Here is a 487,587-nt window from a genome sequence, read left to right on the forward strand (position 1 = left end):
AGTATACAGATGAAGTGCTGGATAGAGGTGCTGCTCGAGAGTCATATGGAAAGAGAATTTTCCTCCAAGGTTATTCAGAAAGCTACTTCATTAAGACGATTTCCTATTTTTCTTTCTACTGGCAATTTTCCAGTAGTTAAACAAACAGTGACAGTATGCAGCATCCTCAGCACAGTACAATTATTATGACACAGCAAATACCAGAATAAAAGTAGATAATTTCATAGTAACTAGACAAAGCCTCTAACCCATGTTTTTTAAAGTGTTGTTCTTGTCATGATGGTACAGTTAACAATTAGTTGTAGCAGCTCTTGAGAAGTTTTCAAAATAGAATCAGGTGCATCCATATATTTCCCCTGAGTTCTTGGAGGAGCATTAGGCTCCTTTAGAGTTGAAGTACATAATTCAGTAATCTAATGAGCAAGAAAAAGCATTTGTGCTGTAAAAAATTACTAAATAAGCAACATGAATCCCAATCAAGTTATTCTTATGTTGCGCTATTATAATTTCACTTGACTGAATTACGATGCCTTCTCCAGTGTTCATTGACCTCCAACTTTATGCGCCTATTAAAAATCTTTTCATATGCTTGATTGCTAGAGAGCTGCACTCTCAGGTATCTTGAGAACATATAGAAGAGCTTGCTTGCTTGCTTTCTATCTCTATTTCCTTTCCTTTTAGACATAGCCATGCTCATTAAATGTAATCTCTTGAGAATAATGTTCTGTAAACAATTTGGAAACAAATTGTGTTAATTCCTTGGAAATGTTGTTAAGTATTTTTACTATGTATAACTGGGAAAGTGAGAAAAGGTTACTTCAATAATTACACTGTAATTCCTTTCCATAATTAATTCACTTAGCTGATTTCATCTTCCTCTTAACAGACAAAAGAGTTACACTGGGTGAATCTCAAATGCGAAGGGTTTTCTTTTTGATAGGAGCTGAGGAAATTAGGACAGTGTCCACAATACGGAGCCATTGCTTCTGGCTTTCGCTTGCTCGTGGCAGCCCTGTTTCTCTGCAGTTGCATGCTCAGGCCTTGGGAAGTGTAGAGAAGTATAGAACACTTTCATGATCCCTCAGAATGCTTTCTTAAATATTTTATGACATTCATCTAACCCAGTTTAGGCATCTAGAAGGTAGATATTTGTGCCTGAGTTAATCGCTTAGGAGGAGTAGACATAGTTATGTAATGATTCATTTAACCTAGTTCTCTCTGAATGTGAAATTAGTGTAAGTGCCTGAGCCAGACCCAGATATTTTAAAAAATAAACAGAGAAGACTAGGTCAGGAGAATTCAAACTCTTTTTTTACTCTTATGTTTTGATATCATCTCTCTCAGACTATCCAAAGTGGAGATAGGTGATAACAATATTTGCATCACCCCAGTTTAGCTGAGGTTTGCCATAAAAGCTAGCTGAGTGATCCTCTTCACTCTCCACTGTTGTCAAAAGGGAGAGAGGAACTATGCCAGAATGCCATTTTTAGCAAGAAACTGAACTGGAAACAGCCTTTCTCTGAAAGAGCGTCCCTTAAGAAAATACATTGATGATAGTAGGTGATACACGTGCTTAAATATTCTGATGTATTACTTAATCTGTTCAGCTAATTCAGACTTTTTGTTAGGCTGAAAGCATGCAGAAAGGCCTCTGGAGTGACAGTAGTGCAGTGCTAAGAGCGGCACGCAGCAGGGAAGGTACATTTGGAAAGCTGAAAGTGTGCTTTGTTGATGTGTGGGTGTGTCTATACATATTTGCAAGATCATTCCAAAATTGTTCCTCTCTGGAAGGAGCTTTTAGATTGATTTGGTTGTGCTTTTCATTCTATAGCGGAATACAGTTGATTTTCACTTGCAAAAGTATTGCTATATTTGTTCCTAAATTCCCCTCCCAGCCCATAAAAATCTGCACCACAATAAAATACACAAGAGTAAGTACAGAAAAGTAAATGTGTTTAATTTACTTTGAACATTCAGGAACCATTCAATATGGATGTATTATATCAAACCAAATATTAATAGTGTGGCCATTTGAAAAAGTGTTGCTGGACGCTGAAAATAATGCAAATAGAGTATATATTCTTACAGACTGATATTGCATACCAGACCTATTTCAGCATTAAAAGGTTAAAATAGTTGATCTTTTTTCCCTGTCAAACCTGTGTTAATTTTGTTGAAAATAATAAAATGCAATTCCTAGGGCACAACCAGGATGCAAAACGTACCCTAGGTAAAACACAGCTCTGAGCATTAGATGTACAATTTTCACATTAGGTTTAAAAATTTAAATCTTTTTATATTCAGAATAATGGATCTGAGGCTAATTTTATAACCATCAGGCATAAACACCAAAGACCATATCCTTAAATATCTTCAGTTTATATTTGACACAAACCAGTATGTTGGCAGAAATATTTTTAAAAATTGCTGAGAGCATAAGCGAGGGGAAAAGATCTCTGCATAGATTGCACCTCCCACTCCGTTTTCTATTATTATTATTTGTCCTCTTTGAGGACTATACATTTACTTGGTAAGCATCCCAGAACGTACGCCGGTTTGTGTAGCTTCATATTAACCTCTGATGAACTCTAACACTTTTAGTCAAGTTCAGCAAGTAGGAAGCAAACCTGGGTTCCCCTTTAATCACCTGCAACAATGACAGTAGCAAGTCCACTGTAGAGCCCTTTCTGTAACCATACATAGTCCCGTGTTCCCAGAGGCTGGTGGTGGAGAGTGCAGTTCATTGGGCTGCACTGTTCTGCTTATGGATGTGTGTAGAACAGCTTTCATCAGACCACTGTATTTTTCCTTCTGAAAACCCGAGTTCCAGATAGGTTATGCTTTCTTTCTGAGTGAGCAGTAGAGGTTAGTGAAGCAGGGGAGTCATGTAACATTTTGATACTGTGATGTCGTAGATCAGCTTCTGCTGATTTTTTTAATTTCAAATCTTAAAGTTACTTCCGAAATAAAAGACAGTCTTTAAATTATCTTCCTTGTCTCATTATGGTTAAGATCATAACAGTGTAAGAGTGCAGTCACGCTTTTCCTGTTTCCTAAGTTGATTTTGTTATAAATGTAAAATAAATCTGTATTTCCACTTTATGACATTCAAAGCAAGTTCAGTGCCATTCCAGGGATTTGGAACAGTGAACCAATTTGAACTTTTTTCTTTCTGATACTGATACAAAGTCTCTATATGAGAAACTCGAGTCTTTGAAGCCTCTGTTCATCTAAACCTCCTGAAGATTTTTCTACTTGCATGAGCTTTTATGTCTGTTTTCTACATTGAATCTTCTTTGATAACTGGTTCAGCACGAGAACAAAGATACTACTATGTTCATGTTAGTCACATGTTTATAAATGATGAGCTGCCAATGCCAGCGAAGGGGTTTGTTTTATGTTGATTAGTCCATGCTGTCCTGCTGGGGAGCTTGTCCTGAATTTACTCTACTGATTCATGAGTGACTTGGTGTAAAGGAGAGACTTCTGCTTGCACAGCATACTTCATGAACGGGAGCTGCCTTTGGCTTGCTTTGCAGAGGGCTCAGCAGGAAAATGCAGTGTTTGATCTTTAAGCCCAAGCATGCTAAATGTTTGATTTGTGTCCTGCTTCCTGTGATGTTTCCAATCATCTTACTTTGCTGTTTCAGTAGTCCCCAACTCTGCTTGGGAAGTCCAGGCTCTATGACACTGGCACATTATTTAACTGCAATCTGCAGCTTTATTGTTGCCCCTCTCTTCTCTCTGGCTTTCCTTCTCTGATTTTTTTGACTGAAGATTTCAGTTAATGCAAAATGACATGTGACTAGTGGTGTTAAGAAATACTTCTGCTTTACCAATGATGTTTGCTCGCTGGCTTTCTTTACATTGTGTGGTTATTGAGGTTTAAAATGTGATTTGACAAAAAAAGATTATCAGATTTTTTTCTGTATGACCTGGTATAACACTCCCTCACCGCCTTTCCGTGTGTGCATGAGGCTGCTGGTACTGGTACTTAAGGTACTGTTTTGGATGTATTTCATAGGGTTTTTTTATTATTTTAAGTATGAAATGCACAGAGGTCTACATGGTAAAATTATTCCCTTTACATGGTGAAACTTTGCTAGTTTTCATGCGAGAGTTTTTGACTATTTCTGGAATGTTTTGAAATCATATTGAAAATGTGCTAGTGTGGTTCTACACTTTGTAAGCAGATAAGCATACTTGTATATTGCAAGAAATTCAATATGCAAAAAATATTTAATTTTATTAGAAATACTTTGTCAGTAAATTTATTGGCATTAAGGAAAAAATAAGAAGAATTAGGTAGTAAATTTTGAATCTTTTCAGAACCCCTAAACTCCGTTTTTTATCTGTTCTTTTTATGGGATTTTAGTAGCATGTAAATTCTAGGTTTTCGTCTTACTGCATTGATGATCCAGAATTTCAGGCCACTGAAGAACCACTTTTAAAATAAATTCAGGTAATTCAGACAATTTAATTAAAGTTCTTTGAGATTTGATTTGAATTTTTAATTAGAGTTGTGTTTTGCTGTGAAAAGAGTAAAGTTAAAGTGCTATTTTTGCAGTAGTCTTATCTCTTCTCAAATGTTTTTCTTACTGTTCTTTTGGGAATTTTTCCATTTGAAATTTGAAATAAATTAGGTCAAATAGCAGTGACTGAAGGTTTGTTCAGCTAAGAATTTAATAATTAGACCGTGTAAAGTCGTTCAAGAATAGGATTTAAAAAAAAATTATAAACAGACAGAGCTGTAAGGAGTTGATTGTAATAGACTAATGCATTTGTCCTCATCATCAGTTTCTTTTGTTGAATGAACAAAAGGTGCCAATGTAACTAGGGCAAATATCAGATGCCTCAGATAAAATATTATGTACAAGTGTACATAATGAACACATTAAAAACACTGTACAGGTGTGATTACATTTTTGTTTACTAACACATGGTAAAACAGTGTTAAAATAAATACAACACCTATTTTTTGTTCATTTGTTTAATGTGAGCTACTGTAATCTATTATTGCTCATATAATAATAAAGTTGTTAATGGTAACATAACATTCTCTGTTAAGATGTACTGTCTCTGCTCAAAGAAATTACTAGATGGCTGTGCTCATCTTCACAATTCAATTTGTAATCTAGAGAGATAATGTCATTACTTTATGTTCAATAAGGCTGTCTGGTTTTATTTAGAACTAATTACTGTCTAAAACCAGCCTAGTATAATTTTAAATTAAGACTTTACTATATATGAAGTCATAGTCAATTGAAAAATAAATGAGTTTTAAAGCACAATAATTTTGTAACCCAGTTTATTTTTGGTATATACCTTAGGGCTAGGTAAGGGATATGAAAAAGATGCACACTTTTCCAAACTGCATTCACTTATTTCAGTAGGATTGGAAAATTCATGCGTTTGTGTTGTATCTGGCCTGGAAGTAAATGCTAAAATTAAGTAACTTACCATTTAACTAATTAAACTTTCAGCTCAGCACCACTGAGCTAGTGGTGAGGCAAATGTAGGCCATTGGTATTTTTTAAGAAGAGCAGATGTTGAGGAGATTGTATACTCGGTCACTGTAGACATTTTTATAATTAATCAATTGTTGTGAAAATTAGTCAATGAGTTGTCATGTATTATTAATCGAATGCATTTGCAGTATTACCAAATGAAGCAAACAGAATATGCTTTTTTTAGTCATCTAAAGGCTTTATGTAATGAACTTTCTCCCCAGCAAATATATTATGTGGAACCAGATTTTTTGCTACCCTGTATTTCCCTGCTCACAGGATGGCAATGAGAAATAGTAGCATGTGTGGATTTAAGGAAGCCATTAATTATGGGTAGCCTCAGAATGAAATTAAGAAAGTTAAATTCCCTAATGGCAATAAAAAGTAGCATCTTCTTTGCAGGTTGATCCTCCCTGATGTGTGATTACTTGCTAAGACAAGAGATATGGATGTGATGTCTCTCAGGCAGCCTTGGTTGCACTCTGCATTTTGGAGTAGGATGAATATACTCTTTAATTTGTTGATGTAGGTAGGTAATAATTTCTTTTATTTAGCTGAATAGATAAATACAGGCTCTGACAACAGAAAACGGCATGGATTTTTTTGGGGTAGGGCTGACACATCTGTACTCAGCAGATCACAAAAAAAGCCCCATGCAGTACCACAGGCTTGTGGAAGACTGGCTGGAAAGCTGCCTGGCAGAGAAAGACCTGGGGGTGTTGGTCGACAACTGACTGAACGTGAGCCAGCAGTGTGCCCAGGTGGACAAGAAAGTTGGTCTCTTCTCCCAAGTGATAGGTGATAGGACAAGAGGGAATGGCCTTTAGCTGTGTCAGGGGAAGTTTTGATTGGACATTAGGAAAAATTTCTTCACAGAAAGGGTTACCAAGCACTGGAACAGGCTGCCCAGGGAGGTGGTTGAGTCACCATCCCTGGAGGTGTTTAAAAGACGGGTATATGAGGTGCTTGGGAACATGACTTAGTAGTAGATAGGTATGGTTGGAGTGGATGATCTCTAAGGTCTTTTCCAACCTAATAATTGTATGATTCTATGATCATGGAGCAGATCCTCCAGGAAACTGCTGAGGGACACAGAAAATAAGGACGTGATTGGCGAAAACCAACATGGCTTTGTTAAGGGCAAATTGTGCCTGACAAATTTGGTGTCCTTCTATGACAGGGCTACAGTGTTGATGGATAAGGGAACAGTAACTGATATCATATGCCTGAGCTTATGCAAAGCATTTGATGCTGTCCCACACAACATTCTTCTCTCTAAATTGGAGAGTCATAGATTTGATGGATGGATCACTCGGTAGATAAAGAATTACCTGAATGGTTGCACTCAAGGAGTTGTGGTCAGTGGCTCAATGTCCAGTTGGACAATGTCCAAGTGACTGGTGATGAGCGGAGTTCCTCAGGGGTGGGTACTGGGACTGATGTTTAACACCTTTGTTGCAGGCATGGGCAGTGGGATTGAGTGCACCCTCAGAAAGTTTGACAATGATGCCATGCTGTACGGTGCGGGTTAACACGCTTGAGGGAAGGGATGCCATCTAGAGGGACCTTGGCAGGCTTGAGAGGTAGGCCTGTGTGAACATCATGTGGTTCAACAAGGCCAAATGCAAGGTCCTGCATGTGGGTTGGGCATTCCCAAGCACAAATACAGGCTGGGCGGAGAATGGATTTAGAGCAGCCTGTTGCTGCTGATGGATGAGAAGCTGAGTATCGTGCGCACTTACAGCCCAGAAAGCCAACCATATCCTGTGCTGCATCAACAGAAGTCAGTCAAGCAGGTTGAGGGAGGTGATTGCCCACTAGTTATAATGCTGTTATTTACAAGCATTTCAGATTTAATAATTTCTGTAGCATATTGTTAAATAATTCAAATCATACATTGCCTTTTATTTCTGAAATTACAGAGAAACAACCCTGCAGAATTTCATCGTACCTGTTACAGCTGAGAGACAGTAACTGTGTAGGGCTGTTTATTCTAACAACTAACCTCATCCAAACTAACCTGATCACCTTCTATGACAAGGTGACCCACTTACTGGATGAGGGAAAGGCTGTGGATGTGGTCTTCTTGGAATTCAGTAAAGCCTTTGACACAGTTTCTCACAGCATTCTGCTTAGGAAACTGTCAGCCTCTGGCCTGGACAGGCGCACACTCTCCTGGGTGGAAAACTGGTTGGATGGCCGGGCCCAGAGAGTGGTGGGAAATGGTGTGAAATCCAGCTGGAGGCCAGTGACAAGTGGGGTTCCCCAGGGCTCAGTGCTGGGTCCAGCCCTGTTCAATGTCTTTATCAATGACCTGGATGAAGGCATCGAGTGCACCCTTAGCAAGTTTGCAGACGACACTAAGCTGGGCGGATCTGCTGGAGGGTAGGGAGGCTCTGCAAAGGGATCTGAACAGGCTGGACCGCTGGGCAGAGTCCAATGGCATGAGGTTTAACAAGGCCAAATGCCGGGTCCTGCACTTGGGGCACAACAACCCTGTGCAGTGCTACAGACTAGGAGAAGTCTGTCTAGAAAGCTGCCTGGAGGAGAGGGACCTGGGGGTCCAATGGCATCTTGGCTTGTATCAGAAACGGTGTGACCAGCAGGTCCAGGGAGGTTATTCTCCCTTTGTACTTGGCACTGATGAGACCGCTTCTTGAATACTGTGTTCAGTTCTGAGCCCCTCACTACAAGAAGGATGTTGAGGCTCTGGAGCGAGTCCAGAGAAAAGTGATGAAGCTGGTGAAGGGGCTGGAGAACAAGCCTTATGAGAAGCAGCTGAGGGAGCTGGGGTTCTTTAACCTAGAGATGAGGAGGCTGAGGGGTGACCTTATTGCTTTCTACAACTACCTGAAAGGAGGTTGTACAGAGGTAAGTGCTGGCTTCTTCTCCCAAGTGACAGGGGACAGGACAAGAGGGAATGGCCTCAAGCTGTACCAGGGGAGGTTCAGGGTGGACATCAGAAAAAAATTTTTCACAGAAAGGGTCATTGGGCACTGGCACAGGCTGCCCAGGGAGGTGGTTGAGTCACCATCCCTGGAGGTATTTAAAAGACGTGTAGACGAGGTGCTGAGGGACATGGTTTAGTGGTTGATAGGAATGGTTGGATTCAATGATCCAAGAGGTCTTTTCCAACTTGGTGATTCTATGATTCTATGTTTCACTGGGACTGTTTCTTCAGTGTCCCAGACTACCTTATATTCTTCAGTGTTGTTTTAATAGAGTTGCCTGCTTAAAGCTTCAAGATCTATGCTGGTGGTTCCTATATCTGATATTAGCAATTTGTAGAGCTGTAACGTTTGTCATATAAAACTGTAAAGTTGACATAACTTCTTTTTGCCTGGAACATAGTAATACCATAAAGAGAGTAAGTATAAATCACTGACCACAATCAAGTAAAATAATAGGAGTTGGCTGAGCGTGAAATAGTGTTTTGTAATGTTAGTTAATTAGGTAAAATAAGGATCAGAAAATTTAACGACTAGAGATAACTCTTAAGAAGGAGAATTTTGTACTTCTAAGTAGAAACTTGAATCAGTGAACACTCTACTTGCAAAGGCAAATAGGATTTCTGCTCTAAAACCACAATGAGAAAATAATGGCATCCTTTGTACTGTGAGAGACAGTTTTCTTTATTGTGCTGTAAATCTTCACTGCCATCAAAAGAGAAAGACTGGCATCCTCCTTACTCTCAGCTGGGTCTTCTTGTCCTCTGGCTCAAGTTGGTATTAGCATTGGGAAGCCTTCACAATGATCTGCATCTTTGACCTTCTGCAGTTAAAAGAAAAATGGCTTAGAAAGAACCCCAAATGTGGGTGGCAACAAGTGACTCATCTAGATGTTTAGGCTGTTCTTAGTCGTCTAAAGGTAAAGGTGTGTGTCCAGTTAAACTACTGATCTGTACTTTCTCTGTAGCCAGCAGTGAGGAGGAGGCACCCCCAAAGAGGAGCCATTCCTTCAAATGTTATGGTGCAGATGACTAACTTGGATGACTAACCTGGCATCTAGCTTTTTTAGGCAGCAACATTTAGATAAGAGCCATGTTGTGTCTCACCCTTTCAGTCATGATCTTTGCATAGTTTTACTACTTTCCTGAGTAATTCTAATTTTGACTTTATAAATCTATAACTCCTTTAATTGATCAGTAAGTAACAGAAACTTTGTTAACACCCTCTCAAAGAAACAGTTTGGAGAATAGTTTATTGAGCTATTATTCTCTTCTAGAGATAGTTTTGTAAGGACAAAGTGCTGTTTTCTTGCACTAAATACAACTGTATCCTAGCTGAGCTATTTAAAATTAGTATTTTGATTAATGACTGCCTAGATATCAGTATGAGGTACTTATAGATCATATTTTGAGGATAAAAACAATGAATTAATGTGCAGTGTATTCTGCTGTTTCAGTCACGGGTATGCAGCGTGATTTATGAACTGGAAAAGAAAAAAGGATTAATAATTCATGTATAGGAGCTATTCATGGATTCCTGCTCTGGAATCTTTGAGTCAGTCATCATTTGTAAGTGTTGCATATATTGTTCAGTGTAGAGGAAATTATTATTTTATAGTTGAATAAGAAAACATTTTGTCAAGATTCTTTAATATATACTAGCATGTCTAAAGAAAGTTGACATGGGAAAATTTGAGGAAGATGCACATGACCAGAAAACAATTATTTTATTATTTTGTTGATATGTTGTTAAAGTTTTACTTTCTCTTACAATTATACTCTAAAACACTGTGATTCCACCTTAATGGCTTTTAACCTTAAGTTGTTAGTGCATTTTGTACCTGTCATAGTTCATAACTCCTAGAGAAGAATTTAAAATGGGTGGTAGCATTTTGCAACTGTTTTTGTGGAATAATAAATATTAATTTAGCTGTAAAGACATGACATACAGCAGGAAGAATAAGATGTTTCAGTTTTGATATCTGTCCTTAGAACTTTAAAGGCTTGGCACAGTATTAGGAGTTAACAGAGAGAACCCAAGCACAGGGTACTTACTACATGTTTGTCTGCAAATCCCTGTAATAAACTATTTATTTTTAATGGTATTTTATTTCTTATTATTTTAAATTGCCTTAAGAAACAGGCAAAAGAACAGATCCTATTCAGAGCTTTGCTTAAAATCAGGCTTTGGGTAACTTTGGTGATCTAAGTCCAAATCCCCAGAAAACTTCTGGCATTGACCACTTTTATTGGTGGTTTCTAATACAGTGAGCATTTTCTCTGTTTGACTAATAATCCTCCAGGGACTCACACTGATTTTGTTACATCTTCAGTGTTTCCCAGATTCATACTTAACATGAACCACCGCCTAAAGATGCCTGTCTCTCTCCACTCCTTGTAATAAGCCTACATGGAGTGGTTGTGCTTGTCACTTGGAGCTCTCTGTGAAATGCTAGAATTAGTTGGAATGAATTTTGGTTTAAATATTGCATCACATAAATCCTCTGAAGACTTCAGATTCCTGCATGATTTTAGAGAATGAATGTCTCATGCACCCATATAAGACCTGTGGCAAAATGCACTATAGTCTCAGCTGTTATTTCTTTTTAAGATTCAGTCACAGGATGAGATACCTGTCTTTTTACGTAGAGCACTCACCTAGGAACTGGAAGACCTGACTTTCAATCCAATGGTGCTTAGTTTTTGCTGCCTCTCAGAGGAGTTCCTTACATCTTATGGCGTAAGCCAAATTGTGGCAGTGTATGTGTGTGGCAGCTCCCTGTTTTGAAGACATGTCATTGTGTTAAAAACAGTCCTTTTAAAAGAATCAGTGAGGCCCTGTTCTGCCTTCCTAAATAATGAGTGTAAGCATTTCTTTTAGGGGACTATGCAGTGCTGCAACATGGCAATGCAAATTAATTTCAGGTAATACTGTGAAGGGTGTTGATTGATAGCAGTCTGAACATGAGCCAGCAGTGTGCCCAGGTGGCCAAGAAGGCCAATGGCATCTTGGCTTGTCTCAGAAACGGCGTGACCAGCAGGTCCAGGGAGGTTATTCTCCCTCTGTACTCAGCACTGGTGAGACCGCTCCTCGAATCCTGTGTTCAGTTCTGAGCTCCTCACTACAAGAAGGATGTTAAGGTTCTGGAGCGAGTCCAGAGAAAAGTGATGAAGCTGGTGAAGGGGCTGGAAAACAAGTCTTATGAGGAGCGGCTGAGGGAACTGGCTGAGAAGAGAAGGCTGAGGGGAGACCTTATTGCTCTCTATAACTACCTGAAAGGAAGTTGTAGAGAGGAGGGTGCTGGCCTCTTCTGCCAAGTGACAGGAGACAGGACAAGAAGGAATGGCCTCAAGCTCTGCCAGGGGAGGTTCAGGGTGGACATCAGAAATTCTTTTTGTGAAAGGGTCATTGGGCACTGGCACAGGCTGCCCAGGGAGGTGGTTGAGTCACCATCCCTGGAGGTATTTAAAAGATGAGTGGATGAGTTGCTGAGGGGCATGGTTTAGTGGCTGATAGGAATGGTTGGACTCAATGATCCTGTGTGTCTTTTCCAACCTAGTAATTCTGTGAAGTTCCCATAGCAAATTTCACACTTAAACAAGATGGAGTATAAAGTGTGAGAATCTGACTGTTAAGCAAGTGAATTCTGTCTTGAGAGTACATTTAGATCTGTGACCTAAATTGTGAAGATGACAGGGTGACTGACTTTTGAACATTTAATCCTGATTTTATTTATTACTTCTTTCTTACAATCACAGTCTCTTTTAATAGAAATAGCCCTTGGTCTCAGCCAGGAGTCAAGAAGTCAGTCAGTAATTCATACCAGGATTTCAGAACAGTATAAAGCTTCTATTACACAGAAAGAAACAGTAAACTTGTATGAAGTTGCCATAATCTACACAGGCTTGCCAGAAACACAGGGGACATTCCTGTGCACTTTTGATGCTCATCAAGTATCCTTAAGCCTTATTTTCTATAGAATCAAATTTGTTCACAGAGTGATTTACAAGCATGCTCAACGGTAGAGTGCCAAATGGAAAGCAACGTAGAGAGAGCTGCATCACCAATTTTCTGTGTTGCTGTTTGGTATGGTGGAGCTACTTCACCTACTACAGCACAAATGGAAGTCATAGCCTAATGAACACACTTAGCCATCTAAATTTAGGAATTTAGAGCAAATATTTAAATGGCATTGGTTGGGTAACATAAATCCTAGGAAATCATGTACATGATTGGTCTTACTGGGTGTTTCATACCAGCTCCAACACTTCCTCTCCTACTGCATCAAATGACTGTTACCTCTTGTTCCAAAATATGCTGGTTGTTTATTGTTCTCCTCTCCTGCCTAATTATCCAACTGTCCATTAGGAAGTAAAGCTATGGCTTTTGCCTCACCTCTGCTTATCATGATCTGTCTTACTTACTGCTTCTTAAAACTAGGTGCAAGTAATTTTGGTCTCTTCCTGGATCTTGTACTAAATTTCCTTGCTGCTCCATGCAGAAGAAAAAACCTTCTCAAGAGCACAGGGACAGCAGTACTACCCTGTTATGTGTTTGAAGGTGCTTGTTCATGGCAGAATCAAAGAGAAAGAGGTGAATTTTCCAGTAACAGAAAGTGTCAGAGGGAAGTCGATCTCCCCATGACGTAGTGTTGCTGCAGTGTTTCCTCATATAAAATAGGTGAGGAAGGGAGAATTGCTATCAATTTTGCTGTGGCCTAAGACAAACAGTGAGCAACTTTTGGTTGAAGAGATGAGAAAGCAAACGAGGAGGAAATAGGATGGGATGGGCCTCTATATACTAGTTATGTTTGTTAATTATATCTGAAAGGTATAGATGGCTGGAAGCGAAGGGATTGTTTAAATGACCTGTGTTTCAGTGTGTCTTGTGAATGAACTGAGATGACATTTTAAGATCTTTTTCAGCTGATGGAGTGTCGTTCTGCTCACATGAAAAGGCCAAAGGGCATTTCCCTCCAGGTGCCTTTGTGTTGCTTTACTTGTAGCTGAAAATAGGCCTCACCACTCTAATTCATCTGCTCTTTTTGTCACTGTAAAATTGACCATCCTATAGTTTTTCAGCCATATGCAGCTCTTGGGATGGTTCAGATGTCTCTCCAGTGCTGTCTGCAGTTAACACCAAAACTGCTGGGGGTGGGGGGAGCAAGACAGCGGGACTCCAGGGATAGCATCCCTCATCATCCTAGAAACACGCTCTACACCCAGCTCAGTGCATCCCAAATGTAAATCATCTACTTAGAAAACACGGGTTTTGCCTTCCTGCTGTGATGTGTGTCTTGTAGCTTTCAGTTTTTCAAACAGGTGCAGGAAGGTTTACTAGCTCTCTATTGATGCTTTGTCAATTACCCATGAATAATGTAAAAAAGAACATTTAGTAGATATCAAAGCACTTGGTTCAATACCTCTTCAGACTATTTAGGGAAAACAGAGATGATATAATGCTAATGTAAAGCTATGTAGATAACAAATAGCAATAGGAAGGGTAGTGCTTTTTCCTCTTGCTTCTCATAAATGTAATAGAAGGAATAGTCATGGGAAACCAGAAATCATCAAAATAAAAAAAGATAATTAAAAATTATCACCTTTGAAACTGGAACACAGTAAACTGGCAGAAGTAAGTGACACAAATACCACAGAGGGAAAAAAATAATGAGGGATAAATAATGACTAGTAATGATTTCTGACATTTACGATCATCAGGCTGAAGATACAGTGTAGAGAATTGTTGAAGAATTCTGGCACTGGTTACCTAATAATGGTCTTGGATTGGAAAGTAGTTCCTGGGAATGCATCAGTAAACAGTTGTCCACTTAAGGGCTTTTAGAGGCTTTATCTACTGCTCATCGTAATACAGAATGTAAAATCAGTGAACTTGGACCACATTCCCGTCATATATGGTTATCATTTTTAGGATGACAGAGCATGGGAATAGTCTGGGAAATAAACTCCAGAAATGTACAGAAGCAGACACATACTGTATGACATGGCAGGATGCCTAGAGGTAGGGAATCTGTCCTGAGGAACCACAGGTGGAGCCTTATGCCTTTTCTCTCTCTGTCAGAGAAGCATTTTAGGGGACAGTTAACAGCAGTTGCTGGATTAATTGTTTCTGGTTTTGTAATACCCATAGCTCCACCAATTGTGTGTCCTGAGGAAAGGACATTAATTACAACTGAGCTTTGAAATTCATCTCCTGTATTTGGCTGATGAGAGAGGTTGGCAATCTGCTAAACCATTTGATACACCTTGTTTCCAAGACTGTAAGAAGAACTGTGTAGTTTCTGGAGTTTGATTTAATACTTTTAAGAATAAGGTGGGCTATGCAGGTTTTTTAAGTCTTTTGCTATAGGTAATAAGACTTCATTGACACTTTTTGGGGGACTGCTGTGTCTGCACAACCCATAAATGTTTTCAGTTGGACATAGTGATGCTTCTCCTTTTCTGAAGTCCGTTGATATTGCTGATAGAAAGCACTATATGAAAGACAGATATTAGTATCATTAGGTAGTCATAAGTCATGGAAGGCACTGCCAGGTTTGATTATTACTGGGTGATACTTTGCTTCACTCAGGGGACACTGTAGTCATGATTTTATTTATAAGTATTTCTACAAGACGTAACATCGGCCTGCTTTCATTCAGACGTTTTTTAAACTTATTTATAGACTAAGACAAATTACATTGACTTCTCTATGCCACTATTTATTATAAGTTTAAAAGACATTTTGACAACTGTTCATGTGCAAAATTTAGTATCTGTTAATGAGTTAAATGCATTCCTGGTGGTGTAGGTTACTTCCCGTGCCTCACTTTGATACTTTGTATTTCTGCAGGTGAAAGTTCAGAAATCTTAAGTAATTTTCCAGTGGTACATTTTATCATCTTAATGAAGTTTTCATTATGCTTAGTCTTTTGATTCCTTTGCTGACTTGGGTCCATTCATGCATCTTTCATAGACTGGGGATGAACCACATTTTTCCATCTGAGTTGTCCTCATGCTTTTGGGTTATTTGATACCTGAATTCTGTAAATCACTCCACTCACTTTACAAGGACTGTAATTTCAGCGTTAATGTGTGTAGTACTTACACACAAAATTGTAGTTTAAATCTGTTTCCCCATTTCTAAGGCATTTGCTAGATTTCAGTACAATTTCTTTTCTTTCTTTTTTTTTTTTTATTAATAAAGCATCAGGTCCCTATTGCTTAATTTATTCATCCTTTTGCCTCACATACATAAATTACAACGATTTAATAATTCCAAAATCTATGGTAACAAAGCTGTCAAGGAAAGTTATTGAATAAGCACTAAATAAAGTCACTTTGTTTATTGATAATAGTAAACATTTGCGGCATGACTGACTGCTTTTTTTAGTTCACCTTTTTGCTAAAAGAGATAAAGGTTATTTTCATCTTTAGCATTTGCTGGCTGATCACTATGTTCCATGTCAGAGAGGGGCTTGAATAATGTCTTTGAAGGCAGTATTGGGGCAGAGAATTAGCATTCTCCCTGGCTGGACTCCACTGCACACAGGTTGTTGTGGCAGTGTTTTCACTTGGTCAGCTGGAAAAACTGCCCTTCTCTCCTTCAGAATGCAAAATGAGCAGGGACTAGAGGGAAATGAAATTCTAGAAATAAATGTTAGATAATGTGTGTCAATTAACCATGAAATCATCAACATTTAATCTTATAGAAGTTCTAATAATTTGCACATACATACATGAAAACATTTCAAACACATTGAGCTTTCTTGTGTTTAGATGGGAACAGTGTGTGGCTCACCAGTTTGAAACAGGTGCTTTCACTGGAGCAAACGTAAACTTTACTTCTAAACACGTGGAATCAAAATGCAGATGATTGAGTTCATAGATTGCAAATACGATTTTACAAACATACCTACCAATGGAGATGCTCCCTTTTAGGTTGTAAATTGCATGCTGGAGCTGATTTTTCCTTGCATCTTCCAAGTCTAGGGTTCTTAACTTTGAGATCTGTATTACAGTTTATCAAAGTTTCTTTAGTTTTGAAAGCATGTCTTCAGACGTGTTTCCCACTAAAACAGTAGAACTCCTGGTCCTAAGCACTGTATCAGTATTTCTAAAGGATTTGAGAACTGACACAAGCATTATATAAGATGCCTATGATTTCAACTGTTACTGCTCTTTAACCCTTTAGATTTGCAGGAAAGTACAGTGTGTATGTGCACATATGTGTTTGTATATATGTATACTTATATACACACACATACACATATATATATGTCCTTTGGAGATGTATCTTTTAACCTAGCTCCTTGAAGCCAGAGGGGAAATCTTACATATAGTTAACAAAATTCACTTTGGACAGTAGGCAAAACCACGAATGTTTTGTGTTAGTTTTACAGTTTACCCCTTTTTTGTGAACTGTAGTGAATAAGGATGTTCTCTTTATGAAGTGGGTTTAGACAGCAAACTAGATAAGGAAATTAGATTTGTCACCTCTTGATTCTCTCCATCCCTCCAAAGTTGCTAGATACATGGTAAGATTTGGAAACAGGGTGGTTGGACAGAAATTTTGATAGAATTGCACCAAAAAGTAAATGATACAGCTGTAGTATTTCCTGGCACAACAGTAGTTTAAACTTTCATTGCAAAATACTACAGTCTTATATTTTATATAAAACAGCAATGCTGCAATTCTATGGAGAAGGTTGCAAAAATGTGTCCCTCTGGACATGAAGCTGGTAATATTCTTACTTAGCCAATCAACACTTAAAAAGTTCAGTTGGAATAGTCCATTTCATTCATTTTGTTAGAGTGTTTTGGTTTGAAAATAAATACATGGTTTGAAAATGTGCATGTAGACAAAAGTGCAGAAATGTAGTATGAATGACAGGTTACTAAGGAAAATCAGGTAATAAATTTACAGTGTGTTTAAATTTATTTGGAAAATTTATTTGTCTTGCTATCAAACTGTTATTTCCAGTGCTTCCCGAGTTGTTATTTTCAGTAAAGCAATTACTTCATAGAAATTCAATAAAGTAACATTTTTCCATTGATAGTTAGAAAAAAAAATCATCTTGGTGTGGCCTCTGCCTTGGACCTGTTCAAATAACACCAGATCTCTAACATATGCTGGATTTTAATAGGATAAATACTTAAGGCTTGTAAATTACATAAATAGTGCAGGCAGTTGTCAGCCTTGGAAATAACTCTTACATGCAGCTGGTGGATATGAAGAAGTTGTTTATTTTGGATGATACAATTCCCATAATGGAGAAAAAATTACTGTTTTGCTTTCCTATTTTTATGCTGCTGATCAATTCTCTTTCTGCAGTAAAAATATGGTTCAGATTCAGATTTACTCTAGATTTTGATCAGTCTCTTCAAAACTAAGGGAAGAAGTTCTATGACATTATTATTTTCTTCTTTGGAGTCAACCACATGGTTTAATATTTCTACCTTTTATTTAGCCAGGTTTTGTTTTGTGATCATACCAAAATAGGTGCTCCAAAAGCATAAGATTCAGTGGCTGAGACTGAAAGTACATGTATCTGTGCAATCCTTGGCCTTCACCACCAGCCAGTTCTGCCCCACCTGGGATAGCAGTGCTGGAAATCAGGAAAAAATTTTTCACAGAAAGGGTCATTGGGCACTGGCACAGACTGCCCAGGGAGGTGGTTGAGTCACCATCCCTGGAGGTGTTTAAGAGACAGGTGGATAAGGTGCTGAGGGGCATGGTTTAGTGGTTGATAGGAATGGTTAGACTCAATTATCCAGTAGGTCTTTTCCAACCTGGTGATTCTGTGAAATGGGGGCCAGCGGCTGCCATGGAAAGCTTCCCAAAGACTCTCTGTTCTTTCTTCTGCACAAGATAAACAACACTGACCGATTAGCCACTGCTATATAAAAAAAGCAGCCTTAACATACCTTAAAATCTGCTGTTCTGATGTTGCTTTGGAGTGAAACTCTAGTATACTGCTGTCTTTAATAAAGGCTTTATGCGTGCTTATGTGTCCAAGTATTTATTTGCCTTATCTGTGCCGTCTGAGGAAGTAATCCGTCTTCTGTGTACAAATATATAAAAAAATCACAATTTTACAGCAATAAAATGTCTGATCATAGATTTTAAATATGCTGATCATCAGGTACAAGAAGCTTTGCACTTGGTAACGTATTATTCAGGTAAGAAGTGCCAGCTCCGGCTGTGTCCGAATCAGTGTTCCTGTCTGACTGTCTGATAAGTAAAGCCTGGCGATTCTGGAATAGGTTGAATGCCATTCAGTTCTTTATTGCCAAAGAAATGACTGCACCAGCAGATACTGCATACGAGGCTTTTGCTATCTAGAAAATAAGAGAAAAAATGCTACTCATTGTATCTTCTCATCATAAATTACCATTTACGCTTCTCTGAGGTCTCCAAAGGACAGGTTATTGTCAGGACCTTTTGGATGGTATCAAAATAGTCAGCTCAAAAAAATAATCTTCTAAGTCATTGGGCTTTATGCGTACAGGTGTTGTCAAAGAGTATGTTTGGCTGCGAGTCATGTTCCAGACTGTGGCTTTTCTGAATGCTGCAGCTAGTAAGCACTCAAATACTCCAGCCACACAGAGACTGAAATAGGACTGAAAAGGGGGTCTGAGACATGAATTCCCAAATAGCTTAAAGAATGCTTCAGTTAAGGTTCACAGGATTTTCTTTTGGCAATGACGAAATGTCATTTTTAAAGCCTTATATGAAAAGGAAAAATACATCAGAAACGTGGAAATGGTTTTGATTTTATACAGCTGTGTGTGTAGATACATGTAGTTTCATGTTTATTATGCTTCATGATGACTGATCAACACTCACTTTGTAGGGGGTGTCTTTCCTTTTGAAAACGCAGCCTTCAATGCATTTCATATACTATAGAAAGATCATGGGAATCCTGCGTAAAATTCTAATGCTTCAGCATTGAAGTCACAGGATTCATACAGCTGAACCATGTGGGCTGCTATGTATAATTTCACTGATTTTTTTTTCTTGCTTTTCTACTCATATTTCTGTTTTCATTTTGGCTTGGCACATTAAAAATGTGCAAGATAAGATGGTGTCATTTATTCTTGCAGGCTGCATAGTTGAAGTATTTCTTGCTTATGTTGAGTCTTTCAGGATATGTGTGTTAGTCTTGTTCAAGCACCTGACATCCAGTTACTTTTCAAGGAACAGGATGGTTCATAGAAATGCACACCAATAGGTTTCTGTGCTTTTTGGTGGTTGCTCATGCTTCCAGTCCCTTTCTTTGCTGCACTCTGGAAGAATGAAATGCTGGACTCTATATGGAAAATGTCATACAGTCAGATATTGTCCATTTAGAGACACAACTGGAATACATGGTGTTCTGAAAACCATTATGTGTATGGTACTTTAAATGAGATTTTTTTTCTAAAATGTAATGGAAATTACCAAAACCAAAGCAAATTATAGGTAATAGTAAATAATAAAAACTTTATAGCAATGTCATATGCGGAGGTGGGGAAACTGAAGCAGTTGCAATCCTGAAAACCGTGACTTTATATAAGTAAGCTTTCTTACTAAACGAGATTCTTCACTTTTAAGCATGGCATTATTTACATGTTTTTCCTGCTGTTTTAAATGGTTTTCTTCTTTCTTTCTTTTTTTTTTTTATAAAACTAAAGTCAAGAATATTTCAATATCATTCTTGTAATATAACCAGTGTAGCTTAGGCCACTGCTAGTCACTCTGTGACAGAAATGTCATCAAAGTGTTACCAACTGAGGAGGGCAGTAAGCTGCAAATGCAGAGATGGTGCTGTTCTCACCAAAAGCACAGTCTCAGTATGTAACTTGGCATGTTATTTTAGTTTAATTCAGTTCCAATGTATATCACTTCCTATGTGTAATGTATCACTTCTTATGAATATAAATGAGGGTAATAATGGTTTAAGATAACTAATGGACAAGGTATGTGCTGATTATTCCTTACTTGAAGACAAAGTTAAGATTTAAAGCAATGATTGTGTAGTATGTTGCATAGGAGAAGTCTGTCTAGAAAGCTGCCTGGAGGAGAGGGACCTGGGGGTGTTGGTTGACAGCGACTGAACATGAGCCAGCAGTGTGCCCAGGTGGCCAAGAAGGCCAATGGCATCTTGGCTTGTATCAGAAACGGCGTGACCAGCAGGTCCAGGGAGGTTCTTCTCCCTCTGTACTTGGCACTGGTGAGACCGCTCCTCGAATACTGTGTTCAGTTCTGGGCCCCTCACCACAAGAAGGATGTTGAGGCTCTGGAGCGAGTCCAGAGAAGAGCGACAAAGCTGGTGAAGGGGCTGGAGAACAGGTCTTACGAGGAGCGGCTGAGAGAGCTGGGGTTGTTTAGCCTGGAGAAGAGGCTGATGGGAGACCTCGTTGCTCTCTATAACTACCTGAAAGGAGGTTGTAGAGAGGAGGGAGCTGGCCTCTTCTCCCAAGTGACAGGGGACAGGACAAGAGGGAATAGCCTCAAGCTCCGCCAGGGGAGGTTCAGGCTGGACATTAGAAAAAAATTCTTCACAGAAAGGGTCATTGGGCACTGGCACAGGCTGCCCAGGGAGGTGGTTGATTCACCTTCCCTGGAGGTGTTTAAGGCACGGGTGGACGAGGTGCTGAGGGGCGTGGTTTAATGTTTGATAGGAAAGGTTGGACTCGATGATCCGGTGGGTCTCTTCCAACCTGGTTATTCTATGATTCTATGATTCTGTATTTATAATCTGTGTGTATTGACTAGGTGCCCATCAGGATGAGGATGAAAACTACTGGTTGGAGACCTTATGATTGTCCTGTTTAATGGAACACCATGATATACCTATATACAGCTATACTGTCAGAGTAAATCAACCCCTTTGAGAAATAGTGTACATAGGGTAGCTTGGCATGCCAGCTATACTGTCTGTGATTTGAGCTATTGTATCTATGTATTCTGCACTGAGATAGGCACTCAGTCAGCTGTAGTAGAGCTAGCAGGACTGGCACAGACAACATGTAGTTTAATTTACTGGTATTTTAATTTACTTGAGGTACTGCTGAATCTTGGTTCACATATGAAGAAATGGCTGGGTCAGGTTGCCTGTGTTAGGTGGTCCATTTAGCATACATGCTCAATCTGGATGGCATGAACATGCTTTTCTCTCACAGCATGATAAAGGAGCATGGATACTACATTGTCTAAATGACTTCTCAGTCATCTGAACTACATGTTGTAGTAGACTCTACAGTAGGTGCTGTGGCCAAGGGATCTAGAGAAAATGGTGCTTGTAGCAGAGAAGTAGTTGTAAAAGTAGTCTCGATTTATGCTTCCTGTTCTTCTTTTCTGCTACTTTATTTCTGTTCAATACAATACAAAATTAATCATATACATTTTCCTTGTCCTTAAAGCTTGAATGCTTTAGAACAAATTAGAAAAAACACAGCTTTTTAAAAGGATGCACTAATGTCAATATGCAATTTTTACTCTGCCTGATGAAGGCCAGAGTCACTCATTTCTAGACATAAACTCTTAATAAACATAGCTGATAATATAGGAGATAAATAGAAAAGCAGAATAAGTCTGTAACTAGGTAGGAGCTGAATTTATTTTAGAAGTCCATCCAGAAGATATAAAATAAAGCAGACATTTTCACTGTACTGTGTACTTGTGGTAACGTCAAATAGATCAGCAATGTCCTTTTAAAAAGACCATTTCAACACTGCCAAGTTCAATAAGATATATGTATTTTCCCTGAGTCAGGATGCTGACAACTCTGTCAGAAACAAGTATCCTAAAGATGACTGTAAGTTAATTAGAAATAATACATTAGAAATATATATATTCTTGTTTAAAGAAATGTTTTTACCATATGCATTGGTCTGCAGAAATCTTTATGTCTAGACTGAAATTACGTAAAGTGTTTTACCCTGCAATCCCAACGCAGCTTTTTGTGGCCATGGTGAAGCCAAGAAACATCAGTTATGATTCCCATCCCGTCTTCACAGTCTTGGCAGATGGACTTTAATGCTGAGAACACCTGGAAGCAAAATATTTTTTTTGTTAAATAGGGCAAACCAAACATTTTCCCATGGCTTTTCAGAATCCACAAATTCAGTTGGCAGTGGCCGCTCACTCTTCAGTGCTGAAGATGGTTAGAGTATCTTGTGAGCCTTACAATGTACAAAGTACACACTGTGCCCTCTTTCACTGCTCTGGCCTTGGTAGAGTCCACCAGATATGTAAAGTTGTGTATAGCTAGTGAAGGTAATGTGCAGCAGGGGTGTTCTTGGAGATATCTTGGCTTGAGTGGGAGCTACTCTATTACTTGAGCTGTCTACCTTTTATAAGCAGAATGCTGTTCCTAGACACAGTGACATAAGATACTGGAGCCTTGTAGAAAACTAAGTGTTTGTAACAGATATTTCTTAAAATTTGCATTAATTAAAAAATATTCTGCTTTAGTAAGGAGCTTCAAAAAAGTAAGTTTCTCTTTGGCAGACTTTCCTTCAGTTAGTCTTCATATAAATTCAGTTTGCTGTCCTTTTTTACTTCAAACAATCCTTTTATGGCCAAACTGACAGGCCATATTTTTAGATTATGTTGTCAGAAAGTAAAATATAATATTTATTTTGATGAATGATCAGAAATAAAAGCATATTAATAAACATCAAGTGATGCAGATCTGATGTGTTCGCCCCTGCCCCACTCCGCTGGGGTATTTTTGGGAGAAATGGCTTATAACTGTCACGTTATTATGTAGAAACTCAGTGCAGGAAAGTATGTCTTCAGATAAACTGTACATTGTAGATTTAAATGAAAAGATTGGCAAGAACTGACAGATGTTAAAACATAGCTTAGCTTTTTAAAGCTGCATAGACTTCCTCTACCTTAGTAGATGAAAATGAAAACAAAAATAGTGGAAATAAATTCTACTCCATTTCAAGATGAAAGCATGGACACAGGCCAATTGCTTAAATTGTTTTTGCTGTTAAAGAGTGTATGAAGGTTAATCCTGGAGCCACAAGCAGCCTGTTGATTCCAGCAGGCTGTACAGGTCGCTCTAAGTAAGAAACTGATGGTGTGAAGTGCAATAAGGGAGGTGGTTGAGTCACCTTCCCTGGAGGTGTTTAAGGCATGGGTGGACGAGGTGCTAAGGGGCATGGTTTAGTGTTGGACTCGATGATCTGATGGGTCTTTTCTGACCTGGTGACTCTATGATTCTTTCCTTCCTCCTTGCCTCTCCCAAGCTTGTTGATATGATTTGAAAATATGACAGTGTGGTTCAGTGAATTTCATTTTAATGTGTGCATTCATCTGCAGTGACAACAAAGAGCCAAGCATCATTATTATCATGTAATTTCCAAGTACTTAACATCAATGAAGAAAAAGTAAATCTTCTCTTACTCATATTTTCATTCTTGTAGGCTCTGGTTTAGTTGTACTGTAATAAAACTGTCATAAAACTGCCAGAACCAGCGCTGTGATTCAGCCTATTCATGAGCATAACGCAGATTTTGTCAAGGCTCGTTTGGGCAATGTTATCAAATGTCCTGCTGTACATTTATCATTGTGGAAGCACATAGTAACTGCAGGGGTGCTGGAATAGCCCTGGCTACTCTAGAGAGCAATCAAAAAGAGTTCACACACCAAAGACTTGGCCCCACTTTGATGTGAAAGGGGAGTGGTGGAAGGAAGGACCTTAATCCCTCAAGTGTGATTCAGCATCACTGTCTCTGTGTTTAGCATGATTTGGGACTCTTGTGTCATGTGTATATCCCTCTGCAAGAGCTGGCTGGCTGCCAATGCCTACAAAAGACAGGATAATCCTTCCTCTGGGGAAGTATCTATGCTGCCTTTCTCCGGTGTACAGTGTCCTGTACAGCTTCTGCTGCAATTCCATGCAGAACTGCCCCTCCTGGTGCCATGGGCCCGTCTTCCTCTCCACCTGCTAGAAAGGATTTAGAAATGTGGTTATCAGCCGCAAGTCTTTATAAGCCATTCTTGCCAAGCTGTAAGTTCATTCATATTAGTTCAGTTACGGCACACTCAAGTTGTTATTGAATTATTGAGCTTCTTTGTAAATAAAAGTCTTTATGTGAGGGGAGATATTATGCTGTCAACATCTGCTGTGAGCAGGGCTCTGTGATTTATGCCAGAGTCCTGGGATTACTTCAGCTGGGGAGGCTTTGGAAAAGCCACAAAGAACTAAATGAAACTTCAGCATTTTTTTTCTATATCAGAAATACACAATTTTCAACTCTTGTCTGTCAAAATTCAGAGATAGTGCATTTTTATTTAGAATATCAGCAGTTCCTTTTAACACTTAATATTTTGCTATGCTTGCTGCATTCTTGCTTCTATTTATTCCCAGCATTCATGTGGGTTTTTTGCAAGGTAATGTGTGGTCTAAAACAGGAAGCTTTTCTTCAGCAATCTACAACCCGATGGAGCAGTCAAAGAAGATGTAGAGCAATCATTCTGGTAGAAAATACTGAGCGAAAATTACATTTTCAGTCTTTAGTGACAAGTAAGCATCTGTTTTTTCCTTTGCATTAAGACACTTTACAAGGTGGCGTTAGACATTACTGCCCCTGTAACAAAAATGCTGTTGAAAAGTACCAACAAACTTACTCCTAGATTCTGCTTCCTCCACTTGGCATTCAGTGATGCTGCATAAAACAGAAGCAAAACACACAGCCAAACTTAACACAAAAATTACATGAAGTAAGGGAGGATTGATAAAGTACATAGAAGGTACATTGACAAGTAATTTTTGTTAGAAAAATGAAGAGATGGATTATTTGGGATGCTGTTGTAAATAGAGTTAGCATTTTCTGGGTCTAGAATGCCGATTCTGCCAAACCATGTGAAATGATACACACTGGTTTTACAGAGAAGACTTTGGTTCACCAGGCACCAAGATAAAATCATTAAATCATTCAACACGGAATATGACATGGTATCTCTGAAACTGGGCAGTAAGGAAAGAAAGGATGTATTTATTATTTATGACATTTTAGACGTAATGGAAAAATTCTTTGTTTTGTGTTTCTTTTTGACATGAAAAATTGCCTCTGTGGAAGGGTGGTTTGATCACAGAGTGTTGTGATGGAAGAGAAGAGGTTTTAATTTTAGTTCAGATTGAAACCAACCCGAGTGATCAGTATCTTATCAGGATAGATATGTGACATTGAGAGGCAGTAGTTTATGTGACAGGAACTGATGGTTTAGCTCAGTTCTCAATTGATCTATTTTGCATAAAATAATTTTTTTTTACTAATTGATTCATTTCAGGGAAGTGAAAAAAACATGGTAAATTTGCCTTATTAACTAAAGAGAAGCTATCTGTATATAAATGTGAGATTTACATTAGTAGCATGGCAAAGAAAGCCTGTGACATGCTAAGGGTTTAATCAGTATCTACTTTTCCAGACAAATATTTAATGAAAAAAAATAATCCTGCACATTGTTTCGCCTTTTTTTAAGGAAATGAGACTTTGGCCATTGTAGTGTGTGCTCATTGGTGTTTCCCTAGTAACATTTGAATCTATTGCATAGTTCCTAACTCAGACTTAATGAAGGGATGCAATTTTCTAAAATTACTGCAACTGTTCCCTGGAAAGAGGAGGATAACCTTAGTGGTTACCTGTTCTGCTCGTAGAACACACACCTGCAGACCTGGCTACACCTTGTCTGGATCTTTTACAAGATAATATGGCAGATTATGAGGATAGCCTAAATGGAGGGTGATTTGCAAAATGAAGAGATCAGTTGTAGGTGCCGTGGGATGGTGAATGACCCTACAGGGCAGGGGACTCACAGAATGGTTTTTCTCAAAAGGGACTATGAGTTCATCTAGTTCCCTGCCATGGACAGAGACACCTTACACTTGATCAGGTTACTCAAAGCCTCATCCAGCCTGGCCTTGAACATCTCCAGGGATGGGCATCTATGACTTCTCTGGACAGCCTGTTCCAATGCCTCACCACCCTCACAGTAAAAAATTTCTTCCTAATATGTGATCTATATCTACCCTCTTTCAGCTTAAAACTCTCGTCCTATCACTACACTCTTGATAAAGAGTCCCTCCCCATATTCCCTGTAGGTGCTCTTTAAGTGCTGGAAGGCTGTATCAGGTGTCCCTGGAACCTTCTCTTCTCTAGGCTAAACAAGCCCAACTCTGTCTGTCCTCATATGGGAGATACTCCAGCCCTTTGATCATCTTCCTGACCTTCTCTGGACTTGTTGAAACATATCCATGTCCTTTTTGTGCTGAGAACTCCAGAAGTGAACACAGTACTACAGGTGAGGTCCCAAGAGAATGGAGCAGAGAGAGAGAATTACATCCCTCACCCTGCTAGTCCTACTTCTTTGGATGCAGCCCAGGATACAATTGGCTTTCTAGGCTGCAAAGACACATTGCCAGCTCATGTTGTGCTTCTCCTCCACCTGCACACGCAAGTCTTTCTCAACAGGGCTGCTCTCAATCCATTTTTTGCCTAGTCTATATTTGTGCCCTGAAAATCCCAAGCAAGGGAGCTGGACTTCTTAACTGAGGCAGTGCAGGCAGGTGAAGTTATAGGACACACATCTGTAACGCTTCTTTAGTTACCTACTCGTGCAGCAACTCGTCGCTCTACAGGCGTTTAAATAAATGCAAAGGAAAATGTGTCACATATTTTCCTTTTGCTGTGCACAGTTGAATGGTTAAGCAATGTGGAAACACAAGTCAGATATAAAAAAGGGTATTTACTTGCTAGTACAGCTAGAACTATACATTTTTTCATATCTTTTTTATAGGTCTTTTTTTCTTACTATAGATAATAAATGTTTTAACAGTATTTCACAGATAAAAATTAAGTGCCTTAAATGTATCATGCTTTTAGAAGTTCTATTCTGTGCCATGGACAATAAAGACAGACTAATAGCCAAATACTTTCTTTTTAAAAAAGTTATTTTGTTGCATACCATTTAAACAGTAGTATGTTTACTTCTGGGACTTGGTACTTGTGCTATTGGTATTTTTAATATCCCATCTGATTTTGGAGGAGAAAGAAATTACACCTTGAGGATTACAGAATTATTAGTGATTTTTCTTATCATCTTCCAGTTTGAGTTCTCAGACTAAATTATTTATCTTCCAGCTCCCTGGCAGAAAGTTTAAGGCAATCCCACTCCTTTTATATCCAAGGCATGACTAAAAAACGTTTGATTGTTCCCAAGGAGCAGATATAATGTACTTTCTTGTTTCATAAGGAGAGCTAAATCTGGATCTTTTTTAGGTCTTGAGCATGCACTGACTAGCTGAAAATCCTGTAAGGGAGAATCACATCGTTTGTTTAATTTGTGTTCTGCATGATAGAAACAAAGACACATGCAACTCATTGCTCTCCCCAGTAAATCCTTGCCTGTGGAACATACTTTGAAGTGCTGACAGTTTTACATTCTCTGGAGTAGAAAGGAATTACTCTTTCTAGACCAGATGAATTAGAGTTTAGAAGGTAATGAAGGCAGCCTCTGAAGCCCAGAAGTCAGCAGTCAGAAACCTTAAATGATGTAGAACTCCTAGTTTTCTGCAATCTTACTTTCTATGAATTCCACTGATAATTAAACCTGAACCCTTTGGCAGTTCTTGGAACATTTTCATTGAATTCTACAGTGACAGATTGAAGGTCTCCATGTCCAGAGGTGAACAGGGTTTTTATCATTACTCTCCCTAAGCGGGATTTGCTAACATTATTCTGGAGTGTAAAAGACAATTTCTTTCTTTTACTAATAGAAATATTTTACAGGTCTTTGACAAACCCAAACTTGGAGCCCCTTGATAAATTGTTTGAGCTTTGTCTTCTCCAGCAAACCTTTTTGATTTGGTGCTTTTTGTTTCAGCAAATGCTTCTATTGTAACCATTTTTTCAAACTGTTAAATTATGTTTCTGAGCAAATTTAGTAGTGCTACAAGTCAGTAAACATTTGGTATTTTCCACTTCATGACATGTTTTGTCTGAAATAGGTAAACACTTTTCTTACCTAGCCTTACCTGAACTAGCAACTGCTTTAGTTAATTGTGGAGAACATCCTTTGTAATGAATACTGGAAATACCACCTTGAGCTGCAATACTGTTACCTCTCTGAAATACCATCTAATTCTTTACTGATGTATGCTTATAATAACCTAACATAAAAGCATTTTCATTTGTCTGGCTGCTACTGCTTATGTTAATGAAATCCACTTGTTCACGCAGGTCCATATCATTTGGGATAGGGACCAAACACAGATATAACCAGGACAGGGACACCCCACCCATTCTGCTGCTCCAAGTATAGGGAAAGTCTGTGTGCAGTCCAAGCATTCTCCCTGCATTACTGAAATCCAGTAACTAATGAGCTGGTTTTGTCCTTCAGTGCAATTTAGAGATGCACAAATGTCAGTGAAGTCACAGACTGAAAAGAAAATCTCGAAGCTATGAGTGACATAGAGGTGACTTCTTGATGTTGAGTGGGGGATAAAATTTACTAATTACTTCACAATATCAGTTACCATTTAAATATCCCCATCTTCTTAAAAAATCATGGAATCATACAATGGTTTGGGTTGGAAGAGACCTTAAAGATCATCTAGTTCCAACTCTCCTACCATGGGCAGGGACACCTCCCTCTAGACCAGGCTTAGTTAATTGTCCAGCTGTTAGTAAATGGTATGTGGATGGTTAAGGTAGCTATGAAACAGATTATTTTCTTCATTTTCTGGTGTTTGATCAGCATCATAGTAATGTAGCAGCAATGAGAGAGTTGCAGTTCAGAGTGCTGCTAATCTATTCCCTCCTAAGACATTTGCTGGAAAACTACATATCACACACACAGGCAGTTACAAAGAGACTTTTTATGGTTTTAATGCTATGGTGTTTAGTAGGATGGTGACTTACAAAGCTTAAGTTGATGTTATCATATGGATTCTGGAACAACACTTGAAAAAAAACAACTTGAACATCTAGAATAAAGGGTGGCTTAATCAAAACGAAGAAACTTTATCTTTGTGTCTTCATCGAATAGCAAGCATCTTTATTTTTTGGTTTTCTAACCTGTCTTTTATATTTATAGCAACAGAAATTCAGATGTATACTTAGTTTGCCACAGGCAGGTCTTTTTGGCCTTGCCAGAGTTGATTTCTGTCTTGCACAAAGAATGGTTTATGAAGGAGATTTCGAACAGAATTTCCTACTTTCTGCTGGGTGACAGCATTACCTGGTAGTGCTAACATAGAGATATCTTGATACAAGAGGATCTCTAGCTGCATTTTTTTTTTTATGGACTAGACAGTATGCTGTTCAAATGCCAATTGTGTGTATTACTTCAATCATTATATTTTAAGATATTGTAGACCCTCTTAGCAACACTACTGTAAATTAGTGGTAGAACAATGATATAAAATTAATGACTTGCTATTGGAAGTGCAGGCATTATCTATGTGCAGTTAGTTCATATAGGCTCCATTTCTGAAGTGAGACTAAATAAGATCCTAGTCCTGCAGGATTACTTGTATGAATAGAGTTCCTCTAATGTACACCTTTTCAGGGTAAAAGCCTTTGTAATTTCTAGGGCAGGAGTCATATGTGTTTGTCTGCTTTACGATGCATCTCCAGTATGAATGCATAACTAAAAACACTCCATTTTAATTCCTCTGTAAAGTGGGGACTGCGGTTCTGACTGTGAGTTAAATCCAGAATAAATCAGGAGCAAGCATTGCAGAAGCTCTTAGCACATTGATAATATCTTCTTTTGGATTATGAAGTTGCCTTTTTTACAGCCTGGGTTCCCAATGGACTTGCTTTTGGAAAAGCAAGAGCTTGAATCTTCACTGCTCACAGATCTATTCCTCCCTCTTCACAGACCGCAATATCTAATGAAACAGCCTGCAGCTAGTACAAGTTGATGAGATGTTGACATGATCATCCAAAGCGATTTTAAAAATTGCTTAAGCTCATAACTCAGTGGTGGCGGCTAGAATAGTTTTTTCTGGCTGTTGCAGTAGCTCCAATCCATGGCGGGCCCTGGTGCTCAGTCTGGGGCTGCAGGTGTTGTGCTCGTTTTACAGGGAGAGAAGGAGCAGTGGGTGATATGTGAAGCTGAAAATTTAGTTTTAGCCTAAATGAAATCCTAACTTTCTAATCAAAATACAGCTATGTATTATTAACTGCTGTTAGTCCAGCTCTGTCATTATAGTTAATAATGGAGTTAAGACAGGAACTTTCTAATCACTGATCCCTTCTCTGGTGGTACACGCCCCCTTTCAGCATCCTCTGGGTCTGCAGGCTGGTGGTATCCATACTTCTCTAGAAGCACTGGAGGGGCAGACAAGTGAGGTTACAATGAGTCACTAGCAAGCTGATGCTAGGAGAAGTTTCTTGCTAACAGTGGGGATCTTTACTGCCTGCTCGTAAATCCACTTTGAGACATTTTTGCAAGTTTTCTAGCACAGCTGGCTTGCTTACACTTTCTTCATTGATTCCCAGTTCCTCATTATAATTGCTTTTCTGTTTGCTACTGGTAAAACTGGTTTTACCTGACTCACTCCTTTACACTGTGATTTGTATTTACAGGCTGATGCCTCTGGAGCTTTCCTATGCGCATGCTGTGCTACACTTTGGTTTTATTGTAGGGTTGTAGATAGTTTTGTCATTTTTCCATGATCCTACAGTTAATAGTTTATGCAGATGTTCAGTTAGTTGTTTTGGTTTCTTATTATAACCCTTGGAAACAGGAAGGAAAGTTATGGAAGTACTTCCATACATTTTTTAATGCAACTTGTCATTCACTGTAATTTTTGAGTGTTTTGTTAGCTTCATTTTCTATCGTAAGTGTTAAGAGCAAGTTGAACATTCTAGTTATTATGATAACAGACTGAAAAAAGAGCCAAGTGGCATATTCTTTTTTGTGGTTTTCAAGAGGGCTGGGTTTTTTTGCGAAGTACTTGTAGGAAAGGCCATATGCATTGGAACATGAAAATAGATATTTAAAAGGATTAAATGAAAATGCAGAGGAAGGTTTATGGAAAGGAGGAAAATTATCACTAACAGCTTTGACAAAAGGTACTAGAAAAATGTCAGAAGTCCTTACCATTCTGTGTGAGAACTTAAATCTGAATATAATCTATGTCTTTAGAAATGCTTCATCTAATGGTTGATATTAAAGTAATCTGTTGTAGTGTCACAAACTAGTGTATTGATTTTCAGTTGAACCTTGATATCTCTAGATAGATAACAGCTTTATATCTCTTTGGAGCCTGGAAAGTCTAAGCTCCTTGACATGCTTAAAAAGCATTGCATTTTTTATTTATGACCTTCTCTGCATTCTGTATACTGTGTTCTCATCCAGAAACCATTCCTAAGTAGGTTCCAGATACAGAAGTATCTTTCTGTTATAAACAAATTAATCATCATTCAGTTTGGTAAAGTTCTTATTTTTCCTATGTTTCTTTTCCATGGGTAATGTTTTGCATGACATATTATTCCTATTGTGCCCTCTGCAACGGATTCATATATCATAAGTATTACAAAAAAGCTTTCCCCTGAGAAGGTGTTAATTTATAATAACTTCTTTTTTTTCCATTGCTGTGCATGTCCAGTGCCTGGTACTGAACTGATGGATCCTTTTGATTAGCAAAGACTGAAAGTGGATTTTTCAAGAGATACTCATGATGGCTTAGGCATTATTGAGTTCAGCAGTAATCTTTCTCCATCGCAGCTCTTCCTCTTGCCTCATACTGTGATTGAGGCGGAAGAAGTGAATTTAGATCTGCAAAGATGATCTAAAATTCTGTGCAGTTGCCTGTAAATTTTCATGTATAGAGATTCAAGCAAATTACTTAATTATCTTTTACAGCCCACTGTGAATGGGAAAAGTGGGAAAAAAAATGAAAAAAAATTTCTGCCTGTCTTCACTATGTTACAAGCTGAAATAATCAAATCACATTTTTGTAACACCAATGAAATATTGTCCTTTTGGTCTCATAAAATGAAAAAATCAGGTGGAAGCACCACTGCTTTCACAGCTGACTCACTAGCTCAGTTCAGGTACCAGTAGATACAAATGATGATACTTTCAATGTTGTTGCTTAAATATGAAAGAGGAGTGTATTGTAAAGGTTCCCAGAGTCATTGTGGAGGATGGCTTATTTTGTTACCTGGAGTGAATCCTGCTGGAATACCTTCCTCCTTCCCTTGTGCCTCTGGCAAGCAGGAAGATGCTGAGTGGTGAATCCTCTGAGCAGTGTGACCAGCAACCAAGAAGCAAGATGGGACATCCCCTGCAATGTCACTGAACTCCTGGCCTGGGTACTGCCTGGGCACATTCAAACTGCCAGTGCTTGCCTGGTTTGTTCAAAGAGGTTTCTAGTAGGTGTCCAAAAAAATTCTGTCTGGTGGATAAAAGACAGAGAATTACTCAAGTTTATAGGTCCTGTCTCCCTTATATTAGTGGCAGACAGGCCTCCGGAGCTCTTCCACTTCTAGATCTCTCTGAATCAGCATTTGGTTTCACTGGTGTGGTTTTTTCTTTCTTGTGTAAGTCATGTAGAGTACAGCAGAGCAAGAGTCCTTCATCCCATTTCCTAGTTCTGTCCATAGGCATCTGGTGCTTGCCATTGTCTAGGTCTGTGTAATGAGCTAGAAGGATGCCCTCCTCTCACCCTGTGCCTATGTGTATGGTGTTCTTCAGCAGATTAATTCAAAATTATGATGTTCCCTCACTAACTATATACGCAAGAAAGATTTATATTCTGCTCTAAACTCGTGGATGAACATTTTTAATTTGCAGTTCACTAGGCTATTCCTGGATATTTCATTGTTTCGCCAGTAACAGCAACATTCAAGATACTCAGTGTTTTGTTTTAAATTAAAATGACATAGTTATATAGCTCATAGTTTTTCTGAAGTCCCTCTGTGTTTCACACCTCGAAAATACCTTTCTAGTTCCCTAATGTCGATAGTCTGTCTTTTTATTTTAGCAGCTGCCTCAGTTTTGACAGGGTTTTTTATAAAACATAGTTGGTAAAGGTAAACTTAAAACTTCCAAAAGTGAAATACTCACAAATGATGGAATAGCAACATCCAGCATTAATGATGAAAGGGAAGAAAGGTGTGAACAGCTACTGCAGTTTACTTCTAACCAAGTGTTACTCTATTGAGGAAGAAATTAGTGTCACTTTCTTTTAATGTTTCTTCTCTTCTTACATTGCACAGCAGTCATAAGCTTCAGTTGAAAGAAATAAAGATAAAGCTGGTAACAACAAGTTTAGTGTGGCACAAATGGATCTTGGGAAATAATATATAGGAAGTTTCTAGTGGGACATGTCCCTGCCCATCACAGGGGGTTGGAACTAGATGATCTTCAAGGTCCCTTCCATCCTAAATTATTCTATGATTCTATAAGTTCTAGAGAGACTATTGCATAATACTGTTAGGTTACTTCACTGAATATGGTGGTGAATAGAATCATAGAATCATGAATTGGTTTGAGTTGGAAAGGACCTTAAAGATCATCTAGTTCCAACACCACTTCCATGGTCAGGGACAGCTCCCACTAGATCAAGCTCCTCAAGGCCTCATCCAACCTGGCCTTAAACACTTCCAGGGATAGTTCTCAATCATTTACTTTAGAAAAATATATTGTTAACTGAGGGAAATTTAATGAGAAATTGGCATTCTCTAAATACTTATCATTTCAGAAGGCCATATTATATGATGTTGTTTGGGTTGTGATAGATATTGGAAGCATTTGAAAAACTGGAAGTAGTGCTAGTGTAGCACAGTTCCTTCCTTGGATCAGCTGATCCAGATATATAGTGAGTATTACACCCAAACTGCTATGAGGGGAAATGGATATTTGAAGGTAGTTTGACAATATCTACAGCTGGTAAATGTAGATGGTCTGGTAGGAAGAATTCAAAGCAAAGCCTGTGTAAAGATTTTTGAACCATTATGGAAGGGCATGCCAAAACTTGCCTGATGGAGACAAATATAAGGAAAGATCAGAACAGATACTATAACGGGAAGAATGAAATGCGTTAGAGAAAGCAGGAGTTTGGAGATGGTATACTAGCATGTATCTGAGCAGGCATCTCAGTGTAATTTACTGCCTGAGACAGCTCTTGGATCAATTTTTTTTAAGAAGGCATTAATGAGTTTAAAAATAACTAAATCTGCACCTATGCTTCATTTTAAAGGCCGTCTATAATAGCTTGTATCTCAAGTAATCAGAAAAAATAAAACTACACAAGCTCACTCTGTTTCAAAGTTTATTTTTAGTAAGATTTTATTAATGTCTTATCTTTATGTAAGAAAGTAACTAACTGGAAACCTACATGTTTCTGCATTGCAGAAAACATCTGGGAAAAGCTGATTATATGAGAATGTTATGAAAGTATGCATGACGAGTTTTAAACTGGTAATTGGAAAATTGAGAGTTGAGCAAACAACTGAACCCTGTCTTTATTCAATTCTAGGTACTGCCTGTGGATCTGCATTGGAAAAGACTCCACCTTATTAGAGGTTGGTGACTTCATTTTACAGTTCTTATATCCAGTTTTAAAATGAGTATTTATTACCATGGTTAAGTAATGAAGTGAAAGATATGAGCTTCTTAGTAGCAAATTATTAGTCCCAGTGCAATGGAAAAAGTGGTAAAAACATTGTCAATTCAGAACTTTATGCTCAACTTAAGCACAGAAGCAATGTTTTGCTCTTGACCTCATCAACGTGATTGGTTTTTAAATGTTAGCTGTGTTGAAATATAACAGTATAGCATTAGGTCTCCTGGCAATTTTTTTTTTTTTTGATTCAGATACCTCTGTGGTTTGAATTCATATTTGACATGTTTATCTGTCAGTTCCTGTTTGAAGGTTGGAGAGTTCTGTATTGCTGAGATGGTACCTGCTGTGAAAGCCACATCAAATAAGCTTTTTGTATATACAATACAGAAACATAGGACCCAATCTGTATTTTCATTGACTATTCAGAAATGACCTACTGAGTTCTACAATATATATATGTTTGAAATATAGAAGGCAGTACCTGGTGATCAAGTTAGAGCAGACTAAAGATCTTCCTGACCTGGCTCTATATGTACATATTGCTGGGCAATTGGAAGCCCATAGCTCAGTGATGACTGTATTTAATATAGGAAGGTTGACTAGCTTTGGACTACCTGTAAAGTCATGTTACACTGCAATAAGCAAGCTTACACGCCTCTGATGAAGCTACTCTGCTAGGAAAGACAGTTGAAATAACACTGGCAGCACAGCTGTGCCTGGTGATTTCTAATTTATCTGGCTGCATATAGAAGTATGTGTAGATTTTCACTAGAGGTATGCATGCATTATTTCCCCCACTTCCCCTCCCCAAAGATCACTTATAGATTGCATTAAGTTAGTGTATATTTCTAAGATGATCATTCAAGAAAGAGCATAAAGAAGAGACATTTTAATAGAATTTTGGAAACAGTTTCAGTATATGGTTTGAAATGCTTGAAGCAAAATCCTCTAATCTGCTGTAGAACAGGACTAGAGGAAGTCACAGGTCCTAATGGCAAAACATCATTCCTTGACTTAAAGTTATCTAGCACTGACATGTTTACTTCTGCATCTTTTACCTTCTATAACTTAATTAACAAGGCAGTCACCAGCTCAGAGTAGTGCTATAGTGAACTTTCTAGGTTCCTACCTCTAGCCCAAATCCTTGTGGGAGTCTGAAGCTTAGTGGTTTTGACTGGTATATTAACACACTATTGTGCTGAATATTTATGTAACACTGTACCCAAGTGCTCTGTGCAATATAAGGAAATATAAGGAATTCTTTGTATGCATTGTGGGACTTTTTTTTTTTGTGAAATATATCCTCCGAACCTCTGATGTTACTGTTTAAGAATGAGACAAATATTTGTCTGGCTGTTTTTTCTGTTACAAATTGCAATGACATGACTTCTTGTATACTGTATTGTTTAGTAGTGGTGAAACGGTATATATTGTAGGCATGTTTTCAGTCCAAGTCTTTCCTACCCTTCAAAATAATGGCTTTGGACCTTGATTTATTACATAATCTATAAAGAGAGCTAACTCTTCTGTTTGGATTGTTTTATTTATGTTCTAAAAAGCTGATGTCTACAATAACAAAGATATAAGTGCATCTCAATCATAGTTATTTGTGATTCTAGTTGCTTGATAAAGTATGGTTCCTGGATGTCAGGGGATGTCATTCCATTGGGATGATGACTATGGGATAAAGTTCACCTACATTTAACAGACTGTGGGATACTATTGCACTGTGCTTAACATCACGCCAGACTGTAATAGTTCTGGTCCTTACAGAAACTGTGCTTAGGCTCTTATATTGGTTTACAGGTATAACTGAAGCTTCATATTGGCCAGACTTGGCAGAGAAGTAGCTGACCTTGTGTTGTGATGTGGGAGGAGAGTGGTTTTTTCCTTGGGACAGATATTCATGAGACAGATCTTTCATTCCTGAAGCCTATTCTGTATCTGACATGGGCTTCATCAAATCACTCTGATGCACCTTTTCAGTTTGAGAAAGATTTTATCCACCTTTGTCACACTTTCCCTCAGACTCAATTTTCCATGTACATGTCATCATACTTTCCTTACCAGTAACCCCATATCTGGCATGGCACATGCTATTACTCTCTTATTAAAGATTAACCATTCCCCTGCTTACTGTTCTGTATGAATGAGCTCGTGGTCCCAGAAGCAGCTAAATTATACCTGATGCTTTTTTTCTTCATTCAAAATATCTACAATCTACTGCTGATTCTAATTAATAATTGCCATCAATGAAAATTAATATTACTTATATTACTTATATTCTTTGGCTGAATAAAAGGAAAAACGAAGGACAGAGTCCATATGGAGGAGTGGGTAGTGGAAGTGCAGGAGTTTGCATTCCCTGCAGTGGCAGATAACATTGCTTAGTCCCCTGTTGGGACAGGGCACCTGTCTCCAAGTCCATCAGGTAGTGCTGTGGGCCTGTGGAGCTGCAGCAAGGCCACAAGTAAGGTGTAATGTCTTATGTGCAAATCCCCATCCAGTATTTTTCTCTGGGGAAGGAATCATCTGGCAGTAAGCTGCCTGTCTCCTGCATGACTCTCTTCTCAACTCCTGGGATGTGAAGAGGGTGCAGGCTATATGCTAAGCATGTAACTCTAATCACATCTTTTGACAGTGCCTGTCATGTAAAATGACAGGCTAGGGGGAGGGCAGCACAGCTCTAATGTGACATTCCAGCCTCCCTTTTATTCTCTGACCTTGTGGGATTAGACAGCCTAAGGTAGGATCTACCAGTGGTTCATGTCTGGTTCAGGACTGGGAGAGATGCTGAGTCGAGCTGAGCTGCAGCAGAAGAGTGCTCTCTGGTAGGACTTGGCACTTAGACACCATTTGGCTGCTGGAGAGTGGCACAAGGTGCCTGTTGCATGCCTCTCCCATGATCTGATTCAAAGACATGATTCTGTGGTAAGACCAGGCATGATGACTGTTGTCAATTTGAAGAGAAAGTTGAGAGGCAAGTATATTATCTGGTGGGTATTCAACCAGAGTATTGGTGTTTTGTTAATTTATTGTGTAAGGTATAGCATCTCATCTAACAAAGCTTTCTGAAGTGTGCTATTAGCTAATTAAATATCCAGACATTCAAAAATAATGCTTTCCATGTATTGTAGTGTTTCTACAATGCAATGCACTCTCTTCCTTCCCATTTAAGCATTGCAATGCCCCAAAGTACAAAAGAGTTACATCTGTGTTTGGATGTAACTGTTGCTTCAGGCTAAATACTTCTCAACAGTCTTGCAGAATTCAATTTGAACATGCTGGGATGAGCAGAAACAGTTCAAATCAACATTTTCCTAGAAAGGCCTTCATAGTGAACTTATTATACATTAATTTCTATGGCCATGCAGCTGGCCTTTATATCAGGGGTATTATCTTCAAATTACTGAAGTATTTTAAGAGTGATGCTCTTGGTAAAAGCAGAAACAAAGGCCAGTCTGTTTTTCACATAGTAGATTGTTGTTGAAGAGCTTGTGCCAGCCAGTACAGAGAGTCCAATCGTGTCTTATTCCTCTCAAGAGAGATTAATTACTGAACTGCTTTGGCTCCTGCTGCTCCACATTCTTATCCTTGAGCTGTATTATTGGAGTGGTCTGCTCCTTTTCACAGCGCAGACAGTGTAAGAGGGAGAAATGTAAATGCATAGCATTGTCTTAATGAAAGGCCTTCACCTTTGAGGTGGTTTGGATATGCATCAGCTTTCTCAACAGTGTAATTAATTGTGCTTTTGAGATAATTTTTTAGAAGAAAAACATCAGATTTTTTTTTCAAACAATAGCACTACGTACAGCAGTATCCATTATAACTGTTGCAAATTTGCAGAGACTGTGTTATTGATTCATACACTGATACACTGCAACAGCCTAGGTAATTTATCTTGCCATGTTTCTGTTCAGAAAACTGTGTTCAAGGTTGTAATTTCCTCTAGTGGTTGACACAATAGGGGTTAAGGTATGTCCAACTAAGATCGCCTGACTCAAGTATATTTCTGTCTTCAACTCATATTACTGTCAAGTAAGTAGCTCTATGTGCCTTCAACAATGTTTCTTATAAAAGTTTGTGTTTGCAGGTATGTACATGTTTTTATGTGGTTACCACTGCCATTTTTAACATGCATCAGTACTGTTACATCCCCTTGGCATTAAAATGTGACTGGCAGACTACTGGAAGGCACTGCCTGAGTGCCACTGCCCCTGGTGAAAAGACATTTTAACTTGGTTAGGGGCAAGATTGAAGCATATATGTAGCAACTGCGAAGCATTGAGTAGGATCATTATCATATCAGCAGCAAATACTAAGGGTCGAGCACAGACATTTCCCAACTGGGGGTGTGCGAAGAAGTCTTTGCTGGACTGGATCACAAATGCCACTAACTGTGGAGGAAACAGAGTAACAGTAGTGTATTGTAGAGACTCTGCATACAAGTCCCCAAAATAACCCATAGCCCTTCATTGGCAAAGGGAAATTTAGCTGGTATTTTTCTCAAAAGAGGTACTTGTTGCATAAGCAGCAGCATTTATTCTAGATTAGGAGCAGGATCCCTGAAGATGCTGAGAATGTTTCCCCTGATCTCCTGTCGGCACTCAGCACTCCCCAGGAAGGGTCAGTGGGGCGAATGTTGCCCAGATGTTTGTTTAGACATCTGCTGATGTTTATGCTGGGTTTGAGTCATGGATATCACCTCTTTTGCTTGAGGGAGGAAGGGTCTGTGTCAGGCAGTTACATCACAGATGTGCTGAAAGCTATTTGAATCAAGGCAAGATATTAAGACACTTATTTTTATATGTAGCTGACTTTCACAAGTAAATAAGATATTCACATGGCTGCAAACAGAGTGTACCAAATGGCCTTGCAGCACTCTGACATCTTGGATATATGACTTTTTATCTTGCATCAAGAACAGTGTATGTTTTTCATTAAAAAGAGGCAAACTCTGAAAAAAATTGCTTACTGGAGCTCCTGAGAATTATGCAAAGCAGTAGTTATTCATAGGTTTTAAGACAGAAAAGCAATGCCTAGACAATGCAAATCACAAAACCTTTTCCTGATATAGACATTAATTTGGATTGCACCAACTTTTTTAAAAGACATCTCAGTAAGAGGCTCCAGTTGTTGGTACTTGCACTATTAAAATCCTCATTAACTATAAAGGGACTCTAGATGAAGAGATCAGATATTAATGTTTACACTAACAAGTTTTTTTAATGATAAGGCTGGATGAGTCTCAACCTGTGCTAAAATATATTTAAAATAAAATAAATTAAACATTAAAACAATGTAGATAGAATGAAATCTGTTGTTGTCTTCTGATATTTGTGGAATGTGCTATTTCATCTTAGCTTTCTTATGGATAAAGCATATATGCTGAACTTCTTCAGGTCTTGCCTGGGGCAGTTTTCTTGAATGTGACTGTATAACTTCTCTAGAATATTTTCCTTTGACTTAAACATACTTTTGAGGTATTGATTCAAGGACTAAATGCAGAATCATGTACTGGTCCTAAGTATACAAAATACAAGAACATATATTACATATTAATTTCAAGGATAATTATGTATTAGCATATAACATTCTCTTGCTTATCTCTTCAGGGATGGCTAAAACTTCACAACAGAAGTGCACATTCAACTGGTTTGCTGGTCATTTCTGAATTTGCTTCAGAGCTTTTTGGGATAAAGCTCTCCATTGTATAAATAAGATTTCATGCTAATTCTTTAAAACAACGCCATTCTCAAATTGAAAAAAAGGATGGCAGAAATATATTTCTTTGTAACTGAGGGCTGGATAAAGATGTGATCCAAATATGAATTACAAATGATTCACTAGTGCCTACCTGATTTTGCAGATGGGCTATAACAAATTGCTGAGTTACATGTGCTCTGCTAATCCTAAATCATGGCAATTTAAACAGCAGTTTTGCTAAGTGTTCCTTATCTCTTTTTTTCTGTCATCTGCATAGATCTACATGTCTATGCATACATACCTTCATGCATATATATGAGGAAGGTACATTTTAATTGTATTGTTCTCTTCTGGATGATACTCTAGTAGATTTTAGTTTTAGTTATTCTAGTAGATACAATTGGTTTGGTGATTTTATTTTCTTCTGCCCAGCATAAGCTTCAGAGATTCTCAGTAATCTGTAAACTATTTGGCTAATAGGCAGTTTATTTTGGCTACTGTTCTAACCTTTGAAATTTTCTCAAAATCTTATTAGCATCTCACATTCACTGCAGAGCATTGTAAATGCCAAAACAACATTAAGAGTTCACTGATGACTTATGCAAGTTAGTATAGGAATCACAGTGCTGCTGCTGAAGTAACATAGGAAATCTAATATTAGTTTGAATAATGGTGTTAGGAGTTCTGCATCTGGATGCCTAGCAGGTGTGTATATGAAAGAGGCCATCTGCTGTCTACTCCATGCTGTTCTCCTAGTGAGAAGGACTATGTTGGCAGCTGATGGCTGAGCAGTAAGCTTGATGGGAAAGCAGTGAGCCTGTTTTGGCAGCAGCCAGGTCATCTTTTTGTTCTCCCAGAAGATCAGCTGTGGGGTAGTCAATGGATCAGAAAGGCGGCTGCCACAGCTATAAGTGAGAGTTGTGCTAGCTTGATAATCTGAGATTCTTAATAGCCTTGAGTCTAACACTTAACTACAGAGTATTTCAGGAGATCTGGACACACCTTTCATCTGAGTAGGGGCAAAGGAAATGCTGTTAGAAGTGGTCTTTTCACTGAAGACACTAGCCTGCAGAGACTGCTTGATTTTACTAGAAATAACTTCATTTTCAAACTTAAATTTATTTCTAGAGCTCTGTCAAAAATAGATACTAAAAGTCTGAAATTGTGTGAGAAGATGTGCATGTGCTGCTGTGGGATACAAGCTGATCTAGGTGGTACAAATGTTTCCTATCTCTATTTTTCTGTTGGGAATATTTATTTCATTCTCTTCCTTTCCATTATACCCCATTTTTCTTAGCTCTTTTTTCTCCCTCTCACCATTTAGTGTTTGATGGGAACGGTTGGACTCGATGATCCGGTGGGTCTCTTCCAACCTGGTTATTCTGTGATTCTGTGATTTCCTTCTTTCTGGAGTAATTTCCCCCAATGATATAGAATCCTCATTAACCTGACATTAGAAACAGGATTTTAGGCAGGGTCTTTCTTGTCCATCCCACCAGCAGTTATTCTCTTTTCTTAGACTTGTCTAAAGAAGGCAAAGAAGGCTGAAGGTATGAGCTCTTATACCACATCTGCCTTTTACAGCTCTTAAGGGTTCAGCGTGTTCATAACTTCAGCAAAAATATGCTTAATGGAGTAATCCTATAAACACTGAGTAATTTTCCAGTGTACAAAATCATGGGCAAGAAGCATTGATGGTGGAAAGCTCATCAGCTACCCCCTCTCTCTACCAGCAGGTCAGCACAGGGAAAAAAGAAAATGACAGCAGATGCCAGCACATTGTGTTATGACCACAGACCAGATTGCACCTTGAAAATGTTCCTTCTTCTGTTTCATTACAGAGCTTGAAGATTAAGATAGTCTTCTAAATGAAAATATTCTCCTATAGCCACAGCATGCATTGGTGTTAATAAAGAATTTAATCTTAAATTAAAAAGTAATAGAAAACCAGAACAATGGCATTTGTTTTGTTTGATAGTGGTTAAGGATATTCAGCTTTATTTGTCTTTCACATGCATTTTGAAGTTCAAATTCAGGTGAAACCTGTGGCTTATAATTGAAGCCCGCCTCTTGCATAAGCTATTGAACTCTCCTCCATTTTGTGGCTGTGTGCATGCCTTACATATATTCCAGGTGTGTATGCATTTCCTTGACCGAAGCACTACTTTACAAAATTCCTTGTATCAGTTTTTGTAGAGCAATCCAGCTAAGCAGTATTGAGCCAACCGGTCACTTTCTTTTGTGTGGAGAAATCCTTGAATAGTTGTATGAATGATACTGAGATTTCAGGCCTGTTAAAAAAAAAATCAAGTATTAAAGTAAGTTAGGTGCTTTGGTAGATGACGTGTGAGTTATTAAGGAATACGTTACTGAGCAGCATTAGCTTGCTGTCAGTTACTGCCCTCCTGATAGCCCAGTTCTCACAAATGTTGTTTTGAAGATCATATTTAAGGTGTGGGAAGCCACCTGTGTATTCCTGAGCTCTCTTCCCATGTTTTATAGAACAATGGAAAAACATACTTTTCAAAGTGAGTGATGTCTGTGCAGGCTGGGAATATGTCTCTGTGAATTCGGTGTTGGATCTGTGAGCAGCATCTTTATCACCACCTCTGTTATGACAGGAGGCTTTCATTTAGCTTTGTATATTCATTTCGTAAGAGTCATTTGCATGTAATAACCAAACTGCATCTAGGAAATTGTGACAGGAGCAATCACACTGTGGATTACTTTACAGGTAAAACAAGCAGCTGGTTGCCAGCAATATTGCTCAATTCTGAGTGATTCCTCTCAGAGCATGGCTGGGAAAGGGAATGTAGAAATTCCCCTCAAGGAGTGCAGGGAACAGAAGGGTGTTAGAGTGTTTTCACAGGTTTTCCCTGACTGCAAGCCAAGTAAAACAAACAAAGAGTTGTCTGTCCAAAGTGCTGAAACGAAACCCTGGACTAGTTGTTCCTTAGAGGTACAACTAAGAAAGGAATATAGAGTCATGTGAGTTTTAGGAAGAAAGGATTTAAGCAACTCTGGGTCTTAAAGGGCATGATATCAGAGCCTTGCAATTCAGGTCAAAGCCAGCCTACAGTTGGAGAAGACATGGCAGAGACAGCAGCAGTAAGCCAGATCCTGCTTGACCTACCTGATCTCCATCTATGACAAGGTGACCTGCTTAGTGGATGAGGGAAAGCCTGTGGATGTTGTCTACATAGACTTTAGTAAAGCCTTTGTTTCCCACATCAATCTCCAGGAAAAACTGGCTGCTCTTGGCCTGGATGGGTATCCTTCTCAGTGGGTAAAAAACTGGCTGGATGGCTGGACTGAAAGAATTGTCATGAATGGAGTTAAATCCAGTTAGCAGCTGGTCACACGAGGCATTTTCCAGGGTTCAGTGTTGGATCCAGTCTTGTTTAATATCTCTATCAATGATCTGGATGAGAGGATCAAGTCACTCTCTGTAAGTCTGCAAATGACACCAAATCTGGCAATAGTGTCAATCTGCTTGAGGGAAGGAAGGATACACAGAGGGATCTGGACGGTCTGGATCAGTGGGCTGAGGTCAACTCTATGGTGTTCAACAAGGTGAAATGTTGAGTCCTGCACTTGGGTCACAAAAACCCCATACAACACTGAAGGCTTGGGGATTAATGGCTTGAAAGCTACCTGGGGCTGCTGGTCAATAGCTGGCTGAATATGTGCCAGGAGTGTGCCCAGGTGGCCAAGAAGGCCAGCACCATTGTGGCTTGTATCAGAAACGGTGTGGCCAGCAGGACCAGGGAAGTGATTGTGCCCCCGTACTCGGCACTGGTGAGGCCACACCTCAAATCCTGTGTTCAGTTTTCAGTCCCTCTCGACAAGAAGGACATTGAGGTACTGGGGTGTGCGCAAAGAAACGCAAGGGAGCTGGTGATGGCTCTGGAGAACAAGTCTTGTGGTGAACAGCTGAGGGAATTGTGTTTGTTTAGCCTGGAGAAAAAGAGACAGAGAGGAAACCTTATCACTGTCTACAACTACCTGAAGGGATGTTGTAGTGAGCTGGATACTGGTCTCTTCTCGATGATACAAGAGGTCTTTTCCAACCTGGTGATTCTATGATTCTATGATATCCATGGCTCAGTAAAGAGGAAAAACCCAAATCAGTGCCCTGCTGAGTTGAAAGCTGCTCTATGTTCTCCTTGGCAGCAGTTGACATTACTGACCTTCCCGCTAAGCACAGCAGGTGCTGTATCCTGCCCAGAAGAAATGTCAGAAAGTACCTGTGGTGGGAGAGAAGCTGGAATTATTTTGGTCAAGGGGAGTGAGAGAAGTAGGATTAAATCTGTAGGAAATCGTGACACTTTACATGTGTCGGTCACAGAACAATTCATTACATGTATTTTTTTAATTTCACTGTTCATATTTCAGCTTTCAAGTACTGTAATCACCGAGCTGTCCAAATACGCCGTTTCACAAATAAGATGCCTCTGAGATGAGTAAGAAATTGAGAGGTTTTGCACATTATGCTTAATGCAGCTAAAGCTATTCTGCTTCATACTTTCGTTTTAGAATTACTAGCTATGAGCCATTTTTTTGGTTTTGTTCTGTGACACTAGTCTGACTTGCAGCTTCAGAAATCTTTTTAGCTGGTCTTTGAAGAGATTTGCATTAGTGTGCATTAAAATAGGATAAGCACGTAACTCCAGAAGACCAACCAAAAAAAATCAGATTTCAATATAGAGTCACAGTGAATTTAAATACTTAGTTATTGGTATTAATGTGAGAGCTAGTGATTTATATTCTTATTTTCATTAATATCAATATATTTACTTTCTATATCGTGACAAAAAGATTTAAGTACTATAAATAATTTCTAAAAACAAAGCATAAAATTACTTCAGAAGTCTTGCTTTTAGAAAACCTTGATGGCCTTGGACATCGAACTAATGAGAACAAAGGAAGGTGGAAAAAATAGCATATAACATGTTTTCTGCAGGCTGAGTGAACAGCTGACAACGATGCTGAATTTGGCTTCTAACAGGCAGCCAGAGATGCAGATTCCCAACATAGAGAGACACAACAGCTACTGGCCTGCTCTTTTCCTCCTTCAGCTACCTGTGTCAGACAGTTCAGTAGATGGCTTGTGGTAAGGTGTGGGACACAGAGGAAATGGTATTGCACCTGAGCTGGAGTTAGATTTAGACATCTCCTGAAAAATATTTATTCAATATACAATAAAAAAATAAACATTTGAGTCATACAAAGAATGGAACAGGTTAGACAATACCTTCTTGCTTTAATAGGTTCAGTTCTTCTTCAAAAACATGAATTCCAGATTACAGTCTGGATTGTTGAACTCAGGAAAACTGTATCAGGGTCAACAAGGGCAGGTGCTGGGTCCTGCACTTTGGTCACAACAAAGACAAGCAATGCTAGAGGCCTGGGGAAGAGTAGCTGGAAAAGCTGCCTGGCAGAAAAGGACCAGGGGTTCCTGGTCGACAGCCAGCTGAGCATGATCCAGCAGTGTGCCCAAGTGGCCAAGAAGGCCAACAGCATCCTGCCTTGTATCAGACTAAGGGCTCTGGAAGTGATTGTCCCCCTGTAGCTGGCACTGTTGAGGTCACACCTCGAATACTGTGTTCAGTTTTGAGTCCCTCATTACAAGAAGGCCATCAAGCTGCTGGAGCATGTGCAAAGGACAACAAAGCTGGATTAAGGGTCTAGAGTGGAAGTCTTATGAGGAGCAGCTGACGGAACTGGGGCTGTTCAGTCTGGAGAAAAGGAGGCTGAAAGAAGACTTTATCAATCTATAGAACCTCCTGAAAGGAGAGGAGGAGAAGGATAGGTGGTAAAGAGGAGTTCACCAGACAGGTCACATCTGAAATGAGACCATAGCTAGAGTGTTGCACAGTCATGAAATATGGAAACTCCTAGACATGATCTAATTGCTGTGATGCTTATCTTTCATAACATCTGTTCCATCCTGAGTTCTATCCTACTCTTAATTTATAGTGTGTGTTGTATGATCCAGCCTATGCAATGCCATGGTTTGTTAAGAGGTGTCCCATACATTTGTGCCACCAATGCAAAAGGACTGTTACGTATAATTGCAGTGCACCATCCACATCAGGTACTGCTCTCTCCCATCAGACTGGGCACATCTCTACTGCTGTTGCTTCCGGAGTGAGCAATCCTGCACTGTGTGGCCTATAGATAAACTTGACGATCTAGACCATCATGCTATATTTCTTTGTAAAGCATTTGCCTTAAATTTGGAAACTATGTAGAAATGCATACAATTAATGAAACGTTCTTCAGTGGTGGTGTGAGAATTTTTTACTTTTTATTCCAATTGATTTCTGAAACATCTAGGACTAACCTTCAGCCAGCCTGAGTCAGGCAATCCATTTACCTTGCACAAACAGTGCAGTCTTTTTAGTAACTAAAATGTAATTATTTTAATACAGTTAAAGATATTTGCAATATTTTCTGGTGCTTTCTTGTTTCACTATGCAACACGTAAATAATAAAATGGCCTTTACATCTTTTCCTACTTTCTTACTCCTGAATATGATGTCCTTTTTCTTCTGGTTGTTTTCCATGCTCCGCGTAGGCAGAGGGAGGTAGTATGATTTGAGATTAAAGATTGTTAAGTATGTAAGTATGTAATAAACATTACTTCAGGAACACTAATAATCGGTGGATGGAGAGATAGGAAACGGGTGTCTCTCTGAATGCTGTGGAACCTGATGTTTCCTGGCTGCTCAGGGAAAGGAGAAGAGAGGCGGGAACCCACACTGTGAATTTGGTAGGTTACATTATAAAAGTGTCTGAGATGTGGACGGAGAATTTTATATGTGATTGTGAAACTCCTCATCTTGTGTTTCATTCTTTATTGGGCTGAATCCATTTAAAAGGAGCCAGTGACAGTGAAGAGGTGTAGGCATGTAGGCAGATTATCAGATACTGGTGTTGATTTTATTGATCTCTATACATAAAATGAAATATTTAAAATATATATACAGAAAATAACATTGGTTTGAAGTATAAGCAAAAATTAAAAAAAGTAAAAGGAGTACATGATCAGGTGTTATAGAATAAAAAGACAGCAAGTGATTCATGTTGCTCTCAAAAACTGCTGAAGACCAATTTATTTGGGTTCTTCAGAACTCTTTCTGTTGCAGCTAAATCCAGTTTAAATTATATTACAGAAATTCAAAGACAGTCCTCCTTGACCCCTACTATTTTAATGATTCATGGGGAAAAAAGGAAGATACAAGCTTCCAAAAATCTTTGTCTACATTTTAGTTTGAATACTGTAGAATCATAGAATAGTTTGGGTTCGAAGGGACCTTTAAAGGTCATCTAGTCTAATCCTCCTCCAGTTAGCAAGGGCATCTTCAACTACGTAAGATTGCTTAGAGCCACCTCCAACCTGAACTTGAATGTTTCCAGGGATGGAGCATCTGCCACCTGTCAGGGCAACCTGTGCCAGTGTTTCACTACCCTCATGGTAAAATATTTCTTCCTTATAGCTAGCCCGAATTTACCCTCTTTTAGTTTAAAACCATTACTTCTTGTCACAACAGGTCCTGCTAAAAAGTTTATCTCCATCTTTTTTCATAAGCCACCTTTAATACTGAAAGGCCACAATAAGATCTCCCTAGAGCCTTCTTTTCTGAAGACTGAAGAACGCCAACTCTCTCAGCTTGTCCTTATAGGATAGGTGTGTCATCACAGAATCATAGAATCACCAGGTTGGAATTCTTGGGGCCCTCTTCTGGACCGAGTCCAACAGCTCTATGTCTTTTCTGTGCTGAGGGCTCCAGAACTGGATGCAGTACTCTAGGTGGGGTGTCCCCAGAGCACAGTAGAGGGGCAGAATCACCTCCCTCGACCTGCTGGCCACGCGTCCTTTGATGCAGCCCAGGATAATGTTGGCCTTCTGGGCTGAGAGTACATGTTGCGGACTCATGTTGAGCTTGTCATCTACCAGCACCCCCAAGTCCTTCTCTGCAGGGCTGCTTTCAATCCCTTCATCCCCAGCATTTGTCTATACTTGGGATATCTGGTATGAAGTATAGGACCTTGCACTTGGCCTTGTTGAATCTCATGAAGTTCACATGGGCCCACTCCTCGAGCTTGTGCAGGTCCCTCTTGATGGCATCCCTTCCCTCCAGTGTGTCAATCACACCACTCAGCTTGGTGCCATCTCCAAACTTTCTGATGGTGCTCTCTATCCCACTGTCTGTGCCACTGATTGTTGTTTTAGATTTTCAGAATTGCTGAAGAAAATCTTTGGTCAAAAGAGAACGAATTACCATAGGGGACTCTGAAGAGGTGCATTGCTTCTTTTAAGCAGATAGATAGATAGCTTCTGGGAGTCTTGACAGGCTGTAACAAACTCCCATTCTTAGAATTAGTCTCTTTGCATCAGGGAAGATAAAAGGTGCTGGGCCTGCATGCAGGCAGGATCATTTCCAGACAGATTACAGAGGCTTGGTGGTTTGTTTGTCCTTAACTACTATGATCAGCTCCTACCCACTCCAAAGGCAAACATTGCCAAGATATTTGATAACACATGTTCTTGTGTTTCTTCCTTTTCTTCTACAAATTACAACTGACCACTCAGATTACTATCCCAACTCTGAAGGATCTTGTGCAGCTCCTTGTTGAAGAATGTGATTAGAGAAAAAAAAAAATTCAAAATCAGACAGGGAAGACCTGGTTCAGGATGTGGGTTCAGGTGAGACACTTGAATCTTAGCTTTACACACCAGATGAGGATTTTGTGACCATCTATCTATTTGGTATATATTAATTTTAACTGCACATGAGTCTGCAATGGATTTTTTTATTCCCAAGTATTTTCCCCAAATTAGTTCCTGTAAAAGTTCTTCATTTTGCTTGGTAGTCTCCCAGAAGAAAATAGCATCTTAGAGAATGTAGGACAATAGTGTAATATTGGGGTAAAGTTCTGGCAGGATTTCATGGCTTTCTTTTATAATGCCTCTACTTGATTTTTTCATTACAGGCTTAACAAAGCCATGATCATCTTAACCGTGTCAGTACTTTCCAAATCCAGTTGATTATTTTCATGATGAAAATTAACATTTTTAAGTGCTTTGCTGGATCATGGCCCAGATGATTGTTACCTCTTTCCAATAAGTGTTTTAAAGCTTCCTTGATAATCATAATAATGGAATTATACCAATAATTATTAATGGATATTATTACTTTGTAAATTCCCGTGTGAATCTAACTGCATACAGGAATTAGAGTCTCAGTTCCAGTATTTCATAGATGTTCCTTAGCAATCTTAATGCAATTTATTTACTTTCTTGCTTACTGATAATGCATTTATTACTATTTCTGGTAAAGGGACATCCTTTGTGATTTGGAGGTGGACTGTTTTGATCACATGGGATTAGATAATGAATCTTCAAAACTGGCCCTGTTAAGGAAAGCAAGATGGTCTGAGTCGATTTTTAAAAATTACCCTTTGAAAAAGTAAGAAAAACCCAAAACTTCCTTTCCAAATCTAGAAAGAAAAGCAGCAGAAACTGAGAAATTAGGGACCTACCTGAGGACCTTGGATCTAGGTCTTTGTTTCAATAAAAATGGGAATTAGAGGACAAGAATTAATTTAGTAAGTGACAAAACCAAGACGTGCTAATTTTGACAATCTTTTCTTACTTTTCTACAAGCATTTTAAAGCCTTTAAAGGTGGATGTTCAAGAAAAATTGTAGCATATTTGCATCTCCATTGTGATGAGCATGCTGGTGAAGAGCCTAAGCAGAGATTCTGCTGGTCTCCATTGCTGTCAGTGGTGATTTTGAATACTGAAGGTGTTCAGGAGAGGTCTCATTCTGCTTGTGTAAGGCTGAGACATATATATAAAAAATGAAATGCTACTTAATAGTCTCTCTTTTTTTTTAATCTTATTTTAATAAACTCAGTATTAGAAGAATTGCAGTCATCACCCAGAACAACTCATCTCTTTTCCTCATCCAGTTGGGTGACGTGAAGCTGAAGCTTCTGATAAAGCCTAAGGCTTTCGTGCCTGCTGTGTCTGCTGCTGCCACAGGTCTGATCACATCCCCACCCCTTAGCTTTCTGTACCAGCACTGCTCCCACTGCAAGGTTAATTGGTGTCCCAGAGAGAAACTTGATGCCATGGACAAAGGGAAGCCACGAACAACGTGGAGAACATTGGAGCACCATGCATAGACTGAAATGGCTAGTGAACAGGGAACCACGAAAGTCAGAGATGCTACAAGATTAATTTTCTTTCTAGGCATAAGAATGGTAGGCATTCCAACTATCAGTCTGGAAAGGTTTTTAAAGTGTTCTTTTAAAATTAGCAGTTCAGGTACTTCCCAAACACCTTGTAGCACCACACAGAGAATTACAGAAGCCACAGATTGTCTCTAGTTCATCTCTGGTGGTTGTGGCCCCTAGTGTTCCTCCTGTTGTGACAAATAAAATCTTGTTCTGTGCCACCTTTCTGACAAGTCCAACACTGCAGAGCACTTCATGCTGTTCACTTGATACTGTTTCCTGTAATACCAGCTTCATGCTTCATCTCTTGAATGAGACTGTCTGTCAAACTAAATAATGAGCCATCATGCATACTTCTGTCTTGAAATGTATTCCTTGGTAACAAAAGGATAGACTGGGAAGTCAGGTGCTTTTTTGGTAATTCATGTATGTGAGAGCTTGTGGTTTTTTAAAACCCGAGGTAACAGAGCTTCATCTTTTTCCTATCTGATGGCATGCTCAAATGCACCAAATGGGATTTATAAATCAGGTTTCACAATGTAATTAACTGGACTAAGTATCTCAATAAATAGTAAAAACTGTAGGCAAAAACCATTAAAATAAAAGGGTTTGAAAACTAGTTCCTCACTCTGTGTCCTTTCAGAGCTGGCTTTTCCCTCCAGTACAATGGAGCAAACAGTATGCAGTCTCCTCCAGCTGCCCCTGTTTTCATAACCACTAAGGGCTGGCTGCAGACCTGCTCTTTACTTCTGGGAAGTCCGTGATCCTCTCAGAGGTCTCCTACTTGCCTTGAGCTGCAGGGTCCCAGCTTGTTTTGCATCCCCCTCAGGAAGAAACTCCACGCTGCATGGCAGGAGGCTTCTGGGTGGGTGACATCCTGCGAGAGAAGCTGCCCTGGGAAGGCAGAAGGTGCTGTGTAATCTTGCCCAGCTTGGGGAGCAAAACCTCTGGAGAGGTCACATTCCTTCCTTCTGAAGGTTTTCAGTCCCAGACTCCATGTGCAAGGTCAGCACAGGCAGTTGACCCACCTGTTTCCTGCCCTCCTGAACAAAATATACCATGCACATTGGTTTTGCTGAAAACGACCATATTAAAACATCGTGCTATCTGCCCTTAAAGGTAGGAATTAGAGGAGGAATTAGAGGAATTAGAGGTGGGGAAGCCAGTGAAACCTTGGTCATTGGAGAGTTATACAGGGTTTGGTTTTCACAGACTGTGTTGTCCTTCATGCAGATTGTTCCCATACACAGATTTTTGTCAGAGCAGCATTGTCACTGCCCATGATGCAGAAGAGTATTTACTGCTTGTGCAAAGCCACCTCCTCCACCCAGCCTTAGATAGCTGTGAGCAACAAGTACTTTTGTGTCTCATTTGGTAGCCACAATTAAAGTCATACTCTTTCTTTCAAAGCAACAGCAGCATTCATTGATATCTCAGCTTGTTCATATGGAGATAGCAGAAGGCTTTTCATTTCTTTTGATATACATAACTAATCATTAAGAAACAAACAATTCTCACACGTGAACTACCTTGTAGTCCTGCTGAAGTTAATAGAAACTGCCTGTAGCCCTACAACAGAATCGGACACTTTAGGTTAAAAAAAATTTTTTTTCAACCCTGACCACAGTTTATCAGCTTACATAGGTCATTTAAATGTCACTAATTTGTGCTCCATATTTTGTTGAGCACAGCAGCAATTTTGTTTTATATTAGGAAATGAGAGGAAGACTCCGGTAAGAGACATCTAGCAAATTCAGTGCTCCTGTCACAAAAGATTGCCAGCCTTTAAGGAGCTGATAACATATCAGCAGTCTGGAAATACCCTGGTAAGGTCATTATTGAATTGCCTAGAAAATTCCTTTCCTTCTTTGTTGTCAGTTTATCGTAGGGCATTACTCAATCTGACAGGGACAAAAACTTTTACATGCTTTTTGGCAGAAAGTACCTTGGAAACAGGGTGAAGAGATGGAATATGGCCAATTCCACTCTTAAGTTCAAGATTAACTTAATTCTTTCCTCTTTAGAGAGTACTAAATACATTTATGTATTATTTATGCAATGGATAAATTCTGTTCTGTATCTTTAAAACTGTATGCCTGCAGTTCTCTTATTTTAGGTCATCCTCATGCTTGAACAGGTAAATGTTTTCAATGTGAATTTGGTGAAACTTCTGTATCATGAAACTGCTACAGAACACCCAGAATCACACAGAATCACACAGAATAACCAGGTTGGAAGAGACCCACCGGATCATCGAGTCCAACTGTTCCTATCAAACACTAAACCATATCCCTCAGCACCTCGTCCACCTGTGCCTTAAACACCTCCAGGGAAGGTGACTCAACCACCTCCCTGGACAGCCTGTTCCAGTGTCCAATGACCCTTTCTGTAAAGAATTTTTTCCTAATGTCCAGCCTAAACCTTCCCTGGTGGAGCTTGAGGCCATTCCCTCTTGTCCTGTCCCCTGTCACTTGGAAGAAGAGGCCAGCTCCCTCCTCTCTACAACCTCCTTTCAGGTAGTTGTAGAGAGCAATGAGGTCACCCCTCAGCCTCCTCTTCTCCAGGCTAAACAACCCCAGCTCTCTCAGCCACTCCTCATAAGGCCTGTTCTCCAGCCCCCTCACCAGCTTCGTTGCTCTTCTCTGGACTCGTTCCAGAGCCTCTACATCCTTCTTGTGGTGAGGGGCCCAGAACTGAACACAGTATTCGAGCAGCGGTCTCACCAGTGCCGAGTACAGAGGGAGGATAACCTCCCTGGACCTGCTGGTCACGCCATTTCTGATACAAGCCAAGATGCCATTGGCCTTCTTGGCCACCTGGGCCACTGCTGGCTCATATTCAGTCGGTTGTCAACCAACACCCCCAGGTCCCTCTCCTCCAGGCAGCTTTCTAGACAGACTTCTCCTAGTCTGTAGCACTGCACAGGGTTGTTGTGCCCCAAGTGCAGGACCCGGCATTTGGCCTTGTTAAACCTCATGCCGTTGGACTCAGCCCAGTGGTCCAGCCTGTCCAGATCCCTTTGCAGAGCTTCTCTACCCTCCAGCAGATCCACACTTCCACCCAGCTTAGTGTCGTCCACAAACTTGCTAAGGGTGCAACACATGGGCTGTATCAATCACATTTAGTCAAGTCTTAAGTGACAGATTGTATATTTGCAATTGTATTTCAGGTTTTGATCATGAATTCATTATTTGTCAGTACCCTTAGCTTGTATTGCATTTCTAGGTAAAAGCTTTTTGTACAGAACAAAGTTCATCGCTTTTTGTAAACGCAAAAAATTACGGCACCCATACAATTAAGCCAATATACAATATCTACTCATATTACTCAGTAGTTAAATTAGGAGGCCTGGATGTTTGGTATTTTGGTACAGGTTGTGCTTTTTATTAATGTTGCTGCTTACCTTCACAGAGATGTTGTGATGGGTTATGGTGGATGTCCACTAAGCTATTCACTGCAGCTTCCTTTCCTTTGGAACATATTTTGGTCTGTTCTTGTCTGTTGCCAGTTAATACTTCAATAGTAAAATGAATAAATAGAAATTAACTTCTATAAACCCAAAGGCCCAAATAGTTGAAATTTAATTGTTTACCTGACCAGTTAGAAGGAGAACTACCAAAATGCATTATCGTGGCTGCTACTTTTCGCTGTCTTTTAGCTGATATATTCCATTAAGGCACAACATTTAGTCTTATATGGAACGTATTTCCCATTTTTGTCAGAGCTACTGTTATTTTTTACAGACTTCAGTAATCCAAAGAAAATGTTTGTGCAAGATTTCTTTAATTACCCTTCACAGGACCATTGGAACTGCAATGAAGTTGTGTGATTGTCTCTATAAGCAGTGCAAGAACTGTTGCAATTTAGCAGACCTGCTAAATCTAATCTCATCATCTGCCTAAAAGAAAAAAGTTGGTCTTGGAAATATGACAGAAAAAAGAATCATCCAATGACTATAAATACTTAATCTACATTAAATTGCTTAGGGTTTGGAGTTTTGAAATATATCTGTGAAATTTTCAGCTTAATTTTTGAGTATTTAAAAAAATTGGTGAAGGTTTACATGTAAGTACTTAAGATGTGTGTATGATACTATCATCTCATTTAGAATTATTCTTCTGGGGTTTTTTTGTTTGTTTGTTTTGATTTCTACTACTAAAATCAAGTAAACTGTGCAACTTTACTCATTTGACCAAAAAGAAGTTTTCTTTCAGAAACAGATGACACCGATTCAGAGGATTCCTTTGTTTAACTGACAGCTCTGAGTTTTCTAATTCCATTACTTGTTAGGGTCTTCCCCCCCAATCTATGACACATATTTAGCACTGCTTATTTTATATTATCTGTGTGTTTGCAGTTAGTAGTTTCTTACAAAGCATTTCTAAGTAGAGAGCAGAAGATTAAAAACATGACCTGGGAATGGATATTACTGACAGGGCATATCCTTCCTGGGAGAACTGGAATGTCTAATTCATTTTTTATTTGGAGGAATACAGTTGTTCACCAGCTAAAAAGAACTGCTTTTGCTGTATGTATTTGTATGTTTATTTTCTCTCTGGTCAGATAAGACTAACAGTGTGTGTTATGTAGTGGAGCATCTGTTGATTCAGAGAACTGTGAACAAATGGTGATGATGAAGTCAAAAGCCATGCTCTGGCAAAGAGGAGAGAGGGCCGTGTGCTGGTTGTGAGTAGCAGAGGATGATTGTTACTGACAACGCAGGCTGTTGGTGACAGGGAAGTAGGAGGCTTTGTGTTTATTTTATGTCACTTTTCCTTCTTTACTGGCAAGCTCCTGATCTAAGTTGACCTGCATTTGAAAATGCTGGGTGGTACTGACTGGCAAGTATGTTTGACATAGGGATGAAAATTAAATACTGGCCTCCCACCTTACTTTTCCTGTGACTTGCATGCAGCCAAGTGCTATCTCATGCTGCGTATCAGGGAACACACTGACATTTTCTTCCTTCAGAAGTGCCGTGTGACATGCAGAGCTAGCAGGGAATGGAGTAAAATTAAGCAAGCAAATAATACATTTCTTATGCCTTCAGTGGGTTGTTGTGGGATAAGGTCCCCTTGTTTCCTCTACTGATGTGATGGGAGGACAGCAGTCTACTCTGAAAAGCACTATGCAATGCGCCTTCTCTGAGCTGTGTTTGAGCTGTGCTTGTGTCTGGCCTGGCTCACTGCTGCCCCTGCCCTGCCCCCTTCCCATCTTGGCAGGACCTACCCTATCACAATGGCCTTGTCCAGTGATCCTGATCCACAGCCGCCCTAGTTGCAGTCAGCCCAGCCCCACACTGCTTCCTCGGGGGCTGTGCGCTTGTGTCCCAGTGGTGAGGGGCTGCCCAGCTGCCCGTGGCCCCTGGCTGCCCATGTCCCTACCCTCACCTCATGGCCCCCTCCTGCCCAACTCTTTTCAGAGCAACCTCAGCGAGATCTTTGGATGCAGCATTTTGTCTTGTTTGCATGGTAAACAGCTTGTAGTTAAAGCATTTCAGTCAACTGGAAACATTCATTGGCTTGAACTCCACACTTAGAGAGCTGGCAGCCGGGAACTTGTTGCTATGCTCTGCACAGACAGTGGCCTTGAATTTCTGCTCATGGTAATGGCTTTTTCTACTTTTCACCAAAACACATAATTCAGTTAATTCCTGTGGTGTTCACTGAATTTTTGTGGGTCTTTGGATGAGGATACTAGAAGGATCTGGCTTTAAAGCCAGGCGACCCATAGGGAATTGCTGCTGGGTCGAGTATAAGAGCTTGCTTTGTTCATCCAGTGATGTAGATTGTTAGTGTGATGGATGAGGACCAATAAACTGAACGAAGAGAGTTGTTAACTAATGATGGAGAGAAAAATCAATCCGGAGGTCAGAAACATCATAGAGAAAGCATGCACAGTAGAGTGCAAAACCACTAGTGATGAGGATATAGGAAAAGATCATATCAAAAACATTTTTTGCTAAGCACAAGAGCTCAAAATTCATGCAGTGATTCAGTGCTCTAGTGGGCTTGAGCTGTTGCCCCGAGGATAATGAAGTGACCACAAAAAAGGTGAAGACCTGAAGAACAGAATTTTCCCATTGATATTAGTGACAGTCTGTAGAGGTATATACAACAGCGAGTCATGCTGCACTTCATGCTGGTTTTGGAGCAGAAGTGATTTGAAGTAAATCACTCTGTAAGTGTGGGGAAGCATTTGGAGGGAAGTTTAGTGTGTTACCTTGGATTAAGCCTTTGTTGCTGTTTGAAATCAAAAGCCTAGGAGAACATGAAAGTAATACTCTCTCCAGCTCTGTATGTGTGGCGAGCTCTTGAAAGGCAAATGATGTTTTGAGTAACAACTGCCTCATATCGAGGACCTTCACAGAAGAAGAAAGGCTTAGACTTCACATAGAACACGTGAACATACAGGGTGGCATTTTTCTTAGTATATCTGGAATCTTTTTTACTTCTGAAATATGGCAGATACATATAGTAGTCTATAGTCTATTATAATAATGATAGATATTATATTATTTTATTTTATATTATATAATTCACAGTATGATATTTTAAACCTGTGCTATATAATAGAATACATTATAATAGATGTTTTAGGGACAATTAAATTGGCATGTAATTCATACAATTGTATTAAATATTTTCACTGTTTCAGAACAATGATTAAAGAAAGCATTTTCATATACGCAATTAGTATCTGATATCTCAGAACACTGATTTAAACAGTAAAGCAGAACAAGCAGTTGTTTTGTTGGGAATTGTGTTTAAGTATTGTTAGCAAACTGGTCCATAGAGGAACAAAATCATGTTTGCAGCTTACATGACTGAATTAGTACCCTTGATTTCATTCAGCCTCAATGACTCCACTGTAGGAACTGTGGGCCAGTGCAAATTCTACTCCTGTCTCCCCTGATTTTATTAGATAACCCCTGTTATATTCCCAGTCTCCTATGCCCTTCGGTACTGTTGATTACTGTAATACTGAAAAGATACAGTAATCAACCAGAGACCCCTTTGAACAAACAAAACAAAAAGTCTGCCCCTCTTCCAGTGAGAATTACTCATAAGCAATTATGAGAGGAAATATCACATAAAAGGCAAAGACAGATGGGGGATTGCAAAGAAACAGTGAAAGAAAATCAGCCTTGAGGATAGACAGTGGTCTCAGCTTTCCTGAGCAACCTACATGCTGTCAATTTTTTTTTTTTTGTAATTACCATAGCAAACAAGATTTAAGGAAGGATTTGAAGAACAATGTAGTGACTTTGCAGGTGTTGCAGAGAGTTCTTCCAAAGCATGAAGTGTAATGGAAGGAAGCACAGAAGTGCTTGACTGAAAATTTAACAGGGGGCTAATGAAAAATAACTTTTGCACTAATTGCAAGTTGGCTGTTAGTACTAAGTGAGAATAATAATGAGAGCAGTATATGGAAGGGAACATGATGTTGCTTGTATTTGAGATACCAAAGAACAGAGTGGAAGGATGCAAGGAGAGAGGTTGCAGCATCAGAGTGATGCACTAGTACAATGGTCCTTGCAGGAGCATTCTGATTAGGTGCTGTGTTTGTCTTGTCCAGAGAACAAGATTTTGTATTAGTCTAGTCCTGAGATAATAAGGATCTGCTTAAGGGTGTTAATTAAGTGCATGTTAAAACATTGTATAGAAGCAATATTGTGCAGAAAGATTCTGCAAGTCTTGGTCTGCATTTGATGACCTAAGAATGATCAGGATTGGAGATGACATTCAGACAGGTGTCTTAAATGGTGGGCTAGGATGGTGCCACTGTACACAGCGATTCAGGAAGGATTTGACAGGATGAACTGTGGGGGCAGGTAATAAAGTCACTAATTTGGCTATGTTGGGTTTAAGCTGAGCTTAAGCTGATGCCTGGAATTACAGATGCCTGGAATTACAGTATCAGGAATATTGGCTGAGATATTTGAAACGTGGTAGTGTTGGAGTACTGGAGTAGAGGTGTAGCTTCCAAAGAGGAGATGGTGGTTGACACTGTGTTTATAGGTGAGATTGTTCCAAAGTAAAGTTTTAAGAGGAAAGAAGACCAAACAATTCTACACTGAGCATAGAAGAAAGCATGAAATTGTTCCTTTGAATGACATCCAAAGCAAAAGTTAAAGAGATGAGGATAAGAATGTGTCAAGGAAGCCAAAACCTCAGAGGTAAAAAACTCCTGACCATGAAAAACTGTTGACATGGAGAAAGAATGAAAAATTAGCCTGGTTCCTGAAATCTTGATAACTACAAATGCTAGAGATTTCAAGAGCTGCTACATTTGAGTGCAAAAAGGTAAAAGCCAGCAGGAAAGGGAGAGAGGAACTTCATGCAGGAGTTTTAAAGCTATAGAGAGTTGAAAGAAAGCAGAAAAATGTCATGGGGGCTGCAGAACTAAATGAGGCTAAGCTAAACACTAGGGAGGGTTTTTTTTTTCTTTATGAAAGGAAAATGAAATGTGTAGGCAATACTCTAATGTGATGAACTGTGTCTATAGTGAAAATTCATATTTGTGTTTGCGGATACCAGTAATTTCAACAAAACACTAATTTGCCCAGATTTTAGATGTTATCTATCTGAATAATAAAACTGATCTTATCTTAGAATCATAGAATGGTTTGGATTGGAAGAGGCTTTAAAGATCATCTAATTCCACCTCCCTGTCATGGGCAGGGACAGCCACCACTTGAAGGAATTATCTTTGTGATCTTCCAACGAAAGTGTCACCAATTTGTCTTTTTATTGTCTGTGCTTCTTATAGTTATCTGATGGAAGGAAGACTTACTTTACACCCTAGAACTTCTAGTCTTCCTTTAAGAAATCCATCAGACGACATACAAATTCCAAAATACAAGACAAAGATTGCAGAAATTGTAAGAATGTTTCTTCCTGCATAAAATATCTCTTTAAGGGATATATTAAAATACCGATGACATCCACATGGAGATGTTTTCCATTTTAAATCTCAAGTAGGAATATCAACTCTGAACTTAATGTGTAATTTACCTACAACTCTATAAAATATAGAAAGTTAGCTTCTTTCGGAGTCAGTGATGAAAATTCATATTCTGGACAGAACTGTCCAAAATGGCATTTGTACCGTGACATTTACCTATGAAATCAGTTTTAAGCAATTGGTGTATGACTTCATAGAGTCCTAAATGTAGCTTGTATAGGGGGAGTACGAGATGGCAAAGTGTACCTATGCCCAGAATTACCATATATGACCTGCCCTGTACCAGGAAATACTCTGTTAAATCACATGCAGGATGGATACAGTGACAAACTGAGATGTCTAAATTGAGTAGTCTATGTGTTGTTATCTACATGTGATTCAAATGTCCACAGTCAGATCGTAATCGGCAGAAACCTAGCCAATACAGTCAATGGAGATGGAGTTGATTAAACTCCCCCTTAAAGAGATTACAAAAGCTGGATAGCCGAACAGCTTCTAGCAATCTTCTGACAGAGGATTGGCATCTTCCTTGTGTGTAGGCACACACTGCTAGCTATCTAAATTTAGACATCTTTATCTGGAGCACAGTCCCAACATAGCAAGAGGTGGCAGATGTCCCCTGTAATGGTAAGCGTAGGATGAGCTAGTCTGCAGTGCCTACATGAACATTTTTTCCCAGTAAACTTGCCACTTATAACTGATCAGAGTTAGATCAGAACGAGCTCATGGGGATTGCATGACCTGGGGCATGAATCTCATCTCTGTGAGATTTCTTCTTATTCTAATCTGATTAATTAAGCAGTCAGGTTCACAACATCACATTTTCTGATATGGCTTGTAATTTCTACTTTAATGCTTGTCATAGATGACTGTGACCCAGCACCTGGGGTATGGTAATGTGTGAAGAATTTGACCATCTAAACTACTGTTCTTGATGCATCACAAAATAGAGATTAACTGCTGTTTTATTGCAACGCTGGTAGGTGTTGAGAATGGACATACCAGAAAGTCATATGTTAATTTCTTGGCAACACCTTTGCCAGCTCACTGAAATGTATGGGTGTGCCTTAGCATAAAGGAAAACAAAAGATATTGGTTATACTGAAAGGTGATTGCTTTCATGAGAGAGAAACCAAGCAACACTTCTTCCTGATTTTCTTCTGAAAAAGCCTCCATTCATTCTAGTTCCAGACTGCATGCCAAATCCTGCAGCTCCAGACAATTTTCTGTTAACTTACTTGGGAGGACTCTGAATGCATACAATTGCAAGAGAGTTGATAGCTTAGCCCACATTCAGGTTTTCATCAATATGTGGAGTGTCTCCATTCATGCTGCAGTCCTATCAAGACTTTTTATTTTAGCCAATTTTGCTTTCTTTGATCCCAGAAAGAAAAAATTATTATAGGTCTAAGTAGCCTCTTGAATTTCTTTCCAAATAAACCTCAAAACAATTTCTTTATTTTAGTGGTGATAATGTCTTTTAGTCATAAAAGATCAGACTTAAACTCCATTAAGAATAAGGAATAATTACATGGATTTCAGGAAACTACAGGTATTTGTGGTTCACACTCCAGAGACTATGCTGTTTGTCAGCAGCAAGGTACCAAAGATTCTTGCTATTTTATTTCTATATATTGGTTTGGAGTTTCACCTCAGCCATGGCTTTAGTGTTTTCCTTTTGTCTGTCTTCCCTTTCTCAACTTTCCCTTCTGAAACAGTGGAGTCATGGTTTTCCTGCATATGGAGGGAGAAGCACATGGCAGTCAAAGGGTGGGGTTTCTGAGAGGCTGTTAGAGACCAGGGCTGAAGACAGGGTTGGTAAACTGTTGATGAGGCTTGTTTAAATGATAGAGGTGCAAAAAAAAGGGAGTGTGCTGAAAAGGCTGGAAGATGTTTGGATCTGCGGGGAAAGCAAAAATTTTGGGGTTTGTTTTAATTGTTCTGGCAGATACAAGTTATGTCAATTGTGCTGGACAAAAATGATGCATATGTGCATCTCTATTCAGAATGAATATCATATGCACGATATAGTGAAAGGATTCAACTGAGACTGGCCTCCTGGGACAAACAAGGTGCAGGTGTACATGGGGCAAAGAATGCATTGTGGAGCCGAAAGCTCTGATATTTGCTCTTTGCTTTTTGTGGTTCACTGTGCTTTCAGCGTGGGTTAGGAAAGCATGCTTGCTTCTCATGCTGTGTAGAGTTAAAAGGAGAAACAGGCTGCAGGGAATACAGGCTTCAAATAAAAGGCTCAGATAATGCAGCATTTTGCGAAGGTCAAAGAAATGCAGAGTCCAAATTAAACACTCTGCAATATGTAAATGCCACGCCATGTATGTTGGAGTTACGCTTGAGTGCTGCAGGGGGGAAGCCTGTGTCCGCATCCCATTTTGGATGGAATGTCATTTGTTGCAGCAAAGCAATTGCCCAACCCCAATTGTTTTAGGGATGAGATGATCAATATCCCATTACTGGATGTAACAGTTGCTGCAGGAAGTGCACGGAAGATTTTAATGCATGAATTATGCAGGCTGTGCTCATTCTTTAGTCTCAGAGCAGAGTGACAGAGATTGTAAAGATGACTGGGGTAGTTCCTTGTGTAAAGTGACTGCAGTGAAATGCTTCATATTTTCATGCACACAAGCAGCATTGAGTGGGACGGCCTATTTAAGAAGATATAAATCCCTGAGCTTACAGCACAGAATGCTTGATTTGAAAGCATTGCAGCCATGTACAGAGCCAGTTTTCCTGCTGTCTAACCTGCTTTCTGCAGAAGGTTGGCTGAGGGATGCTAACGGCTGTGCTTTGCTCTGAGGTCACAGTTTGAATCCTTTTCCTTTTTTTTTTGAATTTTCTTTCTGCCGCAGGAGAGGATCTGTGAAGTTTATTGGTGCAACCATCCTTGTGTTTTTCAAAGATACAAACTTGGAATAGTTATTATGAACAAAAGGACAAGCAGGAATTCATCATCTAAGGTAAAAAAAGGTATTTTTTATTTGTGGGTTCGAGCACGGAAGAGGGAATATGCTGAGACAGGATTATGATGATGCAGTGTGGTTACATTGACTCAGATATCTGTGCTGGAATGCAGAGTCAGGATCCTCCAGTGGATACGGCTGCACAGATCCTACTAGCCTGATTGTTTTTTAATGGTTACTTAAATTTTGCTGAGAGTAAATAGTGTTCTACTTTTTGAATACTGCAGTTTGTTCAACAGTGTGCATTTCTGATCAATTTGTATCTGCTTTAGTTGACTGCATTGTGGGGAGGGGCAGGATAGTCACCAAGATAATCAATATAATAACATGATCTATTTCATTAAAGGTCCTAATAGAATAATGACAATGAAATTTAATTGACTTTTTTTTTTTTCTATCCATGCATTTTCTGTAGCATTTGCAAGCTATAGTAAAATGTGTGTCAGGCAAACGAGGTCCCAGAATCTATTGCTTGGCTAGCCTGTAAATAACTAAGATGATCAAACTGTTTCATTTTGGATAAAAGTCTAGGTTGTCATTCAGTGAATAGACAAGCCTGTCCTTATTCTCCTTCAGAAATCTATTTACTGTTGGAGATTTTATGTACAAACACAGCTATTTCTAATTATGTAATTTGCTAGAAATAAAAAAAAAAATTCCAAGAGCATTCTACATTCTTTTTATTTGCACATTCAATAACTTAGAATATATTCAAGAAAATTGTCTACCCCAATGTAGATGTGCAGTAAAGATGCCATGTTTTAAAAGAAGTTAAATTACATTTTTCTTGCCTATTAAATGATTTACCACAATAAATGCTTAAAACCTTCTATATCATTAATATTTTGTGCATTTGCAGATTTTCATATTTTGGAAAACACAGTACAAAAGCTTTAGTTTCTGCACTCAGTAACTTGAAGATGTACCCATGCTTTCAAAGAGATATATTTTCAGAGTATTGAGAAACAGCTAGTTTAATAAGACAGCAAGCTGTTTGCTGTATGATCCAAAGGAGCAAAGCATTGCCAGTAAGCGTTACAGGCAGTGACAACAGAATACTACCGTTCCTTGGGCAAATTACTTTTTATTTTGAGTTTGCATTGTTATTTCACATTTACATCTAATAATAACTGATGGACTGGTTTTGGATCCTTGAGTCCTTATGCCACATTGCACAGAAACACATATGGACCCCTACCTCAGTGAACAGTGTGTGTTTGGTTGTTAATTACCTAATAATCAGCTGGAAAAATGTTGTACCAGACATCAGGCTGTTGTTGATATCACTCGACTGAAATGTGTCAAGCTGTCACCAGGCTGAAGTGACATTTTTGAACCCACCATTCCGTGTGGGAGTGCATGGGAGTAGAACCCTGCAGGTTTGCCAGTGCCTGACCACCTTGGCAAGCTGCATCCCACCTGCTCTTGAGCAGGGGTACGTCCTTTCATCATCCTCCCTTCCTGCTCTGGGGAAAGCTGGCTGTCGCGTGAATAAGGAATATATTCAGCCACTGGGGAGAGGCAGTGCTGGTTTATGGGATCCTGAAGGCTCGTGGGATGCTGAGTCACAGAACAGGTCTGGGAGGTGCTCACTGCCCCCCCTGACAGTAGCGACACCAGCTCTAGAAAGGAGATGAATCCTGAGGAATTAAAATACACAGATAGGGAAGAGGAGCACCTAGAGGGAGGAGAGAGACAGGGGGAGAGAGAGAGGTTAAAATTTTTTCCTGGCAAACACTGCATCTCGCGTGTGTTGAGTGCAAACAGACTTCTGGGTGTGGGAGCTCCAGGCAGGGAAGCCAGGGGGTGGCAGTGACATCAGGGAGATGCTTACACAGTTGTAACCAGGAAGATGTATACGATAGCTGGCCGTTTGCAAATGTGCTAGTCATTCTTCATTTGCCATGGAGGATTGATTGTATTTTCTCTGTTTCTGCCATAAAATATCACCTGAAATGCCTAATTTGGAGATTGAGCAGGCTTTCAACCATAAAAAAAAGGGATGTAGAAAAGAGAACAGCAGAAAAAAAAACCCCTTACTTCCTGTCATTTGGTTAATTAGGGAATACTCAACTTTGTACATCACAGGAACTAAGAAAAATAGTGGAAATCTATTTCTGTGAGAGGGAATGACGTGTGTACAGTTAAGGGTTGCACATTCAAATACTGAATTCAAGGCACACGTGGTTTACTGAAATATGGCTCCTTGTTTCAATGCTTTGTTACTGTTTCCAGATGTATCCGTGAATAAATATTTCTTATCTTATTTGACTATCATAAATAAAAAGCATCACAGCTATACTCACAGTGGCATGAACAAATGTTAATCTTATAACCGTGGGCTTCCTCATTTTTTCCCCCACTGAATCTGAGGTACTTAAATTACTTGTGTTTAATGAGGAAACAGATTTACAGATTTAATGGTAAAGAAGTGTAAATACTCATTTTCTCTAAGAAATAATGGCTAGGGTTTCCACTGCATTTGAGAGAGGTATCCAGGGTGCATTGAAATTCATGAGGGACTGTGATCTTTAGCCTCTTTGGCTAGGGTTTTCAGAGGAGCATCTATAAATATTTTAGTCACTACAGAGAAAACAGCTTGAATAAAAAGCAAGGAAAGCAAAGGCAGCCCAGCAACTTTTTTTGCTGTTAATCTAGGCAATTAGAGGAAGAACAGAATTTTTTGTTGTGGTGGTTCTTCTCCCCAGTCTCTTTAGATAACTGGGTAATTACAGAATTTAAAATATCAAGAAATAATCCAGGGTACTATACAGAGAAAAGGATTAAGAAGGGAAGATCTCGCAAGTGTCTTATTAGTAAGGGATACTGTTAGAAAGAAACCCCCAGCTTAATGTGGACAGAAGTCTCCATTAATAACTGAAATATTCTTGGAATATTCTTTCTTGTTCTCATTAGAATGCCAAAAATTCAATTAGAATACTTGGCTTTCTCAAATCATGACTTCATATTTTAACAAACTCAGACTTAATTCTGGAAAATTGTCTTATAATTAATACATTTACAGTCAGAGAATTGATGCAGTCTACCAGATGTTACTGATTTTGGTCTTGCTCTGGGCTGCAGAGTAGACCCATTCAGCACAATTAATAATTGAAGGAGTGGCTACTTAGGATAATCAGAAGCTTCAAGAGTTAATGCTTAGGCATCATGTGGACTTGAATGCAAATCTGTTTTCACTCCCTACTGCAGTGAAGTGGCGTTGTCATACTTTTGCATTATGTCTCTATGAAAATGAAAGGAAAGGTTTGTTCTTTTGGTGTATGTTGGTTTTCATTTGTTATTGGACAGACAAAGCAGAATTAATAACAGCAATTAATGCATATTAAATGATCACTCAATTGCAATTATTCCAAAAGTGGCAAAATAGTAGATTAGCAATAAAGAAATACTTTGGCACATATCTTTGCAAACAGGAGCATGCTTCTAAGTTATAAATAGCATGGTAAAAAGTGCTTTTCCCTGTAACTCACTGTATCATACACTGTTAGTAGTCATTTATTAATTTTCGTGTTTCCTGCTGGAGAGGAGATCACTGAGATTAATCAGATTGTTAATGACTGATTGAGTAGATCTTCACGGAGTTAAAAATTGGTGATTGCATAGAATAATTTTAAGCGAATAACTTATGAATGCCTCATTAGTGCATGTTAGCAGAAGAATGTGTCAGTGTGGGTGTGTCTGTATGTAATACCTGTTCACACAACAAATCTGTTTTGTGAGCTCTGGTTTTTCAGCAGTAACTAAGAATAGCCATGTTTTCCTTCTGTTAGCATTTCCCTATAAATAACACTGAAGGGATGGTGGAGGTGAGTTCTGTTAAACATCACTCATTGAAGCACAAAAAGCTCATTTGATTTAGCTGAGCAGCAAGAGAACCAAATCTCCTTTATCGCATTTCTGGAAGACATTGCTCACACTACAGTAATATTTCAGTATGTTGGAAACAAAGCCCTTAACCTCTTAGGAGAAACTGGTAAGAGGAGCCAGTGTTTAGGATTTTTACTGGTAGCATTTTTACTCAAAAAAGGGCTGGCACACTAATGATTATTTTGTAAAGATAATTATTCACCTGCCTTTTGAGCTGGAAGCTATAAATTCATTGATTAATGTAGGTCAGTGAAACTAATAGAGTTTTTCAACTGAGCTTTTTGAACTACATGTCATTTCTTATTTAAAAAATTATTTTAGTCTTAAAGCATGGATCCAGTGCCTCCTCCAGCAGCAGTGCACAGGGAGCATGCTAACTGGTGGAATCTGTTCCTCATGGTTTAGTGTTTGAAGCAGAGAAACTACATTAAGCGAATGGCACAGAAATCTGTCAACCTTTCAGAACGGAGGGTGCTGGGATCTAACCTGGCCACGATATTCATTCCTCTTCAGTCCAGCAACAAATCTCCTGTCCTGAATCCTTGTTCAAAGGGAATGAAAATTATGGCTGTTATGGGATGAAATTATCCTTGGGCTGACTGTTTCCATGTGGAGAAGCCCGGCAGACTCCAAAAGTCTCACTAGTGCTTTTGACATCAGATGAATGGCAGCAGTTTGACATTTTTGTGTCACAAGGCTCCATACTGGTTGTAACTGACTGAAGAATGGATTTAGAAACTAAATATAAAATTTGATTGTATTAACCAATAGAAATCAAGAACCGTATTAATTGTATTAATAAGTGTACATGTCTGGCTATGGTAATATGATAAGTTTGATATTCCAGCAGTCACTTTGGAAAAACATAGGCCATATTTTCTTATAGGAAAACACTGACATCTGAATAAATTTAATCTTTTAACTCATTAGACCAGCAAAATAATGAGCTTACATGTTAGAGACCATCGCCTCAAAGTGCTTTACAAATTTCAGTAACTTGTATTCAACCTGTGCCAAATTCTAGCTTATGTTCTGTGAAGGAGGTTCAACTTTTTCAAGGACTAAAGTATGTAACCTTTCATAGTACAGCCAGAACTGAACTCTTCCTCAACATGCCCTTTATTTGAGTTTCTAGGTCTAGAAGACTCAGCCCTTTTGGGACTGTTCTTAGTTGGTGATGAGCAGGATTTCATAGCTGCAGGGAATTACTGCAGAACAGTCAGAAATCTGGCCAGTCTTTGTCCTCCTCCTGGGGCAGAGCATGCTGTTCCCTAATGCTCTTTGATGGGAAAACTTCAGAGATGGCCCTGGGGCGAAGTCTCAGCCAGGAAACAGCCAAGGCCTGTGAGCTGGGAACTGGCAAGCTGCTTTCTCCTGCCAAATGGAACAGAGGTATCAGTGGTATTTTTACTTCTTTTATTTCTTTTAGGAAGCCTGTTCCTTATTGTGACTCTAGTTGAGTCCTTCCTACTACATTCACACATGTTTTAATGGGAATTAAATCAATAGAAACTTCCACTGACATTGTTTCGGCAGAGACTTTCAGTGTGATGCAGGAGGAAAAGGGCTTGGGATGGAGAAGAAAAATGCTTGAGAAGAAAAGCAAGAGTTTCTCCAGACTCCCTCACATCTAACCTGGGTGTTTGGTCCATTTGGAGCATCTGGAAGGGTTGAATCCCTTTTAAGGAGCATTTTTATCACGCAATGTCTGGATACAATGAGGCCCACTTAGTCACAGCATTGCCAACTTTTAATAGTGATTTAAGATCACAAATGTGGAGTGCAGGAGTTTACTGATAGTACTGACTAGAATTTGATGCTGCTGATCAGATATTTGGTTATGCAAAATCCCCTTTATATAAATTGTGATTTCACCAGGCAATTCAGTCATACGATTATTACATCTCATATGAATTAGACACTTCAAAATGATGTTCAATAGGAATAGAAATCATAGCATAGAAGCGTAAACTCCTCTGCTTCTCTGCACCTGGGTTCATGGGGTTAACTATAATCTAGCAATGGCAACTTCAACACAAGATGTTGGTTGTTTCCTCCCACACCTAAGGTTTCAAGTAACTCAGCAACCACTTTGTCCATAGAGGCCATAAGCCATGCATAGGAGCTGTACCTGAGCTGTGTCTGAACTACACACAACTGAAGATCTTCACATTGGCTGCTACTGCTAACACTATAGCTGATAATTTCTTTTCCTGCCTGCAGTAATACCAAATTTGGGGAATTATGGGGTTCTTTTTTCATGGAAAACAAGAGAATTTCTGATGTTAAATTGTGTAAGTAAATGCTTTTTGTATCTTAGGACCCAAAGAAATCCCCAACTGGCTTTTTAAGACACCTTTTATTTCTCTCATGAATCCCAGAGGTTTTCAAAAAGTGTGTAGATGTGGCACTTTGGCACATGGTTTAGTAGGCATGGCAGTGTTGGGCTGACAGCTGGACTTGATGATCTTAGAAGTCTTCTGCAACCTTAATGTTTCTATGTTTCTCTGACTCTCTGATTCATGGCAAAAAAGGAGGAAAACAAATGATCTGAACTTATGAGTCATTATTATATTATAACAAATGTTCTTACGTTTTTGTCTTTCTGCCGTTTAGCATTTGTTTGCAGTGTCACTGAGTTATGTCTACATGGAAGTAGTTCCAAATTTATGTTTCAAGTTCCCGAATATGTTTTCACAATATAAGAGCTTGTGAATTCCTATTACTAAATTTGTGGTCGTAACATAGCATTGTATTAATCATAGCTGCATTCATAGAATTACTTATGTACTTTGTTCCATTAGTGGTTTCATACTCAGCTTGAAGCAGTTATGGAGTTCCAGTACAGTTCCAGAAAAGAATACTACTTTTGTCGATTGGGGTCAAGTGCTTTGTCTTTTACCAGAAAAACATGATGCAATGGAAGTGGGAATGCTCTACTATTAACTTTTAGACCTCCAAACTTGTTTTTTTCTATTCTTTCCTTGCTTTTCCCATACCTGATTTAAGGCATGCAGTGGAAAAGTACCTGAAGAAGGAAAAGAGGACATGCGTGCTGCTAGTGTTGGAGAGATGCTTACTAGTTATTACTCATCTTTGTGGCTAAATATGAACATTGGAACAAGGTGTTTATGCAAATAAGTGTGTGAATTCTTGGGTTTTTCCCCCCATTTTGCACCACCTCTAATAGCTAAGCACTCAGTGCTTTCCAGCATGGCATGGGTCGATTCTGTTTCACATTCTGGGACAGCCTTCTGTAAGCATAGAAATATGGTCCAGCAGAGCTAAGTCACCAAGAAACAGTGGCACATCAGTTCCTGCTGAGTTTCTCTCCCCTTCTTCCTACCTCCTCCTTTTCAAGTCCTAGTCCTAGAGTTAGCTTGCTCTTCCTGCTGTCTCCTCTGCTCCCCTATTCTAGTAGTCATGTAGGGATAACTGACCTCAGCCTTGACCTTGAGTACCTTATCCTCTTACTAGGCAGCTTCAACACATTAGCTAAGAATGTAAACCCCTCCTCTCCTCCCTTACTCCTAGCCTGAAGAGCTGTTTTGAGACCTAGCTTTCCCATTGGAAAAGTTGGACTTAGCTAATTAATAATTTAGCACAAATGATGTATGATGCTCTCTTGAGTATTTTCTCTTCATGTTTTTAGTGGTAAGAAGCATGGAAAAAGAATGAGAAATTTATCATTCAGTCTATTTTTGGCCTCCCAAAGGTTTCACGTGTTCTATTTGAAATTGTAGTTTATTGAGTAATTCACTAGATACAGGAGAAGAGAACAGGTTCTCATCCTGATGGGAAGGAGCTGAAATGAAACTGTTGTGTATGACTGTCTACAAAGGCAGGATTGTTGCACTTCAGAACAAACTCTTTTAAAATGTGTGTATCTTCAACCTGACAGCGACGGCAGAAGTGGCTGAAACTCATAACACAGCTTCAAAATCGTAACCAGTTTATTTATGAGGAAATGCATGTAAAGAAAGTTTTTGTATGGAGGTTTACACATCCTCTCATGATCGCAGGAAAACAAGAAAATACAGCAAATTTCTGCACTGGGAATACTGCATGAGCAGACATTTCTGCCTGCGGAGGGGAGGGCACTTTTCCTTCCATGCCTGGGACTTGCCCTGCTTTTGTGAGGAGAGTGTCAGTTGTACCTGCAGAGGTGGGCAGGATCTGCCTCAAAACCTGCAGCGCTCTGCTGAATGCAAGGCACTGAATTCAGCCTTTTCCAGCTGTATTTTGGTTAAATCCTCCAGGTTTGTTCAGTTCCCCAACTTGAACTAACAGCAAAGCGCATGTAAATGCACATTTTACAAAAAAAAAATCCCATAATTTCAGTGGACTTTTGGTCTCCTTGAGTAGGTGCATTGTCTGGATGACTATTTTTCTGGAATGCACTGTGGCACTTTCCTTCTGAATTCTACTCATGTAGAGTAAATCATCTCCATTTTACTTTTAGAATATTTTAGTGTCCATCTGCCTACTTATAGCAAGCACCAAAAAGAAATGTGTGCTTTATTCATCATGTATCATTTTCCATATTCTAATTGTTCAAATCTAGTCTGATTAGTTCTTTGGTATTGCTGAGAAGAGACAGCCTGACATGACTTTACAAGAAATAAGAAACAGGAAGAATTTGGTTGTGAAGTGTAATATCCAGACTCTTCAGAACATATGAAATAGTATAGATTTAAAGTAAGAGTCTTTAGATTTGGAAAGATGTGTCTGAGTGGAGAGGGGAGGTCTATAATATTATGCAGGGTGTGCAGAAGCTGGATAGTATCACTGTCACTGTCTCTTGTAATGATTTTATTCAAATCTTCCATGTTCTGTAGTGAGAAAAGGTTCAGAATAAACAAAAGAATATATTTTTCATTTAAGGGATGGTTAAGCTGTTGGTGTTATTGCTACAGAGTGTGTAGGTGCAAAACGTTCCTACATGGGCTGTGAAAGTGATGAGACAAATTTGCAGAGGAACACTCCATTAAAAGCTATTTGGCAGGAAGGTGCTACCTCCAATGTGGGAAGTCCTCAGATCCTGAAGTTCTCAAAGAAGAGGGTGTTTCTGCAAGAAGTACCAGGCTTACAGCATCCCAGCCAGATTCCGTGGGGCAAGTCAGATGCACCATGCTCTTAACCTGGACAGTGGGAGTCAAGCCAGTGATGTGTTTGGCAGCTGAAGATGCTGCCATGTGTGGTGCTTCAGAGGCTTGGGGCAGTATATCTTCCATATGTAGGTGATCACAGGCTGCTGGGATGCAGCCAGACTCCCCAGACTTTCTGGGTTATGCCATGAGCCACGACTACAGCGCAAAATCAGGATGTCACCATCCCTGGCATTGGTGGTAATTTCTTCAGGAGATTTGTACCTTCTGTCACTTACAAGCAGAATTACAATGCAGGTTCATCTTCATAATTTTGGGGGTTGCCTTTTGGTGACTTTTTTGTTTGCTTGCTTTTTTAATGCTTAATTTGCTATATTTTTGTAGAATAAGTAATGAAAACTCCTTTTAGACACAGTATGTTCTCCATGTGAGAGCAGGCTAGAGGGGCAGAATCATCTCCCTCAGCCTGCTGGCCGTGCTCCTTTTGATGCAGCCCAGGACATGGTTGGCTTTCTGGGCTGCAAGTGTACATTACTGGCTCATACTGAGCTTCTCATCTACCAGCACCCCGAGTCCTTCTCTTCAGGGCTCCACTAATGGGCTTTTGTTGATAAAAAAAAAAGAACTGTAATTTTTCACAGTCTGGTGAAGAACCTTTTCCAAGTAAGCATTTAATAATATTCAGAGATCTGATAACATTGAGATACTTTGTTGTCATGCTTCCTATGGAGCATCCTTACCTTCCTCAGGGGTTCAGAATTGGCCCATTGCACATGATCATTTGGGTGACAGTAAATACGGTTCAGAGTCATTGAGTGACAGAATGTAAGACCCTAAGGAAGGTCATACCAGACCAAACCTGGTCCAGTATCCTGCCTTGAACTGTTGCTAACAACAAAAGCTTCCCCTGCTTTACCTCTTCAGTTTCCAGCCTTCAGCTGCTCAAAGAATCCCTGATCTGCAGCCAGCTGGTGGGTGTTTAACAGTTGCTGATTAACGTTTCCACCAGGAATTTTTTTAATCTCTTTTTGAACTGGTTTATCTCCTCAAATGCTCATAAAAGTGTTTTCAGGACAATCCTCTGCACTTGTAATATGTTCTCTTTTCCAGTCCAATGGGAGTTTAGACAACTGTATCTAAACTTCCTAAAACAGGGAAAGTATGAGGATAAAAGAACTTAAAAATGGAAATATGCACTTTCCTAGAGAAACTTCATACTCTTAGCTACCACAGTCATGGATGCTGTAATGTGCTTCCTCTTTGCTCCCCACAGTAAAGATGAATGCTGTGTCTCGCTACTTTTCAAGGTGACTCTTTTTAAGAGTTTTTCTTTTATTGTGTCTCTGCTGTAACTGCAGAGGTTTTGTAGGTGACTTTGTTTTCCTGATTCTGGTGTGCATCTTGTCATGAATTACAGACTTCCTTATATTGCCAGTTCCTTATTAGAGAGCAGAGAAAAAGGTAAATGTGTGCTGTTCATTTCCACACTTGTGTTTTTATTCTTCGTTAGCCTAATAGAAATATGAACAATTGAGTCCTATGCATATCTTACTATTTTGCACTAATTATTCATTTATTAAATTCTGCTAAACTGTGAAGGATAAGTTAGGACTTGGAAAAAAAAAGCAGAGATTGTTTTTTCAGGCATGAAAGGAAAAATGAAATGCAGCAGTTTCTGTTTCTATTTCCCTTTTATCCTTTGCCTATTTTTGTGCACATCCAAAACCGTTCACTTACATTAAATGAAATTCCAGCTAAAACTTCTGATGGAGCAGGGTCCTTGAGTAATTTACAGCAGTGGTGCTTGAACTACTGACAAAATGAAACTGCAACAGAAAAGGCTGCAAAAGGTTATCAGTTGTGAAACTAGACCCATTGCCTGCCTGGTGACCTGGTGCTGTGAATAGAGACATTCGATGTAGGTGCCATGTGGCTGTGCCATGCAATGGCTTCTTCTTGAGTGACGCTTTCTTGTTTGGAGTAAGTAAAAGGAATTAGCTTTGCTATCAGTTGCAGTGAAGGATGAACAGTAAAGGCTATGAGTCTTGTTTTACCTGAGTTCATGATGTTTACTGTGGGAATAATGCTTCATTATTCTTCTTATTCTTCTTTTTCTTGTGCATTCCTCTTGTTTATTTGGAATAAAAGTTCTAGGGGAACTCAAATATATTTTTGTTGTACTCAGAACAGCAGCTTTTGAGCTTTGGTTGGGAATTTTGAGACTGTCCTGTAGCACAGATGATAACTGTTTTTAATTCTGTTTTTAATGGCTTTCTGCAGCACTAGAAGATGTCAGAAGACTTTCTGTAGATGTTCTGTATATCCTTGTCTTATATCTAGCTGCATGGAGCTCAGCTGGCAATGACTACCTATAACCCACTCACTATACCTAATTATTCAGTGAGGTTTCTGCAGTAATATTTTTGCTTGAATGTACCTGGTGGAGTGTATAAACCACAAGCTAAGATGAGGTTGCTCATGGAAAGCAAAAGAACAAGGAATACATAAATAACTTATTTATAATTATCTATAGATAAGTTATTTATAAATAACTTAAATTTGTAAATAAATTCCTTATAAATAGCTAATAAGTAAAATAAGAGGGAAAGAGATCATGTCTTTGAGGCAGTGGACTGAAACAAGGGATTTCTAGGCTGAACTGAAAGCTTGGAAGTGGACATTAAGTTTCAAGGTGTGGACATTTGTGCTGATTTGATCTGATTTCTGCCCTCTCATGAATGAACAATTAATAGTTTGATTTGAAAGAAATTCTACTGAGCCACTTCATTTTCAACCAGCAGCCAAAGGCCGGTTTTGCTTGTTGCCTACTCAGCTGAGTGTCCTGTGGGGTCACAGCTGGCAGACAGCTGTGCCTAGTCATGCGCTCCATCACTGGAGTGAGGGATTCCAGGAATGCCACCAGGGTCTGAAATGGCCAGAGGATCTGAAAGACGATGAGATTAATGTCCTCTTCATTATCAAACCATATAACACAGTTGTGTATGACTTTTGAGTGAACAAAACCACAATTCACTTTAAAGTTGTGATTATTTGAGCTATGTTACTTCAAAAACGTAACTAGAAATTTTCAGTAACTGAGAGTTGAGAGTGGTGTATGTTGTAGAGCACCTAACACTAAACGTCTTATAGGCAAATTCTGTAGGAAAGCGTACAGCAAAGTGGTTTGTATAAGACCTTCCTCTGTGTTCCAGTCAGATTTTCTTGTTGGTTCATAAGTGTTTATAACTGGTAAAACCAGGCTAAAAAATAGAAATATTCTTTGACAATTCAGAAATAGTTCAAATCAGGTGGTAACTGGTTAATTCTAAAATTTTTAACATTTTGATAGTTTTACATAAAGTCAGTTTGAGAGTATTTTTAAAGTTTTCCCTGCTAATTTCTGTAGAAAATATTCTTACTATACGCAGCATCCATACAATGTTGATCAATCTACTTCAAAATAATATAGTCTGCTGATTTATTTATGATGAGGCTGAGAATGAAATGCTGAACCACTTTAAGGTGTTTTGCCATTAGAATCACAATTTGTGCTCTGTTAATTTCTTTTGATGCATAGTTAATAAAACTTGGACTGATTTTGTATTCAGCAAGACAGTCTCTTCCTTCTCTCCCAAAAAAAGGATGAAAGATGGGATTTATGCACATTGATTCATTTAGACATCCTCTTCTCCAGCACTTAATTTTAAAATTATACTTAGATGATAAATTTAGCTATTTTTTTATAAAAAATATAATATGTTGAAATTAAAATGAAATTTTTTTTCTAAGAGTATAAAAAAATTGCTCGGTTTGAAAAATCAGTTTTGTTATTTCATCTGAGAAATGGTTACAAATATTGTTATTTTGTCAGCTCTTAAATGTACTTTCTGGATGAGGAATAGCTCCAGATCGATTAATTAACAAGTCCTGCTCATGAGTCATCACTTAACTACTTTGCAATGGTCTAATGGTCATATCACCTAGATAAGTTTTCTGATGTTCCTTAAGATTAGTTAGATTAAGTTTAGATTAGTAAAATAGATTAGTTCCTTAGAAGGTTTTCCAACAGATTGTCTGTGTTCATGTACTTTATATTGCACTGGTATATTGAGAAAGAAGCCCAAAATATTCAGCTGAAAGAAATTATCTTTATACCACTTTATTTTTTCATTTTATCAACTCCTCATCTTGATTATGCTAAATCTTGTGGGATTTTTTTCCAAGATATTATTTCTTTATACATGCATCTTTTTAGCGTATGCCAAAAGTGTGGCCTGAGGGTTGTGCAGCCAGGAAGAAGCAGGAGACCGACCATGGGAAGAACTTAACACAAAAATCCATGTTCATGTGTAGTGCTGAAATGTAGAACACCATTTCTGGTTCCTGGGCTGATCCCCCACACTGAGATTCTCTATGAAAAGACACCAAGGTGAACCTTGCAGACTTTTTGTGTCCTCTGTTCCCTATCTGCCAGTTTAACTGCGGGAAGGAACAGTCAGAGCCTTATCGTTAATCTTTCATTATGATTATTTGAAGAATGATGGCATTACATTTCATTATGACATGCGTAAATTCCTTAAGCCTCTCAAACCTTTGATGCATGGCAAGCTGATCTTAATCTGAAGTTGAACACCTCCATGTAATTACTCAAATATCAGGTAAGGATAGAGTTTGACACAGTGATCTGGAAAACAGTGAGTGCCTGTGTAAGGTAATCAAAGCCTAGAAACGTAAGAAGCTGCTGTATTCCAATTGTTACTTGTTTGTGTTTAAATATATTTTTTGAACATGGTATCTTCTAGTGCTTTATTAGTAATAGATTTATTTAAAAATAGAGGATTGTAGAATAAGGAAAGAACTTCTGTTGTCAGGCAGCATTCTTAAAGATCTCAATTTTTAAGAACAGTTACTGGCTCTCACTCCTTCTCTGGAAGGCTTCAGGATCTTCTTCCCTTGACAGCTATAAATTTCATTGTAGGCAAAACCAGTTTATTTTTCTAAAACTAATACCTTAATCAATACTTTTCTAAATAGTTATCTGTGAATTCTGGTTTCTAGCAACCATTCCTGCTCTCATCAAGTGCTTCTGCACATCTCATTGCTTTTTTATCACATACTGCTCTGATTATTTTTACTACCACTATACATTAATTCAGAGAGATGAAAAGGCAGCATGTCCAGGCATCCAAACAGGTCTTTCCTTCTGCCTTGTCTCTCAGCCACAGTATCATTCTCCTCAGGCTCTTCTGTGGTTATGCCGTACACATGTACTGTACCCACACATTTTGAATGTGCTCTTATAGATGATTTGGTTTAGCACATTTTAGTGCAGCAAGTTTGGTGACCAACACTTTCTTTATGTCCTTCCATTGCCATTCTATCCCTGCCCCTCTACAGGTGCATGAGACCCGGCAGGGGAATGTCTTAGGGATAGCACACTATTAGAGTTCAAATAAGAGAAGTCATAATTAACCTTTCTGTCACACCTTTATTTGTCCAGATCAGATTTAACACTGCTAAAATCATTCCTCTGAGCATTTTCGTGTCCCTCCTCTGGATTCAATCCCACAGGTCCATGTCTTTCCTGTGCTGAGGACTCCAGAGCTGGATGCAATACTCCAGGTGTGGTCTCACGAGAGTGGAGTAGAGAGGCAAAATCACCTCCCTCAACCTGCTGGCTATGCTTCTTTTATGCAGCCCAGGATATGGTTGGCTTTCTGTGCTGCAAGCACACTCATGTCCAGGTTTTCATGCACTGGTATCCCCAAGTCCTTCTCAGTGGGCTGCTCTCAATCCCTTAATCTCCCAACCTGTATATGTGCTCAGGGTTGCCCCAACCCAGGTGCAGGGCATTTCTTGGCCTTATGGAACCGCACAAGGTTCACATGGGGCTGCTTCTCAAGCTTGCCCATATCCCTGTGGATGGTGTCCCTTCCTTCAGGCGTGTCAACCACACCAGTCAGCTTGGTGTCATCTGCAGACTTGCTGATGGTGCACTTAATCCCACTGTCTGTGTCACTGATGAAGATATTAAATAGCACTGGTCCCAGAACAGACTCCTGAGGGACACCACTCTCACAGATCTTCCATATGGACATCAAACCATTGAACACCACCTTCTGGATGCAACCATCCAACCAATTCCTCATCCACCTAACAGTCCACCATCAAATTCATATCTGTCCAATTTAGAGAGAAGGATGTTGTGGGGAACCATGTCAAAGGCCTTACAGAATTCCAGACAGATTACATCCATAGCAATTCCCTTGCCCTATGATGTAGTCATTCCATCATAGAAGGCCACAAGGCGGGTATTAGGCAGGACTTGCCCTTGCTGAAGCCATGCTGGCTGTCTCAAGTCACATCCCTGCCCTCCATGTGCTTTAGCGTAGCTTCTAGGAGAATCTGTTCCATGATCTTCAAAGACACAAAAGTGAGGCTGACAGGTCAGTGGTTCCTAGGGTTATTGTTTCTACCCTTTTTAAAAATGGGTGCAATGTTTTCCTTTTTCCAGTCACGAGGGACTTCACCTGTCTGCCATGACTTTTCAAATATCACGGAGAATGGCTTGGCAACTCTGTCAGACAATTCCCTCAGGACTCGGGTGCATCTCATCAGGTCCTGTAGACCTGATATATGTTCAGGTTCCTGAGGTGGCTGCGAACCTGATCTTCTCTTTGAATGACAGGGAATTTGCTCCCCCAGTCCCTATCTTGCTGTCCATCCACCCCATAGGTGAGGGAAGAGAGATTGCATAAGAGATTGCCAGCTACTTGTTATTAGAATTTACTTGGAAGAAGAGATCAGGAATATGATCCAACTTCATTTTTTCTTGAATTAGAGAAAGAAACACCTGGACTGGGAGGACTCCAAGGGGTTGTAAGGGACATTGCTGAATAAATCACAGCATATAAGTGGAACTTATTCTGCATTTCAGTCTAAAAAGAAAACACAGGAAAAAAGTTGAAAATTAACTTCAATACTTTTTGTGGCATGCATTTTTATTTAGAACATTTCCTTTTTGGTGCTAGTTCTTGCAATCCTAAATTGCAGTGGTCAGAAAGACTTTTTTTGTGGTAACATTTATGCCTAATTAAACTTAAATATAAATATTAATTTATGATAGTGTATGAAGCTAGTATACTTATCAGGCTTCAAATAAAAAATACACAATGAAACAGGTTTGGAGAATAGGTGAAGCATTCATATTTTTATATTAATCTTCAAGATTTGTGGTGCTGAATGGTGTGTGTGTGTGTTTACATACATATATGTATGTATACATACACATACATGAGTTATTTAGGGATTTTGCCTTCATTTTGTATCTTACTTTTTAATGAAGTGTTCTCAGAGTAATTACACATTTTAAAGAAGTTCCAAGAGCTATAACATTCTCTTGAGAGGTAGGAATACAATAATTAGGAGTTGAATTATTTTGTTAAGTAAATTGGAGCAGTTTGCAGAAGTGTTTTTAACTACATCAGCTAAACTCAGAGACCACATTTAAAAAACCCTAAATAACCCTTTTGTAGTTGTTTAAATCATGGGTAAAAAAAAATGTATAGATCTTTATGAAGATTTCTGTAGCAAGCACTATTATAAAACAAGGTAACAGAGACTAATTTAGCATTGAAAGTGCTGCTTAAAATAATCTCCCTGGAACACCTGTTGGTAAATTTTGTGACAGGCCAAATGCAGGTGAGCTTACTCAAGCAGATTCATTAGTGAAGACTCATCAATACAAGAGGCACTACGCACGTGCAGAGTCAAAAGCAGAGTATGAAAAAATAAATGGGTAGGGAAGGAGCAAAGAAAAGTCTAATGCAAAAGAAATGAAAACATTAGAGTACAGCTGCCAGATACTCCATGTAGGAGCAGGATGAAGCCAATATAAGAGCTTCAGGCATTTGGAACCTCCTTCAACCCATCTGTTATCTAGGAATGTTAGTCAGTACTCACGCATTAAGAATTTTGGGTATGTCTATACCACGCATAACAAAATGGTACAGTAGTATACCCACGGAAGCTGGCAATGCAGAGTGGGCACACTCTGTGCCTGCCCTGGTGCATACAGTGTACTCGAAGGCTCCGCTGTTCTTCCATGCCTTAGACTGCATATGTTCCCTAGGCTCAAGCCCAGTGGTGCTGCATCCCAAAACTGCAGAGCCTCAAATGATAGTTTGCCAGAAGACATTCGGATAAGGATGATTTCCCATCAAGTTATCTAGTGTATCAGAATATTATTCCCAAAACTGAAGCTTGGGTGTGTTATAAATTACTCATAAGACTAATTACTCATTAAGAGTAATTTACACAGATTCTTCTCACTAAAACTTTGGGGAATTGAAAATGTTACAGAACTTAAATAACTCAAAATTATCTCTCCTTTAAAATTATGTGAAAGATAAATTTTCTGTATTACATACAAATCTAACAACATTGGCAAAACCACACAGTAAATTGGGAGATTAGTAATTAAAACACTGATAGACTGGAAGTGTTAAATATAAATAGAGGCCCTGCAGTGATGGTGCATCTGAGATAAACATGAATGGATTTACTCTGTCACCTTTAGAGGCTGCAACAATGTACCTGACATCATACTTGTATCATTTGCAACTTAAAAAAGCAAGAAACTTTCTGTGCCTCTAAAGTTAGCCTATGAACTCTGTAAGTTAAATAAATGTGACCAAGCTTTCAAAAATGCTAACAAACTAGTTCCAGTCAACTCCAAGTGGATATGTAGATACATGACATGCCATTTTTTTTTTAAAAGACTATACACAAATTTTAGACCTACCTTTAAGAAGCCAGGTCTACAAAAACATGAGCTACAAGATGAATCTGACACTGCTTTGTGCGTGAGGTCTCCTGTTAGAGCAGTGCACGCATTCCAGCTTTGCCAGTCCCCAATGTTTCTTTACATTATTTATCTTCTGAAATGATTCTTCCTTAGCACAAATGTTTTTGCCTCTGGTCTTTGTTCAAAGCTGAAAAAGTTTGTCATTTGATAATGAGAAGACTGAAACCCCATATTTTTTCTCCTTACAAACATCTGAGTGGAAAAAAAAACTGACTGCAGGTAGAACAATAGATTTGAAATTCAGAAAGAGTGGGCTCTTAGCTAAGGAAAGGATTTTCAATGTCTTCGTAAACAAAGGTTTCATTTGATTGACTTGCTGACTTTGAAATTACCTGAGTGAACAGAAGTCTTTTTTTTTTTTCTCTCCTCCAACAGACAAAATGTCGTAGAAAGATGTTGTCCGTAGAGAGCTAATTTCATTGTGAAATGTGTACTACATCTTGTCCTTCATCGAGGGCATATGTGCACCTTCAAATAAACCACACGCAGCCAAAGAATAATTGCAGTAGCTTTACCGTATGTGGCAGAATTTGAGACACTGTTGTTGTGTCAAGGATGTCACAGCAATCCTTGTTCCTATGTTATTTAATGCAGAATTGCTCAGAGTTCCCTGGTGGAGCTGTTGCCCTGTTGTTCCTAGCATGATTCTCCCTCTGTCAGAGAGCCTGTGTAATCAAAGGTATTTCAATGGGACTAACCAGTTGATTGCTGATAGTATGCTGCATAACTGATGTTTGGTCACGATGCTAGGGGTTTAAGCCTATGGTGTATATACAAGCGTGGGTCGAGTTCAGTTGTTTTTGTCATTTTAGCATAGAGTGATCAGGGAGTGAGTACAAAAATATTCTGTGTTGAAACGAGATTGTCTCTGGAAGACAGTCTTTGCGTTGGCAGGATGGAGAAACTTCATCCAGCATGACTGTGGCTAAACCAACATGCCTGGTTGTCCTGACTTTACCTAACACTGATGACTGAGTGTTTTACTGTGTATAAGCAGGTTCTTTATAGCTATATATGAGTGCCTAACTTTTATGAGCAAAGCCATCTGTCTGGCTAAGGTGGCAGTGTGACATGACAAACAATGTAAAATCGAAGAAGCAGCCTCCAAAAAGGCTCATATTTTGTAATAGGAGGATGAAAGGAGATGTTAACAAAGAAATACTGCTTACTTCGTTTGTACGCAGAGGGACACACATATAAGATTTACTGGTTTGTGAACAGTGAGAATACATATAAGCAAAATCCTGCACGCAAACAGAAATTGCATCAAATTTTAAAAGCGACCTTTCTGGCCTAGTGTTTTCTTTCCAGGAGTTTCAAATAGCATATGGTGAAGAATGAATATAAAAAGAGGGGAGAAAATTCATAATATACTTCTACAATATATTGCCCGTTCCCAGCAACTTATTTGGGAATTCCCAGATCATGGCTGACAACTATAGGCTTAGCCATACTTTAGAGATCTCTGTATTGCATGGTTGTGCAATTGCTTTTGGATTAGTTAAAAAAATGTTGACATCCTTACATAATTAGCAGTGAGATTTACAGTGCACACATTGCTACCAGGGAGTCAGCTTTTGATGCCGATCGCCACATTTTCCTCTTTCGTTGCAAAGCTGCAGGGAGCAGACAAACTGGATTTCTTCTAATGAAACTGAAGTGGAACTTGTGCTTTACATGTGTCTTTATTTTAAACGAAGCCTCTCTCTGGGATATATTATGTGAGGAACCTGTCCCTCAAGAGACTCAGTAAGCGGGATATATACAGCTTAGGAGTACCAAGCATAATTTATTCCTTAATATATGCAATAGATAGGATTAAAAAGCTGCCAGCTACCACTCTCAAAAATCCTCATGTCTTGCTATTCCACAGTGGGCACCAGCCATGTGGGCAAACAATGAGCTTCCAATGTGCCTTGCTCTATCTTCGATGTTGCTGAGTTGCCATCTCCTGTTTCATGGGGTTTTTTCTTGCTGTTCTAAACTTTGGTGTTGTAAACCATTACTTTTCATCTTGAACTGCTGAGCTGCTGTCTTTTACCTTCTCAACAATTACACTGCTGTCTGTGCTTTTACTTGTATTGCCTCAGGTATTTTTATGTTACATAGTGTTTCATGCTGCCCCAACGCTTTTCATGAACAAACCAGAGCAGAGGCTGTGCTAAGCTGAGTCTAGCCCCCCAGACAGCTGAGTCCAGGGTCCGAAGGGGGCACTGTCAATGATGAGGGTTCAATTCTGGCACCGCACTAGAGCTAGGCAGAAGTGAAACACCTTGTGTGGGTGTTAAGTCCTCTGAGCTGATTCCTCCTCACTGCTTCTGGTGTCAATACAGTGCCTGTTGCTGGTACCCTTCCACCTACAGCAGTTTGGAGAGGAGAAAAATGAAAAGACCAGAACTGTTTCCAGTACCTAAGCTGGTGACATCAGGCATCTATAGAATGGCATTGTGACATTTTCTTGTATGTTTTATGTCTTTCCTAGTAATGCTTATAAAATTTTCTTTTCACTGTTAAGGAGCAATGAGTTTACTTTTTTGTGAGCTCCTTCGAAGAACTCCAAGCAGAGCTGGGAGGCATGGTTTCCTCCTAAAACCCGCGAACTGATCTTCCCTGATATATCAAGCAACAAATTATATATGTATAATATATATATGCAATTTTCATAGAATCATAGAATAACCAGGTTGGAAGAGACCCACCGGATCATCGAGTCCAACCATTCCTATCAAACACTAAACCATGCCCCTTAGCACCTCGTCCACCCGTGCCTTAAACACCTCCAGGGAAGGTGACTCAACCACCTCCCTGGGCAGCCTGTTCCAGTGCCCAATGACCCTTTCTGTGAAGAATTTTTTCCTAATGTCCAGCCTAAACCTCCCCTGGCAGAGCTTGAGGCCATTCCCTCTTGTCCTGTCCCCCGTCACTTGGGAGAAGAGGCCAGCTCCCTCCTCTCTACAACGTCCTTTCAGGTAGTTGTAGAGAGCAATGAGGTCTCCCCTCAGCCTCCTCTTCTCCAGGCTAAACAACCCCAGCTCTCTCAGCCGCTCCTCATAAGACCTGCTCACCAGCCCCTTCACCAGCTTTGTTGCTCTTCTCTGGACTCACTCTAGAGCCTCAACATCCTTCTTCTGGTGAGGGACCCAGAACTGAACACAGGATTCAAGGAGCGGTCTCACCAGTGCCAAGTACAGAGGGAGAATAACCTCCCTGGACCTGCTGGTCACGCCGTTTCTGATACAAGCCAAGATGCCATTGGCCTTCTTGGCCCCCTGGGCACACTGCTGGCTCATGTTCAGTCGCTGTCAACCAACACCCCCAGGTCCCTCTCCTCCAGGCAGCTTTCTAGACAGACTTCTCCTAGTCTGTAGCACTGAGTTATGATTCAAAAAAAGATGTCATTTTAAAAAGAATAATTACTGCCTTTTCTTTTTACATATGTAAATATCTTAATTTCTCTAGTATTTTTAACAAAAAGGGGTGCTACTACATATAATCTCTGATAGCTAGTTTACTGTTAATAAACATATAGCATCAATGACTGCAAAAGAATATGGAATACATAAGGAGTATAAAAATGCTGCAGTTTTTAGTCTGTGCACAAATAAATGTTATAGAGCAATGTTTCTTACTAAGGCTCAGTTGTACCTTGACTACTAAATGTATTATGGTATAAAATAACATTTTTAATGCATTTTTATTAATTTGTTATAGTAAATTTATTAGACGTAATACATATAAATGAGCTGCAGTGTATCAAATCAATTTGTATTCTTAATAGTGAGTCTGAAGTTATTTATGCTGAGCCCACAAGCAATGCAGCAGATTTTGAGGAATTTTTGCAAAGCTTCAGTGGTTTTTGGAATGAATTTACAAAATACTAGAGAAAATTATTTTTAAAAACACCAAGCTTTTAAAATTATTACTTGTAACTTCATTTAATTAAAAGCCTAATACTTAAATGAAAAGCAATAAAAAATAATTCTGATTTATTTTCTTCCCCATCTTCCTTCTTGGGACATAGGAGCAGCTGCAATTAACATTACGCGAGCATTTATCCTTGACAGAGAACAGTGAAATACATGTAATTGATGGCAACATCTCAGTTTCTCAAGTGAGGAGTATGAGTGCTTGTGCTTATATCCAGTAATCACAGCCCGTTTTCCCTGTCTTCAGTAAGTGACCTAGCTGTGGCTGCGATGAAAGACAGCTATAACCTTCAGGGAGCAGAAAATGGATAAATACAAAAGAATGTGGAGCTTACAGTAATTGGAGTAACTGTTTTCTAAATTGGGAAGCAAAAACTAATCTTGATGTAGTCTCAATATCTCTGTGCATGCTAAGTTGGCCCAGGAGAGTGTGAAATAGATGTAGGGAGAGGATGCCTGTACTTGTTATATGGCACGTTTTTTCCAGTTTCTTGGAACAGCAAGACGGTAGTATATGTTCCCTTTGAAATCTTTCTCAGATTGCAGACCAGCAAGAAAACAAATCCTGGTTTAGCTTCACTGTTTTTGAGAACGGAATTTAAGGCAAGAGAGTCAGAAACAGGGTGCATATCCCCCATGGATCCTCCCTGTGCATCTTTCCACAAGAAGCAATTTTAAGGCATTGTGAGCCAGAGGTCACATCTGAACTATCATTTTCCATGACCACCAAAAGTCTAAATGTCTGTTTATAAGTTTGGCTTCCTCAACATGTAGTGACAAGAAATTCCCTAATTATCTATTTCTTTAAAAGCCAGTGCCTGATTGTATCACTGGCTGTATTTCAAGATATGGTGTATAATTACTTTTCTGTGCTTCATTCACAAGGTTACAGGCCTCCTAACACCAGTTTCTGCTTTTATGAAACAAGGAGTACAGGTTTAGACAGTTCTTGTGTGGAAGATGTTTCATACCTCTAGTTCTATTTCTTCTCCATCTCTGTAATTTGTCAAATCCCGCTGTTTTCCTTTTAAGTATGAGTGACCACAATACTAGCTGGATGAAAAAGTCGGGAACAGCACAGGCTTACAGAGCAGCATAATAGTTCTTTCTGTTTTCCTGAATTACAGTTGTTAGTCTTAGAGGCTAAATGCAAGCTAAGATCAGTTGTTCTGATTTCAACTTCAGTGTTTAAATCAGTTAGACTAGCTGGGAGAAAAAAAGTTTGTAACCTGTTCTACAAGGTGAGAGCACTTACAGAAAAGGTATGAGATCACTGGTTATGAGAAAGAGAAGCAATTTATTGCTTCAAGAAGGTGGCAGCATTTGCTAGAAGCTAGCTGAGAATTTAATATAGCCCAAAAAACTAATAACCCTGTTGAATCCAAGATACCTAGTATATAAGCTTCTGTTCTGAAGCTTGTCTTTCAAAGGTGTTGGATAGATCTTCTCATGTTGTCAACACAGACATCAGAAGAAGCTGTTTTTTTGTAAGATTTGTTTTCCCAGTGATGATGGAATTTTTCTGTCGTTTATCAAGGGCAGTGTTTGTTCTGATGCAAAATGATTGTTTAGCATAGGCCAGAAAGTTGCGTGTGATTAAAGGCATTTGATACTTTGCATCAACCGTATCGCTGGCCCTGCAGGCACAGGAGTTTGGATGGTTCTTGTAGGAGCAGCACTTTTGGTTGCTGGTTCTGGAGATGGTCACCAAGTCTTCTGTTTGCTGCCCTGGTACGAGCTGGTTCCAATGGCAGTGTTTGTTTGTGTGAGGAGAGTCTGCTTCTAATCAGGAGGTTAATAAAGCTGAGGGATTGCTTGAGCCGTAGAAGCAGATGTTCTTGGAAAAAATACCAAAAGTAGGATCTTTTTTCCATGTGTGTTATTGTTCTCAAATGAATCTTCTGTATAACTTCCCTGGGAAGGCTGATGTGAAATCTGTGGCTATGTGACAGTGTGAGGCTTCTTTCTCCATCAAAGCAAATTTGTACATGGCGTTTGGAAAGCTCAGATAAAATTGCCCATCAAAGTTAGCATACTTAACACCCTCCCTCTGCTCAACATCGTGTTAGCACATGATATAGTCAAGTTGAACTCAGAATTATTATTCTCAGCTTGTAGTAAGTTTTGAAGGCTGCTAAGAGCCAAAGAAGAGTCAGAAAGTCTGAATGCTTTTTACTTTTCTCACCTATATGAGATACCACTGATTATGAAACTGTTATTGCCTTTGTCTAGAAGTCATCACAGTTTAACGTGACCAGTAATATTCCCAAGTCTAGTTGCCTTTTTGACCACTGCTGAGAACTGGATTGATATTTTTAGAGACCTTATTCATGCCAAAACTTGGGGGTTTATTTAGTGGTAATGACTGATTTAGAGTCTTTTTTGTATGTTCAGTTATTTATCACGATGTTCACCATTGTCTAGTAGTAAAACTGAATTTTATTTCTTATTTTATCATTTTTTACATTCAGTTACTTGGTATTAATGATCTTCTTCTGTAGTTTTTAATAACTGAACCTGATGTTAGGATTAGGATAATTGCAGCAACGCCGTTGCTAGCTGTAAACCTACATTTTCTTCCTTCTCTTTAAGTATATTGAGGCTCACTGAACAATTTCAGCTTCTGAGGTAAGTTGGGGAGATGAGAAAAGTGAAATGCAATCTAAAGACAAGTGTTTGCATGAGAGTATTTCTAACTCCCAGGACTGCCATTTCCAAGCTGTGCAGCCCAACAAATGCCCGTGCAATGGCTTTTCTTTGAAGCACCAGTGACATCCAGAGGTTGCATCTAGTTAGACATCCTCAATCTGTCAACTCATAGATTATCCAAAGATGTTTAATACTCAGCCATTTGAAACTGGCAGCTTGGCGTTGTTTTGCTTCCTGACCCAACTCAGCTTATCTTTGTTTTATTGTTTTAATTTTGGTAGAACAAGATTTCTTTTATTGCTACATTTAAAATGAGATTCAATGAATGCCTCCATCTGGCGTTGCTTTTTTTGTTGCTCTGTGTGATACCCTAATTGACATAGTATTCTGGAATCTGCTTGAGATTATGAATTTTATACTTTAGGAAAAGTCTCTTAAGATCATTAAAATTGCATAGTTGACTTCCTGCAGTGCTTATTACGGATGGACTCATGTTTATTTGTCCTGTTGACAACAGAATTAGAAACCATGTATACTTCTACTATATCTCATTTTTAACACTTTATTGTGAAGTAATAATAGCTGTGATTTATAGGAAATAAAATAGTACATAATAGAAATCTTAAATCTCAGCTGGTTGCAATCTGTTATTCCTGTATTAAATTTTCTTCAGTTTTTTAATGGGCTGTGTTCAATTTTGTCTCCTGATACTCAGCATCAGTAGAAGACAGATACAGTTAGGATGTTAATTGTCACACTTACTAGAAGATAATTTCATAGCAGTAACACCTGTCTGGCATTCGGCTACCGTCTAGATGTATTATGTCAGTCAGAAGGACTGACTCATTTTTTAAAGCATGGATATTCAAAAAAAGTCATAGCAGTTTGTGAGGTTGTTCTTTCCTGTTGGAGAAGTAAAAAAGAGCACAATCTGTTTCATTTAAATTCTAGATTCTTCTCCCAGTGATTTAGTTTTGTTGAGTCTGTGTACTTTCAGCAGAACTGATAATAATGTTTACTTACAAGGCTTTTCATGTAAAAACCCCCAAACTAGCAACTCAAACAGCAGCTATGGGTTTTGTTTGCATTTTGCTCTGAGATGAAATCTTTCTGAGATATTCATGAAGCTGTCCGTCCTGCAAAGTGTGAAGTTGTGTCTTTATTCCCATTTTTCAGCATCACTGTTCTATACAATGCTGCCTTCTTTTCTGAGTGGAGCATGACTGTGACTGTGGAGAAAGGTGCTAAGTATCATAGAAAGAGAGACTGAAAAACAGATCCTGCCACTAAATCAGAAATACTTTGAAAACTATGCTTTTATAAGTCCTTTGTCTTACTCTTTGCAGGTTTGTTCACAAAAGAAATAGCAGATACAGATCTCATAATTTTAAATGTGGTGAGAAGTGAAGAGCTTGGGACCAGGCTGATTGTATTTGACTTAATACATCTGAGTGAGATGCACCATCTAGGTGTCTGCTTTGACCCTCGAGGGAGGGGGTGCAAATGAAAGTCGACAGTCAGGTGCTTGCTAAGAGGTTTAGATCTTATACAGGCTGACCTGTTTTCTAGATGGGCATACCTCTGCCCTCTTACTATAGACAGTGTCTTGAATGACACTGTTCTTAAGTTTGTCGTATCAGGGCTTCAAAACATGCTTCAGAGTATTAGCCTTTGCTTATGCAACCATAAATAATGCATTTGAAAAATCATCCATTAAAATGTGATTTCTCAAGCATTAACTTGATTAGTCTGTAAAAAAAAAAAAAATAGAAAAAATAAAAAAGCATGTTTAAAGCTATTAGCTGTTTTTAATTACATTTCCAAACCATGAATGGTCTTTTGAATAGATACTTTAACATGGTGCAGCATTTGGGTTTTTTTTTCCACTGAGTCCAAAGAGCATGTAAATATCTACTATAAACTGTAGGACATCACCAGTTCTATAGCAAATCTTGGGTTTTCTGCTGACTGTTTATAGCATAATTATAGTAATAAGCATTGTCCTATGTATTGTCTAATGAAGCGGAACAAACACTCTCGGACTAAGAGAACTTCAGGTCTAAACCCTGCAAATTAGGACCCTATAACAATGTAGGTAGGTAACTAAGTAGCTGGTTTAACTTTATTAGCAATAAATAGGTTTTATCTGACTGTTGCCAGGGTGAAAGCTATTGCGTGCAAATAGGAGAAGAGGGGAAGAAGGATGCTGGGTTTCTGGGAACGTGATGGAGACGGAGTTCATTCATTCTTTCTGGAAATCTGGTTGATTTTTTTTGTCAAAAAAGAAAAAGTAAAATTTAAAAACTAAATTTGCATACAGAAATTGTAGTTCTAAGGAAAAATTGAAGCACTAGACTTACCAGCAAAGGTAGTCTCATTGACATTGACTTTTCTTTCACCTCTTAAGGTACTTGAATGTATTCCTTACAAGTATCCTTTACTATACCATTTACTGTGCATTTTCATTCTTTCGTCAAAAGTTCATGTTATAGACAGACACATGATAACATGAAAGTAAACAAATAATTTACAGTTACAAAGGACTTAATTTTAAACGGCACTGAACCTCTATAACTACTACTCACACCTGTTGAAGAGAAACATTAGATTATAAGATGTGAGATTTTCAGTTTGTCCCTCTTTATCTTTGTTTTATCAGCAAGAAGTCAAAAGGATTTAATAGACAACCTATGACACTTATGTAATGGTTGGTACACTACAGTCTGTATACTATATGCTATAACTTTTCCACACAGACAGCGAAGGAAATTTGTATTTTATAATAGTTAACTATTGAAATACCTTTTGGTGATTTTCAGTCTCCTATCTCTCAAATGTTTGCAAATGCTTCTCCATAAAAGAGGTAATTGCCCAACAGTTACACTCTATTGAAATTACTTTGCCCCAAAATTATTTATAAGAATTCATGAATGAGTTACTGGAAGCTGTTGAGCAGTGGCACTGATATAGTCACTATAAATCAAAGTAATCAAAGACATTAACACTATGCTCCACTCCTGCTTAATCCTCTAGCTTAAATGAGCAAAGCTCCATTCAGATCAATTTAGCTATGACTCAGTGTCCAAATTCAGTCTAAATGATCATGCATAAGGATCACTGTAAGGTGCCAACTTTATGATAATAAAATAGAGTAGAAGTCCAAATGTGAATACCTAGAAATAATAGAAGGGAATAAAGCTGAGGCATGGAAAGTTTGGAGGTATTTTCAGTTAGTTACATAGTGAAGTCTGACACCATTTACAGTAGTACATTAGTCTACACCCTATGAATTGCTATCAGTGTTGTCTCTACTACTTCTAACCCACTCGTGACTTGGTTTCTAGAGCTGTCTAGCACATTTCATGTTCCTTGTCATGCTTATGATGTGTTTAAAAGAAAAATCTGCCTTTAATTAACATTGCTAAAGTGACCTGCAGGTCCACCAAACCCCAGTAGGTGGACATGGGCAGATTTCTATCATCACTGAAAACTCAAGAAAGCAGACTGGAAAAGTGCAAACTTAGCTGGAGTGCCTGATTATCTTACCCTTATGTTCCTGCAAAAAGACCATTGCCATCATGTCTGATGTACTATCACAGCAAAAAAAAAGTGGGCTGTAAAGGTATTACAAGTCTCCCCCTTGGGCAGAGGTAAATTTTATCAGAACAGATGTATAAGGCATTTTTTGTCCACTCCTGTATGGCCAGTCTCGTGGTCTTTCTTTCTATAGAAAATACCCTTTCATGACAGCGACCTACATTGGCTCACGATTGCCACAGTCAGTTTCTGGCAGAACAGTGAGAACTGGTCTCCTGCAAGTTAAGTATTTGAGGCAGGCACAAGCCAGTCAGGGCTTGGCAGCTGCAACAGGGTAAGTCTGGTTACTTCATCTTGGTGCTTATTCTGATGGTAGGCTAAAGAAATATTTCTTCTCTCTTATTGCCAGAGACCAGAACAAAAAAAGACTGTAGGATCTAGCTTCCATCACTAGTGTCTTTTTTTTCTTATTTGTTTTGGGTTTGTTTTGGCATTTGCAACAGAATTGGTCATCATGAACAGAATGTTAATTATTCCCACAAAACTTACAGTTTGCTTTTGTGAGACAATCTGTGGGTTCATGTGAAATTTTCATTGCACTGAAGAAAGATGTATACATCCTAAGGCAATTTAACCTTGGAGAATTACGTGACCTTGTACGCTTCATGAAATGGATAGAGTTCTGATTTAATCTCTTGATGGCATTGTATTTTAAGTTGTAGACATGGACTTTTTTTATTGTGCTTTTGCAAAATAAGCAGTTGCTCTCCTGAGACATTTAAAAGGAAGTGTGTGTGGCTAATCCTTCACTGCAGACTGAATGACAAGGAAAAATTAGAGGCTCAAGGGAGAACTAAAAGATCTCGTACCGGTTACCTATAGTGAAATTTCTTCTTCTATTACCTTACCATTGAATAAAGGTTCATATTACTGTGGTTATTTTCCTAGTAAAACAGTTTGCCATGTCTTCAGGCCTAGCCAGTTTAAGGGAGATAATATTGATGATTATATATAGGAATATAATATAAAGAACCTTGAGAAACAGAACCGTGGCTGCTCAGTTTTTAGTTACCTCTGAAAAGACAGGGACTGTAGCAATTTTTTAAGTGATATAAAATTTTGGTGCAAAATATACCTATATGGAGATTTTTCAGTCAACCTAAGCCACATAGCAAACTTTAGGTTTGGAAGCAAGAAGAAGCAGCACCACTAAATGAATTATCTGCGCCTGAATGAATGTTGCTGTGGGTGCATATTTCTTCTTGAGCTAAATACTACCGATATTTTTAAGCACTTTAAAATCAGATGTTTATTGAGTACAAACATCATTATAATTCCTGCAAGTATGGAAAACAGGAAACCATAAGATTTATTGGTACATAGTGGAACACTTTCTATCAGTGTCTAATAAGTAATGACAATGATGTATTTGGCCAAATGTCTCCTTAAAGAGGACAGAGTTTCCTCACCTTCATTATTTTCCCTATTTATTTTAAACTTGAATAAATCTGCATGTTAGTATAAGTAAAGATATAACAGTTTTAACACTTCCATTATCAATTATAATGATGGAATTTTTACAAGCAAGATTTATATTAAATAAGCAAAACACAAATATCTTTCCTGGATCTATTTTATAAGCTATATGATTTTGTCTGATCTATTTATGTATATATTACATATACATTACTTTTCAGGCAGTCTAGCAGTACAAGTATTGTGGAGTGTCTTAAAGACTAACAGTAAACAACATCAAGTAATGGATATCTCAGAAATTAACTTTTGAACAGCTACCATTGTAATGAAAATTGCCTTCACTTTTAAATGGTTGATAGGTCAACACAGGCTATTAAAGATGAACCCAATGCAGAAAGCTAGGAAATAAAGTGTGTGCACCTTCTTTATTTTGCTGTATCTTACTGAAACTGGGACAAACGAGTTTGGCATTGGGGCATTTGGAACTGAGCCATCTCCAGCTGCTTTCATGACATACGAAACTTGCCACCAGACTACAAAAGCATGGGTAATAGCTCAGTGATCATCCCGGAGTTCTTCTCTGGCTCTGCAAATGGAACTTGAAGTTTAGCCAGCAATAAACAGTAATAATACTCTGGCTGGATGTTACACAGAGCACAGCAAAGTTTTAAACTCTTAATTTTGTATTATTTCCTGAAGAGCTGCGCAGAAGTGTCACCTTGATGTGAAAATTAGCCTGTAGTCTTCAGAAAACACAATATTAACTTAAATGTACTAAATCATTGGGTGCAGTAAATTCAGAATAATTCTCAATGACTCATCATATCTGATGCAAATCATTATGAAAAATTACCTATTCTGAGTCTTATTCTCCTGTTGTACAATCTCAACTCTTTGTTTGCCTTTAAAACCAGGTCATGCAATCTCAGGCCCCACTGAAGCAGGCTGCTCTGCAGGGGAGCGCATGCTAGGAGCCCAGACAGGACAGTGTCTTCAACAGGACGACCACCTCCCTCTGTTCTGACCACCTCCCCAGTGTGGACATACTTGTTACAGTCCCTGTTTGCACACACAGCCTACCATAGCGACCTTGCCCTCTCACCTTTCATACACACACATCCAAACACATGAATCCTTTTGCTTCTTATTGCATAAACCGTACTTGTGCTCAGTTGTACATAGACATACACCTGTCTGTCTATAACAGAAGAACAGAGGAGTTCCAGTGATGGAAACCAAAAGTTGGGCAAGAGTCTGGATTGCCAGACCAGTTCACGGTTATGAGGCAAGTCCAAGGTCAAGTCAGCAAGGCAAGGTCAGTGGCAGAATTTCTGAAGTGTGCTTTTCTAAGCCTTTGTGTGCTGTTTCTGCGTTATCTGATCCCTGGTGAACTGCCAGCCCCCAACAAGCTGTCTGTGTGGTGGAGACATCCCTGAGTGACCACTGTCTTATCAGGTTCATTAATAGTTTGGCTGTACACCATTCCTGCTCTTCCGTAAGTGGTGGTGATCACCAGGCCTGCCTTCAGTGCCCAGAAAGATGTTTTCATGACACTTAAAGGAAATTAACTTATTCATGTCCTGCCGACTACTGTCAGCTTTGGTTGAAACACTTTTGATGAAGGAGGGAGACACTAGCAGACAGACACATACAAGGAGCTTGATTGCTTACAGCAGCTTTCCTTAGAAGCCTGAAAAGAAGGTAGTAATTTTGCAAAGATTAATCCATTTTTTGCCAGAGGTTGGTATAAGAGGTCAGCATTTGCTGTGGGCTGAGAATAGTTGTGAAACATAGGGCAAAAAGGGAAAGAAACTTAACCAAGGACCTCAGCATGTGAGTCTTGTACAGGACAAGGGAGACTGGGGCTTTATGTTTGCCATACCCAGCGTGGCTAGCAGAGGACAAAGTACCAAGACCTCACAGAAAGCATTTTCATGGTACCTGACTGGCAGAACTCTCTCAACAATATAATCTTTTCCCTTTCTCCCCTTGACTTTTATTTTTGCCTTGTTCTTCTGGCAGGAGGTCTCACGAGCTCTTGGAATTTGGGTCTGCTTGCTTTCATTACTTACATTTTTTGTGGTTTTGCTCAGTACCAGCTCTTATTATTTGCCTCTAATAATTTTCTGTATAACAGTTCTCACAGGCAGACAGAAGCACACCTTTGGGTATTGTCATTTCCCCTGTTTTGTGACATTAGTGAATCCAAGCCCCGTTTCCTGTGCTAAAGCATAAGAATACTGATGTAATATTCTCTTTTTATCTGAAATTAAGTTTTAGGAGAAGCTTTTAAAAAGTGTTTTGAGGTATAGTAGAGGGTGTTTTATTTAAATATTTTATTTCTAATTACATATTTGGGAAAAAAAACCCAACAGTAGCTTTCTTTGTGGTGGGAAGCAGTATACCCAACTGAGGATCAACTTCTGTGTAATCTGGGTAATATAAGCCACTCTATCCTCATAGAAGGTATTTGTGTTATGACTCCCCAAATCTGCGATTATTTTACTGTTGGCTGTGAAGGCAAGAAACTCATTGTGATACAGGTTGAAGGGGAGGATATACAGGAACCAATAAATGCATTGTCTGAGCTGCCTATCATTCGAACCTTGTGCAGGCTAGCCTCCGATGACACCACTACTTCCCTTCCCCAAAGGACTCAGATTTTATACCTATTCCAACAAGAAGAAAAGCAGCTGACAGAAAATTGGTGATTTTCAATTATGTTTCTCTACTGCATTTTTACATACAGATCAAATCAAATCAAATCAAATCAAAAGCCTTATGCTGTGAATTACAAAACCAGCAACACCGGATGTACTTGCACATTTTCTGCAAACTCTGAAGAAAAGAAACATATAGGCATTGTGTTAGGACTACCACTCATTATATAACCTGTAAGCTGGTTTGTGCTAAGCTGTTACATGTGGTAAAATTGCATCAATGGGAGAGATCTTTGTCACCTACTCAGCTGAGGTGCTTTGGGGCAGTTTATGAGCAACCTCCAGAGTGGGAGATGCCATGTGCTGAGGCTCACTGTGAGGACTGTGTGATAGTCAGCTTTTTACTAAAGCTGTATCCTTCTACTAAACCTGCTATGGGATAGCAGGAAGCAACTCTCTCATTTGGCACAAGGCAGTGTAAAGCAAAGCTTGGGAAACCTTTGCAGGAAATGAACTGTATCTAATCCAGTTTGATATAGTAGGCAGCATATTATTAAACCAAATCACCATGTTTATCCCCTTTTTCTTTGCATCTTTGTCCCTGAGGCCAATACCGTACCCTCCTCCGGGCAAGTCGTCCAGGGCCTTATAATTGGAAGGATCAGTAAACCTTGCTTCTCTGCCCTCCCCTCTCCTACCCGTGCTGCCTCCCAAGCTTATGCCAATACTTACTGCTGAATAAGATGCAGCACTCTATTAAAACCCAAATCACTGAAATAATGAACCAGAATAACTTGCCGGGGGCAAAGTGTGTTTGGTTAAGATAGCAGAAAAGATCCATAGATGAAGTCCACAGGGGCCTGGTCTTTACGTTCACTCCTATCAAATGCAAAAGAAAAGAGAGGAAAGCAACACAACTACGACGAGGTTATCCTAATTCTATTCTGAAGCTTCGCTTATTTTCAACATTGAATCCACTTTCCTTTTCATCCAATTTTGTTTCTTTTCTCTCAGCTTTCTGTCATCTTCTGTCATGTTTCTCCTTCCTTGCTTTCCTTTTCAAGTGGCACTGGTCAGCTGAAATGGTAATTGGCTCCCTGTCAGGCAAACTCAAGGATCTGCAATTTAATTTTGCCTGTCACCTGTTGAAAAAGGGCTGAAGATTCCTTTTCTGCCAACAGAGGAATCCATTAGTAACACAAAGGCAGCAGCTGCACCACGGCAGGGATGCACAATGGTTATATACATCATTTACTCTTTATCTCCTTCGAGACATAAGGACAGATTGTTGCCTTTAATTCTCTACCTGGAAAATAAGAGTCTATACAGTGCTTAAAATAAGCTGCTCTCTTTTTTTAACTCCTGAAATGAAATTTCTCATCCCACAAAACCTTCTTGAAAAAATATTTTTTAAAAGACAGAAAATTTGCAGCTAAGACATAGTACTAGCTCAGTGCTGCATTGCTTCAATTTTTAAGTTGTATAACCTTGTCCAGAAGGTTTAGTAACACAATGGTAAATAAAGCAGCTTCTTGAGACTCTTTTGAGATCTGAGATTCACTTAGACTGACTTGGCTAAGAATTCAGGTTATAGTCTGAAACCATAATGGTCTTATTGATGCGGAAAAAGCAGCAGCAGGCATCATATTGGTCATTTCTTTCTTTATCCTATACTTGTATTACATTGAGAAGCATTGCAAGGATAAATGGCTGCATTTTGAGTCCATTTTCATCACAGAGGGGAAATGATAAAAGCTTTTAATACTTTGAAGTTAATTACAGCCAAGAAATCTGAAGAATGCTGTGGTCATTTTGCAAGCTTTTTATATTCTGATCTTTTTATGCAGCATCACACTGACCTTTGGCAGGATACTCCCTATTGAGACAGTGTTTTTGCGATCTTTTAGCTTTCTTTGGTCTTTGCCAAGTACTGGTAGTGATGGATTTTCAAGCACCCTTTCCTGTGATGGAATTTCATATACCCTTTTCCTTTGCTTTTACTCCTTTCAGAAAAAAGTGCTTTCTGTCCTGGTAACTTGGTAACATCAGCAGTGCATGCAATGCGGTATGTTGAACTAATTGCCAATTAAATAATACAGAAGGCCAAGATCTAACAGAAAATCATTGTGCACAGCTCATTAACTGCATTTCACAGAACCGAAATCATGGTGCAGGATTTTTAAGAAACAGTTTAAGGAATGAACAGTTTCTTCCTTGATACTGAGTAGCTATAATGCAGAACAGAATGTAAAGACTCAGACTAGCAGTTCCTGGGGTTTTTAGTTCTTCAAGGGCTCCCCAGGTAGATATTTGTATAAATCAGTCATTTCTGTGGATTAGTTTATCTTCTCTGTGAGTTGAATGGCTTTAAAAAAGACATGGGGAGTCTGGAGATAATCAGTATCTTAGTGCTATGTGTAAATATGCCTTCTCTGATGTTCAATTACAATAAACTAGGAAATGCTAAATAAGATTGAGGAAAATTCTGCAAATACCTTTCAGGCAGATTTTAAAATATTTGAGTGGCTTAATAGAAAACTCATGAGAATAATGAAAGTATCAGAAAGCATGCCTAATGGTAAGAGTGCATACCATAGTGTACTTAATTTACAAAGATTCAGCTAATGCCTATAAGCAGTGGTAAACTATGATAAAGTATCCTTTTGTTTAGTAAATAAAGATATAGCAAACAAAGCCGGTTCTTGATGCTACTAGTTTCTGGGTTTGGACAAGAAATTGAATGGGTGTGCATGTGTGCGTCTGAATGTGCTTGAATATAGGCAAAAATGGCCAAAATAAAAAATGAGGCATGAGAAGTGAGTTGTGTTTGGGGAAGGAGTGGAAGTGTAGAAGGTCTGAGAGTGAGCAGCATTTCATCTAGAGCAACAGGGCTTGAAATGTCAGTGCTAAATTCATTGGTGAGAATTGGTAAAATACTTAGAATAAAAAGGAAAGGAGGAAGCGCCCAAAATAAAATGTGAAAATTGTATTTTTTATAATATATCTAAAAGCCAATCTTTAAAATCTGTACCTTTAACATTTGAAGTATTAAGATGAAAGTTTCTCAAAATAAGCTCTTTGAGATATAGTCTGTTGCATAGACTTAAGATTTACCGTGAGGCTTATTTTTTTAAGACAGAAGCAGGCATATCTAGCCATAATACTTCAAGACCTATTTTAAATCTTGCTTCTGATGGAATGCTGAGTGTCTGCTGGTTGTAAAGATCTTTTTCATGCAGGTAGCTTTTTCTATTTGAATGGAATGTCTTTCAAGATAATTCTTAATACAGTATTATCTCAAGTCCTTTTGTCATTGATGTAGTTTTTTTACAATTTTTTTTTCTTTCTTTTTGATCCCTTGGTCACAGCTTTCTTCATAGTCTCCACATCTGTTTGTAGTATTCAAAATGAAGTAAGTTGGAAGGTTTAACAGTTAGGAATAAAAATTGCTGTTCACTTAAAAATTACCTGCTTTGAAACTCAGTGGAGCCTGGCAATTTAATCTGTGGTCTAACAGTGGCCTTTCCTGAAAGCACTAAATGAAGGTGGTCTAAAATGGAGTACAGCTGGAGGTTCTGTCTTTGGGAAGAGGTAGCAAGGCTTGCCAATCTGAAAGCACAGGATTGCACTCTGGGGAGACAATGTGCCAGGACATCATCATCTACCTTCTTTCTGCAGCTCCAGTTCTTAAAAGGTTGAGAGAGATCAGAGGTAGATCAGTAAGTTTCAATAAACAGCCTCAGTGCTTAGTCCGGTACTATGCTTTGTAAGAAAGTATTTTGTACTTATTTGAAGACCTCAAGAACTGGAGGTGTCTTTGTGAAAATTTCACTATACATCTAGTCTAAATCACTCCAGAAACATTTTCCAGCTTTCTGTTTTGATTATTCCTTTCTCTAGTAGATTAAAATATCCTTTTGTATTCAGTGTTTTCAACCCATACTTATGTCCTGTAGCTAGGATATTCCTTGGTTGTCTCCTCGGTATGCTGGACAGGTTGAACAAGGAAAGTTCGTGCTACGGGTCATTTCCTCCAATTGTTTTGTATATATATATATGTATATTTTATATCTCTCCATACTCTATTTTTTTAGTCTTTTTTTTTTAATAAGTATCATACAGCATCATAATTATTTACAGTGTTCGAATACAAGTCTTGCTAGTTCCAAACAATTTTGCTTATTTTTAACAAGCAATTTCCCATGTTAACTGTACTTCTTATTCATTTATTCCCTCAGGGTCACACAGTTCTTTTAGCCACAGCATTATCCTGGAAACCTCAGTTAAATTGCTTGTCCACTGTATCCTCTAGATGCTTCTCCAAGTTGCTGCTGTCCAGAGTGTCCCCATTCTGCTTTACAACCTCCATAATTTATTCCTTTCTTCACTGAATGCCGTAGTTTTGTAAGCATTGAAGGACACTGTGGCCACTTTGCTCTGATTGTTAATTGTTGGGTTTTTTTAACCAGACTTCTTTTTACGTTCTTTTTATTTTATATTTACTTCCAAGCCACAGACATTACCAAGCTGAACAGGTCAAAACCTTGTGTGAAATGTAATTTCTTTTTCCATTTTCTTCCTTTGGCATTATTAGGTGATAAATACCCAAATATTTTGAGCTTTGGTTGTAGCATGCCTACAAGCATGAACATCAATAAAATTCTGAAAGGGAAGACATCATGAAGGAAGTTTCCAAAATCAAAATGACCCTTAAGTATAGTCTCACAAAGATACTCGTAAAAGTGCCTTCTTGAGTTGAAGGAAACTTTTACAATGCTTGCTGTAAGAGAAAAGAAGAGCTGTCAGGCTTCTTCCACCTGTCTGTTGGGAATTAGGATGAGCAGTGGGTTATATATCACATAGAAATTAAAAAAAAAATTAATTGAAATCTGCAAGATCAGTAACAATATATCTGTGGTTTAAGCATTAGACCTCTCTTTAGAACCACCTTCAAGATTCAGATTCAATTTTGAATATAAAGATGTTCAAAATCTTCAAAATATGTGCAGATTTTAGTCAAATTCATTAAATTGTTTCACAACACCAGGTAATCAACTCAAGATAACCCTTCTTAGCATTTAAAAGAAATTATTACTTTATAGTGGCATGCCAATGTGAAGACTTAAGCGATTTGATATTTAAGTCTAATTTTGACACTAGTTTGTTTATATAGCTCTGATTTACAAATATATTGCTTTGCTTTTGGTGTAGTATTACTAACTGTAAATTGTTATGCTTTTTATATTTTAGTTAAAAGGTTTAAAACATTCATGCAACATAGGATGAGTCACATTGATTTCAGAACATAATGGGGAGCCAGACCTTTTGATATTGGTCAAATAAAACCTAACCATTTCTCTCTGTAATTTAAATGCATTTGGTTTTTGTCGTAGGTTGACATTCTTTGCAGGATATATACAAACTGCTAAATGTGAGCTTTTTTGTTAAAAACACTAATGATGTCTTAGAACAAATAATCTTTACATGTGCCATGAAGCATAAAATAATGGTTGCAAAAAACTATGAGCAATTAATGAAATCATCTGACCTGTTATATATTATAGGAATAGCAATGTACTATTTTGTGAATATTAATCTTGTACATTAGTAACCGATTTCTTCAAAGTTTACACTGCAAAACATACACCAAGACAGAGTGAGATCAGCATTAAACAAGGGAAAGAAAGTCTGCTAACAGCTAGAAAATGAGTCTAATTGCTTTTCAGCTGATAAGGCATGTAGGCAAGTATAAAATGTGTTCTCCACTTAATTTACTGGAAGACCATAGCAATGTGCCTTAAATAATCTCCTCGACGGTAATCTCAAGTGTCAGATAGGATAGCGTAGATTAATAGAGGCTTTTTTCTGGCTAAATCAATTATTCATTCTTGGCCATGCTACAGGAGTTATAAATAAGGGAGTTTTTGCACACGTCAAAAGAGAGAAATTTAGCGTTTATTTAATTCTCATGTACAACAAAAAGGAAAATTCAGGTACACTGTTTGTCACTATATTGCCGACACTTGGAATGTCATATGCTTTTTTCCATTCATGATAAATGTTCATTTATAAACAACTGAGTAGTCTGCTCATGCCAAGCGAGTATGTGTGGCAGTGCTATGATACAGGGAAATGGAGGAAGGAAACTTTATTGTTAGCATAGGTCTTAAAGCTGGCTTTGGTATGCACTCTGTCAGTGAAACTGGTGCCTCCTGGAGCGAAGGTTGCTACAAGTCTTCTGAAGCTCATCTTTTCATGAAAATCACGTAACACTTTATTCCCATAGGAAACCTAACACAAGTTCTCTCTCAAACATTTAGCTTTCAACATTTTTTATGTTGCAGTATCTGATCTTAATTCTATTTCTACTTTAAGAAAGCATAAAGCCAGAGTTAAATTTGAAAAATTACAGCTTTGAAATGCACACGTCAAAACAATCACACAGAAATTACTCCTGATTTCCTGATCCTGAGGTCTTAAACCATCATATTATTTCCTTTGTTCCACTGTGCTTCTTCTTGAATCCTTCAGTCCCCATATGCCATACTGAAAAAAAGACTGCAGGCTCCTGTCTCTCTTTATCATCTTGTTTCTCCTTAAGAGTACAAGGTATGATCCGCAAAAGTTTGGACTTTAGGTCGTGTCACAGCTCACAAATACTGATGTTTTAGCTCTTCAAAATTGCCAGTGCATTTCTGTGATTACTAAGAAAGAAAAGCCAGATGGCAGCATTAAAACAAACCACTGAATCAAACACTAATGTAAGATTCCATCTCTCAATTAAGATAATACTAATATACTGTCAAATTTCAGTATCCTAGAAAAGGAATTTTCAGTTACACCATCAGCACAAAAGCTATCTGTGCTGTGACCTAGAGCTACTCTGTGTTAGTGAGGAGAAAAATAGGATATACAAAACTGCCTTGCAAAATACTTGGGAAGTTAAATAATGTATATCAAATATTTTGGTTTGATTGGACTCGATGATCTGATGGGTCTTTTCCAACTTGGTGATTCTATGATTCTATGATTCTATGATTTTGCAGGAATTGCCCCCATTAGAAGATTTTTTCATATTGTTGGTAGCATAATGAGAATTAAAAAATTTTCTTATCAGAAGAACAAGACCCCCAACATTCTCAGAACATAACTAATACTACACTACTAGTGTACATTTTAAAAAAATTATTTATTGTAATATTTTGAGAACTATGAAATGATCAGTTTCTGTTGCCATAATGATTCGTTTGACAGATGAATTGGCAGACCATAAGGTGTGGTATATAGCAGTTTTTGTTAATTATAAATAACAGCATCTTTCACATTGCCTTTTTAAATGTACTAATAAGATATGCTAGACTATATTCTCATTATATCTCCATCAGTATAAAAGCATAGATGCCAATGAAGATAATGATACTATATCAGCTTCTGACATTGGTTACTGTGAGTAACATTTTTTCTCTTCTCTTGTCATTTCAGCTTCGTATCAGAGAAGTAATTTTATCCATTTTTGCCAGATAAATTGAATGCAAAAGGCACCTCTCCAGTTAAATTAGTTCAATTGAATATTTGAGGCAGTTAGTAAAAGTTGAATACTTTCGGGAAAAGGTCAGGGAATAAGAATGAAGGCAAGCATGGAAGAAAGCATGTGTAAAAGTTAATAAATTAAAGCATCTATAATTGTTTTTCTTTAAGGATGTTAATCTGTGGATGTTCCTGATTTGTAGGTGCACTCACCTAAGGCGTCACATTTTGTACCGATAACTTGACTTCTACAGGGTAGAACAATGGCTGCAGGTGATGATGCACTTTCCCTTTCCTTGCATAATTAACACACTACCCTTCAATTGCAGGGCCAGGCAATTTGAAAATCAGAACATTTACTATTGTGTGAGTGCTTAACAGTATAGTTTAAATTACCAGTCTTAATTTTTTGAGTTATATGTTTTATTTCTCTATATATAAATGTGTGTATACATACATACATATGTTTTGGTTTTATATAACCCCCAAATAAACCTAAAATAATTATTCTTTTTAAAAAAAACAAACCACAATTATATTCTTTTCCCCCAAAATTGGGTGTCTTTATTGAGTATTATTGGTTGGGGAAAGTATGAAAAAGTTCTGACATAGTAGGGACAAACACTAAAATTTCAGTACATTTTCACAAAGTCTGCTCAAGTTTTAGTAAGCAAAGAGAATGGACATTGTGACATTTGAATTCTTTAATGCTGAAGAAGAGATGCAGTAGGCACATGAATCACAACAGATTGCTGCTTCCACTACCTCGTACTTTCAAAATTTAATCAACACATATAGAATTCCTGTTTTGAAAGGTTATCTCTTTCAAATACATTTTACTGCAATTTTCAATATATGTGTTTTGTTAGGAGCTCCTAAACAAGGAAATCTCCTGTGTTGGAGAGCACATGTTCTTTGATGTGGATGCTTCCATGTCTGTATCCAAAGTGCAGTAAATACAGAATAGCTCTGCAGGAGCTGTAGGCAGTTGTTTAATAGAGTCTGTAGGAACTCTTTTTTTATCACTTGGAAGAATGTGGAGTTGCTGCAAGATGTGACAGCAATCAACATCTTCTAAATGGGAAGGTTATTTTGATTTCTTGGCATACCCCTATGATGAAATAGCATCTGTGAAAGAATACATTATGTTCAACAGAATAGTTATCAACTAAAACATTTGTAATTATTTGAAATTAGTCTATTGGAATGGAATTACTAATGCGACTCTCATAACTAAAGAGAAATGTCTCTTTCTGTGGCTGAATTGCCTAAGCTGTATTTATCTTCATATCAAACTATATTTTTTGTCACAACAATATGAAACTTGGTACAAGATCTCTAAAATGGAATATTCTGTGCTTCAGTCCTGCAAACCGATGAGTGCCTCTTGTGATTTTCCTGTATGTATTCATACTATGCTTAAATATTTGCAGACACTTCAGTAGATCAGGTGTTTGGCTCTCAAATGCCTCTGTGGCCTCTTTTTTCTGCATGGTATTTAGGGATAAAACAATAAAGCAAAATTAGTTGGATGTATAAAATCAAGTGCTTCTCTCTTTTTGCTTTATTTATAGACCCATTAATTGCCTAGAATTGATCTCTGCATTTTTCAGTGGTTTTTGTTGGGGATTGCCAAATCTGGTTGCCTCAGAGAGGCAAGGCTTCAGCAGCTCCCTGTGTCCAGGACCAGCCAGCAGCAATGCTGAGCAGCTCACTCAGTGCATATAAACGTCTATTTGTGGCTGACCACATAGCTCAGTAGACAGAAAGCAACAGCAGCTGCAAACAGAAGCAGCCCCAACAGCCTCACCCTTTCTGGCTGATCAGGATGAAAGCCTGTTAGTGGAAAGTGTGTATCCCTACAGAAATGTGGATCCCTCCAGTTTGGCACTCATGTCTCCTGGACCTGGCCCTAGATCTCCAAGTGCCTGCAGCTGGTGGTAGCTGCTTCAATACTTGCTCCCAGGCCTCTTAACCCTAACTGCTGGCTAGTCCAGCTTCATGTCCGTTGGGTATTTGGCACTGGCGCACGTGCCTACACGATGTATTTCTATTACAGTTTCTGAAGTTGCTGGCACCCTGGAAACATGGACCCCTGTAACCCATGGCTCCTTCTCCAGTGGCTGCCACTCAGACCTCTTACACATTCCAGGCTGTCCAGTTGCTGCGACCCTGGGCACCTGAGCCCCTTGGTCTTATGGTCCTACCCCAGTGGCTGGCATTTACGCCTCCTACACACATATGCATACAGACTAGGGAGCCTCTCACCCAGGAAAATAGTTGAAGATGGAATTTAAAAAGAAAACAGGACACACTGGTGATCAGGCCAGACAAGCATACTGACTGATGATATGCAACAAGGCCCTGTTGTATCCTTCTCCATCCATTTTCCAACCTTTGTTCCTCCTCAGTCTACCTTGATGAATCCTAAGTGCAATCATGAAATCAATATTCTTTCCTTTCATGGGAAAAGATATATTCATGTTCATGGGAAGGTGTGAATTTTGGTGTCTCTCAGGTGTAGCAGTTTTGATTGTGGGATTCATCCAAAGGCTGTGCTGATCATACATGTCCATGCATCACCCACTCACTGACTCAGGATTAAGAGAGATGTCTATAGATGCTGCATGGCTGTATTGAGGTTGATAGAGAATATGCACATGAAAAGTATCAACTGGTAATTAGGTAGTAAAGTAAGCTTTCTTAAAAAGGGATAATTTATTTATTTATTTATTCATTCATTCATTCATTCATTCAGAAAAATCTGAAGGCTACAGAATCTATGCTTTAGTTATAGGTAATGAAACTAATACTGGCCATCATTTGTCTTGTAAAATCATCAGAATACAACGAGGTCTACCGCATGAGTAAGTATCCTTGAAAAGCATTCTTTAAAACACAGAGGATCTTTGTCATGATGTATGGCAACTCAAACCAGTAAAAAATGCCCATGGATCTCATCAATAGCTATTCTGAAACATGTAAGCTTAAAACCAAAGGGCACAAACAACATACTATTCCAAAATCCTCTAGCAAACTCTAGTAAACATTGAATTGATTTTCCTTTTTTCTCCTTTTTGCAGCTGCTAGTCTGATTTCAACTGTTTATTCACAGGATGAAAGACGTGTTTTTAAGCATTCTCCACAGTTCCAAGTGATTGATGTAGATTTTAAAAAAAGCTACTTTGATTTAAGGAGAGTTGCTAGGAAACATGTAGTTTGAAGATGAAATCTCCCACTGAGCTTGTCTTTGGCTGTACAATAGGAAGTGTGTTATAGGGCATCCTGAGTTACAGATTTTATGGATAAACTGTTAAATTTTTATATATGTGAATACATCTGCTATGAACCTACTGAATGCACATGATTCATTCTCATATCTCCATTTATAAGGTATAAGAAGAAGGAACATAACATAACATAACATAACATAACATAACATATATAAGAAAGTATAATAAGGCAAGAAAATGTGAAAATCAGATAAAAATGCCAAGAGTACAATAAAGATAGGATACAGTTTCATTTTCTAAAACACTGAATGATTTTTTTTTTAGAAAGGGATCTAATGTATTTAAGATTTAATATCAAAATAATGTTCTGAGTAGTCTGTTCTTTTCTTTTATAATCTTTTACAAAACTGAGACCTCAAAAGTTTACAACAAATATACACTTTATTTTATTGGAGAAGTTACTAGGTTTTTTCCCTCAAAAGCTGTTGGCCAAAGTAACCAAGGAATCTTAACTTTAACATATGAAAGCATGCCCGGTTTTGATAATGGATATTTACTTGTATTCATGGCTATTTTTTTCATGCTGGTTCTTGGGTATGTTTGGTTATCCTGGGGCCAAAGTTAAACTAAACAGGCTATAAAACACAAATGGAAGCTACTTGTGAGGTATAGGAACTGAGCAGTATGTTATTGAGTGTGATGCTTGGTGCTTGACAGGAGGTTTATTGATTTTTGTTTGCTGAAATTTTTTACCAGGCAATCTTTAAGCAGCAAACCCCTTAGAGGTTACTTTCAGAGAAACGTGAACATTGCTTGTGAATTATGGCAGCAGTAAGAGATCTTTTTCTTATTTATTATCTCAGAAGGAAGACTAGCCAGTTGCTGATACAGCAAATGGTGTGAATGGGGACTTGGAGGACTGGCTGCCTGACCCTTCGCTGGTAGCAGGATGTTTAAAGATAGACTGTGCTTAAGTACCGCTAAACAACACTTCATTATCTGAAAGTATTTCAAAACAAAACCTTTTTGCAGCTCAATGACTCAGTCAAAGCAACCAAACTGTATTAATAATTAATAGCAAAACTGAATTGTTGAACTTACCACAAATTGGGAGATGCCTAACCTTCCTAAAAATATGTTTATAATGACAATACTAAATGACACTTCATTAGAGGGTTATTGATTAATTGTAAGATGAGATAGATGTGTGACTGCTGTAAAACCCTTGAATTAATATTGATTCATAATGAATCTGTGGATGCAAATAAGAAAAATAAGAAATCTCATTAGTTGCATAAACTATCTGAGAGGATAAAATAATAGGGAGCCAAAACAAAGAGTGAAAAAAAAATGAAAATGGGAAGGATGATATAGCAGGCAAGCAAAGGAAAGTCCCACGGGGCATCTTAATTGCTTACCAAAAAAAAAGCAAAAGTGCCTACTGATGAACCGACTGAAGCAGTTACTGATTCTCTAGGTCTGAATTCCTTGATGTCTAAATATAAAGGAGGCAGGAGAGTTAAAGTCACACTGTGAAAAACTACCAGCATGTTGTTCTACTTGAAAAATGATGCATTAGAAAATTGTCATGGAAAACAGATATCTTGTAATAGTAAGGTTGCCACTGAGATCCCTGGTATCTTCCTGTGTCTTATAACAATCTTCTGCAAATCAACCTATACTTGATGTTTTGGTTTCTTGCTATAGTCATTATGTTTTCCTGCTTTGTAGAATAGGAGCTATTTCTTTCAATTCAAAAGGCATGGCTCAAGCCATGTTTAGAGAAGGAATTCTTTGTCTTTTTGGTGCTTCATTCTTGTAGAAAAGTCACTTCCAAAGAAGGGGACAAGAAGGAGACAAAAGCGATAACTAAGCCAGGTACATTGTGGATCATCAGTGTGCCAAGACATTAGTTTAGGTGGAAAAAAAGGCGCGAGGAGTAAATTTATAAATATTTGTGACAGAATGGAAGTTTGTATTGCACTCCAAAGTTAAGGTTTCCCACTGAAACCTAGGCCATGCCCTGTAACAATCCTGAAGTCTTCATGACCTCCAAGACATTGATTCTTTAAGTTTCCAAGTCAATGTTTATTAAATAAAAATACAGAGCTGCTTGATTTGTCCACTAGTGATAGAATCACTTAATAATTTAACCTTTCTAAATGTAGTAATGAACCAATCCTGGGATTCTATTTGATTTGTGTATTTATTTATTTATTTATTTATTTGACACCTGTGAGGAGTATAAAAATATTTTTTTATTAATTACAGGGGGTACTAGAGTGCCTTTGCTTCAGCTTAGTGGTGGTTTGTTTTGTTATTGCATGCTGTTGTTGAAAGTATAAACTCTGTGCCAGAGTATCCTATTTATGGGGCATCAAATTGATGGACTTCTGAGCTGGCTTTCGTTCATGCGAAGTGGACAGAGTCACTTCATTCTTTATATACAATGATGTGAGAAATACTAGAAGCGTGATTATTGGTGACAGACTGGGTCAGTGGGCAGTATTGGGGGCAGTGGATTTGAACTTCCATTTCCACTTGAACAAATCTGTTTATACGAAAAGTATAATTACAGAACTCAAAGGTGATCAAAAGAAAATGAAGAGTTTCTACAAGGATTTGTGAAGGGCCACTTTTGGACTCTTAAGAGATTGCCAGCTAACATCTAAAATCTTCTGTAGACACAGCACTGCTGTAACAGTAAGACTGTCTTGGAAGTTTAATTGGAGTAATAGCAAACCACTGTAATGAGATACATCTGTGCATTGTCAAGGAACATTTCCACTAGTAGAGAAGACTAGTGTGAAACACTAGTGGCTAAGGTACTGGTTTCAAAAGTAAATCAGGGTGTTGAGGTTGATGAATGAGAAGTCAGACATTTAAGTAAGATGTAGTACCCTTTCCAATGCCAGTCTATGTTAGAATGCCAAAACTGGTTGAGTGACTGCAAAATTAAATTGCAAAGACCAAAACAGGGAAATAGGACAAAGAGTGAAACAATAAATAGTATACAATGAGAATCTTTATTTTCATTAAATTTAAGTGTTTCTTGGTATTTCTAAATACTGAGTAACTAATAAGATGAGGAGTTAGCTATCACAGCAAAAAATCCCAACTCTTTGAAGAAAATCAAGGTAACAAGCAATGAGATGCTTGCTAAAATCAGGAGAAGAGCCTGAAATAAAAACAAATAAAAAACACTGATTAGTTTGACGTGTTGTGTGGTTCCTAAAAAGCTTTGATTAGAACTTACTATTGTGTTAATTTGCTAGTGAATTATTGCAATTATACATATTCATGTTTTGAAAAAGGGTGGAGAACCAGAGATTTCTTTTAGATTGTTGTATCTATATATAGTCTAGTCTGGACAGAATCTCTACCCATTCTAAAACTTGAATGTGTGTAATTTATCATAATATACTGAGAATTGAGCATTGTAACAAGCATCTTGATTTACCCCTCCTAGCTAAGTGTACCAAGCCAGAGTTACCAAACACTTTCCTTGGCCCTGACTCTGCCTGTTCATTACTGAGGGTTCCTGAGAATGAATCCTGAACGGCTACTGGGGGCCAATGCAGCAATCATGCGCTCCCACACTGAAAGCCTCAGGGAGGTTCAGGGAATTCACTTTACTGACAGAGGCAACTTGACTACCTTTCTTCTGCTGCTGCCTTCTGGTCTTGAAGTTTCTAATTTTACTTTCCTAATACAAAACTGCAACTTGATTCTATGCTTTCCCCATTTTACTTTGTGCTTGTTGATCAAAAGCAATAGATAAAATAACCTTTCCTATCTGAATCACATCTGTTTCTTTAGCCTTTTGGTCTCTTGCTGTGGATAGTGCAGACTCTTCATCCTCATGCACCTAGATCTCCCTCTCCATCACTTTTCCTCTGGGCCTTTCTTTTTGTCTGCCCTTTGGCTTGCTTTATTGTTTCTACCTTACCACACATCACTTACATGTCCCACATGATATTGCCCCCTCTGTGTTGCTGAATTCTGTTTCTTTGCTTCCTCTTCTGCCTTCTAAAATCCTGCACTGTGACCCCACTTTCCCTTGTCTGTTCCCATCCCTTCTTGATTTCAAATCTAGCAGATTTGACAATCAAGCCTGTTTGCATTGCTTTTGATCTTATGGTCTTTACTTGACTCACTTTCATTACCTGCTGTTTATAATTTCTTTTTGTGCCTACATTATGAATCCTTTATGTCCTTGCAAAATGATTGTGCCATCTACATGTTTGGATTAAGTAGGGAAGTGATTTATGGGTGTTTTCATAGCTGTGAAACAAGTGTCTTTTTCTCCTTAATAAAGGCCAAGTCCACAGTCTGGACCTGAAGAAAGCCACATAGAATATGGAAGAAAATGCAGACATTGTCCTGAAATACATTTTGAGAGATTAAAGAATCCTTAAAATATGATAAGATAGAGAGGCATGTCTTCCTGTCGGTCCTGAGAACATCCCTTATCCTAATGAAACACCATGAGAACACTGCAAGCCTCCAGAACTGTTCTGGGAGGTCCCTGTTTTTAAAATTGAATATGCTTTATATTCAGCACCCAATGTCCCAATTTCCCCCCAACTCCTTTGGGAAGATTGCACTCCAGGCAGCTCACCAGAAGGGCAAAGGCCCTATACTGGTGACTGGTTTTTCTGGGAAACTGAAGAGTCGAATAGTACCTAAATGTATTAATGAGCGTTAGATAGTAAATAAACATGATATAGTTGCAATTAAATGCCTGCTCATATTATTACATATTTAAAAAATGAAAAATATGGGTAAAAATATGATGCTTTGTTGTGAGAAAGGTATAGTGTTCTATGCAGAGTAAAAGGAATATGTCCAGCCATGCACTCTCTGCTTTTGCAGGGGAGAAAAGTGAGTCATACTAATGACTATTCTTTTGTTCTGGAAAGGTTTTACTTAGGCAGCAATGTCACTCTTATTCTGTGAAGGAAAAAGGTCTAGAGCTGTAAATCGAAAGAGGCAGTAGATAACACCGCATGAGTACAGCAGCCCACAGTGCTGCCTCTGGCACACTCACATACGCCTGGTCTCCTCCTCGGGTGGCTGGTTGGTTGCACCATGTACAGCCACACCACTTCAAACATACAGAGGTTAACCTGTGTGCTGTCTCATCTCATAGCAGGCAGTTCTGCTAAATTTCAGAAAAGCAATGTGAAACAGCCTCACTTCTTGTCCACAAGCTGAGATAAATCGGGAGGGATGGATGTGCTATATATACAGTACCCACCCAGCCGAAAGAAGTGAGAGCAAGGAAAAGATTTTCATCTTAGCAGGGTGGATATTTTTGTGTCTGAGGTATTTATAGTATTTACAGTCACAATTTCTGTTTACTGTAATCCAAACCAGTGTTCACACCATTTTTCCCTGAGCCAATAGAAAGGAATTTTTGGAGAGCTGTAGGATATAGCAACTTTCGAAAAATCAAGCCTGGGTTCTGCAAAAGAGAGGGAGGAGAGGGATCTTCTGTCTGCAGTGGTGCCTGCGATGTCAGAGAGAGAATAGAGGTTTACTTAACTGTTTCATGTGTCAATACATTTGAACGCAGTTATTATCACCATGAGTTACTGTGTAATTACTGCTGTTCCCAACAGAGTTCCTGTTTCATTGCTGCTTAATTATGTGCATTATTTCAGCATAACTATGCAATTTAACTCATGTCACTTGGAAATAAATGTTCCAGGCAAGGCAGTGTCATAATACAAGAAGCTTCATAGGCAGGATATGGTTGCTGGAAAAGTATACAAAGTCATTTGTTGATGTAGCCTACCACTGTCTTTTGGTGGAATCACATAGACGCAGTAGTTCATACCTTGGCCATTTAACGTAGATGCCTAAAAGAGATGTGAGAACCCTTTGTGTAACAGAGTCAGAAAAAACTTTGATGCCAACAGAATCAGGAGGAAAAAGAAGTTTAGTAAATTCTTCCCCTTGTATCCAGCTACATTAAGCATATACATTTTCTGCCAACTTAAGAGCCTTTTCCCAGAGAATATTTCTAAATAAATCTTGTTTCTGAGGATCACTGATTAGCTCTTGTATGTGTTTTGCTGAGCATTGTTTTCATGTAATAGGCAAAATAAAGAAATCCTGAAAGAGATTTATGTACTTTGTTTTCATTGTAACTTTATTTTCACATGCTTTGAAATCATTAATTGTAGTATTTACTGAGATGGAGGAGCATAGAATCTGAACTTTCCTTATTTTATTCCAAACTATGTAATATTGTGATATTTCTAATAATGTGAAGTGTTTACAGAGAGAGACTCTGGCTTAAGATATTTTGGTTTATGAAGATGAGTCTAAAAGAGGATATTCAATATTAACATTTACCATATTACTTGCTGTGATCGGAAAATCTGAGTATTCTTAAACAATGTGCTGTATGAATAAAAGAGATTGTGAATTTGATCCAGCTAATTTGATAATGCATTTGTTATTCAAAAGACTCTATCCTATATTAACTCTGAAGTATTCATCTTAGACAGATAATATAGCAAATGAAACAAGATACAAGGTAAAGTCTTCCATCCAAATTATTCACTCCTTTTTCTCTCTCTAATCAGGTATTTTTAGCCCTCTGAATGCTGGCATTGCAAGGCAGAATTCCTTTTGAGATAATCACTGAACAGAAGATGACCATGTGGCTCTTCATCTATTATCTTATAACACCCAGTTTCATATTCTGCCTGTCAGGTAGGATGACCTCCCATGTTAATTCATTTTAACTAAGTGTTGTCAGTTTTTTGTATTCAAAGATCAATTGTGCTCTTTGTATGGGTTTAATTTTTTTGTGCAGTTACAATGAATTATTCAATGTGAATGATGAAGTTATGATGAAACATACTACAGTGGATGTCATAATTAAAATCTTGAGAAAATCCAGATCTGGACTTTAAATTTGGTTATATCTATTCTAATTACTTCTCTAGATTATAAAAATATATCAGCAATCTATTTGTGCAACAATAAACAACATGGTGAGAAGAATGGAAATATGCCCTAAAGATGCTGTTAGCACTGAATTGTATTATATAGACATCAAATAAATTCATAAAATCAGCATCCAACAGGACAATATAGTGATAGTTTTCATAATATCAGTGGGATAATGCTGCTTATTAGTGATATAATTTGAAATTACAATCGGAACAACTCTTAATAAATAGAGATGGGACCATGAACATTAAAACTTTCAGGAGCTGCATTTCTAATATGTGAAATTACAGAGATGCTTTTGACTGAAATTTTGGTTCAATTATAAGAGATGGAAGGAGCTCTTTGGAAAGTAAAAAATCAGAATTAAAATCTAGTTACTGTACCAACTGTTCTGAGCAACCTTGAGATTTGTAAAGCCTGTTTCAGACTTCATGCCAATTGAAATGAATGCTGTTTTTTAGTCACTACCAAGAATTAGATTGCCAGCATAAGTGAGCTCTTCTGAAGAAAGAAGATATTTTGCTTATGTACAGATTGAGATCTGAGCATGTAAAAACAAGAATATTTAAATTGTGTATATGTGAAATATTGTCTGAGATTTGAAAAGTGCAAATATTGTCCATTAATTATTTGGTTAAGTTCAAGGTAGGCTGTAGTTCCTACCCTAGTCTGAGTAGAAATAAAATATTCTTGTGTTTCTCTGAGTTCTTCATGTAACTAACTGAGTCCCTAATTGAAAAGGACTGTTCATAGTCTTGCTTGATATGTCCTGCCATCTCAGGCATCCCCTTGATTTTACTATCATCAGTGTCATGGGTAAGTGACATAGGAAGAACAAAGATGGTGATACGACGATATCGCATGAAGTTGGAGTATGTGTCCATGTACTCATAGCAACGTTCAATTGATCTTTCAGTTGACTGTTACTGGCTATGTTAGTCCATGATTCCTGTGGGAATTACAGGAGACATTGGTGTTAATGGTTTTGAATGGGGGGAGGTTCTAATAGTGCTCTTCCCTGTTCAGAGATACTTCCTAACTTATCTTCTGTCATGGAATAAATCTAGGACTTGCTTGTATTTTTCGTCAATAGCCAAAGATAAGACTTACCACCGTCTTTAAAGGTATGGCAATATCCTCCAGTGTGGGAGATTTGTAGTCTAGTACAATCAGAGGATATTTGTTATTTCCAGTGTTTTGTTGCAAGGCTGAGTAGCACACACTGTCTGCTCTTGGACCTGCTCTACTATGCATAAATAATTAAACATCCATTTAAGTTGAGATAAAGTCTGCATGTGTCATCTAGAGATTAGGGTGCACTTCTGGATTGCTAATCTGATGTTGCAGTGTTTGTTCTGCCCCAGCACTCAAAACTTTCTGGATAGTTTCTCATTTCGAATCAGCATTAAAGCTGCTGGCAAATTTTCCTACCAAATTTTCATTTTCAGTGTACTTCTTAGAAATGAAAATGTCATGGAAACCAGAATATACACAGCTGCAGTAACCAGGGTGAAATATAAGGTGTTGCTTGAGAGTTCTCATAATATGGTTAAAAAGTGAAAGGCAAACACTGCAGTGAAATATGGAGCACAATTAGGGTGCTGAGGTCAATTTTAGGAAGCGTTCTTGCACTCTTGATAATATCAAGGGGAATGCTGGCAGTATAAACAGTAATGGAGAATGTGGGCATTTACTTAATTACCAATTGAGTAAATGTTGTGAGTTCTTATTTCAATAACAAGATAGACCAAGGAGCAGAGTGAAGAGACAAGTTAGCAGGGAGCAGATGTTGAAAACAGAATATTAGAAAGTTGCTTTAGTACTTTTATAAAAATGGTGTTTCTTTGGGAGTACCTTTGGCTCATCTTGCCTCCTGTAGGGCAAGACCCACAGTTCTAGGTGTTTCTATCATGTTTTTCCTATGGACAAACCGATTCATGACTCTGGAACCACTAGTCAAAGCCACCAGGAAACTAATAGCTTTCAGTGTCAATGTCCTTTGAGATGTGTCACGTATGGTCTGTCCCAAGTTCAAATATATCAGCCAAGAAGCCTGAAAGTACTGAGAATTTATGCTTTAGACTGAACTTCGAGAGCTTCCAGAATTACCAGTTAGACATTATTTGGGAAACAAAGAACTCAGAAGCTGAATATCTGAAAGCTGTGCTGAGTTGAAATGTTCAGAATTTGTCCTGAAAGGGTGAACGTTATTGTGACACTCTGTAAGGTGAAGATTTTTACCTGTTTTTAAGTAGATTTGTTTCCTGCTCCAGGAAATAGAAAAGATTATATTTTTTTTCCAAACTGACATACATCATTATTAGAAAATTGTAGTTTGCCTTGGAACAAGACCTCTGACTTTTAGCTAGTTCTGCTTGTGGTAATCAAAGGCAGAAGTTAAGAACTGTTACAATGACCAGTTGTTTCCCATCAATGAGGAACGTGCGCTTACTTGACTGAAGGGGAGCAAATCAAAAGCTTAGGCAGGGATCATCTGCAACAAGATTGGAGCAATATTTATTTTCCAGGTAAATTAGTGTTTAAAATGTAGTCTTGCAGACAGAAATTCGTGAAAAAGCTGTAAGTAATCTGATCTTTCACTTACTGATAGAACAGTTATGATAAGAGTTCATGTTCAGAGTGCACTTAGAGCAGTGCAAGGCAAATGAAAGCAGCAAATCGCTTCTCTGGGAACATGGTGATGATTGCTAGTCCACTGCCAAAAAAGTTATTTCATACCTATTACTGGTAATATTTGATTCTGCTCCTCTTTCCCCTGACATCTGGGCTCTTGCCAACATACTTCTAAGTTGCCTTTGACTTCCTGTTAATTTATATCTTATTGCTAAGTCTGAATTTTAGACATTTCTTTCATCTAGGCAAATGCATATAAATCAATGAACTGAAGTGTATCTTCACTTGGAATAATAACCTTGCATGAAAAGAATAAGTATTTTTCAGCAAGAAGCTTGTTTTGGGTTTTCCTCTGAAGACTAGTTCAAAGCTGTAAAACCTCTATATTTTATTGTGCTTAATAAATACTTGATTACATTTGGCTATAAAAGGAATCAATAACAAAAAATGTTACTGTGTTCTTCTGAAACTATTCCACTTTTTACCTTTTGATTTCATAATGCAGAGTCAGGCAGCACTTGAGTTTGGGTCAGATCAGTCCTCAAAAGGCAGCTTCTCATTCTAGCAACTGTTTTGGCTTGTGAAAAATGAGCTATGGGTCCACTTTGGATGAAAAATGTCAAAAGCACTTCTGCTTTTTAGGGAACCTAATGCCTTATTTTAAAAAATCACTAGGACCCCAAGCTTCAGAGAAAGCTAGTAAAGCCAGAAAACCAGTAAACACAGGGCTTCTCAGTGCAAGGCAGGTTTTTTTATCCATACATGAGGATGCAATTAGACAACACGCTGAATTTCTGAGTATGCTGCTGGGATTTCATAGGCTCTTGGAAGGCTTGAGTGGGGTGATTGTGCAAAGTAGCATTCCTTGTTGCGGAGCACTGATTTTCCCATAAAATCAACATTATCCTCTTAAGTCTTGGTTTTTTTAAGGTAGAATAACATAAATGATTTAAGCATCTAATAGGCAAATGTGCATATGTTTGAAAGTACTATAGAAGGTATTAGTGTACTTTCGTCTTGGCAGCCAGAGAAGACAAGCAAACTATACCCTGTCATTCTTAGGCGTAAGAGGAGAACTTGCTCTGCTAAAGGTTGAAGCTTTTCATACTTTTAACATGATGTAAATGATAAACTACATAATTAGCGATGTGCCTTTTAAAGGACTTCAGTGTCACATATGAGATGGGAGTAAATCTCCTGCACTTTCTGGTCCAGAAAAGTAGAGGCAGCCTTCCCAAAGACAACCTAACACTTCTGTGTAGAATTAAGTGGAACTGTTCGAGTGGTTACTTTTTTTCTATTTGAGTCCCAACTAGTTCTTGGAAACTGATGTCCCTTTAATGACTTGCTGGCTTACACTTGTACCTCTTCTCCATCAGGATGACAGAATCTTCTTCATAGGTCATGAAATGCTGCATTATAAGTTGCATGGACATGAGCATACTACTGCTTCAGGCATAGGCTTCTTGTGAATACCATGTCAAATTTTTCCCCCTTGATTATGAGACAAATAAAAAAAAATCCATCCTTCAGACTCTGAATTATATATATATCTGTAACAATAGATTCCAAAATACATGTTATGAACTGAGGACCAGAATCTACATTATTTAAAGCTTTTTACCACAACATATGGAATTAATCACAATTCCTAAAGAGGGATATGCATTTTCTTCTAAAATACAAAGTGGATGAATATACTTAATACTGTTTACCTCATCTGCCATGTCCCTCCTTAGGTCTTAGAAGACCATTTCATGCTAATTTAGTGTGTTTGACATTTGTAAATAAATAATCATAATGTGTTTTGTGACCATAATGCTCGGAAACTTGGAATTGTCTTGTTGCCTTCCTGTGAGCCTAGCAGAGATATTTTGGCTCATTCCCAGACCATCTTGTTTCTGAGCATGTGCTTCTCATATACTAGCAGATCCTCATTTCTGTGACATATTGAAAACAGTACGAGATCTTCTAAATATCAAATGTCTTCTAAGCTTGCAATGCTAATACAGAGCCTGATGTCTTAGTGATAGTTAAGATAATGAATGAGTCCATGGCTTTTCTGTTCAGCACCAATTAGCATTCAGGGTTAATCTAGCCATGCACTGTGTCAACAGATCTTTGTCCCTCTCTTATGTGAAATATGTAACAGGATACAACAATGTCAGCTAGATCAGTACTGATGAGAGTGATACCAAATGTCTGTCTCAAGCAGTCACCTTTGGCAATGTTAAATGCCATGCGAACAAAGAGGTGTGCAGAAAGCAGGAACAGAAAGAGGAGAAGGCTTATTAGAAAAATAAATTGCTAATTAGAATATTATATCAGTGGGCAGTGGGAGTGATGGGATCTTAAGGTTTTCCATCTGTTTTAGCTACTTTCTGACTTTTCGCTGTAATTTGCTATTGACATCCATGTCACGATTTAAAGAAAAACGGCAATTTGTTTGCTAACTTATACAATCTGTAAATCTTGAAGAGCATTGAAATCTTTCTCCCTTCATTTTTCAGCACTCCCTTCCTATATATTAAGTTTTGGTCTTCTGATCTTGGAGCTTGGGATTTTTTCCCTGTGGAATTGAATACATGTACAGAAGTGCTTGCAGGATTAGGGCTGTAGGGTACAACCACTGCAGTTTCTGAACATGTGGATTCATATACAGCCTTGCATATTTTACCGCCAGCCCTTCACTGTATTTCAGTAATATCCCTCCTAATTTCCTCTGTTAGTTTATTTTGTCTATGACAATTACACACTAGTGTTTTCCTGTTTGACAGTTGCTCCTCCTGAGTAAAACATCTTTTAAATTGTGCTGATTCTGGGAGCCCTTCCAGAAGCCCAGCTTCCCTAAGTACTGCTTAAGGGAATGTTTGCTCCATTTTGTTTAATCAACTGTTTCCCTTATTGAGATCCAATTACTTCTCTATTTTTTTGTTTATGATTTAATTTAAGGATTTAGTAAGATTAAGGACACTTTAGGACAAATAAGGCAAATGTACAAATGGGTATCTTCTTGCACTTGATTCACAGTGTGTGAATCACTTGAGTGAAGTGACTTGACCTTATGTTTGACTTCCCATTAAATTACTTTCTCAGTGATTTGCCACATAGCTATATATCCACCATTTATGATGAATCGCTTGAAATATATAGCTTCTTAAAATCATTATAAAGCATTAATAACTTTGTAAATAAGGAAGAAGTTAAAAGATTATTTTTACTCCTAACTGAAGAGTATTCCACAGCTGCTACATGAAATATAGATTATAGCTACCCTAAAAGGCAACATGAAAAGGTGTATCTTGTAAAGAATGTAGAAAATGAAGATGTACTTGAAATCAGTATATCAAATTAGAAAGTGAAAGTAGATGTTGTTTATTCACATACTAGTCATCTGAAGATAGGATGATGCACAAACGTCTTAAAGTGGTTTAGTGGTCTGTTGTTGAGAGACAGTGTCATAAAAGACTAACAGTAAAATTACAGTATACTATTCCCTTTGGGAATTTTCTGTTTTCTTCTTCCTTTTTCTATTTAGATTACATAGAGAACTGATTGTGCAAAATGTGAGAATGAGTATATTGAAAAAACAAGTAGCAGTCTGTACAGATCATGTAATTATATAAATTGCAAGAATGATCCATTGCAAGTTCCCTGCAATAACATCTTGGATCAGGTATGAAGTAACTCCCTAGGTATTTGAGGCAACTGTTCATGAGCAGAAGGAGATAGGTACGTTTGAATTAGAGTGGTTGCTAAATGTTAACTGTGAAGTAATATGTAATTATTGGTAGCTGCATCTACCAGTAAATAGTGGTCTTTTTTTCCCTTTTCCAATTTTTCTGCCATGTGATACAGAAGTCCTGATCTCAGGTCTCTTCAGCTTCACACATAATCATTTGTCATATCTAATGTCATAGTACTCAAAGCACTAAACTCAGCTTCATAAACGAATTTAAGAAAGCTCTTCATACTTTACTGTTCCATGAAGTCAGATACACAAAGAGAGTAGTTTCATACCCAGGAACTTCATAGATTAAACCTACGCTTTGAGATTTATTATTTATAGATCCAAAGGTGCTATTTGTGCTGCAGTAAATGATGTGTAGAGGTTTGAAAAAGGAACCGATGAGTTATCTGAAATTGTAGAAATAATGTTCATTGATAAAATCACCTTTTAAATACATTTCTGCATAAGGTTCATATTAAAAAAACCTGTTTCTGTGATATCCCCTAAAAGATGTTCAGTTTTGGGTAAGAAGGGATAGGTACACTGTTATCTTTATATATGGGAGGCTACAAGCACAATAGGATTTCTCCGTGCTTTACCTCCTCCACGTTTTTTGGTTGCCTGAGCCCTGAAGAAGGAGTAAAAAGCAGAAAGTGCAGTTTCACTTTTGGTGCTGTACTGGAGTGGAATAATAATTCCTTTGGAGCAAGGAGTATTTTCTTCCTATTGCCTGATCACATGCCCTCAAACCTTCCAGATGCTGCTACAAAACAAGTAAAACCAAGTATCTGATAATAGGTCCATCATTAATTGTGGGAATGGGTTTTGGAGTCATTACACCCTCCGTCCTGAATCTTATGGGTTGAAGAAGTGGGAGATAAATTGCTGTTAATGTTCCTGTTGTTGTTAGTGATAGTGTTCACAGCTACCTCAAAAGTTTTGCCTCCAGGAGAAGGCTTGGATTCTGGATTCATTGCCAGGAGGCATTGGCATTGGCCAGAGGGCGTAGCTGGGAGACTCCAGGTCATGTGGCACAGTTACAGTCAGATAAATCCAGACTCTCTTATGGGAAGATTCATTATGCTTTATCTTAATCATCAAAGGATTAAGTATGTGACACAGGTTTCAGCTTTCTCTTTAGCTGATGAAGACAGAATAGGATATCCAAATTACTTCCTAGAAATGCTTGGCTCCGTTTGACTAGTTTGGACAGAATCCATAACTTCTAAAATCATGTGAAATAAATCCCACATTTAACAGTCTCACTTTGAATTTACAGTACACAAGAGAATGGACTTAGTAGAAAGAAAGAAGGAGGGAATCACTAGTCTTGTTATCACTTTATTTATTGAACTTTATCTCCTCTGTGTCATCTCATTAAGGTTTGAGATAACTGAATGCTGCAAGCCCAGGTTATCTGTAAGAAAAGCAATCAATGTTAAAGCAATTTATGTTAAAATGTTTAATTTTAAAGCAATTTATGTTAAATGATTTGCCACGGGTATTATAAAGCAACCCCTAAAAACATATGCAGTATGTGCAATCTGCAGCTGAGAATGAGTAAGACAAAAGTAAGCAATTAAATTTTATTTAATTTTCCATATTGGAAAAAGAAGTCCAAGAAATGCTTTTTTCTCCTATGAACTAAAAAAAAATTCCTGAAGTCTTAAATAAACTATGTGGTTTTAACTTTTCTTTCTGCTTGTCCTCACACACACAGAGCAGTTCTCGTAATTATACACAGTTTTACTTCGTGACATTATCCATAATCTATGAGTAAAATCGATTTTCAAAATAAATCAGATGCATGTAAAGACTGAATTAGCAGATAATAAAATAAATAGACTCATCTGAAAGTGATTTAGATGACGGGTGTTGAAACAAGTAAACTAATCCTGCTTTTGCTCAGCAGAGGAATTATTTGCTCAGCACTCTAATCCACAGAAATTGATGTTTTGATTTCAAAATTTTATCTCGCCTGTTGTAGTAACAGGTTGGCATAGTAGGTAATACTATGTAGAGTGTAATTATTATATTTATATTTAAAGACTTCCATTGGATGGTTGTGTGCAAGTAGTCTTCAGGCAACTTATTATTATTATTTTTTGTTAACAAGAGGAAAGACCCAAGAAGCAGATAAAATACCACACGTTGAAACCTAGATCTACTTTGAGATATTTTAGTAAAATTAGGAAGTCAAGAAGAAGGTCCAACAGTTGAAGATCTTTAGTAATTAAAAAATAGATGTTAAAAAGAAAAATCTTTTAATTATAAGCATTGCTAGACATTGGGAAAAAAAGTGCTGAAATAAATTATGAAGACTTACTTAGAATTATGGAATGGTTTGGGTTTGAAGGGACCTTTAAAGGTCATCTAGTCCAATTTCTCTGCAGTGAGCAGGGACATCTTCAATCAGATCATGTTGCTTAGAGCCCTGTCCAGCCTGACCCTGAATTTTTCCAGGGATGGGGAATCTACCACATCTTTCGGCAACCTGTTCCAGTGTTTCACCACCATCATCATAAAAAATTTCTTCCTTATATCTAGTCTGAATCAACCCTCTTTTCAATTAAAACCGTTACCCCTCACACTATTGCTACAGGCCCTACTGAAATGTCTGTCCTTATCTTATAAGCCCTCTTTAAGTAGTGAAAGACTGTAATGGGCTTTCCCCAGAGCCATTTCTTCTCCAGGCTGAACAACTCCAACTCTCTCTCTCAGCCATTTCTCATAGGAGAGTTGTGCCATCCCTCTGATCATTTTTGTGGCTCTTCACTGGACCTGCCTCAACAGGTGCGTGTCTTTCCTGCGCTGAGAACTCCAGGTGGGGAACTCACCAGAGTGACGTAGAGGAGACAAAACTTATTGGAACATTTTCAGAATCAGTTAAAAAGACACTTTTTGATATGATTCGGTATGGTAGATCTTGTAGGATCTGCTAAGACCATTTAGGGAGAAATATCAAGTAATCAGTCATCCTTTTTTAGCGATATTTTTATAAGAAAAATAGCAAGTAATTGCCTGCATTTTGAAGGACTAAAATTAATGTGTTCAAGAAAATCAAAAGTGAAAAAATGGAAGATGTTGCCCTGAATAATAAGAGTACATAAGCCTTACATCAAATCTTGGACAATCTCGGACTCAGCTATGGAAAGCCTAGATAATTAGAAATTTGACAAGAGCTTGCTGTGACAATGAGGATTGTGCCAAACCAAGAAAACACAGATCACAAGGAATTTTCTGAACAACTAATACAATCACTCACATATTAAAATACAGAGTATTTGTTCAAAAAAAGGGGTTTCCAAACATTGTTTAACAGATCTGGGTGGGAAAGAAGTTGGGAAGAGAGAAGCTGAGTTCTGTGTGTGTATGTTCGTGTGCAGCTGAGCATGAGGAAATGGAGTAGCAAAAGGAAAGATGTGAGACAAAGGGAGATCTACACAATTGTTCTAAGGATGATCAGCTCCTAATTTGTTTTTGGTATTTCTTTTTATGACCCAAGTAATACAATAGAGTGTGTATTGGCTGGAAACCTCTTTGTCTCTACAGTCCTACAGTAGTGTTCACCATGAAAAATTAAGTAATTTGAAAGCTATTTGATAGATCTATTTGGAAAATTTAGATATTTCCCAAATTAAATGCATACAGAGTTAGGATGCACTGAGTAAGCCTCTTTATTGTGCCTTTCTTTTCCCTCTTCTGATGACACTTCTTAGGATGACTTGAAAATTACTGCCTCAGATGGTTTCTGATTGTTATTTTCAGACATCCTTTTGATATCTTTTCTCTGAATGTGTTGGATATTTTATGTCAAGATCTCTCACAGGCTTGTGCAGGGCCATAAAGCTATACTGATATAATTTTGTAGCTCATCTGCAAGTAAGGCTTTCAGATATATCTATGTATCTTTGGCAGTGGTTCTTTCAAATGGTTCACTTAATAAGGCAACTTTTTTTCACTCAAAAGGTGGAAGCCTAGACCCTTGCTTCTATTCCACCCTTTGCAGCGGCACAGGTCTTCATCAGTGAACAAATTCACCTCACTAAACTGGCAGAAATTTAACCCAGAAAGCGGAAATTGAATAGATTTCCACTGTCTTTGGCTTTAGGAGCTATCTAGGAAGTCAGACAATGACACTGCCCAGCTGGAGAGTATTGCTTGGAGAAGGGGTGAGAGGACCACCTTCCAGCAGCATCAGTTCTCGTATAGGAGCCATGATCTCATCAGCTGTGTAGAGCTTTTCTTGACCTTTGCAAAGACTTCCTAATACATTTTAGCACTGTTTAGAAGTCAGAATCTCATTTGCAGAATTCACTGAAGAATGTTTCAAATAAGCAGATGATAGCTTTTACTCCAATTAAAAACATAAGTCACAAGAAATGTACCCAGGAAATAAGGCAGAAAGGGTGTTTGAGAGGTCATAAAATCCATCCTCATATCTAAAGGAGGACCAGAACAGACAAAATATGCATTTCTTCACATCTACAGTTTATCTGTTTTCTTCGCATCCACAGTTTTATCTAATGCATCTATTTCCATCTTCATTTCTTCCCTACTTTTATTTCTCCCCTTTTTCTTGTAGGTACAATTCAAATCAGCTGATCTTTTTCCTTGTACTCTTTGTATGACCTCCCTCACTCTCCAAATTTAGTCACACAGGCATGGTGTTCACAATTAATGTATGAACATTTCTTGCTGATCTCACAAACCTTATCTCTTCCCTTTTCTTCCCCATGTTGTTCAGGTATCACTGGTCCATGCTCAGATTACAACTGAATGAAAGGTTTATTAGTTGCCACACCTAACATGCAGTCTGTGCAACCTTTTCTGCTCAGCCAGACATCTGAAACCAAATTCATACTAGATTGCAGCAGAAATGCCATTATAAAGCATATTTGATAGGTGTGAGAAGCAGACATTCACTCAGTACAATTAATAGTGTTGGCAGCATTAAAAGCACATGCCATGAAACAGCTAAGTGGTCTGTAATATCATTTAATTCTTAAGGTGGAAAGAGTCAGGTACATATGATATGACTGTTTGCTACTAGTCTGTTGTTATTGTGTGTTCGTATTCAAGAACTGCCCAGAAAGTGCCATCAGGTTTGTGACTCAGTCATTCCAGTCTTTGCACAAATATGTTAATCTTACGTCTTGAAACTAGATGATCTTTAAGGTCCCTTGCAACTCAAACCATTCTATGATTCTATGATCTGAAATTACTTCATCTTTTGATCTAACCGTATGTAGATTTTTACATAGTGTTGTGCTTTAAAATACGAAATAAAGCAGAACATTTTTCAAAAGTTCTGTCTTTCTTTTTAGTTGTTCTACTATGCTTCTTTGAAAGACTTCTCATTACATGAATTTTTTCAAAAATGAAGTTGCCTAACCATATGTGTCACAGCATTAACAGTACCTTCTGACCTGCTCCTGTCCCCTGTTTTGGTTTTTCCCCCAAACTTGAGCACGAAAGGGAGCTCACTTACATCTGCAACCAGTTTTCTCCTAATGCTGTAATCCAGTGTCTGTCTGTAAATATGGAACAATAAAAGAGATATCCTCGAAAGAATTTTTTTATGTAAATATGATATTTTAACACCAACATAATTTACATTCCTTAGGTAGATAGATAAATTCTTTCCTCTCTCTTAGGCTTTGTAAAACTTGCTTAATTTAGTCCAAACTGTTTATAACCAAAGGCAAGAATTTTAAGGGGATGAGTTCAAAATTGTCATTTGACTTAAGGACCATAATCTGTCACATTGCCAGTTTGTCTCTTGATCTGTGAAGATTTTTTAAATATAGCATTACAAGACATGTAGCGAGTTTTTATAGGCAGCACAGATGCTATTTCAAAATGCTATGTTTTTTTCTAACCTTAACTGTTCCTTATCAGAGTTCTTAAGCACAAATCTATTCAGCCATCTCTAAAGATTGTATTACAAAAACTGTATTGGTTTCCTGTGAATTACAAGATTCCTGCAGTCATTTTCCAGATCTCTGGCTTCTCTAGGATTTGGAGCAAAACTCTGAACTTTAATGGAAAGTGAACCTGGTAGAAGTTGTGTACTATTATTCTTTGCTTTTCCCATGAGTTTGCTTACAATTGCCCACAATATTCATTCAGTCTTAACAGAGACTTGTATTGAGCTGAGTTGTCTAAAAATTTTATATATATATGGAGCATGTGCCACCAACTCCCAGTGCCATTCTATACCTAGAGTGCACACTTGCTGTATTCACAGGGGAAAAAAAAAGTAGTTGCAGTGCTTTCATAGGCCCTGAAGAGCAGTCTTGTATGCTTGAATGAGATAAAGGAGAAGGGAAAGCAGCAGGGTACACAGAGCCTGCAACCTTTACAACATCATCAGCAAATGGAAAATAAGGATTAAAAAAATTGTTGTGAAACCTGTTTGACATTTACTCTCCTTTAAGTGCTTGTCTTTACAAACTTAAAATATTTTCAGTATGAGGCTTTCTTTAAATTTTATTTTAAAGGAAAGAGAGTGAACGTGTACGAATATCTTCTGTGAAAGGAAGAACAAAAATATGTTCTGGAAACAATGTAATTCTCAGCTGTGGCATCCAACATTAGTTTCTCTTTGTCTGATGTGATAAATATTCTTTTGAAATGTATAAAACAAATGGAGCTGATTAGGTTATCAGATAAGAAACATTTAATGTTCAGATAGTTGTTTTGCATTTAGACCTGTTTGAGAATTTGGTGGCCTCTGTAAATATGCTGGTCTTCCTGCATTCGTAAAGGGCATATCTTCAATCTGTTGTTATCTCTGTCAAATAAGCGATGATGTCAGTGGAGAAGGCAGAGAAAGTAGTTTTATAGGAACATATTTTAGATAACTTTTGTTCTCAGAGGGCGGGAATGAAGCAGGAATCAGTGAAGGAAGACCAGCATTTCTATTATTCATATGGCTCTGGATTTGTTGATGCATATAAAACTTGATTTTTCAGGGCTCAGTATTAAGCCTTCGAATTTTGAATGCAGAAGGTGTGATGTAATTTCATCTTCAGTTTGCCTACTAATTAAAAATTATTCATTTCAAACTCTGTTTTGCAGAGGAAGGAAACAAAGGTTATGGGCCTGTTTTTGAGGAGCAACCTATTGATACCATCTACCCAGAAGAATCTTCAGATGGACAAGTTTCAATGAACTGCAGGGCTCGAGCAGTTCCTTTTCCTACTTACAGGTAACTCTTGTTTTGATTTTCAGGCCCACTCAGTGAATGTTTCAGGTTGTGGTATTAAATGATCAAGCATCTTAGCAATTTATACAAAGTCTTCAAGGCAGGAAAAAATTGGGAGATTTTCAATTTTTGAGTAAAAATCAACCTTAATTCAATTTGCCAAAATGTCTAGACAGTGTTGAAAGTAGTGCATTCTTGTTATGTTAAATGTTTTGAGTTTTTTAAAGAAATACTGAAAAGTATTCCTCACTGGAAGTGAGGAGAGATCAGATACACTTGGGTTCAGTACCCTTCTGATACACTTACCCATCACTTCCAGTCTGTCCAGAGACTCCTCCACCCTGTCTGCAGGACAACATAAAATACCATCTATAGAGTGATTAGGCTCTACATAAATTTTAGCATTCTTCTTTATCTATCATGGGCTCTGCAAAATCCACACTAGTGAAGTCACCTTGGAAGAACTGCCTTGCGCCGCCAGAGCTCTTCTGTTGTGCAACAGCTCTGACAGTTATTGCTGGTGGCTGACAAAATGCCATACAGAGTAAGACCACTGTCCTTATTTCCTGACATGATTATTTTAGTCTAACTCAATGTATTGTCTTCATTTCTTAGCCCTCCCACAGTTCATGAGCCAAAACCTGTTTGAGAAGTAGAAAAGTCCTTCCTGCCTCTTTTGGTTTTTTTGGATAATTCACCTTCTTAGTCTTCTTCTAGAAGTTCTCTGTTATCATTGTTATGCATTCTTCCACTCTTCCTTCTGCATTTGATGGTTCTTCACCTTTGCTAAAGTTAAAATACTCATTGCCGTTTCTAGGAACCTATTGTTTTGCTCCTATCATTGCTGATGCCTTTAGCACTGCTATGAAAGGCAAAATACTTCCATGGGGACAAGATATGATCCTTTAGTCCCCAGTCCTGTCTGCAAGTCATGGACCACAGATTACTGTGCTGTTTCTCCTGAAATGACCTTCTATGCAAATACATACTGGTGACTACTAGTCACCTTCTTCTATAGCACTCCTACCATCTTTAAAGATTTCATAGGTTTCTTGCTGGTCTAGCATTTCTAAGGTTTCGTCAAACATCTCTTTATCTAAGCTCCCTTTGCATGTTTCCTAGCTGACCTGTAGATATCTTTCTATGTATATTCCTGCAGTTTTACATCTCATCTGGAAGAAACTCAAACCAGACATGGAAAAAGAGAAGACAGGAAGATAACTACACATTTTACTAATACAACTTCCCAAAAAACTTCAAATACTTGTTTCCAGCTCTGAAGAGATACAACTTCTTTTAAACTCAGTGTGTCCAGCTGAGTGTCATGAGGCATCTTACTCTGCGTTTTCGTGTGTGAGAAACCCTATGCATGTATGAAAATTACTCACCAGCTGAACCTGGTGAGAACTATCCATGAGAATGAAGTTACTTACAGACACAGCTTTTGTGGAAAGAAGGAGCTGCATTTAAGATTCAAAGTTTGAGGAAGAAGATCACCTGACTATATTTCTTAACCTTATTTTTCTGTAAAAATTCTCAAAGAAAGAAAACAGATATCATAAAAATATGATCATGATTTCATCTTTAATAAATTCAGAAGAAAGTTTTTAATTCTTACTCTTGACACTTATACATCTTGTGCAATGTTTTTCTGATGTCTTTCATTGCAGCATAAGCTGTCCTCGTGACAGTTATTTCTAGGTATTTCTGAACAGGGGTTTTGTTTGTAGTACAGACATATAGTATATCTTACAGGACTGAAGTGATATGTCTAAAATCCTGAATAAGCTAAAAGATATTTATTGCATCTTGAAAATCCTACCATTTCATTATTTATTTATAATTTTAATTTATTTTTAATACCACTACTATTATTGTTTGTTTCTACGACAATTGGAGTTTCATCTTCCAAATGAATATCCTGTATATTTCAGTCCAATGTTTCATTAAGGAAGGAACACAGAGCGCATGCTCTCTCATTTTCAGAAAGTAGTGCCTATCTTTACCTTGTGACAAAAAACCAATTTACACTGCAAGATTTTTATGATCTTTAAATGTATTTAAGTTGCATCTTTCCAATTCGTGCTCAGGAAACGTGTAATCCCTTTCAACGAAGGTTTTGGGCTCCTCCTTGTGGACACAGTGGAAATAATGAGTGCTGGTTCCTACTCATTGCGTTTTAACTGTTGGCCAGCAAACAGATCTTAACCTACATCACATCTTCACAAGGCTGAAGCAGATTGACCCTATTATGTTTAAAAGAGCTATGAAGTTCATCAGATCTGTGGATCTTGCAGAAGAAAAACTTGTAACGTGTAGAAGAAGTATATCACTAACTCCCTGCGTATAGTTTGTCGCAATTTATGAGTTATTATTAAAATCGTATTTCTCACTGGGTTTGTTTTTCTGGGTGAAATCTTACATCTGGCTTTTCTTTTTCAATAGGTGGAAACTCAACAACTGGGATATTGATTTAACAAAGGAGCGCTACAGTATGGTGGGAGGCAGACTTGTTATCAATAATCCAGAAAAATCAAGGGATGCTGGAAAATATGTCTGTGTAGTATCGAATATCTTTGGAACTGTCAGAAGCAGTGAAGCCACTCTAAGTTTTGGATGTAAGCCGATGTTTACGTCAAAACATAGAAAAGTTACGGTTAGCTTGAAATGCCCAGTGTTTTACACTGCAGGGTCTTCTGCTAACATGCGCCATAGCTGTATTGCTCTATATAAACAGTATCTTAAGTGCCTGAATCTGTACAGATGAGCAGAAAATAAGTTTTGTAAGCATTTTATATTCTTTAGCATTCGGCTGATATGACAACCTTCTCAGTGAGTTATTGTTAAATTATTAATTGAAGGAACTGATGGAGCCAGATCCTGAGATAATGATGTCCAGATTCTTTTTAAATCATGGCAGGACCTGAGGGGTAATAGTCACTGTATAAAGATGCAATCAGGGGCATATGGTGATGAGGCACTTCTGCTGTGCAAACACAACTGCGATGCCTGCAGGAGAAAGGCATGGCATTTGCTAGTAAAGTGCACTCCCTCTGTCCAAGGCTATGATGAAGACCCTGCTGGGGGACATTTCTGTCAGCTTCAGACATTCATGAACTAATCATGTGAATGCATGCATATGCACAGACTTGCACTGTCAATAAATACACACATTGTAAAAAACTGAGGTACTACATGAAGGCTAATGTAAGAATTTACTGACTGAAGACAGGGTTTGGGACTTTTATTTTATTTTACCTTAATATGCTTTTTTCCCCTGGATATATTTTTTCATCAGAGGACAAAAAAAAGGAATCCATAAAAAAGGAATCAATTCACAAAGCCCTGTGTGCTCTTTAATCCTGACATCAAGTGCTTACTGCCCCTCTTGTCTTTCAGCAGCCTCCATGAGCAGAATTCACTCCTTACTAGATAAGATGAAAATAAGATGCTTTCTGCTAGTAATAATAAGACTGTGGGACCACATGTATGAGGGAAACTCAGAGGCTACAATGAGCAGATGGATCACATCATAGTTGACCTAGTCTTAGTCTGTATTTTACCCAGTGTATTTTCTAGAATGAATAGAAGGCCAGGTTGTTATTGACTTCTAATGGAGATGACATCAAAATTCAGTTTACAAGATATTTATTTATATCTACAGCAGGCATCCATGGTGCCAGTCCTGAATGACCAGTAGGATAAAAGCTACAACAATAGCTGTAGCTGCTTAAAAATGAAACCAATATAGATAACAGATGAAAAAAAGTAGAATCAAAACAGTCTGAGGTGTGTTTTCCTGACCACCAGCTCACAGACTGCATGAGCTGGATATTGATAGTTAGTGTACTGGACAATTATACTGAACAGAATCCTAATATATAATATTTAAATATTTAAATGATAATAGGCAAGAGGCAAGAAATAGAACCAAAAAGATGTCTGGGGCCTGATAAATACCTGTTAAAACAATGATAGTCATTCTTCTTTACACTGTTTTATTTCTTCCCTTCTCCTTTTTATGATCACCTATAAAAAAATTCCCTTCCACAATCACCATTTCTAAAGAACTGAATATAGAGTTGCTGAAATTAATATAGAAAATGTCTTATCTGTGGTGGAAGTTTTTGTTGCTTTACTTGTGTGCAAACTGATTGAAAATGGCAAAAACCTTTCAAAAGCGTTCAAAAACATTATGCACAAGCAAGATGTTGTCTTACTGTCAAATTTATTTAATGGAATAAAAGTCAGATTCTTTCATAAATTTCATGTCAGTTAATCCATCTGAGAACAGTCTTTAATAGAACTAGATCTTTATAGATTCAGTGCTTTAAAACCTATTAAACACTTTTTTTCAGTTGTTACACACATACTCCTGAAGGAAGGAATTTTATTCTGCAGGAAAATTAAGTGGCTTTTTGATGCATGCTGAGAAAAATCAGAAGGTGATATACTGTTCTACTTACTGGGAAATAGTTTCAGAATAGTAAAAGGCAGCAATTTCATAGCAGAGAGGCTGAAAGAATGCCAAAGAGAAATTTCCATGCTCTCTAGATATTGCCTGGATGTGTATAGGAGTGCAGTGATTATGCTAGTTCTTTCATTCTAGCTAAAGATAAATATCTTCTTCATGGAATCACACTTACTGTAATTGGTGACTAACAACCAAGTAGTGCTTACGCAAAGAAGACACCAAGACCAAATCAGACTACAGAGCATTTAATGAGTAGGAAGAAGGTATACAATTACATCTCAATAATTGTATGACTTCCCTGCACCTAGCATAGACCGTTCTATTTCTGGACTAACATAATGTTTTACATTTCTATGTCTTTACATTTGTTGTGGCCGCCCCAGAGATTATTCAGGAATGCTATATATATATACACACTTAAAATATAAACTTATAAGAGCTAAAATAACTTAAAAGCAATAGGTTTTACTTTCATCAAACCTACACCATCCATATGCAAAGCAATATCAAGTTAGCAATACATTTTTTGGTAATGATTGCAATTTTTCATTTTTTTCCTATTTCTGCAAGACGTTTTAAACACTGATCTGTTCCAAAGACAGCAGAAGTGAATGTTAGTGGCAAATTTACAAGATGATCAGAAGATCTGCAACAAGGAAATTGATGTTTGCAGGAGCGATCAGTCAATATTTTGAAGACAAAGTAGTCATTTAGTAAGGTCCATGCTGGCAGATGGAAAGGAAATAAACTGAAAGTACTGCAGATATTCTGTGAACATGGATATTCCAATCTGTGCGAAGACCTTTTTTGGCTTGAATTACAAAACCAGCCTGGTCAAATAGCTAATTCATACTAAGTCAGTCTGGTATACTTTCTTTTTTGTCAAAGAATAATATTCCAAATTAACTGAGAGCTAATTGTGGAGAACAGAATACATTCATTGCACTAAGACATAGGGTAAAATTATATAAAATAATAATCGGAAACCATTAGAATTACCACTTACAATGCCTACAGTTTAGGTATTCATCCAATCACGATACAGTCAGTCACCAGAAAGATCTGTATCACCTTCTGGTCTGCTCGAGGAGAATAAACTATTAGTATTTCACATTTTGGGAGAGGCATCTTTCCCTAGACTCTTGACGTAACTCTTCTGGAGTTTGAGAAAACATAATGACATTTGCTTCCTAGGTTGTTCTTGTCATTCAGGTCTGACAGCTGTGGTTGGCCTCGGAGGAATCTTGAACCTGTATTATATTTACTAAATATAGTAGTTGTTAAAAAGTTAAGAAATTATTTATTTTTAGATAATGCAAAGTTACTGCTGGGTCTGTGAATAGTCTCTGTTTACTAATAATTTACCAGTCTCTTTTTCTATGTAGCTCTGTCCTAATTTTTTCTTTATTGTTTCTGGCTGACTGCTCTTGAACTTAATTTTATAGCTCAGAGCCAGCCTTGGGAATTTAGTAGAACTGGATAGCTGCCTGCCATTGAAGAAAGCTGAATTAATCTGAATGAAGTTATTCTCGATGATTTCTATGGTAGAATATTGCATTTAGAGGCTGTGTGTTTGGCTGTTATGGATGTGTTGTTTGTACCACAGCAGCATTAGTTAGGTTGTCTATAATCCCACTGTACTTGTTGACATGGAGAAGCTTCACAAGAGATGTTCCCTGCCTCAAGATGTTTATAGTTTAATTTCAGACTGGATAAACAAAATGAGAGTGAAGAGAAACAGCAAAGTGTGATTACTGACCTAGCTGAAGTTACTCATGGAACAGTTGTCTTACCACTGCAGATGACATTACTATTCTCCTGCAGTCTGTGGGGTAATAAGTAGCTCCTTAAAATACTTCTTTCTTTATCCTTTTACAAAAGTAAATGGGGGATCAGAGATCCCCTTCTGTCCCAAACCTCTGGGACAAAAGGTGTGTCTAAACTAACTGCTTAACAGCCCTTGGTGGTTGGAGTTGTCAGGGAGGGCAGCTATATAATTTTAGAGAAGCCACATTTTGGGGAAGCCAGTTGAAAAATTAAAATCCTTTTCCTGGGATTCCTTCTTCAAATGTAGCTCATCTGGTTACTTTTAGGAATACAATCTGCACTATCTTTTTTTTCTTGCATTTGTGATTATGATGACTAGAATATTGTAAAAAAAAAATAATTGCACTTGATAATAAGAAAGTTTAAATGAGCAAACCTGGCATTATAGGTCCACAGGTATCTATCCAGCTGCCAGGTATTCTTTTATTTCTATATTTGTCTACACCAGGCTGAAAATAGCAAAACTATAAAAAAATTATTGTAGTGAAAACCCCACAGTTTTCCTCCCCTTCCTTTTCTTAAACTAGATCTGGATCCTTTTCCACCTGAAGAACGTTATGAGGTTAAAGTGCGAGAAGGTGTTGGAGCAGTGCTTCTTTGTGAACCCCCTTACCACTACCCAGGTAATGCAGCACGAAGTGCTTCATTTTCAACTGCTTAAGAATGCAAGACAGAAATAACATTTATTGTTCTAAAAATACTTTAAGTTTACTTAAATAGTAGTTTTTTGTAGCTTGAGAATCACTATATAGGTTAGGTTTCCATTTTGAATATATGTTTGATCATATGTAAAGGCTGTTGTTGAATTTGCAAGCAGGAGGTTTTGATATTAAAAATAGCACGATTCAAACAAATCTTGTTAACAGAGCGGAGGCTTAGCCTACCAATCAAATGACCTGAGTACATGTCACTATCACTACCATGCAAATTTTCAACTAGCCATGGACAGGGCTTAGCTTCATCCCACCTAATGTAGTCATCACAACAGAAATTACCAAGGTGAGGCTATTTATGCTCTTGAAGTGCCTTTCTGTTAGTGTTAGCTACTGAAGAGCTCTGCAGGGTTTATGCCCATTACCTCAAGCATCTGTAGTTTCTTTGTGAGGGGTTAATTGGGCTGTTAGCATCTCTTTTACTTTGTGAAATGGGATAACATTTTGGTTTTCATTCTCTTTGTCTAAGTGTTGCCAGGAACAGAAGAAATGAGACATATTTCCAGTTAAAATGTCTAGTTTCAATACTGTCAGGGGCTTCCCAGCTTCTCAGCTGGATCAAGGCAAGACCCTGCTGCCCCTCTCCCTCTCCCAGGCTCTGGTTCCTGTGGGAATGCTGTGCCCAAGGGTGACCATGCACATGGTATCTAGGTCCAAGGTCATCTGCAGTTATGGCAGCAGTACCCTGATATTCAGTGTAGACAGATATTAGACATGTATTCTGTCTCACATATGTGCCTCTCCCAAAGAAAAGATCTATAAGCTAGAGATCAGAATAAAGTAATTTACATGCAGACAGTATTCTGTGACTTTAGGAGGTGGTAGTATTTTTTTTACTATCGACTACAAAATATTTTTCTTCAGATGATCTCAGTTATCGCTGGCTTCTAAATGAGTTCCCGGTATTTATTACGTTGGACAAACGACGATTTGTGTCACAGACGAATGGCAATCTCTACATTGCAAATGTAGAAGCATCAGATAAGGGCAATTATTCGTGTTTTGTGTCCAGCCCTTCAATAACGAAGAGTGTGTTCAGTAAATTTATTCCACTTATTCCACAGTCCGATCGTAAGTATTTACTGGAAATACTATGTTCATGCAATGTTCTGTCTTTTAATTTTGCTCATTCATAACTACTTTCATATCTTTGAGAAGAATTATATAACAAGTTATAGTGGCTACTGCATCATTTAATTTAGTTTTCCATGTACAGAGGTCCAAATCATTTTCACCTCAATGAAAACTCTATGAAGGAAAACTCCTTGGATTCATTCACAAATTTCCTTCCATATCATTGAGAACAGAGTTCTCATCTCCAGAGTCCCTGTCTCTTTCATGTGATAAACCCCTGTACTCATCCTAAAATCTTCTTACTCTTTTTCAGTCTTGGCATTGCTTCCAATGGGTGTGACTGTAAAGCAAAAGCTATGTAAAAGTTGATAAATAGCTTCAGGATTTTTTTTTCCCCCAGAAATCCCCTATGAAAATGGAAAATCCTTTTCCTCTTCTGAAATTTTCCATCCAAGAGTGGCCTAAAGGGCTTGGCCAGTGCCCCAAGGAACCTATATCACTTTGTGTACTAAGTTATTCTTTGTCATTTCTTCATGAAAACTGCATATTTTCCAAAGGGTAACCAAATCCCTTTCTGCCACTTCAGGCTGTAGGTCACTAGTCGCATAAACAGGCTGTTGGGATTTCATTGTCCTGTTTATCTGCTAAATTTCCCATATTATAACAAAGACCTGTGATTGAATTTGGATAATTACAAATCAGTGTTCTTTGCCCAAATTTGCCACATCAAATACTTACACCGAGATTTTCGTATAGAACTGCAAGAGGAGTCCTAAAGGGATCACCAGTAGGTAGATTTGATTAAACTTGCATCCCTGTACCCTCATTAAGCTACAGATTTGCTGTCTCTAGTTGCTTTGTATCTTTACTAAGGTAATATACAGCATAAATTCATAGTAATTCAAAATATTCCATCTAGTAGAAACATTCATGGAAAACAGAAACTCAGTCTTTTGCTTACCTATATGCACAGTACATGATCACACTTCAAATGCAAGTAAATGAGTTTCTTTTAAAGCATTGTGCTGTAAAAGATATTAGGCATTACCATCCAGAGAAGGATAACTAGTTGCTGAGTAAAACAATTCTGTCTTACTATTGAAAGTTCAGTGCTAAATCAGGCTTCATGGATGGGTGGGCTGTTTATTCACTGGAAAGAAGAATTTTGTCTGGAATTTTAAGAACAGTTTTCTTGAACTGTGGAATATTTAATAGCTGTATTTTTTTCTTCCATGCCTTTTCTGATAATCTCTTTTTTCATGTTAGGTGCAAAAGTATATCCTGCTGATATCAAGGTGAAATTCAAGGACACGTATGCTCTCCTGGGGCAAAATGTGACCCTGGAGTGTTTTGCTCTCGGGAAGTAAGTATGTTTTAAAATTCTTGTAAAGCACTGTTTGCTTTCATATTCCAGGGAATAAAAATGCTTGTTTCATCATCAAACGCTTTGTTGTAGTCTGCAGTTTAACAGCTAGTTCTTGAACATGCTGATTTGTACTTTCCTGTACCTTTTCAAGTCCGGTTCCTGAACTCAGATGGAGTAAATATCTTGAACCCATGCCAGCCACCGCCGAGATAAGCATGTCTGGTGCAGTTCTTAAGATCTTCAATATTCAGTATGAAGATGAAGGACTTTATGAGTGTGAAGCTGAAAACTATAAAGGAAAAGACAAACATCAAGCAAGAATTTATGTACAAGGTAGGTCAAACAATTTTATCCTTCATGATCTATGGAGCTTTTACTTATGTCTGAAGTATGTGTGTTCACACACTTGACGTGTGCTCACATTTCGCGCTGACTTATGGCATCATCCTGACACACCGCTCTTCATGTTAATAGTGTGAAAGAAAGACTCATGGACTGAATGCCAGGCATAACATTTGTGTATTAATTGAACGGCTACTCAATTTGTCTGGTTAAGATAGCTGTATATATACTTTGACAGCAATGTCTGTTAATGTACTTATGCATAATGGAAATTAAATACATTTTGAGTACTTGAAGTGAAAGACGAAGCAGGAAGAGGAAGATGTATTACGCTTTCTCATTTCCTAATTTCATTTGTCTTTTCTAAGCATTTTATCTTACTTATTAGCTACAGTCAATCCTTATTCCTTCAGCCTCTGTCCCTTCCCTTCATGCATTTCATTAAATGAGGGAAACAAAAAATTTTATCTTATTGCTCATGATAAAATCATCCCAAGTCACTTGACTCCTTGACCAAGACTTATTCACAAAACTGTGACATGGAAAGGTCACACATGACACCTGATATACATTCAGAAGATTTCTGCCTGTTTTCATTGTCTCTACTGAACAATTCCTGAGTTAAGACCTTTAGTTAACTAAGTGCTTGAATTTAACTGGAATCAATTCAAAACTGATGTGGGGAGATTGGTGCTGGTTGTTATAGATAGAGCTAATAGATTTGTTTACTTGGTAAAACTTCAGTAATTTCCAATGGTAATTTCTTTAATTTCTTTCTGGACCAAGAGATTTTTTTTATTTTTTGAGACCCTTTCAATACGTAGATAGTTTGAACAATTTAATGTAATTTAACTGTTATTTTTATGATGTTACTGAATAATTTCCACAAGTCAGTGTAAAAAGTAACGTGTTATATCTTTGAACATCCATGAAGCATTATTTCAGTTCCATCTTTTCTTGTCATAAAAAAATCTTGAAGCAATTTTGAGTCCATGGAGTACAACAAAACCATATTCACATCATTCTTTCTTGTGCTGATGTGCTGCTGAGTCACCATAATTACTTTGTGTGGCCTGTGAACTATCGTGAAAAAAACAGTGGAATTAATAGATTGCAATGCTAAATAAATATGTATCTGCCATCCTTACATTTTTTATTCTTCAGCCTCTCCTGAGTGGGTGGAACATATCAATGACACAGAGAAGGATATAGGAAGTGACCTATATTGGCCTTGTGTAGCTACAGGCAAGCCTATTCCAACAATCAGATGGTTGAAGAATGGCGTCTCGGTAAGTATATTGCTGTAGTCAACACAAGATTTGATTATTTAGCTGATGGGAGTGATTTTTTGAAGCATGCAGAAGTAAAAGGTTAAAAAAAAATTACTCGTGATGACACAAATATTTGCTGATTCCACTTGCATTGGAGATTAAAATCAATTTTTTACAATTTCATCTCAATCTTCCCTTCAGTTTTGAAATACATTTCTTCAGGCTATTTAATGTTCAGCTCTGGGTTTTGAACTTGCCTTTTTACCACATGTTTGGCATGTAGATATCCTTTTTTCTCCAGGCCTTTGTTAGTAAATGCTATGTGTTTCTCTCTGGATAAAAATGTCTGCCAGCTTCCCTCTTAAAATAATCCATTTTACCACATTAAACATGAGCATAAAAAAATAGAAGAAAAAAAGGAGTCAGTAGTGACATGAGAAGAAAGAATTGTTTTTAAATGATCATTAGTTTTTCAATAGCATGTACTTTCTTATATTTTTTCTAGCCACAGAATATGGCAAGAATCCATTGGCTTAGGTGATGTGAAGTTTAAATGAGTATCATTTGATGATTTAAGTTTATTGCCTTGCATGATTTGTTTAAACAAAGTAGATTTTCTCTCCAGGCTTTTTAACAAGTTATTTAATATCCCTTGCTTATGCTGTATGATAGGCCAATGAACAAAGACAATAGAAGAGGGCACAATGTAACGCTTCATCTGTTGAGCTGCAGTGATGCTGATCTTGGCAAGCAAACAAAAAAGGATGATGAGGCAGTATTGTTTTGGCTGCATGATCTTGAGAAAAACATGGGAGGTTGGAGGGAGAACAGGGCCATCACCATCTGCCATATGGAGATAGCTTAAACCAGCTAAAACAGTGCTGTTTTCTAGATTCTGTAGTTATTACAAGCAAGTAATTTAGCAAGTGAATTGCTTGATGGTCCCCACTGAACTTGACTTTCACTGACAAAATCTACATACTGGATTGCAGAAAGTGGTGTGTACTCCCAACAGTACACCAGGAGATTATGCTGTGTATTTCAAGATGATTTCCAAATGGAAAATTGCAAAAACTTTTAAATTACCTTAAGAATTAGCTTGCTTCTAAATCAGCTAATTTTTAATTAGGTGTTCCACTTAGCACAAAATAAAGATTCCTTGTAGAAAATCTGTTTGAAATGTTTTTAAATAAAACAGTACATGAAATAGGTTTCCTTTAATCTTTATTTTTATTTTAGATAACTAGTGGTCTTTTAATCTACCACTGCTCCGTGCATTCCAGTTGATTTAGAGACAAGGTTTGAAGCTTTTCAGCTTGATTTTCACAAGAAAACAGAATTTATTAACATGAGCTTTCAAAAAGGGTTTCATGTCTGTTTCTGACTCTGAGGGACTCTATTCTGAATATTGTCGCTGAAAAAAAAAAAGAAGTATGGATAGTTATGAATTCTCCAGCATGCATAGTCTACATGAATATCTTGTTGTTTTATTGATTCTGTGTTTTAGTTCCGGAAAGGTGAACTAAGACTTCAAAGTCTGACCTTTGACGATGCCGGCATGTACCAATGTATAGCAGAAAACACGCATGGAATTATTTATGCAAATGCTGAACTGAAGATTGTGGGTCAGTGGGATTATTTGCTCTATTTACTATTTCAGGTTTGAGTAAGATATCAGTCGTATTTGCAAGCATTGTTTGGTAACAGAATCCTGTGAGGATAAAGCTAAGAGCCCTCACTGAATCTAGGTGAGGTGGCATTTATTTGAGCTCTCTAGCTGGGTTTTGGCAATGACTTGACGAATCAAGTTGCTAACGTGTGGGGAACACTTGTATTATTTCTGATGGTTGCTTGCTAATGTTACCCCTCAGAGGAACTGGTAGTGCAGAAATTATATTAAGTACATGGAGTTGCTGTCTACCCTCTCAAGATTGCAAAACTGATTAAGGAGTGTTTTTTGCTCACCTATGCTCACTCTTCTGTGGGACAAAAAGCGCTTTTTTAGAAACCATGCTGTGAGTCATCAGGCCTTTGAAGCTCTCCCTCTTCATTCTCCCCTTTGATTTTGCTTTCTACAACCCATTTAGACCAGCTGTAATGTGTGCAATGTAGCTGTCCCATTTGATGGATGCATGTAGACACTGCCCATTTTGTTTTCCTGAGGAGCATCCTGTTGGAAGCTTGACTTTCAGATCTAGAGTGCTCAGGCTTAAAACAATTTCTGACTTTTTTACTGTTGGCATTAGAGCAGGTGTACTGACTGTATGATATGAAGGTTTCCCCGCTGTAGTTACCCTGGGTTCTTTCCATCTCATGCTTGCCTCCAGACTTTCCCAAGCGCTAGACTATTCTTCAATTCCCCAACCCACTTCACAACAATACTTCATCTTTCATTAGTTTTCCATTACTATGTGCTCACTACCAGCCTTATTGCTCAGAAACGAGCACTTTTTGCATGCATATTTTCAAAATTTGCTGTTGGTACAATGTGGATGTTTATCAGAATTTTTCTCTGTACTTCTGCAATTACTTCATAGCTTTGTTTCCTCAAGTAGTGCACACACTTGCTGATGTGATTAACAATGATGGTACACCAAGATGCAAAATAATTAAAAGCATTATTTCTTTTATTTGATTACAAATAAAGAGAAAATCAGTAAGCAGAGGTCAGACCTCAGATATACAAGTGTGGTGCTTGCTCCAGTCAAGTCTGATTACTCTTGTGCATCTAAGGCCACTTGGCCAAACAGGAAGCTACAAGAAGGAAGAAAGGCACAACCTTAAAATTTACTGCAGCAGTGTTAAAAGCACTGAAAAGTAAATCCAACTATTATTTGGAAGTATGATTGAACTTTTTACATAGGCTGGTCTTGAGGAATCTAAATTTTATTAGGACAGATCAAAAGGCCTTTGAAAACGAGAAACTTTCTATTGATTTCTGGGGACTTTGATCTTGTTAGATTAAATTTAGGTGGAGGTTTAGAAGTCAACAGAAGGAAACCCCTAGTGTAACATAGCATAGAACTACATAATGATTTTTCCTGTTTCTTTTAGATCAGCTTCTACTTGTCACCAAATCTCTGTAACGTTAGTATTTTCTCACTGGTCTGAATAATGGATGCTTGTATACAATTGAATAGTTCTGTCACTTACCTTCATGTTGCAAACAAATCGTGTTCTGCAGAAAAATCACTAACAGCAGTACTCCTGTTAATTTTTGCTTTCAGCTTCACCTCCCACTTTTGAGCTGAACCCTATGAAGAAGAAGATCCTAGCAGCTAAAGGAGGCCGTGTAATCATTGAATGTAAACCTAAAGCTGCTCCTAAGCCAAAGTTCTCCTGGAGCAAAGGAACAGAATTGCTTGTAAATGGGAGCCGGTTAGTATCAACTGTTGGTGGACACTGAATCTTAAAAATACTGCCTTATGCTTTTGTTTATCCTGTAGGCTAGTTCTCATTTTTGCAGATTTCAGGGGCAGGAGGTGTCTAATTTCATGAAAATGATATGCCAAAATGTTACTAGAAGTGTGGATCCAGATAGCTAGCAGGTTATCCAACTTTAACCACTCGGTGTGGTTCATGTTTGAGAATTGAATTGTATCACAAAACTGTAAGAAAAAATATTTGAATGACTACAAGTGAATGAACGTACACTGTCTTGCTCCAGCAATCCGAGGCATCTCATCATGCCAAAACATACTGAAATATTATCCCTGGGGCTTCATTAGGAAATTTCCTAGCCTGATACAGCCCTCAGACTATTACCCATTACCAATCATCTATGTGGATGGTGATGAAACCACAGTGCATAGTCCAGGGATGATCAAAAGAGACTTCAGGGCCTTGGAACAGTTGGTAAGGGCATGTGGAGCACAGGTTGCTTTTTCCTCTCTTCTTCCAGTTGCTGGCAGCGACATTAGTAGAAAAAGACAGGCCCAGTCTATTAATACATGGCTCTGTAGGTGGAGTCGCCACTGTAGTTTTGTTTGCTTTGAATGGGATGGCCTACAGGACACCAGGCTTCACCTTTCTCAAAAGAGGAAGAAAGTCTTTGCCCATGAGTCAGAAGGACTCATTAACAGAGTTTTAAAGTAGACTTGAAAGGAGGTGGGGATAATATCAGGCTTGACTCTGGTAAGCTGTGGGATGACATGCCACGGTTAGAGGGATGAGGTGCTAGTGAGGGCCCTCAGCTTGTTGCTCTGAGAAGTGTTAGCTACACTGCAGCACACTTCAAAGTCTTACAGAATAGAGCCAAGGGCCCCCTAGGTAGTAGGAGCCAACAGGGTAATACCAGTGAAATACGTCAAAGGAATGAAACAATTTACCTTTAAGAAGGTGACATGGCCAACAGCCCAGCTGAAAGTGCCTCTACGCCAATGCATGCAGCGTTGGCAACAAACAGGAGGGGTTGAAAACGTGTTCAGTAGGTCAGAGGTGATTGTGTCCCTCTACTCCACTCTGGTGAGATCTCCCTTGGAGCACTGCATCCAGCTCTGGAGTTCTTAGCACAGGAAAGACATGAGCCTGTTGGACTGAGTCCAGAGGGTGCTCAGAGGGACGGAACAGCTTTTCACTGAAGAAAGGCTGAGAGAGTTGGAGTTGTTCAGCTTGGAGAAGAGAAGGCTTTGGGGAAACCTTATTGCAGCCTACAAGAATGATGGGGACAAACAGTTTAGCAGGACCTGTTGCGATAGGACAAGGGATAGTGGGTTTAAACTAAACAAGGGTAGATGCAAACTAGATATAAGGAAGACATTTTTTAGAATGAGGATTGTGAAACACTAGCACAGGTTGCCCAGAGAGGTGGTAGGTGTCCCATCCCTGGAAACACTCAAGGTCAGGTTGGAGGTGTCACTGAGCAACCTGATCTAGTTGAAGATATCCTTGCTCATTTCAGGAGAATTGGACTAGATGACCATTAAGGGTCCCTTCTTACCCAAGCCATTCTTGGGCTCTATGATTTTTTACTATAGGAGTGTTTATAAATGCAGTAGTTAGATATAAGCTTCCAAGATATGTTTGTGATTTGTCTTTTCACTTACTACAATTCATACGGAAGGTATTGCTTTCTAATTCAAATAGCTAATTTTTCTTGCTGTGTTTTTTTGCACTTTCAAAAGCATACGTATCTGGGATGATGGGAGCCTGGAAATTATCAATATCACAAAACTGGATGAAGGTCGCTACACTTGTTTTGCAGAAAATAACAGAGGAAAAGCTAATAGCACTGGTGTTCTAGAAATGACAGGTAAACCTGCATTATTTGGTTTCAGATAGGATCCCTTAATTCAGAATCTCTATTTTTTGTTCCAGCATTGCACTGCTTTTGCAAGCCATTTTACATCATTTCTTTCTAATTTACTTGCTCATTAAACAATTAATTGAGACTTTTAAAACATATCACTCAGTAGAAACTGTGTATGTTTACACCAATTATGAGATTGTATCTCAAATTTCAAGGCTGATTTTTACGTAAGGTAATATTAAATCCAATCCATTAAATGGATATATTTTGATGCATTCATTCTATTTGGTACCATAGCACTTAGGCTAAGATATAAGTCTGCTGTTGTGACTCAAACAAAGAAATGGGACTCTTACTGACCTTCCTTAGTTTTTTGGTTTCTCTTTTTTTTTTCCTATTTTCTGTGGGGAAATAGGAAGGTGTTAGCAAGACTGAGGGAGCCTTCCTTACAGCTAAGAAAAGATGCATTAAAATGTGCGAGGTAGGGGCATACAGCTATATGATTGATTGAACTACTGAATTCCCTTCCTTTTTGTGTATTAGTATTTACTGAATACTGATATCCTTAATTGTGTATTTTAAATCCAGTGTCAAATAAATAAACAGCTGTAGAAAACAGACAGGAAAGGTGACAGTCTTGAACAGCTGTGTCTATCAATTATCGCTGATAATAGAAGAATCATTTATCAAATACATTTTGTAATGTGTCTTCCAGAAGTCATGCTGGATGTAGCATCTGAATGCCACAATATTTATGTACTAATGTAAGAATTACTCTGTATGATCAGATCTTACGAAAGCATTTTTCTGGCTGATTAATTACACCAAATTTATTGTACCAAATAAATTGTAATAATTTAATTTGATTAAACAGATTTGTTTAATGTTTGCAGTTACATTTTGTCATCTTCTGCTGGTTTATATGTCTTAATATTACCTTCAGGCATTTAATTATTTTGAAAGGTTAGGTAAATAAATATCCAGGTTCTTAACAGCTATGTCATACCTTCTAAAATCAGGAAGAATATTTACATATTCAATCCACACAGTGAAAAACTTAAAAAAAATTAGAAAATATTTATAAACCTTAAACTAGGTATAAAGATTTTTTTTTAATTCTGCTGTGGTTCATCAAAAAGGAAAACCAAAACACTAAGGCATCTCACTTGCATCACAGAGGAAACAGAAAGGTCAGATGACATATTTCAAAATTATTTTCACTCTGTGATGAGGGTTGACAAAGAATGCTTTGAAAATTATCTTCCCAAGCACAATGTGTGGCCCATAAAATTTCTCAGCCATTGCATGTGACTACAGGAAATTAAAAAGTTAATTCTGAAACTGAGAGGCATGCAAAGTCTGATGTTTTTTCCCACACAATGTTTGTTCACTGCCACTGGGCCACTCTTTCAGCAACTTCTTAGACTTCTTGGACTGGTAGAGTACTTTATGCAAACATTCAGAAAATCACTGAGGGTAGAACCAAATGCTGAATGTACAGGCACAACTCTAGAATGGAGCACATATCCTAAGCATGTGCCCACAGCTAGGACTTAGGGATCAGATGCTAACAAGTTGCTCCAAAGATATTCCGTTCTGCAAAACCCTGTAGTTGTGCCATTCCCACAGTGTCAGTGTTAAGCAGGTTTTAGATTACTGGAGTAGGAAAGTTTCTCTCTAAGGCAGAATGACAAGAAATGTTGAGTTTATTGAGGATTTTTTTCTGTTCTGTGTATGGTGAGGTGTAGGGGGTTTCTTGGATCATGCTCAAACCTAGGTCTTAACTAGTAGCTTTTTTCATATGGCTATTGTTTTCCAGGTTTTGGTACCCTACTTTCACTCTCATATTGCTGGAAAAGATATTACAGGTCATGACATAAGGAAGATATTCTGTGGCTTTTTATTTTATAATAATATTTTAAAGAAAAGGAATAGTTCCCAGTGATACAATGAGTCATTTCAAGAGCAGCGTTGCTAATTTGCCATATGAGTTTGATGCATGTACCAAGAGCTCTAGAATGTATCATGAGATCTTTGCCTTTTTTTGTTTCTATAATACTAAGGGGTATTGCTGGGGGATATACGGCTTTCTTCCTTTTGTTGTATTATTTTCTCTTCCTTACCACACATATCTATTTGCATAGTTTGCTATGCATCTATTATGTTGTTTCCCAGTAAATAAAGATCTCAATTCCTGCAATGTTGTAAAGAAAATCTGACTCAGATTGACAACTGAGTAGAACTTTGCATTTGTTAAAGAGGCAGGTCTTAAAACATAAGAAATACTGTAATTAAAATAAGAAATGCAACACACATCACATAAGATTCATCATCATCTTTCTACCTAGGATATGGTTAATGAATAAAAATAGCTTTAAATAAAGAGTCAGTGGTGTGATTCATAGGCTGAAACATAGCCATTTTCAAAGGACAGCTGAACAGAAGTTGGACATTTCAGTTGTAAAAGGTTTCCTTTGTTCTCTGTAGATTAGTCCTTTGAAATGTAGCATCATGAATAACATGTAAACTAGAGTATGAGGGAGGAGTTAAATGTGTAATCAAACAATTATAGAGCTGAGCTTACATTTGGATAAACATTTGTTTATTGGAATTTTCCATGTTTCCTGTTAACTTCACAGAAGCTACAAGGATCACTTTAGCTCCGTTGAATGTTGACGTCACCGTTGGAGAGAATGCTACCATGCAATGTATTGCATCCCATGATCCCACATTAGACCTAACATTTATATGGTCTCTAAATGGCTTTGTAATAGATTTTGAAAAAGAGCATGAACATTATGAAAGGAACGTCATGGTAAGATGCTATAGATCCTTATTTAATATCTGAAAATCTAGTTTTCTTTGTTGTGAATAGCTGTCTTTTCTGTTTTACTTTTCTGTTGTGCTGATTCAGGTCTAGAAAAATGCAGTAGGCTAAGAACTTAAAATAAAATTACAATTTAGACATCTCACAGGCACGTAGACACTTGTAGGTCGATACCTGAAATCAGATATCTAAATTGATGTTAAGTATTTTGACACATCAGTTAAAATCCATTCTGCTTAGTAGTGAATATATCTGGTAAGTAAAGCCTGATCATAAACAGGGTGCAAACTATCTCAAAAAATGTGCATGTGCATTGACTTTTACTTACTCATGTTTTTCTCATCAACATTTCTGGAACTTGGCATAAGACAGGGACAGATGATGGGTAGGAATCCAAACAGTCTGTAAACACTGAGCAAGAAGAGTTTGTGTGAAGGCTAAACAAGTTAATACAAAGACACTCGTTTTGGCACACAGAGGAATCATCGATCTTTCATATTTGCATGCATAGATATCTTTTTACAGTCTTCAATCAGGCTTATTAAAAATTAATGCTCTAAGTCCCTTCTAGTTATGTCTAATCATATGCTGATTTACCTTATATTCAAAGATTCAGAATGGTTGCCCATTTGTGTGGGTATTTATTCCATTGTTCTGGGTTTAAATGATACAAAAATCCTCAAATTTAGATACCTTCTTTTTTGTGCTCCCTAGAGGAACTGCAGATGTGGCGAGAACAGGTTGCTAGTGGTGCCTGTAGTGTCTGGGAACATCAGGGTCTGTGTTCACTTTCAGCTCCATGTTCAAAATGATGTACCATACAACAGTGCCTCCTGCAGAGTCTTTCTCCTAGACTGGCAATATTGTTTGATTTTCCATGGACTAAGAGATTCTTTTTCTCTTTCTTTTTCAAAATCTGTTTCTCTCCATGTGTGAAGAGGTGTCAAGCAGAACTATTTTTTTCCGAGAACAAAACAGTCCTTTGAGGAGTAAGAGTTGCCTCAGCCTGCTCGTTCGCTGAGTTGTAAATATCCCTAAGAATTTACAGTGCTCTCCTTCAGTGAGAAATAAGTCTTCTCCCAACAAGCCAGTGAAATATGCTAAGATCCGCCGAAAATATTGAAACCCAAACACATAAAGCATTTTCTGCAATAAAATTTTTGAAAATTTATGTTCAAACTTAACAGCAAGGCACCAACAGTTTGCAGTGTATTTTGTTTTGTCTCAGGAGTTGCAAAATATGTAGGTCTTCACTAGTACACTAGCATCATTCAAACATTTCCTGCATGCAACTATGAAGTCACGCTTTTGATAGACTTATATTTTCACTTCAGTACCAATCAGTGCATAGGAGTAACTTGAAAAAGCTTGAATTGCCTCCTAATGGCAATAGTTTGTCATTAGATAAATGCTGGAATGAATCTGAGTTTCAGTCAAAAATACGAGTTTGAATAAAGCCCCGTTAAATGTATTCCTTGTAAAAAGCAAATAAATCCACTCTGGTTTTGTCTAGTTTTATTTAGTTAATTGCTTTTAGCTACCTGACAAAAGTCACACAAAGAAATTTTGTTCCATGAAGCAGAAAATGAGATGGAAAATATTCATGAATCAATTATTTTGATGTGGAATCAAGGTAAAAAGTGCCTTTACCAGAGAACTTTGTAATGCAAGGGAAAGGAACTGGAACTGCTGGTCATGTGTTGAACAAAAGCTTTCATATGGTATCATTGACATAAACTTTTGGGTTTTCCTCTTAATATCAAAAATAGAATTTTTTTTTTCTTTTAGTGGAAATTAATTCTGAAATCTAATCCCAATTTTAGGGCACTTTCTAGCAAAGCACTTGAATGAACAAATCTAAGGCCAAATAAGGGCCTTGGCAAGTGTGTAAAGGGTACTTCTCTGTGAAGATTTACTTAATATTTAGGTTCCTGGCCATCCGCTTCATCTTCCAGATAGCCAGTGGTCCTGGATCTCCTGACCCCAAGTTCTGATTGACCCTACAATATTTCAGACACTTTATTGAAGTGCTTGATTTTAAAAACAAATTAGCCTAGGTTTGCTAGCTTGGACCATGTAAGGTCTGCAGAGAGAGAGAGAGGTGTTCCACTTCAGGTCATTACTGAACCTTGTGCTGGGAGATTTTCTATAGATTATACAGAAGAATACTCCATGGGATACAGAAGTAGCTGAAGACTGACTAATTGTTAATTCACTTAAAGAGTTAAATAGGTTAGATACAAACATAAATTAGTGTATTTGTCAGTGTGTAGCTCCATCTTTCTGAAGGATACTTGGTTTGTGGTGTTCCTTTTGTACTTGGTCAGTACTGGTAGAAATCATTTTAGCAGGGACAGCTTCTTGATTTGCACTGCTAAGCCTTATTTCTGGGCTTTCAAACGCAGAGCAAGTGCAGACAATCTCTGCTTCTCTTCTACAGGCAGCTCAGTCTTCCTTACTCAGGGCAGAAAAGACAGTAGGTTTGCATACGAAGTCTGGAATTGAGATTTCTAGTTAGTCAGTGATTCAGTACTTAAGTAATAACATGCAGAATTTTTAACAAATTTAACAAATACTATACAAAGTTTTATATAGGATGTAATTAAAAGGAATATTCACTTCCAATATTTCTGTTTCATTCATTTATTATCGTATTCTTACATTAAGGTGGGTTTTTTCCTTCCTGTGTGAGCAAAGAGATTCTCTCCTGCCTACTGCTTCCTTCTTTCTGGCAGTTCTCAGCTCATGTCACTGGGTGGCAGATTTGCTCAGGCTTTCTCGGATGCCAGGGGACGAGCTGCCGGGCAGTGGACAGCAGCAGCCCTGGCTGCTGGGCTTGGAGCAGTGGAGCCCCATGCCTCCATCCAGCCCCTCACAAACGTCAAAGAAAAAACTGAATAATTGAAAAAAAATGAATCGTGAATATTAAAATTACTGGATATGTGATGCTTGCTCTCTGTGCTATAATTTCCCGTTGATGAAGAATCCTTGTCTGTCTTCCTGATAATATCACTATTAATTTATGTGATAGTGCGGATCAACATGCTGAAACCTGATAGAATCACAGTAGTTCAGTTCTCAAAATAATACTAATATTGTTGTCACAGACACATAATGGAATGCTAATGAAATTCATGTAAATATGTGAATAAGTCTTTTCTTTAAAAGGAGGCTTTGGTAGCTCTGTCATTTGCTAAAGGCAGAACTTATTTGCATTACATTACAACTAAAACTCATTTATCAAAAGAACATTTGTCAGCAGTGTTTTGATTTCCTGTGACATTGATATTTAAAATGAAAATTATATGTATATGTAGGTTAGCTTTCAAAGAGTCAAATGGAGTCTTCAGATTATAACTATTAAATTGATTGGTTTTGACTTGATGTATGGTTGTTCCTCTGATTATTTAATTGAGGAACTAAACATTAACAGTCCCTTTCAAGTCCCATAAATATACAGTACTTCAAGTAATCTGGAAAACTCTAATGCTTGGTCATTTGTTATTTATAGATCTGCTTTTTATCACATACATTTAAAGACTGAAAAGCTTATTTTTAGTATGTACTTTAAAAAATATGCACTACTCAAATAAGTGTATTATTTTAAGTTTATTACAAAAAAATTTTAATATGTGAGGGTGTGTTACTTTTTTATTTTTCTACTTCTGGAGCAACACTAGTCCATTTGTATGGATAATTAGGAAGAATAACTCTAGAATTTAACTGCTTCAAGTCAGAAACTTGTATATATGATTAGGAAGTGTCCCCTTCAATAGTCTTAGTCACATATAGGCATTTTAAAAAAACTTTCCATACTGTCATAATTCCCATGTTTACTAAATTGTTTATTAGTTGTCTTAAACAATGCTAGTGAACTTGAAACCCTGATATTTTTCTCACCATTTCATCTTTGATAAGTTACATTAAATTGCCATAGAAATGGTCAGGAACGTGGGCTTCTTGCAAATAACTTTTATAAGAATTATAAGAAAGAGGAAGTGAGGATGAAAAAATACAATAAGGCCAGATAGTGAGTTTTGTATAGAGACAACTGACTTTCTGCTTGCTCACATTTTCTCATACTAGCAGCGAGAATATCAAAAGAACATAAGGAAAAACTGTGTTTGGGTACCTGAGACCCTTTCACACCTAGCAAACTGCAGGCGTTTACCACCCTATCATGTAGTGTCAGGATCATTTAAAGTACCTTCCTGAAGTGGTTTGCAAGTTCTGTTCTTGGCATCTTGTGCATTTTCTACATCCAAGAGAAGGTACTATCCTTATTTTTACATCAGATAGTTTCAATGCTTTACACTGCCTTATGATCAAAATTTATCAGTCAAGTTCCACTTAAGATGTTGAGTTTCTCTCTTCTCTCTAAAACAAAATAAAGCTATCTGAAAACAGAATTCAGAAATGGTAGGTGCCAAGTTGGAACTACTGGGACTGTTTATCACAGAAACTTGCAACTCATTATTTTATTTGTTTATTTAAGATAAACTATGTGTATTTTTTTTAAAGATAAACAATATCTATTTTTTAAATTGTGAGGATTTTGGAACTTCCTTACTTTTTTTTTTGCATGTCAGAGATTCTTGGTTTCAATTGTGTGGTACTTGCGTTTTGTTATGAAACTTACATGTTGGATTTTAAAACTGCTGAAAAGTAGAAAGCAATCATTCTGTTCCTATCGTAAAAGAAGAATCAAAGATGCATGTCCCAAAAAAATCTGCCGAACTTTTCAGTGATGGGATTAAGATGATTAATGGTTTGATGCATCTGACATATGAGGAGAGGCCAAGGGAGCTGGGATTATTTAGCCTACGGAAGAGAAAGCTCAGGAGGATCTTGTAAATGTGTATAAATACCTGATGAAAGGGAACTAAGGAAAATGGAGCTAGACTCTTCCCATTAGCACCCAGTGAGTGGACAAGAGGTGATGAGAAGCAACTGAAAATCAGGCAATTCCAACTAAACAAGAGGAAGATTTTTCGTTATGAAGTTGTTCAGACATTGGAACAGGTTGCCTAGAGAAGCTATGGAGTTACCTTCCATCAAATTTTTGAAAATATTATGACTAAAGAAGGCTTGAGCAACCTAAGCATGTTCAGCACAGAACTTGCAGAGCTCAGGCTCTATTCAGCTTAGATTCACTTTTGAATCTAACTTGTTTTGATGTCCCTGCAACTATCATGCAGTTAACCTTCAGTAGCTGGGCTTCACTGTATTCTCAAAAGCTTTTTTTCTTATGCAAATATTATTCATCTTACTTTATCCCTCTCTGAAGTACTCTCTAAAGCTTTGCGATCTTCTGAGAGCGCATTTGTTTTATTCTGGAAATGTATATCCGGACAGTTACTTTACATTAAAGTAAATCACAAATGGAAAAGCCTGTTTCTTTGCTTTGTCTGTAAAAGAAGGTTAGTTCAGACACCAAAATCCATCCTACAGATGTCTGAAATAGGTGAGATGAATTCTAACTTGGAGACAGAATTTGCCAAAAGGGCAAGTTCTCCAAAACAGATGTTTTGTAAACCACAGAGAATAAGTTGGACTACAAATATCCCATTAGAGGAACATAGTTTAATACCTACTTGGTTTTTGTAAATTGCTATAATTCACAGTTCCTTGGCTGGACATGGTAGACAAAGGTGTTTTACTGCATGCTCCTGCTTCAACAAATGTGTTTGGTCTATCTGAGATGGAGTTAATTTTCCCTGTGGCAACCCTCATGCTGCTGTGATTTATCTTGTTAGCTAGAAGGGTGTTGGTGATTGATCAGTGTTCTGGCCACTGCTGAGCTGTACTCACACAGCATCAAGGCTGTCGCTCCAACAGACCTCACCAGCACACTGACAGAGAGCAAGATCTTGGGAGGGGGCATGGCAGGACAGCTGACCCAAACTGACCAAAGGGGTATTCCATACCATACGAGGTCTGGTCAGCAATAAAGGCTGAGAGAAAGGAGGGGCGTTCATTTTTACGACGTCTATATTCTGGAGTGGCTGCTACACATACTGAAGCCCCACTTCCTAGGAAGTAGCTGGACATCATCTGCTAATGGGAAGTAGACAATAAAATGTTTGTTTACCTTTGCTTCCACGCACAACCTTTGCTTTTGCAAACTGCCTTTATCTCGACACACAAGATGTTTTTCCATCTTATTTTCTACCCCCGCCCCCCAATCTCCCGAAAAGGGGAGTGACAGAGCAGCTTGATGAGCGCCTGGCATCAGGCCAAGTTTGACTCACCACAACACATTACTGAATAGACACTTATTTTTATTGTATAAACCTCTCCTTGCACATTCCGATTCCACAGTTTTCTGTGGCAGAAAAGATACAAAAATGTTAATTTTTCTCCACTACTCCCCTGGTAATCCTCCTTGCAGAGTGTGGAGCCTAGCTCCAGATATGTGACAGGAAATCAATTGACTGTTTAGGAGGAGAATTGAAGGGTTAGAGAAAAATGTTTAGATAGGAAATCTCACTTACCCACTGACAAGGAAGAAGACACTGTGTATTGATTAGAGCAAAACCTGGGATACAGAGCCATAGTGAGCTTATTCGATATAGTCTTTTGAGGGGGCAGATAGTTATTCATGAATGATGGCCAACCAAATCAGCTGAGTTACTGCTTTTTCTGGAAAAGTGTTCCAAGACTCTGCAAAGGCATTATCTAAAAAAAATTGCTTTCATCCCCTTGATGCACCAGGGAGACACTTCAGACATGAGTGAATTTGAAGTCACATATTTTGGCTAGGTTTGGGGTAAAATTTAGAGGCAAGAGCCTAATAGTAACATAGTGAGCATGGAATGAGATAGATGGAGTCAGTGGTTAAGGGCAAGGATGGGAAGGAAAGCAGAAGACACAGAACTGAGGGTGAAGCCAACAAGCAGTTAGCTCTGACAGAAACCTTTGAGAAAACCTGTTATTAACCCACAGTGCTATTTCCAGCACAAAGAAATGCAGTCTGTTTAGAGGATCAAGATACACCAAGTTCTGTTCTGTAATTAAAAAAATATGCTGCAAAATCAATTGACTGTAACCTTACGTGCTTGTGAGATTTGCCAAACTACCAAAATCCACGTGCCGCCCCTAGGAGGAGGAGCTGAGAAAGCTGGGTGTGAGTGCTGCTCATAGTTTGCAGTGTGTTGTGAATTTTTCTCATCAGCCGTAAAGTTGTGAGCCATAAGTAGAAGTGAGCAAGTACCTAGGAATTTTCTGCTGTTGGAAATGAAATAACGCAACATATTACCACAGGGATGCTGGTACAAAGCACAACGTCCTCAGGCATTCTCAGTGGTATGCTGAATGGGGAAGAATAATGTATTTGTTGGAAAAATTTCCCAGGCCACATTTCAGGGGTAGAATTAGCACTGTACTTCCTTTACATATAAATATAGTTCACTGAAGGAAGAGATTCTTTAGTGGGAATGATTCTGTCATCATTCTCCTGCTGGCTTTTTTATTTACCTGTTACTTTTGTGCCAGCTGTGGCTTATAAAACCAAGTGAGGTAAGCTCTCTTTTGAATAGGATTGAGACAATAGAGCTGCACTGTTGTTCTCTCACTGTCTACTCTGATCCTAATATCAGGAAAACTGCTATAATTGCATTTACATTAATATTCATCAACAGCTGTTGGCTTATCTCTTCTACTCTGTCTGCCATATAGCAGATTCTCTACTGGCAGGAACAAAACAATTCAGGTGAACTCGCTTAGAGTTAATAATTTTAGGTACATATGCTCAAAAAAAATTGGTTTAAGTTATTGCTAGCTTTGGAAAAGCTGATCTCGTCACCAAGAATCTCATCTCTTCCACATTACTTCTTATGGATTATCTTAGCATCTTACTTCAATGGTCTATTAAACACCTTTGAAGCTCAGATTATTGAATTATTGAATCAAGTCCAATTATTGAACTTGAATTTTAGAAAACCCCTCTGTCTCTGCTTACCAGGTTCTTAAATTTCTGCTACTTTAGTTTTCAGTATAACAAAGGGCTTGTTGGCTTCATGCTAGCATTAGTTCCCCTATTGTCTCCAAGGTCCCAACAGAAGTGGATACTGCTTTCAATCAAAACATTAGTTTCCTGTAAATGATTTTTAATCACAAAGGAACATGTTTTCATGGCTTTCAGTAATCCAGTGCACTGACAAAGGTGATAGTCAAAAGAGAACAGTGAATCTCAGAAATAGGTCAATGTTATTTTTGACATCACTAGTAAATCATAAATATAAGGCTCATATGATGAAAGTCTTTACTTGAAACTTGGTAAATAACTGAGTGGTGAACCACAGATACCCTTGGAACATCCTTGAGTACTGCTATCACTGTTTCCAGTCTGTGGTTCAGTTTTCCGAGTTAAGGAGGGCATTTTTAAACTTAACCAAGATGAGGTTTTTGCATGAAAACATACGGTGCATTCATATCTAATTTGTGGACAGAATTTGCTGATGCCCTTGCTCTTTATTTGCTTTGCTAGCTCTTCTTTTACCACCAAGAACTTAGGCTCCTTCTGAGGTATGGAAAACTCCATCACCAACTGCATAAAACTTTGGTCCAGGAGAGCTTCTGAACCAACAAGATCAATACCATATCCATGGGCTGTTGATTTTTGAATTGTGTTACGTTCTCCCATCTGTTTGTCATTATTTAGATATTAAGAACAACTTCCCATAAGGGAAATGAAGCAAATATGTGGGCACATCATTAGTGAATATAATAAAGTATTTTAATTAAAGTGCTAACATAGGAATTAATGAGTACTAAGACTATTAAGAATTTATAATCATTTGTCATTTAAGTAATAATATGTTTATGAGAATTTTAAGTTTATGTAGTTTATCTAAACCTTATTGCTTTGCCCAGCCTCTTCTTATATTTATTTGCAGATCAAAGTACAAGCAATGATCAAAAATTCACAAGCAGTGTGGTTCTTTCTAGGATGACATTTAGTGTTAATAAACTAAAGGTTTATACACACACTCAAATAGGGAATAGTTTGTCTCTTTTATTAAAACCAAAACCAATAAGAACAAAATGAAAAAAATCAAATAAAGCAGGAATTGAAAACACATGGAGCTTGAACTTCTGCAGCTTCTTTGTTGTAATTTTTTGGAGGGCAAAGGAGCAGGTAACTGCCCTCTTTTCTCCTACAGAAGTACTGACGCTTCCAGTGATTTTTCTTCCTGAAAGCCATTGACAGCGTTGCTTAGCCCACTGTATACAGAAAAAAAGGCTTACATGTATGTAGTAAGACAGACAGACAGTGTTCACTTATACAGTAATCCGCACAGATTTTCAAAGGATGCTGTCCTCAAAGGCAACACCTCTGGTGTTCTCATGAACAAATTTGGGAAGCACCTGCACAGAAATGCCACTGTCCCAAACTCACCTCATTTCTGTATCCTGCATGCACTTCAGCAAATGAAATTAAAAGCCCCATCACATATTAGGCTTGATTGAAAAGTGTGAGTATATGCATACATACACATGGATATAGTTTAATAGTAACTGAATGAAAAGTATATCAAAATATATCAGTTAGAAATATATTGAAAATATTGGATTGTTTGATCTAACAAATCTGTTTGACCATTGCTAACAGCACTTGTATCTATCAAAACCTGAAAATGTACAGTGTAACCTGCATTTCTCTCTGACCCTATGAGGCTGTCAGCTGAAGTATTGATAGCTGGAATTAAGCAGTTTCTTTCATGTGCGCTTGATTCTCCAATCAACAGTTTATCGCAGTAATTTCTTGAAGATATGAATTCTTATATTGGACAAAAAAAATTGGTATTATCACATTTCAGTTTGTGTTGCAATCTTATGGCAGCAGAATTTGAAGCTGGCATCCAAAATCTTCACTGGAGTTTGGAAAAGGACAATTTTATCTGACTATTTTAATCTCCCATAAATATAGACACTAAATTGGCATCCTAGTTTCAGAACATTTGGAAAAGATTTAACCTTACTTTTTTCCTCCCTCCTTTTCAATTGGGAAACATAAATTAGATGACACAGCTTTATTGCATTTCTTCAGAATGTCTAAATGCAGGGACAGTAATGATATCTGAGATTGTATTGAAAGACTGCTGTTCTCTAGGATCTTCCATGATGATGACACTAGTTCTTAGACCTAAGTATTCAGCAGTTGCTTTTTTTACATACAATTTTGCACCTGAATTCCTTTTGTTCTTGCTTGTGAAGGTTTCAGGATTGCAAAGAATTATCTCAGTGTTTGTGGTTTTTATTAAAAAATTGCATTTCCGAACAATCTGCAGTGAGTTAGGAAATCTGAATGTTGCCTCTTTCAGTGTAGTGAAGTATTAACCCGTCTGTTAAGATTTTTAACATTTTATCTTCTGTGAAAGCAATTAGATGTATTTTGGAGGGAACAGTTGTCATTTATTTTCTGAAACACCTTTAAAACTAACACGTTTATAACCCCATGATTTGACCTCATAATCTTTTTCTGGAATAAACTGCAGGGTAGATAAAAAAAATATTTAAAGTGTGCTATTTTTGAGCCTTTGTATAAATATCCTTCTTAAGATAAAATGTGTTCTTCATTAAGAATAAATATGGTGAATATATTGATCTCTCTTCTACTCTTTGTTTTACAGGTGCACATCTAGTTTCTTAGTGGGTTCACAGACGTGTTATAAGACGAAAATATTTTATTCTGTTAGTGTCTGTACAACCACAGCTAGGCACAGTTAGTGAACCTTAAAGCCATCTGAAAATATATCTGACACTGGTGAAAAGTGTTGAGGAAGGATTAATGTCTGTGATGCTGCCTGCGTGCACCCTGTCCCAGGTCCCCAAAAGAAGGGGCTGTCCTGGACTGTGCTGCCTTAGAGCCAGACCAGAGCCCCAGCAGCCCAGCCTACCAGCATGGGGGTTATGGTTCCTCCCATCAGCTTGTCCATCTCAAATACCTCTGCGCAGAGGAGCACTGGTTTTTCCTCCAAGGAGCTCTGACATGTGTTGAACAATATTGTTTCTTCACAGTCACTGCATTTTAGTATCTCTGTTTAGGTGTGATTGTAGCCTCTCTGCAATAAAAACATTCATAACGCATTAGATTTGTAAAAGAAGAGCTAAACAGTATCCTACTCTGTTAGTAGGACTCTGTGACATGCATAAAAAAAGTAATGGTACAGAAAAATCATCTGACTGCTGTTTATGAAAAAGTCTTGGCTGAATTTAATGTTCAGATATGAGCTTCAAAAGGTACAAGGGAGATGTTTACTTGTTAAAAAAATATTTAATAAGATGCCTGATTTTTTCACGTCTGGTAAAGAGCAGCAGCTCTTCAGGAGACACAGGACACTTTCAACACCTCTCAAATGAATCAGATATGTCTTTGAGGGTGGTCTGGGCTTGAAGTAAGCACTTGTGAAATTGCAACTACTGTTTTGTATCATTTGGGAGGAATGTGTAAACAAATATCGCATAGATGTACAGGGATGTTTACCAACTTCACTAAGTGCTATTTTTGTAACAGATTAAATCCAATGGTGAGCTGCTCATCAAAAATGTTCAGCTGCGGCATGCTGGGAGGTACACATGCACTGCTCAGACTATTGTGGACAACTCCTCGGCTTCTGCTGACCTTGTGGTAAGAGGTAAGGTTCTCCAGGTAAAACAGAAATGTTGCTGGTTTCCACCTAGATAAGCAGAGTTTTTCTGACTGATTAGAGTAATAAATAAAATGAGAAGTTCAAGAGCATGTGAAGTCCTAAACTCTACACAGTGTCTTCCAGATATCTAGACATCTAAGTAAGCACATGTTTTCCTGAAAAGCAATAAAGGTATTTTATTATGGATATTTTTGTTATGTTGAGGTAGGTTTTAGATAGTTGGTATTCATTATTAAAAACAGATTTTAGGTATCATTCCAATGTATACACTGTATAACAGCTCTAAGAAGAGACTTCTGTTTTCTCTTAAAGCTTTACAGTTTAAATTATTGTGTATGATACTAGACCTTCGTTAAAAGGATTCCTAGTTTTCAAGTTACAGAAACCAGGATATTTGTAGTTAAGGTTGTCATTCATTGTCAACAGATTCGTGTCTAGTAAGCATTACCACAGTCTCAAAATGCTGTGCTTGGCCATATGGTTCATATCCTATAAGATGTGTTATGATGCATGGTTTCAATAATGTAAGTTAATTCATGTCCTTTGGCATTTTAGTCCATTTTGTGCCTGCAGGTATAACATGTTCAGAAGTGCTAACACTCTGTCATGCTGACAATTCAAAGCAGACTTATACTTGGAGCTGCGTTTTCTGTCATGTTTTGCCTCACATTCCAGTTATACTACTGAGCTGTGTAGAAGCTGAAGTGTCTTGTGTCTTGATTCTGAATTTTTGTTGTCTGAGGATGTTGTGGACTTGAATCTTTCTGTATAAATACAGATTTTTTGCTGGGTATTAACAGCCAATGAAATGTCATCAGTTTGGGATGAAATAAATGTCAAAGCAAATATGATAAGTGGTGAAACTGCAGAATAAATCGACAAAGAAAAGATAAAAGTCTGTTCATGTGCCTTAGTAATATGTAAGCAATTCCTTTAAAAATTAAAAGAGACATGAAGTGCCTTATCAAGCTTTTGTTTCTCCTTCCAAGCCAATAATTACAATTAGAATCATTGCTCTGAGGTTATGTTGTGGAAGAAACTAGCATCCATTTTATGCTCAAGATTCAGGTTTTAATAAGATGAAAATGGTTCTGCTTAGTGCTGAAGAATTTTCACTATCATTTTTGTCAGTGTAAGACTCAGCATCTTGCAGTGGCAAGGTTAAAATTCTGATGAAATATGACAAACGTGTTGTTATAGTTTCACTGCATTGGTATGAAGGGGCAACAGCAAAGTATGAGAACATGGAGCTTGGTTCCAGAGTGCCTCATCAATGAAGCAGTAAAGGATAACCACTGTTTATGCAGGCAAATGAAGATATCTTTTCTGTCCACAAAACAATTTAACATTTCATATGGAATGTCCTGTGTGATCTCAGAGCATTCAGATTGATGGTATGTGGAAGAAAACTGCTAATGATACTAGTGCACTGAAGACTGTCAGGCCCCTGAGTGCACCAGCAAGCCCTGATGGCCCTGAGAAGCCTCACCCAGGACACCCACCCATGCGACTGCCTGTAGGCCCAGCAGCACGGTTGAGTTCAGCACTGGACCTTCAGTCCTGCTACTTATGGGTCCTGGCTTAGCTTTCCTGAGGGAGCAGCTGACCCTTGGTTTTTCCTGACGTGCTGTTTTTGGAAACTTGGTACTGAGGTGGGAAGCTGTAAGAGATACCTCCTAAAGAAAAAGGAAAGAAAGATCCTGGGACTGATGAACCTTTCCATACCTTCCAGCTTCAAGGCTTCTGAAATGAACAGCCTTGCAGGAAAATGGACCTGTCAGCCTTTAACTACCCGAGTCCTTATAGCTAAGCTAGCAAATAAGCAGGTTACCAGGGTGGAGAGTTGACTAACAACCCTAATCTTAAAAATCAACTCATAGCAAAATCTTCTGCTTCGTGCATCCTTTGTGAAGAGTAAGCGGGTGTTTCTACATTCAGTGCTGTATTTAATCCTTACTTTGAAAAGGAGGTCTGAGAACAGCTGATTAATAGTTTAGTTTTTATTGCAAAGATTTGAATATTAATATGTTAGTTATGAGCAATCCAGTAGTAAAGTGACGTACGTTTTCCCACAGATGCTAATTGGGAACTATTCTTGGATCTTAAAAGAAGAAACTATCAGGAATTTGACCACTTAAGTCATGGGCCACAGCCCAACAGATTGTGTGGAGTGGTCATGCTTATTTCTTTTTAAGCAATGGCATATATATTCTTTGAGGAATCAGTCTAAATTTGAATACTTCTGGAGTTGGGAGTGGAATTGCTTGCTCATTAGAAGGATAAACTCCTTGAAAATGAGAAACAGCAATATTCGTTAGTGTATTTGTTTGATTCAATTAATTTCATCTGTTTCCTTTTACTCAGATTTATGGAGAAAGTAAAGAGCTCAAGAGCTGAAGATACAATTTTCACACTGTGTGTTCAGATCTCGTGTAGAAATCTCATTCTGTTCTTTTTGTTGAGTTGTTTTTGTTTTGGTTTTCTCTGTAAACACTGCAGAGAAATATATCCTGTAATTTCTTGTTGGTGTTTTTTAATATGCTCTGGGACTTGTTTAATCAGATTGTTGGATAATTACCTGAATCATGTTGGCATATTATTATCTTTGAATGTGGAATCAGAATATACTTCCCAATAGTTCTGATGCCTTGTCTCTGTTTTTACACAACAGTTAGTGTATATCAGATCACTGTGTATCACATAAAGCAGAAGCATAATAACAAAACCAGAATAGTTAATATGAAAAGAATGATATGAAAAATATCTGCAGGCTAAGTTTGTAAGTAGGTACTAAACTTTGGGTTACAGAACTGCTGGAAGTCTGGGGGTCTTTAGCACAACACTGGGCATTGTGGGGTCTTACAAGTGAAGATTCCTATACTTATATATGTATGTACCTGCAACATGGTCTTCTTAGCTTTCTAGTCTATGAAAAAATCCCCTGTGCCTGTTGATCTTCACATTTTAGCCTCTCTTCTGCGAACAATGGCACAGCACAAGAACAATAAAAGCATTACCCCACAAAGTGGAGGTGTGGGAGTAGTAGTACCTAGATGGAAATTTTTAGAATTTAAGAAATGCATTCAGAAAAATGCAAGCATTTACAGCAGCAGCTTTTTTTCTGATATTATTGTTCAGAAATAAATGACATTTGGTGAAGAATTATAATACCATTTATTCGGTTTAGTGATACCCTTAGAAAAAAACAGGCAAGTTCTTGGAACAGAGGCTGGTTACTTCAGATCTGAAGTGCAACTGACAGACTTAAAGCCAAATATGGATTGAGTATAGTTGCTGTCAATTTAACATAGCCATTTTAAGTACTCCATATGAGCAGAAATAGTATTTAATACTTGAAAAGCATAGACATGAGACTGTGAACTTTAGGAGAGGCAACTTTAGCTGGTCATTGGGAGCATACTTACGTGCCATCAAGCCAACATCTGTCTTTAGTTCATGAGTTTTTATATTCACTAGAGCTATGATTTTTAAATTACTCCTTGCAAATATTTGTCTTCTGAGGAGAAAGAAAATATTCTTTAGAAATTATTTTATAGGTCCTTTTTGATGATCAAGGCTGAAAGGGCGGATGTGGAATGGCTGTTCAGCAAAAAATGTTTTCCCTTTGACAGCTTAGTGTTTCTGTTCCTTGGTGGTGGTCTTCGTGGGGCTGTTCTGATGCACAGAGCTTGTTCAGTTTCACCCATGTAGTCTGCAGAACAGCTTTTAGGTCAGAGACTAGTGGATTCCACACTTCCACATAGATTTTTGAAATTCTTATTGTGGAAAGGCTTTTGGGGAACTGTAAAGAAATGTCTAGTTCTGCTTTCACTCAAGTTATACATGTCTGTAGGAAGTTTGAGTTTGATGATGGGTTTTGCCACATTGGGGTAATAAGAAGGCCAAGAGAAATGTGAAGAGATCTATTGAAATGTCTTTCAAGTTATTATTTTTGTCCAATATAAGTTACAAGATTTTCCATGTAAATTGCAGTCAGGGCCAATATGGCTGAGGGGAAGTGTAGATTAAAAGTGTAGAATACAGGCTTTGTTAGATGGAATGGAAATTTTGTGTATTGTTTTCTGACTTTGAGTTCACTGCTATTTGAAAAGAAGAGCAGAAACAGTTTCAATATCTCTTTTTTTTCACTTAAGAAAATCTCAATATTACTGCTCAGCCAGGAACCATGGGAGTTTCATTTCATAGTAGTTGGACGCAAGAGCATTTATCCTGTGAATCACTCTGTAGAGCATTAAAATGCATATATAAATATTCAATCTGTTCTTAAGTAGAAAGAGAGACTTGAAAGCCTTGTATCTGATAAATATAAGTAGGAAAGTTAGTGAACTTGCATTTTCAGAATATTTGATTTTTGAATGGAACTACCAATTTCTTTTCTCAGGTCCTCCAGGCCCTCCAGGAGGTATAAGAGTAGAAGAAATTAGAGACACTGCTGTAGCACTTACCTGGAGTCGTGGAACAGACAATCATAGCCCTATTTCTAAATACACTATCCAGTCAAAAACCTTTCTGTCTGAAGAGTGGAAAGATGCCAAAACAGGTAAGAGGACTATCAAAAGTAATAATAAAATCAGTAGGTTTTAGAGTGTCTGATTTTTAGAAAGCTCGGCTAATCAGGAAATAGTCACAATTAAAGGAAACCAGGGATGCTGTTAATGTTTGCTACAGGGCTTGGGACGGGTACCATCTTGTCTGTGTGTTCCCAGCACTTAGAGGGCCTGAACTGAATATGAAGAAATACAGAAAATAATAGGCCAGAGCTTTCACCTGTTTTTTGCTTCTTTCCTTGTTGCTTGCAACATTCCACATCAACTACTAGAATCGTAAAACTTAATTTACAGGTTAATTTGGATGACAAACAGGTGTCTTTATTTCTGTATATGTTATGCAGAAAGTTGGTTAAAATTGTCTGCTTTTTCCTGAGACTGGACTATGTTCCTGTTGGATTAAAGCTGGCAACCCTAGAAAAAACATGGCTAAGATTATCCTTCTAACCACTGGATGTCATCATTGTGCAACATAATTGCAGATGAGGAGGCACCTACCTGAACACAGGGCATGCCAATATATAAGTCTTTGCAAGATTTAACATAAATGTATAAATTATGAGAAAGTTTTCTTAAACTACTGGTATCTTTGAATACTTTATGAAGCATAACATTGTCTCAAGCTATACAGAATTGTCATATCAATATGATTCATTATACTATAATTAATTATAACAAGCATTTTTCTGTGGAATTAGGGCATCATATACTCGGCATTTCTAAATAGTGAGAATATTAACATTTTCAGCTATTGTCTTTCATTGAAGTTATCCTTTGAAACTACAGAGACAGATGTCTAAGAAATAGACTTTGACATATTGACCTGAAAATCTGTTACATTTTTAGAGTTAAAGATTAAAAATAGTAGATAAATTGCCTGAAATCATATTTCTCTTCTAGAATATGTAATACCTGTAGCTTTCTTGTATATGATTACTTCCAAGAGCCAGCACTAGAACATGACTTACAGTGAAGTAGCTTGGAAAATAAAACTAGAAGGTTCCCCAGTCCCTTCCTATCTGTTATATCTTATGTAATAGTTTTTGTAGAATAGCTTTCTTTGAACTTTAAAAAAATAATTAAAGTAGAAATTAGACCTGTTCAAATAACTGATGATTGGGAAGAAATGAGCTTATAGGAAGATACAGGAGGAATTTATACACAGAGGGTGGCAGATCTGATACTGCTTTCTTTTGTGCTGCTTATTGCTGGAACTAGAAACATTTGTAGGAGATACAACTGTGGTTGTAGAACTGTCTGGTTCTGAGCAGAGACTTGAATGTATCTCTTTCAATTCTAGCAAGATTCATTAATTGCAGTCTTATAGGCACAATGGGATGCACTTCTGTGCATCTCTAAAGTTCTTCACAGATAAAATGAAACAGTCATTGAGACCAGCAGTCAAACTTTGAGTCTTATCCTGTAGCATGTTGAATGGGATTCACATCTTTAGTGGAGAAGGGAGGAATCTAGATTGTTGAATATCTTTTTTGAGAAGCTAGCAGGAAAGTATACAACTTTTCATTTTGAAAAAGTTGAAGTGAACTCTTACAATGTTTTCAAAATTACTGCTTTTTCATCTGAAGCACATTGAGTAATTTTGATTAATAGATGATTCCTATTAGAAAAGGTAAAATCACCACAGTACCCATCACTGCCACCACTGTAAGCTTTTACTTAATTTCTGGTGTTCTCCCAGTTTGGCTCAGTGTTCACTTTCATATGAAAGAAGCATGATGAACAGTCTAAATTGATATCTCATCAGTTTATAGGCTGTCATTTAATGTTGCTAATTTTTAATATGTGGAGCAAAGAGTATACTTTGGCATTGCACTTTGGAAATGTTGTTGTTATTATTGCTACTGCCTTTATTCCCAGCCCAAATCATTCATCTCAGGTTGCATAATATCAAATATGCTTATGAAAGAAGCGCATTCTATTTCACAGGATGGAAACATGTATGAATGGATTATGTAATAAGTTGTTTACATTTATGTTGCTCTTTCCATTTAAAGGGATCCGATTCTCATCATGTTGAGTATTTTTAATTATTCTGGGAATTTTTGCACAGTGAGATTAAATGAAGAGATTGAAAGTAGCCCAGGAAAAGGAATGCCAAATTTATATCATGGCTTGGATGCCATAAGAGGTTTGCCATGGCTCTATTGACCGGCCAGAAAAATAATTTGAGTAAGGATGGGGGAGAGTGGTAGGCAGGTGAAAAGAAAATGAAAAGAGTTTTTCTTTGTCCTCCCAGGCCTCAGTTTGGAATGAAAAATTTAATGATCACTAGGTAGAGGAAATTTGTGTCATCACCCAGTGCTTACACTGTCATGCCTTGGCTTTTTTTACAGCCATTGCATTCATATTTTAATTCTAAATCAGCTGCCTTTTCAGTACAGAATATCTGATATCTCATCTCCCTCTTATACCAAGACTCTAATTTTACAAACAACTCTTGGGCCACAAAATAAATGAAAATCCTCTATCTTTCTATAGCTGCAGACAGCTATAGAAACATCCCCTATTGTCTGTGACAGAGTCATAAGTTACATGTTTTATTTATGATAAAGAAGCTAGAATTTATGACAGTAATAAGTCTTTTCACGGGAATTACAAGAACACTTACCCTTATTGGATCAGAGCTAGACAACCAGTTGTAACATGATAACTAATAAAGTGCACCAAAATATGACCACATTTTATAAACCACTCAGTCAATTGATCGAACACTACATTTGCACATTCCTAGCCCTTGTCTATATCATGATTATTTTATTTTACTGTTTTTGCATTCCATGTTTCTGATTGCATTTGTCTGTAGGTAAAGTGAAATTCTACAACTATAATGTACTTAGTAAGGACACATCATAGCTACGTGTACTTATGCTAGATCACACCCAGTTAAAACTTAAAAGTCTATAAGGGTTTATCTGAGATAGTGTCATAGTTTCCAAATTCCCAGTCAATGCTGTGAGTGCTCCTTGTAAAATGCAATATTCCTAAGGTACAACATTGAGTTCCCTTCAGCTGTGTGTATGTGACTGCAGAAGAGTGTGCTGAAATCAACCACATTGTTGGCTGACCTTATTGTAAAAATGCTGGTTTTAAAAGCATCTTCTTATTTTTTTTAGAACCATCAGATATTGAAGGAAATATGGAATCTGCTAGAGTGATTGATTTAATTCCATGGATGGAATACGAGTTCCGGATAATAGCAACCAACACTTTGGGAACAGGAGAACCCAGCATGCCATCACAGAGAATTAGAACTGAAGGCGCTCGTACGTAAACAGAAAATGTGAAGTTTTTTAATGTCTTCTTAATTTACATTTTTTTATTAATAAATTTTGTAATTTTATTTTTTGATAAAAACCCACTTCTGTATTTTCAGCCGCTCCCTACTGTAGATTTTAGCAAGTAAATACCAGGCTATCGACCTGTCACAGCATCAAAGCAGACAGGAAAGAAACATTGTGATACAAGCAGCAAAATTGCCACTGTTGCTGAAACAGAATCATAGTGTAGCTTTCAGAGATCCGCCACTGTGTCTATCAGTCAGGTTGTATAAGTATGAATGCTGCACATGCCTGGGACCTGGGTACAGGACTTAAGAAAAACTATGTATGTGTTTAACAAGGAAAAATACTCTTTGCTGTTTGGTTTGTATTCTAACTAGAAGATATGTGACAGGATATGTGCTATACTGCATAATGCTATTTTTCTGTGATTGAAAGTTTGATCTCGTGTCTTCTTATTCCCTGTCAAAGATGTGACATTATCCAACACAGCACATACCGTTATCGGTCTAATTGCTCAGCATTAAAATCTCAGTGCATATTTTAAGGACATCCTTTAGGCTCAGGCACATCCTTTTTAAAATCAGTTCTCCAAAATGAGGACCTAGATGTTATTATTCAAGATAATACATTCTGGTTTAACTGTACAAAGCAGATAACAGAAGTGCTCTAGGAGGTAATGTACCACTGAAAAAGACTATATCCAAAAAAGCCTGCATGCCAGTGTATTCTCCTTAAAACTTATTAGCACCCATGGTGCAACCTAGATACCTTTATAATTGTTGTCCCATAGCTTGAGATATGAAACAAAAAATGCAAAAACAAAGTTTCAAAATCAGTTCTTGCCACTACACCTGCTAGACCATTGCTTTGATTGGATAGTATTTTCAAAATAAAATGTGTATGCATTGCAAATTTTGAAACATTTACCAAAGAAGACATTGGTCCATTAAAAAAAATGCTGCTTAGGGAGAAAGGAAAACCAGATTGGTTAAATCAATCTGGACAAGGAAGTAAAAGCCACAGAATTTTAATACTAAATCCAAAGTAAATTTCTGCCTATAAAATTTACTATTAACATCTTATGTTTTATGACTCAACAGCTGTATTTGAAGGCCCACAAATCTAAATGAGAAATCCATACATGCTTCTGGTAGTGCCTGGTACAACAGATATTGTCAAAATGTCAGAAAAGAGGCAGAAAGGGAGGAGAAATAATGCTCACAGGTGGAATAGTGGTAGTGTCCTACAGTTTGCAGTGTGACACATTTGTGGCATTCATTGTAGCCTCCCAGAAAAATGTCATATCCTCCAGTTTTGTAGTAGGATACAATGCTTTTGCAAGATGTAGTCTGCTTAGTCTGTTGTCTGATTCCCCATGTGCAGCACTGTTGTTATCTCCAGCAGACTATGAGACATTTTTGGTGAAGCAATGCAAAATCTTAATGTAGTCTTCCTAGTCATCAGTCAGCACTTCTTGACATGCCAAAACAGAGTATAAAGCAGTAACAGTTTGCAGATGAACTTATGTGCCCAAGTGAATTTTCTACCAGGAGCTGGAGTTTGTCATGAGCAGCAGCAATTGGATTTGAGTTGTATTGTCAGCTTCCAGGGTGCTACAGAACCAGTACTGTATGTGCATTTTCATGTAAATCTGAAGAAGGTAAATATTTTATTGTACAAACAATAACCTGTAGCCACACATTGTAGCTCTTTTTAATATTAGTCCTAAGGTAAAGAGCGACAAGCAGTGCTGCATCTCTGTTGTACTGTATGGATGACAGTTTAATGTCTGTTAAATGTTATCAGTGTCTTTCACTTTTGAGGTCTCTCTTCCAGTAGATAACTGTAATTTCAGTAACTTTTATTAGCATACTAAGAATGTGTGCTGTGATTTTGTTTTTTTCTAATGAAATCTGCTTCATCAATAACACATTTCACAGTGATTTCTTCAAATTCAATGAATCAAAGTCTGCTTTTATATAGTTTAGCTTCTGGGTGCATTAGAGTACTCGTCTAAGTATAGCTGTCTAGTAACCTAGTCTTTATGGAGAGAGAAGTCTGGGTTTAATTACTGTGAGAACGAGGAAATCACTTGAAAAGGGTGATTTGGAAGACATTAGACAGTGTTTTATCTCTTCTCTGGCAGCCTGTGCATCTTCCTTGAGTACTTAAGCTTTCTAGCAACCTCTACTTCTAACTTAGCACTAAAGTTGCATGCTTATGATAGATAGTGTGACTTCTGTGTGTTTTAGTAATGACAAGGTTGAGGAATTACTTAAAGCTGCCTCAAGAATTGTTAGGACATATACATTCAGTCTTGTTCTCTATTGATTTGTTTTCTGGAAGGCCAGTAAAAAATTATGCAAACCTGGTTCCAGTTTCAAATTAATTGTTATATATTTTTATCATTTCTGAAAGCATTAATGCTTCTGTCCTTTGTGTTTCTTCTCAGCTGATCCTCACAGAAGGCCTCAGCATGTATCTTAGCAGAAGAGCACTTGGGAACTATCCCCTTACTGTGTTGTGACATTCACTGACTAGTGGAGAAAATGCCTGATAATATAAGAATTTTTAGCACAGAGAACAAGTTCGTGTAGATAGGGCACGTAGCTAATGCATGACCACTTGGAGCATATTTAATGCACTATGGGAAGGTAGATCATAATTTCGTAAATTTTCAGTGGTACCAATAGAATCATCACATTTATTGCAGTCTTACAAAAATGAGAATATAGGAATGGTTTCTAATGGAATCCTTGCGAGTATCTTCCTCTGCCACTCAGCTGTGCACTAATGATACATAAACTAATTTTATTTGATTGCACAGAGTGTCAGCGTAAAATGCAATTCGTAAATTACTATGTGCTGTGCCAGCTTCACTTCTGAACATCCACCCCTTCTGAACATGCCAATCAAGAAGACACATGACACTTATCTAGACAAGGATTAGGATGCCAGTGCTTCAAACATATATCCATGGGTTTAACCTCACACATTGCAAGTAAACCCCTTGAAGTAGATGGAGCAGAACATAGTCTGTTAAGGTAAATAAATGTGCAAGTCCTTTTGGCATGCCAACATCTGAGGAAGCACAAGAACAATACACAGTGCTTCTCTTAACACCTATGAGGAGTGTTCCATTTCTGAATATTAAATTCAATGTTTGTAGAGAATATGGTTAGAAAGAAGAATGACTGTTAGCTATGGTTAGAACTGGCATGCTTCCTGCAGCAGTAGCTATGCATTAGTCTTGGCAAGACCACAAACTCTCACAGTTATAACAGACTATCATTATTTTAATTGTGTGCGCCACATGTGCTCATTGGCCCCGCTGGTAAAAAGAAAAGTAAATAGCGATGTTTTTACTGACTGCATACTTTTTGGTCATTTTCCTTGTCTCTCCTATTTTTCTAGCTCCTAATGTGGCTCCTTCTGATGTTGGAGGAGGGGGTGGAAGCAATCGTGAGCTGACAATAACATGGATGGTAGGTATTGTTCTGAGATGGTATGAAACCTGCTCCTCCTTGATCTGAACTTGATCCTCCTGAAACCCATGAATGGTTTATCACTGGCTCCTGTGAGAGCAGAGTTTGTGCACAGTAAATAGGTTTTCAGACTTTTCCCATAAAAATATGCAAAAAGGAATGAGGAAGACAATATTTTAGGGTTTTGTGTATTGGACATTGGACATGTAAAATATGATTTAAACTATTCTCTGAGTATGTTTCAAAGAGATTGAAATGTATACTGACTATAATAATGCACTGATGTAACTGCAGTTAAAAACTTTAGGTATTAAATTTTCTTTAATGATTAGGTATTAAGCAAAATAAAGAAAGGGGAAAGAGAAAAAAAATTACTGACAACATAATGGAGTAAAAAGATGAAAAAATACTGTGTTAACAAGAAAGCTTTTCCGTAAGGAAGGTTTTTTGAAAACTCCATCACTAACACGTACTGTAGGTACTCAATCCATGATATTGTGTATTTTAAAAGTCTTGTGTATGAGGTTGAACACAAAAAACCTGGGACTAACCCTATAGCTCGAGAACCCAGAGTGGGAATGGAGAGACAAAGAGATGATTATAGAGCATGTTCTAACCTGTCACAGTGAGACAAAGCTCAGCTCAATTGCTTCACTCAGTACATGTGGACTTGCACTCAAGTACAGACGTTTTCTTACCCTTGGTTAGAAAATGTTGGTGTGTAAGAGTGAAGAGCAAGTTAACATCAAGTTTCTTGTGGAACTGAAGAAATCTGTGACAGAAACATTTCAGTTATTGAAAGGAAGCCTATTTTGAATGTGTCCATAGTTGATTTTCTTAATTTGTTAAATCAAAAGAGTTACAGGTACAGTCCTGGGGTTTTTTGTGTCACACCAGTATATAAATGCTGTCTTCATTCTGCTATTGAAGCAATGATTTTAAAATGATTTTTAAATACTTTAGCAATGGATTTGCCTAAAGAAAAAACCCTAAGTTTCTGAAAAACAAAAATTCACACTCTGCTAAAACATAATGAAGAGATTATTTCTTAGTTCCACTAACAATAGGTTAGGTAGTAGCTATGTCCTAACTGGTTTTAACTTATTATTTTAAATAATAAATAAATAAATAAATATAATTTTATTTTTGAAGAGCAAAAGTCAAATAAGAACACATGCAATGGACAGTTGCAGAAGACCTAGATTATCTTATTATTTCTTCAAAAGCACTGTCTTATTAAAACTTTAACAAATGGCAGAGCTACCCCTTGCATTGTATGAAAAGACTCATGCTTGTAGCATTTTCAGTACGGTGTAAACTTGGCTGTGATCAAACTAAAACCAGAAAATTATAACCAGAAGAATAGTGACTAATGCAAGATATGAAGTACAAGATCATTTCAGTCTTATATACCCAAGTTGATTTATATTCCAATTGTTTCTCTTACTTAATGTCATGCTTTTTACAGCTGATCAGTAATGAGTAGCTCATTTAGTCAGACAAATTATGCATGGCTTCAAATATTTACTTCCCAAGAGTCTTCCATATTATGTCTTGCAAGTGGTTTTGAATAAAGAAATTAGACTTACGGAGCCTGTCTGGCAGACAACAATATATCTATCTGTAAGGGTAAGATAAAGTTGTATAATAATTCCCCCAAATGTGCTGACATTTGCATACACTACTCAAAATAGCCCTTAATTAAGAGGAGAAGAACAAAATGTATGGCAGGTTCACATGTTGCTGCCAATCCCCTTTCAGCTTTTGTTATGATTCATAAGCCCAGGTTGAATGAGACAGCCAGAGATGCAATCAAAAGCTCTTCTAAGTTTTGTTTTGAAAGAAGAGCTGAGGAAGAGAGCTAGGAGTGGCATACCCATTTTTCCTTATTTTTCCCCATATGTCTTTCCCTCTTCCATTTTGTTTTTTAAGTTTTCAATGGATATTGCGAATTATTCAGCTACTTATACCTTCTTATTTAGTCAGCCTAAAGTCAGAAGTTCCAGCCTTTGATCTGATTCTGTATATTTCTTTGAGAATCATAGATTCATAGAATAACCAGGTTGGAAGAGACCCGCCGGATCATCGAGTCCAAAGACAAAGAAGTTCCTTCAATGTTCACGTGCCCTTATCAGACATTTTGAAATTTTGATTTCCTATGTCTGTGTTTGCTTTAATTGCTTTCTTGTTGCGTTACGTATACTAGTATTCTAACCCATGTGTTACGTTTCTGAAGTCAAAACTTAAATGCTTCTGTAGTTTAAAAAATTCCTTGAATTTTCACCAGTATTTTCTTTCTCAGGGAATCTTCAGAGCTTCATTCTAGCTTCAAACAAATACAAACGGAAATTTGTGAGCTAGGGGTTTTTTTTGGCTTGTTCCACCATTAACATCTAAGTTCCATAAATCCTTGTTCAGAATATCTCTACACATTTTGGCTGAAGAGCTACATCAGTGTACCTATCTCTATTGCACTACACCAGGAACTTAAGCCATTTCATCTCTATGAGTTTTTTAGTATGGGAAGATGTGATGCAGGAAGTTTATTTTCAAACGATGTTTCTCGTCAGCCCTCAGATGCACTGATGAATGGCATCATTTTGGCCTCATGGGTGCTCTTTCTAATGGTTGTGGTAATGGCACCATGAATTGAGGAGGAATTGTTGAATTTAAAGCTTTGGTAAATGAAGCAAAATTCATTGTAGTAGATGGTCTTCCGTGATTTTATATTTTCCAGTATTCCTAGTTATAGAAAATCAGCTATATTTTTAAGAAATATTTTCTGTGGATACTTTCAATCCTTGTGCTGAAAGTTGGGAGTCATTTTACTTAAACTTTTACCAGTTAGAAGCTAGATAGATAGTCTAAACTAGCAACTCCATCATCAGTGAGAAGCGACAGGTTGAATCATTCTTTGAATGTGTCCATCTCTCTCCGCCAGCTGTGCCAGTTGCCTATGTGACCAACTTTAGGTAAATTAATATAATTTACATTAGCCACATAAGTTCTCTCTTCTGTCTCTCAGTTTCGCAAGAATATCTGTTTCAACACATGCACATGGACCCATGTACTTGCATAGTATCCGTTCACATATCCACTATCACTCCTTAAGAAAGCTTGTTTTGCCGGCTACAGCTGACAACAGTTTTAGTGCACAGCCATTATTGGTTTCTTTCTCTAGGAGATAACATGACATGTCTTGCACTGAATTTGGATGAAGAACAAGATTTTAAAATGTTTTAGTAGCAAATACGCTACTGTGAAAGATCTGCATACTGAAGATTGTGTGTTTTCAAAGGGAGTGGCAGCAAACTGTAGAAGCAAATGGATGAGAAAATGAAACTTAGATTCAGTGTTTTTAAAATGTGCATATTGATGTTTTATTTATTATTTATTTTTCATTAGAGATCCATTTGTTTAGTGGGCTACAAAAATTAATTTTTTATCTTTTACCTCTTTAGCCTTTGTCAAGAGAATACCACTATGGCAATAACTTTGGTTATATAGTGGCTTTCAAGCCATTTGGTGAGAAAGAATGGAGAAGAGTTACAGTTACTAATCCTGAAATTGGCCGATATGTCCACAAGGATGAGTCAATGCCACCTTCAACCCAGTATCAAGTAAAAGTGAAAGCTTTTAACAACAAAGGGGATGGACCATTCAGTCTCACTGCTGTCATTTATTCAGCACAAGATGGTGAGTACAAGTTCCAGATAAGCTTTAAAAAAGATATGGATCAGCACTACCAACATCAGTAGAGGAAACTTGGTCCTTTGACACCAATTTATATAGTAACATATACCTATAGCAAGCAGAGTGTGTAGTGGTCACACAAAACACTTGCAGTTGTTCTGAATCATAGAATTATGAAACCATAGAATCACAGAATTATCACAGAATCATCAAATCATAATATAGTTTGGGTTGGAAAGGACCTTTAAATGCCACCTAGTCCAACCCTGCTGCAATAAGGAGGGACATCTTCAATTAGACTGGGTTGCTCAGAGCCACCTCCAACCTGAACTTGAATGTTTCCAGGGATGGGGTATGTACTGCCTCTCTGGGCAACCTGTGCCAGTGTTTCACAACCCTCATCACAAAAAAATTCTTCCTTATATCTAATCTAAATCTACATTCTTTTAGGTTAAAGCCATTACCCCTTGTGTCCTATCACAACAAGTCCTACTAAAAAGTTTGTCACCATCTTTTGTTTAAGTACTAAAAGGCCACGACAGGTCTCCTCAGAACCTTCTCTTCTCCAGGTTGTACAATCTCAGCTCTCTTAGCCTTTCTTCATTGGATAGGTGTTCTATCGCTACGATCATTTTTGTGGTCCTCCTCTCGACTTGCTTCATTAATCAACTTCAGACTCTGCTTCCTGTGTGATGCAGAGTAGTTGGTTGTATTTGCTGTTGGTTGTGCTTGCTGTCAATAAGCAATACACAGGAGTATTCAAGATTCTTCATACAACTTGTTAAAAAAATTAAGAATCTGAAAAAAGAAATTCTGATCTTTGTATTAGTCGCCTTAAACATTTACATCATTTTGCAGCAATGTCTCTGTGATCTTAATACATGTCCTTGACATGTAAAGCCTGTTATTCCACTAGATAAGTATCAGAATTTAGCTCAAAATTGTGAAGGAGTGATAGTTCGGGATTATGTAGTTACATTTCCAGCGTGTTTAGAGTCTAATATAAATTGTCCCTGACATGATCTTTATTCTGGTTTGGATGTTAGAGCTATCAAGTGAATAGTTTAATGAAAACCTCTTTGATATTTCATAGAAGTCTCTTTCTTAGCTCTTACTGTAATTATTTCACATGTTGTGATCTTCAGGATTGAAGTTTAAGTGGCATTTGCAAACTTAGCAGGAGAGAGAAAGTACTTAAAGAAGGTTTATCTTAAATTGGAAGAAATACATACAACTTTCTAACTACAACATAATCACTCAAGCCCATTTAAAAAAAAAATGCAGGTTTTTAATTTGTGCCAGAAACTCAAAGAATTGCGCTTATTTTTCTTTCCATGGAATAGAATCTACTTCACACTCAGCAGATCCAGACCAAAGAGCCAAGAGGAGGGATAGGATGAAAGGCCACTTTCTCACACTTCTGACTCTTTTCTTTATTCTGTTTACTTCATGGGAGATTTATGTTCATGGTTCCCATTAGGAGTAATGGGAACTTTGCACACAAATTATTCACATACAGAGAAAAGATAAAACAGTCCTCTTGTTGCTTACGATAATTCAAGATTCAGGCTAACAACTCTTAGCTCTCTGAAGGGTTAATACTAATCTTTTTTCTCAGAAAAGCTTACCTGAGGACATCATCATCAACAGCTGCAGCAGCAGCAGAATGGTTGTTTTTGCAATTGTATAAATGAGTTAGTACGTAGCTATGGTGTAATAAAAGCTATATCTGCCAAATAACATTTCAGTGTCCATCCTTTCTCAGAGACACTGTAGATGGCTGACTGCTTAGTTCCCACATGTTTATGTTAGGATTATAATAACCATGTCAGGGATGGCAGTGTGTACATCTCCCTATGTTCAGCTACTCATGGCAGAGCCTAGTAGCTCCTAAAGATGGAAGAAAAGCAAATGTGCCAGAGCTTCTAGATAAAGAAGTCACTGCAGTGACTGCTGATGTTCTAACATAGACTTCAGCAAAGTCCAAACACTTGATAGAAACACTTGTGGTTAAATGATGCTAGATGAAAGCAGCAAAAGGAACTAAAGCCAGTGAAACTACTTCTTTTCAAGACTCATCGTAACAGTCGTATTCATGGTACTCCACACCTTACCAATAGTGCTCACAGCTCCTGTGGGGAGGTTTGACCCTGACTACTGGCTATATCAAATCCAGGAACTGCAGTGCAGTAAGTATAATGGTAGTTATTCCAAAGAGCATTCTGCAGTTTTCTGCTGACATCACAACTTGTACAGTCACCTCTGTACCTTGTAGCATTTCTACTAGCTCCTGACCCTAACTTGTTATAGGTACGCTTAGAAGATGATTGCGTGATAGCCACTAGGTTTTCAGTGAAGAGAAGTTATAGTGAGGACCACGTGATTGCTTCTTTTGTTGTTAGAATGACTGAATTAGACAGCTAGAGAAAAGCAGCTGATGTCATCTTTCTGGCTGAGAAAAGACTGCAAAGTATCTGTAGAACATAAATGATAAATAGAGATATAAGTTATTCGGAGAGCATAAACAAGCATAAGCAGATGAAATGTTGTTTAGAGTATTGTATCGGCAAAATCCCTGGCAGATGAAACTTTTAGAAATGAAACATTTTGGCAAATTCTATAATTGGTGCAATGGAGAAGAGTCTCACAGTGATTTGGGAATAAATTAGATCATCATATCTATTCCACCTGTACTTCTGTACATCTTAATTAGCAAGTCATATTAGTACTGTCAGACAACACAACTTCTCAAAGGTATGAGTGAGATTTTAAAGCAATATGGTCATACAATATTCTGTACAGATACTTATAAGTGTACATACATACCTGAGCATAATGACATCATTTCCACTAAATTGTGTATTTTCTGATATATATATATATGTCTAGTTATAACTGTGAGCATCTTTATTCACTTCAGTGACTGTGGAATTCCTGTGTTCCCACATGTTTTAAGCCAAGTTTCATATCAGACAAGTACTAGTCATACCTGCCATTGCTAGCAGTGACTAATGATTACTGCTAATGAGTGCGCAGGCCTCTTGCTTATCTAAATTCCTGTCATTGTGAAAACAATTTTGCAATAATGTATTATTTTTTAATTATACATTTGCATTATTAACAGTCAGTGAAAGACAATTACAAAAGGTAACTTTGCATATAAGATTATTTTGTTACCTAGGATACTTTTCATGAGAGATGTAACTGATTTTTTCTGAGTAGTGGCTGTTTTGATGCATAGTTGAGTGGATGCCCAGTTGGAAGATAAAGTATTTGAAAGCCTTCCTCAGCTTGGGCTGCCATGCCTGTCTGTTGCAACTTGCTTCAAAAGATTCACGACAGAGAATTGTTCTTAGCTCAAAAAACTTTATCTTTATAGACACTGTTAAGTTTATGCCTTTTGAAGTTTCTTACCTCACTTAAAATGCAACCAGCAGTGAAATAACAACTTCTTATAATGAAATTAGAACTTAATATTCTAAGCCCTGAATAAAAGCATATCACTTTATAATGGCCTGTATTCTGCATTAGCTGCTGTCCAGAATTAAGAACACAAACAAAATCAGCTGTTTGATATACACCTGATTGAAGGGTGCTCTTAGATTATTTCACACCTCTATTCAAGTTTGGATGTGCCACTTGCCAGCTCTATACTTAATGTCTGGCCTATAAAAATGTTATATCATCTTGACTAAGTGACATACACATGAATATTTGTGTGTAGCTAGATTAAAAACCTGATGCATATAATCTGTAAACTGCTTTCCAATTTAGGAAAAGATTACTGGATGTTTCATTCTATTTTTCAAAGCCTGTTTGTATTTTATATAAATTTCAGCATGGAATCTATTGAAGCATAAAAAATAGATAGTTTGAGCCAAGCAATAGGATCATTGCTTTGTTTTTGTAGAATCATTTCCCATACAGATCATCACTGAGTTCATAGTTCACTCAAGTGGAACCAGATTAAAGGCTTAACACATTTGGCTCCCTAATACCAAGAAAACAATACAAAATACTGAAGTGAGAAGAACTCCTGTAAGTGTGTGTGACAATATCACTGCATGAAATTGGATGTTTAACAAGTGTTTTGTCTTCCAGCTCCAACTGAAATACCTACAGATGTAAGCATAAAAGTTTTGTCATCTTCTGAAATGTCTGTTTCTTGGCACCATGTTTCTGATAAATCTGTGGAAGGATATCAGGTGAGTTTAGAGGTGACGCTGTATATCTTCTCATTCATTTAATTTCAGTAATTAAATGCAAGAATACTTCCTTCTCTAGCATTCTGTCTCTTACAGCTCACTTCTTTTAGCTGTCATTTGCTGTATGGATTTCACATCCTGAGAAGCAGATTATTTTTGATGCTATGTACATTGCTACTAAAACATGTTGGCAAATGTATGTGCTCACTGATCAATTGAAAAAAAGATATAATTTCATAAAAGAATCTTGCCTGTCTGAATTGCATTCAATTATGTAATCGAATGCCCATGTCTACCTTCTCAAAGTATATTGAAATTAAATTTTGCGTGTAATTGTCAACACAGACACGCAATTATAACTAACTTATGGCCTATTTAAATTATCAGCCAGTTGTTAATATAACTCACCCACAAATTCTATAGTAAGTGGGACTACGTGACAAATGCCCAGAATCCAGTGTAACAGAGATAGTGCTATTGTGCTAGACAGTGATGTTTTGTTCATGGTTTCTGTTCTCCACAAGAAAAAGAGCTTCAAGGTATGTTCATCTGGTCCAAGACTAAGTAGTACTAGTGGCAAAAATTGTCCTTGTATAAAGTTGACAACAGCCACCAGGTGGGTGCAACCAGAAATGGCCACGTAGTAGTCCATCAGGGAAGTCTGACACCATCCACACTGTGTATGCTGACAAACTGTGCAGTGTATGGCAGGCTTACTTTGGCTGAAGTCCAAAATAGATATTTGGGCCTTAACTTTTTCATGACTTGTTTTGTGATTTAAATTATTGGCTGCTTGATGGTAGCCTCTATGTTCCAAAATGAGCATATACAAATGCAGAGTAACCTCATAGAATGTATTTTTATAACTAAAATCTATGAATAAATGTTCTTTTAATTAGTAGTACTTGTTTCTATATTTCCTGATCTCTGTTTCTGTCTCCATGAGATTTATTTAATACTTTTGGGATACTGTAACAAGATCACAGAAATGATCTCAATAGGAATTAGCACCGTATCCCACATAAAGTGTGATTCCACACAGTACACACACGAAGTTTTAAAATTACAAGAAGAGGACATTGGGATTTGAAATCAAGATGCTGACATCACTGGTAACTCCTAATTTACTAAAGCAGTCCACTGGTTTGGCATTTCATAGTAATTATGCAATTAGAATAGGATAGAGTCATAACTGAGATCTGGGTGGAGTGCCCAGATCTGTGAGCTTGGGCCAGCCAGCCACGTAGAAACATTGCACTCCCAAGCTAGACAGTCTGTGCAAAAACTGAGCATGAAGCCTGCACACCCGGAATAGCCAGAACAAACACTTGGCAGGCACACACTGGGGAAATTGTGGGGGAGAGCAGCATAGAGTTCTGGGAGAGGTTGGGATTGCAGTAGCGATAGAGCATGGCAACAAATGTTGACATTTGTAATAAGGAATGGGATAGGAGAGCTGGAAGGGTAAGGATAAATGGGGAAAGAACATGGTGGGAGAACATTCCCGCTTTTGGCTGTTCTTTTACTTTTATTTTATTTTCCATGAAGCCATCTGAGTTGCTGTTAGGAGACAACAGGAGAAGAAGGAAGGGGAGAGGATTCAGTGGGAAAGAATGGGATGCATAGAACGGTCAACAGAAAACAAGGAAAAAAGCCGGAAAGAGCGTGGAAGATCTTTGGGCTGAAAAGAGAATAACTGCTGTTTTGTAGAAAGGTGGGATACCCTGGCAATGGGTGGAGAGCTGTTACACAGAAAATAAGATGTGCAGGATGTGGCCTCGGTTTTGATAGCTGGAACCTAACTTTATTAACGCGTTCCTAGAGAACTACACTTCAACAGACCCAGTTTGAACTGAGTGGCTTGGATAGGTACAGTGACAAGTGGCATCAGAATATGAATTTCTTCTCTCTTTTTCTCTTTTTGAAAAGTATTCTTCTAGCTATCAGGACTGTAGAAAAAGGTTTCCATCTGGCTACACAATAAACAGACTGATAGGCATGAATTACTGCCCCATGGAGGTCAGTAAGGTGTAAATTCTGAGATCTTTTTCTCTAGAGCAATCACCAGTCTCATTCTAGTAGAGGGGAAAGTTGCAAAGGGCAAGCCTGTGCTTCTACACTGGGGGCAAAAAGGAAGCTTTGTGCTCCCAAAGATTAGATCTACCATCAGTTCTGAGGAAGCCATACAAGAGGGCAAAAATAGAGAGAGCTCTTCTGGAAGGTCAAGGCCTCAGACAGCTTTTGTGAAATTACAGTGCGAGTTGTGGGGGAGGGAGCACTGAAGCTACATCGTAAAATTCCAGTGAATATTTCTGGAAGTCTTTGTCTCTATTGGCATCAAGAAATATCCTCATATTTATTTTTTAGAATCATAGAATAACCAGGTTGGAAGAGCTATATGCAGATTAGCAAAATCCCTCATTCACCAGAACACCTTCTCAGTTCCATTTTGGTCTTTATTATTACCTGAAAATTGCATAGTTGACCTTTTAAATGCTGGAGTTTAAGAGGTGGGAGTACCCTGAACAAAGTACCTGAAGGTATTTCACCTGTGACACAATGCTTTTCACACCAGGAGGAGTCAGGTTTTCTTTACACAAATGCATACTGTCAGGATGACTGCCCTCATGGTGATGAGTGTGAGCTGATACTTTTTGCCATTACAGAGGAGTATCCTCAGCTCACACTTAAATAAGAGATAAAGTATGAAAACTGTTTCCATCCATACAGAGAATTTAAGATTTATGAGTTCTTACAATAGCCTGCTAAAATCTATAGCTCTACAGTGCATGCAATACCAAGGACACTATCCATATTTCCTGCTGCCTCTATGCAACAGATATATGCTTATTTATCACTACTCCCTAACATTTTCCCCTGTTTACTGCAATATGCTATTAGCATTCCTTCTTAGTAGGAGTAAAGTATCTCTTTTATGTCTCTCTTATGTAAAACCTTCATGAATATGAGAGCTGCTGTTTCATGACACTTGTAGAAAAAACTTCTGATGTATTTCAGTATATTAAAATTTTAACAGAGGACAGAAACATGAAAAAAAGCATTTTTTCCCTGATTTCAGCACAGAGGGCTGCACGAATTCATGATGGCTAAGGCATTGCTTCCGGCAGATCGCTGTTTGCTTATCTCCTACAAAAAAATCTAGAGCTAGGGTGAAATACACTCCTGTGTCCCCCAGTGATTTGTTACCTGTGGATTACCCAAACAAAGTAAATGCAGAACATTGGGAAAAAATACTCTCCAGTACTATGATCCAGGCTCTTTAAGAAAAAGAGAGAGGCGTTACTGAGTAAAGTGGGGAAATGTGACTTCTTGAAGCAATAGGGCACCTAAATCTGGGTATCGCTTCCACAAAGCCAAGAGAATGAAAGAAGATTCCGAATTATTTAAAGAGACTTTTAAATTATTCAAATAATGAGTGAGAAAACAAATGTAGGGCTAGTTTAAAGAAGACGATACTTTTTCTTAGCACTCAAGAGAGTCATCTTCGCATTTTTTTTGTTTCCAAGATTACTTACAGTGATCCAAATATGTAGAAATGGCTCTGTATTAAATTAACAGGTAAAGGAGAACATTCTGAGGGTGTGACATAGCTCACACACTACAGGAGTAGTTAAGTCCACAACATTGCAGCCAAGAACAATAATATTTAGGATTTAAATTTAATTTAATTTGAAATTTTATTACTTCTGCGTGAAATGTAATATGATCTCAGTGATGTATTTACATTTTCATTCATTTTTCTCACTTGTCTTGTTTGATCCTGTATATTACTTGTTATATTACAACCTTAGCACCACTGTAGTGCAAATGAATGGTAGGATAGTAGTTTTGCAAGTCAGAGGTATTCAAAAGCTTCCAGAATTTGCTGCATAGTTAAAAAAATCTTCACATAAACTGTGTTTGCCATCTTTAGGCAAAGCAAGCTCTTAATTGATATAATAGAACACATGAAAAATTAATTAAAGTCTTTGGTGGCCAGTTAATACCAACAACAAAGTTACCATTGGTCCTGTCATTGCTAATAAACTTTTGGCCACCTGGAACTTCAAAGACATCCCTTTGCTGTAGGCTAGAAACTTGTTTGAACTTAAGGACAGAGATAAACATTATGTCCTCTAGCTCCTGATGTGCAGGCCCTCTCACACTTGAGTCAGCCACTTGTAGTTAACAGCTTAAGGTGTACAGCTGGTTGCATTCAACAACAGTGGTTTATCTACAACAGTTTGTTAATTTTGATAATTAAAAAAAGAAAGAAATGACTTGAAGATCATAGTCAGACCTTCAGCAAAAATGACTGTGACAGTTTCAGATCCATGCCAGTTTGAAGCCGTTCATCAAGTGGAGAAGCCTGCAGCATTAATAGGGTGCAAATTCCTCACTCTTTTTGGGGCAAAGGCTGCTGACTCAGTAAAATACTCATCGTGATGTGTGGGAATTTTGGATTAAAATTCCAAAACACTGTGCAGGACATACGTTTATATGACTAAAAATTACATGTTTGTGCCTGCTGAAAGGCAGGTATGCATGCTGTATGTAAAAGTTGGAGCAGGTTGAACTTGCAGATAAGATGTGATTCTCTCTACACCACGAAAGAGTGAAAAAAGCCCCTAAGATTTTGTCACATTTGTAATAATTAGAGTATGAATAACCTCTAAAACTGGAGGGCAACACTTTGGCAACAAACATTGACTAGAGTCTTTAATATTCAAATGAGAGTAACCTCTGTGTAGTGATATTGGCTGTTAGCATATCCAAAGACATTTGAAGTAAATAAAGAGAAATTCTCTACTGCCCCTCTCCTCATTCGGCCACAGCATGTGCTCTGAGGTAAAAGAAATAAATAATTTCATTAAATATTTTAATCTAAACATGAACAAGAGAAAATAAAGCCTTGACAAACAAGGGTTGTATTCTTTATTGGTAAAGAGGAAAACTGATACTAACACCTTGACAAACTATCTGCTCTTCTAAACAGTTCCATAAATTAAGCTTCCAAGGAAAACTGATGTCAGCAGGACAGAAGATTAAAGCAGTTGCTATTTAAAAGATAAAATAATGTGGTACCTGATCTCATTATTCAAATCTTACAAAGCAAGTTTTTTTTGTAGAGCCCGAGGTTATCAGCATTAACCTCTAAAAAAACTTGAAAGGTCCTCATGTAATATACCCCAAAATCATTATGAAGACAGACAGAAACACTGAGAATAAGAACACTCAAACCCAAAAGGTAGTGGGCATGGCTTTCCACTCTTTCAGGTTAGTACAGTAATTTATTCTGATGCAAATGGTTATAAACTACACAAAACCCAGAGACTGACAGTGGTTTACTCTCATTTGCATTCCACAAGGCCGTGCAGAATAGGAACCTGTGTATTTGGCAGACTACAGAATGGCATCATTCTATAGGAATTACTATCTTCTAAATGGGTGCTTTTTAATGTGTAATGAGTTAAAGCAGAATGGAATAATTTCTTGGGAAATAAAACCTCAGAGAACTTCTGTGTATAGTTAATTCACTTTGGATTTTAAGATGTTACAAGCTTACATTTATGCTTTTCCCATAGTTTAAACATTTTTACATTGTTTCTCATCTACTTCGACAAATGTCATTTTGTACTATGAAATCTGATTGAATTTAGCCAATGTACTTTAGAAAATGGTTAGGTACCCGTATCTAGACCTGCAAATATCAATAACATGACTGAATACTTCCTATTCCCTAGATAGAAGTAAAAAAGGAATAGAACTGTAAAGAATCTTAAACAAAATATTGTGAAAACATTAGCATAGTTTAGTCTCCTCTGTAACATAGGAAAACAATATTAAAGTTCAGAGTAAAATGCTCAAACAAAACAGCAAGAAGAGAACAGTCTTCTCTGAAGGTATTATCCATCTCCCAGGCTTTTAGCTAGAACAGGTTAAACCACTGTGAGAAATGGCTTCATAATAAAATCTGAATTTCTATTTCTTTATGTCTATATATAACTTAGTTAAAATCACAGCCTATAGAAGGAATTCCATGCTCTTGCCATTAAATTTCTTTTAGCTCACTTGTTGCCCAGAGAATGTAGCACAGAAATAGCCAGCAAACATAATTTTTGATAAACTTTCTTTGGGACTAAATATGTTAAATTTAATCCTTCAATTTATTTGCCTAGATTCGTTACTGGGCTGCTCATGATAAAGAAGCAGCTGCACAGCGGGTACAAGTGAGCAATCAAGAATATTCAACCAAACTGGAAAACCTGAAACCTAATACTCGCTACTATGTAGATGTTTCTGCCTTCAATAGCGCAGGCTATGGACCTCCCAGTAGAACCATCGATACTATTACCCGGAAAGCACGTAAGTGGATGAAGCACTGGGTTATTTATAATGTCATTTACATTGTTGCATGTTGCATTACATCCATCACGTTTTCAAATGTGGCTTCTCATTCATATACTGAATGTTATCCCTTTATGTGACATTGGTTCTTCATCTGAAAATTTCTGCTAAGGCTTTCCTTCCTCTTTTTTGTTGATGTATACAGTGTGAGTGTCTTACAAAAGGCATTAAGGAGACTAAGATTATAAATTCATGGGAGGTGCAACTACAAGCTCAGATCAGGTTGCTCAGGGCTTTATCTAGTTGGATTGTGAAAACTTCCAGGGATAGAGACTGCACAGCCTCTCTGGGAAACCTGTTCCACTGCCTGACTTTTTCTGAGCATCTAGTCTGAGCCTCTTTTAATCAAATTTGTGCCTTTTGTCACTCATCCTCCCGCAATACCACTTTGAGAAGCCTAGTTTCTTCTTGATAGCCTCCATGTAAGAAAAGATGGGAACTCTTAGGTCCCCTCCAAACTGACTTTTGTCCAGGCAGCCCAGCTGTCTCACCCTCCTTTCATAGGGCAACTGCTCCAGGTCCCCACCAGGTCAGTGATTGCTGAACTCACTCCAGATTACCAGTGTCTTTCTAGTACTTAAGGGCCCAAAGTTGGACATGATATTCCAAATGATGAACAGTTCAGACGAGGTATTACTTTGACAGCTATACACTGTCTTTCTGTTTAATCAATGGTGAGAAGGATTGTATTCTGATGATTAAAATGTGAACAATTGCCATTTTCATTAACAGTAGAGAGAGAGTCAGGATCAGACAGTCTTGAACAGTGGGTGATCTGAATCATGCCCTTAAATTTACATCCCATAATAGGTTTCTGAATATAGGTCCTGACTTAATGATACCTAGCACTAACATATGCTGAACAATGTACAATTAAGAAATACGTCTTGTGCATTTAAAACATACCTGTATGGGCTAAAAATACATACAATTAATTTGAGGATTTCTGTCAATAAACAGTGTATTTTGCAATTTGCACCTGGAGGGTTCGTTTGTGTTGAATAAGACTCCATTTTATAAACTTATTGTATGAAATATAATTAATGTTTTCTGCAGTGGGGTACTCCAATTTCTACTGAGCTAAATGCTGTAGAAATGCTTTAAAATCCTTAATTAAATATTTAATCTCAATGAATAAAAATGACTTAAGCCTCATTTCTGGGAGATTCTGAGCATAATTGCATGCCAGGAAACACACATGGTCAGCAACACAATGGAGGGGAATGTTGGCCAATTCCATTTTGGCAACACAGAAGGGCAAACCCACAAAGCAGCCACTGCACAAACCATCCAAATTGCCTGGCTGGAGCTACAGAAGTTTGTTCCAGGAAGGAGACTACCCTTAATCATATAAAGTTCAGCCTAATTTCCCATTTTACTTTTGTAAATGTCTTAATAAAAATGTCATTGAACATTTATGAAATCTTTTTTGTGCGCACATTATACATATGTTGCTTTTCAGCTCCAAGCCAACGTCCAAGAATTATCAGTTCTGTAAGATCTGGTTCAAGGTACATCATCACCTGGGATCACGTGAAGGCGAAGTCAAATGAGTCTGCAGTTGAAGGATATAAAGTATGATCTATGAAAATATTTTTTATCTTTGTGTGTGTTACATGAGATGCATTTTATAGACAGTGTTGAATTTTTGTACCTAATCAGGCTTAAACATAGTTGCATGATAAAGATGGAGGTAACATGCTCAGAGGTCACAGACATTCAGTAGGCTTAGGGTAAAGCCAGTGGGCTTAGTCAATACGATCAGAAAACACTAGGGCACTGAAATTCATGTGGGTGGTAAGCCATATTATGGGAAAGTTTAGATCAGTAACTGCAGCAACCTAATTTCCCGTATGATTGTATTTATTGCCTGTTTGCTAAAAAAAATGCTTTAAAAATTTGTGCCCTTTAATAGTTTTTTCTTATACCAGTGTGTATTGTTCCAAGATTCCTTTCCCATCTCCATTGGAGCTACAGTTCCTGGAACATGAGTTCTTTAAAGTCTAGGAAGGTAGACAAATGGAAGGGACATTTAACCTCATTAGATGCAATTACTGTGTAACTAGAGCAAATGTACATAGGGCATATAGAAAACTTGAAAAATTAATTCCTGTTTAACTTTGCTACTTGCTTGGCGGTAAGAAAATTAGTATCATGTTCTACATGTACAAATTTTGCTTGAGGAGTTGAACTGCTTTCTGGGAATTACTAACAGTGTTTCATAGAGATATTTACAGAAGGGGTGACAATCTTTTCTAAAGGTCCTGCAAGATATATGCCATCACATTTACAATAGTTTAAATTAATTGAAAGTTAATAATAAAATTAAGAAATCTATCATTTATGAAAATGGTAATAATTTTTATATCAGAGAACCCAGCTGAATTTTAAGTTTTTTAGTTGATGTTCTTTGCCACCCTGCATTATTATCCTCCATTGTTGAATTACTTAATTTGAATGTAAGGGCTGAAATTGTTTTTCAAAAGGCGACCTAAATTTATAACAAAAAAAACAATGAGGAAATATCTCACCTTGGTTAACTGTGCATAAAAATGGAAAAAGTAGAATCAGCCACTAAGTTTATATATTTATATATAGGCTTTATATATAAATAAAAACCTAATACTTTTTCATCAACAAACTGTACATATGTAAGTGTTCTCATGGAAATGTAGCATTTCAGTAACTGTATTTATGTGACTTTCCCAGGTACTTTATAGACCAGATGGACAACATGAAGGCAAGTTGTTTTCAACTGGAAAGCACACAATAGAGGTCCCAGTCCCCAGTGATGGTGAATATGTTGTTGAGGTCCGAGCACACAGTGAAGGAGGAGATGGAGAAGTAGCTCAAATAAAAATTTCAGGTGAGCAAATAACTTCCCTTCTTCTTCACCACACTTCGTGGAAATCTTGGGCTAAATATTTTCCTCTCTGCACTATGCCATCCAAAATTTGACTGCACTGAAAATTAGGGTTTATCTTAAAATATTTCTGAAGACCTATAATGCACACAGGACACTTCAGTGGTGGTTCAGCTCAGTCCTGGAAACACTGCCAATCTTCCAAATATCAGACTGTTTCTATTAGTGCCCCAGTTAGGCTGCGACTTGTTAGTAGTGTTCTACAAGCATAACTACATGGTGCAGGCCTCAGGCTGAAGATGTCAGTTTGCAATAATCCTATATTTCCTAGCACTGGTTGCATCTGTATCTCATTTCTTCATCAACTTCTACTAAAAGAAAAGTAGCTGGGAAAATTGAGTGATCCACAATGATCCACAAACCAATTGCTAGGGAAGTTGCACTTTTCAGGGAAGAGAGGAGCTGTGAGGCAAACAGATAAACAATGAGAAATGCAACGTGTTCAACTTTAGCGTGGTTTAAGTAATTGGTAAAGAGGGGAAGTGAGCATGGATCAGACTGATTCAGCTTGTGCTCAGTGTTGACTCTAAAAACAATCTCGGGCACGGTCTACACATCTCTTTCCTGTTAGTTTTATAATCCAAGTAGTGCCTTAGCACAGTGTATGAAGAAGAACATATGGATAAACATCCGAGATTTGGGTAGTATCTTTGCAATGTTACAATTTAAACACTTCCATTGTATTGTTGTTGGGCAATAATAAGGGTTAAACATCAACAGTACTCTTGTCACACAGTCAGTGCAACTATTATTGTGTCTTTTAAGAAAGCAATACCTATGCTATATTATTGGTGTACTGTGAGAGAAACTGCCCATTCTTAAAGGAGTGGACCTCTGATCTGCTGGTTTTCGATATGTACGATTTATATCACGTAGTGTGAACTCATACCATTTTTTAACTCATCATCATTTTTGTTAATACAAAGCATCTATTTCAATCTTGATCAAATTGAACCTAGAGGTGGGGATACTTTGTTGTCATGATTAATCACCTGCACTGCTGACATTTTTTTTGCCTAATTTTTTATCTGTATTTATCTGGTCTGAGGGTCTGGCCATTGCTTCCTTACATAACTTTTGTCTAGATTTAAGAGTCTTTTTGTGACTGATATATTCTCCACATTAAGGAAGTTATATGTCTATTTGTCAAGTGACTGATCAAATGCTAAACAGACTGAGTGCCTTGAATTTCTTCTTGATAACATTTTCTTCAGGTCTTAAACAATTTTGACAGCTCTTCTATTCACCTTTTGAATTTATGAGAATTCTTTTAGGACTACAGACACTATAACTATATGCACCATTTCAACTCATCTGTCTGCAGAAGTAGCCTCACCTCACTAGAATTGCTACTCCCAGCATTATTCATTAAAGGTTTTCTTTGGCCATTTCTTTCCCTGCACTGGGCTATAAAATGGTGTTCATCGTGTTTTTCCAACACCAGCTTTAAATCCTTCCTGGAATCCTTGCTCTCCAGGATACTATATCCCATCCTGACGTGTGTGGTGTGTCTCTTTTTTCCTTATTGTATAATTTTGCACATGATGATGACAAAGCGCAGTTATTTTGAATGGCGTAAGTTTCTATGCTATCTGGATTTCTTTATGACTATATTGTCATCATCACTCCTTACTACTTTGCCATTTTGGTTCATGTACACAGTTCCTTAGCTGTTTACTTTTGGTTTTGATGAAAATGATTGGACTGCATTTGGGCTATTACCACTCACTATGGAATTGCACTAGAAATTTAATGAGCATTCTTTAATAATTGTGTTTTGAAGTCTCTCAGAGATTGAATTCTTAATGCATTTAGCATGTACTCCATTAATTGTGTGCACCATTTTCAATGAGACTATCTCGAGGTTTCAAGTCAATTGCTTTACAAAATCTGTAATACACTGCATTATATTATCATTCTCTGGGGAAATCACTTTTAATGTATTTTATGAGTCATAAAAAAGCAGAAGCAACTGATAATGTTCAGGACATGTCTTAGACCATCTTTGTATCATACATATATTATCATCTATCATCAGTGTGGTGCAAAGATGCTTTAAGTAGCAGCAGATCAGTTACTTCCCAGATTGGAAGTAAAACCATCATGTCAGCACCATGTTGAACCCAAGTTGATCATGTCTTGCCAGTAAGACCTGCCCCAAGCCTGCCCATACAGAGTGAGCACCTCTAGGACAGTTAGAATTCTAGAAATGATAGTTTGCAGTGTTTTGTATTTCTTTGTCTTCCACACTTCAGACAAGTTTTCCAGACACAACTTCTACCATACCCTAGCTAGCCAGAGAGGCACTTTGCCTCTGGTGACCTAGATAAAGGCAACTTTCCCTGGATTCAGTTTAGGAAAGAAGGTCAGAAAGGTGACAAAAGGCAGGGTAATCTCTTTGGAATGCACAATATACAGAGAATTGGGCAAGCATATCAAGATATTCCTGGGCTCAAACCATGCTCTTTCCAAAAAGCAGAATGAAGTGTAGTCTTAACACCTACATATGGCAAATTTATTCTGAAGGAAATCTTCTACTTGTGTGACAGGGTTTAGAATAATTGCCCAAAAAGGGTGACAGAGTGGTACAAAACTTTTAAGTAATGATGGTTTTTCTCAGAGACTTGCAAAGAAGAGAAGATCTAGTCTGGTAGGAACATGTTCCTGGTGGCCAACTGGGGAAAATGGAAATTACAATTTACAAAGAGATGTGAACAATTGTTATGGCAAAACATGAGACACCTTATGAAATTCAGAGAGGGCCATTGCCTTACTTGACCTTTAGGCATCTGATACCTGAATTTGCAAACCAAATTAATTTCCTGAATAAGTGAGCGGGCAGCATTATACAACTAGGCCAGGGATTCAAAATAGCCTGAATGCTGATCAGGAATGACCAAATCTTACTCAAAGGAGAAGGTCTAGAAAACCTGTGTGTCTTCCTGACTGGTGTTTTCCTGTTGCTCATTAGGTATCAAATCCAAAGCAATCTGCATAATTCACCTCAGTTAGGTGTCTAAGCTCCCATTCTAACCAGTCATTACCTAGTGTGTAAATCCAAAGCTTAAACAAAGCCTGTAGTGTTTGAGGTGCCCCAGATTACCAGGGCTATCCACACAATGCTGGCAGGCATGGCATGATCTACAGGGGACCTGAGATCTTCTGGATGAGCAACTGGAGGCCAGACAGGTCACCAGAAGACATCTGTCTCATATTTCAGGCATATGGATTGCACCCTTTTGCAAACCAAAATAATTTCTTTGATTTGTGTGTCTGCTGTTGCTGTGCTAGGCTACCATGATATCAGTCTGTTCTAGATGTACTTTGAGCAATTCTTATCACTTGCTGAATTATGTCTAAATTAGGTTTAAGTACAAGAATATCTAGTTCAGGAATCCTAACTGACCCTGAGGTCTTAACTTAGGTATTGAAAATATGGCACATTTTAACTAACAAAAGTTAATTTTGAAAGTCAAATGTTAAAGAAATTAGAAATATATGTTATTTTTATCTCATCCCATTGTCTAAGGGAAAAACTATCTGTTATACTTTTGTTATCCTCTTCCTTCTCACAGAAAACCCAGGCACATGCTAAAAAGGGAGGCAAATGTCCTGCGGCAACTTTGCTCTCATGTAACCAGTCAGCTTCCTATGGGACACAGTGGTTCAGTTGAGAATGATATAAAGAAAGTTTTTCAAATGCAGCCATCTCACATGCATTTCTCTTTAGTGAACATCTTGAAATATAGGTGCTTATCATAAAATCACTCACTGTATATATGCTGAGCTGCATTTCAGCATATTACTATAATCAATGTAAAATAAAGTCAGAACTCCTGTATCTTATTGGCCAGTGCCTTCTGTGCAGTTAGGGGTTTGGCAATATTTTTCAAGCCCTTTATTAACGAGCTACAAAATTTAAAATTCAGTCTTGAGATGCCACAACCAATTGAAGTTTGGAACTACTTGTTTAACCAAAGGAATAAATTTCTATGCCTAATAATAGGCTTATTTGTTTTCTTCGAAATGTATTAAAGGGTGAGATATTTTTTTCTCTTGTATGCTTTTTAGATTGCAGTGCTTTGTCATAAGGTTAACATTAATGAAGTCAAAGCAATTTTGCAATCAATAGGAATGAAAACCTATAGTGCTTGGTTCTTTTCTCACTTTGCTTGTGTGACTGCACTGGCCTCACTATAATAAATTTTGCCAGAGTAAGGAAGACTAGAATCAAGCTCTCCAATTTTAAAATTTTGTTTGGTGTTGGGGAGAGGGAAGGGTGACTTCTGATTTTGGAAAACAGTGTGAAAAAAATGAAGATACTATGCACCTTCACCTTCAAATATCAAAACAAGTTAATGTCTCATTTAAATATTGGCATGGACAAAGAATAATTAATGTATTTTGTATGCTTATAGCAAGAGAACAAAATTACAGCCTCTCTGTGTTCTCTGCACACATATATATATGCACATATGAATACCATTTGCCAGAGGCATGTTTTAGGATCCTGAAAAAGTGTTTACTTTGAAGCACAGCTTTTTCAAAGGAAAATGCAAATTTTTTACTGGTACTAACTCAGAAAAACATTTTAATTATTTTATATTTTAATTTATTTCTTATTATTTAAAAGGAACATTAATACTTATTGAACATATTAGTACCAAATATATCACATGATCATTAATTTTTCATGTGGTATAATCAAAATCTTTTGATCATAATTTGAAAATTTCCATCTGTTGCAAAAATAGTAGTAGTAATGAGAAGAGAGGAGAACACAGGTAAGAATCATAAGGAACACTGATGGAAACAGTCCTGTAACTGGCATGACAGTCCTCTGTTACTTGGAACTTATTATGCATCTGTGACAATGTAGAAGAAAGCTTCTACTAAACTAAAAGTACATTTCCAAAAGAGGTCTCAAAAGAGTAGTTTTCACAATGCATTTGAATGTTGTCTCATGGCTTGAAAATTAAGCAGAAAATACCCAGAAAACTCTTTAGCTTGGAACATAAACCTGCTTAAAGCAACACACTGAGTTCTCTGATATTTCTCTTGATTTTCCTTGATCATCATGTGTCATTTTATCCAAGTTCTGATTTATTGGTACTGCCTCTTTCCCTTACTTTGACAACAAAGGCTTTACAGTTCTGTGCATTACAACGTATTCAGTGCCATCTGAGAGGGTAAGAGGAAAGTCATATTTTGCATGATTTTTTTCCCTTTCCACTACTTCTGTTACAGATCACTGATGGAGTCAGTGTCCTGAGCTAGATAGGCCTTTGGTCTGACTTACTAAAGCTGACCCTATACTCCCAGCTTCAGGGAATTGTACTATAAAATGCCTGAGTAGTATTTAGTTGATGGACAAAATATTAGTTCTTCTTCTGAGACCCTTAAAGACTTTCTTTACTTTTCAGCAGTTTGGATGTTACCCAGTAAACAATAATTGATTTCTAAAATTTTTACGGAGGGGGAAAATAAATTTTGGTTCACTGTGCAGCCAGAAATACCTCTTTTAAAAATTCAGCAAGCTTTTGATTGTCGCTGCTTCAGTGGGAACTGCTTCAGTGCTTCAGTTCATCAGCGAATTAAAGGTCTGACATTCAGATTCAGTTTAGATCAATTACTCTTCTCCATTAATTTATCCAGTTGTTGAGATATCTCATACAGGTACTTCTAGCTTTTTATTATACAAACACAGGAACACTATACCCCTTCACTTTTATAAAACAAATTGCTTGGGATTTTATATTCATTGTACTCTATCGTTAGTATAAGATGGGGGAAAAAAAAATCCAGATCATTATTTAACTCTCTTTTGCTTAAACGTAGCAACATTGCAAAAAAAAGGATAGCACAGAGAAAATCATATAGGTCATAGAGTGAATGCCAAGATTCGTATTTTGCTTTAGTAGTGTAATCCCTTTGATGCATAATGATTTAATTTAATACAAAAGCATGTTCTGCTTTCACCTCTTCTTAGGACATTTAACTTTGAACTACATTTATGCAGTATTTTTAATTGCTTTGAGAAATCAAAGCCAGCCAAGGAGTGTTTAGAATGATTTAAAGTAACTTTTGGAGGAATCATCTCACTAATTTTTCCCCTTAATAGTCTGGACAGGATTGCAGACATGATCACAGAGGTGAAGGGAATACTTTCTAGTCATGACAATTCTTACATGTTTTAATTTTCAGTTGCAAGCCATGAAACCACATTATTCAAATCCTTGTGGTATTTTTCAGTTCAGTGGTTAACAATCTATCTTACTTTTTTATGGGTGCCTTGGAGTGGTGGCATACTCATACCTCTCAGTATTTTGCACTTAACCTAGCCAGACTCTGTTTCTTCTTCGTGAGGAGAGTGATTAAGAAGAACTAGGCTGGACATCTGCTTTAACAAACCTTTTGATGAAACCTTTCTTGTAATAGAGCAAAACCCAGTGATTCTCTGACAAAGGCAACAGTGATTGTTTTCCAGCTACATCAGTGACAAGGTCTGAGGGCAAAGTCAGTTATGCTGACCAGTTACATCAGTGACAAAGTCAGAAACAGTCTTTGGTAGTAAGGAAGGTAGACAGCTCTTTAGTTTAGTGTTAAGGTAGCATCACAGAGTCTATTTCCTTTAATAAATATCAAGGTTTGGCATGGTGGAACAGAAGCATGTAGCTGCATAAAGAGCATTCACAAAGATGATGAATCCAAAGTCTTGATAATGGCAGATGATGCAATATAGGGCAGTGGCCAGAAATTGCAATTTGAGAGATTCAGGCTGGAAATTACGGAAAATTCCACCCAGAGGTTAGTGCAGCACTGGAGCAGGTTACTTAGAGAAGCTGTGCATTTTCATCTTTGGAGATCTCTGTGACTCAGTTAGGCAAAACTGTGGCTGACGACATCCAGTGTTGGCGACAGTCCTGGTATGAGTAGGAGGCCAGACTAGACACCTCCAGAGGTACAACCGGGTGGTTCGTGCTCCTGCAAACTGTGCAACTTCCAAAACACAAATCTACTGACAATACATTAAATGATAAACATTTCATTAGAACTACAGTTTGTACTGTGATTTTTTGACAAGTTTGTACTCATGTATAAATGATTTATTTGTTACCGCTGATATAAAGAGCAGGTAAAATCACATATTTACTAACTTGCACTTATCTTTTAAATGCCAGTAACCACACCAAATACTTGTATTTTCCTCCTTTATATATATATAGATTTAGATATAGATTTAAGTATTTTGGATATATTAAATAGCACATCTTATTGCATACTGAAATGCTCCATGACCATTTCAGGATAGTTGATATGACTTCAGTGTCAAAATGTTCTTGCCTTTAAAGATTAGTGCCATATAGTTTACTTTCAGTGTATTCCAAAGCCTGTTCATAGAAGCAAGAGACGGACAGTTGACAAGAGTTCTTAGAAGCAGCACTGGAAGAATGCTACCTGATCTGTCTTCTATTCCTGTTCAACACAATTAAGCCAATGGGAAGTGAAGGAGGAATATTACCTCCATCAAAGTAGGAGATGTCAAAAGGATCCTTCAGCTAAGTTCACATGAGTATTTCCAAGTATCAAATTTGGTGCGTCTGGCTCAGGCTGTAGAGTATCTTTATTAAGAACTTTATTAGGAAAGAAATTTAAGACAAGATCAATTGGAAGATTTCTTCTCCTGAAGTATGAAAATCTGGTTGATTTTGTGCTGTTCAACTCCTGGTGTTTCTAAATCAAGACTGTGAGCCATTTTAAAAGGTATGTTTCAGAAAAATCCATCTTACTGGCTCAATACAGTAGAAATTAAGTTAAAAGGTACTTAAACTCTGTGTTGTCTGTGAGGCAATTTTTAGATGATGCAGGGCATACGTTAGACATAATGATCCTTTCTGTGCTCAAATTCTGTAACTCAGCATTATTTTCTAGTAGTGCTGAGCACAAATAAGTGAAATGTAGAATTTAACACGGCCACATAAATCACTCATTTGAACAAATGAGCAGCTGTTCAAAGCTGGGTTTTAAGCAATGCTGTCTCATTTAGATTTTATCTGTAAAAAAAATGTTTCCCTGATTTGTTCCCATATCAGAAGATTTCTTCTCTCTCTCCCTAAAACAAGTATTTCATGTATTTCTAAGTTATTGTTTTCTGCAATAATAGAATCCAGCGATGGGTTGTTTCATATTTTTTTCTGACATTATGCACTATAGAGGTAGAAGGCTTTTCCTGGCTTTAGGGGAAGTGTTTGCACTCGGCTGTTAGGCACAGGACACTAAATCGTAAAATTATGTGCTCAGCTGGAGGGGAATGTAGTAGTGATCACAGCCTTTTCTACATGTTCCTAGAAAGTCCAAACAATCTGAAAATTACCTTGTTAGAGTTGCCAACAAATGTACCAAACCAGGAACAATTTCTGCACTAGCCTCCTGCTCTTGTTTTTTTCTGTGATCTTGCTAGTTTCTGCCTTCATCTGTTCCTCCTTTTGTGTTACCTCTGTTTGGAACTGGGCAAATTGGACCATTCCCAGTAAAGGTTTTGTATTGGTTATTGTACTTTTCCTCCGGTTTATCTAGCTGTCTAAGGTGCTTTGTCCTGCCTGTTCCTATCTGTCTCCTATACAAGAGATCCTGCTACCCAGCTACCTTGGAAAACTGTAGTTACCTTTCTGGCTTACAGAAAGGTACCTTATTCTTCAAAGTATATCCTTATCAGTAAAAATTACATTATTTTGCTCTCAGAAGCACAGGCTAAGCCAGCTGTTTGCTTTCTTCCTTTCTGCAGTAATTTTCATGCGCAATTTAAGAATTCTTCTGCCTCGCTGAACAGCAAGGCCAGTTTTAAACTGAGCTGACCTGTTGGACTAACTCATTTTGTTTCCTTCTTCTCAGTCCACTAGTTGATTCTCCTGTATATTCGCCACGTTGCTCTCCACCCCGGGAGATCCCTATTCCCGTTGTTTCTTGCTTGCTGTGCTGCTGCACTCGGGGAGCAGAGGGAAGGAGGCTGTGTCTGGGCAGCACTGCCTGCCTTCTGCTTTACCTCCCGCATTCTCAAGGCCTGCGTGGTGATGCGACTTGCCTGTAGATGAAGTTTCATGCCAGTTTTGTGAACGTAAGACCTGCTGTACGTGCTGTGCAAGTCTTGTTGCGTACTGTGGAGAGACAGTGGCCTCTCCCTGGCATGAGGCAAGCGCTGTCATCCAGCCCATTGAGACTGGGCACTTCTGTTCCTGTAGAAGCCATGGGCGCCCTTCTTAATCTTCTATGTGAGACAGGTTTCCAAGCTGAAAGATGAAGATTTTTAAGATAGGCTTTTAATATACCTCAGTATTTACACATGTCACATTTGTTCCCAAGAACACAGAAATTCCAAAACTACAGTATTTTTCCCATTAATTCACCACAGTTTTGCACCTGGAGAGTTTCTACTATTTGCCCATCGTATTTTGTGATTTTTTTAAATGTGGACTATTTGCAAAGGAGTGATACAACTGGTGCACACTTAGGATGAATTTATTTCTAAAAATCCATTTTCTTGAACAAGGAGGAGTAGGTTCCTCACTCAGAAATCCCCAGACTTGCCAGTTGCCCAGAAAAGACTTGTCCCTTTACTTCTTTCCAGGGTTAGAATGAAACTTCCTCTTCTGGCCTCCCATTGTTTTCCTGAAAGCATAGACCTTTTTTTTGATGAAAAACCTGCCAATGATTCTCTCAGATCCTGATCGAATTCCTCTGAACTAATATAAACCATCATTTCTGAGGCAATACAGATTACATTTCTGCAGGAAAATTCACAGCCCAGTGTTCTGCCACACCAGACAATCAATGTAATCACGGGTAGGCTTTTCTATGGGGATGAGCTACCAAAACTTGTTCCAAGCTCCTCTCTCTGCTTCAGCAGGCAGTTTCCAGCACTGAACACCTCGTCCTTGTTGAGCACGTGATCCAGCCTTGCAAGGCCTGGCAGTACCCCTGATGCTGCTGGCGAGCCAGTTTGCCTAGAATGGTTACTTACAACTGATGAGGCAGGGCAGATGCTGAGAGGTATGACAAGCCTTTAAGTCCTCTAAGTCATCCTGAAACTCACAAATGTTTGTGAAGTACAACCACAGCTCTTGTGATTGCCAGAAAGAAACAAAACTTTTATTTGTCTCTGGCATATGCATTTTCAAGAAGGAGAAGACAGACTAAAACCACAGGGTGAACAACCCACCCAGGCCATCATCAGCCTTTCAAATACGCTTTTAATGTTCTCACTTTTTTTACAAAGCTGTACTGCAGATGCACAGGAAACCTGAAGAAGTCACAAGATGCTATAGATACGGACACAGCACTATTGTCGTCCTATACATATACTCTGCTGCAAAACAGTAATTTGCAGGGTTGTGAATTACTCCATAGGACCTTTCTTGAAAGGTTTATGGCACAGACAAGAGGAAAATTTCCTCGTGCCCAAACAAAGATGTTCCTAGACAAGGGAAAGTTGGACTCATGACTTAGCAATTGTGCCAGTGATGCAAGATAAGCATATTATAATTAGTTCAGTTATTTTCCATTTACCATGAATAGGGACAGCAGAATTTAAATAATGTCAGCTGATACTACCCACTTCTTTTGCAGTAGCCTTTCATGTTCCCAGTATTTCCAGCTGGGACCGTGGAATTTCTTTTGAGAAACCAGTTGACAGAACTACAAACCTACTCACTTCTTTTATGCAATTTACTTTACCCTGAAGGAATTGCATTTTGTCCCTTCCTGATTTTCGTTTCTACCTGGATAAATATGAAATCACCCAGAAACGGTGTTAATAAAGCCTAATAGACGGTAAAGAAATGAACAAACATATCAGGAACAGTCTATTTTTTTTTCAGGTGGCTCAGTTTCTTCCCAGGGAAGTTGAAAAGCATAGTTAGAAGCAAGGAGAAACAGAATAGGAGAAGAATTTGTGTTTACCTTTCTTAAAGTGAAAAGGAGAATAATAAAACCAGACTGCCCTTATGGAAGATGTGTTCAGTCCTTGAGCCAAAGGAGAATATTATTTACAGGAAAATGGGCAGGAGTTTGGCCATTTTTCCAGAAAAAAAGAAATCCATTTTGCAAAACAGACAAAGAGGCAGACTCGTTTCTTGACAATCACAAAATTTTATGTTACAGTCTTATGTCTTTTATAAACTGTATAAAATACCAGTCCTGGTAAGAAAACATTCTCTTTTTCTTACTCTTACTAAATTTATGATAACTTGTGTCATGAAAAATATGTTGCAGCAACTATATCATTCAGATAGCCAGTCTGCATCTACCTGAACAATTCGTGCAGCACAAGAGGAGTGGATCTGTAAAGAAAAACAATGGTACCAAGGATCCAGCTCCACACTGAGTGCTTATGTCAGTTTTTACTTTGCACTGCCTCTAATCTGGCCCTGCACAGGCTATCCACGTTAGCTTCACAGTACAAAACAAATCCCAATAAAGGGGACAGCTGAGATACTCACTTTAAAAACACACTCCTTATATGAGAACTGTCATGTAGATATCGTCCTTGATGTGTAGTACCTGGAAACTAAGTAAACTGATGTAACGTCATACAAATTAATCCTTGAACAATCTTTCCTGACAACAAAAGCAGAGAAAAAGTTTTTCCACAACAATATCAGCTTATGATTAGTTGAGGAATAGCTTGAAGTTCGTGTATGTTGGCAGGGCAAACACTTTCCCACTGAAAAAGATAAGTTATTCATATATGACAGCTTCACAGATGACCAGTAACGAATTTCCTGGTTCACAGATCTGACGACAGTTAGATTTCTAAACAGGCCTCCAGATTTTATTCTTTTTTAAGTCTAGTATAAAACAATACTGATGTTGGGAAAAAGGCCAAATATGTCACATCTAAAAGATAAGTAACATAAGATAAGAAAATAATGACATCTTTTTAATAATAGATTGTTACAAAGTCTTGGGAAATACATCAAAGTCAGAATTGTTTTAATGACTGTTTCATTTAGGCATTAAATTGATTTCATTACTTTTGAATATAATTGAGAAAATGTTACATACTGTTGAAGATGTCAGTAAAATCCAAGTTCTCTATTCAGAAGTGTAAAATATTTCATCCTAGACATTGTGTGATTGAGATGGCAGTGCAGAATTTAAAATAGGGACTTTACCAGTAGTAACTGTAATATGCAATATCCTTCTTGCTGAAGGAAAGCCTATCCAGAATTTACTCAGTTATATAACTATTTCTGAGAAAGGCTGCTGAGAACAGGAAGCAGGAAAGAAATTTAGGTTAACTGCATGCATCCCATTGAAACTGTATTTGTTTTAAAGCTAGATTCTATGTGTAGATTGTTTACTCTTAGGTTTAAAAATATCATCTACAAGAACTCTATAACAGAGAGTAAGAAGGTCTCTATAGGAATGTAAGATTTCACAAGTTCTTTTGCTTGGGCCTGTTGGGAAAAAAAACCAAATTTAATGGATGTGTTTCATTGTTTATTTGAAAGAAATGAAGACACTGATACAAAATCCATACGTGACGTTAAGTCATGTGATACTGATTTGATTTTGGCCCTGACTTTGATCACTGTAGTCTGCACACTGGGTATGCAAGACAGAGGAGTGATCACACATTACAACGCTGAGGAGAGAATGAATTTTTAAGTGCTAAATATATACAGCTCATCACCTGGCCAGACTTCAAAAGGAGCTTAATAATCCTTCCGTTGTAGTTTACATCTACATTTCTATTTGTAAACATTCGTGAAGACTTTCTCTGGCATTTCTCTACTTTTTAAAGATTGCTAAGTGACAGATGCATTACTGCACAGAATTGAATCTTGTAGTCTCTACTCAGATAAAACTTAGATTAATTTCCATTCATGAGCTGCAGGAGTGCACTGGCTGTCATGCACTGGTGAATGGTATTTCAAGTAAATTATGATTCCTGACATGGGGGTCAGTAATCTAACAAGAAAGAAGAAGATATGATCCTTTTAAAGTGCATTTGTCCTCCTAATGTTCTGTTAATGGGCTGTCTAAGGCTAGGGTTTGCTTCATTGGGAAGAGCTATTAAGTGTTTCTGTGCAACAGTGCCGACACCTTATAAAGAATTTCTGTACTGGGCAAATTGCTGATATTAATTCTGGAGCACACGAGCACATCTTAGAGGATGATTTATTATTCCTTTCTTTTTGTAGGATAGCTACATACAAATACAAATTTCTTTGTACTTGCTCATCATTCAACTTCACTTGGCAAGCTATTTCGTGTTGTCTTTCACTAGAAGTATTCATAGTATGACTTCAGTTGTGGTTGTCCAACACCATTATCATGGTCTGACAAAGGCGGAATACATTTTACGTGTGTATTTTAAAATATGGAATCTAGATGTATTTTCTATGGCTATTATTCATTCACTAAGAACTACTAGTTATATACTTAGGGATAAAACTGCAGAAAAGATTAATGTGTCTCATAAATAACTAAAAAGTACAGAAAAACATACTCCCATACTTTCACAATTGCCAAAAAGTGCAGGTTTTATGTATGAGAATATATTTGAACATACATTCAAGCTGATCTTAAGCATGAAATATTCCTTTTCTAGTTAAATGATTTACTAGGTGACAATGTACATACATGCATACAAAAAAATGAAGGCACATCCTGTCATGTCTTATTTGGCCACCTCATAAGCATATTTCTGTTTCTGGGATGGGGAGGGCACATACTCCTCTGACAACTTGTATAGAGACATATTTTGGCTGAAGAGCATCTTTAGACAGAGCTCTTTCCTGACGGAAGAAACGGGACAACACGCAACGATCAATGTGATCCAAGTGAAGCCATTTATTCAGGGTTCGTTGTCTGCTTTTATACGTTGCTTAACCTTAGCCCGCCTTCAATAGCCAACTTCCCAATTTGCATAGCACAACAGAGTCGTTATAACCTTTTATAACCTTGAGGACCCTGGTTATGGCTTCCCAACTCCTCCCAGCCACAGTGCTTGGGCTGCTCATTGTATGCTGCCACCCAACACTTTCCAGTGATACACACGTACCATATATATATCTGATAGAACATGATTTTTCCCACCGTACCAATGCTCAGGAATTAGTTGGGAAGTACAATAATAAGACAGTTTTAAGGAAAGAAACCCTCCAGTTTGAGATATGCTTCCAGCTGGCTTTCCAAACAACTACCAGTAAACTGCCGTTGTTGGGAGTGTAAGAAATAAATGCTTGAAGGTAACTTGCAGGTGTTTGTTTGACCAAATTCTCATTTCAAACCAGCATTTTTTCAACACTTAGGATCTTGTTTTGATAACTGAAAATGAATAAACTGCCTTATTAATATGAGGTTTGAAAGAGACACAAAAAATTAAGCTCTTTAACTTCTGAGGCAGAAATGTAAAACATACAGATCTGACTTTCTAGGACCCTGTATGGTGCTGGGCAGGATGATGTGATTTACTTGCCCTTGCAGCACGCCTGATGAGAAAATGTGAATGTTTTTTTGGACTTTAAATTCTATGAAAGAAAACTTGAAATCCATCATTTACCTGTTAGGTAAAACAGGGCTTCCTGCTGAAATCTGTGACATTTGATTTGCATGTTACCTCTTCAGTATAGTTTCTCCTCATTCAGAAGAACATTTGCTGAGGAGCCATCCAGTGGGATGATTCCAGCAGCTCTGCAGGACTGTCACTGCCAGATGCAAGCACTTCTGTCTTCAGCCTGTGTTCAACAGCAAGACATGCAGTAAGCAGTGTCCTGCACTGCTTACCTACACACAGCCTGATCTAGACGAGCCCTCACTGGTATGATGCCTGTTCTCCAACTCCTTTGGTCCATCTCCAAGACTGCCAGCCAGGCACAGTTTTGTTTCTCAAATTTTCTCAAATTGATGCTTCTTGACGAGGGAGCTGGACCACAGCAATACAAGCAATTGAAACAGCAATTCTTAGACCTGTTTGCCTGAGCTAGCCAGGTAAAGTTTGTAAGCTGTCGATATTTTTTTTGTCTTGAAATATTTGTTTAAGAAAGGCCTTTGTGACTTTGACAGCCGTATATGTGTTAATGCCACACTGCCAGAAGTCAGCCATCTGGACTTTTTAATCTGGCAGGTAAACAAACGTGCCAGGCTCTTTGACATCTCTCAGATTATTGCTGATCATATGAACATTAACTTTTCCAAAGGTGTCTCTTTGCTTCATCATATTTCAAATACTCCATTAATTGTGTTTTCACATGTTTAAATATTTATTTTGACCTTTTACCTCCTGGCATAACCTCCTGGCTTGTCAGACCAGCCAAATCAAAAGACACTGATGTGTTCTGAATGGCCTGGCTGCTTGTATAAACATGCTGCATAAACAGTTCTTGCAGAACAAAAGAGTGAGTCTTCCTCTGTACTGTAGCGAGTCTTTTTGTCCGTTTCAGATTATCTACACAGGTAGGGGCTGTGCTGAGATACACCAGCTGGTTTTCCAGCCTTCACACCCCACATTCTTGCTCACATCCAGGGCTTTTTCCCTCCACCATGAGTAATGCTGAAGTAAGACCAACCCCGTGTTTTTATCTGTTTGATGTGCAGGTGCCACTGCTGGAGTACCAACTCTTCTCCTGGTCCTGGTGGTGCCTACCCTGGGAATCCTCGCCTGCTTGGGATTCTGAATGTAGCTGGGTTTACCTTGTCCTCCAAATAACACAAAGAACTCCCTTTGAAGTTGAGGACCACGACTCTTCTTTGATTCCTGTAGCACCATCCTAAGCCAAATAAATTACACTTTAAAATAAATTACCCTACCAATTTCCTATGAACTTTAAGAGGACTGAGGCATCCAGGAACTCCTTCATGAAGTAAATCAACTTTTGAAAGGCTAAGAAATATTTTTAACTTGTTCCAATATGCCTTATGAAACACTTATGCTGATCTGTGACAGTTGCATGATTCGGTCCAATGGGGCAAGTTACAGTGTTAAAACCCAATAACATAGGCTGTACAGTGAAAGTAAAATCACCATACGTAGGTGCTTTAACTTGAATAACAAATTGTGAAATATAATAGAGATTGAAATGTTGATTGTATGTGATAAATGTAAGAGTACTACGTCTGTCTGTACTATCCTATATGTTTTGTGTACTGCATATTTTTGAATGGCCCCATCATCATTTATTGGGATTACTGGTTTTTAGAGAGACAGTCAAAGCAAAAACATTTTGTTTTTTTAGAGCTGTATTTCTTGAGGCTGTTGGATAGCATTTGAAGGACTTGAAACAGAAGTCAGTGATGAGGGATTTTTTTATTTTAAAGATGTTCAGAACACCTGACACATGCACGCTCAGCTTAAGGGAATTTACCTGTACTTCACTGACACAAGATTTACCATATTCTTTTCTTAAAACAATTCTGTTGAAAAATTCTGTTATGGTCGTTGTTGCTGATTTTAGAAGTGAAAGGTCAGCTTTCAGGGAAGCAGTGTAATGCATTGGTTTTGATTTATTATTATTACTGTTATTATTTTTAAGGTAGCAATATAACACTTAGGAGTTTGGAGATGTCGTCCATGTTAAGATCAGCCAAATGGACCGTGAAATGGTAGGAAACGTATGTTATTTTTTAAAATTAAAAGATTTAAAATACTAAAAAAAGGTGTACAATAAATGGCAAAAACAGAGTAGCACAGTAAAAAAATAATATTATATTTACATTTTTATGCTGCAGATGCCAGGTGTTACCTTCTTGTAGTGAAGGTGGACATTTGGGAGAATTATATGCTTTTTCAAGAACTTAATATTATTCTAATGTTCATAGTGTTGTAAATAAGAGTTTTAAAGTTCTGAGACTGTCTCCCTATTTGATAGAGTAATGAATGATCCAACTGTGTGTTAATACATGGAAGTCAGATCCCAACTGTTAGTTGAATCTTAATGTTTACTATGGCCTTTGCAAAATGGGAACTCTATTAGAGATAGAGAATGTTTTTGTTCTGACTGTGTCTAGAGTGTTTAAGTGCTGGGGGTTTTTTGTTGGTTTGTTTGGGTTTTTTAAGTTGTTAAAGAAATGCACATTCCTTTCATTTTCCATGTTGTGCTGGGAATTAGTTTGAGTGTGAATGTTGAAGAAACACAGTGTTATTGAATCAGCTGGCTCAAGTAATAGTGCAATGTCTGATGCTTCAAGAATTATAAGCTTTGAATCATATTTTATTAGCACAACCTTGCTAGCTACTTAGAAATAGATTTTATCTTTTTAGAACTAATACTGTAGAGGTCCATCATAATAATATTTACATGAAGCAAGAATAGGTGTATTAATAATTTACACCCCCTCTTTTATTTGTACAATTTTGTACTATATATTTACATGTAAAAGTGTAGAGTCTTCATTAAGAAATACCAATAATACTGTTTTACTTTAATTTCAAGTATTTGTTATAAGATGAAAAATTTTTAAATAGGTGAAAGTGATAACTTCCCTATAGAGAAATGTCAGTGTGTCAAACACTACTGAGTTTCACAAATTGTATAATTATTTCAAAGAGAAATGAGCTGTCTTCATACATAAGAACCTAATATGCTGTAAGCCTTCTGTAAAAAGAAATTGTGGTTTTTGTGTTTCATTTGGTTTGGTTCTTTTGCAGTATGACTCATTTTTATATAATCTACAACAACAACTAAATCTTTTGCCAAATGCATGATTGCCTTTTACTTTTCTAACACATGGTGTAAAAAGCAAAACTGTTTAGTTTGTGCATGGAAATTACCTGGGAAGGAAAACCACTTCTTTTTTTTAGATCAATACCACAGATGAGGTAGGTCTCACATACTGATCGGCTAGTTGGAGATTTTTCTGTATCACATAATTGTGTATATTTGACTGGGACCTTCAGTTTCAAATTGTTGTCAAGAAAAACTAACTGATGTATCATCTGCTTTAAAACGCAAGGTTCTTTATTAAAGTTTATATAGATAGACATATTTGTTGTTTCTTTATATTTCAGGAAACTTGATATTACTATGATTTGATACTGATGAATATTGAACTGGTTTTTTAGTTACTTTTTATCTTTTTTTTTTTCAAATGAGTAGAGCAGGACTGTGCTTTGTCCTTTTTAAGAATGAAAAGTAAATTACAATTAAATAAATGTATTAATGTTACTCAAAATATAACAATTGTCTTTTTAATTTGAACTTTCTAATTTCATAACAGCCATGTGGTCTTCTGTCACAGTAAAGGTGTGGATGGTATGAGGTCCTTTGTGTCCCTGCCCTACCTTCTTGTGAGTTTTGCTGGAGTCAAAGAGCTTTTGTCTTATAAGGGTGGCTGTTTTGCTTTCCTTACAGGTGATATAGATAGAAAAGTTTTCCTAATGTCAATGACAGAGAGAATCCTGAGACCTCTTCAGAAGTTTTGGAAGCAAGAGTTGACCAAGCACAGTATTTTTTCAGGTAATATTTTTTACTGCAGTAGATATATTACAAAGACAGATGGACGAAATGGCAGTGCTTCATGCTGATCACTTTGTGTGATCACAATAATTTCAAGAGGTAACATAAAATGAAACTTTCTGAGATACTGCCTGCCTTTGAGGGGTCAGGCCTTAAAACACACAAAATGTGGCATATAAGAAGTTGGTAGAGCTGATGGTCGTATTGCAGAACTTGATTTCATTTCAGAGATATCAAATGAGAAGAGTTGATAAGAGAATGTGTTCCTCATGCTCTACATTTAAAAGACTGTCTAGTCAATCGGAACAGGGCTCAGACCTCAGAGGAGGAGATTGTCACTGCTTTGATTAGGTATGTATTGTACTTATACCTTGGTCTCTAAGAGAAATAAGGGTTTCAGTCTCTGTCTGCCAGTTCTCTGCTAATGATTTCAGACCTATTGGGTGATGGCAGACAAATCCAGCAGCTCTCATACTGAAGAAAAACATAGTCTGAGAAAAAGGTAGAGATTTAAATTAGGAATTTGAATTGAAGGCAGCTGCACCTTGGTCACTGGTCTTACCTGTCCGGTTTGGCCTGCCAGATGCCCCGCCAGCAAACACCTCAAAGCCAGGTACACCTCGCCTTGCTCCTGCCTTACCCAGGGGCTGGACAGCATGAGGAGCAGCTGGGGGGAGGCCTGAGCACACAATGTGGCAGGACATGGAAGCTGCGATTGTCACAATGACAGAGCAAGGAGGGGAAGAGTGGGGCCTAGAACATAAACCCCTAAGAGAAAAAGATTTTTATTTCCACTTTTCAAAGAACAACTTGTTTTTCTTTGTGAGACTTCTTTGTTTCCAGACTTCAGAGCCTCTAGCTACAGAAGGTGATAAAAAATATGCCTTTAAATAATAGTGACCTGGCTGAAGACCAGATCTTGCAGACTTGATCTGCCTTAGCATTGCATTAAGATACACTTCCTGTTGGAATTAAAATTAAAATAACAGACATTAGTTAATAACCAAATACAGTCCAGTAATGATCTTGAAATATATTCAAATCCTATTGCTTGGAGATTTTATTTATTTAAATACATCACAGAAATGTGTGTCTTTCAGTTTATGACAGCACAATATGTGGTAAGTATATTCCTTTGGCAACGGTATAAATTACTGTAGTTTCTAGCACTTGTGTATGTTCCATCTTTGCACATGTCATCCAGCTGAATCTTTTCCCAGTGTTAGGATGTTGGCCCTGTATGGGAACCACCTCCTTTTTGCACAGAGCAGTGAGGTCTTGCAGAGGAAGATTGCTTCTCTACATTTCTTCTAGAGATGATCGACTTTTCTTTAACTTTTTTACCACTAGTTCCTTTTGCTTTGTCATTTTAACGTTATATGTATTTCTAAAAACAGAAGAATGGACAGAGAGCGCAAAAGTCCGCATGAATGGGAAATAGAAAATAAAGTTTACGTCTCGAGCAGGAGTAGCACTGTCTTTTCTTTTCTTGACAGACTAACATGTTTTTCTTTTACCTGGATGCCAGTTAACCAAGACTGCTCTAAAGGATATCCTTAAAAGACACATAAAAATTGTTTCTTTCACCTTTACTGATCCTTAATCTGATCTACTCTCCTGATTAATTGGATGCTACTGGAAATTATGCCAATTTTAGTTCCCCAAAACACTTGGAAAACTCATGAGTTAATGTTCACAGGCAACCCCCAGTGAACAGTGATGAGTAAATTTTTCTGGTCTATATTTAAAGAGTCTAATAGTTGCTTTAAAATCTGGTGCCTTTGGTCTTTAGTGTTTTGTCTCAGCCACTATCTGTCTGCTTCACAAAAAGGTATAAAATTGTTTCTCACACAAAAGAAGGAAACAGAAAAGGCACAGTACCTTTGGATTCCTAGAGGGATCTGTTTCTGAGGATTTGAACCTACTGGCTTCCCCCTACTCATGGCAAATTGCAGTGTAACAATACAGCCCTTCTGTATTTTAATATTAGTTTTGGTCATCCCTAGGGACTAGCACTAGAGCTATACATCATCTCAGAGGGAAAAGAATCAGACACTGCCTGTCCCAAAATACTGGGTCAGCAAAGCATCTGGAATAAATGCTGCTGTGATGGCATAGGGTTAGCTGGTGTTACATGGGAAAATGGAATAATTATCCTGGCAAAAAATGTCTGTCACACAGGCTCTGCACCCACCAGGAGGAGTTATTTGACAGCCTGGCAGCAGAGGCTGAAGCCTGGTTCCCATCAGGTGGTTCACCTCAGAAGTGCTGAGAAGGACAGTGCAGAAGCACATCTCCAACTGCAGCCATGCATATGTCCTGGAGTACACCCTGCCCTGGACATCACTAAAGGATGCAGAAAGGAGCAAATTAAAGACGTGCTTGAGTTCTCTGTCTACCCCATCCTACTCCCCATCCAGAGCCGATAATGATTTTCAGAGGGAACCCTTCTCTGCAAACATATGAAAGAGTTGTATTTATAGCAGACTTAGCCTCATCCTGTATTAGATCAGACAAATCACTCCTCTAAATGCACCTGTCCCCTGACTACGAAGGAGGCAGAGCTCTACATGGTAGCTCTCTGATGCTGCAGAAGGTAAGGCCCACCCAACTGCCCAAACTGGCCAATGGAAATATTCCATACCATGAAAACCAAGATCTGCTTATAAGTCGGAAGTTTGCTGGAGGTGGTCCCCTACTCTTGGTGTCCCATTTTCAGTTCTTCTCTGTGCTGGCTGTGACTGGAACTGCGGCACTCACTGTGTTCATTGTTTGGTGTTCACTGCTTGAAGCATGTGTTCCATGATCACTAATCAGGACAGGCTGAGTATCGTTTTTTTATATTCTGTTATTGGTAGTGTTAGTATTATCATTATTATCTCTTATTTATCTATTATTTTGTTGTGTTATTAACAGTTTTTATCTCAAAATATGAGTTTTCCTTTCCTTTTCCAACTCTTCCCTATCCCACCTCGGGGGGGGGAGGGTGGAGAGAGTGGTTGTGTACTGTTTAGCTGCTGGCTAAGGGCTAAATGGTGAGACTCACATATAGCAGTGACACAGCATGGTGGATTGAAACTGAATCTATGAAAATAAGATCTGTCTGACTGACCGGTAATTGTGCTTTTTATCTTTTTTTTCCCTTCTTTTATCATTTATGCATCTAACTGAATGGGAAACTTTGAAAGAACAACAGGTGGGAAGGGGAAAGCATGTGTCAAGGTAGCCATCTCTCAGCAAATTCTGCAGAACCATCCAGCAAACATGCTAGATCTATTTCCTTCAAAGATATCACCTCTTTTCTTGAGCAATCTCTGCTGGGAAGGATCAAAGGAGAAAATGCAGTGAGCCGTTCCCAATCCAGAAAGGACTTTTCTTTGCAGTTGTCCATAGCTGATTGGAAAGGGATCCAGGGACTTCCTGGGGATGTGAAGCCAGGAGGAGCATGATACCTCTGCCCCAGAAACTGGGGGTGCGAGCAGGCAGACAGGATTGCCATACTAAGCCTCCATAAAACTGCGGCTGCTCTTGTGATCACGGAGAAGAAAGCTCTTCAGTACATTATATCTGTGAACATCATGTCTTCTGCATGTTTACTGCCAGCAAAGGTAGGAACTACATGAGAAAGCAGTAAGAAGTACTTCTGAGACCTTTTATTCCCTTCTGCATCAAAACCTGTGGAGAGTGATATAAAGTAAAAATTACGAAGCTGCAAAAAAGTCAGCATAGAATAGGAGCACATCCTAGAGTGAGAGATACAGTGAAAGAATGTGCCTGAGCATCATCTGTTCGCTGGTGAGTAACAAAGATGGAATAGGTCATGGAGCAGAGGACTTTAAATGCACAAACCCAAATTAATCATAGGTCTCAGATACAGTTTGCAAGCATTAGGAGAAATGAATGAATAAAAGATGTCACTGTTGGTACCAACAGCTATTAGAGGATTTCTTGAACAGGTCTGAAAGGTTAGAGTCTGAGTCACAAAGGTGTGGCCAGTGCTGGGTAGCTGTGCAGTTTCTTCAGATGGCCTATGTTCAACAACAATGTGGTTAGCCACGTACCATTTCTTACTGGGGCAGTAATTATGATTAAAAGGCTATACAGGGTATTTGGTTGACTAGTGACTGGACTGCCTATGGTTGACTCTCTTCCCCAGTATCTAGTCTGTTGTCTCTAGTTCCTGATCCTAATCTCCTATGAGACACACCAACAGGACCTGGAAGTTATTTGTGTGTCCAGTTTGCTGAAAGAACTGTATTAAGGGGTTAAACAGCAGCTATAACAAATATGTAATGACTCAGCTTCTCTGTGATATAGCTGAAAATAAAATTTAGATAATGCAAATATGCACTTGATTAAGGGTACATGAAAAAGCAGTATGTGGATTTATGAAGAAACCCATTAAAGTATCTGTTTGGGTTTTTTATTTCCTTTTGCTCATCACAAGATGCCTCCATTAATTTCCTTTATAAAGTGTGTGCTCAACAAGAAATTTAAAGTAATTCACATTAAAAAATGGGAACAAGCAATATATGCAGAATTAAGATATTTGAAAAATTAAATCCTTCAGTTACAGATGCTAATGTTTCTGTCCATTAAGCATCAAAAACTAATTTTCTGGAATGGATGTACTAAAATCACCTCTCATTTCAAGATGATGACTGCCAGATGTTAATAAGCCATTCCTAAATGCTTATCATTAGGTGTAATAATGACTAAGTTCACTAAGTGTTTTGTGATTATGTGCCAGTAAACTACAGCATGGGCAGCAATAGCTAAATACTCTTTTTTTTAAATGATGATATGTAATGTTAAAAACAGATGCTCTCTACCAGATTATAAGAGGAAGAAAGCCCTCATTTCAGACCAGAGTAGTCTAAGAGCTATAACGTGAGTCTTTCCACTGCATTTTGTGGTCAGTGTTCCATCTACAGGTAGTGTTTCTTGGCTACATCCACTACTAACTTAATTACTGCCCATATGCTAGATTAACCATTGAAAAGATAAACCTTTGTAATGGTTTGACTGAAGAGGAAAAAACTTAAACAGCCCATTTTTTATATTATTTTCATCATATTATCCATCAAAAAATCTCCCCAGAAGGACAACACTAAACTTGATCCTACCTGGAAGCCTTTGTGGCAGTTGCTGACTATAATGACTGCAGGACTCAAGCTAAGAATATTGCTTCTGAAAGTTGCATATAGCAGAGCTGCAGAAGAATTTCTTCCCTCTCTGAATAATTTCTTTTCTAAATATTGTGCTATTTTAATGTATCTCCTGCCTTCTTTTGGACTCCATAAAGGAGTCCCTAAATTTTCATTTTTGCAGCACTGCACTCATCAACACACAGAGAGGAAGGAGATACCCTGAACTAACTTATCTCCAATGATATATGCTAGGGCAGTTCATCTGTTAAATCCTATTTAAATCTATTTAACATTGCACTGAACTCGGCAAAGCAGACTTTTATTGTAACTTGATTAAATCTAGCCAACAGCCAAGGTAGTTGTGATCTCAGCTGAAATCTTGCTGTACCTGACCTGCAGGGTTGGGGGAAGCGTTTGCCCTCCCAGGCAGAGCTGAGATTCGCTATGTAATTCTTCTGTGCCTCCCTGGCTACAGTTTTACAGGAAGGAACAGGCTATGCCTGCACATCAGAGAACAAGGCAAGACTGAAGTGCCAAGTTGCTATTGCTGCTGAAAGAGAACGGGTTTGGTCCAACACCTGTAGAGGTAGGGACAGGCACAGCTTTCCTGGGAAAGGTCTGCATCCCCCTTGCTGGGAACTCTTCTTCACAAGCAGCAGCAGCAAGCAGGCTCACTCCAAGGGGCTGTGCCAGCACTAGAGCCAAAAAGTGAGCTCTATACTTCCAGCAAGAGGAGAAATAAGCACCAGGGCCTGCTTTCTCCTCACAGGAGCTGCTATGCCTCCCACACAACATGTACCAGAGACCGTTCTACACATCCACAAGGACACTGACCCCAGTGAATAACTTTCACATGCTCAAAGTCTCCTTACCTTGGTAGCTCAGGGCCTTTCAGTTGTGTTCAGAGATCTTTGTTTTTCTTATTTATGATTCATGAGATTTAGCAGCTACACATTGTTATGGAAAGCACTGAAGTATGTATGGAAAATCTAATTATCTATACTACTTTGATTGATTTGCAATGCCCTGAATCAGCTAACAGAGTAAGTAAGCTTTTAGTTGGGAGAATTTCTTAAACTGCTGGATTAATATTAACACTTTATTTTTTATTTACTCCTATACTGCCATGTAAAATTTCTCTCTTTAGTATTTCTTTGGATGAAGTACACCTGGCTGAGCTTAGCATGTGTGCCAAAGGCCTGAATGACTTGACTGACTTGTTTAATTCCAGTCCTCAAATCTAAAACTCCCAACAGCCTGAAAGCATTGCTCACCCTCCAAAGAAATACAGGAAAATAACAGCAAAACGTGGAGGTAGCTCTCTGTAACTATCCCCTTTGCACAGCCCATTGCAATCTTCTCAGCACCCTTGGTCTCTCTGGGGCGGGGACTCTGACCAACAGCTCGGGCCATGGAATGTGAAGCTGCCCCGTGGACCACCCTCATGCTGTAACTGGAGGTGAGGGAAATATATCATTCAGCTGGAAAATATCCCTTAAATCTGTCACAAAGGTAAGTATATTTTGGGTTTGGGTTTTTTTCATTGCTCTGGGGAGTTTTAGATCACAACTCTTGCTCCGTGGAGGACTCAGCAGGACACTGTTGGAACCACTGCTGTTGTTGTGAGGACTTCAGTAGTGAGGAACATCAGCTTTTTCACATGGAAAGTTGGCAGCAGCAGGAGAAAGGGAAATGGAGGCCAATGGGTGCTCACAGCAATAAAGACAGAATGAGTGAAGAGATGGAGCCTTTGAGCACTGCAATGCTTCCATGGGGAAGGTGGTACTGCCTGGACATGGCTGTTCCACTCCCACGGGTCACAGAGGGTGCATTGCCCTGGCCCCGGCTAAGAAAAGTGTGTCCTTCTCTGAGTGGTCCTTTCCCTTCCTTCTGTCCTTTCTCTATTTTTCCCCATAATTTCCTGCTATCAAATTTAATGTCCAGGATTGGATTAGTGGTCCATACAAGTGATGGATGGGAAAAAAACTTCCCATCTGAGAAATGAGCTGCCAGGAACCTTGCCAGTCCTTGTGAAAAGGCAGTGTTTTCCCTGGCCAAAAATGTTTGCTCCTCTCTAGCAAGGCAGCCACATCCTCTGCACCTCCACTCAGGATCCCCTGCTGAAAGCCAGCATTCTTAGACATGACATGGTGGAGACTCAGGAGTCTGAACTTGAATAAGGCCTCCAAGTGGCTCATTAGCTTGTGGGGTGATGTCAGCAACTTCTGTTTATACCTACTGACAGAAATTAGACACCTACCAAATAAAGCAACAGCTGAGCAGTATTTTTTCTAAGATATGAGTGGCACCTAACTGATGGGATCAAGCACCTACATTCCTTTAAAGTACTTGGCCAAAGAGATAAAGTGACTTGCCCACGGTAGCACAGAAAATCTATGGCAGAGCCAAGAACTGAAACCAACTTTCAAATGACTCAACCACAAGATTATCATTCTTCCATGTATTAAATTATTAACTGTGATGCTTGTCAGGAAGCCTGAGGCACAGGATGGGTGCTTATTAATTGGAGCCAGACACATAAACATGAACATTGATTTATGTATTCATGTATTTTAAACTGGATGAAAGAACGTTCTGGTATCTCATTTTAGATCTTACTTCAGTTGCTCTCCTTCTGGTTTACATAGAGTCGAGGATACACTGGAAAACAACCAGTTTTCTTCTGTATATGGAGCATTTGCTTATGGGTCTATACATGCAGTAGGATTCATCAGTAGTTGGGAAGTTTGGTGTCACTGTGTATCACCCCAGTCCATCTTTCAGATTTAGATATTGTTGTCACACATTCCTGGCAAGGGCTTGTTTCTCCATTAAGTCAATGTGGCAATAGTGTATCTTTGCTGGTCTGGGTTTTGTTCAACTGCTTGTCATACCTGTGATTCCTTCATTATTTTTTGTTCCCTTGAGAAATGAAAAAGGAAAATAACCTGGGAAGATGGAGGACAGTGACACTGCCAAGGTTAGTCACTGAAATGCAATGCCTATGTTAGGAAATGAGTCTCTCTCTTCTCCTTTCAGAGTCAATGGATGAGGGTAACTTTTCTCAGGGTGACTCGGAGAGGATCCTCAGTTATGTGCTTTGACTTGCCTGCTGGGGGAGACTCTCTGTCTACACTGACTATCAAGAGAGGCCAGGGAGGCAAGGCTGGCAAACACAGGCATTTAGGCATTCAAATGTATGTGCTTTGAATACATTCCTCACACCCGGCACATCTCCTACTTATGTTTGAGGTACAGTGGTGAGGACCATGGAGATACTGGATTTTTGTTATATGTTGTACTCTGAGCTGATATGTACCTAGAGAGGGGATAAACCAACAAGATTAAACCCTTCTGTAATGATGCTAATGTGAATTAGCAAGTACAAGTACATTCCTGTTGGGATGTTCAAGAAAAGGAAAATGGTCAAGGCCTTTGTGGCATCTAACCAGAGCCTTCCTGCTAAACTTCCATCAAGGGAATGGAATAGTAGTCATATGCTGAGCAGGGGAAGGTAATGGTAGTGGTGACATCACCGAGTCAGTCTGTTTTAAGGAAAGCAAACTCCAGGAGTGGTGGGATCAGTACCAAATGTACAGCATACAGGGACTGTAAACCTCCATCAGCAGGATTTCTCTGCATTACATACACCCCATCTGATCCATAGCTGTTCCTAACCACACAGAGAACATCCTACCAGTGACCAGGAGTTGTACGTAGTCTCAAGGTGACATCAGTCACTGATCTTATAATACCCTGGGGCAGAATATTTTGGGGTTAGGTTATATTTTCATCAGATTACAACAATCAGATAAGTAAGTTTTGTAAGACAGGTCGGTGACTTTTAACTTATGTAACTTGGTAACCAGCTACATATCTAGGTATCTCTATTTAGTGTTTTATAACAGTATGGGAGCACTTCACTGCCTGTAGTGTATTTCAGACTGCAACAACTCAGTAATGTAAGGAGTTATTATTATTACCCCTCATAGATAAGTGTATGAAAGACTTAAATGCAAATGAATAAAAGCATGAGAGTTATTGCTAAAAGAGATTCTCCGTTGTTCTCCCCCATGCAGAAGGCTAAGCCATGAATTAGTACCTTCTATATATACATATAGTATCTCTTTCTTCTGCAGCTTGCCAACAAAATGCAACTGGCTTATGGTTCAACATTCAGTTTATTCAAAGAAGACTATGTGCTTTAGCATCGCAAACATGAGCATGATCTGCTGAAGGACTGAGTAAAGAGCAGTCACGGTAGCAAGTAACATCAAATAGCGACTAAGGAAAATGCACTTAATCAGCTTTCCCCTTCAAAGCCAGTGTAATCTTGCCTTTTGTGTGTCTCTTACTGGAGTTTGTATTATATACAGTCACTATAAAATAATACTGCTGTTGGTCTCAGTGACATTTCCTGGGTGCTTGGCCCTTCTGAAATTTAGGCTGCTCATACAGCATCCTGCCTTTCAGTTTATTTTATAGACATATCTTCAGCAAGTTGTTCTGTGATATTAGTTGGTATTTTCACATGACAAACCCCATCTTAATTTTGGTTATCTGTTCAGACACTTTTGGGTGTTATCTAGCCAGTTGTCTTTAAACATCTTTTTTTCCATGGGAAGTTTTCTTCATTTTGCCAGCAGAGTAAGCCCTGTACCTAGGTGATATTCCCAGATGAGCTGATACTTGGCAGTGTGTACTCTACAGGTCCTTGTGCATCAAGGCGGCCTCCTTACAAACTTAACTTTTGCAGAAGTTTCTAAATGAGTTATTTGAAAAGGTGATAAGGGAAAGGGCATGGATTAGGCAACTTCTTTGGAAGGTGAGCAGGACAGCTGTCAGAGGCTAGTTTCAGGAGTAAGAAGTCCATGAAAGACAGGTTGTAGAGAAGCACTAGGTTGTGATCCTGGTGTAGAGGTTTAGCAGTAATACTATGAGACAGGAGGAAGCTAAGGTAGTGGAGAAGCAGGAAATGACTGTCTGGAGTAACTGTAGTATTGTTCAGGACCATACATGTCTAAATACACATCCTCTCAATCCAATAATGAAATAATTGTAATCTGGGACATCCCTATATTTAACCAATTAATCAAGCAATTCATCCTCAGCCAGTGCAGCCTTTGAGGACTCCATGGTTCAAGCTACATGGGCTCAGCATAGCTAAGTTGTTATAGCCAGGCCTAAATACATGGACACTGACAAACCTGGCCTTTCCACTCTCCCCAGGTTGGCCAGACATAAACTGGGCTGAGAGCTCTCCCCGCAGCTGCCTCTTGGTATGAGCAAACTGCCATGCTAACCCTGTAGAACTGATCTGTGGCTTCATGTTGGGTCAACTTGAACAGCAGAGCTCACAACCGCCCACTCTGCTGAGTAGGTATGCCTTTCATGTCCTGGTGCTGTGGTGTGTCCCTGTGGAAAAGTCATTCCAAATGTTCAATGACTACACACTTGTTTTTAAATATCCTCCTCATTTCCTGATCTAGTTGTAAAATCCTTTGGGTTCTCTGTGTGTGCATGTGTGGGTTTTTTCTGCCCTTCCTCTGTTTCTTGTGTTTCCCCTATAAGCATCAAATCCCTGCACTTATTCCTGCTTGGCTGCTGCCCAAAATGCTGCTGTCAAAACACATCTGTAGAATAAGTGGTGAGTTTTTTAAAGAAATGTAAACAGCCAATAAATTTTTATGGGTTTTGCCCACAGAATCCATGCAGCTTTGATTGTTGGTAGTTGTTTTATTCAATTTGTTGTTGGAAATGTCTTGGGTTTGCTTGCTTTTGCCAGATAACTGCTGTGAGCCCCCAGAACGAGTATGACAATGTGAGGAGTTGTTTTGTTGTTACTTTGGGCAAAACTTCAGGGTTGCTGAGACAGTCCTGAGGGCAGCAAACAGGTTTAGGCAGGTCAATGTCTTCTCTTGGATTCAACATAGGTGCCCACAGAGGTGTCACAGCAGACTCAAGCTAAGAAGTCTTGTGGCATCTTCCACATGGATTTCCATAAACTTAGGGCAGTCTGCTACCAAGGGCCGTGTAAGAAAGAACGGGTTGCCTATCCAAAAGGTGCCAGGAAAGGGAAAAAAAATCCTTAAACCCTACCAGCTGTGAATACTGCAAAATGTTGGCTGCAGATTCTCAGTGAGGAGAGGAGCAGAAGGTAGGGAGGGAAGCAGAGGACACTGTAGGGACTTGGACCATAATCTTCCACTTAATCCAAAGAAGTAATTTGTACAGCTGCCACAGGTTCATTTAGCTTCCAGAAATACACCGACAAGTGTATGATCTCTTTCTGCATGACTTGTATGGTTTTTAAGCTGTAAGAGATGCGGTAAGGGCATTCTGTGGCATGGCAGAACGACCAAATGTTTGCACTGGACTTGTTCCATGGGCTGTCCAAACTCAATTATACAATCATCAGAGCTGCAGCTGTAAATGTTGAGGTCACCTGGGCTGGAAGTGGCTGAAGGCTAACCACGTCATTCACAATGTGCCAGTGGCTTCAGAAAATGCCTCATTAATCACAGTGGTGTGAAGGCTGGGCTGAACTCTGACTCTGATGCAGTGACTTACAGCACACTACTAGGCCTGCACTGAGCCCCCTCCACCTATGCAGGAGTCCAAGGAGTCTCTTCGTGTTCCCTATTATGTACATCTGCTTGGCTAATCAAAAAATATTTCTGCATGAGAATCAAATGGAAGCATATCTGTGGGAAACTGCTCTCTTCTATCTTGATAATGCTGCTTTTAAGGCTTCGATAATTGATGACTATAGAGAATGAGGCAGCAGTATGTCTTTTCTCAGAGACACTTAGGATAGGACTAGGAATGTATGCCCAGAGAGAACACTTGATTAGAAAACTATGGTAAGAATCTTGCTCTGTTCTAACTACAGCCATACCTTTCTACGAAAGGCACCAATTTCTTACATTTCTGTTGACAAGATGAGAACATTTAGATGTGTAATTGAGTAATTCATTGAAATAGAAGTGAAGTAGGGAAAAGACCCTTGTAAAACATACAGAGATGTCAAATTTCTGCCACCTCTTACTCTCCCTAATTGTATGTGTTACTGGGGAACATGAAAAAAAAGGGGAGGCATGTGTGAAGCTCACTGTCAACTGCCCTGCTATAGGTCCTTCTTCTCCACCTGACAAGAAGTAATGGTAAGTTAGCAATATGTTTGTTTCCCACCAGTTGTTGATGTAAAACATGATTATTATTTTACTTTTGATGGTGCCTAAGGGAAAGACAAAGGCTGTAGCACATGAAGTAGACACCTAGAACAGGCAATGACTACAGAAAGAGATATCTGGCAGGAAAATCTAGACCACAGGGATAACGGTCTTCCACGGTGGCAGAAGTGCTGAAGCTGTCTCCATGATAGTGCTACCAGCTTGCTTCTCAGGCAGGATCTGAGCTGCAGCCTCCCTTAAAAGGAGTATCTGGATGATCCTTGTCTCCCAAGGGCTTAAATTCCTGACTTGAACCACTAGCCAGTAAAATATTCCCAAAAAGAGGCCTGGGGAAGGGACATGTCCCCATCCTCCTGTCAAACATGAGCCACTACCAAGAGGAATGCAAGAGTCATAGTGAAGAAAAAGAGCAGGCAAACTGGAGACTGTTCCCATCGCTAGGACCCCTGGTGAGGGGCAGCCTGCTGTCCCTTGGCACCCTTCAGCTTAGGGGCAGGCACTGGGACTCCTCTCAGAGGAATCTCCTTCCGCCGCCATGGAGCAGGCAGGCACCCAGCTGGCAGTGGGCACGATTGCATAGCTCTTTTCTGCAGGAGCTGTAGATGAGGGAGCTGGCAGTGAGAGCCCATTTCTCCTGGCTCCTGGCTTAAAATGGTAATTACAGTATGGAAAGAGCCATTCTTCACACATGACCAGTGCCAAGCCTATTTTCTGCTACATAAAGGAACTTCTCAAGAGAGACCAGTGCTCTCTTCCACACCCAGCCAAGCCCAGATCATTGAGAAATTTTGCACGCAGCCAAAGAGCATTTGCATAGCTGCAGATCCATCCTGGGAAGCAGAATCCCCTGGGTTAGGTCTGATAGAAAGGCCCGGCCAGGCCAGCGGTGAGTCTGACAAAGAGTAAGGTCATCTGTGTGTTCTGTCCTTTTTTGTCCATAAGAAACAACTGTGCCACGCTGGGATGACCTCCGAAGACTTTCTGATCTCTGTGTACAAAGGGGCTATCAGAAATTGTTTGGGCGGGGTGGGGTGGGTTGACGTAGCTCCTGTGAAAATTGTGTGAGGCCACAGGCCATCCTGCCCTCTTGCTTTTCTCCTAGTTGAGACAGAAGGGAGAGGCATGTGTGGATCAAAGGGTCTGGGCAGCAGCAGAAGAGTTACGCAGAATATCGCTTGCTGCAGGGTTGGTGTGGGGGCTTCAAGACAAGGATAAGCAGGCAGAGGCTGCAGGTCCATGATGCTTCCTGAGCAATGAAATGGTGTGCCTTGTGCTCTTCAGCGTGGTGCAGGCCTTTGGAGTGCCCAGTGCCGCCCTGCGCTATCGCAGGCTCTGCTGTCTCTAGGCAGATCTGGGCTGCCCTGCATCCTTATCTCAATATTTGGGCTGTGATGCTCTGCACCAGCCCAAGCCTGACTAGGGTGAGCTCACAGCTCACAGGGCCAACAGCAGGGGATGAGGGCACACAGGACCAGGCACTACTGCTCGTAGGAGGTAGTGCAGCAACTGTGCCATGCGCTGCTTCACGGCTGATACAATCTGAAAAGACAAGTTTCAGCTTTTAGCCTGAAAAGTTTATGAGAACTACATTTTCCCTGTCCAGTGTTCAAGTATCTGAAGATTCCTGTCCCAATTCGATGGTTTCCTCAACTGGGTGGTGAGCATGCCTAATTCCCTAAGTGGGAAGGAAGGGCGAGCTTAAAAAAGAAATAGAAACAATAAAACATATCAGTGTGATGCATTTAGTATTCTCCATTATTTACTAGTGAAAGGTGATAGTCTGCATGGAAAGATTTCAGACAGGGCATAGGAGCTATAAAGAGCTCTGTCTCCTCCAGCAGTGCATCAAGCCCTTAAAATGAAAAAAATTAAACACAGTGGATTTGATACTGAGTGTAAACAGTAGCAGCAATGTAACAACTCCCCTTCCTGGGGTCCAACCCACCTGGAAACAGAGACTCTGAAATTATCACTGCTTTATTTAGTCTGCACCTGGATGGAGTGTTCAGCTTCAGATCTGGCTCTGACATCTTCTGAACTAGAGGGTCACTACTTATCTCCTTAAACACTTAGTAAGACTCCTGCCAAAAATTATACCAGGCCCTGTGTAGATTAATGCACATGATTTTTTATGTTCACTTCAGGAATACCATTGTCTTACTGTTGATTGCTTGCCCTGGTAGGGTTGAGCACAATAAAATTGCAGAAATGTAGTTTATTCAGTAAACAGACACCTTCAGACATATTTATGAAGACTATCCACCATTAAAAAAAAAAATCCAAGTATTTGCAGTACTAGGTTTAGCTTCCAATTGGTCATATAAAAAAATATGATATCCCCTAATTTTTCTAAGCCATTTCTCATTTTCATTCTTGTGGTTTAAGGATCCATGTATAATACGACACTAGCTACTGTGATTTATGACTTTAGGTGAACAATATGCTGTATGTGGTGTTAATTGCACTGGATGGAATCCAGAGACATTAAAATGCTCATCTTTCCTCCTCTGTGCTAATGAGCTTTGATTTCTAATCTGTCAGCAGGGACTATTTATTAGAGCTTTGTGTTTGTGATTCTCTGCAGTAGCTCAAGTGTCAACACTGTCATCCAAGCCCTCCTCCCCAGCATAGCTCTGACAGAAGAGAAAAACTGGTTTGTGCTGAGACTTGACTTAGGCAGTGTTGGGCAGTATAAATGCAGGAATCCAAGAACAGTTACTAAAAATGTAACTGGTCAGCTTTGGGAAAAATATGCCTTATAATGATACTCCTAATCAGAGAACAAGATATTAAGCATTTCATTTGGAGTGAATGAAGCAATTTTGTCTATAGGTTTGAGCAGACAGTGAGAAATCCAATGGTCCTAATAGCTAATAATAGCTCTGGAGGAATTTCCTTCTTTGGTTTTACGATAGTCAATTAATCTTCCTACTTAAGTTTCTCATTTCCCAGATAGGGCTAAATGCTTCTTGTTTCTTTCAGGTAAGAGCAGGTGAATTTGTTAATGTTCACAGAAGAGACATACTAGATAAAGCTAAATACTATCTTTCAGAAGAAATCTGGACTTTCTTGTTAGTTCATTATAAAAAAAAATAGCTTTGACTTTTTCTGAACAGTTTGGGCACTACCTTGCAAAAATCTACCTCATGTTTGACAGTAAACATTTCCATCAAATAGCAAAACAGGCATATATGCTCTCTGAAAAGAAATTAAAACTTACATTAATATGTCAATGTGGTAATATTTAATTAAAATTATAAGCAGACAGGACATGTAGGAAAAAAAATTTAACAAATGTAAATTCAGTGAAGTGTTTCTCATGATATGCATGATATCATCACATGCAATACGTTCTGCTGCAGATTTAACTGGAAAAACAGGAATAAAAACATGAATAGTTGAGGCAGCTGCATCAGTGTTATATCTGGTTCCTTATATTTTAGTTGATATAGAACTTCAGGATTTTTTTTTTCAAAATTGTCTGGTAAATCTGGCAAGACTTTCCCTTTTTTGAAAGCCTGAATGGTTATTTTTCCTACGTGTTTTCAATTTTAACTTTGTAGTTATATTGTTGGCTTGATACAGGCTTTTTATTTAATTGCCATGTTTGTTTTGAATTAAAACCAAACTTTCTGCACTTAATAACACAAACAATTAAGTATTCCCAGTAAGATTCTCACTGTGCCAGCTGAGAGTCCTCAGAAGATTTTTTTTTAATTGCTTTGTATGTTGCTTTTAATTACATTCCTTTCCCAAGCGATTATTTTCTCTTATAGGTCCCATTCCTGCAAGCTATCCTGGCACAGAAGCAGAGTTAAAAGCAGAAGAGTGCTGGGAAGGACTGCCAGGGGAAAAAACACCTTTCAGTTAAAACAGAGAGATGTCAGGAAAGCTGTAAACCTTGCAAAGGCTTCTCTCTGGTGAAAAAGCAGAAAAAAAAATAGTCAAATTGTTTTGGAAGTATAAGGAAACAGTAGGCTTTAGATATCCACCTGGAGTTGGAGAGCCCTGGGACTTGTCAGAAGAATCTCCAGAGGGACCAGAAGGAAGCATGAAGTACAGGAAGGGTCTTCCTTCAGGGAAAAAACTATCGTGTGTCTAGGGCCGGGCCCCTGAATTGATCTTTTAGCACCACAAGGTTAGAGCTTGTCTGTGGCTTGAGGGACAAAGGCAGCACAGTATCCCCAGGGGAGACTTTGCAGAGAAGAGCTATGATGTCTGAAAGAGCCACCATGCATCACCAGCTGCAACACTATGATTTGGAAAGAAAGAAAAGCTGACATGGAAAAGTCTACCCTGGTCATCCAGAGTTTTCCTTAGGAGGGAAGAAAACTGCAGAGGCAATATATTTCCTACCAAGTTAAAAACACCTGTTACACTTCCATTGGCATTTGCACCAGCTTTCACCAACTTCAGGAGTAAATTATGCAGAGACTAAGTCCCATTCAATGCCAGGACTATAATTGCTGTAAATCTTCACAGGACTTTACATGGCAGGATAAAAATTGAGAGAGAGACACAACTGTAGCTATAGCTGACAATTGAAAATACTGATTGATTTTCAACTAATGCAGATGATGAACTTCTGTTTTCCCACTGACTGGAGTCAAGAAACCAAACGTAGACAGCTTTAAACATAGATGTTAGTGTTCAGAGGTACTATTCCGGTTTACTGACCATCTACATCCATAAGCAAAACCACTTACATCACACCTTTTCTGCACTATTCATTTCTCCAGATTATACTGAAGATTGAAACACCCTCAGTGACAAAACTGTGCATTTTAGCTTATATCTGAAAGTGTCTTAATTTTAGCTACTCAGTCTTGTTATACATTCTTAAATTTAAATGGTACTATTTTCTTTATTATGTGTATAGGCAGTAGGGCAGGTATAAGTATGATGTGATTTAATTAAAAAAAAAACAACCCAGGGTTCATGATTTCAGGGATTTTTTTCCCTAACAATCAGAAAGAGCAATATCTGGTGGAGGGTTGCTTCTTTTTTAATGTAAGCTGCGCTTCTGACATGATTGCATGATTCTTGGAGGCCATGGAATGGCAGTTAACTATAAAAATTATTAATATTTAAGCTAATGTATTATTTTTAAAGATTCTCATCCATTCCTGCATTCTCGTTGCAGTTTCTACTTATGCAGTTAGTCCTTGGCAACCTAAAGAATTAAATTCATATTCAGCACAAATGCAGTGGTGCAATCAGGATCAGACTCAGCATAATGTATGATTAGTTCATCTGGTAATGATGACCCTTAAATCCTTGACTTGGTTATTGATTTTCAAAATACTGGCACCCTTCTGTAACAGTAACCTACATTCTTTGATGTCAAGGTTAATGACATTACATTAACTGCATTAAGTGCACATTGTTCAAATGAACTCAGCAGCTTATCACGCAATCCAGACTGCTCCCAAGTGTCACCTCTTCATTTAACAGCTAGCAGTCATAATTGATTTTTTGTAATATTTTTAAAGCAAAGCTACTTTGTAAGTGCTAATGAGCTTGGTTGGATGTGTATATGAGAACACAAGGAAGGAAATTATGCAGGTTTTAATTCTGTCTTTCTTAAATTCTTTGACTTTTGACAGATGAAATATAGCGTTTACCAGGTGAGAGGGTGTTGCCTCTATGGAAATAGTTCTTGGACAACCTCTTTGGCTTAATTTGGCCACTTCTTAATCAAGTTTTTCAAGGCATGCAGCCAGTGCTGTGATCTCCACCTCAAGGTCTAGTGTCTAAAATGTAAAAAAAAATACAAACAAACAAACAGAAATGAGCTGTGTTTTCTCCTTCTGCAGTGGTTTTCTCCCTGCAAAGTGGTTCTCACTAATGTCACTTCAGTGAAGAGGCTGATGTTTGGCAGCTTTTGATTTCTTCAGAGACTCAGTGCATCAGCCAGATGTAACAAAACGTAAGTGCATAGTTGCTGCACAGTATTAGAAAAGAAATTTAACTTCTTTCAGTTGCTTACCATGATAAGGGAAAGCTGTAGTACATGAATTTAGGTGTGTACATAGGGACCTCTGTGCAAGTCAGCTCTGAAAGCTGGGGCAATTGGATCTCTTTCTATATCCAAAGGCCCAGGAGAGCTCAGGCCCCCACTCTGGGAGAAGAATGTGAGGGCCAAGCTCATTTTTCTAGTGAAAAGTTTTTTTGTGGAGGAGTGAATACCAATTAATTGAGAAGACAGAGGAAAGATTTCCTCATGACAAAACGTTTTACAGAAAGAAGGCAAAGGTTTTCTTCCATAACTGTCACATTAACATCAATACAAGAATGCATTATTCTTTCTTACGCTATAATAATATGCCTTTAAACTAAATTTCTTGAGTAAGTACAGGTGAAGAACATAGGTATTTATTTGCCTATATTATTCAGTAGTAGCATATACGTATCTACAAAGAAGCACACTCTTTATGTAATTTGCCCATTCCTTTAACCCTTCATCAGCACTATTAGATACATGTGCTATACACAGCAAGAAGAGGAAGAAAGCGGATGAGTCATCACACAGTAGGTTTGTACTGCAAGCTCATAAATGAAGATAATAAAAGTGCTATAATACTGCATAGAAGCAGCAGAAGCATAAAAGCCAGTATGCACCAAAAATAAGACAATGATAACTATTTCAGGGGACAAGTTAATTTTCTGTGTCAAATCATGTATTTCGCATATATTAATGCTAAAGGAGCCAGAGCAGGAAAAATCAAGTCCACCTGCATCCACTTGTATGTGAATTCTTTTTGTGATCTGCTGAATACAGATGTCCTTTAGCCACATAAAAAATTGGGATGGAAGATCTTAGGTTTATAGCCTTTGCATTGTGCAGTAGTTGAGATTTTTAATATTCCTTATTTGATTATGAGTCCCAGACTGAAAAATTTTCCCCTTGTAAATAATTCAAGTTCTCTTCCTGTGACTGCAACACAAGCCTGCTTTTCTACCTGCCAGCACGTATGTCTAAAGCACAGTATGTAAAAGAGGGCCCAAATTAAAAGATTTATTAAAATTATTGCTATGAGAAACTTAAAATGCTGCGGGTACCATTTCTTTGCTGTAAATGGCCTTCCACAACATCATTTTGAAAACACTTTTCTTCCAATACAAGTCACCCATGAGCCTACACAAGAGACACTAACTGGAGTACTGCTCCTGCTTATGTGGCATCATTCAGAGAGAAAATAAGTGCATCTCTAGGGTGGGATCCTCAGGAAAGGGCATTTGGCTTTGGAGATGAAGGGCAGTACATGTTGCTTTGTGGAAGCAGTGGCATGCCCTTAGAAACCCTACGAGGGCACCCCAGGATGGGTGCTCCTGACTCCAGTGGCCATGCAGCCAACCTGCTGCTCTCACATTAAGGCTGAGGGGATGGAAGGTGCTGCCAAGAGGCAGCTCAGAAAAATTAAGTAGAGGCGGTGCAAAGGTCATTAATGATAGCTGCAGCCTCCACATCAAGCCCGAGAAGCATTTGAAATTTCTCAGTAGCAGTGATTTGTGTCACAGGTAGGAATTCTTTTCAAGGGCCTGTTGCAGAGCAAGGAGAGATGACTGGACAGTTTTCTTGAGTGTGTGTCTTCTTATTACAAATAAACTTTCCCCTTCACATTCATGAAACTGTAATGTGTGGGTTGACAGCTGACAACCTGTGAGCAAGAGACATCTCTCCACAATCCCACATGGAGAGATTGCCTTTCTTCACTGTAAAAAAAGGCAACTCCAAAACCAGCTTCTAGTGCTTTCTCCCTGTGGAAGGAGACAGTGCTGCAGGCCATACATTTCCTCCAGCAGGCAGAAGTGCTGCAGGGGTGCTGTGAGGGTCACATGTGGACAGTGCCATGGGATGGGTGACTGTGGTGGGTACATAGCATCAACAAACTTCAGAGGAGCAGTGGCAGTGGTAGTAGCATTGCAGGCCTGGATAGTAGGTGATGAAGCAGAAGCAGAGCATTGGTTTGGTGGTGGCAAATAGCTGGGCTGAAATGAATCTGCAGAGGACATATCTAAAGGTGGAGCTACTGTGTGGGTCTTGTATCTAGAAAGAGAGCTGTGAACACTTTAGCTGGAAGAGGTAATATACCTCATATATTTCATATTCTTTGAGAAAGAAATCTACTTGCTAATCCTCCAAGCCCAGCCAGTGAGGTCTTAGTTATGTATAAGTAGATGGCAATTCCCTACTGCCTCACTCAGCTTAAAGAGGCATTTCAGGACTATTGCCAACACACCTTGGAACAGCAAGATTTTCATCTAGTGGTAGCTATTCAGATTTTCTAGCCTGATTTTTAAATTATTATTCTTCCTCAACTCCCACAAAAAACCAACAAAAAGGGAACTTTTTACTTAAACCTTTTTTTCTTGGTCAATTTTTGTCCACCCAGGAAATATTGTTTCCTCTTAAGGCCCTGATTTGATTTAGTTTCCCATATTTGAGCAGTGTGAGGAAACACTTCAATGTCTCTGGTAAGAGTTTCTAGAAACATTAACCCTGCTGATACCTAGCAGCAAGGATACAAAAGTTTTTATCCTGGTGCTATTAAAAGTAGACCTCAGTTCTATGTCTAACCCTGAGCAGGCACTGGGATTTGCTTGCATGCAGTTATTGGTACAAAAATGGGGCATACATTATAACAGATCTCTGATAAGATCTCCAGTTCTGGTGTTAATTGAGTGTTTTTTTCCAGGATATATTTCCAATATTGTTTCTCTCTGCTTGTCCAACTTGAATACTCCTGAGAACAGAGAGATGACGAGAATTTGCATCGACCTGAACTTCATTGTCACTTAATTAACCATGATTAGTGTCAGGAGACAAAGAAGAAGCATCCAGCTATTTTCAGGAGCTCTGTACTGATGAGTTCAGAAAAGAACAAGTAGTGGCATTACAATGTTGATTACAATCAAATCCAGCCAAAAGATGCACTGTTTTGAATGCGAGACATATTTTTCAGCCTCTGACAATATCCTGGTAAACTGCCAGTGACTGTAACCCCTAGAAACCTTGCTTAAGAAGTATGAACCAAAAATACAAACACTATCCCCAAAATTAAAAACAAAAGAGAAAATATTGACCAGAATTATTCAAAGGTAATGAATCTCACTAAACTGCATTTGGGTAATAAATTCTCAGTGATTTCAGGGAAACAGGACAGTCCAGTTTTATACTGGCACTATCCCTTACTAATCTCAAAAGTTTAATACACAGTCCTGATCCACTGCCAAAAATAAATCCATAGGTTGATTAGGATACCTGCTAGATTTTGTAAACTAGGCCAAATGGCTGTAGGCTAGTGGGAAAAGCAAAAGATGTGGCATTTTTTCTAAGTTGCTAGAAACATCTGAGCTTTCCAAGAGCTCTCTTTCAAGTCATTGCAAGAGGAAAAATTAAAGAAACAAAAATTAAATTAAGTTTGATACTGTAGCTTTTCTGAGCTCTTCATTGGGAAACCAGACACTTGTGACAGCAGGGTGAGTTTCTGGTGGCTGCCTGTGCCAGATGATGATCTAATCCAAAGAATTAAGGTAAAGGGAGTGAATTGAAAAAAGACAAAAAAAAAAGATGAATGATTTTCTCCAATGGATGTGACTGTATAATCTTTCTAAAGGTTCAAGGCAAACCATGCACATCTGTTCGTCTTTTAATAGAAGAGAATGTTCCTTTTTCTTGCTGTCCTTGTGGCTTGGAAGCTCCATGAGGGATCTCTTACTCCCTTTTCCTCACTAGTGTGAGGGGGGAATGAAGTAAGAATTCTAAGCAGCAAGCTCTTAAACAGAAGCAGCAAAAGACAGTTGTTGGATGGGAATTCCCCTACTTTCCCCTCTCTCCCACAAGAATATTTGCCTTTGTATGTGCTTCTGTTTTTACTTTTTTCCGTGGCAGAGAGGAGACTTTAGCTCATAGTTCCTCGCTAGCAAAGGAGGAATGGAAAATATGTCATAAAATGGAGGAGCCACAGATGAAAAAGGGGAGGGATAGAGAATTGAGAAGAGGAAAAACAAGGTTTATTGAAGACTGGAACAGGAAATGTCAGACTGTTATGTGGAAAGTCAAAACAATTATAGCAAAATGTAAATAAACTCATTAAAACTATAGTAAGGATGAGAAAATGGAAGAGGATAGAAGTATCTTCAGTGAGTAAAGGAAAGAAGAAAACTAGGTATCCTTTTATCAATCTGTGCCTATGTTCTACATTTTAAATAGTAGATTACATTTTTGGATATTGAAATTATTTCCTCTTGTTTTGTTGGAGTTTTTCTTTTTTTTTATCTTGCCTTTTAAGGACTCTTTAGGTTGTGTTGCAATGCACTAAGAACTGACTATTCAAAACCAATTCTTACTTATGAAGAAATTTTTTTACACTCATCACAGAGCTATATTTTCATTTTAGTGTGGAATAATGGGCAAAAGCACAGACAAACTAATCAGGAAGGCTGATCTAGTCCAGCCAGTGAAACCAGAAGTTTGTGCTCTCCTTTTGTTCTCATTTGCAGACAGCAATTATTCTGCCAAAGACCCATGCTGAAAACAATAAACCTGCTATGAATATGTCCTTAGAGGTATTTTCTTCTTTACTCAAGGAATGAGAAATCTAGGTTTTGCAAAGATTTGCCCCGCCTTTTCATTTCAATGGAGTATTATGTAAGGAAAGAAAAACATTTTACTTACAGCTGAAGTGATAGGAAATGGCTGAAGGAATAAAACTGTCGGAATAAGACTGTCATGGGTGACCACTAACTGATGTCACCCTCCTCGAGCATTCAGCACAGCAATCATTTTAGGGAGAAATAATTTGCAAGTAGCACCATGTTTTCACTGGACTACAACCTTTCCATTTATAATATCTAGCTATGGTCTTTGGTTGTGAGGTCTAATGCCCTTGGTGGGTTTTAGTGGAGTCCATTAGGCTGGCTACATAGGCTTTAAGAGCATTTCAATCTTAGCCACATAATTATAATGTGCTTTGTCATCTGGCCAGCCTGGGAGAGTACTTGGTGCAAGTCATGTGAATTAGAACTTGATATTTCATAGTATGATTGGTGGTTTTCAAACAAATTTCTTGCTCTCTCTTTTTCTCTCTCTTTGAACACACTATCAACTCGTTTCTGTTTTCCTAAAGTGAAGGAGATAAAGCAGTCTGTCATCCCTCTCTCAGTTCCCAGACTGCATGTGAAAACCATTGCACAACATGGTAGGAGACTGAAAAGGTGTCATCTAAGCGTGTAATGTCTTTGTGTGATGGCTAAATGCAACAGAAGGACATTTTATTGCCTACTTAGCATTTATTTAACTATTTCTAAAATTATATCCTTGATCAAATGATTTCTGATTTAATAGCAGGAATTACCTTATATAATTTTGAGCCCTTATTCAAGATAATTATGTTGCTGTAAAAATGTCTTTTCTTTCTCCAATAAAAAAAAAATCCTAAATGAAATGTACATGCAAGAGCCTGCAATAACAAAATAGGACATGTAAAATTATGTTTTAGCTAGCACATAAAAATATTTCCATCAGTAATTTCAATCTGCTGAGCAAAGTTGTGTCCTCAAAGATTTTCACAGCCTCAGTTTTCTTTCCAAAATAAAGCACAACCTGTTCTCGAGAAACCCAGACCCAATGAGCCAGTCAGATGCATGACTGACCAACACAGAAAACAGGCTGGATTTAATTCAGGACTAATAGTGAAAGATAAAGTGTACTGCTGGCTCTTCATTGTGAGGCGTCTGCATCTAAACTCATCCTTATTTTGGCATACTGAATGGGAGAAAACTAGGAAGATTTTCTCTTCCACCTTCCATGCATACTTCTATATGTGAACCATGCTGACAAAGATACAACACTTCCTCTGGGATCTCTGGAGTACTTCTTTTGTTCTACTGCCAAGGCAGAGCCTGTTGTGAGAGTTCCCAAGTCAGTTATTATGAAGGACAAGAACAGTTGTGGACAGGCATCGTCTTGACCACTGGCTGAAAACATATATACCTAAATATGGAAGATGAGACTACATATCAATGACAGGGAAAAACAATCCTTGATCTAAAGTGCTTAATTTCTTTTTCTGTGGCAATTAAAATTAGGGGTTATTTGTACCAGTTTATCTTCAAGTGACTGCAAGTTTATCTGAAACATAGATTATGATATTTCTGGGCTGAAACATTCAACTAGGTGTGGCATGTGGCCCAACCTTCTTTTTTTTCCAACTACAAGTTATATAGTACCAAAAATACTCTCAGTAACATTTGATAATTGTTCAAGCATTTTATTTCTAGATGCTTATGCAAATGTGTCTTGTTTGCAAACATAATTTTTGTCATAGGTACTGCTGTAAACTTTGGTACATGCATGCCATGTTTTAGTTTGCAGTTATTTCTGGGGGCCTATTCAAACCTTTATTAGACTCCATGTGGCTTCCCTCTCAGTTAAAGCAGGTTAGGGCGTAACACATAGAACAATATAGCAGTTTGGCCATTCTAGTCTGATAATTTTTTGCCATGTGCCCATATTCTCTGTTCCCTTCTTGCCTATGAAAGCAGTTTGCTTGCTCACCACAAACGATGTAGTATCTTTAGAGGTAGATGTAAAAGGAGGTATAATTGCAGAAACCTGAAGAAAGACTAGAGACAGAATTTCATTTTTACATAACAATAATCTCCTATTTTTAGACTTTCATTTCTGAAGACGCATAAGTTACTGTTCATGGTCATCTTCAGAAAAAGTTCCTCACATCCAGTAGGTAGTAGCACAACTTTTTTTCCAAGAAATCAGTGTCTCTCCTGTCCTCTGGGTTTAATGTGAGTGAATTCAATTACTATACTTGTTCCTCACACTGTATAAATACTATTTATTTCTACTTCATGGTCCACTCTGCATATCTCCTATAACTTCTTTTTTTTCTGATTTACACTGTGCCTTTATCATATCTGACATATAAAATTGTGGCTTTTTTTCTGGCCCTCATCCAAAGGCCACTAAAGTCAAGGAGTTCATAAAAGGTTCAGGGTCAATTATTACTGCCACTACTTCCAATCATGTTCCGTTCATGTAGCATGTTCTGATTTTATAGCACTGTTCTTTTTTTTGCCAATATTAAAAGCTTTATCACAGTGCAGTGCAATCTATTTAATATTCGGATTTACATTTTCCTTTTTCAAAGTAACATTTTTCTCATAGCATTCCTTATCTTGTCAGGATGGCATGTGAATCCAGTGAGTCTAATGATAAATTGCTGAGCATAAATGGAACTTTAGTTCTCTATGTCAATGAGTAATGTTTTGCTGCTTAAATAAATATTACTGTGAAATGTATCCTTGATTTACTGAGTCTGTATTAAAACAGATGAGCAATTTGGTCTGGCAGCATAAAAAAAATGGTCAATCCATCCTCTTGTATGGCATGTAGGACACTGGCATTCAGAGCAAATATTTAAGCATGTTCAGTTCATCCTCACTTCTAGACTCCATTTCATGAAACAGAATTATAAAAACATTAAATCAGTAAAATTGTTTCTCCCATGCAAGTTTTTTTTTCATCTTTATTCTTTGCATTTAAGCCTAAGAACATAATCTGCTAAATGTCTAATCTTGGGTTGCTGTTCAAGTTCCCTATTCATCTTTGCAATCTTCGGCTGACATCTGTTGCAAGTCATCAACCAAAATACACTACACTTAATCAATTAAAGAACTGAACTGTACCTTCCTCTACTCTATTTGAAGGGAAGAGGCCAAACAAGCCCATCTCCTGAAAAACACCTTAGGCTTCTCCGTGTTACTGATATTCCACAATAGCTTCAAAGTTTAAGGGGAACAAAGTGGGACAAAGAAACAGGACTTCTGCACGTCACAATACCAGACAGATACCCAGGGAGATGCCAGTGCAGCAGCACAGTACCACTGGCTGCTATGAACGAGATCAGTGCCAGCAACAGCAAGTGTCTATGAGAGGATATCCAAAAGCCCAACTGTGTCCGCAGACCTGAGATCTCCCCACAGTGAACCTGGATTTGCCTGTAGATCCTTGGGCTCCCACTAAACTCTTCTCCTTTTAAACAAACAAATACCACCAGTTCAAAGCTGTGGCATTTTGAATATACTTCCATCCTTACTCTGTAGACAAGGGAGGCTATAAACCCCAAAATATTTTAATCTGCTCACTAGCCTTTAATTACACTAACTGCCAATAAGTTCTATTACCAGTCCAAAGAAAATACTGTCTGTTGTGTAGGGTTTTTAGCTGTGATTGTTGAAGAATATTTGTGTAACATTAGGTCATATTTGTCAGAGTTTAACTTTTTAGTTGGCAACTACACCATTAATTAGCAATATTGCTGATAACCTCTATTTTATATAACCAGCAAGCTATTTCTCAGTGCAAGCTGTTTCTCAGTACAAGCTGGCAGTGGAAAAGAAGAAAAGGACACTTACATGGTGCCACAAGTCTGGAGTAAGAACAATCAGAGAAACAAACACTACAATATTCTTAGGCATCATTATCTGTAAAATATGCTTCATTTCTTGACAGGCATTATTTTCTTAGGTGTTCTTATTGTGGCTTCCTTTCTTTTCAGTGTTACAGTATAGTCCTTTTAATATTATGTCTCTGGTTTGGATGCTGTCTGAGTCCACAGTCAGGCCAGTAGCATATTCCTGAGTTTGCACATTTCCTGTTGTAATACCCTGTTTTCAGCTTCTCATAGCCTTTCCAAACTTTCTCCGTTTGGAATGAACTTTTCCATCTAACTTTTTTTCCCCAGAGGAATGTTTCAGCTAAAGCTGTATTGCTGGTTTTGAGGCACAGGACAAAGAATATATTTCTACCTATCTCAAAACTGGACATCGTCTTTGATTTTAAATGTGGGAGTGTCTTCTAACATTTGGAACTGGAATATTAAGTTTCACAAAAGGATAAACCTTATATTAGGAGTTTATCTTTATAACTGTCATTATAGAAATTCATCTTTGGCCAAGTGACAATCCTTTGAAATACTGCAGTTAAAAAACTCATGGTTGGACTTTACCAACTAAAGTCTCCAGAGATGAGACTCCACCCTATTCAAGCTCCCAAAGTGCACCCAAGGACCTTGTAGCCCTAACTGTGCATGTGCTGTTTGTCTTGACATTAGTCATTCTATACTGCATTTTCAAATTTGAAACATGGGAAAAATATGAAGCCCATGTCCCAGAAGAGCTTTGTGAAACTAGGTCACAAATGACAGTGAAGCACGTAAATGCTTGAAGTAAAAGGCATTGCAAACTGCTCCTGAGGCTGTGAATAATCCTAGTTTTACAGCATGGCTTCGTTGGTGGAGAAGAAAGACAGCTTGGGTCACACACTGAACAATGGAAAGAAAATAAAATGTGTGTTGCTACTCATTAATTGCTTATAGCCAGCTTTTTACACTAAGAAAGGACCTGTAGGAAGGTATAAAGGACATAAGCATGTGATGAAAGACGGCATCCTAGGGCACATGCACTGCCTTGTTGCTAAAAAGTTGTATAGGTATTAGGTCATGCATTTTCTAACTCCTAAGCTCTTAATAATGATCTTTAACCTAATCTCTGTTACTTATCTAACAACACACTGATAGGTGAAGAAAAATGTCTTTGTAGTTAAAGCACTGACCTGGGACATGAGGACAGCAGCTACTTTCTGGATTCCACCACATACATGTTTTGTAGAAACTATATCTGTAAAATGAGCAGAATTTTCAAAAATGTGGTTTATTTGCCCATGACCTACCACATCTATTTGATGGGTTTAATTTCAAAACTTTTTGGGAAGTTCTGGTCTCTTATTCAGTATTTGTCAGTCTCAACTGAGGCCTCTGATTGTCATTTTAATAGAAATAATGACCTGGTAAGCCCTGTTCAAAACTCACTGGAACTAAACAAAGCTTTTCCACCATGAACATAGTGGTATTCATGATGACTATGGGAACTTCTCTCTGAGCAGACTCCTAAGCACTGCATCTCTGTTCAGAAGAGCTAAAAAACAGATGGAGGCAAGAAGCTGGTCTTTTTTATCTCGAGATGTATTTAAACAGTTCGCAGTAAATTAGATGTGCAGCCATCAGTGGATTGATTACATCTCCCAGGAGGCAAAAACACATTCAGGACATTTGCAAGGGGCTGCCAGGTTTGTCTGTGAGCCCTTGGGGACCTGCATTCACTGGCATGAAAGAAAGGCAAGGAAAGGTAGGACATGCAAGTGGCACCAGGTTCTTACATTCAGGCAGCTTGTTTGGCTTCTAAGAAAGGAACAAAAGCATTTCACATGGATCATTTTGTGTATTTCCAATGCACTGATACAAAGTCTGCTGTGTCTTCATGGTATAATACTAATCATAGCCTTAAAACTTTGCCCCAGAGTGTAACTCTTTGTACAGGCCCAAACCTCTTCCTGTCAGGGAGAAAACATTGCAGTCACAGAGAAAAAGAGGCCTATTATACATCTTAAATTTAATGCTGTAGACCTAAATGAAGTAAAAGTTTCTCCTGGTTTTCTGGTGTAACTTCAGCAATTCTAGTTGTAGGAACTGGAGCAAAAATCAGAAAAAAAGGAGTGTGAACAAGACAAAAATGGTTATGCAGAGATCCATGTTACAGTGTCTGACTTTAAGCAAAATTTCCCAGTAACTTCAGCTTGTGCTTGTTTAGAAATCAGACCTCTGACAAATACACCAGACAGGTGTTCTTGTAACCTGCAGCACAGGGGTACTTTGGAGAATATTTTGTACCCAAAAGCAATGGTATTAAATCACTGAGTCAAGAGAAGGAGCTATGTTTAGATTAGGTACACAGCCTTCCTCTGACAGATTTCAAGATCTGAAATGTAGTAGATGACACTGTAACAAACACAACTGTATTTCTCTTACGTTGCCTGAGGAATTCTGTGCCCTTGGTTTTGGCTGTGTGACATTTTCATGAACCACTATTTATTTTCTTTGTCTTGGGTTTCTGCTTAACTTTTACAAGAGATTCTCTATTCTTCCTCAGGTGCACTGTTTGTGCAAGAAGCATGGCCAGGAAGCCACTAATAAGTGTGCTGATAAGGCAGAGATGGAGCAGGTTGTGGCTGGGGTCACAGGCACCAGACTGCGCTGAAGCAGAGCCAAAGCCTGCGGCACAGCCTCTGCTGCCCAGGGCTGAGCTCCTGAGCGGACGTCCTCCATCCTCAGATTTCATGTTGAACCCTTCACTGATGTGCATGACTTCAAATGGGCATTTCAGTGTGCTCTGATAGCAGTGCCTGTGCGATCACAACGATCGAGGAACTGCCTGCGGATGGCTAATTCCTTGGTGTTCTCTGTGTTTTGTTAAATGTTCTTTGAACTTTAAGAGGAAACATTTGGGTCAACACAGGGAAGAATGCAATCTCCATCTCTCACTGTTTTGATTCTTTTTTAGGGGCTAATATACATTTAAAATTCAGCTGGTGCCAAGAAGGCCTTTGATTGAGCCTAAAAATTGTAGACAGGATGTAAATGGTGTGACTCCCTTTTAAAAGTAGTAGGACCTTTTCAAACTGTTGAGAGGGTGAAAGTGCCGAAATGTACCTATAGCAAGGAAAGCTAATAGACATAAAGCTTCTCTGTGATCTAGAATACAAGCAAAAAGAGAAGCTCAGCCTGAGGTTCCAGCACAGAGGAATTTACTTCCAAGTAAATAATGCTATTATTTTATTGCAGATGTATTGCTTTATTATGATTTTCTTGTAAACATGCATTTTAAAAAATTAAATCAATTTGAAATTGGAGACCATTTTCTGGAGGTATACAGAACAGAAAGGAGAATGATTAATAGGAAGAGAGAAGCAGACAACCAACCAGTCTTAGTGTATGTGTCACATACACTATACAAACATTCCCTTGCATGGCAGTCACAGCAGCACTGTGAGTTACGGGACAAAGAAATAGTAGGATATATCTTATCCTTGAATTTTAGTATACAGTTCAGCACTGATGACAGGGTTTCTCTTTTCTTAAATAGATGAGCTAATAAAAATATGTCCCCTATTATTCATAGACTATATATTGCAGCAGCAGTATAGTGTAAGTCATCGATTAAGAAGAAAAAAATCTGATGAGAAAAATTCTGTTTCTCCTTTTGAGAAAGGGCAGCAGGAAGATGATGATGATGAATACTCAGAGGTACAGTCCTGTTGACTTCAGCATGATCTGGCCCATGCTTCTGTGTCAGCTTGTTTTCTGCTGTGACTGACAGTGCTGAGGCACCACTTGTAGACCGTTCTGAGAACTTCTCATGTTGTAATCCACACACACCTCCTTCTGCACACCCTTTCTGCTTTATGTAAGCAGCTTTTACAGAAGCAAAAACAGCAGAAAAAAGGAGGCATGCCGGCAAACAGCAGCATGTCTTTCATCTTTTGGGGCACAGCCTTGACACGGGGCAGAAAGGAGGTGCATCATGCCAGGAGTCTCCAGAGGGACTATGTTTCAGGGAGAAATCATGCCTCTATGCCTCGCTGATATGAAGTGGGGGAGCAGATAGAGTTTCCCTTGATCCTGGGGATAGCTTGGCCTGCCTTATGCCTGCAATGCACAGCTGATTTTCCACTTGCATGCCTGCCCCAAGGGCGTGCCGAGGAGGCTGCCCTGAGCCTCCAAAGTCTTCTGACAGAGAGGGCACAAAGCGCTCTTTTTCCATCCACTCCACCCAAAGGACAAGAGCACGTCGGGTGCTGTTTCTGAATAACTCATTGAAATCTTGTTTTAAATCTCCTAGAAACTAAGAAGCCCAGACTTGTTCCCAACAAAATCAATGGCAAATCCCTACAGATGATAAAAGGGAAAAGATTAACCCCTAAAGAGGTGTCCACTTGACTTCCCAAATGAAACAAAAGGTGCAAACTGGATTTGACAGTTTTTCAACTAAAACTAACACTCACTTCAGCTTATGTCTGTATTATTTAAAACTTGATAACATTCCTTTGCTCTATTGTATTCAGACATTCAGGATCCCTGCAAAATATTTATTTTGGATAGTCCCTATATCCAATTCCTCTTTTTATCAATAGAACAATATTTATGGAGGTCAGGCTGCCAACTTTGGCAGACAGACGCCCTTTGCTTTCAAAAGAAAACATGATTCATCGGAGGATCAGGATTTTAGATACAAATTAAACTTTTCTTTGATAGGCTGGAAGATACAAATCAATAAAGGAAAATTCTTGATAGGTGGAAAGGAATGTCTTCTTTCAGTCTGCCAATATTTGGGTCTGATCACTAATATGTTAACTGATGGAAGATATTTTTTGCTTTATCTAATTATATCCCAGGGGCAATGTTTGAAAGAAACTGAAAGTTTGTTATAACCAATTGTGCTGTGTAAAGATATCAGCATATTTTTGCTATCTCTTTGACACCATGAATGCCTTTTAATGTCCTTGTGCAGCAGACAGGACAAAAGCGCTTTCTCTCAAACCTGGGATTCTCTAAATAATACATATAATTAACATTAAGCATAGTAAGAAAAAGAACAGCAACAACAAGAAATAAACTTAAGACTTGTGGCTTGTTATCTTTCAGTGCAAAAGTCTATCACACAGATGAAAATAGACTTATTGTAACAGACACAGTATCCAACACAGCAGGAAAAAAAGATTGTATGCTGGGCGGAAAAATCAGAAGATTTAGGGATCCTCATTCTTCAGAGCTGGTAATCCTGATCTTTACTGCAGGTATCCCACAAAGTTTCCCACATTCTCCTCTCTCTCTGAGTAGCACCACTGAAAACACGTAATGTATTTTTCATCATGTACCCTCTTAATGATAATTAAATATCACAACCCAACCTTTCAACTAATTGCAGTGTCCTTGTTATTTTTGGTTTTGCCTGCCTATGATTTCAAACTAATGATCATCAGTAACAATAATAGTCCTCTACCCTTTTATCATGCCTTAGATCTGTGGGACTTTATGTTAAGCATTACTACGTGCATTACACCAGTGCTTTCACTGAGTCAGAGAGGTTAATTAACTTATTAAAGATCTCAAAGCACATCAGTGGCAGAATCAGGAATAACAACAGTCAGCACTGAGCTCTGCTCTCTTTGGCCTTGATGCTCTGACAGTTCTTGCTAAAGGGTTAGACAGAATTTGCAAAGTGCTATTAATCACTAAAACTGGACTTCTTTAGGAGGGGATTATTTGTGTGGGAAGGGAAGGAGGGAAGCATTTCGTTGCTAAATTCAAGCTGAAAGTGGGACTAATGGAAAGAAAAGCTCCTACTTGTCTGAATCACATAGCTTGAAGGCAGTATGTGTTGCAGAGGGTTGGTAGCACTTCTTAAGGAATCTCAGGATGTCACGTTCACAAAACCAGCCTGAAGAGTGATGTACTGAAATTCAGAGTTCCCAGAGAGTACAAACTCAGATCCACCGACATTTTACTAATCTTGCTGATGTCCTCTATGAAGAACCTGGTAATAGGGTAGCCAAAAGACCATGTTCATCTAACTTTGGCCTCAGAGGAGATTGACAGTTTTGGACCTAGTCAGCAGTGAATGACTGCTTGCTCAAACATGCAGCCAAGTAAAATTTGATGTTATAGAGATCAAAAAAACTTGGAAACTTAAAGTCTGGTTACTGCAGAAAAAGATATTTTTTGTGTCTCTCCTTTGCCCTACCACCATGCTGCTTTATATTAACATGAGAGCCTTTGACAGAAGCTCTTAATTCTGCTTCCGATTCTCATGGGATGGAGACTGGCATCAGTGAATTTAAATCAGCGTATTATGCTGATGGTATATTAATATGTATGATCTAGCAGGGACTTCAGCTTTTATTACAGTTTGAATCATTACTAATTTTCGCAAATTTTCTGGCTTTAAAATGAGCTGTAATAAATTTGAAACCATGCCCCTGCACAGACCAGATAACACTCTTGCCATCAATATTTTCCCAATTAAGCTGGAAAGCTAAGTTGTCCCAAACCTCAGCTTATGTATTTCTTATTTCTATTTAAAAGAGAAAACCCTGATAGCAAAAGAGCTAATGAATATAAAACATTTTACTGTTCCTTGGTCCATTTTAAAACATAACCAAGGGCTAAATCCAGCTTATATCACTTAGGTGGGCAGCCTCTTAGAAGGTAATAGTAGACTCTTATACTCAATTATATGTTATTGATCTGATTCTGCTGTGATACAAGCAGAATATGATGCAGCTATAATACAGCCAGGGCGTGAAGAGAAGCAGCACCATAAAATACATCTGATCGAGCTGAAGAGAACAGTAGTAACTGTAACTTTTCTGAAGAAAAGGCAGATTCATCCTTTCTAAAAGTGCACCCGATTTTGCCCACTTGTATCTTCTGTTGATGTCACTGAAGCCTCGGACTGCTCAGCATTTCTAAAACTCAAGCTTCTTCCTTGAAAACCTGTATAGGTTAGTAAAATGGTGATGAAGTAATACAACAGGTAGGAGCTGTATTAGCACTTTGACAAAACACCCCATAGCAAGACTATCAGGCTGTACACGTCAATCCTCAGTGCAGGAGTAGGTAGTCATTAGAAAGTTGCGTTAGTACATCAGAATTAATGTTCATGAATTTGTGATGATAGGCAGCTTAGGAACAATGTAGACTTAACTTGTCCAAATATGCTTTAATAGTGTCATCTCTGATCCTTTGGGTCTAAGTCTCTCAAAAAAAAGATGAGTAGAATTTTTTGGTCAAATTGAAAATATTTTTTAAAAAAAGTGTTCAAGCATTAGAAAGTTAATTCTCTCTTTCTTTTCCATTATTGGTTTATTTAGGAGGACAACTATTAAACCATGAAGTTGAAAATTGCTAATTCAACACTCTTGACATTTTCAGAAACAGAAGAGCTCAACATCTTTTGCAAATGTTCTCCCAGGAGATGTTCAGCTAAACCACATTCCTTCAAGTACTATGAAAAAGAGCCACAGTATCTTCACTGTAGCTTTACCTGTATGAATTTATCCGTTCTATTAAACCTACTTCTTAATTTGTTCTCCTGAGGAAAAAAGACATGGCATCAGCCTTCTCTGTGGTCATGCATGTCACCATCTCTCAGAGTGGGTCACGGTTCCTAGCCTTACAGAGGGCAGACAGGGAGGCCCTTATTGAAACAACAGCAAGTCCCATTCACCTACAAGGAAAAAAATCACAGACTGGGGAAGGTTTTGTCTGCTTTTGGTAGGAGGTGATGAACGTCTGATAGAAAGAATAATATCCTTAGTGTGTTTTTAGAATAACTAATCAAGGTGGTCTTCCACACTAGACAAATAAATAAATCATAATTATAAGTAAAATAAAGTACAATGCATTCAGATGGTTTAATTTTAGCAATTGTATTTATTTTACTTCAGACTCATTAATGAGTAATTTCTTCCTTTTTTAGCACTGCATTATTTGTGTTAATGCAAGCTGGGCCTCAAAGGAACTGCTCTGGGAGTCGGTGAAATATTTGGAGTGAGTATCTCAGCTCTCATACAGGAGGAACATCAATGAAACATTCCTTGGCCATATTTGTTTAACTTGTTTTGTGCATGGAGACAACAGGCATGGGGTTTGAAGAAGGCACTCCAAAGTACATAAAAGACAGCAAATGTAACAAACAAATAGATGACATGGAAAAGGCAGAAGGGTATTTTTACACAATCATCTTAAGGCCCATAACAACACTGACATATCAAATTTTCATTTCCCTTTTGTGACTATTGCTTCCACGTTTCCAATCTGGTTCTTTGTACTGTATCTAGTAAGAGGCTAATAACACTGAACTGTGCATGAATTCCTGCATTCCCATGCACTGATTGCAATTATATTTTAGCTACCATTTTCAAATTATTTATTTCATTTTTGGGGTTTTTTTTACTTACTAACAGCTTTTTCCAGTCTTTGTCATGTTAAAAAGCGCAATCAGAATGCTCTGCTCACATTTCTCAGGTGATCACCAGGCTTAGGCTAAGGTCAGCCATATTCTAGTGGCAATGATACTTAAATTTAATTTCAAAGGCTTAAATTCATGGATTTACAGAAGAGTTCTGAATATCCTGTCACAAATTTCCCACATTTTTTCTTTCTATTTTGTCATATTTCGCTCTGAGCTTTTCATACACGCTTTTTAATGTGGTCTACTTCTCTCACTTACTGGTTGATATACCACCTAATACTATGACATGTACAGGTAGAAGTAATTTTCTGAGCACTGTGCAATGGAACACTGCCAAGAGATGTGCAAAAGACAGAGGGGTGGTAATACCCTGAAGCGTTTTGACTAATCTGAGCAGATATATCAAAGCCTTCACTGAGATCTGCTGAGGTTAGAAACTGAGGTTTTACTTCTATCTCAGTTTGTGATGTACCTGATTTTACTGATGTTGGGCAAGGCGACATCTTTGATTTTTAAGTAATTTTACTACCTGAAAAAGAAGTCCTAGGAACTGGCACTGTGTGTTTGCTAGTTGATCAAGTACAGCAAGGGCAAGAGGACTTAACCCTACTCTTGGAGGAACTGCCACCAGCAATGAGATGATCCCTTTCCGAACCAGTTTGGGCTCTTTCGTTTCATATGAGCTTGGCAACAGCGAATGGCTCTGCTCAGTGACAGCAGATGCTGAGGTTTCATAATGTGAAAAATCATCCTCTAACACTTTTGTTTTCCTCGAGCTAATGGATGCTAAAATAGATAGAAAGCTTTTGGTATCTGCATAACCTTAGGGAGCTGCTCTGTGCTGAGAGAAGGTGTCTGCATCAGGTGAGTGCACTGTGGATTGGCTCTGCAAGGACAAATTTACAAACTGGGACATCTGGGGGTTGCAACATCTGGGGGACGGGAGAGGGAAATGAGATAGAAACACCCAAGGCAAGACTCTCATGTTCATTTACATCTATTCTTGCTGTGAGTGTGTTCGGCTCAGGCTGCAACTGGACCCACGGTTGTGACTGTGGTGTGAAAAGCAGCACGGGCAGCATGGAGCAGGGGCAGGGGTGTGGCAGCCAGCACTGTCTGAAGTGACCTTGTTTCCAGGCAGCCGACACAGCTGGCTGTGGGAATGCGGTATAGACCTGACCAGTGTGACAGGTTAACACATTGGCAGACCTGTGTTCTTTCAACCTGGGTCCCACATCTTGCTCCTCCATCATGCTAAAAAGTAGCTTTGCTTAACATTGAATGAGAGAAAAAAAGGGAGGGGAAAGGAATTAAGAAAAAGCACTATCTCAAACCTAGAACAAGTGTATTGACCTATTTTTTTCCTATGAGTCTAGTGTGTAGTCTTCTGATGTCTTTCCTAATGCAGTTTGCAATTAGAGATTTAAAGAAATGCATATCTCCATACAATCCCACAGTCCAGACACTTACATCTCCCTTCTCCCTCTGTGCCTGGGGTCAGAACATGGCTCTCAGCTTTTCTTTTACTCTCCCTGTTGAGCTACTGCCTGCTTTCACAATCGGCTTTCCTGACCATCAGAAACTCCTTGCATACTTCATACATACACTTGGAAACTTCTTGGTAACTTCAGGTTTATTGAACCTGATACAGACCTGGGCTTTCAGTTTAGTAGAAGACCTTGCCTTGTCAATAGTCTTTTAAAGAGAAAGAGGACAGCGATCCCAACTCCCTGCTCTGACATACACTTCTAGTTTTGTTTGAGGTATTTTGATGCAGAACCTAAAGAAGTTTATGTGTCTCCTCTAAAACAGGGATAACAGTACTTTCCTCTTTCACAGTGGATTACTGTTAAAATATCCTTTTAAGATGATGTGGAAAAGCCACCTTTCAGTACTTATATCTACTGATAGACTTTGTAGCACAGGACTTCAAGTAAGAATGTACTACGTAAAATGCAACTGTTCAGCTGCTGGAGGTATCCAAAGTTGATGGCATCCTTAGTTTCCAACAGTTAATTTCCCAAAAGGCTTAACAGCTTTTCTAGCACTGAGCAGCTTGACTCTTAGATCATGCACAATCTCACTGCTCCTTTTCCTCCTCCCTCTGCAAAGCCTGGTCTACAGACAAGCGCCAAGGGATGACCTCAGAGAACACTTTCCAAGTAGGGCTTCACGAGCATATACTGGGAGGTGCTTTTGCCCACCTCTTAGGTTGGAAAGTGTGGAATTCTCTTTTGACTGCCCTAAGGACTGGTGCCTTAATGCAGTGGGTTTGTTAGCAACAGGCATTGTGCAGGGACTTCAACTGGAGAACTGTGAATTCTGCTGCATAGCATTAGCAGGAAGTGAAGTGAAGGGAAGCGAAGCGAAGTGAAGCAAAAAGTGAAAAGTAGTTCTAGGACTTGCTTAAGGCCATTCAGGAAATGAAAGAGCCAGGTCCAAAATCAGCCAGGATGGTTTTCTTCCCCGACAGCCCATATTCCAGCACACAGGGATGGCCTGCTCCTGCGCCGCCAGCATTTCCTTCTTAAAGAGTACCCAGCCCTCTTGGGCCTCTTTGGCCTTAAGGACTGTCTCCCATGGAACTTCATCAACCAGCCTCCTGAAAAGTCCAAAGTCTGCCCTCCAGAAGTCCCAGGTGGCCTTTCTACTGAAACCCTTCCTTACTTCTAGAACTGAGAATTCTATCATTTCATGATTGCCATGTCCCAGCCATCCTCCAACCATCACACCTCCCACAAAGCCTTCTCTGTTCACAAACAGCAGGCCCAGTGGGGCACCTTCCCTAGCTGGCTCACTCACCAGTTGTGTCAGGAAGTTGTCTTCCATGCACTCCAGGAACCTCCTAGACTGTTTTCCTCTCTGCTCTATTACACTTCCAGCAGACATTTGGCAAGTTGAAGTTCCACACAAGGACATGGGCTAGCGATTGCGAGACTTCTCCCAGCTGCGTGTAGAATATCTCATCAGCCTCTTCTTCTTGGCTGGATGGTCTATAGCAGGCTCCCACCAAAATATCTGTCTTGTTAGGCGTTCTGCTCATTTTTTACCCATAAGCACTCAACCCTATCATTACCATCACTAAGCTCTAGGGTATCAAAACACTCTCTAACATAGAGGGATTTGTTTGTATTACAGGTTCCTGCACTGGAAGATTACTTTTGATATAAACCCAGTTGCCTGTGGTGTCACCTGTGCCATCATCTTGGCAAAGAAACATAGTTTCTTACTCCAGAGGAACAGAGAAATGGCACAGCCGCTTGGAACACTTTTGCCAGTGCACTGACGTTTTACCAATGCCCAACATGGGCTAGAAGGAATGCCTACCATGGGGTTGCTAAACCTTCACTTAATTAATCACCTAGTTTAAAAGAAATCCAAAGACTCTGATGTTCAGACCTGGCTATATCATCCCTTTGGCTGCATTTGTACCGGTGACTAAAATATGCCAGCAATCCCAGAAGGACTCACATCCTCACTCCTAAGCTGTCGCCTTGCTTCATGGTGACCACCCAAAACCACCTCCTAGGATTGGCCCTTGTAACCCTTGTGCCATGCCCGATTGTGGTCTGGGAGGCTGCTTGCAGCCCTTGGCCAAAACCATTCCAAATGTCACGCCCATGGATTAAGAGTCAATAGTTTAACGGATCATGTTCCCGTCTTTGGGCCTGTTCTTTGCCCAGTTTAATTTATGGGTGTAGATGTTACTGTCTGTGTTCAGACCTCAGATTCTGAGCCACATACAAGGAGGCCAAGAAAATCCATTGGGACATTTGGGCAGGAGAGATGGTATTAAACAAATAGTGACTGCAAGTGAATAAGTTGAATGCAAAGACAGATGAGGAGAATACTGCTTTTTAATCATTTTCTATAGCATTCAGAATGATATTGATTCTGATCCTATAAGCAAAGCATTTAAAATAAATGGAAATACTAGATGATAAAATAATCAGTATGAATAACATAAATAGTTACAGAGGGTGTTTGATTTGATTTTGATCTGCAGTGAAATATTATATAAAGTATTACAGAGCATTTTCTCCAAGCTGAGAGACTATTTGATGGTGCAGTTTATTTATTTACTTTACAGTCATGGTAATCCAACCAACACTGTGGGTTTCTGGGTGGCAAATGAGAAATGGTAGGCTGCTGGTGCTTCCCAGTAATATTTGGATCTGTAAGTGTTCTGGGAGGCATTGCTAATAGCTATTGTTAAAAATCGCTGAGAAAAACTTGTTAAGCAAATTACAGGTAGACGTAACTGACACCTGTAGTCCCAGGTAAGGTTCTAGAGGAGGGTACGTGCAAGGTTTGCCTTCTCATTTTGGGAAAAAGGGGTGGGTATTTGTCTCTGTTGCATTGCCCCCACGTTGTCTTTTTAGTTATGGAAAAGAACCGATCATTAGCGGGTCTCAAGAGTCCTAATGACTTTCTCAGAGGGATGCTCCTGGGATTCAGAATCTCAGGTGAGAATTGCAGAAGCGGTGAGGACACACCCCGACTGTGCCTCAGGTGTCCTCAGTCCAGAAAACGTCCTGTGATCTGAGCCTGGACAAGCCAAGCCTGCTGTCCTTCCCGAGAGGGATGGTGCCTGACCCACACACGAAGGAGCCCACTGAAGGGACACCCCAGAGGGCTCCATCCCGTCCTCCTCTGGGACGTTTTCCGCGGGGCTGGGGGACAGCAATCTGGCCCCGCGTTTTCAATAGTAAAGTTATGCGGGGAATGTGTTAGGGGTTTCATGTTTCAGCGCGTGTTGTGGGCTGCGCAGCAATGAAGGGCTAGAGCCTCGGCTGGTTATCGATCCTAACCACGCGCCTCCAGATTTTGCCGTGTTTTAGCTTTTCGTAAAACAAAAGCGTTGTTTAAACACACGTCGTCGTTTAAGAAACCTTAACAAGAAATTCTCTTATCGCGACTGTCTATTTTCCGGTGTGACAGCAAAGCATCAGTGCGGGGACTCTGGATCCCTGTGCCCGGCCGGATCCCAACCCGGGAGAGCCGGAGAGCGAGCCCTTCAGAGAGAAAGGAGCAGGCAGGCTCACGCGCCCGCGCTATTTACGCGCACGGACGCGCAGGAGCCCGTTTCCCTCCGAGCCCCGCGGCCGCCCCCGCCCCCCATCGCGGCGGCCGCCCGGCCCGGGGAGCCGCGGGGGGCGGAGGTGGCGCCGGGGCCGGGCGCGGGGCGGGCGCGCCGGGAGAGGCGGCGGGTGCGGGAGGGCGGCGGGCGGCCCCGCGGCTCCGCCCGCCCCTCGCCGCCGGCAGCGGTCCCAGCGCCCGCCGGGGCGGCGCGGAGCCCGGCCGAGCCATGGGCTTCGACCCGTCGCGGTTCGCGGCGCCGGTGGCGGCGGAGCTGCGGTGCAAGCTGTGCGGGCGGGTGCTGGAGGAGCCGCTGAGCACCCCGTGCGGGCACGTCTTCTGCGCCGGCTGCCTGCTGCCCTGGGCGGCGCGGCGCCGCCGCTGCCCCCTGCGCTGCCGCTCGCTGGCGGCCGCCGAGCTGCGCCCCGTCCTGCCGCTCCGCAGCCTCGTCCAGAAGCTGGAGGTCAAGTGCGACTACAGCCCGCGGGGCTGCGGCCGCACCGTGCGGCTGCGGGAGCTGCCCGCGCACCTGGCCGCCTGTCGCTACGGCCCCGCCGAGCGGCGCTGCCCGGAGCCCCGCGGCGGGCGGCCCGACGGCAGCGGCGCGGCGGAGGAGAGGTCGCTGCTGGCGGAGCTGTCGGCGCTGCGGGGCGAGGGGCGGCGGACGGCGCGGCGCTGCCAGGCGAAGCTCGGGCGCCGCGGGAGCCGCCCGGCGGGCGCTCGGCCCGGCGAGGCGAAGGTGAGGGACGCGCTGCCCGGCTCCGCTCCCCGGGACCCGGACCGAGCCCGAGAGCCCCCGGCGGGGAGAGGGTGGGGAGCGGACGGGAGGGACGCGGTTTGGCTCCCGGGAGCCCCGAGCGGGTCCCGGTTCCTGCGGGCGCAGGGTCCGCCTCGAGCCTCCCGCCTGCGTCGGCGCCCTGAGCCCAGGTCTTGGCTGATGGGAGCAGCCGAAATGTTGTCTTAAAAAAAAAAAAATGGAGCGTAAAATCACTGGAAAGTTTTGAAACGGTGGTGAAAGGACGGCCAAGTCTCTCTCGTTCGGTAGAACGGAGCAGGAGTTGGCGCTGGCGGTAGCGGAGACCGGTGAGGCGCTTGTGTCGCTTCTTAGGTCCGATGACATCGCTCAGAGAGGGACTCGCTGCCTTTAGGTGAAATAACCCATCCGAGAGCACTGGTGAGGTGGTTTAACTCCCTGTGAAGGAGTAGTTTGGGGTTTTTTTTCAAGCTGTAGCTTCTGTCTGGAAGATCCCCGTGCGGGCTCTGCGCTGGTGGTTGCAGCCGTGGTGAGAAGTGTTTTAAGGCAAAGAGTTTTTCTTTTTAGCCGAATCTTCGTGTACCCTTGGGAAGCAAAATCCCAAGTGGAAGGGGTCTCAACAGCCAGAGTCGCTCTGGAAGCATCACAGTGTGCTGGGTGTCTGACTGCGGTACAGGAGATTGGAAAGGGGATGCCGTTCGCAGGACACCTGCCTGCCTAGAAACATGGTTCTTGACGGCACTGAGAAACTTTGTGTTTGGAGACTTGAACATTTAATCTTTTTAACTTATTTAAAATTTTCCTTTGATGACTTAAACCAAGAGGTTTGGGTTGCTGGCTTTGAGAGGTCTGCTGGTGCATCTCCTTCATCTCGTGGCAGATGCGGTAAGGCCATAAAAAGGCAGCAGTGACTTTTACGGAGTGTGGGGTGTGCGAGAAAAGCTGGGGCTGTAAAGGGAGGAGGGAGATTTGGATCTTCAGTGATGAGTTGGCAGGAGGTATTGGGTGTAAGCGTGGGGGCATCACTCCTCCTGGGCAGCCGCGGAGCATCTGCCGTTTCTGAGAGCTGCCAGTAGGTGTTGCTGTATGTACTGCCGCTCAGAAACCTCTTTTTTACAGATGAGACCGGAGTAATGCATAAAACAGCCATTTGGAAGAAAAACTCCCAGTAAAGTAAAAACGTACTTCTCTAGAATCCAATGCATTATGCGGCAATAAAACATTTCACTGTCACAGTTAATAAAATATGGGCTTCAGTGTTAAGTGTTATATTTTGAACGTTTAGAAAGTTATACCTTATTTAGGTGTCAAATTTATATTAATCAACCAGTTTTATAGAGACTGGCAAACACGAACACCTACCGGTGCTGGATGGCTACAATATTTTGGGAGGGAGTATGGCTCCTGAAAAGTAATTATTATTGTGTGCGAACACGGTAAAAGAAGATAACTTGTTCTGCTATAGCTCCAAATATTTTTTGCTCATATTTTTGTTAGAAAATTATTTACCTGTTCCACTAAAGGAGAAGGTTTCTTTCCTCATTTTTAACTTTTGACTCCAACGCTGTTTTTGAATGTTTGCTATATGTTTTAAACCTTGTTTAGAAAAACCTACTTTTTTTTTTTATAGAGGTGGCTTTGAATTTTTTCTTGTTGGGTGTGAAGTGAAAGGTGGAATGAAGAGTTGCTTTTCATTTTCTGTGTGTACTTTACCTGAAAGTTGCTATGAAATGTGTACTGATATGCATTTGGGGTCTGAAAATTATTATGTTGTATGTTTTAACCTCTATGTTTAATATCTGAAACATTGACACACATAGGGATATATATTTTGTGAGGCTTCTGGAGATCTAACTTTTTTCAGTGGTGATGAGTATTCCTCCCACCAAAAGCCTCCACTTTTTTCTGCTCAGCACTGAAGATAATGAGGTGTTACCTTTTACTTTTCAGTGACACGTACTTTTCCTGGTTGATTTTTTTTCCAATGCAAAATATTTTGTTATATTTTCACACTGATTTTTCTCTTAAACCTTATCTTATGTATTCTCCATCTAAAAATCTTTTGGACGTTAGTGTCTTCACTTAAGATCTTTTTGAGACTGTGGTCCTTATTAATATTTTACCTCTTTTTTTCTTAGGGAGGAGAACCCAAACCATTAACAATCATGCTACACCGAGAAAATGATACTTTGGGATTCAATATTATAGGAGGACGACCCAATCAGGTAATGAGACAAGTAACTGTAGGTTATTTTGACCATGCTTTCTGTTACTGTATACAGTGTTAGTAATCAGTTGCTTTTCATGACAGTACGTATGGAATCAACTCCACAGGTGGAAGACCTGTACATTATCAGGTGTCATTGGAGTCATTGCTTGGAAGACAATCTTGTAAGAATTCAATTATTCTTATTTTTCAGGAAAGGTGTTCCCATTGTTTTTGCTTTAAGACTTCAGGCTGATTGGCACTCGGTTCTCCTGTGAATAATACGTATTCATGCAAACTGTTCAATGGAAATCTCTGGGATTGCTTGTAAGAGCCATTGTTACAGGATTAAGCCTTTGGAATTTTTTGGAAATAACGTGCTTTTTTTTGTGTTTAAAGGCCAGATGAAAAATTCTGTAGCTCAGCTACTTTAAGCACATATCCTGCTCTCACACGGCTGCTCTCAATTTTTCTTTCTCTGTGAACCGAAGCAAGAGTTTCATCGATCTTACATCTTAAATTGAACTAATTTCATCAGTTTAGGGTTAGAAAGTTCATTGGAAACCATAGAATATGCATAAGGATCACCACCACCCTGAATATGCATAAGAATCTAAGAATCTGCTTTTTTTTTCCTTCATCCTTCCAAAAGCATTAATTGGGAATGTCATTACATATGAAGGGTAAAGAAACCTGTTAAACTGGAAAATTAATAGTTGATTAAAAAGGCTGGGTGATAATTATGCACTGATCAGTTTTTTGTTGAGCGAGAGAACTGTAACCTCCTACTATTATTGAGGAGGGGAATGGGACCCTGTGTATTCATTTATCAGTCTTCTGCTCCAAAGCTGTGCTTAGTGGTGCCAAAGAGTCTGTCTGCGTTTCAGAATTACTGTTCCTTGTGGGTAAATACAAAGATCAGCAATTATTAAATATTGACATTGCAAATCCAAAGCAAGAGTTTCTTATATTATCTAGTGGAAGGATGGGACAATGGGTGGCTATAAGGTAAAATATACACACTTTCATTATATCTGTAACAAAGTCCAGACCATCTTTAGTTAGGATTGCAGCATGACTTCTGTTATTTACAGCTGTAGGAAAACTGCACGGAAAAGGGAGCACAGTGCTCAGCTTTCTTGGGACGTCAGCTGAGTTGCTCTGAAGCACTTATGTGCTGACAGTGCATACTGGAAAAGTTTTTTAGATTACAAACTGTAAGGGTTTTTGAATGACTGGTCTGGAAGTTTAAGGGTTAAGTTATATATATATTTTTATATATATATGAAGGTTCATAGCAGTATTTGTGGGGAACTGATCAGAGAGAAGGAAATGGTCATGGTCTACCATTAACACATGATAGTTAGAAATGGAGAAGTTGGCAGAGCTGGTTCTCAGGGGGTTGAGTCTTTGATGTTTAATGTGTTTTGTTTTGTTCTCATTGTGACAAATGTGAGCACCATAGATGCTTGATTGGCAGTTCCCAGGCATTGGCGTAAGGTCCTGCTTAACATACCTGGAGCCGAAGGACATAACAGGATAAAAGGATTGGGTTGACTCAAATAATGAAAATAAAAAGCTTTGCTCACAAACTGAAACATGAAGAGGAATTGTTTGGTAACAAGACAGAAAGAGTTCATGAAGGTCATCTGGATGTTCAGGTTGTTCGGAGGAAAAATGCCTTTGGGTGAAGTATTGGCTCTTGCAGCAGAAAAGCAGAACAGTGGTGTCATTATATTAGTCACCTACATGGGAATGTGTTTCTTCACCACACATTATTGGTGTTTTATAAGTACAATACAGCTTTTTTTCCATTGGAAGGCAGATGCCTCTTGGTGACTTGGGGAACGTACATACTTTCCATTTGCTGTGTTTCGTTAAAGTCCACAATAGGCTTCCCCAGCATTCCCCTTCTACCTGGAAAGAGGAGGAGAAGGGAAGGAGCAACTCCCCACAAACTTGTCTTTTATTATGTCGGAAATGACTCATTTCACATAAGTGTGTGTTTCTCAGAGGTGATTCATTAATCTAATGGAGCAGGGCTGCTTTGATCCCCACTTTTGTCCTGGGCCTCAGCTCTGGCTGGCTGGGAGGACTGGTACCCCCCAGCCGCAAAAGGACACCGGGGGACTGCAAGCATGGCTCGGGGCTCCTGCAGTCACCACAAACTCAGATAAAGGTTGGGTAAACCAGTCATCTCCATAGCTCCACTACAGCCTCTGCCACGCAACCTTTGTGCTGTGTGACAAGGTGCCAGAGCCCGCTGTGCCGAGTGCTGCGTTGTCATGTCAGGGCTAGCGGATACCAGCATGTGCTGCCGATGGTGACAAGCCAGACCGAAATATCATTTTCTTACCAGGTCATATGTTACTCTTAGAACACAATATAGTTTTATGTGGGTGAAGGTACTGTAGCCCAGCCTTTTATTTTTTTTTAAGGAAGAAACAAAACTGTGTCCCACCTGCATTTTCATTAATATCTACTAAGCTTCTTGTGTCAGTTTATTTCCTCCCTGCCTGCATGGGAACTCAGTGGAGGTCTGTTCACTCATAAATTCAAAATATTGCTGAAACTGTTAAGTTTCCCTTTTGTTTCTTACCTTCCACCTATGAGTCTGCGTGGCAAAGGAAAATGGTAAGGAGTTTATGAAATCATAGTCACACTAGCATTGTGTTGAACAAGTATTTGTTAACTTCAAACCTACTTGGACTGAGTATCCACAGGCCAGTTGCTAGATACTGTAAGGTGTTTTTTACAATGACTTCATTTTTTATTATGGGTTTATAATTTTCTTAATAGAAAATATTATAAAACATTATCCCATGACTGTATAGGACATAGAAACCTGTACACATATTAATCATATTGTTGGTAAGGGATTCAGGAGTCACAAAAGAAAAATAAACATTATATAAACTGCTATCCAAAGCATAAATCATCTGGGAAAAAATTCCTTCATTTATTGGCATTGAAGTTGTTATTTATATGAATACTTAAAAATATTTTAAGTAGGAAGTGTCTGCTTGGCATTATTCCCTTATTAATAATGATTTTACACTTTACTTTTAAAAAAACTATTTTAAACTATCATGCAATGAAATGAAGTAATTTTAACATGTGCAACACCAGGTGTATTGTTGCAGCTGCAGTCGATAACTGCTCTAAATTTGACCTTCATGTGGGTTGCACTGAGCAACATGTAGAGATCAACTGGAAGTGTCCACAGCTGATCTGTATGGATTTCACAGTTGAGCAAGTTCTCAATCTCCCATGTGAATAGGATTTATGAGGTTAACCAATTCCAGCCAAATCCGATCACTGTTACACGCCAGCTAACTAGTGTCACTTTGTTCCTTGGAGCTGTATTTTCAAATGCACAAAAATGTTTGCAAGCAGCGGTACTTGCGAGAGCCCTTTCCCTCCTGAGAGAAGCACTTGTACGTCCATTTGTATGAGTATCTTCCTCTGTACTTTTATCTACTAGTCACTTTCTGCTGTGAAGTTTGTGTCTGATTACCATTGCACCCTGTGTCTCGTTTATGCTAAAATAACCAGAAGTAAGTGGATAATCTTATAAAAAATGCTGGAATAGTTCATTAATTCTGTCCTTTAGATTAATGACTAGTTTGTGTTAAGCCTGTTTAAAATAGAAAATCCTGAGGAGCTTAATTCTTAGCTAGAAAAGTGAGCTGCTTATTTCAGGTGGATTTGCATTTTTCATTGCTGCTGATTTTGCTGCCATCTCATTTCTTGTACTAACGTGGGGCTTTTTGCAATTTCCCTGTCACCTGGTACAGAACAATCAGGAGGAATCTGCTGAGGGAATTTATGTGTCAAAGATTTTGGAAAATGGACCTGCAGACAAAGCAGAAGGCCTGCAAATTCATGACAAGATTATTGAGGTAAGAAAAAAAAAGCACACCAGTGGATTAGAATGTTATATTATCAGATTAATCAAGGATTTGATGGTTTTTACATTAAGTATGTTGTAATTTTCCTCTTCTGCAATGTCTAAACATGATTCTTGTACCCTGAACTGCTCGAACATTTCTCGTATATGGAGACACATGATGGATTTTTCCAACAACTAAAAATGTATTGGTTTTGGGATTAACCTCATTTAAGAGAGGCAAAGGTAGAAGGCACTGAAATAGCAAACAAGAGAGGCATTTTGTATTTCTTTTCATTAACTTGAGAAGGAAGGCAGATGACACTATGGAAATTCACAGATTTGGTGAAATTGATTTTGCCCTGTCTAGGGGATGTTACTGTTGTGACCTGGGGGTACTGGAGGGAAGCTCTGCGGGTAAGCTGTGAAATTCCATAGGCAATTAGAGAAAGTACTTTCAGCTATATGATCATATGCACAGATCATCTGTTGTTCTCACCAGGACCAATATAGCTCTCTTCCAGTCATGTAGTATGCTAGCATGGATATTTTAAAGTTTATTCCTCTGTTTGCAGTTTTTTCCCACAGAATAATTACAATTTAAAAAAAAATCAATAATTTAGTCTGAAGAATAGGTTACTGCCTAGCCTGCACATGTAACTGTAATTAGCTCTCTAAGAAGTCTCAAAGGAACAGTTTCAAACAGTCACTGAAATAGACTCCTTAGGGTGCTGTCAAAACGGCATTTCACATCACAGCTCTAATACAACTCTCTGAATGACAGCACGTACCAGCAGCTACTGGGTTTGTTTAGGATACATCACGCCAGCCTTGGGTTTAGGGGAGGCTTAGAAGCATGATGTGAGCTTGCCAATTGGATGGGATTTTGAACAAAGACACAAAACAAGTGGATTGGAAGACAAATACAGAGTGCTGCTGCTGCTGCTGGCTTTTTGCATCACTGTTAAGAACTGGAAACATAAGCTAAGAGTGTTTGAATGCTAGCATTGCTCTTAATGTTGGGAGGCTAGAGCTGTGTGTGAAACTAAATTAATATATTTTCTTGGAAAAAATAAAGCTACTGCTGTTAGCTGGCAGATACATGCATCTCTAGTAGAAATTAAGTTGGCTGAGAAGAACTAAACTTGCAGCATAACTCTTATCTCCCCAAGATATACAAAACCAGCAGCCCTATGCTGAAAAAAATCTGTTTTCTTCTGACATTACCGTTTCACTTACCATGTTGTGTTTTCTACAGATTGACCAGCTATATGGTTTTATGCATTTGCACAACACTTCCTGACTTGTTTTACTGTTCTTCTATAGTGCCTTGACTTTTAAGACAAAATGGAGTGGTTTTGGAGGAAAGAAGTATAAGGTCACAAACCAGCACTTACTAAACATGAGATTATTTCTCAAAATGCCATCTTAATTGATTTTTATTTGTTGAAAAATTCTGGCTGCATAAAAACATATAGATATCTAAATTGCTACTGAGAATATACACATTTAAATTCTACAGGAAACAATAGATCCAATCTAGCATAAGCATTTATTCAGCTTTGAATGATGCGTACTAATATACACCATATTAATATACAACAGCTTTGTATGTAATTTTTGTATTCAGGAAGGCATTTAAAAATATTCAGGGTTAGGCCAAATATTGTACTAAATTTTTCTGTGTTTCAAAATCTGTGAGACTAAAATAAAAAGAGGAGGAAAAGTGGTAACATTAGGAATTTCTAAATGAAATGCAAGTAACTAATTATTCCTTCATGCTAGATATAGGAAGCAGCTGGAGTCAAAAGGTTGAATTTTTGCTTGCCCGTTGTTAGCTATCAATATTATGTCGCACCAGGATGCCCTGCCAGCACTGCTGTGGTTTGTTGTGAAAGATCAGTATGAAAGCTTCTGCTGTGAGGAAATAAGTCGAATGCTGTAACTTTTAAAAAAATGTTGGCAAATGCACAAAATATCAGCTTTGATGAGAAGTTGATAGGAAGTGGGACTTACTGTTATCGTTTGGCTTCGCTCACTTGGTGATGGGATCTAATTGGTGATATTTTATAAGATTTCTCTCTCAATAATCAAGAGCAGAAGGAACCAGTGGTGTTCGAAGAGCCTTTAATAGCTTCATTTGGCTGTTTGGCTGTGTGATGCCCAGAGTGTCTCTAGCAATGCGTACCTAATGGGATAATAGACAGAACTATCTCATTAAATCAGGAGAAAATCTGTTCTCAAGACGTGTTGCTAAATAGAGGAGGTAATTTGTTTCAGTGCTTCATCAGATGTTTAACAAATGTTAACTGCATGTGGCCAACTACAGTGTGTTGTGCACATTTCAGATGACCATCCCATGGGTAACCTAGTGCAGAAAATGGATTTCACAGTTCCATGGCATTGGCAGCTACAGTTGTGAGCCAAGCCTAGCAGACATAAGTAGTGCTGTTTTTACTTTATATATGTCATTATCTATGGCAGTAACTTTGCCAAATAATTGTTAAGGTATTTGAAAAAATGCTGAGGGGAGAAATCAGATTTCTTTCTTAAGGTATTTATTCCAGGTGTAAAAACGCCACACAAATTACTTGAGTTCCTGTTGGGTTTTGAGATGAGTGTGCCCAGAACATGGGCAATAGAGCCTCTTTGACTCTTTCATCTGAAAAATACCGGTGTTTATGTGGGCTTTACTCTCAGGTGAGTGTATTTTTTGCCTGAGGACCTGAAAAGTGGAACAGATGTTTATGGGCTGTCAAGGTGGTGGTAGGTGAGGATGACAGGGAGAATGAAGGGTGACAGCCTCAGGTACCCTGTGCTAAGGGGCTGCAGCTCTTCACAGGGTAGTGTCACAGGACCCTCATTGATGATTTTCACTGTTCTGCTGAGGAACAGATTTCAGGCAAAGCCTTACCCTCTTTATTCAAGGTTAACTCCTCTGTGCGAAGACAGTTGTTTGTTTATGCAGTGCAAGTTGACCTGGGACAGTGATGTGCACAAGCAGCACTTCGGCGATGTGTGCTTTATGGAGCCTTATTGCAAGCCAGAATGATTATTTGTTCATCAAGGAGAAACTCTTCCTCATGAATTACTTCTGTGTAGCAGGTTCCTCCAGATATCACAGTCTCCTGCTGCTTTCAGAAGTTTTTATCAAAAAATCTAGCTCCCTTAATTAACAGTGCAGCATGTGTTCCAGAGCTAGCTCTGATGACATGCCATGAAAAGCGTCTCATAAAGCTAGATGGAGCATTGATATCTGTGGCTTCCAACATGAATGCCTTCGATATGGCAGTATATAAACCACCAGACCTCTAACTTTTGGATCTCTGTCCTCCTTTCCACCCTGCCTGTGAATCCCAAGAGGAAGGCAGGAGCAGCAAGTCATGCATATGTCTGTCTTATTAGTTTGTGCTGGTTCAAAGAATTCTGGTAGCTGCTGCTAGGAAAATACAAAGTCCGTTCAGAAAGGATCACAGTTACACAGCTATACATCATTTCTTCTCCCCCTCAGTTCATGCAAATCTCTCTTTCTGTGGAAGTTTACTGCTCGTCTTTGCTAATGCAAATAACCTCCTCAAGGCAGTATAGAACAGCTATGATCCTTGGCAATGTTGCTGATACACAGATGTGTTTTACCTGCTGCTTTTTCTTTTTATACATATTTATAGTTCTGAGCAGTAACACTGGAGGTATCTCTTTCTGTATGGAGGAAAATTTTACTCTCTCAGTTTGCAGTCAATTCAGCCTCACATAAGAATGGTACCACATTGGCCAGGCACAAGTTAATGAGTTAACCATTCAGAACTAGTTCTTTATACTTGTTTTGGTGTTTTTTTTCTTTGTATAATATTACATTTTATGGGTATTGGCACATCATTTCCTCTAGTTTTGACCCCAACTTTAGAAAAAAACAGTGACTGATTTTCTCAAGTGCTCTGTCATTCTCTAGGTCAGTGTCTTGCAAATTACCATCATATTACTAAAGTATTTGATCTTTTCACTTCTGTGTTGAACATAAAATACGTGACCAGGACAGAATTTGCAATCCAGGTGGAATTCCTTATTTTTGTATGAGCAGTATTTCATCAGTTTTAGAAAAAAGAGCAACTATTAATTCACTTTGCATACGAAACAAAGCACTATAGTCATGGCTTAACCTTCTGTAGTAGGTTTGTCAAATAACAAAACAGCAGTGAAAAACATTGTGTACAAGTAAAAGGGGCTTAGGCTGTACACCAAAATATTCATATGAGGAGCTGTAAGTACCTCATCATCTGGAAGGCTCGAGTATTTATTTGTCCCTTGCACTGCAAGGCAAAGGCTTCTGTTCTTTTACTCTCAAGTGAAATGAGAATATTGGTCCTTTTGCATTTTAGTCAGTTGATTCTCATTTATTTGATGGACGAGAAGCAGGCATGATGGAGAACAGGGAAAAGGGAAACATTTTTATTCTAAGATGATTAAGTCTTTTTGAAAAATAAGATGGATGCGTATGTATCATGACAGTATATTTTGTTTATGCAGCCTGAGCTCCATAAGTGTATAATAAAGAAGGCTTCATCCCTTATTCCATGTTTCCCTTTGTTCTTTTCGCTTTTTTGGAGAGTACATACATAATGACTTTCAAGCGCATGTCAGCAAAGCCAGCTTCAATAAAGATGAAGTCTTGAGGCTTATCCTGGCAGAAGTAACTTAGATCTGCAAAGCGCCTACACAGAAACTTTTTTAACTATTGCCAGACTGCTGACTGTGCTGTGTGTCAGCCTTGTGATGCTTTATCTTCTGCATGTTTCTGTCATTACACTCACTGTATTGCTTAGGAAAAATCTTTGATACTAGTCAAGTCTTTTTGGCTAAGAATCTCCACTGTCAGATTTCATCTGTAGAAACAGTGAGCTTAAAAACTGTCCTGCTGGGATCAGAGCTGGTAGGTTTGTGATGGCTTTGAACCAAAGCTGCACGTGATGTCTCGCCAGTAAGTTCTGTGTGGTAGCTGAGGAAACTTTTAAATGGCTAATTTTAGTGATATGCATTTCAGTGTATCTAAATATACCCAAAGTAGTCTTAGGTATATTAAGTTCTCTTAAATCCTTAACAAATTCTTAATATTATGTTGTAGGTACCTGCATTCATTAGATAACTCCTAATTAGTCTGAAAGATCTGTGATGTAAGAAATTAGTTATACCAGAGGCTTAGAAATGCCTGTAGCCTCTTTTCACCTCTCTCTCACCTGTTGAGATACAGGTTTTTTTAAATTTGTGTTCTTTCAGCTGTATGAAGAAACTTTTTAGAAGTCAAGTGTGAACCAGCCTGTAAATAATTTAATTTGAATAGGAGCTACTGCCCCCACTGACTTGTTTACTTAATGAAGTCTTAGAGTACTTCTGTAAGAAGTGAGAGATCTGGGTTAAATCTCTGTCCTGCCTGCAAAGGACTGAGCTTACCTATCCAGGTAATTGCCCTCGTTACTAGGACAGACGCTATCCTATGTGAGTCCAGCTTCCACTCATCTTCTTGATGAGCTAGGTACCAGCAGGCCTTTCAGAGTCAGGCTTATCTAGTGCTAATCTGCTGTGAAATAGATGCTGGTTCCAGGGAGATGAATCAAGGGTACTGTTCCTGCTTCTTTCTAGGTAAGTGCTTGTGCCAATGCTTGCTTACCTCTTTCTTGCACAGTATTGTGTCTTATGTGACGTTTTCTTGAACAATACTCGTATTTATCACTTTATAGCGTCTTTGCTTTGAGAGGGGAGGTAGCACAAACTGCTAACCAGGATATTCTGTAGCTATCGTACTTTCCTAGATATTAAAAATGAGATTCCCTCACTAAGTGCTTGTACCTGGGTTTTTTCTCTTTCTGGCCTTTATTCTAGCTGCTATGTTATGTAACAGGTTTTTTACTGCTACTTATACCCGCTCTCAGAAGGCTATGCAGGCTGGATCTCATGTAGGTGTAGGAGGTTAGAGTTCAATATATTGTCTGTGGTAGAAGTTGATATCTCACTGTGGGCATCTTGGAATGCCTGAATTTTGTATTTCATTCCCTAAGTTACCAAATATCTGTAGTGTGAATTTGACTGGACTCAGCTTCAGGTGCCTGTGTTCCTCTCTATTCACTGAATTAAAGTGCAAAAGTTGTGTTAAGGAAACCAGGTTATGTTTCTTATGAAAGCATTTAACATTCCAGCATCATATTGTCTATGTTTTAAAATGAAAAAGAGACTTTTTTTTTACATGTGATCTAAAAATTCTGTATGTTTGTGGAGAAAAATATTAAAGACCGGACAACTGAAATATTTACATTTCTGTATGTAGTATTTTCCTGCAAATCTTAATTATATTTCATAAAATATGTTTTATATTAAAGAAAAGGGAAAAATCAAACAGAACAATATTTAAGAAGTTAAAAACTTAGTGTTAATAGGGTAATAGTGAATACTGACTTGAAGTTTTATATCAGAAATATGGTATCTTATTCCATAGTTAACCAAATAATCTTATGTTCATAATCAGGCAAAATATTACTTTAATCATAGAATCATAGAATAGTTTGGGTTGGAAGGGACTTTAAAGATCATCTAGTTCCAACCCCCAATGCTTGTGTAAAGCAGCCTCTTGAAAAAATCAAAAATGCCTTGGCCTTTAAGAGGTGATTATCCCCCCCCTTTGAGATATAAATTGAGAAGTTTCTGTCTGCTGAGAACCTGCTGTGGACTCAGGTCTAGAGAACCATGTGCCTGTAGGAGAGTTTCCCAGCTGTGTTCATTTGGGGTTGTATTCACAGAGAAGGCAGGCATGTGTGCAAGTATAATGCTGTGTTGTTTTTGTGGAAATAGTGTGCTCACAGTGCTTTTATCTAAAGAAAATGGAAATACCAAACATGTGCTTGGAATATGACCACCAGATGAACTCTCCAACTAGTTTATTTGCAGAATTGGTATGTTACAAAGGTAAGGCAGTATCATCCTTCCCAGTAAGTCTCTTCAGCTTGCAAGTCATAGGTCTTCTGAGATGCAGGTAGTTGGTGTACCGCATCACTGTATGGGCTTGGATGCTTCTCCGCAAGGGGCTCCCAGTAAGTAAAGCAAAGGAGATACTAGGGTGACTGGAACAGGGCATAGGGTAGATGTGGCAGAAGGAACAGTGTGGAGGTATCTCTGAAATGTGACCCAGTGTGAGAGGAATCAAGAAAGCAAGCTAAGTGGAAGTAGCAAAATTTGTCTTTTGCAATGGATTTTTATGCTACTCCTACCATGTTGAGTCTTTGTCTAGGTGGCCTTTGTAGGCATGAGAGAAGAATCTTTGGGACCTTGCTTGCACATGAGTGTGTGTAACCCCTTCTTTCCAATGAGATACTCCTCTCCTTGTTCTGATTCTGTGGCTCTCTGCAGCTACTGGATTGCTGTAGCGGCAAAAGGGGAAGAGTGCAGGACAGTGTGCAAGGATGAAAAATCCCCAGGGGAAATACAGCTTTAAAATTAGAGTGCAAAACACTAACCATGTGTTTCCACAAGAATGTTTTCCAGTGCTTGCCCACAAATAGGCCATGTGGAAGAAATGGAAGGGATATAGGAATAAGGGTAACTGAATCGTGGAATAGGATCATCTATGTGCACTGCCATGAACTCTGATAAGGAAATAATGTGGAACAGAACTGCAGCAGAACTATAACTATAGCGTGTCTACAAGTGAGGCAGTAGCCAAATCAGCGAGTCAGTGGTGCTGTTGGGTAGGAGGAATTCTGGTTAACCTGTGGAAGAGCTGACTAACAAAAGAACCTGCAAGATCCCATAAATGGTGCTGCTACCATGCATCTTAGATCCCTAGGCACCATATGAAGGCCTGATCGCACCCGTCTCCTTAATAAAGGAAGGATAGTCTCACCCCTGAGGCATAACATGTCAGAAACTTGGCAAGTTGAAACTCAGCACCTTCCTAGATGCCCTGTTTGAGCTTGTCTTTGCTGCTTGTCATCTTTCTTTTCTTTCCCATAATTTTTTTTCTTAAGCTTTAGAGTAAGAAATAAAGTAAACCTTTCAAAACAATGGAAATATAATACACTTCCACCTCATTGAGCCCCAAGAGCAATACAGTTTTATATGCAGCTGAGGTAGTCTGAGGGAAATTTTTGTTTGTATGAGGGTTTAGAGGTGTTCATAAGGACTTCTCAGGACTGCATTAAACAACTTGACTAACATCTGTCAAATGCTGGCGGTTTCATTCCCTTCACAGGAAGAAAAAGAGAGTGTTTTGTTTAGGAATTTTTCAAATAACTACATACACGGATATTTACATGTTGATGTCTGTTTATGTTAGGGAAGAAAAGGACATAGAAAGGTATCTTTATATTTGTTGCTGAAGGTGACAAAGTTTTGCTCTTTGGTCTTTGCTCTGGGCGTTATCTTGGGTCAGCCCTGAACGCAGTTCTATGTCTTATATTGACAAGCCAAATCTCCGTAACAGTTGAGCTGTATGTGTGATTGTGTATCATGGCCTTGATCTTGGACCAAGTCTGTGTTACCAATGTGGTGGACTTGATGGTTGGTATGGAGCTGAAGTATCCTAACCTGGTAAACTGTGGTTTGAGAACGGGAAATGTATTTTCTGATGACTTTACTTAACTGTGTCAGCTATGTAGTAAAGAGAAAAAGAAGAGAAAAAGAGAAAAAGCTTCACATGGATTAGGGGGAGTTCACCCTTTCAGGCTCGTGTGATGAAAACTAGTGGGAATAATTGGTGGTAAGCTTAGCTGTGGAAAGCTCTGGTAATGTCTGAGACCATGCTGAGTTTGTTGCTTAGAATTGAAGGATGTGTGAGGAAGCTCTACCTGCTACAGCACATACTGCTGGCATCCCAACAGATCTGGGCATTTTCAGAAAGTGAAAAGTGACTTCTTCAGCCTTTCATGATGGTTTTTCTTTATTGTGGTTGAGACAACTTCACAGTTCGAGGAGATGACAGCTTATATATGCTGTGTGAATGCAGTGTTCTATCTTCTTAAGTCACTGAATAGATTTGTTGCAATCCAAGGATATATATACTCCAAGAGCTTTGATCTCTTCTGTCCTGTTTCTTAAACAGCTAATTATATTTTTAAGGAGCAGCTAATCACTGTTCTCTATAATTGGAGGCTGAGTGAAAAAAGCCATTCATGTCTGCCAGTGCATAAATGCACAAAATGTAGTCATTATTCATAGCTTCACTTAAAAAATTAATAACCTGATTTTTAAGGAGTTATGAAATGCATTAGTGTCTTGGACAGGAGGATGTTCATCCCTAGAACTTGGGAATAGGAATGGTCATAAGCATGTACAGCATTGTGCTTTTCAAAGGCGTTGAAAATTGAAGTGATAATGTAAAAAAAAGTTGTTGTTTGAAAACTTCTCTCCAAGATGCAAAATTCTGCAGTACTTGAAACCATACTGCAATCAAAAAACTAATTTTCGAATTGGCAATAGCAATTGTGGTCTCTTCTAAACAACCTTAAAGACTGTGCTAAGTAAAATCAAGTATAGTAAGCTAAGTACATTTTTTACTAATACACAGCCATTTTAGTAAAATGTTATGTCTTGTTTGGAATTATAAACCTAAAGTAATTTTACAACTTTTGTAAACTTTTGATGGAATCACTGCTGCTGCAGGAAAGAAGTACAGAATGTCTCAACACTGTTTCTTCATTCAAATAATTTAGTAAGGCATTTTCTTTATGAAATGTTGTGGACAAAGTAAGTCATGGCTGCTATATTTATTTACATAGTAAGTTTATGTATGTTATTTGCAGGACATGATTTACATAATATTTATTGGAGCAATATGTCTTTTGAAGTAGCAAGACTAGAAATAGACCAGGAGGAAGGGGAAATGATGGAAAAAAATACTCATAGTTGTTGACCTTGTGCTGTTTTCTGCTTGTTTTCTTCAGTATGGAAACATCAGTGTGTTCCACACATGCATCAAATACTTTAACTTCTTTAACATTAGTTAAATTATGAATCTCTGTGTCTAGAAGTGATCAGCTAATGTAGGAGAAGGTCCAAAACAGGTTGGTATAGAACACGAGGGATTTTTCCCTTTATTGGTCTTTTCCTGACTGTCTGGAACATCCAACATTTGAGGAACCCAGTGGCTCAGACCTTGCCCATCTGTTTCTAAGGACAGTCCTTCAATCTTGCATGTATTTCTTTAAGCATGCTGATCAAGTGGGTTAATATATGAAGTCCTTCCAGCACCTTGCAGGAAGGAGGCGTGCAATTTTAAATGGAAGAGATTTGCTGTCTTGCATGAGTTAAAACATTGGATCCCAACACTTCTTTGTAATGGTCTCCATTTGGGCTGGTCTTTGGCACATGGTGGCTATGGAGACATGTGGTCTTCGTGCTGTCAGCAGGACTTTTCAGCACGTAGTCTTTCCTGAATAGTAGCCACTACTGCGTGTTCAAGGAGCTTTCCAGCCACTGTGCCCTTCCTGAACAGATTAATTGCCTTTTGAGCGGTACCACATCCAGAAGTCTGGAGCCAAAGGCTGAATCCTTCACTTTCCCTGCAGTGCCCAGTCCACTTCAGGCAGGCACCTTGTACAAGTGCCAGATGTGTAGTAGCATTTTCTGACTTACACTTCATGTCCCTTAAATCTTCTTTTCATAATGTCTCCATGAAATCTCCAGATGCTCAGCACAACTATTTTTTCAGCATGCTTTACACATGTAGCTGAATGGAAAACTGACTCTTTTCAGAAGTTTCTTAGCAGAAATTTACTTTTTAGTGACTAAAAGAATGAAGTTACAGTCATAACGCACTTGATAGCATAACTTTTAATTTTCTTATTTTTTTTTGAGTAGTGAGCAGGAACCTTTCCTTATGAGAATAAGTATTATGTTTTCTAAAAATACTGGGATTATTACTTGTTTTCAAATACTCAAAATTCTTCATTTTTAAAATAAAAATAAGTATCTAATATTTTAATATTTTCTCTATTTTTAATTTTTATTTAAAAAATAAGTAGGAAGAACATGAGGGACTAGGAGGAACATTTCTGGTTTTCACTATAAAAAGAACCTAGAAGAAACAAAAATGGTTTATATAACTTTTTAAAGAACTCATTATTGCTAGAATTCCTCATTAAACAAATGTAGACCATTATTTTTGGCCTTCTTTTCCGAGTCATTTAGATACTGTAACTTTGTACTACGAGTGTGGGGGTTTTGTATTCTTTCCCGCCTCCCTGTTATGAGGTAATGGAAATCTAAAGAATCCCTATTCACCACTTAATCTAGAGGTTTTATCTTTTAATTAACAGAAACCGTGGACAATATTATAAAGATTAAAGAACACATTGACATTTCAGAAAACAATTCACAGAATGAACTATTTGGAAGGCCCTGTTAATGTCTTAACTTAGCAGTGCAAGTTTAAGAACATAGTTTTAATCTGATTGCTTAAACTCATGTCGTATGTTGGTCAGAGTCCTGTACTTCATTGCTTCCATTCTCCTCATGTCAGCAACTTTGGTGATTTCCAGGAGAAAATTAAGAACTTTTTGAGTACATTAGTGACTATTTTCTATGTATATTGCTTTACATTTCTCTTCTTTTTGTTACACTTGATATGATTTTTAAGTTCTGTAGTTCAAGGAGCTACCTCCATGTATACTTTGAAGCACATATCATCTAGGGAACAACTTTTACTAGCCATTAAAATTATTAGTTTGAAAGCCAGCATGTTACTTGTTAGCGTGGCTAGTATAACTGCTTCAATTTTAGTTCTCAGATCTGCTTGGCCATAGTTATCAGTTTTCTCTTTAATTTAAAAATTAGGGGGGAAAAATGGTTGGGCTCAGTTCAGATGACCTAGAGTCCTTGGGCCACTTTTTCCTGCTAAATGGCCTTGCAGTGGAACTGTGGTACTTCCCAATGAGGTTGTTGGAATGGCAGCTTTCATGTTTTCTTGTAGTAAAGATTTAAAATTAATTTTACAGTAAAAGAAAGAGGGAAAAATACAAATTGACAATGTTAGAGAGTATTTTCAATGAGATAAATGTTGATGAAATGTAGACCATTTAGTTAGAAATTCCTGTACATTGTAATATAAATCTTCTATCAGAAGAAAAAAAGTGAGTTCAATCCCTTGCTTTCTAGGCACTTTTATTTTTTGACATCTAAATGTTAAATGTCTGTGCTTTAGCTAACTATCCTCGTCTCTTAATCCATGGAGACAGAGGTACAGGCAAAGGGCAATTTGAGATATTTAATCTGCTATGTGCAAGATGCCCTTCCATCTGAACTTTCCTGTCCATTTTCATTTGTATACTTCAAAACCAAAAAAACATTCCCTCCTGCTTTCTCAAGCAGAATTGCTGCTCAGTGTACAAGTACTAGCATCATCCTTCTTTGTCATCTCAAAGTACCTGTTGTCTGGCTGTGCTGTCTTGAGTTATTAGCGATCAGTTCTGAGCAAAGCAGCCTAAATTCCATACCAAGTTGGTAAGTTGTTACTTTGATTCAGTGACTTGGAGATTAAATAAGACCTTAGAAGCTAATGGAGTCCATAGGGAGAAATGGGTGCTACAGTGTAGCAAACTAGAGTTTAACAAAATTGAGTCTAATTAGAGATTACATGCACCATTGTTGATTTTTTTTCCATTTCTGCTTTTTAAATGAGATGAGGTTTCCCCAAGTTCATATATTATACGTTTTATTAATAAATGACTGTCCACATGATAATGAACCCATGTTATTAAGTAGGAGGACAAGAACAAGTGATATTAACCAGCCTGTACCAAACTGTCTGCTGATATTTACTTTTTTTAGTCCCAATTGTGTTCAGTGGTTAAAAAACCCTGAAAAAAAAAGAAATGCCTATCTAAAAATAGCATCAGAAAATCTAGATCACGTGGGGCATTTAAGATGAGATTCATCTTGCCTAATGCTAGATGTCTTAACGTTTTCTCATTCTCTAAGGTGCCTAACTCAACTTTAACACTGTTTTTAGCACAGGCGATTAGTTCAGCCTGAGATATTTAACTTAGTGGCATCTAAGTTGGGATGAGATTCATTGGATGCTTCAGAGAGTGGTAGTGATACATCTTAAGCTCTGTGTTTCATATGAACCAACTTTTTACTGGTTTTTAGTGCTTTAGATGTTTGATTGTTGGGATAAAAGGCCTCTTTGTATTGTTTTTCACTGCAAAGCTAGAGCAAAGCTTAGAGAATCTTGTGTCCTCTAAGAATAAATAACATTTAAGAAGAATGTAACTTGTTTCATTCACCTTCTTGCATTATGTTTCACATAGGTCTGCTATTCCATTCTTGTGGAGTCACATATTTCACCGATTTAAATCGGAGCTTTAATGTGCAGGAATTGGTTTCCATGCTGATGATATGTAAGATGCCAGCTTAAATACAAAATGATAAATTTGCATACAAAACTGAGCTTGGAATGCACCTACCGTGCTGTGCTACTCCTCTTTGAGACAGCCTGCTCCAACTCCATAGTCTTAATGATGTACTGCTATGTTTTCCATTAAGCAGACAAACCAAAATGTGCCTGTGTCAACAAAATCAAGCCTTGTTCCAAGTTCCAGATATTTGGATTGCTAAATTTTGAACATTGTTTCTCAAAATGTGGCAGGAATTAGCATGGGAAAAGATGCAACTCCAAATGCTCCAGAGTAAACCCTGCCTATTAAGGCTCTGTTGCAAACCATTTCTGTCGCAGAATTAGTCTCTGACACAGACTAGTTTTGAAGTCATTTAACATATGGTTTCGTGTCATATCCAGTCTCATTAATCTCTGTGTCTTTGGGACTGGAATAAAGTAAACCCAAGTGTGAGAAGGCAGTCTGTATCCCCTAAGAGGATGGTCAGCATAACACTCGTTTAGCTGACTCTGCTGTAGTGGAAGAAATGATGTGAACAGCTGTGTCAGCTGAGAGTGCTTCCTACATCTCAGCTTTGACTGTTCTCTGGGCCTTTTTAGAAGTCCGTGAACTCTGATTTTTGGCAGTATCTGGAGGAATCTGAGTAGCTGTTTTTGGAACCTTGGGTGATGGGTTTTAGCGAGTGAAGATGCAGATGTGTGTTTGAAATGGTACAGAGCACCAGCCATCCAAGCAGTGGAGCGATTCTTCATTTTTCGGCAGTCTTTAGAGAGATGCAGTTTGTTCAGAGAAACAGATCATACAAAGATTGAGGGACTGGTGATGTTCTTTTGGCAAGAGAACAATACAAATTATCTCATTGCTCAAACTAAGAAATTTTAATCTGCGCTTTTGTTGCTTTTGGGTTTAGTATTTTGCATGGAGACCTAAGGTACATAAGAGAAGGAAAGCGATGTCTTTTATGAAATAAAGACAGTTTTAAAAGATGAGCAAAAAGGTGCCTTCATTAAATGTAGCATAGAAGGATTTATTTTTTATATATATATATAAAATTAATATAAGCTTTTTGGTTGTTTTTTATTATTTTGTTTGGTTTTTTTAAAAAGATAGAAATGAGAACTTAAGAGGTAGGGGGTGTTTCCTGCAAAATGTCCTTTCCCTGTTCTTAGTCATCTTTATTGATATATCTGTGAGTTTATTCTGGTGTTTCATGGTTGGGTGCTTCCATTCGATTTTAACAGGCATATTTGCACATTGGATGACTATATCAGGTTTTAGGATGCACATATGTAAGATGCATTGGTTTTGAGAATGCCTCTGTGGGGAGGCATTATAAGCTGCAGTTGGAAGGATATATTGGCTGTAGAAATACCTTGAAAGATTTTGGTTGGTTTTGGTTTTTTTGTAGATTTCTTTTTCAGTTTCTGTTTTTTAGGATAATGTTTATTGATCTATGGCATGCTTGTGCCTGATTCTGAATTTGGTGAAAGTTGGAAGCAGGGTGTTTTTTAGAAGCCAACCAGGGGACTTTTTCAAAGTTGTATAAATGCATAGTTGGCCAGCTCTTAGAAAGCTGTTACACTTCTTCCTACATCAGATGAGTGTAGAAAGTCCTCCTGTCAAAAAAACCCAAAACCAAAGCAAACCTCATTCCAAACCTAAAAACCTCACTCCTGTCCAAGTATACTGTATGCGTGTGTGTATATATATATAGAGATATATATATAGTCTGTATATGATAATATAAATGTGGAATTTAAAGAAAGGAAAATAGAGTGGTCCTGTATCCCTGCTGTACAGGACTCTAATGAATCAGTTATCCTTGCTAGTAGTAAAATGATGTTCAACAGAAACTATGTGGTCAACTCCAGGGAAGTGATTCTCCCCTTGTACTCAGCACTGGTAAGGCTGCACCTCGAATACTGTGTTCAGTTTTGGGCCCCTCACTATAACAAAGAAATTGAGGTCCTGGAGCATGTCCAGAGAAGGGCAATGAAGCTGTTAAAGGGGCTGGAGAAGTCTTAGGAGGTGCAGCTGAGGGAACTGGGGTTCTTTAGACTGAAGAAGAGGGGGCTGAGAGGAGACCTTATTGCTACCGACAACTACCTGAAAGGAGGTTGTAGAGAGGTGGGTGTTGGTCTCTTCTCCTGAGAGATAGATGATAGGATAAGAGAGAATTGCTTTACACTGTGTCAGGGGAAACTTAGATTGGACATTAATAAAAAATTCTTGACAGAACGGGTTATCTAGCACTGGAACAGGATGCCCAGGGAGGTGGTTGAGTCACCATCCCTGGAGGTGTTTAAAAGGTGGGTAGATGAGGTGCTTACGGATATGATTTAGTAGTGGACAGGTATGGTTGGACTTGATCTCAAAGGTCTTTTCCAATCTAATGATTCTGTGATAAAAGAGGGAACATTATTGCAGCAGATGCATAAATGCCATTGTAAAGTAAAACCCTTGCCTCATGAATTAACAGTCTAAGTAAATGAGTTGGACTAAAAAAAAAGTTCAGTATGGTGGTCTTCAAAAGCCCTTTTAAATACTGGATTCCCTAAAGTACTCTTTAGTGGAAAGTTTTGTAATGTTTTATTTGATACATGAAGATATTAATGGTTTAGGAGGTGAAGTGCAAAGGGATAGTATAAAAGGAACATCTGTAGTTTTATCTACTGAACAGATTTTTCCAGTCTGTTTTGGGGTTTTCTTACATGTCTTTTGAACTCTGCATTTTGGATATCATTTAACTTTCCATTGCAACATGTTTCCAACTTCATCTATTATGTGACCTCTGTTCAGAAGACAACTAGCATAGTTTCTCAAACTACTGCTTTACGTGTTAGGATTTGAGAGTGATTAAGCTATAAATGCTGCTGTAACAAACTAGTCTCTCTTCTCATGGTTTGAAACTGTAATCACTACAGAGAAATGTTTTTTTCAAATGCAAATTGTTTCTGTGAATGCTACAATACAGTTTACAGTCTCAAACCAAGGCACCGTAAAGTATGTTTGCAATAAAAGTTCATCAGGGTGAAGAAAGTGAATGATGACTGCTTTTTCCTCCCTTCTGTGTCATGCAGTTCAGAGGGATACTGTTAAGGAATGATGAGGGGGAAAAAAAGCAGAGAGGGATGTTCAGAGGGACTATGATGTGCAGGTTAAAGAAGAGTTGGGCAGTTGGGCACTCTGTGCTTTTGTCTGCAGCTTTCTGTGGTTACTTAATGATTTAATTCCTATTTTCTGTCTGTCTTCTGTTAGCTTAATTGTTTGGCAAAGAGGTGGGGTTTTTTTATGCTGTATTAACTGCTGTCAGGTTTTTGCATTTGAGAACATGATGTTTATTAATGTTTCATGTGGCTGCTTTCTTCCTGGTCTCATAAGCTAGGTCAAAGCACAAGAAGTGAAAAAGGCTTTGCAGCAGTGCCAGATGGAGGGGTCTTGGTCAGTTCCTAATCACATTTCAGTTGCAGCATTGATATAAAGGCAGGCTGGAGAGCAACTGTTGGAGTCTACGTGCTGTAATCTACTTCAGTGATGATTTCTCTGAAGGAAACCCAACTGAAAGTGTTCTGTGCTCAAACAGTTGGACCCAAATGGTTGTGGGTTTTTTTTTCATACTGACTTTGAGACAGTAAGTGTCCAGCTTACCCAGGAAAATAAACCTAAGGAATATTTATTAACATTGCAGATTTCTATATCTTCACAATGACAATCTCTAAGATCTTGCCAATAGGAATCATAATTTAAAGTACATGAAAATGACCTAAATATTATGGTTTAAACTGATTTGGCTTTCTCTGTGAATTCTCATGTAAAACAGTCAAACTGGAATGGGACAGTGCCTTCAGGTCATCATGTCCCTTGTGAATGCAAGAGTAGCTGTCTGCTTGTTTATAAAGCTGGAAAATGTTGAAAAGGCAATAAGCTAAGAGCTGAGATGAAAGCTATACAACATGCAGGAGCTGGGAAATGTGAAACTGATAGGCCTTCTTGTATGTGGGACTGAACACCCTGCCATCCTTGAGGTGTCTTGGATGTCAGACCCTCATGGTAGAAGTTTTCGTATGGTCTGTCAGCTGTTGGGAGGTCTATTAGGTGCTGTTGTGCACTGTAACACAAGGAGAGGAGGTTTGCTACTGTGTCTAGATTTGTCTGTTAGCCAGGAAAAACTGTCACAGCGGCAGAGGCCAACTCAAAGCGCAGCCAAGTAATTTGTGCTGTCTCCTTGAGTAGGAGCCTTGGCTTACAGCAAGACTTCCTTTGATTTTCTTATGGGCTGGAATCAATGTATAATAACACTTCCAAGGAGAGAAGAGGTACAGCTACTCCCCAATGACAAGCTGGGTATCTTATTAGTGATTCTAGCCACAGAATGCTTGGAGACTTCTGCACTTGAATGACTGAGAAACTGCTTGGCAGTCTGGGGGTTAGAATGGGTCTCACAGCAGAGAGTTGGAAGAACACACTCTGGAACTAGTAGTGCATAACTTAAAGTCTAGGGGTAGGAAATAAATTTAAATATGGAGATAATGCCTTTTATAGAGGATAAGAGTGCTTGTGAATAATTTTGCAATTTAGTACCTTCATACTGTGGGCTTGCACAATGAGTAAGGTTATTTATATAAACTTTTTGCTATGCTAGAAGACTTGTAAAAAAGATTTTTAAAAATAAAAAATTCAGTCCTCTCCTTACTTCTAATGAAAAAGTCACTTAACTCTAGAGTGATTATTACATGGAGCATTAGTTGGCTTGTGATAAAATGCTAAATTGCCATAATAGTACACTTTATTCCTCCCTCTCAATGATTAAATGTTTTATTGATGAATGAGTTTGCCCTTTCAGTAGAAAGTATTTATACTATGAATAATTTTATTGCCAACAGAAAATTCCAAAGGAAGTATTTCTGCAGACATTACTGTTGAATTTTATCTTTTTAGAAATAAAATATGGAACATAAGAGTTGTCAGTATGTGTATACTTTATTGTAGAAGCTTTCTTGAATTCAGAGACTTGTTCTGAAAATGAAAAAGTGGTAAAAAAGTGTATTTAGTTTCTCCTTCACAAAAGCAGCAAGCATAGTTATTTGAATGCAGGTACTTATATACACATGCAATCTGTATCACGTGCCTCAGTCCTTCATACCTGACTTTAACATAAGACTAGCCTGCTCAGTGGGAAGTCTGCTGATGTCTCTGTGGTTTCACAGTCAGTGCTGAACATTGTGCCTGGCTGACCTATAGGAATTGCCTGTAGCTGTGAAATATCCCATGTAGTGATTATGATGGTGTGAAAAGCTTCCAAGAACAGCTGCTGCTATTCTTTGGGGCAGCACACAGTACCATCAGCAGCATTGCCATTAGAGTCCCTCTGTGGTTGCTCCCAAGGGATTTTCTTTTATGGAGAGACAAAATCAAACTGTACAGAACCATGGTTTTAAGTATGTGAAGATAACACTGAATGGAACGGTAAAGAACAACATGATGAAACTAGTCTGAAAAGAGATGTAACTCTGATAAAAGGATGTAAAAATGGAGAAGCTTGGTTAATGCACAATGAAATACTGTGTAAATTGTAGTGACGTCGGGAATGGTGTCATCTGATTTCTTGTGCTGTGCAGCAGCTGTGAGAACCTAACGATGGCAAGTGCTTTTCTCTGGCCTCCCATGCCCAGGCATGGAGTTACGGTGCACCTGCTAAATCTACTCATGGAAATGCTGAAACTGCTTGGGAAGCAGTGAAATAACTTACACTGTCCTCTGACTGTGCTACTGATTAAGTGTTGTTGACCATCCTGTCAGATCACAGTTTTCACTCCGTGTATATTGTCTTTAAAGAATACAGATGGTTTTCAGAGGCAAAATCTGCAGGCCATGGTGCATGACTCTAATTAAACAAGTAGACACGCCTCTCTACTTCCCTTTTTTTTCGTTTTAGTTTATTCAATAATGCTAGCTGCTGCTTATGTTTAATGATTTTTAATAACTGTTTGTTGATCCTGTCGGGAATTTTTTTGGGGCTGGTGCAGACATTTCTAATCCAACTGTTTAATATTGGCTCATGGCTGATTAGAATTTTGAGAATATTGTTAGAGTATGGCAAGTCCAGATAATAACACTTAATAATAGTTTTAGTCCTTAAACAAGCTGAGCATTTGCATTTATACATATTACCTGAAAAGCTAATGTAGGCCAGTAATAAATGGTAATGACAAGGGGTAGTTTCAGGTCCTAGGGGTCTTTTGAAAATTATGAAACAATTTACTTCTCTAGGTGTGTACATCCAAAATTCTGGGAGGCAAAGCTATGCTGTTTAGTCACTCAGAGGATCAGATTTACCCTGTTGATAGGAAATGAGTTAATGAATGCATTCTAACAAAAAAAGAAATCTTTGAAGAGCAGGCTGGGAGAACTAATGCTGGTGAGGTAAGACTCTGTTGCCCTCAGCTGCCCCTCGTCCTGCTCCATCAGCCTGCCACGTCTGAACCCTTTATTAGGTTTCCTGGGGCAGTACCCGCAGCATCTGACCTATGTGGTTTGCCTGCAATTACTCCTCATTAGCACATTGTTGTGCAACATAGAAGGTCCTGCTGGCCGCCGGTTGCTCCTGGAAAGGACTGTTGGTTGTAACTATGCAATTTATCCTGCCTTTAAGTAGTTGCTGTTGTTTTCCAGAGGAAGCACCACACTGCTCATATCCAAAGCTGTGCAGTCAGCTGCTTCCTGCTGTCCTTAGCCTTGCCTGTTGCAGAGTTCAAAAAAACCCCACAATTAAGGAAACAACCCAAACCATGTCTTCAATAACTGAATCTGAATACGGTGTATCTTCATAGCTGTTTCTAAAAGTCATTGAGCAAGACAGGGCAGAAAAGATCTTGTAAATTTGAGGTAAAGAAACCTGGAAAACACAGGAAAATAGAAAAATATCTTCAGATTCTTTTAACAAATCAGAAAGAAAAAACCCCAAACAAACAATATAATTCCATATTATTATTGTGAATTTTACACATTTCAATTGTGATTAATTTTAGTAAGCCTCTACCTATTGTGATTAACACTACATTAACCATTATAGAGAGAGAAATGATTTTTTTATTTAAATACTTGGTGACAAACAGGTCAATATCAACCTATTATGTGTAGGTACCATTCCTAACTTGTTTGTTGACTTTTATAATCACAACTTAGCTAAATGTTTTACAATGTTCTGAACCATTCAGAAGGCTGTTAATGGCACTTTTGTCTGCTAAAATCAGCCAAAAATCATATGTCTGAAATTTGTTTTCTTTTTTTTTTTTATAAATGTAGTGAGAATAGACAATAGCCTGGACCAAAGCAATAATATGCCATGGAGCCAGACAGACTGAATCCTGTGTTTGAGGGTAAAACAAAAGGTTATTATCCACCTTTTCCTTAATCTTCCTGTACCAGGGAGCACAGATAAGGCATTTTCCAGCCCTCTTCACTCAATTGAACAGTGGCAGCCATTCATCAGGATCTTGCCATTTACTTGTCACAATAATGATCTTGCAATACAGTATGGAAATTCATAGTTTGCTTGTGGTTTGGGTTTGACTTTAATTAACTGTGCCGGATTGCTGGGTCAAAAGTTTGACTGACCTGACTGCCTGCTTTCTTTGTAAACATTTTGAAAACCTAAGATAACACAAAAAAAGATCAGAATGGTATTATCTGAATAGCTTGATAAATTTTCTGATAATGCAACAAAGGGAATATGCTGGAATCTTTTATATGAAATGACATCTTGTAGCTGCCTGCGTGTAAGAATGTGGTTTGAGATAAGTTCCTAATTAACACGAGGAAGAAGTTATTTGGTTTTCATCCTGAAATATGTTTGCTTTCATCCAAATATGTGCGTGAACTGCCTTTATCTGTTATATGAAAGTTTCCGTTTCATGACTCCTTTGTAAGGATAAGCCCTTGCTGTCAACAGGGAAGCTTAAAAACTTTGCTTCTTTTAAGTGTTCTTCAGCCTCAAGTCCTTCAAAGAAAATACTCTTTCACTGGGCATCCAGTGACCCTCTGGAGTAGTTAGTGACATATTTCAGACTGAAATATTTGCTACTAGAAGTGATTACACAGTTTGTTTTCTTACATTGGAATGGACAAAGGAGCTAAAGACATGCTAGAAATATTATTTGAAAATTCAGTTGCTTGAGGGGGGAAAACCCCAGCTTCCAGCAATTTCCAGACCATTAAGTTTAAATTGATAGATGTTATTGTAACCAGTCTGAAAGGAAGGTGTGGGTTACTCCTGTTTTTGTCATTGGTGGTTGAATTTATGTTTTGAAATGTGACATTTGGGTTGTGTTACACATCTCTGTTTTGAGGAAAAATGTTCTGTCCTTGTATTAAGTTAGACAAAATTTTTGTCAGTAATCCTGCAGTTAAACGAAGCAGGATGTAACTGGGTTTTAGTAAGGGAAGTCTGTGGGGAGCTTGGATTTTCTTTTGCTCTGTATGCAGTGTCAAATGTTACCTAGGAAAGTTACAGCTGGCATTTTCTGGGCCTGCAGTTGCAAATCAGAATCTTTCGATTCTCTTCTTGTCACTGTCTGTTTCCTATTACTCACTTATAGCATTTCTGGAACACTCCTTCCTGGCCTAAGACAAGTTTGTCATGAATGGATAGAAAATGTTGTACAACTTTCTCTCTAAAAGTCTAATGATTCATCTCTCTGCTAGGGTCGTCTTCTGTTGGGAGATGGTGGAAATATTTCCTCTGTTCCTTTACTTTGCCTGTGGTCAGTGGATTTATGAGAGCGTTTTTTGGTAGCCTAGAAAGAGAAATTTTCTTTGAACTCCCTCATGACTGGTGCTTCTAGGAAGAAGGAAGCATAGTCTTTAAAATCACTTTTAATAGATGAAACATAAATCATTCATACATACAAGGATTAGTCACAGTTGGATACAAATGCTAGTTTGGACAGCACCATGTGGACCAAAGCCACTACTTGTCTGCATTTTTCTCTTGCATGCAGAATTCTTCCCAGTTTCCCCACATTACATTGATGTGTTGAGACACTTGATCTTTTCTCTCATGAAGATATCTATGTTCTACGCCAAACTGTAACATTTTTACACGCAAACACAGAAGGCTTTCACTAGAAGGTAGCCAAATTTCATTGCAGCATTTTCCAAAATCATGATAATAAATTACATAGTGCATTTAATTCCACTAGATATATATATAAAAAAAAATCAACAGATTAATGGAGTAAAGTGCCCTCAAAGAGTGTAAACCCCACTAGGAGCCTCTTCCCAGTATAAGCTGGGAGAATGTACTGGTGAAGATACGTGTTTGCAGTGCTCTGACCTTCCCTTGGCTCTGGATACTCATCAGCTGCAAAAAGAACCTTGAGCTTGATGGAGCTTTGGCTTCAAGTCAGTGCAGTTCTTATGGGAACATCTTGTGTTTGGTGGGATTTTGGTCAAATCACACTCAGCAGTCAGATGCCCACAGTTGCCTGGGGTGTGTCTGTACAAGAACCTGACATCCGAGTGCAACAGCTGGGCTTCCTACTCCAGCTCTGCCTCTGACTGTGTGAGCATGTTCAAACCCAAATGTCCGTTTTTACTTTGTAACCCTATGATAACCTTGAAACAAATATTTCTTTTGTAGGCTACTGTTTTCAGTGCCAAAGAATTAAATTTTCCTACTTAACCTCACAGGATATATAGGTGGGTGGGTTTTTGTTTTATGATTGCTAAAAAAAAAATGCCATTTTCTCTATTGGGGTGTTACTGGAAGTATTAAAAAATGATTTTGTGTTCTTTCCTTGTCTGGCATGTTTGATAAAGACTGCTTTTTAAAGATTTTCTGATGAAGACATCGTCCTCTTCTGAGGGTTTTTTGTTTAGTTTTCTTTTGTTTTCTGGATGAGATTCCTGTTCTGTGTGGTGTCTGCCTTCTGTTATGCTTTTAATAGTTTCCAATGCCTATTTCAGATAAACCAGGCACAATGACTTCCTTCAGCTGGGAAGGCTACACACAAATTATACTTTACATTCTACCAAGCACAATGTGCCTGTGCAAAATATTTAAAAATGTAATTGCTCTTTAACTTATTCCTAAAAATTTGACTGCAGATACTGTTTGGTCAACATCTGAGGTAATTTTGCCTGAAGGTAACATGAGAATGATAGGCAGCAGCAAAGATTTTACTTTATATGAAGCAAATTCTGAAACAACTATAATGGTTTTTGTCTCTGTTGGCTGACTTTAACACTCTTATGAAGGCTGATGTTTCACTGAAACCATTGGCAAAAATTATAGGGGAAGGAGAAGAGCCAAAAGGGCTGCCGTCCTGCAGTGCTTACTGTTGTGACGTGTGCCCCGGGAAAAATTGGATGCCATGAAATGCATTTTGCTTGCATAGCCAGCTTCCTGTTGACCCATTTATGGATGGTGGTAGCAAAAGAAAAACAGGCCTGATTAGCAATAATTAGCAGAATAATTAGTGTCTTGGGCAGAAGTGTAATTTATCTTTAAGTACAAAAATCCTGGAAAGCAGTTTATAAATTATGCTCTTGCATTTACTGTAAATGTCTTCTTTCTCTACACCAAAAACTGAGTGTTGTTATTCTCCCAATTCATAGTTAAAATGGTATGTATATACTTCAGTGAAATGTGTATCAAAGTCTCAATGGATGGTGGGATGTCTTTATTACAGAACTATGAGAAACGTTGTCTGTACTGCGATACATGAGCTTGAATGCCCTGTCAATCAATGCATGAAAAGTTGGACTGATGGAAAGGTGCATAGCAAGTAGAAACAGTAGAATATAATTGAGAAGAGACAGGCAAGTGGATTGTTTTAGGGGTACATATCCTAGTTTACTAGACTGTTAGGGTGAACATCTGTTAGAGTATTGCCTTCTGCAGGCTTTCAGAATGGCTCAATAGGCAAACATGGTATCAGATTTATTATGTTTCTTGAAGCTAAAATACAATATGTTGTTGCATTCCAAGCAATAATACATAACAATCTACATAAATTAAGGCTTCTTTGATTTTCTTTTCCTGAAATAAAATTTTGTGATTATATGTTTTTAAAGAGCAGAAGAGGACTATATGGAACTGTTATGAAGATAAATATAGTTTGCTTCTACCTCCGTTGAAGCTCAGGCTAAACCCAACTTACCTTCAGCTTGGAAGAGCCTCTTTTGGTATTTTTATTTAAAAAAAAAAAGTCTTGATTGGTTCAGGCCTTTATTTTGCAGTTCATAGAATCTACTGAAATCAGAGATGGTTATTTAACCCTACGACAGATGGAGCCAGGATGTCTGTATCATCAAAGAGAGGAAAAATGAAATGTGGGTGAGCACAGAAGTCGGTAAACATGAGAGTAATTGAAGCAAGCATGTTGAGAGCATAAGGAAGGATGCATTGCTGTCACTTTTCAGCCATCAACTTTGAAGCCAGCTACTGGTCTGTGTAAGTGACCTCTCCAGCCTAAGCTGAAAGAGGTTAGGGGGTTACACAAATGCACAGATCTATGTAAACCTTTAAGGGACACCTATCCATAGTGTTTTTCATGATGACAGGACAGATGTGTTTCTTGCTGAGGATGAAAAAGATGATCTAAATTTGTCTTCTGAAGGTGTTTTACATCTTGACCTTAGTTGTGAGCAGGAGTTTTCAATATACTTTGAGTGTTTCCTTTGTCTTCTGTTATTAAGTACAGTCAGCTGGTTGGCATAAAGAGTAGTCATGAAATATAACAAATTCTGTGTTTTGAAACACTGAAGGTTACTCATTTGAAACACAAGGCAGTTAAGACCGCGATGGACTAAACTTGGGTTGTTAAGTTATAGTATCCTTTTAACTACTGGAGATACAGCTTAAAACTACCTACCTAGTCTATAACATTCCCATTGCAAAGAACATTGTTTGTATGGTAGCATTTTGTAAGTCATCATGTCAGCATTATCCTTTAGCTTGTATGACATTTGTCTTTCTAGGATTTATTGCTGCAGAGGGTTTTTTAACACTCAGAGTTTTTGTTTTGGTAGGTACATCAAACAAGACAAGTTCTTTTGGTTTTCTTGCAAAACTGAGATTTGGCTCTGAATCTGTCTAGGCAAGGAAATTGCACTAAGATAAAGAATAGTGATGCATTAGACCAGGAACTAGAAGAAGCTGAATGAGATGTATGGGGAATTGTGTTACAGGTAGTTAGTAAAGGCTGTTGCATCATCCACTCAGCCTCCCTCCTTTCTGGTGTTTGGGATAGACAGAAGATTGTGAGTCTTCCTGTTACATGGATGTCAGTAGCTAATCATGAAACCTCCTGCTGGAGTGTGTTTCTCTTTCCCGCGTACTGATTCTGTGGAGCTCAACAGCTTCCAATTGTTCTGTTAGTCTTAGTGCAAAAGATTACAGTGTGATGAAGGTAAAAATGACTGTTGATGGTCCCCGTGAAATATGTGATACTAGATGGTGGAATTAGGAGTTGGGTGGGCTTTGGTTTCTTTTTCAACTTTTAGTGTAGGAATTTTATACATTGATTATACTGAGAAAAGAAGGGGAGAGTGGGAAGTTGAAAACTCAAGTGGCCAGGAATTAAGGAAATGCCAGACTGTTAAGTTTTGTGAATGAACATACAGCATAATTTGGCCTTCATTTATAGGACTACAGCTGTAGGATGTGGAAGGAAAGAAGTAGTCTTTTTTCTCTCTTCTCAAATGGCAGTGTTCTTTAGAGTTGGACAGAATGTGCTAGATTTCATTTTCCTCTGAAAAAAAATTATATTAGAGAAATACTGAATTGTAGCTCCTTTTTTTTTTTTTTAACATCTTGAGATGGCATAAAATAAATCTTGAGAAGCATAAGATGGTAGTTGACATTTCTTAATCAAATTGCCAAAGCTGATATTTGATGGGTCACATCTTAACTTAGTTTTCCAGTTTCTCAGTTTAAGTTGTCTGCTTAAGGCATCATCCTCAGTTTTTTTGTGAGATAGGTTTAATGTTGCTTTGGAGACTGCAGAGAATCTGAGGAACGCTGGTAGCAGGTGAAGCATTGAAGGTGTGGTGTACACCATCAGTAGGTGGTGGACAGCCTCCTGGAGCCATGCTTTAGAGCTGGCTGCACCTTCCCAATTAGATCAAGTTAGCTAGCTCACCAAGCTTTAAGTCCAAAAGCCGCGTGAATAGATGGCTATGTTTGTGGAGACAACTAGGCAAATTGCCTAAAGAGATCTGGTAAAGGAGGATGATGATTTTGGCAGTAGGTGATGCTACCTGGAAATACTTGCTAAGGAAAAGGGGTTTCCCTCCCTATCCTGGCACGTAAAAAATATGCAGTGACTGTATTCTTTCCCTGTCCGCATCCTCTGTTCCTCCCATTATAAGAATGCATTTAGCAATAAAAGTTCTCTCCCAGGCCTCTACCCTCCTGGTTTGAGGAGGCTAACAGTGGCTCAGTGAACAGGCAAGCTGTCTGTCCTGTGTTGTATTTCAGCTGCACATTTGTGCTTGCTTGCTGCTAATAATATCTCAATTAGCACATGAACACTGCCTAAAATCACAGCTTCCATGTTTAATTAAAATTGATTACTGCTTCAAGAGTTAGTTAATAAAAGAAGCGGGGAAAAATCTGCTGGAAGCCTGGCAGAACTATATGGCTTTTGTATAGATAGACTTGCTTATGATGAGCAGAAAAAGTAGTTCCCCTTAAGGTAGGGTTTGAGGGTTTTATTTTTCTTTTAAACTGTCAGTCTTGAACCTTTAAAGTTATTCTGAAAGAATGTGTTTATTTTTTCTTGTAGAACTTGAAATGTCCTGTACTAAACAAACATACTGAACTCAAGGCCTCTTCACATCATGAACTTCTTGAATTATCAGCAGAGCAGCATGAAAGATCTCTATTCCTGTCCTGATAACAGTGATAGATGTGAGAGACCCTACAGAAATGCCCATTATCTATCTTCCTCTTTTTGTCAAAGAAACAGAGTGCCCCAGGTCAATTTTGGAAGTTAAGAACAAAGCAAAAAGCGATTAACTATTCATTACTTCTGCTTGAAAAAAATATGTAGTTTTTTTGGCAGAAGAAAAATGTTTTCTAAAACAATGCTCAGAATACAAGGCCAGTTGCCATATATTATATTTACTGCTTTCAGTGATGGAACTGAAGAGGAATATAAAATTTTCCTTGTTCTTTCTTTTTTGTGCATGTTGTAAGAGTGTAGTTATTTTGCAGGAAGATTTATTGCCATGTAATCTTTTATGAATCATCATAGATTAATAAAAATAAAGTCAAATAAGTGGAATTTGACTGCCAGAAAAGCAGTGAAGTGAGAAACTGGCTATTGAATTATTTGCGGTTTGAATTGGAAGATGTATTAAGAAATACCTAGTATATCTTTTAAATTCTGTGCAAAGTTGCTGGCTTCATTTACACAGTAAAAGCATTTTGTAAAAGGCTAAAAATCCAGCCAAGTAATGCTTAAGCTTATGCGCTTATGAATGACAGCAGTAGCACTACTGAACTCCTTTCATGAGTTTTCCTCTATCCTTACCATTCCATAAGCCACTTCTTGGTTGTTCTAGTGTTCAGTGTAACTGCACAATTTATTCCCAACGAGCTTTTTTTTTTCCAGTTTCAAATAAGTGTTTTTGAAGAATGAACAATAAGTAACAGCATCTGTTTAACCTCATTCATAATATAATTTCAGTTTCATGCAGTCCTTAAAAGGATCAGTATGTCAGGAAGGTGAAAATTAAACATCAAATAAGACAAATCAAACAGCACATAGCTGTACTGACCTTCTTAAAAAGCTAGAAGTGCTTGTAAAGCAAATGTACCCTTTAAGTGATTTGCTGCTGACTAGTACATGTTTACATATTCCCCTATTAAAGATAATATCTTTATCTCTGTTAAACATATTTTGTCGCAGCTAACCACTACAAAAATTGGACTTTTATGAAAATGAGATATGAGATCTGGCTTTCAAGGATCAGGGGAGACCACACCTTCTGAATTTAATAATAACTAATAACTTACATAGGGATACAGTGGTAGAAGACAAGCATGCAAAGACATGTTTAGGTTTTTGAGCATAGATGGTATTTGAACTAATTTCCCACTCCCTCAGTTGGATACAACCTCTGCTTAGCCTAAATGTTGTAAAGAAAGACTAATGATGATCCAACTTAACTAATTCTACTTCATAGAATCATTTGGGTTGGAAAAGATTTTAAGATCATCGAGTCCAATCATTAACATGCCAAGTATGCCACTAGACGATGTCCATGTGTACCACATCTACACATCTTTTAAATACTTCCAGGGATGATTACTCCACTAGGTCCCTGGGCAGCCTGTTCCAGTGCTTGAACACCCCTTCAGTGAAGAATTTTTTTCCGAATATCCAATCTAAACCTTCCCTGGTGCAACTTAAGGCCATTTCCCTTTGTCCTATTGCTTGTTACTCAGGAGAAGAGATCACAGAATCACAGAATGGTAGGGATTGGTAGGGACCTCTGAAGAACACCTAGTCCAACCCCATGTTAAAGCAGGTTCACCTAGAGCTGGTTGCACAGGAACATGGTACTCTTTTATGATAATCTTGAAGGCCAGACTTCTGCTGTTAAAGAGAGGAGCTCAAGTGGAGCTGCTGTGAGATGCAGGTAAAAATATCAGTGCTGTTCTGGTCCTATGAGACTGTGTTTAAATTCCAATGTTGGAAGAGAGCCTGACATGGAGTAATTCTGTGGATCTGCTCTCAAAGAGGAGAGAGGCTCAGTGACGTGCAGTGTCTGAGTGTGCTTTGCCAAACATTTAGACAGGGTAATGTTGCAGTCCCTACTAATATGTATTTATTTCATATTTGGTAAATGTGAGAGGAGGATAAAAAAGGTATCTTGGACTCCTAAAGCTTCAATAGCTTCAGCAGCATGGAAAAGGCAGGAGAATTCAAATTTCTGAAAAACTACTGCCTCTTCCGAAGCTCTGCCCTTCTAATAAATATCCCTCTGTCAGGGAATCCTGGCTACTGCACTTAGAGATCTTTAAGTCAGTTAGTACTGCAGCTGTGTCTGAGGAACTCTTTCTGAAAATGGAAGTCCTTTTTTTGTTTTAGGTATATGATAGAGAGGTAGCTAAAAGAGAGATCTGTCTTTCTCATTTCCCAGAGACTTTCAAGAACAACTTTCACTGCTGACACAAAATTTTGACTTCTAAGAGCTGTCATTTGTTTGGGAGTAGCTGAATCAAAACCTTGTGCGTGTAGTACTGTTGAGGTCATGCTGAGTAGTGGGTGCTCAGCAACGAAGGGCAGCATCCCTAGGCGCAACCTACTGTAGAAGACACCTTAATAGAGTTTTTGTTAGTCTGGGCAGCGCATACAAACTTTAATTGCAACCAGCAGACAAATCCCTTAGATATTGTTGTGACATGCACAACTTTATATGTATATACACCATTAATAAAGCAGGTATGAGAGTAAAAGCTGGGAAGAATACAGTTCTGATTTCAATGGAAGGGAAGGGGCATGTGTATGTGTTATTTGACATAGAAGCAATGCACTAATGAGGTGCAAAAATCTCCATAGGCTCTACCCCCTCTTCTGCTAGAAAATTCATGCCTGTGGCAATAATTTAAGAGATCCTGGGATCCTAGCCTGAAAGTGAGCTGCCTTTTCCTGTTCTCTCATTAGTGACTATATTTGTGTACCCTGTGCCATAAGAGGGGGTGAGATAGCCTGTTATATCTTTGATCTTTTCATAAATTTGCCTCATATTTGGAAGATTTCAGATAATTTTGCTGCTTTTGCAACTTTCATATAAGTCAGTGGCTAATTCCTCTTCAGCTGTGCTTGTATGGATAATCAGTTTCTTGATACACCCATAGAAAAGGCTGAGTTTATATCTTTTGGATTTGATCTCTGACCCCATTTTTTTTTTCCTTAGGACTAATCCAGTTCTTTAATCATTTGCCAGAGGATGTTTTAGGCACTCCATGTGCCAGTTTTTAATAACACTCTGTGTTCTTTACTTGTGACAGCAAGTATGTCTATCTTTATTAGTCATGAACAAGTTAGAAGCATCCTAGCAATTAATTCTTCCTAATAGGCTTTCTGCCGCTCCACCTTATTGCAGCACTCCAAGCATTCATATTTAGCCTAAATATTGTACAAGCTGCAAAGACACTAAGACATAGGCTACTATATAGTAGCACAGTTATTAACAAAACCTATCTAGAAATATGAGGGGGTTTGGTAGCATTGTAAACATAACAAAATTCATGCACCATTATTTACTTCAGCATAGTTTAAATCCTCTTCTCTACAGCCTCCTGTGCTGTTGTTCCTATATTGCCTGGACATTTGGCCACAAACAAGATGAGAGGCAAACAAAAGATGACTGTATCATAGAATGGTTTGAGTTGAAAGAGACCTTAAAGATCATCTAATTCCAGCCCCCTGCCATAGGCAGGGACACCTCTCACTGGATCAGGCTGCCCAAGGCCCCATCGAGCCTGGCCTTGAACACATGCGATGGGGCATCCACAGCTTCCCTAGGCAACCTGTTCCAGTGCCTCATCACCCTCACTGTGAAGAAAGGAAAGAATTTGCACATTGTATCTCTGCTCCAACATGAACAATAATGCAATGTGAGTTGCAGCATGGAATTTATCTGTTTATGCTGTGTTATTAAAGAGAAGACCCTTTTCATTCTTCTTTTTGTTCTTCTCATTTGGGTGCAAACAAACTTTTTTGTGTGGCTGATAAAAACAGGAGGTGAAGGTCAAAATCTTGTGCATGAAATGTGGCAGTCAAAAAGAGTCTCTGCATGGTGGTCTAAGGAGCTTACAGCTCAGCATTTAAGTACCACTGTGTAGAGAAGTACAGAAAGAATTTGTAATAGACATAGTAGGGAGTGTAAAAGAATTATTGTAGTCAGCAGTGACAGAGCGCTTGCACGTTTCTGGTACTAAGTCTGTCTTAAGATCAGGGAGTAGGTTTTCTTGTGTTTGCTCTGTTCCTGTTGCAGAAATTCCTAGTCTAGTTTTAGGGTTTTGTGGGGTTTTTTGTTGATTTTTGTTTTTTAACTTACTCCTGCTAGTGACACTTGCTAAATCTGTAATACAGCCTGCTCATTTACCACCCTTGTTTTGAATTTTTCTGTGCTGTAGAGATTTCTGGGTAAATGCAGCGCATGTTGTACCTCTTACAGGCATAGAAAGTGCTTTCCAACTCGGGACAAAAGTTGATATTCATGTCTTGCTCTTACTTTTGCAAATTAAGAGATATTGGCAGGTACCTGAACAGTCTGCTGCAGTTGTGGGTTTTGTTTTTTTTTTCATTTTGCTAAGCTTAGAAGCTTTAGCAGAGTGTCCACTAGGGCTTTGATCCTGCCCCTGCAGCCTCTGCTGTGGCTTCATTTAATACCTGCTAGTTCACACTCTTTTAAAACGCCATCACTGTAATATTGTTTTATGTAGTTTTCTTACCTCATGCTGAAAAAATCTGTTAATCTCCTGGTTATTACTGTGCCCTGCCAGCTGCTAACTCACTGCAATTTAGGATATTGCTAAACCCTGCTGCTTTACTCTCCCTCTGGTCTCTTTTGTCTTGTGGTTGACCACTTCTTCTAAGGGTGATGGCTTCTTTCCCACTCCTCCCTATTGGAGCAGCATGTCATCAATCCTCCTTATTATTCTTATTGCTAGTAGTGTAGGTTTATTTTGACTTTTTTAAAAGAACAATTACTATTCTTGCATTGGAAGTTAACGTGAAAGTCTGCAGAGCATCTGTAGTCTGTGTAATGCTTTTTTGTGTTACAGTTTCTGCTGTGATATGCAGCAGCACCTCTGATGTGATGGGGATTCCTTGGTTGGGTGCATAAAGCAGTGTTTCTGCCAGTTCATCAGCAAGGAGTCTTTTTCTTTCTGTATTCCTGGCAGTTTTTTGACAGCCACTAATTAAAGAGCTAAGCTTCTACTGACCGTTACATGGGAGTGAAGAAAGAGTACCCAAAGATGCTCCCTTCTATTCTGCACATAATATTAGCTGCTTCCAGACACCACAGGATTTGAAATACCTTTGGAAATAACTTCTATTGTGAAATAATTAAATGGCTACATGAGTGTGTTATACTTCTTTTTTCCTCCCCCTCATGCCACTCCGGTCTGTGAATACGTTTCAGATGCTGATGGCTGTGGGGTGGTAGACTCGCCCTTGGCCCAGACTGGGACATAGCAGGAGCTCTTGATCAGTATCTGACCAGTGCCTCTTGCTGGGTGATGTCTGTATGTGTCTGTTTTCAATGTGGGTAATTAAATGCATGAGGCGTGGAGCATTGGAGCCTCTTCTGCTCTTGCTTTTTCTATCCATTCTCTATATGGATTTTCAGGGTAATTCTTCAGTCTAATACTGCTTGGATAATTTAGAAAGAAAACCTACATGAAAATATCTTATTTTTCTCATGGCCTTTGTGACCTTTCAGGTTATTTTATCTTGAACTAGTCCTCTGTCTTCTGAGGATTTCCTCACCCCTCTGTTAATATCTGTTGTTTAGTTCTAGCTCTACTCCTTACCTACCTCCTTCTCACACTTCCACAAACAGCTTAATGAATTTAAAAAAACTAAGAATTTCCTAAACACTCTGATAATGTTACCCAGTTTTCGTCTCATTACCTTCTTTTTTCTTTTTTTTTTCCTTTTCCTTTTAAAGCCTTTTGCAACAACAGAGGTCATCATACAAAGTTCTCTACTCACAGTGACCTGCTTTTTCCCAGATCTTAATGAACTGCTCAAATATTATTCCCCAGAACAATATAGCAACAAATCTCTGACTTCAGCACCTACCAAGCAAAAATCTCATTGTACTTGAATGAAGTAACAAATGGTCCCTGTGTGATAGGTCAGTATTTTTCTCCTAGCAGAGTCTGGAGGCAGGCAAACAGGATGCAGGTTCTCTTTTTTTCGTGATGCAAAGTGAAGCTGTTGGGCTGCTCATGAGAGTAAGAGCTGTCTCCCAAGCTTCATTCTTCTCTGTCAGCCTTCTGAGAAACATCGCTGGTTCAAGCTGGGGATACGGAGGGGCTCAGAAGCATCTGCCGTTGAGTTGGAAATAACTTCAACCAAAATGGTCTTTTCTGAACACATGCAAAGGGCTGCTGGTTAGGCTCCATAAGCCTTGCTGGTCAGGACAAGGGAGGGAAACAAAATGATGTGCTGTAAGGGCAGAACTGTTAGGGGTCATTCAGGCAGAAGCTGCTATGCCCAACTTGCGTATACTTGGAACAAATAAGCATGCGTGTTGGGGTTTGTGTAACTTGGGTCACGTCATCTGGCAAGTAAACAGCTGAGCTGAGCATTCAGGCTTTCTGCAACTTAGTTCTGTATTTTAATCGCTGTTCATCACTGTTCCTTTCATTACTAGCCAAATCTGTAGCCTAATTCCCTGTTGCAGTATTTCTAGCTCAATTTTAATAACTTTTATGTTCCCCTGTGAATGTGAATCAGTGGCCTTGTAGAGGCTTTGAGGCTCTTGCTACAGTCATCTTAAAGCTTAAATTATTATCCTTGCTGTTACAACTAGATATGTTTTAATCATACATTGAGCAATGTGCATGAGTCCTTCGCATATGTGCTGGATCCTATATGTGTTATAATGCCGCTCCCCATAGTAACTCCAGAACAGCCCTATACTAACTGCAGGACAGCGATTGTCTGGGCCCCAATGAAAGCCTTTGGAAAATAGCAGGTTCAGGAATATGCCTTCTCTATCTTGTCCTCTCTCTTCCTTGGCTGCTAGCAGCACTGTAGCTTCTACCTGGGTATCTTTTGACGTATTAAAACCTAGATGCTTTGTGAAGCTTCGGTTCATTCCGTCATTGCCAAGATAATTCACAAGGATAGATATGCAAATAAAACCTGATTAAGAATGTAAATTATTTAATGGAAGCCTCACAGTGAGGCTGTTCTGGCATTACTCTTTTTTTTTTTTTTTTAAAAACAAAACGGAGTGTAATGAGAGGGTTTTTTCTCACTGAAAATGTGTTTTCAACATGATTAACTCAGAGAGTTAATCTTACTGTAATTAAAATGTACTGTTGCTTTTTTGAATCTAAAGTAAATTTTGCAATTAATAGCACTGACCTCTATATGTGTGCAGGTTAAATGGAAGAGGAAAGTGCCATAAACTGTTTAAAATAAAAAAAGTAATAAAAATAAAAATAAGCTTGGATCCTTCAGAGGGAGAAACAAACTCTTGTGCTTGGAGAATCTCACTGGGATTGCCTGTTTTGCAACCTATGGTGGAAGGCAGGCTGCAGCTCATAAGGTCAGAGTTACTGAATTTTTCAGCCGCTTGAGGGGCTGGCACTGATCCGTTTGCTGAAAGATTTTACAGATGTGAGCTAGGCAGGACTGTTGTTTTAGGCAGCCGGTGTGAAGCAGGAAATGACCTGGATGGAGCAAGCGGTTAGCAAAGAAAGATGCAAGCAAGTTGTACTTCTTTGGAACAGTTGAAGAGATATCATTTTGAAAGTTAACCTTAAATCATTAAAGTTTAGCAGATCATCACAGCTGGAGTTTGAATACGATAGAGCTGAATTCTTGCTAAAAACCTTTGAAGGTTTTTGTAAGTTTAACTTTGAGCTGGTGATGAAAGGCTGGATGATGCCACAACATTTTGATAATGGATGCAGAAGTCTTTTCGTAGAGGTGCAGATACAATAGATATGTTTGCATGTATTATGTTGTACTCATGGTTTAGGGAAAGTTGCACTGCAATACTACTAGTCTATGCCTTTGCTTGACACAACTTCTACGAACTCATTTTGCATAAGCGTGTGTAAATACTTCAGGACAGAACACAGAAAATACAATTGTATGTGTAGCAATTTATATAAAATGGGTTAAAAGAGCTTTAAATGGAGGTAGATCCAATATTAAATTACTCACTACCACTTTGGGCATTCTTATTTGTTATTTTATGCTGTCAAGTACAACAAGATGTTGGAGGTAATTTCTGTTAATGAGCACAATGTGCACTTTTTTGATGACTGCAGTGAGCAGTAACACACTTGATAAGCAATAACTAGCTAAAGAGGCCAACAGATAGAAGAAATTTTTATTCTGGCAGAAAAGCAGATCATAAACAAACCTAAGACCACCATATAGCAAGAGAGGTGTGTGTCTCTGAACAGAATAAAAGAATTTGGGGAAATTTATTGTAAGTGATTAATATAGCATAAAATGATCCTCTAAGGTGTGATTTATAACACCTCAGAAGTAACCCTAACCTGGATTTCATGCTCATGTTCATTGGGTAATGGTCAGGAAGTGTTTATATGTCACAGTTTAAATACAAAACGTGTTTTACGCATGCACTTTCTGTGAATATTTTGAAACATTTGTTTTAAGTCACGTTGAAGTAAAAATGGTGTTTTGCTATAGGCATTTTCACTGTTTTGCGTTTTCATCCTGGATGATGAATCTTCCTTTGATACGTGCCACCAGCAGAAGTGACCTATTTGCTGCAGGAGACTGGCTGAGGTGGCAGAATCTCTGTCCTTGTCACATTTAGAATGCAAGATGGGCAGATCTTGCCTTCATTCATCATTGGTGTGCTAATAAGAAAAGCTAACAGTGGTAAGACCATCAAAGCTTTAAAAACTTTTATGTTCTGTGGAGTCCATAAAGTGATGTCAGTTGCTTTAGCTAACAAATTTGCTGAGTTTGCTGGTCTGACACAGTCTTCGGTGAGATCCTTTCATATTCTCTCATGTTGCAGCTTTTAAGATGAACTAGCTGTACAATCAGTTTTGTTTGCCCCCTTTTTTTTTAATTATGGGAAAGAGAGAAGTAGTTTAACTTAAAAGTTAAAATTCTTATTTAAAATATATTCAGAAACCTAATTTGTGAAATGGGAAGGCTAGCTAAATGATTTCCTGTCAGCAGGTAGCAAGTTTTATGCCTTGTGATTCAGTAATTCAAAGTAAACAAAGGTATGTGCTACTCCATCTGTATGAATTTAATGGGTTTAACAAATATACTTTCGACAGTCAGGCACACTCTGTACCAGCTTTATGGGTGCTCCCAGACTTCAGTAACTGCTTTTCTAGGCAACCTTACATGTTGCTTGCTTCTGCTGCAAGGCTTCACTTGGCTGAAGTGTGTCTATGATCATTAGCTGTGTGCCCTAGACAGGTTCTTTGTTGTTGGGCCTTTGTTCCTGTATCTGTTTCCCTAGATAAAGGGCCCCACAAGGTCAGGAACTGTGCACTGTGGTGGCAGCTGCCCGAGCTTGGCTTATTATCAGTGCTCTTACCTATGCTGTGTATTTTTGGAATACAGATACGTTCTATTAAATAGCTTCAGGAAATGCATCCTGTGTGGCTTTAACTCAGAAACCATAATAATCAGTTTTCTTTTTTATGAGTGTTGTAGAAGTATGCTATGAAAACAGCAATAAATTATGCTTTGTGAGCTTACAATTTACTTTTATTAGTCATTAATTTTTATTACCTTATTTTATGCATTTACTGCGGGGAAGAATGTTGTGGTCCAAATGTCTTACAGGCAATTTAAACAGGTTTGTTGTCCAGAATTGTTAAACAATCTGAATTTATCAAGATCCCTTTTTGGCTGAAGCATGTGGTTGGGTTGGGTTTTATTGGTTTCCTTTTTTTTTCTTTACACATTTTCAGATGACAGCTTGTCTTAATTCTTAGAAGGAACTAGAACCTATGATAGCAATTTTTTTCCAACTGTATGAAAGAAATAACGCACTAGCGTCTTTTGTAATTTGTGGGATTCTGTCCACATCAAGGGTCCCTATTTGTCAGCACAGTTTCATCTCTCAAGTTCAAATGAAAGTGTAGATAATCAAATCCAAGATCCCTGATTTAGATCTGCTGTGTTTGTGATTTCAGTGGCGTAGTATTTCTTACAGCTATTGCATATTTCCCCAATATTGAGTAACTACAGTGCTAGTGAAGGTCAGCAGGTGAGCTTTCGCTCATGTTCCCTAAATCAGGAAAGCAATAAGGGAAACGGCTTTCTCTTACTTGGAACTTGCAAGAGTATATTGAATTAATTATACCTTATTTTACGACCTTAATTATGGTATCTGTCTTTTATTAATTTTTGTTGAGACCTTCATGGCTATGGTTTTGTAGATACAGGTAAAGTGATTAAAGAAGCTGGAAGTTGATGCCTTATGGCCTCATGGTTTGGACAGAGGGACTGGACTTAGCTGTCAGGCTGGATTTAAATGGCAAGCATATAGTCAGTTCTCCCTTAAATAGTATAGAAGGTTATTACAGTTATAAAATCCTGCAAAATCCAACATGAGCATTTTGAAAAAGTGTTACTGAACTCAAAAATGCAATACTGAAGCATACACAGAGTTATACTTCTTCTGATTCGGAAGTCCATTAGCGGTGTTTGCATTAACATAGACTACATTCACATTTACTGGTTTTATTCATGTGTATCTTCTGTGGACTAATGTTTTTGTGCTCAGGAACTTATGATTCACTTTTTTCCCCTTCCCCCACCTCCAATTTACTTCTGACATGGCATTCTACATATGCATAACAACACATCTGAAATTCCTGGAGTCATTGGAGGGTTAAGCCCTGGCCTGCATAAACAAACATGCTGCCTCTTCAGTCTCATGGCTATAAGTCATTTTGACAGTTGTCTTATCTGCTATCTGAATTCACTTGCTCTTTATAGCATATGTTGCCAGAACAGGGGCTGATACTCGTGACAAGAAATTGAAGTTGACAGAGTTTGTAAAGAAGCAGCAACACAAACTAGGATAAACTGCTATAATTTGCTGTATTTGTCAATATTGCATTTGAAAGAAATATTTTGCAGTTTGGTGACATGGATGATAAATTACTTTGCTCTATTGTACCACATAATTGTGATGAACTGACACCATTGGGAATTTGTATCCTCAAGGCAAGCTGCTAAGGAAAACAAAGTTGTTGAATGGAAGTGCTCTAGACAGTCAAGACAGTCTAGTCTTTTCATATGTAATTTGAAGGTGTACTAAAAGTGCTGGCAAAACCAAAACGATAAAGTGACTGGGCTGTCTCAGTATTTGCATTCAATGGGTGTGTCTAGGAAGACTATTTCCAAGAGTGTCTGAAGGTGGGACTAATTACTGCTGGTATGCTAACTGATTTCATCATGGGAAAGCTAATGATAGGAATTCACAGCCAAGTCATTTAAAGTCATTAGTGGAAACAGGAGATAACCTATCTTAAGAAGCTGTAATGAGTAATGGTAAAGTGCTGTTGGAACCCAGCAACAGTCCACCTGATTTTCTGGCTCCTCATTAGCAATAAGACCTACCTAATGTAAGTTGCTTTTTCTGGCCCATATTAGCAGGCACTTCTTTTTTTCAGTATATCAATTTTGTTCATTAATGTTTTAATTAATATTATCAGAATTACTCTAATTCTAATATAGCCAGGAACACCATTGATTGTAGAAGCATCTGGTTTAATTTAATCAGTATATGCTATTGATGCTTACAAAAGAAAAGAACCAGCTTGGTTTATCAAGTGAATCTCTTAGTGATAACAAATTTTCTTGAGTCACTTCTATTGGCTTTCAAGCTCGGAGCTCCACAGCAACTTGAAAGTTTTCTACCTATGCTGAGACAATGTTAGTAGATACAACTTTTGGAGGAGATTCTTCATGGTGGCAGAGAGAGTTTATCTTCTGCTGTGGCTATAAGCTCTGAAGGTTAACCTGCAGTAGCGCGAAGTTGCTGAAGATTCAAGTTTGTGTTGCCCTTAGGATGCTTCGTTGAGAAAAGCAGGCTATTCTCTGTTGTGAAGAATATTTTTTTATAAACTTTATAACTCAATAAAAAACTTGAGAAAATGTTAGCTGAGTCAGAGGGAATTTGAAAGCCTTTTTCCATATCTTGTGATTTAGTAAAGGTATAAGAGTTTTGACTGGAGATTTTATGTATTCTCCACAAATCTCTAGCTGACTAGCTCTTTGAACTACAGGGTCAAAACCTGCCTGCAGCTACTTTTTTTTCCCCTTCTTTGCAATGCTTCCAGCGGCACTTGAGAACATGCACCTCACATCAGAAAAAATCATCTTGTTCGTGGCTGGTCAGATAATCATCAAACCTGCACATCTCTGTCTCATGAGAATACTGAGCACCTTCTCTTGTGAAAAAAAGACAGACACTAAATCAGTCATTTTAACTTTTACCAGAAGAAAACATCAATAGAAAACTGATGTTTTTACTGTAGGAAATACCGGAGCATACAGACCTTGAGTACAGTTAGCACTTTCAAGGATAATAAATATATTAACACTTCTTCATTGTCATTTACAAAATATACCTGCTCAGGCATATCAGGGCCTCTGAGCTCAAGGGCATCTTTCCTGAAGGATTAAGTATATTGAGTGTGGAAAGATTTACATTAGTAGCCACAATTTTTTCCATCAAATGTGTGTATCTGCTTTCTCCTTCTTCATTCATGTTTCATTGGGATAAAGGAAAAAAAAGTTATCAAAAGTTCGAGGAAACTTAAGGTTGATAAAAAAACCCTATCAGCTCCTCTCTCTCAAAAAGCTGACTTTGAAAGCTTCTTCACTGTTGTTATGTATGCCCATTTGTTGTGAATGAATGTACTGAAACAAGATTTCTCACATAGGAAATCTGTGCATGTTTGGATGACTTATTGAAATATCTAAGAACTATCTGAATGCAACTTCATCATGGTGTTTCACGATAGAGTGTAACCTGGTGGAAGTGAGTTTTCATTTTCTTTGTATGTTTTTCTCTGTGTAGCAGATGCTGAACTTCAGAGTAGTCTGTGCCTTTCGATAAGAAGCAGCTGTAACAGTTTGGGAAATTAGGAATATTTTTCTTAATAATGAAGATAGTCTCTGATTTTCATTAGATAAGACTGAATTGGTAGGGAAGAGAATAAGCTTACATATCTAAAACAAAGATAAAGTTTTTACAGTAAGAAGTGGTCGTTTATTGGAACTGAAGTCATAGTTAACACTTATGCTGGACAGTCTTCAAATGAATAGTAAATAGTTTCAGTTGTAGCTTGCAGTTCAGGTATAAGGCAAATTATAGAAGGGAAAAAGTTTGCACCACAACAAAGTAAGTCATCAGCATGGGCTAGATACAAAAATTCTGTTGTTTTTTAAAAATATTGCTTTACTATTGCAAAGGACAATTGTAAAGAGGTATTTAAAGAAAAAAAATAACTGCAATTAGGTTGAAGAAGCTCTTCTGTTGTGAGAAGAGAAAGCGTGTCAGCTATCTGGAAATAACAGCACACAGAGAAATGAGACCCGATGATGTGGTTAGTTAGAAACATCTTGTTCAATGCAAAACAAGTCTTCACAATGAAGAAGAGTAGGGAACAGGCTTGGAAAGTCATGTTCAGCCACATTCTGGGTGGATTTAAAAAGGAGAGGTTGAAATTACTGTTCTTGTGTTTTGGTTTTTCTTTTTTTCTTTTTCTCTTCGACAGCTCACTGGATGTGGGTTTTGACTGAGAGAGGCCAAATGAGAATGGGAATGAAAGAGAAAAAGGAAACAGTGGTATAGGAAGGGAGGAGAACATGGTAATTAAAAAGTGAAGAAGGTAGGCAAGAATTTGTTATAATTATTTGGGGGAAAAAAAAAAGGTTAAGCCAGAAAAGTAGAGAAAGAGTCAAGACACTTCATGTATGTATGCTGTAATGGAAGGCTGAAATAGTATATGTGCTGTAAATGGAAGAAAGCAGGTTTGAGAGTGAGTACCTTGAGTTTCACATGAAAAGAGTGAGAGTGGTTCCAGAGCCCCCATAGGTCAGAGGGGATTGTCTGCAGTCAGTTTGGCGTATACCTGTTGACAACTTCCAGAGTTGTAAGAGCTTGTGCTCTTGCAAACTGTCTTTGAGGCAACAAGAACTGTTTATACTTTAAAATATTTAAGTCCAGAAAGTCTAGAAGAGACTTACTTCAAAGCTACATTATCACCAAAAGCTTCTACCACTTCTTCCCACCTCACAAATACGCACAGATTTTATTTATTTATTTATTTTTACTACCTGGCGACTCTTTACAGGTATGTAGCTTCTCTTGGATGTCTTTTCTTTTCCTGTCATTTACCTTTCATCACCTGATGATGTTGCTTTGCATCTTTCACTGTCTGAGACTTTAAAGAATCTCTGCCAGAATCACAGTGCTCCTTCCTGTTTGGATCTGTTTAAATAATTTCTTTTAGCTCTCTGGAATTGCGTTACTGAAATAAGCTTTTGATGTCTAACATTCACCTGTCTTGTAAAGATTCTCCAGGTTCCTAATCTGATTGAACAAATAGACCTTTCCCTTCTGAAGTCAGAAGATGGTGGCTGAGGTGAAACCAAATCAGAAGCTTGCTCCCAGCCAGAGTAAGCGTTTGTTCTGAAGCACCTTCTTTATGTCATCACAAAGGCTTAACACAGGGATGCTGAAGCAATGCATGATGTCAGGCTGTTGTGTTTTTTGTCTTAGTAGCACCATTAGATATGGATCTAGAAATTGGGTGGAAGAAGTCGAGGAATGCATTTCTAACGGGAGAAAATGAATGCAATCTCAACAAAATCTGGGAGATGGTATCTCCCACCCACATATGGTACAATTAATAATCTATTTGTGCAGCTAGTTATTCTGCAGAGTAATTGCTTTTTCTGATACAGATTGATGAGGAGAAGTGTGAATTGCTAGTCATGCAATCAGATTTACATTCAGGGAGTTGGGTTTTTGCTGAATTAGTTTCCATCCTTCAGGCATTAGAGTGCTTATGATAAAACACCCAGTCCTTCCCTGTTCTTCTTGTTAGTACTTAGGAAATCTGTCTGCCTTGCTTTAAACTGAAATTAACTGTAAACTTAGGCATTTATTTTTTTTTCTCTTACTAGTGTCAGCAAACACTAAACATGCAGTAACTTCAAATATGTACCTGGTGTGCAACAAGAACTTCCTGTGAGCTTAGTTCCTTTAGATTAACTGGCCACATTTAGGATTGGATTTGTGTGAGCAGTAGTATATAGCCACGAGTCTATAAAAGACATACGTGATGATTTGGTGGGATCTCATTGAAAGTGGCAGCCACTGTTTTAAGATTACAGGTATTTTGATTGTGTGGGTTGCCTTCACAAAGATATGGAGATGAAGTACTCCATTTCTTCTTCAGAGTTAATCAATGACCCTTTGTGATTGTCTCATTCTGCTGGAGCCAACTCTTCAGGTGAACTGTCCTACACACCATCCTTAGGTCATCCCAAACCTGAACCAGGTTCTGTAGTAATTCATAATGGTTTCATACGTTCTCCCTTTAGTTTGGAAAAACAAAAAAGAAGTATCATTAGGAGAAGAATAATAACGGAAATAAAGACAAAATCACAGAATCACTAGGTTGGGAAAGACCCCCAGGATCATCCAGTCCAACCATTCCTATCAAACACTAAACCATGTCCCTTAGCACCTCGTCCACCCGTCCTTTAAACACCTCCAGGGAAGGTGACTCAACCACCTCTCTGGGCAGCCTCTGCCAGTGCCCAATGACCCTTTCCATGATTTTTTTTTTTTTCCTGATGTCCAGCCTGAACCTCCCCTGGTGGAGCTTGAGGCCATTCCCTCTTGTCCTGTCCCCTGTCACTTGGGAGAAGAGGCCAGCTCCCTCCTCTCCACAACCTCCTTTCAGGTAGTTGTAGAGAGCAATGAGGTCTCCCCTCAGCCTCCTCTTCTCCAGGCTAAACAACCCCAGCTCTCTCAGCCGCTCCTCATAAGGCCTGTTCTCCAGCCCCTTCACCAGCTTTGTTGCCCTTTTCTGGACTCGTTCCAGAGCCTCGACATCCTTCTTGTGGTGAGGGGCCCAGAACTGAACACAGGATTTGAGGTGCTATAGTCAGAAGGCCGCAGAGGAAAAATACTCTCTTGATGCGTTTACTTTATTTCCCAATATTTCTCATGTAATCCGTTTCGCTCTTTACTTAAACTCTTTTAATAGCAAAAACATGATTGTGCAGTTGTGCAAGCCGTCCACTAGAGGGCAACCTAATATTGCTCTGTTAGGGAAAAAATCAAGGAAAAGACAGAGCAGTGGATATACGATAGAAGTTGGATAAAGTTGAACTTAATTTTCTGTTTGAAATTACACTGGTTTAATTGTAGGATGTATGGTAGCTCAGTAGTAGAACAAGGAAAATAATTTCTTTGCTCTTGTTAAGACATTTTGAGTAAATATAATGTATTTGCATGTTACAATATGACCCCCTCAAAATCTGCCTCCTTTAGAGAATCATAGAATCATAGAATAACCAGGTTGGAAGAGACCCACCGGGTCATCGAGTCCAACCATTATCTAGGCAAAGGATTTGGAAAAGCGGCAAAGGATTTGGAAAAGCAAATTCCACCTCCGCCTTCTAAAGTTTACTTATCATCTTGTTATAGTCAAATCACTCAGGCGAGAATTTTGTAACCTTTCTGAGGAAAAACTATGCATGTAGATTCTCATTAAGTAACTAAAGACAAAAATTTTCTTGAAATCACAGTGCTTAATATGTGTCTTTAAGAACTCACACATTTAGTATCTCTATTTTCTTGGGTCATAAAAACTCAGAATGGTGTTTCCAAGTTTAACACTTAGACAAAATATTACCCCATAAACTTACTGCTATAGATGTGTCACTGCCTGCACTCTGGAAGGAAATGGTTTATAAACTTCACGTCTTGATCTTTCTGCAATCTCATGATAAGTGCTGGAAACATGAGAAGATTTGCAGTAAAAGCGCAGCATTATATTTTCTCTATTTCTTAAGCACATGTAAGCAACCACTGCAAAGAGAACACTGACTTGGCCCAGGTTTTTTGTTTGACGTGATAAGAATCATAGAATCATGAATCATAGAATAACCAGGTTGGAAGAGACCCACCGGATCATTGAGTCCAACCGTTCCTATCAAACACTAAACCATGCCCCTTAGCACTTCGTCCACCCGTGCCTTAAACACCTCCAGGGAAGGTGACTCAACCACCTTCCTGGGCAGCCTGTTCCAGTGCCCAATAACCCTTTCTGTGAAGAATTTTTTCCTAATGTAAGGTGCCTCTAATGCTGAGAGGGGCAAGTAAACTTCATATTTCATATTTTATTAGGGACCTGTGTTTTTGTTACTTGATAGATAGGAAAGTGATTTACTTAACTGAAGTCAGTGTATGGGGAAGATTCTTATATAGTCTTCAAAAGTGCAGATGTGATTACCAGACTTCAAAGGCAGTTCTGGAGTTTTAGGTTGATAAATTTCCTAAGTGTGAATGTGAATATTAAAAGTGATTTGCAAGGCATCCATTATGATGGAGCTGGCCATGGAGAATGTGTAGCACTCACAGTGGTGTACCAGTTCGTGTTAATTGTATCATTTCATATTTCAAGAAAATATTTTATATTGTAAATTAATAAAAATAGTCAATTTATATGATATGCTTAAATGTATTGTTTTGTGTTTGAAAATTCAGCAAAAATAATCTAACTTTGCCTACAAGTTTAAACCTTTTTTAATTATTAAATTTTCCTTGGCAAATATGAGACAAACTGGTAGTAGTGATTAATATTATTATGAGATAAATGCAGTATAGTATGTTAATTTCTGCAGCAAGCAGTGCTTATTCCCTGTGGAGTGAGACTGCACAGCTGCTTTATTTTGCTCTGAAGTATTGAAATGGAGCTAGGGCATCAATCCAAACCTATGCTTGAATGATCCAGTCTTTTATTAATTGTACACAGATGAGGAACTCTAGCTTTCTGTTGGGTTTGGGGTTCTTTTAGAGTCTTTTTTCCCCCAGAGCTGTGCAGAGTCAGCATATATAAATAGTCCTAAAGCTATTCACTTTCTCATCAGCGCTATTTTTATCAGTGGCCTCTGGTTAGTGCTGGTTTCCATTATGAAAATGTTTGCATGTGTTTCCCAGCGGATCTACACACTCTGGAAAGGAACATGCAGCTCTAATGTGCCTTGTAAATATGGCTGAATATCATACCTAGAAGTAAAATGTGCTTTTTCCTTAATTTTCCCCCCCTTTGGAGGACTGCAGCCCATGAGTGGTTTCTCTGACAATTTTGTCAGCTTCCCAGTGGACAGCAGGGTCTAGCAAAATACTCTAAGCTGCAGATGGGAGCTGTTGTATCCAACGGTGTCTGACAGTGTGATACCTTCCTGGAGGTTTGGGAGAGGGACCAGTCCCTCGGGAGAGGAGAGCTCTGATTCTCAGGGTGGAGGATTCCCTGCAGGGTGTGGTTTTTGTGCAGCTTTAGGTAGAGCTGCCCAAAACAAAATAAAGCACAGAGCAGCTGGGGGGATATGTCTTGAGCAGTCAGTTGACTGTTCACAGAAGATCCATGTAACTGAGAATCTTGCCTTAGATTTTTAGTTACCAAGACTTTTTACACGGTATGACTAGCTGTTTTTTTGTGATGCACATAATCTCATCTTAACAAGATAAAAACCAGTAATAACCTACTTGGCTTTTTCAGTGGAAAATGCTATTGTTGGTCAGCTGTCAGGGGTTTCTAGTATGATCAATGAGCCAGGTTTAAGTAACTGAAAGTTAAAAATCTACTAAATGTCAGTGATTTTTTTTTTTTTTTTATGACCCCTTTTCACTTTTGTGAGCCCAGGCAACACTGAGTTCCGAGAAGTACCTAAAGGCTGCTGGTGACACTGAACTTGGCGAAGCACAAGGCTGATGCCACCACTGCCTGCCCTGAATAAGGTTCCAGCACCTTCCTCTGATATAAATCAGAGAGAAGCATGAGTAGAGTCAGTTACCCAGAAACTGGAGTTCACTCAGCGGTTTCACTGCAATTCAGTAGTTAGTGGTTACTCTGTTAGAGTCATGATATCATGAGATACCAAGAAGGAACTATATATTAATTGCATATCATATTGCTTGTACCATGTGATCTGTTCTGAAATAGTTCAAAGTAGGTGGCCTCCTTGGCATACTACTTGGGCCACCTCTGGGAATGGTTTTCTGAAAAAGTGACGTTCTCAGCTGATGAAGAACTCGGGGTGAAGGGTAATCTGCAGGTGAATGACTGGCTGAGGCTCTGACTAGATTGATTGTACTGGCATAGATTGTTGTTATGTTTTATTGTTTTAGATAGCTATGATGATTATTGTTGCTTACAAGTCTTGGAAAAAAATTCTAAAATATAAAATCAAAGCTATGTCATACAGCAAACAACCAAGCTGTTATAGGAGAACACCTCCAGCTTATTATTGAAAGTAAGAAAAATATATGATACATACAGCAGGCTTTTTCTTTTCATTCAGTTACGTCCCTCCTTTCCCACACTTTTTCCCTCCATTCTCCTTCGTTGTTTCATGGAAGGCAATTCTTGCTAAAAGTTCTCATACTTGCTGTGTTTAACAAGCCTGATTTTTTCACTCTGTCTCCTCTCCTGGAGATTATGGAGTGGGAAAATGCATATTTGACAATTGAGTATCTTCTATAAAGAGTTCCCTGTTTACACCATCACTTTGGAGGTCTCTACTGATGACAAATTTGGAAAATGCATGGGAAAAGTGACAGTTGTTCAGCTTCCTGCTCTACAATAAAACAAGTCAAGTGTTCAGCAAATGGTGAGAGTCTAGCTAAAAGGTTATTCACTACCCATGACAATCAACTGTAGAGATTTTGTTGATGTTGTAGGAGGCAGAAGAAACCATGCTTCTTTACCTACAGAGACACTAATTTCATAGGTGTGATTATTTTTCCTTCTTTTTTCTCATTGAAGGTCATTAAAATGACTCAGGGTAATGTTTGTAGTCTGCTAACTGGTTAATGACCCTTTGGATGATGTGTAGATATGAAGACATACCTCCTTGGTCACACTGGAATGAAGAACACTTAATATGAATTTTAAAAGGGTTACAACCAATTAGTTAATGTTTAAAATAGCTACCACTCACACACCATATACAACAGTGAAGGGAGGCTGTAACTACCAAATTTTGTCACTAAGCCTGTTGCCTTCTGCAAGACAGATTGCAGTTGGAAGATAAAGAGGTCCAACTCCTGGAGATAATGTAAAAACGGTACAATTTAAGTGACACAGAAGTTAATAGTGGTATTCAGAGTAACCACATGGTCTCTGTCTATGTCAAGTAAGTTTCATTAGCTTTTACATTGTAATTAACAAAACAATAATAAAGAGGTTTTTTGCCATTTGAGAATAGCTTCATGAAGGGAAGTGCCACTTTAAGGCATTTGAAGTGTTACTTGAAGGACCCACAGCAGAGATGCTGGGTGGGTGACAGTTGTAGCTTGGGGACAGCCCAGTCTGTGATCCTGAACATGATGTGTCTTCTGCTGCATGTCCCGCTAGGTACACACATATGATATTCTGTGTGCTCCCTGTGAAGCCTGGACCGTGTAGTGCACGTCTCCTGCTCCCATGAAACCTCAGAGCTATGTCACGTACATCATAAAACCTTTGGTTCTATGATTATCTGTATCTTTGCCAACTGAAGGAAGAAAGAGGATGACCTGAATGTCTTTTTCCTCTTGTTTTGAAATCTAGTTTTCTTGTTCTTGTCTCTGTAGGTCTGCATTAAGCCTGCTTTCCTGTGTCTGGGAAGGTGTGTGAGTGGAATGAATGTAACTCATCATCATCTGGCTTATGCACATCTTTAAAAAGCCACTTGCTTAGTGATTGTAATGTACTGCAGGTGAACAGTAAGCAAGGTAGAGAGATACATAAATATGTCTAAGTATCTAACTAGATAATTGAATATCATGGTTCTTTAAGAGATTTGAGATTTTTGTCCCTTTTTCCTTCCTTCACACCCCACTCCCCCCCGCCCCTTCCCCCCTGCCCCTTGAATGGCTTAAAGAGTTTCCAGTTGTTTAACTGTTTGAAGTGTCTTGTTTAGTTTTTTGGAGAAATTTGTTTGTGTTTCAAGACTGCTTGATAAGATGTCATGATGTGAAGACTTATCTAAAACTGATTTTTTACTTTTTCTCAAGTCAGGATGTAAGTCATTAGCTTGTCATATACGTAATTCATTCATGTTACTATTCAGCTTTATACAGCAATATGCTAATTCCTATATCATTTGCATCCCCATATCCAAGGGATGGCGAGATGCAGATTAAAATGAAGCATTCCGAATATATATTATAGTCTGTGTGGGCACAAGCTATTAACTGGGTTATTAAGGGCAATACGGCAGTACTCATGGAAGCTACCTGATGTTACTTTGCTGTTTCCAATTAAATTCTAGGTCACCCTATCTTCTGGGTGCAGCAGAGTAAAGTGCACAAGATTTAAAGAGATAAAGCCAGTGGAGTGCAGAGTATATGAAAAGGATGGTGATATATAACCAGTCCTTTTGCAGTGTTGGTAAGAAAATTGCCAGGCTTCTACGCAGTTTACACTGTGGTTTGTGTTTTAGTTTTCTCAGTTGAATAAATTTATGGGCGGTCAGTGTTTTTCTCAAATGTACTTCTGTTTTCCTGTTTGATCATGTGTTTGATATCTTACAGAGCCAAGGAGAATGTTTGTAATATGCAAGTCTGTAGAAGTTTAATAATTACCATTAATGAATAGCATTAAAGACCTTTTTTTTTCCTGAAATATGCTGAATTTCATTCTCCCCTGCTTCCATGGTAACAAATAGAGACTATACCAAGTCTTTTAAGCCTTTGCTTCAGCCAATGGTTTCAGTTCAATAATAATTCAATTTTAAAAAATGGGAACTTGGGCAGTCCTGCAGTAACATTTACTTAGTTGACACTTGGGTACAGCCACCTCTAAAAAGCTGGAACGTTGCCAATGACTTCACTCTGCTTCTAAATAATTGGTTTATTCTCTCTCAAAAAATTTAAAGGCCTTTCAACTTGGTTTGTTTTTTAAAAAAAATATTTATTTACTCTATGCCAGTTAGAACCCTACCCCTTCAGCCCTTGGCTTCCATTTTCTCATTCAGAACCAACATGTTTTTTCACATTCTCCTAGTTTGACACTGGATGCCAATCAACTGTGATTGATCCTGTGTACAGCCTGGAACCCAAATGCACACTCACATGCATTTGCTGTTGTGATCAATGAACATAAATGGGGACTGACAACTCACAGTTGAACCTGGAATGCAGGTGATGACTGAAGATGCAGAAGGGTAGGGATGGTGGCTCTGCTGTCTCCTCTCCAGTTGCATTGGAAACAAATGGAGATAAAAACACATACACTGAGCCTATTTTCGCAGCCTAATGCATCAGATAACTGTATGTAAAGCATTGATGTTCATCGGTTTGTATTGCTAAGAAGAAGTAGAAGTAATTTTGAAAGTTTTATTTCAGGGTCTTGCTCAGCTGCTTTTTCAGTCTTCACTGGGGACTGGTGGTTGAAGGTGAAATGGCTCCTGCTCGCTGTTCAAATATTAGTATATATGATGGTGGGACAAAGCCATGGGATATGTGGTATAATCAGATTCATTTTTAAGAAGGGCTCCGCTGGCTTACTTTTCCTCTCGTGACTGATATTAAACATGGATTGATGGAATACTTATGGCAACGTTGTAGGCTTTTGTAGGCTGAAGGTCATATTAGACTGAAGACCACATGCATTACGATTTTTACAGCTGAGCTTTGTCTGTATGGCTTTTTTCCCTAAGAATATAAGCTCATTATTTTGCAGTAAGATTGTTTGCTTCCTGACAGTATAACCTGATTTACAATGAATACTATTAGTAGCCTTTTCTTTCTTAATGAATATAATCTGGCTGAAGACACATGAAACACAATTGACAAGTGCCATGTATTGATTTTAAGGCTGACCTGATTGACGTACTAGAAGAATAACCAACTTACCAATAATAGGCTATTTGTCAAAAAAATAAGTGCTAAATCTTGGCAACTATTTGAAATTGCTTTAAGGGGTCACTGCTTTAAGTGCCTCTTAAAGCAGATCATTTACAAAAATCTATGCATTCCTTTATCACTCATATGCACACCTGTAGACATATAAAGGAACTGTTAGAATACATGAAATGAGAGCAAGCATAGAAGAAAGCATATGTCCATGATAAAAATGGGAATTATTACTGAGTCCTGCCACTATGCTCTTGGAAATAGTTATTTCATCACTTCTAATATAAAAAATTAATACGATTATTTTAAGAAGTTTCTATTTTATGTTAATCTCGGGTGAGATTTTTCTACAAAGTGCATTTTTTAATGTAGTGAAATAATATTTACATTGGAAATTGATTTGGTACAGTCTTGCCTTCCCCCCATTTTAAATCAATAGCTATCTTTAATTGCATCTAAATATGAAAGTGTATTGAAAAAGACCTGTGAAATTTACAGAGTGCAAAGGCTCTGCTGCAGCTCCTACCTATGGTTATGTCTCTCACAGCTGATTTGAGTTTTTTTGCAGATGTTTTTGTGATGATGGTCTGTACTTTGCTCACTCAGAATGCCGGCTGCTGAGAGGGTTAATAAGTTTGGGGTCCTCTAAAAGTAACCAGAGCAGAGGGGGCTGCCCAAAGGTCCACGAGTAGGGACTGACTTACTGGCTGGGCTGAACTGAGGTCTTGAACTATGAGCAGGGTTGGGGAACCCCTAGGGACAGGAGTCAGGGATGGTCAGAACCTCTGGTGCCCTCAGGGCCTGGAGACAAGTGGAGCCAGCAGCACCTGTGGGGAGAAAATCTAACCATGTGGATGAACCTTACTGGATGCCAGAGGCTCACATGTATCTGATGTATTAAAAAAAAACACTGTGGGAATTGTGCATGGCAGTTCTTGTTTTGATTATTTCTGACTCATAGTGAAGGGTCCTGTGTGCAGTTCAGAGGGTAGGAAATTCAGTAATTTAACATCGGTCACTTAGTGGAAGTGTGATACTCCTTCTTTTTTTTGTTTTAAGTTTGAAGAATGAATGTGATCAGTTTGCCTTGAGTGGCAAGATGATGTTTGGGCCACCCAAGTGAATAAGGCTACAGTTATTTCCCTGGTTAGTGGCCTGTTTTCATACAGAATTTATTTGCAGACTGCATTTCTTCATCAACTTTGCACTTTTTCTGTATAGTTGCTCGTTTCTCCTTATGATGTGTTTTTGTGTAGGTGCCGTTTTGTTATTTATTTTTTGTAACCTGTTGCTTCCTACTTGCTGGCAGGGCTTTAAAGTGCAGTTTGAATTAATGCTGACACACGTAGGAGCTTGAGACTTGCACAAATTCAGCACCTTCCTTTTGAAATACACTTGACTGCTGCCTTGCGCTTAGCATTTTGGGTAATATTTAAGCTTGACATTTAAGCAGATTCCTTTATGCCAACAGGAGAGAGCAAAACACTGTTATTAGATGTGTCACTTCCCACATAAAATATAAGACTGAACTAAGGACTGCAGTGGTGATAAGATCCGCAGCTTTCTCTGGACTGGAGACATCATCCAGCACATCCTGCCCAGGTTCCAGCTCGATCAGTTACTATCTGCTCACCTACTTATTTCCACTGGGTCCAATGTTTTAGTCTACTTTGCCTTTTAAACTCCTGTTGTGTTACTGCCTAGTATATCTAAATATTTTTTTCCTTTAGTTGGCAGCCTTTCTCTGAGGGGTTATGAAGTAATCACCATGAGTAAACGTGTTTACAGCAGAAGTGATTGGGGTTTCTTGGTGTCAGCTTTTTATTTGCTTTTCTTTTTTTTAACATGTTATATGTATTCATGTTATTTCCTCTTGTACAATTACATAGGAGTGTGCTTAGTTAAAGGCATAGCCTGGCATATTTAATAGTGCCTTTTTCTGAATAGGCTCTAAGTGCTTTAAGAAGTATTAGAAATAACAGGACTATTTTGAAATCACGCCTTCACTGACATAGGCAGAAAGATTTTTCTGCCTTTAAGAGGCCTTTATTAAGTAACAAAGAACCTGTGTATGCTCAGTTAATCAGCTGAGGACTCTGCCTGTTGTTCCTGAAGTGATATGTTGCATTCTTAATAATAAATTGTACTGTTGCTGCTGCAATGGGAAAAAGTTTGTGTTGGTTGTTGGATGAATGTCTCAGCCACCTGGGACTCCATGCCCCTAGCTGGCCATCGATTTGGAGTATGCTACAGTGGCCCTTTGCTGTCTGTGTCAGCTTTGGAGGGTCATGAGCTACAAACTAAGCTATGTGAGGTTATTATGGTGGTGCTAAGGGTTTTGCACCCTGGCAGGTATGGAGTTAAGTAGCTATAGTGACAGGTAGCTCCATTCTGATCATACAGGTGATCTGAAGTTACTGTCTGGCTTCAAAGACCTAAGAGTATTTCCTAGTCTTGTTTCCAAGCTATTCCCCTACCCCCTCTGCCGCACCCCCCCCCCCCCTTTATTTTCTGTCAAGTTTTCTCAAAATTGGTTACTTGACATTTTCTTGAGAGGACTAAAGGCTCAAATTCTTGTGAAACCACCTGAATTCAGAGCTGGGGATTTAATTAAAATGAAAAGCACCCTTCCACACCTATGCCTCTCCCTGAAATACTAAAATGCTTGGAATAAGATTATAAGAGTAAGGAAACTATTGAAAGCCATGAAGTGACAAGTCACCAAATTTTAGGGGGAAAAAAGAAATAAAAAATTCAGTGAAGTCACCAAATTTTTCTAGATTACTGACATGCTGCAATGTTTCTTTTATTATTCGAGCAACTAACAAATTCAGTTATGCAGGAATTAATGTGACTGATAAAATTTACAGTGTTGATGTTATTAGAAGAAATTAGTATGGTGTAATATGTTATATGAAAGGATGTATACACCAGAGGAGATCCCCGCAAACAAATATACTTTCGAAGTATAAACAGTACTACATACTCCACAAGTGACCTGTGTGTTTTGTGCACTTTATTTTTCATAAGTTTATTTGGTGTCCTTGGATTTATGATGTAATTGTGTATATGTTGACAAACAGGTTAAGAGTTGCAGCAAGCCGCCTGTAGCCAGCAGATGGCAGGATACCCTAGTTTATCCCTTCCAGCTGCATGTTGGGTGCAGCCCAGGCTACCTTGTGTGCATTTATGTTTTTGATGCAATATCTCATTAATGCAATATACTTCCAGCATAGGCAGGTGCCTTTAAGGCAGGCTGTGGAGTACTTCTGTATGATCCTTTTATTAAACTTAAAGATTGACCTTACTTGGGAATATTCTGAGTCAGAAACCTTTTTACCAGGGCAAGGTGAGGCATTTGGGAGCAGATGGTGCTCAGGTCCTTTCAGTGGGTGAAGGATGCTTTGTGCAGGAGGGTGGTAATAGGCTTGGCTGGGGTGAGATGGAAGAGATCCCTCTGCTCAGGATGCTGCAGAGGCTTTCAAACTAAAGTCATACTACAGTTCAGGTTTTGGCAGGGCACTGGGTGGGCAGCACTTGTTAAAGGGGATTTCCTTTAAGGATAAAGGAAAGCAACTTTAAGGACAAAGGATAAGCAACTCATTGAGTGTCGGGTACGAATTCCTTTTCATACAAGGAGAGAGCACATTATTTTTCGAAAGACCGCTGAGTAAAATGTGGATATTGGTTAGATATTTTAGTCCACTGCTAAGATTTTAAGGCAAACAACCGTTAGTCTGCTCCAGAACCAATTATGTTAATGGCCTCGTAAATCTAAAAGCCACGGCTGTATGTCAGGCGTAGGCCTCTTATGCAGAATATCTATGTGCAGATAAAAGAGTATCTTATGTACACTGTGTGTGACACAGATTAAAGTAGCACACTTTGTTAGGTCTGTACTATGATCTTTCAGTAAATATTAGTAATGTATTTTAATGAATGAAAATGAATAGCAGAGAACTGACTTGCATTCTGTATCAATGGTAGTTTTTTCAAGTAAAAAACCAAACAGAATAGTATGAAGTATAGAGAATAGTAAGATTTAAGCCTTCCAGAGAGAGCATAGTTTATGGATTGCAGGGTTTGAGAGAGCTGATATTTTCTACAGTAATAGTTCAAATGACTGTGCACATCTATTCTGTGTGCAATGATCTTAACCAACGGTGGAAAAAAACCCCACAACTGCCTTGGCATGCTAGTATCAGTAAGGCTATTCCTGTTAGCTACATTCTGTGGAAAGCATTAGAAGTACTAATATCGAGTGAAGACTCACTTACAATAATTTACTAACATTAATGAAGACAAACAGTTAGCTCGGCTTATATCTGCCTATCAATATAGATGATTATTTTGTGACTAATTGAATGGATTTGATGGCAGGGTGTTTTTTGGTTTTTTTTCATAAAAATTTTAGCAAGGTGGCTTTAATCAGGACTGTGATGGAGAGGGCCTTCTGTGCTATACACTCATGTTACCTCTTTATGAGAGAGGAAGAAATGGGCCACGGCGAGACAGAGAAGCTGAAATAACCCTCGTTTTCCTTTTAAGCCCACCTGCATCTGTAGTTGTGTTATTTAGCAGCACCTATATCAGCTCCTGTAGAAATTAATTAATTGATCAAAGAAATGAAATTCATCTTAGGGAGCCACTCTTGTTAGCAGAAATCTGCTTATAGAGAGAAAATCGTGAATACTACTTTCTAATTTTGGTGGCTTTTTTTTTAATCTGTTATACTGTTTCTTCCCTCAGTGCTCCCCCATTCTTGTAGCACTGACTTTTTCCACAACCTCCTCTGAATATTAAACGACAACAAATTAAGTGATGAAAGTGGACTGTAGCTGTGAGTGAGGATGATCTCTGTAGCCCTTTTGTTTTGTCTGTTAAGTGAACATGTCAATAGCTGTCAGCAACAATGCTTATTCCTCCTACAGCAACTTGATGGATTGATATGTATACCAAAATATGTTAGAAATTGAAATAAAATATGCATTTTTTCATAATTTATCAGCATTATGATGGCACAAAAAAGCCAGTCTTATGAATAATACAGAGCTCTGCAGTGGGCATTATGTACTATAGGTAATAAATGCAATGTCTCCCCTAGACTACCAGGAGAGTTGTAAAGCAGAATGCATTAGTTCTGCTTTGTGATAATAAATCATTTCAGTTTGTCAGAAGGCTCTGGCTAACTTTTACTCCTGAGGTATGAAAGAATGCAGTGCCATACGGCTCTGGATGGTTCCTGAAGTGTTTAGGCTGGCTCAGAATCTCCTGGGTAATGTTTTGAGTGAGCGATATGGTTAGATAACAAGTGGCAGTATTTCTCAGGTATCGATGTTGTGATGCCTCCCGTTGTTTTATTGCCTAGAGTGGCTGATCTCATCCTAATTGGAACTGTAGCTCTTCTCTGATGTTTTGTGTCTCTATTTGCAATATGGCTCTGTGTCTCTCTGAAGAGCTGTATGAGAATGCTGAGTGACAAGCCTCTCTGCTGCTTGAGCATCTTTTGGAAGGGGCAAAGAATTCAATTACACTTTACACACCTAAGCGCTGGTTTAGGCAGTTTTTGTAAAAGCTGCCTTTCTCTAAGCTTCTGTGCATATCAGCTGATCATGCTGCACACAGCCCAGATGATGGCAACACAGAGTAGGTAGAAGCAAGATTAGAGAAAAAAACTACTTGTGTAAACTTCACTGAAATATGCAAGTTATCTCAAGTTCATTAGTTTCAGTTTAATTTTCAGAGCATTGTGTTGTGGTTTTCTTTGGAAAGATAGTAGTCTTTCTAGTCCGTACTTTCCTAATTTGCACAATTTGTTATTTAGATTTTAAAAGATGGGTTCTTCCGACTTTCTAGCCAAGATTTAACAGCAGAAAGTATAGTGTAACGTCATTAGTAAGTTTTATCATCTGTACAAAACACACTATATACATATAGACAGCATTTTAGAATCATAGAATAACCAGGTTGGAAGAGACCCATGGGATCATCGAGTCCAACCATTCCTATCAAACACTAATCCATGCCCCTTAGCACCTCGTCCACCCATGCCTTAAACACCTCCAGGGAAGGTGAATCAACCACCTCCCTGGGCAGCCTGTTCCAGTGCCTGATGACCCTTTCTGTGAAGAATTTTTTCCTAATGTCCAGGGTAAACCTCCCCTGGTGGAGCTTGAGGCTATTCCCTCTTGTCCTGTCCCCTGTCACTTGGGAGAAGAGGCCAGCACCCTCCTTTACAAGGTATTACCTGAAAAAAATCAAGCTACTGTTATCTAAACTGCCTAATACTATGTGGAATAGTGCTGTAGCCTCTCTCTTATGTTTTAATGCTTCCTGCTTGGAGAAACCTTTATGAATTGCTAACTATTGCTTTATATCCTAAGTGAGTAGAAGACCAGTCCTGTATTTCTGGCTATGCCTTGTAGTGTTTTTGTGGGGATTGATATATACACAAGGACCTTGAGACACCCCAAATAAAGTTCATGTTGTACAGCAATAGCCCATTAGGTGTTGCAGATCCTAACTTCTGCCTTTGGCCCTTTCTGACCCTAGCCTCCTTTCTCTTTTCTTGTTGGGTTTCCAGAGCTGCCCATTCCATTCTTCCTCGTCCTTGGATGTGTCTTTTCATGGAATGTGATTCTCCATTGCGTGGTTTGCTTTGGAGACGCTGATAGCAAGCCCAAAGAATGGGTTTGCATACCATAGCTGCTGATACATGGCTGGGATGCTTCTGGGGGGGGGCAATGGTACCTGGTATCTGCATGATTGTCAGTGGCACCTCTGGGGGGGAAGGGGGGGGTGGTTACTTGTTTGGCCCTGTATCTGGTTCTACACAGGCACTGTCAATGCTCGGGTTTCAATGGAAGTAACAGGGAGCTTCTGCAGGTGCTGCACAGAGCATCAGCTACTTTCTGCTATCTACAGAAATGCAGGCGGGGTGGGGAGCTCCCCGGGTTTACATGGAGGCTTCATGACTCCTTTGGCCTTGCCTGTCATACCCTGTGTTGCTTCCCTGATCTAGAATGCATCTGTTACTTGGTGTATTCCTCTATGTATGTAATCTGTGCCGCTGAGTGTGTAGGAGTCACGGGGCTCTGTACTTTGTGAAGAACAGCATCTCCCAGTATTTTCTGTGAATTGGTAAAACCGAACACATTTCTCCATATTCTAGGCTGTCTTCTGAAAGTAGGCTGCTCAGTCCTCAGATGAAGTTTTCCCTAGATGATTTTGTGGCTCCTGAGTTACATCCCTTTAGAACGATTGTTCTGCTTTTACAGAGTTCTGGATGGTGTAATTAGTCTCATATTTAGGGGATCTGATCTCTAAAACTTCTGCTTCAAATAATTTAGTGATATTTTATTCTGGAATTGTTCATAGAAAGTACTGTGCACTTTAAAGTACAGCAATATCTTTAAAAAGAATATTCTGCAAATTGAAGTTTTAATGTAATTTCTCAATGTTGTGACTAAAGGTCTTTCTCTTGTTCAGAAGTTAAATAATGATAACCAATTCCATTAGTGTATTTAACAACCAGTAGTGTACTTTGTCTTACAGAAAAGCAAACAAAATAGGAGGCTTTTTGTGGTTGTTTTAAAGCAGTAGTGTGCTGTAACTTTTACTTTGCCTTTCACTCTTTTTAGTTCTGGCAGTATGTTCTCATTTGTGTATTTTTCTCAACTTACCCAACAGTCACTGTCTGTTCCCCACAGTCCTACATTACAATTTTATTTGGTTTTAAGAAACCGTGTCCCCATACTGAGGTTCTTAGTTCTAAGTGTTCAGTATAATTTCCAGAAGAGTATCTGATGGAATGAAAGAAATGTTGTAGTCCATCTTGTCTGATAACAATTTGCAGAACAAGCTTTGTTATTTCTCAGTATGCGGACCTTCCTCTGAAAATAGAGGGAAGCTGGTGCACAGAGAAATAAAGCAACATTGCATATCAATAACTGTCAGCCATCATTTCTCTCTGCTTGGGAAAATATCCATAAAGACACTCTGAATAATCCTGTCTTTTATTTTTATTTATTCTCAGTCTAAATAAACACCTGTTTCCTTGCTACTAGGAATTCGTGAAAATAGATTGTATTTGGGTTGGTTAAGAGAACTGCTGGGGCCAAGTCTCTGTCTCTTCCATGCAGCAGTGTGGCGTGCTCAGTCCAGCATACAAAGGGGCTCGTTAGCGGAGTCCACATCTCTGATGGCAACACTGGGGTCCTGCCTGCGCCTGCCAGTTCACTGCATGATCACAGCATCACTGAGTTGGCTTTGAAGGGCTTTTTCTCTTCCTTAGAAACTTTTACCACAATATTTTGCTTGACAGTTTTTGATTTTCCTTTTTGGATACCTTCTAATGTTTTCTGTATAGCTAACACATTTTGAAGTCTTTGGTTATGGCTGTGAGCTCTTAGTGAAAGAAGAATTGATCTTTTAAATCAGGCTGACTTTATCATAACACATCACAAAGTGTAAGAAATGCTTCATCCCTGGCGGAAAGAAGTTGCTTTGGAAATTACAGGAGAATGTGACACAGACTATTTGATCTAATGGCTGAATGTACTTTCAACAAAATGTGATGTAGACTCTGTTCTTTGATCTCATTTGTACTCTTAAAACTCATTTCTAGAGTATTTAATGTCTGTCTGTTCGTTTTGTGTGTCATACAGAGAAGTGCAGTGCTGCAAAAATGAAGCCAGTAACCTAAGTTTTAACGCTGAAAACTGAAGCTGCAGAGCATTATCACGTGTGAAGAGCTTTATCACAGACAGACCTTTTCTTACAGATGTTGTGTAAAGCTGTTATGGAGAACAAAACACCTGGAATCTTCAGATCAGAGTTTGAAGGCTTTGTCACTTGGACATATTTAGTTTTTCCTGATGTCTGTGTGCTATTTCAGTTTGCCTTTGTCAGACTGTAAATATGCTACTTGCTATACCTAGTCTTCACAATAAATGAAACATGGGAAGGAGGGAATAAGCACAAATGAAAAAGAAGGTATTTCTGTATGCCTCCGTAAGATATCAAGTGTATTTGCTGTAACTGAGATTTTTGATTCCAGGAAGAGCATTGACCAAAGGTCCTTCTTTGAAGCAGAAGAAATAACACCTCCTCAAATCTAATAATGCCATAACATCAGGTTAAGCATTTCCTGGAGGGAAATTGAGGAGAGGGATTCAAAACAAGACATCCAAATACATGTTAGGATTTCGTATGTTTATGAGCTGATGTAAGTGGAAGAAATAATTAAAGCCTTACTAAAAGTTTACGTTTATGCTTTGTGGGTGAGGGAAGAAGGGAAAGGCATCAAGCAAGACTGGCAGGAGACAAGGACCTAGATTAGATGTTGTGAGAAGTTTTAAGTCAAAGTGAAGAAGGAAGAAGACTAGGAGCAGATACAAACAGGCAGTAAGAAGCAGTTAGAAAAAGAGGGAACTAAGGAGGGTGCAGAGCACGTTAACATGTAAGACCTGGAGCAGGGGGGGCTGCAGCACTCTCCTGCCCAGTGTTCCACAAAGGATGTTGAGACAGGTTTACACGTGGAGCTTTCTTCACAGGACCCATAGCTGATGACACACATCAGCTCTTAGGAATAGAAGTTACTTTGGTGAAAATAGAAAGGAGGATAAGAGGGAGGAAATTCTGCCCAGTGGCCAGCTGTACAGAGCAGAGACAGGGTCCTTGAATCAGCATCTTCCCATCTTGGGAAGGACACACAGCAGGAGTTAAGAAGCCTGTGCAATAGCAGTGGATAATTTTGATTTTTAAGACACTAACAGCAATCCAAAAGACACAGCCTCGACTTCTTGACTCAGTCAGAAGATTTCTGTTAGCAACTTTGTGTACCAGGTCACCAATGCTGAATTTGGGTTTCTATCTGCTCTTCCTCTTCTGTGGCCTGATGCCTCAGCAGCACTACATTCCCCTCTCATGCTGGACAGTCTGCTGTGATCTCCTGATGCTGATGTCATTTTCAGAAGTGAAAATGCTTCCTATACTCCTCATTGTGAGGTGGTATCTCTCCTCAGGACCTTCACCCTGTCTAGGATTCTAGAATTTTTGTCTCCCCATGGCTATAATTAAGTAAATATTTACTATGTAAACGTGATTTCAGAGTGATTTTATGGAACTAAGTCTGTCTTAAATGGTTTCAGAGTAATTTTGGAGCATAACAGTAATGATGAATACAGAACTTCAATGCTATGAAAATCTGTCTGTCAGCTTACTTTTCTCTCAGCTTAGAAGTAAGTTTGGGCTCTGATAATACCAAATTCTCACTTCTTATTTTCCTTTAGTCAGACTTGCTTGTTTTATGATATTTTTTATTTTTTTACGTTAAATTTTATGCTTAAGATTTCCATACAAGTTACCTGATATGACTGTATGCATGAGGAAGAGCACCTAAAACTGTAAACCACAAGAAAAGAAATCAAGATTTGCAGCACAATATGTCACATCAGTGCTTTTTCATAAGCACTTTGCACTGGAGTAGATCGAGAGGAATCATATATTACATGAGTAAAAGAAATACTTTCTAATCCCTAAACACTTGTAAATCCTCCTCAGGAACTTGGGAAAAAAATTGTATTGCAACATATAATTAAAGTAAAACTTTTTAAACAGGAAGTCTATGGACTACTTCCCAAATTATTCATATGGTTACAAGGCTGCATTTGGGGCTGTTCTTTTAATAGTATTTGCAAGTAGTTATTTAAAGGTTTAACTCTTCTGTGTGCAAATATACCAATATTCAAATACTTAGCCTCTTTGCAAGCTTATTGATAGTTTATATTCACACTGTGAGTCTTTTCCAAGTGGTGATTGCAGTGCAGGGAAATGGCCCCACCAGATCCAAGGTGGTTCTTGAAATTTTACTTGTTAGAATATTAAGGGTTCAAACTCTGAATAACAGACTTGATCCAATTTTAAAAAAAGTTGTATTCACTGTGCTGTTAAGTTTACCACATCCTTCTTTTCTTACTACTATATCCAGGATATTTATGAAGGTGAGTGAATTAAATCACTAGACAACTGAAGTATATATTTGGATTTCTCTCTTAAGTGACTTGCAACATCTGATGGCTTCTTGCTGATAGGTGAAGCAAGGTTGACCTACATAAGGAACATTGAAGTCAGTTTTGCCTTTGCATTTTCTGGATTCCTGTGCAGGTGGAGCTTTCAGGGGGTTGGGGGTGGGAGAAAGGGATGGAATAAAACCAACCAACCAACCAACCCCCAGTATTTTTATATGTATCTCATCAGAAAAATAAAGCTTACCCTTACCCTGTAGCTTTGTAATTAATTTCTACAGCCGTTTGTTTTGTTCCTTTTTAGAAAATCCTAGCTCTGATTTCTCTGTATTCTCTTGCTCTGAATTCTTCAGCTAGTATTGCGTGTAAGTAGGAGGTAACTGGAGCATCTTATAAAGATTTTCATAATGTGAGAGCCTTAGAGATGGAACACTACTGATTAAGTATATTTTGTGGTTTGATAATAGTTTTTTTGGCTAAGAAACCAGTATTTTGACCTAAATTTCCATGGAAGTATGTTTAAGTAACTCTGTGCTCAAGGGATTGATTTTTTGTAGTTTATGCAGTGTGGAGATTTGGAAATGAAGAATGGCAGGAAGCTTTGTTAAAATGAGGGCAATTTTCCACTTAAGATATGTGGCAAGTATGGACCGGACTTGTTTTCATTTCCTGTACCCATCAAAACATGATCAGTTACTTATCTGTTTATAGTAGAGAAAGATACTTTTCTATAAAGCAGCTGTTCACATAAGACTTTTTATATTTTCCTGTGGAAAAAAAAAAGACTTTATTGAACCAATCATTCTAAGGCATTTGGTCCTATCTGGTCATAGCTCCAATGTGGATGTAGGCTACTGAAAGGGTTCAACTGGCTTTTCTATTTAAACTTCTCCGTTGTCTTGTTCTCCTATTAGGAGCTCATTTGAACCCCTCATGACATTTCAGTATCTGCCAAGCCTGCAGCTGTTGAAGTTGTCCTCATAATGGCAGGAGTTCAAGCTTGGAGAATTAATTCTGTAACAAAAAATTCTGTTCTAACAGTGCTCAGCATAGACAAGGACCAGTTGTTCAGTGGATGCATAACTATTGTCAGCATGACCAATGTGGATGTTTCTACTTAGCCTGGTCCAGCACAACTGGTTCAGTTCAAATGGTTCATTTCTGCAAGGCAGCCAAAGCCTTAAGAGCACATCTTGTTTGTGCAGAGATGGGGTGTAGTCTTCCTTTTGAAAGATCTTGGGAGTGGAAGCTATGCACAACCAAGTTTCAGCTCCAGAAAGCTAAAACAGATAACCACATAGATGATTGCTGGAAATGTAATGAGTAAAAAGCATGTATAATTTTGAAGGTCATGGTCTCTGGCATTTCTTTTTATACTATGGCTATTAGTAGTATTTATCTGATTATTTGTTGTTCTGTTAGTTTTGCAACTCCACCATGCATAAGGTCAGCAGTTTTTATTGTTAAAGACCATTTAGCAGCTTTTATTTATTGATATCCTGAATAATTTATATTTTCCATATCCAGACAGTAGTAACATAATGTAATTGATAATATCGGTTTCTAATGATGGACTGAATGGAGAATCTGCGCAGAGCAATGGGTTGATATTATTATAGTAAATGTAATGTCTGGAGGTGTATCTTCCTTTAAGTGTTGAGCTGTTTGTTGTGACCCACTGCTGACCTCTTTAAGAACCATTCCTTTTCATATACATACAGTTAGCCAGGCTATCCCTTTCCTAGGTAATAATGCTGCTTGTAGGTAGTGTCCATGCCAGGCAGATTGATGAATTGTAACTTGATCTGTTTCACTAGTTTCCAAACCTGGCAATCAGTTTCTAATGATGTTTTACAAATGAAATGTGTCTGTAACTGGAATAGGAGCTGTAGGAAACCTCTAATTAAAATAAAAACTTATTACACACCTCGTTATGTGCAACATTTTACTTGGAAAAGCATCAGCGTTTCCTGTTTTCACAGTTATCGTTATTTCTTTGAAAATGACCCCACAGAAAGATTGCTTTAGCCATGTGCCATAGTAAGAATATGGTGGTAGCAGAAGGGAGGGGAGAGGTGAGGAGGGCAAGCTGTGAAGAGTCCTATTGAACTCATGCCTTAATTTCAGAACATATTTTCTGAAATCTCTATGATTTCTCAACTAGTAGCCATTAAAAGGATTATGTGATTCTATTATATTATGTCTCAGATGTTTAGTCAATTCTCACCATCCACATTAATAGTCCTAGGGACTTGTTTTTGTCCAAACTGATGCTATTTTGAACCATTATTTCTTGCTCATCTCTTGCTATTGTTCTTGGAAGTCTTAAAGAATAGTAGAAATCTCTTTTCCAAACAAAGCATTCGAAATGGTGAGAGCTGAGTTATGAAGGTTACCAGTTGCAGTTTGGTTTTTTCTGTACCGAGAACGGAAGGTTTTGTATAAGCTGGTTTTTTAATACATTGAAGTGCCTGAAGGACTGCAGCTTATTTGGGCTATTTTGGGCTGGCTTTTAAATGTTGGCTTTCCACTCACCCATGAAGTAGATGAATCTTGAAAATATGTTTCTTCCCTTCCTGTTTCTGATAGAAAAATGAAATTCAGAAGGAAACAACTGTTGTGACATTCCCTGTTCCAAAACCTCCTGTCAAAGCCAGGGAAGAAAAGCACTCCCATTTGCATTAACATCCGACTTGAACGAACATGTGTCTTGTGCATTCATGTCATACTGCTTCAGTGTTAGTACATTTTTGTTTCTGTAGATCAGGCAGGGTGATGATAAAGCCACACACACACACAAAAGTAATGCTACACCTAAGATTGTTACCGTTCATGTTTCTTTGGGGTTAGGTAATTTTTTCTTTATGGCCATTGCAACATTTGAACAGGGTCCTGCATGCTGGAATACAACCCACTTGTTGACATGTTTGTAATCTGTCTTCTCACTGTTTTTTGTCTGCCTTGTGTTCATTTTCACTATGTTAAGTGTGTAGTCACAACTTGTGACAAGGTGCAAGGGCTGACATTATTTCCTCTGTAGTCTTCTTCAGCCAGCTGACTGTGTCTGGATTTAGTGTCCATGTGGTTCTTGGCCATACTTGGCCAATCAGGATTTGATGGGCAGAATGGGGAAAACTGCCCACCAGCTGACTGTCAAAACTACTGACCAAACAATGTCCTCTTTTCCCCCCAAGAAGCAATCATATTCACAGTGAGAAGTAAAACACAGGGTGCTGAGCATGGATCTACAGTGGTTCAACTGAACTAGTTTATTAAAAGGTAAAACCTCATGTGTTAGTGAAGCCTTCCTAAAATTGAACATTTTACTTCATATTTGGAAGAGTTTGCCTTTACATCTGCTCCTATTTAATTTGAAAACTGGTTCCTGGGTGCATTGAGAGGTCATTACATGATTATGTGCCTTCAGCCTATACTTCCAGTTTCACTGATGCCGACATTAAGCAGACAAACCTGACGCTTCTCCTTTTCCCTTTATGCGCAGATGGTTGGCTAGATAGACGTTCTCACTTTTGCATATTGTGCAGATTTCCAGCTAACTTAAGGGAGGTTGCTCATATTTTTCATGAAAAGTAGGATCTCTTAGCAACTCACTGGCCCCTATGGGGCCAAGCTTACTCTCATACAGTGAAAGATAGTGCAGCTTCAGTTCTATTCTTCTGCTCTTTATTTCATTCTTCCAGTTTATTTCTGTACTTACAGGAGTTCCTTATTAGTATTAAAATTGTCTTAGCAGTAAAACTACTGTGGTGTGTAAAATACTATATATATTAGCTTTGTTTAAATAAATATACAAACAACCCCTAAATCTTGCCCTTGGGTAACTGAACTGCTTAAAACTCCACAATGAGTTAAGTCATAACTTTTGGCTAAATTGGCATAGAGTTACATACTGAAGAATGTTAATACCCTCTTACATTTTCTTCATAAAACATTAAAGAAATCAGGATTGTAAGTGTGAAGAGAATGCAGAATAAAAGTGCAATTATCCTCTCCTGTGATTTTTTTCACAAAGTAAATTTGACCTTGTTTATTGACCCATGTCTTTACTTTGCAAATTGTGTCTGATAACCTAGAACAAAGGCAGCCAGTGAGTATTGGGTGTTGAAACATATTGTCTCATGATCGGAGCAGCCTTCTGACAATCATCAGCTTGTTTGACGTTATTTTGTGTGCCACTTCACTTGTTTGTTGTGCTGTCTGCATTTCTTCAATTGTGCTTACTGTTCAACATGAAATTTAGAAGTTACTCCTCTCCGTGGAAATGTTGGCCAACCCCTCTGAAATGTGGCTGTAGGTTACTGTACATTCAGATGGGTAGCTTAAGAGAAAATTTGCTCTCTTTTAAGACTAGTGTTAATTTTTAAGGGTTGCACTTTATTAGTCTGTCTGTGGTGGGATTTTCAAATATTGGAAAGCTGTGGTGCGTTGCATAGAGTGATCAAAATTACCCATGTATTTATTCCTTCATATCTTACTGTTAATGAATTACTCGCATCACACTTGTCAGTACACTTACAGGAAAACCTTCATTTCTTGATCAGAGTGTTTTCAATACCATTAACGTTGTTTGCTACTCTTTTACTATCTTTAATATTCTCTACTGAGACAGCAGACAGCTGATTGTTTTTTGTCAAGTCTACTTCAGCTCTCCTTTTACTGTTGCCTCAAATGAAAGTTTTCAAACTCTGTATTGATTAAAGCAACTGAAGCTTGAATTGAGTCAAACTTTTGCTAATACCCTGCAAAGTCCTTAGCCAAGTCGATCTAAAGATTGCCTGATAAATCAAGTTGTTTCTTGTGAATGTATGGGACTGATAACTATACGCAAAGGAAAATAATTATTTTTTCCAAGATCTAGATTATCTTCTGGGGGTGTTACCAAGTATGCTGTGTTGTTGGATCAGGCCAAATCATATTTCAATTTAAAAAAAAAAATTAAAGAAAGCAAAGACAGCATTATACTGTAAATGCACATACTTAAGGCTATATGTGAGTATGACAGAAGACTTAGCTGGATTTTAAGTCTATGAACAGTCTGTCTGCCTACCTATATTCTCATTCTTAAGATGTGTTTAACTCTTTATGAAGATACTGTTGCTCGATATTGACTTTGGAATGTAATTTTGCAATACTGTGGGACACATTTCAAACGTAAAAGTAAAATTTGCCTATCTGCTTATATCACTGAAGAAGGTGATGGGGTTGAAGAACTGCATAAGCTTACTGTGAGTAGTAATGTTTAGGATGTTAAACCGATCAGTTCACCAGCAGCCAGCCCATAAAATTGTATGACAAAATCATTTAAAACATTGAAAGAGGATGAACTGTGCTTTTAAAATAGATTATATATACATATATATATATTACTTCTGTAGGAAAGGAGTTCAGGGTTTTTTTGCTGTGACTTCTTTTGCAGAATACAAAATATCGGATTTGATGCAGAGATCTGCTCATAGAAAATGTGTTCAGGGCAGAACCTATCTGATCTGCATGTATGATCAACATTACTTTAGTCTCTTCCAGTGAAAGTCAGTATGACTTCAACTCAAAAAACAGTGCCCAAAAATAATATTGATGTGACTTAATACAGAAGCAGCTGAAGAGGGGACAGAGGCAGGTTGCTTGGATGAAAACTTTCCCAATTTTAAACACGGATTTGAAACATTTTTCATGAGAGGGAAAAGAAAATAAACCTCAGATGTGTGTCACAAAAGCTTCAGAGAATTACCCCTAAAAATCACTTCTAAAATTATGTTTCATCATATTTCACTGAAAGTAACAATCAGTTAGAAGTTCATTGATTTATTGTCCAATTTCAACTAAGTCAGAAAATAGTGGGGTATTGTAGCAGCCTTCGTAAATGCATGAAATCCTTTCCCTCAGTTCGTTTTTATTTGATGTGTATCAGTATTCCATTTTAACACCACCCTGATGGGGAAAATCCCTCTACCCACCTTCCTGTAAAGGAGAATGTTCTGGCAGCTGAGCTGCTGCTCTTCTCATGTGGCTAGCACAAGGTCAGTCTTCTCAGCTGTTTGCTCAGAGTACGTTCTTATCCATCACAAATAAATACCCTAATGTTTCAGTATCAACATATTTATTGCCTGAATGGAGGAATTTAACACAGATATTTTCATTGGAAAATAACCCCAACAGTACAATGCATGAGAATTTTGCCATAAGCTTTCACATAAATATTACGAAACAGTCCCTTCTAGAAGCTCCAATCTGATACCTATAAAATGAAAGCCTTTTTTTTTTTCAGTATGAGGTGAATAGAGAAATGCTGCAAGCTTCGTGTAATTTCCTTGCTGACTTTAAACTTATTCGCTGTTGAAGGATTTTTGAATATTTTCTTTTGATCCTGCAGTCATCTATTCATTAATTCTTAATGTGGACCAAACCCGCAACTCACTTTATCTTCCAGCTAGATTTAACAAGTTGCTACTGTGCTTTCTGATATGCTCTTGTGCCTAAACAGTAACCCCTTTGCAGCTAAAATGAAATACTGAACTAGCAGTAATTCAAGGATGCACATAGAAATGTGACTTCTATTACTGTGCTTATTTTTCACTGGTTTGGGTGTCGGGGAGAAGAAAGAAAGAAATTAAGAGGATAACGACATACATCCAGTGTAAAAGAAAGCCCAGTCTGAGAACAGCCATAGACACACAGTTCGTTCTTTTGTAAAATATGTAAGGATATTGGAGCCCAGAAGAGACCTCAAGAGTTTATCTCATTCAGGTCTCTCTGTTCCAAGGCAGGATGAGACACATCAGCATATTTGGCAGATAGTAACCAATCTGGAAAACCTCCTGTTATGAGATTTTGCCAATGTAGCTAGACAAAATAGCATTGGGAAAAGTTATTAAAGCTATGGGTTTGGGTTTTTTTCTCCCCCAAGCCTCTCTCATAGATTGCAGATTAAAGTGAATTCAACTTGTTCTATGATCAGTGAACACAGAAAACAATTAAATATCACTTATCTGTAACAATTTCATGTACTGGAAGGCTGTTACTGTCTCTGTTCTTTTTTTCTGGTAAAATGCTATCCCCTCCAGACTTTTTGTAGTGTTGGTATCTAGCCAGGTGTTCCTGATATATTTGTGTGTGTGTACATTTCTCTATTACATCAAGGTAGTACTGATTTTTAAAGTTGTTCTTAAAATGGCATAAAATTTTGTCATCTCAGTAACATTTGCAGGTTTTATACACATACAGACTTTTCTGTCATCCAAGCCACTCGTAAAAATGGCAGATTTTCCAAGACCTGAGATAAATCATCAGAGATCTCCTTGATATATTTTTTTTCAGTTTGACGGAGAACAGCTGATAACTATCCTTTAAATTGTGTGCAATTCAATCTTGACTGTATTTCCTTCTTCTCCTTCTGGGAATGTCATGTGTGACAGCATCAGTGGCTTTGGTGTAGTAAGGCTATATCACATCTACTGCCTGTCCCTTATCCACTAGACCAGTTGGTCTGTCACAGAAGGAAATGAGATTGGCCTGAGTGATTTCTTCTTGGAAAATCCATGTTGTCTGTTCCTTATCACTTTATTATCCTTAAGGTCTTTAAAAATTGATTGTTTAATAATTTGTTTCACTATCTTTCCAGTTATTGAAAGCAGAGTGACTGCTTTTCACTCCTTTCTGACTGCCTTTTCCATCTGTAAGGACAGGTGCTGTGTTTGCTCTCCTGTCTCGAAGTTCTTAGTCCTCCACAAATTCTCAATGAATTTCAGTTAGTTTGTTATATAAGGTATAGTGACTGTCAGCAGGCCTGGCCAACTTGAGAACATCTAACACACTAATATATTCCTTGACTTCTCTTTCTTTTTTTTTTTTCTGTGGCAATACAAAATTTATAAAGGTATGTTGTTCTTTTGTGCCAGTGCTATTTAATATCTCCATCAATGATAATGACAGCGAAATTGAGTGCACCCTCAGCAAGTTTGCAGATGACACCAAGCTGAGTGGAACAGTTGCCACACCAGTAGAATGGGAGGTCATCCAGAGGGACCTGGTCAAACTGGAGAAGTGGGGCTGTGAGAACCTCATGAGGTTCAACAAGGCCAAGTGCAACGTCCTACACCTGGGTTGGGGCAATCTGCTATTTTAATACAGGATGGGGGAAGATGTGATTGAGAGCAGCCCTGCAGAGAAGGACTTGGAGGTGCTGATTGGTGAGAAGTATTACATGAGCTGGCAGTGTGCGCTTGCAGCCCAGAAGGCCAGCTGTATCCTGGGCTGCATCAAAACAAGTGTGGCAGTGATTCTGCCCCTCTCTTCCTCTCTTGGGAGACCCCGCTGGAAATACTGTGTCCTGTTCTGGTATCCCAAATTTAAGAAGGATATGGAACTGTTGGAACAGGTCCAGAGGAACACTACAAAGATGATATCAGGGCTGGAGCACCTCCTATATAAGGACAGACTGAGAGAGTTGGAGTTGTTCAGCCTGGAGAAGAGAAGGCTCTGGGGAGATCTTATAGTGGCTTTCCAGTACCTGAAGTGGGGGGTACAAGAAAGCTAGGGAGGGACTTTTTAGAAAGCCGTGTAGTGGTAGGATGGGGGGCAATGTATATAAATTGGAGAGGGGAAGGTTTAGACTCGACATAAGGAGGGAATTCTTCTCAACGAGGGTTGTGAGGCACGGGCACAGGTTGCCTAGGGAAATTGTGGCTGCCCTGTCCCTGGTGGTGTTCAAGGCCAGGTTGCATGGCCCTTGAGCAGCCTGATCTAGTGGGAGATATCCCTGCCCATGGGTGGGAAGTGGAATTACATTGTCTTTAAGGCCCCTTCCAACTCAAACCATTCTCTGATTCCATTCTAAGTCAACCTTTCAAACAAGTTAAGTTCTTCTAAGCCATGACTCCTTTTGTATGGCTTCACAAGCCTAATTGAGGCATTCTTGTTTGGAAATGTGTTTAACGTGGTCCCTGTAAAGTCTTTCAGGCAACAGCCATCTTTGCTGGAGCACAGTAGTTGAGGTAAACACTGTGTAGTATCCAGAGATGCCCATATCTCTCCACAGACTAGCTGTGAAGTCTAGGTAAGTATGTTACTTATTAAGATTCCTAAATGGTAAAGATTAGACTGGAGGAATGAAGGTGTCTAGGACAGGCATTCAGTGACATTTTGACATGTACAGAGGTAAACAGGCATAGCACATGTACATGTCTTTCGGCACCAAAGGAATTTAAGGCTTTGCCTGTTTGATCTCTGTGCCCATCTATCACTGTATTAATGAAGCAAATAGGGCTAGGCATTATCACACCCCATCTTGCTCATGAAATAGGGGTTTCTTCAAGTAGGCATGGTGAAGAAAGCCAGTGTTTTAGGTATGAAAATACACAATTGTTTGGATCTGATCTGAGCCCTTCATGCCACCTGCACTAAGGAGGAGAGAAGTGTGTCCAGTTGTGGGTTGGTCTGTTTTGGCTTTGTTTAGGTTTTTTGTGGGTTGTTTCTTTTTGTTTGGTTAGATTTTGTTTGTTTGTTTGGGGGGGGTTGGTTTGTTTGTTTGGGGTTTTTTTGTGTTGGTTGTAAGTTTTGTATGGTTTTGTTTTGGGATTGGTTTTTTTTTTTTTTTTTTTTGAGTATGTTTCAGATACAGCCAGTGAGGCTGGGCTCTAGATCCTTCCATATATAATACCCTTTGCAGTCTTATGTAGTGAATTAAGAACCTTCATGATATAAATTATTTTATTTTGATATGATCTGTCTGGTCTTCTGTTTGAAATAACCCTGTTTAAAAATCTTGGCCTGTATAACATGCTAATATCATGGAACATGGTCATTTACTGATTACTAGCTCTGTTGTTACTGCGTAGTAATGTAAAGAAGAAAAATACATTTAAGATAGATATCATTATGGGTTTCTCCACAGAAAAAAGTTTTTTCAAATTATTTTTAAATGACAAGAAAGAAAATGGGAAAAAAATAGTGGCATTGACAATATTTAATATAGCACAAAAGATCAGTGGTCAGCGAAACCTCTTTGTAACTTGCTCTTTTTAAAGGTACGTATTCAATCTTTACCAGGCCTTACAGCCTTGAAGACAAGTATTGGGCTGGAAGGGAATGTTGCTCCATTTGAAACAGCTATCTACAGAGTGTAAGTACATTATAACTGCATTGATAGTTCCATTATCACAGCGTGACTCTATTGGACTCAGTGAGGTTGCTAAGTAATCAGTCAATTGCTGGTCTTTCTTAAGAAGTAGAGTTCTGAAAAATAAAAGGAATGCTGGATGGAAAAGTATTGCTTCTGGTGTTTATTTCCAGTGGTGGAACTTATTTTAGTAAAATACTGGCATATTTTATTCAGAGATGGAACTGCATGGTAAATCCACGCTTACAATACTGATGTTTTTATGTAGAGCTCTGCCATACTGAGTAGCAGTAATGTATAAGGTCGCTTCAAGATGCAAAAGAAAAATGGATAAGAAGAAAATAGAGATGCAAATCTGATGGGCATGAGAGAATGAAATCTATCAGATTTGAAACAGGTCATCTGTAGCAATAAACTGCTAGTTTCAAAACTAATACCCTTACGGATGTAATGATGGTTCAGAAAATAGCTGCCATATCAGACGGGAGTCAGATTGCCTATTACAGCAACAGCCAGATCACCTTTACAATTGCCTGTTGCAGTGTGTCATTAAAAAGATTAGTTGAACTGTTGGGCAATGTGAACACTGATGCCAACATATGAAAAATCCAGTCTAGAGCCATTTTGTTTCCCCTGAAGTATTTTTGGTGTTAATATCACCAGGCATTTGCTGTTTGGAAACTTGGTTTTTCAATCTGTCTGGTAAATCTTAATTTCAGGAGGTTTTAATAGAAATTTTAAAGTATTCTTTTGTAAAGAACTTAACTGTTGAATCTTAAGGTAGCCGTGCAGTTCAGATCACTTGGCTGTTGTACATGAAGCGCTTGTGAAATAAAGAAGAGTTCAGATAATGTGTCCTCTATATTTTATTTGCCTCTTTGCTTAGAATCAAGATGTGTGTGTTTAAGAGAGGGTTTTGGGAAGGTGATATTTCTAAATTCATTAGTAAATAATGATGAGTTATTATTTTATGAATATTCCTTCCTAGTAAATTTTCAGTATAGTATAGGGGAATTTTGTATGCAAGTGCATTATTTTTAAGCAAGAGTCTCAGCAGCCTCCACTTAAAATAGCTTAAAGATTTGTTGTTCAAAGATTTTTTTTGTAGCAGATGCTGTAAGTTCTAATGGTTTGCAGCCATATGGTAGAGAAGTGAACAAAATGTACTGCAACTTTCTGTTCATGATCAGCAGCTGTCTCATAGTGTTTTAATGTCAAATAAGCCTCAAACTTAGAAGAGGTGTTTTCCTTCATTATTGCTTATGCTTAAAATGGCCTAGGGGTATTGTTCTCTACTCTTGTGGACTCAAAGGCCTGTAATGTGAATATGTATATTTATTTTGATGTTCAGGTGGAGTTCCATGACAACTGGTGTCTCTCAAAGGTCCGTACTGGGACCAGTGCTGTTTAATATTTTCATTGATGATAGAGAAAAATTGAGTGCACCCTCCAGCAAGTTTGCAGATGACACCAAGCTGAGTGGGACAGTTGCCACACTGGAAGGATGTCACCCAGAGGTACCTGGACAGGCTGGAGAAGTGGGCCTGTGTGAACCTCACGAGGTTCAACAAGGCCAAGTGCAACGTCCTACGCCTGGGTTGGGGCAGTCTGTGATTTCAATACAGGATGGGGGATGACGTGGTTGAGAGCAGCCCTGCAGAGAAGGACTTGGAGGTGCTGGTAGATGAGAGCTGACAGTGTGCCCAAAAGGCCAACCATATCCTGGGCTGCATCAAAAGAAATGTGGCCAGCAGGTTGAAGGAGGCAGTTCTGCCCCTCTGTTCCTCTCTTGTGAGACCCCATATGAGGACAGGCTGAGAGAGTTAGTGTTGTTCAGTCTGGAGAAGGGAAGGCGCTGGGGATATTTATAGTGGCTTTCCAGTACCTGAAGGGGGTGTACAAGAAAGCTGGGGAGGGACTTTTCAGAAAGCCATGTAGTGATAGGACGAGAGGGATTGGCTTTAAATTGGAAGAGGGAATATTTGGATTAGACATGAGGAAGAGATTCTTCTCAATGAAGGTTGTGAGATACTGGAACAGGTTGCCCAGCAAAGCTATGTATGCCCGATCCCTAGAAGTGTTGAAGGCCAGGTTGGATGGGGCCTTGAGCAGGCTGGTTTAGTGGGAGGTGTCCCTGCCCATGGCAGGGGGTTAGAATTAAATGATCGCTAAGGTCATACAATTCTATGATTCTGTGATTTCCTTGTAGGCTGTCATTTTGAATTCTGTCCATCCTTGTTCTCACGTGTTTATTTTATCAGAATGAGGCAATCCTCTGCTACAAAACTTACAGAAATTATTTTCTTCTTGCATGGCCATAGCAGTGAAATGAGCAAACTGAATTTGCATTCCTCATTTGCAGCATTTTAAAGTTTGATCCACCCTGCAGGCACCTGCCCTTCATGTTGGGCTAAAAACATTTCAAGAATCTGTCATAAAAAAAATAGACTTGCCAGACTCTTGCAGTGTAACATAGAGGTTTCCATGCCCTGTAATGACAGGTAATTTTACAATTTATTGTCATATTTTCTAATTGTATTGAAAATGCAATTTTACACAGTAATGTAGAACACATTAAAACATGCTGTTCATTGCAAAGTGGAATCCTAAGAAATACAAGTTCACATTCATCCATGGTGCTAAAGTTTTATGGCTGTGTTGCCTGTGCTGGGTAAATATTTTGAGGAATTTTGCACAAGTTAAAACCCAGGCAGGTAAGAATAATAATGAGTGAGCTGAAGCAGGTAGGCCAGGCAGTTTTGGTTTTCCTGTGTCATAGTACAAAAGCAAAGGAACCTCACAAGGCAGGGAATTCAAGATGAGGATATGAAATTTTTTCTCATGCAGTTTGTGTTTTAGCTTTGGAACCTGTCTCTTCAGAAATTGAAAAAAACCTACACAATTCCATACTTCATTTGTTCTCTAAGTCACTATCCAAAATTTGCGAGGCTGCTGCTAATTATGACAATATACAGTTGTGCAAGGCACATTTAAAATGTGTGATACGTTCTTTACCCCAACTTGTAACATATATTGGGATAAGACCAGATGTGGCAATGACTTATCAGCCATGTTCTGCTGCTTTTAGAAGACCTCTTTAAAACACCTAATGGTGTCTCCCAGTAGACGCTGGGAGCAGATTTAGGAGGATGATGATGTTGCTTCATGTGACAGCCCTTACGTTTCATTTGTGGGTGAATGGGCAACTGCAGATGTGCTTAAGGCAGTGAGAGTGTTACACTGAATCCATTCAGAAATTACTTTTTACTAGTAGTACAAACAGAATTGCTACCATGAATGGTTATTTTGTAGGATGTATACAGACTTAGAGTCCTTTGTTGAAGATTATCAGCTGTACATGATTTAGGGTTGAGTATGATCACCAGAGACTTTTCTAGTTCTAGCCATTAAGTTTTCCTGTAAACAGTTGTAAAGATTTAAGGAACTGTGATTGTTATATCATCTTATAGATACTCATGAAACAAAATACATTAACACAAAATAGACTGTTTTTACAGTGTAAGTATATAATTCATCATAGGTAGAGATTTTTTTTTTTAAAGACTTAGTAGTTTTTAATTCACAGGAGGGCAGAGGTGGAGACTTAAATTCAATAGGGACTGCAGTTCTTAAAAAGATTTCCTTACTGCATCTGCAACAAAACAGCAACCTAGTTCTACTTTTAGATTTATCCATAGTAAAGACAGAAGCTCTACCCTGTAAGTAACCTTTTAGTGAATTGTTACTGTGAGTGTGTTTAGTAAAACACATGTAAAAAGCATGTAAAAAAGATGAAAACTGTGGTCAGAAATCTTAGCTGTAAGGCATTTTTAACGCTGCATGGGTTCATTTCCTTTACTGTAGCTGTCTTGCAGGTATTTAGCATTTATAGACATCATACCCTTGTAATTGAACTTGCATGAATCATTTATTTACGAGGCTGCACTTACGGGTAATATATGTCAAGGGAATTCATTTTTTATTATAGCTGATGTAGCCATTATGATGTCATAATATATACAGGGATATAGCTTGAACAGAACTTCTGTGTCTTAAATCTGTGAAGCCCAGTGCTCTTTACATTTCTATTTTGGAAGCAGAAGTGCAAGACTTGGTGGTGTACTATTCTGCCAACCCTTCACAAAAGCTTTCTGGTCAGGATAAATAAATATTTTATCCTAGATACACGTGTGGCAATATCTGCATGTAATTCAGGGTTGTGGTTTGTTTTTTTTTTTAAGATAGGATATGGACTTTTGGCAAGTAAAGGTAAAACACACTGTTTTCCTACAGAATTTTAAAGGACAGTATATGTCTTTTAACATTCAATTCTAAGAACTTAAAAAGGAAAAATATGAAAGCATATGCATTATGTTCCTTAGAGTAACTGAGATGAATGGCCTGGTTTCAAGTCCAATGTTTTGTTTTCATTGGGGATGTCACAAAATATCTAGTTTCTGTGCCTTCCAAGCTGACTGCTTTGCCAGATCAGGACAGAGTGAGAAAGCTGGTGCAGAATGCCTACTGAAGTTTCTTTCCACCAAGAGATTCCTAGGTTTTGTCTGTCTTTATGTCTTGGCAAGTCCAATGTCTGAGTGAAGCGGATCTCCTGTCAACTAGCTCTCTCTTCTCTCTGTGAATCAGTAGCATGCACTTGCTTACTAATCTACAAAAACCCCAATTAATAGTCACATTGATGCTGGAGTGCATCCAGAGAAAAGCAAAAAAAGCTGGCAGAGGGTCTAGAAAACAAGTCCTGTGAGCAAAAGATGAGGGAACTGGGGTTCTCTTTAGTCAAGAGAAAAGGAGGGTCAAGAGAGACTTTATTGCTCTCTACAACTACCTGAAAGGAAGATGTAGTGAGATGGATATCAGTCTCTTCTCCCAAGTACCAGTGATAGGACAAAGAGAAACGGCCTCAAGTTGCATCAGGGTAGGTTTAGACTCGATATTAGGAAAAATTTCTTCACTGAAAGGCTTGGCAGTCACTGGAACAGGCTGCCCAGGGAAGGAGCAGAGTTACTATACCTAGGTGTATTTAAAAGACATGTAGACATGTTGCTGGTTTAGTGGTGGATTTGGTAGTGTTAGGTTAATAACAGGACTCAGTGATCTTAAGGATCTTTTCCAAACTAATTGATTCTCTGATTCTATGATGATGCTTGTTTATGGCATTCTGACTCCAGTGGATTACAAGTGAAAGAGACATTCCTCTGTTCACTTGAAAAGGCTACCGTCTCTGCAGAAGGTGAGCCTCAACTGTTTAGTAGCCTGTCATATCACGACCATAGCAGAATAATTTTTATTTGGTTTATGTTATGCAATGCAGAGAACAACTTACCACAGACCTCTGAGCCCCTTGTCAGCATGGGTGGGAGGAAGGGGATGAGCAAGTTCCTCTGCACTGTGATATGAGTACGGAGGTCATTTGCTATAGACAAAAGCAGCTTATTGGTCAAGTTTAATGAAATGGAAAATGTTCAGTAAATCACCTATATACTTTAATCCCCTATGCTACTATCAAGCAATACTATGATATGTAATTAGAAAATGGAGAATGGACATGAGAAAATAAAAAGCTTTTTCAGACTGTACCTACAGCTAGACTAGTTCAAATATTATTTTGTGGATGTAGCAGACATAACTACATATTTAAAAGCAAAGCATTGAAGTAGGACCAAGTTTTATTTAGGAGGAAACGTACAACATTTTTTTAGAGATAAAAGCCGAGTTTTGAATATACAATGTCTTCTGATGCTTTTTATAGTCCAAGAGGGATGGGCTTACGCAGGACGAGTGAAAGGTTTGGTGTGTAAGAGAAATATCTTTATGTTAGACAAATCTCTAAAGAAGCATTTCCTTAAACACAGCACATAAATCTCTAAGAAAGTCTGCTTTTGAGAAGCTTATTTTTTAGTTTAATATCTCCGATCAGAATACCTTTTTTTTTTTCAATTAGCCCAGTGCTATTTTAATTGTTTAGTCAGATGCATTCTTTCAGCACTCAAGCTAAACTGCTAGAAAAACCGCTCTCTAATTCCCAATAGTCTTTGTCTTGTGGAGAAGTGGATTTCTTAGGTTAGGGTGTGCAGACTCAAATTTGAAAACATTTTTCTAGTTAGGCATAAAAATAAAAACTATCATAAATAAAATACTTTGAATAATCCTGGCTTAGAGCTTCATCTCTTTTTTTGGAGAAAGCTTTGCTCTGCATAGTTGTTTATGTGATAGTCTGTATTGCAGTAAAATTTAAAAGCTTGTTGGGGTAACTCTTCAATTTAAAACAGGGAGAGACAGTCTGTACCTGTGTTCTTAATGATCTACGATGTTCACAGTAGTGTGCAGGGTGTTGTGTGTTGTTGCACAGGCATGCTATCTAGTTCACTGTTCATATAGTGGTAGAATCTTAATGTTTATTGTAAGTCCAATATCTATTTGGATAAAACTGTATATGCTTACTACTGAATAGTAGCAGTATTACAATCTTTAGGTATATGCTTGACAAGAGTTGTGATGTAAATCTAATAGCTGAATCTCCTGAACATTGCTTATGCTGATTTTGTTACATTCCAGAAATGCATCTTCTGTAAAAAGAGTAGGTTATGAACCAGAAACTGAGCCAGACAACCCTTGTGGAAAGGTTTGATGAAAACAACAACTTTATAAAATTCTAATTATCTGGAGACAGAGTCTATTAAGAAAAACTGTCAGAAAACCTTAGATTTGGAAGAAGCTCCTAGGCCCTTCACTTATTTATAATACATATTGCAAATGTTTAACCCCAATAATTATTTCGAAATGAAAGGAAGATTTTTTAGTGCTATTTTAAAAGTGAAAAAAATCTAAAGAATCTTCTAGCTGTGTGTTTTTCAGTAATATATTTGTTAACCTACTAGGTGCAATAATAATTAATGGGAAAGGGATTAATACATCATCTGAGAAGCTGAGGTAAAGTATGTACTTACTTGATTTCTGTAGTAATAAAATCAGGTACATAGGATGTTTTATAACCATTATTTAGTTCCCAGGTCAGGTTAGATGATTTTTCACTTCACTTTATGGCAGTTATCTATGCTAAAGAGGAGTTCAATGTTTCTAAAGGAAAGAAAAAAAAAATGCAGTTTTTCTCCAGAGGAAGGCTAAACTCCATCTAAAACTGCAAACAGATCAATCAGGTGGTTCATCAATAAATATATACCATCTTCTGCAGATCTGCATGTGACCTGAAGCTTTGGGAAGCATGAGCTCACTCTGAGGTAGACAGACAACACAGTTAAGTTATATTCTCTTTTTAAAAGCAAAAATTGTCTTCTAATTTATTGAGGCAAAAGATAATTAATTCTCAGACTCAGTACAAGGAGTCAAAGAATTAGATTTCATATTTGATCCCAAAATAAGGCTTAAAACTAGAAGTTCAGAAAGCAAGAGGGTGCCTAACAGAGTAAAACTGAATTTTGAGGATCATCAGACTTTTACTCAAAAGTTCATGGAGAAATCTGTCTGCAGATGGTGTATAACACTTGTGTTACTGAAAAAAGTTAGAACAAACAAACAAAAAATCTCTCATCCTATTTTTGTTCCATCCTTGAGGGGAAAATCAGGAGCATCATTTTTCTTCTTCTTCCGTCCTCTCAGTATTCTTACGGAGTCTTGTAGGTGATAATACTGCTAAACTGTGTTTCCACATAGCTGAAATCTTGATTTCAGAGCAGTGCAGCTCTTATGGCTGTGAACTTCACGTTTCTCTTTTCATCTGTCTTATCTTTTTAAGTGCATCAATGCCATTGCACACCAGGTTTCTTTGATGGTATGTTTTATCAGCTTAATGAGATAGATTGCAGTGCAGGCCCTCTAAATCTCCAGCCTAAAGGTAATTCTCCTCCTCCTGCTGTCATCCTTTTCTGTAAGAATATACAGACGTTGTTTCTTATTTGTTAGAACTAAGAAGCAGAGACAATTAGCAGATCTACGCTTAACATGCAGTTCTTATTTCAGTTTTGAAAGCTTAAAAGAAGCACATTATTATCCTTCTCTTCTGGAGACTTTTGTTGCAAAAGAATGCATTTTCTTTACGCAACATTGGCTGAACATTTTTTGTTCTATTTTGATGGAACAACTGGATGAGGGACAAAACAGAACTCAGACTGGGCTAGAAAACCAAAGTCACTAATTCAGACTATTTTCAGCAATGCTGGAAAACCCTAGAACAGCAAATTGTCTTCTACAGATGGACCCAAATTAGTTGTGCTTTGTTTCACTCAGATCAGGACCCCTTCTTGCCTCTCTTCTTTTGGACTCCTTCATATTCATGTAAAGTGTGGGAGTAACAGCATGCCCACAAATTTCTCTCTCCAAATGGATAACTGCCTGGTTGGCAAGTATGAACAGGTAAGCTGAAAAAAAGCTTCTGCAAAACTTCATCGTTTCAGTCTAATTTGAAAGGTATCTTCAAATAATATGCATAGCCTGAGCAGTTTAACATGAGCTTTCTGTGCAGGAATGGAAGTCTACTCAGACCTGTGCGTGTAGATTCTCCTCTCTCTCCCCCATTTTTAATTAAACATCCAATCTTGTTTTCAGCAGTCAATTCTCTGTGTAGTTTATGGTAGTAAATTATATCAGTAGTCATTGTTTTGTTGTGCAATAAGCTATTGCTAATTGGCACTTCCTCTTTAACAGACTCTATTAAGAATTATGTTAAAATAATTGCTGCCAGAAAGTGCAGTACAGAACTCTTAATTACTGGCTAACAGTTCTGTCCTTCAGATCCTTCCTCCAAGCTATGCTTTCGTAGAACATGTGCTTTTAATTTGAATTCATCTCCATAAAGCTCAGGAGAATCTATTGTCTATCAAAGTAAAATTCATAATAACAAAGAATGTGTCACAGCAAATCAGACCTCAGATCCCTGTGGTCTGGTGCCATGCTTCTGGCAGTGGCTTTTTGTTGATACTTTAAAAGAAGGTAAATCTCTTCCCAAATTGCTAATGCATTGTATTCATTTGTGTGACACTGCACATTTCTTTCTAAACCTTGCAGTTCATTGTCTTAGTCCCTGAAGCATGGGATTTGATTACCCTTATTATTTAGCTTGCATAGCTACAAATTTTATCAGCAGTCATAAAATTATTCAGTTATTTTTTCAAATGTGGCTGGTTTTTTATCTAAAAAACCTGATCTGGCAGCCAGTTCCACTGACTAAGTAAAAGAAATGTTTCTTTATATTTTTCCTTGTTTACTGTCTTTCATTTAAACTCCTTTTATGTGATAAAGAGAAGAACGTGATCAGGTTCTATATATATCCAACCTAATTAAGAATACCTATATGAAATTCCCTTAAGTTATGTATAATTTTGGGTGCTGTGAAGTTCTGAATTTTGTTGTTTCTTTTATTCCTTTGTATTTATTGGTTCAATCTTAGAACCTATCAGGTATTTTTCCTGTGATTTTTTTTGGTTATATTTTTTACTTGGACACACTAATGGATATTAACATTTACCTTTTGTATTATCTGAGGCCTATATTTTTTAATTTTGTATCCCTCTACTGTCAGCTTACTCATGTTGCAAAGAAATTTCGTAAAAGAAAGAATATGTAGTCTGTCTTTTGAAGAATTTTGTTTCTAAGGTAATGACTATAGAATAATTATAAATTTAAAACAACTGAAACTGATGGTCTTCTAGTGTCTTCAACAGATCTTTTGTGTCTGGTAGTCAGTGTGTGATACACTGTGGGAATTATGTAGACTGTGGTCATTTTTTCTAATTTGCATCGCCTTGTGTCTGTTTAACTAAATTTAGTCAGTCATTGTGATAGATGAGTTTTCTTACATACGTCCTAGGAAAGAAAAAAAAGACTAGTTGCTCTACTTGGTATATCCAGAGGTGAATGCAATAGACAGCATATCTGCAAAAACCTTGCCTGCTTTTCATTTTTCCCTTTGAAAAAAATAGTTCACAGGCCTGTAGCGTGCACTGAGGTCTGTTTCCTTGTGTTTAGCCTCATTTTTCATAATGAACTTTTGTTTTTCTACTTGTAGTGTCATTGTAGTTCTTTGGCTATTTGAAAGTAGTCATTGTAAAACTTTCCAGGACTTATTTAAGGAAAACAACAAACTTACACCATTACCATTCCTGACTTGCTGTGCAGTCCTTAATAAAAAGTGACAATCTCAATAGCAGTCCCAGGAGCATTCTTTCTTACATTTTCTTCGTTTTAAGGGGCAGCCATTTGCTATTACTTATTGTTTCCTATCACTGAACAATTTTTGAATCAATTCCAGGACTCTATCTCTTGCCCCACAGTTATTTATTTTCCTTGATAGTCTGTGGTGGACAGAACTTATGGAAAGCTCATTGAAAACTCATGGAAATTAAGTAGGTTGGCCTGTTTAAGCTACTATTACAGCAACTGTTTCAAAAAGAGCTCAGGAAGCCTATGCTTTTCTGTGTTATTAAGGCAGTCCTGAAAATGTCTCCACTTATTCTGCGTTTGGAAGTCTTAATATCAAGACGTGAGTATATCACATGTCCCCTTGGGCTTGGGGCCAGCATGTGGCCCCATCTGAGCCACTGGGGTGTTCCCGGGACCCCTGGGTGCTCGGCGCTGTCCGTGGTGCTGAACGGCCACGCTCTGCGCATGCTGGGCAAGGAAACCTGCCACCTGCATGTTCTTGTAGCTTAGATGTGGGTGGTGGTCACACCTAGCATTCCACAGTCCTGCTCAACGTTTCCTGCAACCTTACTGGAGAGAAGCATGAACACTTGGTATTCAGGCTGGCAGAGAGTTGAATTAGTAGCAGAGTGCTAATTGAAGTTCATCAAACGTACCCATCAGAAACAGAGAAGTTAGAAATGAGGTGAGGTTAGGATAAGGACTGTTACCAGAAAGTCACATATGAAAATAGTCATTTGTGGGGATGTGAATACTAATTGTAGACTGATTCTGCCTTGGATCAGTTTCTGCTCCAAGAAATTCTGCCTATTTAAGTTATTAATTAAAAAAAAATGACAGCAGGTCTTATTAAAATAAAAATCAAGATGATGGATGTCTTTCTAAATGCAGATAAGCTGATTATTTGCTGATATTTTTCTGTGTAAAACTCCAGCATCATTGCTCTCTTATCTTTAAATCAGTCTTTCTGCCAAAACTGATGGCTGGAACAATAGCGATCTCTTTGGAGCAGGAACTTCCCTAAGAGTCCATGTCTTATCACGGCTTTCACTGGCAAAGACTGCCATTCATACTGTCACTCACTGATTCTACATAATAAATGGTGTCTGCCTTGCACACCACAGATAACTCACCAGATTAGGAGTTGGATTTAATTCCACACACTCAGCTGACCCTCAAACCACCCAACCTCGCCAAACAAAACAAAAGACCCAGCAACAACAGAGATAAATTGTTGATGATTTACGATGTCTGAATGTGTGACTTCCTTTTTCACATTGATTGTCCTTGGGAATGCTAGCATACCCACTTTAGATTAAGGGCATTAAGTACTGTTTACCCATCAAAAAATATGACAATATAATCTTATCTATAATTTTCCAACAAGCAAGCAGCACACAAAGCCATGACCTATGTGCACTTGCAGCAATTATTCTTTATTCATATGGAATAATTATTCCAGATCTTATTTTCTTTGCATGTGTGCTATAAATTAACAAAATACATTTATGTATTCACTGCCAATAATGCATAATATTTAATGGTTTGATTTTTCATGAGTAGGCCTGTAGAAATAGTCTGAAGATGGTGTCAACAGTACAAAATTCTTTATAGGATACTGACAGAGAAAGTTATACTGACAGTAATAGCTGCCATTCTATCACCATCATAATTTTTCGAATTGTTGTCGCTTAACTGATGAAAGGTACACTTAAAATGAATAACAGGCTCTTTTTCTTGTACATGCCTTTACGTAAATAATAAAACACATTCCTCTTGAGAATATTTTGTCTGTAAAAGGATTGAAACAATGTAGTAAATGTAAAGAGAGGAAGTCCTTCAGTATGTGATTCAGAGCTTCCCCTCTGAGTCACTTGTACTTATTTAATTCTTTTTATCAGGAACCAAATTACAAAAGAACTCCAGGGATGCCATTTTGTGAGACTATCTCTAGACAGAATCTTCCCAGTGCTTTTCTTTTTTTTTTCCTGGGAGTTGAAATGTGGGCTGAGAGAAGCTGCATGTAGCTCTTCTTCCAGCTGGGCAGAAGAGGGGCTGTTGTGCAATGCAGCCTTTATTTCCTGCACCTGCCTCAACCCACAAGCTACTAGAAGAAAAGCAGAATACGCTGCACTCTCTTATTTAGTTGCAATAAATACTTCCTTCCATCATCACAGTAATGGAAAGAATTCTATATTTGAATCACAGTTCCTTCCTAAGACTCATCCTGGACTGATGCTATGGACTGCTTATTGTATGTATTGCGTAAAAGACGCTTACATTCTCCATTAATTCAGACTGAATCTATGGGACCTATTATGTTTTCTCGAGCACTAAAAATTGTGTATATGTACATTATCTTACTAAAGGGTTCATAATTCACTTCTATAAAAATGATAAAAAATGGGTTTTAGGTGACATGCAAGTGTTAAAGGGGCATTTCAGGTACAGATTTAATAGTTCCCCATTGATCTTGTCTAGCAAGTAATTGCTTTACAGTTAAAAAATATAATTTTATTTTTCTCTGTGTTCAGCTTAACTAGTGTTTAATTTAACCAGTATGGTGATGTCCTGCTTGGTTGTAATGTTGTGTGTCTGTTCCTCTACAGACACATTTGTTTTTTGTTGTGACAAACGCACATTTTATCTACAGGAGGTTAAATGAAATTGCACTTTCCATCGCCCATGGGAGCACAAACCTCAGCCTTTCCCTGGGGTTACACTGAAGCCTGTTGAAGGAGAATGGCTACAGCTCTTCCTTTCTTTGCTAAAAACCAAAGGTGTGTTTTCCTAGTGCACTACTTTGGGTAGCCATGCCTCCCTCTCAGCTCTTCTGTTGCTTTAGGCAGCTGAAATTCTGTTTTCTCTTTCAGGCCACTCTAAGTACTATCCCCCAGTGTTACATTATAGCATATTTTTTCCAAAATGTTACATCACAAAAATCTCCTGATCAGAAATAGTAGGCCATGGTTTGCTTGCTCCTGTTGTTTCCCTGGGCTCATGATGGCTTAGAGACAGTGTTGGCAGTGCAGGGCACGTCTGACAAAGAGAATAGTATGATCTTGAAATCACAATCATTTTTTTTTGGAGTGTGTGTTATTTGAGACCTGTGCCTAACAATGAATGCAGCATAAGAAGGGTGAAATACCAAGCAGTTTAGACTGGATGGCAGCTTACCTGACACCCTTGAAAGCCTAGGAGGCATTCTAGATGTCTCTAAGGCTATCATATATTGGTGAAGTCACCAAAATTTAGGATGAGAGGAAGTGGCCTCAAGTTGCACCAGGGGAGGTTTAGATTAGATATTAGGGAAAAATTATGTACTGAGAGAGTGGTGAAGCATTGGAACAAGCTGCCCAGGGAAGTGGTAGAGTCACCATCCCTGGAGATGTTCAAAATATATGGAGACGTGTCACTTCAAGACATGGTTTAGTACGTACAGTGGTGTTGGACTGGCAGTTGGACTTAGTGATCTTAGAGATCTTTTCCAACCTTAATGATTCTATGAAAATATTTAACAAATGACATAAATTGGCAGTAGTGGGAGGGTGAAAAGAGTGCTTTGGTAATGACCTACATCAACTTCTCATTGTTTGGCATGTCTGACTTGAGAAGGGTTATCTTCCCTCCTTATTATGAATACTGAATAAAACATACCCATTGCTTCACTGCACCTTTCTCTCAAGTTGGGAGTGCTGAAGATCAAGCAGGCTGGGCATGTTATGCTGGAGCACACAATTGGTATGCAGGGTTCAGTATACCTTTTAGTTTTAAACAGTAAATTCATTTTCACCTGTATAAGAAAGGTTTATCTTCTGCTTCTCCTTAACTCTTTGCTGCTTTTTTGAGTTCTTCTTTGGTCTTCTCTAGCACTCTTAAACTCTCCCTGATAAATCTTCTTATACAGAGAATTTATTATTTCCAGTGGTGGTAGTGCAGTGAGTTGCCCCTTGCACTCATGAATTGTTCCAGGTAATCTCAAACTAAATGTGTTTTTGACTGGCAATGATTTTTGAGTTATTTTAATGTCAAAAAAATCATTTACTTTTTTTTTCCATTTTGAAAACAATGGGAGCTTATTGATATGCAAACAGTAAATGTCCTTGTTAAAGAAATGCAAGTGACTGTGGTTTTCAAATTGTGACCACATTTAATGTAAAAGTATTAAATATGTTTCTATATCTGCTTTAATGTCATCAACAAATGAAGGGGAGAAAATACTCTTCTGGGTATTAAACTGCATTCAAGCATCCTTTATTTTCATACAAACTAAAATTCTAATAAGATGAACTAACTACATCATTAAAAACATCTACTGGAAAAATTATAAAACAACTCAGAGTGAATTAAGAGCTATTCAGACCAGAACCTTACAGTCAACTGAACATATTTCTAACTACCAGACATTACCTTTTGAAATAAATACTTCTTTCTAAGCTTTTTCTGAAAGGTTGTTATCCATGTCTCTGTGTATGTACAGATAATTAAATATACGTATGTACAGATAGTTAAATATACATATGTACACATACATGCATACATATACATCAAGGATGTTCTCTCTAGATCCTTTCTTGCTTTCAAGGTGGGAGTTGCATTAAAATAAAAATTCTGTTTGGGTTATTATCTCCCCAGCTGTCTGTGCAGACCATGGAGTTGGCCTGAGAATATTCTCATTACATGTGCTGAAGCAGTTAGTCAGTGATTGATGCTATATTAATTCACAGCACAGACACTTTGCCTTTGTTACCGAACATTAGACAAATTAGTTCTTACAAATTCACATCCCACCCCCACTGCATCCAAGCTCACCACTGTCACTGGTTAGTATTGCTAATAACCTTCAGTTAGAGTGAACTGAAGGATTAGGAGGGAGGAGTTTGCTAACGGAAGGGGCAGAAAACGGGCAGGAGCCACTGGGGTCTAACAATATATTGCAGGGCTCTAGTCGTTTGCCAGCACAGCTCAGCACAGTTATGACAAATGATCTTTTCATTGTCAGTCCTCCCAAATTAATTTCCCCTCCCACTTTTCATGAGGCCACATTCATCACTTAGATTGTGTTAAACGTACTTTTGACAGGACAGAAAAAGATGAGTAGTAAAATAATTTGATTCTAGTACCTTCTTATCTGGGGAAGTAAACTAATGGGAAAATATCTGGAAAAGTAAATATTTCTGTAAATGTTCCTGAGATAAATCTGCATTGAGATTTTTCACAACATCTGGGCATAGGCTAAAGCACAAATGAATGAACAAGAAAGCAGTGGAAGGAAGGCAGAGGAATATCCTCAGCTGTTCCTACTGACCTGCTTTGTACAGAGTACATGGCAGCTGAAATAGTGTGTTTAGATTTTATGTTTGTATTATGTAAAGAATAACATTGCAATTTTTTAATTAACTGGTTTGAAGTTAATTAGAGATGTTTTTAAAGTGTAATTTTAAAACTTCTCATTAAGTTTTTGCTGTATGCTGTCTCTTTTTTGCTGTTGAGAAAGATGTAGAATTATGTGTGTGAAGGATAACCAAGAGGTTTGTGAAAGTCAGGAGAACCACTAGAGCACAAGTAGGCAGAGGAATGTGTTTGTATGAAATATTATGCTTGTGGCTGGATTAAGTCACATTAATTGAGCATAAAAGCAAAGTGTTTAGTGCTTAGAGTATGATTTGAGATTTTGCACGAGTTCTTGTGCAGCAAAATGCAGAAAGTGTGCTTAGTGTGCATCTGATATTTTAAGTATATGATTCTCCCTCTATATTTTGCTTCTGTTTGTTTAAAATTGCCTTAATGGACCAAACTGAAAACTGTAGCTGTCTGACAACAAATCATATTCAGTACAAAGTGCCTTACTGTTACACTGGGTGCTCCACAGATCTAAGACTGTTTAGTTTCTCTTCACTGCCACCAGCACTGTCCTTTGTCAAAGACAGCCAAAATGTCTTCCATGTCTTCTGTGTTACATTGGTGCTTCCTTGACTATTGTGGTCCAAGCATCTCTGAACATTTTCACATTTTTCAGTTGGCTTCCAGATATATTGCTGATGTTCCATGTAGCGGAGCCACTTGTTACTCTCGTGGAGTCCTGCTGCTCCTTTTCACTAGGATCTGATGCTGGTTGCACATGAACCACACAGAGCTTCAGGTGTGGTGTAAATGTGAATTAAATATATAGATGCACTTTTCTTCAGGGGCATATGTTCACAGATTGCGCTCGTTCACTCATCTGTCCACATTTCTGACCCTATGCCTGAATATATGACTTTGGAATTCTTTGGTGGTTAGTATAATGCATTAGCAATAATGTACTGTAGTAAATTTTATATATACACAGAGAGAGGGAGAGAGAGATCATTTATTCTTCAACACTGAAAATTATTGACAGTTGTAGCCAGGGTTTGTGTCCCTGCCAAATCTTCTTTCCTTCTTTTCAGTATTAGCATTTGTGTTGCAACTTAGGTGGAAAAAGGTACAGTAGAAAAGTTCCTGTGATTTGTACATGTTGTCTGTTAATCAGTGGAAAACAAAATCTTTTAACTTCGAGTGTTACAGAAACAGCTTCTAATTTCTGTTCAGGTGCATTTGGAAGGATTATATTATTTATGAAGACCATTATCTCTATTTTCTTTCAAAGTTATGGGAACTTACGTTGTCATAGACCAATACGTATTTCAGCTTTATTTCTGTATTGCATTATTCTTTCGCTGGTGACAACTAGATAATATCACATTAGTGAATGCAAAACATGCGTTTACCTTTTTGTGTAGTCACAATATTAAACAATAAGGCTGTGAAGCCAAGAAAATGGACATGAAAATAGCTTCCAGGCAAAATTAATAAAAGAGTGGCAAAGCAGAATCAGAGCGAATTGCTTACTTGCTTTAAAGGTCCTTGTCCATCTTATTGCTAGAAAAGATACAGGGCAGAAGTGGTCACTGCAAAACTTCTCTGTTTTCTTTCACTGGAGGAGGGTGAGTGTGTGTGTTGGGGTTCTTTTTTTGAGATAGGAGGAAGCATTCTGATGTCTGTCTTGGATTTCTTCTGTTTACCTTTTTATGCTGTTAGGCAGACCAGATTGGTATTTAGTCTTGTTCTGACAACAGTAAATTAGGCTTAACTCTTTAATTACAATGAGAAGGAAATCACCTTTCTGATATCCTTCAATTAGCTCAAACAGCTGTTAAGTTATAATTAAAATTTCACATGGATCATTTGAGTTTTTGGAATGTTTCCATTTAATATAAAAAAAAATTTGCATATATGCATTTGTTTTTCAACAACCTTTCCTAATCTGTTGGTACTATACCAGCAATGCTGATACTATATTAAGCAATATCTTCTGGCTTTCTGAATAGACAGCTGAATCTGGGAAAACAGAAGATTAACAGAAAATATCAAAGCTCCAAGGTGCACGGGAGCTAGCTCAAAAATAAACTTCCTTTATTCCCAACTTTTTATTTCCTCATTCTTTTTGTGATTCTGATATGATCTTAAAAATAGGAAGCAATAATATTTGGAGATGAATGGTAACCTAAACACATATATCTAGTCTTCTATCACATCTTACGTGTTTTAAAGAACCAGACCTATAGATAATTTGATGTTATAAACTAAAAATATATTCATGGCTTAGGCCAACTCATGCACCACCAGGAACTTCCACTTTACCAGAGATAAGGAAAGTATTGAAGTCTTCCTGCTACAAATTGTGCAGTGTGATTTGAAATCAATATTTCATCAATTTTATGAACTAGTTGAGTCATTAAATCTTTATGATTTAATCTTTAAATCTTTAAAATCTTTAAAATCTTTATGATTAAATCTTTAAATCTTTAAATCTTTAAAACTTTATCTTCAAATTCTCAGTATGGGAGAATGGTGGTTTATTTTCCTGTCTCTGGTGCACTTCTATGTGCATTAACTTTGGTATCTTCTTCATAATGTCGCATTTCAGCAATGTGATTGTTGACTGCTATTAGAAAGCTCCCAGACTTAGTTTTGAAAAACTATAAGTATCTCTGAAAATACAGTCCCCAAAGATTTTATATCAGAATTTTATATTTCTGTATATGTAAGATGTTCTTGAATGCCTGGATTTGTAGGAACTCTGCAGAGGTGTATGTGTAGGTGCGTAGATGGCGCTCCTGGGCTCATTTGGATAGCTGCAGTACAATTTTAGGGGGTTTAGAGGAAGTGTGTGAATAGTTTCCAGTGGCATTTTTCACCTCATAGGAAGTGTTTGTACTCTGGAGGATATCTGTCATCTTTACTGATAATATGAATTCTTGTTCTATATTTTTTACCATTTCTGTGTTTTGACCTGTTTATTTCAGAGCCATTGAAAGATGCACAGAAAATGACAATTTGTCACTTGCAGTGGTGGCTTTTATGAGCCTTTCAAACTTGGGCATGGTCTACTGTTTGTTTATCTACTCAGGTAAATGAGGGAAGCTGAACTTGAATGAAACTGCAAGTGTCTTATCTTCAAAAGCAGAGTTTCTTTGGTAAGAGTTGTGAAGAGCCGGTACCTGTATTAAAAATGGATGCATTGTGTTTACCAGCTGTTGTTATTTGGGGAAAAAGAAGAAACAAGAGTAAAGGTTGAGAGAACAAACATTTATTCAACGAGGCAGGAAGGCTTGGCACCCAGCTTTTTGTTTCATTTATCCATAGCTCAGTAAGTTCAGATATGGACCGGCATCGCAAATGCAGTAAAAATTCTGCTTTGATTTTTCTTTGGGTTTTTTTGTTGTCGTGGTTTTTGTTTGGTTAGTTTTTACCCTGGGAGTCATTGCAATGATGTTTTACATGAATTGCAAGGAATGCATTATGGAGTTCAGAAGCATCCGCTTTCATAAGCGTTCGTTAGAAACTCTGAGTTGATTTAGTTATTTAAAATTTAGATTGTTGTGTCACCTGGATATTTCTCCAAGCCTTGTACCGCCTAAGTTCTTGTGGAAGAGGATGTTGCTGTCATTTTGTCTAAATACACTTAATAGAGCAATGTTTTCACAGATGTGCAGGGTAGTATGGTAGGCAATACCTTCTTTTGTCATTGAGTGCTTAGCAGAAACCAAAAAGGTGCTCATTTTCATATGAAGAGAGGTTCAGAGTTATGTTTCCAGGTTTGTATTTTTTATGTTGGTGCATAACTTAATAATTTGATATTTGTGTATCATCAGTTTTATCATAGTAGCACCATTATGGCAAATGTCATTAAGCTAGAGTGACACAGTGGAAAGTCAAATGTGATGTATTTTGTCTTATTTAGTACAAAACGTAAGTGTTTAAAAATACATTTATCAGTGAAATTAAGAGGCATGCACTGGGACTTTGGTTTAAGTCCTGTCCAAGAGATAGTTGAAAGTGGTCTGCATGTATATTGTGTGATTAAAGATTTTTAAATAGACTTTGATTACATCTCAAACCCAGTAAAGATCATGAGTAAGTGTAAAACTGCGTATCTTCATTTTCCAGTGCCTACATTGCATTGATTAGCAATACTATGTGCTGTGTGCCACACAAACTGATGCAGCTAAATTGACAGAAAGGAGAAAACAGCATTAGCTAATGTCTTGCCGTGTTCCACCAGACAAGCTTTTACATTTCTGACATCCAAAGGCTTAAAATATTTTACTAGAATCCTGGCTTGTAATAAAATGTGAGAGCCAGGAATAAGTAATTATGTCTTATATTTGCGTTAAGTTGTTGAAAATGCTAATAAAACATGTTTGTGGGTTTTCCCTTTAATGAATATAACAATAAAACAAAATCATTGCACAAGTCCCCCACTAGCTTTAAAACCCTAAAAGAGGAGGTTCATCAGTGTCTTGATAGCAAGCTTGTTTGTTGTGAATTATGGCCATTTTTTGTAATAAAATTTGGGCTGGTAGAAGAAATGGATGTGCAAGCCTGCTTTTATTAGTGTGACTAAATATTGTGGAACTAAAACAAGGAAATTCTTGCATACTGTCACAATTTGGGGCCATATGGATCATAAAATCCTTTACACATATTTCACTCACAGACTTCAAATGGCATTATCTCATCACAGAGGGGAACGAGAAATACACTTAACTTAAATTTAGAAATTGTTCTCGTTACTGAATGTCAGATAAAGGTGAAGCTTTTAAATAGGAGTCTCTCTGATTTACTACCTTTAATGTGCATAGGAAGGGAAGTGCAAAGCACATCATTAGTGTGACAGGGTGAAAGGGGCAGCATGTTTCTTCTGTTACAATGGAAAGAGGATGAATCTGGCACAGCTCTGATGTCAGAACCTCCATCACCTTTCTCACAGATGATGTAGATTTTAATTGTACTCTGGGCTGATTCTCATCGCACCAGCTCCTACGTGACATTGAGATAGATGAAGCCATTTGTTGGCATTATCAGAGCCAGCTGTGTGCTTGGCTGCAGCTACAGTAGGCATTATATCTCATGCATAATCCTCTCATTGAGAGAGGATCACAAGCATCTGAACCATATGGCAAATAATTTTATTATGATCAAAAAAAGGACTCTTGAAGCTAGTTAAACAGAAGAGTCCTTGAAATTCAGTCAGAAGAGGTTTTTATTTTCATGTAGCATTATCATCTGAAATTAATTTTTAGTTCTGCCATCATCTGTGAAATACAAGAATTTTGTTTTTCCCCAGAAGTAAGAAATTAATGTTGTTATAATTATAAGAAACAGCAAGTAGCATTGCATAGCTTTTTGTGTGTGTGTTTGAAGAGTGCCTTTTAGGTGTTAATGTCTTTTTTCACTAATTACACCCTCATATCACTCAGAAGCCTAAATAGGAAGTAGGAAGTGCCTGAAATTAAAGTAGCTGAGGAAGGGGAAAGAATTGCATGCATTAAGCCATGAGAGTGCTATGTTGATGTCTTAATGCCTTGCTTCCTGAGGGCCATTTCCTAGAGATGGAAACACATGACCTTAGTAAGAGCTCATAAGCCATTGTTCTCTCCGCTGAAAAAAATAGTCATGTTTTAATTAAGTCATTGCAAATGAGTTATGAGGAAAAAGAAAGAGGCTTCAGCTCTGCACAAAATTGCTGCTAGGCAGCCAGGAGGGAATATGGGCATCAGGGACAACAGCAGCCAACCTTTTTAGCCTCAGAATAAGTGATAGCAACTCTCAGCAGGGTGAAGTTATTGCTGAGAGGCCTGGTCGTGTTTCCTGTTGAGTAGACAAGGAAGAAAATCTTATTGATATCTCTGGCCACCCCTGGACATACCAGCCATCATACTGAGAGGAAGATAACAGGTCAAGATGGGTATGTGCCTGCATGAGGATGTTTCGTTAACTGAGAGGCAGCGTCTGCTGTTTCAGAGCTACAAAGGCAGAAGGAGATAACACACATTGTGCCGTGTGTGAATAGACTGCTTTCCTACTCAAAAAGACACATGCTAGTGAGAATTTGGCCCTGGGGACACAAGCATTTTCCATGGGGTATCTGGTAATAATGCACATGGCCTATCAGCAACTTTCATGCTGCAAACTTATGAAACATAAATAAACGCTCACCAGCACCAAATGGCAACAGATGCCTTATCTGGAGGATACCTTTTTTATTTGGTACTTTATTGACAAATAATAAAGCCTTTAATTGGGCTGTGGGATAAGTATAGCCATGTAATTTACAGGATCTTTAATTTTCTAGTGCCGCGTGCCTGAAGCAGATTGAGATAGTTATTGCAGCCTTGTGAGTGAAGCAGAGGTCCTGGCTGAACCACTGAAGTACCGTGAAATGTGCATCTCTGTTCTCACATTTAAAAAGTGTTTATGTGTATCTTGGGATAAAAAGAAGAATGAGGGGAGGAACTCTTGTTTCTTCTGCAATAATGTGGTGATTAAGAATTTGCGACTTCAGTTACTAAAATGAGAGTCAGCGAAAAATCCCTAGCCCAGCTATCGTTCCGGAGGCTTCCCCTGCAAACTGCTCATCACTCTCAGCAGGATGCGAAGCAGAGCTGTGCTTGCTGAGCGGGCTAACTGGGAAGGATTGCCTTTGCTGCAGCAGCTGCTGAACTGAGACTTTCTGGATCATGAAAGTATGTAAATACATCCCACTGTTTGCCCTTCACGCATCTTTGGCAAGTTTGGAGTAAAAAATACTGCACTGTTCCGTTAGTTTGTTTGCTTATTACCACAGCAGATGCTGTTAAGAGCACTGAGATGTGTTTTTAGGTGAGCCTTCCTGTCTAAAATAGGATAAAGAATAAAAGGCTAGAGAGGCCCCAGATAGTATCTTGAAATGGATATAATGCAAGCTTTGTCAGCAGGGCACACCACAGCTTCCACTGCCAAGACATGGGGGTGGGTGTCTCCTCAGGCCATTACACAAAGCAGAAAAAGGTTGTGGCTTCTGCGTGTTTGTTCCTTTTTGAACTCTGTCTCCGGCAGAATAACAGCTATTTTGGAGACTTGGTACAGGTTTGATTCCTAACTGTCTGCTGAGTGGCTAAAACGGCTGCATCTGGATGCCAGGCTATACTTCACAGGGATTTCACTGGCAATGAAGATTGTGTGTAAATAATGGATGAAGAAGGGTGACAGAACCTGAACACTTGGGGCTTGACAGATTATCTTGTGATGTATTACAATTAGATGCTTCAGTGTCACTTCATTTATTCAACTAGTAAGGGTGCGTAACTCTTAGATCCATTTGGAGGTGGATTTATTAAGAGTCTTAGTCATGTCCTTTCGAAGTTTGGAATTGATTTTTGAACATCCTTAGCAGCTTTCTAAATCACTTTGCTCTCAACATATATGTGATTTTTTTCCTCTCTGTTTTTTTTTTAAGTACTTAGTATTTTATTAGCACACATAACGGAAGAGCTTGTTTATTTTTAAAAATCTGTTATTGGTTTACTTTGCTCAAGACAGGTAGTTGCTAGGCGAGAAACCATTTTGTCCCTTAGCTGGTCAACAGATCAAATTGGCCCCTGGGAAGGAGTTGTCTGGGTTGTTTGTAAAGAAGCTGGTAAATGTTAAACCCCATCCATCTTATACTAAATGGTATTACCTAGAATTAGGACATCTAACAAACAGGAAATAAAATAAACAAAAATCTTCCATGCCTTTTGCTTTTTAAATAGTGGCAATGAAAAAGCCTGGCATGGAAGGATGCAGAGTAAAATGCTGCAGGAAACATGAGGGCTCAGATCTGACTTTATTGCACACAGAACCTCTACAGCTGTTGGGTTAAAGGAGCAAACTGATTAGTCTTACCATCACTATATCTTTCTAACCTACCTGAATGCTTTAACCCCACTTTTCTTTCACATATGTTTCTCTCCATCATAAATACAGATGTAGAACAATTTGCCTCAATTGCCAGTGGCTCAGATGTGCCCAGCCCTCCCAGGCTGCTGTAGGCAAGACGTTTTTTCCTTTGACGTTATCATTTACAAAACAAGCTATATTTGTGTGCTTTGAGTATTTCTTGGCAAAGGGAACAGGCATAGGACAGCAGGTGGCCACAGAACCCAGCAGAAGCTACAATCCTCTAGATAATCAACAAATTCCCCCCCCTCACTGCCTCCCACCCCAGCACATGCCAACCAGCAAACATGTTGCTCCATAGCAACCTCCACATTCTTCAGATAGGAACTTAACATGGTTTGAGGATAAATTACACTCATAGCAAAGCTGATCCAAGCCAACAAGGTTTCAGAGTATTTGCTCATTCTTGTAAAAGCTGATGATAATTGATGGACGACCAGCTTGCAGGACCCTGACAGGCTGGTTGCCTGCCCTTTGCACTCTGCCAGTTCAAGCCTTACAAGTGTGAAATAGCCAATTACTGAAATACCTATTGAAAGTAATAGGCCAATGAGCAAATTGCTACTGTGGGACGCTGTGGCAGCGTAGGTGGAAGAATGCCAAGATAAAGTTCTGCTCTGAGCAGCTGCTCCCACCGCAGCTTGCTAATGCTATTGGATGACCAAGTGATGAGAGTAAGGTATTTCCCCATTCGAACTGCAAGTGTCCTGCCTTGTATTGACTTAAAGTTTATGATGCATGATACCGTCTTGTTACCCAGGTCCTAATTTGCAGAAATAAATCCTCCTTTTAAAAGGTAGTTAAATAGGTAATAGGAATAGTCACGGCCATAGATTTTGTGCAAAAGCATTAAATACAATTTTTGCTTGGAATGAAAAGTCATATAGTGTGCAGAGTGTTAATACTTGCCAGCCATTTGCTATTGACAGAACAATTTATCTTGATAAAGGACAGTGAAAAATTCCAATCTATTCACTGACATCACATTATCAGCAGTAATATATGACTGCATCTAAATATAAGGTTCAGATCTGATACAGCTGAGGGGTTCCCGGTAATTTTCCTGTAAATATATTGTGTACTGGGCAATGAAAAAATGTCACTTTTACCATGTAATTGGATGACCTATTTTTATGTGAGATTTAAAGTTTTACTGTGTTTAATGGGATAGACCATAATGTTTCCTTTTTGGGTAACCTGTTTCTTTTTATAAGACTTTAGCAATAAAACGGGTATTACTAGGTTTGACAGAGCAGAAATAGCAGACAAAGAAAGATAGAAGCTTAAATATTAGTTTGGTGAAAGAAAGATACTGTGACCACAGAAACTTGCAAAAAGGGGGAGAGGAAATCTATCTGACAACATTGTTGTGAAAATATCTGCTGTCAGTAATTGGCTTAATGTAGATAGTATGTCTTCTTTTTGCCAGGATAGGAATGTTTGCTGGTAGCTTTTAGGCATGTGCTTCTTAGCTTTCTTAGCACAAAGATATGATTTTATAATTTTCCAATTGTATTAAAAACCTGCCTTATTTAATTAAAAATGTGTTAGAAAGAAAAGTGCAGGTGGCAAGTAGCTTTGCAGGAAGAATTTCAAAAATGTTGGACAAATTATTTTATGCAGTCCATGATTCTGTAATCAGAAACCAACCGTCGTGTAAAGTCCAGAAGTGTAAATGAAGCCAGTGCCAGCACTCTGTATAATCCATTTTTTCAGTTGCCAGTCACTTGTTTGGTGCTGAAAAGATGAATGACATGACATCTTGCTGTTTGCTTTGAATCTCCTATTAACAATTACCAAGTCCATTTTAGATGGAAAGAATAGCAGATTGATTCATTTGGTATTAAACAGGGATCAGCCTCAAAAATAAGGTTATCATTTCAGTCAGGACAAAGTATAAAAAATGTATGGGCTAAAGATACAGGCATTTTTATCATGTTTGCTTTATTGCCTTTAAACATGTGACATTTTTTTAGTCTATACTTAAAACTCCAAGGGAAGAAGTCTTATCTATTTGTATTTTTCACACTGTATTTTCTCTTGAGAATATCTGATTGTAAAACCCGCTTTGCGTGGTGCTCTGCATGAGGAAGAAAGCCTCTCTGCTTATCTCCTGAAAAGATTGTAGATATAACTCACCTTGTGAAGATTTCCACCAGAGGCTGTTCTGAGGCTTAAAAAAAAAAAACTATTGGGCATATGTTAGACAGAGAAATTAAGTTTCTAATGACTGGATCGGTTAAAAAAAACTTGATAGGGAAGACCAAATCTGAATAGTTTGTTTCCATTTCAAGGAATAAGAAGAGTACAGAGGTTTCTGTTAAGTCCTCAGTTGTGGACTCCTCTGCATATCTAAGTATTTTGTATACTATAGCAGATTTGTGGCATTTAGCCCCTACCTCCTGGGAAAGAGGGAAAATCTTATTTTCTCCTTCCTCTCTTTCTTTAACCCTAGAGGGTGTGATATTTTGCTTTCCAAAGACTTGCCTGCTCTGTGAGGAGAAACATACTGCTATTATACCTCAAATCATTTGTCCTTCCCCAGTAAATGTGCCTGCTGAGCACTGTTTTATTGAGCAATGCTGATACCTCCAAATTAGAGCAATCCTTCTGATGTTCCCTGGTTTGTTAAATCCTCTCTGTTGCATCTCTGAGAAGTTATGAGGAGGAGCGGAGGCATCATGCTTGCCTAGCTGCAGATCCAGTGGTGAATAGAGGTTAACATTGGGAAGGTTGCCTAGTCAGCCATAAAGTAGGGCTTGCTGTCACTGAGGGCATCTATTCCTCAGGAATTGATGGCCTGGGTCTCAGCAACAAGAGCTTCCTATTTGCCTCTGGCAAATGGGTAGTTCAAGTACTCTGGGGATTTAAGGACTTTCACTGTATATCTTTGTGCTTCTCCATTTCTTAAAAATATGTGGTAGTTCAGTGACAATGACATGACATTCAAGGAAGGAAATAAAGGCTGATCCACGTTAGTAGTCCTCTTTGGTGTTAAGGGAAGAGAGAGAGCATCTCAAGAATTGTTCCAGCTGCCTGAGATCTTTTCATTGTGGACCATATAATTAGTTTTCATTTTTTCAGCTTCTTGACACAGGCAAGAAAAACAGGCCGTGTACCCCTCAAATGAATGTCCAGGCATGACAAAGCAGAGGCAGTTATGTTTTCCCAGTAAAACTCTGTGTCACCTTCAATGAAAAGACTTTTACGTCTGTCAGGGGGCAAGTTCTGTTACAAATCTGTTGGAGAAAATCTTGAAAATGATGCAACCAATACTGCAAGTAAAAAGTGAGGAATCCCCTGGACATTTTTGATCTGAGGAGGACAATTGATACTGAAACTATTAGACATGGATAAATGTAGAATATCCTGAGTTGTGCATTTATGTGCCTTTAAAGACTTAATCCTGAAGTAGTACTGACAGTTGTATGCTCTTTTCCCCTGCCACATTATACTGTTTTATCTCTTCCCTTCCTGGGTTTTTATACATTTCATCCAACTTTGACTCAAGTTGTGTTAAATAATTTTACCTAAAAGATGAAAATATGACAAAAGGTGGAAGCAGATTGTCATTGTGTCCTTATTTCTTCATCTTTCACTGAAACTGTCCATTTAATTTTGTAACCTATGAAACTGTGGTGTTGCAGTGGACTTCAGGAAGTGTGGTCTAGGAGAAATGCCCAGTAGGTCTTACTGGCGTGACACTGGAGTTGCAAAGTGGTGAATCAGACTTCTCGTTTTCAACACATGTATTGACCAAACAAGTATCTCCTTTATTTTGTAGGTTATCCATTGTGAGTACATGTATCTCATGCATGTTGCACTTGGATTGTCAGCTTCTCCTCTGCCTTCTGCTAGAGTAGCACCACAGTGGCACGTTAATGAGAGGCAACCACTTACGTGTGAAGAAGTAGTATGCTGATGGCTTACTAAGAAATGTACTTCACGTTGCAGTTAAACGGTCACCTTGTGCCACTGATGCTTAGCGAGTCACATTTTACAGGAACTCAGCACCGGACAACTTTTCTTTCTGATGCTGGAAGGCATTTCTTTTCAAAGAAGCCTGGACAGGGCAATATGGTGTCTCCCAGGTCCAGGCTTACTCAGAGTCTGTGAATATGGTGGTGGCAATAGGTGAAGCTACGCGCTGCAATGCCAGAGCTGACTCCTAGTCCTGCTGGAGAGTGCTCCTTTGACACACTGTGTTTTTAAGGAATAAGTCTGTCATTTGCCCTTTACAGGCACTGTAGAGCCCATTAACCAGCTGGCATCTCTTGATTTTGAGCATTAAATTGTAGGGCTCTATTACAGCCTGTTGGTGAAGAGCATTTCAGCAAGGAAATAGAGAGAGCAGAAGTGCTAAGTGCAAGATGCTTTGCTTGGGTTGCACCAGAGACCAAGTAGTCGCTAGGGCACACGACTGCCTCTGCCACTGAGGAGGGAACTGTACTGCTAGACTTTGGCGTCCAGACTCTGCAGTCTGAGGAACTTTTGTGACTTCAGGAGAAAACAAGTTGCTTTCCATCAGGGAAACCAATTTAAATTGGGATGCTTGCAGCACTGATTTCGGTTGCTCATCTCTTCCAGTAGTTCACTTAATAAGTTCACTAATGAAAGATGTTGTTCGTGATTTTTGGTATTGGAGAAATATTCTAGTCAAACCTACTTCAGTTGTCTGCTAGGCTGGTTAAAAAAACACAAGCAAAACCAAACTCCAATATTTTGAATTAATTTATGATAATTAATGATATTATGTTGAAATAAATTATTATTTCTTATTTCCCTTTTAAGCAGTGAATTTCTTTTGCTGAGATAGTTTTCAGCTACTATGTACTGCTTCATGGAAACAATTGAATTGGAGGGATAATTTGGGATGATCAGCTACTCCTAAACTGCTGCCTGCCTTATTTTTTTTAAGCTACCAAAATTTTAAGAACGACCATAAAATATAAATTGAAAGAAAAAATGTAAACCACAAAAACTGTTAATGCTTGTGAATTTTATAGTCTTATTCCAGAAATGATGTAAAGAAGTAGTTGAGTATGAGTAACACAGTAGTGGAGATACATGAGTGCAGGACATGAGGATTTAGCCAAACAAAAAGCTAATTTAAATCTCTTGATTTATCTAAATCTGTGTAGCCTGAGTAAAAAAAATGCAAGCTATATTTATATCTTACCTTTCATCTCAATAGCTTACAAACTGCCTTTCAGTCTTTGTAGGTGAAGTGATCAGTCTCAAACTACTGCACGAGAGCTGTTATAGGGGGATTGGTTTTAATATTTTGGGAGGAGAAAGAAAGCTCATCTCCTATAATAAAAAAATCAGAGGTAAGTTTTCAGTGTTTGAGATAGAAAGATGTTTATTAAAAAGAAATTAATGTTGCTGTGATATGAATGTGCACCAATCATTCACTAACGGTGACAAACTTGGATTTTTGCACTCCTGTACGACAAGCATGCCCAATTAGCTGTTCTTATTCACCATCACTTCATTTGCAACACTTCTTTTTAACTTTTGTATCAGAAGTGTCTCATGCACTTCTGTTCATGTGGGTCTTTCTCTCAGTCACAAGTAATGAATTGATGTGTTTGCTCTCATTCTGTATGTTGCCCATATTTTTCATTTCACTCAGTTCCCTTGCATAATTGTGGGTCTGGTTTTTTAATCTTTGTGGTGTTTGCAACTTTCTCTGGTGTAGTACTGCATACTTATGACACTAACAGGGTGTTTCATTCCTTTTCCCAATACAAATAAAGAAATAATTTTTTAAAAAGTGCCTAAAATCCTGCAATATTTGCTCACACTTTTTCTATCATTGGCTTTGTTTTCGTTTTGTGTCTTTTTGCCTTCATCCATTTTTTTTCATTGCATAGTTTCAGGCCAATTTAAAAATTTTTCCCAGAGTATTTTCCCACAGCGTCAGAAGTGGAGAAGAGGTGTGGGGGTCCAGCTCCTCCTGGCCCAGCACAAATGGGCCTGGCAGAAGATTTCCTCCTCTTCCTTCCAGCCTTTATGTTGGCACATCCTTGAATCATGTGATGAGGCTCCCCTAGATAAGCAAGAATGACAAAACGATTAGGCTTTATGCTGTATATAGAATTAGAGCAGGTGTTCATCAGCTGTGCCGTGGCTGACAGGCTGCTGCACCTTTGAATGGGAAGTCTGTCTCCACTTACAAATATTTGTCAATTTTTAATTAAATTAATTGCAAACAGTCACTTGATATAGGGTGATATTATTTTGTATTTGTTTGCATTCAGACATGTATACCCCCTTATGTCAGTACTTGACAACCGCTGTCTTTTAAAGAGACAATTGCTCTTCTATGAGGTTTTTCAAAGAAAAATTAAACTTGAAAGAAATGATTCCTTTTGCATGTGATGAAATACAGTGCCAGTTATGCAGAAGTACTATCTGAAAAAGTACTTTCATAAAAAGGCTATCTAAATGTGGCAATTAGCTTGGGAAGTCTTTGCACACAAAAAAAAAGTTTAAATTTGTTCAGCATTTCTGGATGAGATAAAGCTAAAGTCTTCATTCAGTAGCCTGAACCTAAATGTGGCCTTTTGCAAAAGATAATGCCAACAGCAGCTGACTGTACTGTTACTGGGCTTGGTTTGACTGCCTTTAGGACTGAAGTGACCTTTTTGGAAACTTCCCAGCAAATATAAGAGTGCCTCTAACTCCAGCAGCGTGTGCATGTATATTATAGTTATCTTGATCTTTAAAACTTTCTGGAAACTAGCAATCTTTCACACCTTGCCTAAGCAAAAGAAGATGATTCAAGAGCTAGTATACACATCAGAGGTTTGATTCCTGCTGCAATCAAAGGGAGAAGAGAGACTTGCAGTAAGAATTGCACAAAGAGAAAAATTTATCTGTTGAGTGGTTAACTAGGCCTTTTCTTTTAACAAAGCCCATTGTTTGGAAAAGCTGGGCATTATAGATCATTAAAGTACAGCAGAAGGTACCAAATAATAAAGAATTTAAGAAGATTAAAGAAATCCAATAATTCAGCAGTTTGCACATTAGCTACAAAATAGGGGGCAGTAAATGTTGAATGGATGAGTGACGTTAAAAGCCCTCTTTATGGTCCAAAGTTAATTTGAATAACATTAATTTACAGTTGACAAATTGTGTCTTTTTAGTGTTGATAATCCAACCATTTATTAAACTGTAAAAGCAATGGTAATTAAGTATTACTGCCCAGCAATGGTACTATCATTAGTTACAGCACGAATGAGTGTGCAATAACTTGCCTTACGATGTTAAGGAGATTACGAATGTTTGCTCTGCCAGGGAGGAGGCCAGGAGAGGTCTGATGCTGCCCTGTGGTCCTTGCCAGCAGCAGCATCTTGCTTCTTTTCTTTTACCCACTGGATCCTTTTGCAGTGGAGTGAAAGGAGGGTGCAGGGTGGCAGGGGAACAGGTGGGTACTCTTATTTTTTGCCTGCTGCTGCTGAATGCAGCATAATAAAACTTGCAAAGACACTGACTTCCCCTTCATCAGTCTACTACCAAAGGGCAAGGGGAGCAGGGAGCCTTCTCTAGTAGCACTCAAAGTAGGCTGGAAACAAACCCTGAGGGATGCTTGATTCCCTTCCCCATGCTACCATCCCAAAATATGTCATCCTCTGAAACATAGCAACCCCACCCTTGAAGGCATGGTCTCTCTGAGGCATGCCACGCTACTTTTCTTGCACAAGCAATGATGTGACCTCCCACCTATGCTGCCTCTCCCGGCCGTGTTGCCCTGCCCTCCTGTAATCTCGGTCTCCCAAGAAAATAAAGTATTTGGAGTACAGTCACAGAGTGAAACCTCCCAGGACTTTAGAAAGGCGGAAGTAAAGGGAAGGATTTATGGACACCTATGAGCTTGTTGAAGGAGCCGCTGTGCCAGGACGCTGCTAGCAAGATATGGCAAGCGTGCTTTGTCTGAACTGATAACACTGCTGATGTGTCTTCTTACGAAAATACTTGGGTTTGGCACTGTGTTACTCAACATAGCAGTGAACCTGAGCCACAAACCTTGCATTTTTTTCTGGAAGTTATTCAGAAGTGTAGTACTTTTGTAATAAGTGTCTCTGTGTGCGTCAGCTTTCTGGAGAAGTTTCAGGTCAGGGCTTGGCTGTTCAATATCTTTATCAATGACCTGGATGTAGGGTTTGAGTGTATCCTTAAGTAAGTTCGCAGATGACACTAAGCTGGGAGGAAGTGTTGATCTGCTTGAGGGTAGGGAGGGTATACAAAGGGATCTGAACAGGGTGGATCAATGGGCTGAGACCAGCAGGATAAGGTTTAACAAGGCCAAGTGCAGAGTCCTGCACTTGTGACACAACAACCTTGTGCAGCACTACAAGTTTGGGGAAGAGTGGCTGGAAAGCTGCTTGGCAGGGAAGGACCTGGTTGACAGCCAACTGAACATGAGCCAGCAGTGTGCCCAGGTGGCATAGAAGGTCAATAGCATGTTGGCTTCTATCAGAAACAGCGTGGCCAGCAGGACCTGTTCCCCTGTACTCAGAATCACAGAATAACCAGGTTGGAAGAGACCCACCGGATCATCGAGTCCAACCGTTCCTATCAAACACTAAACCATATCCCTCAGCACCTCGTCCACCCGTGCCTTAAACACCTCCAGGGAAGGGGATTCAACCACCTCCCTGGGCAGCCTGTTCCAGTGCCCAATGACCCTTTCTGTAAAGAATTTTTTTACTCAGCACTGGTGATGCTGCACCTCAAATACTGTGTTTGGTTTTGGGTGCCTCACTACAAGAATGACATTGAGTTGCTGGAGCTTGTCCAGAGAAGGGCAGCAAAGCTGATAAAAGGGCTGGAGAAAAGTCTTATGAAGTGCAGCTGAGGGAACTGGGGTTGTTTAGCCTGGAGAAGAGAAGGCTGAGGGGAGACCGTATTGCTCTCTACAGCTACCTGAAAGGAGGTTGTAGAGAGGTTGTAGAGAGGTGGGTGTTGGTCTCTTCTCCCAACTGACAGTAGATAGCAATGAGAGGGAATGGCCTCAAGCTGTGCCAGGGAAGGTTCAGATTGGACATCAGGAAAAACTTCTTCACTGAAAGGGTTCAAGCACTGGAATAGGCTACCCAAGGAGGTGATCGCGTCCCTATCCCTGGAAGTGTATAAAAGACAGGTAGGTGAAGTGCTTAGTGGTGTGATTTAGTAGTGGACAGATGCAGTTGGACTTGATGATCTCAAAGGTCTTCCGACCTAGTGATTTTATGATTCTATGAATGCACAGCAAGTCCTGCACCCAAAGATCTCCCTGCACCCCCTCAGTGCTGCAGCCTCTCTTCCAGCCACTGCCAGCTGGGAACAACAAATGTTTGGTTTGCTATCAACAAACGTACCAGCAGGAACAACCATGTTCCTGCTTATTTATGAGGACTCTTGTTCACTGAGATGCTTTCTTTGACCCCAAGCATGATTCCTTAAATAGAAATAAAATTACCAATGTCAACTTGGATAGTAAAGATAGTTTATGTCTTCTCCTAACAATTACCTGTGGGCTTTATGTGCAGTTTAAAGTGTTGAGGATCAGTATTTTAATTTCCATCCTTTTTTTTGCTAGTGCAGAAGTCCCTGTCCCTCATTAAAATTCTGTGCTTGTCTGCTGCATATTTCTTATACGTCCACCTGTATGTCACTCAGACTTCTGATAGAAACTTATTTGGATAATGTCTGCAAGCAAAGAATTTTTCCCAAAAAAGGTTGAAGATGGAGACACTCTGTCAGAAACTGACAGGTGTAAATTTCTTAATGTATGAGGAGTATATGAAAATACAAATCATCACTGAGAGCCAGCCTGAAGCAGACTGAAAAGCTGTCATAAGCAATTTTCAAAAGGTATGAGTTACTTGGTTCTCTTCCAGGAGGAACAACTCCACAGGCATAAACTCGTGAATGGTACTTGACAATCTTAACAAGTCCTCCTCTCCCAGTGCTGAGCATGTGACAGAGATGCGATAGGGGCGGTGTGCTCTCCTCTCTTCTCCAGCTGTGGAGGAGCTGATGTGGTAATCGGGGGATGAATCCTGCTTTCCCAAACTCAGGGCATTCCTCCACATTTCAAGGAACGGATTCATTTGACAGACTTGGCCCATGTTGGAGCGGATTATTTCCCAAAAGATGTTTTATAGATCCTGTTTACAATGATAGGAAAGAAAATATCAGATGCCTTGTGACAGGCACCTTGGCTATTTGGTATGCTCCTCGGTTTTTGTACATTTTTACTTCGGGCATGTGGAAAAATCACTGCTAACTGGATGGGCCTATTCACTGATGTATGGAAATGAACTTTAAGAAGGGTTGTGCATGATTGGCAAATCGTTTCTAATTGAATAAATGTCAAGGTCAAAACAAACAAGTGATGAAGATGAGAAAGCCCTGGAGTGGTATCTGCTTCAAGTCTTATTAAAGGCTGTTCAGTAGCAAAATGCTTCAGGGGAACTGTGTGAAATTAAATGGAAATGAAGTTGCTGTGCAGTTTTAAACTAGAAATATGTCTTTCCTTAACTGAAGTTGAAAACTTGTGCTTAGGAAATGTCCTGATTGAGGTGCCAAAATTCATTTCTCTCTTGTGTGTGAGAGGACTGGGGCAGATGGGGTGGCAGGTTTCTGACAGGTAGGAGGGCGCATGGCACTCCCTTGTGTAGTGCTGTGCACTGGTGGACAGTGGAGCATCACAGTGGCCTTGTGCCCCTCACTCTGATTGCAGTGAACTTAATATAATTAACTTACTGTCATGGTTGTGAACATAAATCTAGTAATGGAATGTCCTACTTAACTACAATACCAAATCCTACAAGAATGCAATGTAAGGATCTAGATTTTTATGGTTTTAAGTCATTGTGAACTTTGCATGTAAATGGGCTACAGGAGACATGCAAAGTTTTTACTCTGCTCATTTATTTTCACTGATGACTGAGGGTCTCTTGTAAACTAGAAATGTAGGTGAGTACAAATACGTACAATGCAGAACCCAACAAACTCCTTTGTCAATGTGACTTGCTTTAAATTAGGTGTCGTGTACCACTGTACGTCAATAAATACAGACTGTGCATTTTTCAATGTCAAATCTAAATATTACAAAATATCAGTACAGAAGCCTGTCTTAAATCATTGCAGAGATGGGAAAAGAACAAACACTGATTTGTTTCAGTTAGGATATGAAGTTTCAGTTTGAAGAAGTCTTGGAATGCTATTTCCTGAGTTACCATTGTAATTTTTAAGCAACTAATTGTTGCAGTCTGATTTCAAAGTCATTTAGGCAGTTGGAGGTATGTTTAAAGTTCAGAAGGAACATGTCAGGTACTTAAGAAACTTAGAGTTTTTGAACCTTTAAGTACCTAAACTTCTTACAAAGATTAGCTTTCTGGTATCCAAAGGGAGGTTCATTTTTCATGCCTCTTCTGCAGGTTTTGTTGTGGATTGTGGGGGAGTCATTTATTTAAAGTCACAATGCCAAGATCAAATTATTTAAGTGTGAAGAATATCAGCCAAGTAATATCTTATTAGTGGCTGATGTTAACAATAAAACATGCTGCTGTCTTTGAGGCTTTTTGAGCCAAAGTAGAAGAACTACTTTATATAATTTTGTTGCAGTTGTGACAAGTACGTGAAAAGACCCACTTGCTTCATGTGAATGAAATCAGTCATAAATATGGTTCTTAAGGTAGTGAGATGACAGGTTCAATCTTGACTTAATTGTTTTACATTTCTTTCTCTGAAGTCAGTTAATCATTTGAGTACCTGTGTCCTTATAAGAAAATTAGATAAGTTTTCAGACATCCAATGATCCGGCTTTAGGGTTCTCTTTAACATTATTTTTATCTTTACACAAAATGTTGAAAATGAAATGTCATCACTTCATTTCTGTATGGCTGTCGATGTAAGATGAGGTGTCACAAAAGTGGAACATATCAGTTGTTATGAAAGTATTGAATACTTTTAAATTATTACCAAGAAATGCAAATACCTACACAATTGTGTAGTAATCCAGAATATACGAAATATGACAGATATAGGTGACCTATTAATGTATTCATAGAATCACAGAATGGTTTGGGTCAGAAGTGATCTTAAAGATCATCTAGTTCCAGCTCCCCCCACCATGGGCAGGGACACCTTCCACTAAATCCAGGTTGCTCAAAGCCTCATCCAACCTGGTCTTGAACACCTCCAGGGAGGGGGTTCTCTGCTTCTCTGGTTAACCTGTTCCTGTGCCTCACCACCCGCACAGTAAAAAAATCGCTTCCTAATTTCTAATCTATAATCTGTCCTCACTCATCTTAAAGCCATTGCCTCTCATCCTATCCCTGCACCCCCTGATAAAAAGCCTCTCCTCGGCTTTCCTGTAGGGGCCTTTAAGTACTGGAAGGGTGCTGTAAGGTCTCCCTAGAGACCTTTTTGCTGTGTGTGCTACCACGTCCTGGCACACTGAATGCAAACTGCCCTGCAGTGCCTTCTGAACCATCTGAGTGGCTCCTTACCCACTTGTGAAGAAAGTCTAGTAGGATTTTTCACTCTTGCACAGCATTTGCCATTGCGCATTATAATGAGCTTAGTTTCAAAAAAATGTACCTGATGACAGGTGTAAACTTGATTTTGAAAATCTTCATGTCAGCACTCGTGTGGCACTGTAGCATGGTGAGGTAGAGCTGATCATAGCAATTTGAGAGATTGGTATCCCTTCTCTCAGAGTAATATTTGGCCTTCACTAGAGTCCCCTTTTTGCAAGCATGATGTGGAAAAAAGATTGGCAAGCCTTAATAGTTTAGATATTATTAATATTCAAAGTAGTTTATGTTTTCCAAGCTAGTTGTAAGCTCTTGCACCTATCTTGTTTCTGTTTTCAGATACTTTGGTGTCTAATTTGGTCACAAAGGGAAGCTCTGTTTGTTTGTCAGATATATGTGAAAATGACTGCTGATCCTACTGTATCTTTTGAAGGTAATTTCTGCCACTGTAACAAGCCAGAATCAAAATGACTAATCAGCTATAAGCCAGTCCTCATTAACTTGCACTAAATTATTTTCATTTGGCAGATAAAATAGCCACTTTTCCACCCTTAATTAGAATTTGGTCTAATAGGATTGACAAGTCAAGCTGGGGGGCAAATGCCCTTCTTAATTGCTTTTAGAATGGAGCAATTCTTTTTAACAGCAGATTGAATATGCTGTTTGTATTATAGGAAAAATCTGCCAAGTGAGCAAATGTGTTCTTTTTGGTTTTAAACCTTGCTGGGACTGCCCATAGCAAAATAAGCTTAACTAGTGTTATCTTTAAACAAGTGTGCTTGTGTAGTATTGCACTGTACTCCGTCTGTAATCAGGATTTTAATATGGAAGTGTTTGAAGGAAGTAGCTTTTCACTTTCTTCATTCATTTTTCAGTGTCATCATCAAATGAGACCACTTTAAGAGAGTTTCAGTGAGACAAAAAAAAGGATATTCGTTAGTACTTGCTTTACCAACATGGTAGTGTAATTTTTTTCCACTTATAGCTTCAGGAACATGCTGAATCTCTCTTTTGAAAGCTGTTATCCACACATTTTTTCCCTACTAACTTGGCCAAGCATAATCTAATTGCTGTATACTTTAAATTCATTGAAAATCTTACTCCTAAAATCTTTGCCACATGAGGATAGTTGATGTGTATCCTGATGGTTCCAGTAACATCTTAAAAGCTTCCTTTAGCCATGCTGGATCCATGGCTGGATCCAGAAGCAACATACTCCCTGCTACCTGAACCCAAAGGGCAAACGTCTGTGAGTGTTTGGAAGGGTTTTCCATCAGGATACCCTGTTTAGTTGTGGCTAAAAATACTGGAGGTGATCCTCTGTTGTCTGGGACACTTGACTGTGAAGTGCCTGCACTGACAGCAGTTAAAGCTGGTAGTTAGGTCAATTCATCGCATTAAGTTTTGTTTCAGTGTCACTCTCTTAGACAATTTTTGTAACATAAATCAATAATGCAATGACTGTTTCCCTGGAATTCCCACAAATAAGAAATAAGCTTATACTAAGGCTTCACAAATTTTGCTCTTTTCCATTTGTTTCTTTAACCGCAGTTTGGGTCCTCAAGCTCCGCCAGGGGAGGTTTAGGCTAGACGTTAGGAAAAAATTCTTCACAGAAAGGGTCATTGGGCACTGGAACAGGCTGCCCAGGGAGGTGGTTGAGTCACCTTCCCTGGAGGTGTTTAAGGCACGGGTGGATGAGGTGCTGAGGGATATGGTTTAGTATTTGATAGGAACGGTTGGACTCGATGATCCGGTGGGTCTCTTCCAACCTGGTTATTCTGTGATTCTGACATACACTGTATAAAGACAGTACAAAAACTAAAATGAAAGCCCCTCACCAAAAAAAATATAGATCTTTTCAATTCTCTATGGGGACTTGCTTCCACCATGAAGTCTTTTGGATATTTTTCCATGATATGAGAATTCATATGAAATAAGAAATTTTTAAGAAGAATTGAAATCTTTAAGAAATAGTTGGTTGAAATGCTTATGATGAGGTGGAGAACTAATTTGCATCTAGAAAAAGTTCAATGAAGTCAGTGATTGCTTGTGTTTCTCTGTGTTAGTTGTCACTATAAATCAATACAAAAGTAGCCAAAGGTATTTTGATTCTCATTTAGAATGTACCTAGTCCCCATGTCTGTGCTGTCCTTAGCCTCCTTGTTGACACTGCCAAAAAAGTTATTGAATGAACTGGTGTGATTTTAATGATCCAAACACCTGCCCAGCAGAAACTGGACTGAAGGTACCAGCTTGTTTCAGATAGACCATTGAACAGCTGTCTCATCATAATAACATTCAGTCACTACCAGCTGGGCTTGAATTCAGCCCTGTGACCTGTAGGTGAAGGGCTTTGTAGCCATTACCTGTGCCTTGAACTGTCTAGCCATTTCACGTCTTCAGAAGGGACACATTTTGAAGATCTGGTTGAAAAGACAGAGGGAGAATGTTGCCAATAATTCTTGTTGCCTTTTCTTCCAATTAAAAGTTCCATACATTTGATACTGGTTTTGTACTTGCATGAGAAATTTGAGAAAAGACGGATTTTATCAATTAAGTCTGTGGGCCAGACCGGTCCTCACAGTTACATCACAGTGGTGCTCAGAGGCGGTGCGGTGTTATGCCACTAGATGCATTATTTTTAGCTCAGTCTTCACATATTTGAATGTCTCTTCTTTTAAACATAAGAGTGTATTGACATACTGTCTTTGTTTTGTATAGATCCTGAATCTGCAGTTTTGTAGCAGCTTTCCAGTCCCTATTGTGCATTTAACTTAGATTTGACAGAAACCACAGAATGGTTTTGTAATGGATATTATCTGTGCTCCTGGTCCCTGAAATGCCTTTTGGATGGGCTAATATCAGCAAAATTTTAGTGGGTAGTCAGGGAATTACAGAGAAAACATGTAATTGGGCTTCATGAGAATTTGTTGACTAATACCCTTCTGATGGTACCTTGGTATCGTATATGGCTGAGTAATCTATGTAAAGTGATTTGCATCACAGCCGAGTTAGTGTCAAGGGTATACTTTGGACAGAAGGCACACTTTAGAAATTAGGATCTCCTTTTTTTTTTTTTCATGTGAAAATACACTACATATGCTCCCTGTTTTTCTCAGGGAATATCACACAGCCCTAAAACATTTACAGCTTTGCTTATGCTAGAAGGAGGGGACGAGAGGAGAGGGAATATGACAGTGGGGGCTGGTGGCAGTGTGAAGCTGCAGCTCTCCATGTGCTTTCGATGCCTTGTTTATTGCTTCATGCAGCACAGCCTAGATGAGACTCATCAAGAGCCAACTCTAATTGAAGCTGTCCTATAAAAGCGCTGTTATGAGCAGATGTGGCTGTACCAGGAATATTTTTTTTAATGAACTTAAAAATATTTTAAGACCTAAAATATTTCTGGCTAGAAACCAGATACTTGGCACAGACTAAGCATTTAAGCTTCATCACAGAAACTTAGCTCAATTTTCTCACTCCATTCATAGTCCTCAGTTTCTCCTGGGGAGCTGTTCAGTACTTGCCCCATTAATGCTGTGTGCTTCAAAAGATTTTATTTGGTGTGATTTTCGATCTTTACATACACCACACCTTTTGAAATAGATTTTTATGGGAGGTTGGAGGAAAAAAGGTCTCTCACTTGGTGAAGTTATCAGGGAATATTTGGGCACATTTTAAACATTTCACAATGGTGCCTCCTTCCAGCTTTCCCAGGTGTAGTTTTCCACCTGCAGCTGTGATAATTTGACGCCTGTTGAAAATACAGTAACATTTCATAACACTTTTCCCACCCACATAGCACAACTCAAATGATGGTGGCATGGGTATAAAGCGGAGTAAAATTCATCATGGCCTGTGCCAGGTTAAAAGAAGTAATAACTCGGTATGGTGAAAAGCAGTTACCAACCTGGTCTGCAAAACTCAAGCCCATGGGCCTTCCTGGCTGCAGTTTTGTTTACCTCACTGCAACCAATCAGAGCTTCTTGATTGTCTTTCAGTAATTCCCTCTCCTGTCATTGTCTTTCTGGGAAACTGACCAGTGAATTAAAATATGAGCAAGTCATTTTAAGTGATATAACCTATTATTGCCCATAATTTTGGTTTCACATATAATTGTTTGAAGTAGATTTCTTTAGGAGTCAGAAGCTCAAGAGAGAGGAGTTCTCTAGAATGATCAGAAAAGTTGAGCAAATGTGATGGCATTTGGAGGAGGTGGATAGCTGGGCTTTATTTTAGGTTATTCAGGCTGCATCCTGCAAGTAAAAAAAAGACGTATAATAAAACCCCAAGTGTCGTGACTTGAAGGTGAAGAAGGTCTACAATTGAAAGAAAAGCTTAAGCAGGTGTTCTAGAGGTGTAACTCTTTTTCCATGCTTTTCATTTTCTTTGATCTAAGCCTTTGCAACATCCCTGCTATGTTGTTTTGATGTGGAGTTGTGGTGCTATGCTCCTTAGTGTGCATTGCTTGTGTATTCCTCCCTGGCAAGGAGGACAATGCAGTGCAGGGGGATGATGCTGTGCTGGGAAAAGAGAGAGTGAACATAACCATGGACTGTGAAGCTATTGGTGAATGAAGAAACCATTCTGTATCCAACCCTAATCTATTACATTAAAAAAAATAAAAGACATAAAGAAGTTCACAGTATTCCTGCAACAGAAGTGACATGTTGGCAAGAAATTATTTAACCTTTAGCTGTGCAAGGCAGTGGCCGACTTGTAAGCATGGTTCTTTCTAGGCTTTCGGTTCTGCATCTTGTTGCAGAGCTTGCATTACCCATGGATTTGGTGTTCTTTGACCTATTACTTTATCCTGTGGGGATCAGCATTATCTTGGGCAAAAGCATCATGTCCCACCACTGGCAAGATGCTCTTCTTGGAGGGCTGGAGGCTGGCGGCGGTGCCATATCCTGCTTGGTATTCAAGCAGCTGGCTGCAGGTGTGGGGGCATTGAGGAGATGCTGGATAGGGCTGGGGAGGATAAGGTAGGAAGCGAGGAGCTGTTTTGTAGCAGAATTCTGAGCAAAGACTTCTTTGTCATAAGCACTGTCAAACAGCCTCGTTGCTACGGCAACATCAGCTAGATAACCCATTTGGGAAAATACTTGTAGGACCTAACACTCTATCATCTGTCATTCAATAATTTCATGTTCATAATAACTAGGAAATCAATGGCCATCCTCTGAGACAGTTTGCTGAAAGGCTAAGTGTGCTGCTGCCAGCACGCAGCCCAGCTTGTCTTGGCTTGCTGGGAGACTTGCACCAGCCATGGAGAATTGGGCAGTGCTCGCGTGTGTGGACCCACTCAAAGATTAAAGAGAGGTTGAGGTTCACAATCTAATTAAACTGTCCTGTTGACATCCATAACAGAGAGAAGAAAATGGCATATAAAGCAGTTGTTGTAGTATGAGGAAACAAAGGTTTAGGTAGAATTAGCATTTCTTATTTTAAAATACCGAGGGAAACTATGTGCTCAAGTTATCACATGGCCAGCATGAACAAATTCAGTAACTTAAAGGCATTTTTTTCTTATCTTCGCCTTCTAATTAAACTGCTTATCATCATAAAGGCTGTGTTACCTGCATGTTATGCATTGAATATAAAGCAATCACGGAACAGTAATTAAAATGCTTAAACATGCACCCGTTAACTTTACATACAATTAGTTTACTGCTGTGTGTCATTTATTAACAGTGCAAGTTTTCAGAACTGAGCCCTTGGTTGGCTATGCAGGGCAAGATGTATTTAATAATTACTTTGGCAATGTTTATGTGTTTTGACAAAAATGTGCTAATATATATATCTGGAAAGTAATACTGTAAAAAAACGTGTTAAACTGAGGCCTGAGGAGAGAGGAGGAGTCCTTGTTGATTGGGGTATTATGACCTGAAGAAAAGGTAATTCTTATCACTCTATTAACAATATTTGAAAGATGCTTATTGTCATAATTTGCAGCAGTTTATTCTCCCTTTTAAAAATTATTTTGGAGAACAGAGATAAGGTAGCTCTTTTCCAGCTGACTATTTCAGCATGTTTTATGTCCAATTAGCTGACAGTGCTGGGCAGCTGCACACAGGGCCGTGGGATGAAGCTTTGGAAACAGACTCTTGTTTGTGCTGGGGAATGTGGTGAATACTCAGGTCAGTTTTTATGGTTTTCTGCAAAGAGGACGTGTCTCTTGAAGGGAAATTAGTGTTCACTCAGGAAATGCAGTAGTCATGTGAAGTGATACCTTAGGTATTAGCATTGGAAATGAGAAGGCATCACGGTCCTTCTTGTTTTGTAGCTAGAGGTCAAACTGAGAACTTCCAGGGTGGTGACTTCAAGCTCTTCGTTATGTGATACCCTGCTGTGGTTTCCTGAGGTAAGCATTTGCTTCTGCAGCTTTTGAAAACTTGTTTGATTACAGCACATCTAATTACAGGCTCAGTGTGTGCTTTCTGTGTAAAATCTTTTCAGTGGTTCACATCAGGAGAAATACTTGCAAGTCCTAATTCCTGGTTCTGAGTTGTATAAGTTATGTCTCAGAAGCAGGGTGTATTTCATTTGTCCACTTTAGTACATTATCTCAGGTTTGGAAAAATTATTTCCTAGAATAGATCTGTTTGAAAGTGGGAGAAGATACCTGTTCTTTTTTATGTTCTCCAATATACTGGGTTCAGAGGAGAAGATAAAGGTTCATGAGGGTGCCAGATGTTACAGCCCAGCTGTGGAGAAACCCAGAACTTAGTTCAGGCAGAGGAGGAGTTGAGATTCCATTGTAGGGGACCTGATGAAGAAGGACTTCCTGAAGGAAATAAATTTACGGAGATGTATTAATGAGGTCCCAGAACAAGTTTGGCCTAGAGCAAATAGAACAGTTCTCCCCAAATTGTAGAGCTTCTTAAATAGCAGTAGAGAGGCGCAAGTGGAAGAATTAAGTCAGACATGTTAAGAAAGACCTGTGGGAGCAGAGGGAATGATGGGAGAGAGTGACAGATGAGCTTTGAATGTCTAAGTGGTGGAGAAGATGTGCATCTTGAATGAGAAATGATTAAAAATACATTTTCTCAGCAAAGCTACTCAAAATGGAAATATTCAAGCAACAGCAGACAGGATTGAAAATGGTCAACCTGTGACGTGGGTCACACTTTCAGGGAGATATTTTGATTCCATGTGGAAAAACAATCTGGACTATTTGGAGAAGGTACCAAAGGGGTTAGCAGTAAACTGAGAAAACTCAGAAACTATCCTTGAGAAAATTACATCAAGATAACAAGCTAAGAAGGAGTAAGAGCAGATGGCTAGAGAGGAAACATATAGCTGCTTGAAGTGCCACAAGTAACTTTTCAGACCACATCAACATAGCAATCCTTGTAGCTGTCAGTTTTGTATAGGAAGTAATTTTCTCATCTGTGTGACAAAATGAAATAACAAGGCTTTTTCACGTGCATGGCTGCTACGTACCTCCTGTGTGTACTGCAGGTTCAGTGCTCTCACAGCCTCTCCATTTACCTCCCTTGACACTGGGGCATTTGGCAAGAGAGAGGATGTCTTATGTGGGTGAATGAATATATTCTGTTGTGTTATTAGTTGGCGACTTTTATTCAGGTTGTTGTACGGCAAGCAGTAAAAAAGTTCATTTATTCACCTTTGTGAATGGAATTGGCAGCTTCCCTCACTTCCTATGGGGATTCTTGTGTTTGTTTTGAGTGAACTTGAAGGACGGAGTTTTAGAGATATGGATGCATTTATTATTTATTGGTTAGGTCTTGTGCTTTCCCCCAGCATTTGTCAGTAAATGTTATTTTCTGTCACCGACTGGAAGATGGAAAGGATGAGAATTTGCAAGAGTGCTGAGGGAGCATGAACTGTGACTACCTCTTCCATGGTTAATGTGAGTGGATAAATACACAACATCAGTTTCCAGTGCCAGCACTTGCTTCAGCTGTATGAGTCCTTCTTCCCTGTCCTCATTCCCTTGGCTCTGCTGATAGAAGAGGGAAGCCAGGAGGAAGTTGTAACGTGACAATCCCTGTGTGTTGCAGGGGATAAGTATTGCCTCCCCTGGTGCTACTTTGATGAATCTGTTTTTCGTGAGGGTTTAGATCAGTAAAGCTTGCAGTGGAGAGTGTGAAATAGCATTGATCAGGCTGACTTCTGAAGCAGGGTGAAAGACAAAAAAAATCAATTAAACCTGTGACCCAGGCATGCTGTTTTATTTTGCTGTGTGCAGGAAAGCAGGTTGTTGCTAGCTTTTAGCATCCAAAGCTGGAACTGTCCTAGCAAGCAGTCCCAGCAAACATGGCTGGGCTGAGCCTGCTTCAGAGGTTTTGAAAAGCGTTCCCATCTGCCAGAAGCTGGGCACTCTCTGAGGAGGTGTCTGTAGCCTCCTGCCCAGAGAGAGGGCTTGTGTTAGAGCTCAGCCCCTGGGAGGATGCGCAGGAAGGAGGGAGCTGGGGAGATTTTGAAAGCAAAAGTGAAGTGAGATAAGGCAGCGAAAAGGTGGGAAGGAGCAGGATGTGATGGACAAAAACAGTGCACAGCAGCAGGGACCTGTTTGGAGTCATGAGTGGATAACCAAGGATACAAATGCAAAGTTATGGCAGGGCTCAGAACTTAAGCTGCATATGGGAAACAAGAAAATGTGGAGCAGCATATGCAGAAGTTAAACATACAGTAAAGGAAGTAAGGGAGAAAATAAGATAAAACTGCATAGGTTTGTGTTGCCAGCTAGAAGTTCCAATTTTCTTATGTGCGTTCTCTACCATTTATTTTAAGAGTTACCTTCAAAGAGTTATTTGTTTAAAATTGAATTTAATGTCATACTACTTCTGTTTCTTGGTAAGGTATACAAAGATTTCAAAATGTTTTTATTATCCCAAATAATTGCTGAAATTCATTAGATGCCATCCTCTGGTGTGTTACTGCTCTGCTGTCAGCTGCTTGGTACTGGGTAGCTCCCTCGCCACAGAACTTGTTGGTATTTCTACAGTGGTACTGGATTTTGAAAATTGTTTGTCATATTTCAATATTATGCTTTGCTACATTTCTGTGTTGTTCACACATTAGTAAAATAGTTCTAACATTATTTGACTTTGTGAGAGCCTTTGATATCTCTCTATGAAAAATTCTATGTGAAACTTGACTTCTGCTGTTACGTGAATAGTTTACTGATATGCTGATTTTTTTGTACAAGTTAAATTTAATTATTTTAAAGTAATCTGTTTTACTTGCTCAGAATTGTTTGCTCTTCTGCTTGTCCCTGAAGGAATAAAATTATTTTCAAATAGAAAATAGACCTTTATATAAATCGGTCTCCTCTCACCAACTGGACAGAGAGAGTTTAGACAAACTACCTGAGGGTGACAGTTTTTCAAGATATTTGCTTCTCCTCCTTACTTTATCACTTAACCTGCTGTTAGGATAGGATGTGTTAGGAAAAGCACCTAAATGATTAATTTTATCAGATGAATTGTGACCTTTTGTGAAATATTTATATGATGACCTATAGTAGGAAGTAGAAAAATGGCACAAGTGCCTTCTGCATTCCTTTCTAGATGTAAAGAAACCTGACCATTTCACATGGTGATTTTGATGTGGTCATAGCCACGTCTGCACCCTCTCACCTGGTGATCAAACACGTATCTTTCATAACTTAAAAGAAAAAGACACTCTGTATTCAGAGAAATTGAGAGATTGTGGTCAGCTGGTGCCCCCTTTGAGTTCAACAAGAAAACAGCTATGTTTATAAATTTTTACAGGAAAGCCAGGAGAAGCTAATTTAATTTGAATTTCTAACAGATTTCCAGGAGAAGTAATCAGTGAAGTTGTCAGGATTGCTTTAGAAGACTGGTGTCACTTTTTGCAGTAAGGATGAGCCCATCCTACTTTTAGTACTGAATACCTTGCGTCAGAAATATACCTGCACCTTTTACACTCCAGTGTTTTGGTCTTTGTGCAGGAGATCTCTTGGGTGCATGCTTGTGACTTGTTGACAGAAATAGCTTTTAAGGATGCTTTATGAAATTCTCACTGGGATTTGCTCAATTTCTTTAAATGTATCACTGTTTTTCTGCCTTAATAGCTCCAAACACCATTTTGGATGAGAAATATGCTGAAATCATGGGTTGGTTGTTTTTTTTTCCTTATGATCTTTAGTCCAACCAAAGTGGGAATGTTTTCTTAAAAATACTCTGTTCTTGCACAGTAACCCAGTTCTAAGAAATGCATACCATCCAGACTTCTGGGTAGCTAAAATACCTGGATATTTAGTTCACATTTTTAGCTTGAGACAGGACTCTCTCTTGTTTTCCCTGAGCTGACAATATTGCTCACTGCATGATAAAGTAAGTTTCCTAAATTATTTGACCATCACTCTTTCGGTGTGCTTCCCTGAAGCATTACAGTAAATCCTTAATGCATCTGCTGAAGGAGAACAAACTTACAGCTTCTGGACAGTCACTCCAATGATATAGCAAGGTCACTCTTGAAGGCAGTAGCTTTTAAAAAAGACCACAGTGGGACAGAGAAATATGTCTGTTACATGTAGGTAATGTTTTACCATGGAAATTTTGTTGTCTTTTGCTAGAAGTCAATGACTCTTTCATAAAACTTGTGATTCAGGAGCTAAAGGAGTGAAGGCATTGTTTGCCATGGCAACCTTAACATCCTCTTCTAGTATGTCTGTCAGTTGTGCGAGGGCTAATTTATCATGTAAAGTGTATGCTACGTATGTCACATTTTACTGTCTGTTCATTTGTTTTGATAATCAAGATCTTGGCAGATTTGTCCCACATGGTAGGATTTATAGTAAGGATTTTCTTATCACTGAATTAAGTTGATATATATAATCCTAGTGTCCTGCAGAAGAACTGAATAGAAATGAAAGATTCAAACTAGATGTAAGGGTGTTGCTGAAAAAAAACCACTAGCTACCCTCAATCCATTATTCTCCTTGATATTTTTTTCTGGGTTTTTTTTTCCTCCCACAGTTTGTTTCATATCTCTACAGGAGCAATAATGTAGAAGACCATAAGCATTTACTTTGAAAAGGTTAAAAATTCACTTTTCTATTAAAAGATCTTTCTGTTTTGTAAGGGGAGAAGTGTAATTCTATAAAAATGAAACACAAGTGAATTTTGGAAATGTGCTGCATTTCCCTCCGGTGTACACACTCGGATGCATACTGCCGGTAGTTTGAAGCCTGAAAAGTAAATTCATTTTTCTTGGATGTCACTCTCTTCCCTGTGGTAAATGAGAGCGTCTTTCTCTCCTTTCTTAAGATGAACTGAAAACATGAGAGCTGATTTCTTCTGGACAAGTAGAAATGTGGACAGATTTAGCCACAGGAGATACCTACCTGACCTGAAGCCCATTGTTTTCCTTTTGAGGTTAAATAATGGAGTAGTAATGAAATTGTCTCTGGTGTGAATGAGAGTAGGTTTATCCTTCTTTGTATTATAGCAGGGTGCTTTGGTCTGAGTGGGCAAGTGGATAGGTAGGCATAGGGCTAATGGGAAGGTCTCTGTCTGTGACCATCTTTAAACTCTTACAGATATCAGGATCTGGCTTACTGGAGGATCTGGGAAAGGTTGTACAAGTCACCTTGAACTTTTTTGTGATAAAGAGCTTCAAGCAATACCTCCTGAAATATCTATTCTGTGAGAATATGATTTACTTTGTTATTATTTTTAAGGAATAGCATCGCTTGCTTTTTGTAAAGTATAAGGGTTCTAATGTCTCTCTCTGCACTGTTGTACAAAAAGGGTAAACATTTCCTATTAAGTAAATAGGTTCAAATAAACCACAGAATCACAGAAAGGTTTCTGTTGGATGGGACCTTTAAAGATCATCCTTTTCCCAGCCCTAGGACTGCAGAGAACATCAGTGGAGAATTAAAAAGCAGAGATTCTTTGAGCAGGAGATTTATGTTTCATTTCTTATGTGTTTCTCTGTTCTAGACTCTGCTTTCAATCTTTATTTATGACTGATATTGACAACCAAAATACACTAGGGAGCTCAGGCGTGTGTTTCAAAAGGAGCATATTTTGAAATCTAAACCACAAAACTTCAGGGAGACAGCATTTTCACTGTGAAAGTTTAATTGGGAAGGATTTTCATCATAGATGGATTGCATTTGTATTGTTACTATTTCATCTCTTAATACTTACTGGTGAAGAAGGGTGCTAACAGGTTCATCTCCAGAATACGCCTGGGTTTTTTCACTGCTTCGCTCTTGGTAAATTGAGTGAGACCATGCTGCTACAATTCCTGCTTCCCAGCTGAAGTTTTCTTTTAGATGATTTTGGTGTTATGGGGATTCAGATGGTTTTTGTGCCAAATTCTAGTTAAGCACTTCACTTTAAATGGCACCATTCTATGACTATAACGTGATGGAACGTTTTGCCTTTAATGTATGTGGTCCTTTGGCTATTTTTTTAAGATATATTCAAAAGTTGTTTTTAATGCCCATGTTCTGAGGGCTTGGACAAAACGGAAGCGCTGGCACGCTGCAGTAAGCAGGGGAAGCGGCAGCTGTTAAGAGGCTGTGCTGCAGAGGTGTCCCTGTAGTCGAGCAGTAAGAGCCAGGCAAGCACCCACTGAAACCAGTAGCATGTGACAAATCCCCCCTCTGAAGCTGACAAGCTCTCAGGTTTGACTTTTTGTTCCGAGAGGAAAGAGCACATTTCAGACTAAGGATTTGAAATTTCATTCAGAGATAAAGCAGGATTTTCTATGCTAATTTCTTTTCTGCAGGACATCAAAACAGAAGAAAAAGAGGCATCATTAATCGGATTTCATTTGTCTCTGTCTGTGTGGCTCTGCAGGAGTTTTTTCACTCTTTCTATCATTTTTCTTCCTAACTCTTTATACCTGAGCTCAGGCACGGCATTGTTGTTTCCCAGTGGCCTAGGTGAGCGTGGCAGGGAGCTGGGGTTTGGGGGTGACGTGCTAGAAAAGCTGAGGTCTGCTGCACTGGGGGGCTGGGGCACCCCGACATTGGCAGAGCAGCTGGTGCGGGGGCCCAGCAGCACCAGCACAGGGGCCAACTGGGTCAGCGTCCAGCAGAACCATTCACCTCCTAGACAGCTGGCACAGTAACCAAACACCAGCAATTTTCAGAGAAAGACACGTCTAATAACATTAATTTTCTTCTAGAGCAGACGGTAAGGTAACTAAAGCCAGGTTGATTGGGTTTTGTTGGGATTTTTACCTAATGATCTTCTAGAAAGCAGGTGCACTGGCAGTAATTTCAAGCTTTAGAAAGCCCAGTGTACAAAGAAAACCTTCAATGCTGTGGGGATTTTATAGGAGGGGGAGCCACAGTAGTTTTAGATCATTACAAAGCATTTGCTGACTACAACTGAATTAATGGTGTTTTTATGGTAGTTAGTTAATGACTGTCAACAAACAGAGTTGATTTCAGTTCAAATTGTAATTTTAAATCAAACTAGCCAGCTGTCAGACACTGGAACAATGTGGATGGTTCCTTCTGCAGTATTGCATAGTGTGCTCCTGCATCCATCATCTATCAGGTGTGTTTGGGAGCCAGATTTGAGATTCAATCACATATAGCACCTAATCCTAATTTTAGATTGATGAATAGTCATGAGTAGCTACACAAAAGCAGCCAGCTGCCCGCTTCCTCACTATTCCTTTAAAGACCTGGGTCATTTCTATGTTGAAAACCAATTTTTTATTATAGTAATTTAAATTTCTAAGAGTTATATTACAACATTTTTATGCTTTGACAATGGAGGAAAGCAGTTGTTTTTATGGTCTGATTTGGTACAAGTCTCCTTTTGAGTTTAATGCCATGAAAATCCATTCAAGGCCATGAAAACTTCCCCTATCCTGGGTTTTTTTCTAGAGCACGGTTGGCAATTCATATGGAGCAAGACAGAATAATGTATTATATTGTATGTGTGTCTGAAGAGTTCTTCCAGATTGTCAGTTGTATGAGCTTTGAAAGTGAACAGTGAATTGTCTGTGGTAGTAAGTATGCCTCTATAATGGTAGGACATTATTCATGACAAGCTATTTTTTTCAACATCTTTACCTCACTTTTGAAATACGCAGAGGTGCCAAAAGTACTCTTGTAGATGTATCCAACTAGTGATACTTAGACTGAAAGGCAACCAAGAAGGAAATAGTCAAATCTACCTCTAGCTAGCATATTTTAGCCACTCTGGAATGAAGATATGTTCAGCCACAACCCTGGCCTCTTGTTCAGCTTTCTGATCCCTCAAATGGCTATGACTATCGTTTTTAGCAAGGGACTTTCTCAAGTCATGAGGAATTTTTTCTTTTGTACTTTTATACTTTAGCACCCCATGAGTACCACTTAAAACTTTTAATTAAGAAACCACAGAAGACATTTTAATTATATTAGAGTGCTGGAAACTGTGAGGGTGGCCTCAGCAGAAGGTCTTGGATGGGTGTAAAAGTCCTCCACAATACAATCTTTGAAAAGCTCTGATTTGATCTTAAAGTCTTAAAGGGTTCATTGAATTAAAGCTCTAGCAAGACAGGAGTTACTTATTTTACAGGAATGTAAAAAGGAAGAGCTTTTCTAATGACACAGTTATCAGAGGAAAGAATAGAGCCAAGGAGTCCTCACCGCTGCTCTCATCCTCTGAACCAGTTCCTGCTGCTTCAGCATTTGAATTAGGGTTTTGTACTGTGAGGTCAGTTTCTCATTGATGTGTTTCATTGATACCTGCCTTTGTTTGGTCTGGGCCTGAACTTAGTGTGTAGTATCTCAATCCTAGACAGTCTGTCTTTCCCACACAGTTGTAAAAAAGAAGCTCAGATTTAATCTTCAGGTGTGGTGAAAAATTCTAATTTTTTTTTTTTTTTAATAGATGTAGCTTGAAAAGCTTTGAAGCCAGTGAGGACAATAATAAAATGTACTTCTGTAAACATAATTGGAGTCCAAAGTCATTATGCAATCATTAATAAAGCCTGTTGGACTTCAGTAATGCAGTTGGACTACATAGAGTATTGCCAGCTAATGTTAGCTAGGGAACTTCCAGATTAATACGTATTCTAGCTTTTTGTGCAAGAACTGCTAAACTTGGAGCTTTAGAATTGAATTAGTAAGGGATCATATTGCCAGTATTAGATTTCTGAAGAGGCCAACAATAAACACGCAGACAAGCTACCAGCAAGTGGATGCATGGAGAGATCTTGCTGCTGTACTCTCTTTCATAGTTCCTAGAAGTCAGTAAATTATGGGCTTCCTAAGCAAGTAGATGACTACTGCAAGTTATCTGTTGTAAGATTGTCTAATATCTTTTTGAACTGCTTTTTTGCTTCCAGTAAGTTTTGATAATGAGTTCCACTGTCAAATTACTTGGAAAAAAACCCCATACCTCCTTTTGTTGCTTTAAGTGTATTGTCTGATTATTTCATTGTGTAATGTGAGAAGGAATGACTTCCATATGAGGGAAAAAATTTATAGATTAAGATGAAAAATGCAGAGAAAGTGAACTATTGCACATCTGTGTTTCTCATCTATTCTTCATAGCTCTTCAATTTCCATTTAGTGATTTAGAGATGGAAAGACCAGGACTGCTGACAGTATTCAAATGTAGGTATTGTTGGGTACATGCAGTTTCACGATGATAGTTTCTGCTCCATTATCAGTCTTTTCCTAAAATTCCCCACATTCTGCTTGAATTCTTCCTGTGGCTGAGCCCTGAAGCTGTATTTCAAGGAAACTATCCACAATTCCAGATGCATTTGCTGAGTAGAAATAACTGCTTTAAAGACCACAACTCTGAGTTTTTTAACAATGTTCCTTAAATGCATTACTTAATGCTTATTGACATGGGACTTCATATGCCAGTTTATCTATGATCAGAGGGTTTTTCCACAGCTCTGTTCAGCCATTTTAGGTTTGGCTATCATGAGTAAAATTTTGTCATTTCCGTTAAATACTTTCAAGCTTGTTTGTAGGTAATTCTACTCTGTACACTCCATAATGTTGGTACTCTCTAGTACAGTAATGAGCTATCAGTCTGGTTGCACGTGATCATGTGCTTAAAAAAAGTGTTCTAGATAGTTTCCTCATGATTAACTTCTGGGGAAAAGACAGTCAAGAGAAAGTCCAGTTTCTTTCAGAATTTGTTAGAAATGTTCTTAGTGTAGACAAGGCTCTTAGCTTTGACTAGTTTCTTCTATTTAACCGACTCTATCCACTTGATGTCTTTATGTATTCCTGTGGCTTTAAAGTTCAGTATAAACTTAATTTTCTGTTCTGCAACACTTCTGTAATTGCTTATGGCAGCAGTTTAAGAAAAGGAAGCCAGTCAAAGTAAAATCCTCACAAAAGAATATCCTGGGTGAAACTTTGAGGATGAAGAAAAGGTTTCTGAACAGTATAAAATTTAGCCACTAGGCCAGGTAAGGGAATGGTACTTTTCCCAAAGAAAGGTAGCCAGCCAGCCCATTCATATGGGAGTGATAAATAAACAAGGTGGGGGATAATTTTTTTTTTCTGTGAAGAACAAAAAAGTAACTTTTATGTTCTAAGAGATAGGTTCCTTGTATGTTTGCTTTCCACCCCCATCTAGACATGTATTTACATTTTGGACTAGGAATCTCATAGATCTGTGTTAATTTAACCATGGATCGAGAAAAAAAATCAGTAGCCTGGACGTGTATCATATTATGTTGTAGATGCACCCTACTTCCAGGAGGCATCTGAGCCCAATGAAAGATTCTACTGATGGAGCACATTTGATTTCCAATTAGGTAGACTTAAATATTTTTCAGATAAATTACAGTCCTGGGACATACAGAACATGAGAATTCTGTCTCTCACCTTCCCTCCTACCACGCTTATTACTGCTGTGACTTTGAGCAATGCATGAAGTCTTGGTGGTTATGCGAAAGTAGTGGATATGAGTTTAAATAAGTCTCTCCTCTTTGGACGTAAATTCATGTTCCTGCAAATATTGCATTTTGTTGTAGATGTGTATATATTTTTTTTAATTATGCATTCTGTGTGTTCTGATATCTGTGGAAAAGAGCATATTGCATTTTTATCTTGAGTTAGATTTCACCTGTCTTTCATGGGGCTTGTGTTTAAGTGTTCCAGCATTTTTATATTTGAAAAATTCCATTTTACTCAAGCCAGAGCCTATTTCAGTGACACTACTTCCATAGTTTACACCTTTGTTTAGCCTACTGTGAAATATAAATTATGTTATATTACAGTTCTAGCTATTTAGCCTGCATGCAAGTTTGGAGTCTTTGGGTTACATTTACTGAAGGTTTTAATTTTTTCTCTCATAGGGCTGGAAAATTCCTTGCATTTGTAATTTACAAACTGACTGATGCATATAGTCACCTGATTCCAGCAGCTGAGGCTTTACAAAAAACACTAATTATCACAATGAACTTAAAGGTCTGGCCAGACTGAGATCAAGCTTTGTGAGTTAAAACCTTTGTTTAGGATGTTAGGGAGAAGCAAAGGGTTTCTCCAATTCCCTTTGTTCTATGAAATTTTTGCTCTACAGACAGGCAGCCCTAAGACTATAAATTGCATTGCCATCTATTCTGTGAGCTAAATTCCTGGGAATTCTTCAAAATTTGTAGACTAAATGCAGTGGGGTTGTTAAATTCTTGAGGAGAGTGCAAATTCAAGGGCATGCACAGGAAACTTGGAATTCCATGTTTGCCTCACTGGTTTTCACAACTGAGTTTGGACCAAAAACTTCATTATCCTCAGTTAAAATAAATGTTATATTATATGTCTTTTAGCTGTGTGTCATAACAAAGATATGAAGGAGTCAATGGCCTTTAATTTGCAGTGTCTGCCTTGAATTTTTTGTAATGGTAAACTTTCAAGCATGGGTGCTTGTAATTAGACATTTCTATACCTCAGTGAGGAAACTGTATGCCAAATGTTTAAGCCATCCCTTAGACACTTATAATTAATTAGAGGACCTAAACAAGAACCCCTTGTCTGAAAATATAAACAGAAAGCTTACTGTAGCTCTCTTGAAATGGAATTCCATCCCTTTAGATTGTTGCATTCTCAGTTTGACTGTAAATTATTATTTTAGTCTTTATGGTAACATTAAATTGTAGGTGATGAACAAGGAGAACTCCACAATCAAGGAAAGTATTGGTTTATTCAAATATCTTTGAATTACACATAGAATAAACATCACTTGATTATGGGTTTGTACCTTTTTGGTCCCTTTAGCTATGAATTTTATATTAGAGGGTGATTAAGACAAGGGAGAGAAGGAAGGAAAGAAAGAGATTGCTTTCTCACCAACATCAAATTCAACTTGACCAAAGCACATCATATATTTCAATTTAGTCATTAGTTCAATCAAGTTTTGCCTTGACTGTCATTCTGTGGTGCAAAAAGTTTGGTATTTTGATTGCATATAAAATCAAAGCAGCTTATTTAGATGGAGCTTAAGAATCTGGAAGTACATCTTTCCTTCTCAAATAAATCTATTCAGCCCTGCAGATTGTGCCCATTAGTGGCTGCAGTAGCAGAAGTCAGAACCCTTTTACTCTCTGTATGGTGAGAGGGCGAGGGCAAGCACTTGATAAATGAATGGAGAAGCCTATGTTGGTTTCAGAGAAGGAAACAAAAGAACTAGAGGAAGAGCAATGAATAAAGAGACTGTCAGAGTAAACTGCTGAAAGATTAACTGTAATTTTCCATTTCTTATTTTATCTGTTGGGGTTTTTTTGTTGATGTTTCTTTGTTTGTTTCTTGTACCTCTAGAACCAGATTCCTGTTGTAATATATCCTTTTTCCCCCATTTATTTTAAGAACTAATTTTAAGGGACTATACCAGGGCAAATCATGGCTCCTTTTATGAATATAATTTAGTTTTCAAACTGTGTATGTGTCAGAGGAAGAAGTTGTGTCAGTGGAAGGAGAGAACACTTTCATCGATAGATGGCATGGTCCTTGCACGACTGTTGTCTTGTTCATTGATCTGACTTCCTTAAGTTCAAAATTTACACATCTGAGAATCCTTCTGCACGTCACAATATAGAAACCTTCAAAGACTGAGTTGATGTTTGCTTCATGGTTTTAAACCTCTCAGCATGAACAGCATTTCATGGGAATATGGAGGAGCAGAACAGAGACTGATTTTTTCTGACAATGATGAACCCACCTCTGTGGTTTGTCTTTGAAACCCTAGGACTTTGGAAAAGTTTAGAGCCAAACCTGCCTGCTCGAGCTCTTCCACCAAATAAAAATTAATCTTAACATTATGTACTGGAAGTTGATATAAGAAGAGTTTACTCTGTTAATATTCATTATTTGATGCCACCTGACTCTGCTCACTTATTAAAGGAGGTGAAATTTAATTAGGAATTAGTCTCAACCTATCTGTAATTTACATGGAAGCGAACTTCACTAATACACAGAGTTTGCTGCAATGGACATTTTTCCTATCGGTTTCTCTGTTTCGCTTTCATCATTGCCGTTAGATAAAATTAAAGTCCAGAAAATCCGATTATTACATCCCAAGGGGCAGGACTGATAAGCAGCACATGATTGTTGATCTGCTTGCTACCCAGTGTTGGTGGTGTTTGAGGTGCTGCTATATGCAAAGCCAATTTGTTAACAATTAGTGCTCATTAGAATCATTTCCTGTTATCGATTTTGAATGTTTGACAAAGCACTTTAGGAAACTGCACCCCCCAAAAAATATATAGTAGCATAATAGCTGTACATCAGTCCTTAGTAATTACAATTCTTTAGGGTCCAGTGTCAATCTTAACTAACTGGTTTCATTGGTTTCCAAGTAATTATTTCTGCTTTGGATTCCACCTGCTGTCCCCTCCAGATTAAAGATGCTTTGAAACAAGGACATAGTTCTTGATTACCAGAGTTGCTGAGAAAGGAGTGATAACAGAAAAGCAACTTTTTTATTTTCTGTCTTGGTTTATCTATCATGGCTTGGGCTTTTTATCGTACATAACTAGTAATGGATTACATGATATACGATATAGGAATTAATGTCAGCATGGAATTAAGTGTGTTTCCATTGGCCTTAACATTTAACATGTAGATTTAATTTTAAATGCATCTTTGCCTTCACACACATTGAGAATTGTGGAGCCATTAAAATCTAATTTACAAATGGTAAAATGAGATATAATGGCATGTTATAATAAAAACTTTGATATCTAGGAGTCCAAGAGGGTGTATCTGTTTAGTTTCTTGGAAATTGGGGCTATAATTACTATTAATTTGTTTTACATGACAGAAGAGACTTCAATGTGAGATTATTTAATACACAGTGCAATGTATACATATATGCAAAGTGCACCAGGTCACCTGCATTTCCACATATACTGTATAACTATGACAAGTTGTTAAGGACTCGTGCTTTTTATGAATACACTGGAATTTTTGACTAAATTTGGCAGTGTCAAAGGGGAGACTAGCAGTGTAGCCATCTAGGTTAATTTTCTCTCCTTCCTTCATTGCTTTAAATTTTTAGCAACATTAGCTCAGGTTTCACTGGCACTCTCAAAAAATGCTTACAAATATTTAAAATGTATGCCGTGATCCCTATTGCACGAGGTGGAGACCTAACATAAGACTTGTGCCTTTCCCACCCCTATTCATGAATTAGTCTCACAATTACTGTTAAAATTAAGGCAAGTGTGGCTGAAATATGTAAAGCTTAGTCCCTCTAACCTTAATAAATAGAGATGGTATTGACACAAGTGAATTTTGTTTAACCACAGTACATTTGCTTCTTAATTAGTGAATATTCATCTGTCATAAGCAGCAGCTATGACACCCCTCCCTGCTAACACGTTCTGTCATAAATAATCAATGAGAGCCTATTAATATTCATGAGCGAGAATCTGTGTAGTCATGTGCACTGATGCAGAGACAGGGGGAGTGTTGCCATGAACTGAGTCGAAACTCTCTGTGTGTATACGTGAGTGTAAGATAGTTAGGGAAAGGGAAGAAGAGCATGCTGCCACACACTGCCCTGCCTTGTGCTTCCAGCTAACAGTGGTGTGCCTGTGTTTCAGGGCTGGAGTGACTGATGAAAAACAGTAGTCAAGTCTGGAGGGTAATTCCCTGTCAGTGCATTTGCTTTGCAGTGCTGGGGAAATTAGAGGCTTTGCTCTTGTGTTGCTTATTAGGATGGGCTGCAATCTGTGCACTTTTCAGAAGAGAGAAGAACACTACAAACTGCTGTATGAAGTTTCCCAGGTGAGTGCAGAGGATATTACCAGCATCTCCAGAATAAAAATGTGTTCTTTACAGAGAGTAAGTAGAGATGCTTTTGTTTTGGTTTGCCTTTTTGGTTTTTTTCTTTGCAAAATTACTAGCTAAGTTCTTTGGAGGGCAGGGGGGTGTTGGTAATTATTATTAGTATTTTGGGTGCCTGTTGTTTTCTGCTCATTTGCCACTCCCCCTTCAGATGACTTCCTGTGGGATTCTTTTAACATTTTTGTGCATCCTCTGCCAAGATGTCAGTCATATAGCAGCAGTCTCACTGAACCATATCGGTGATGTTTTAAGGGAGTCCTTAGCTTTGGTAATAAGACCGATTTCAGATAAGTTGCACTGCTGCCTCTGAAACCGTTTGGTCTGTGTTCTCAGGTATAAAGTTTGTATAGCATGTCTGCATTGGCAAAGAAGCATGTTATATTTCCATGTTAATTAATTAAAATTGAAATTATTCTGAAACGTGCTTGTCACCTTTAAACAGGTACTGAATACAACAGGGTTTCCATGACTGTATGCTGCTTATTCATTCATTGTGTGTGTGTTATTTCTGTTTACTACTAGCCAAAGATCTTAATCCTATCTAGATATGCTGGTGTCTCTTTCAGCATTGTAGCAGTGTGATTAGCAGTGTGGCAGTGTGCTGCTAACATGTTCCCAGCTCCTTCGGAATAAGATGAGAAAAAGATGAAACAAGCACTTCCCATAATAGCCCATAATTTTTGCTCAGCTCCTATTGAATCATTATTTGATTTGCAGCTTTTTGTTTATTTTTTTTTTCCTCTTGGCACAGCAGACCCTCGCATACTAAAGTTTAGTGCCTTTCAGCATTTGTTCTCTCCCTCTCTGTAATTTGTCCTGGCTTTGACACATTGCCGTTGACAGAGGCTGAACGTTTGCAGTTTTCGACTGCGTTGCTGCTGACAGGCAGCACGGAGAAGAAAACAGCTTACAGTGTTGGTGGTCTATTGGCACAGCAGCAGCTAAGTGCCCATTGCCGACTGGTTCCCTCTGAGTTCCTCCTAATGTGATTCATTTCACAGTGGGCTAATTACAAAGTGGATTCTCTACACATGAAGCAGCCTCCACAGTTGTGGTGTTAATGCACATTTTCATGGTAATATGATCAGAGCCTCATTAGCCAGTTTCCAAAATGATCCTCTGCATTAATTAAATATAAAAATGACGCTTTTTATCACCATAGAGAGGAAGAAGAAGATTAACATTGTTAATTACTGCTGGGGGCAATACCTTTGCCTCATTTTTTTCACCACAGAACCAGCAGGGGTATTCAATCCTAAAAGTGTGTCTGTTTGCAGGTAACATGCCCACTGCCTTGCTTGGTGAAGATGGTCTCTAGGTGGAACACTTCCCTTTAGTTCAATCGTAATCCCATCATTGCATTTTCTTACAGCGGTAGCTCAGGGCAAAGCATTACAGCACACTTCCTTCTCCTTCCTTTCCCCCTCCTCAGCTCTGGATTGCCAAACTGATCTGAAAGTGTAAAATGGAGAGAGTGGAGTAGGTTGGTGTATGCTTTCTGTTCCAGAGAATAAGAAATGCAGGTTGTGCAATGAAGGGGATTAGACATTTCTTAAAGGGATGCGTGAGTGTAAGGGAAAAAGAGGCTGTGCTGGGTTTAAAGTGAATGCATTTTCAAAATGTTCCTCACATTAAGGTTGCACAGTAATAAGTGCTATTGAAATCATCAGCAAAAGCAAAAGTGGGGGTTTTAAAGAGATTCTAGAGAAATTCTCCTCTTTATCTGTTATCTTTTCTGTTGTTGAGTTGCAGTACCTGTGGATGTGAACAACCAAGGTGCAAAATGGACTAATGTTTTCACTTTTTACTCTGGTGCTTGCCAGATAAAGTGTAATCCCTGGGAAGATCTGAGTTAGCTTCCTTGGGGAGTTGAAATGCAGTAAGCCTGGTGCTGCATCTTGTGCTGTTAGGGAAATGTCACTGATAAAGTGCAGAAGGAGAGCAAAGAAATGACTTAGTGTGCTTCCTGCCAGATCCTGTGTTCATCTGTAAACTCATCCCTATCTTTGTTCCAGTGTATGCGGGTCAGAGCCCAAAGGATACAGAGCATATTTTTAACAAGGTGCTACAGTTGAGATTGAGTAGTATCTCACACCATAACTGCTTCTATGTACAATACTGATTTGCTGCAATGGATGGGAGCCGTAGTAGAATATGATAAATTAAATTAAGGTAAGGCAGGCATTACCACTTGATTTGCAAATTCCTTTTTAACTCCCTAATCCTGTAATTTGATTTGCAAATTCCTTCCTAACTCCCCAATCCTGTAATTCCTATGCCACAGCCTTGGCTCTTTCATCTGCATGATTTCTAGGGAGCTTGGGACAAGTTAGCCTGTCAGGAACATGAACTGACTAAGGATGAGCTGTGTCTCACTAGTGTATGTGCATCAGAAAAATTAGTTTGTATTCATATAAGGAAGCAATCCTAGCCTTAGCTCTCACCTCTCCAGTGCTAGGCTACCTGGTGCTGTGGGTGGTCTGTGAACGTAGGTACTTGAAAATACAGTAAACAAAGGAAAGCGTGTTTGCGAGGGAAAACAATGCAAGCACGTACAGTGAGGGATGTTTTGTGCTATTCTTTGTAGTGAGATCATATGCAGCACCAGGGAGCTTTTTTATTGTAGAACTGCTGGGAAATTAAGACATCATTAGAATATATATAATTCCTTGCTTTTTCCCCACTCCCTTCCTCCAGGCTCTTTTGCCTTTTACTGAGATAGCAGTTCAGAGACCTTGGAGGACCTCTCTGAAAACAGCATTCGCTTGCGTGGTGGAGACTTTTATTCTGATGACTGTGTCTTGCGCATGCAGATTGGGATTAAATCAAAAAGTCAAACAGTCATGTTCTAAGAGTAAGGGCTTTTGAGGTACCACTGTGCATTGGTGAAGGACCCTTGTGCTCTGAGTGCCTCTTCACTTGTCCTCAAGATGTGAGGATGGCTGAGTTTTACTTCTTGACTTCACCGTGAGAAGGTATCAGGTGTATGAGCCCCTGCAAGTCCTCTTCTCCATGTGTCTGCTGGTGGAGAAATGGAAGATGTCTCAGTTTGAAATTTATAGCCCTACATGCTACTTCATGGGGCACTTTATTATTATTTTCTATGTGCTGTGTAAGCAGGATTGAGCTAATGAGTGTGCAGCCAGGAAGTCTACATAAAGTCGTTTAAAGAGGATGGGACCTGGTATGTGCTCATGTCCATTAGGAGCAGACCTCTGCCTCTTGCACTGCTGGGGTGAAAGAAGTGAATGTAAGTCATCTGTTGGCAGCATGATGAGGACTCTTCCTGTTTAGCAGAAAGGATAAGAAACCTGTGGCAAGGATTAGGGGTAATGAAACTAAGCATTAAATAATCAGTCGTCAGCAGTGGTCTTTAATAGCCTTGTGTGAGTCTCAAGAAAACACAGATTTTTCACAGAATTCTGTGTATATTATATGGCAATAAGTTCTTTTTGCTGAAATTTTTATCCTTTCTTTTCAAATTGTGTTGTTAACCCAGAGGAAAAGAGGGTAGGGAGGGACAGAACACAGTGCATTTGGAGGACAACCGAAGACCAGTGCAAACTTATCTTTTGAGTTGCATGTTAAGAAGCAGTTCTCGTTCAGGTGAGCTTAGAAATGAAATGGAGGAAGGAGAAAAGTTTGAAGGGAAACCAGAGGCAATTTGGAATGGCTCACAAAGTCAGTGGTGGAGCTGGGATTGAAACTAGAAGGTTGCACATTTATATTTTACATTTGACCTGAGATGATAGTAGAGCCTGCTGGCAGCGTTTTTAAATCCTCAGAAGACTGATTATGCAGTTTGCTTCTCATGTTGGTTTCCATAATTAGCATAAAGCTCAAATTTTCACCAGTTTAGAGTTCTTATTTTATGTTCATTTTGATATCCCTTGGGCTACTTGAAGTACTGAGTGGTGCATCTCTTCAAATTCAAGTGTTCACTAGAGAGATGTCAAGCCTGCCCACTGAAACAGCAAAGGCACTTCCATATTTTTCAGGAGATTTTGCCTGTAGCTGGCATTGGAATAAGGAAAAAAAGCTGGGGGCCAAGCAGTATTCCTTGTCATTGGAACCTGCCTTCTCTGCTCTTAATGAAGCTGGGGTTTATTCAAAGGATTAAATAGGCTAGATGATGTGACCCTTATTTTTCTTCTGAAACAACCTCTACCCACTAGAATGCATTTTTGATACTTATGCCATGTGAGTTATTTACATGACAACTTCTCAGGGTGGTGTTTTACCATTAGGTCGCATTCACTTTCCAGAGATACCTGCTGGCAGCTTTTGTGTCACCTTTGTCTGCTTTATATCAGTGCTCCTCAACAAATGTTCCTCATGAATTTCACCAGCAATGGGAAAACACTATCTTTTGCTACATCAGCATAAGCACATTTGTCCACTTATAGGGTCCACTTTGTCCACATAAGGGTCCAGTTATATCTAAGTTCTGGGTTTAGTAGAAGTTCTGTGGCAGGACACTTCTACCTTTAGAGAATATGAAATGAGAAAATTCTAATTTTTCTAATTTTAATTGTCTGGAAATTAGTTGAATTGTCCAAGTTGAATTAGATCAGGGGCAAAACTACTTACTGCATTTCCTAGCTTTGCCTTCTTGTTCCTCTCTGAATTTTTAATTGAAACAATTAAGAACCCTCTGATTCTTATTTCTTCTAAGCAGTTCTCCTGAGTACTGATTTATTTGTTTGAAAAATTCCAAAATAAATTTTGAAGTGCTGAAGGAGTTAATAAACTTGTAGGAACACTGTTTCCTCTCAGTTTAACTTTAAAATTTTAGAGCTGTGCTCTATGTAATTCTCCTCAAAGCTGCCCTGTCTCATATTAGTAGAGTAATGTATGGTAAAAATTTGATCAAGTAAAGTTTGTCACATGTTTCTAGCCGTGTCCCAGAAACTGGCTTGGAATTTCATTAAAGAACCTCTGCTAAACTGAAAAGACTTTAAAAAATGAGTTCATAAAAGTGAACTTCTCCTACAGATAAGAAATGGTCTTTGTGATCAGCAGGCACAGCTTTCCTGGTTCGTTTGTTTCTTTGCTTATTTACTTTACACCCATAATAGAGCAGCATTCATCTAGATAACTAATTCCATTGTTGTAACATTTCTGCAGACTGTACTCAAACAGAGATAGCAGTGTTGTGATGTTTTTAACAACTGAACTCTTGCTCAGTGGAGGTGGATGTGGAGAAGCTCACTGTCCCACTCTGGGTACTGGATCATGAAGTGTTGTAGGCTCAGCAGTAACCATCCCCGAGGCCTCAGGCACACACATCTCTGCTCTGTGCTTTGAGTTAATATCTGCCAATTGCTTAAGAGAAGATTCTTCTGAAAGACACCTGTTGTCTGGATTTAGGCTCTCACCACAGAGCTGTGCTTAGGCGTGAAGCTCCCTGAGGAGTCCTGGAAGATTGTGGAATGGGGACATGTAGGCTGCTTAAAATAACCAGCTCTGGTTGCCTGATGGATGTTGTCTATCGAGAGGACACGCACTCATATAACAAGGCACGTAAGGAAGTCATCATCTGATTTCATAAAATCCTAAACGCAGTGGCAGGATTTTTTAGGTCATTCTTTTGAACATGATACCTGAATTATTTGCTAAGTACATAAGTGTTATTTTGGAGCTCATACCAACTTCCTTTGATAAAATAATTTTTTAATTTTTTTTTTTCTGATAAGATCCAGGAAACTCTGAAGTGTTGTCACTGACTTCACTAGGCCAGGGTTTCATTTTCTATCCTTGTTTACTGTCTTGTAAAAAACACATAGTTCCTGTGTGCATACCTCAAGAGGAAGCATAAAGAAAGAATCCCAAGATAAGAAAGCAGACAATAGTATGTGAGATAAGAGTTCAGGGGATGGGTACAACAGAGGCAGCTATAAAAAGCCGTACTGAGATCTATCAGTAATCTGCAGGGATATTCTATGCCATGAAAATAAAAAAAAAAAGTGGTTGATATACTGAATAGTGTGACTTTCTTTGTCATTTTACTGTTCTTTGCATCTTGAATTTAACAAAGGGGATTAAGGATTCTTCCAATGATCAGATTTTTATAAATATTTTTACAGAGCTAGTCTTTCTTGATGCTTGCTTCCTGATGTGATTTGGTATGGATATAATACTCAGGCCTAAGGCAAAATATGTCTTTATGTGCAGTCTTATGTATCAGTGATGTGACGAAGCCAGTCTTCCTACCTGGAGCATTCACAGACTGATAATTGCTGAAGAAGCTCATTTTAAGTGTTCAGTATTTTTGTTTTGTGGTTCGTCAAAGAGGAGGGGCATTAAAATGTCAGCCAAACACTCTGCCTAGTATAGTTAGTTGACAGTAGGTTGTTTCACCAGTTTCTTTCCAGAGCTAAGAGTTTAATGGAGACATATACAGCAGGGCTTGGTGATAACCAGAGGTTCTTCCACCCCTTTGGATTTGATGAGGTGTCATAAAAATAATTTAAATAAAAGAAGCTGGAGAATGTTTGGCTTTAAGTCTGTTTAACTTCAGAGTGTGTTTGATCTTTTATTTTAAAGGACATGAGCTTTTTGTAATAGTGCTGTAGCAGAATCGTAGAATCTATGATCTGTGCAAACATCATGTCAAAATATTACGATGTGAAAGAATTTAAAAATCTTGATGCAGGTTATTCTCTATACACTTACTTTGTGGTTGCGGTGATGATAGTTACTTGCTATTTTGTGTCTAATAAACCTGTCATTTGTTGTACTTTGCTCAATAATTGCAGTGAAAACCAGTCTGTTGAGAGGGTATTAGATCAGTAACTGTTAAGAGGTTTTCTGCATTTTTAATAGTAGGCAGTGGTTCAGAAAGGTAATTTTAGAAGTACCTTAATACCATGGACTGGACTTAGAAAGGGAGTTGCAGCGTCTTCATACAAGGCACTGAAATCTCTCTCTTTTAGTTGTTTGTGTTTTGTATTGTCATTTAAAATACTAGTGTAGACAGGAAAAGAACAATGTGGCTATTTGGACATGTCTGCATAATAGAATGATGTACGGTTGCATGTACTTTTTGTGGGTTTTTACTGTTTCACTGTGAGGAAGTTAGGAAATTCTACATATCCTTCTCTCAGGTAGAAAAAAAAAATCATTCCTTTTCCTCCAGAATGAAGGTTGAAGTGGTTTTGTTGGTCTTTTTTTTTATTTTTACCAACAGAAGCAAACCCTGATACTCAGCAAAGTGAAGCAAAAAAAACATTTGTTTTCCTTTGGTTTGTGGTCTGGTTGTGTACGGTAGCAGTTTATTCCCTAGAGGTTTTGGCCATGAAGTTTGACCTCTGAAACAACATAAGCGCAGTGGAATGAGTAATGTTCCAAACTACTACATCATATGTAGAATTCCTGTGCTTCATGCTTAATAATGTTTGAACTTGAGAGGACTCAACCAGTAAAAGTCTACAAGCATCTTTAATTAGTCTAGATAAAACTTAGGTTTTGTGTTCTTCACCCAGCTGGAGAGTTTTTTTCTGCTCCATTTAATTTCTCTTAGTATTTGGGGGTTTAGTGCTTGAGGGTTTTTTTTCCTAGGTCCTGGAATCATACTGTTTTGAAAAGAACACTTTTCATTCTGTTACGATCAGTGAGAAAAGTTTGCGAATATCAGTCAATCAGGTTTAATGTGCAGTTTAGGCAATTTGAGAGGAATTGGAATGTACTTAAAAGATTATGTTTATAAACAGCCTAAATTCTTGAGGGTTTGGTACTCTTCTGCATATCTAAGGTAGGCACCATTGCTTGAGAGATTAGGCTGAGACTTGCTCATGTGGGACTGGCAGCTGTGCATGGCCCAAAGGAGAGAAAAAATATCTGGATCTGGGCTCTCTGGACTTGTCCACAAGTATCAGTGCCAATGGGAGCCAGCTGTGGCTGTGTAAACACATCAGGACGTGCTTGAGACACCACCAGGTTTCTGGCTAGGATCACGGGTTCTACCCCTACATCTGCAGACATCCCTTCAGGGACCATTCTGCTTGCAAATGTCAGCACAGCTTCTGTGTCCATATGCAGCAAACTGATGAAGCTCCTGGAAAAGATACAGAAAATTATTGGATGTTCAGTTGCTCCCTAATGTCAGAAAGATAATTAGCTGCAGTGCCAGGACCCTTGTCCTGACAACCAAGAGGGGCATGGGAATGGGTGAACTACGCTAAACCCTTATGAGGACTGAACAAGTGAAATAATCAGAGAAAAGGATTATCTTCAGTTACCTGTAGTATAACAGAACAATTGACTGACCTATTTAATATGTTTGATCGTATTTGTAACGTGCTTTTTGCATATTATAGTGATGGATTTGCAGGGAAAGCTGCTCAGGGAATAATCATTATTCAGGCTTTCGACTTCCTCATGGCTAGAATGTGAAGTATTCAGATTCCTCATAATATCCATGGGCATATGAACTGCTAGCTTAAAACAATTTTAATGGCAAGAGAAGATAGAAGAAAGGGTCAATTATTAGTTGAAGTTCAGCATTTGGAATTCTTTCTCAGAGGTCAGGGTTACTAAAAGTGCAGGTGGCGTCTCTCATTGCAATATGAATTTATGCATTTTTAATTTACTTTGTCACGTAGTCTACTATTACAGTTAGGAAAGACACTGATCCATAAGTTTATAAATGTGGAATTCCAAAAAGTGGTGAGGAGGGAGGGGATCTGCAGCATTTTTCACTGAGGTATGTAATTCCACCAAAATCAAAATGCTTCATAGAAAAATTAAAAATTTCATCAAAATGTGGCCTTAGAGAAAAAACACAGGAAAGGAATTTCCAGAAATATTGGAATATTAATTATATACAATCATAGCGAAATATTTAGGTTGATTAACTTTTTAAACATGTTATATTCAGTAGGTTTTAAATGATGTGTTATTTCATATAGTGTGAAATTTGGAAGACAAAAGTGAGTAAATTGTTTTTTCTTAGAATGTTTTGCTCTTCCAGAGTTGGGTGTATTGTTTGTGAAATCCCAAACCTTCTGATTTGGAATTTTCCATCCTGTCTGGTTTTTGCATTCTGAGATATGTGACTGACTGTGGGGACCTCCTCCCTATGCATGGTCTTCTTTACCAGCATCCACTTCTTGTAGAGATTTTGTTAGAGAGCGGTCTCTTATCTTGTGGGAGAGAAGGAAAATACATATAGCAAAAAGTGTTCATGTAAACAGCTCCCATTAAGGTACTTGTTAGAAAAAGAATATACTATCACCTTCACAGTGTGTGTTGTGATGCCACAGAGGGATGCTGTTAAAGAGAGTGTACCAAAAGCTGGCTTTTTGCCTTCTGATATTGCACACCACTGGAAGAATGTCTGTGATGTATTGAGGCATAGGACCTATTTAGTATTGCAGCAGGACTCAGAGGTCTGGCTCTAATTCATTCTCTCATGGGTATATTTGAAGAGGCCCTGGTTTCTCTTTTCCCTCTCTAGTATAAAGTTCTATATTATTTAAAGCTTTAAAGATTAACTGCAGGGATCTTGGCTAATAGCTAATGAAGAAATTGGAATAGTATTTTCTAATAACGATGATGATGATCACAATAAGCATCGTAAAATGCTAGATCGATCCACTTAGCAATCACTGGTAAAGTTATAACACAAGTGGATTGTTGCAACAGAGTGTTCATTTGCCTACATTTCAAAACAGTTCTGGAGTGCCACGCTTCCTCGAAGTTGAGAAATAGTTCAGTTTGTTGGAAGAGTGTTTTTTCCTTCACTGTACATTAAAGGTCAGTTTTGATAGGAAATTAGTTTGTAATTTCCCCAGAACCTCTTATTAGGTAACTAATGGGGTGAGTTGCTTTTTAATTAATTTATTTTATTTTATGGTACAAATCAGAGGCTTTTTAATAAGGAGCAATTTGTAATTGTGAATTTATCATTATGGATTTCTTCAGGTACTAATAAAAATAGAAGGAATTTGATACTTGTTCATCAGTAGTGGAGTCCTGTTGCTGTCGATAAGTTCAGCGTAGATATAAAGTCTCCTCACTCCTTTGAACATAATATACTTCAAGTCTTACATGAAAATCTTACTAAATCATTTAAAATCTTCTTGCTGAAATAGTTTTACGTTCCTATTACAGGAGGTTGTTCCCATTTATCTCCAAATGACCTATTTGTCACCAGATTTACGTATTACGTTGAATCAAAAAATGTCGTTTGGTCATGTTCAAGAGGAGAATGTCATTGAAAGTCTGACCTATGGGAGCATGATGAATAGTGACAGGGGAAGGATTTTGCCCAGTGAGAATACCAAATCGTGTGACACTGTAGTTTCACTTACTAAATATTGTCCAGGCTCTATTGTTGAACCCTATGCTGGCAGTGTCACTTTGTCAGGATGTTTTCTGTCCTGTGACTAGTAGCTTCAAATGTACTCATCCATCTTCTTGTCCCATTACATTTCATGTGACTGATGTCCTGTGCCCATTAAAATTGATGGGAAAGAACAAAGAGAAGAAAAATGTGCCCTTCAACTGATTATGCCTTTGAAAGAGCAAATGCAACTCTAGTGCTATCTAAAGTAAATTGAACAGCTATTTCTGTTTCTAACTGTATTGCTTAACTTTTGTTAATCGCTATTACCAGTAGATCCCTTATTTTGTTATTCTGATGTTATATTGAGAGCAGTAAGTTTATGTCAGTATTTTCTCCTTTATGACAATAAAAGGGGATACCGACTCTTTTAGATGTATCAGCTGCCTCTGGTAATGCTGCCTATGGGATATTACTAGTATGCCTGAATACCCTCTCAGGGAAGGATGGAAGTGTGTTTGACAAGCCCAGGCCTTTCATCTGAGGAAGGACCCACAGGACTTGGCTCAGCCACAGATCCTGTGCACTGGAAGAGCACTTGTTTGGGGTGTCACGAGATTTTGCTTGGTGATAAGTGCTTGCTCACCTTACGCTAACGTTTCCAGGGCAGTTAACGGGAGACGAGAAATATGAGAGCCTTTGTAGTATTGCTTTATCTTTATTTCACGGATACAGATGGTTTCCCAAAGTGTTAGTCCAATGTTTCAGAGTTAGATGAGGGCCATTAGCCAGCTGAATGCAGAAGGTAGATGTCATATTTGCTGACAACCAAATACAAAACACATAGGAAAAGCAGAAGTGAAGGTGATCAGTATGTCTGATTATTTATAGTTAAATGACAGCCTTCTCAGTACAACAGCAAACCGTCCTTTCCCATTTGTGCACTGTAGTAAGACTAATTTTTTTCTAAAATTGGGCACTTGTGTGCCCCAAAAATGCAACATAACGGGCCCCTTAGGCTTTCTGACATTTTTTTAGAGACTTCAGCACATACTGAATGCATCTGTTCACTTCCCTAATTGTACTAGTATGCATTAAAATTTATTTCCATGCAAAGTCCAAATATGTTTTGATTTTGTAAAACTGTGTGCCAGGAACTTGGGTTTCTTAGACTTTGCCTTGAAATTAGCACTCTGTCTTGGCTATTTAGGCTTTGTTGGTCCTCCCTATGAAGTTCCCAGAGTGTGTTTGGCTTTGGGCTGGGAAATGCTGCAGAGGGCTCTGAATCTTGAAAGATTGTTTTCTACAACATTACCTAAAATTATTTGAGATTTCTGATAGGCATCAAGGCCTATTGCTTTGTCCAACATTTTTCTCAGATGGATGGTGTAACCTGAAGTGGATATTATGTTGGCAGTGGGTGCACTTGGGTTATTATTTATCCATATTTAAAAGACACTTGTTCACATCTATAATTTGTGAAGAGGACCTTGATTAAGATTAAAATAGGTAACTAAGACATCAAAAACCTTAATTTAGTAATCTCTTTATGAGCTTCCCTACTCTCTTTGGTTGCTTACTTGACCTCCAGCTGAAAGTAGACTCATTATTTTAAAGGAACATTCTTACAGATAATTAACTCCTATAACAAGTGGAAGTTAGGCAAAAATGCAGTGCATCTTTAGTCAGGTCCTACTTAAGCACGACTATTCAAGCACATTGTCACCCTTAACATTAGAGGCACTTGAACAAGGAACCTCAGGGCAAACAGGGGCATGAACTGTGGCACAGGAGTATATTGCTGCTCTCTTACTGTGTGCTAAAATGACTTGAGGAAAAGGAACTGGTGTCAGAACGCACCCTTTATTTTATTCAGGGCAAAAGTATGGAAGAGATAGATAGCTGATGCTTTGAATTTTACACCCCTGTAATAGTAATTCTTTTTTCATGCGTATTTCTTCAGTGGGATATGAAAAAGATGGGGAGTAGGATAGAAATCTCAGCTTACCCTTCTAGATTGCAATAACAGCAGCAGCTGCTGGGACTAGGTCCCAACAAATAAATTCTGTTGCCAAGCAAAACCAATTCTTAGTACTATGCAGAAAGGTCATTATTCAAATAATGATAGTGCTGTTAATTTCTGTCATGACTTGAGAAGGGGTAGGTCTCAGCATCCCACCTCCCCATACCTCAGGAGACTTCACATGGAAGCTATTCTAAGCCTTGGATTACAGATTTTCAGAAAAGCTGTTGTTTCCATGTTTTTGATTTGGAAGACACTGAGAAATGCTTAGGTTTTTATTATAGTGAGGAAAATCTGAATGTAAGAGGAGGGATGAGAAAATTGGATTTCCTTCTATTGCACAGGAACACTGTACAACACTGACAGAATATTTACTCCTGTCTCTTTCTTCTAATTTGATTCTCCTACTACCATATAAATATTTTTTTATTGGTGAAAGAAGATTATAAAATATCATAGATGTTGCTGCTTGTACCTCAGCAACAATTGAAAGGCAGGACAGAATGAAAGATTTGAGCCAACCTGGAAGACTCACTTGCAAATTCATCCACAATGAAATGCACCAGATGTATGACGTGTTGTGAGATGGTTCCTCAAGCCATTTTAACCAAAAGGTTTTTCATGGTTCCTTTCTTCCTTCCTTTAGTGAGAGATTTTATATGTATGGTATCTATGTGTTCAGTACTAGTAAGTACTGAATCCTGGTTGACTAGCTTGCTTTCCACTCCACAGCACATGTCATTTGAATAATACAAATTGCAGGGAAATTACTGATGTGTACAGCAATGTAGAGTAAAACTCTGCATTTAAACTGTCCACAGTTAAAATACTATTAATATTTTTCCAGTCATGGTCTACTATTTTCCTAGTGGACGGTTATGTCTTTTACCCTGCTGTAAAAGAAGTGAATACAGCGTTGCACTGGGGAGCTTCAGCTTGCCTCTCTGTACTGGTCTGGGTTTTGTTCAGCCCATGCAGAGGGAAGAGAGGATCACCCTGGCCTCTGCTGAGCTGGACATGCCACCAGTTGTGGTAACAACATGGTGCTCTCACAGGTTTTCTCATGGGATCTGAGGGTGATCCATAAGCAAGTTAGCCTCATGGTTGCCTTTGTAGAATAGGACTGTGTTGGTCATCCCTTTCCAGGTAAGTATCTGTAGGCAGAGTGAAGTTAAAGATAACATTGCTGAAGTTTCAGATGCTGTAAGATATTTTTCCCTCTTTTCTTTGAGGAATCTGTAGAAGCGTACTTATGGAAAAAGGTAAGCAGAATTAAACCCTTATTAAGGATACGTTTATGCTATAAAAGTAGTGGAGATTTGTATTTACAGCATGAAAAAGTCATGTTTCCTGTAAATTGGCCCACTTAGACAGAATTCATATCTGGAGAGCATTTTCCTAGCATCCTGCTGGAAGGACAAGGTACTATTTGTTTCCTATTTTTAGAAATAGGCCTGCAGTTCTTAATCAATTTAGCATTCACCTGTCACACAAAGATCTTTGCTAAGTACATTATAGGGTGTGTAAATAAGTTAGGAAGAAAATAGTGTAATAAGGATAATCCACTGATAAAGTCATGGGGAGGCATGTTTGCTAGGACATCTGTGAAAGCCAATCCGTGGGACGTGCTTCACATCTCTCTGTGAGAAGAACACTCATTTACAGTTCATTCACAAACAACTTCTAGAAGATACTATGTGATGCAGATAAATAAATTCATCATAATAAGATAATGCTAAAAATTCCTAAATATATTTACACTTGAGAGTGGCAAATGTTACAGCTTTCAGAGCTGAGAGTATATTCAGGAATATTGTCCATATGCCTGTATTGGCTGACAAAATGATGCAGCTTGCATTACTCTAAATGAACATTCAGAGATTGGAAACTTGCCGTTGTTTGAGAATTTAGACCTTACTTGCACCTGTCTGCAGAGTATAAACTTCTGATTATCCTTTACAAATGTTTTAGCTCTAAGAATTTTTTAGATTAACAGATACTTAGCTGCTTCCACGTTTGCAGCTAAGTAGTTGCAATAGTTTGAATAGTATGGAAATAACAGGGTTAGTTTTTCTTCATTTTTGTGAACTGTTATAAAAAAAACAAAGTTTGGAGTTGTGACGGTTTATCTAAGAGTATAAATCAGTTTACAGAGCATAAATCTTCAATTAAATATTACTTTTTATGCCTTTCTCTATTTAACTGATGGATACTGGGAAACTGAGAGTGCAAAGTCCTTCATCACCAATATCCAGGAGTGTGAAGAGAATACTCATTAAATTAACATTAGCTTAAGAAAAATGAAACTTCCAAGCCAATTACAATTTACTGTTTAGACTGAAACAAAAAAAAAAATTATCTTTGTTACAGATTATGTGGCTTCAAAAGGCAGATCCATATAAAATTGAGAAGTTGCAAATGTCCTGTACTTGAGTGATGGTGTGCATGTGATCTTAGTTCTGCTTCATTAGCCCCTAGTGAATGAGTGGTAAATTTTTCCTATTTATACATCTTCTGTCAGGGGATCGTAAACATAGCCCGACTAGTGCATGTTTTCACTGCAGCAATGTCATTTATATTTTTTTGCAGCTTTGATGAATAGTTAATATCCCACTTGAATAAATTTTTCTTCTTTTCAAATATTCAGATAGGTATTAGCAGTGGTTAATTATGCACTCAGTACCTTTTGTAATAGAACTATCTGTCACAGCAAGCTTTTATGTTGTATTTGAGGTATTCAGCCTTCTCAGTAAAATATTGCTTTTGCAGTATGCATGGGAACGATCAATTTTATTTTCTGCTGATTTGATAATTTTCTACTAAAATTTAATCTTCTGTGCTAAGGAATTTGTAACTAATTGAAAGATTGAAAGATCCCCCCCTCCCAACAGAGTATCTAATGCTTCAGCTTTTTACTTCCCATTTCTGGAAGTACACCTTTAGATTTTTCTGCACTGTGATACATTTATATCTCCTTTTAGGGGTACTAAATGTGTGGCTAGGTTATGTTTTTCTGTGTCATTCACTAGTTCAGCATAACAGGGTTGTAAACAGCTCTTCCTTTTTTATAAATACATTTCACCAGAGGTGACATTTTGTTTAAAGGGTACTGTTAAACAACTAGATGTAATACAGGAGTGATGAATATTGTATAGGTTGATGAGTAGTTTGTTCTACTCAGTCTTTTCTATTAAGATGAAATTTATGTTGCAGGTCTTAGGTAAGGTTCCATAGGGTCCTCTTCCCTCTGATGTTCCTGCTTTCAGTTTTCCATCCAGGATTTTCAAAGGCCTAATCAAGAGTCAGGCATTTGTCGCAACTGAATTTCAAGCAGCTCCTGCAATTTTCTTAGTATTAAGACCCTTCAGTCTTGAACCCTGAAGCCAACTAAGCCTAAGTGGAAAGTGGTATCTTTGAGATACACCTGAGCAAGCTTTCCTAAAATGTTCTGTGAGTGCTATCACACCATAACCACTTGTAGAGATGAAACATTTTACATCTCCAGCTCCTGGCAGCTGACTGTAGTTGCCAGCAGGCATTTGGTAACTTTTTCTGATACTTGTATATTGGTCCCAGAGGAAGAGCATGAAGAATTGTCTGGGCTTTGGATGGCCTCATACTTAGTAGTGAATTTTACATGATTAGAATAAGATGAGGGAGACATAGAGTAGAAACTTTGTTAGTTACTAAAAATACATAGCAGAACTACCAAGGAATGAATTAAGGGCTGTATTATATTACGGTAAACATGAGGATTCTCTGCTACGTTAAAACTGCTCTTCTAATCAAAATAGGATTGTAAATGGGAACAAATTTAATAATAACAACAGATATTATCATAGAATAGTACAGCATGGAAAAGGCTTTGAAAGATTATCTAGTCCACCCACTCTGCAATAAGCAGGGCCATCTTCAACTAGATCATGTTGCTCAGAGCCCCAGTCTGACCTTAAATTTTTCCAGGGATGAGGCATCTACCACCTCTCTGGGCAATCCATTCTAGTGTTTCATAACTTTCATTGTAAAATTTTTCTTCTTTTTTTCTAGTCTGAATCTACTCTCTTTTAAATTAAAAATGTTGCTCCTTGTCCTTCCACAACAGACCTTGCTAAAATGCCTGTCCCAGTCTTCTTGTAAGTCCCCTTTAAGTACTGAAAGGCTGTCCCTGGAGCCTTCTCTTCTCCAGGCTCAATCACTCCTCAGAGGAGAAGTGTTCCATCCTTCTGATCATTCTTGTGACCCTCCTTTGGACCAGCTCCAGCAGGCCCATCTGTGCTGAGGGCTCCAGAGCTGGGTGCAGTACTTCGGATGTGGTCTCACCAGAGCAAAGTTGAGGACCTTGCACTTGGCTATGTTGAACCTCTCTTATCAAGTTTGTCTAGGTGCCTTTGGATGGCATTCTGTCCCTCAGATATGTCAACCACACCACTCAGCTTGGTGTCATCTGCAAACTTCCTGAGGGTGTACTCGAGCCTGCTGTCTATGTCATTGATGAAGATATTAAATAGCAGTGGTGCCTGAGGGACACAACTTGTCGCCGATCTCTATCGGGACGTTGAGCCAGTGACCCGCTACCATTTGCAAGAGACCGTCCAACCAGTTCCCATCAAATCTATATCTCTACAAATTAGAGAGAAGGGGATTGTGTCAAAAGCCTTAAGAAATCCCAATGGATGGCATCTGTAGTTCTTCCCTTGTCCACTGAGGTAGTCACTCCATCATAGATGGCCTCTGGGTTGGCCAGGCAGGTCTTGCTCTTGGTGAAGCCATGTTGGCTGTCTCAAATCACCTCTCTGTCCTCAGTGTGCCTTGGCATAGCTTCCAGGATGATCTCCCAGGCGCAGAAGTGACGATGATGTGGGGTCTAGGAGCGGCAGAGAATCAAAGTCAAGGAGCAGCTTTTTACTTGTTCCTTACTATTGACTGTTCAACCTTGTGAAGAATGAGAGACATGAAGGGTTGCATCAAAATCATCTTGGCCATGCAAGTGCCATGGCTTGCTAATCAGTCTGACTGCTTTCATTGGATGGGATAAGCAATGAGATTTAAGGACATAAACAACAGATCAATTGGATATTCTCATATGTAAGGAGAAATTTCTTTTGTCTATTGCCTCTTTTTAATGATGCATAACAAACCCCACAATCTAGCTCATTATTTCTGACCTATTGTATTTCTAAAATCTTCACTTGAAATATAGAAATTTCACAGGTAAGTTCAATGGAAGTAGAGTATAAACCATCAATATGCCAATGATTTTAATTACCAGTTGATGAGAATTCTTGCCTCATTAGCACAAAACAAATCGAGGATTCAGGAAAGTGAGGGGCTCCTTAAAACTGGAGAGATGAGATGACCAGAAGTATGAGAGTTTCCAATAAAAACTGCCCTTGCGATGTTACTATTTGCTGTTTTCTTTGTCACGCTGATGAATTCCTAGCATTCTGTTCCTCTTTTAGCATTTGAGTTTCACAAATCTTTATTTACTTTCCTTTTCACATAAGGTATTTAGACTAACCTTGCACATAGTTCATAAATTATTTATAGATACATTGCACAAATCTTGATAGTACTACTCTAGGCCTATTACCCTAACCATAGTATCAAAGTGCCTATCAATCTGATAGAATAATTTGATCTGACACAAGGAAGTACAGGAGAAAAAGGTATTAAAAAAAATTTTACCCAAGGTCACATAGGGTGCCAAGAATTTGAAATTAGGGCTTCTATCCTAGTCAACTCTTTTTTTTTCTCCCCAAAATAAAAATTAACAACTTTGCTAGAGATAAACAGAAAAAAATATAATTGGGGTTGTTTGAGGATTATGCCTCATGATGTCACAGCACTTCTTCAGGTGAAGGGAGTGTCTCTTGCTTATATTTTCATGGAAGGTTAGGTACATGTGTAAAAATAATTATGCTTGGATCAGCATATTTGCAGTTTAAAAATCAACTGCTGATTATCTGCTGATTCTTGCAAAACAGAAAATCTGTTCTTATACAAACATTAATTATAGAATATCTGACAGAATCCTTCCAAACTGGTTTAATTATACGCCATTTTTATACCATGTTTAATTGCATTTTCACTGGAGAAAGATTCAGACCAGTCTTCTACTAAAGGAATTTTTATATCTTTACATTTGCTTTAGAAGTTAAACTTCTGGATTGTCCTCGATGCTTAGCTGTTGTGGTAGACAATGTTTTGAGTAGCTCCCCAACCTCTACTAATTACCATATTAGGATGAGCCTCCAGTATCACATCAAAAGGATTGCATCTACTACATCCAATAAAATTGGTGTGTCACGATTATTGATGGGACTTCAACTCTCCCAGTTTTATTAATACCATTTTTACACCCAGGTTACAAGCTAACAGTGCCATTATCTCCCCCGCAAAATCCCTTGGCAGTTAGTACCGCCAGCAGCAGTAGAAATTACAGAGGGATTAATCTCTGGCTCCAGTCCCCTAAAGCTTTTCTCTGGAGGTACAGAGTGATATGTTGAACTGTGTTAAGCAGCAAAAGATTTAATGAAAAAAAAGCCCCAAGTGCCTGCCTGCATCAGAGTCGGCGTCTGTCCCTTTTGAAACTAGTCAATATCGTTTTCTGTATGTGCAGGCCTGCTGGGCTGCTGAGATACGCACCATGGCTTGGGCTGTTTTGTTGCGGTGATTGTTTTTATAAGCCAGTCCCTGCAGAAGGTTTGTCGGAGCAGTCATTTTGAGAAGAAAATGAGGAGATGGGGTGGAAGAAAGAAGGAATTACAGATCTCTCAAGAGTCCTTGTCATTGCAAATCTTTCTTCCAGATGTGGGAGAGGATCTGGCACAGTGAGCAGAACAGGGAGAGACAGATCCCATGGATGATGAGGACAAAGAGCAGCACTGGGCACAAAAGGGTGAGGGAGAGGAAAGGGGATGCGGTGACTTGGCAGGTCACTCCTGCGGCACCCTGCTCTGCCTGATAAGGGTGGGTTTTATAGTGGCAATGCTGCTGCGGACACACCTCCATGCACACTGCAGAGGCACTGGGGTTTGGGGAACGAACGATAAGGAACACAATGAATAACTAACAAAGCTCATTTGATGAATGCAGTCATTTGCATTATAGTGCCAAATAGCTTTGCTTCTGGTGGCTGAGTGTCGTACTCAGCTACAAATATGATTAGTATCATTTCAATGACATCTAAGGGTGACAGGACACTAGTGGGGCAGGGAGGAGAGGTTGTTAGGAAGTTTTAAATTTTGCAGAAGAAAAGGAAGTCTAGAGAACAGTGAGCAAAGCATCTCTCACTGTTTAAGGAATGATCACTAAAACAGGAGTTTTGAGATTTGGAGACAGCAAACAAGGAAAATACAAAGCAGAACTAGCATCACAGTATGTATCGTACCTTCTTGTTTGCATTCTGTGACTAACTTTTCACACAAATGCCAGAGAAAATGCAAGGTAATCAGTGATAGCATCTATAAGTACAGTTAATACCTGTAGGTGCAGCGGAGTGCTTTTTGTGACTTTCTTGAAGATGCAGTATGAAGTGTTCCTTGTGTCTTTTATTTTGTTTTGTTTTCACTTTCATTCACAGTGTTTTCTAGTGTAATGTAAGTGGATGCATTTTGTGCAATGTTTTGTTTTTCAAACCTCTTTCCCCAGGAAAAAAAATACATTACTTCTAGTGACAGAGAGAGATCACACAGGTAAAGCTTATTTCAATCTTTAGTCTAGCGCAAGCAAAGAGTATAAAAATCCATGACCCAGAGACAACTGCAGGCTTTAGCATCAACTCACGTTATGATCTACTACGAGATCCCTGACCTGTATCATCTGGTTTTACAATGCAAAAAAATGCAGGACAGAGAAGACTTGTATAATATATCTGAATGTTAGTTGCAAAATTTGCCTCTGTTTATAATGCATGGTCTCGATCCTCGGACACAGAAGCCAAGAACACCAGTGTTTTAATAAATAGCCTTTGCCTTCCTTGATGCCTTTTTTCTTTTCTGGCATTTGTTTCTCTGTTCATTTCCCCATGGATGTTAAGTGGCCCGAACTCATGTGTATTGCAATTTTTATATGTCTCTGGTTTATGTATGTTTATATGCTTAGTATTTCTACTAGCCGATAATAGCTACTACCAATATAGAAAACACATGTGCTAAGTGTCAGAGGTGGAAAGGTGGTAAATAACAGCAAAACACCTGTGTAACAATTAGAAGAGAGCTTTAATCTCTTGTTCTGAGTACTTCCTAGCTGGGATGTTTCTGAGAAATACTAAGAAAGACGTAGAGTCATAGAATGGTTTGTGTTGGAAAGGAGTTTTAAAGGTCATCTAGTCCAACTCCCCTGCATTGAACAGGGACATCTTCAACTAGATTAAGTTGCCTAGAGCCCCATCCAACCTGACCTTGAATGTTTTCAGGCATGAGGCATCTACCACGTCTCTGGGTAAGCTATTCCAGTGTTTCACCACCCTCATTGCAAAAAATGTCTTCCTTGCATCTAGTCTGAATCTACTCTCCTTTGGCTTAAAACCATTACCCCTTGTCCCATTACTACAGTTTCTACTAAAACCTTGTCCACATCTTTCTTGTAAGTCTCCTTTAAGTATAGAAAGACTGTAATAAGGTCTTCCCAGAGCCTTCTCTTCTTCAGCCTCAACAACCCTAACTCTCTCAACCTTTCTTCGTAGGTGTCCTATCCCTCTGAGCATTCTCATGGCCCTCCTCTGGCCTGACTCCAATAGGTTCATGTCTTTCCTGAGGGAAAAAATGAACACGGTACTCTAGGTGAGATGTCATGAGAGCAGAGGGGTGAAATCACCTCCCTCGACCTGCTGGCCACACTTCTTTCAATGCAGCCCAGGATATGATTGACCTCCCGGGCTGCAAGTGCATATTGCTGGCTCATGTTGAGCTTTTCATCCACCAGTACTCCCAGGTCTTTCTTGGAAGGGCTGTCCTCAATCCCTTCATCTCCCAGCCTGAGATGAAGGTTCACATGATGAGGTTCACATGAGCCCACTTCTTGAGCTTGTCCAGGTCCCTCTGGATAGCGTTCTGTCCCTCAGATATGTCAACCACCCCACTCAGCTTGGTGTCATCTACCAACTTGCTGAGGGTGCACTCAATCCCACTCTCTGTTATTGATGAAGATATTAAACAGTACTGATCCCAATATGGATCCCTGAGGGATACCACTTGTCACATGTCGCCATTGTGACACCGAGCGGTTGACCACTACCCTTTGGATGAGACCATCCAACCAATTCCTTATCCACCCATCAGATCCATATCCTTCCAATTTGGAGGGATGTTGTGGGGGACCGTGTTGAAGGCCTTACAAAAGTCCAAATAGATGACGTCCACAGTTCTTGCCTTATCCACTGAGGTATTTACTCCATCACAGATGACCACTAGGTTGACTAGCTGTGCCTTGGCATAGCTGCCAGGAAGATGTGTTCCATGATCCTCCCAGGTACAGAGATGAGGCCAACAGTTTGGTAGTTCCCACTGTCCTCCTTTCTACCTTTTTTTTAAAAATGGATGCAATGTTTCTCTTTTTCTAGTCACCGGGGACTTCACCTGTCTGCCATGACTTTTCAAATATAATGGAGAGTGGCTTGGCAACTGTATCAGCCAATTCCCTCAAGACTTCACTATGCATCTTGTTAGGTCACGTTGACTTATGTATGTTCAGGTTCTTCAAGTGGTCATGAAACTGATCTTCTCTTACAGGGGGAGGGACTTTGCTCCCCTGGTTTCTGCCTTATGGTCCACCGCTCAAGAGGTATGGAAGAGAAGTTGCCAGTGAAGATTGGCAGTCTATGGAAGTTGAGAGATGGCAAGATTCATGTTAGCGAGGGCTCCATCAGTGTGTTGGGTAACCCACAGCAATGGCAATTCCTTTGCAGTCTTGGGTGTCAACATACTCATTTTCTGGTTGAGGTTTTACTGTTGTATGTTCATGTTTTGCCATTGCTGCTATAAATGTATTTTCTCCATTTCTCTTGCAATTGTAAAATGACGACACAGAGTAGCAAGGGGGAGTCGGGGTTTGGGTGGGTTTTTTTTTGTCAGTGAACATGTAGATTATGTTTTGGATATTCAGTTAATGTGTGTAAGATCTGATCTGAATTCAAGCTAAATCAGTTTTGAAGTTTGGTAGGTATTTGATCAGCCTACAGAAATACTCAAAGGAGGTAATTGCTGTAGAATTTCAGTATCTTGTAAAGGAAATCAGAAGCCTTTGTGAGAAAGCAGGATATGCTTTAAAACAGTGTTTTGTAGTACTGTTGTATCTTCAGATTTTGAAAGGGTATCTTGCATATAGTTTGATTCCAGTGACTCTTCCAATCCCAACTGGGAGCGCAGTAAGGAAATAACAATAAAACAACTACAGAAAATCTGAGCTATCCTAATCCTTTAAGAAGCCTTTTGGCTTTGACATAGTTCAGCAAAAAATTATTTCATTAGTAGGAAGTATTTTGGTTAAGAACCCGACTTCACAATGTTGATTTCCATAAGTAATAAAAGGAATTCCTTAACTGAGAAAAGATTTTCCTCCCTGAGATACTGACTTTCCAATCCATAGTGGTGTCAGAAGGTTGTTGGCTGGAGTCAGAGGAGCCTGACTTCCTGTTGCTGTTATTCACGTGAGCTGTGAGATGTTGTATGCTTTCCACCTTTAAAAGACTGCAGTGTGTAGATTTATTTCCAATTAAAGAAATACAGTTGTGCATGATTTCTGAAAATGTGTTCAAAGGTAGAAAGTTTGCCCTCAAAGAGATGAGAATATTCATTTAAAGCATTATTGGTTAGATAGGATCAACTTATTTATTTGAAGAGGCTTTACCCGCTGGTAAGCTGGCTGGAGAGGAAATTCTCTTCCAACTCAGCACATTCTATAGTTCTACACTGGAGGCTGTAGTTCCTGACAGGACCTCCTACTGTCACCAAAGTGTGAATAAAAGTGTAACAACATAACAAAGCTGTGAGGCTGTACCTGAACAGCACATCACCTCTTTCTTTCCATTTCTGTAACTTACTGTTGGTATTATTGGGACTCTCGCAGAGCTTAAAATGCTAAATGCATAGAGGCAGGATTTTGTTTTGGAAAGCTGTTGAGAGATAACTGGTTTACAGTATTTTTGTGAGTAAAACATCATTCTTACAATTTTCCAAGGTCCTCTACTACTGGAGGCTAATCCTTTGTCACTACCTATAGTTTTCATTCTCACCTCTGTGGGGATGTCCTTTTGTAGTTTAGTGTACTGCCAGTATCAAACCAAAATTGAGGCATTCTTGCCTATTAATTTATTATGAATACACCACCAACAGAGCTTAATCTCTCACATTGACTCCTAGTCACCTTTCAGAAGCGTACAGAAAGTAAAAATGGGCTACTTGAAACATTTTAACTTGATTGGAAAAAATCTTTTGCTTCTTATCCTTTTAGCTCCCTGGTTAAGGTTCTGTAGACTGCTGAGCTGAATATGGAAACACAAAGTGTTGTTCAGATGACCACCTGTCATTTTGTGCCAATCGATAGGCTTCGAAAAAGAGTGCTGCGTGCCTGACAGATGCAAAGCAGCACACACTCTGCTTTAAATTTGGCATTGTCAAAATAGTGAAGTACTCTTGAGTAAGCCCATTATTGCGAAGGATGTGCAGCATGGCTCAGTGTGTAATTTATGTGAAGGGAGAAACAGGAGAGAGAACAAGAGAATAAATATGCAGGTAACTGAGGATTATAGGGCTGAAGTCACACCTAAGAGCTGGCATGACACTGAGGCTTAAGAGGTTTGTTATCTTTAAGTATAGAGGAGGTCTGTTTTTTAAAGGAACATATAGGAGTAACTTCTCAATGCCTGTGAAGATTGCGACAATAAACAATGCAGTTAAACTGCAACAATATAGGTTTAGGTCTGAGTTCAAGAAAAGACTTACAAGAGTAAGAAGGATGTCTTTGGAGTTGTCAGTAGGCATCTGTTAGTAGCAGGTTTTGAGAACAGATTAAATAAAACTCCTCTCAGGTAAATCCTTGAGACGGGGGTGGATTGGGTGATCATCTGAGATCTATCTAGGTTCCTCTATCTCTTTATTTGGAAGCTGGGACTAGATGATCTTTAAGGTCCCTTCCAACCCAAACTGTTCTATGATTCTGTGATTTTTCAATATTTTACATTGTGTGCATGGTCATATGTGTGTGTGAGGAAGGAGCAAAAGAAGAGGACAGATGATTTTTTTTCTGCAATTGCCTGTATTACAGGAATAAAGATAAAAATTGACAGTTTCTTAAATTTTACTGAAAGCTATTTCTTCATTTGGTATTCTGTAAAGCAGTGTAGAGGCATGATGAGGAAAAGTGCAGTATAGCATCACTTGTAGGTAGAAAGGGAATTGGAAAGTAGTAATTATATGGCTTCATTTATATGATTATGCTTACCCAGCCTGAGCAGCAAATTCTTCTGATAGGGCAGAACTTGAGGACTGTGGCTTTATTCTGACCAAACTTCTCATGGCCTAGAGCCAGTGATAGGCAGGGATGTGACCAATCCCCAGACAGTGCCATCCCATAGCCTCGTGGTCTCCAGTCCAGCTGCCACCAGACATGGCAGCAAGTTCGTTAGACATGGAGCACTGCCCTGCCCTATGTGTGTGGGTGCAGTGTGCTTCGGTTGCCCTCCTCCCTGCTTGCCTGAGACCACCCACCCACCATCTGGGTTAGGGAGCAAACATGTTAGCATCTACATGACCTTACAGAAGACAACTCCATACATTTCCTATCTAAAACTTGACATCTGGCCCTAGGTTTTCTGTGTCAGGATAATCCTATTCATTGAACCATGAGCAGCATGTTGTTAAAGAGTCAGTTTGTCAGAAAAGAGGGACCTCAGTTAATCATTTTACAACCGTTGTAGTCTGTTGGCAGTCTGTATTACTTTAGGGACAGAATCCATTAAAAAGGTCATGCATCTAGGCAGGGCTCTTCTCCCTGCCAGTGGACCAAATGTAAAATACTGGTTTTATGTAGCAGCTGACTGAGACTTTTCTTGCAATTGTTTTAAATGAATGGGTCTTCTTTTTACAAAATATTTTATATGTGGTAGTTTTGTCCCCACCTGCTGGGTATCATTTATTCTTTTGCATGAATGAGTGTATTAATGCTGTAGTTCGAAGGGAAGACAACAGTCTAATTGCTTGTCTTATTAGCCCACTGGAAATAATGGAAGACTATATCATTGAATTGCCATTTAGCTACCATAGCCCTGGGTGTACATAGAGCATGGCATAGCAGAGTTAAATCATTTATTAACTCCTTAACAACATATATTTAATCAGTTTTCTGGTGCTTCAGACCTTGCAATCAATAAATGCCTTTTACTTCCTTGCCCTTAATTAGTGTATGTTTCTCAAGATCAGCTGATTTGTAAGCCACAAATGGTAAATGGTAGTGAATTCTTTACATCATTAAATGAGACAGTTGAGGATTTTTGTCAGGATACCCTTGTAAGCAAGAACAAAATTAATCTCCCTGCTTGACATGAATCCAGTAACTTTTTTTTTTATTCTAAGCCAGTGAGCGAATTACTAAGACTAAAACTTGCAAAGGAGAAACGTCTTCTAATAAGACAGGGTTCATGGGTGTCATCATAGTTTTGTTTCTCCATGTTTGTAATTAAAAAGCTGGGGTGTTGGCACAGTCATCTATTCATGCAGAGGGCTCTGCACAGGTATAGAGTTTCTATGTCCACTGAGGTCTGAGAGCTGGTTCCTTATTTGTATCAGGCATAAGCACTTGGTAAAAGCACACGTGAGTAGACGTATCTCTTACCAAGATCTAATTATGCAATTTTAGTCAAATCTCAAACAGATGCTCTTCTGCTTACCTGTTGTTGAAGCCATTTGGTACCACTCTAATATTACACTGACACGAGGCAGGAAAGTCCTTTGTATTCCCCACTGGATCAGACGCCTTGGGTGCTAATTTAATAGCTTCACAATCCTAGGAACCAAAGGTGAGTTTGGAGCACACACGTGTGCACCTCTCCCTATGAGGTGAGCTGGCTGCCATGAGGAAGAAGATGCATTTGTTTGTGTCAGTGGTATATGAGAGGAGAATTGACAAGCAGGAGCACCTTAATGACTTCAAACTACCTGTTAATGATTGTGGCGCTGGTGCCTGCCTGGCAGCCTCAGTCTCCAATTAAGCATCTGCCGGAGCTGGAAGCAGGGCTCTTAATTGGAAAGAAACAGATTCAAAGCAGGTTGCATTTTCTGCCAAGACAGATTTATCAGTGAAGCCATGCCTTAATCCATTGTATCTCCTTTCCCACCCCCACCTGGCTTTTCTGTCCACTGCAGGCGTAGCCTTAGAGGAGGGCAGGTAGTGGATGGATGCTCAGCACCTCAGGGATGTTTGGTTCTCCTCTAACCTTTCGCTGACCTAGGGCCTAGTGATGGATGCTTTCCTAATTGCTGCCTTTTCTTCCCCCAGACCCTGCACGGCACGCATATGCCCATTAATATATATTGTCTAGTACACATTCTGGAGATCTGTTTGCAGCTATCTTTTACATAGAACTGATTGTTTAATTGCAGATTAAAGATTAATGCAAGTATAATGATTCCATGAGGACACTTCAGACAAAAGCATCCCGCATCAGGCAGCCTGCATCCATTTTTCAATTTGGCCATAAATTTGGCTGGGAATTAAATAGTAAGTAGCCGTGATTGCAACACTGGGCTCTGAAGGCACTCACGGGAATGAAAATAAATGAACAGGCTCTCACACAAAGCATGTTTCATTATGGTCATTAGTGGACAGATCCTCAGCAGGGACTGAAGGTGAAATTGTCTACAAGAAATGCTGGCACATGTCTGGTGAAATTGAAATAGTAAGGGAGTATAAAAATTGTTCAGGTCACAGAGCCTACAGATGACAAACTTATTTTCTCAATGCTATGGGTGTAAGCCACAGGAGGTGCAGATGTGCAGAGACCCCTAGTATGCATTCCAGCATAGGTATATCTTATCTTCTACACAGCATGAGCATATTGGGGGAAATATTTAAAATGTCACGAATGCATAATTGTTTATTTATGTACTAGAAGTTACTACTATTCATTTCGCTGGTGATTTTGATAGATTATTAAGGTTTTGCTTCCTGTTATGTTTTTCAGGTAAGGGACCCTTTATTTTCTTTAAAATGCCCAGCTGGCTGGTAAGTTGTTTATTTCTCTTCATTTCACTGGTGTGACATGCTGTAAACACAATCATAGACTATTTAGGTGGGAGGGGGCTGCTGAGGGCCATTGGGTCCAGCCCCCTCACAGAGCAAGGTCAGTTTTATGCAGGTTGCTCAGGGCCTTCTTCAAGAATGGAAACTGCGCAGCCTCCCTGAGGAACCCGTCCCAGTGTCTCCCCACCCTGAGAGCAAAGCATTTTTCCTGATGTCTGACTGGGATTTCCCTCATTTTGACTTGTGCCCACTGCCTCCCATCGTGCTGCTGTGCATTACTTAGAAGAGCTTGGCTCTGCCCTCTCTGTACCTCCCCATGAGGCTGTTGGTGCATCAATAAGGTCTCCCTTAGCCTTCTCACAGTGCTGGTACCTGTCCTGTGAAATGGGTCTGAGATTCAGGCTTCTGGGAGTAGAACCAAAGCACTGAAGTTACAATTTATTTCAGCTCTGGTTGGTTAAAACAGCTTTTTGGAGACTCCCCAGTGTCTTGTGTAGCTTTTGGAAATCTTAGCAGCAGCTACTGATTTTGAGTGATAAAACCTCTTTTTCATCTGTGTAAACAGAATTTTCAGTATAATTGCTGCTATTTTGAGACTAGATAGCAATCCTAAAGTTACAATTGTTCTTCTCCTGAGAAAGCAATATCTTATGGTAAAATATTTCATTTTTCTTCCAAATAACTAAAGAAATCCACTTGGGGTTTACTGAAATGTAACTAAAGGAATCCATTTGGGGATTACTGAAGCCAGACTTTCAGTGTGATTAGAATAAAGGGAGTGACATCTTTAAAGGTGCTCAGTGTTTTGGGTTTTGTTTGTTTTCCATTAGTTGAAAAGTCAGGAGTATTTGTTCAAAAATAAAGTCTAATCTATTCGAGTACTTAGCAGCTTTTTTTTTGCCTTTTGTGGCATCCTTGAAGTTGCATTTATTTCTATAACTCATTAAGGGGACACTAAATATAGTCTCAAAAGCAGACATGATTTAACATTAATAGTAAGTTACTGAATGAAGTGATGACATAAATAATATGCTGATTAAGCAGACTTCACAATCTTATTGTCAATTTGTGCTCCTCCTTTTAGGTTCTTTTTTCTGTTTGTTTTTTTGTTTATATATTGATACACAAACTTTTCTAGTCACAGACTATTAGTTATGCATTGATATGAAGACAGGACAGCAGTCTCCTGATAAATCAACAGTATACTCCACATTTTATAGTTGATGAAGCTAATCTGTGTTTCTGAACCTGTCAGTGGAAATCTGTCTGCACGTGAACATGTCTGCGTGTGTGTATGAGACAGCAGATAGATAGATTTTGGGGCAGTAGTGTATGAGTGGCAATGCAAGCACAGTATAAAAACCAATGTGGTTGTAGGCGCTCACTGTTATCTTACTATTTGTAGCATCAAGAAAGAAGCATGTTTCGCTCCTCCTTTAACCCATTTCTCAGTTTTCAGTAGGGATCTCCTTACTGAGGCCCTACCTGCCTGCCCAGCCACATGCTTTGTTGGCAGACCTCCCACTCATCCTTCTCTTAGCAGACTAGTCTGCTGCTGGCTGCAGGATGCTGCACTCGACAAATTCTTCTCTTTCAAGAGCCAGAAGGGCCACTATCTCAAGCTGCATCTACTTCACCAGAACATACAGATCAACTTGGATACAGAGCTGATGATCAGCACTAGGATAAGGCAAGACAAATTAGTACTGCCCAGTGCTTCCTCAAAGCCTTTCAAATATCAGGCAAAGAGGACTTTATCAGCAGAGACTATGACTGCCTCAGTGCTGAGGAAGGCTGCTCTTATGGTTTGAATTGTTCCGGTGAAGGCTTGGTTATAAGCCTTATTGTATTTTGATATTCCTAGCAGCCTTGATGTGGTCTTTTTCTTGGTACTGACTGTCACAATATTGACAGCTCTGACACTAGTGAGTCTGATTCTTGCACGTGCACTAGCAGAACAAGCAATGAAACATTTGCGTTTGCCTATTTTTTTGCTCAGTCTACAGCATGCATGTTTATTCTGAGTTTAAAAATGCTTGGAGGAACAATGTTATTTCTGTAAGGACAAAGCCTTGAAACATCTAGGAAGACCATGAAATTAGAGCGGTTTCTGTGGTAGAAGTGTAGGGACTGCTGTTCTGCTGTAAACTGTATAAGCCTCCATAATTATACATGTGACAAGGACTTCTCTGGAGTGAGGTCCACACTGGTACTTATTTGAAGACTCAAAGGCAATGTAGAATAAAGAGAAGGGTGTCTTCCATTGAAGGGACTGGTATGTGAGTTGGAAGAATGTGAAGCACGCTAAGCCTGAGTTGTACTCTGGAGAAAAAGTAAACAGTAAAATGCAGATGGAAAAATTGTAATGAGTTTCTAAGTAAGCAACACTGTGCCCTAGAGAAATAAGCGATTTGTGACTTCTGCTAGATTTGGTTTATGTGACACTTGTTGTGATTTGGAGGGAATAAGAATGACTAGTCCTTGTGAGTTCATGTCAAATTTTATGTTTCAAATACTCACCTTCTTACTCCCAGTCAACCAGGTTAGAGATTTTTCTTTATAATTGGAAAGTAGAAAACCAGCTACATAGTCTGGGGAATTAGCTTTTTTGTTTGATATCCTCCACATTCCCTTTTCTATATACTAATGACTGTTCTGGGGAAAAAACACTCAGGAACCATCTAGGTCCACTATAAATTTGGTCATTTATTTGGTTGTTAAAAGTTATCTTACTCTTCAGTATAGCAAGGTAATGCAGCAGGCAAAGAGAACACTTCTTTAATACATGGAAAAATAATGCTCTATGGCATGAGGTATATGGCATAGATCCAGCAAACTATTTAGGCTCTTGAATCACTTTTAAACTCTGCATTTTCAGTTTCTTTAAGAAATTGGGAGCCTTTGAACCAGAATCCAATTTTTTTCCTTCTGGGGAAGGAGTAAGGAAGCTATTTGCTAAATAAACTATAATGAAATGGAGAGGGTCCCTTTGAAATCCAAAGCAGATGAATGTCAAAATATAGCTTAGCAAAGCTACAGTTGCCCAGGTAGTGTATGATCTACCTTACCTGATACATAAAATTTCTTTCTTTTTATTATTAATTTTTCTTATCTGAATTAGGGCACTATGATGTGCAATAATATCACTGCATTTTTCGAGGATTCTGTGTTTATCAAAGTTGCTAGAGTGAAATTCTTTAAAAGGGAAAAAATGCTATCTGTTAACATGCTTGTCATTTTTTTTATGAATAACTTCTTCAGAGATGTAAGTGTTTTGGATGTTAAATTTACTAGCAGTCTCTGGTTTTGCAGCTGAGATGATAATGCATAAGAAGGTCCTCTTTTTGCTTCAATAGACCAGCAATTCTTTGAATATACAGTCCTTTTGGTTTTAGAAGATAGCCTTACTATAAATAAGTTAGTGCCACGCTTCTGGTAATGAATTCAGAAAGAGGAAGAGAAAAAGAGAAGATTATTCATCCTAGGCATGTTTTATTTGTTTACGTGATTTATTATAAGCATTTAATGATTCATACTTTTTAGTGATCTGTTTGTAATTGATCAATAATTCAAGTAGCATAGATGCAGGCTGTTCCAGTAAGCATCCATGCCATTACAACAACCACTTTGTGTAGATGTGCAAATACAGCTCTGATAAGCATTGTTTGCATGGAGGTGCTAGTACTTCATGTACAGCGACGCTACGCTTAGCAATAGCTCTAGAGATGCACACACAGAGCAAGATGTTAGTGCTGTGAGCAGAAAGAGGAAGACGTCTATCTTGTTTCAAACAGAACACAAGACTTATTGAAATATTGGTACTATTTTCTATCCTGGTTCTTCAAGACGCCAGTTTGAATATCCAGGGTGAGCTTTTTATTAGTAGTAGGATATTTCTTTTGTGCAGAGCCAATGGAGAGATTTTAGAGAGAGAGAGAGACATCAATCATAGTCCAGCATTGCTTCAGGATAATTTAGTTAGGATGGATTATTAAAGAAAGATTAAAGATGTGTTAAAATAGTTTATTTTATATTAATAGCACACCTGAAAGATATATGGTCATTCCAAGGTGCTCCCATAGGCTATTTATATGAAACAAATGAACTTTGCATGATATATCCATTATGATCAAACATCTGGAGATATGGAGGTCATGGAGGGAGCTCCTTGGGCGAGAAATAGAGTGTTAACTGGGGAGAAGGAGAGTGAGTTAGGACACAAAGGTGCATAAGAGGAAATATGAAAAAGGTGCAAAACAGAAACAGCTGCAGCTATTCTGATTCTTGAAATCAGTATGTGGAAAGAGAAATCTTCATTAAGATAACTGAGGAGAGAAAGAGTGCTTTTGCAGCAGCAGATACAACATTAGCATTCCTGCTCTGGGTGGACTGCACTAGACAGAAAGCGTGAGAACACTGCATCCCAGCAGTGTGCTCGCTTTCTGTGTTGATAAATCTTCCCTAGTGGGCTTTTCCCTCAGCAGCAGTCTTGCAGTTTGTAGGAACTGAAGGAAATACTTGTTTTTCTGATGGTGGCATTAAGAATATATTGATGAGTGTGGAGTCGCAGAATGAGTAAGAGTAGCTAAAAGATTAGCTGTCATAGGAGACCTTCCAGGCTATCAACATGTAAACATTTAAAGTGAATGCTTTTGACTATGTAGAAAGTGCTTTAGCAGTGGATTTCACTCTGATATATGTCTCCCTTACTGCTCTAAATCAATTCCTCAAGGTGCAGGAAGCTGGACATGACTCTGGTCTGGAATTGGTGCTGCTTAGGGGCTGCTGAGAGCAAACCGAGTCTTCAAACACAAGTTTCCCGTGACCTCTTGGTCCATTAAATTCCCCTTGTGGTGCATATGATCCCAGGGAGTCCGAGAAAGCAGGTTACCCATTCCATGAATGCCTCTGTGAGACTTCTGGCAGTCTTTAATTCATTATGTGCTTCATGTAATCAAAACAGAAATTGTTGAAAGATTGGTTCCTGATGAAATTGTGACAGGAAATACTTCTAGTTCTGATCTGGTGTTTGCAATGTGTGAGAGAGAGAAATCTGTTCTTGTGGGGTCTTTTATTCACTCTGCTTTCAATAGCTAGAACAATCTGTCTCAGTGCTTGTTTAATTAATATGATGTCAACAGCTATTATGTGTTATATAATATAGAGTGAGTTGTAAACAAAGCAGGATTTGAATTTTCAAAATATACCACAACCAAAATTAATTGGCCAGCCTCAGGGGAAATTGTAGTGCTGAGCCTTCCTCTTGGTCTTTGTTTCTTTTTCTATGAACAGTGAATTACTTTCAGTTTTGAAGCTTCCTGAAATATTACCAGTTTTGCTGTCTCACTTTGAGAAATAGCTAATGCTCTCTCTCAAAAAAGAAAAGGGAAAAACAAAAAGAAAAGGAAAACCCAAAAATTCCATGGCTGTTAGAGGCGTAAAGCCAGATCCTGAGTTCAGTATTAGTCTGAAGCAAGACTGGATGCAGTCCTGCATAAACAGTGACAGTATTCAAATTAAGCCATTAATACACGGAAAGATTATCTTAATTAGTGAAAGTCTGCATCTAGTTAGCAAAATGTAAGCAAAAGTAAAACTACCTGAATGAAAATTTCTGGTGGCTTGTTACTGAAGCTATTTTTATCTTATACTTCTGCTGGGTTTTTTGATTGTATATTTTCCTCTGCGCGGGGGCAGATGCCAAGTTACTGACTAGCTCATTGTATTCAGTATCCAAGCTGTCAAACGGTGAATGAGGCTTGAATGCGATTCATCTGCCCTATTTCAGGCATGCACCTGGACTTGGGAAGACTGAGGTAAGAAACAGGTACCACTACTAGGTTGCTGACCTCTTCCTTAACAGCAATAAAACAGATCAGGTGCACTGGCCTCTTCCCTCACTAGGCATATAGTTTTAGATATCTAACAGACAGGAGAGGCGGATCCTATCTCATGTTTGTGTTGTAGTGTAAGCCTGTGGTAGAATAATCCAAGCAAGATGGACACAGTGGCCTTAGGGAACCTCCTTCCCCTCCATGCCTCTCTTGTGCTTATTTATTTGACCTAAACCCTGCTATTGCCTTCATTACAAGCACTGAGACCACTGGCCTCATGTTGTAATGCTCCTCTGCTTTTCTGTCTGCATTGGCACATTTGACCTCTGTTTATTCTGCTGTGTTTCTTTTTTGCTGCTCTGAGGCAAACGCAGAGGAGAAAGAAGGGAGAATGGGATGAGTTTCTGTTGTATTTTACATTAATCTGGTGGTTTGTCCATCCTGACTGACACTAGAGAAAAAAAAAATCTTGTCTCCTAGAACTCCTCAAGTCTTCAGAGGAATAAAAAAGGTACCCTTTGTTTTTATTTGTTTTCCTTTTATTTTAAGCAAATGGTAGCTTGTACCACGGAAGAGTAGGCCATCTATAAGATTAATCCAAAAGGTGAGCCAGACTTTAAGCAAAGGAAGTAGGAAAGCCCTTGCTGGGTTGGGTTGGGGTTTTTTTGGTTTTGTTTTTTGTTTTCCAGATTCCTCCTGTGTCTCAGGCTTACAAAAGACTGCAGAAACCCTAACACTTCACTTTCTCAAATAACAGTGGAGGCAACAAAAAGCCGTTCTTTTTCTTTTGAGAGTTTAGGTGCAATATATAGACCTGATGTATGACATGCTTTTCCTTTGTAAAAGTACCGAGAATATTAAAATACTCCCATTATCAGTGCTTAGCCTCAAGCTTCCTTTAATGATCCTACCGCATCTTGTAAGAACTAGAACTAAATTGAGTATGTGACTTCAGAAGGTAGCTACACAGTGACAATTAATGGTTCTTGTCAAAGTCCTGCACAATCAGTATCCATGAATTATGATATCTAACCACTAGCCCTTTTAATCTTCACTAAAGGTTTTTGGGTTCCTTATTAAAGCATCAATCTATGGCTCTGATGTATTCCCTCAAAAGAAAAAATAAACAACTAATCAAGTAGACACTGTTCTTTGTGGTTTAATTCAAAGGCTACTGTTGTACACATATTGCATTTATATGCTAATATCAATTCATTAGACATTTAGACGTGTATTCTTTTCATCTATATTTTGTGTCCTCGTTATTATGTCAGTCTGCTGTTGAACTTTCCCCCATTCTCCATTCAGAGAAAGTGGCTAATACAGTCAGCTAAGTAGATGAAAGAGTTATGGAGATAGGAGTTGGATCCTGCTGTTCTTGTTTTACTCACCAATAAAAGTTGTACAACTTTAAAAAACTAATTAAGATAACTCTTAACAATGATGTGAGCAGCAAAATGCTTAGAAGTGGTCTGTAACAAGAATGAACAAGCTTCGCTTTAACAGTGTTTCTTTTTTAATGTACTGTGTGTGATCATGGTTCCTTATCTAATTTAGAGAATAACTATCGATGTACTTGAAACTTGTGGGAGTTAAGAACTGAGACACATTTATTTCTGGATTTGGTTTGAAGAAGCAAGACCAGCAGTTCTTTTCCTCTTGCTCTCCATCACTCTCCTTCATGAGTAGCTTGTCATTTTTCTATGATGAATACCTTTCATCCATTTTAGCTTGTGGTCCTGCCATTTTTCATGTAAATGTTAACTATCTAGACCAGTTCACACCACCCAGCCTTCTGGCTTGCAACAGAACCAGAGTTATGGGTTACTATGTCATTCAATACAATATAACAAGCAAGTTATTGCCACCCAGGTGGGCAGTGGCAGGGGCTGGAAACAGATCTTCCTCTAATGTCTGATAAGGCCTGCATTTTGAGTATTTCTTTGTTGTAATCAAAGCCCTGTCATGGCAGCTTTGAAGTTTGATATATTTAATGTGGTTTTCCCAAGTGTGGCATTCTAAAAAAAAAGATGCAGCAAATCTCTTCTTTCTTCTTTTCTGAAAAAATGGGCTCACTGTGACCCTGAGAGGAGGCAGGTATATTGAGTTGAAGTCTCTTTCCCTGGTGCACAACTGTCATGATGTCGCAGCAGATACTCTGGTTGATTTAACCTCTTTCCATTCTGCTTTCTTCTCACCCTCATCCTTTTTCAGCAACATGATAGTGCTTCTAGCTTTGGCTCATGTTCTTACTGGATCTACTGGTGATTAATTATAGAGGCCTTCAAGGCCTGGGTTTATATTTCTTTTTTTTCTTTTTTTTTTTGAGTGGTGAAAGTTTGATTATAAGTAGCCTCAATAGTAAGCTACTGTCTTTGGCAGAGGATGTTTGCGTGTGGAATACAAGCTTCTGTGCACAAGGCTTCTGCATAATAGCGGGTGCCAGAAAGCTGACACTTCTGAGTAGAAAATGTGTTAAGGGTTTGACTTTCAAACCTATCCTAAAAAGCTTTAAATTCCTCATGAGTTCAGGAGGCTCAGTTCCATGCCTAGTACAGAAGATTCAAAGTACCTTTGTGGTGCATCTGCTTGTCCAATTTATCTGAGTGATTACATTCCTAAACTAAGACAGGAAGTTTCTCAGAGCCATGCTTTCACCTGTGATTTACAGTCCTAGTCATACAAGAATGGAAAAAAAAATGCATTGATACACCAGAATGGAAAAGAGAAATAATTTCTTAAAAAGTAAAAGATGGAAATCTTTTGCATAGATAAGTGTAGATGAAACCATTTCACCCTTCAATTCATGAACTATTTTTACTACCCTAATTAGAGGATTAATTATCTCTGTATACTTCATTAAAATCTTGCAGTTATTTTCCCTGTTATTAATTGATGATGTGGTTTGACGTTACCTTGTGCAAATGTAGTCAATAATATTTTAGAATTAGTTAAATCTAGCTTTAATTAGCATTGCTCTGTAATGGCAACAGATTTATTTTGTTTTCTTCCTTTTTCTCATTTCTTTTTCATTGATACTCCACTCCTGGATTCTCAGAGAAACTATGTAACTTTTTATCCATTGTAATGATGATTGATTATATCCATCAATCAATAAGAAAATTTACTGTGATAATTTCTTCTACAAATCAGATAAAATCTGTTGTGTAACTGGACCTGCAAAACACTGAGTTCTGCCTCAGAGACAGACAAATGTCACTCCTACCAAAAATCACAAACTATATAGAGTCACTTTGGTATATTATGTTATTTTCCCGTAATCTATGCCTGACTAAGGTAACTGTTCACTGTTCCAACCTGCTGATTCCTTGTCTTTACCTCCTTCTCTGCTCTAACTCCTTGATTACACCACCTCTTGTTCTACACGTGCTAACTACCCTTTTGTTTTCCTTTGTATAATTAATACAACTCAGTTTAATTCCAAGCAACTGCTGTAGCCATCATTTAATTTAAAGTTTCTGTGTCTGTTTTGGATGAGAGGAAAGGCTTTTCTGGCTAAATTCCATGTATATTCCCAGGTCTCTTGGGCTGACATTCAGTGATGCAGTAAATGCAGCTCCACAGTTCATAAATACAAGACAGCAAGTTCTGTGACTGTATTGCATTGATCCTTGATTGGGTTAAAATTCATCTGCCAGTTTTGTTGAAAAAATGTTCATTAGACAATTTCCTACCTTATGCTTAATACCAAATCAGATATCATCTGTCTGCACTGTTTAAACTTTATGCTGCATCAACAGTTGCCTGTTCTCCCCCAGTGTTATGTAGTTGGCCTCGTACTATAGACTTGCTATCATGCACTCTGGCAATACATCAGAAATGTGATTATAATGCAGAGTGATAGAACTGTACATATATTTAGGATCAGCAAGTTGTGGAACTGCTGCATGACCTTTTCTTGTACAAGATATATTATCGTGTTCTATGTACTTTACTCATGTCTTTAGATAATAGTAGCAATAACACCATGACTAACTCTGTGCTGTGTATCATTGAAACAGAGAAATGCCCTGGTTTTAGATCATTTATTGAAAACAACAGAGATTAAATCAACTCCAATTCCATCTCTTACATTAGAAATTAGACATATTCTGATGCTTTCAAAGCCATCCATTTTGTTTTGATTAATTTTTGTTTTTCAATGTTACAGTTGCTCCGATACCTTCTTAAAGCATATCCTAAAGCTATCCGTCAAGACTAAGACATATGAAGCAGCACTTTTATCATTTTTGCTCATCAATCAGGTTGCCATTTTGTACTGTTTTGATGCACTTTTATTTTCACTAAGTGTAAGGTAGACAATCTACTCAGAACAGAATAGATGAGTGTTTTCTGTGGTGATAATGCCTGGGAAAAAAAAGAGCAAGCCAAGCTTTTTAATGGTTCCATTTATTAAGCACACCTCTTTCAGTCTCCTTCCCCATTAAATGTGCAGTGGGAAGCAATTGTGTAAAAGAATAGAAGGCAAAGCTTGAGGATAGACGTAGTTTAATGTTATAGATATGAAGATTTTTCCCCATTTCAGGATATGGAATATGAAATTTTATTGATACTATGTGTGGGTGAACTTACTGCTTCATCTGTCTTTTTTGCCCTTCTTACATGCACAACTGTTGATCAACACAGCCAGTTTTGAGTACTTCAAAATATTACGTTTTTCTCTGATCAGTGCTACCTGAGGTATCACATCTTGGCAGCAAGTGGCTTGCTGTGGAAGATTGACAGGTGGAAGTGAAGGGAGTTGTACCTCAGATTCCATGGCTACAGTGTGATTGATTCTCCTCCAACATCCGTCTAGTAAAAAGCAGTTTCTTCTCTTTACTGTTTATAGAAACAAACTTTCTGAGTAAGGCTAACACATACATAGCCTGACATCTTCCAAAAAAAAGGGCTGCATGGAAAATACTAGGAAAATCTGATGTCAAAGTGGAGCCCACATATAAATTGTATTCTTAGTGCACTTAGCTGACATGTATTTATGTCTTCATTCCAAAGGTATTCACTGCCATATAATTTCAGCACGTCTTAAACCACAAACATGTGGCTAAATACAGAATGGTTTGCTACTAGGGAATGTTAGTTAAAGAGTAAATATTCAGAGTAAGTCCCTTTGCTGTTTTATTGTAATTAGAGTAGTTTGCAGAATCCTATTCCAGAAATGTTTTTGCATGGTCAAGAACAAAGCTGATGATCTACTTGCTGTGGAGATAAACCTAACTGTAGGTCTTGGAAAGCAAGGAGAATTTTATAGTAAAATGGAATTCCCACTTTTTCTGGAAAGAGAAGGTCTTTTACATGCTATACCTTTGCCACACAAGGTACAGCTGAGATGCAAAGCTGGCTTCAGAGCCACGTTTCAACTCTTTGAGTAGACTGCTCAAGTTCTTCAGTGTCTTCTTGAAAGAGCTGGCTATGAAAATGGGGTCCTTGGGAAAGGCTTTCAGAAATGTGTCTGCTGTCAAAACTTGCACCTTTAAATCTGTGTCACACACTGAAGAAGATAATATTTACGTGACTATCAGGAAGAGCATGTTTTGTCTCCTAGATATGAAAAGGAGAGAATATATCTGTCATATATGCACAAACAGTAGGAAGGAAAACAGAGAAAGAGAACTGCAGCGTTAGGTTTTCCTGTAGGAAAAGTGCATGCAGCTGGTCTTCCATGTAAAGTCACAAAATCTGTGCAGATCACCTGAATGTGCATGTGTTGAGGAAAAGCAAGGATCTATAAATCTGTAGTCCAATCGTAATGACCAGAGGTTGCAGTGTGTGTATGTGCATATGATATGTATTATAAGTGAAGCATCCATTTCCATTTCAACACTAATTCCCAATAAGCTGGTATTCATCAATATGTGTTTGTTGCCAGATCAATATCTAATCTGTTTGCCAATTTACTTGTATCAGGAGGGTGCATCAGACTGATAATTTTCTAGTCAGTCTCTTGTGTTAACTGAAAAAAAGTTAGGAATGTTTTCACTGTTACAAAGTAACAAAATATTTCAATGCAGAGAAAATGCTTTGCATTCTGACCTCAGCAGGCAGAGAACCAAAGCATTTTTTTTATATTAGAACGTTAGATATTTTAGGAGCGGAAGTTGCATCCTGTTAGATTAATGTAGCTATTTTATTTAAATTTGCGTCTGTCCAGCAAAGGAGTGGAGATAATTCAGTGTGGAACCACATGAAAAACATGTTACAGCAGCACAATTGGGAATTTGTGTCATATAAATGAAAGGAAGTCTGTAGCAGAAAAGATGCTGTGGCAGTTCTTGGCTTTCACTGTGTGAGTAGATGGATGAGTGTTTCTGTGACTCCCAAAGCTGGAAGGCTTATGCTGCATTAATGGGTGTGTTTTCATCTGGTTGCATGGATCAAATCCAGCATTTGGCCAGGATGGCTAGAGCTGGAAATCTACCACCTATTATATTCTACTATTTAGAAACAGTGGAGGAAAAAAGGCTTTTTTTGCAGGTTCTCTGTGCAAGTGACATTTTTAAAAGATGATCTGTAAAATTCTCTGAGCACCTGGGATGGTACATGGGAACAGATTGCCAAAAGTAGCTGCCTTGCATGCCCACTTTTAATAGCATTTCCAGTGGCTGTATGCCATTCCTGGAAGCAGGCTACCTAAGTGGAGGTGGTTGGTCTGAGCCAGTGGGATGTTTCTTGCCTTCTCTATGTGGTTCACTGGAAAAGTTAGGCTCATTCAAACCTAGTATTGCTTTAGATTATTCTTCCTCTTTTGGAAGAATCCAAGGCACTTAAGGGCATCTGTTTTCAGAAAGTGTTTTTATGACATGACATTTAAACTAATTTCAAAATAGTCTTACATATTTAAAAGGAAAACAACCTGGTCTCCAAAGGTTGGGATTGCAATGATCTCTTTTCAGCATGGATCTTCTGTACATATGGCATTCTGCAAATTATATATTCTGTTTCACAGAATTACTTTATTTATTACCGGAGGAAAATAGATTATTAATCACAACCAAAGGCTGTTTTGATTAAATATACAATTAATTAGCTATGCTAAGCCCATCCCAAAGCTCCCAGTATTTTCAGCTGAATGGTTTCTTTAGTACTTTTAATTAAAATTGTTCTAAAAAGCCACAAGTTAGCTGCATGTGCACTTAAACTGAAGTTAGCTCTTCAGTGTTTTGCTGATTTCTGTATGCTGCCTAATTAATCTGTAGTGAATAAATGTACATAAAATCGTATGAAATAAAAGGTAATTTGTGCAGATACGGAACAGATGAGAGCTTTTACTAGTCCTTGGTATGATTGTTTTACCTTTCAAAAATAATCAAAGGCTGCAGATGATAATCGTTCTGATGAAGCAAGCGTGGAAAACAGCGTATCAATCGGACACAATAAAAAAAAAGCAGCAGCAGAGACTTACTTACAAAGAGGTGTTTGTCGGTGTACAGCTTGTGTTCTGTTTGTGGAGGTGCAGGCAACTTGTTGACTGTCCTCAAAGTTTGGGAATCTCACCTGAATTCCTCTGTGCTGCCTGGCGGTTTGCATCCCTCTCCTGTTTTGATGAACTGACTGTTGCATGGCTAGGAGGTGGCTTACAGCTATATCTTCCTTCATGAATTATGAATAAAGTTAGGGTTGAGTTTTCCAGTGGGACCAAGAAATTGAAGAGCTCCTGAAAAAAATCCACAGGTCTTGTTTTTCTCTGTGCCATCAGTACACTTGAAAGATCTCTTTCTCATTACTGCTGAACTATTTTCAGTGGAGATCTCTGAGGAATTAGTTTGTATATATTGAAACTATCCTTAAAGAGGACAAGGTGTTTGTCTTTTGGAGCCCCAAATGCCTGGGATTTTTGGCAGATCTGTGAGTGTGTGGGGGCGTGCGTGGGTATAGCAGACCCTTAACGTCACGCAAGTGAAAAATTAAAGAAATAACAATTGGAACTGAGTCAGAGATGCATTGTCGCCCACTGGAGCACGTGTTGTTCCAGAGACTCTAAAGGCAGCTCTACAGGTCATGGTGATGAGCAAGGAGGGGATTAGAGCAAATGTGCAACTGTACTTTACTCAGGGAGGTGCTTTATCTTGTGCTCCTTACCAGCTGATTCTGCATTTGTACTTTTCTTCTAGTGGCAGTAGAGCTCCCCCGTGCATACTAATTTATGGCCTTGTGGTTACAGCAAAGTTCCATAAAGGGCTGAGTGCTCCATACTGTTGGAGGCCTTGGATTTAGATCATCTCTTTTTTGGTGGGCACTCCAGCCACAAGACTATAATTTTATCAGACCCTTGTATGAGGGAATACAGAGGAGGGAGGCAGAGGCAGCATGGAAGGAAATTTTGGTTTGTAGCTGAAGGTGGAGACAAACAGAATAAAGATAATCAATGTCCTCCATTGGAACTTTAGTTTACAATTTAACCATTCTCAAATATCAGCTGCTCTTCTATCTTATACCCTCTTTTTCCTTCTCCTACTGAAGATGGCAAAATTCTGCTGGACAGCTTTGGTGAGGTTGCTATAGGGTGAGGAAGATAAAATCCAACATAAGGAAGAAGTGTGCATCATAACAAAACAATACATACAGTCTCCAGAAGTATGGCCTTACCTTTCATAAAGTTTCGTATCTTTTTGTTGTTTTTTACTTGTTGTTAATGTCTTTTCCCAAAAATAAAGCATATCTTTTTTTTTTGATTAATATTAATACTCTGAAAGCTCATCCTACATATGCCACAGAAGTAGCAAGCTGGTGTTGGAGTTCCTAGCTAAATGCTGGACCAACCCTATCATGTCTTTGCATGATAGTTTGTCATAGCACAGTCTGTGTCCTAATCTCATGTTTTTAATGTATATGAGCCACCAGCTTTTAATGGTACATTAGGTTAATTTGTACTTGGTAAAAATTATGTTCTGGTTTTGCGCATTGTGGTCTATAAATATCTTTCTACTTAAGACAACAATATTCTGGCCTCCCATCAAATATGTCTCCAACTTTTTTCGCAAAACTTTTTTTTTATTATTAGGATTAATTTTACATGTCACAAGCCTTATTTTACATGTGTATTCCAGGGCACTAGTTAGTATGACAATATACATTCTAGCTTTTTCTCTTCATCCTGAGGACTTCTCCAGTGCATTATTTTGACACAGAGGGAATTTATGAATGTGTCAAATGTCCTCTGAATATGCTGCAAGCATAAACAAGCACATTACAAATCACAAGTTAAAAGCAAACCAGAGTAGTAGTGTCCTGACCTAGCTGTATCCATGTGCTACAACGTGCAAGTAAAGTACACAGAGATATCAGTTGTGTAGTTAACTCTGGCTATGTCTGCTGTGTTACTGAAGCTGGGAGTCAGAAACCTCAGGGCAGAATAATTTCTGATGCCAGCAGTGTGCCAGCCTACTGCAAAGGGAACCTGCCAGCAACAGAGCTGGACAGAGCCATGCAAAATACAGTTGGTAGATACTCGTTGCAGTTGTCATATTTTCCAGAAGCTGGGCCTTCAAGCCATTTACATCTGGATCTGCCAACTGTTGTCCAGACCTTAAATGGAGTCCTTCAGATGTCAGGTAGATTGGGAATGCAGGTACTTTGGCACAAGAACTGTCCTGTTTCTGCTAACACTGTTCTGTGATTCCCCGCCTGGTAACACGTGCAATACCAATCTTAAACATCGGTCACACCTGGAGATACACGAACAAGTTGAGGGTCAAATGTCAATCATAAACTTTGCCTGTTATTGCTTTTTGCTGTTGCTATAGCTTTTATCAAACTTCAACACCTGCCCTTAATACAATTTGCTTTGCAGCTGTGATCTTTTTTTGAAATTGAAGTGCTTTACAAGCAACTCAGCAGCACAGTGTTTCAGAGGTATAGTGTAACAAGTAGAACTCTACTGTTTTGCCTTCAGCATAACAACAGGCAGGGAAGAAGTCAAAATATAGTCATGTTAAGTGACTATGCAAAGATGACAGGGCCATGCCAGTGACAAAGGCAGATCTTGGACATTCTCAGGCCTGTGAACTGGAACCATGTCCAGTTCACAGCTCTGCTTCCTTTTTTTGTAACTTTTAAATGAAAAAAACAGTCACTGTCTGAGTGCAAGAGCTAGCACAATATGTATCTCCATCGTAGCTGTTTGGTGCTCTAGGATAAATACTTCACACCTTTACAGCCTTGTTCAAACCCAGCTGATTATGATCTTTTGTGTAAATCCTTCTAAATTCACAGATAATTGACAAGACAGGCTCTGAGGGGCTTACAGCCAACTATATGAGTGAAACTGCTTTAGGAAGTCTAAGTGTTGAGAAGCCTTGTATGGGAAAAAAATAAATGATTGCCCATGCACAAAACCGGCTATACTAAATGAAATACCTCAGTTGTTTTCTATTTTATTTTTTCACAAAATACCCAAAGGCAATAATCCACTTTCTGGATTAACAGCCTGTAAAATATCACTCTGAAAAAAAAAAAAAACATCTTTGAGCTAACTTATGGCAACACAGAAGGCGTCAAGAAGCAGTGGAGTCTCTGCTGTGTTGTACTTGTGTAACTTGAAACCATGCTGAGTGAACATTTTTTTTTTCTGCTTTTGTAAGACATGAGAAGGATAATTTCTGTCCAAGACTATAAATCAGATCTCATACTGGGAAATATGTTTACAACGCTCTTGCATACTCCTATCTATTAATAGAGATGTTCTCCCTGCATTACCGAAACCCATAATAAAACACATAATTTTTCAGCATTTAAAAAATCTGTTTTCTTCCTATCTTCACTCATTTTCTTTTAATGCCTGAATTTTGTCACTAAATTCTCGAAAACTGAGGTCATGTCATTTGGTAAATTAAAAGGATATTCACATATTATCTGAGGTCTTGAAATTTATAAACAGCTCATTTCTCCATACTCCATTGTCACTGGAGAGAGGTGGCCATGTCCAGAGGGTACCTCAGCTTACTCATAGCTAGGTTACATCTCTGACTCACCTTCTGCTCCCCTGTCTTGTCTTGGACTACAGAAGGAGACTTTTCAGATGAATTAAGTTTCTGCATTTGGTAGCCTGAGTATCTTCTCCCATGCTGTATATCTCAAAGTAAAACTAACAGGTTGTTTGGTTTTGGTTTTCCCTGCATAAATTGTGTGAGTAATTGCACTTGTGCAGTAGCTCAAGATCCTGTATAGTTTGCCTTCGATAAGTATTTGCAGCTCTACACCTAGATAACCCTACCCTCTGTATATGGAAAACCCTTATATCTGTATCTCTGTGGTTTTTTTCCTGCGTATCTCCCCAGTTTTTAAGTCTTCTGGCATCTGCAAAGAGGCAGATGTACCATTGATTCCCTTTTCTTCTAGACACCTCTTTTGCATTTAAGTGTGAGTGGATGATATTGGTGTCCCAGACAGAAAGTCAACGCAGTCACCAGTTGGCTAGGCTAGCAGTTTGTCTGGTTGCCCTGTAATTTAGTCTAGGCGATACCACTGAAACTACCTGGAGTCTGGTCTTTCCTAAAGCTTACAAAAACTGCTGTTCAGTTGGTGAAACTTGTAACTGTCACCTGTTGATCAACAGCTGGTTAGCGAATAGGTCAGAAAAGGTAGCCATGGGTTTGTGTGAAAATTGGGTGATACAAGGGAAATATATTTTTTTTCTCATTTTGTGTCAGAGTTGATTGTAGAACCTGGTGACCTGCTGAAGCACGTTACTGGCAGAATTATGGATGAAGCTGAGGTGGAAGTGGATGCTGGAGATCTGCTTCTTATTATCATGCTGCCAATACCTTGTGATACCAAAGGATGTCCAAAATGTAGTTGTTGTTGATTTTCTTACCTTGAAGCAAAATTCTCTATATTTTTAAGGTTGAGTGTGGTTAAATGGGAAACTCTTAAGGACTCTGAAGTTCTTTTTGGTGATGTACCTCACAGAAGATCATTTGAGGGTGAGTGTCCCACATTTGAAGTCACTTGAGGCTTCTTTGGTGTATTCCCCCAGAAAGGTTAAACTTCTTAAAACTGAAAGGTCACATTACATTTTTTTTGTTCAAACACAAAAATCATCTTTGATTGTGTTGCATATGCTTTATCCACAGAGTGCCCCATCTTATGTGGGATGTGTCTACTACTTGGTGACAGAATTGAAAACAGCATAAATAGTTGTTCTTGGAATATGAACACGAGCCCATTTTACATCTGTATCAGAGAAGTTTAACTGCAAGTGCAAGTTGTTCAGTAGTAAAGGGAGATTGCTTTTCAACCTGGCTGTCTCTGCTGTACTCCAGCTGTGCCTTGTGTCCAGGTAGTCGTGTGGAATGCAACCTAAGGAGAATAGTCATTTTATCACAGTCTGCCCCATTTGAAGAAGATTTTTTTTGGGGGGAGAAAGGAAGCCTCCTATGATGGCATGACTGTCTGAGTAGATAAGGGGAGAGCAGTGGATGTTGTAGACCTCAGCTTCAGGAAGGCTTTTGACACTGTCTTCCATAACATCCTCATAGGTCAGATGAGTGGACAGTGAGGTGGATTGAGGACTGGCTGAATGGCAGAGCTCAGAGGGTTGTGATCAGTGGCACAGAATCTAGTTGAACGCCTGTGTTTCCCAGGGGTCAGTACTCAGCCCAGTCTTGTTCAACATATTCATTAATGACCTGGATGAGGGGGCAGCATGTACCCTCAGCAAGTTTGCTGATGATACAAAACTGGGAGGAGTGGCTGATAAATCAGAAGGCTGTTCCACCATTCAGTGAGACATGGACAGGCTACAGAGTTGGGTGGAGAGGAACCTAAGTTCAACAAAGTTCAACAAAGGCAAGTGCAGAGTCCTACACCTTGGAAGGAATAACCTCATGCACCATTACAGGTTAGAGGTAGACCTGTGGGAAAGCAGTTCTGTGGACAAGGACCTGGTGGACTATATTAGACATGATCCAGCTATGTGCGCTTGTGGCCAAGAAGGCCAGTGATATCCTGGAGTGCATTAAGAAGAGTGTGCCTAGCAGGTCGAGGGAGGTTTTCCTCCCTCTCTGATCCATTCAATTGAGGCTACATCTGGAGTATTGTGTCCAGTTCTGGGCTCCCCAGTTCATGAAAGACAAAGAATAACTAGAGAGAGTCCAACAGAGGGCTACAAAGATGATCAGGTGACACCAGCATCTCTCTTATGAGGAATGGCTGAGAAACATGGGTCTGTTTAGCCTGGAGAAGAGAAAACGGAGGGGATCTTATCAATGCTTGTAGATATCTAAGGGGCAGGTGTCAGGAGGATGGGGCCAAATTCTTCTCAGTGGTGTCCACACAAGGGACAATGGGCATGAATTGGAGCACAGGAAGTTCCACCTGAACATCAGAAAAAACTTCTTTGTTTTGAGGGTGACAGAGCACTGGAACAGGCTGCCCAGGGAGATTATGGAGTCTCCTTCTCTGAAAATATTCAAAACATGCCTGGAAACACCCCTGTGCAACCTGCTCTAAGTGAACCTGCTTTAGCAAGGGAGTTGGCCTAGGTGATCTCCAGATGTCCCTTTCAACCCCTACTATTCTTTGATTCTGTGAGATACAATCTGTGTTAAGCAGAAACATTTAAAAACCTTTCAGAAGGATTTGCACAGATACCTGTTTCGAGTGGAAGAGAACAGCAAAGGGGTAGGAGAAGAGTTTTGAGTAGAACATGGGCAACATGAAGGGAGAAGGCAGTTATCTGTAGGATAAATAACCCTAACATTTTAATAAAGGTGATTTCTGAAGCAGGGCTTTTGAGTGATCCAATTTGCAGCACAGCCCTCAGAAGTAGTTACACTGGCATAACTGTGAGGCAAGGAATACCGATGTTGAGAGAAGTAGTACTCAGGATGAATAGGAAGATTTCTTAAACTAGTTTAGCATACAGAAGATGGGAGAATAAAATAAAATCATGTGCCTGTGCTTAGGAATGTTGTGGGATTTGTGGTAGTCTTCAAGTTTAGCATGCACAGTGTAGAAAGAGTTAAAGTACAATTTGAAGAAAAGGATGATTACACATAGGGGAGGCAAAGGGTAAGTGGAATCTAATGAATCGCAGACCAAGCAGCGGTAGATGGTTACCAAGCCAGGCTAACCTGATAAACTCTTTGATTAGCAAATGCCTTATCTTGACAAAGTCTATGTGGTAAGTACTCTTTATCTGGACTTCAGAAAAACAAAAATATCTGATGTGGTATTACAAGGGGAAATGCTAGCTAAAGTGGAACAGAAACTGTTAGATAAGAAATCATGAGTTGACTCTGGAGGAATATCTATCTACATGTAGCATTAAAAAGGAAAGTGAAAGGCTGGAGAGAGCTTGCTGTTGGAGCTCCAGAAAACTTTGTCTTTGCAGTGATCTTGATTAATACTGTTACTAGTGACCTTTGCAGAAGTATCAGCAAATCTCACCTGCCAATTCATGGCAACATGTCTAGCGTCTTCTAGAGTACCAATTGCTTCAGCAGGACTGGGAGGTTCACCTGGGAACCGTGGAGGTTGAAAGGAGGAGAGCAGGAGGGCAAAAGGCTAAATATTGAGGGAAGAAGGGAGAGGAAAAATAGAGAAGCACTGTAATGAGTCATAGTCTAGGAAAGTACAGTAATAAGAATATAATAAGTGGAAGAAAGCCAGAGATTGAAACTGGACCTGTCGTTTCTCTCATTTGCTCCTCTACTGAGAGATTTCCAAACAAAGCTGTTGTGCCCATTTGGCTAGGATGGAGGGAGCATTTCAGAAAAGTATCCTTCATCTACCCACACTAACTCCATTACTCCAGTCCTACTTAATAGCTGGTTTGATATTCCATTACTTCAAATTATAGGTTCAGAAAGTGGTGTGTAAGTCCTTGCATTCCAAAAAGTCCAGTAACCTGATGGAAAGACTTACTTGCAACGTGAAAGACATGATTTAATACTCATTTATGCTGAGTTCAGCTTTCGTAGTTTCTAAGCAAATTACTTATTTGTTAGGCTATTGTGTCAATGTGCAGCAGCTACTGCCCCAAATCCTTACTGTCCTCATTTATTAAAAGAAAATGTTGTATTCTGATAGTTTCATTACTTTTAAAGTCTGGCTGACTGGCCTGGTTCTGGAGTAAAAGGGAAGACCTGGTGGGGAGAGATGGCTGCTTAACTGCCAGGCTTTGATGGCAGCTCCAGAAGCGTCTTTTGGGTTTGCTTCCTGCCTGCTGTGCACCATGCCTGCTCTCTTGCCCATAGACCACATCTATGTCCTTCCTGAAAGCTTGAGGGGCTCTGTGCCTCATCCACGTAACAGAGGGTGAAATGAGGATACTGAATCCCTTTTGGTACTCGTGCACCTCATCTGCTGATCATGCATGAGGATGTCAGATGGGACAGAATCCCTCTCTCTGAGATCACAGTATCACAAGCTGCTCTGTGTAATCCTCTCGCTCGATAGAGCTGTGCGACATACAAAACACAATGGCTTGTCTGTAGCTTGTTTCCAGTGACTGCAGCAGCATCGGGGGAAGCTGGAGCTTAAGATTGCATGGCTGGGTATCTGACCTTGCCATTCCTGCATTTTGCTAAGGCTGAGATTTAGAGGGAGAGATGGGGGAAACAAATGCATGTTCTGGATGTGTGTATGATAGCACTGGCTACCTTAACTGTGTTTTACTGAGACTTCTGCACTGACAACTGAGTGTGCTGGTATTTCCATTTGGTGTTACTGAAAGCAGCAGAGGCCAGTATGCAAATGCTTTGCCACAAAAATATATTCTCTGAAAATCTCCAACAAGAACAGATTTGCCTCCTATGTATGTAAATATTGAATTTTCACATAATTCGGAACCTGCAGTCCCTTTTCTCAGATATTTTTCTTCTTGTCTAGCAGAATATCAATAATTAACTGCAGAGTAGTCACTGTGAGGAACAGTATTATGAATACTGACTTGGCAGGTTTAATTTTAAATTGTCAGCCCAAAAAGCTTCCATTCCTGGCTGGAGCCTTGCCCAGTATTTCCCATTTTTTGCATGAATAGTAATCAAATAATTTTCTTTATCATGAGATCTTGGAGGCAGACTTGAAACACAGAGGACAAAATGTTTTATGCTTAGAACAAAGAACAGCGCTATAATGGTTGGAGACCTGCACTCGTGTGGTTCACTCTCAGATGTGGAAGCTGGCCAAATTTCCCTGGTGGCCTGGCCTTTCTGCTGCAGTTCCATGTCAGTGACCGAGTCCAACAAGTGTCAGGATGAATTGGAATAGCAGAATTGATTGCTGGGAATGATTTATGCCTGTCTGCCTCTCATCGGGTGGGGAAGGTTTGTTTAAATTTTGCCCTGCTATTTTCAACTGGCTTTAGACATTTCTCAATTTATTGGAATTCTCTGCTTTTCAGCTGCAGTTCTTTTCACCAATAACTTTATGCTATGGCATTTTATTTCGCTAGCTTGTAAAGCCAGCTTACCATAAAAGTTTAAAGGAACCTGCCTCTCAAAGAATATATCTATCAGCAGTAATATGAAAGCTACTCTCAAGTCCTACATGATATGGGTTTTGAAACAGGAGCCTATTTGATTTCAAATCTAAGCAGAAAAATATTCTTTTCTTCAACTGAGTCTTTCTATAACCTTTTCAACAAGTCAGCTGAGAAAAAAAACCTTGAATTCAGGTACATGTGATCTATAGGAGCAACTAGAATTAGGACTTCATTGAAATTTGCACTTGGCTACTGTGTATATACATCCAGATGCACCACTTCTCCCTGACCAGATCTTATTCTTTAAAGTACAAATACATTACAACCTGTGATGTTACAACAGCATATTTTGGGTTCTGTCAGTATAAATTTTATGTTTTGCCATAGTTTCTTGCTACCTGCTGGAGAAGGTTGCAGAAGTTAGTGTAAATAAAACACTCCAAGGCAGAGGTCATGGTTAGATGGCAAATATGACATCTTAAAATCTGGCTGAGCTTCAATTAATAAGTTCAATTGAAAAATGTTACTTTCAGTGTTGTTGATTTTGGTGAAATGGCTTCAATGGTTCAGGAACCTTGGTTTTACAAACACTGTACAGTTCTTAAAGCTTATTAAAAGCATTTCTAGATAGTCAGCTGTTAGTCAATCATTCTTTTCACGGAATCACTAGGTTGGAAAAGACCCACAGGATCACCGAGTCCAACCATTCCTATCAAACACTAAACCATGCCCCTCAGCACCTCATCCACCCATCCTTTAAACACCTCCAGGGAAGGTGACTCAACCACCTCCTTGGGCAGCCTGTTCCAGTGCCCAGTGACCCTTTCCATGAAAAATTTTTGTCTGATGTCCAGCCTGAACCTTCCCTGGCGGAGCTTGAGGCCATTCCCTCTTGTCCTGTCCCCTGCCACTTGGGAGAAGAGGCCAGCACCCTCCTCTCTACAACCTCCTTTCAGGTAGTTGTAGAGAGCAATAAGGTCTCCCCTCAGCCTTCTCCTTTCCGAGCTAAACAAGCCCCGTTCCCTCAGCCACTTCTTGTAAGACCTGTTCTCCAGCCCCTTCACCAGCTTCGTCACTCTTCTCTGGACTCGCTCCAGAGCCTCAACATCCTTCTTGTGGTGAGGGGCCCAGAACTGAACACAGGATTCGAGGAGCGGTCTCACCAGTGCCGAGTACAGAGGGAGAATAACCTCCCTGGACCTGCTGGTCACACCATTTCTGATAGAACCCAAGATGCCATTGGCCTTCTTGGCCACCTGGGCACACTGCTGGCTCATGTTCAGTCGGCTGTCAACCAAGACCCCCAGGTCCCTCTCCTCCAGGCAGCTTTCTAGACAGACTTCCCCTAGTCTGTAGCACTGCACAGGGTTGTTGTGCCCCAAGTGCAGGACCCAGCATTTGGCCTTGTTAAACCTCATGCCATTGGACTCAGCCCAGCAGTCCAGCCTGTTCAGATCCCTTTGCAGAGCCTCCCGACCCTCCAGCAGATCCACGCTTCCACCTAGCTTAGTGTCATCCGCAAACTTGCTAAGGGTGCACTCGATGCCTTCATCCAGGTCATTGGTAAAGACATTGAACAGGGCTGGACCCAGCACTGAACACTGGGGAACACCATTTGTAACTGGCCTCCAGTTTATAAGCATATAGAGATCTTACATCTCCCCTTATAAAAAAATACTATTTATATATTGCCAGCAGGAATGTCCGTGGACGTAGCACTTCTCTTTTAATATATAATGCAAAAAATAAAGTGCCTTCTATTCTTATTTCTCTGGTAATTTTTTTTTTTCATGAACTGTCATAAAAAATTAAAAAAAAAGAAAAACATTTCTTTGAAAGGACTTTATTCTTGAGACAAAACAAAAAAGACGTTGCCTTTGTCTTGATATACCACGGTAGGCTATGGTTAAAGTATTTTCATTGTCTAGGCCATAAACCTTATTTTCAAGTATGCTTATTATAATTCATGTTCCCTCATAATTCGTAGTCTATATTCTCAGCACAGATGCATAATCATTATTTTTACTGCAGCTGTGTCTAGAAGGCCCTACTTTGGGGCTTTGTGTTACTTGATGCTGTATAACCACAAATACGCAGTCCTTGCACCTGGTCATATTTTTCAAAATAGATAGGTATAGGAGGTGTAAAGTATGGAATGCAGTATTTTTTTAGTGTTTTAATTAAGTTGTTCATGCTGCTTCTACATAAGATAATCAAAAGGCTGTCAAATGATCTCATTACTTATTAAAGGATAACTCAGTTGCACTGAACAGAAAGAATTGCTCTGTTCCTGATGTTAAAAGGTCTTTTCTACTCTGTATGCTAAACTGCATCATCTGATGTCAGTGCACAGCAATTGAAAGCAACAAGAGCTACCCACATGTAACCAAAAGGCAGGTTAACTCTGAACAGTTAACAGAGAGATTCTTCAAAATCTGCTTAGATATCTGTGATATTTGTACTAGTGCAAAGCTATGGTACATATCTGATTCATGCAGCATATTCAGTGGCCAGTTGACCACACAGCCTTGGATATAAGCCATATGTAAGCTCCCTGCCATATTTTTCAGCCGTTTGATCCTTAACAGCCTTGCTGTGCCTTGGAGAGCGGGACAGCAGCTCTGACAGAGTCTTGCCATACACCCAGAACTGCTAGAAGGAAACCGATAAGCATTGTGTGAACTTCCTCAATAATTACCATTTGCTGAAGTTTGGAGAGCTCGTTGCAGAAAGAAGCCAGCTACTTCATTCTTTCCTGAAGCCAGTATGGAGAGGCTTCACAAGCAGACTTCATGCAGGGGAAGGTTCCCTTTGTAGCTGTTAAGTACTAAAACTGTACAGGACTGGCTTCTGATGATGATGCTGCAGACGCTAAGTCCAAGAAGATAAAGGAAGTAAAAAGAGCAAGAGAAAGATAAGGGTGGGAAGCCAAAGAGGCAAATGGAGTAAAACAGAGGAAGGAAGTGGTAGGGAAGGCAGAGATATGGAGAGAGGAAGGAGAAACACTCCAGAAGGAAAAACAGACATAGAAACAGTGGGGCAGAAATAGCAGCAGTGATTGGTTTTCAGCTGGGAAGAAGCTGCACCTTATACTACTGAAGGTGTGTACACAGTCATAGTGCTTTATAAGAAAGGTAGTATTAGGCTGATCCTAATATTCATATTCTTTATCATTTTTTTTGCTAAGGAATATGGAAATTAAACTTTAGAAACTAAGAACTTAAAAGATTTCTGTGTCAGTGCAGTAACCCATCACTCAGTAAAAAAGTAAAATAGTCCGGCATAACTATGTCGTCTTTAAAAGAGCATTTCAAAAGTAGGAAAGAGAGAAGCAAAAGGGAAGAAACAGACACAAATATGTTTTATAAGATATCTATGTATGCATCTACATGTAGGGTTTTTTATCTTCATTGTGTGTAACTAAACACGTACAAACATACTTGTGAAAACTATTTTTAAAGTGTTTAGTCCTGTTAAAAGTTGGAAAGAATTTTAGCAAGTACTATTACGCACCAAAAAAAAAACATACCAATATGCTTCTTCTGGAGTAAATCCATGAAAATCAATGGAGAACAACAGTGTTAAATAACTATCAAGGCAGCATGAGAGAAGAATGGGAAAATAGTGAAAGGAATCCTCCAGGTCCTTATTGGCCACTTCCTTGCTTTTTTTACTCACGAGAGGAGGAGCCTTTTCTGTTCCTTCAAGAGGGCAATTAAAATAGATACGCAGTGAGAATTGTTAAAGTCGAACAAATCTGTTGTGTGTTCATTAAAGAAAAGCAAGTGCAGATACTTTTAGGGAGCACTCTAACCTTAGCACTACATGTTATTGGCACCCCAGCAGGATATTGGGGGTGGGTTAGATGTGTGGCAGCACCTGGGGCTGGCCACAGTTTCAAGTCAGGGGTGCTCTGATGTCGAGTTTAAGATTACTGCTATTTTGCAGTGTGAAACACTGGCACGTGGAGCATCCTCCTGTCTGAGACAAAACTCTACTTATGACAGAGGCTGGAGGCAACATGCTATCAGCTGCTCCTCTCTGCAACTTGTAAGAGCCAGCCCAGTGCACTGGTGCTTGCTGGTGGATGTGCTGGCAGAAGTGTGCTCCCTTGCTGGGGTGCCGAGTGTTGTGCATGGGGGAAGCAGGCTCCTGGCACTGGCACTGCAGTCAGGAGCAAGGTGCTGAGACCCAACCAGCTGCCTGCGCTGCTGCCACCATCTGTCCCACTCCTGCACAGCTGGAGTGAGCAGGAGTTAGTCTTCAGCCCTGGGAGAGCCCTAGCTCTTGCTGTGCTACCTTAAATTGAATTCAAAAATAGAATATAAAATCTGCATTGTGCTTAACTGCATGCCTTAAATGGGGAATTTTAATAATGTGCCAACAGCAGCAGTTTGGAGTATCTTACTGAGGAAAAGGTCACCATGCCCATAAGTTATCCTAGCATTTGATCAGTGGACTCTTTTCCAAAGACTTTAAGTCTCATTATTCACTGCATATAAAGTCACTTGAGATATAAAAAGTCTTTTTATAGTAATGAAAGAACTCCCACAATTAGCTAGAAGGCAGCCATCTATCTTCTTAAACTACTCAGTTCAGAGGAGTCTGGGAGTTTCAGGCATCTATATGTGGATGAATTGTTATGACAGTGATAAGTGTAACATTCATGTGGTGATGCCAGCGGTGGCTGAGTTCATGGAAGGCTGGAGGTTTTTTTAGAGGTGAAAGAGAGACCTTTTTTTTGTTAATAGAATGTAGAATATGATTCCCTGAAAAGGAAAAAAAATATTTACAGTCCTGAAATCTGCCATTCAGCCTTTCCACTGTTCTTTGGGAATTATAGATTATTAAAGACTGTCGTTAATTAGATCTCCTAAAACTTTAATGGCATCTACCTTTTGAAGTGCTTCTTCCTTGAGAAAAATACGTAACCTGGAAAAGAAATTGGAGAGTGAGCTTGTGGTAGAGCAGAGACACCATGAAGTTCACAGGAGAATATAGCATTCAGCACAGGGGCTTAGATATAGAAATAATTTCTTCTGAGCACACACACTGGCCTTTGATTGTATTTTTCCCCGCCACCAAAGGGTTGCCGTATATGGTAGATCTCATGAGAGCTTTATATAACGTCCTGTCCTAAATAGAAAAGGTTTGTAATGATTAATGTAATGATGATGATCTAATTATATCAAGGAGCGACTCGGTGTATTTTACTCATGTCACAGCTAGTTTAGTCTTTACTGCTCTTAGGCAGAATCCTAATATCATCAGAAAAACTGTTTGTCAATATTAAAAGCAATTTACATAGTAAATACACTCCTTGTTACATCACCATCTGGGTTAGTTGAGCGTTTGTGTTGGTACCAGGAGGTGCTGGCAAAGTCCGATGTCACAAGTATTCAGACTGTCCAGCTGTCACCATAGGAAGATGACAAGTTCCGGGGTTCCCACCCCACTAGAAGGGGACAGGGTTGGTGAGAGGGCAGCAGGTTCAGGAAAGGAAAGATGGAGGGCCCTGCAATTGAGAAGCATGAGAGAAAGGAGACCTCTGTGGACCCAAGGAAGTTCCACACTGAAAGGAAAAGACAGAGTGAGAAAAGCAAACAGTCTGAGAGAAGAGAGGGACCAGAGGCAGCAAAGCAAGGGAGAGGAGAATGACACCTGGAGTACAAGCTGGAAGAGGATGCAAGAAAGATGAGCACAGCAACTAGTAGTATGTCTGCCAGGCAAATTGAGGGAGTCAGAAAAAGAGAGTAGCAACTGCTCACAAATGCATGTGTACCTGCACTTGTCTCCAGGCAGCTCACAATGAAACTAATGCAGTGATTCTTAAATTTCATCTGATGTTCTCCTTTTACTCACAAACAAAGAGAACTGCAGATAATAGTATGTTGGTGATAGGATGAGAGGGAATGGCCTCAAACTTTACCGGGGAGGTTCTGATTGGACATTAGGAGAACTTCTTCGCTGGTAGGGTTATCAAGCACTGGAACAGGATGCCCAAGGAGATGATTAAGTCACCATCCTTGGAGGTATTTGAAAGATGGGTTGATAAAGTGCTTAGGGATATGATTAAGTAGTGGACAGGTGTGGTTGGGCTTGATGATATCAAAGGTCTTTTCCAACCTAGGGATTCTGTGATTCTTCTATGATTCTCTCTTTCAAAATTGAATGAACATTTTCTGAGCTGTTGCTGTGCTTTCTGAGCTGAGCTTTCCAAATTGAGCTTTCTAAGCTGTACTGATGATGTTGAACGTTAGCACTAAAGAATTTGAAAGGATATTTGTGAGATATGCATTGCTCTTACACTCCGTGAGGAGGTGGAAGGGTTATTCGCCGGTTACTTAAACTGCCAAGCCTCATGTTATTAAGTCCGGGAATCAGGTTGCATTTTGGCTATAGATTATAACTGCTAACTCAGTAGTGCTTTTGGACTTGTAGAAGGCATAGTTATCCTGGAGATGTGAATTGTATCATCCAAGCGTTCCTCTGAAATACATCTCAAGGTGAGGGCCCAGATCCACAAAGAGACTTTAGACATGGAAATATCAAGTGTCTCCCAGGATGGACTTTTCCATACACTATTCAAGAAATTTGAAATACTTGAAGGCATTTGTGGTGGATGATGGTTATGTCTAACTCAGCCAGCTGGAAGCAGGATATAGGCATGCGTCCTTTCCCTGTACTAAAGGTTGAGGTGGAGATCTTCGGTGATTTCTTTGCTTACAATGGACTTGACTTTTCTTTCAGATCATGGAGCACAATTCTACACACGAAGCTTTGGGAGATACTTCTTGTAGTAGCAAGTTTGTTTTAGTTGGAGATGACTGGGTAGAGAAGGCAAAGTCATAAAGAAAAGGATTTTAAACTAGAGTTTGTATTTGTTGGAGAACCAAAGTTGTGCAGGCACTTCTGTATTAGTTACATTGCTCACTCATTTGCTGATGCGATGAGAACTATTTCTCCAGTCCCTGTACATCTACCTTGGGCACTTTCTCCAATCCAATTTAAAAATCTTTTGAATTCCCTAGGATAGCTCATTAGATAATACTTCCAGGCAGTGACCAGGTCTCTACTGGTGTCTTTTGGGGATGAGATATGTCCTTCATAGAGAGGAGTTGCAGCTGTCAGACCTGCCCACAGATGCACTGGTTGTGGTGGACCAACTCTGTCAAAATGAAGCGTTGTCTTGAGGTCAGTTGAGAGAAGAGTGCTTTTTTTCTGGCAGCTACTGTTTTGATAATCAACATTTTTGGGAAGTCCCTTTTTTTTCTCTCTCTGGAAGGAGGTTTTGCAGAGTGGAAATAGGTATATATCTATGTTTTCCTGCTTTTTCTAGCATTTAATTTGTCTTGCTTAGGTTAAGGCTTGGCCATAGGCTTTTCAGCCACAGTAGATTTCTGCTAAATACTGAGAAATGGAAGTGGTGCTGGTTATGTGTAGGAAGATACACAGAAGGTGGAAGTAGTGGGCATTGCCTGGGTCTATTTAGTGTGGTCAAACGAGCTACATGACCTGTCAAACAAGACAAGCCTCAGTTTTGCAGGCAATGGAGATGTAATTCTCGTTATAAGCCTGTGGTGCAGCCTGAGTTAAGCAGCCAGAGCCTGCGTGGTCAGCTGTTGTGTAGCTTTCAGGAGGGATGACAAGTTGTGGCGGTCAGGGCAATAAAGGTTCAAATGGAAACAAGTATCACTTAGCTCATCTGGCTAAGGAAGAGGAAAAGTTATTAACCAGCATAATAGAAGTTGTCCTTTTGCTGAACTTACCTGAACCCTGACTGAGATAGTGGTATCGGGTAGTGTCTGAATTTGCTACTTTTCAGATTAAGTTGCTCAAGAGATTCAGCTTAGTACTGAACTCGAACCTGAAAGTTCATCATGTTGAATGCCCTTTCTGTAAATGAGCTATCTCATTTGCATTAGTGGAAGAGTTGCAGTGTCCTCTCTGGGAAATGTGTCACAAGTATCTCCGATGTCCTGCTCCCTGCTCTTCTGCCCAGAGAGCCTCACAGCTTGTGGCCCTCAGCCCTGGAAGTTTTCTAGAGGCTGTGTGTGCCTAAAGCTGCAGGTCTGAGAGGAAGGTGGGATGCTTATGTTCTTTTTCTATGGCTTGTAGTTAGGGTTCAAATTCCTGTCTTAAAGAAGGGCTGGTCAAAGCAAGGGAGCCTGTTCAATCCTTTATGCCAGTTTGCCATGCAAGGGTGCAGCCAGGGTGTGGTAGCCTGGATGCATTTAGGGCAAGGGATTGAAGGTGAAGAGACTGCTGTGATGAGAGCAGATTTAGCACCTGTCAGGTCAGAGGCATCTTCTGCACGGGTGTTGAAATCTCCCAGGACAGTGAGCCTTGTGTGAACTCCATCATCATGTCAGACAGTATCTCTGTCATTTCTCTGGGAAACCCTTATGTCTGAATATCTCTGCTCTGGCAGGATGCTCCGATTATTCTCTTCTTTGCCCTTACTGACTAAATGGAGGGTCTCCAAGGATTTTACTGCAGCAGAGCTGATCTTAAATTTCAACTTGCATATGCTGTATATGCTGAGGATAGGAGGTTATCTCATGAGCTGCTAATGTAACACCTTTTGTGCTAGTTGTATTCACATAACTGCACATATTTTTTTTCCCTTTTTTCCTTTTTCTCATAATATAGAGGAAGTGAAGACTACAGGGAAAATGTCAACATTTCTGGCCCTCTTGATACAAAAATTCTGGCCAGTGTTAAAAGAAATTATCAAAAGCAGAAGAGCATTAGAAAATAAGGCTTTCTCAGTCACAGGCACTTGAATTCTGAAAACAGAATTTATTATTTATTTGTTTATTAGAACTCAAAGTATGAGGATAACCTAACAACCATTGGCCTGCATTTTTTTAAAGTCATGTTTTTGTTATTTAGTGCCGTCCCTCCTTCCTTCTCTGCTGTCCGTCTCTTTGTGAGCAAGAATAATCCTACATATAGTGGTGTTGGCATTAGAAGTGGCAGTTGGCCAATGTCAGTTGATTTGCGCACAAAAGACAAAGCCCATTTGCTTGTTTATTTTCTGACACTGATGAAGTTTTGCATGTGGCTGGTTTCAGAGCAAAAATCCAGAGGGGATGGCCAGGATCCAGGCAGTGGCCACCAGTCGCTTTGGGGGGGATGTTGACAAGAGGCCCAGATTTTGCTGTGTGTCCAAAAGCAGGGGGACAGTGTTCATTAAACGGAAGCTTAATCAAACAGGACAGGAGGATGGTTTACATGATAAAAGATATATTCTTTATTTAACATTCACAACTTGCTTGTGGATTAATTAGCCCATCTGCTACAACAAATGTATTCCCATGTCTTTGTGTTGACTGTTAAAAGTGACTGATTTCTCTATGCACTTTAAAATAGTACCCTGGATTCCACTGAAAGTAACCTTTCTGAGGCAAGGAATTTATTTAATCATCCACTAAGAACCTGTAAGTGGCTTGCTGTAAATAAGTGCTCAGCTGTCTACAGCTCCCAGGGTAACTATATGTGAGTGTTAAGTTGGGGGATAATGCAGAAGGCAGAAAACCCATAAAGAAGCTACGTGAAAAGAGCTTCCAACCCCATCTGTAGTATTGGCTTTAGGTTTTAAAACAAATTCTTTCTTCCCAGCCCCAAGCGGGCAGGACAGCTGCCAGCACAGAGTAATTCAACTATAGATTTTCTTCTGAGAAAAGCAGTATTCATAAATTAGGTGACCTTTATGCAGATCAACGAAGTGTGTTGATGAACTTCAAGTGACAATTTAAACAAGTATTGAGTGTTCAAAGTGTTTGTATTTCATAAGGAACAACATCAAGAATGGAATGTTTTTAAAGTCTTTAAGTTGAGTAGGCACTTCAATGAAAATAGAGGTCAGCCATAGGTTCCCAGGATAAATGAAAATGTTTATCTTTTGTGATTTTTCATATTCATGTGATTTTAAAATATTATTATTCTTTGGAAGTAAAATTTGCATGGAAATGGCATTGTTGTAAATTTATGTCTGTTTCCTCTGAATAAGTGATAAATATTGAGTGATGCAAATAAACAGAGCTTTTCATTTTCCAAAAAAAAATCTAATAATATATTTTGTATGCTATCCAAATATCTTTTTGCTTTGCTAATGTGGATCTGTGGTAAAATGGTCAGCTTATGCCAAAAAGCACATGGTTTAGCTAGGATACAGAAGGACTGCATATTTTATAGTTGAATAGGGAACAGAATTGAAACAATGCCATGTGGTGTTTATTCTCAGGCATTTGCTTTTAGGAGAAACACCACATAGTTATCTGAAACTTAAAAAGTGTTAAAAGGGTTTTGGGAGGCAGGAAAGTAAGTTTTCTGTTCCTAGGGCCTTACTCAGATGGTCTATAGGATGCTCTTGTTACAAAAACTGCAGAAACTGTGAAAACTGTGGGAAATTGTATCCTTGATAGGATCTGAGTTAGGAGCAAAAATGAAGCAGACACTGGAACTGAAGAGTGACTAGAAAACCCAGGCTTTATCTCTAATTGCCTCTATTAGACAGGTCTGAGTCTGAACATCCTGACAGTCTAACTTTTACTATCGCAGAGGTTTTGCAGAAGCTTACTCCTTGGGGAAGTTTCTTTTATTTTCCTATAATGTAATTTGTTCTTCAACTGTTCTGGCCCTTCCTCTTATATGCCACTGACATTTTTCCATGTAACTTAGATTAACGTAACCCAAGGTTATAATTTGTTGGATGATAACTTAAATTATAACTTAAAATCGTAGCGTTTTTTGCTTCAGTCATCAGAGAAACTGTACATGTGCATTAAACGTAGATGACTAATCTAGCTGCCATACATATTACTTGATAAAAGCCTAAGGTACAGTGATATGGTACTTCTGAGGATCCCAGGCATTCAGCACAGAGGCTTTTGAGCTCTTTATTGTATAGAAATCTGTACAGGAGATTTCTAGCCTTCTCATCACCACCTATAGCATCAAGGGTAGTTAGAAAGATCAATTCACCTTTGCATTGGTTGCAACACTGCAGTGTGGTAATTTTGCATGTCTTCTTGAGTAATGTGGCCACAAAAGTGCTGCACCTTTGGAAGCTGTGCCAGAGGAAAGCTGATTCTACCTTAACTCAAGCATACACTGCGGAAAACTATTGAGTTGATGTATACATGTAATTAATAGTTGGCTGTATCATAATCATCCACCTAAATAGACAAGACCATGCTTACATGTGTTGCCTAAAAAATGACATTTTTAATTGTGAATGTTTCTCCTGGCAGCCTTTAAAATGTTACTGAATGCCACTGAATGTCTTTTCTGAGTTTGCTGGCATTGTTCTGTTTTGCATGTTTTTCCTTTTTTGACAAGAATGTTCCAAGCGTTTCTTGAATGAAGGAGTGACGTGACAAGTGAGTTTTGTTTCCAAGCAGTATTTGCAGGCATTGGGGAGAATTCAGTTACGAGGTCTGTCCCATTTCTGGGTAGCATTTAGACTTATTTTATTAAGCAGGAATTTCACAGCTTCACTATCAATACAACAAAGGTAATTTGGTCAGGAACTCACAGTAGAGTTCTATCCTACCAGTGTAGAGATTTTCCCAGGGGTATAAATTTTAATCAGCCTTTGGTACCCTTAGATATCCACATTTTTTTCTAGAAAACTATGCCTTTCTGTCCTGGCACAGAATTATCACTTCACAGCAGCTCACCACAGTTAGGTCCTCTGCAGCAGTAGACAGCAATCCCATTGCTCTGGAAACAGCATAGTAATATTTTCTGTGTAAGGATGTTGCACAGCCTGTGTGTCCTAGGGCTTAGCCACAGACTGACGTTGACAAATTAGCTCTCACATTTTGTAGTGGATTGATATTTGGCAAGTTTGCTGTAAACACCCCAATTGATGGGAATTTACCAGCACCCAGCCTTGCAGTTAGATTTTTTAATACTAGAAGGCCACATCTGGGAGGAATTTGCTGTTTTGACTGTGGCAGAGAGAAACCTTGTCACAGTCTTAGTTTTGCCAAGCTGTGCTGCATTTGCAGCATAATTTTGTTTATTACTTGTTTGTTTCTAGGAAATAATTTCTTTAGTTTCTTTGATTTAGATTTCTCTTTACTTAAAAGAGCAGCAGCTGACGGTGTTAGTTAAATCTTCCTGTCTTTGGTCTTAATGATTGTATAATAGCCACAGCCAATAAGTGACAAAACTTTGAAAATTGGCCTTTTTTCTTTTTAAACATCAGAGACGTGTTTATTGACACTTGCATTAATAATAATGCTCTGCCAGAAATACTGTAAAATAGTTACATTCCACAGAAAATGCTTAAATTGAAAATTAAAGGCACCCCTCCTTTTTCATTTGTGTTTTATGAGGTAAAGAAAATAGCATGAAAGAAATAATTTTAAATGTAATTTTAGATGTTGTACTTTCTTTACTGTGTTCTGATTCCATTGGCATAGTCATGGAAGATTTCAAATAATTTCCAATTTCTGCAAAGATTAAAGAATTTATTTCTCCTCCCAGCCTTATCCTTCTTACATGGATGCCAAAATAGGTCTACTAAATGTTAGCATGTGGCTTGATGTACTACACAAATAATTAATCCTCCTATATTTTACACCTATATTTCTATGCTACCATTTCTCTTGTGAGTAATGTTTGGTGTATTTTTCTGGTTTTCTCTAGGTCAATGGGAAGGACCTCTCCAAGGCCACTCATGAAGAGGCAGTGGAAGCTTTTCGCAACGCCAAGGAGCCAATTGTAGTTCAGGTTTTACGACGAGCCCCCATTAGCAAAGCTCATGGTAGTTCTCAGGATGTTCAGCTTGTGGATGTCAGCACTCAGACTGACATCACCTTCGAGCACATTATGGCTCTGGCCAAATTAAGGCCTTCCACACCGCCAGTTCCTGACATCTGCCCTTTTCTGCTTTCAGACAGGTATGGCTTATCTTCTCCTGCTGTTTACTTGTCAGATTGTGTCACTGTAGTGGTAGGCTTGTAGCCTTCTCTTCAAAAAGTCTCAGGAACGCTTCAAATAAATTAAAAATGTCATTGATAACCACTGTCCAATTCAGGTTTCTGTGATAGTTTTCTGAAACTCTGCTACAGGAAGGAATCTTAGCCATGTTTACTTTGTGTTCTTGTGTTTGTTTATCCAAAGTTAAGCACTAGCCAGGAAGAAATACGTTTTTGTTCCAAAGTACCTAATAGGCTTCTTTGAATCCAGAAAAAAACTGTCTTGTTGCATTCTGTTCTTCCAGATTTCTTACCAAAAAAAATCAAGAAAATGAATTATTTCATTTAAAGGTTAGCTTATCAGGAGCTATATTCCAAAATACATTCTCTATATTCCAAAAATATCTAGAACAGAAGTACAGTTTCACCTGTCACATGCAAATGATATGAATGAAATTGTCCCTCAGTTGAATACTTTGAAATTATTACTATTGACTGCAAACATCAGCAGGTGGTGCTTATACAAAAATAGACTGTAGGCTTCTTCCTCTTTGACTGTATCTCATGAGTAACATCATCTAGTGGCTGACCCTTGCCCTCTGCTGTAGCCAGCTGAACTGTGATAGTCCTGGAGGTTTCCCACTGGCTTCCTGGCACACTGCGTGTCTCCACAGAATTGATGCTAATGGAGAACACACCAGTTTTGACTGTGAAGTAGCTCCATTTTTAGAACTATTAGGTAAGCTGCATAGGTGATTGTCTCAGAGGGAGTTTGCTAGCCAAATGTTGGATTGAGCCTACCGCTTACTGCTGCACAGCTAGGAAAATAGTATATATTTATTTTAGAGTTGTTACTGAATATTACTTAACTGTGTATCACTGTGTTACTGCAGTTGAAATTCCCATGCCCTGAGCATGGGGGAGAGTTTCCTACCTCTGCTAAGATCGTTCTTTGTGGTTGGGTGCATCCTTGGGTATAAGGCTGTACCTAAGCATACATTGTAAAGACCTCATTTATTCTTTGTGTTCCAAGTCCATTTAACAGTGCACTTTACTGATATTTTTAAGCATACAGTTACTCAAATGCATGTCACCACCCTATTGTCAGTTTACTAGAACAGGTTTATGGAAGTTGTTTTATGCAAGTTCTTGAACAATTTTTAAGCCTGATGTGGGCTGTAGATCATGGATGTTCAAAATTTTATAATCATATAATTGGTGAGTTGCCTCTGCTCGTGATGCAGAACATGAATCTGATGTTTATGAGCATAAGGAATTTCACAGTTTTACAATTAAGCAGTCTGGCCCAAACCAGACCATTTTAAGACATCACCCTGGGCAAATCTGACAAAAGATGAACTCAGCAAAATGAACTCAGCTGGAGTATGAGCTTTTGTGGAAAAAAAAAAAAAAAAGCAGACCTTGCTACTTCTTGTTACAGTTCCTTTCAGGCTGTCAGGCCATTCAGAGTAGCATTCCAGGGATGAGAAAACTACAGAGAAGTGGGGGGGGTATCACTTTTTAATTTACAAAAAACTGTTGTCTCATCTACTCTTCTTATACTGCTTTGTTCCACATAGCTGCCATTCTCTTCACCCAGTGGAGCATGAATTTTATGAAGGCAATGAGTATCTTTCCAGCCTGCCTGCTGATGCCGATAGAGCAGAGGACTTTGAGTATGAGGTAAGATCACTGGCACACTGCAGCCTCTCTTTCTGTTATTACAGATATGGAATTTACACAGCTGATAGCTGGCTCCTCTGAGAAAAATATGAGTGGGAATACTTCTTTAAAAAATCAGCTCCAAAGGCTATTTGATTTTATACCTGTTTAATGTCACAGGCTTTACTGGGGTTAGGCTGCACATGTGAAAGGTGAAAGCACAATTCTGCATTGGGTGGCTACATACAAGCCCCGTTAAGCATGTTCCTTCTTTGCATAGTGGATACTGTAATTCAGATGCTTCGCTTTTGCCATTTTAACAGTTTCAAACAGGTTTTCCAAAATGAAAAATGTTATCTGGAAGATTAATTGCCTCCCCCACCCCACATCCCCAGTTTTAAGAATTAATTTGCTTGTATCTTATGCTTTAAGGATCAGTCTTCCAGATACTTGGGGGTGTGCTTCAGTGTTTGTAAGATCAGATTAAAACGCTGGAAATGAATATAATTTCTATTACTTGCTCTTTGATATTTGACATTGTAAGTATTGCAATTACAAGAAATTGTGCTCTATACCACAAATCTCCCATTGCTGTTAATGCATTGTACTCTACAGTGACAAGGGTGGATGTTTTTCTGAGTCACTGGAAAATCACTATGTGAGGCTTCCCAAAATGATAACATGTGATTGATGATGTTGTTCTTCGTTAGATTTTCATTTCAGCTTCTAAATAGTCTTCTTGTCAGCCAGTCATTAGTGTTTCATGTTTTCCACTATCATCCAGTAACAAAATATTTGTAGGAACAGGCATAAGATGCAGATGGTTCTTTTTATTATTAAACAGTGCTGAGTCTTTGCATAAGTTCCAGTTACTGTATTTTAAATAAGAGTGATAATAAATAATTGAATATCTTTAATACAAGATTAAAAATATCCTATCCTTCTGTTTGCTTTAGCTTAAGAAACCTTTTTAAGGGTTTCATATAACTGTTTGACATTTGGAAATTAAATGAATGGCAAAAGCTTTGGCAAATACGCAGTGTGTTCACTTTATTGTGTCTTCAGCAGCTAAGATGCTTTATTGCAAGTTCAGCCCATTGTTCTTCTAGCAGTCTAGGGAATCTGAAGTTCTTCCCCTAGGAAGCAGAAAAATCAAATAACATCTACTTAGTGAATCTCAATCAGAGCAAGCAAACTTATATTTGAACTCCTAAAAAAATCATTGCTAGGGTTTAGTGAAATCATTATTACTTCCCACTTGGATTTTGGTGTGATAGCTTACAGCACAGGAATCTCAGAGCTTAAATTCTGTTTTGACTCCCCATCTGTAACAGAATATTAAATTTGTATGTTAAGTGTGTTTGTTTATGGTGCTTCTTCCCTAAATGCAATAGAAACTACTTTTCTACTAATATTTAAATAAATTAGCAGAGTAAGCATCTAGAAAGAATAATAAAAATAATTTTCACCATTTAAATCAGAATATCAGTGATGTATCAGAGTTTACCTGGTGCAATCAAGTCCTTTTTGTGGCCATTATTAATCTCTAATAATAGCCGGCATAATTATTATGGCAATGGCAAATGCCTGGGCAGGTTCTCAGTTGCCTGTAATCACTGCTAATCACACCATCACAGTCATTAATTTGCTGTCAGCTGTGATTCAGTTGCCCAAGGCAAATTCTCTGAGTGACTGAAATAAAGTGTTTCATGTGAAATTTAAATAGGGAAGGAACTGTCTAGCTTCCTTTGAGAAGAATGCTTTCTAATAAATATGAAAGTTTTGAAGGAGAAACAAGAACATCTCAGAGCCTTCAGCTAGCAGAGCTCTAAACATGACATTAATTCCCAAAATTTAAGCCCGTATGGTAATATTCTGATTTAATTTACTCATTGGTTGTATTATCTGTTATTTCAGGCCCTTGTAAGATATTATTAAACTCCGTTGCTATAACTAGGTGGCTGGAGAAATTGAGAGCATTGTCCCCAGAGATATATATCTCCATCCAAAAAAAAAAAGATTCTTGTAAAGGAGAGAGTCAAAAGGTATTTACCAGCTGCTGTTGCTGATCTAGGGAAGAAGCAGCAGGACAGTGAATGTGGCAGAGGCTATGGTCCAATGCTATCAAAGTCTCTGCAGCAGCATTGGCCCAGGTGTACCCTGCTGTGGCCACTCAGTCCCACCCCTTGCCCTGATGGTTTTTGGCCCCTCAGTTATGCCAGCATTACTTTCTGAGAAAGAGATGAGAGAAGTAACCCAATACTTTATAAAAATAGATTTTTAGAAGAGTTGTTTTTAACCTAGCCCACTTGCCTGATGTGATTTCCAGCATAGCTCCACAAGCTGCTGTGTTGTGCCAGCAGCATCAGGGAAGGAAAAGTGGGAAGACGGCAACGTATAAAATCAGCACAGTCCATCCACTATCTGAGGGCGAAAGCAGCCAGAAAAGAATATGCAGAAGCTCTACTTATGCCACCCTGTGGGCAGAAGGCTGTGTGGAAGAAGCATAGAGCTTTCTCTGTCTCTCACCTTTCCATTTCTTCTCTGTTTAGGAGAAAAGGCAGTTATTGTTATTACTGTGCTTTCTGTAGAAGGAAGAATTTATCAGTGGTCTCTGATTTTATCATTGTTTTTTTCTTCGTAACAACTTCCTGGTGTCGACCTTAGCTAATCACACACAGCAGTAAGCCTACCTGTTGTCAAGAGTATGTTCCAGTTCCCAAACTGCACATTAGTATCCCATTGTACTAAAAGAATACATATAAGCAGCTCACAGGCCTCCCTGGCAAACTTAGTAATTTTAAAATTAATTCAAAGCCAAACCTGGAGATTTCAGAAAATGATTGAAATAAGATAGTGAGCAGAAAAAGAACTAGAGCAATACCTTCATATTTCCTAGAAACAGTTTGTAAGTGAAGAATGCATCAGTTCTGCGACACAAATGCAAAATACTCAGCCAAATTAGGAAGTAAGGAAGTAAGATGCCTAGAAATTCTCATGAGGTACTGTAAGCAAGAATGTTTGCCAATAAATTGAATGTCCTGGAAACCTTTGATCATCTTGGAACTTGCTTACAGGTATGTGCTGGTGTTTTAAGTACCTGAGTTATCACTGTGGGAAACAAATAGGAAGATCACATAAGATGGCCAGCACTGGGGATGTGGACTTATGCTTGCCAGTGGATTCGGTAGGATTAGACACTTACAAGACTCTTCTACTCCATTTGTAAGCTAGAAAAACCCAGTGGGTTGTGCTTGGATTGTCACAGTGCAGTGAAGTCAAGTGTGAGCCAATTGTCTTGGAAGGATGAACTCCCTGGGAGGCTCATTAGGCTCAATACAGTATCATACTTCAAACAAATGTCTGGGAAGATGAGAAAGCTGGAGGACTGCTGACAGCCAACTTGAACATCCTTATACTGCTGCTGCAAAACTTGTCCTAAAAGGAAATTGACTGGCTGGTAGATTTTGAGACAGGGGTCAGAGCCAGCCTCAGTTAGGGTTGGCAGAAAGATACCTAAAGATTTGCAATTCTGGCATAGCAAGATACCCATGAGGACTTTTAAGATAAAGCAGGAATTGATCAATTTGTAAATGCTCAGTTGGACTTGCAGTCACTGGAAAAGAGCCAAAAATATTCAGGACGAACCCATCCAATCTGGCTGTGAGTGGCTGTTGTGCTGCTGGAATTACATCATGTGTTGCTGGACCATACGTCACACTCTCTGGTACCAGTGAGGTGAAAGGACTAAAAGCATCACAGGCCTCAGTACTTCTGCACTAAACTTGGCTCTAAAATTTGTCCTTTTAAGAAGAATGGAGGAGGCTGGTGCTAGAAAGGAGTTAGTAAGCTTATGGATGCGCATTTCTTGAATAATATTTCTGAACCTACTATCCAGGAGAGAGAAATATCCTGTACTTAATTTGAAATGTTACCAGTAATACAGAAATTAAGGGTACAAATTCACTTATATGTTGGAACAGTGAAAAAATAGATTAAAAAAAATATTGTAAAGACAAAGCTAGACAAAAGAAAGCATCACTCATGTCTAGTCCTATGTATTCAGTCTGAACAAACTGCCTTTCAATAAAAGGGGCAGAAGAAAATAAGATCTCACAAGCAAGCAGAAGCAGGTAGTGTCATTTAGTCAACAGGTCCTTATCCAAGGGCAGAGACCTTTCTACTATCTATGTACTGAAATAGCTTTGCAGAAAAAGCGAAGTGGAAAGTGATTTCTGCTGTGAGAGCCAATATCTCGAGAATTACAGCTTTTAAAATCTCGTATGTCTGAGATGGGAAAAGATTCTTATTTCTAACCGAATACTTCTTTCAGGTAGCAAAAGTAGACATACTTGAGAAGGAAAAGCAGTGGGTTAAAGTAACTTGTTGCATATATGAGGAAGAGTAGGATGAACTTTGCTCTCAGAATTAAGGGGGTTTTATTTGGAGGAAGGTTGGGCACGAGTTGATGTGGATGTGGGGACTGGTATAATTGCCTAAAAGACTTTCCTGCTCTGATTATTCTCACTTCTAGGTAATGGCACAAGTGATTGCTTCAGCACAATTTCATAGCTTGCATGAGCTTGGAAATCTGTATCAGTGTTCCAACGTGCCAGAATTATCATTTTCAGAATGAAAAAGTCAGAATGGCAGCCTTTGTGTTACCCTGACTGTGTCTGATGGCTTCAGATTTAATGCATGCAAATGCTACTGCTGGCAGATTGGGGCAGTATTAAGACCAGTACCTGGGAGAAGTTGCAAAAGGTTGAGTTGCACCCTGTATATGAAATTACAAGGTTGCTCTTCACCTAAGGTCTTAGAAACCAGTGAGCTTGTGAGGTACGTGCAGGTAAAATCTTTCTCTGTTCAGTTTTTATGAAACCTTTTTGTCCAGACAATGAAAGGATGAGAGGTCATGCAGGAAACAGCAGCCATAAAGGAGCATAGTATTTTGAGAAGAAGCATCTGATGTTTTTCACAACTGATGACTGTGAAACTACACATCTGCTCTTTTGGTTCCTCCTGTGTTCTGGAAAATAGGACTTCTGGAAATTACAAGATTCACATGAAAGTTGCTTGTGTTCATCATCAGTGTCTCCTCCTAAGTGGAGCAACACATAGTGCTCTGAGTGTTGGTTAATACTTCAGGGCAAAAATAAATACTCCTAAGTTCATGTTCTGTTTTATAGAGACAAGGGACAGTTTTTCAGTCAGAATAAGGAAATAAATGTGTGTATGTGTGTTGAATGTAAGAGCTAATTTATGGTTTTGCACAGATGTTCATTTAGATGTTTTGATAAGTGTTTGCACTCGTAACTGTTAACTGTAAATGTAGATTAGTTCTTTAAGTTCACCACTGGCCTGATGCAAATCCACTGATGTTGCTAAGATCTGAGCATGTCTGGATCAGAAGCTGTTGGCAGCTTTCACAGATGGCTAAAAGTGGGTCTTGATGAGAGAAAAGTTAGAAAACTTTGGTAATTTGCTATGACTAAGGGTTTCTATAGACCTTTTCTTTTGCTGCATTGGTTTACTCTTCCAGTAACACTCATCCCATCATGACAAGGCAAGGTTGGTATTTTAGGTGCAAATTTGAATTTCCCATTTCTGTGGCGTAACACTTTTGGAGGGATGGATTTTACTGGCATGTTGCAGTAGGACAAGAGAAACCTGTCTGCCCTGTGAATTCATATTGAAGGCCTTTTCAACACGTGGTTTATTTAACCTGTAAACCAAACAGATCTGTCTATCTTGTAAGGACATGTTTAGGGCGTTTTTAACATGAGGGTTACTGAGCTGATAGCCTGTAACAGCTCCCTTCAGAGCTCTGATAGCCTGCAAACACCCCTGTGCAAGCATTACAGGCACTCATGGCAACACAATTGGAGCTCCTACTTCAATTGCTAACACCTGAATAAACAGTTTTTATGGAAACAGCTTCTGTGCATGCACTGCCAGTGCTCCTGATCATTGCAGTCAAGATCTTTCATTTTGTTACCTGAGGAGTGTTTCTGTACAGTGAAGCTAACATAGACGATGGATATGTAACCATCAAAATAGAAAACATTTCTGAGATAAGATTTTTACAGAAGTTCCTTACATGTAGCGTGGCATTTCTCTGTACAGCTACTAAGTGATGGGTTTTATTTAATAAATAAGAGAGACAAACCCTATTTTGGCAGGGATCACTAAAGCCAAGTTGCAGTCACGCACAGTTAGGATGACAGTGATAGGAAGGGGGTAGGACCAGTATAATACCTCCATGAGTTGTGATAAAATTGTCCTTGTTTCTTCTGTATTCCCTACTGCAATTGGATTATTTTTTTCCTGAATTTCTTATATTTTGGAATGTATAAAAAAAACAGAGCCTTTAGCAATTAAGAGGCAGGGTTTTTTTAATTCATCAAATGTCATGCAAAAGAGAAGGCTTCAAGAAATAAGGATAGAGATGCATATGTTAGAGAGTAGAAGAGCTGAAATAGTGGACAAGGTTGTCTCTTTCCATTGTCATCAGACCTAGCTGGTGTGGAAAGAGGAGTGTGAAAAGGCTTAGTGATAAAAGTAGTCTAGATTTTCAGTGGAAAAACATCCTTCTCACTATGTGTCTTACCTTGTGCGGCTTCTGTGCTGGTGGAGGGACTGATCTGACAGCTCAGTGGGCTTAGATAAACTGGGATTGCATGCATTATGTTTATTTCTGAGCATCAGTTTGTAACTACGTAGTGGTTATGGATGAATCATGGATGCCTCATGGTATAGAGGTGTTTTACTGACACCACTATTCTGATTTTTTGTGGCAGTTATTAATATTACATAGCATCTAATGATGAGAAGTGTCATGAAGGAAGTGAACAGGTATGTGTATGCCTGTGATCTGTGGTCCTAGTTGCTTAGGAGAGCCTTTCTGGTTTGTGGGGTCTTGGAGTGTTCTGGGTTTTTTTCATTAGTGCCTGTCATATCATAAAAATCCAGAGAAAAAGATGGGACTGTGTTTTAAAACTATTAATTGAAAAGTTTGTGAGGAAGTCTCCTGGACAAGTAAATAGGTTATTAGAGTTGTTTCAGTTGGACCTGAAAAAATACTTCAGTGATTGGGGCTTCTAAACCCCTTCCTCAAGATTTTTTCATTTTAACTCCGAAGGTGTTCTGGGCTGCTAACACCTGGTCTGTGATCCAGCTGACTGTCACTACAGACTAAAAATGGAAAAGATGACAGCTAAACTGGAATATAACAGTGGCAATGGAATATGTTTTTGCTGTAATTCTTTGAATGACACTATGTAATAGTTAAAAGAAGACTCTTTTAGCATGCATTTGGTGTACTGCAGTACAAGATTATGTATTTCACTGGGGTATTTATTTTTAAAATATCTGGGGATTTAAAGCAGCATAATTTACACATGAACAACAATAAATATGTTATTTCACCAGTGTTTTCCTTACACTTTTTCATTTGTCTTTTAAGCATTGAAATCACTTTTCAAGTTTAAATTAGTTAAAGTTAGTACCATTCCACTGAGATTCTTTAGTGTTACTACATTGTATTGCTACAGGAATCCACAAGCAGGTGAACAAGGACAGTCATATTGAGAGACTTGCCAAGTCAGTCAACGACAGAACTGGCAGTAAAACCCAGGAGCCTTTTCTTGTAATATACCTCTGTTTTGGCCATTAAATCTGTCTTCATCCTTGCTAGTCAACAGATTTTTTAGATGGAAGAGGATGTCAGCGTAGTTTCTGCCACAGTTTGTTAATTTTGAGTGTGTTACTGTATGTCATTACAAAATTCTGACATTCAAAGTAGATGAAGTTGCTGTCATCTCACCTCTCCTACGTAATGAATATCCCAATTTAGGGATTTGAATTGTGTCCACAGCTACAGAGGATCATGACAGAGTGGGAAGGAAAGATGCAAAGCTGGCATGGGCGAATTTATCAAAGTTATTACCATTTATTGTGGTTTAAAACAGAAGGAAAACATATTAAGTCAGTGATATTCATTTTGTTTCATGATTTCATAAAACAAGCATAGGGTTACTCATCACTTCACCTGAAAGCTAATAAAAATTCTTCCATGTTGTCAGAGTTTATGTTTTTCCAGGAAAATGAAGAAAAGTGAGCTTAGTTCAGCAGCACTTTATTGTTGGGCAACATTACAACATATGGTATGTGTTTTTCACTCAGCGAAGGGAGAAAGGTACTGGCAATATTCTCATATTTATGGAAATCTGTGCATTATAAATCTTCTTTCTTGGAGAAATGCTTTGTTTATTAAACCACATACCTCCATATATGCTTTACAGTGAAAATGTTTCTAAGGGTTTTATTAATGCTATTTTTCATATGCCTTCTGCTTGAAAGTTCGTGTAGTCTGTCTTGGAGACAGGAAATCTATCTTTACAGACAAAAGATGGGAGAAAATAGTTTATTTTACATATTCTTTTAAAAATAACCTAAGTAATGTTAAACAGCTTATTATAATGTCACTATCTTAAAGCTTAGTGTCCTAGGAAATTCAAGAGAACAGGAAGCAAGGGCCGAATCCCCTTAGCAAGAGGGAACCTTTTACATGAAAATGGACTTTAAAGAAGGTTTCAATATTATTCATGCTGGGCCTTCAGAGGAGAAATCAAAAAAAACCAGGAGAGGTCTTTTCTCTGGAAGTTCGCTTTTTTATTTAATGAGGCAGCTCTTCAAAGAGAATATGATAGTCATTCCTGGAGGGCATAGTTTGGTGAGCAGGAATACAGGTGAAACTGTATTGTGCGTCAAAAAAGCAGATGATGAGTTTGCTTTGTATTTCATCAGTCTATACAAGTATGTGTTTGGGGGTGGAGGACATTGGTGTGTGCAACAAAAGTTTGAACAGCTGAAATTCAGCATGGATACGGTGCCCACAGACCTCATTTGTATGACAGGAAAATAAAAGTGTGTTTTCAAAGTCATTGCCAGCCACTTCATGTGCTTGATTTATAGGCACATGTATGCGATTAAAAATTGCATATTTAACCATATATATTTTAATAAGTTTGTGTCTCAAAGTAAACAAGAGCATGGATGGGGTGGGTCTTTAGCTTAGTGGTTTCTAAGAATTACTAATTTTGTAAGTTCAACTTTAAATTTAGCTTTTTCATAGTATTTTGCCTTTCCTGTGTCTGAAAGTCATAAATGAATAACAGGAAGGTACAGTTCTCACAGCTGTCTAAAATAGAAAAAAATATGTTCTCAACTTGTTTTTAATTAATATTCCAAAATAGCCTTTGCACAGTTGTAGATCAAGGCTGTCCAAATGTGTGGAATTGTAACTGCTTAGGAGTTTGAATATACAGCTACATGTTCTGCTGTCCAGATAAATGCTCACTGCAGCAGATGTTGGCACATCTGTTATGCCTCCCAATTTCGATTGGCTGCCTGGGTGTTTAGAAAGTGCTGATGAGACAGATAAATCTTCTGACATGTTTCAGGCCCAAAGCAGACAGGCAGCAATAATAATGATGTTTACAGAGCCAAGTGCTGGGCAGTAACGTTTTGAAATACAACAAGAATAAAGTATGGTTTTACCTACAATAGGTGAAATTAATTGAAATTAAAAATTGAAAGTTAATTATGCCAAGTGATTCTCAGCTGATTTGAACTGCAGATGTGACAATTCGTAAATCTCTGGACTTCATGTGTCTAAGATTTGTTGGCTAGAAAAAGGCACCTGCTACAGTTGAGAGAGAATTCTGAGCCTGAAAGGGCTCTTTAATAAACTTAGGATAGTTAGAATCTGGGTTAGAAACTGCTGCAGCATATCAGCAAGGCCAAGTGCAAGGTACTGTACCTTGGTCAGGGAAACTGCTGGTATCAATACAGGCTAGGGGAATGAAGGGATTGAGAGCAGCCCAGTCAAGAAGTACTTGAGGGTACTGGTGAATGAAAAGCTCAATATGAGCTACCAATGTGCGCCCGCAGCCCAGAAAGCCAACTGTATCCTGGACTGCATCAAAAGAAGTGTGGCCAGCAGGCTGAGGGAGGTGATTCTGCCCCTCTACTCTGTTCTTGTACCCCATCTGGAGTCCCCACCTAGGCCAGCTCTGGAGCCCTCACTACAGGAAAGACATGGACCTAATGGAGCAGGTCCAACGGAGGGCCACAAAGGTGGTTAGAGAGATGGAACACCTCTCTTATGAAGAAAGGCTGACAGAGTTGAGGTTGTTCAGCCTGCAGGAGAGAGGGCTCTGTCAAGACCTCATTGCAGCCTTTCAGTACCTAAAGGGGGCCTGTAAGAATGGTGGGTTTCAGATGTTTTAGCAGGGCTTGTTGCAATAGATCAAGGGGTAATAGTTTTAAAGTAAAAGAAGGTAGATTTACACTGAATATAAGGAAGAAATTTTTTACAGTGAGGGTGGTGAAACGTTGGAATGGGTTCCCAGAGTGGTGCTAGAAGCCCCACCCTTGTAAGCATTCAGGGTCAAGTTGGACCGGACTCTGAGCACCCTGATCCGGATTAAGATATTCATTCCTGTTTATTGCGATGGGTTTGGACGAGATGACCTTTAAATGCCCCTTCAAACCCAAACCATCCTATGATTCTATATGTGGAGTTTGGATGGGCAACAGCTATCTAGCAGGGGCTTGAAGTTCCTAATGTTATCCTAGTCCCTACTTCCAATCGGTTTTCCTCTACTCTTTGAAGCATATCAGTTTTGGATGGTTTTATACCATTAGAGTAAGGAAAACTTCAGACTTTGGGGGGTTCTCCTGAGAAGATCCATCATCTATCAAAAAGGCCAGTAATGGACAGAGGACGATATTGCCCCATTCCCTTCAGCAAATGTCACCACTAAATTTTCCAAGTTGCTTTAATGTACCACTATTTGAGGCAAGTCCAGAAATTGCAGAGAGAGCCTGTTGTAGAGGGGCAAAGAAGGGGATGTTAATTATATACCTAATATAGTTATAGTTGGATATACTTTATATTATACAGTCTACAACATCTCTGGACAACTTTTCCAGTGTTTGACTACCCTTAAGGTAAGAAGCCCTTTCCTGGTATCTAATTGGAATTCCCTGAGTACCAACTTGTGCTTGTTTTCTCATGTAGCTGTCACTATACACCTATGGGAAGAGTTTTGGTCTGACTTCTCTTGACCCTTGCATTTGGTACTTGATGGAAGCAATAAGATTTCCGTATTAAGAAGATACTTCTCTTCAAAAGGCTAATGGAACGCAGTTCTCCCAGCCTCCCCTCATAGGAGGTGTATCCCAGCCCCCTAGTTAATTGACTTCTAACCAGATACAAAGTGCTGTATCTGTAAATTGATTATTTACCTGATAATGAAGGGAAGGTAAATTCTAACATTTTATTGGAAAACAGATGGGGAGCAAATTCTGGAAAGCCTCAAAACCCCAAAGTTGACTGGGAAAATTTGAGTGGTTTCTTTCCACCACACCACCCCACCACCTCACCACTTAAATGATTCAGACCATTAATTCCTTAGCTGTCTCTCTTGGTTTTGAATATTGAAAGCCAAGGATTTTCAATATGGGGGTCAGGGTAGGAACTTTAATGAAAAGTTAGACTTTTTTTATTCAAATACATGCAGTAAAAAATCTTTCATTTTTTTCAAATTGTCCAAAAGAGTCCTTTGGTATTTATAGGCTGTGTGCCAGTATGACAGTTTAGTATATTCACATAAACTGCACAATGGAACAGTTTCTACTCAAGTCTGCTTATCTCATTTTACCATAAGGTTCAGTTTCTGTCTTGGCTGTGATATTCCCACCTACTTTATTCAATGAGAAGAAAGTGAGAATGTGGAATCTAAGATTAGTGAAAAGGAAACCCTTAGCTGCATATCATCAGCTAGTTAATTATACTTTAAACTCTTCTCGTATCCTTGCAACTTCGCACTCAGTATAAGTGAAAGACCGAAAGTGAGGACCAAAGCTGGCTGCTGAGAATTACTATATATAAGCAGTTCATCGTGGATCTTTCTGCTCAAAAAGCAAAAATACATTATTTTTCTCAAGTGCAGAACATAACAGAAGGGGTGTTGGGTCTCGAGGAGGTGGAAACATGCATATATAATATAGGAAAATATATGTATATACTTAAGTACTTCTAATAAATTAGCATTCATACTGCGCTGTGGGGAAAGAACAGGAATAAACAGAATGAATAGGGAGGTAGAAGAATTAGGGAGAAAAATAAGACCATGGCTTGTTTGAAGTAAGAAAGTATGCCAAGGACATTTTGCTTTCCAGTCAGTGTGGTCATCCAGACAATAGGGAAAAATAGATATCTTTACTAGTGTTTAGGGTACTTTGTGTTTAACTCTCCCTATAATGGTTGATTTTTTCATTCATCCTTTTGATAGGGATCTGAAGATTTGATATTAGGCATGCTAGCTGAGTGGGAAAACTCTGGTTTGAGTGTATGCTTGTGTTTGTGGCTTCTTGGAGGATAATACTGTCAGTTATTGAGCCTTTTGCAGCCAGAAAGCCTATATTCTGCAGAGGATTCCTTTTTTTCCTTCTTTGACTTCCTTATGAAATACAGTCACTGTAAAGCCCACTGTGTGTCTTTAATCTCAAGGCTTAAAATATCCTTTAAAGGAAAGTCAGAAAGGCCATACCAAGACTGCAAGGCCCACAGAATTAAAAGCTGTGTTTAACTCATCCCCATATGCTTAGACCCTTCCTACTACTGCAACACTAGATTTGTTCATAGCTCAGTGATCAAAGTGTTCTCACATTCATAGTCCAGATCCATCGTTCATCCAGCCCAACCCGTTCCCAGTCTGCTCTGTGACTGCTCTGTGCCCTCTGCCTCACCCAATGGGAGTCTCAACTGACACTTGAGTGTCTTCCTCATGCCACTCACCGCCATCAGACTGTTACTGATTGCCGCCCATCAGGCTGCTAAATATGCACTGGCAGGCTTGTCATGCCTTAGCTTAGTCCATTGTTTGATTTCTTACATAAATGTGTAGCACACACCAAAAATTTTCTCCCCAGAGCTGCAAGGAAAGAGTGAATTCACATAACCACTGGAGGTTCTTTATTATCAAAGGATTCATCAGCTATAGGGCCAAATTCTGCTCTTGCGGTTGCAAAATTATATTTTATTAATAGGTGCCTATATGTCAGCATATTAATTCTGGGGTTTTTCTGCTACTGCTTTTTTTTTTCTTTCTTTTATTTTTTTAAACGCTAGTATCATTGCCTACAGCATCCTACTGTCCTAGAGTATTCTTTGTCTGGACACAAAGAAGTGTGTGGCTATAAGTGTAGCTATAAAGCAAGCATCAGCAGGAAAGTGATTTTGGTTTTAAGTATTTCTCATTTTATGTTGTATTTGCTTTCGGATTATGCAATTGAGAAATGCTTGCTGATATTTTTCCTTTCTGCTTTGATGTAAGCAAATCTTATTTCAGAGATTCTGAAATCTAAATCAGACTTTTAAAAATGAGGATTAATTGAGACTTTATCCTGTAAGGTAGAACCCCCACCACTTGGACAGAGCATTGTTTTTCCCCACCATGTGGAATGGAGATAACTCTCTGTGTCTTTGTGGCAAGCTACCAACCAAATCCATTCTTGTAAATCTGACACTCAATGTGATTTGTCCTTTTCGATGCTGTTTATGAGAAGTCAGTACGGAGTTCTGTCAGAATTGATAAGTGAGAAGACAGTGGGGAATGCAATTTTATTTGTAACAGCACATCTGCCAGCATTTTCAGCTTGTTTACATCTAGGCTGGCTCTGTCTTGCTCCATAGCTTTTCTATTTCCATCCAAATAGCCCCCAAGTACATGTTAGATGTGCCTGTCTATGTAAAATCTGCATAACAGATCATACATAGTGGGAGTGTTAGAGAGAGGGAAAAAGAACTTGCTGCTTCTTGTTTCTTGTTAACTTCACAACTCAAGAATGCCAGCAGTTTTAAAAGCAAAATCTTGAACTCTACCAGTGGTGAACTCCAGAAGCATTTACGGAATGGGTTCTAAAACTGAGCTATGACCTGTTAAAACTCTGCAATCTTTCTTACCTTACACCGTGAAGGTGCCAGAGGAGTTAGGAGCTTTCCTTTTCTGATGAAAGCATTCTTTTTCTGGTGGAAGTGGCCAGTGTTTGTTAAATTAAATTCACTACTGACATTTAAATACAAGTTTATTCATTGTGAAAAGAATGCAATAGAACCCTGCAATGACCTGTGAAGAGGAGGGCAGTTTCATTGCACTCCGTTTCACACTGAATACTTCTGCTACATAGCCTACAATTAGCCTGTGTTACATAGATATTAGCATATTTCCTGGAAAATCCTTCCAACTAGAGAGCATAACTCTTGAAAGCGTTAGGATATTTCTCAAGTCTAGGATGCCGTTGTTTGCCTGGGATATTACTTGCCGTAAGTCTGGCAGCCCCAGAATCCCAGGTCGTTTCCATCTTTTGTTATTGGTACACTTAAGAAAGCTGCACTGATAGGAGTTTCCTCTATGTAGTCTCTCCTGTGAGCTGTTCCTTTACAGTAGCCCACCCTAACCACACAGTTGTCATAGACATCAAGCGAGAGAAAAGTTTTGTGTTTGACTGATCTGGCTTATGACAGATGAGTTCTTCTAGCAAGCTGAAAATTCTTGTTTCTTTTTGCCATTTCTCTTTTTGCAGTTCTAAATAAATAATTAGTCTTCTACATGCTTTTTCGATAAAAAATAGAATTCAGAGTCAACTGTAAATGCTGCTGCTCTGGTTCTGTGAATTGTGGGGTCATCTGACACTTTTGCTTTCTCTTTAAAAGTGTGCGTTTTGTCACTGAGTTTTCAAGAGTTGCAGTCATGCTCTTAAATTAATTGTTCAGTGATTACTAGGGTACATTTTCTGCAGTGTAACTGATCTACCTGACATGCACTTACACACAGATATAGATACACTCTATGTACCTATATACATATATACGCAAATTTACACAAACATTACCTCCCCTCTGCAAACACTGACACATGTGCAAATTAAACATTTAAATATTTAACACTCACCTCAAGCTCGAAAACAAAATATCTACCTTAAAATTAAATTACTTTGTTAAATGTACATTGGCGGCACCACAGACTCTCTTCATCTAAACAGAAATAGGAAGCCCATAGGAAAAAAATAATTCATCGTATTTAAAATAGATTGTTGTGATTTCTACTGACACTAGGATTTACACATCTTTCCTCTGTGTTTCCTCAAATTACCTCTAAAAGCAATTAAAGATATAAGTGCTAAACAAAGCCTAGCTAAGAGAGTTGGAAACATGATTTGGGCAAGATGAAATGTGGTACTTGTTTGAAACACCAAATGTCTCTTTCAAGTGTGTATACCACTTTTAAGTGTGTATACCACTATATACCCTGGTCATTTGTACCCAACAGCCACGACTTCTACTGCATGGTACAAATTCAGAGATGAAATAAACGGTGTTAGAAAAGGAAGTCCAAAGAACACCATTTATTCTGCTAATTATGGGGTTTTTTTTGTTGCAAATCCAGGCTGTTGTTTCCTCTGTTATACACCCACACTCATTTGCAGCATATGCTTTTGTGTTACACGTAATACCATTCTCATCACTTCTGAGTTTGATATGCATTTTTCTTTTTAGTAGCTCCACCATTAGCTCTCTACCCTCCTAGGACTTCATTAGATTGAACTGTTCCTGTAAGAAGAATGAAAGGATGGCTCTGGTTCTGCTTGTATGATTTATTTTTATTTCATGAGCGGAATTGCCAGCAATGACAAGTCTGCGGCATTATGAAGATTAAATATTAGAGAAAGTAACAGTGTAAATGACCAGTGATTTGGCATGCTGGAAAAGGTGTGTTCTTCCATTCATGTAGAGGAAAAGACCAAGAAAGTGAATGTGATTAGTGAGATGCTGCCAAGACGCTGAGCTGTTGGAGCTCTGCCTGATAACAATCCAGGTGCTTGCGTCATTCCCAGTGATGAGATAAGAGCTGCAGAGCTGGGATTACTAAACACAATTATGAGGTTGAGAGCTCACTTGCTTGATTTCCATAGTTTACAGAAATCACTAGCAAAACACTGATAAAATTGATCTTACTTTGCAGGACAACCTTCTAACCCTGACAGAAAGTGTGAAGAGCTGCCAAAATTCAGCTACATGTATAGGCTGGCGGTTGATCTCACCCATAAAGATGCCAATACAGGACAATAATAAAGACTGAAATTTAGTTTTGCAGTGTCTGCAGTCCCCGTAGTACCTGTGCAGTTCTGTTTGATGCTTCGGAAGAATGACACGAGCTCAAATGGATGAGGAATTTTTTTTTTTCAGTATAACTACTTTATTAAAATAAATCAGACCATAATCTATTTTCTCAGTTGATTCTTCATTGAGCTTTTCTGTAAGTACTCTGTTCTTGGCCTTTTGTACTTCATTCATTCAGTTAATTATTCTGTCAATTATGCTATTAGCAAGATGAACATTAAAACAGCTTCTCAGCTATTACTACAGGTAAAAAGGAAAAGCGAAGCTAGAAGTAACTACTGTTTTCTTATTTTTCCTTGTTATTTTGGTTTTCTTCTTTTTTGGGGGGGGTTGTTGTTTTTTGGGGGGTTTTTTGTAAAGTTAATAACAAATACTACACTTCTCCGCCTTGGATCATCAGATATTGGATCCATTTATTGCATTCAATAAGCCTTGATTTCTTCTGAAAGTGCAGTCAAAGCTACAACACAATTACTAGCCTGACACAAAGACACTGCTTTACAAAAGCTTGTGAAAGAAACTGAGGAAAACAGGGACATAATCCTAAAACCTGCTAGCTAAACCTTGGTGTATTTTAGCATTTGCACACTTTTAGGTCATCTCAGCTATGAGGTGAGCTGTGTAACGTGTTTGGAGCTGTCCCTGATAATGATCTGTAAAGGGGTAGAGTATAAAGACGTCTCAGCTCACACCTGGGGTCGTTTCAGAGGATGCACATGACCAGTTATTTAGTGATGGGCAGTAACTCACTAACCAGTGATAACTGCTTTGTTCTGGGTGGCTATGAAGACAACATTTTATTTTTTGTATTTATTTTCCCTTGTTGCAATAATAGCAGCTAGTAACAATTTGATATCTGGTTTTGATCCAAGAGGTACTAATAATCATGCTATGGTACAGAAAATTGCTGAACCCAGACAGACCTCCATAGATTGTCTCTCTCTGAATTCTTTTGCCTTAGAATGCATTACATTACAGTGGGCTTTATAAATGAATCTGTCAGCCTCCTTAGAGACTTGAGCCCAGATACAACTCTTTCATACATTTTAGGATGAAGATAAAGCATGTTGGAATTGCATTGTTTCACCACACAAGGACTTTTCCAGACTGGCAGCTTTTTATCTTTCTTCTGGTGAGGTAGGAATCCTCCAGTATGCTGTGGTGGCTTCCTTTTCTAAAAGCCACATGTGTACTGTTGAGTTAATTCATGATTTAAAACATGGTGATTTTGTACTTGGAAATAGCAAAACTTCCCTTCTCGTTTCTGTCTTTTCTTTCCCTATTCAGGGAAGTTGTTCAAAGGGGAGAGGGAAGAAAGCACAATGTTTTAATTTAACAGGCTGAGCTATTCTGATAAACAACCAGGATGGAAAGCTGATACTCTCTTTTTCTGATGATAATGGAGTTAAGTAGGACAAGGTACATGCTAGTTAATGCTAAGAAATGAAATAGTTGACTGGATCATAAACAGAAAATGCTTGGGATTATCTGTCTTAACCATGTCATAAAATCCTGAACTATGAATCGCAGATTCTGTTACACTGGAGAGTAACACTAATTAAAATTAATTTGGTATTAGACTATGTCTCAACAGTGAGATTATTTTCTCATTGCAGTGACGCCTTAAATGTTAACTGAAATGGTCATGCACTGTCTATTTTGGAAAAATACTGTTGTGTTTTGATTCCATGCTATCCCTTCTAATGGTGTTACCAGAGTTCATGGGACTCATTACTCTGATATACTGTACAGGTGAAGGGAACTCAATAGCTATTACAGTTTTGATAGTCTCTCCTGGTCCTTTTAGTGGTGTGCAACAATTGCCATAAAGGCAGGCGGGAAATATTGGAAGGATGTAGAATATTTATAATATTCCTACAGTGCCTTTCAAGCACTCTAATCATTTCTTCTTTTATGTCCTGCTATTCTGGTGGTGTTTGCATTGTCTTCTGCTTATTACAGATAAGGCAAACGAGTCACAAAAAGTTACATGAGGTGACTGCACCAAAGCATCTGTGATTCAACAAGGAATAGGAACTTAAAGGCAGAAAGCTGAAATCTAAACCCTTTGCTGCTGAGGCAGCGTCATTCTCCTTAAACTGCCATTGCACAAGAGCAGCCCAAAAATTACGGTTCTGTGGAAAGAATTCAATCAGTGTCTTCACTAATTCTGTAAATATAGTAGGTTAATTTCAATAAAAATAATGCTATCACAGAAAGCATTAGGGATTCCCCGAACCCACATATTTGCTGGCAGTTCTTGGGCAAGGGACGTGTCAGAGCTCAAGTTTGATCTGAGCTTCAAAGCCACACTGTTGACTCCAAACACTGAAAGTCTTTGTATGGGCCTTTAGAGCCTTCTGCCTAGGAAAGAATCATAGAATCATAGAATCATAGAACAACCAGGTTGGAAGAGACCCACCGGATCATCGAGTCCAACCCTTCCTATCAAACACTAAACCATGCCCCTTAGCACCTCGTCCACCCGTGCCTTAAACACCTCCAGGGAAGTTGACCCAACCACCTCCCTGGGCAGCCTGTTCCAGTGCCCAATGACCCTTTCTGTGAAAATTTTTTTCCTAATGTCCAGCCTAAACCTCCCCTGGCAGAGCTTGAGGCCAGGGAAGGTAGCTTGCTGTTCATTGCAACTAATTTGTACTGAGCTCTAATTTCTTGTTTACTTTATTTTCCACCCATAGAAAAATTACTTCTCATCACACAGAAGCATGAGAAAGGAAGATAAACAAAGTATTGAAGGATGAGAGGAGGAAGGAGAACAAAGTGGAAGTAATAATAGGTTATTTCAGAAGTGCTCGGGTATAGCAACAGTTCATAGAATCATAGAATCATAGAATCATAGAATCATAGAATCATAGAACAGTTTGGGTTCGAAGGGACCTTAAAGATCTTCTAGTTCCAGCCCCCCTGACATGGGCAGGGACACCTCCCACTAGATCAGGCTGACCAAGGCCCCATCGAACCTGACCTTGAACACCTCCACGGATGGGGCATCCACAGCTTCCTTGGGCAACCTGTGCCAGCGCCTCACCACTCTCATGGTGAAGAAATTCTTCTTTATGCCTTGTCTAAATCTGCCCCTCTCCAGTTTATAGCCCTTGCCTCTAGTCCTATCATTACAAGCCTTTGTAAACAGTCCCTCCCCAGCTTTCCTGTAGCCCCCTTCAGGTACTGGAAGGTTGGTATAAGATCTCCTCGGAGCCTTCTTGTCTCCAGGCTGAACAAGCCCAACTCTCTCAGCCTGTCCTTGTATGGGAGGGGCTCCAGCCCTCAGATCATCTTTGTAGCCTTCCTCTCCATATCCTTCTTACACTGAGGATTCCAGAACTGGACACAGTACTCCAGATGAGGTCTCACAAGAGAGGAATAGAGGGGCAGAATCACCTCAATCTGCTGGCCACACTTCTTTTGATGCAGTCCAGGATACAGTTGGCCGTCTGGGCTGTGAGCACACATTGCCAGCTCATGTCAAGTTTCTCATCAACCAGCACCCCAAGTTCTTCTCCACAGGGCCACTCTCAATCACATCATCCCTCATCCTGTACTGAAATCGAGGATTGCCCTGACCCAGGTGTAGGACATTGGACTTGGCCTTGTTGAACCTCACGAGGATCACACAGGCTCACTCCTCCAGCCTCTGCAGGTCCCTCTGGGTGACATCCCATCCTTCCGGTGTGGCAACTGCACCACTCAACTTGGTGTCATCTGCAAACTTGCTGAGGGTGCACTTGATCTTGCTGTCAATATCATTGATGAAGATATTAAACAGCACCGGTCCCAGTACGGACCCCTGAGGGACAACACTAGTCACAGATCTCCATCTGGACCTCAAGCTGTTGACCACTAATCTTTGAATACAACCATCCAACCAGTTTCTTATCCACTGTACCATCCACCTATCAAATCCATATCTCTCCAATTTAGAGAGAAGAATGTTCTGTGGGATCATGTCAAAGGCTTTACAGAAGTTCAGACAGATCACATCCATTGTTTTACCTGTGTCCACTGCTGTGGTTACTCTAATACAGAAAGCCTTTAAGTTGCTCATACAGGACTTGCCCCTGGTGAAGCCGTGCTGGCTGCCATTAATCACCTCCATGTCCTCCATGTGCTTTAGCACAGCTTCTAGGAGGATCTGTTCCATGATCTTCCCAGACACAGAGGTGAGCCTGACAGGTCGGTAGATCCCCAGATCATCTTCTCTACGCTTTTTAAAAATGAGCACAATGTTACCCTTCTTCCAGTCACCAGGGATTTCTCCCGATTGCCATGACTTTTCAAATATCATGGAGAGTGGCTTGGCAACCGCATCAGCCAATTCCCTCAGGACTCTGGGATGCATCTCATCAGGTCCCATAGACTTATAGATGTTCAGGTTCATACCTAGTGAAGTGGTAGCTTTAGTGAATGGGACTTCCTGCTTACCAGTGTGTAATTTCTTTACAGATTTCTATAGGTGAGATAATAGGATGAGTTATAAGGTGAGAGTAATAGGAAGGTGATGCAAGGACTATGTGGGTGTGAGTAAGAGAATGGAAATGTTTAGGGGAAAATGGGAGAAGAGGGCGAGTGAGGCTACCGTCTATGAATACAGGTGAGGTGTCACTTTGGGAAAGAGTGAACTGAGAAGGGCTTTGAACATAAGGACAGAAGGATTGGGTTTGTGGAGAGGGGTGCCAGGATGCGATGGTTTGAATGGAGGTGAGAGAGGCTGACAAGCAGTGATGAAACACGAACAGCAACACTGTAAGTGGGTTGAACAATGTTGAATGGGTAGTAGGTAATCGTGACAGAAAATGCAGAAAGGATTCAAAGGTGTGCATGGCTTAGTAGACACCATCCACAGAGTAGATCAGCTGATGACATGTGTAATTTTCTTCTCTACCACTTGGGAGAAATGACAGTATTTACCTAGCCTTCCCGTCCCAAAAAGGTGACAGCTCCTTGTTTGGTCTTACCTCTCCTGAAGCTGACAGCATGTAAACTGGTTTTCCATCACTGAAGCAAATGGTCACCTGTAACTGGGAGTCAGAGGCTACAGCTGCTATTACATCACTTTAGAGGATGACGAATATAACCAGCTTTCAGTTATTCAGGAGCATGACCTGACCTTCTTAGCTGTTTTTAAAACATCTGAAGAAGTGACATAAGGAAGAATTTCTCCACCATGAGAGTGGTGAGGCACTGGCACAGGTTGCCCAGGGATGTTGTGGATGCCCCATCCCTGGAGGTGTTCAAGGCCAGATAGGATGGGGCCTTGGGCAGCCAGGTCTAGTGAGACGTGTCCCTGCCTATGGCAAGTGGGTTGGAGCTAGGATGATCTTTAAGGTCCCTTCCAACCCGAAGTATTCTATGATTCTATGATTCAGTGACTCTACGATTCTGTGATTCTATGAAGTGAGCCACCTTGGAAATGTCTTCCAGACCAGATAGTCCTTATTTAAATTTCCACGTCTATCTTTTAACTAAATAACTTATGGCAAAACAATTTAAAGTATTGTCTCCACTGTGACAATGCGCTGAAATATTGTTCTGCCCACACAGAGAAAAGAAGAAGCAAGTCCAATATTTAGCAATTTGGCAATGAGTTCTGTCACTTGGCATCAGAATACTGTTCATGTTGAGAGGCGGCTGCCCCCAGAGTGCCCAAAAGAGGGGGAGGCTGTCATTTCCCAAGCTCTCTCCTCAGTCCCTCTCTTTCCACCATCTGTCTGTCAGCACATTTCATGAATCCCCAAATATTGTTTCTCACAGATTTTTAAAATGCTGGGTTTCAAGGACTGTCAGTTCAATCCCTATATACACACACACAAAACCCAAAGAGAAAGCAGCTATATGGGTAAGTGTATGTGTACATGTGTGTATGTATCTAAAGTGACTTCAGAGAAGGAAATTTCATCCTTACAAATTCATTACTGCTGCCAAACTTATTGTTTCTTCTGTTGAAGACAAGTAGGGAAAAAAAACCCAAACATTAAAAAGCATCTGTTGCAGAATGCTATGTCAAATGCTTCTGACCATGACGATGTAGGTTCTCTGGTGTTTCAGTTGCTGCTTTTGTGTCGAAGTTGTTTCAGATGTACTTGCTATGTACAGCTTAAGATAAAATTTGTTGACTTTTGGTCTGCGAGATGATTTTATGCAGTGTGTTTTTAAATTTCCAGAGATGTTATGCTAAGCCTGATTTGTTTGAACGTGACTTGGATGTATCATGTTTGCTGTGAAAAAAAAGGGATGTCATGAGGTTAGTAGTGCAGATATGGAGTGGGGAAAAGGCAGTTATCTGGAATGACTTACATGAAAAGCAGGAGACCTCATCCAACTTCTCGCTCATGCTGAATGAGATATTACTGGAGCATTTACTTGAGTCTAAACTGAAAAATGTGAAAAGTTTATTGTGCCTTTAATACTAAGCATCAGTATCTCAGTCATAGGTATATACAGCTTCTAAGTGACCACAGCCGTGTACAATCATCAGATTATGCACCATATAGTCATTTAGGAAAGAGGTAGTCCCAAGAGTACAGAGAACAGATCTCAGCTCTAAGCTCTGTTATTGCAGGGAGAAAGGAAAACTGTGGCAGTCAGGGGATTATTGTCACAGATATTTCTTACCAGCTGCTTCCCAGAGATAGTTTAGCAAACCTCTTGGTCTCCCCGGATGGAACCTCTAGGGTCATCCTCATTTTCGTATGCTTTTTCATGCCCTAAATGGTTAAATTATTCTGCTTATTGAGCCAGTGCACTGAAAGGATTCAGTTCATTTGCAGCCTGAAACATTTGTACAGCTCTGTAGTAACATTTTGAGACAAATCATCCACAAGAACTTGAAGGTCATTCCTGACTAAAGAAATTATGTTCAGAGCAGTCCTTGGGGCCTCTGTCCAGCCTCAGCACAGGGAGGCAGGAGGTTGTGCCAGCAGGACGATGAAAGTCAATGGATTTCAGCTTGTGCAGAGCTTCTCATTTGCCTTGATTTAAAGGTCCCAGTCTCAGTCCTTTATGGTGTATTTAGGTTTCCTTATAGGCCTCCAAGGGACCACAAGCTTCTTTATTCCTTAAAACTATACCTTGTTGCTGTAATTGAAGCCGTTTTGTTACTGTAATTTCTCCCTAATATTACAGTTCTAGTCAAGTGTTCTTTCCCTCTGGAGGCATCAATTATTATGGGTTTTGAATAGGCCTCCCTCCAGTAAACATACTTTTACTCCCAATGCCAAAATCAGGTCACTGCAAATCTCTTCTCTAATAAAACACAGTCCCGTGTTTCTTCTTTCAAACTTGATGTATAACATGTACTGGTAACTAGTTCCACTTCTTACCACCCTATTTGAAACTCCTGACACATTAAATAAAAAGTAAAAAATGCTGCAGATTTCGTGGTACATTTTCTTAGTTTACATTAGGACATTGAATGTCCAAAGTCCAGGGAGAATTTTATAGGGTTTATGCAGGTACTGAACCTATGTAGATGTGTACATTGGTGAGGGAACAGAGAAGTGAGCCATAGCAGTGCACTTTATGAAAGATGTTCAGCTGAAATGAAAATGGCAGGGGATTCATCACCTAATTCATGTGTGTGAACTGTAGGGTTTTCTATTATTTGTGGCATTTTGACACTTGGTCCCCACAACCCAATCGGACTTAGTAGTGACTCCTGACACAGGCTGTGTGTCCTGTGCCTGTTTATGGATGAATCTGCGTGACACCTCTGGGGATGGGGAGGAGCAAGCACTGTATAACAGATGGAGAACTGAAGTGTGGGTTTGTCTCTCTTCTTCTTTTGCATTGTCATGAGAGCCAAAATCTGTTAAGCTCCAAGCGTCACCTGCAGACTTCCTTTAAATACATATATCAACTAAAGTTTCCCATTGCTAATACTCTGTGCTGTTGGATTCATTGTGGTTTATTGTAATTATTTGTTTCACAGTGTTCAAACCATGTGCAGCTTCGTATTTTTGTGAATGGTTCCCCTGTGAAACCCTAAAGATGCTTAACTCAGATGGGTGTATGTAGTCGTTATAACTGCACCATCTGCCCTAAAACTTGCACTTTTCATGAGATACCACTGCTGGGACATCTGGCACTAAAAATATGTTTTCTGCATCATCTCACAATTGAGGAGAATGCTATGAATGTTCAGCTCCACAGGAGATTCCTTGAAGCATCCTTCTGTTATCCAACAGCTTCTGCAATGAAGTTATGGCACTAAACTGGCCAGGGAATGAATTATGCTGTTAATGGAAGGCTGTGTTTTTGCTTTATGACTTAGATTGCTGTTAGAAGGGAGTAGCACTTGCGTGATGGATTGGTCGATGTGTAACCAGCCTGTCTTATATCCTATAAATCAATAGTTGGTGTGATAGGACTAAAATGACTATGTAATGTACAATAAGTCAGCTTACATTATACAAAAGAAAAAAAAACCTGTAAAAAAGATGCGCAGCCGTATTTCTCAAAGTTCAGCATGTCTTACTGAACTGTTTCTATATAGCTTGAACCTGCAATATATTGGGATTTCCTTAACTCACACAATATTTTCCCCTTTAGAGATGCACACAGAACACTATCTTAAGACTGAGTAGTAAAAGTAGGTTCTACGCTATGAGTATGCCAGCAGCTTCCTGTTCCCTAGTGCTACACAATTTTTTTCACCCTTGGCAAAAAAACGCCATATGAGCCTGTGTGTTTTCTTGTAGGAGGTGGAGTTGTTTCGTATTAGCAGTCAGGAGAAGCTGGGGCTGACTGTCTGCTACCGAACCGATGACGAGGAGGACACAGGGATCTATGTCAGCGAGGTGAGGACATGGTGTTGGGGAGGAGGAAGGGAGATGCTCGTGGTAGAAGGCTAAATGTGCCAGGGAACATAAAGGGTGCAGAAGTGTCGGCCATCAGCCAGCACAAGTCTCTTTCAATTCATTTAGATTATCAATTTAAATTATGTTGCCCAAGTAGTGTAATTATTACTAGTGAGTTTCTTTAATATAAATGCTTTTAACTACAGCATCATAGTTAGGGAAGTACAAAGTAGTCTGAGCATAGTCTGATTTTGAAATAAATCTTCCCTTATGATGTGAATTAAAAAGAGTTTTTAAGAAAACAACCTTCTCCACACCCTGCTTGCATTCTCCCCGTGCCACAGCCACGGTAATCCTAACAGTGGATAATCATTATTTTATTATTTGTGGGTTTGGTACAGTTGTGGTATGCACAGTCCTGCTAGAGGAGAGAGCAGCTTGGCAGAGAAGTTTGTCAGGAAGACTGATTTTTTTTTTTTTTTTTGCCAGAAAAACACTGGAATACTGGATACTGTGATGGGATGAAGCCTCAGTTTTTCATTGGCTTCACCAGGAAAAGATGGCATCCAGCACATAGCACAGAGTAGTAGTTTTTCAGAATCAGTCTGCAAGACTTCCAGGAACACTAGTTCCCTTTGAGTTTCCAGCTCAGCTTGAGAGCCGGTTGTCATTCTGGATAAAGCAGAACTTTTGCAAGTCCAAGCTCACTGCTGAGGCCAGACTCACTGGTGATTATCCTGGATGGACTAGATTCCCAATTTGTCACTTTTGTGTCTCGTACCAAATTTTGAGAGAAGCTCATAGACAGAGTGTTAGTAGAGGGAATTCTCCTACAAATCAGTAGACAGGGATGAAGGCAAGATTGCTCATTCACTAGCCAGCTGCAATGTTAAGAAGCTGAAAAACGCAGCTTTAGAAAACAAATGAGGATTTAATATAAAACTAATGAAGAATTAAGTCTTCCAACATTTGTATAAACACTTATTAAAGCCTATTTGACTTGTGATGACAACAAAAGTGCAGGAATCTTTTAATAGGCTCCAGAATTTTATCTGAAGTGTAGTGTTTTTCTTACATGGTAGAAACTTCCTAAAGCTTTTTAAGTGTATGTAATTATATTGTCTTTGATACTCCATTAAGCACTAAAGTATCATTTTTTTTCTATGACAATACAGAAGAAGGAAATACTATCCAACAGCTCTGGAGATGTAACCTGCAAAAAAAATGCTGAACTCAAGTGTTTGGTTTGAAAAATTAGCTTCTGGCATGACAAGGCAAAATAAATGATTTAAGATAACCATCAAGTGAAAGGTGATAGATCGAATTGCTCTGCAATGAACAGTAGGTCATTGTTCAGGGATGAGCTGTAGTGACTTTGATAAACTGTTAATGGAGCCCTAAGCATCTATTTAGGTTAAACTAACTTAAAATTGACTGACTCAGACCAGGAACAATATACAGTACCCATGAGTGATCTATATATTATAGATTCTTTGAGTTTTTTTGCTGTTTCCTCACAAGCTGCGAAATTCCAGGAAATAGCAGATTGATAATTGAGACAATCATTTTATATTAAATGTTCCCTTGAAAGAAAAATAAACCTGCTCCTTTCCCAAAGACAGGCTATGTGCATAGAGGTATCAGCTGCTGCAGAACCACCTCAGTCCATAGTGAACTTCCAGAGAAGATAGACTCTGGCATTAATTCTTAATGCTCTGACAGTTGAAGGTTAATGCCTAACAGTGGCATAGGAAACTATTAGTCCGAAAATCATATGCTCCCACTGCTTTCTAGCTTTACATTTTTATCTGAATCAAGCTTATATCATTATTTAAAGAACTGTTGAATTCATATGACTGTAAAGGAGACTTTGCAGAGTATAAATGGTACTTTTTCAGATTGTACAGCTGTTATCATTTTCCGTAAAAATCTTTCAATGTTGAGTTACTGAATATTGTCTTGTGTAGGTTGATCCCAACAGCATTGCTGCCAGAGATGGCCGGATCCGTGAAGGAGATCGCATTTTACAGGTAAGCAACAGTAGACTCTTTCTTCAGACAAACACACAGTGTCATCTTCTCTGTGGACTGTTAATGAGGGAAGGTAGTTCTCTTTGTTACGGTGATCGATGAGAAAATCCATGTCTGTCAGTTTTTTAACACAATAGCTGGGAGCTAGAGTGCACGTACTGGAAAATGAGAATGACAAACCCGTTCTGGCTCATGCCCTTATGTCCTGTGTTGGGGTTTTTTTGCCATATGTATTAGCGAATTTCATTATCCCTGTGTTCTTCTGTGTCAAATTCTGAACACAGATCCTGTAGGCATAAATATGGGTATGAGAAACTTGCTGATCAGTCAACAAATCGCATAAATTTGGGTAAAACTCACTTGTGCTCAGCAGAGATGGTAGGAGTTTTCATACAAAATATGTGGTGTTTAGTAAAGGATGGTTTTAAACGTACTTGAGGAGAAGGTTCATTAGGTTCTTTTCTAATATTTTCTTTCATCAATCAATAAAACACTGTTTTTCCGAGTTCCCCATCTTGGTTTTCTTTTCCCCCTTCGTTTCTATTGATCTACTCATTTAAGGAGATGCCATGGAAATAGGTTTGTGGGGTACAGCACAGCCTCTGTGGGCAAGGGTGGCTGACTGCTGGCTCGGGAGAGAGGGCAGTGTACCTATAGGGAAGTAGCTAGAATGGCAGTGGGTGTTAGTTTTCAACTTGTAGTGCGTTCTATATTTTGCACTAGTGACAAAATCACAGAACAACTACCAAAAGTCAGTAGATTTGAAAGTCTTTGCTGTATTGTAGCATTTTAGTTCTGGTCCCCAGTCGATTTTGCTTTCAGTTTGACCTTTTTCCACTTAAGCCCCAGAAGAGCTCCTGGTGATGACAAGTCACTTCTCTGTAACCAGTTCCGTAATTGCCCTTCATTAAGTTAGGCATGTGAGCTTTCAGGTTGTCACAAGATCAGCCTGTTCCTTCCCTCTAGTCTTTTCATTTCTGCAAGAAATGTCTTTGCTGAAACCTGTATCTGTATCTGTTTCTCTAGTATCAGCTTTGGGAGTCTAACTAACAGAACAAAGTCTACAAGCTGGCTTACCAAAGTGGCTACCTTTTGGAGAGGAAATAAGTTACATTTTAGTGTCAAGGCTCACTCAAGGGCTGCTGATTTATTCTCTATGTAGCTAGGAATGTGAAAATGTTCACAGGATTGTGTTCCCCCTCAGAAGATACAAACACTGTGTGTGTGCAAGGTCAGTGAGTCCCTCGGTGGGTGGTAGGATGATGGGACCACGTCATGGGGTGCAGCTAGGAGTGGAAAAGTCTTCTGTCTGACGGTGGCAGAGTCTCCTTAAGCATCTTTTTATAAAATACCAACTGAAGAAAGCAAACAGGATATAATAGTATTTTTAACTTTCAAAAATCAGAAAAGAACTTGTTTATTAGACTAAATAGAAACAACTGTCATTCCAACTCTGTACATTTCAGATAGAGAGGGTAGATTTGTGCTCTGTTCCTTGCCTTTCTTTCTAAAATTTCTGATTGAAGTGGAGCACCAACAGCAGTTCTGGCAAACATTCTCCAGTTCATAATAAAATTCATTTCAATTGTGAGTAAAGACTCCTGGGGAGAGAGAAAAGCATAGGTAATTCTGCCATCCTTTTGTAGACTGGAGCATTACTTTAATGTCAGTGCTGATATATAGCTATGAGTTTGATCATTAAAGTTAACACCCAGAGAGTTATGTGGGGTTTACTTTCATATTTGAAAACACATTGACCCTCTATCTACTCTTATTGATGAGATAACTCAGAGAAATAGAAGGTGACAGAGCCATCATGGGGGGATTACACTGAGGCTGGGAGAGAGCAGGATCCTTGAGTGTGGGGGCATTTTCTGTGGGTGGTTGATGGCATCAGTTAAGTGGAGGGGGGGCGGGGAGGCACTGTGTTTTTGTGTATTTCTTATGACACTACTACAGGTTTCCTGATGTATTTGAAACTGAGATTATCCCCTTATCATTTTCACAAACCTTACACGTCTTTCATCACATTCACAGTCTCCTTAAGCATCTGAAAACACCCTGAGTATTTTATATAAGATGTTACAAAATCAGGGGAAAGGTTTTTTAAGTCCTGGTGAGACTTGCCTAAATTCCTGCTGCTTTTAAGCTGTGAACTTCTAGGCTTACTGCCATGGGGTTAGGATGCCATGGGGCAGGCTGAAGTCCTGCTTGTCCCCCATGATGGTGCAGCTGGTGTGGGGTGGGCACCTCCAGGCTGTGCACGTCCATCAGGGCTGCCATCTCTGGGGTCCAGAGGAGCAGTTGCTCAGCCAGTAGAAGTCCCAGAGCCACCAGCATAGCTGAGTGTGTTTTGCACAAGCTGGAGATCTGCTTCTGGGCCTCTGTGGCTCCATCTCTGCTTTATGGGTTAGGGCAGCTCTGCGTTGCCCTATGGTTGTCTGGTCTCCAACAGATCACAGCTATCCCTTCATGTAAGCTTTGAAGGGTCTCAGACATTTTACTCATTGCTGGTTAGATAAACAGGGTACGCTGGATTTTTATTTGATCTGAATTAAAGCTGTCTTTTTAAGTCAAGGATTTTAGGCCAAACATATGTGAAGAAAAGCAACTTTCTCTTTATTTCTCAACCAGAAAGTTCCTGCTACTTTGAAATCAAACCCTTACAAGATTTTATTTCCCCCAAATATTCAGATCCTTCTGTCTTCCAGTTTTGTTTTCACCCAAGTTTTTTTTTTCATTGCCGCAATGAGAATAATCCACCACTTTTGCTGTGTATTGGACAAAACCAAATATGTATGGAAAATAAAATTAATATTTGATTCCCTCAGTAAAGATTTTTTGGTAATGTAGACTGTGTTTGTTACCATGTTTGTCCATGATTACATAGTCGTGGACATGGCAGTTTCAGTGAGGTGTCAGAATAGGAGAAAGGTAGTGAGAAAAGCACAGTGTCATTGGAGAACCACTTTTATTTTGATTATCCCTTTGTAAGGGGGATACATATGTTTTGTGTGGTTCTGGATACTAAGCTGTCCACACAAATGTGAAATGATTAAATGGAACAGCAATAAGCAGTGGCCTGTAAGTATTGCCTGGTGAGAGATAATACTGTAGCTCTCTAATTGGCTCTCTAGCAGCATACAGTGTGACTGATTTCAGCTGTAGCATTACCAGTCTTGCTTCCACCAGCACTATTATCTCAGAGTGACACTTCCATTACTCTGAACAGAGAAAGATGAACGTCACCTGTCAAAGGCTGGTTAATTGTGTTGCTAGATGTATGTTACCAGGGCGCAGGTTGGACATTTATGAACATAACTGCTTCCTCTGATGTTTGCCATCCTTCAACGATCGATATAGCTCTTACAGTAAGCGCATAATTGAGTGAAGGCACTTACCACAGAGGGGTTGAAGATGAGACCATTGTGCGAGTTTCATTGTCCATACATTCAGCATAAATGAGCTGATACCTGCCCTTTATTGTGTGTTGCTTTGTGGAAATAGAAACTAATGTGCCACTTTCATTTGTTTTCTAGATAAATGGCCAAGATGTCCAGAATCGGGAAGAGGCAGTGGCATTGCTCTCCAGCGAAGAATGCAAGAAAATTGTGTTGCTGGTAGCGAGACCAGAGATGCAGGTTAGACTAAATAGATGCACTGAGCCAGAACCCGGGTTATTCCATATATTCACTGTCTCTGTAAGTCACGAGCTGTTGAGAAATAGAGATGCCAAAATACCTGACAAAAGAAGAAAACAGGTAATTGCAGAACTTCGCCCCTGTTTAGCCAACAAAGAAAATAACATGATATTACTAGGGCTTGCCTTCCCCAAACGAAGCAATTCCTTTCCAGCAGACAAAGCTAGTAAGTATAGAAATAGAGCTGACAGCACTAATATGGTGTTAGTAAAATATGAAGTAGAACTCGAAAATTATGTATTACTCATTAGGTGATTCGTATTTGTTCTGGGGATAAATTTACCATACTTTCCTCAGTCATTGATATGACCTTATGCAGAGCTGTAGTTGGTCATTGGCTATGGCTTTTTTAATCCCATGCACTTATAGGCAGTCATGTAAACTGTTCATTTATGTACCAGTTATGGAATTTTGACTATAATACCATTCAGCAAACATGGATCTAATTGTTTTCAAAGCATACTGGTCGCAAAGACTTGCTTGCATGTTACAAAATGTATCTTGGGAGATACAATTGCATTTTAGAAACATTTCTATGGTCTTAGAAATAAAATTATGATGATATCAAGAATCTTGCTATGCCAAGAGTTTTTTATATCATTGCAGGGGGCAGATGTTAGGTTGATCATCAGAATAAAGGAGAAGTAGACTGGAAGAGTACTGTTTGTACTTGCCTTTATATTCTGTTTATAGGCCATTGAAAGCAAAAAGACATTATATTGTCACTTCTCTCCATCTGCCAACAATTCAGAGTTGGTTATGTTGCCATTTATCTCTCAGGCTATTGATCTGATATTCTCAGTCTTGCTAGCTGCATACTCTGTACAAATTAAATTGAGTAAGTGTAATTCAGTGCCACTTGGAATCTCTACTTGAATACGGTAGTTATAAAAGATTCACAGTATCAGCATTCATTTCCTTTATGTTTTTCAGGAATCTAAACAATTCCCATAAAACTGATGACATAGTATAGCAAAAAAAAAAAATCAAAATCATATCCCTCGCTGACAGTTGCAGAAGTTTTCAAAGAGTTGTTCCAATATTGTTCTTCCTATTTTTCGTGAAGATTTTATTATTGAGCAGGGAACAGAAATCTACCCACTTATAAAAAATACATGCCCAGGGAAAATTCATTCTCTGTATTTGTTTAGAGTGGATAACATGAAAAAGTTACTTCAATATGAGATAAGGAATTACTTAGCTGTCCCATAAGCATGTTCCTTTCAAATTATAAAAGTGCATTTTGATTTGGGTTTGGGGCTTTGGTTCTGGGTTTGGTTTTTATTGTTTGTTTGGGGTTTTTTGTTGTTGAATTTATGTATTTTAAGAACATATTCATACAAAACTGAAGAAAAATCCAAGGTATGTCAGAAATCAGGCTGTCCACAAACTGAATTTCTGCTAGTTGTGTTGCATTGACTTTGGTGAAAGACAGCAGTATTAAACAGGCTTTTATTTCTAGATAGAAAATGGTAATTTCAGTGTTGCAGCCTTGAAGGGTGACTGCTGAGCACATTCATTTGGGAACAGGGAAGAAAACCATCTCTCACCATTTATTTGCACAGTGAATACCAACAAACAATTAAGTTTTGAAACATAGCACTGAAGGAGTGCACAGCCTGTCTAATATGTAAGCAAATGATGTAAGCATGTGCATTCACATGTGCATGTGCACACAGCATATGTAGTGCTTATGTATACTAAGCCATATATTTTTATTCTAAAAGCTGTACCATAATGTAAACATTCCATTAGCTAAGTACTGGGTCTGCAACAATCAAAGCAGCAGATATGCCCAAGTGACATTCATCATTCATCCTCTATCTCTGCAGTTTACTTAAATGAGAGAAATTCAACTGCATCCCTTATGGTAGAGGAAGGCTGTGTTCATGATTTCCTTGGAAAAAAAAGGCAAACAAGACAAGTAAAGAAAACTAGTGGCCAGTACCAGATGTTTCAGACAATGGTTTGGAAGTCCCATTAAGGACAAACATAAAAATTACATATACCCAAGAAAAAATGCCTCCTTGTAATCCCAAACTGTTAGAGACAGGTTTGTCAAGGAAAATGGTGAAAGGCTTATGTTCTTTATAAGAGGAAAGAGTACATTGGCATGAGCAAAACCACATAAGACTTCTTGAAGGAAATGATGTTTCCTACTAGTATTCAGGTAGAAGTACCACAGAGCATCAATCACTGCTTGTGTAGCTTTGAACAATTACTTGCTGGTTTGGAGTAATTTTTCTTACTGGCATCTGTGGCCAGAGCTCTCTTAGCTTCGTTTAATGCTGAGACTTCTAGGTTTTAGCATCTGTTTGTCACTTTCATCCTCTGGTTCCTTCACCAGCAACAAAACAAGAAATATTTCCTTCTGCTATGGTCCCACAGTTATAGCCAGGAGTGTCACTGACCAGTATTTTCTTTTTCAATGCAGTGTGCCACCTGGCAAGGGATTATTGATACAGATGGATGTGTGCCATGCACACAAAGAACACCATGGGAAGAAAAGCATTTTAGGCCAGGGTTGCCTGTTTTATCAGTTTAGAAAGATGTGAAGGGTGCAGAGTGGGTACAGGGAGAGGATATATTCACCTGACGAAACTAGCATCCCCTTCTGTCCTTTTGCAACATGATCTTCGCCAAACGTCAAACTGTTATTTTACACTCAGGGAAAAAAATAGATAATCAGGTACACCACAAGAACAGAAATAACAGTCCTTCAAGTCACCACATCTTTCTGTCACCCTCCTCTGTTTGTTTATTTACCTAGAAGATCAAAGGGAAAATGGTGACAGAAATGCAACATAAGGTTTCCATTGAGGCAGCGGCAGCAGGGCACAGCACTGGGATGGAGGTTGTTAGAGGAAAGAGCCGGTTGCCTCCTAGCCCTATTAGTAACGTTGCTGCTCTTTCAGTGTGAGGGCTCTCAGCGGTAATGAACATGACAGCTTCAGGATTATGCGCTGCGCTTTTCATACCTTTTGAAAGGAAATAATGTCTATGCTGTGCCGTCTCCTTCATTATGAGAGAAAATCAGCCATACTGTTTCAAGTATAAAAGGCACGAGTCCCATTTTTTTTTCATCCTTCTTTTTCTTTTTCTCTTTTTGAGATATGAACTCCTACCACCTGGCTTTCTGAAGAGAATCATTAAGATAAAAAAGAACTAGTCAAGCATTGCCACTTGGGTTTACCCTGTTTTAGCATGCATCCTTGCTAACATAATATAATATACTAATATATTCTTTACAGCTGGAAGAAGGGTGGCTGGATGATGAAAGGAATGAATTCTTAGAGGAGTTAAACTTGGAAATGTTGGAAGAGCAGCATAATGAAGCGATGCAGTACACAGCCAACGAGATGGAGCAGGTAGGATTGCTAATAAATATATCATTTAAAATTTTCCTAGGTATACGTTTTTAGTATTAGAGATTGAAACGGTATGCCCTAAAATGCAGTCAGAAGCTTTGATAGAATTCTGCCTCTAAAATGATGTGAACTCCAACACACAGTAGGTAAGGAAAAGGAGAAAAATAGATGCTTAGGCCCGGCGTTACAAGTTAGCAAACAATTCAGGAGTCTGTGATAAGTACAGATTTCTTATTTTCTCTGAACTCTCAGAATATTATTGGTTTCCTTCTTAATTTCTGAAATGTCCAGGGTTTATGATGTTATGGTTTATGTCATTTTTTTTTAATGAACTCTATTAGTGTAGCAAGTTGAGATAGATGCCTCTCTTGTATGCAAGTGAGGTGTGAGCCAGCCCTTGCACCAGGGAGCTTGCAAAACAAGATGGAAGAGGTGTTTAAAGTAAACAACAGGTGTTTTGGTAATACAAGTGTATTTTTCTTACACCGACAGCACACAGCTCGGCATTTGTTTTGTTAATGGAGACAAATAAGCATATTGTTAGTATAGTCTCAGCTCGCTGTTATCCTGACTTTCACTTGCCCATATGTGCTGTAAGCACTATGACTATGGCAAAGATCCATGTGCATCCCCAGCCGTACAGTTTCGTCAAGTGATGGGTCTTTTCAGTTGTACTTTATTGTGGAAGGCATAAGTGACCTTATCCACACCTGCATCAGATGATGTGTCACTATGCAAACCTGGGTGGAGCCAAGGAATAAAAGCCAACTTCATCTCCTAAATGCAGTGTACTCCATCCACAGAAATTTGTGACATATGACTTTCACCCCATTCTGAATTGTTCAAAGGCAGAGCCTGAGGCATTTTTGTTTGAAGTGAAGAGAGGGAAAAAGACTATGAGAGCCTTTCCTCTTCTGGAAATCAGGGAGCTTATTTGGCTAACGGGAGACCTGGCTTCAGATACCTTACTGCCTGGTCCACACTGGAGGCCTGAGCATGCATGTATCCTGCTTTCCCCCTCACCTCCCTTCCAGCTTTGATGCCGGGCTAATGACTAGCTGATCACTCCTATTAAAGCTATTCACTGTACATAAATTAAATATTCATTGGGACAGAGACACTGACAGAATAATTAAGTCAATTATCTGGACTATGATAGATCAGATTACAAATCCTTACTCTTATAAGCATTTAATTATTTACACGAAGTGGAATAACTCCAGGGTCAAGAGGTGAAGTGATCCTTGCAACAGGATTTATAGTGGCCTTTTAGTTATGACTCTTTTTTCCAGGCGGTGATCCAAGCCTTAGTTTCCCAGGTTGAATGTGCTAACGACTGCACTGCTAGCTACTTTGAACTGATATTTAGCATCTTGTTTAATTTTTTAGCCACAGATTTTATTTTGGATAGCAAAAAAATTCCTTTTGGAAAGAACAATTGTGCTTTGCAAAGCAATTTACTTTGCATAGTTATATTTTCACACAACCCCCCACTTCTGATCGATAGAAATTCTTGAGCAAGTCTATCTACAAACTCCTACTAGCCCCTCACATGCTGGTCACTTGTGCTCTGTTGGTGTCTGACATTGGGTTGCTTGAAGTAATTCTAGGACAGCGAGACATTTCTTTGCCCTTCTGATGAGTAATTGAATCAACCAAATGCAGCTTGGTGTGTAATGGGGCGTCAGTAATTTGTGACAGCTGCTGTCTATCTAGACTCTATGTAGTGACTTGGCAAGTCAGAAAACGGGTTCTTTATTTCTTGTTAGACTGGGAAACCTAGTAGTTTCCAGAGGTGAATCACATAATCCATCAGGGCAAGGAAACTGCTCTCCTTGTAGCTGCCAGTGGCCAAACTGAGCATTTTCAGGCTCCTTGGTTGACAGCGAAGATTTCAGTCCAACCCCAGCCTTAATTTTCATGAACCAGAGTACAGTCCTTTGGCTTCATAATCATCTGTCATCATGAATCTTGCAAACTGCAGGAATAAATACATGCTGTAAGCAAAATATCCTTCCAAATACTAGTCAGTTTTACAGGATGCCATTTTAACATTTAGTATGAGCTGTCACAGGAAAATTTTGTGTAGTTTGTAATAGAAGGATTAAGTAGACAGTTGTGTCTTTTCTGTATGTTTTTGAGCCACCCTTTAGAATTTAATCAAGAATTGTATCTTCTCTGTATAGAGTAGTCCAATAAACCTTGAGGAAAGATGTAATTCTCCATTTTTTATTACTCATTGTATTCCTTCCCCCTTTCAATAAAAGAGTTCATTGTGCAGCAGAGATAACTTCCGAAGAATACTGTACATTTGCCATGCAGATATTCTTATTGGTATCATGGAATGTATCGAAACCTGTTAAGAAGAGAAAAAAATGGATAAAAAGAAGTTATTCAAGTTCATTCAAAGCTGAAACGTAGTGAAAATATTGAGGGAAAATTCTTTTTTGAGAGAGGCCTGTTTTAAAAAAAAAGCAGCATTGTTTGCAGAAGAGCATTTTCTCTTTTAGTGTGCCACTGAAATCAATTTCAGTCTTCCATCGTTGCGGGAGTACCTCGTGGTAAGCCTGATTAGTGAGATTTCTCTCACTGTGGTCAGTCTCCCTCTCACTGTGAGAGCCTGACCAAAGAGTCCAGCAGCTACACTTGTTAAAACCTTCAACTGAATTTAACTGCCTTCAGACTTTAGTAGCAGCCTGGGTTTTAAGTCCCAGTATACATCATAAGTTGTAAAATCAGAATAGAACAGTGTCTGAATTCCTGCAAGATTAGCCCTTTTATAGGCATGAATGCTTGCTGGAGCTGAAATGCAGAATCTTTTGAGGTTCATTTATTGCTTGATTGTATGCACTGCCAGGTTTGCCTTCTCATTATCTGAGTTCTCACTGCAAAGATGAGGCCTAAGGAGCCCTTTGGTATTTCAAACAGAAGTAATTGTAGAGGAGATTGACAACATACATTTGAAAACAAGTACTTTGTTCAGAATAGATAATACTGACAAAAGTAATGCACTGACAATTGGAGACGATCTCTTGTTTTTCAGAAGGGACTTAACCTGGAATTAGGCTTGCTATCTTTCAAAATAAAATTAAAATAATCTCACATTGTAAAAGACTGCTCAGTCTGCATATTTATGAGCTCTGGCAAGCATGACAAGTCTACACCAGAAATGCCAGGTGCTACTTTACCTGAGTCACAGTACATTTTTTAAAAAAAATTATCTCAAAACCATGCAGTACATTAAATATCTGTATTACTTTCCATTTTCTTAATTGGAGTAGCTGCAAGAATCTACATATTTGGGAAAGATTTAATGTGTTGTGGATGTCTGCTTTAGGTTGAGAATAATCCGATTGTACAGGCACTTGTTTCTTCGTGACAGAGAGGGGAACCCAAAGTGACTACCTGACATTCAGGTGCCGGTACTATAGACACTTACATTTGGTCAGATCAGTTCTGCTCAGCTGATTTCTGTTAGACTGGAAAGATGGGGTTGGCTTTGTTTACATCTTTTGTGTATACTTTAATTATGGATAGTGCAACTTGAGTACATGTCAGCGTATTATATTCACTCAGTCTAAATCAAGTGGAAGTTGAAGGAGCAAAGTTTAAATTGTTGATAAATGTGGTGTGGAAGACAAGGGCTACTAATTCTGAAAGTGCTGATTGTGTAGGCTCAAACTGTAAAACCTGTTTCAACACCTATACACAAAGGGATTTCTTCAGAAGTGCTCGAATATATACTTTAATGGTGTGGCACCATCTGGAGACATCAGAGGAAGCATCATGGAGCTCAGCTACTGTTAGCTATATAACTGTGCAAACACAATGTGAATAAGCCACCTTCTTAAGGTAGTCAGATGGGTTTAGTCATATTAATGCAAGTTGTGCTGTCTCACTCATCCTCAGGGCCACAGAGCAGATCCTGGCCCTCCTCATTTGCTGATGTGAACGGAGCTCTGCATTTGGGGCAGGCATCCAAATTCCTGTCTGTTCTGCAGCATGGCCTTCCCAGTGCCTGGTGGAGTTTTTCTCCCAATGTCAGTAGTTAAATATTTTCCAGAGCAGTGAGAAACTTGAGTGACACATTGCATTGGCCAGGGTTTGCAGACTCCAGACTGAAGTCACTTCTCTGCTGAGAGATTTAGCGGCAATACAAGCTGGAACAACTTCAAAGCTGATTAGGGTAGGGACTAGAATAGCTTATGTAGCGTCACTCACCTGGTGGAAATTGGAAAATGCAAAATTAAACCTAAATCTCCAGCACGCCTGGTGAATGCCCTGGCCACTTGACTGGTTGGAGTGCTCTTTCTGATTACTTCTGTTTTTCATGAAGAATTCTCTAGACATTTTTTCTCTGTGTAAAATACAACGTCTTGGAACTCTTACAAACCAGATGATGTGGGAAGACATTGCATTCCCACCACTTCTCCAGATACTCCTGAAAATGGAACTAGTGTTGCAGCCACTTTGGAAAAATATAACAAGAGCCTCATTTAAAAATCTTCCAATATAGTTTATACTCCTTCTCAGCAATGCATAAACAGAGGAAAGAAAGAATAAATGAATGATTATTAAGAACAATTCTACAATAGTTAGTTATGTAGAGTGATATGTCATATTCCTTCTCCCTGTGACAAGGTACCCTTGTTTGTTTAAGTGGTTAAGTAGAAAGATCTGAGAAGATCTTAGATCAAGAGAGCACGTACCGTTGAAAGTTAAACTTGCAGGGTTTTCATGAAAGTCTGGTTTTGTCCACTGCAGTTTCAAAATCTAGTTTCTAGAAAATTCTGACCCTACAACATCAGGAAACATTGAACGTTTGCATGATCCCCTGCATAACACTGAATGCATACTGCCCATGCCGTTTAAATTGAAGGGGAGTGTTTCTCCTCATGTGAGGAGAGGAAGGGATAGAAATTGGCACATTGCCAGCATAGCTGCCAAAGCCATGTGAGAAATACCCATTTATTGTGCACTTTGTTGTCAGCAGTACATTGTATGTGCAAAAGAATGAGTGTGAAATGGATACTATGATTTTGAACAGAATTTTCTCCTTGCAGGTCTTGTGTGACAACAAATTGCTAAAATATCTTTTCGGAAATCTCTAACTGGTCTGTTACAGACACTGAATTCTCCTGGTGGTGTGTTTCTTTCAGTATTTATTTTTTTCCACTATTACATTGCATTTGCGGGGTGGATGTTATTTTTTGTTTTTCTGAGACTAGGCCATTACTTTTTCCCAACAACTGAAGAAAGGAAAGTAGCTGAGGAGTGTATGATCATGAGGTACACATGAAGAGAGGAGACAGGATGAGATAGGAGGCACGTTTTCATCCTGGTTTACTGTCTATAAAAGTAGAGAAAGAGAGAATTATGACAGTGGCCGCTTTATATTTGTTTGCTTTCACTGGGTGCACTGTACCTTTTCTCTGCCTTGCTTATTACTACCATTTTATGTAATTATGCAATTACATCTCCTTGCATTTGATCAGTACTATGTACATTTAGACTTTGGCAAACAGGCGATATAAATTGCACTGTTTATGATTGCTCTGTAAGGGGAATGGAGGGAACGAGGGAGGAATTTTTCATTTTTTCCTGATTCCCACTGGAGGGAAAGAAACAGCTGCATGGTCCTAGTTGCCTAGTTTTCAAACTTCTCCAGTTTGAAAAATAAAAAGTGTCTGTCTCTTCAGAGAGGTATTATTGCATATTCTTTGAGAATATAAATAGGTTGAGAATATAAACAGTTAGGTACAATGAGTAGGGTGTGAATTGAAAAACAACAGCCTAAAAGCTTGACATTATGCCCATGGGGAGCACTCAGTGTTGTTCTGCGCTTAATGGTAAAAGGCTGGTTTTATTTCTAAGGAACATAAATTCTAACTAGGGAACAAAAATCATCTCCAGGGATGCAACAGAGAGAAGTCTACTTAAGCAAACTCCTAGAATTCAAACGGAACAGATTTTCAGAAAACGGCGAGTTAAAACATGAACTCTGAGAGAGGGCCATAAAGGGTACAGTAGAACAGGCTGGCACTCTTCAGGCTTCAACCCTGCCCTTCTCCATGGAGGAAAAAATGAGTTCACTGGTTAAAAGACAAAAAAAGCCCCACTGATGAAAATAGTCTTTCTACACCACCTTAGATTGTACTAGTCATTGTTTGATTGGCCACTTGCTCTGCTTTTCTGAAGGAATGCTAGAAAGAAAGAAACTTTTACTGAAAGTTTTAGTCAAGTTTGAGAAGATTTAAGCTCCACCATTCTCTGGCTATCATCCAGAATCAAAAACAGTGCACCATCTGGTGATCATTATCTTTAAGTACTGCAAAGTGATGGCTTAGGTAGAGAGGAAAATATTTCTTTCTGTACTTTAGAAGATATGTCACTAGTGCTGTAATTAATCTACTGCACTCAGTATGGCCACTACAACATGACTCTCAGAAATGTTTAAAAGCTATGAGCAGCAGGACTATTGTTTAGTGATCTGTTTTAATTTGGCTTAAATGAGATCCCAGCTGTCTAAGCAAAGCAGAGCTGGAAAATATTCTCATGTAATATGGTCTGCATTTGATAGTCATTTTGGTTTGCTCTTATTTTTTAGCCAAAGAAACATGAAGAGGAGGATGGCACGACAGACACTGCAACCTCATCATCCAACAATCATGAGAAGGACAGTGGAGTGGGACCTACAGATGAAAGTCTGCGTAATGATGAGAGCTCAGAGCAAGAAAATGTGCCTGAGGAGAAGAACAGCGCTACCCTGCAGAGCAAACGGGAGCTGGGTCACAGCCAAGATACCTTAGGAAGTGTTGAGCTCCAGTGCAATGAAAGTTTTATGTCTGGGGAATACATTGAATCTGATTTCATAGGAAACCCAGAAGAGGAATGTGAAAGGTTTCGACAGTTGTTGGAACTGAAGTGCAAGATTCGAAACCACGGGGAGTATGACTTGTATTACTCAAGCAGCACAATAGAGTGCAACAGGAGAGAGCAAGATGGAGTGGAGCATGAGCTGCAACTACTCAATGAGGAACTGAGGAACATTGAGCTTGAATGTCAGAATATCATGCAGGCTCACCGGCTCCAAAAGGTGAGGGACCAGTATGGAGACATTTGGGCTTTACATGATGAAGGATTCAGGAATTATAACACCAGCATTGATGTACAAAGAGGCAAACTGGACGACATCATGGAGCACCCTGAGAAGTCTGACAAGGACAGCTCCAGTGCCTACAACACGGCTGAAAGTTGCAGGAGCACTCCGCTGACAGTGGAACGATCCCCCGATAACTCTCTCCAGAGGATGATCAGCATCACCAACAGGAAAAACCTGAGGAGCACAGTTGTGTCTAAGCAGTCATCCTCAGGACAAAGCAACAGAGAGACAACCTCAGCCAAAACCAAACCCACTGAGCAAAACAGTGCTGCCGAGGATGCAGTGCTGGCAGCAGAAAGTGGCAGATTCGCAGATCAGGAAAAGCAGAGCAGTGAGCACATTCCCTACCTGTCTCCATATCACAGCTCTTCTTACAGGTATGGGAATATACCTGCTCATGCGAAGCATTATCAAAGCTATATGCAACTGATCCAGCAGAAGTCAGCTGTGGAGTACGCTCAAAGCCAGCTCAGCCTGGTGAGCATGTGCAAAGACTCGCAGAAGTGTGCAGAGCCCAAGATGGAATGGAAAGTGAAAATAAGGAGTGATGGTACGAGGTACATCACAAAGAGACCAGTTCGAGACAGAATCCTGAAAGAACGTGCCTTAAAAATTAAAGAGGAGCGCAGTGGTATGACGACAGATGATGATACGATGAGTGAGATGAAGATGGGTCGCTACTGGAGCAAAGAAGAGCGGAAGCAGCATTTGGTGCGAGCTAAGGAGCAGAGGAGGCGGCGGGAGTTCATGATGAGGAGCAGGCTGGAGTGTCTTAAGGAAAGTCCACAGAGTGGCAGTGAGGGCAAAAAGGAAATCAACATTATCGAACTGAGTCACAAAAAGATGATGAAAAAGAGAAATAAGAAAATCTTGGACAACTGGATGACAATCCAAGAACTGATGACACATGGTGCTAAATCTCCAGACGGCACAAGAGTGCACAATGCCTTTTTATCAGTTACTACTGTATGAACACAACTTCTTTCAGAGAGTATACTACCAGTTTGGGTAGAGTACTATTGCCTCGTTCAATGTGGCATTTTTATATATTTTGTGACTGTTTATAGTTTGACCTTTTTTGTAAGCAAAATTACCTGGTAATTTTTCATTTGTTTTTCATATAACGGTACCTTCTTTATCTAACAGTCTTTCTTTATCCTGCAATATAGTCATACTATCCATTTGTAGAAAAAAAAAAAAAGAAAAGCAAAACAAAAAAAGTGGAGAAGCCAATTAATTTCTTAACCTACTACATATCCTGTAAGTTAAGATCTGGACTTATTTCTCTAGTTTTCTTTTTTCTACTTTAGTAACAATACAATACCAAAACAAAATGCTTTATACTGTATCCTTGGCTTAAAAAGATATAAAGTTTTACATCTTAGAGTGTATCTGTCTATAAATCACATGCCACATCCTATCGTATAGGAAAGAAGGACATTTTTCCAACAAGACATTGTACAGTCCATTTAATCTGTAAATTGCAATTGTATTTGTCCAAGTAAAGTGTAGGTGGGCAATTCTCCTGTGTTATGTAGTGGCATTGGTCATGTAGCTGGACAATATGTGATAATTGTGAAGACAAAAGAGAAATAAATTATTGCTTATCTTTAAGAAGAAAACATGTCAAGAGTTCTTTGATCTAAATTGAGCATTTGCCTTTAAAGGATGACTCATTTCACTGTGTGCTATTTTTACAACATACAGAGAGTTCAGGAACATGGGACACAATTCCAAAGGCTCAGTTTTATGAATTAGCTTTTAATTTTGCATAATACATAGAAGTGAGTGGATCCTCCTGACTTTTTCTTA

The 487,587-nt window shown here is 38.8% G+C and overlaps 2 protein-coding genes across 5 annotated transcripts; both read left to right on the forward strand.

Moving 5' to 3' along the window:
- The first annotated feature begins 34,943 nt into the window (after positions 1 to 34,943).
- CNTN1 (contactin 1) lies at positions 34,944 to 202,390 on the forward strand. Of its 2 annotated transcripts, XM_069851723.1 has the most exons (24): positions 34,944 to 34,998; positions 62,828 to 62,935; positions 112,405 to 112,534; positions 126,225 to 126,354; positions 128,797 to 128,969; positions 133,180 to 133,275; positions 134,230 to 134,436; positions 135,706 to 135,802; positions 135,957 to 136,138; positions 137,312 to 137,436; positions 138,926 to 139,043; positions 140,646 to 140,796; positions 142,542 to 142,669; positions 145,306 to 145,481; positions 157,012 to 157,132; positions 161,550 to 161,708; positions 164,850 to 164,999; positions 168,432 to 168,502; positions 171,964 to 172,198; positions 176,297 to 176,400; positions 182,580 to 182,766; positions 184,271 to 184,383; positions 185,518 to 185,674; positions 201,332 to 202,390. In XM_069851723.1, exons 3-24 carry the CDS (start codon positions 112,423 to 112,425, stop codon positions 201,409 to 201,411), a joined length of 3,072 nt encoding a protein of 1,023 aa, XP_069707824.1. In that variant the 5' UTR covers positions 34,944 to 34,998; positions 62,828 to 62,935; positions 112,405 to 112,422; the 3' UTR covers positions 201,412 to 202,390. The 2 variants fall into 2 exon arrangements, with proteins under 2 accessions (XP_069707824.1, XP_069707833.1); XM_069851732.1 differs by lacking the exon at positions 62,828 to 62,935 and having other exon boundaries at positions 34,950 to 34,998.
- A 42,290-nt stretch (positions 202,391 to 244,680) lies between these two features.
- Positions 244,681 to 487,367, forward strand: PDZRN4 (PDZ domain containing ring finger 4). Of its 3 annotated transcripts, none has more exons than XM_069851791.1 (10): positions 244,681 to 245,234; positions 247,394 to 247,480; positions 251,259 to 251,363; positions 442,513 to 442,766; positions 444,365 to 444,467; positions 469,416 to 469,514; positions 471,482 to 471,544; positions 475,084 to 475,185; positions 478,497 to 478,613; positions 485,221 to 487,367. In XM_069851791.1, exons 1-10 carry the CDS (start codon positions 244,731 to 244,733, stop codon positions 486,745 to 486,747), a joined length of 2,961 nt encoding a protein of 986 aa, XP_069707892.1. In that variant the 5' UTR covers positions 244,681 to 244,730; the 3' UTR covers positions 486,748 to 487,367. The 3 variants fall into 3 exon arrangements, with proteins under 3 accessions (XP_069707892.1, XP_069707874.1, XP_069707883.1); XM_069851773.1 differs by lacking the exon at positions 244,681 to 245,234 and adding an exon at positions 365,042 to 365,119 and having other exon boundaries at positions 247,398 to 247,480; XM_069851782.1 differs by lacking the exons at positions 244,681 to 245,234; positions 247,394 to 247,480; positions 251,259 to 251,363 and adding an exon at positions 379,668 to 379,963.
- Positions 487,368 to 487,587: the final 220 nt, after the last annotated feature.

This window comes from Phaenicophaeus curvirostris, chromosome 1 (assembly GCF_032191515.1).
Source record: "Phaenicophaeus curvirostris isolate KB17595 chromosome 1, BPBGC_Pcur_1.0, whole genome shotgun sequence".
Lineage (NCBI taxonomy): Eukaryota > Metazoa > Chordata > Aves > Cuculiformes > Cuculidae > Phaenicophaeus > Phaenicophaeus curvirostris.

What these genes read in the sequence shown, in the direction of transcription:
- PDZRN4 (XM_069851791.1), top strand. Translation starts at nt 244,731, where the DNA reads ATGGGCTTCGACCCGTCGCGGTTCGCGGCGCCGGTGGCGGCGGAGCTG. An exon ending in CGGGCGCTCGGCCCGGCGAG is followed by an intron (nt 245,235 to 247,393) that starts GCGAAGGTGAGG and finishes TTTTTTTCTTAG; the next exon opens with GGAGGAGAACCCAAACCATT. An exon ending in CAGCCAACGAGATGGAGCAG is followed by an intron (nt 478,614 to 485,220) that starts GTAGGATTGCTA and finishes CTTATTTTTTAG; the next exon opens with CCAAAGAAACATGAAGAGGA.
- CNTN1 (XM_069851723.1), top strand. Translation starts at nt 112,423, where the DNA reads ATGCTGGCATTGCAAGGCAGAATTCCTTTTGAGATAATCACTGAACAG. An exon ending in GGTTGAAGAATGGCGTCTCG is followed by an intron (nt 137,437 to 138,925) that starts GTAAGTATATTG and finishes TCTGTGTTTTAG; the next exon opens with TTCCGGAAAGGTGAACTAAG. An exon ending in AGCTGACAATAACATGGATG is followed by an intron (nt 168,503 to 171,963) that starts GTAGGTATTGTT and finishes TTACCTCTTTAG; the next exon opens with CCTTTGTCAAGAGAATACCA.